This window comes from Phlebotomus papatasi, chromosome 3 (assembly GCF_024763615.1).
Source record: "Phlebotomus papatasi isolate M1 chromosome 3, Ppap_2.1, whole genome shotgun sequence".
Classification (NCBI taxonomy): Eukaryota; Metazoa; Arthropoda; class Insecta; order Diptera; family Psychodidae; genus Phlebotomus; species Phlebotomus papatasi.
The window spans coordinates 36,062,236-36,638,951 of NC_077224.1; the positions used below are offsets into that span (position 1 = coordinate 36,062,236).

At 33.9% G+C, this 576,716-nt stretch overlaps 36 protein-coding genes across 63 annotated transcripts in view; 22 read left to right on the forward strand and 14 right to left on the reverse strand.

Annotated features, from left to right (window-relative positions):
* Positions 1–31,141: 31,141 nt before the first annotated feature.
* Positions 31,142–89,786, reverse strand: LOC129805485 (partitioning defective 3 homolog B). Of its 12 annotated transcripts, none has more exons than XM_055853425.1 (8): positions 89,577–89,786; positions 83,542–84,101; positions 50,611–53,027; positions 46,762–47,024; positions 46,440–46,694; positions 39,451–39,880; positions 38,917–39,006; positions 31,142–32,650 (listed from the first exon to the last, which is right to left on the reverse strand). In XM_055853425.1, the coding sequence occupies exons 2-8, from the start codon at positions 83,659–83,661 to the stop codon at positions 32,347–32,349; spliced, it is 3,879 nt and encodes a 1,292-aa protein (XP_055709400.1). In that variant the 5' UTR covers positions 83,662–84,101; positions 89,577–89,786; the 3' UTR covers positions 31,142–32,346. The 12 variants fall into 12 exon arrangements, with proteins under 12 accessions (XP_055709400.1, XP_055709399.1, XP_055709404.1 ...); XM_055853424.1 differs by having other exon boundaries at positions 46,762–47,027; XM_055853429.1 differs by lacking the exon at positions 38,917–39,006.
* Positions 89,787–89,933: 147 nt separating this feature from the next.
* Positions 89,934–90,844, forward strand: LOC129805517 (uncharacterized). The gene is made up of 2 exons (XM_055853481.1): positions 89,934–90,367; positions 90,421–90,844. The coding sequence occupies exons 1-2, from the start codon at positions 90,136–90,138 to the stop codon at positions 90,759–90,761; spliced, it is 573 nt and encodes a 190-aa protein (XP_055709456.1). The 5' UTR covers positions 89,934–90,135; the 3' UTR covers positions 90,762–90,844.
* Positions 90,845–95,254: 4,410 nt separating this feature from the next.
* On the reverse strand, positions 95,255–105,700 carry LOC129805490 (host cell factor 1-like). Its single transcript, XM_055853442.1, has 4 exons — positions 105,411–105,700; positions 104,109–105,347; positions 99,096–99,840; positions 95,255–96,641 (listed from the first exon to the last, which is right to left on the reverse strand). Exons 2-4 carry the CDS (start codon positions 105,239–105,241, stop codon positions 95,667–95,669), a joined length of 2,853 nt encoding a protein of 950 aa, XP_055709417.1. The 5' UTR covers positions 105,242–105,347; positions 105,411–105,700; the 3' UTR covers positions 95,255–95,666.
* A 5,217-nt stretch (positions 105,701–110,917) lies between these two features.
* On the reverse strand, positions 110,918–125,157 carry LOC129805494 (translocation protein SEC63 homolog). Its single transcript, XM_055853446.1, has 7 exons — positions 124,880–125,157; positions 124,299–124,801; positions 119,036–119,471; positions 116,223–116,516; positions 116,031–116,157; positions 115,762–115,954; positions 110,918–111,536 (listed from the first exon to the last, which is right to left on the reverse strand). Exons 1-7 carry the CDS (start codon positions 125,001–125,003, stop codon positions 110,994–110,996), a joined length of 2,220 nt encoding a protein of 739 aa, XP_055709421.1. The 5' UTR covers positions 125,004–125,157; the 3' UTR covers positions 110,918–110,993.
* A 4,253-nt stretch (positions 125,158–129,410) lies between these two features.
* On the forward strand, positions 129,411–131,482 carry LOC129805498 (DNA-directed RNA polymerase II subunit RPB1-like). The gene is made up of 2 exons (XM_055853454.1): positions 129,411–130,868; positions 130,933–131,482. The coding sequence occupies exons 1-2, from the start codon at positions 129,669–129,671 to the stop codon at positions 131,437–131,439; spliced, it is 1,707 nt and encodes a 568-aa protein (XP_055709429.1). The 5' UTR covers positions 129,411–129,668; the 3' UTR covers positions 131,440–131,482.
* Positions 131,483–135,122: 3,640 nt separating this feature from the next.
* LOC129805514 (uncharacterized) lies at positions 135,123–138,408 on the forward strand. The gene has a single exon (XM_055853478.1). It carries the CDS (start codon positions 137,557–137,559, stop codon positions 138,328–138,330), a length of 774 nt encoding a protein of 257 aa, XP_055709453.1. The 5' UTR covers positions 135,123–137,556; the 3' UTR covers positions 138,331–138,408.
* A 114-nt stretch (positions 138,409–138,522) lies between these two features.
* LOC129805495 (uncharacterized) lies at positions 138,523–194,010 on the forward strand. Of its 4 annotated transcripts, none has more exons than XM_055853449.1 (8): positions 138,523–138,653; positions 147,459–147,943; positions 167,042–169,749; positions 184,522–184,620; positions 184,712–184,910; positions 188,293–188,465; positions 188,539–188,704; positions 192,541–194,010. In XM_055853449.1, exons 3-8 carry the CDS (start codon positions 168,898–168,900, stop codon positions 193,053–193,055), a joined length of 2,004 nt encoding a protein of 667 aa, XP_055709424.1. In that variant the 5' UTR covers positions 138,523–138,653; positions 147,459–147,943; positions 167,042–168,897; the 3' UTR covers positions 193,056–194,010. The 4 variants fall into 4 exon arrangements, with proteins under 4 accessions (XP_055709424.1, XP_055709423.1, XP_055709426.1 ...); XM_055853448.1 differs by lacking the exon at positions 138,523–138,653 and adding an exon at positions 146,320–146,542; XM_055853451.1 differs by lacking the exon at positions 138,523–138,653 and adding an exon at positions 146,320–146,542 and having other exon boundaries at positions 192,562–194,010.
* Positions 145,052–145,663, reverse strand: LOC129805519 (uncharacterized). Its single transcript, XM_055853482.1, has one exon. It carries the CDS (start codon positions 145,588–145,590, stop codon positions 145,168–145,170), a length of 423 nt encoding a protein of 140 aa, XP_055709457.1. The 5' UTR covers positions 145,591–145,663; the 3' UTR covers positions 145,052–145,167.
* Positions 194,011–198,120: 4,110 nt separating the features above from the next.
* On the reverse strand, positions 198,121–199,026 carry LOC129805515 (coiled-coil domain-containing protein 137). Its single transcript, XM_055853479.1, has 2 exons — positions 198,858–199,026; positions 198,121–198,793 (listed from the first exon to the last, which is right to left on the reverse strand). The coding sequence occupies exons 1-2, from the start codon at positions 198,932–198,934 to the stop codon at positions 198,181–198,183; spliced, it is 690 nt and encodes a 229-aa protein (XP_055709454.1). The 5' UTR covers positions 198,935–199,026; the 3' UTR covers positions 198,121–198,180.
* Positions 199,027–199,055: 29 nt separating this feature from the next.
* Positions 199,056–200,776, forward strand: LOC129805499 (dnaJ homolog subfamily C member 1). The gene is made up of 2 exons (XM_055853455.1): positions 199,056–199,273; positions 199,361–200,776. Exons 1-2 carry the CDS (start codon positions 199,139–199,141, stop codon positions 200,720–200,722), a joined length of 1,497 nt encoding a protein of 498 aa, XP_055709430.1. The 5' UTR covers positions 199,056–199,138; the 3' UTR covers positions 200,723–200,776.
* A 69-nt stretch (positions 200,777–200,845) lies between these two features.
* Positions 200,846–218,231, forward strand: LOC129805497 (uncharacterized). Its single transcript, XM_055853453.1, has 4 exons — positions 200,846–201,244; positions 201,330–201,609; positions 206,982–207,650; positions 213,102–218,231. The coding sequence occupies exons 1-4, from the start codon at positions 201,179–201,181 to the stop codon at positions 213,818–213,820; spliced, it is 1,734 nt and encodes a 577-aa protein (XP_055709428.1). The 5' UTR covers positions 200,846–201,178; the 3' UTR covers positions 213,821–218,231.
* Positions 218,079–220,187, reverse strand: LOC129805503 (zinc finger protein 391-like). Of its 2 annotated transcripts, XM_055853463.1 has the most exons (3): positions 219,952–220,164; positions 219,225–219,893; positions 218,079–218,696 (listed from the first exon to the last, which is right to left on the reverse strand). In XM_055853463.1, the coding sequence occupies exons 1-3, from the start codon at positions 220,081–220,083 to the stop codon at positions 218,694–218,696; spliced, it is 804 nt and encodes a 267-aa protein (XP_055709438.1). In that variant the 5' UTR covers positions 220,084–220,164; the 3' UTR covers positions 218,079–218,693. The 2 variants fall into 2 exon arrangements, with proteins under 2 accessions (XP_055709438.1, XP_055709436.1); XM_055853461.1 differs by having other exon boundaries at positions 218,079–219,893; positions 219,952–220,187.
* Positions 220,188–225,349: 5,162 nt separating this feature from the next.
* On the reverse strand, positions 225,350–226,558 carry LOC129806684 (uncharacterized). The gene is made up of 2 exons (XM_055855452.1): positions 226,055–226,558; positions 225,350–225,962 (listed from the first exon to the last, which is right to left on the reverse strand). Exons 1-2 carry the CDS (start codon positions 226,117–226,119, stop codon positions 225,350–225,352), a joined length of 678 nt encoding a protein of 225 aa, XP_055711427.1. The 5' UTR covers positions 226,120–226,558.
* Positions 226,559–227,486: 928 nt separating this feature from the next.
* Positions 227,487–229,471, reverse strand: LOC129806685 (uncharacterized). The gene is made up of 3 exons (XM_055855454.1): positions 228,661–229,471; positions 227,544–228,357; positions 227,487–227,490 (listed from the first exon to the last, which is right to left on the reverse strand). The coding sequence occupies exons 1-3, from the start codon at positions 229,469–229,471 to the stop codon at positions 227,487–227,489; spliced, it is 1,629 nt and encodes a 542-aa protein (XP_055711429.1).
* Positions 229,472–230,007: 536 nt separating this feature from the next.
* Positions 230,008–246,236, forward strand: LOC129805509 (cyclin-Y-like protein 1). 2 transcript variants are annotated; one of them, XM_055853471.1, is made up of 4 exons: positions 230,008–230,142; positions 230,524–230,985; positions 239,246–240,026; positions 245,402–246,236. In XM_055853471.1, exons 2-3 carry the CDS (start codon positions 230,701–230,703, stop codon positions 240,002–240,004), a joined length of 1,044 nt encoding a protein of 347 aa, XP_055709446.1. In that variant the 5' UTR covers positions 230,008–230,142; positions 230,524–230,700; the 3' UTR covers positions 240,005–240,026; positions 245,402–246,236. The 2 variants fall into 2 exon arrangements, with proteins under 2 accessions (XP_055709446.1, XP_055709447.1); XM_055853472.1 differs by having other exon boundaries at positions 245,504–246,236.
* A 3,045-nt stretch (positions 246,237–249,281) lies between these two features.
* On the forward strand, positions 249,282–255,313 carry LOC129805513 (clavesin-2-like). The gene is made up of 5 exons (XM_055853477.1): positions 249,282–249,609; positions 249,709–249,824; positions 249,923–250,049; positions 254,637–254,760; positions 254,829–255,313. Exons 1-5 carry the CDS (start codon positions 249,537–249,539, stop codon positions 255,205–255,207), a joined length of 819 nt encoding a protein of 272 aa, XP_055709452.1. The 5' UTR covers positions 249,282–249,536; the 3' UTR covers positions 255,208–255,313.
* Positions 255,314–259,923: 4,610 nt separating this feature from the next.
* Positions 259,924–268,376, forward strand: LOC129805512 (alpha-tocopherol transfer protein-like). Its single transcript, XM_055853476.1, has 4 exons — positions 259,924–261,748; positions 261,805–262,047; positions 262,158–262,281; positions 267,564–268,376. The coding sequence occupies exons 1-4, from the start codon at positions 261,628–261,630 to the stop codon at positions 267,949–267,951; spliced, it is 876 nt and encodes a 291-aa protein (XP_055709451.1). The 5' UTR covers positions 259,924–261,627; the 3' UTR covers positions 267,952–268,376.
* Positions 267,953–277,351, forward strand: LOC129805507 (clavesin-2-like). 4 transcript variants are annotated; one of them, XM_055853468.1, is made up of 6 exons: positions 267,953–268,653; positions 268,957–269,214; positions 273,242–273,432; positions 273,485–273,659; positions 276,181–276,485; positions 276,602–277,351. In XM_055853468.1, the coding sequence occupies exons 2-6, from the start codon at positions 269,097–269,099 to the stop codon at positions 276,908–276,910; spliced, it is 1,098 nt and encodes a 365-aa protein (XP_055709443.1). In that variant the 5' UTR covers positions 267,953–268,653; positions 268,957–269,096; the 3' UTR covers positions 276,911–277,351. The 4 variants fall into 4 exon arrangements, with proteins under 4 accessions (XP_055709443.1, XP_055709442.1, XP_055709445.1 ...); XM_055853470.1 differs by having other exon boundaries at positions 267,954–268,653; positions 273,509–273,659; XM_055853467.1 differs by having other exon boundaries at positions 267,953–269,214.
* A 2,561-nt stretch (positions 277,352–279,912) lies between these two features.
* Positions 279,913–313,445, forward strand: LOC129805487 (adenylate cyclase type 3). 4 transcript variants are annotated; one of them, XM_055853437.1, is made up of 19 exons: positions 279,913–280,410; positions 286,985–287,426; positions 287,499–287,664; positions 287,967–288,126; positions 297,025–297,174; positions 297,268–297,317; positions 301,443–301,511; positions 301,603–301,714; positions 301,792–301,919; positions 302,039–302,197; positions 306,490–306,628; positions 306,712–306,828; positions 306,900–307,012; positions 307,081–307,239; positions 307,310–307,397; positions 307,465–307,581; positions 307,650–307,842; positions 307,912–307,984; positions 309,834–313,445. In XM_055853437.1, exons 2-19 carry the CDS (start codon positions 287,213–287,215, stop codon positions 310,969–310,971), a joined length of 3,345 nt encoding a protein of 1,114 aa, XP_055709412.1. In that variant the 5' UTR covers positions 279,913–280,410; positions 286,985–287,212; the 3' UTR covers positions 310,972–313,445. The 4 variants fall into 4 exon arrangements, with proteins under 4 accessions (XP_055709412.1, XP_055709409.1, XP_055709411.1 ...); XM_055853434.1 differs by having other exon boundaries at positions 280,002–280,480; XM_055853436.1 differs by having other exon boundaries at positions 280,002–280,410; positions 287,047–287,426.
* Positions 313,446–316,014: 2,569 nt separating this feature from the next.
* On the forward strand, positions 316,015–318,049 carry LOC129805506 (venom protease-like). Its single transcript, XM_055853466.1, has 3 exons — positions 316,015–316,646; positions 316,709–316,817; positions 317,121–318,049. Exons 1-3 carry the CDS (start codon positions 316,232–316,234, stop codon positions 317,719–317,721), a joined length of 1,125 nt encoding a protein of 374 aa, XP_055709441.1. The 5' UTR covers positions 316,015–316,231; the 3' UTR covers positions 317,722–318,049.
* Positions 317,876–333,780, reverse strand: LOC129805488 (insulin receptor-like). Of its 2 annotated transcripts, XM_055853440.1 has the most exons (7): positions 332,830–333,776; positions 321,468–321,856; positions 321,067–321,184; positions 320,894–321,002; positions 320,289–320,828; positions 319,661–319,803; positions 317,876–319,597 (listed from the first exon to the last, which is right to left on the reverse strand). In XM_055853440.1, the coding sequence occupies exons 1-7, from the start codon at positions 333,054–333,056 to the stop codon at positions 318,058–318,060; spliced, it is 3,066 nt and encodes a 1,021-aa protein (XP_055709415.1). In that variant the 5' UTR covers positions 333,057–333,776; the 3' UTR covers positions 317,876–318,057. The 2 variants fall into 2 exon arrangements, with proteins under 2 accessions (XP_055709415.1, XP_055709414.1); XM_055853439.1 differs by having other exon boundaries at positions 317,876–319,803; positions 332,830–333,780.
* A 5,518-nt stretch (positions 333,781–339,298) lies between these two features.
* On the forward strand, positions 339,299–340,770 carry LOC129805511 (WD repeat domain-containing protein 83). Its single transcript, XM_055853475.1, is given in 6 exon segments — positions 339,299–339,429; positions 339,501–339,772; positions 339,774–339,806; positions 339,808–340,126; positions 340,129–340,202; positions 340,204–340,770. Coding segments are annotated over 6 exon segments (915 nt in total). The 5' UTR covers positions 339,299–339,362; the 3' UTR covers positions 340,354–340,770.
* Positions 340,771–345,684: 4,914 nt separating this feature from the next.
* Positions 345,685–351,254, reverse strand: LOC129805510 (uncharacterized). The gene is made up of 3 exons (XM_055853473.1): positions 351,058–351,254; positions 350,141–350,837; positions 345,685–346,817 (listed from the first exon to the last, which is right to left on the reverse strand). Exons 2-3 carry the CDS (start codon positions 350,820–350,822, stop codon positions 346,567–346,569), a joined length of 933 nt encoding a protein of 310 aa, XP_055709448.1. The 5' UTR covers positions 350,823–350,837; positions 351,058–351,254; the 3' UTR covers positions 345,685–346,566.
* Positions 351,255–351,401: 147 nt separating this feature from the next.
* Positions 351,402–361,126, forward strand: LOC129805496 (transmembrane protein 62-like). Its single transcript, XM_055853452.1, has 2 exons — positions 351,402–351,624; positions 359,157–361,126. Exons 1-2 carry the CDS (start codon positions 351,424–351,426, stop codon positions 360,957–360,959), a joined length of 2,004 nt encoding a protein of 667 aa, XP_055709427.1. The 5' UTR covers positions 351,402–351,423; the 3' UTR covers positions 360,960–361,126.
* A 4,018-nt stretch (positions 361,127–365,144) lies between these two features.
* On the forward strand, positions 365,145–382,902 carry LOC129805501 (T-complex protein 11-like protein 1). Of its 2 annotated transcripts, none has more exons than XM_055853459.1 (4): positions 365,145–365,579; positions 378,352–378,459; positions 378,536–379,179; positions 382,093–382,902. In XM_055853459.1, the coding sequence occupies exons 2-4, from the start codon at positions 378,353–378,355 to the stop codon at positions 382,764–382,766; spliced, it is 1,425 nt and encodes a 474-aa protein (XP_055709434.1). In that variant the 5' UTR covers positions 365,145–365,579; position 378,352; the 3' UTR covers positions 382,767–382,902. The 2 variants fall into 2 exon arrangements, with proteins under 2 accessions (XP_055709434.1, XP_055709433.1); XM_055853458.1 differs by lacking the exon at positions 365,145–365,579 and adding an exon at positions 374,863–375,475.
* LOC129805489 (regulator of telomere elongation helicase 1 homolog) lies at positions 382,831–396,008 on the reverse strand. Its single transcript, XM_055853441.1, has 4 exons — positions 395,811–396,008; positions 394,191–395,726; positions 389,731–390,645; positions 382,831–383,102 (listed from the first exon to the last, which is right to left on the reverse strand). The coding sequence occupies exons 1-4, from the start codon at positions 396,006–396,008 to the stop codon at positions 382,896–382,898; spliced, it is 2,856 nt and encodes a 951-aa protein (XP_055709416.1). The 3' UTR covers positions 382,831–382,895.
* Positions 396,009–396,035: 27 nt separating this feature from the next.
* LOC129805516 (DNA replication complex GINS protein PSF1-like) lies at positions 396,036–396,823 on the forward strand. Its single transcript, XM_055853480.1, has 2 exons — positions 396,036–396,297; positions 396,363–396,823. The coding sequence occupies exons 1-2, from the start codon at positions 396,161–396,163 to the stop codon at positions 396,808–396,810; spliced, it is 585 nt and encodes a 194-aa protein (XP_055709455.1). The 5' UTR covers positions 396,036–396,160; the 3' UTR covers positions 396,811–396,823.
* A 5,229-nt stretch (positions 396,824–402,052) lies between these two features.
* LOC129805491 (integrator complex subunit 6) lies at positions 402,053–406,050 on the forward strand. The gene is made up of 2 exons (XM_055853443.1): positions 402,053–402,248; positions 402,645–406,050. Exon 2 carries the CDS (start codon positions 402,870–402,872, stop codon positions 405,705–405,707), a length of 2,838 nt encoding a protein of 945 aa, XP_055709418.1. The 5' UTR covers positions 402,053–402,248; positions 402,645–402,869; the 3' UTR covers positions 405,708–406,050.
* Positions 406,051–413,254: 7,204 nt separating this feature from the next.
* Positions 413,255–438,616, reverse strand: LOC129805521 (uncharacterized). Of its 2 annotated transcripts, none has more exons than XM_055853485.1 (5): positions 438,413–438,616; positions 431,051–431,386; positions 430,778–430,975; positions 430,528–430,689; positions 413,255–414,872 (listed from the first exon to the last, which is right to left on the reverse strand). In XM_055853485.1, exons 2-5 carry the CDS (start codon positions 431,324–431,326, stop codon positions 413,556–413,558), a joined length of 1,953 nt encoding a protein of 650 aa, XP_055709460.1. In that variant the 5' UTR covers positions 431,327–431,386; positions 438,413–438,616; the 3' UTR covers positions 413,255–413,555. The 2 variants fall into 2 exon arrangements, with proteins under 2 accessions (XP_055709460.1, XP_055709459.1); XM_055853484.1 differs by having other exon boundaries at positions 413,255–414,899.
* Positions 438,617–438,639: 23 nt separating this feature from the next.
* On the forward strand, positions 438,640–456,959 carry LOC129805520 (calcineurin-binding protein cabin-1-like). Its single transcript, XM_055853483.1, has 5 exons — positions 438,640–438,846; positions 438,913–439,442; positions 445,766–447,994; positions 448,055–448,402; positions 453,214–456,959. Exons 1-5 carry the CDS (start codon positions 438,763–438,765, stop codon positions 456,515–456,517), a joined length of 6,495 nt encoding a protein of 2,164 aa, XP_055709458.1. The 5' UTR covers positions 438,640–438,762; the 3' UTR covers positions 456,518–456,959.
* LOC129805522 (ras-related protein Rab-30) lies at positions 456,554–475,101 on the reverse strand. The gene is made up of 5 exons (XM_055853487.1): positions 474,533–475,101; positions 473,752–473,906; positions 464,044–464,328; positions 463,878–463,956; positions 456,554–457,300 (listed from the first exon to the last, which is right to left on the reverse strand). Exons 3-5 carry the CDS (start codon positions 464,320–464,322, stop codon positions 457,008–457,010), a joined length of 651 nt encoding a protein of 216 aa, XP_055709462.1. The 5' UTR covers positions 464,323–464,328; positions 473,752–473,906; positions 474,533–475,101; the 3' UTR covers positions 456,554–457,007.
* On the forward strand, positions 464,416–465,141 carry LOC129805523 (baculoviral IAP repeat-containing protein 5.2-B-like). The gene is made up of 3 exons (XM_055853488.1): positions 464,416–464,654; positions 464,719–464,886; positions 464,956–465,141. Exons 1-3 carry the CDS (start codon positions 464,538–464,540, stop codon positions 465,088–465,090), a joined length of 420 nt encoding a protein of 139 aa, XP_055709463.1. The 5' UTR covers positions 464,416–464,537; the 3' UTR covers positions 465,091–465,141.
* Positions 475,102–483,471: 8,370 nt separating the features above from the next.
* Positions 483,472–490,270, reverse strand: LOC129805525 (toll-interacting protein-like). The gene is made up of 2 exons (XM_055853490.1): positions 490,211–490,270; positions 483,472–484,758 (listed from the first exon to the last, which is right to left on the reverse strand). The coding sequence occupies exons 1-2, from the start codon at positions 490,253–490,255 to the stop codon at positions 483,919–483,921; spliced, it is 885 nt and encodes a 294-aa protein (XP_055709465.1). The 5' UTR covers positions 490,256–490,270; the 3' UTR covers positions 483,472–483,918.
* Positions 490,271–490,327: 57 nt separating this feature from the next.
* Positions 490,328–491,743, forward strand: LOC129805526 (proteasome subunit alpha type-1). Its single transcript, XM_055853491.1, has 3 exons — positions 490,328–490,467; positions 490,668–490,918; positions 490,987–491,743. The coding sequence occupies exons 1-3, from the start codon at positions 490,465–490,467 to the stop codon at positions 491,552–491,554; spliced, it is 822 nt and encodes a 273-aa protein (XP_055709466.1). The 5' UTR covers positions 490,328–490,464; the 3' UTR covers positions 491,555–491,743.
* A 110-nt stretch (positions 491,744–491,853) lies between these two features.
* LOC129805524 (protein phosphatase Slingshot) lies at positions 491,854–555,218 on the forward strand. 2 transcript variants are annotated; one of them, XR_008752094.1, is made up of 9 exons: positions 491,854–492,263; positions 508,629–508,678; positions 514,892–515,174; positions 523,203–523,711; positions 523,852–523,917; positions 542,195–542,389; positions 548,134–548,403; positions 548,495–551,007; positions 554,276–555,218. XR_008752094.1 is itself a non-coding variant. In XM_055853489.1 (8 exons), exons 1-8 carry the CDS (start codon positions 492,225–492,227, stop codon positions 550,938–550,940), a joined length of 3,858 nt encoding a protein of 1,285 aa, XP_055709464.1. In that variant the 5' UTR covers positions 491,854–492,224; the 3' UTR covers positions 550,941–555,218. The 2 variants fall into 2 exon arrangements, 1 of the variants encoding a protein (XP_055709464.1); XM_055853489.1 differs by having other exon boundaries at positions 548,495–555,218.
* Positions 555,219–555,344: 126 nt separating this feature from the next.
* Positions 555,345–576,716, forward strand: part of LOC129805527 (telomerase-binding protein EST1A) — a 67,435-nt gene continuing 46,063 nt past the window's right edge. Inside the window, exons 1-8 of one of the 2 annotated variants that reach the window (XM_055853492.1) lie at positions 555,345–555,491; positions 555,923–556,000; positions 561,628–562,796; positions 567,588–567,685; positions 567,798–567,833; positions 567,915–569,340; positions 569,566–569,676; positions 576,517–576,716. The exon at positions 576,517–576,716 is cut by the window's right edge and continues 10 nt beyond it. In XM_055853492.1, coding sequence (XP_055709467.1) covers positions 555,943–556,000; positions 561,628–562,796; positions 567,588–567,685; positions 567,798–567,833; positions 567,915–569,340; positions 569,566–569,676; positions 576,517–576,716 — 3,098 coding nt within the window. In that variant the 5' untranslated portion in view covers positions 555,345–555,491; positions 555,923–555,942. The remainder of the gene's footprint in view (positions 555,492–555,922; positions 556,001–561,627; positions 562,797–567,587; positions 567,686–567,797; positions 567,834–567,914; positions 569,341–569,565; positions 569,677–576,516) is intronic. The other variant, XM_055853494.1, reaches the window with a different exon arrangement.

Sequence of the window (576,716 nt, forward strand, 5' to 3'; positions counted from 1 at the left end):
ACCAATTCAATCAACAAGCAGCCTCTTAAACTTTCATCTTTTGCGTTCAATTTTCTTGAAAGCTCTGGATACACTTTGTAAACCCAACTGAGGGAATCCATTCGACTTTTGTGTCTCTAGCTGAAGCTATATGTGATTTTGCCGCCGGAGATGAGCTTACATATATGTATTTATGAAATATGAGAAAGATTTTCACCCTGTTTTACCCCCATACCAATGCCGAATATTACTATAGTGAATAAAACGTATTTCTCATTATAGATATTGGCATCAATCGATTGTGCTGAGGAAGAATCAGCTTTACTGTAACCCTCCCATTCGATTTATCCACCGATATGGCCCTGAGGGAGTAGAATCTTGTTTATCTTCTGTATCGTATTCTAATTTCCTAGCGAAGAGTTGGGGCTATATTTTCTCATGGTTATATATCTTTGAAAATTATAGAATTTTTCTTTCAACCCCTCACATCAGCGTCACGCACAGGGATCTCATTTGGCATCCCCCAGTCCAATATCCCTCGAAGGGCAAATTAAAATTTCACCACCATGTCTTTACTCCCCCACAAAATTGCGCCACTTTTGCCACCCATTCCGCTAAGAGCGGAATTTCTTGTCTTCCCCATAGGAAACATAATCGAAGACAGAACTTTGCCCAAGGGTGAATTATCGAGGGTGATGATTGTACTTTGAGTGGATCATTTTTCAGTGAGCATGAGATTTAGTAACTTTGAAAGCTTCCGAAACGTCTGATGGAAGAGAAATTCAGTATCTTCAGGGTTTAATACATCAGACAAGCCAGTGTTATTTCAATTACGAAGAAAATTATATTGTAAAACATATGTTTTTCTTGCGAGTTCACTGAAGCCAATAAGTACTTAAACATTCTGTTCTTAAATATTTTAAGTGAAGTACTCAATTTCAACTGTTTATCGTCGAAAATTTTAAAATATTCATTATTATTGCTTTAATCTAGTCAGTGTGGTACGTTTCACAGAAGCACATCATATGATTTTTATTAAAATATATACAAACATTTTGAAACAACATAATTTTCGCAACATATTTTACACATAAATTAATCCCCAATTCAACATTTATAGAAAATATCTTTAAATTCTAAAGCGCACAAAATAAGGAAGTGAAATTAATAAAAAAAACTGATAAAAAACCAACATGATATTATTTTATACAAGTAATTCACTATATTTTGCACCAAACACTTTTCAATGGAAACTCTCAAAAACTTTTCGAGATGATCCAGTGATTTTCACTAAATCATCATCATGGCATTCAATGGCAAAAAACCAGCACAATAGGTATTGTTGCAAAAAACACTTAAATTACTTGCTTTTCTATCCACCCTGACTACAACTACCTCAGAACTTCTACCAACAAAATACTCCTCCACGAATTATACTCTTGTAAGCATAAAGTTGAAGTGTTCTAAATCCATGGAGAAACCTATAACTTTTTTGGAATGATTTTTCAACAACTCCACTCTAAATTGGGTTAAATTGGGAAATATAGGAGATGCGTACATTGTCTTTTTCATCCCTATGGATTTTATATTTATAGTTTGAAAGTGGGAAAATTAACAAGTTGAATTGTGCTTTTGAAATTATTGATTAAATTTTGTGATCGAAACTCTCAAAACTTTTGTGTTAGATGAGCATAACAGTTTTACCATATTACAATGTGGTTGAAAAGCACATAATAATGTATCGATCATAATATTTATTTCTGTTTTTTATTAGAATATAGTTATTGTCGCTTGGATCAGCAACTGGCGTAGCTCACTTTATATCTAAATTAGCAATTCTTGCATAGTCTGTGGATGGGTAAAACAATTTTGGTAAGTAAATTAGTAAATCAATTGGTAAATTTGGTAAGTAAAATTGGTAAGCAAAAAAATCAAATTTTGTGAGTAAAAAAAATCCATTTTAGTAAGTAATATTTGAAAATGGTTTATAATGGCTCCGGCACACCTTTTAGATAAGGAAAATTTCATTTAATCGAAATTCACACATCTTTCGGCCTCTTTTTCTTTATTTAAGCATAAGACAAATTTAAATTTAGTTCAATATAATTTTAAGTGAAAAAGAATGAGATAGACATATGCAAAACGTATCAGAGAGAAAGAGATGTGAAATTTGATTTTACGAAACTTTCCTGATTTAAAAGGTGTGCCGGAAACATAACTTAATAATTTTCCCTTTGCTAATAATAATACTATTTATCAATTTTAATTTTTTACAGTAGACTCTCTCAAAATCGGGCATTTGGGACCGAAATGTCACCCGAATTAGAGAGAAATTCGGGCGACAAACTTTTTGAAATGCAACGATTTTTTGTTCATCTGCATACTCATATTAAGTTTACATACTCATACTTATTGTAACTTGCATTAAAACTTCTTATAATAATGCAAAATCACATCATAACTTAGACAGACCATGACAAATTTAGACATATTTGCTTCATTCGATAATCGTAGTCAAACTTGAAAAATGTCAACAATCTTTTTTTTCGAATTTAACTGCCGCCCGAATTAAAAACTAGTCCGATCTTAAAAGAGCCGAATTAGCGAGAGTCTACTGTACTCTGAGAAAAATAGTTTGCAAAAGGATGTGAAAAGTTGGTCGTCACTCCATGTAATTAACCAAAAAATTTAGTAACCCATTTTCCAACAAACTTTTTTTTGCAAAAGAAGATCATTTTTTTGCAAAAGGAAGTCAATTTTGTGGAAAAATGAGCATTTTCCAGCGGCTTCCAGTGTCAGTGTCGTTGTGTCACTCAGAATTGTCAAATGGCAGACAAAATATTAATTCACTATCGAATTATTTTGCAAAGTGGTGATAGTTTTCGCGTGTTTCTTAATAATTATAATAGTGGAAATTGGTAGGAAAAGCTCTTCCGGTAGAAATTTGTGTTTTGATTCAGAAAAAGACAGTGCCGACAGAAATTAAATGAAATTTGAGCATCGTTTTGCAGGAAAATTGCTCAAATTATTATTTGTAAAATTAAATTTTGTGGTTCAGAGGGCTTGCTCAAGTCTCTGGAGTGTTGTGTTATAAATATTTTGTATCCAAACGACTTCAATACTGAAATGTTTAAAGATTTGTTCGCGAGGTTGCATCCCCAGTGCAAAAGTTTCTGACATGTCGGATGGTTCATTTATCAATAATCCGACGGCTAAAATTCTCACAAATATTAGTCTTGGATTGGGTTAAAACTGGCAAAATTTTGCTAGAAATTGAATAATAATAGCAAGTGTGAAACATTTATTGAGAAAAAATGTGTATAGTCGTAGTGAAATTAAAACTGTTAAATGTAATTGACTTCTTCATTAATATTTCGGGTACGTTGATTTTGTGTCTAAATGGCAGTCAAGAACACTAATAAATTTTCTTTATGATGTCTCAGTGGAGATGGCGCAGCTATAGTGTTCAGTTGTAGGCAAAAATTTGCAAAAATTTGCATAAGAAGGGCAATAATTTGCAAAATGTAGTCGTTTTTTCCCGCCAACACAGTAAAGTAGGGTAGTCCTCTACAACCTCACTGTGGCAATGTCCGTTATATTCGAACCATGACGGTTCCTTCCGGCCAGCCGCTGAGTGTGTGAAGGTGACAAGTAGCGACACGAGTGGTGTAGTTACTTCGTCGCGAGAGCTTCGACAGTGCACGTCGGGTGTGCGAGGAGCTCGCACAGAGGACCACCACCAGTGTTCGTGGTAAGCGCCAATTTCAGGGGAATTTCGCGTTCCGGGAGTCCGGGAAGGAATTGGGGCGCTTCATCTATCAGAAGTGGGATGAGCCTGAGCCCCTCGTGTGTGTAGATGTGGTGAAAAATCGTGCAGAGTTGCGGTCGCGGGATAATTGCGCATTTGAAAATGGCGTCGCGAGTGGATGTGCAGTTGGAAAATCCTGTCAGGCTGATCTTTGGCTTCTACAGAGATTCCCAGGGGATGATGGTCAACGAGGGACATTCTATCAGATAAGAGAATGATCTGTAGGGTGGAAATTTGGTGAAAAAGGCTGTGTGCAAGGGGCCCCAAGAGTAAGAATGTGACATTCTGTGTGAGTGTATGTGTGTGTAGGGTGAGAATTTTCCACCAAATTTTTGCAAGGAAAACTGAGCTTTCAAAATTCATTGTCCCTACGGGTTTCTCTCTTAACCAGGAGTATTTTACTGTCCTCTAAGCGTGTGGCAATTGTTGAGTATCATTTCAGGGAAAAAATGCCTTCAATTCCAAGAAACGTCTGTAAGAGATGTGAGGCTAAGCGGCTGAAACCACATTTGGCGGCGGAATTGTGAGAATAGGCGGCGGAAGTGTGAAAATAGGCGGCGGAGATGGGAAAAGAGACGACGTTAACGAAGTTAAAGGATGCCAAATTAGCAGCAAGCGAGGTAAAAGTAACTTAGGCATTATTTTAGCCACTTTAAAAATAATAAATATCATGAAATGATACATTAATTTAGAAGATTTATTTTGATAATATTCTGGGTAAGAAATGAATTAAAGTTGCATCGCAGGTTAAGTGAATTTTCTTGATCTTACCATTCACAAGCAGAGGTTAAAGAATTCGAAGATCTTTTTTTTTTAAAAAAGCCAAAACACGTACTTTTCAATAATTCCACAAAGTGACGGAAGTACATCCTAGTCGAATTTCGAAGTGCTCAAGTGTCAAAAATTTGTAGGTCTTTACTTTGTTGTGAGGAAAGCACAAAGCAACGACGTTCATTGTTTCTGTCAAATACTGAATAATTTGCGAGTTTTTTCTATTAGGATGCTTCATAAATTTTCCCCACGATGTGGAAAAAATCGGAACTGAGTTGAAATCTTCAAGCATCAACGACTTTGTGCAAATGGAAATAGAATACCATTTATCTTTTATCCAAGACACTATTGAAGAATCCAACTGTATCTGTGTTTACACTCACTTCATAGCAAGAGTATAGAAAGTCACACTCCTTTTAGAATGAACATTAGCAGTAAAGTCCAGAAGTTATGAAGAAGAATGATTGCAAGTGGAAAAATGAGAATGAGAGAAAGTTTTTTTAAATATGTCAACCGCCGTTTACTCGTCTGGGAACCAAAGGGAAGTAGGACGGAAAAATGAATGCAGTACTCGGAGTCTTGACAACGGATGAAGAGAACTGGTGAAATAGATAAAAACTTAAGGGTGTTCGTTGAACAGGAAGGATAATGAAGTATGATACAATTGGTATGATAATGCGAATGATTGGTAAGGTTATGCTGCTCCACGAAGTTCTGATAAACTCAGCAGGACAGAGAGAAGATCATGAACATGGCTTCGGGTGAATGTCTAAGCCTGTAGAGGGAGACCTTTTCTGTAATGCCAGAAGAGAGTATTGTCGTTGAATACAGGGTACAGAAGAAATTAAAAAAAAATGATAATAAGTCTGAGCAATTTGATACCGGAGAAATTTAAAGATGTTCCACGAAAAAATGTATGTTAAGGAGTCTTATCTACATCGGCAATCAGACAGAAGATTTAAGCTACCGAGTGTTAGTGATAGAGTTCCAGTGAGTGGGGGAATGTGTGAGAATGAGGGGTGGATCCGGATGTCACATGAGTTGAGTGCTAAAAGAGCTACACTATATGAGAAATCTAGAAAGCCCAAAAGAATGAACATTACAGAAATAGAGCAAATTGATAATCCAGATTTTCAGAGGGCCTGAAGATTGGGCCATAAATCTTTTAGAAATGTTCATAACGAGTGAAGTTGCAGGCAAATTGGCGTGAATTCCTAAATATAACGTTCATGGATGACCTTAGTTTCAAAGATGCAAGTTTGAGATACCAAGCCGTGGAGAAAAGAACCAGTATGGCTGAATCTCCGAGATTTCGGATTTTCAAGATCCGCTGTCAGTACCAAATAATAAAGGACAGGCATTGGAGTATCAAGCAACTCAGTGAAGAGAGTATGGGCCAGAACTGGAGTGGCGTCTTGTGAAGAAGAAGGAAGCCGTCGAAATTGGACTTACTTTGCGGTGACAACTGGTACGTGATCTTAATACTTGGTTATCATTTAAGAAGTCTGGGAATACAACAATTCACGAACGAAGATTGAAAGATTGAAGTGACATAGCTGAGGAACAGAGTTGGGTTTGTCAGTGCGGTAGTGGCAAGGGTTAGTTGACTGAATACGACATATTAAAGAATCTAAACGAGCAAAAAAAAAGGGATCTGATAGGAATTACCCTATGATGAAGAGGAGGAAACTGGATGGTGGATTTAAAGTGATCATATATGGGTTTGTTAAGGAATGCTGAGTGAATCCCAGTGAAAAAAGAGAATAGTTGCTGCAATCATGTTGACTAAGGATTTTTTTTTAGGATTCGGATAGTCGGTGTAGAGAGCGCAGATGAGTTTCTGCGAGCCTAGTGAGTTTTTTTTTCGATTTTTCCTGCATTCAGGTCTGTCAGATTAGACGCTACCAATGAGGGGTACAAGCGTTCTCCAAATCCAAACATGAGTGATGAAGTTCGAGACTGTCCGAGTCCGTGATAAAAAGAGAATTGCACTCAAGCCGAATTTAACCTCGGATAAATGATGTGTTTAATGGACTTGTGGCGGATGGACATATCGTAAAATGTAGCGTTGTCGGTGTGGAAGAAGTGATGCTAATGAGTGCTAGTATACAGTTGATGAAATTTAATTGGAGCATGCGAAGAGAAATCATTGTGGGAGTTTCCATACGAGTTTAAAGGGAGATATATTCTTGAAGGAAGAGATTCAACCCATCGATCTGGAAGATTCAAGTTATGATTCGATTGAGAATTCAAGTCATAGCAAGAATTTGAACAGTCGAAGGGGTTCGAGTCTAGTTCGAGGCTGCGAGAAGAGTTACCCTGAGGTGAATAAATATTGCAAATGACAGCAAGGTTTTTTGTTTATAGCTGGACTCAATATGGCAGAATAGTTTCAGCCTGTATCACCAGGAATCAGCATTGTCAATGCAGATGAGACACTCAGAGAAGAGATTAGGAGATTAATCTACTAGAGTCGAGCTGAAGATGATCGGATGTTGAAGTCTGAATCCAAAAAGAAAAATCTAGCGCAGAGATTTTGAAGTTTGGGCGTCAGAAAAACATCCACACCGAAGATGTTCAGAACCCCAGGAATGTCAGTGAATAACCACAATATCTAACTGCAAGCATGATGAAAAGACCGGATTTTCTTATGAGATTGAACTTCAGGTAAATAAGACAGACGAAGGACTCGGGAAAGGAATAATAGAGATTTTATTCCAATGAGTCAACTGGGTACCATTCAGTTCTATGAGAACAACGGGAGCATCCTGGGTGACTCAGTGTAAGCCCAGGCATCAGCATCGTAAGATCGTCCTGGGTGACTAAGTGTAAGCCCAGAGATGATTATCTCCGGCAAGATTGTCTTGGGTGACTAAGTGTAAGCCCAGAGATGATCAACTCCAATAAAAATTGTTATGGGTACTGAGTGTAACCCCAGCGATGAGCACCTTCGTTAAGATCATCCTGGGCGACTCAGTGTAAGCCCAGGGATGATTATCTTCAATTAGACCGTCCTGGGTAACTGAGTACTACCCCAGAATACCTCATTTCAACGAAGTTTATTGGGTGACTGTGTGTTTCCCCATCTATCTTTACAACCATGAAGATTTTTTGGGTGGCTAAGTGTAACCCTTGGAGCAGAATCTCTGACAGAATTATACTGGATAACTATGTGTAATCCCACCACTAATCAGCTACAATAAGTTTGTTCTGGGTGACTGTGTGTAATCCCAACACAATCTTATACGATGGAAATTCTACTAGGGGAGCCAATCCAATCGCAGAAGAAATCATCTAATAAATAGTGATGGGTGCATAAGTGTGTCCTATGAAAAATCGTATTCGAGAAGACTGTACAGAATATGTCGGACGACTAAGGGTAAAATGAAACAGAAGTGATCAGATAAGTAACCAGCTGACTCTGTATTTTGACCTTTAAGATATGTGAGCAACTCAATCATTTCTTCCGAAATCAGGATGATAGAGTAGACTCATTGACCACATTAGGCCATTCAATCCTGATCTAACAACTCGCCATTACTTCGGCGAGGACGCCTCAAAAACAGGACGGCCGAATGTAGTCGTTTTTTCCCGCCAACACAGTAAAGTAGGGTAGTCCTCTACAACCTCACTGTGGCAATGTCCGTTATATTCGAACCATGACGGTTCCTTCCGGCCAGCCGCTGAGTGTGTGAAGGTGACAAGTAGCGACACGAGTGGTGTAGTTACTTCGTCGCGAGAGCTTCGACAGTGCACGTCGGGTGTGCGAGGAGCTCGCACAGAGGACCACCACCAGTGTTCGTGGTAAGCGCCAATTTCAGGGGAATTTCGCGTTCCAGGAGTCCGGGAAGGAATTGGGGCGCTTCAAAAAATACTCCCAAATCAAAATATTTACACACAATTGCAAATTTTTCGAATAATTTACAGCTGATCTCCAAAATCAATCAATTTTTGCATCCAAATGCAAATTTTTGCAAACTATTTTTTTCAGAGTACTTACCATTTTTCATTTATACTAATCACTTTTACCAACCTTCTGCAGTGCAGCTTCTGTAGTGATCCATATTGGGACAAGAACTGCAAGAAGTTACGATAATTGCTAATCCAAGCGAAGGTATTTTGAAAGAGATCTGCAGTAAAAATATGAAGGAAGACATAAAAATCTGCGTAAGACATATCATGGAGCACAAATATGTGTTCAAAGTTATAAATAAAATAGGAAATTACGATATTAAACAATCTTTTTAAATAGGGGAAACTGGGGTATGTTAGCAACATTTTTAAAGTTTAAAATTTGACTGTTCCAAGCAATTTTTATCCAAGGAAAAAAAAAGCAAATGAACAGCAAAGATTCATTTAGATCAGGAAAATTTCATGAAATCAAAATTTAGACATCTATCTGTCTCAAACGTTTCGCATTACGTGTATATATGTATGATTATTTCGCAATAAAGTAAAGCAGCAGTAAATTATTAAATTTAATAATTCATTGCTCATTTGTACAGTGCCATTTTCCAAGATCACGGTTAGTTATAAGAATATAATTGTATATCTCGTTCTTTACCTTTGGGAATTTGTTATACATCGGCACTTATAAAAATGCTGGAAAATCCAAGAAAATAACAATTGTTTCACCTCAAGGTCCCCCGTAAAGAATCTCAGCTACCATAAGCTTATCTGGGCTTTTAATATAATAAGGGTGGGTAAATGATTTTAAAGTTCTGCATTTCCAAACAAACATTTCTATTTTAGTATAGAAAAGAATAATTCATTTCCTCTACCAACCAACCTCACCCTAATAAAAGAATCTATGTAAAAAAAGGCTCCAGTACCAAAATGTTTCCACCTCATTTGAATTATTTAAAAAGTTCTTTTTGTGGCGTAACGACCTCCAACAGTAGATAAGGGTTAAAACATAATATTTGACTTATTATGAGATGATTTAAAATATTCTGAGGGTCAAGACAAGTTCATTAAGCTCAGACTAATTTCCTGTCTCTGCCAGATAGAACCCATCATAGAGAATTTTTCTCTTCTTTTCCATCCGACTATTCTCGTCGTTTTGCATATTTTGTATGATTCCAGGAAAAATGATCCTGAATTATAATGCTGAGTTAAAGTTTTAATGAAATTCTGATGATTTGATGGAAAATTTAATTCTAGAAACAAAATGAGCAAAATTATCATTCAAGTGTCCTCACGTTAAAACTGCAATTTGTCCCGGGGACACATCGCCAAATGAGCGAGGATTTGCAAAAGTCACCACTTTTTCACACTTTCGCCCTCCAGGGCTCCATGGGGTGCATTAACTGAACTGTTAGTGCTTGCCAGAGTTCACCCCCAAAAATATGGAGAGAGACATTTTTGCGAGTTGTGGGTGAGACACGGAGTAATTAATTAAGAAGCTAGTGACACTCTCGCACGGTCACTCATGAAATATTTATGGGGCCACCAGAAGCCACGGTGGCGAAGTGGCTCCCGGATGTAATGGAGCGTAAGTGTGATGCGCCCACAGACGGAGTTACCCATGGTAAAAAGTTGAGTTGTAATGGACCAAAAACCACCGTGATAAATGGAATGAATTTTTCTTCCCATCCAACATTCAGCAATCATACGATATAAAATATTCCCAGGCCATTCATCCTCGAAAGAGAGATGTTTTTTAAATAAAATCCAGAGAGAGATTTCTAGCTTTTTTAACATGGATTTTAGTTGAACGGATTTATGGATTGTTAAGCGAGAGATATGTAGGAAATTGTTCAGAGTTTGGGTTCCAAAAATTACATTTGAACACTCACATATCACGAAAACGATTTTCTGAATCACATATACTTAATGTAGTGAAATATTCCATTAAGGACTTCCTGGAGGGTGATGAATAATGTACCACAAAATATAGAAATACAGAATAAATTGCTCGAATGATTGAGTTCAGAATCACACATAAGATTTTAAAAGCGAAAATTGATAAAAAAAAATTATTAAAAATTCTACAGTTTTCATACGAATTAAGTGTCTGATAGTGATAGCAATAGAGAATAGAATAGAACAATAGAAACATGTGGAAAAATTTGGCAAAAAGATATTTATTTTTTTCACGAGAAATATCCTGTTCACATATTTATGTAGACAATATATTGTCTCTAGAATCAGCAACTATCGAAACATCCAACCCCCTGGCAAGTTGCCTGAAATTTGAAGCCACTTTCTCATATTCCGATTTAAATTTATATGGGAATGTTTTTGCACTCGTGACCGTTACGCTAAATATCTAAAAGGTGAGAAGTTTTTCCGTATTATAAGATACCTTTCCGTATGAAGGGATAAAAAATATACTAAATTTTTGTTTAAATATTTTTTCCTCGGAACAGTGTGATCTGAGTCCGAGATCAATTTAGGAATTGGCTTCAAATAGCTCCATATAAAAAGGCCAACTTTCCTAGAGCTTGGTAACATCCTTATCTTCTATATCAGCAAGTCTTGTATAGTCTGAGGATTTTCATATTGTTACAAAAATATTATTGTTGAACAACGTATATTATAAATCAATCAAAGTAATTTTCATCTATAGATGAATTATTCACTTTGACAATCTCTAAAACCTTTTCTGAATTTTGAGTAGGTAGGGTAAGATGGGGTAATTTGGAATCATGTCTAATTTGAAACTTTAAGATTTCCTAACAGTTTTAGATGTCAAAACGAGAAAACAACGAATGTAAAGTCGCGTACTACTTCCTGGGTTTCTTTTTCTCTTTGATCATCTGAAACACTAAGAAAATCTCAAAATTCCAAAATAGACATGATTCCAAATTATCCCATCTTACCTTGCCTCTATGTATCATCATTTAGACAAATATCAGCCTAATTATAAGAAATTTCAATAAAACTATTTTAAATTAAAATACCGATCTGAATTTGTATAGTATATACATTTAAGAAGCGAAACCACTAAGGTATCGATTAAACATTGACAATATGGGAAAAGATAAATAATATTCCATGACTATCATTGTCATACTGATACAACAAGAGTGGCATTCGGTATGTCCAATTATTGACATGTGGACGAGGTAACGAGGTACAATTTTATATAAGTACTGTATTTGTTCATCGTTGGAAGAGTAATAGATATCAGCAGATTTTGCCGCCAGCCAGAAAATTCCAGGGTAAAATGCACACCACGTCAATCACATAACATCACTCTTGTGAGTGGATGTCCTAAATGGTTTATAGAGTCGTCATATTTTACCACAAAAACTGTCACAGAGGAAATTAATTTGATGGTCCAATATAGATATTGAGCACTGACTGGTGTAGTTTCCTTTCTCAGGAAGAAATGATTTGACCTTCTTAGTTTGTAGAGGATGTAATGTTTGCACAAAACCGGATACAGAAATAGTTATATCATCCGGAAAAGAGCACATAGATATATTAATCAATATTTCCTCATTCAATATTGTACAAAAATCATAAAATCATAGAACAATTCCGAATGACGTGACACCAATTCCTGAGTTGAGGTTATATGAAATACTCAAGTGAAACCAATCTCTTTTTGAATTCATAAATTTTTGTGACACGTGAATTTCCTGAATCATCTTTACCATCGTCTGCTCAGCTATACGTGACAATCTCAATTTTGCTACCCAATTTCCATTGCTTTTTATTCGACTGATAGAAAATCATTTGAATGAATTGAATTTAAGAAGTATACTGTCAGGCCATGTAACTGCGACGATTGCAAAAATCGGATGCAGCGACCGACTTAACTCCGATAAATCCACATGAAATATAATTTATATTTTCATTTCCTTAATTAATCGCTGCAGTAACATAATATAACTATTCTACTTGAAAAAAAAACCAACAATTATATTTTTATCGGTTTAATAAGTGGGTGAAACAAATATTTTTCAAACTCGTGTCAGCTGGGTTGTGTACTAAAAATTTCATTTCCGAGAAAATTTTGTTGTTGATAGCTCGTCGCTGGAAAACGTATAGTAGTTTTTCTTTATTATGAAATATAATTTTCAATCAAAATTATTAATAAAAGTGAAGCTTTGTTATTGATCTACAAGGTAAGAGTATATTAATGATATATTAATAATTCATACAGAAATAAGTGAATTTGTGAATGTTTACATTTCGACCCAATTCGGATGCTGTGAATATCAATGTTTTGCTTCAGAAATTGCATTGTTCAGGACTCTTTTTCTGTTTCAGATGCCGAAGGGAACAAAATAAAAGACCCATAAGGACAAGCCCTACTCTAAGGAAGGTCTTAGGAATGGTTTGAAGTGTGTACGAGATGGCTCTACCATAGCATATGCATCCAAAATATTTAATGTCCCATTTAATGACAATAAGGCGTACATAAGTGGACAAATTTTATACGTAACTGAGCAAATCGGGGCAGCTTTGTATCAATTGTCACTAATTTTTCAGTTTCCTATAGAGGTATTTCCAGATCTTTTGTGAGGTGGGATTATGAACCTAATATGTAAGAGGTTTTTTTTGACATAGTGGTATAATTGATCCCATTTGTGCGGCATCTTCAAATCTTCAAATTTGGACATTTTCTGTACGAAGCTGCAAAGGTTCTTCTACCGTTTTAAGTTATTTCTTTCCTAATTCATCAATATTATATTCTAAGCTCCTTCTGTATATGTACAATGCTACTTGGAATTCATAACCTTGATTGGAGTCCTCTAAATGAGAAGGATCAAAATATGTCCTTCAATCTTGAATTTTGGGAAAACACCCCTGACAAATCGGATTTTGTTTAAGGAGAGAATTTGTCTGCGTGTTGAAATAGCACAAAATACCTTAGTAAGGATTTTACAGGATGAAAAAGGTCAGAAAGGTCAATTCCATTAAATAGTCTCTCCTATCTTTCTTATAACAAAGAAAGCTCCAAAGCCAAAATAACCTTCCCCATCTTTTCCATATTAGTATCGATTTCATTTCCATTAATAAATTATTTTAAGAAACTTAAATTATAAAATATCTTCTTAATTCACTATTTAAAATCTCTTTTGGAATAAAATTTTGGGCAAGGCAAAAGTTAGTATTTGCAGAAAAAGTCTTTCTGTTCATCTTCATTTTAAATCTTTTTTTTTTTTTCAATTTAGAAATGTTTATCTTTATTTTTAGACAAAGATCAACGTGTGCATCATTCGTATGATTTTGACTCGTAAGAATCACAATTTTGCTAGAAATAAAAATATTACAAATCGTACACAAAAATTGAAAAAAAACCATTAAACAATGTGTTGAGCTTCAGGATTTTCATATCAATTTCTCATGTAGAATTAAGTTAAATTCTTTCCTCAATGTACAATCGATACAACCTCAGTGGTTCGTGTGTCGCCTTTAAATCAGAATTCATCCCACTGTTCTATGCTTCAGAAATTTCCATAGTCGAAAACTTTACCATCATTTATGCATTTTGCCACCCATTTGAACTCTCTCCCAAGTTGAAATTGGTGCCAGGGCGAGGTGGATGGAGCCAGATGCCATGAATACATGGGGCACGACATCAAGTGAACTCGATGATGGGCATGTAAATTGGTTTGTGGTGGGCTTTTCGTTAGTTTTAAGGTGCCAACATCCTGAAACTTGCAGCCCCCACAACTTTCTCGCCCCTTAAAAGAACTTACACTATGTGGCTTACCCAAATCTGCAGAAGAGATGGACTCTCCCATGTGCCAATATTCGTATAGGATGCATTGAAAATTATTGAATGGGTTGAAGTAAGAACAGTCTGCAGCAGCTTTACCACGGTTGATGCACCTTTCAACAGTGGAGCAGATTAATTTTCCAGTCATAACAATCTCTCAGAAATTTCCCAGAAAATGGTTTCAAAACACAAATTTTCCAGGAACTTGCCAAAGTCCTTAGTGTGAATTTTATGTTTGAGAGTTGTATTTTTAGGGCTTAGATGAGTTATTTTTTTAAGTCCTTATCAGACTCTTCTAAAGGATTAATTTTTTTCCCACAAAAACAAATATCTGTCCTGAATCCTGTAGGATGTACTTTACCTATGAAAAACCCATTGTCAGTATTTAAAAAAAAAACATAGGGGAAACTGGGGCACCACCAAAAACGGGGTAGCACCAAACACTGCGATTTTTTAATCAGATATTTGACTTCTGAGGACAAGGCCTATAGGAATTTATAAGCACTATAGGGATGCTTGTCCATTGAAGAAATGGTCGAGATAGTCCAAGTAGTTTAGAAATAAAAATTAGTGTTTGGTGGTGCCCCAGTTTCCTCTATATTCTTATGAGACGGAAAACATCAATCCAAGCTTCAACGCATAATTTTTTTTTCTATAAAAATTTAATGAAAATTCTTCAAAATAGTTTTCTTTCTGTAATCATAAAGGAAAGTCGGAGAAATTAACCGGTCGTCGTTAAATCTGTTAAAACCAGTAAAGACAAAATATTTCTTGAATTAAAGTTAAAACTTAAACTAAAACTAAGTTGCATTTGTGCACTTTATATTTCAATGTGTTGTTCGTTATTTCTTTCCAAACGGCATCATGTGATTAAAATTGCCAGTTTAATTCTACTTCAGAAGTACCGAGGAAAATTGCCGTAGTGGTGTTTTCGGAGGGGGAACTCAAGTCCGGAAGGTGGGTAACCACATTCATTTTTCCATACATTTTTACAGAAATAAAATGAGTCTAATGACAAGTTTTTCCCCAAAGAATATTGACTTATCACTTTGACATATTTCGAAACTATGCATTCTAAGTTGTTTAAAAATACATGATTTATAATCCTCAACAAGAATTATGAGCAAATTGTTTGAATCGAGGTGCAAAATTTGCAAAATATTAACAGGGTAAAGTAAAAAATAGCTTCACTTTATATTAAACTGGCTACCCTCCTGCAGTCCGGATGTGGCAACACTATTTGTGGAGTTTTCAATCCAAGATCAAAAACTACCTCTTCTCCAGAGCTTTCGACACGCTCCATGTCTTCCTCAATGGTCGAGTGTTGTCAGAGATCTGTGGGTTTCGCTGGGTAAGGGCTATTTTGCATTGGCGGGAAATTTCCAGGATTTTCACAAAAGATCTCAATGGATGTACCAAACACTCTTCAATCATTCGGGGACAAATTCGGGCATAAAACTTCTATTTTATGAAGTATTTCCAGTGAGGTAATGTTATGCCAAAATTCTTAATTTATTAACTTCTTTTTTTTCAATTTCTACGTTATAAAATGCCAAAAGAAAGTAAAAAAAAAAGTATTATCCCCATGAAAAAGATGATGTAGAAAATGAATAGGAAGTGTTCAGGAAGGGCTAGTCGCTACCGAAATCAACACTTTAATTTGGAATACCAAGGCCAAATCTTCAGGTCTTTAGAATAAATTACACGGGAGATCAGGGCTTGTGGAGCATATAAATGTAGTTAACTAAATATTAGATGAGATCATATATTCTGTCAGTAGAAGAGGTAAAAAGTTTGGAGTGGTATATCTCAGCTCCTGATGAACATAATTGGATGAGTGAACTATTGTTGGAAAGCTTGGTTCATTAGCTTTCAGAATCTGGTATATGTAATTGGCTATGGGTAAATCATGGTCATCCAGAACCATTTATGTCGAAGAAGACACTTTTTGCAGCGTCATTTTTGACCATCTACTGCTGGGACCAGGAGTGACCCACAACTCTCGCACTTGGACTGTTCGTTAGAGGAACTCAAAGGGTATAATTTGTAGAAGAAACTTTTTTTTTGGACATCTTACTTTTTTTTATTCATCGACTTTTGCAAGAATTTTAAAATGTTGAACGCACAGAAAAAATGACGGAAATCCTTCTATCCCATTTTCTGGACAAACTAATGAAGATATCGACTTGGAATGTTCTGAATACCCCCCCATAAGTTGATCCAAGGAATCCAAATATCACTTCAATTTCATCCCCACGTCTATCCTTCCCCTCCAGAAATCACTCCTTTAGGAATATCTCAAGAACCAGACCATCGATGCATTTCATTTTGGGATATGTTTTACAGAGTATCCTGGCGGACATTTCATTCATACATCTCAAAGACGTCCGACCTCTTCTTCTTGCACTTGCTAATAATCTGGTCAGACGAGCGGAATTTCTTCTGATCAATTTTCTGACCAAAGAGACAAAGTTAGCGACTTTTATTGTTCTGAGTACCCCCCCATAAGTCAATCTAAGGAATCGAAACAACACATGCATTTGCCTCTCATCCCACTCCTTGTCCTCCTGAAACCACTCTTTTGGGAATATCTCAAGAAATAAACCATCGATCCTTTTCATCTTTGGATATGTTTTTGACATGGCCAAGGCGGACATTTCGTCCTATTAGATTATTAGCAAGTGCAAGAAGAAGAGGTCGGACGTCTTTGAGATGTATGAATGAAATGTCCGCCAGGATACTCTGTAAAACATATCCCAAAATGAAATGCATCGATGGTCTGGTTCTTGAGATATTCCTAAAAGAGTGATTTCTGGAGGGGAAGGATAGACGTGGGGATGAAATTGAAGTGATATTTGGATTCCTTGGATCAACTTATGGGGGGGGGTACTCAGAACATTCCAAGTCGATATCTTCATTAGTTTGTCCAGAAAATGGGATAGAAGGATTTCTGCAATTTTTTCTGTGCGTTCAACATTTTAAAATTCTTGCAAAAGTCGATGAATAAAAAAAAGTAAGATGTCCAAAAAAAAAGTTTCTTCTACAAATTATACCCTTTGAGTTCCTCTAACGAACAGTCCAAGTGCGAGAGTTGTGGGTCACTCCTGGTCCCAGCAGTAGATGGTCAAAAATGACGCTGCAAAAAGTGTCTTCTTCGACATAAATGGTTCTGGATGACCATGATTTACCCATAGCCAATTACATATACCAGATTCTGAAAGCTAATGAACCAAGCTTTCCAACAATAGTTCACTCATCCAATTATGTTCATCAGGAGCTGAGATATACCACTCCAAACTTTTTACCTCTTCTACTGACAGAATATATGATCTCATCTAATATTAAACTCGTTCCGTTTAACGTTTTCAAATTTTCTACCCGTTGTCTCACACAAGGTTGCCACTAAACAAGGTGGCCGAAATTCTACTCCAAGTGGCCGGAATACTACTCAAAGCAAAGTCTATATTTTTTTTTAATTAATTTTTCAATATGTTAGGAACTTATTTAAGGTAAACAAAGTTGTTAAACTGCTTTTCAAAGTTCCAAACAACATTCCAGAATAAGAAGTAACAAGAAATTTCAAGATCAATATTAAAAAATATAAATTTCAAACTTAGGACTATGATTTCTTATGTGCAATTACGCCGAAATTTGGCACACTTACCCTATACTGACATAAATTTTACCTCAAAAAAATACGTAAGTTTTGTAAGTAGGGGGAGGCAGGGCTACTTTGAGCTATGGGGCTACATTGATATACGAATTTTTCGCATACTTCTAAAATAAACTGGGCTGTAACGTAATTTAATTTAGATCTACAAAATAATTGTTAATCTAAATAAAATAATTACAAGGCCCTGCTTTCTTTAGAAATATGAGAAAAGAATTAGCCCCACAGCTCAAAATAGCTTCACCTCCCCTTAAAGTTTTTAAAGATTTTGGGACAAAAGCATCAGAACATAACAAGACTAAACAGCAAGCATAATTTTATAATCAAATTTCGGTGGAAGAGTCCCCTTTTCCACTGAAAAGCAACACTGTTAGAGGCAAAAAACTCTTTTGGCCTCTAACAACAGAAGACTTTTGACCTTTGCGGCACATTAAGAGGCATGTATGGCGGATATATAGACAAATTTGACAATTATCTGATAGAACCTAGTCATTTTCTTAGTTCCTATCCATCGCCACCAAGAATTTAATTTTTCCTTTATTTTTGTTCGTTAAACATTTTTCCTACGATATTTCGGCAAAAATTAATTCAAAACTTTAGAAAATGTAACTTAATTTATAAATTTAGTTAAAAATGAAATTATTAAAAGATATTAACCTAAACATGGTCAAAAATAAATACCCTAGCGCTCAATTTATTGAGTTGAATTATACTTATTTCTAGCCTAAAAAACAAAATTCTATTATATTTCTAAAAAAGCTTAGAATAAAAAGTCAATGTTGATTTCTTATTTTGGCATGAAAGGACGTCATAGTCTACGTATGATTTTTTTTCGACACTTCTCTTTTTCTTGAGTTTCCTTATAGATTATGGGGTGGAATTATACTTATTTCCACCACTGTATTCTAATAGGTTTCACGTCTCTTAATTATTTAAAATTCATTTTAAAACAAGTGGCGAAAAGTACTGAAACAAGTATAATTGGGGAAAATGCATATGTTTCAATGAGATACACCAAAATTCTAGAGACAAATCCTAGATATATAGATAGATATTGCTTCAAAGTATCTTTATACCACAATTCATTTTAATCTGACAAAAATTTCACACCTTACGAGGCCATTCAAGTCTAATAGTAGCCAAAAGTACTGACACAACCCTATAATAAAATTTTGCTTCTTGAGATTTCTAAGAAAATATTCTAATAGGGTAAGTGTGGCAAATTTCGGCATAGTTGCATGCAAGCGCCAAAGTCTCAAGTTTGAAATGTAATGTTTTTAAAACAAATTGATTCTTTTATTCCTTCTTCTTAAGGAGTATTATTCTTATTGTGTTGCTTATTCTTATTATAGTATTGCTTGGAACCTTGTATACAGTTTATCATCTTTATTTACTCTAAAACCATTCTTAATTAATTTTAAAATGAATAAAAATGTAGACATAGCTTTGGTGTCCTATTTCGGCAACCTTCATTCTCATAGTTCCTTGCCCTTCGGGAATTCTTCCAATGCCTTTTTCACGTCATCTCGTTTGTCGAAGCCACATTTTTTGTTATTAATTTGCATTGTATACTCTATAGAGTATGTGATAACTGATAACTAAAAATTCATGGAAATTTGAGGAACAAAAAAGGTGGCCGGAATTGCAAGCTGGCCGAAATTTGGCACACTTACCCTGAAATTCCTGAATTTCAACTTTTTTCCTCAAACTTCAGATAAGTCAAATAAAATTACAATTTATTTATTTTTTATAATTCACATCACCCTTTTTCATGTCTTTCAGAAAAACGTATTAATACTCTGAAGATGAATTTAGCTAGACACTTTTCCCAAAATAATGAAAAGAGACAAGTTTGATGTGAAATAAGAAATAAAATGTGATTGTTTTATCAATTTTTCTTTTCCATAAAACTCCCAACGACTTGCCATTTTTGCTGTCTATATTGTGTGAAAAATGAGGAGTGAAAAGCTGCTAGAGATTTTCTGTGTCACTCGGTATTTACTTTATCTCAAAGCTGCAGAAAAAAAACATAATGCTGAAACCGTGTGACACTTTTGGATTTTATGTTGTACGATTCTTCCCACCACATTCACTGTACTTTTCCTCCCTGGGATGATCCTGCCAGGAATTTATTTTCGCGTAACAATCTTGTGGTGTTGGGAGCTTATTAGAGAAAAGAGAAAATCTCGATATGTTTATAGTTTGCCTGCCCATATCCTTCCCCACCAACTCCCCAACACATCGACCAACTAACACGGAAAATCTTCTTATTTACGGCGCCAGAGATCTCAATGACAAAAGAAAGGTGTTTCCGGACGAGAGAATTTCTCTTGTTCAATTCCCTTCTCATTCATTTTCCCGGTGATTCCTTCGACGGCTGATATTCCCTGGCGCCCTCAGAATATCCCATTATTCCACAGAAACAGGGACGACGCTCTTCTCCTCCTTAATCTCATCGCGCGTCCTATTTATTCGTTTTATCTCGCACGAGTGCAGTTTATAAGCTTTAATATGAACGATTTATTATTTATTGTACTCAAGGATATGAGGGCGTGTTTGGTGTTCTTATCCCAATCTTTGTACTTTGCCACATATGTACATAATGTTTAAAGTAGCATTAAAGCACATACGTAGAGCTTTCATGCGATAAGAAAGGAACCTTAACCTTCTAGAGGCTTTTGTGAATTAACAATTCATGTAACATTTCTTTCGGTAGGTGAGATTCTCAAATATGAGTAAATTTGCAAAGCATGAAAATTTAATTTTGCAGCTTAACTTATTATTGTACAAGAATTTTTTTACGGTAAAATTCAAATATATAAAGAATTTTGACTTATTTTTTTAATATAAAATCCAGTACAGAAAAAACTTACAAGAGAAAAAATAGGAACCAAAATTTATCCAATAAAATATTCTTGAAGCCATTTAGTAGAAGCATAATCTCTTTATAACCGATTGCAAGGCAATAATAAATAGGGGAAAGGCTCATAATTTTGTCCAGTTTCTTATTTTGGACACTTTGAGGATAAAATTGGACACTAAAAATAAATTGATTAAAATGATGGATTTTTATTTCAATATTTGATGAATAATGAATTCTATCTAAATATTTGTTCTTTTTGAAAGATTTTGACACTAAATACGTTAAATTTTGAATATGATTTGAGTTGAAATTGCTTTGTTGAAAATTCAGTGTGAGCAATTGCTTACGAGAAATATGACAGAACTCCGTGTTTACTTCAGTCTTATTTAGCTGTGGTAAAGTACTAACAATGTTTCTTCGTTTTTTTTGAGTGATAGTATTGAATATTCATTGAAAATTGTGTTGATTCACGTTAGTGGTGATTTGTACATTTGATCTGAAGTGAGATTTGCCTTGTGAATTAGATTTTTCGTGTGAAAAATGGGAAATTTTCTGAGACATTCACCAGTGAGGTAATGGTTCTTATTTTGGACAGGTGTTTTTCTCACGAATTTTCGTGAATTTTCATCTTTTGTGATGACTAGGTTGGACAAATGCCTGGAGAAACAAAGGAGCTTGATCTCTACGAATGAGATGTGGCGAGAAAAACCTTGAAAGTCTCCCAGAAAAGCCAGGGAATGAGCGAATCCGCACGTACTTGGAGTACCGAAGTCAACTCACTTTAATGAATGTTTTGGAAAGTTTCAGGGCTTCTTGTGACATTCTACGTTTCCCTTACATGAACAGGAAGAGGACTTGGTAAGATTGGTTCATGAAATGAAGAACAATGGGCATCCTGTTGAGGCGGATTAGCTGTCCAAATTTACAGCCAAGTTGGCCAAATTAATAAACAAGTTGTCCAAAATAAGAGTCAAATTCACCTCTACATATAAATTCATTTTTAAACGTATTAAAACTAATTTTAGTAAAAATAAGACAATAAATAGCTTGCTAAGTTTCTAAACAACCCTTCTGAAAAGAGAGTAATAAAAAAAGTAAATTAATATTGAAAATATCGCACTTCAAACTTGGAACGTCGATGCTTATAAGCAGACTGTCCAAAATTATGAGCCCTTACCCTAATCTAAGAATTATTTTGCTCATTAAATATCTTAAAATCAATTAGGGTATTAACTTAAGAAGTTATGTTTGATCATTAATATTTATTGAATTTATATAATTAGCTGTTATAAATTGAATGAAATACAATTTGAAATTTTGTAGTATTAAAAAAGTATATCTAATACAATCAGAAATAATTGATATGAAGTATACCTATACCTAAATATTCTTAATAAAGAGATGGCAAAACGATCGAGCTTTTCGGAATTCTTGAATTCGCATGATAGAGCAAATTTTTTTTATTAAATTTTTCAGAAAACCATTCTAAATTTGAAAATTGACTGAGAAATGACAACTTTTGAGAGCTTTGGACTTGTATTTTGAAGCCACATTAAGGCTTATTAGCTGTGACATAATTTAAGAATATTCTGTGTAAATTGTATCTGAAAAAAATCTTATATTCATTTTCAAAATAAATTAAAAAAAAAACATGGTTTTAGAGAGGAAGAATGAATGTAAGAGGAAAAAAACGCTCCTATATAATGTTCATTTACCTATGATAGAGCTTACTAAAAACCACAATTCGATATCTCATACCGTTTGGACTCTATATTAAAAAATATACGATAAAAGACATAAAAATATTCAAACAAAATAACTCAATTACGAGTACTTTATCGATTCAATAGCAATTTCAGTCGAATTGTAAATTTTAACACCGTTCAAATAAATCAAAATTTGGCCAAATCGTTTGAGAAATATGCCTAGCAGAGCTGTTTCGCTTTGGCCTGGAAAAATTCAAGGTCAACAAGTTTTTAAGTCATAAGTATCTTTAACAAAATATTCAACTTGACTGCCTTGAAAACATTCGAAAATAAAAGCAATTCTAAGGGCCGTTTTCTAGAAAACTATGGGCCTTTTCATGAGGCAACTGCAGGGGAATTCCGAAGAAGGATGAGCTAGACCGTCCGGCCGTTACCACGCCTAGAGACCAAACGGTTAGAGATAGCAGCTTCGGACTTTCGGGGGACATCTCGCAAGTCGATCCTGGAACCATTAACATACCCTTCATCCCCCTGCACTTTTCTGCAAAACCATATCTTTTCGAAATTGCTTTAAAACTCGTAGTGCGATTTTTTTCGTATTTAGATATGTTTTGAAGGTTGCCCAGGTGGTTATTTCGCCAGTTTCGTCGATATACGAAAATACCATTTATTCATTCTTAATAACGCTTTTTCAAGCGTATTTTTCAAACGAATGATGTCATATTTACACTCGATGGAAAGGTGTTGGAATTTCTGACAAGCCTGAACCAATCGATTATGAACCTGTAATGGACCGGCTTATAACTGGCGAATTTTATGAGATTTGTAAAAATCCTAAAATTATATGATTTGAATTAAAAATGGGATAATGTTGGTTTTTTTTTAAGAAACGCTGCAAGAAATCTAATTAAACCTTAAAATGGATTTTTAGCAGGACTTTGGGGAAAAACATTTAGAAAAAAAATCTTGAACAACATTTAGGATTTTAAAAAAATCACACATCTGTTCGAAATAATCAAAATTGGTTTAGCATTGAATTTTTGGAGAATTTTTGGATTTTTTAAAATGAACTTTCCATAAAAGGTTTTCTGATGCGTTCCATTCAATTTTCGAAGAGACTTTTTGGTTTTAGTAAGCTTTTAGCTCACAAAATCTTGAATTAGACTTTAAACACAAAATAACATTTCCATGGATCAAAATAAGAGTCTTATTAACTCGTATAAATGGTCAATTTACACAGAAAAATGGAAAATTCTTAAACAGAAATACCCAGGAATTTAATTTCAAATCCCATGAAAAGAAATGTCAATGCTCTAATCCTAAATCCTTGATCATTTCATTTTAATTGCAATTTGCAAATCTCAAGACATTTTTTTCATTTTTAAACTAATGCTGAACTAAGCTCCCGATTTCTTAACGTGAAAGAGGTAGGGATTCTAGCCTATTTTATTCGCTCAGAGCTTCTAAACTTAAACGCCTCGGGGATTCAAGTCCAATTTAAGTTCCCGGAGTCTTATATATTCTTAAATTTAGAGTAAAAAAATTTCTGTGTAAGGAGAGCGACTTCAATGTCATATTTTACATGATAAAAGTAAAATTCTTAAGAATTTAAAAGCCTATAACTTTCAAAATAAGAAATCTTTAGCTATAATATTAGCAGTGAAAGTAGAAGACCTGTAGTACCAAAAATCGAAAAAAAACGATTTATGTAAATACTCGAGTTATTCGACTTTTATCCTGAGTCGTCTATTGTGAATATCGGAATATTCTCAATTTCTTAATTCGTATTTTCAAGCAGTTTAGAATACTTTTGTGGAAATGTTCTCGACTTTACAAATATTTTTTTTATCTTAAAAATCAAAGTGAAATTGGATTTATGGTAAATTTTAAACAGAAAGCTTGTCCTAAAACTACCACGGCGTGTTTCAAAGATTAAAGCTGCTTGTGATTACTCTTCCTCAAGAGAAGTTAATTTTCACTTTTTAACAAACTAATGAAAAAGTTTATCAGCTGTCTTAACCATTAAAAACCATCAATACCGGATTAAACTATTGTTTATGCCGATTTTTCAATAAAAGCGGCCTTTTGGTATGAGTGAATCAATACGAAAAGGAGGTCGGTCTGTGATTGAACATATGAAATTATGAAACAAATTGTGTTCAATATTTAAGAAATTTTTCTGAAATCATTGAAAAATCTGTTGTTCATTAAGCTTCTAGGGTCAGAGGAACGTCTGTTCGACAGGGAACCCCTATTGACACTTTTGTCAAAATGTTAAAAATTATTTAATGTATCTAGTAAAATATAAGTAATATAACGTTTTTTCTGTGATATACCTTTTACTATAAACAGAGATGTTCAAATTTCATATCCCAAATGGTACAGAGTAGGGTGTCAATAGATGCTGACACGAGTTCTTAAAGTGTCAATAGACGTTCCTTTCACCCTATGTCTTTTAGCTTTTAATACTCAAGACCTTATTTTAATTGCTCGAACTCCATGAGAGAGCAGTTCTTACAATCGTGTTTTTTTTTCAACTTTTCCCCATCCTGGCTGCCGAACGGTAAGAGATATTGACTTCCAGTCTTGGTGACCCCCCCACAAGTTAACATTTTCTATCAAATTAACTTACCCAAATTACTCCCCACCCCTAACTAGTCTAACCTAGTCTAACCGAACATTTTATCCTTCTACACCTATCACCGGAAAAATCGCCATCTTGAATTATTCAAGATCAAAGTTCAACCGCCCTGGAGCGCCTAATTTTCAACGGATTTGGTTAAATTTGGACTTTTTGAAAGCTCTTGTAATTCTGAACCCGACTGCATTGGTCATAATCGGTGATGGATCAGGAAAGTAACGGCAACAGCTCTATTTTAAAAATACTGTTTCTCGCACTTTTTCACTCTCTTGACCCATATAAAATTCTAACGGTAAGAGATATCAAATTCCGGTCATCGATGACCCCTCCTCAAATGACATTATCTTTAAACTAATCTCTTTCTTTTCCCCTTCCCCCTTTTATGCGTTCCCTGTCCCCCAAAAATAGATCAAAAATTAGGTTTTCCCGACTTTGCAAAAAATTGGCCCTGGCGATTTCCTTCAATTTTGGAAATATGTTGGAGGTAGTCCAGTTGAACATTTCTTCCTTTAACACCTTTCACAGGAAAAATCGTCATCTTAAATTGCTCAAGATCAAAGGCCTAATTGTCACCCGATTTGGTTAATTAATTAATTAAAAGGTTAATGATTTTTTGAAACCCTCTTCTTGAACAATTTTCAACTTCAAAATGGTTTTGTGGTGATTTATATGCACTAGAACAATAATTTTTTATGCACTAGAAAAATTTGCGAAAAAGAATATAAGACAGAGATCCTTTTCGGGAGTTCGAGCAGCTCGTAAAGACTCGGACGCTTTGCCACCCCATTTCCTAGAGAGCAAACTTAAAATGTGGTGTAAATTGGTGTAAATTTTTAGGAAGGCAATATGCAATGTCTCCCTTGAATCTCAATTTCTCACTACACACAGAAAAATTCTGACTTTAAATTTAAGAATATTTAAGATCCTGGGAACTTAAATTGTACGTGAATCCCCGAGGCGTTTAAGTTTAGAAGCTCTGATCGAAAGAAATGGGCTAGAATCCCTAACTCTTTCAAGTTAAGAGATCGGGAACTTAAGTTCTGCATTAGCTGGAAAATGAAAAATGTCTACAGATTTGCAAATTGCAACTAAAACTAAATGATCAAGGATTTAGAATTAGGGCATTGGCATTCATTGGATGGGATTTGAAATTAAATTCCTGGGTGTTTCTGTTTAAGAATTTTCCATTTTTCTGTGTGTAACTGTAGTCATTTTTGTTCTATCTATACAGTACAAGAATTTAATGGAAAAGTAGCAAAAATGAGCGATTAAATCTTTCAAATATTTCAGAGTTAACATAATTTTCCAAGAAGGAAAGATTCCTAAACAGATTTAGGTAGCAAAACCTGGCCAAAAGACACAGCTAAGCTTTCCAAACTCCTTCTGAGGAAGCCGATGAGCAAAGAGAGACGAAATTTGCGAAGAGCCTTAAGTAAAATCATGCGGCTCGTGTACTTAATGGATGAAATTGTGTGTTCGCACATCGCTGGAGAGTGCTACCGAGGAGTCTGGGAGAGATAATTGGGAAACTTTGCCCATTTGCAGCTGTTGAATGAGTTTCTGGCTTCCGTGGGTGACTGGAGAGCACAGATGGAAATTAGAATTTGTTGTGTCAATTATTTGTCACCTGAATTTAGGTCATATTCTGCCTCCTTTCCCATTTTCTGGTCTGACGATTTATCAAAATTACTAAATTCAATCTTCAAAGCACTTCCCTTCTTCTTCTTTTTTTTTCAACACGAATGATGAGAATTTATAAAAGTGAGGATGTATAAAAAGTGGTTTAAAGTTCAATATTGACCAATATGCTCTACATACCGAACTATTTTTGGAACTATTCATATGACCCAATAAAAAATTCCAACAAGGGGGTACATCAATCAAAAGTCAATTTGCACGTTAGTAAAAAAATATTCCCTCTTTCTGTATTTTTGCCATACATTTGGATAAACTCGCAAAATATTTACGATATTGGATGCAGAGGAATTCCACAAAAAAGTACTATATATGCACCTGAATAATCAAATTTGGGGTGGGAAAAAATTTACATGCTATCCACACAAAATAGTGCATCCGATTTTGAGGGGTGAATTTCAAAAAAAATAAATAAATAAATAAATATTTTCACAAAACGACTTCACTTTTATCTTTGTTCACTATATTATAGTATAAATTAAATATTGAGTTAGTTTATTTGGACTAGATTCATTTGATGCAATAATAAAAAAAACTTCCACTCTTTTTGTGTGCTAACATTGTCAGTTGTTGCATCAAAATTGAAATGAATCAGTGCCTTTTTTTATATGAATTGATTGCATTTGTCCGATTTGTCCTAATTTGCGGCTTTTTATTTTAAGCCAGCAATTCACATCGATAGGAATAAAGACCACATGCAGCAAAGCTTTTGTTTTAATTGAATCATTTTTTGTGCATGGGATACCAGTATGCTTTTCCCTCTAAATTCAGGATTTGCAATAATTTTATTAAATTCTAATGAAACTATTTACCTCAAAAATGCTTTTTTCAAATTTTATTTAAACTTCAACTTCAAATAATAGTTGTTGGAAATGTTGAACATTTGAACTTAATAAAAAAAAAATCGTTATATCTTTTAATTGTTTGAAAATAAGATAATAAAACATTTGCCGTGCTTATTATATAGTTTGAATCTTTGCTTAAAGACTACTTAAATGTATTTCGGAAAGGTAATTTCCCCTTTTCGGAAAGTGAAGTCTGAAACATTTTAACTATTTGCACCTTGCACTGAAACCATTTAAGTGTAAAATAGTAAAATAATATGAAGATGAAGTTATTTAACGTTTGTTTACGAGTTAAATATCTAAGAAAGCATGAGAATTATTACTCATTTACTTGCTTTTCATAAATCCTTTGTGAATTATTTTTATAAGTATTGTCTAAAAAAAATCCCAGAACCCTCAAAAGGCATGTGGCATGTGTCAGTGTATGAAGACTCAATATTTAATAAAATAATCTGTGAAAAAAGAATACGTGTATGATTATGAAAATGTAATGATTAAGAAAGTTATACAAAGTATGGTAAAATAATAACTACATAATATAGTAAACATTTGATATGTTTCATATTCAATTTCACTCATAAAAGGATTTTATGAAGAACCAGTAGCCCTTGAAGGGCACATTTCCACCGTTAAAATGTTTAAAAATTCAATGAACATTTTTTATGTTTCCCAAGATAAACTTATTAATTGTGGAAATATATTCTTGCTACATTTAACATTATTTTAAAGAAAACTTAACAACAATTAATTTTCATTTTAAAATTTAAAAGAGGGTAGAATATTAAAACTCGCACTCGCACCCCGTTAACTCTTTCTAGTGCCCGAGATGATATCGACTCACACTTTTCTTTAAAATCATGTTAAATGTAGCAAGAATATATAATATCTCCACAGTTAATAAGTTTCTCGTGGGAAACATGAAAATATTCATAGAATTGTAAAACGTTTCAACGGTAGAATGTTCCCTTCAATGGCTGCTGTTTTTTATAAAATCCTTTTTATGAGTGAAATTGAATATGAAACATATCAAATGTTTACTATTTTTTTAAGTTAATATTTTACATTTTGTATAATTCTCTAAATAATAACCTTTTACTTACAAAATCTTAGCGAAATTGTTTTCATTTAAAAATTTCATAAGTGAAATTTATCATCCTTTTCAAAGGTTCAATCAGAGGGTCAAGTTATTAAAACTCGCACTCGCACCCCGGTCAACCCTTTCGATAGTACCTGAGAGATATTGACTCGCACTTCCTGCGGATTCAAATTCTTCTGCAACGATTCCTTTTTAAAGTAATCGTAGCACGCGTACACGAAAGCATATCAACTGTCAACATTTTAAATTTCTATTATTAAGTACTGCAAACCAATTAAATCAAATTGGCAATTAATTTGTGGTATACATATACATGTCTTAAGTATTTAACTAAGAGTATATTTTCAGTTGAAATTTTTCATATTTCGGAATACGTGGTGAAACATTTGCTATTTGTCATATTTGTCGGAAACCATTTAAGTGCACGGTTGATATTTTGGAATAGGAAGTGCTCCATCCTCCATGTGTAACCTTTAAAACAGGGAATATATCTCGTTAATCTAAAATTATATGGTAATGAAGAAAACGACTGTGGATGCGAAATCTTAAAGCACACACTGGTAAAAATAAAAGTATCAAATTGATCCAAATTTGATTCTTTTGCAAAGTATGAATCAAATTTCGTACTCTGAATGCACATTTATCATAATAGAACAGGTTAATTTGATCCATCTTTTGCAAAATGATCAAATTTGGATCAATTTGATCCTTTTATTTTTACCAGTGCAGAAGAGATACTAGGAAATGTTAAATTAATAAATACAAAATGTTGCATGAGAAAATTTTTGTTAAAATGTTTCATAATTTAAATGAACATTTGTCTTGTTACCCATTGAAAACCTTTCAATTTATTGCAAGGATTTCCTTTCAACATTTGCTAAGATTTAACGAAAGCAAAAAACAGCTTATAGTTTTATAAAGTACTCAGAGAAATTATTTAATTTACCATTTTCTATTGGAAAACAATTTTTCCCAATTATTATTTGTCGTATTTCTTAAACTAAAACGCAGTATTTTATCATTTAAAAATTATTTGTTAAAAACATTTGCTAAGTAGTGTAGTTTCTGTTAAAATGTTTCAGAATGAAAGGGAAATTTGCTGTTAAAATGTTTCAGAATGAAAGGGAAATTTGCTGTTAAAATGTTTCAAAATAAAAGGGGAAATTCTCTGTTAAAATGTTTCAGAATGAAACGGAAAATTCGCTGTTAAAATGTTTTAAAATGAGAGGAAATTCGTTGTTAAAATGTTTCAAAATAAAACGGAAAATTCGCTGTTAAAATGTTTCAAAATTAAACGGAAAATTCGCTGTTAAAATGTTTCAAAATTAAACGGAAAATTCGCTGTTAAAATGTTTTAAAATGAAAGAGGAAATTCGCTGTTAAAATGTTTCAAAATAAAACGGAAAATTCGCTGTTGAAATGTTTCAGAATGAAAGGGGAAATTCGCTGTTAAAATGTTTCAAAATGAAAGGGGAAATTCACTGTTAAAACGTTTCACGACCCCAGCTTTTCTTTTCTTCAAGAAACGCCTTAAGTTTACACAATCTCTTAAATTAAGATAAAATGAAACTATTTAAATGCAATTTAAATTGATATTTAAGTTAAGAGTTTTTCTCTCTCTAAAATTAACGCATTATTGTCCTTAAGACTTTAATAATAAAAGGAAAATACTCCATAGCTGAGCTTACTTATTTAGTTAGGTGGTTGCAACGTCCCATTAAGGGACCGGGCGTCTCGCACTAACCTTCTTCAGCAGTCCTGGCAACTCTCCGTTAACTCGCTCCAGAAACGTAGCATAGGTCGCTGTCGAAAAGTTCGTCCTATCGGAGGCTCCTTGCGAGTTTTCATAGCAGTCTTGCTTTTACGGGGAGGGGTTGTTAGCCACACGCCTAACCCTCTCTTGGAGGACCGGATCCCTTGTTCGTTAACCTCAGGTTTGTGATTTCCCACTGGGGCTGGATACCCAAACTTCTATTACTCATTTGAGTGTACCGGGGCCTACCAAGCATCTATCCACAAATCAATTATCACAAATCAATTATCAAAAATCAATATCTTTGATTACAAATCAAAGTATTTGATATGCACCTTATAATGCTTTTTTAAAATATCGAAATAATTGAAAAAAAAACACCAATTTATTAGAAATGACATTAAGTAAAGCTTTTCTAGCATCTGTATACCTACTTTTTAAAAATGAGACAAACCGGAGGACGATGAGGGGAAAATCAAAAATACGTCTAAAGATAAACATTTTTTGGGGGGTCGTTGAAGACCACAAGTCGATATCTCTTACTTTTTAAGGGATATCGACTCTGCGTTCAAGCAATAAAAATCTATTGAAGTTAGAATAGGAATGGAGTAAATTGTAAGAAAACAATCAAAGAATTCTCTTTAAAAATATAATTCTTTCAGAAAAATACATTCTATTATATTCTTCTACAATAAATGTCTTTTTTATTTATTTATACTTTTTTCCTATCTCTCTCTCTCTATAGTGTCCTCAATATTCTCAATGGAAGTCAATTTAAAACTGGTAAATGGGATCCGATATAAAACATCGGTTCTTGTCTTTTCAATCACAGTATAAGAAATTCCTCCTAAGGCAAAAAGGTTTTCTATCGATGGACAAAGAAATTAATGATAAATTACAGTGTGAGATTTTACAATTACAATATTCTACTGAATTCGTAGGCACTTCAATGCAAATCTACATATTTATAAATAATTGTCAAGTAAGTAATAAATGAACGATAATTAAGTACAAAATATTAATTACAATTCTTGTTAATCTCATTGGAAAATACTTTTAAGTACAAAAAAAGGGCCGGTTAAATCAGCATTGAGCTTGAAGGTTATAATTGAGAGAAAATAATTTCCTGTTTACAATAATAATTAGATATGTATAATATACTCTTTATGTTTTTTTTTAGTAAGACACTGCATTGATATTTTTTTTCTCTTAAAGAATATAGCACAATTATTTTACAAGTATCATAATTATTTGCTAATAAAATCTTTCTGGCGACTTTTTTTCTTGCAAATAAATCAAGCACTTCTACTTCGATTCTGTTTTTCTTTTAAAAACTCTCCATGGAATAATAATTAGGATTGTAAGCACACCTTTTTCAACAAGTCTAATTTATTAAAGCTTCTGAGCTGGGTTGAATTATTCTAATACAACAAACCAGTGCTGATAAAATATTTCAATTATAACTTGATTTTGCAATTGGGAATTCAAAGAATTTCTCTCAGAGATATCAACACTTTTACTTCGACATAAATCGCTAATATTCGATAAATGGAAAAATGTATGCTTGAAAAAATTTAGATAATACTAATGGACATTATATCAAGATATTCCAAAAAATACTGTTTGACTCTAAAAATCAAAGAAGTTACTTTAGAAATGGAATTCAAAATGGAATTTGACAAAAGAGAGAACACTCTCACTTCTACACATTCAAAATAATAAACTAATGCACTTTTTGTGTTAAAGAAAAATATCTTCTGAAACTTACGAGATCGTCTCCTGAAGTGGCTGCTAAATCACATTGTTTACAGCATTTGCTGATCGAACCGGCGATTTCCTCCTAAACCTTCGATGATGGCTGGGAATTCTGTGACTTTGACTGATTTGGTTGGCGAATGGTGACTTGAGTCACAAAAGGACCTCGGCTTCGGGTACTTCCACCCACACCATTCCACTGTCTTCCCCTTCCTCCAACCGGAACCCCCGAATTCCCTCCTTTCCAGCCACATTCAGAACGACTATCCGTTGGAAATTGAAGGGTCTCATATTCATAGTAGCTGGAGATTGGACGTGAATTCTGTCTCGTCGGATATGCATTTACCGTGCGAACCGATCGCTGTGATTGATACTGCTGATGGCTTCGGCTGCAATTGGCAATGTCACTCTTAGGGATTCCTCCAATAACTTTATTTTTTATTATGATTTCAAGATACTTTTCGTTTGATTTGATTAAACCAGACAGGACTTCTTTTTACAATGCCATAACTTTTCTCTAAAATCCCATATTATAGACTTTCTAAATAAGCTCCACCCACAATTTTAAGCCACACCTTCTTCAGAAATTTTAGTCAACTATTATTATTAAATATTTGTTTTCTTTGTTTAATAAGGTGATACTATGGCTCATTGCACTTTAAAACGAAGTTACTGCTAGAGTAAGCGGAGTATACATACTATTGGGCCTTATAAAATAAGCCACGCCCCTAGAAAGCTTGTTTATAAAGCAAGATATTGCAAATTTCACCAATTTTTTTAGCGGCAAAAGGGCATTTGGTTTTCTAGCCATTCTGGAACTACTGACGCTTACTAACAACATGCGATGGACTTCTTTTTTGGTATCACCGGCTCGACTACCGCACTCCGAGCTGTTCCTTGACACACTAACTCTACTACACATGACTCACTAAAGTAGGTCAGGAAGGCAACCTTGAAATTGGAATAGGAAGGGCTTCCAAGAGCAAGGAGTGTAACGTCACGATCACTCCTGGCGGAATAATATCGTATTATTGGGGGCGTGGCCTATTTTATTTAAAAGATTGCTGAGACTTTATATCTGTAGTATCCTTACTCTGAGAAAAATAGTTTGCAAAAGGATGTCAAAAGTTGGTCGTCAATCCATGTAATTAACCAAAAAATTTAGTAACCCATTTTTCAATAAACTTTTTTGCAAAAGGTGGTCAATTTTGTTGAAAAATGAGCACTTTCCAGTGGCTTCCAATGCCAGTATCGCTGTGTCACTCAGAATTGTCAAATGGCAGACAATATATTAATTCACTATAGAATTATTTTGCAAAGTGGTGATAGTTTTCGCGTGTTTCTCAATAATTATATTAGTGAAAATTGGGAGGAAAAGCTCTTCCGGTAGATATTTGTGTTGTGATTCAGAAAAAGACAGTGCCGACAGAAATTAAATGAAATTTGAGCAGCGTTTTGCAGGAAAATTGCTCAAATTATTTATTTGTAAAATTAAATTTTGTGGTTCAGAGGGCTTGCTCAAGTCTCTGGAATGTTGTGTGATAAATATTTTGTATCCAAAAGACTTCAATACTGAAATTTTTAAAGATTTAAAGATTTTAAAGATTTAAAAGTTTTTGACATTTCGGATGGTTCATTTATCAATAATCCGACGACTAAAATTCTTACAAATATTAGTCTTGGATTAGGTTAAAACTAGCATAATTTTGCAAGAAATTAAATATTAAAAGTAAGTGTGAAAAATTTATTGAGAAAAAATGTGTATAGTCATAGTGAAATTAAAACTGTTAAGTGCAATTGGCTTCTTCATTAATATTTCGGGTAAAGTAAAGTACCCTCTAGTCGGCCGGTTTCTCAAATCGGCCAGTTGAATTATTTAACCAATTTTTGAACGTTTTATAGTCAAACTATTTTTTTCAGAGTAGGTAATATTGTAGTAGGATAGAATAGTTTAATTAATTCAGTCTAATTTATCTGGAGCACAAAAATTAAATAATAACATTGCGACATAGGAAATATGTATATTGATAAAAAACAATTTATGTTTTTTTTCTTATAAAAGAAAAATTATGTATTCTCATTTAGAGCAGATTCTGAATTAGGAAATTCAATCGTACCCTCTGTTCAATCATTAAAATAATTCAGTTTTATTCAGACAAAGCCTTAATGCGGAGCAACTTAAAATTGCTTTTAGGCGGAGCTTATACCGAAGACCCATTAGGGGAAGGCTTACAGGCTTCGCACAGAATCTAGCTTCGAGCACTTCATATTTTTCACTTATTCTTTTAATGGTTTTAATGAATCTGACATAATAGTAATATATTTCAATAGCTAATCTTAAGTCACACATTTCTTGAAAAAAATACGTCAGATCTGTCAGATTCATTAAAGAAATATGGAAAAAATATTAATTGTTCGAAGGCAGAGTGTGTGCGAAGCTAGAAAAATTTTCGGTATCCGCTTTACAAAATAGTATAAAAATATTTAGAAAGCTACAACATTGTAAAATCCTCAAAAGTTTTTAATAAAAAAGCCTCTAATCTTCAAGTAAATATAGAAAAGTGAATTGTTGCAAAATATTTAAGCAATCAATTGCAGTTTATAAAAAATTGAATAAAATAAAGAATTTTTGAAGCAATTAGAGAGCTTAAACATTGAAAAATGGTAAATATTTTAAAATATTTCGAGAATAAACACGATCAATGTTTTACTCAAATATATAATAGCGTATCAAATCAGAAATTGAATAATTTTGCTGCATCAATGCCTCATACATTATTTAAATTTTGTATTTATCAATTCTCTTTTAAAAATTTCCATTTACTTACACTTAAAAATAGCAAATTTCTGATCAAAGACATAGATGATTTAGTGAATTATTTGTACTAAATTTTTTAATCTATGGTAAAAATTTTGAACAATACAAACATTAATATGTATGATTTTTCAACAACATTAATATGACTTTTCAATGTTAGAGCTCTTTTTAATTTTTCTCAAAACATTCTATGCAAAATTATTTAAATTTGAGGCCTAACCCTTTAAGGACGATAAAGAATCTAGTGAAACAACTGCCGAAATTTCCTGTCATATTTTCAAGATACTAAAAATTTAGTCGACCCTTTGCAAATTTATAGTTTATGCCACGCTTAAAATTCATAGTTTGTATATATATACGCAATAAATACGAGTTCAAATTTCCTTAGTTTAATTTACGAAACGGAAAACGTAGTAATCTTCCAATGTCTGACAAATTACTACGATTATTTTATGTGATGAGAGTTACACAATTATCGCTGTAATATTTTTTTAGTTGAGCATTACAAAGATTATCGTTTTATTTTGAAAGTTCAGAAAAACTGTAAAAATTACTACGATTATCATATAGTGGAAGTAACAAGAATATTATAGTAATAACAACGATTATCTTTAAAAAAAGTACATTTTTCAGCCATAAGATAAATTTTACAACGATTATTGTTGAAAAACCGGTAATTTTTTGCTTAGTTGAATTCCAAAAAATCAATCGAATAATTGTAGTACTTTTTCAATTTGAATTAAATTACTACGCTGTCTTGTGTGATAGGAATAGCACGATTATCGTAGTAATATCTTTAACTATTATCATAAGGTATTTATACTTTCGTGGTGGTATAGCACAAAGATTATCGTTTTACTTTCAACATTCAACTGCATTGTAAAAAAAAATCTACGATAACAGTATGCAGTGGGAGTATCTCGATTATCGTAGAAATATTTCTAACGATTATCGTGAAAAAACAATTGACGCTAAACACGAAATTTAATTTCCTTAAGTGAATTACGAAAAATCATTAGATAATCGTGGTAATTATTCACTGTGGAAGAAATTACTACGATTATCGTGTATAATGAAATTAATACAATTATCGTTGTAATATTTGTAACATTATTGTAGCAAAGAGCAAAGAGTACATTTATCAGCCGAAAGTTAAATTTTACAACGATTATCATTATACTTGTGGGAATTGAATTTTCCGTTCAATTTATTTTCATATCATTTCGTCTTAGTGCCGTCTTAGCGTTGATTCCAGCCTCCAGGACTAAACGATGGAAACGTCCCTTCGTAGGCTGTGTGTTGTTTGTTATAATATCATTGTTACATTTACTTTGGGAATAGACCAGACTGTGGGAAAAAAAACACTTCCGAGTCAAGGACTGTTTGAATTTTAAAACATTTCAGTTAATTTTTATTGCGGTGGCTAATTTAAACGATAAACCTTGCAAATATTACTACGATAATCGTATAACTTTCATCACGCGGGATAATCGTAGTATTTTTTAACGGTGTAGCTTTAGCGTTTTTATTTTATTTTTTATATTAAAGGATCTTGGAAAAACCAATTCAATAAATGTGATTCACACCCATAATTTAAAAACTAGGGACAGTGTTCTGTTTTTAAAATATATTGTAGGATCACATTTATTCAGGAACATAGGCAAAATTTAATCATTATGAAGCTTGGGCCCGTGTAAAGCGTGGACACTTTCCCCTAGCTCTTTTAAATAAATTCTTTCTTGATAATTGGGGAAGCAGCGTTTAGTAGATAAGTTACGTAATTTGTCAAAAATTCTTCATTAACTTTTTTCACGTTTTTTCGATTTTTACATGGTTTGTAACTTCCAGAACTGGTCACAAATAGGCAAAATATTTTTTTTTCAATTATTTTGTATTTATGTAAAGAAAAAAAATAACTTTATATGACTTAAGTCCCACTCGTCCTTAAAGGGTTAACATTTCAAAAGCCTTTGCGAAAACTGCTGATTTCTATAGTCTAGCGGAGACCGGGGTAGAATTAGCCACGTATAGTATTAGATAGTGGTATCTTATAGTTTGTCTTTGAATGAATATTGAGGAAACCACTCTTTATTCTAAATACAGTGGGACCTCGATAGAGTCAACTAATTATTTCCAGGCCTGTTGACTCCATTGGATGCTTTGACTCAATTGGAGTCCGAAAAAATCAATTAAAATGTGAAATTTTCATATAAAAGGGTATTATTTTATGTTTGTACTAGATCATTGATAAATTCAACACGATAGTAGTGTATTTTATTAAATTATTCCATTTATTAAATTAATCTCTGGCCCAAAAAAGTCGTGTCTTTAGGCAAAAATGGGAGATTAATGAATTATTCTTAAGAATATTTTTATTATTAGAAAATACACTCAGTTCAGGAATTATGCACATTTTCGGGATCGAAAAAACGCGCGAAATGGCATTATGCATAAAGAAAATTTGCATACCCCCAGGCGATTTCTTTTTAATGAATTTAATGAAAATACTGCTTAAAAATTTTTGATTTTCCGTTGCTTATTTCTGTTTTTGATCCAAATTTTCTTTAAAGATAACTGATATTTTAAATTAAAAATGTAAGTTAAAATAAATTTACACGTTTTCTTTAGAAGCGTAATTTTTATGATTGTTTATCATGTATATTTTTTGAAGAAGAGTAAGGTCTTTAAAAAGTTCGAATAAATTTAGAAAAATTTCTTCACAATGTTATACTCAAAAAATCTAGCATCCTTTACGTTTTTTTGTAATTCGAGTTCTAATTTTTTTATTTTTGCCAAAATATTATTCACTTACAAATTAAGAATGGCTCAAAATTCCTATAATACCTAATCAAAAAATCTTAAGGGAACTTTCAATCGGTCAAAAAGCTTAAAATCACGTAAAAAAATATTTTGCGGGAAAATGATTACACGTTTAATAAATAAATCTACGAATTTTATCACAAAATTACCATATCCTTACATGAATATTTTTTCTTGTGTTGAAAGTGTTACGTTGATACACAATAAGACTGTTTTTTATTTCGAAAAGATCATATTAAACCATATAATATTATTAGTTCAATAATAGAAGAAAACTTGATTCTATCGGAGTCAATTTGGGTCCAAGTTGACACTATCGGAGTCCGTAGAGTAAAAAAATAGCTGTTGACTCTAATGGAGATTGACTCTATCGGGAGTTGATTCTATCGAGGTCCCACTGTATATACTTCCCTTACTATTCATTGAAATATTTATCAGCCTCATACCAACATTTTTTTGAACAAATTATACGCAATGAAAAACTTCATTTTGTGGCTAATTCTACCTCAGTCTCCCCTACTAATTTTATTGAAATTACTGGGAAATTTTAAAAGCAGCGTCTGTCTTATAGAAAGAATGCCTAATTCGCAAAACAATCGACAGCTAATTTTCTTTTACAAATGAAAAATAAAGAAAAAAAAAACTTTCACGTGAAATTTTCTTCAAATCACGACAGTTATCAATTAAAAATGCATTCTTCTATTAATTTATGATGAGGAACATGTTATAAATTTTCATTATATCAATTTAATATTAATGTTGAATGGAATTGAAAAGCGAAAACTTCTCATTTTCTATCGTCATGAATAATAAAATCAAATATTAATTGATTTCTCTCCTCCGATACAGTTTCAATATCATTACAATTGAGTGAAATTGTGCGAAAGAAAAATATTGTTAGTAAAGTTACAACACACATAATACACACCTTCTCTACGGAATTAGTAGCTTGACCCATGCAAGAATTATTAACAAAATGTCATTGGGGGATAAATGGTGAGTAAAGTCATTTGTTACCTTTCCTCTTCAACTTTAACTCTTTGGTGCATTACTTGCTGTCTCATCTGTGTGAGTGTAGATTCAGACAGTTGGTCAGAAGAGGGAGAACTGAGGGCGGGAAATGGTGACGATGCTTTTAGTAGATGATTAAAAATGTGTGAAAAAAACATATTATACTCCAACTAAAATGCTCTCAATCCATTTGTTTTTAGAAACATTGTCATTCAACATAAATATTTATAATACATATAAGAAATAGAAGAAAAAATAAGAGACATTATTTAATGGTGCCCTATTCTAACCTTAGAAGAGTCCCACGTGATTTGAACACAATATCTTCATGAGACAATCCGTGCATCTTTCCCTGTGTCTTATTTTTTTTTAATCACATTAAAACATCAGACAACATTGTTAGCGTGAAAATGGAAAAAAGAGAAGATTCTTTTCATGCCACAAGATAAAAAAAAATTATTCAACAACATCAGTGCATTTTGATTATTTTCTGGAACACTTTCCATTGCGAAGCAATGGGAAAGAATGTCTCCGGCTTACCTTATTTGCTCCTGATGATCGTCGTACTTGAAGCCGGGTCGGTAGCGCTGGAAGAAGTGATCATTGTTGACGGTGGGTGCTTCAGAATTGGGTGCTGGAGGTGGTTGATATCCCGGTGGACCTCCCATTGGTCTTCCCGTTCCATTGTATGGCTTTGGTGGTAGTTCCCGCTTCGGTCCGGCATTCTTCTGATGCCCATCCAAGGAACTCATTGTCTCAGCCGGTGCAATACCATCCTTCCTGTGCTTCCCGAAACGGAACATATGACCAATCCCCTTCAGCAAACTCGATTTCTTGCCACTGCCACTTCTCTTCTGCTTCCCACTGTTCATGGAGGACTGCAGGGGACTATTTCTATTTCCCATCCCCTGGATATCCGGGCCATCATAGTCCAGGAGCCACTTTTTGCGAGAATCCGACGATGTTGCTTCTGCAAATCAGACATTTTGACGCATTTGCAATATACAGCAAAATCAGCAAAATAATATCTAAAGACCATGGCGTTATGTATCAATACAAATTTAAAAATAAAATATTTTCGACTGTCACTATTACCAAGGGGTACAATTAGACAGAGGAATGATATAATCTCAGAGTAATAATACGGAGAGGACGTACTAGAACATTTTTTAAAGAGAAAGTGAAACGACTTCAAACATTGAAATAATGTAGGGGAGACTGGGGCAAAACTTGTCAAAACGCATATTTAACCCTCTAACGGGTAAGATCGCCACCAGGCGGTCTTCATAAAAATCACATTTACAGCGACAATAAAGGTTTTATTTATTTAAAAGTGCTATAGTGTCCTCGGTAATAGTCTTATAAACATTTCTTAAAAGTTTGAACTCATTTTCACTCTTCGTTTTGTTGCTATTCCCAGTTTTGTGTGACAGGTCAGAGAAAAAGCAATAAAACAGAGGTGTGCAAGAAACCGTTGAAACCGAATTAACGTCAAATGAAACATGTACGTCAATGGTCAAAACGCTACTATAACAAACTTATTTTGACATTAATTCGGTTTCAACGGTTTCTTGCACACCTCTGCAATAAAAAATATTTGTGCAAAAAAAACTCATTTCCAATTTCCATAAAAATACCGATTTAAAGTTATCTGACTAAAATAAATTTATTTTTTACTGAAAGATATGTCATTTTCCTTTGTATATTTTATTTTAAAAAAAAAATTGAAAAAACTAAAAATGTGAATTTTAGAAGCAAAAAGAGTTTCAAAAATTTTTTATATTTTCTCACCTAGCGCCTAAACAAAAAAGATAATGAAGAATGGATGGCTTTTTCGACTTTATTGGATCATAATTATCCTAGAAAACATTGTTTTAGAACTTTTTTGCGCATATTAAAGAAAACACCGTTAGAGGGTTAATTCTTTCAATAGTTCTGTGAAAACTTCAAAGTTTTATAATGAGCATATTCTTATAGGAAATTTACTGCTCTACAACATTGCAGAAGACTATTTTCCTCTATCTCGAAAGAAATGTGATTTTCGAATCATTTTCTAAAAGTCGATTTTGTGGAGATTTTCAAAATTGCTAGGGCAAATTTTGTCAGTCTTCGGATAATTTGTGACGTTTTACTCTCGCAAACGTTAAAAATATCAAATAGACATATTTTTTATAGGAAATTTATTCCTCTACAACTTTGTCGAAGATAATTTTTCTCTATCTTACAGTGTTATCAGACTTGCACATTAAAATTTTTATATGATTCACATTAATTGCCGCTGGTGAGAGTCCAAATGCGCAATTTGTGTGTTTGAATCATTTTATATTCAAAATTTGATCTATTTGTTGATAAAAAGGTAGACTTGGCCCGCAAAATTTGATATAAATTGATTTATAGCATTAATGCGAAAAATTAATACGATTTTCTCATTAATTTTTTAATGTAAAAAATATTTATGCTTTAGGTAAATTTAAACTTATTTTTGCAGGCCAAGTCCACTTCTTTATCAATAAATAGAAAAACCCCAAATATTAAGTGACTCAAAGACACAAATAACATATTTGGACGCTCACAAGCGACAATTAATGTGAATCACATTAAAATTTTAATGTGCAAGTGTGATAACGCCGTTAACGAGAAATGTGCTTAAATTGAGGTAATCTATATTGATATTTTCTGTAAGCCAAATATTCCAAAAATAGGGCTCAAAATTTCATTATTTTTTATTTTACATAATCCTTCCTCGAATGCTCGAATCCTTTAAAACTTTGTAAGTTTAAGAAGGTTCATGAAGGCTATCTATAATAAAAATTTCAAGCCTCAGTCTCTTTTATTTTAGAAAATAGTGAATATTGAAATTTTCATTTTGACAAATTTTGCCCCAGTCTCCCCTAATCGAAATTCCTCAATGCATGTGTTTTTTATTTGTTCTCCAGAATATAAATACAGTGTCGGCTCTCTAATCCGGATCGGCGAAATCCGGATGAGTAATCGACTGTTACATTTAAAATAATTTTGAAGTCATGCATGCGTGTGTGTTCAGTACGTTCAGTAATGAAAATGAATTATTCTGTGATGTTTTTGTTTAATAAATGAAGTATAATAGCATAGAATTCTCTAATTATGCCTTCTTAATGTTCTTTAAAACTTTTAAACTAATTCTGCAAAAAAATTGTATTATATTTTCGGGACGTTGAACAAATTCAAAAAATCCATCCGGATTACGAAGCGGACATCTGTCATATTGTCTCCCAATCATCCGGATTACGAAGCGGACACTGTAAAATTTGGTGAATGGTTCTTAAGGCCAGGATGAGACCTTTTTGGCTAAGAACCTGGAGTGAATAGTGTTTAGTGATGAAGTACAGGGCTAGGGAGTAAAAAATAAATTTCCATGATCAATAAAAAGCTCGAATCTGAGGGTTGCATTGAGTGAGTACATCCTGAACTTCCTTTTTAGACGTCTAAATGAAAATGTTCTTCCACAAAAGGAAGAGAATAACTTTTCCGATCTTTTGGTGGACACCACGCGAAGTATTCGAAGTTAGAGTATGTATGAAGCCCGAAAGCCTTCCCCTATTTATTTAGAATATACACATAATTTCCTATTCATTTAAAAATTTTCAGTCCGAACCATTGTATTTCAATCTAAATAGGCCCATAAAGAATCAGTTTTCTTTATTGCATCCTTTATGGCGCTGCAATCACTTTTTTCTGCAGGCACCGGCAAGACGCCAGCGCCCTCTGACACTTTATTACCCGAAATAACTCACTTCAATTTGCATTCAGAAATATCGTGTAGGATAAAGGGTCAAAAAAATGGGCCCTCATTAAAATAAAACGATCGCAGCGCTTTAAAGGATACAAGATACAATAAAGAAAATGCAGTCGTTACGGGACTATATAGATGCAAAGACAATAGTCTGGATCAAATGTGAGCAAGAACAGTTTGAAACCGAACAAACGTCAAATGAGAATTGCAAATCAATTGTCAAAGCCGTCAATACTCTACCTGAATATATAAGCTTATTTTAACATTTATTTGGTTTCAAACGGTTCTTGATCACTCTTGGTCTGGACCAAACATTTTTTCACAAATTATATTCAAAGAGAAATTTAACTCTCTGTCTCATGCTTATGTTCCGATCACTCCTATCGTTCCGGTAAAAAAAATCACAGATTTTGACGTGAAAATTCTTATTTAAATAATCTACTGACCCACTATCAAACACAATGATTCATATTCGTCAAAGACAAAAAATATTGCAATTGGTATTCCAGTGATGTAAGACACAAAATATTGCAAAGAGTTAAATATATTTATTTAATTTAGGGCCCTAAAATATTTATTGCCACCATTATAGTACGCTTTTTAAAAATTTGAACCATTTCACCAACTTTCCCAAACAAATTTCCAAATATTAGCTTTTCTTGTCATCAATATTGAGATAATAAAAACAAATGAAATTACAAAACTGAAAGAAAAGGTGTGTCAGCTGTTGAGACATACACAATGACAGAAAATTAAATGTGATAGACTTTATTCACTAATTTCTTTATCAGAGCAAAGAATGTAAAAATTGCGTAGATAAAGGTCAAAAGAATTATTTTGAATTAGGAAGTTGAAGAAAAGAAATGGTCTATGGGATCGTTTACAATTTTCAATTTAACATTAAATCTATTTTAGACCTTCAGCATTCATTGTTATTGTTAAGATTAGAAAACATTACACTGAAAAGCCAGTGATAAAATCAAATCAAAATTGAAGCACAGCTAATGAGCTTTCTAACGAACCCACACTTTTTAAGTTCAGTTCGCTAGAACCTGAAATATAACGGATAATGTAAGGCAAAACCGAAAAAAATATAAAAATATTAACAAAAAAACATTGTCACGTGATGGAGCAAAACCAAGGTCAGATTCTTGATCAGGGGATTTGACTCTATCAAACGTACCATGTGAGACCTCCGTTAGCAAAAAAAGTTATGAATTTGTTGCGTAGTGTAATCCTAACAAAATCTCATGTCCTCCGATCGGCCCCAAACTTTGCCAGAATGTGTTTGGCCACTTCCTGATCACGAATATATGGATGGCTAAAAACCGTTCCCGTCTGTCCGGTCCGTCCGGCCGGCCGCTCTTTGGAGCTTAATAGCTCCTAAAGTAAGAAAGATATCGACTTGCGGTTTTCGGCAAAGGTTATATATCGTGTGAAAATTGCAACTTGGTGCATTGACCCCCCACCCCCCACCCCTCCTTCCGCCATTTTAAACACCCACAAAATTTGTTTTCTTAATAGCCCCTATGGCATCGATCGGGCTCAAATTTTAGTATGTTATAGCTGGGCCTTAGAGCTTTCTATCAATATCAAACTTAAGGTCCCCCGACCTCCCTGACCCGAGCTATAAGGCTCCAAAAAAAATTCTTAAAATGGCCATAACTCCGGTTCTAATTGTCAACATTTAAAAAGTGAAGGCGTTTTGAAAAGCTCTCGTGAAATGCCACTTCCCCTTCTAACATCACAAGTTCATAAAACTACCAATAGGGGCGCTATTTTTAAAAAGAAGATTTTTCAGTTTTCACAGTTAAATAACTCAAAAATTCCTCTGTGCATCGGGCTGAAATTTTGGTATGTTGTAGCCGCTGATTATACCTATCAAACAAAAAAATAATTAAGTCAATTCATAACCCCTGACCCGAGCTATAAGGGGTCAAAGTTCAAATATTGACCGGCCTCTATCTCCGGTTCTAATTAGCATTTTGAGCTAAATTTTGAGTTTTTGGTTTCATCTCGATGAGCACTTTCAGATCGAAGTTCAAAAAGTCACCACAGGTGGCGCTGCGATAGCGTCAAAATTCAAATTCATTTTTCTCAAAAAATCCTTTGTGCGATTTAATCAAATTTTAGAGTGTTGTAGTCCAGTCTAGGACGCTTGGAAAAGTGACGTAAGTGCACTGTGGTTATAATAGAACCGGAGATATGAGGGTCAAAGTTCACGAAATTCAAAAAATCATATCTCCGGTTCTATTTGACCGACTTTGATGAGTGAGGGCTCAAATAAAAGATCTCACAAAATGCTACAACTTTCTAGAACATTTGAACTTTGTAGGACCAATACCAGGGGCACTACAGTCGAAAAACCAATTTCAATATCACATAACCACAATTACCTCGACTGTCGCTGAACCGATTTTGATGATTACTTCGACATAATTGTAGAGGACATTTGTGTCTACATTTCGTCCATACATCATTTTCCGATCAGTCTACGCTATCTCACCGATTTTTCCGTTTAAGTGTGAAAAAATTGACTTTTCCCATAATAACGCTTTGAAACCACTCAGATGCCAATTTGACTGCTTCTACAAGTCTCACAAAATACAATAATTCTTTGATATAGTTGAAGTTCATCAAATGAACACTTGAGGCGCTCTGGTCGAAAAAACGAGTTCAGTAACAAACAAACTCGATTATCTCGGCTTCTGAGTAATGAATGAGATCAAGTTCTTCGGCAAAATTATAGAGAACATTGTGGTCTACATTTCAGCCATATATCACTTTTCTGTCATTCCATCAAAATCTTTGATATTTTGGTTTAAATAAAAAAAATTTGTATAATTTCACGAATTTGATTCAAGATAATTGAATGGCGTCATCCAACTTCAGCTCTAAATCGAATTTGCATGCATTCCGAGTTAGCTCACGTTAAGAATCTCACCTACATAAGCCGGTTAGGATTATCTGTCTCTTTTTATGGTACTCATTCAAATACCAACGAAGATTATTAACTCTTGCAAAGAATCTATCGCTAAAAATTCTCTACAAAGTTATTAGCGAAAATTTCTATATTAAGTTTAGAAACCATATCTCACGATACAGTCTTTATTCTCTTTTATAACAATTTACATTCGCCTTTCCAAACTTAAAAGTTCATCAAATATTTTTGCATATTAATGCTTGATTGATTAACTCCGTTATAATTTGACTGTGAAATTGATATGTCTCCTTTTCTTTAAAGAAACATTTTTTTCCTATTTCTACCAACTCCGACAAACGTGCACCAAGAATTTCTCTCGACATAAAAGTCACAATAGACATCAACAAAATTGACTATTATACGCTACAAAACAGTTATGTGATCAGAGATTTTAATCTCATTTCTAAAAGCAATTAAAAAGGTGTAATTAAATGAATTGAAAACATTACACAGTTCAACCCTCCTAAAGTGATCTACTTTTTGCATAGCATGAAATAGGAGGGTATCACTGTCATTGAGATTATAATTTATGCTGAGACGCCTGAGACACTAAAACTATTACTTCTGAGATTAACATCAAATCAATGTTGCGAACTATATCAAAAGGTCTTTTTTCTGAAACCATTCTCTTTGAAGAAAATTAAAAAAAAAGAGAACTTGGTGATGCATAAAAAGAATTTAAATAAGAACAATGCTGAGAGTTTTCTGTGATTTTTGATATTTACTGTGGCCATGGAGGGAAAAAAACTGGGGAATTGTTATTGATTGTCTTACCTGGAGGACTCTCGACAGCTGCTCTGAGAATTTCATCTCTGCCACGTCCACGTGGCGTCCGAAGAGCCACTGGACCTCGCGGTTCATCTGCCATCTGGATTTCATGGACCATCGTCTGAAGCGATTCAAGACTCGATGATTTCTTCAATCCCAGAGACGGTCCAAGATCCGTCACGCGATCCATTGCTTCAGCTGCATGCATATTGGAATTACTTCCCTTCTTCTTCATCTTACTCAGGGACTCAACCGATCCACCTACATCAGAAAAATAATCTGTGATTTTCTCCAAAAAAAAACAACAAACAATTTCCTTCAGTCTTACTTGCAGCCATTGCAGCTTTTCTCTCCCTCTCACGATCTTCCCTAAGTTTCTTATTTCTCTGATATGTTCCCGTTTCTCTGGCATCCAGAGCTGCATGATGCTTCTCAGAGATCGATCTCCGTCCAATGGCATCTCGACTAAAAGCCTCACCAGTTGGTGGTTCAAGAGATAATTGACTGGAATATGTGACATCACCCGACGTAAGAGTTGCATTTGAATCTGCCGATGCCATCGACTGATATTGCGGACGATTTGGGACAGTCCTACTTTTCCCCCGCACGAAAAAGAGAAAACAACAATTTTTCAGAACAATTTCCACTTGGTAATCACCTGTTGATTTCCCAACAGAACCACCAAACATTTTTTTTTATAAAGCATTGACTTTTATCGTGTTGAAATGCAACCTTCTTCGTTCCACTATGTTGTTGTTAACATTGCACAATGTTCTTATTGTAAAAATGAACGAATTATGAGCAAATTTAAAATTACTCAGAGTCTCGTGTGCTGCAAAATAATACCTCGCCTCAGGTCTCAAATCATTGTTAATTCTCTTTGGAAATTTATAATAGAATATTATTTTGCGTAAACACTATCAACGAGACTTGTGAACTGAGACTAAGAGAGTAGGTATGCCGAACAAATGTGTTATGAGGAAGAAAGACATGGCCAATTTCTAACAGGTCAGTCAATAATTTCTGGCGCCTTTATGAATAACGATGGAGACATACTGCAACAATTTTACATTTCTACACTGAGAGAAATCCGAAAAAGTTAAAATAACATCCCGGAAATGTTAATTTTACCCTGCAGTATTGATGAGAAAACGGTGTAAATATAACCCTTTTTAGGTGTATTAGGGGTTAAAGTTACCCTTTTTCATGTTAATTTTACCCTTAAAAAGGTGTAAAATTAACATTAAAAAATGTTGATATATTTTTACACCTGAAAAGTGGTAAACTTATGAGGAAACAAAGTTAATCGCATCCTGTTTTTTTCCTCAGTGTAATTAAAATTTGCTTTTGTACCCTTAAGCCCCGAATAGACTCAGGCTAATCTTCGAGCATATTTTAGACTGTAAAATTTGGCAGTAAAGATTTATCCCAAACTTTCACACAATGACAGCTTAGGAATTAAATATTGTGACGAATTTGCCTCTTAAATGGCTAGGGATAGTGAATTATTCACGACAGACCCCCATTTTGGAGTAACAATTGCAGAATATTGGCTTAAGTATCAGTTTTACACTTAAGCCCTATACTTCGGGAGAGCCACACGTATGTGTTTAAGTGACAAGGAAGTCAATCTGTGTGGGGAAGTTAGAGGAGAGCCCTTTTATAACCCAGGCAATCTTTGCCTGTCGTACAAATCACGTACGTAATTCAGGTGTGTCACTTTGCGACTTTGTGGGATGCCGAGAAGCAAAAATTCTTCACTCCTTAAGATTCTAAGAACTTCGGAGATGTCCCAATGCATCTCCAAAGAGAGAATGTTCTACATGGCAGTGGTACTGTCGGAGTTTATGAGATCTATTACTGAAGTCATCTTTGGGACTTTCCATCGATCACCTTAACAAAGTCGGGTGTAACATTAACATTTTGACATCCCCATGTGTTGTGAGAGCTTAAAATATATATATCAATATTTCCTCTGTTTATTTATAGACTACATTTAAGTTTACAAGAATGCATATCGATCGCTCAGAATAAGAAACGAATAACTCACAGTAGGCAAATTTTACAGGAATGAGATTTGAAGCTGATATTTTACATGCAGAGTATATGATTTTTTAGATTTAATATATTGTTACGATTCTGTGAATGTTGGGCGTCAGCAAAATGGCTATTTTGGACCATTCTTTAGATATAATTTGAAAACTTCTTAAATACAAGAAAAATACACGAGTGTAAAATGCTTCTATTGGAAACAAATTAGATTAGATTAGATTAGATTAGATTTCAGTTTATTTCCTGCCTTTTGGATCCAACGATCCTTTCTTAAGACTATATGTATGATTTTTACATTGAGTTGCGACCGCCCATAATACAGAATTCTAGCTTACAAAGTATTCCCTGATTAATTTTTTAAATTCCTTAACATGGATTTCATTTCCCATAGTTTTTAGTTTTTGTGGTAATTTATTATAGTTTGTGATGGAAATATATTTTATAGAGTTTAAACCATATTTAGTGGTTTTAACTTTTGGGTTAAATTAATCCAAATGGAGACAAGGGAAAGTTTCTAATTGGAGACAAACAGTGTAATTGAAACCGCGACGAAAGGCTTCCAAAACCTTGTTGAGTTGCTCTTGAGTGCAGGATTTGTTCTTATTCCTGGTCTTTTCTCCTTTCCCATCTAAAACAATAAGAAAATCTCTCCAAAAAAATCATATTTCCGGGGTTTCCTATTGAAGCATTTGCAGACACTACAGAAAAACCCTTTTTGTTCACGAAATTGGTAATTATTTCATTTGCAAACTTCACGTACCATTAACAATAAAGATTAGCACTTAATTTAACTAAAATTAGCCAGAAATATGACATAAATGAGGAGCTCAGAGCAAAAAAAACGCTATTGTAATAGGAAAATGCATACCACTTAGAGTTTTTTTGCTCTGAGCGCTTCAAATGTTGAACGAAACGAATAAACAACAGTCACCTCAATGTATTTTTCATTGGAAAACATGGTCGATCGATGAAAAATTCTATGGTGAAAAGGTACACTTTTAATTTTTCTGAGAAATTAACAAATTAAAATTTGTGAATATGAATGGATTTTCGCTTTATTTGGAGCAAAATTAACTAAATAATGAAACTGAGGTATAGAAAATATATAAATATAATAATTTAGTTCTGTATTTATCGTGAAAACAATGACGTTTCCATTTGGAGCAGGTTTTGAATTAGCTTAATTTACCCTATCTGTAGTTTTTCGATTTCAGGATTTATTATTTTTTTTGAATCTCTTTAATATAATTTAAGTCGGCTTTTTAAAATCAATATGAGTCCACCGCCAACTTAGCATTGGTGACTAGCCTTCAAAGCCAAACAGCGGAAATGCTAAATGAGTGTACTTTACCATTTCGTGAAAACACAATTAAAAGTGTCACGGATTGATCAAGTTGCAGCCGGTGCAACTGCTCTTCATAAAGTATTTTATTTATTTTTACTTTTATTTTAACCAAGGGCCTATCGACATTTCATTTTTTCATACGTTTTTGCATAGAGGCACTGAAGACTTTTGGCAAGTTTTTTCCTAAAGAGAATTGACTTATAAGTCTGATATATTTCAAAATCGTGCATAAAAAGCTATCTAAAAATACATATTTCATAATATTCGCCGAAATATTACAAGAACTACGAGGAAATTTGTTTAAGTCGCGGTGCAATATCTGCAAAATTTTTACAAGGAAAACTGAAAAATAGCTTCACTTTTTATTCTTTCTGTTTTAACATTCAGAGCCTCATTCAATTTTTTTCTGGTGTATGAATAAAAAAATCGTCTTCTTGGGCACTGTATACCCAAATATTTCTAACCAAGCTGAGTCCGAGATCAATTTATGAGTTTGCATTAAATAATGATAATAATGATGACACAATTTAATCCTTCCCGCAAAAATCAGAAATATACGAGAACGAAAAAAATGCGCAAGAAATTGTCGACCAACCCAATAAAAATGGGAAAAGTTTCTGTAAAACGATCAAAGTGAGCTTGTTGTTGAAATTTCTCGCGGTTAAAATTACTGACACACCACGTTAAATAAATCAAAATTACCCAGAAATTATGCCTTTCCTTTCAAAGTGAACAAATAAAAAAATAAAAGAAAAGAAAAATAAAGCGATATAGACTCACGGTGATGTTGGTTCAGAATCCTCCTCAATGAGAATGGAGTTATTCCTGTAATTGATGTTATTGTTATTGACAGCCAGTGGACTCCAATCTTTGGTAGCCATGTAGTAACTCTCATTGCGAAGGCCTGCTGCAGCGTAGGGCGAAGAAGTCATTGGTTGCTTCATCTCAACACCTCCTGTTAGCCTCTCAATCACAGGATTATTCCACATTTCCATGCCACTATCGTCCTTTTGGTTGTTCTGTGGCTCACAGTTCAAGTAGATGACAGTTGCATTGGCTTTATCAGCAGCAGCTGTAGCTTCCAGAAGATCTCCCATACTGCTCGGTCGAGAGATTTTTCTGGCGACTGACAGGGTGATGACTCCTGGGAATTTTCCCCCAGTATGCAGCATTGCTCGCCTGAGAGTTTCCATTGCATCTGCATTACTCTGTCCCAGGAGAGATACCCCATTGACACTGAGAAGTTGATCATTCATCTTGAGGCGTCCATCTCGCGATGCTGCTCCCCCATGCAAAACACTCTTGACAAATATTCCCAGATCACCGTCAGTCTGTCGATTTAGTGCACTATTCCCACTAGATCCTGTCTTGCCCTTCACACTAACACCCAATCCTGCCCTTTCTGTATCATGTACAGGAATATGGAGTGTGATAATCTCTCTGTTTTTCCACGAAAATGTCCCACCAGAACTCTCTGCTGAGGATGAATTTGTACTACTATTTGCCCCTAGGGAATTCTTTCCCTCAGACTGTCCCAGACTCTTAACTGATGGCGATTTTTGGGGCTTCTGGGGCAGAATTGGTGGTGGTGGCTTTGGTGGTGTCCCTTCATTATTGTTCTCCTTATCAATCTCATATTTCACCTCACGCTCATCAATCTCCTCAAGATCATTTTGCCTTGACACAACAATCTTTACTGTTGCTCCCAGTTGAGTAGCTCGCAAGATACCCACAACTTCCGATTGAGTCTTTCCCGTCATGGCAATCCCATCAACTTCCAGCAATCGATCTCCCGGCTTTAACTTTCCACTTTCAATGGCTGCTCCACGTGGAAGGATATTTTTGATGTAGATGGGACAATGACCTCCAGTGGGATTGTCTCTTGTTGTCACACTAAATCCCAATCCATGACCACCCTTTTTCAATGCAATCTCTATCCTCCTTCCGAGTTTTCTAGTATTAGCCGCCTGAAGGCTATTTGTCACTGGAGCTCCGGCAATCTTCCTATTTGGCGACACTGTGGCCACTTTGGCCGGAATTCTACCATCTCCATCGCAAACATCCTTCATCTCCCCCTTCCTGGCCACACCTCTATTAACCGTAGATACCCGGAATCGCAATTCCGAAGATGATAGACTCTTTTTCAAGTAACTCTGAAGACTCGCTTCAGACATTCCCGCCAACTTCATCCCATTTATCTCAAGTATTCGATCTCCCTTCTGCAATCTTCCACGCTCTGCCCGACTTCCCGGCTCCACTGACTGCACCAACAGGCCCCCATTTAGCAAATCTGGAATTGCTGTCAATCCCAATGGTCCTCCACCTTGCTCATTGATAACCAATAGCATTTCTGTATCTCTCTTATCGCGCATGGATTCGTACGCTTGTCCCAGTGGCTCTTTCCGTTTCAGATCTCTCGGCAGGGATTTGGAATTGAATGATGCTCCATTTGGTGATTGGCCCACATTTGCCGCTACCTTCTCAGCCGCCTCCATCCATCGATATCCCGGTGCACCTTCACCCAAAAACTGCATTGAAAGTCGACCGGAGCGCGAAAATGACGTTCCCGGACTCGTATTGACTTCCACTGTATCATTCTGAGCACCAGGCCATTGAGCTGCTGCCGGTGGAGCTAAATAATTGACTGAATTATTCACGACATTTGCTAGAATCCGTTCAGCTGGAGAATCTGTGTCTCTTCGACAAACCGGTGCTGCTGACCATCTTTTCATCGACTCTTGCTGCTGCTTCTCGTGCGTTGGACACTTACACAGTGGACTCCGTTGATTGCACTCTTGAACAATTGTCTGGGGAATTGAAGGGTCACTACTTCGACGCACTTGCAATCCCAGTCCCAGTGGACTCACATTATCTGTTACTTCAATGTGAGATCGACTTCCGTTGGACTGTAAATCATCGCCATATTTCACTAAGTCATTTGCAGGCACCGCCTCCTCAGGGTACACCCTCTTGAGATTCCCATTGTTGACACCACGAAAGATGTCAGGACTACCTGTACCCACTGAACTTCCACTAGCTCCATCGCCACCACCTTGAGGCACATTTGGTTCGGGGCAATCGTCAAAGCTAGCGAGAATTTGTTCCCTATCATCTGCCACATCGCTGACGCAGTCATCCGGATCAAGGATTCCGGACTGTGATTGAAGATGATGCACCACAACCCATGAATGTGGATCCTGCGGAATAGAATTTACATATTCAACTTATGAAGAACCTAAACAATACGGAATAATACTTAATAAACAATACGGAAATTACTCTGAAGAATAATTAGTAAATCATTTACATTGCTTTTTGTTCAGTTTTTGCAAATAAAAAAGTAGTTTGTAGTTTCTGTAAAGAATTCAGACTAAATGTCTTCTATTGAATCAAAGTGATGGACATTATAAGTTTGTTCTTAAATTTAATTTAAATTACCAAACAAATCGATGTGAGATACAACAATTGCATTGTGCATCGTCTGATATAATTACTGGATGAACCTGGGGCAAAAAGTAACAAACCAAAAATTTCAAAATTGGAATTGAATATCTCTGAAGATAAAAGAGAGCGAAGCTTCCAATTTTTGCCGTAGAAAGCCTTCATGAACCTACTAATTTATGTCCCATGTAAATAATAATCAAATTTGTAGTCTGCTTTGTAAAATATTTTACTCAGAAGAGTCATATCAATTTTAACCAAATTCCTTTCTAAAATTTTGTGCATTGGTGAGTAAATTCTAAATATTTCGGATCTACTGAACCGAAATCCGTTTCAGAACTTTATGAAGTTTTCGTTGCAGAAATTCTTTTATAAAATATCCAAAGATGGTAGAGTAGCAAAAATCAGTACTAAGAATACTAAGTCACATTTACTTAGCCCACTTGTCTTCACTTCGCTTTCTCTGCCTTTCTATTAAATATTTAATTTTTAAATCGAACTTCAAGAAATCTCATTTAATGATTGATCCACCGGTACAATTTTTATAAATTGTCTTGAGTTTCTCAATTTTTTTCTTTTGAATTTTCAGTTAAATAGAGTTTTTGACTTCTAATGATCTTTTAAAAAACTTTAAAAAAAATTATATATACTATAGGGGAAGTGTGGTACATTTGAATTGGGGCACTTTTAAAAGAGGGTAATGCCTTTTTAAATAGAACCAAACTTCACCATGATAATAATTTGACTTTACAAACCAATTGTGAAGATAAATTACATTATAATAAGGCTCAGTTACACTTAAAAATAGGACGAAAACCCCTATTTCAAAGATTCCCCACTTCCCTCTAACTAAATGTATTTGACCCGAAGGCTTCAAACGATTTTTTTCCTATTGGGCTTTACAGAGGTGAACATACCAGTATAATTTCATGGCCAATTTTGTTAAATATCAGATTGCTCAGTAAAAAGAATTGATATTCAAACTGATCAGAAAAAAAGAATCATGGCAAATAATAAAAATAAACTAAGTGATCATAGTGGTTCTGACAGCCCTTTTAATTAAACAATATAAAATAAAATGTATACAATAAATAATTCAAAATGATCAGTAATACGCCTAATGCCTAACGCACAATAATTTTTGTTTAGTAAACAGGTTTTTGACATTTCACTGAGAGTGTGTGAGATCTAGATCTAGTCATCTCGCTCATTCTCATGGAAAATTCTGAAAACATGTTTACAAACAAAAGTTATTGTGCGCTAGTCACAACGCACAATATTTCTTGTTTTGTAAACATGTTTTTGACATTTCAGTGAGAGTGAATTAAATCTAGATCTAGTTATCTCGCTCACTCTCATAGGTAATTTTGAAAACATGTTTATAAACAAAAATTATTGTGCGTTGCGTAATATCCAGCACACAATGAGTTTTGTTTTGTAAACATATTTTTGACTTTTCAGTAAGAGGGAAAGAGATACAAATCTAGTCATCTCACTCACTCTCATAAGCAGTTTCGAAAACATGTTTACAAATCTAAAGTTATTTTGTGTTGAGCATAATGTCCAGCACACAAAAACATTTGTTTTGTAAACATGTTTTTAAGATTTCAATGAGAGTAAATGAAGCCTAGATCTAGTTATCTCGCTCACTCTCATAGGAATTTTTGTAAACATCTTAACAAACAAAAGTTATTGTGCGTTGGGCATAATGCACAATAGCTTTTGTTTGGCAAACATATTTTTGCTATTTGAGTGAGAGTGAATGAAATCGACATCTAGTCGTCTCGTTCACTCTTATGGACAGATTTGAAAACATGTTTACATGCGTAAGAAATTAAAAAAAAAATAGTTCCGTATAGTAAAAAAAAAAACAAATAAGCCATCACGCCCAGCACGCTTCCTTTTTTAATATCCTTGGAAAAAGAAAAATGAAGAAGTCATGAGTCATCTTGGCACTTTCGATTTGATTTAAAGGAATTGATTCGTCTAGCACATCTTTTAGTTCTCTAAAATTTCATGAAATCAAAATCCAAATAGTTTTATATTTTAAACGTTTTGAATATAGTCTATCCGATTCATTCGCATTCAATTTCCAATTTAACTAAATTGAATTTGTTGTGATGTTTAAATGAAGAAGAAGACGGCGGTTGAGTGAGAAAGACATAATGCAAAACGTTTGTGAAGAGGATGCTAAAAAATTTGATTAATCTAAAAAATGTGTCGGAAGCATACATTTCTTTAAATCAAATCGAAAATTACAAGACAGTTCATATATTTTGCATTTTCCCTTTGCCAAGGATATTCCATTACTTTTGAGCATTTACAATTTAATGATTTCCATTCTATTTATATGCTGATCCATTTCATTATTGTCGTCATCATTATAATTTTCAACCGTTTTTCCCTATTAACGTCGCGGGCCTATGACATTCAAACTAGCAGCCCACGCATTTCGAACCTCCACCACTTCAGGAAGATGTTCAAGTTCGATCCTAAGGCGTTCCAAGGCAAGATTCTGAATTTAATTCAGCCACCTTGTTCTATAGGTCTGCCTCGAGGTCGACGCCTTTCCCACAATGGCTTGCATAGCTTTTCTGGGCAATCTTTCTCAAATTTCATCTTCACTGATAAATTTTATCAAAATACTACTGCATATGCTGCTACTGACTTTTAGTAAAATTATAAACTATAAATTTATTCTTAATCAGAATGTGGCTATTATAACTGTTTCCCATATTATGTTTAAAAGAAATTTATTAGGCAATACTCCAACACACATAAGAATATTATGCACAATAGATTCAACTAATTCAACGCATTTCAATCATTAAAATTTCATGAGAAAGCCTTAGGCCCTGCAAAACCTACGGATAGATCCAATTTCGGAGTGTTTGGGCTGTCTGACTAATTTTTCACTTCTTGGAGACCACACCTCATACACCAATGTTATCTCTCTCAGTGTTGTATTATTCACAAAATTCATGGCATTCTTTCCGTACCCTACCCTCATTCTCTCCTGTACCCTCCCACACTTTAAATACATATAATACCTCCTGTGATAAGAACAAAAGGAAAAAGACTATTGACATACTATAAATGTTGCTCTCTTCTATATTTTTCTGCACAAACACCACACATCTCATAATAAAATTGTGATTGTGCCACAATAAAAAAATTTCCTATATTGAATGTCCCATTGAGATTTTATTGCGTACAATTCACCTTTTTGAAGAGCACAAATGACTGAGTGAGTTTAATTAAAGATTTTCATACTTATACTTATATATTATATTTAAAATAGAAATTGCTTTAATTCATTTTGCTCATTTGATAAGATACTTTGCTATCTCTATATTAACGGGTTTCCTCACCTCAACAATGATTTTTCTTGGTATGGTCAAAGAATAGGACTTTTTCAGGTGATTCAAATCCTTATGCTTCTGCTGGACGCGATATGTATGGCGCCAGCCAAAGATTCCTGACAATTTGTTAGCCAATGCTGGGCACTTGGGTGGTAAGTCAAACATTTTATGAGTCTTTGTCGCAATAAGCAACACACACTTTCGTGTAAAATTTCACAAGAATTTGCGATATTCTACTAATTATCCCATGATTGAATTTCTTCTTTTGCACTTTTTTTTTGTTCAAATAAATATTTTTACTTCACTTAATTTTTTTTTGCTGTTACGCACTTCTTTTTTCCCACTACCATTCACAGAAATTTTGCAGGAAATGGCATCATAATGCTCTAGATTTTACAATTGTTCGATTCATGTTATTTTTTATTCACTCATTCAACTGTATGGGTTACAATAAAATTTAAATATTTCACAGTAATAAAAGAGACCACAGAAGTTGTTTAAATTAAATTTTTCAGAAAGTTCTTTTTCCAAATACACACACTCACACACGAAGAGAGTTAAGTGCCAACGTGTGACTTTTTGAATTTATAAAAAATACTATAACAAATAGTAGAGAAAAATAAAATATAAACACGAAAGAAACTACGTGTGAGATTTTTTTCTTCTTCTCTCTCTCTCTCTCTCTATTCTCCATGACTATTAAATTTAATTAGAATGAGTTGAGTTAGAGAGAGATTGAGGGAGAATATCATGTTGCAACAACACATAATACCATTAAAAACACTGAGAAAATTCATTTTATTTATGTTTTTTCTTCTCTTTTCGCCTTCCTTTGTAATTGTAATGAGGGAATTTTCAATTGAAGAGGAAATTTCTTCACATATATCTACCAACTTCTTCAAGTTATTCTCTCTTGTCTTGTCTATTTTTTTCGTGACATACAAAATTTATTAATTTTCATGAAAAAAAATTATTTCATCTCAAAAAGTGCATATAATAATTAAATAATCACTATACAATTGAAATTGTTCTTTTTATTATGAAAAATTCCAATTTGAATTACTTTCTTGCAGCATTCTTTGAAGTTGCTTGCTCCCTAATCGAAAAATTATGCTCCCATTTCGTTATCGTGATGTTTCAAAACAAAGGCCCAATTAATCACTGGGATCTCGAACACCACACTGTCAAAATGAATAGCAAAATTATACGGAAAGATGTCGATTAAATAATAAATTGAAGAATACTGTACGTGTAAGAAAAAGCATAGGATCTTTTTTCTATTTTAAAGCAAACACTGTAATTTTATCCTCAACTTGCTTTTTGATTTAAGTTAGAATACTATAATATAAAAATCTAAATATAATAAAATTATTAGTATTCATCTAATAATGTTGCTTTTAATATTAAATTTTCTAAAAAGAGCAACAAAAAGGTGGAGCTAGTAATTTTTCACCATTTTAAACATTTATGACATTATAAATTTCAACATTTCAGATTAAAATAAAATTTTGATCAGGGATGCTTTGAAGCAGTGCGTCTCAAATCTCCCTAAAAAAAAGGGGTGTCAAAGCATCTCATGCTTCGCGAATTGCTCGTACAGGTTTTTTACCCACTAAAAACCGATTTAATCCGTTTCATAAATTAGTCGAAAAATCGCCCAAAATAATTTAAGTGGTTTTAATATTTTATTTTAGGTTTTGATTTTAGGATAAAAATTAGTTATCGATTCAGACTTGTCATAAATTTCCAGGCCACTCCAAGGAGCCCGAATATAATATTGATAACATTCGATTTTTAACCCTTTAAGGACGAAAAGGTCAAAAATTGGGGGTCAGAAAAAATCACTTTTTCAGACTTCTTAGAGCGAATCGTAACTTTAGAAGACTGTAGGAAAAATTTTAGTTTTGGGTCACCGGTGACCCAATAGTTCTTAAAGGGTCCTCAGACCTTGAAACCCTGTTATTAGGAATAAGTCAACGATATTTTCGAATATGAACGAAATGCCCACCTAGATAATCTCTAAAACATATCCAAAAATAAAAAAAAATCACACGACGCGTTTTCGACCGATCTTAAAAAAAAACATGGTTTTGGTGCTGTAGAGCACCAAAATAGGGGAGCTGTGGAGGGAAAAGAGGAACATGTTAGCGATCCTTTAAAATCCGCCAAACAATCTAATAATTATATATTATATTTCAGTATACTTTCCACCAACCGTTTTATAACAAATTCAATAAGACATGAGATGTGGTAAGTCTTTAGAACGGAGTATAATATACTCATTTCATAGTTATATCTATTATACCGATTTATAGTGGTCTTAAAATGATGATACATGATGGGGAAAGGGGTTATTATGCTGCTATTCCAATGAAAAAGACAAATATTTCTGCTGAATATTATTTTTAGTACTTTACTGTTCGCAAGTTCTCCTGCATTATCGACTTTTCTCTGTGTTGGTTCCTGTCTCGACTGTTTTCCCTCAGCCCTCTCCATGGTTTAAAACCACCAAACAGTCGTGACATAAACCAACAGAAAGAAAAATCGATTATGTAGAGGCACTTAATAACAGTAAAGTATTAAAAAAAAACATGTTCATTTTTCAGGAGAATAGCACCGTAATACTAGTTTCGAAAGTGAGGAATTCCTAAGCAAAAAGTATCGGCTCTCGGCTTAACCTGTAGGTCTGTCAGCAAACTCATTAGGTCAAAAAAAGACTCAGGCTGATCCTCGAGAATATTTAACCTGTAAAATTTGGCGGTAAAGGATTAGATGAAAGAACTTTATGCAATGGATCTGTAATAGATCTTCTTCTTCTTCTTATATTTTATGTTTAGGTTGTCGAACTCATTTTGAGCCATATAGCCAACCTCTAATCGATGATCCGAAGGTCTCAGTGTATGACAATTTAACACAAATCTTTACTTCCCAATTTTACAGGTTTAATATTCTCGACGATCAGCCTGAATCTATTGGGGCCCTTAGACTGAGCCTTTTAGGCACTTAACCAATAAATCACATTTTAATCTTTCATTTATATGAAAGAAATCAATAATCCATTTAAATCCATTTAAAAATGTGTTTGCACTGACTTCTCCCCAACGCAACGGGTTAAGCACCCTGTTGATATCTAAATTGACATCATAGCGTTCGGCTCCGGTTACTCCTAAGAGCGTTCTTAGTTAGCCTGTGAGTTATACCTTCGGGAGGGGTATCGTAGAGAATTAGTATTGAGAGATATTTGATGTTGGATCGTTGTAAGGAATAAAATGTTAGGAGGACCGCTGAGGGTTCTGGAGAAACCTTTGGCAGCTTTCGAGGATACACCCTTACAGATCCCCTGAATGGAATTAATAAAAGCACAAAGTGTGAATAAAATCTGGCTTTAGTTGATAAATTTACGAAATTTTAATTATTATTCGAAAATAAAACTTCAAATTGGAATTTTTTTAAACTATTTCTTTTCTAATTCAAAAAAGGCAACATATTGCAGTTTTTATTAAACTTTAGACAAAACTAATGTTTAAAATTGTTAAATTAAAATGAGATTTATAATTCAAATTTCGTATAAACTAACAATACTAAGCTTTACTGTCACCTTATAAAAATTTCGTAATATTTTTTGATCCTTTTTATTCGAAAAGCGTATCACATTTAACAAAAACATCATTGAATGATTGAATTATTTGTAGAATAACCACAACAAATAGCAAACTATTAATGCATTGTAAGTTTTGAAAAAATGAATGAGAAACAGTTTTTTTTTAATAATCTCGTCTAATAAGACATTCTTTTGTATTTCCTAATCCAATATACAAGTTTATTTCTTGATCATTTATATAAATGTTCCACACCCAGTGTGTGCCATTTAAAATTCATTCAAATTAATGAGGTGCAAACCAAATGAAGGAGCTTCTTCGCCATAAAAACCTATCCGTAATTGGCAAGGTGATTATTTACACTAAATGGAAAGAAATTTTTAATTTTTTTTTCAGCCTTTCACATTACTGAAATATCTACACGTTATTCAAACGGAGAATTCTAACGAGAATGATTCCATAGAGAGATAATAAACTATGAGTGGAAGTGGTCAGATATCTAACAATTTGTGTGTTTAGGTATTTACTGTTGAGTATTATTTGCAAAAATTTAAGGAATGGCAATTGCAACACTTCAACCTCATAAATTTTTCTTTGGTTTTTCTTTAATTTTTTTTTTTTTTTGGGAACACAATTCAGTCAAAGAAACACAATTGACCTCAATCATATTTTTAACATGGAATTGCCCTCGTTAAATAGGGAAATATTTCTCTTGGAATTTGAGACTAAGAACTAGTGTGAAAATTGGTAAAATGTCCATCACTTTAAATTCACACTATATAGTTAATTGCCTTAGTTTCCGAAATACAAAAATTGAGCAGTTTCACTTGTAAATGAAGCACTTGATAAATTTCATATATATTTCATCGCACTTTTTTCTCTTATTTCTTTTTCCTATAAACTCTCTAGAGGAAAAAGACAAATTGGTAAGTGAAAACAAAACGCACTCTCAAAAATAATCACATTTTACTATAATTTTTGAACAATTTCTTTTTTTTTCCACAACAAAAAACCAATGCTATTTTTTCACATAGCGAATTGTCAGAGTCCAGAAAATACGGCAAACAACACAACCGACAATCAGGTGATTCACTATACAACTGAAGTGAAACGTTACCTGGGCCGCCTTGCCATAATACAATTCAATTCCACCACCATGAAATAGCCAGACCCACCAGCTTAAATCCACATACTAACTGAACAATCTTATGTGTATACATAAATATACAAAAAAAAAAACCTATGATGACGTTTGTTACGTGGCCACCGGCAGTCAGTATAAGACTGCAATTTCCAACAGAATTCAAACCTCTACAAACAACTTGAAATAATAAATTAATTCACAATGGTTTCATTAGTAATGCAACAAATGAACATTTTTATTATAATTAATCTTTTGGGTCCATTTCTCTGGTGGGTCTTAAGAGAAAATTTAATTTTTTACTCCAATGCATATGAAAAGACACGAAAACCAATAAAAATCTTCTCAACAAAATGAACATGCCATTCAACACTGGTGCAAGAATCCACCTTTTCTTTTTTTTTTTGGAGGAAAGGTAGGGTAAGTTGCATAAATTGGAACAATTTCCAGAGGCTCGAACTTTGATACAAGATTAAAGACATTATAAATACATTTTTCCCTGATGACATACATAAATTTGCTCCTTGATTCTTCTAGAATATTACCGTTTCATGGAAATTCTTGAAAAACAGTTTGAAAAGTTCTTAAATACAAAAAAATACGTGAGTGCAAAACAATATAATTTGGACAGGGTGGGACAAGTTGGACGTGGGAATTTGGACAATGCGTAGGGGAAGGTTGTGCAAGTTTCAAGATTTTTTACTGAATGCCATACAAACTGAATCAATTATACCAATAGGGTAAAGTGTATAATTAAAAAGTAAAAAACATTAAGGCTTAGATATATATTATTTATTAAATCTTTTTCTTGGATATTTTAATTTTCTTGCTTTGCTCCTTTTCTTCTTTTATTTTGAGCCTTTCTTCCTGTTTCTGAAGTCTAATTCTTTTTTTTTCTTGCATAGCCTCTTCTTTTAGTTTTCTTTAATCATACGAATTGTCACAAAGAACTTCAAACATGAATTTAAAAACTCCATAGAATAATAATAGATACCTGCCCACCTTTGGGCGAAAGCATTACACCCGTTTCGTCAAGATTAAAGACGCGATCAGGAGGAAGTTCCAGAAGATCTTTGGATTTTAAATATTCATGAGTTTTCTCAAACCACTCAGTGATGTCCTCAGTGGTAATACCAGCTCTTTGGGTTGTGTATGCTTCTGGTGTACGAAGTCTCAATTCTGGGTATCTGTTCAAAAAGCTCTTGAACCAAGAGTATCCTGGCCTTCCATCGGTGAACTCGTTGACAATCTTGAACTTCTTACAAATAATTTGCACAGTGTTGAGGACTTGATCTTTTGTTATAGGATGCCACTTGTCACTGCATCCTAAAATCCATTCAACGAGCTCATCTTCTATATCTTGGCAGCGTAGGAGGCCTTCCCCCAGAGCATTCTTCCGGACATTTCCCGGTCAGCTTATTAAAAAGTGTTGTTCTTGGCACCCCAAATAATACTGACACCTGACTTAGTGACTTTCCTTGACGAAAAGCTTCCAGTGCTTTGTTCACTTGGTCTTGAGTATAGGATTTGTACTTTTTCAATTTATTTGCCTTTTTACCCATCTGAAATAAAAAGAAAACCCCTGCAATACAATCGTATCTCCGGATGTCCAACTTGTCACTTTTGCTCACGCTTCAAATAAGCACTTTTTCTTCATACAGTTAGTAATTATATCAAATAAAACCATTACGTACCGTTAACTATCGAGATTAAACACTTTATTCCACTAAAATTTGCCAGAAATATTGAGAAATGTCAACAGAACCGAAAAACCAAAGTCACTCTTCTTGTGTTTTTATTAGGAAAAAATGGCCGATCGATGTATTTTTTCGACGGTGAAAAGTTACACTGTCAATTGAGGTGAGAATTTTATACGTTAAATCTTATTCATATGAATGGATTTTCACTTTATTTGCAGCACAAGGAACCAAATAATTAAACTATAACATAGAAAAATATACTAATTAAAATTTGGTATACTGTATTTATCAAGAAAAAATTGTCTGTCCAACTTGTCCCAGCGAAATTTTCCAACTTTTGCCATTGTCCAACTTGTACCAATTTACCCTAATGCAAAAATTTTATGATCTTTTCGTGCTTTTTCCATTAAATGTCCCTCTTCCTATATTTTTTTTGTTTACTTTACCATAGTAATTTTGATATACAGAAAATTTTTACGCTTCTTTTGCGTGAGAAAATATTCGATTTGCAGGAGGAAGCTTAAGATGGGCAATAATTTGCGGTTATACAATTTCCTGTGTTAGTCCTAAAAGAACTATTAAACCTCTCGTATTAAATTAAATCCTGATTCTGGCTATATGTGTGTGGTTTAGTGTTCCTCTGTATACGATGCTAGCGTACTGAGTAAGAACCCTTTTTATCAATATTTTTCTGGGTTTATGCCTTTCAAGATCAATGATAGTTGGGCGTTTAGTTTTCCTGTCGTATCGAGATATTTGTTACAATGTAACAAATTTAGCCAATTTTATCCATTTTGCTCGACGCGATTCTTTACCCCCAAAAATTCAATTCACAACTTGAATTTTCACGCATTCCAACACTGACTGAGAGAAATCCGAAAAAGTTAAAATAACATCCCGGAAATGTTAATTGTACCCTGCAGTATTGATGAGAAAACGGTGTAAATATTACCCTTTTAGGTGTATTATGGGTTAAAGTTACCCTTCTTTCATGTTGATTTTACCCTTAAAAGGTGTAAAATTAACATTAAAAAATGTTGATATATTTTTACACCCAAAAAGTGTTAAAGTACAGTAGAGTTCCTCAAATTTGAATATTTGGGGGGTTTAGATGACATTTCTCACTCCTCAAATTTGAACAATATTTTCAAAAACGTAACGGAATTCATGTGAAATGCACTTTCCATAAATTAAGAAAGATGACTTTAGGGAATATATCAATGTAATTTATTGTTAAAGAAATGAGATTTGTTGAGGAAGTTAGTATTATATAATACGATAATATTGAGGAAACAACAGAGAAAAATCGTTCTAATTCAGACTCCACGCAAAACTTTCTTCACATAACCTCAAATTTTACATTTTGAACTCAACCGTCGTTCAAATTTGAGGAGTTCAAATTTGAGGAACTCGACTGTAATGACGAAAAAATGTTAATCGCAGCCTCTTTTTTTCTCAGTGAAGTTGCAAGCACTTCGAGTTGCACGCATTTCGACGTCGCCTGTAAAGAATCTCAGCTACCATAAGCTTATCTGGGCTTATCACTGGTCATTATATTTTTGTAGTACAGTAAGGTGGGGTAACTGAATCGTTTTCCGAAGAGTGCTACTTAAACGCTTGTTTTTGGACCGTTGAAATTCTTTTTTACTTCTTCTAAATCCACAGAATTATTCACTGTTTCATTCAGAAACATAATATAAAAAAAAATCAAACATATTAAAGAACATTTATAAAATAATGATAATACAGAAATAAGTCAGCATGCACTAACTGGGTCGCCTTTTCGCTAATTCACTGTTAGTTAAACCTTTGGATTTAAAATACTTTTTTTTTTCACAAGGAAAAAACAAGAAATGTTTTCAATCAGCCAGCTGTCATTAGCGAAAATATCTCTGCTAGAAAATTTTTAGTGAAGAACCCAGCTGGCACAAGATTGAAATGAGTCGATTACACTCAATTACTTGAATAGTTATATTACACTATGCAACAAATTCACAACTTTTTTTGTTAACGGAGATCTCACATGGTACGTTTGATAGAGTCAAGTCCCCTGATTAAGAATCTGGTCTTGGTTTTGCTCCTATACGTAACAATTTTTTTTATTAATACTTTTATATTTTTTCTGCTTTTCCTTACATTATCCGTTATATCTCAGGTTCTAGTGAACGGAACTTGAAAAGTGTGGGTGCGTTGGAAAGCTCATTAGTCGAGTTTCAATTTTGATTATTACAAAAAACCTTGTAAAACCACTCCTTCGGGGTGTAAAATTGAAGTTTCTCTAAAAATTACCAAAAAAATGGTCCTAAAGTGAGGTTTTAAAAATTTGTATAAAATAAACTAAACAAAATATTAAAAATCCAATGATACCAGGTGATAGGCCACACTTAGAACTACAATTTTGTTCATCTGAGACATCGGGCTCCGATCACTCTAAATGCCTCATTTGTTGGTTTTTGTCATTTTCCAAAAATATGAAGTACCTATTTTAGAGCAAATTCCCTAAACATTTCTGAGAAAATATCTTTTAAAACTTATGTGAAACATATATAAATATTGAGGTTCTTCTTTGAATTGATCGGGGGACCATCAACATGATTTTCATTAATATCACTAATCAACATTCAACCGCGAGAAGAAACCCCTAAATTCATTTTAGAATGCTTTTTATGATAGATAGAAAACGCATCAGCGATCATTTCGCAAATATATTTCAATGACTTTAGATCGTACTTTCATTTAAAATTAGTCTCTACTAGAAATAGTATTAGATGGATGGATGGAAATAAATAGAAACAAAAATTGAATTACTTAAAGGAAAATTGGAAGCTTTTTAACGAGGGTTGATTGGGAATGTAAATGAAAATCATGTTGATGGTCCCCCGATCGATTCAAAGAAGAATCTCCACATTTATGTATGTTTCACATAAGTTTTAAAAGATATTTTCTCAGAAATGTTTAGGGAATTTGCTCTAAAATAGGTACTTCATATTTTTGGAAAATGACAAAAACCAACAAATGAGGCATTTAGAGTGATCGGAGCCCGATGTCTCAGATGAACAAAATTGTAGTTCTAAGTGTGGCCTATCACCTGGTATCATTGGATTTTTAATATTTTGTTTAGTTTATTTTATACAAATTTTTAAAACCTCACTTTAGGACCATTTTTTTGGTAATTTTTAGAGAAACTTCAATTTTACACCCCGAAGGAGTGGTTTTACAAGGTTTTTTGTAATAATCAAAATTGAAGCTCGACTAATGAGCTTTCCAACGCACCCACACTTTTCAAGTTCCGTTCACTAGAACCTGAGATATAACGGATAATGTAAGGCAAAGCAGAAAAAATATAAAAGTATTAATAAAAAAAAATTGTTACGTATAGGAGCAAAACCAAGACCAGATTCTTAATCAGGGGACTTGACTCTATCAAACGTACCATGTGAGATCTCCGTTAAAAAACCGTGTTGCATAGTGTTATATTACTGTAGCGACTATATTACGGAAATAAAAATAAAAATATTATTTAAGTGGATTAGTCATAAACGATCCAGATAGCGAAGCGACCGGATTAGCACACTTGACTGTACAAATCTAGAAAAATCCTAATAAAATTATCTTTCCAAAAATATATTTGTTTTTTAAATATATACTGTGATTAAGGTGATTAATGTTTGAGAGCCATTTTTTAAATGAGAAATCTTTTCGTGCACGGGCTTTCTAAGGTTCAAAGCAACCTTCCTTAAAAAGAAGTAACAAAAAAATCAATTTATATTAAAAATATTACATTTCGATCTTAAGACTTTGGCGCTTGCATGAAACTATGCCGAAATTTGGTACAGTTGCCCTATACTGGCAAAAAACATTATTGTTTGGTCTCTAAAAGGAATTAGTGTTCCTAATACATTTAAATTTAGTTATTTCAGTATAACATAATTATTATAGTTATTATATTCTATTTTCTAAATATATTTCTGTATATTTAATATTTGCAAAAAAATCTATTTCTACAAGGAAAAAGAATAATGGTGGTGAACATTTTTTTAGCACATGACTGTTCTCAAGTGCTTCCATATCATCAACTTTTCTTTTCTTGGTTCCTGTCATGACAGTTTGGTGGATTTGAAACATGGCATGGACTGGGGAAAACAGTTGAGACCGGACCAACCAAAAAAGTCGATTATGGTAGCAGTAAAGTGCTAAAAAAAAAACAAAGTTCAAGAGAAGGTTTCCGCATTTTATTTTTCACTGCAATAACGATATAAAAATTTTTCTTTTTAAAAAGGCACATCGTATTAATCGGTAAATAATTAAATTTGCTCAGCAAAACAATCATCAGTACCTATCAAATTTAGGCCTAAGAAAACTTGTAGCACACTTTTCAGAACAGGAGCATTTTTTGAAATTGAAATTCACTTATTTCTTTCTCAAACATTTTATACATGTTTATCTTTTCGCACACAAAATTAGATTGAACTAAATTGAATTCAGTTAAATCAAAATTGAGTCGATGCAACCAACGTTATGTTTTTAAAATGATCAGTTATGATACACAAGCTTTTTTTATTTTTCAAATATTTAAACAAAATGAAAAAAATAATATGACTAAAAACGAATTGTAACTTTTCAACATAGATCACATTCAAAGTAATTTTATAAGAAAATGAGAGAATGAAGCTCAAAATCAAGCGATCTCACTCAAAATTTTGTCGTAAAAAAGCCTATAAGAGCTATAATTTTTAAAAGCGACTATTAATCCATTTATTGGAACAAATGTAAAATGCACAATTAATTTTAATGCACGTAATTCATTTTACCTTTATATTTCACGAAATTTCTTCGTGAGGTATAAAATGTGGGATTTCTCAATATAATTGAGTCAAATGTTATTGTATTCACCAAAATACACGATTGCGACCTGATACCATTTTATCTTATCTGGCTTAATTAAAAATTCAATGGTAGATTTCTCATTGAGATATTTTTCCTCTGAAGTCATCTAGAAAACTTCACGCCTTCCTTCCCACCCATCCCTTTGTTAGAAGTAAGTAGCTGTTGTTAGAGATAAGTAAATAATGTGATAAAGATGTACTACAATTTTATTGAGTCCTTGTGTCATTATCGTGTACAATGAACTGAAACTCTTCAGCAACCTCAAAAGCAGCATGATACATCAGTATTTGTAAGAAATTCATTGTAAGCACAAAAAAAATGTTTTCAGCATTGTGTTTGCAGATTTTTTTGTCAAGTGTTTGCTCATGTAATATAATTTTGTAATGCAGCGAAGCGAAATTTCCACCAACATTTTACTCTCTTGGCTTTTTTTTTGCTTCAAATTCTCACAACTAATCATCAGCCTCTTTTTACTACAAGCGCAAGTCCGAGAAATAATATTTTTCTACGGATAGTGTTTCAATTAGAGCAAAGTGCATGCTAATTGAAGTTGAAGGAAAGCATAAAAAACATCAAGTATCTCAGTACGTAATTTCTTTTTCAATATCATCACATTTGTATTTTCGCTTGGGAGGAAATTTGAGATAACTTTTTTCGTATTTTCCCAAGATGCCAATCATTGGAAATTATTTACATTAACTAATAAAAGTTGAAAAAAGATCCCACCTTTCACTTCCCACAAGTGTAAATTGCACTTTCATGTTATCTGCTCAGATGAAGAAAAGTACATTTACACCAAAAGATTGACTTTAGAGGTATTTTTCCCATAATGTAGATTTTTTTGTGATTATTTCAAATATTCACAAAGGAATGACTTGTTGTAAAATATGTTGTGGAAAATGTGAAAATACATACTTTTCATTGCTCGAACTCAATGAGAAAGCAACATGAATATTTCCTTGTTTTCTTTTAATATCTATACATATCACCTCTTAATTTTATTTGGAGAACAAACTGTGAGAGATATGGCTTTCGGGTTTTCATTAACGATTTTCTTTATTGTATAAATTGACATTTCATATTAGATGGTTTTTCCGTAGACCTCCTACTACTTCTATAAAAACGTTTTTTGTGATTATATCAAACAAGATTGTCTAACGATTTTCTAACTTCACAACACATAGAAACAAACATTTTAAAAATAAATTATTGATTATGCGATACACGATACAAGTAAATAAAAATTCTAAACATAATAACTGTTAATAGATTACTATTAATGCCTAGCGCACAATAACTTTTGTTTATAAACATGTTTTCAAAATTGTCTGTGAGAGTGAGCGAGATGACTAGATTTAGATCTCGCTCACTCTCATTCAAATGTCAAAAATATGTTTACTAAACAAAAGTTATTGTGCGTTGGGCATAACACATCATTTTTATTCTATTTAATATAGTTTTCTAGGACCACGGCCAAACTTCTTTGATTCGGAATCAATTAAATTAATCGGTAATTAAAATTCAATTCGAAATTTTATTGCAATATAGAAAAATTCTGCTAAATTTCGGATCGCTTGGAATATCGGACACTCGTAATGTTTGTCAATTTCCATAAATTTTGTGTTTTTCTTTCATCTCCTAGAGTTTAGCCAATGTCAAGGAAGTAAAAAGGCGTAGCCTCTAAGAACGTGGTGATGTGGGAAAAGCCTTTGAAGAGTTCCCGCAGCATAAGAAACTACCTAATATTTGGTGTCCGACATTACACACTACGCAATATCTGTATTTTTTAAATCATTTCTAAATCTATTATGCCCAACGCATAATAACTTTTTTGTATGTTTTCAAAATTCCCTATGAGAGTGAATGAGATGATTAGATCTGGGTGTCATTTACTCTCATTAAAATGTCAAAAACATGTTTACAAAATAGAAGTTATTGTACGCTTAGCATTAAGATTATTTTGGATTATTTCATGGTAAACAGAGACAGCAAACAACACTGAGAGGTTTCAAGTAACACACCTTAAAGTAACAAACATTTTAATTTGTATTAAAAATATGACGCTTCAAAATCAAAACATTGGTATTTCTATGCAGGCTGTCCGAAGTTTAGCACATATCCTCTAAAACATTATTTCGAGCAGAATTTGTGTTATTTTAATTTAATTGAAATGAAAAAGAGTCCTCTAAAAGTGGTTTAACTTTGATTAAGAAAAAACAAACAAAAAAATCAAAATTACAGATTTTCTGATCATAAGTTTATATGAATTAAAAGCTAATCTGGAGTTCAGACTCAGACTATGAACTAACATTAAAACATGTTTAAAAGTCAAAAAACAATGGCGAAAGAAAATCCCAAGGAATGACCCAACACTTGAAAGTTTGAGCACTCTGCGAATTTTCCTTTGCCGTTTACCTTGTATTCATTAAAATGCAAAACTTTTCAAGAAGAATAGCTTGAGTAAAAAAAAAGAAAAAAATACTCATGGTCTTGTTATATTTTTCAAGTTCAACGATTTTCATGAGAAAAAAAGAGTAAAGAGAGAGACGAAGAAGTAAATTTCACAAAAAAACTAGAATATTGTCTTCTGCTTTTCTTTTTTCCACTGCGCATGTTTTATTGTAACTTTCAAGGTTGTCACTTAATCATCATTTAATTGCAATTCTCCAACGTTATTTCACATCTCTTTTCTTGCCGTCTCTCCACTGGAATTTTCATTCATTGAGCACCTTCATTTTATCTCATCCGACATTGCCGACAGTAATTTTTCGTGTTTTGAAGCCCTTTCAGCTCTATCCCCCTTCTGACACGGCATTCTATCTCAGGCATTGAATCTTTCCACAGAGAACACACCACAGAGAGACCGGAAATAGTGGTCAGCGCACGTAAGATAGAGCGAAAGAGATCTCCAGATACACTCAAGAATTGCTACCTTTATACTATGTGGCCACCGACCCAATGAACATATTGAAGGTGGAACAAATACTGTGCTCTCTCTAAGCTCCAATTCCCTATAATGAGACCTTTGTGGTATCACAAACCATATTTATGCTGCACTGTGCATTTAGATAGTTTTCATTTTATGGAGAAATTTTTAACTCAAAAGAATATTCATTGTGTATTGAAGCATGCCTAACTGAAAATTTACCTTTTGGGCAATTGTTGTGTGGAATTTTCACCCCTCATACACCGTTTTTTTACTCGATTCTTCCAGAAGACACACAAAGACCTGAGGAAGACTGTTGCACTAGAACTAGTAGCAAAAGTTGCAACAAGTGAGATACTGATATATAAGCAACAATGTTACAAATTACGTGCATATCCCATTATATTCAAGATTGAAGGTCAAGATTGAGAAGTTCAACAAACAAAAAACGACGCTGTAAATGGGCAATTTTAGGGCAATCAATCTAATTTTTGACTTCCTTGGGAAAAATACGGAAGAAAGACTAGATTAGAGTTTTAGCCTGAAAATTGAATTTATATGCTTTAATTGACTTTCAAAGAACAAACAAAATTGTACAATAGAAAGAATCATTCTATCAGGATTCCAACTGTGCCTCTTTTGACATTGTGTGATATTTTTTAGAGTGAGAGCTTCTCGAATATCGATTTCTAAGAAAATTTATGAGACCAATTGATTTATTTCAGCACTGACTTATAGCTTATAGTAAAATTACAATTTAGTCAGTAAAAATAATAGCGGAGAAAATTTTAATAGAAACGATAGGGTTGACGATAAAAAAGTTAACATCTTATCTCTGAAAAATCAATTTATGATGAGATCACTACAGATGGTATGTCGATATCGTTAACCGTGTGTCCACATGTATGATTGTAAAGGTTGTAAACAAACGAAAAAACGACCAATCATAATATGTACATCATTTTTCTCAAATCTATAAATTCACAAAACTTTCGGGATTTCACCCTTTGATATGCTTCAGTTAAAGCAACAAAAAAAATTTTAAGGAAAAATTTAAAAGAAATTCCGCTAAAAGAAAATTGTTATTCAAAGATAAATCTTAAAATTAACCAAAATTATATAAGTTTGCATTCCCAAAAACGAACAATAGAGGGTAAGATGAGGTAATTCGTAATCATGTCTATTTTAAAATTTTGAGATTTTCTCACTGTTTCGGATGGTCAAAGTAAAAAAGAAAAGCACGAAAAAGTACAAGACTTTACATTCCAGAGTACTTAGTATTTAGTATCGTTGTTTTTTTTTCCTTTTACCATCTAAAACTGTTAGGAAATCTGAATGTTCCAAATTAGACATGATTCCAAATTATTCCATCTTACCCTAAAACTTGCTATTCAGGGAATCATATTTTGCAAAAAATTAAAATTATGAGGTCTCAAGAAAAATAACGATTGGTCGAAAAATGTTTCGGTATTCCAAAATCCGAGATATTCCAAATGTTCTTAGCCAAAGTTTTTTTAAAAGAAAAGCAGACTTGCGATGATCGGTTTTGAAAGCTAAATAATATACATTTTTCCTTATCGTTTCGACCTCAACCATGTGGTTGCTGAAGTCTTTAGTTTTAGTTTGTTGTGAGAAAAATCCGCATAATACTTCTGCCCTGTCTCATTATAAATAACTACTAAATAACTTCTTTAACAACTTTTCATTACATGCATTTTACCAACCTTGTGAGAAAATTTAGTTTGAAAATTCAAAATTCTACTTCACTATTTCGAACATCAATGACATTTCTTACATATAGAAAGCTAGCACGAAAATAGATGGAAAAGATGAACTTCTATTGATTTTGAAACTTGTATTCTCTACGATGTTTCGACAATGAATGTTCTGTTTATGTCTGAAGTCTAAAGTCTAATAGCGGTAGTGCCTTAATTTCCCCTATATTATTATTACTATTAATATTATTAATTTTAAGGCTTTGTTAACATCGCCTTTGCTTTTAGTATTCTTGAACTTGAATTTTAACTTTAGTATTCTTGAATTTATAGCCGAGACACTATTAGATAATTAAAATCCTCCTATGAGCACGCCGATTGACTTATAACTTTGAAGAAAAATTTATTGGAAATATGACATACCAAATAAGCAATAGTAGGGTAGAGTCAGTACTTTTTCGCCAGTAAGCACTTTTTCGCCACCTACAAATAAAATTACTTTTTCAGGGAATTATGAGCTCATGGAACTACGAAATGACTATTACTTCGTAACCTCTAGTCCAACGGATCAGAAAACCATAACTGGTGCTCCACCGACTAGATTATTTGCAAGTTAATTGAAGAAATTGTCGACAAGATGAACAGTCACCAAAAAAATATGGAGTTCTTAATAAACTTGTCAACGCTCAGACAAATTTTCTTGCAATATTTTATATTTTTGCAGTACAGTATTTGATATTTTTTCACTGAAAGTCATTTTGTTATTAACTAAGCTTCGCTCTAATATCATTATTTAATAATGTTTTCCAAAAAAATAAAGAAAAACGGATGTGGTGAAATAGGGCTTACTTTTTTCGGTTGTGTAAGTACTTTTCGCCACTCATTTTTCCAAGCATTTTACAAGTGGCGCACCTCGCGGAATTTAGTTGAAACAGACGTAATTGTCAATTGATTTTTGTCGCAAACAAAAAATGTGCAAAAAATCATTCGAAATACTCTAATAATTGTCTAATATAGGTGTTAAATAAGAAAAGTACTGTGCAATGTACTTTTGCGGGTTTTCGAAAGCTGCTGTTTCTTAAAAATCAATTAAAAACAAGTGGCGAAAAAGTGCTTACACAGTGGCGAAAAAGTGTTTACAAAGTGGCGAAAAGTACTGAAACATGTATTGTTGCAGGAAATGTATTTTTTCAACTAGATGCCCAAAAATTCCCGGAAAGTCTCCTGGTTCATTAGAGAGACAATGCTTCAAAGCACTTGTACAGACAATTTCTTTTTATTTCGACAAAAATTGTAAGAATTACAAGGGTACAAAACCTTAAGGTGGCGAAAAGGGCTTACTCTACCCTATTCATAATTTATTATGAATACTATAGAGACTTGGGGGTCAATTCCCAATAAAATGTGTTATGTGTTATCTTAACATGTGTTATTATAACACTTAACACATGTTAAGCTCATAACACATCCGAGCAATTCCCAATAAATGATTTTGGAGAATTTTATGGTGTGTTATGATAACACTTGGAGACTTGATTAGTGCGCCATCTAATGTAGAGCATTTTCCACAACCAGCGCCATCCATTGTACGTTTTGGCCTCTGACAGCCCGATTTAGAAATTATTTTTTATGTTTATCTTTTCCAAAATATGGTAAATTCTAATTAAAAGAGCTCTGTTTGGGAGCTAAATACATTATTATTTGTCTAAAAATGCTTTATATAGTACTGGGGATGAATTGGTGTTCCATTCATTTGCTCAATTATTAGAAAATCCGCAAGCAAAAAAAATTATATAGACAACAGAAAAGCAGTATTGGTGTGTAAGAGAAAAATGGACAGATAAGCCTAGATCAGCTTATTGTAGATGAGATTTTTAACATGAGCAAATTCGATTGCATGCTAATTTGATTTGCAGCTGATGTTAGAAGATATCATACAGTGATATTGGTATGAAATTTCTGAAACATTTTCAAATTTTGTATTTAATTAAGAAAAAATCTAGGATTTGAATGAATATTGGCAAACATTTTCAAACAATAAGATATAGAAAAAAATCTTTAATCAATAAATTTGCATATTTCACAGAAATATGAAATATTTTTGAAAATAAAAAAAAATAAAAAATATTAACAATAATTTTTAAATCTAAAAATAGTCATAATTTTAAAAATATGAAACGGAAAGATATATTGAAAAAATAGTTCCCTGATGGGGCTGGAAACTGGAAATTTTGGGGGTAAAAAATGTGACTTGTTATTAAGTAATAGAAAAAAAATATATTGATCAATAATCGCGAGGTGAGTCATAATAGTCCTTTTACAGTTATTTCTACGGATTTTTCCTTAAACCACTTCCTAACACATCATAAATTCTCCTCGAGAGGTTGTGTTAAAGATAACACATGCCGTAGAACAAATTGATGTGTTATGTGTGTTATTGAGATTACCAATATTCCATAACACATGTTTGGAGACTTTTTTAACACATCCGCCATTTTGATTATAACATGTGTTATCGGGAATACCAATTTATGTGTTATCTCGAGATAACACACGATAACACATAACACATGTTATTGGGAATTGACCCCTTGGTCTACTTTTAAAATAATGCCTAAAAATTTTGTTGTCACACATATTTTGCAAGCAAACAATAAAAAACGGAATATGTTTGATCGTTATCCTGAATATAGTGAAAGTGACACAAATTTCCTCATTTTAGAAAATTTTATACCACATCTTTGAATTGATTAAACAATCTGCAATTTAAAAAAATCGGGTTTTCATTCAAATAAACCTAATCAAATAATTTCACACAAATAAATAAACTTATAAAACCTCCCAAAAGTATACTATACAATGTCTTCAGAATAAATTATCTACCAGTCTTCTCTTATTTTAAGAGTAACTTGATCTGAAATTCGAAACACGTTTTAGTTGCATCACACTCTTTCGTAAAAAAAAATGCTTTTAACACAATTATAGATACATACTTGTGTTAAAGCGATACTATATTATTAAAGATGAATGCAAATAATTGATTCCATCCGTACCCATGAAGAACTTGTGTACATTGCAATGATCAAAGATTTCACAATGCTTGTACTGATAAAACCTGATGATAATAAACTATTAATAAAAAAAGCTACGGATATATTTTTTTCCTGTACAATATCTCTCACAAGAAGTGTTTTATAATGAAGTAAATACCTCAATGACTTCTCAAGAATTCCAACCCATGATGACGAATATCTCACTTGAATGGCTTTAGCTCTCGTCTTTATCATTCTTTTTTTTTTTTCAACATATTCCTTCTTCTGTCTCTTCTCTGCCCCGGGATATGTGTAATTTTTGTAACCGTCACATATACACCACAGTCGTGTAAAGACTTCCACTCTCGATTTAATATTATATCGTCGAGCACGACATCAACGACGATGAAGAACTAGTTTCAGTACATTGTGGAATAATAATCAACGGACTTGGGGCAGGTGATTGTTAAATAAAATAAACTCTATATATATATATATGTATTCATGTACATTACTTTTTCAACTAAACCGCGCACTATTCTTACTTCACTCTTTGTTCTTTTCCCTCTTCCATTTTCAAATACAAATAATATCTGACAAATCGAAAATAGAATCACATTGTAGGTCAATATTGTGGAAGTTCCTGAGAAGGTATAAAACAAACCCCATTGCCAATAACCTTATTTGATCAACACACGAGTAAACATATCAGGAAAAATCAATGAATTAAATAAAAAAAAGATCATGTTGAAACGCACAATTGAGATGTTTCACTCTGATCTTTTCGCTTGGAAATCTGCTTGTGCAAAATATACATACACTGTAGGTAATTTCTTGCAAATTGTGAGAAGTTTTCTGATAAAAAAAAAATCCATATAAGTTCCACAAATACACTCGCAAATTATTCTTGTGCATATACAGTATAATGATTTCATTTGAATCAAATTTCACATTCCATCACGATGCAATTTGCCTCAAGTTTCGAGCCTCAAAGAAGTTGGAGAGGAAAATATTATCCCATGCAAATATTACATTTAAATATGTAATCCAAGGAAAAACTGTGGGAGGAATATACCACAGAGTATTTGTCGAGTCTTTCTCATGTCAAGTGACTGGAATATTAATTTTAAAACTCCTTCACAAACTCACTCATTGATTTTATTGGATTTCATTTTATATGGCGCTCATTCCTTTTTTTCGCATAATGTCAAGTGAAGAAAAAAATATCTTCTGCCTGTCATTTTTTTTAACACGGAAAAGGGGAGGATTAGAGTTGACTTAAGTGGGTGGAAACCATAGAAATAGCCATTCACTAAATGCGAATTTTATATAGTACACTCAACGATAGAACAATGAAACCATTTATTCTATTTTTTCATGCTATTCTCAGTATATAATGCTTATGGAAATTTTCAGTCCAATTTAGAGATATTTGGCTTTTTTTGGTAATTCTTGTGTAAGTTCTTTTATTACGTTTGAAAACAATTTACAATATATGTAAAGAAAATCTTAAAAATTTTATCTGGTTTATATTTTTAAAATAAACAAGAAGTTAAAGTTAACCTATAATTTATAATTTTGAATGATCGAAAACTAAAAGTTTTTAATTCAGAAGTAGGGGGAGGCTTTGATCGTTCGCATATACGCTACCTTCGGACACTTCATATTTCTCCCATATTCCTTTATGAATCTGACATATGGCTTTATATTGTAATAGCTAACCTTAAATCCCATCTTTCCTGAAAAAATTGAGAGTCTAATCCTTTTTTCCTAGTTTCAGGAAGCAAAAAATAAAAACAGGTCAAAAACTGTAATTTTGCTGTGCAATATTTCATACGATTGTGCAGAATTAATATCACTTTTCTGAAAAACTACTATCACAGAGGGTAGAAGGGTTATTAGGAATCAGATTTAAGTAAAAATCTTTTAGGCTGAACAGACACTTTTTGTGGGTGGAACAAAATTCACAAACTTGACTCAGATTCATCGATCGCAAATAGAAGACTGCTTCTTTCAGATATTTTCCAGGAAACTTCATTTTAGATACGATCCCTCATATTCACATCTATTGTAATCTACCGATTTGATCCATCACTAAAAAGGAAAACTTAAAAATCGTAAAATTGATAAACAAGAAGTAATTTGACTCAAATAGGTTGCAGTTGAGTAATTATTAAGCAATTTTGCATTTCTTTGATATAAAAATATTTTTCAAGCTTGCACAAACTGAATGTGCAATGAAAGAATCACATCTGTAATAAGCTCATACAGTTTACAACTGGTTTTTGACAATCTTTGACATAACCTCACTATTGTGTTGTTTTGCATGACAAAGAAAAGAAACTGTCCGTAAGAAGATGTTTTGTGAAAATTTTAGCTTGTTCACCTGCTGAAGCTCAATATCTGTGCTAAATCCCGATTCCTGCAGCTGCAGGAACAGAGAAATCTTCAATGATGCACATTCAAACGTTTTTGTGCATATCCGGCTCCGTGGAGGAATGGTGGAATCTTGTGTAGTCTTCTCGCTTGCAGAGTTTTAGTCAATTTTTAGCTTTAAAAACTTATTGATTCGTGTAAATTTGGTGATATTTGGACTTTTCAAGAAAGTATTCATCAGATTTAACCGTTTCCGGAGTGAAATTCTCGTAGAATCAAGCAAAAAATTGGTTTTTAATGTCAATAAAACATCTCTCAGAAAAGTTCCAAAAAAGTGATATTAAAATGTTTTATTCCTTATAAAAATGGGTTAATCAAGTAGATTAGAGTTCCCTTTAAACAATGATGTGCAACTTTTAGTGTCCGGTGCAAAATTTACGGTGAAAATGGGGTGTTCAATGATGGCGTGAATCGTGTGCGATAATAGAAACTTGATTCATCTATCGGATAAATCGCCATTAAATTTTCATTTTCCTCTGGAGGAAAATCTAAGGATTTCCTGGGATTATGTTTGGTGGGATTATGAACCTTATAAGTAAGACATTTTTTTGGCATAGTTGGAGAATCCATACGGTTTGCATGGTAGTCAGAAAAAATCACTGAACTTGAACATCATTTTAGTATGCGAAAGTTCAAAGCCTCCCCCTACAGTTTGTTGCATATGTTTGTCATTAGCAAGCTAAATTGAAAAAGTGAATTGGGCTTTCGAAAATATTTAGAATATAAATTTAAATATAATAGCATAAACTATGTAATTTCATAATGATTTTTTGAAGTCTTACAAAATGAAAAATTTGAGATGAGCCTATGACGTATCATATACTTTCCATTCAACATAAAAAATCTTACTTGTGAAACAAGATATTTAAATTAAATTGCTAAAGTTTGCTTTATCAGAATTAAGGAAAAAACTTTTAAATTTTTTGTTTACGAATGAATAATTTTGAGACCATTTAGAACGTTTTTCTCTAAATTTACACTTTTTTTTTAATTTTCACAAACATTGTTCGTAACATGTTCACTTGACGAGAAGTTTTTGTTCTTTTACAAACATTACTTCGCACATTTTTGTTTATCTCACAAAACTTTACGGACAAATTACAAAATTTTACTAACACTTTTCTGTATACGAAATTTACAAATTAAAAAAAAAAAAAAACAAAAAAATGCTCATCATGTGATCGTATTATACACAATGCTTGTGTAAAAGGTCTAAACTTTTGAAAGTTCCTTTAAGGTACTTTCTTGCTTCCTTTATCAATAATGAATCAGCAGATCCGTCTGCAATGAACTTATCAGGACAAGATAGAATTATTCTATTCTTTGGTCCCAGGATACACAAATATTCTGGGAAATAACATTGCGGACAGGATATTGAAACTCGGTTGAGAAAGGTCTTTCATAGGACCCGAACCTGTGATAGGAGTACGCAAGGAAACAAAAAAAAAGATCAATTAAGGAACATTGTTCTCAAGGAACACAAAAAAATGGCAAACCACAAATATCTGCAGATCCACAAAAGCTCTGGTAGAAAATTCAATGGACATTTTTGCCCAATTATGGAAATTTTCCAGAAAATCAACAAGAACTATCGTTGGATTACTTACAGGACACTGGCTGAATGCCCATCTCTTTGAGATGAACCTGCAGATGGTGCAATGCTACGCACGCATGAGACAGTGGAGCACTTTCTAGGAAACTGTCCAATGCTATCTTCACTTAGACGCGTAACTTTTGGACAAAACACCATAGACTTCAAGGATTTTCAGATTATCCGATTGAGTGATCTAATCAATTTCTGGATCGGAGCAGTAAACGAGATTGGGATTAGGGATTAAAGTTTTAGACATGCAGAGCTTATTATCTGCTCAACATGGCAGCATCCCATCCTAGGATACATTCAACAATCTACAAGTGCAAACGTTTATACGAGTTTTTTAGTGGGTTATACGATTGGATCCCGGTCAAAATCTCAAAAGCCAAAATCCCGAATTCTTAAAAGTGTCATAGCTATTACCACAATTGCACCCACGCTTGCTGGAGGCAAAGGTAGGATTCTGTGTCTTGGGAAATTATTCTAAACATTTTCCTCCATATAATTTCATCCCTTTCAGGATTTGGAATATTCGGGATTTTGGCTTTCGGGATTTTGGCCTTTTCGGGATTTTGGCTGCCATCGATACGATTTACGAGCATTCTGTAGGGAGCAGTGGGGCAACTTTAAAAGTGGGCCACTTTTGAAATTGGGATTTTTTACCTATGTTTAAGTGGAACTAAGCTATATCATAATGTAATTTAACTTCTCAATCTGTTCTTGCACCTAAATTGTATCACGATAAAGCTCAATTTTATTTAAAAATACGTGAAAAATACCCATTTCAAAGGTGCCCACTTCCCTCTGAGTCCTTAGTTGGAATTCACATTCACAAACATTTACGAAGGATAGTTTCTGTGTTGAGACTTAAATTTTTAAATTAGAAATGTAACGTAGTGATATAATTGTGAGCTTAGAATATTCGACAGATATTACGATTCAAAAAATAAGAAAATAAACCAATTCAAAATTTTTAGAAATCTAAAGTATTTCGGTATTTTTCCTGTTAAATGTTATTTACCACAAACTATCCTGCTTTATTAAATTCTTTGGTAACTATTTTATTAATTTAAAAAAAAGACAATATAAAAGAGCCTTATGACCTCTACACGCAAAAGAATTTTATGCCCTTATTTGACATTTTTTTCTACGCGCAAGGGTTAGCAATTTGCTTCAATAGGGACATAGAGGACAATGGGCAGAAATGTATGTGAGTGTGAGTTAGTCCATAAACAGACTACTAGGTCCATTTTGTAAGAATTGGTGTATGATTTAAAGATTTCCGGGACCCAAGTCAAAAAGGACTGTCACTCCTTGGAAAATTAACGATATCCAATTGATGTATGACTTGAACTTTATTTGTAAATTTTTGGATTTTCCTTCTGACTGCCCCATCTGACAGCTAATCGTATTTTAAAGCCATCGCACATTATAGGGCAACAAAATGAAAGCTTTTTCCGTGTGATAGGAAATCACTGGTGTTTTCGGAGTCCTTGTTGTGGCTTGAACATATCTTCTGAAGAAACGTTATAGTCCAAAACGTCAAGTTTCTGATACAGTGAGTGTCAATAGTTTGTTGCCTAATGGATGTTTGAGAAATCAAGTGAAAAAAGTCATAGAAAAAAATACTTTTCCAAATTTTTCTTTTTGCAGATGAGTTCCTTGTAATCCGTAGATATTATTTATAGCTTTCAAAAAAAAATAATTAATTTTATTTCATATCAAAAATAATTGTTTTCCAAAAGTTGGTCATTTTTGAAAAATCAAAAGTTTGTTGCCTCATTAAAAAAACTAATTCAAAATGGTGAAAACGTGCAACCAACTTTATGTAAACCGGTTACATTTTGAGCTTATGTCATTTGATAGGCAAATGGTGGATTTGTACATTTTTAAGGCTGTCAATGGTAAATATATAGGTGTAAGAGTGATGATAAATAACAAGAAATAATCAGTTTTTTGATAATTCATAATTTAGGTTATGATGGCAAATTACAAAAAGTTGAAAGGTGGGATATTGTCCAGAGATACTGCTAGGAGGAATCGGCGTCGCTTAATTGCCAAATTTTATGGAAATTCATGAAAAGTTATACATAAAATGGTCAAATATTATAGTTATGAGACACGAGTACATCTGAAAAACGCTACTGGTAGACCCAGGGTTTCGACTCAGAAAGTCGATAACCGCATTCTAGGTATCTCTGATAGTAACCCCATGATGTTTGCTTCAAAAATTCAGAGTCGGCTGGTTACAGAAGGCATACAGCCGACTTTGAATTTTTGAAGCAAACATCATGGGGTTACTATCAGAGATACCTAGAATGCGGTTATCGACTTTCTGAGTCGAAACCCTGGGTCTACCAGTAGCGTTTTTCAGATGTACTCGTGTCTCATAACTATAATATTTGACCATTTTATGTATAACTTTTCATGAATTTCCATAAAATTTGGCAATTAAGCGACGCCGATTTCTCCCAGCAGTATCTCTGGACAATATCCCACCTTTCAACTTTTTGTAATTTGCCATTATAACCTAAATTATGAATTATCAAAAAACTGATTATTTCTTGTTATTTATCATCACTTTTACACCTATATATTTACCATTGACAGCCTTAAAAATGTACAAATCCACCATTTGCCTATCAAATGACATAAGCTCAAAATGTAACCGGTTTACATAAAGTTGGTTGCACGTTTTCACCATTTTGAATTAGTTTTTTTAATGAGGCAACAAACTTTAGATTTTTCAAAAATGACCAACTTTTGGAAAACAATTATTTTTGATATGAAATAAAATTAATTATTTTTTTTTGAAAATTATAAATACTATCTACGGATTACAAGGAACTCATCTGCAAAAAGAAAAATTTGGAAAAGTATTTTTTTCTATGATTTTTTTCACTTGATTTCTCAAACATCCATTAGGCAACAAACTATTGACACTCACTGTATATCTTAAATATGAATGGATCACGCTCTACAGTAATCCATTCATATTGATAAGTTTTAATAAAAAGAATCATTTGGAACAGGTTCTGAATTACGCAATTCTACCCTACTATTCCATAGACTCATTTTTACTAAAAATTGTCCAAATTAACTTAAGATTATAGATCATTGCAATACCCATTATCAAATTCTAATTTTATTTTGTTTTTTCTTTCTTTATTAATATCTTTTTATTTACTGAAATGAAAATTAAAAATTAATAATATAAAAATTTTGACTTTGAAAAAATTACTTGTTGTGTTATTGACTGAAAATTTCCATTGAACCAATAATCATGTGAATCATCCATCATGCCTGATCATTATTTCCAATGAACATTAAAATAATCATTAGGCCAAAGTGTCTTAACCAATACTCAACTGAGTGTATAATAGCTCTATTCTCAACAAAACCACTCTTATTCTACTCAAGTCATCAAGTTGATTTTTTTTGTCATGGCTCCTGCGAGAAAATAAGAAGCCAATTAAGTACTTTTAGTGAGACAATACGCCAATGAAATATACTATACATAATTCTCGTAAGAGACGATTTATGCAAATATCTATTGCATAATTTTCCTTCCCACGTATAAGCTTTTAAGAAGAACATTATAAAAAAAACACTATTTTAAATTCACTGAATTTCCATGTTCACTGGGGCAGACAACAATATTCTCTTCTCAAGAATATTCCCCAGAAACTTTCTCTTTCAATTGGATCTTCCGTTAGAAAAATTATTCAGACTTCTTAATCTTAGCCATTCATCTGACTGGGTTTGTGAGAATTTTTTTCTCTACTCATGTGTATTTTTTTCTTTCTATTTCAAGCGAATATGTTTTTTTTTTGTTATTGAAGAGAGAATTAAAAAGAAACTGAATGAGAAGAACTCACCTTTCCAGAAGCTTTCTTGTATCGTCGAATGGCCTCTTCAATTAAGTCCTTAACGAGGAGATCACCATTTCCACAAGGTACAACCACACGGCAAGTCCCAAAAGACACTGTCACTTTCATTTTTGCACCGTTTTCTTATCAAGAATTATGCTTAAACCACCTTCGGAATGTTCTTGAATAAAAATTGGCCTCACTCTTGTACACTGCACTTGTTCATGCTCTGTTTGAGCACCAAGATCCTTTTTTTTCTTAATTCTTTGATTCTTTTTAGAATAAATTAAGACCAACACTATTCACTTGGAATGTTACACGTAGGTGTTTTTTCTTTCAATAATCCCATTTAATACACTTCTCTTTTCACCCGGCTTCTTCACTGATTTTATTTTTTCATTCAACTTCATTATCTTGCCTCCCACTTCGGCCACTTGAGAAATATTTCTCTTTCACACATTCCCATTTATATATTCTTCTTCGATTGTCGTTGTCTCCTGAAGAATTTTTCGTTGTTGACTGATGTTCAAAGACCACAGAGTAAGTATAATTTATTTTTTGTTGATATTCTGTGGAGAAAAAAAACGAGAATGAGATAGAATAAAAGAGATACAGTGTTTTGTGTGGTTTCAACAAGAGAATATTTTTGATTATTTTAGTCATCTCTTCAAGCGTCTTTGAGAGATTTCATCTCTTCTCCAGGAGTGGAAGAAAATCTTAACCACAGAAAAAAAACACACACACACGTTACTCTTGAAGGACGGGTCAGAACCAAAACCTCTATTTCGAAAAACACCTACGAGAACAGTGACCGAACAATCTCTCATCTTCAGGACAAAACCACATTTTTTTTGTATTTGGAAAATTATACCAACCAATTTGTGCTGACTTCCCTACAATTGTGCCCTTGATTTTTATGCTAATGTACACTTAAAAGTACTGAATAGCATTGTTTTCACGCCATACGAAAAGAGAGGGAGAACATGAAACAAGAATTTGCCATTTTCTTGAGTCACGATTCCATTTCAATTTTTTTTTTAAATGTTTTTGAACATTGTTGTGAACATTTTCCTGCTACGCAAAACGAGAAAATATTTGCTGTTTATGAATTTTTGGTCAACCACAACATTCACCTCATTTTGGGGAGAAAGGGGCCTACAGGTTGTATTGCATAATTTGGACACATGTTTACCTGAAGTTAAAATGATATTGAATACACAAAAACCGCATATTTTTCTGTTGATATTCTACATACAGTATTATCAGGCATTATCTGAGTTATCTAGAAGATTTTTGTAATCTTAGCACAGATATAATTTCAACACTCTTGTTGATATTTCTGAGCAATCTTAGCGCATAAATAAGCCTTATCGTAATTGTTGATACACAGAGAGAAATAAAACTAAATTTAAAAAAAGCTGTGACGAAGCTTTTCAGCTTTGCGGAAAGCTCGAACTCGTAGTGATATTAATATAAAAGGTATTTTTAGCTGTCCAATTCATGCATGAATAAAATATCTCATGCTCATGCATTTAAGCCTTATATAATTTTACATATTTATGTTTACCGAAACCACTTAATTTAAAGATTGTCCAAAATAGAGTATGATTAATGCATCAAATTTTCGTAATAGGGTAAAACCTGTTCATTCTTAACAAGGATTCCAAGACCTTTCCAATGAGTTTAAACTTGTCTAATTAAATCAAGAACGATTGAAAGTAATTTTAGTGCGTATGTAAACAAAATGTCCGATTTTAGATTAAGGGCAGAATCACATTGACAGTAAAATGCTCACCGTATTTCATTAATTTTCACATTTTCATTGCAATTCTTACGCAAATTCTCGATTACCGTATTACCTTATCTCATACTCGGTGGCACTAGGTGAATATAATTTTGAATAGGAGGAAATGAAACGAAAATGTGATAAACAGTGAGCAAAAAAACTGTACGATTAATTTCTCTTAGTTTTTTTTGCTCATCGTTTATCGAATTTTCGTTTTATTTCTTCAATTTTCTTATATTATTTTCACTTAGTGCCACCGAGTATGAGATAAGGTAATACGGTAATGGAAAATTTGCGTAAGAATTGCAATGAAAATGCGTAAATTAACGAAATACGGTAAGGCTGCGGCAAGCATTTTATTGTCAATGTGATTCTGCCCTAAAAGAGAGGATTATTGCCTACAGAAGGTCCCGGATTAACGACATCGTTATTAAAAAAAAAACACACAAACCGGGATTGTGATACACAGCCACAGATTTTTGTCTCCTGTATGGGAATTCTGTAACAGTATGGCATTGTCATTTGACATATTTTTTGTAATAAAATCAGGTGCAGGACAATATTAAAGCCCAATGAGCATCAAATGGCCATTCCAAGCAGCTCTATGAGGCCTTTCGTAACTGATATCAATCGCATTTATGATCAGTTCTTCAGAATTTACCACACAAAAAATTTAAATTTGTCATATGACATTGTCATACTGTTACAGAATTCCGCTACTGAGGGCCAATTTTTGAAACTCACTCGCACCCACGAGCTCTTTAGTGGCCGAGAGAAATTGACTTCGCAAAGCACGCAAATTATTCAAATATTTCTGTAACGTAACGACTTCTTTATAACCTAAAGTACTCGTTGCATGTACTCAAGAGTCTGCCTGGTGTGCGAGTCAATTTCTCTCGGCCACTAAAGAGTTCGCAGATGCGAGTGAGATTTTCAAAAATTGGTCCTCTGGTTTGCATTATTCTAAATCGATAGTCACGATCACGAATTATAGCAGTTGTCGTCGATTCAACAATATCAGTAGTCCGGGGAATCCCTGTGCAATTCGTATATGGAAGCATTTCGAACTAAGTAACATTAAGGAATTTTGCTCTAAACCCTAAAAAAAAAAACATATCATACAATCGCTCTCAAAAACATTCACCGCATCGTTTGTATCACTTGTCTCTGCCAAAAAAAATCCAATGAATAAGGTTACTCGAATAAAAATTGTTAAGGAAAATTATCTAAATAATAAAGTCACCTGTGCCATATTCGCAGATTTTTTGATTGATTAGAATTTGAGATATTAATTTTATTAATAGGCCGTCACGGCTTAACCCGTCTCTGGGCTTAAGCCGTAAGTGTGTGCAGAACATTCAAGGGCTTAATTGGTTATTTTCCTGACAATTTTGGATGGATACAAAAAAGATACCATGAAGAAAGTATTTTTAACCCATTCCTTACCATGGAATTATACATCATACGCAAATTGAGTGATTTTATATGATTTATTTCTGGGCAATAATTATTCGAATTGCTGTCGGGAATTGTTTTTTAGTTACCTTAGTCCTTCAATGACTTGGAAAAAATAGCCCGACAGAGATAGAAATACAATTTGTTGTTCTTTTTTCGCTTCGCGGAAAGTCATGCAAAATTTTTGCTCAAAATAGCGGACTGAAAATTCGACATCCCGTCGAATTTGTTAAAATTGACCTCCATCCTCCTTCCTGATTTAAATTCTGGTTGCAAATTTGTTTTCTTGGATAGTTACTCTATCTGAATCACTATAGTTTGTAATGAATTAATGCACAGAATTTAAATTCAGTGACCGTTAAGACGTGTGTTTGACCACGGCCCCCCGCGCCCCCATAATAGATAAAAAAAAATTTCTTTTCAAAAAAATCATGTATTAATCAGTAAAAATATAATTGCAAAATATGAACATTCTATCTCAAGTATTTCTTGTACATTGACTGAATGGGTTAACTGTTGGACTTGTACTTCTTCGTGGTTCGTGAGATTCGTTTTTACTTTCCCCATCTAAAACAATTAGAACATATCAAAATTTCAATTAAATCCGATACAAATTATCCAATTGTACACTATTATGGCCTCTACACATTAGAGAAATTTATGTCCATATTGAAGAGTTTCTCCAGGCGTAGGGAACTTTTTTTTCAATATGGACATAAATTCCTCTAGTGTGTAGAGAACATTAGGGTAAGAGAAGATTTTACTAGGGACAGTTCTGCACTTGAGATTACCGATGCATCTAGGCCACAATGTGGTTTCTTATGATTGCTCACTCCTATTCTATTCCTACAGTTCGGTATGCACATCTCGGTGTGTTTTGGATCAGTGACAGTGAATATTTGTATCGACTGAAGAAGCATCATGCCGAAAGTTGTACTAGGCTCTATTGTCTACGCGGTTCACTTTTTTGCTAATGTGCACCATTGGCATTAATAATAATAATAATGTTGGCACAACATTCCATGAAGGAACTAGGCCTTCCCGTAAGGGGATTTCTAGACATGCATTATTATTTTTTCTTGTACGGGATGAGGTTGTCAAATCCATGCCCGTGGAATCAAGTGCAGTGAAGCTCACTGGATGCAATTCGAACACCTTTAACGCCAGAAAAATTCCTGGTGACCTAAAGGGGATTCGAACCCGGGACACTTGCATCATAGACCGAGTGCTCTACCATTTGACCCATTGAGTGCCCTCACCATTGGCATTACTATTTATTAATTCACTGGACGAATTCAAAGCCGATATGGCATGAGAAATATATTTCTGTTGCTGTTCAGCTTTGACTCAGAGATCTCACAATCATACAGACATTACTCTATCCACTGCTCCACTTGAGGCTCCTATTAGGGTACAATAATTGTACCCTATTAGGATAAAATGGGGTAATTTGGAACCATTTCCAATATGGAATTATTGTGAGATTTATTTTCTATTTAAGATGTGTAACAGAAGAAAAACTAGAAAAAACGCTGCTCCCGCTGCTCCTTTTCTTCTTACTCGTAATGATCTCCTCTTTCTCTTTGCCCATCTGAAATCATGATAAAATCTCAAATATTCCAAATTGGAAATGGTTCCAAATTACCCCATTTTACCCTACGAAAGTCCTATCACTTATTTAGTACTAGAAATCGGACAACGAATACATAATATGCTATCAATAATAAAAGGAAGCAAACCCTTATTCCAATGCAGTCCTTACATAATTTATTTAAGCAATAAAAAAGTTCGTTAAGTCACCACAAGCAGCACTTGCACTTTAAAAGATAATTAAAGCCATTAAAACTAATCACTCGCTGCTCAGCTGTTAATATCATTCACAACATACCATGACAAACATCCATAACTTTTCGAGGCTACCGAAGCAAACAGAAGACCCAAATTAAATATACAATGAAAGCCAAAAAACTACTCTTAATTCCACCAATTTCTTCTTGAAATGTTTATCTAATGAATTAGTGAACCGAATCTTTTGATGCGAGGTGTAAATTGTGATTTTTCGGGCAGACTGTTTTGGCTACTGGTAATAAATTTAAGAAAATTTTGCATTTTTCTTCGTTTTCTTGAACAGGAAGGAAAAAATCTTAAAAATGATTGTGCTGTCCTGCGTTTGATATGGTCCCTGCACCCTACGGGACGTGATATTCCTGTTCATGAAGAGGAAAGTTTTTTGTCACCATCTCACGTCTCCTGGGCCAATATTTATGAATATTCTTCAACGGCTTGAGTGATTCAGAGACAAATAGTCACTCCCTCTCCAACTTCCACATTATTCACCGCGAAATACTTAGAATTTTTCACTGTGTTGAACTCTTCTTTCTCACGGCAATTTGTTTACCTTTGTCTCTATGGAGACCATCAATGGATACCCCAGCTTAAATGTCAAATTTTTGGACGCAATTCCCGGAGACCTTCCCCAATGCATTTTCCAACACTTCCACACACAATTGCCATCAGGAATGGCTTTCTCAGGGAAATTCTCTAAATTCTTGCCAATTTCTAGAGTGGAAATCAGGGGAAATCGCTGAGGAAACGTAAAGTTTAGCGAGTTGGAATTTTTCTATGAATTACGTCATTTCTCTACGGACAAAACACATTCCGCACTCTAATCTTTTGCATCAATCCAAATCCACTTTTGCCCGTTGAATTAATGAGCTTCCACGGCGCAATTTAATCCCATTGCCGACAATTACAGAGAGCACTAATTAATTTGCAGAAGCAGGTATACTGATAAACTACTTGCCTCGACTTTTGTTTTTCTCCACAGCAAATTTTCCACTTTCACTTGCACATTTCCTGGCACAGATCCTCACAGAAAGCAACTTGAGCACTTTGAGCACCTCGTGGGGGTTGTTTTTGGGGGAGTTTCTAGCACTAATTGGAATGTTTTGGGGGACAGAGGAAAAACCTCCTCAGCACTGTTTCGTCGACAAAGCGAGACTGGCGTGGGGCACAGTAGGCAAAAGTTTTTACTCAATTTCCCAACACAATTTCAAATTCTCACAGTTTTTTTTAGTAAAACTTCAAGTGGGTATCATATTTTATGTGATTTCAACTCCTCTAGCGGATAAAAATGTAAAAGTTTTGTGTTCGCGCGTTCTTCTTAGTGAACTGCAGCGCCTCGTTGGTGCATTTAGGAAACCAAGTTTATAAATAAATTTGTAAACAGAGCTGTTTTGGGGCGCTTTCAGAGACAATTCTTGATTATTCTATACAGAAAAACCCTTCAGAAACAACATAAAATTGCAGCTAAAGTGTTTTGATATATATCACTTTTAATTTAACAAAGTATCACAGTGAAAATGTCTAGTGACGAAGGTGAAAACAACAATTCAGGCAGATTTGTGAGGTTAGAAAATAGGGAAAATGTGGGAACATCAGAAAATTCCATGGAAAAAACAGAAAAGAAACGAAAGAAGGGCATTGTGTACGTATCCAACATACCAAAATACATGACAGTGGCCATCCTAAAAGAATTTCTCGGAGAATATGCAGAAGTAGGGCGAGTGTACCTACAAAACAGTCAAACAGATGGTAAGGGAATTTATTGCTTTCCGGAAACATTTTTTTACTGAATTTTCTTGCAGATGATGAGGGCACAAAAAAGAAAAAGAGGAGAAGATACACTGAAGGATGGGTGGAATTTGAGAGTAAAAAGAAAGCCAAACTCCTTGCAATGCGATTGAACGGAATGCCAATTACTACCCGGAAAGGTTCGAAATTCTGCGACATCCTCTGGAACCTCAAGTACCTGTCTCGCTTCAAGTGGGTTCACTTGAGTGAGAGGCTAACCTATGAGAAGGCAGTGTATAAGCAACGTCTGCAAGCTGAGATTTCAATGGCCAGGAAGGAAGCCAATTTCTACGGCGAGAATCTCGATCGAAGTGACAAGATGCGTAAGAAAAAAGCCAAGAAAGCAAAAGCATAAAAGGAAAATATTCTATTTCAGTTGAAAATGTTAATTAGAACATGAGAAATATTTAAGAAAAAATAAATATGATTTTATCACAAGTTCTGTGAGTGCCATGGTAAGGTCAGCAGATGTCTGAACTTTCTCGTTGACCCTCATTACCCTCATCCTGTAATACAGGCTTCAGGCCTAAGACTTAGATATCTGGATTCTTTCGCGTCCCACTTTTATTCAGCAGATGAATTCATGTAACATTGAGTTTTTCCTAATGCTTTATGATCAAATAAAATAGTTCAGAGAGGAAAAAAAAATTCCATTGCGTGAAAACTCGGAAAAACTCCGGGTCATATATGACCCTATTGTCCTCAAGGGAAGTGTACATACCATTTTCAAAATCTATATCACGGGCTTTTTAACAGTTTTTTTTTTTTGCTTGAAGTTACTAATTTGGCCAAAACCATGGCAAACTGGATTGTCTTGATGAACACTGTACTCCTGGTGTTCAAGGAATCTTCCTGGTAATCCCTTGAACAGTTACTGTCACAATATTTTGAGTGGTATTTGGCAAAATTAAACTTATCCACATATTTATTCACACACAATACAATTGCACAATATGAGACGCTTGCAGACTACTATAAAATATTGCAAAATATGTTATATAATTCATCAGATATAAGATAAAATGTCCAGGAGCAAGATGCCTCACCTGCATTTCACAAAGAAAAACAATGTCCCAACTACATTTCGCTATAAGTTTGGGACGAAAACACTGTTACCCTTGCCGACAATAGGGTCATATATGACCAGGAAAATTCTACACGCTTTTCTGGAAAATCGAGAGTAGTTTATTATATCAAAATATGCAATATACAATCTTTGGATATTCTATTTTGTGTTTCTAAAGAACTTTTTGCTGAAAAAAATAAATGAATATAAAAAATTTTGAAAAAGAAAAGTCATTTCACAAAGTTCGAAATTAGTGATTTTTGATCTCAAATATTTTCTTTTCCTGAATATCTGGAGTCTTGAGAAAATTAGCCAAGAATCTTACATGCTTCTATTATGATGTCGTGCACAAACCGATAGATTTCAATTAATTTAAATAGTCAAAAAAAAATTGTTTTTTTCCCGGGTCATATATGACCCTAATGACACGAAAGAGTTAACTCTTCTAATCCTTTATCAGGCACGATTTTTTAGGAAATTGTTGTTTAGGATTGGATATTAAAGGCCAATGATCAGTTAGATTTTGAAAAATCAATAAAATTGCTTGTTATTTAGGTTTTTGAGACCTTCTGGAACTGGACTAAACCTCCAGTTTGAAGCCGGCATAAGTCGTGTAAGTCTTATGCCCTAAACACACTTACGACTTAGTGGAAAATTATGGAAATGTAGTTTGAACATTATTTCTAATATTATTACGGTAAGCCGACTCTCAGCTAATCCTCAGGTCTGACTTGAGGATTAGCCGAGAGACGGCTTAGAGTAATTTTATTCGAGGTTAATGGTTAAAATACATTTTTCTATCAATTTCCACTAAGTCGTCTCTCGCCTTAAGTTCTAAGTGTGTCAATATGTCAAGGACCTTAAGGTGCAAACAGACTCTGACTAATCCTTGAAAATATTCAGGTGAACAAATAAATGATTTTTTTTGCAAAAACTGAATGTGCAAGAAACTCTGATTCCCATCCAAAACTTAAGCGGACTTCAGACTAAAGGTTAAGCCCAGTTCCCAAAGGTCTGAAAATCCTAAAAGTAGCGAGCAATTTTATTGTTTTTTGAGAGTCTAATTCTAATAGGTTATTTATCTTTTATTGATCCAATCAAAAATTAAAATTTCAAAAAAAATAGTGATTGATTAGAAATTAGAGCAGTTAAGCCATATGGCTAAAAATTAGGTCTGAATCCCGTATTAGTTTAGGGTGGGAATTTAATTTTGCGGGCTAATTGCTGAATATTCTCAAGGATTAAACAGATTCTTATGCCCTGCCTGAACAGACTTACGACTTAAGTCGAGAGACGTTTTAGTGAGAAACTGATGAGAATGTTGTCTATTGAATTAATTACGTCGTAGGTATGTCATGCCCTAGACACACTTACGACTTAAGCCGAGAGACGGCTTAGTGGAAAATGACAGAAATGTTTTTTGACGATTATTTCTAATAAAATTATGCTCAGTCGTCTCTCGGCTAATCGTCAGATCTGTCGAGGCCCTCAGGCTCATTATATTTATACTTTACTCACCTCTACCCTATGTTCTTGTTTAATCACTTTTAATAAAGTTACAATAACAGCAGAGAAAGATAATATTAGGACTAATTTTGTCCTAGCCGTTAACCGACAGATGGCATTGTCTCAGCCTGTGCATCAGATCAGACAATACACTCAGTCCCGGGATTTATGCACATTTTCGGGACCGAAAAAAAAGCCCGAAATTACATTATGTATCGAGAAAATTTGCATACCTGCAGGAGCTTTCTTTTGAATAAATCGGCCGTAGAACGAATTCCGCGCGGAGTAAAAGTAGTTCAAACAAAAAAATCAACTGTTTTAGGAATGCATTAACACAGTACTTTTTGGCCACAGTTCTTCAATAAATGGTTAGAATATTGAAAAAATTACCTTAATAAAAGAAATTAAAGTTTTATTCTGAAAAAGTAGCAAAATGTTTTCAAATTTCCCGCGTCGCACACAGTACACACGGCTCTTCGTTATCCGGCACTTCGTTAATCATTATCCGGGTGACAGCTGCCAAACACTGACGGTTGATGTATTCAAAATTATTTTTACTAAACATGAAGGTTCTCCAGTGTAAATTATAATATTATTATCATTGTATCCAAGTTTTTAATACATAATTGCGTCTTACCTGCCACATTCATAAGATGCTGCTCTTTCTGATTAACACTTGCTCTGATCTAATGTACGACGTGAGCAGAAAGACGGCTTTACGTTATTTATAATCAAAATAATGATTAGACTACATTCCCATCAGTTTCCCATAAAGCTGTCTTTAAGCTTAAGCCGTAGGTCTGTCTAGCGAGGGCATAAGACTCATAGGGTGGAATCACCATTTCTAGCCAGTGCCCCACTTTTCGCCACTTATATTGTAATCGCTATTTTTCGCGATTTGTGAAATACATGAACCGCAAAGTTCTTTGTATTTTTTACTGCTGCTACGTATAGAGTCGAAAAATAATAATTATTCGTTTTGGATTTACGATTTTAAGCATTTTTTAGAGTAATATTCTTAGCAAGTGCATCGAATCCAATATTTCTTACCAAATATACTAAGAAGTGTCATCAAATTTTCATGAAGCAAAAAATACCTTTTTGGATCAATAATTTGTCCATTGAACGTTTAATTACACTTGTGGAATACATAAAATTTGTATTTAGTTAATTAATATTTCATTTTATATTATTTTTATATAAAAATGAGGCATGGCGAGAAGTGGTTATATTCTGAAATTGATTTTACCACCTGTCGCCATCTCTTTTCAATAGGCGACGCTAACATCACTTCATAGATTCTCAGTTGTCAAATTGGCATTGTTTATTTTCTTCAATAGACCTATAATTTGATTTCTCAAATAAAAGTGAAGAAAAATCGTTTAAAATGCGTAATAATAAGGTAATCATGAGGAAAAAGAAATGTATTCTTTTTATAACATTGCCTAAAATAATCGAATTTGGACCTTTTCAAGTGGGTGGCGAGAAGTGATTATAAAATGGGCGAAAAGTGGCGACGAAGTGGTTATTTTTGCATTGTTAATAAAAATTAGTTTTTTAAGTAGTCCAGAATTAAATTCTAGGACAATTATTCTCACGAATCAAAAGCCAATACATCCAAGGTAAAGTGCCCTCGAATCGACCGGAGGTCAATATTTGAATGTTTTAATGGTGAATTTCTATAAAATTGTCACTGATTCGTATTTATTTATGGAATAATTGACCTATTAATGTTAGATCATTACGCCAAATATTAGTGCAAATATAAATAAATTGAATAAATTACTCTACCGGTCAACTTGAGGAACCGGTCGACTTGAGGGCACTTTGCCTTAACCCTTTAAGGACGAGAAGGTCAAAATTCGAGGGTCAGAAAAAATCATTTTTTCTAACTTTTTAGAGCAAAATACAGCTTTCGACTGCCGTAGGAAAAATTTCATTTTTGGGTCACGGGTGACCCAATCGTCCTTAAAGGGTTAAGTAGTTTTGTGTCAAATTTGAGTTATCTTGTAATTAGAGTTCAAAAGTTATAATAAAATTAATTCCTGTTTTTCCTAAACATGGCGATAAGTGGTCACTCCACCCTACCCTGAAAGATCAGCACTGACATTCGAATAATGAAACTGAAAACAGGGTGGATTATTGAATAGAGTTTAAGGACCAGTTGTTTTTTTGAACATGAAATTCTACTGCCAGAAAGATGGGAAACAGGAAACCTTGCAACAATTAAGAAATTGACAAGAGAGGAAAAACTATGAAGCAGAAAGCCCTTTTCATTTTTATTTTACACATTTCTTTATTAATTATTCTCTACATAAAATTGAATTTATTGAAGAATATTGTAGTTCATTCTCATGTTCTTCAAGGAGAAAAAAATTAAAAATGTAATGCTTTGCTAGTGTAGAAAAAAATGTTATACACCGTCTCTCAAGTTATCTAAAATATACTTCAGGGTTTCTAATGTTCAAATAATTCCAGAGGGCTGGATGGGCATGGGGGTAGGGGGGGGGGGGGGAGAGAAGATGTAAGGAAGAAAGGCTATCATGACTGACGAAAAAAAAATTAAAAAGGCACAAAAATATCCGGAGAGCTAGAATTTATGTGTGGAATAAATTTGAGAAAAAAAAGTTTAAAAAAAAGTCGCACCTGCATTTCTTTTCCATCTGCAACGGAGAAAGTGTTACATCTCTAAACCGTTCGACGCTGTTTGCTTGCCGGTCCGGCATCTTGAGGACTTCCACCTGAAGCAACTCCTCCTCCAGTGCCCGTGAGCTTAGCCAGATCCTCCTGAATCCACCGAATCTGCGTGGGTCGACTTGAGCCATTGTTGTTGCGAGCATTTATCCGGAAAAGAATCGAAGGTTTGCTGGTGCGATCAATGAAAGCGGTGGCGAGACTGCGATTTGACACGAGGCACGTCTTTTCGCTGCCACAGTAGACTTTGACAAAGGGAATATTGGCCACTGTAGCTGGCTTTGGGGGCCCCTTTGGCTGCACCCCAAGATACACGGAATAGTCCAGGATGTCGGATTCTGTAGCCGGTGGAACTTCCCATGCCAAACATGCTCCCGATGCCGTCTTCATAACACGAATATTTGTCGGTGGTCCCGGAAGTCCCAGGGTCAGTGTCACGGGTTTACTCCACTCCCCACGTCCACATCCATTGATTGCCGCCACGCGGAAACGATACGACACTCCCGATTCCAACGGAACTCTCGCCTTTGTGCTGAGATCCGGCACATTGTCATCAGTCACCTTATCCACCATACCCCCATTCCATTCCCCAAACTCGACGTAATTGGTTAGGATGGCCTGGAGTTCGGTGTAGAAGCCCACGGTGCACCATTTGGTATCTGACTTCGTGCTAGACGCCTCAACAGCCACCGACGCCAGAGCATCTAGGGAATTTTTCATTTGTCCAGCATCTGAGTTTATTGTGTCCGTGTCTTCGGCATTCTGACCACCTGGAGATGTTCCACCGCCAAACAAACCCATTCTCACGTACTTGGGACACCGTTTCTTCCTGTTCCTATTGCCACCAACATCACCAACTTCTCGTCGTTGACTCCTTTCAATCAACTCCATCCAGTCCGATGCTCCATCCAATTGATCCAACGGTTCGGATTTTACCTCCTGATTACTCACCGTTGCCTCAGTGACCACCTATATGACCAAAGAGAATTCACAACTTCAACTGTGTTGCTTTAAAACCTTTAACTCCTTCGTCGTCTCCTTTGGGACTCTGGATACCCATGGAAACAACAATTTTTTTTAGACTATATCTAGAATCCATAAAAATCCGATTCTTCTGGATAAGTACAAACTATAAGGATGTCCAAATCTAGGATATTCTTTGTAGGATCCTAATTAACTCCTGAGCTTAGATATTTTTGGTCAAAAATCGTGAATTTTTTATTTTCTGCTTCCTTGCAGATATTGTGACTTTTTTGATATTTCTAGACCCGAATAAGGAAAAACCTCTCGGGGCCAATAACTATGATAACTAACAATTTTCAGATTACATAAATTCGAAAAACAATTTTTTCTTAAATTTTCAAAAAACTTGTTCAAACTTTATGGGTACTCTCGTCCCCAAAAATCTAGAGGTCAAATGTAAGGTTATCCCGCCAATGCCCAGCATTTGCTTTTTGACACCAACCTTGTAAGAAAATTCCAAGCGAGAGCGACATTTTTGCCAATATGTCCGATAATTTTGACATTTGGAAGCGTAGGCCCTGTAGCCGATCAGGCGCAAAGTTTCACAGTAACAGAAAATTCCCTGGAATTTGTTTTCTATTTTTCCGCGAAAGTTTCCGTGGAAATAAACGCTACTATTCCGTTTGGAATTCTGCGGAGTTATCAGTTTTTTTTCGCGTGGATTTCCTAGAAAAATAAAAGTCCGAGGAATTTTCTTGCAACATATCTGAGAGCATTCCCTGGAAATTGATTCAAAATTTCCTTTGAATATTCCGAATATTCCGAGTATATTTTCTGATATCTTTCCGACCAAGACTCCATAAATGTAAACGCGAAAATTCTGCAATTATTTTTCGCCCTAACGCTATAATTCTTGCGAGCTAGACATACTCAAATGAACGATATGGTAGCAATATTTTCAACTCAATAGTAGAACAATTGAGTGTTCGTCTGATAAATGAACACTCTCCAAGTTCTAAGCTGCCAATTGGCACTGATCGTCCATTTATTTGTGGATGTTTTTATTGTGTTCCACGAAATTTTTAATCAATTTTTGGAATTATTTTGAAGAAAAATATATTTAAAAAATCCACTGGAAAAGTCGTGGAATTCCGTAATATTAAACCACGGAAACCTCTAAGGCCGTTGCATGGAAATTTCCACGGATAATTTCGTGGAAGTATAGAGGATTTTTCCGAATTTTTAAAGGGCTGACTGTCAATTATACGCTAATAATCCATAGGAAAAGCCGTGGAAATATTCGTTAGAGAAAAGTCCATGGATACTCGCGGATATTTCTTATTAGACGGTCCTATACGGAGTTCCGCAAACGTCCATGGAACACTAGGAAGAAATTTAGCGTCAAATTCCATCTCGGAAGCTTACGCGGATTTTGAGCGGTAAAATCCAGGGAATTCCACGCGGATTTTTAGCGGTAAAATCAGCGGACATGGCAGAAAAGGCTGCTGGAAATCCAATGGAATCGCCGCGGCCGTTGGCTATAGGGGGAGATTGCTTTCGTGGAAGTTTTTAGGGGTCTCGGTAGCTCAATGGGCAAAGTGTTGGCTTTGTGACGCAGAGGCCCTCGGTTCGATCCTTGATCGAAGTGCGTCCGGTGAATAATAGGAAAACAGTTTTTCACCGTCCTTAAAAGCTACAAACTGAACGCAAAAATATTAAGAAGGAAGTATGATAAAAGATAAGGGAGCAAAAAAAAAGGATTTGTGATGGAGCAAAAAGAAAAATGAATAGGGAGAGATGAGAGGAACAAAAATATGGGAAAAAAAACAGATGGAACTCGTATGTAAATGAGAGTGAGCGAAATGGCTATATGGACTTGATTGAGTCTGACAGCCAAAACGTAAAACAGTGAGAGAGAGAGAGAGAGGGGAAGTTTTTCCTGATTTTGGTGAATTCTGATTGTCCAGGAAGAGTCTTTTATGCTTTTGAGAAAGCTTAATGTGTCTACAATAACATCGTGTTGAGAGAAATGTGTTTTTGGAGTGTTATTGTGTGAAATATTTTGAGAAATCTGTTGGCAAGCAGGAATTTGGTATCTTCTTGACCACTTCCTGGACATCCTACAAAATACTGGTAAATAATTCTTGTGGTTTTAGTGATCAACATTGTAAAGGAGTCATTTGACACGCAAAAATAATTCACAAAATTGATATTATTGGTTTTTGGAAAATTGAAGTTTGTCTCCTTTTCATTCTTTTGGGGACGAGAGTACCCATGAGTTTTCCAATTTCTCAGAGGCGGAAAAAATTCTTTCTCTACAAAAGTATCGTATTTGACCACTAAGACTTACAATAAAATGAGTTTTACTGAAATTCGTTCGCTGGATATGTTGTGGTCCGGAAAGAGTTAAAAGAATCTAGTGAAATCCAGAATTGCTGTAAGTTTATCAATTACCCTTACCTTGTTGACAATCTGTCCTCCAATCGTCGTGACAATGCCTGGAGCTGTGGTAGCCTTCGCTTGAGCCGGAATCATAATGATTTTCTGTTGTCCTGTGCCAATTGTAGTTCCTCCACTGGTCACACTCTGTGGCAGCTGAATGGTGTAAGTCTTCGTCCCGGTGGCACTAGAAGCTGGGATAATTTGTGGCTGCCTAATGGCCGTGGCAGCTGTATTGTTGCCCATTTTGATAATAATCGGACGCTGTCCCGAAAGAATAACATTCCTCCCAGCTGTGGCACTTCCAGCCACTCCAACAGGCTGAGCCCCAGTGGCTATTTTGAACACCTTGGGAAACACCGTAGTTCCACCCTGGGTAGAAACAGTTGATATAATCCCCTTCCCTCCCGCCATAACACTCGCTCCTGGACCCCCAGTCCTGATGATTTTGATGCCCTGACTCGTCTGCACCAGAGTACCCATTTGTGGTTGCACGACACTCGTGGCTCCACTACTGGTGGCGCTATTTTGTACAATCTGAATCTTAGCGCTAGGTGAAACAATTTTCGGGGCGGACACTACTTCAGCCTGACTCACAACAGTAGCCACTGTGGCCACTGGAGCCACCTTCACTGGTGGACGCTGGACAACGGGCACAATAGGCGGTGGCACAACATCGGGCACCTTTGTCGGAGGAGCCACCTTCGGGGGCTCCACTTTGGGAGGTGGTGGTGGATCCGGAATTCGCTCAATTTCCAGCACATACCTGCACAGACAATGTGCAACATTCAGAGACAAATGGTATATTAAGCTTTTATGGTTGAGATTTTCAATAAGCAATATGACATAATTTCTAGATTCACTTGCACAGTGAGTTATTATTAAAAAGCAGTGGCAAAACGTTCCAGACTTTGCGAAGTGCGTAAACTCATGAATTCGATACTATACCTTAAAAATGCTCTCGCATTATACGGGCTTTAGACCTGAGGGACCTAAAGGCCTTGACAGACTTGAGGATTAGCCGAGAGACGGCTTAGCGTAATTATATTCGAAATAATGGTTAAATCACATTTCGATCATTTTCCACTAAGTCGCCTCTCGGTTTAAGTCCTAAGTGTGTCAAGTACCTAATTCCTTATCAGTCTAGATTTGTTGGGAAAATATGACTTAGGATTGGACATTATGGGCAAATGATCCGCTTAATTCTGAAAAATCAATAAAATTCGTTGCTATTTTGAAATTTGAGACTTTCGGGAACTGGGATAATCCTCAGGTCTGAAGCCGGCACCGTTTACCGTTTAGCGGTTCTCAACTCATTTGAACCGATTTAGAAATCACTCAAAAGATTGTCCAAAATAGTTTTAAGAGTATTAGAATAGATTTTCGGATGAAAATTAGTTATCGGTTATGAATCGGTTCATTGCCGATTCATAACCGATTGAAATTGGCTCAAGCTTGTCAGGAATTCCAATACCTTTCCAACGAGTCCAATGTGATACCATTGGGTTGAGAAATACGCTCAAATTGAGAAATACAGCATTCAAATCTATGGTACTAAGGTTAGTCGTTGAAGTCACGGTACGCATTGGTCAATTTTTTTACAATGATTTCTTATGTAGTTTGGCAGGAGTATAGAATAGAAAATTGTGCTTATTCAGCTAATTTTTTCGTTTTCAAATCTGTGATTATTATCCTAACCTTATCTACTATCATGACATTGACTACTAGCAAAGTAGCAGAACTTTACTCTAGAACCTTGAGATGGCCGAAAACTTCAAATACATCGATTTGGTATTGACTGATGGCAATAAAGTAATAGAGATGAATGAGAAATTAAGGGTGAGAAGCTTATTTAATTACGCATACTCCTCAATAAATAAAGAAACCGAAAAATAAAGGACCATTGTGAAGAACTTTTGTGAAATACCGTAAATGTGAGTGACTTTGTCCTCCGGGAGTAACTTTTCCATCCTGGCTGTTTCTAAGCTCTTCTTTAATTCTACCACTTAAGGATGGTCTTCACGGATCTAATCTACCATATCCGATTGATGAAAACCATCTTTAAGTGCTAAAATGGAAGAAAACATTAGGAACAGCAGGGGGCCAAAGTCACCCCCCGGGGGCAGTCATTCTTATCTAGGAAAAAGCTGAAGACCTGGTACCTGAACTGAAGGATGCTAAACATTACCGGTTTTCCAAAGACAAACCCTACGTAAGGTTTTTGGGCATGTGAAAGATGCTAAAAAGGGCACAATTCAGAATCTCAATGAACTACCACAAATTAAGCAGCTGTGTGGCTTCTATCAAATAATCTCGGTGATGCTGTACCGAATGCCCCGCTATTGATGCTATTGAATGTGGATTAGAGAAAAAAGATCAATAGGCCGTCCCAGGATATGGAAAGACGTAATGGACGATGCCCCTTAATAACTAGATGTGCTTCAAAACTGTTGAGCCTTGTGCCTCTAACGGCGTTATCACACTTGCACATTAAAATTTTAATGTGATTCACATTAATTGTCGCTTGTGAGCGTCCAAATATGTTATTTGTGTCTTTGAGTCACTTAATATTTCGGGTTTTTCTATTTATTGATAAAGTGGATTTGGCCTGCAAAAATAAGTTTAAATTTACCTGAAGCATAAATATTTTTCACATTAAAAAATTAAAGCGAAAATCGCATTAATTTTTAGCATTAATGCTATAAATCAATTTATATCAAATTTTGAATATATCAAATAGAACAAATTTTGAATATAAAATGATTCAAATACACAGATTACACATTTGGACACTCACCAGCGACAATTAATGTGAATCATATTAAAATTTTAATGTGCAAGTGTGATAACACAGTAAAGGACGTAGCGCTACCTAAGTAATTTAGTGAGTATAAGCTACCTAGATACGGCTACTTCAAACCGTCAAGGATATCACTTGTAAAGATCGAATAAAAATCTTCTTTTAAAATTTTTCATAGCACATGTAACAAAGCTCGAAAAAAAATCGAGATTTTCAAATTTCAGATCGAAGAACACTCAAATTGTTGCAATTTGCTATCTAATTTTCAATCGGGTTTCCGAAAATTTCATAGCACTACCAGTGCTTTGCTCCGCGTAAACCATGATCTTTGCATCGGCCCCGACAATAAATATTGTGCGATCTTGATTTTCTTAGATTTCTCTAAAGCATTTGATAGCGTTAATCATTCCCTTTATCTTTCTAAATTTAATACTATGAATTCTTTTTCACTTATTAGTTTAAAATAATTGCTTGAATCATATTTGGCTGGTAACCCAGTCAGTTAAATTTAATGGAGAAGTGTCCACGCCTTTGGCACTGTCAAAGGGAATTGGTCAAGGATCCGTCCTTGGCCCTCTTTTTTCCTCAATTTATATCAATGACCTTGCTGATTCTTTAATTAATAATGTCAATTTTCATGTTTATGCAGATGATCAGCAAATTTACTTTTTCACAAGTTTTATAATGACTAATTTTTCCCTATGTTTTTCAATAAATATGCCTCTTCGCACCTATATTTTAAAAAGTAGGGGAAAGTGTCCTTTTTTTGATCCCCCTTACCCTTGATATAAGTCAGAAGCCTATCGGCTTACTGTGACCAAGATCCCATTACAAACAAACTACTTAACAGTTAAGGTGTCTACACATTGGGAGCAATTTTCGTCAAAAATTGCGTTTTTGACAGAAATTTGACGTTTCCCCCTACAACGCTGCAGGGAATTTCCTTCAAAAAAGCAATTTTTGACAAAAATTGCTCCCAATGTGTAGAGGCCATTAAACAAATATCCTTAATAAAAATCTATCAGTATCAGTTATATTCTAACGTCATTACTATTTAGGAACCCCACAATCTTTTTCAAGGTACCTAGCAAACGGGAAAGTGTCCTGTTTTTAAGATATATTGCGGAGTCAAATTTATTCAGAAATCCGTTTGCATTAAGTTGTTTGCATGTTCTGACCATTTTGAATTACTGTTTCAAACGAGGCAACAAACTTTTGATTCCTCGAAAATGATCAACTTTTAGAAAACAATTATTTTTTATATGAAATAAAATTATTTAATTTTTTTTAATATATTGATAAGATCTACGGGTTACAGGACCCTCATTTGCAAAAAGAAAAATTTGGAAAGTTAATTTTTACTATCATATTTTCCCATTAGTTTTTCAAATATACATTCGGCAACAAACTATTGACACTCACTGTATTTATTTACAATAGAAAATGACCAGTGATAAGCCTAAATATGCTTATGGTAGCTGAGATTCTTTACAGGCAAGCTCGAAGTGCCTGCAACTCGGAATGCTTGAAAAATCGATGGTGATTTGAATTTTGGAAGTGAAAAATCACGTCGAGCCTATCTTATTCATTTTGACCGTCAAGAACAATTTGCTCGACACGAATCTGCCACAAAATTCAACTTACAGTCTAAATTTTCACGCATTCCGAGTTGCAAGTACTTCGAGCCCTAATCCCCTGTAAAGGATCTCAACTACCATAAGCTTATTTGAGCTTTTCTCCAATTTTTAGCATAAACGAAGAACAAATAGGTAAAATAAGACTTTCCCAAGTGCTCTTACCGCTCTTGTCCTTGAATAAAATGCTACGTGAAACTTGAACTATTTTTGTAATTTTTGAAAAAGAAGATACTAATCCCGATTAGCTACACTATCCCTCGGCACTATTGTACTATTGTTTTCCAATTGAAACTTTTAATTGCTTTTATTTATGTATTATCCATTTTCAATGCCTCAGCACTTTATAATAATTTTGCAGATGGCTTTAATCATTATTTGCTGACATCCGTACATTTCAGCGAGCAGCCTTGTATTTTTTGTTCCCCAAGAATTTCATTCATAAAAAAAAACCAGTAAAAAAAAGCTTCAAAGCTGCTGATTATATAACATAATCTATGCAATATTTAGGGGAGATTCATGCAACAGATACATTTCCTGAATTGATAAAGTGTTTGCAGGAAGGCCAACAAAAAAAATTGAGTAAAGAATAAAACTTACCGTTTTGCTGTGGGCACTGGGGACCATGTTGCTTCCATTTTTTCTTGATTAATGCTGCGCACTTGGAGTTTGGGTACCTGAGGTGGAACCTCCACCTCCAGATACCACAGATCCTTGCAGCACACCTGATTGTTCCAGGCCTTGCGATAGCCATCGCGTCCGGACCAAATGTACAGGCGCGAATGAATTGAAACTGCACAGTGTCCGGCCCTGGCACGCGGAACATTTTCCATAACGTTATTCATGATACTGGAAAAATCCTGCCATACCATGGTTTCGAGATTGAGGCAGGCCAGTGTATTGGTGCACTTCCATTCAATCTCTCCCGTGGACATGGGAATGCTGAGGGGAACCCAGCCTCCGAAGATGAACATCCGGCAGCCAATAACGGTGGCTGTATGGAGAGATCGCGGCTCTGGCACAGGTCCATACATTTGTGGGCATCTCCAAGACATTGTGTCTGTGTCGAGGATCCACAAATCACCCAAACGACGTCCATCCATGCCTCCGTAGATAATTAAGCTGGTTTTCTGAGTCTTGGGATCTGTATATGTCACAGCACTGTGACTTTCCCTGGCCGAGGGGCCACCACCAAAAGTTACAGGCATCTCCCACTGGAGTTGCTCATTGCGCAGATCCAGTGTATAGAAGTCATTGAGGTACTTGGCTATATTATTCTTGGGATCGTTGCTCTCATTCTCCAAGCCTCCAAACATAAAAATTTTCTCGCCCACCAGAGTAAAGCTATGCCCAAGCCGTGGACACGGAGCTGCTCCGTTATTCGGTGGCTTAACACTGAGCTTCTTCCATTCCCACTTTGTAGCCTGAAGCTCATACATTTCATCTGAGTACTGTCCATACTCAATCATTCCACCGTGAATGAGTATTCTCGTGCCCAATGCAACAATACCAAATGCCGCACATCCAGGCGGTACTGTACCCTGCATGCTCGGCACATACCAGCCATTCGTTGAGGTATTGTAGACATGAAGCTCCTCCACAATACCCTCATTTCCGCCCCCAAAAACAATTATGAGATCCTTTATGGTGACCGCCCGGTGGCCATGTCGAGGCCTCGGTTGCGGACCCTTGGTCTCCACCACCTGATTCCACTTGATTGTGTCAATTGACATCCTTAGCCCCTCTGCAAGAAAATTTCCGGGGCGCGTCGAGTCACTCTCCAGAGGTCGCCCAAATTTGACGGAGAGAATTTGAGGTTATGTCTATCATACAGTGTCTCTGCAATGGCAAAAAGTACTCCTCACCATCACAGTACCTGGTCAAATCCCATCGCATTCTCACCTCTAATGCCCCGAGAGACGCCTTTTCCCCCTTCGCAGTCCAGATCCGCTGGATTTTGCACTTCTCCACCCTCTTTGTGTTAGCGTCACCTCGTCCAGAGAATGACTGCAGTCTCACCCACTCCAAACCACAACTATGCACTGCACCCTGTTCCAGGATACTCACTAACACTTTTTCCACACAATCCACCAACTTTCTGATGTTTTTTCACAAGGAAAACACCCAAATAAATTGGAAGTGAAAAGCAAGCGCCAATATGTCAACTTTTTTTTGGCAACTTTCACCGTCCCCAGGGGAATTCCGCAAGAGGCGCTGATGTCGATGTGGGGAAAAATTTAAATTTTGATCGTTTTTAGCATTATAAAAGCATCAAAATAATTAAAGTAAATTAATTAAAATAAATTTGTTTGTAAAAACAAAGCAGCGTGATACTATATTTACAAAATGGTATTTTGAATAAAATGAACTAAGTGATAAAGCAGTTAAGTAAAATATAATGCCCAGCGCACAACTTTTGATTGTTTTCTAAATTTCCTATGAGAGTGAGCGAGATGACTAGATTTCATATTGAAATGTCTAAAACATGTTTACAAAACAAAAGCCATTGTGCATTGGCCATGGGGTTTATTGGAGAGATATCACTAACAATTTGTTTAAAAAATTAATAAAAGATAAAAATTGACAAAAATCGATTGGAAAATTGAAAAAATATTTATTGATTTTTTTTATTGGTAAATATTGAAATATTTTTTTTTTAAGAATTGTAGAAATGAATAAAACTTAAATAGAATATTATTTGTTAAAAATCAGAGATTTTTTTAAAATTTTTATAACTTGATAAATGTGTTAAAAAAAATGTAAGGGTGTCGGAGGGTCCGTGGTGCAATTGGTAAGAGCGTTCGGCTCTTGGACGGTGTGACCCCCGGCTCGACTGTCACAGTTGTGAGTTCGAGTCCCACCTGGTGCAAATGACTGAAGCGTCTGAATGGACATATTTCTCAAACACAATGTAATCTGAATAAAAATTTTTAAACCGAAAAATTTACAAAATGGCAAAAGAGCCCGATACATCAAAATAAATAAATAATTAATAATAAATGCAAGGGTGGGTACGGTAAGTGAACATTGAATCAACCATTAAGTAGCAAAATCACGCTTTTTTTTAACAAAGATAGCAAACTCACGCGAGTTTTCAACAAAAATCGCGAGATCATGCATTTTTTCATAGAAATCGCAAGATCGCGCGAGTTAAAAATTGCAAGATATTTGGAAAAAAATGAAAATAATTAAATTTCTTGGAATTATAGAAATTCATGTTTAACTCTTTCGTCTCCTTTGGGACTCTGGGTACCCATGGAAAAAAGAATTTTTTTAGACTATTTAGAATCGATAAAATTCCGATTCTTCTGGATAATTACAAACTATAAGGATGTCCAAATCTAGGATATTTTTTGCAGGATCCCAATTAACTCCTGAGCTAAGATATTCTTGGTCAAAAATCGTGAATTTTCGATTTTCTGCTTCCTTGCAGATATTGTGACTTTTTTGATATTTCTAGACCCGAATAAGGAAAAACCTCTCGGGGCCAATAAGTATGATAACTAACAATTACAGATTACATAAATTCGAAAAACAATTTTTTCATAAATTTTCAAAAAACTTGTTCAAAGTTGATGGGTACTCTCGTCCCCAAAAATCTAGAGGTCAAATGTAAGGTTATCCCGCCAATGTCCGCCATTTGCTTTTTGACACCAACCTTGTAAGAAAATTCAAGCGGGAGCGAAATTTTTGCCAATATGGCCGATAATTTTGACATTTGGCAGCGAAAAAGATTGCTTTCGGGGAAGTTTTTCCTATTCTTCCAGATTTTGGTGAATTCTGATTGTCCAGGAAGTGTTTTTTTGGCTCTTGAGAAAGCTTAATGTGTCTGCAATAACATCCTGTTGAGAGAAATGTGTGTTAAAGTGTTATTCTATGAAATATTTTGAGGAATCTGTTGGCAAGCAGGAGCTGGGTGTCCTTTTCAGCACTTCCTGGACATCCCACAAGATACTGGTCAATAATTCTTCTTGTTTTAGTGATCAATATTGTAAAGGAGTCATTTGACACGCAAAAATAATTCACAACATTGATATTATTGGCTTTTGGAAAATTGAAGTTTGTCCAAGTTTGTATCCTTTGCGTTCTTTAGGGGACGAGAGTTCCCATGAGTTTTCCAATTTCCCAGAGGCGGAGAAAATTCTTTCTCTATAAAAGTATCATATTTGACCACTAAGACTTACAATAAAGTGAGTTTTACTGAAATTCGTTCGCTGGATATGTTGTGGTCCGGAAAGAGTTAAGGTTTAGTTAAAATTGTAAAAAATGACTCAATAAATATTGAGTGAAGGACAAAATCGCGGGATTAATCGCGATTTATCGCGAAATCGAAAAATCGCAAGTAATAATAGGAAAATATTTGCAAAAATGTAAAAATTAAATTATAACTTAGTAGATTTGATAGAATTAGAAATTTTTATGGCATAATTTAGTAAAAATTATGATGGGCGACTTAGTGAATATTGAGTGAAGGGTGAATGTGAAATTAATGATGATATTTGTAAAACTGCAGAGAAATGGCAGAAGAATTTTACAGAGAAATCGCAAGAATTAGATGATCGCATATTTTACAGATCGAACTCAAAGAGGGAGCAGTTATATAATCGACTTTTTTAACTTGTCACCGTCCTAGAGCTTTTAAAAGCGATAAGAGATATCAAGTTCCGGTTTTCGGTGACTCCAATAAAAAAACGATATCTAGACGATTTTTTTCTTTTCTCCCCACCTACTTCATCCCCTCTAAAACCACGTTTTTTGGTTTTTATCGAAAACGGCTGATGTTTTGTAGGTGGTCAAGGCGAATATTTCGTCCAAACATACCTATGACCTAAAAAAATCGCCATCTTGGATTTTACAGGTTGAAGGTCAAACCACTTTGGAGGGCCTATTTTTCAACCGATTTGGTTAAATTTGGATTTTTTGGAAAGGTCTTGAAATTTCCAACTCGATTACATCAGTCGTAATTGGTAATAAATTGGTTAAGTACCCGTAAATGACCAAAATTTTTTTAAATATTCCTTTTTTCTGTCCATATAATTGTTACCCATCTAGAGGCGAAACGGTAAGAGATACGAACTTAGGATCTTCGGAGGACCCCCCTCCCTATAAGTCAACCCAAGGAGCATTATTATGATTTTTAATTTCCCCCCACCCCACTACATCCCCTCCAAAACCATGTCTTTTAGGTTTTCTCGAAAACGGCTCCTACGATTTCTTTTATTTTTGGAGATGTTTTGGAGGTGGTCCAGGCGAACGCTTCGTTCAAACATACATATGACCTAAAAAAATCGTCATCTTCAATTTTCGAAAGCATAAGTTCAACTGGTCTTGAAATCGCAGTACATACAGTAGACTCTCGCAAATTCGGCTCTTTTAAGATCGGGCTACTTTTTAATTCGGGCAGCGGTTACATTTGAAAAAAGTTTGTTGACATTTTTCAAGATTGATTATGATTATCAAATGAATCAAATATGCTCAAATTTGACATGGTTTGCATTAGTTTTGATGTGATTTTGCATTATTGAAGGATTTTCATGCAATTTACGTGATATATGAGTGTGTAAACTCAATATCGTCAGTTAAATCAGCATTTGTCGTAAATTCCTTTTGACAACTTTTCAGGAGACGAAATTTTCAGTTCAATATTATTTTTCTTAAAAATGAGCCCCGAATGCGATACTTTTGAGTTAAAATAATAAAAGTGGGACTAATAAACTGTAAGTTATCTCGAGAGAATCTTTATAAAATTATTTAAAAGCTGCAATATTCAGAAATTATGTTAGAAGAAACACAATAATATTTTATCCTAACTTCCATCGTTTATAAATCCGTAACTTCTAATATATGGAGATTCTGGAAGTTACGACAATTTACTAAAATGCATTATATCAATTTGAATTATTCTAGTGATAATAAGCGCCTTTATTTGACTATATTAATCAATAATACTGTTATCCCAGTCCCTAAAAGCTTTTATTTCATAAGTTTTATTGAATAAATTTTTCCTCACTTTTTTCTCACAAATACCGAATTAAAATGATTTAATGTTGCATTATTCACACTGTCTTTGGATATATGGAAGAGTTTGTGAACGTTTTAATGAGAAATATTAAATTTTTGCTGCAAATTACAAGCCACGCAAGCGAGCTAAACAAGTTACGGCAAATGCTGATTACTGAAAATTTTGTATGGAAATTTGTCGTAACTTCCCCAAAAATGGAAGTTACGACATAATTCTGATAAATTTTTCTTAATTAAGGGCACTTACGATAATTTTTGTGTAAAATAATTTTTATTGGGCTTATAAAAGTTTCTTTTTCACAAGTGCGTTTAATAAATAAAATTACGCTGATTCCAAATATGTATATATCTCAAAATCGCAAAAATGAAGTTACGATAAATGCTGATTTAACTGACGAATATCTGCATGCACATGAATAAAGAATCGTTACATTTCAAAAAGTTTGTCGCCCGAATTTCTGTCTAATTCGGCTGACATTTCGGTTCCATATGCCCGAATTTGAGAGAGTCTACTCTACGAATCGGTTGAATATCCGTGAGTGATTTATTTTTCTCGTGATTACATTTTTTGCTTGTCCATACGCTTGTAACCCTTGAAACTGATGCCAGAACATTCTGTCAACAAACCACGTTTCAGACGATTCCTGAGAAATGTCGTCACGCTTTTTGTCCGTGTGTCCGTCTGGCTGTCATCAGCTGTAGAGGCTAAATGGTTAGAGATAGAGACTTGAGACCTTCGAGGGACTTCTCATAGATTCGACCCAAGGATCGCTACATGTCCCTCATTTTTCCCCCACCCCTCGCCTTCCCCTCCAAAACCATGTTTTTTTTTGGGATTACTCGAAAACGCGTCGTGCAATTTTTTTCATTTTTGGATATGTTTTAGAGATTACCCAGGCGGACATTTCTTCCTTAGACGAAAATACCGTTGAATCATTCCTAATAACGGTTTTTCAAGGTCAAAGGTTAAAAAGACACTAGAGAGCGCATTTATCAAGCAAATGGGGTCATGTTTGGGGTCGTTAGAAAGGTCTTGGAATTTCCGACAAAACTAAACCGGTTCCAATCGGTTTTGAATCGGTAATGAACTGGTTCATAACCGATAAAAAAATTATCTGAAAATCAATATGCTTTTAAAACTATTTTGGGGGATCTTTTGAGAGATTTATGAATCGGTTCGAATCGGTTGAGAACCGGTAAACGGTAAATGATGCGAAAGTACTTTTGCGGTATAGCATCTAAGTCACGAGTTCGAGCATTTCGCAAAGCCTGAGGCGCTTTGCCAACCTTTTTTTCCAGAAAATCAAGCAAAGCCAAATGCATTTCAACTAATCGATTATATTTGCTTTCCTGAAATTCTCCACAACCTTGTAAAAAAATACTCGAAGTAGTGTTAAATTTTATTTGAAAACTATTCTCACTGCACAGAATGCCAAATAAAGACAGTACGGTTCACAATATCTCTCAATCCTCCTCTTCATCCTCGGATGTGTCGGTGGTATACTCACTCCCTTGCAAATTGGGATCGGACTCCGACTCACTGAATTCCCATTGAGGCTCAACCGTTGGAATGGCCGTAGCCTCCTTCACATCCAGCTTCATATCCAGCTGCTGGTCCATGCCCATATACGAATCCGAGCGCAAACACACGGTAAATGTATACAGAGCTGGCCAACGCGGAGCCGTGAACTTCAGCTGCACCTCTTCCCTGTCCACGAGATTGGTCACGTGATAGGGAGCTGTGAGGAGTGTTCGGGACTTCCTGTCGCAGATGTACGTCCACCAGTACTCCTGCTTGTCCTCCGGGAAGTATGGGCAGTGCACAGCATGCGAGAGCTTCGATTTACCCTCCAGCTTCTCCCGCTTATTCAGCTTCTGCTGAAATTTCTCCCACTCAAAATCATCATCCTCTGCCGTCTTCTTCTCGTCATCTGAGGAAAATTTCTCCTCATCACTGTCCAGAGTACTCTCTGCATCGGAATCCCCTTCGTTGGACTTTTGCTTTTTCTATTCGACAAAGAGACAAAGTATTTATCATACTTGCAACACAATTAAAACACTTTGCATCTTAAAATAATTTTGCAAAGTTCATTGAAATATTGTCTCTCTTGGTCATTGAATTGGTTTTGCAAATTATATATCACTTCGGAATACTATTTCTTTGTAATTGTAGGGCTTGAGGAAGAGTTTTGTGACCTAAATTAAGGATAGGGTGGTTTCACGTATGCATTTCTTTTGAAAATAAAAATTTTTAAGAAAAAAAATTATTTAGCAATTGTCCTGTGAGAAACTAACGGAACAGTCTTTTAGTGAATGAGTCCTGAAAAAAAAAATCAGTTGCGTGAAACTACCTCATTCTGTCCTAACTCTCCTAAAAAAAAGCTTTAAATATCGTTTGCGAAAGTTTAAGAATTCTGCTCAAAAATCATTTCAAATTCAAAATACGAATTGTTAGAATTTTAAGGAATGCTGACGAAACTCTTTCTGGTTTATCAATATTTATCATTTGGATCCTTTTCTGAAATTTTGTCATTCATTAAGGCAAAGTAAAAAAAAAATGTCGCAAAGTGTAATATTAAAAATATTAAAATTGTGTTGAAAAAATTGGAAGTATTAGGAATATTTCTGCAAAAATTATTATAACTCGTTTAATTGAGCTAAATCCAGCCACATTACTTCTTTTTTAAGTGTGATGCTTCTTTCATATTCACACCTATTGCAATTCTCCGCTTTGGTAAACCATCTCCGATCGGTCTAATATTTGCAGTGTAGGGAAAACTGGGGCAAAAGGTCACAAATGGAAAATTTAAAAATTAATTTCTTCCAAGATAAAAAAAACCGAGCCTTTAACTCTTTCGCGTCATTAGGGTCATATATGACCCGGGGAAAAAACAATTTCTTTTGACTATTTACATTAATTGAAATCTATCGGTTTGTGCACTACATCATAATAGAAGGATGTAAGATTCTTGGCTAATTTTCTCAAGACTCCAGATATTCAGGAAAAGAAAATATTTGAGATCAAAAATCACGAATTTCGAACTTTGTGAAATGACTTTTCTTTTTCAAAATTTTTTATATTCATTTATTTTTTTCAGCAAAAAGTTCTTTAGAAATACAAAATAGAATATCCAAAGATTGTATATTGCATATTTTGATATAATAAATTACTCTCAATTTTCCAGAAAAGCGTGTAGAATTTTCCGGGTCATATATGACCCTATAGTCCCCAAGGGTAACAGTGTTTTCGTCCCAAACCTGCAGCGAAATGTAGTTGGGACATTGTTTTTCTTTGTGAAATGCAGGTGGGACATCTTGCTCCTGGACATTTCATCTTATATCTGATGAATTATAACATATTTTGCAATATTTTAGAGTATTCTGCATGCGTCTCATATTGTGCAATTGTATTGTGTGTGAATAAATATGTGGATAAGTTTATTTTTGCCAAATACCACTCGAAATATTGTGACAGTGACTGTTCAAGGGATTACCAGGAAGATTCCTTGAACACCAGGAGTACAGTGTTCATCACAACAATCCAGTTTGCCATGGTTTTGGCCAAATTAATAACTTCAAGCAAAAAAAACTCTTAAAAAGCCCGTGATATAGATTTTGAAAATGGTAAATACACTTCCCTTGAGGACAACAGGGTCATATATGACCCGGGGTTTTTCCGAGTTTTCACGCAATGGAAAATTTTTTTCCTCTCTGAACTATTATATTTGATCATAAAGCATTAGGAAAAACTCAATTTTACATGAATTCATCTGCTGAATAAAAGTGGGACGCGAAAGAGTTAAATTTTTACTATATTATAGCATAGGTATAGCATTTATGAACATCCTAAAAATTTAGTCCTTACAAAGTTTTAATTGAGTCAAGCAAGAGATCATTAAAAAATAAATTTAAAAGCTTGTTTTTGAAATCTTTCTTTAGAAGAAAAATCAATTTTGACCAAGTTAGTTAAAGCACATTTCTCGTTATGGCGGAGAAAAATAATTTGCAACAATTTTGTAGGGGATTGAATTTTATTCAAGAATTTATGTCAACTGTGCGGTTAGGGTACCCATCGGGCGCGTTTCAGGTGGCGGACAGGAAATGGCTGTAGTTGATTCTTGAACTGGCTATAGTTTTTTTTTGGAAGTCTACGACAAGTCCTTACTGAATACTAAATTGCGGATCACCCCCAAATCCCGTGTTTTTTTTTTGGATGCACACTGTTGTCACAATATTTTGGACGCAAAAAAACACAACAAAAAGTCTAGGATGACGGACAAATTGCACCGGGAACGACCTACGCAAGACAATGGATAAGCTGTTGCTTCAACTGGGTTCCGAGAGCACGAGAATAACGAGTGTACCAGACGACAACGGTACTTCAGAATGTCTACATGTTTACATGCCAGGCAAGATCCCGAATGCCAACATCCCAAAAGCCAAAACGGTGAAGTCAATGTCCCGAATGGGTCAAAATTTCGAGTAAGTTAAAATCCTCAATGCCAAAATTCTGAAAGTCAAAATCCCAAAATCCGAAATCCCAAAAGCCGAAATCTTGAAACCCTCGAATGGGACAGCCCCGAATGTGCTAAAATTCTGAAAGCTAAAATCCCGAAAACCGAAATCCTGAAAGCCAAAATCTCGAATGGATCAAAATCCAGTAAGACTAAAATCCCGAAAAACCAAAGTCCCGAAAGCCAAAATCCCGTAAGCCAGAATCCCGAAATCCAAGATCTTGAAAGACAAAATCCTGAGAGCCAAAATCTCGAAGATCTAATATCTTGAAAAGCCAAAATCCCAAAAGTCGAAAACCTGAAAAACAAAATTTCGAATGGGGCAAAGTTCCGCATGTGCTAAAATTCCGAAAGCTAAAATCCCGAAAGCCGAAATCCTGAAAGCCAAAATCTCGAAAGGATCAAAATCCAGTAAGACCAAAATCCCGAAAAACCAAAATCCCGAAAGCTAGAATTCCGAAATCCCAAATCTGGAAAGCCAAAATCCCGAAAGCCAAAATCCCGAAGATCTAATATCCTGAATAGTCAAAATCCCAAAAGCCGAAATCCTGAAAGCCCTCGAATGGGACAGCCCCGAATGTGCTAAAATCCCGAAAGCCGGAATCCTGAAAGCCAAAACCACGAATGGATCAAAATTCAGAAAGAGCAAAATCCCGAAAGCCAGAATCCTGGAATCCCAAATCTTGAAAGCCAAAATCCTAAAAACTGAAATTCCGAAGATCTAATATCCTGAAAAGTCAAAATCCGAAAAGCCCGGAGAAATTACTATCATAGAAATCTTTCTTTTTCTTCCTGGATTTCACCTGTTTGGACTTTACGTTTGGTTCTCTTTCTACCTTTTCGGTTTCCGGATTTTGACGTTCACGATATTGGCGTTCGGGATTTTGGCTTTCAGGATTTTGACTGGGACCCGATCAGAATATTCTCCCAACACGAGCGCATTGTAATAAATATAAAGTATCTCGATACGATTATTAAATTTATATTATTTTTTTATGGCTCTATTCAATTTTGAAAAACCGATTTTTAGGTTGTCTTGAAAACTGTATATGATACAGTTCTATAATATTTATGAGCTGGTTCAATAAGTCTGAATAATAGTGTCCTAATTAAATATTCGTTGACACGTCCTCGAAATACAGCACTTTGAAAATTTAATTTTGAAGAAATATTTCAATACTGATTGTAAGAAAATTCTAGGAAGTACTCGCGGAAACTATTGCATTTTTGAAAATTCTCGCTGATTGAGCGCTTTGTCTCCAAAATTCAACTCGCAATCGAAGAATTTTGATCTAAATTTCGATTCAAATAAATATTAGTCATTCAACTAAATAGAAAAAATGGGAGAGATTTGTGATATTCGACAAAGGGTTTTTTTTTGCTTTTACTGATCCTTTTTAATAGGCTGTCTTATCGAATTTGTAGTCATTCCGAGTTTGGTCACATTAAGAATCTTATGTTCTAATAAGTTGATTTAAGCTCATCACTGATTTACTTAGAAAATTTCTACTTAGCAAAAACATATTTTGTTTTGCTTTATTAAAAATCTGCTTTGTATATTACGATATTTTTTTTTCAAAAATCAGCGAAATTATTCTCGTAAAAATTTTATACTTTCACAGCTAAAATTTTCCACTTAAAAAAAACCAGAACAAAGCAAAAACGGTAATTTCATGGGGTTTAAAAGTTCTAATTAACGTGTTTTTTGTTCGACTTACCACAACAACAGGTTTTTCTTCATTCTTCACCGCATTGGATGGATTTGATGTAACTTTGTGTTTTACATTTCCACTTTTGTATTTGTTCTTGCCACCCTTGTGACCCTTTTTGCCCTGTTTCGCCCAAATTGGCTTCTTCACCTGATTCTGACTTTCAACATTGCCCTCATTCTCCTGATCCTCATCTTCTTCCCTGGAGATTCAAAAGACAAGAAAAGAAAGATTTTGAATGGGGGAAATGTTTGAAAAAGAACAATAAAGACTTTTACTTTATGCTTGGTTTTTCTGCAGCATTTGTGTCTCCAAACAATTCACTCATATTCTTCCTCTCAAGAGTCACTGTCACCGTCACAATTGCTCCCGCAGTCACAACATTGGTATGCTCATCGTCAATCACTGTGAAGATAATTTCAGAATTAGAGAGAACAACCGTTATTCGCGAGATCCGTTGAGAAATTTACCTTCACAGCGAAAACTAAAGTCAATAACTGGCATCTTCCCTAAAACCTTCATTAGTGTGTAGTACTCAAAGTCATTGAGATTTTTTAGAATAGCCCGACTCTCCTCTGCTGGCAACTGAGCAAATTGCTGGAGGTTCTTGATGTGGCGCTTCTTTGTTGCGAAGTACCTCAAGTGATCCTCTGTGAGGTAGGGTAGCTGCAGCAGTGGACTCTTAAATTCCCAGAGTCCCTGAACAATCATCGGAGACAGTTTCATGCAATTCTCAATAGTTTCAATTGTCGGAAGTCGAGAAACTGCAAAGACCGAGCTCAATTTTTACAAGGATTCTTATTTCTAAGATAGTCCGCCAGTACTTTACTGTAACCTTTTCATTTTAAATATTTTTTAGTATATATAGAAGAGCCTAATTCAGAACTTGCTCCAAATGAGACTACAGAGAAAAAGTACTTCGAAAAATTGTTCATTAACGTTTGTAAATTCCTACTGGGGACTTATGCCCAGCGTACAATAATTTTTGTTTTTAAACATGTTTTCTGAGCTTCCTGTGAGAAGGAGTGAGATATAGATCTGGTCATCTCGCTCACTCTCATACGCAGTTTCCAAAACTTGTTTACAAAACAAAAGTTATTGTGCGTTGGGCATAATGCCCAACACACAATAACTTTTGTTTGTAAACAAGTTTTCAAAATTTCCTATGAGAGTGAGTGAGATCACTAGATCTAGATCTCACTTACTCTCATTGAAATGTCAAAAACCTGTTTACTAAACAAAAATTACTGTGCGTTGGGCATTATGCTCAATGCACAATAACATTTGTTTTGTAAACATGTTTTCGGAACTGCCTATAAGATTGAGCGAGATGACTAGATTTAGTTTCCATTCACTCTCACTGAAATGTCAAAAACATGTTTACAAACAAAAGTTATTGTGCGTTGGGCATTATGCCCAACGCACAATAACTTTTGTTTTGTAAACATGTTATTGACATTTCAATGAGAGTGAGTGAGATCTAGATCTAGTCATCTCGCTCACTCTCATAGAAAATTTTGAAAACATATTTACAAACAAACGTTATTGTGCGCTAGGCATTATGATTAATGCCCAACGCACAATAACTTTTGTTTGTAAACATGTTTTCAACAATTCCCATGAGAATGAGCGAGATGACTAGATCTAGATCTCACTCATTCTCATTGAAATGTCAAAAACATGTTTACTAAACAAAAGTTATTGAGCGTTGGGCATAACGCACAATAACTTTTGTTTGTAAACATGTTTTCAAAATTTCCTATGAGAGAGAGCGAGATGACTAGATCTATATTTCATTCACACTCGTAGGAAATTTTGAAAACATGTTTAGAAATAAAAATAATTGTGTGCTGGGCATTACGAAATGCTCGTAAATCGTATAACCCACAAAAAAAGTTCGTAAAAGTTTGTACTTTTTACACATTATTATATAGTATGATCACTTGACGAACAGTTTTTGCATTTTTACAAACATTTCTTGGTAAATATAGAAAATGTTTGTAAAATTTTGTCATTTGTTCGTAAATGTTTGCCAGACAAACAAAAAAGTGCGAACAATGTTTGTAAACGAACAAAAAATGCTCCTCAAGTGATAATCTTAAAAAGAAAGTTTGTGAAAAAGTGGATTAGGGGAAACTGGGTCACCACCAAACATTGTGATTTTTTAATAAAATATTCGACTTCAGAGGACAAGACTTATATAAATTTATAGGCATTATTAGGAATGCTTGTCCACTGAACAAATGGTCACAATAGCCCAAATAGATTATAAATAAAAAAAATGAGTGTTTGGTGCTACCCCGTGTTTGGTAGTGCCCCAGTTTTTCCCTATACATTTTACGAACATTTCGTAAGTCCCAGTAGGAATTCACACACATTTACAAACAATTTTACGAGATATTTTTTTCTGTGAATACAAAATTTTTCAACTTAAATTCAAAACTAAGTGAATCTGTTTTGTCTTAAAATTTTTTATGAAAATTACAGTTACTTTACCGGTCTTTCAACACAAATCAAAAAGTCAAGAAAATATAGTTATATTTTGATTTTTTTCCTTTTTGCAAAATCTTTGTTTTTTTAATATCTTTAATTTGCTTTGTTTTTTTTTTATTTTTTTATCTTCGACTTCTTAATTGCAAGACACGAATGACGCACACGCATTTGAATATTCTATGTATATGAATTTCGCCAAGTAAAAATCATCTCGACTGAAGTTTATTCTTAAGTCGAAAACATTAGGTTTTTCTATTAGTAACTTCAATTTCTTTCAAACTTGTAGTTCTTGTAGTGATTCATTCGCGGAAAGCATCTTTTTTTATCGAATCAGATAGGAATAGATGCCATCGACGCTTTTGCGGGACTTTCAGAACGAAGTTCTGTAAATGACTAAAATTCTAGGAGAAACGATCAAGTGTTATTGAAGTCAAGAATGATTACTTTAAAAAATAAAATGAATCTTAAAATTTGTGTTGTTTTTTTTCATATCCGCTTTAACAATTTATCAGTAGACCTTCTATAATAGAGGGCGTGGCTTATTTTCTTCCGATTTCATTGTATTCTTTCCCGAGATTGTAATCAAAGGATAGGCTACTTTGCTCGGTATACATTATCTTTTTAATACTTATTAAATATTCAAAAATCTCAACTAAATATTTGGCGCAGTAGCTCATAAATAGGCGTGTTTTAGAAAAGTATAGGCGGAGCTTATTCTGTAGATCAAGAACTACCCTTTTAGAAAAAGTTACAGTTAAGCAATACCGAAATGCTTTTTAATGATACTTACTGCGCTTTGCATAAGCCAGCATAATGAGCTGATTGACGCATGAGACCATCTCTTGGATGAGATACGGGCATTTTTTCACGATGAACTGCCGATCGCGATCGAGAGTATTGGGAGTGAGGGGAATTCGACTGAGATGAGCATGAAGGATGGCTCGTGCTTTGATGGAATACATCCGACAGAGTGGCATCTCTTTGCATTTTTCATTGAGATTCGGCAGCATACGGATGAGCATTGGCACTTCCTCATTGTCTGACTGACGTTCAACAACTTGGGAATTGTGACGTTTGTCATACTCAAGACTTGCTGCCAGGATCATGATGACTCGTTTGAGAGCCATGTGAGGAGTTTTATGGAAGAAGTAGAAGTACATCTGTGTGGTGTCCAGGAGGACCTTGTCGCTGCTGAAGCGAATTGAATGATACCACCACATTCCAACCTGATGAGAAAGTCACACATGCAATCTTCTAATACGCAGTTTACACTTTACAATTTTTAAATTGGTAGAATTATAAATTTAAAAATATCTCTGCAACCACAAGTCTTGAAATTACCTTGGTGTATTTTCAATTATTAAAAAATGAGCACTTCACTGTTCCCAAGAGCTTCTGCATTATCGACTTTCTTTGTGTTGGTTCCTGCCTCGACTGTTTCCTGGTGTCGTGCACCAATCCACCAAAAAATCATGGCAGAAATTAATACAAAGAAAAATCGGTTACGTTGTAGAAGCACTTAAAAACAGTAAAGTGCTAAAAAATAAACATGTGCATTTTTTATTGGATTAGCACCATAAAACAAGCTAATAATGATCTACCTGAAAAATGCCGATATAAATTAAAATGCAAAAGCACGGAGATCCGAATTATCGAAAAATCGATTTTCGAAATTTCGATTTCGAATATTTCGAAAACTAGACAATGCTTTTCCCGTCAAATCATTATTCTACCTGCCGATTTTACTCTGAGGTTTTTTGAATTTTAACGGTATATTCCAGTGTATTCAGAGAAAATCTGTAGATTTTCTGCTGAATTTCTGCTAGAAAATCTGTAGATTTTCGGCAGAATTTCTGCAGAAAATCTACAGATTTTCGGTAGAATTTCTGCCGAGAAAATCGGCATAGTGTCCATTACTTCACAAAAATATTGTTGATTTATGTAGAAACTGTAGGAGTTATAAAGAAAATGGTATGCTCTGCATAACAAGCATTACCGATTAAACATTTTAAATAAGTAAAAAGATGCGAGCAAAAATACTAATTTTTTAAAAATCGCCCATGGAATGATACAAAAACACGAAATTTAGGTCGATACTCTGCTTAAAGTTTTCACTTCACTTTTCTCTACTTGTAACACGGCGTCGCAGAATTCTTTATTTTATATAAACACCGTGATATCACAAAAAATAACTCTATTGAATTTTGCAAACTTCAGTGAAAAATTTTTCCATCTCTTCTGACACATCTTGTCTGGAAAGTCTGGAATGTAGAAAAAATCTACAGAAAATCGGCAGAATATCTACAGAAATTCGTCAGAGATTCGTCAGAAAATCTGCCGAAATATTCTGACGAATTTTGTCCCAAGCCCAAATAAAATTCGTAAGAATATCTACAGAATTATCTGCAGATATTCTGTAGAGGTGTAGATTTTCTCTACAGAAATCTTAAAGATATCTGCAGATATTATTTGACGGGTTTCTATAGTATGTTCTAGCTGAGGTCCAGACCTTTCTAATGGTGGGTCGCACAACTCCCTAGACTCCCTAGACTTTACCAACCTCTACCCTATGTCCAATTTTTGAAACTCTACTCACACCCGCGAGCCCTTTAGTGGACTCGCACACCCCGCAGATTCTTGAATAAGTGCAGCGAATTCACTTAAGGTCAGCAGAAATTTCTTTGGTGTTGAACTTCATCCACTGGACAATTAAATTTAAATTCAATGCGTCAGTGTAAGTGGCCTGTATGTTTCAAGAAGACGAGGCTGACCCATAGCCATAGCGTGAACCACGATGGCAGCTCATTCTGGATGCAAAATTGGAGAACAAGAGTGGAATGATAACTTTTCGACACTATCGAATCGATAGTATCGATAAATCTATATCTGTTAGATTAAGTGAATGTCGACTTTTTGCGCATTGTCGAGCCATTCATTGTGGCATTCTTAAAAGAATGTGGCTGTTGATAAATATCTATATTAGTCACAGGAAGTACAGGTATCGTTTAAATATTTCAGAATCGACAGTCGATAGTATCGAAAATAAGTCATCATGTCACCCCTGAGCTTTAATCGAAAATTTCTTTACCGGACCATAATTTCGGTGTTTCTGAAGCGATTTCAATGGAATTTTAATATATCCTGCCTCTAGAATCGAGATTTTTCTAACGATGAGTCCCACCCGTCTCTACACCAATCCACTATACCCCGACCCTTACTATATTAAGATGAAGTAACCGGACTCTATTTCTAATGTGATAAGTCCAGTGATAAGCCCAGTAGAGGAATTCTGTAATTTTCGTGGCATTGTCACGCGTGAGTTCGAAACTTGACAATGCCATTCGAGCTTTTTTTGTCATATCATATTCGAAAATGCAATTCATTGAATTTTTAATGAAATCCCTTTACTTGATGATTTTATGAAAATACCGAAAATACAGTACGTCTTTTGTTTGATTTGCTTAACAAAATTCATTGTCATTTGAATTGCCAGACATCTCAAATATATGACTTCTGACAATGCCACGTGAGCTGAAATAACAATGTCACGGTTATAGAATCGCGTTTTCGAAAAAGTACTCCTAAGATTCGAACCCAATTTGTCATATGGCATTGCCAGAGTGTTAGAGAATTCCTCTCCAGGAGGAATCGTATTTTTGAATATTTCCAATTTATCATATGGCATTGCATTTTTACAAATTGGGTTTGAATTAGGGTTTCCAAAATCCCGGGATTTTTTAAATTTCGGGATTCCGGGATTTAAATATTTCACTAATCCCGAATTTCGGGATCCCGTATTGGAAACCCTCGTTTGAATCTCAGGAGAGCTTTTTCGATAATGCCATTCTGTAGCCCTGACATTCTCATTTCAGCTCACGTGACGTCAGAAGTCACATATTTAAAATTCCTGGCAATTCAAATGACAATGAATTTTGTTAAACAAATCAACGAAGACAGGGTGTATTTGCATAACATCACTAAGTAAAGGGATTTCATTAAAATAATCAGTGAATTGCATTTTCGAACTCATATGATATGACAAAAAAGCCCGATTGACATTGTCATTTTTCGAACTCACGCGTGACAATGCCACGAAAATTACAGAATGCCCCTACAGATAAGCTTATGGTGGCTGAGATTCTTTACAGGTGACCTCGAAATGCGTACAACTCGGAATGCATGAAAATTCGATTGAGTTGAACTTTGGGGGTAAAGAACCGCGTCGAGCAAACTGTTCTTATCGGTCGAAATGGATTAAATTGGCTCGACGCGATTTTTTAAACTCCAAAATTATCTGGGCTTATCACTGGTTATTTTTTTTTATAATTTTAGGTAAGATCCTCAACACAATATCAGCTTTTATTTGTTCAATCAGACCCAAACTTTTTAAGGTTACATTTTAGTACTCATAGAACACGAATATGATACCCACAAAAATCAATTTCCGTACATTTGTGCTACCACTTTTCTTGAATACGAATTCTTCTGGGGAGAGAACTGAAAGAGTTGGTAACTTTAGGCTTTCGGCTAAAGTCAAATGTCGATAAGCGGCCTCAGGTTGGGTCTTGTGGCTATATTGTATTGTAATGGCCACAAATCCTATTCAAATTTTCTGGTTTTCATCATCGATTGTGTCACAAATCTAGGATTTGGTAAAAACCTAAAAAATTTCTATTACTACCGCTAGAGGGCTTAAATCGAAAATCATCGATTTTCTGAATTTGTCCATCTAATCTCAAAATTCGCGTTTCCAAATTTTGTGGCTGAGGTTGAGACTTTAAAAAGAAGTCGTATTTGTTCCAGGGTCTTCGCTGAGTCAAGTTAATGATCTTTACTTAACTGAACTGTGTTTTCCACGATTTCGAAGGACTAATTTTTCTTCGTCGAACTTTTATATATTTAAAAATATTTTAAAAAGGCAGACCAATGATAAATCTAGTTAAACTTAAGGCAACTGAGATCATTTACGGACCACGAAGCTTTGTTTCTTGTAATTCAGAATCGGAAATTCAACATCGATAAAAATATAAAAAATCGAAGATGATATAACAGCTCTTCCAAATTTATTAGCCGAAACGGCAATACGATACAGTCAAGTGTGCTAATTCGGGCGCTTCGCTATTTGGATCGTTTATGACTGATCCAATTAAAATAATATTTTTTATTTTTATTTCCGTAATATAGTCACTAGAGTAACATAATATAACTATTCAAGTTTGAGAAAAAGCAAAAATAATATTTTTATCCATTAAATAAGTGAGTATAATCGACTGATTTAAATCTTGTGCCAGCTGGGTTCTTCACTAAAAATTTTCTAGTAGTGATATTTCGCTAATGGCAGCTGGTTGATTGAAAACATTTATTGTTTTTTCCTTGTGAAAAATGTATTTTAAATCCAAAGGTTTAACTAAAAGGGAATTAGCGAAAAGGCAACCCAGTTAGCGCATGTTGACTTATTTCAGTATTATCAATATTTTATAAATTTTCTTTAATATTTTTGATAATTTTTTTTATTTTATGTTTCTCAATGAAACAGTGAATAATTCTATGGATTTAGAAGAAGTAAAAAAGAATTTCATCAGTCCAAAAAGAAGCGTTTATGTAGCGCTCTTCGGAAAACGATCCAGTTACCCCACTTTACTATAATTATTTCACTACAAAAAATTGTCATATCCACGAAATTTAATTGTGAAAAATTCAGCTAAATTAATTATGAGCAATTAATACTAAAATTTCTAAGTGATAAAACAACATAATTTTCAGAGGTTATTGACTTACTTTATCACACGACAATGCTAATTGAAAATTAATTTTCTGATAAATTTAAATAATTAAAAACGTAAACCCAACTTCTGTAAAACTTTCATCATTTTCGAATATTCTAGAGCGGTTTATCGCCGCAACAATTAATCTCTAATCATAATCTCGATAATTTGAATAGCAAAGCACTAAAAAATTTTCACGATTGAAGAAAAGTGAAAATGTGGCTGAGAGAATTGCGATAAAGAAGAATAGTAAATTAATTTAGTAAGGGGTATTGTAAGTTTACTTACAGCAGTCGGAAGTGCAATCATAAAGATAAGGGCGTAGAGTCCCAGAACCCAGATGCTGTTCTCTTTCTCAACAATCCACGCTGGCAGAGCAATTCCAAAGGACATGGCTCCTGGTCCATCAGGATTTCCATATCTCTCCCAGTTTTTCCTAGCCTCATCATCCGTGAGCGCCTGATAGGCTTTCGTGAGCTTCATGAAGGCTTTTTCATCTCCCGTAGGTTTATCCGGATGCAGGATTCGTGACAGCTGGTGATAAGCTCTCTTAACTTCGGATTGGGAGGAACCCAGGGGTAGTCCTAGGATTTCATAGGGATCAAAATTGGACATCTCATAGTCAAATTGGGAGACTTTGTAGGCAAGGAAGAAGAGCAGAGCCCAGCCTCCGACCAAAACCAATTTAATCAACAGGGATTTGAAACGTCGATATGGCTCTGAATTCTGAAGCAAATCCCGCTTATCCATGCATGGTGGACATTGACATTGCTCCTTGACGATGTTTGGATCTGAAACATATGGCCAGTGGTGAGGTAATTGTGGAGAAATCAGCGGTAACCTTAATATGTTTTTTCAGTGTCACATACCTTCGCGTTTCTTCCGCGGCCAATAGTAGAAAGTGCATGGAATAAGAATTAGACCGAGGAAAGATAGTACAAAATAGAAAAATGTACTTCCACTTTCATCGTATTCAAACTTTTGACCACCCATCTTTTCACTAAAACACCATTTAGTCTTCTATTTCACTGGGAAATCCGCGAAAACTCCAATTAAATACTCCTCGTTAACAAAACTGGAGTTGTTTCGGTGTGGTGCCGTGTCATCAACCCATCAAAAAGAACTACACTACATTCCTCCCAGGTGGCGCACCTTGATGGAAAGAGAAAATATTTTATAGGAATTTGAATTTAAATGTGAAAAAATTAACACTATAACTGCTATAACGGCCACAATAGTTCGATCATTTCAATTAAAAAAATCTTTTTTTTTCTAAAATAAATTTAAAAAAGCTGATTTTTACAAAAAAAATTTAGTCGTTTGTTAAAAAAAATACATCACCAATGCTGTGATTTAAAAATTAAAAAATGAACAAAAAACAGAGAAAAATGCACAGGAATATATTCGCACATCAGAGATTTTAATTCCATTCTTGTATGGCTTTTAGGGGGAAGTAGGGCACCTTTGAATTGGTGCAGCATTGAAATTGAGCTTTTTTCTCCTATTTTTAAATGAAACTGGACCTTATTATGATATAATTTAGCTCAAAAAACCAATTGCGAAACTAAATTACATCATGATAAGCCTGAATTCTATTTAAAAATAGGAGAAAAAAGCCCAATTTCAAAGCTGCCCCAATTCAAAGGTGCCCCACTTCCCCCTATGATTTTTCTGAATTGTATATTACCTTTAACTAGAGGTTTGTTAAGAAGATTTTTCACAGTTTTAAATTTTCTAAATTCTTGTTTATCGTATGAATATGACATCATTGATGTTTTTAAGATTTTCTTAAAAATAAGACTTAGATTTGTGCCATTTGAATACAGTATAATAGTATTCTGCCTACAATTCAAAGTTAAAGATAAATTGTTTTCATTCTATTTCACAAAATTGGAGAGAGCATTGTATGGAAGCAACATGATAAATGTAAGAAAATAGTTTCAGAAAATTATACTTGACTATGAATATTAGTGACACTTTAAAAATGAAAACGAACACTTAAAATGTGTTAAAAATAAAAATTGTATTAAATATGAGAGTTTCAAGCTTTCTCCAATATTTATAAGTTACTAGTAAAAATTTGCATTTGAAATACAAATGTAATTGTACACAATTATTGACCAGATGTAAAGCGTAATTTACACTAAACTAAACAAAATTAAATTTATGAGTTTTGTATAAGCTTAAACAGGAATATTATTGTATTTTTGGACATGAAATAAATTTCAAATTTAATTGAAGTTATTAATATTAAAATAAAGAAACTGCAATTCAATGTTTGAGAGCTTCTATTTTTTTTTTAATATATGTAAATCCTTGAAACGCCATCAAAACCGCTGTTGTGCGAAAGCTCGGTATAGGGCACATTTTGTAAATTGTTCTTTTGCATATTTTTGTAAATAGAAAAAAAAATTGTTAAAGAGTTATAAAAACTGAAAAACAATTTCTGAAGGAAAATCTTATACTAGATTCTACTTTTTAAAATCAACATGCATGTTTTTTTCACTGAATATATCACATAAATTTAAGAGAAACTTTTTACTTTAATTTTAGGGGAGACCAGGGAGATTTGGGACACTTTTTCATATTTTGACTTTGGAACAGTATTCCAAAAAATCACAATAATGTATTACAATTTCATGCGGTCTATAGGATACTTAGGATACTTACTTATGGGTATAGACTTTATAAAAAGTACACGACAGAACTTGGAAAACAGCTGAATTGTCTTGGAGAAGATAAAATATTTAACTTGACGCTTTGTCCCAAACCTTCCCGATTTAGGGCAGTATGGGATGCAAAATGGGATGTTTGGGACTTGTTTTTTTCTCGCATAATTTGCATTATTGGAGCATGTTAATTAATTTTAAAAACTAGATTAAAAATATTTCTAATACAAATAAAAATGTTTAATATTTTTTCATACTTAGAAATTAATATGAATTTTATTTGTACAATAGTCATTTTTTGTCAATCGCTTAATGTATTTTCTTCTTATTTACTATCCTAGATTTCTTTGCTTTTTTATTCTAAATATTGGAATCATTATCATCAAATTCCTCAGGCAAGTAGATTCTTTTGATAATTTTAGTTTTTTGAACTCATTGGCGGATTGCTCTTTGATTTAACGACAACTGCATAGTAACTGTTTTTCCTTGTTTATCTAGATGAGCTCTCGCCTTGCCTATTCTTAGGAACTTATGAGAATTGTAGAGGATATTGCTCGAGAAATTTTTCGAGAATATACTTTTTAACGGGATTGGGCAAAGGTCGAATATCCTCAGGAGAAGAAATTATTGATTCCCAAGACATTGATGGTTTAATTTGTCTCTGTAGGCAACTGCTGAACTACTAAAGTTTGCACAAGAGGGAGATTTCCAGTAGAAATTGGGAATTACTCTCCATTTTGACAGTACCGATTTGCGCGCTACTTACAATCTTGTCAAAAATCAACGTCCCATTCATCCCCGTTCAGGTGTCCCACACATCCCCGCGTGTAGTTTTAGTATTTAAAACCTTTAATTTAAGTAAAAAACAAGAGTGTATAATCACGGAAACTTTTATAAAAATATGTTCCCAGATTACACTGCTAGCGAGATAAAAGTTTTGATTAGCTCATATAAAACACCAAGAAGAAAACTGAGACGTCAAAATATACAATTTTTATCAATTAAAAAAAATGTTCATAGAATTTAAGCAATAGAACAGAGAATATTCATTCTTTTAGTCAATATACATATTATTGTTGCCCACGTTTAAGTAGTGGTTAAGTCCCATTTATTTCAATAATTAATGAAAAAATCGCCTCGTCCCATACTACCGCTGTCCCAAACCTCCCCGGTCTCCCCTACATAAAAACTTTTTAGATTTGTATTTAAAATGAAATTATATATATTTTGATTAGACGGATTTGACAATTAATAAAATTTGTAAATTTTCTTACATGAAAGCGTTTATGTGAAACATTTGAAACCGTGTGTGAAAAGTTTTGTGATAAAGTTTAAAGATTTTGTGTAAAGTTTAACGGAACGAGTTTAATTAACGAGTAAGAATCTTGTTTAATAGGATAATAGGGGAAAGTGACCATGCTTGATACTGTAAAATGATGTCCAAGGTTTGTGATTTTTTTCTGATTAACACACAAACCTAAGCGATTCTTCCACTATGACAAAAAAATGTCTCACTTATTAGGTTCATAATCTCACCTCAAATAGTTCCCGAAAAACCTTAGATTTTCCTCAAGAAGAAAATGAAAATTCAGTGGCGACTTTTATACAAGTTGGGTCCGGGGCCTTCCTGTATAATAATTGATTCGACAAATCGGAGGCCTATTTTCACTGCAAGAATTTCACCGGATACAAAAAATTGCACATCAATATTTAGACGGAACTCTAATCTATCTGCTTAAATCGTTTGTAAGACTGGTTATTAGTTTTAAAATCACTCTTATGTCATTTTTCTAAGCCATGTTTTTATGACATTAGGGCGCTAGCGAAAACTATTTTTTCACTTTGAGTCCATGAAAATGTCACTCTGCAACCTTAAAATACAGGCAACAGAGTTGAAGGCTATGTCAATTGTCGATAAAATTGGAGGATTATAATAGGTGTAATTATCAAAGAATCACATCTAATGATAGAGTTTCCACATTTAAATTATCATTCATGGACCCTTCTTAAAATATAGGATGGACACAAGTAGAAGTTATGAATTTGTCACCATCCTCAAAAACAGTGTCCCCAAGTAAAAATATTTTTACATAAATATTAGTACTGATGACCCCTCTATGTGCCTATGACAGTAGTTTTCCTGAATAGCGACATTAATTAAGAAATACTTATGAAATATCATGTATCGAAATTACAGTTGTGGACCCATTTTTAATTTTTGCTTCCTGAAACTAGGGAAAAAGAGCTGGGATCCTAATTTTTTTTAGGAAATATGAGGCTTAGGACCAGCTATTAAAATATATTGCTTTGGGTCATAATTATTGATTAACGTAGGAAAAAAATAGTTATTATCAAGCTTGGATCGTATCAAGCAGGGTCACTTTCCCCTAGTCAATTTTTTACTCTTTTTACTCTCTCTAAAAACAAATAAATAATTTTATAATATATTGTAAATTAATATTAAATACATCAACTTGTTTGAGCATACAAAATTCTATCTTGTGGCCCTCCCTTCCTGTTTCAGTTTTCCAAATTTTCTCAAAGTTTAATTGTATAATATAAAGCCTGAAAGGAAATATTTCCACTGGTCTTTGTCTTATTTAGTTGTTGAAAAATAAATCCAACAAAAGTCGTTGCCCTCGGCTGCAATTCGCTATGAGTATTGCAATATGGAACAAAATGGTAATTTGAGATTAATTTTCTTAGAATCGCACTTGGGAAATGGGCCCCATTTCACAATGTCTATATACCCAATTTCCACCTCATACCCTCAAGATCGGCAAAAGATGAGCCAATTGTGAAAGAACCGTCGACTGAAAGAGTCAATGCATTGGACGCAAAGACATCGATAGAGCACGAAAAAAAAATCATATTTCAGTGGATGAATAAAGCTGATTTAACAATTTTTGCATATAAAACCCTGGGTTATTAGACACGTCCACATCAATCGACGGAAAAGTGTGATTTTGGTGGAAATTTGTGCAGAGCAATGACTTCTGGAAATTATCTTCTGTGGATCAGTGGATTGTGCGTTTTGTGCTGTGCGTGGGGATATCCTCTCAGCGATGCTGATTATGATCTCTCCAGCCAAATTGAGACAGAGTACGGTGATCTAGCCAGAGATGATGTGGAAGTAACTCGTGAGAAAAAATCCTATTCAACCCCAACGACTGTCTGTGTGGAGATTAATCCCCAAACACCCTATGAGAGATCGTATATGATGTGCAAAGACAAGAGGAATTATCACGCAGAACCACATCGTGGACACTACCATTCCTATTTGGGAGCTCCGCAGCATTTCCGGGCCGGAAGTGGACCTCAGAGGCCAAAAGGATACCTATCGCCTCACAACATGAAGGGTGATCGCGATGATCATCGCCAAAATGCTCCACATGCATTGCCAGTTCAGCCTCTTCATCTTCAGGACAATTCTCAAGGAAACTTTAATAAGCATCCCAACAGGTTCAGGACATTTGATGACTCTTCTGAAGCACAGAATAATTTCCAGGTGGGATCATACCATCGCTTTGGAGATGACTATGAGAATGGACACCAGGATCATTATGAGGGCGGAAGCTATAGTGATGGAATCTATCTTCATCACTATCATGTGCCCAATAAGCATCCTTATGGAGCAGGATATGGAGGTGGAGATCACTATGAGGAGGAAAATTATCACCATTCTGGACCAACTTACTATGATAATGGAAATGATTTTGGGCATGGTCATTCCGGTCATGGTCACTCATATGATGGGTATTCTCATGATAACTACGTGGGTCCTAAATACACTTATGTGCATGTTAGGCCAGGGAACGGTGCTGAAGGTCATAGCCATTATAATGCACCAGCCCCAGTTGACCATTACTCGGGACCTGCTCATTATTCATCAGCCCCTGTTCACCAATCTTCTGGCCCTGTACATCACTCCCCAGTTCCTGTTCATCAACCTTCAGGCCCTGTTCATCATTCTACAGTCCCTGTTCATCATTCTCCAGTTCCGGCTTATCATTCTTCAGGCCCTGTTTATCACACTCCGGCTCCAGTTCATTATGCTTCACCTCCAGTTTACTATCCTCCAGCTCCAGTTTATTATCCACCGGCTCCAGTCTACCATACTCCAGCTCCGGTATATCATGTGCCCGAAACTCATCAATCTCCTGCGCCTGTCTACTATGAGCCTTATCCTGTAAGAAACTACTAAAACACTATTTTTTATCCATTTTCAAAAATAATTTTTTTTGTCTTTCAAGGCTCCAGCTGCTCCCTATTACGGCTCTTGTGGACACGGATGCGGTGGAGGATCTGGCTATTCCTATGGATCTTCAGCACATTCCTGTGGGCACAACTATCTCCTTAGCTGCACTCCCAATGTATCCCCAGTTGGATGCAACCAGCATAAATCTTCTGACACTATCACCGCCCCGAATCCCAATTCAAGCGACAAAGATGATGACAGGAATAATAAATCTCCAGGATCATCTGTTGTAGTTCAGCCGGCACACTTGAGTGGAGATCATCCATCGACAACTACTCCTTCAGCTCCAGTGGTTGGAGCACCGCAGAACGACAACAATACTCCATCTGACAAGGATCAGCAAAAGCCACCAACTGCCAACAAGAAACAGGAGACAATGGCCAAGCTCATTGACATGATGAACAACTCTTCGCCGCAAGGAAACAAAAATCAAAATTCTAGATCAGCAGAATCAGCCCAGAATTTCCGTGCTACATATGTTGCAAAAAGCCCCAATAATTAAGCTTGTTCTAGTAGACTTGAATAAAATAGAAAAAAATATTGAATCAGTGGCTTTCCTTTATCAAAATAGATTTTCTTATTCTTCATTGGGTCGTTTGTTCAATTTATTATTCGGATTATCTTTTATACTTTATCCTGGATGATGGTATCTTCTGAGAGATTTTAGATGTTTAATATGAGAAGATTAATTGAAGGTAAGTTTAGTTTAATTAAGTTCAGTTTAACAGTTCTTAGAGTCGAAAAGAATTAGTCTTTTATTTGATTCAAATCACTTATTTTCACTTTAATATTCAGAGAGAATTAAATTAAAATAATAAAGCTGGTAGAATTATATTTTGTCTCATTGTTTTTAAAGTGTACCAGAATATCTAAAGCTAAAGGATAAATGATACTTAAACTATTTCCACTTTTTAATTCTAATGAATCTCATTTCAAACATGTGGCAGAAAATGAAGTTTTTGCGGTCTCAGTCAATAAAGTAAAAGCAATTTTTATAGAAAAATAAATTAGATAATCAAATATGTAGTTCTAATTATAAATTTCATATAATGTTTCAAGAGTAAGATGAACTGACGAAATTGGTAAATTTTAAAACGAGGAAACTTTTTCTGAAGAAGAAATTATTTTTCCATATGTAACAGCAGTTTTATCATTAATTTTTTAATCAATTATTTCATTGTATATATTATATTATATTCTGAATAAAAAAATTAGTTCTTCCAATCATCCTCTAATCATTCCAATCATCAGGAGTAAATGCCAAATATGGAATTACTCCTGTTTCAGAATTACCATAATCTACAAAGATTCTTATTCTTTCATTTAGAAATATTGTTTTTGATATTTGTTTTTTTTATTGCATTATTTCATAAAAACAATTAAAAATCATAAAACTTTCGAAAAGAAAACAATTTTAAATTGTATGGAAAATTCTAAAAAAAACAGATTTTTTTTTATAAAATATTGTTCAAAAATAAGCACTGATAAATATTTTTTGTAAATGTATATCTTATATGTTTCCACAAATCATGTGAACAAATGTTCAAACAATTTTCGAGTTCTTTAACTGATTGAAAGATTTAAATTGTACTGTAGAATGTACTTTCTATTGACTAAAATATAAGATTAACTCAAAACTGTATTTTTAAAAACATAAGGATATTTAAAATATAATAAAAAAAATGTAACAAAATTTGTTAAAAAGACAAAGTGAATTAAGAAAAAGCATTAGCCGACCTTTTTTGAAAGGGCTGTTGCAATGAAGTTTTATTTCTTATAACATTATTTTCTGTAATTTATTTTCTAGTATAGGTTAAATAACTTAAATTTAAATAGGGGAATGTACTCTCCCTTCGAACGTTTATGCCTTCGAATGATAAGAATTTTCTCTTGGTTTTTTAAGAGACTTACACATATCTATTAAATATTTGTTGGTTTATCATCAATTGTTGATAATTCCGTTATAATTTAGTGTAAATCTCTTACGAAAAAACATAAAAAAATCACATTATTCGAAGGCATGAACGTTCTAAAGGAGAGCACTTTCCTCTATATATCTATATATATTTTTTAAATAACTTTGTATATCAAGTGCTAGATTTTACATTAACAAAGATATTGAAATCATTTGTCCTGTCACCTTTTGATATTTAATGAGCATTAAGATACAACATTATTCTATTATATTATTTATAAGAATATTAATTATTGTATTGAATAATTAAAATTCTTTTATTCTTTATGTTTTGTTTAATATGATAACATAAAAATTGATAAAAAATCCTGCAATTTTTATTAACTTAGATATTGCAAGATATAGGAATCTCGGAATCAAGTTTTTTTAAAAAAAAATATTTTTGACAATAAATTTACGAATAAGTTAAACAAAATATTAGAGGTACTTATTCGTATTTAATTTTATTGATTTATTATTTGTTAAGATTTTTTGATGAAGACACAATTATAGAAATGAAGAAATTTCATTACAAACATTAAGAAAACATACAACTTCATCTAGTGAAAAAATATGTTTTGATATGAATTATTTAAATAATTAAATACAGTATACTTTTTTGTAGAAAGTAAAAAAAAAATATTTTAATAAATAGTCCTTTTTATATCTTTTATATTTTTGATGGAAAGCGATTATATGCATAATATTCTATCTAAACAAATAATTTCATACGAATGTCGAATTCAACATTTTCCATTTTAAACAAATATTCTTTTTATTAAGGAAATAAGTATATAAAAAACACGTAGATTTATTTTCTAATAAATAAACTATTTGTGTGGTTAAGCATAGTTTAAAATTCACAGTCATTTTCTTAAAATGCATTAAAAAAGTTTATCATTTTTTTCTATATTTCTTTGAAAACAATTCTTGGAACACACACTTTAGTTTAGTAAATTTTCACATATGAAAAAAATCGAAAACCGTACAATATTTTACACTTTATTTAAATACAAAGTATTTTCCAAGCCTGTAGGAACAATATTATGTGCATATTTTGTTCATAATTTTATTTAAAAAAATCTTTTTTGAAAGAAAATGTTGCTATAACTTTTTATCGTAAAAATTGTGTAATTTTAAAAGCAACGTTTCTATTATAATTTAGACAAAAAAATATTTTTTGAAATTCCTTTTCAATATTACAAGGGTATAGAAAAATCAAATAGAAGACAAACAAATCAAAAATTTGTTAAAAATGCTTTTAAAATTTGCTTAAATATTCTCAAATTCAATGAAATTATAAAAGGTACTAATAATTTTAATCAATTTTGAAATAAAAACTTTAATAGAACTACGACGAATAACAAAATAATATTTTTAAGAAAAATATTTTAAACACTTAAAAATAGTATAAGATACAAAATTATGCTTAAATTTCAATAAAATATTGGAATTTTTTACAATAAAACTTTGTGTTATTTACAAAATCATACAGAGTGAAGCGCTTAACAAATATCACAAGTGTTCAATTTTTAACATAAAATTTTAGGAAAATTATTATGATTAGAGAGTTGTTGATTAAGTATACAAAATTTATAACTATTAGAAAATAATCTTATACAACAAAAAATATTAGAAATATGTTACCAAAATTGTTTTTAGGGGATATCATGTGATAGATTTTCTTTATATTAAAATCGCATTTATGTGGGTTTTGTCGACTTTTAAAATAAAAAATTTGCAGTGTAATTACAAAAATAGAAGAATAAGTTTTAGCAAAACATTTTTTCATACATTTAAAAACAATTAATCCAGTCATTTTTTTTTAAATTTTGAAGTGAAACTGATGGAAAAATGTTGTTCTAATTTCACCTTATTGTTGAAAATTATCATTTTAAATGCAATGGTTTTCATAGAATTATAAAAAAAAATCATATTTTTCAAATTATCCGACCAGTAATAAAAAGATGTAAAAAAGTAAAAGAAGAATAAATTTTAAATAACATTTAAAAATGCTTTAAAACTTTATTTGAAAAATCTCAAGTTCAATAAATTTATAAACGATTCTTACGGTTTTAAATTTATTGATTTTTAAATGGGAATTGTAAGAAAATTGTAACTAATAAGAAAATAATATTTCTCAGAACAATAATTTAAACCTTTAAAAATAATATTAGGTAAAAATTATATAGCAACATTTCAGCAAAGAAGTTAATTTTTTACAGTAATAATTGTGCGTAATTTCCTAAACCGGTTCTGAATGAAGCGCTTCACAGATATTACAAAAGATCACTTTTAAAGTATGAAATTTTAAAACAATTATTTTGTTTAGAGAATTGTTTCATTAGCATACAAAATATTTATAAATTTCGATACAATATTTTAGTAAAAAATATTATAAATCTTTATTACGAAGGTTATTTCTGGGATAATTAATTATGACAATTTTTTAATACATTAAAATCGCTTTTGTAACTTTTTTTTTGTACATTTTAAAATGAAAAATTTCACTATATATCAAAGATAAAAGTGTAAAATTTACAAAAACACATATTCAATTTTTTTTAAAAATTATCATCTGGTAATACTTTTAATTTTAAAAGCGCAAATAATGAAGAAAATGTAAAAATTTTACATTATTGTGAAAATTGTATCATTTTAAATGCATAGTTTTTAAAAGAATTATATAAAAATCATATTTTCTATAATATCATACTAGTAATAGAAGGCTATAAAAATTACGTAAAAGTAATAAATGTTTCAAAAAGCTTTAAAAAATGGTTTAAATCACTATTTGAAAATTAACAAATTTGAGAAATTGATGAACGATTCTAAAAATTTTATTCAATTTTTAAATGGAAATATTAAGAAAACTATAACTAATAGGAAAATAATATTTCTCAGTACAATAATTTAAATCCTTAAAAACAGGATTAGATAAAAATTATATCTAAATTTCAATAAAGAGCTGAAATATTTGCAGTATTATTTCGTGTTATTTGTTATATTTGTGCAGAGCGAGGCGCTTCATAGAGATTACAAATGATCATTTTTTAACTTCAAATTTTATGACAAATATTGTGTTTAGATAATTGTTGAATAACATACAAAATATTTATATTTTAGAAAATAATATTAAAACAAAAAATATTATTAAACTTTATTACAAAGATCATTTTCCATGGTAGTTTTATGATAATTTTCTGATACAATACAATCTGATTTCTGACTTTTCGTACATTTTTAAAATGGAAAGTTTTTACTATATAATAAAAATATAAAAGTAATTTTTATTAAAACAGTTTTTCAATTCTTTAAAATTAATCCTATAGTAATATTTTTTCTTTTTTGAATTCTAAATGGTCTTCTTTTAGAAGAAAACTTGTGGTGTTTTTCGTGTATCTTTAAGAAAGATACTCTAGGTATTTTTAATTGTGAATTTTAATAACACTATGAAAAGGCAATATTTTTCCCAATAACGTTTTGAAAATTTGACTTTTTAAAAAGCAATTAAATAAATAAAAAAAATTATTTGTAAAAAAAGTCACAAAAATTTACAATAAATTTCCGCCCAAATCGATCGTATGGACGAATTATGACTACATTAAGTAAATTTTTATCGTTTTCCATAAGCAAATTTTAAGAAAAGCAAAGCGAAATTCATTTTTTCTTTCACCTTAAACATTAATTTGAACCTTTTAAAATTTTATTAGACAAAAATTGTGTTTAAATTTTAATTATTATTAATTATTTTTGTCGAATGAAATTGTGATGTTTTCAGATACGCTTAATAAAATGCTACCCTAAATTAAAAAATTGTTCTACTTTTACCACAGGTTTTAAATAAAACTATTGAGATTTGGAAAATATTTTTTGATGCACAAAATATTTAAATAACTAAACTTATATTGAAAACATAAAAATATTTTCGAGGAGAATTATTTGATTCTCTATCAGGCTTTAATAGTTTTTATGAACCAATTAATATTCCACAAGAAAGAATTCTTATTCATTTTCTAACAATGTTAATTAAAAGTATGAGCAAATTCTAGACCAAGTCAATAGGTTAATTTACTAAATTTTCTGTAAAGGAAATTTCTTTTCAGATAGCTTTATAATAATTAAAAAATCATCTTAAAACTTTTTCCCCTATTTGAAGTTATCATCTTTAGTATGTTAAGTGTCTTACTTCAGAATGGAATGATTTTGTGAATTGTTAATAATACTAGCACAAACTAATTATAAAAATATAAATAATAGCAAAATATTGTTTGTAACTATAAAGGTTTTAGAATTTGGCTAAAAAAATAATAATACTATTGAAATTATTAGGAAGATGATTGAACACCCTTGAAGTTGAAATTTCTTCAACTTAAACAAGCATTTTCTATATAATTGATCCAAATTTGTGCCAAGAATATTCAATAAAAATGTCTTTGATTTTTCCAAGAAGTCATAAAATTGGTGAATTTGATGAGAGAGACATTCTTGTAAAAACGCGTCACAAATTTTCCCAGACGATATTTCTGTCGATATTGGAAATTTGTGAGTCCAATCACCTGCAAATGCGGCAAAAATCCAATTGACGCACAAGAAATTGCCTAAAAGAAGGAGGAAAAAGCTGACTTTAGAACAAATTTGGGTATAAAAGCTGGTGGAAAATCAATGGGAAATCAGTTCAGTCAGTCTTCCGGTTCTATCACCAGTACTGCAATCATCAAACCAGCCAACATGAAGGTGTTCATCGTAGTTGCTCTTCTGGCCATCTGCTCAGTGGCTTATTGTTCCGAGGAAGTCGTCGAAGAAGCTGCTGCCGTAGCTGAGAATCCCAGCGAGGAAGTTGCTGCAGAAGACTTGGTACGAGAAGTCCGCTCCAACTATGGACATGGTGGCTCAAGCGGTGGCCATGGAGGCTATGGAGGTCATGGAGGCTATGGAGGACATGGTGGTCACGGAGGACATGGAGGCTATGGCAAGCAGTCTCATGGCTATGGAGCACACAGCGGTGGCTCATCCCACGGACATGGTGGACACGGATACCGTGCTGCTGCTAACGCCAATGCTGCCGCTGCTGAAGATGGCCCTGCCATGGCCGATGCTCCAGCAAATGCTCAAAGTCAGAGCCAGAGCTACGCCCCACTTGTAGCTTCCTCATACGGCTATGGACATGGAGGACAAGGAGGACATGGTGGACACTCTGGTCACGGTTACGGACACGGAGGACATGGTGGACACGGATACAGTCACGGAGGACATGGTGGACACGGATACGGTCACGGATATGCCCATGCTGGACACTCCAAGAGCTACTCATACGGCTCCCCTGCCCCCCATGTGCCATGCGGACACAACCTGCTCTTCGGCTGCCACCCCAGCGTTGCCCCAGTTCCCTGCCACGGACACAGCTACGGACACGGCTATGGACACCACGGTTACTAAACACTCCACAGAAAACTCCCCGGAAATGTATTTTGTACTCCTCTAGGAATTTTTTAATAAACTCAAATCTAAATGAAATTTCATACCGTCTTATCTCTTCAACTAAAGTCTTCTTCGTTGTCCACTCAACATAGTCGTTCAACTTATTTTCTGCTGAATCAGGAAAAATGCTTGGAAGTAATTGAAGCACTTGGTGGTATTTTGCTTGACGAAGAGAAGTCTTATTGCATTTGAGAGAAACTGTGGTGAAAGTAATAATCATTGAAGTGTCCATCAAATCTTCTTTATATCATCTTTAGGACGAGAAAAGAGTGTAACCGAGGGTAAGTTGTAATGAGAAATAGATCTTATAGCAGTAAATCAAGAGATTACAAAGATGATTGATTGATTTTTCTTATCTTCTTTCATCCCTGTTCAATTCTATACTGAGAGAAAAATGTCTAGTAAAATAATAATTCAACTTATCTGGTATAATTGAATTTTCACTCCCAAGAGCACGAAATTCTAAAATAATGATTATTTTAATTTTTCTCTAAACTTATTAAAGATTTATGAAAATGAACATTGACATTAGTTTTGGGATCTAAAATAATTGTAAATCTTTAAAAATAGCATGAATAAATTATGTAGGTACTTACTGTTTAGTAAAATAATTCTCATTAGAGTTTGGAAGACATTTAATTTACTAACATTTAGAACAACATTTAGAATAAGTTTTGAGCATTAAGGATTTGCTTTTTATCAATTTTATTCAAAGAAAATGTAGAGAAAGTTGAAAGGTGGGACGCAAGACGTACGATAATATCTTGTTGTTTATTTTAAGAGATTTTATAAAACTACCTACAATGATAGGAGAAATTTTCTTTAAAAAAGTATTTAAAAAAAATGCTCATAGAGCGTAGACATTTAGAGGACTAAATTGGTAATGTTTAAGATACAATAATTAAATTTTTGATCTTAAATAGCCTATAAATAGAGAATAATTCTGATAAACTATCAAAAAAAATTCCATTTTTTATTCATCCAGAAAAGTTTTATACAGGAAACATTGGGAATTTTCTACTTAATTAAACGACGGTAGAACTACATCAGGATGTAGGAAGAGATGGAAAATATTGACAAATCAATTAAATAAATGGCTAAAGGAATAATACGAATGATAATATTGTGAGGGACTTTTAGTTTGTAAAAAACTTTGAAGAGAGACATAAAGGAATATAAGCTAAAAGCTTCAAATGTAAAAAAATGAATTAAATATATATTGAAGATAAGATATTAATATTTACTATGAAAGAGATTATAAAGAATTTCAGCCGTAAATATTATTTAAATGAAAAATTAGCTAAAAATTTAAAACAAATAAAATAATATTAAAAGAATTTAGCACAAATTTGTATTAGGATATGCTATACCTTCACGAACCTTGTGTAACGAGAAAATGCCAAATTCGTTATTAGAATTTCAAGTCATTTTAAAATTGAGTTTTTTTAAATTGATATAAAAAAGAATAAAGAAAATTATTTGAATTTTATTGACCAAACAAGAAGATTACCTTAGTGGTTACCTAATTTATTAGGGTTATTAAGAAAATATTATTTTTTAAAACTGTATTTTATTTATCACAGTGACAGTCTCAGCGATGAAAAAAACAGCGAATACATTTTTTAAATTTTTGAATGTAGAATTTTTAAAATTCATTTCGTAGTAATTCATATAAAGAGACATTCAATAAATTTTCTCATCAATTCTTTCAGTTAAATATTTCTTATCATGTGAACTTAAGATTTAGTAATTTTTCACAAATGTATTTTTTTAAGATTTCACTTGAGATCATCATATTTTATTAATCTTTTTAGAACGATTATACATTTTAGCTATTTTATCGCATTTTCATTAAATATGACTTTTCATTTTGACAAAAAAATATTATAATTTCATACTATGAAAGTTATTTCACTTTTAATACGATATTGGTAATAAGAAATAAGGAATTATAAAAAAATCACAACATTTTATACCAATAAGAAGGCTATAAGAATTAAAAATTTTAATTAAAAATTAAAAATTTCATTTGAAAATTATCAAGTTTGATCAAAGAAAGAATGATTTAAATATTTCTCAAAAGGAAAATTTAAAGTTTTATAAAAGTATTAATTGATATTAATATCTAAATTTAAATAAATGATTGGAATTTTTACAGTATAATTTTCCGATGTTCTTATAGAATCCATGCAACAGATAGAAAGTTCTTGACGTATATTACAAGTGTTTTACTTCTCTGATAAAATTTTAGGGTAACTATTATGAGTACAGTATTGATGATTTGTAGGGGAAAATACTCTACCTTCGAATGTTCATACCTTCGAATAATGTGAATTTTCTTTAAGTTTTCCTAAAAGACTTAAACATTTCTATTAAATATTCGTTAGCTTATTATCAATTATTGAAAATTATGTTACAAATCATGTGGAAATCTCTTAGAAAACGTAAAAAAAAATTCACATTATTCGAAGGCATGAACGTTTGAAGGGAGGGTACTTTCCCCTATTACTATACGTTAGAAAATGATTTTTAAATAAAAATATTATAAATCTTAATTATGAAAAATATGCATATTTATTTTTAAAATGTGTTTTGATCACATTTATGACATTTTTGTAGTTTTTTTTTAAATCGAAAATTAAATAATATTATGTAAACTTTACAAAAAAAATCAATACTTTTAAAATAATCCAAAAGAAATATTTTTTCGTGAATGAACCTCAAGTGTGAAGAAAATAAATATTTTTTAAGAGATTTAGATGATGATGATAGATATACTAAATTTTAACAAAATAATATATTTTATAATATTACATTAGTAATACAAAGCTATAAAAATTATTTAAAAGAAAAAAAAATGATAAAACGTTTAGGAATGCTTCAAAATACTACAGTGGGACCTCGATAGAGTCAACTAATTATTTCCAGGGCTGTTAACTCTATTGGATTCATTGGCACTATTAGAGTGCGAAAAGATTAATTAAAATATGAAATTTTGATAGAAAGGTTTATCATTTTATGTTTATACTAGATAATTGATAGATTCAAAACGATAGTCGAATATTATTTAATTAACCCGTAAGTTCTACACTCTCGCCCAAAAAAGCTGAAAACCCGTCATACAGTTTTTTTGCGGAAGATGAAAGGGAGGGGGAGTTGGAAATAATGCTCGTATTAATAATCTTCAAGTTGACTTAAGGGGGATCGTCCGAAGACTCCAAGTTAATATCTTAATCCATTCAGCACTTAAATCTTAAAAGTACAAAAGAAGGAAGTTTTAATAGTTGACCACTCTTAATTTTTTGTTGCTTATTTTGTTTTTAATACAAATTTTCTTTTGAAATAATAATCTTGTAAATTAAAAATGTAACTTAAAAAAATTTTATGCGTCTTATTTGGAAGGGTAATTTTTAAGATCATTTATCATGTACATTTTTTTTTTAAAAAAGTAAATTTTTTAAAAAAGTTTGAATAAAATTAGAAAAAGTTTCTACCCTATGTTATACTCAAAAAATTTAGCATCCTGTACGTTTTTCTTTTTGTAATTCGAGTTCATATTTTTTTTATTTGTGCCATAATATTATTCACTTCCAAATTAATGATGGCTCAAAATTTCTTACATTGCGATCATAGGCTAAATTAAAAAATCTTAAGAGAAGAGACATGCGAACTTTCAATGAATCAAAACCTTTAAAATCACTTTATATATTAGAATAAGCTTTAGGGGAATGTAGGCATGGTTTGCACACAATAAACCTTCAAAAGATGCGAATTTTCTCTATGTTAGCAAGTTTATCATTTGCCATCTTGTCTCATGAGGTTAATAATTATCTTATGGCTAAGAAATGATGAACTAGCTCTTTGCAAACAAAGAAAAAATTTGCATCTTTTGAAGATATACTGTGTACGAACCATGCTTATATTCCCTTATCAAAACAAGTTTTCAGTAATTTAAAAAATTTGCCTTGTAATGTTTTTTTTTTTCTTTTTGAATTTCATATGGTCATTTATCAAAGAAAATTTTTGATGTTTTCTATCTATAAGAAACACTCTATTTTTAAACGATTTCTTTTAATAACACTATGGAAAAGTCATATTTCTCAGAACAATATTTTTAAAAATTTACCTTTCAAAAAAAGAATTTGAGGAAAGTAGAATTATTAATAATTGTAACATAATTACAAAATTTTCTATTGGTTTCTAAACCAATTTTAAGTAAACCTTTCAAATCTAAATTTATTATATTTGATTATGATTTCAAATAAAATTTACAAATTTTTTAATAAATTTACAAACCCCTAATTAAAGTATAAATGTGTAATTAAAGTATAAAAATATAAGTACAAATAAAAGTATTTAAGTATTAAATATAAAAGATTTTGAGTTAATTATTGAATTGATGGCATTGGAGAATCGTATTTGCTAGCCTTGTCGCTTGCACGGCTGAATAAATGTATTTTGAAGTGTCTAAAATAATATCTTCTTCAGGGGGTGGTGTCCTCCATACTAAATTACAGAAAATATTTCATAAAAAATTACATTATTGAAGAATATAACTCATCCAATATTGAAATGATTCAGTAAAAAGTTCATCAAGTAATAAGATGTTCAATCAAGAATGAGATTTAAAATTATTTTACTTAATTCATGAAGAAAATTAAATGATACTCCCTCCGTTCCGAAATAAGTCGTACGTTTGCGAAAAATTCTTGTTCCGAAATAAGGGAAGTGTACCACGGATCGGAATGTTAAGAGACGTGCTCTATATTTAGTTGAATATATGAGTTCCAAAACACTATTTTGTATCTTTTTACATGCCAATTGATATATTAGTGATCCATTTAACTATTTTCGTGTATTAACACTTTTGCTAATTATGGAAATTAATAATATATAGGTGTAATTGTAAGAATGCAATGCGTTCCACGGATCGGAAGGTACTTAATCAGGTGTTCCACGGATCGGAAGGGGGTGAGCCACGGATCGGCAGATGTTTTGATGAGGATTCTCCTTTTTTCTTGGCATTTAAATCACTCTAGAAGGCCTCATCGAAGCTTTTTTGTCATCCTAACACTGTGTACTGTGTATTCACATGATATTACTTCTAAAACTGTTAAATTTAATGAAACTTTCACTGGTAAATTGTTCTATCACAACAAAAACATGTAATAATGGCTGTGAAGATGACAGCTGAGCGCGCTGAGCGCAATTTTCCACGAAAAAACTGTGCCGATTCGAGGAACAGATGAAAGAAAACGTACTTGTTCGCAAAAAATAATTTATTTTTAATATTCTTTGCCAAAACAATTAAAAAAGTGTATTGATAGTGAAATTAGAATCACTGAATATTCATTTTTTAATTAACACAAATTTGTAAATCATTTTAATCAAACATAATTCCTCATATTTTTGCAGACAAATTCTCGCGTGAAATATTAAGAAAGTGATGAATGGCGGATTTTTTGCTAAGACTCTGATACAGTGATTCAATAAATTAGGTAAATAATAGCAATTTTGTTTGAAACTCGACGAGAAAATTGGTTCTGTAGATTAAATATGAACTAACGTGATGTATCTTGCTAAAGAAAATTGCTAAAATACAGTGAATAATTTTCAAAAGTATATTTAATTTTGGGGTTCCGATACGCAGGACAACCTTCCGATCCGAGGAACACTGACGATCGCTGGTACATTTACCTTAAGTCATACGTTTGGGAAAAAATTGGGATTAAGGAAAAGTTTGTTAGTAAATGTTTGTGTATAAACAATTATCTCTTATAAAGAATTATTGTTAATGTTCAGAACTAAAATTGGGGTCCAGTCTTCATGGTAAGTTGAGGAACGAATGTCTTAAAAATGTCTTATTCTTTGCGTTTTATTTTCAATCTAAATTAGGTACAAAATAGTGAGAGATAGAGACTTGGGACCTTCGGGGAACCCCCCCCTCCCATAAGTTGACTCAACTTAGGGTCAACTTATGGGGGGAGGCTGCCAAAGGTCTCAAGTCCCTATCTCTAACCATTTAGCGCCCAGATATTCGAACACATAAAAAAATGATGTTCTTTTTATTGCTCATTCAGCAAAATTTGAGCAAAAAAAAATGTCATATCGGTAATAACTGTTGAGTTCTACTTGTGCATACTAAAAATTTGGAACTAATTCTAGCCTGTAATGTTAATCACAGTCCATTTTTTAGTAATTAACTATCTACCGGAGCTGTTTGAAAAAAACGCGAAAAATGGACAACTTCAACATATGGATACCTCAACTTACCATCATGGTAGGATCCCCATATTATCCCTGAACATGGAAAATAGTTCATACATAAGATATTTGCAAATAACAAAAACATTGTCTGAAACCATTCCTTAATCCCTAGTTTTTCTCCAAATGTACGACTTATTTCGGAACGGAGGGAGTATTATATAAAAAAAAACAGATTCTAATGAATTAGAATGCCAAATTTGGAGAAGATTATCAAGTTCTAAAGATAACTTACCATGTTTTTTTAATTTCATTTTCTCAAATGCATCATGAGGAAAGTCCCAAAAGAAAAAATCTCAGAAGCAAAAAAGTAAGACCCAAATTTTCCAATTGAATTTTAAAGCAGAATCAACAAGTCAAACCAAGAGAATTCAGAGAAGTACCAAGAGAAGATAATTAGAGTGAAAGATTGAGATTTAAAAAGTATATTAACAATTTATTGCAAGATCAAAAATTTTCTATTACACTATCGAGTCATTTCATCAGCTTTCCTCAGCATCGGCAACGGGAGAGAGTCAACTATTGAATGATTTAGTAACCGTGGTGTCCATAGCCGTGTCCACCATGACCATAACTGTGGGGGTGGCAGGGAACTGGAGCGACATTGGGGTGGCATCCCAGAAGCAGGTTGTGTCCGCATGGCACATGGGGGGCAGGGGAGCCGTATGAGTAGCTCTTAGCTGGTCCAGCATGGGCGTATCCGTGACCGTATCCGTGTCCACCATGTCCACCGTGTCCTCCGTGGCCGTATCCGTGAGATTCGTGTCCGTAACCGTGTCCACCGTGTCCGTGTCCTCCATATGTGGATTTCTTGGCCCTCACGACATCATCGGCATAGGCTTCGGCAGAAGACAGGGCTGTTTCTTCAGCTGAGACTTCCTCCACTGAAGATGGGGCAGCAGCGGTGATGGCAGCAAAGGCAACAGCTACGGTGAATACAATGAAGAATTTCATCTTTAGGCTGGATTGATTTAGCTGGAACTGTCTGGAACTCAGGAACTTCTCGACTGATTTCTCCACTGAAAACCACTAGCTTTTATACTGGCCAAATCAATCATGTTCAGCAATTTTTGCCAGATTACTCACGTCACTGGCGATTTCGCAGGTCTGGCTAAAATTTGCAAGCCCGCGCGAATTTTTTCGCACCTCCACGAAAAAAAAAATTATGCCCATTTCCTGTGCTGATGCTTGGGAAAATTGAACTACTTTGGAGAATGTGCACTTGTTTGGTTAAAATATGCAGCTGATGCTCGCCTTGGGGGATGGATTTTTTTGCCTCATATCTTCGTATGTTTGTGACAGGAAGCCAGTGCGCATTGAGAAGGCGCATAACACCCCCGCTTGGATTCACCCCCATTATGATGGGGAGCATCATATTAATGCCGACAATCTGACAGGATTTGGGGGTGGAATAATTCAAAAATCGTTTTAGAGATTAATTTTTGGGATTTGCTCAATAAGGGATGGTGGATTTTTATAAGGATTTGGGAAGTTAATCCTGAGATTTTTTCCACCAAAATGCTCGAAGAAGAATCTAAATTGAATTTCTGGATATTTCTTGAAAGAAACTACCCCCATTTTTTGGGGATTCTTGGGAAATCCCTCTGTTGGCAGTGAGCTAAAATGTACCCCCTATCTCTGAATGTATTGGTGCCAGGAGTGATTATACACCCTCACCACCAAAGAATATGTACAATCCCAGTAAGAAAGTCTTCAAATGGGTCTTCTCTTCGTACTGTCAATTTTTCCACCCAACATTTGTGAACACTCTCGAATCCACCAAAAAATATACCATCATTTTAGCTTCAATTCGTGTGCACAGTGAATGATAAACTCTTCCTAAATCTCTTCACAAAAATTTGCTATAGTCTCCCAATGTGCATCTTTATCCTTTTGACTATTTTAAGTGAGTATGAAAGGGAACTTTTGTACCCCCTCGACAAAAAAAAGTTATTTAGTGAAAATTCCATTGAACTTTATGGTTTTACCCCTAGTGACAAGGGGCCCCGCGGGTAGTGGAATTTTATGTGAATTGAGTTGGAAAAAAAAATATGAGAAATCTATCGCAATGAATTACTCTTACTCCCATCACTCAATCAATAATTTCTCTTTTTCCTTTTTTTTACACGCCTTTTGGTCTCAAAAATATCTTCTATGCTTTGAAATTTTCATGAGTCTATCACTCCCGCCCAAAACCAAAAAAATAGGGCAAGAAGTCATGAAGTGAAAAAAATAAATAAATAAAAAAAAAGTCTGATAAGGGAAAATCCACGGGGAATTTTCCTATATGGCAATTTTCATCACCCTTCTTCTGCGCTCTGTTTGTATTATCTCTTTCTTACATATTTGGCTTGTGACAATTGACTTGGATGGGTCCTTATATTAGGAGAAATAAGCGTAGGGGGTGAATATCTTCATAAAGACATTACACATTGCCTGCCAAGGAGCACTTGAGCACGATTTTGATGGGCTTGTGAACACAAATGATAGACAAATGAATGCAAATTTCGTGTACTCAGCCACCAAGCTAAATTGACAATAAAGTTTCGTCAATGATGATATCAATTGATGCCCATAAGTCCCATCAGGCTTAACATATCATTAACCAAAATTAAAATTAATTCAAACTATCACCCCAACCCCCATTCTGCCCCATACTATTAGTCACCCATGGAAAACTTCATCAATCGACCTCAATTCAATGGACGCAGGAAATTAATTACCCAAATTGTACTATATATGAAATACACTTGTATATCCCACCCACATCCCCCCCTTCTCAATTGATCTACTAGTAAACTTTCCCTTCAAATTTCTTGCAGGAAACCATCACACCTGAACAGCCGGAACCAAGAGCCAGGATTGAAAGCACAAGAAAAAAAAGAATGTAATAGAGAAAAGTGGAACACAGGGCAAAAAAGGAATATAACAGTGTGCACAGAATAGAGAGTGTTTCTTGATCAAGGGAAAAAAGGCCATCGAGACATGAAAAGCTAACAAAAACATTTTCTGCAAGTGGTGAAATGAAGCAATTAAACCCACCCACAGGGGATTACATTGAAAGTTACGATAAAAAAAGTCCGCGGCATTGTTTGTTATTTAAGAGCAAAAATTATAAAATTGTGTTAATGTTAGTGAGATTTTATCAAAAGTGTTAAAAGTTCACACTCGACTTTTTTTTTTAAACAAGAAAGAGAGAGAGAGTGATTCATTTTTAATGAAAAGTGCCCCCATTGCTTGTGAGTGGCTATTTTAAATTTGGATTCTTCCACATGGCATATTAGCAAAAGAGGATACCAACAGCTGAGTGAGTATAGAGCCAACATTTTTGGAGCCAGATATTTTCCATAATATAATAAACCTACATTTACATATAGTTGCAAAATTTAACTGAAAATTTATGACAAAACCCTTATGTTTTAATTTATTGCTCTCATAAACTTCGCACACACACACGTTTTTCAGCAAAGGCAAAAGATTTTTCATTCGACATACGTTCTGCCTGACCACCAGAAAATTGGATTTGGAATGTAAATTCTCGGGATGGTGGACTTTAATGAATTATTTTCCATTTGAATAAGTAATTGCTTTAATTAATCCAGTTAGAATTCTAAAGTAGATTAATTTCTTCATTCAGTAAAGATTTTATTAAATTTATAGTTAAGCTCTATATAAATTTTAGAATAATGATTCTTTACCCAGGAAGAGAATTTAAGCTTTATTAGAACAGAGAATCCCTATTTGGCACCTAAACAACACATTATTTCAGTATTGTGCTTTCCGTGTTTTCTAAACTAATTAAGTTATAATTAAAAATGCATATTGAATGTTGAGAAAGAAGATACACATTATACCAGATGATCTTTTTCCAAAAAAATATAAAATTAATATTGTTCAAAACGAAAAGATTATTTGGGAAGAATTAAAAACGTACTTTTTCAGTAGTTTTTAAAGGTTAGGGCACTTAGGGTCTAAAGAACACCTATTGCCATCCTATTTTATACCATTTGAGGTATGAAATTTAAAGATCTGTCCTTATAAGAAAAGGTAGATTTATGAAACAACATCATATTACTAAATCATATTAACTAAATATCAATATTTCGACGAAACTGCCAATAAATGTTCCCTGTCGAAGAAGTATTCATTCGACTCTATACTGAAAATTCTGAAATAGAATTCAATACATTTCAGAACATGGCTGTACTAATAAATGTTATTATAACAATATGTAAAATTAATGCGATAAAGTTTTTAATGCAATTTATCAAAATTAATCTAAAATTGTTCCAAAGTAAATTATATTTATTTCCAAAAATAAATCCCAAAACAATCAATCCCACAATTTTCAAAATGTGACCTTCAACTATTCTAAAATTAAATATGGTAAATTTTGTCAAATTTCATGAATTTCCGCTTAGTAGATGGGGACTGTTATGAAATTTCAAGAAATTTACCATCTCTTCTAAAATCTAAAATAGAGACCACATTCACGAGAGTAACCTGATACGTTTTTAACTGGTTACTGGTTAATATACTTCATATAAATAATTTTGCCTCACTACTGCTTATAAGAAAGGGACGTGTCTCGGATTAATACAAAATGGAATGTTGCACGAGATAATTAGTTTTGGCCATGGCTAAATTTCCGATTAACCAGGTAATCAACAAACGAAATAGGCAGTAATCAGTAACCCGTTGTGATTGAGTGAGTTCGAGAATTTGATCCCTGGCACAAGTATATTCAAATGCGCAAAAAATACAATTAAGATTATGAAATCAACTCTATTCCTTGGTTATTATAAATCTGTATTAAAATGTTTTATGACCAATCCCTTAGGTTTTTAGAAAATGTCTCTTAAAAGTCTCTTAAATGTCTCTTAAAAGATAAGATAAAAAAATAAGCAATATCTCCTACAATTAATAAATACTGAAATGATATACTGAAATACAAATAATAAGATTTAAATATAATAAAGCAGATCACCTTACTGAAATTCACTTAATTAAGCACACAAATGTCCAAAAATTATCGAAAAAGATTCACAATACAGTTTTGGACATGTGCATTCACAGTACAACTCAATTAGATAAATAAAATAATTTGACCGAGTCTGAATCATAAGATTTCACTTTGAGTTGAAATACTGCAAAATTGAGAGGTGTATTATAAAAGTGGAGCCCTATCCCACTTCTGAGATGTTTTTTTATCGTAGCATCATAATATTTATACTAAAAAAATATAGGAGACCAGAGTACAATTAGCTAGAAGTAGAATTAGGCAGTGGGTTTTTCTAATTTACCTTAAAATGTACATTCAGCGAACTAATATTTAATAAATGTAGGAATGCACTCCTATAGGGTAAGTGTGCCAAATTCCGGCCAGCTTGCAATTCCGGCCACATTTTTGGTTCCTCGAATTTCTATGAATTTTTAGTTTTTACATACTCTAGAGATTATACAATGCAAAATAATAACAAAAAATGTAGCTTCGACAAACGAGATGACGTGAAAAAGATATTGGAAGAATTCCGGAAGGGCAAGAAACTATGAGAATGAAGGTGGCCGAAATAGGACAAAAAAGCTATGTCTACATTTTTATTCATTTTAAAATGTATTAAGATTTTTTTTTAAAGTAAATAAAGACGATAAACTATCTACAAGGTTCTAAGCAACACTCCTAAAGTAGAAGGAATGAAAAAAATCAATTTCTATTAAAGATATTGCATTTCCAACTTGAGACTTTGGCGCTTGCATGCAACTATGCCGAAATTGGCACACTTACCCACTTATCTGATCCTATTAAGAGCATTTTTTTATGAAATGGGTATAAAATTGTAATTTTGATGTTAAAGTTTTTGACCCAGTATTTGGACTTCTAAGTTGCTAATCCAGATATTATAGTTTGACCTTGTTTCTGGTTTAATAAAGTTAATTAAGAGATATTTTTCATTTGGACAAGAAGTATCTACTCTTTTACGTAAGATGATACACACTGAAACAACTTTCGTAAAAAAATTAAAAAATTAAATTTGGTATGCCAGGTTTAAAATTTCGACTAGAAAACTGATGGCATTTATCCAATTTGTTTTATTTTTTCATCATCCTCTCTAGAAAAAGTTAAGGATTTTAGAGCTTTGAACTAAACGGTTTTATACATACAATACCTTAGTTAATACTATTTATAAAACATAAAAATATTAGACAAACTTTGTCATCTTTTCACAATTTAGACGAGAAGAAAAAGCTTCATTTCCTGGCTAAATATACCCCGGTTTCCCCTAATAGTCATTTTAGCACAAATTAAGTGAATCGAAGAATTACAAAAAGAAATGCTAATAAATTAGTGGAAATATTTTTAGAAAACTATCCTTACAATCACTTGGACATATAATAAGAACAATATTTGCAAAAGACATTGCATGTAACTTGTACTAAATCTCAAACAGTTTGAAAAAGGGAGGAACGGAAATACATTTTTGTTCAGTAAAGTATCATATTCATCAGTAAAAAGTGAAATTGATCAGCAAAATCAAAACATTCAGTATAGTCCATATTTGGTTCCGGATTTGACACTTGGGTCGCACTATAGTCCATGTCATTTTTTAAAATTATTATCAACGACTTTTAGTATTGAAATTGCTCGACGGCTTCTACTTTCTTTGCGATTATGGTACTTGTCCTCGTTCTCTTCAAGGTCCTCACAACTACTCAATTAAGTTTGCCAAAAATATTAAAATAATTATGACAACATTCCATGTCACGTACAAAAAAACTTAACCTAACTTAAAATCAGTGTTTTGAAATCAACGGTCGATAAATTGTGGACTATAGAGCGATGGCCTATAGCGGGGTTCTACTGTAATTTTTAGTTAGTAAATTGTCCATTTCGATCAGTAAAAAGCTGGTAAAGTCATCAGTAATTCTTTTAAATTAAACTAAAAATGCCAAGATGGTTCATAAAACTTCTTCATTTCCCCTTTACCAAGAATATGTAACTCTTTTTGGGATTTTTTGATTGTCTCTAATTTGTCGCGACCAAAAAAAGTGCTAATAAGTTTGCTTTTTTTATTCAACCCAAAGGGAGATGAATAAATAAGGAAAAATACATTTCCCATTGTGATAGCACTATACGTCATGAACTATTTTTAAGATCATGAAATATTCCAATTAGAATAATTAAGCAAAACTCTAAAATACTTTTAGCGAAAATATATCACAATGTTCATTTATAAAATCAATTAATTTCAACAGTTTCTTCCACAAGTCTGAAGAAATTTAAAGATTTTAGTGGTTAAATTAAAGATTTGATGTTTTGAGTTAAAGCTCAGTGAAAGAGCTTTAACATTCATGATTCATTTTAATTATTCTGAATTTCATTGCATTCTTGGTGAGAGATTAAAAGAAGTTTGGCACTTAAAATATTAATATATTAATGAGTTGAAAGTTGAAATAACCCTTCTTTAGGTATATACTTCTTGCACGTATAAATCCTGTGTAAAGTGCTTTTCAAAATTGAATTTTGCCTCAGTAAAAACTTATTTAATGCTGTGATCTGCGGTGGTTGTGATTTAATTTATCAAAAATAAGAAACTTTTCTGTAAAAGCATAAACTTCTCGTTGAACCACTTTGAAGGGAATTTCTGAGAATCATAAGGACAAAAACCTCAATTGTGCTATAAATTATGAAAGTTTTCAGGTGAATTGAGAGAAAGTTCCCTCATAATTCTGTGGAAAAACATTTTCCTATCCTTATGTAATGCGTGATTATGATATAGATATAGATAGACAATCAGGTGATGTTGAATTATTTGTTGGAATAAGTGACTTCTAGTGAAACCATCCTATTCTCGCTATGGAAGATACTAAATAATTAAATTTTATGGCTATTGTTTTCTCAAATTATCTGAGGAATTGCAAATTCACCTTACGTGACCAAATAGCGAAAAAGCACGAGTATACTTGTTGATTTTCAACAGAATTGTTCTGGGATTTGCACTTTTATTGATTTGCAAATATACAAGACAGAAGGAGCATTATACATTTTAAGCTAGTTTTTTTTTTGTTGGCCACCTTGAACCGGAAAAGCAGTGGCAGTTGTGAATTGTGAATGAGAATTGACCGGATATTCACAATATCATGAATAATTCACCTGTGTCTCCGGATGGGCTTTTTTCTACATAGCTCTTTTTTTAGTTCACTAAATGGTTGAGGATGGATATATAAAAAAAATAAAGCTTATCCTGCGAGCTCTTTAGCAAAATTGCTGCTATATTATTATTTTTTCTTTACAAGGAATAGGCCATTTTAGTGAAATGTCCTTTTGTTTCCATCCCAAACATTGTGTGGGTTACGTTAGTGCTGAATGGGCAAATTGTGGTTTAATTGCAGTGAAATTTTCTCTTGGGGCATATCATGGGGCAAAAGTGAAACAGGTGAGAAATCAGGTGGAATAGCGAAACAAGGATACCTTCCTTTCTCCAGCAAGTGTGGGTGGACTTGCTTGGAATCCTCTCGTGAGTGGCAGATGGCACTAGGAGTCACTCAGTGGCTTTTCATTGGTTGGATTTTATTAGAGTCTCCCCAATTCATATATGGATAGTTGAAGAGAAAACTTTCACATTATAGTTTTCAGTGTAACTTACTCCTTCAAACCGCTCACAAAGTTTCCCAAATCGCTCGGTTCAAAATATATTTGTTTTATTTTTTCTAAAACCCATTTTTGCTCCATATTTGAGTTATTTTTTTTCTAAAATTTTTCCAAACTTCTTCCTCAACCAAAAAAAAAAAATAAATCCAAATAAAATGACAAGACAGATATTTTGCATAATATAGCAAAACATTCTACCGCAAAAGTTCAGTTTCTGTTCACCACAATAAAAAAGAAACATTGTATAAATTCTTTCTAAAAAAAAAAATTGTGTGAATGTGTCTTTTTACTACACAAAAATACCCCTCTGCCAAGTGAAATAGCACACAATAGGATAATAAAAATATTAATAAAAAGTTATCATATGTACTAAAAGTTTTCCAAATGCATTATGCGAAAAAAAGTGAATAGGAAAGTGGTCGATGACGTGCAAAAGTGCAATGATAATTTCAAAAAAAAAAAAATGTCTGTGATGATTTTAAAACGACGTGTTAAATATTGTGCAATGATGCAGAAAAAATCGGAATATCTATTAAAACAAGTGTGAATAATTGTAAAAAGTCCAAGGATTTCATTATGATCTAAAAGCAAAAAGCCCAGAGAGAGCTTCTGAAGCTCTTTTTCACCACCTTCTATTATAATTCTCAAATTCAGCTCCAAAAGTAGTTTTAATTGACTTTTTTTGGGACCAGAAAAAAACACCACTTAACAAATATTTAGAGTGTTTCATTTAGAAATTGATTAGAAGTAAAATTGAGCAAAATTATCATCATTTTGAAAATATAACGCAGCATTTTCCTGAGTCACTAATCTATAGACATCATTTAGCTAATGAGAATGATTAATGCGGTGAGAAAATGTGGAGGAAAAATGACATGAAATTCACACAGAGATTTTTAGGGAGGGTTTATACTTCTTTTTTATTGTAGAAAAAAAAGGTCAAAAGAAAATAGTTAAACTAATATATTCTCCTACCTTTGACTCTTTTGGTTAAATTTATTTATGCATTGTGCTGTGAAGAAAAAATCAATATCTTGTGATTTTCTACCATTTTTGGCCACTCAAATGAAAATAGCAGTCAAAATCTCTATAAATATAAAAGTTTGCTTCGAAAGCTAACGATTTCTCACCTGTCTTCCCCAAAGGATTGTCCATACATTTAAAATTAGTTCTTCCTGGGAAAATTGCAGTTTGTGGAAATCCCCATATGCCTCCGCACATATCAAAGTCAGACTTTTGAAAAGAGCCACTAGATAATTGTTTTCTATTTATGAGGAAATCCCGAGGAAATACTAAAATTAAATTTCGTGTTTTCAGTGAGTTTTAATCCGGGCAAACAGACAACTTTTATTACTTGTGGGAATTTTCATCGCAATATAATCCATGCCCTCAATATAGTGTACTTTATGGTTAATTATGTACCTTCCAATTTCAGCCCCATATTCTGCTCCTTACCATTCCCTCTAACATGACATTTTGTCACTGATGAATGATGAGATTACCATGTGAAGGAGGTAACTCAAACACACAGGGTGGAACACCCCAAATGCACTCCATCGAGATGAATTGCATATGCCGGGAAATATGAATGCAAATGAGTGCAAATTGCCAGTATTCAATTGCATAAATAGTACTTGTATTGTGATTTCAAAGTAACCCCCCCCCCCTCAACAAAAACATAATTGACGTCATACATGTCCAAATGAATCCCCTGGAAAACCCCCTAATCATTGTCAACCACTAAAGTGCCCTCCCACACTTCCACATCACTTTAGTCGCAGTCAATTTTGAAATTTGCACAATGAGGTCATACTAGCAATTTTTAATATTTCTCGTCATTATTCAATGGGCATTCTAGCCCATTATAACTCTAGGGGTGGTTCGGTTTGACGTGATTTCCCAATTTGAGTGATTGGAAAAAAAAGGTGAATTTTCAATGCTGTAATCAAAATCCCAAGAGGCAAATCACTATTCAATCTCAGAGATTACATCCTTCATGAATTAACTATATGGACTTGTATTGAGAGTGAATGGCATGATGCCGCATTGAAAATCAATGCAGATTTTCCAAGGGAAATACAGAAGATTTTTTCTTCCAAATAAAAATTCTTTCACGCTCGAAAGAAGATATTTGTGTTTACATCTGTTTAGGCATGCTTGATATTCTATTGGAACTTCCAGTTACATGTTGAACTTCCATCTTTGAGAAAGAAATGTAAAAAATTTAAAATGGTTTTATCCTTAACTTCGATACACATTGACATAGAACTCATATGATATTTTGGATTAGCATAGCAATCTGTCAAACATTCTATAGAATATATTCTTCGTGACATGATATACCCCTCAATTCTGAAATAAATCTTTAAGTATTAAATCTTTAAACTGATTTTTAAAAGGAGATCTGCATTCTCAAATAAGGTCTTCAATTTTAAAATGTCAAATATCTTTCAGGCTGAATTATAAAACCGAAACTTAACAATTTTCCGCGATTTTTTTGTGTTTTTGAATGAAGAGAAAAAGACCAAGCTTAATGACATTTACGGCATATGCTTATACATATTTCAAGTGTTGAAATTAATTTTTTCGAAAGAAAAAGTCAGACTAATGAGTAGTTTACTGAAGTGCCACGTCGCAGCACTCCCTAATTGGCTTGTAATTCGTGTCTAAGAAAAATAATCCAAAAAGGTTTTCAATTTTATAGTGAAACACGTACGAATCGCTTTTGAATTTTTTATGGATTTTTGGATTGTTTATCTATCGATATAAACAATAAAAAATATAGACCGTGATTCAGGCTTCCTGGGCTTCACCCTTAAGGGGGTTCCCGTAATTAAGAGATTAAAAGAGATCTATATTAGGTGTAATTCCTTCTAATCACACCTATTGTAATCCTCGGATTTTCTAAAAGTGCTCAGATCGAGCTGAAATTCACAGGGTATATGTTTTGAACACCCCTGATGCCGAAAATCATAAGCCGCCAATTTCGGGTCCGGCCGGCCGTCCGGCCGTCCGTAATACGCAATATCTCTGGTTTTTTTGTGCAGATATCCCATCAATTTGGGAGTGCTGCGATGCAGCGCTCCAGTGAACTATTCATTTGCCCACCATTTTGTATTTTATTTTTATTTTTGAAAAAGAATATTTTAGCACTATAAATATGTATTACCATATACTAAAGATTTGAAGATTGGTTACGTCTTTGTTTTTAAAAAAAATTTGCGAAAATCAGCTCGTTTTTAGCTTCCTAATTAGGGAAACCCCTTTAAGCAGAAAGTGATAAACTTTACAATATTGAAGTTGAAATGAAAATGTCAAACTAAAGACTTTTTAACTTTTAAGATGATCGGGACGATTTAAAAACTTTTGAACGTTAGAAAATTTCGATGCAAGATTGAATGAGGGGAACACATCATTAACCCTTAAAAGAAATTTTTACATTGTTTTTTTTTCTCTTTAGTGTTGTCTAGAACTGAACATGAAAATATAAAAAAAATCCAGAAAACTATTTTTTCCAAAATCTAACGACCTGAAATTCTACACAGAACATGGTCAACATATTAAAAAAATGATATATACAGTAGAGTCTCGCTATAGGCCATATCTCTATAGTCCACAATTTATCGACCGTTGATTTCAAAACACTGATTTTATGTTAGAGGTTATGTTTTTTGTACGCAACAAGCATAATTATTTTAATATTTTTGGCAAACTTTATTAAGTAGTTGTGATAATTGTGATCCATAATGAAGAGAGCAAGGACAAGTACCACAATCGCAAAGAAAGTGGAAGCCGTCGAGCAATTTCAATACTAAAAGTCGTTGATAATTTAAAAAAACGACATGGACTATAGTGCGACCCAAGTGTCAAATCCGAAACCAAATATGGACTATAACGAGACTCTACTGTAATATTTTTTTCAATCCGAAAAAATAACGCTGCTATAAAAATGAAACCTTCAGTGTCTTTTTTAAAAACTTTTCCAAAGTGTTTCTACAATTTTAATTTATTCTTGGTAATTCTGAGATGTCCTACAATGTAATAAAATAATTTTGGTTTCGCAGGAGTTTTATAATCTCATTTTTTGTTATATTTCAACTATTACAAGTTTTATTACAAATTTATGAAAGTTATGAGAAGTCTCACAACTTCACCCCAAAGTTTTATGGGAATGACAAATGAGTTTAACCAGTTTAACCGCTATTCTAATACGTGTTCTGAAGAAAGTTAGTCCTTTTGCAGGAGTGGCGAAAAGTTCAAATTATACACAAGACTTAGGGAAATTCTGTATAATACAAATTTCTTGACATCGCGATGTATTATTCACTGACAAACAATTATAGACAAACTGAGAATTAAAATATTAGATTAAACGTACGGTATGATGCTTCTTTATTTTAAACTGACAACTTGTAGATCACGTGAACGCGCTGATCTTATTAGATCAAATTGGCTTAAATATTTTATTGCTCAAATTCCAGAGGAAGAGTTGTATATAACAATAATCTCTCGATTTTGAGTTATACACCCAGCGAAATTTAATTAAGAAACTTGCATAAAGTGGGTGGTATGGGTCGTGTATAGATCCGATCAGCCTAATTTTTTGTACAATATAGGGTAAGTGTGCCAAATTTCAGCATAGTTGCAAATAAGCAAAGAAGCCCTAAGTTTAAAATGCAATATTTTTAATACGTATTGAAATTTCTTGTTACTTCCTTTTCGGGAGGATTGTATGGAACCTTGAAAACTAGTTTATCATATTTGTTCTTTTTTTTTTTAAATCAGTTCCTAAAATATTGAAAAATTAAAAAAAATATAGACATTGCTTTCGGTAGTATTCCGGCCACTTTGAGTGTAATACCCGTAATACCGGTCATCTTGTTTGTGACCACCTTTTGTGATGCAACGGATAGAAAATTTCAAATTTCATACGGAACGAGTTTAAAAATATTTACTTTAATACGATTAAAAGATTCGAAGATTAAATCCATAATTGTAATTGCTTGAAAAAACCTAGGATGAAAATTTAAAAACATATTTTTTTTTATTCTATGCGGTCGTCTTTATTCAGAATAACACACTAGAAGTGATTTGCTATGCTCACATATTATATTGTAAAGTGACTCTCCAGTAATTTCCTTCCACACCCGTTTTATGGCAGTTTAAGCGCTAAGCTTGGATTGTGTTGACAGCAGCCTCAAAAATTTAACTGTATAGTATAGTATCACCCACAGGTTTTTCTAATGGATTTAAACCCTAACAAGGCGCTGTCTGGTTAAGAACCTTCAATTTCTTCTCATAGAACCATTATAAAACGCGTTGTTTTGTTAAAAGATCACATCTTCAATGAGCTAGGTCTGAATGAAAGGGGGCAGTAAGGTCTTTAGAAGATTCTGATACTTCTCTATTAACTTTCTAGTGGAAATCCAGATTTTGGGTATCTTGCTGTAGTAATAAAAGTCCGCCTATATCATGATACTTTCATCGTCAAAATTCCTGCTCGTCAATAACTGACTTTTCTGCCACTAGTGATGCCAATATTTTACTAGTTCACCAAAACTAATTAATAAAAAAAAACCGTTTAAATCCATTAGAATCATTATCATAGAAAAAGTTGTTATACAGACCTATATTGTACAAAAAAAAATTATGCTGATTGGATCTACACACGACCCACACCATCCACTTTATGCAAGTTTCTTAATTAAATTTCTTTCGGTGTATATATTTCGACTCCTTATCCCCCAGAGGTCGTAATTTGATAGAATTTTCGAAATCTGAAGTTTCGAGTTGTTTGATGTCACGCTCTTTGACCGTCTGTCCGTCTGGACATCCGGCCATTACCACCCCTAGAGTCAAAATGATAGAGATAGAGACTTGGGACCTTCGAGGAACCCCCCATAAGGCGACCCTGGGATTATTAATATGCTCCTCATTTTTCCCCAAAACCATGTTCTTTGAGATTGCTCGAAAATGCATTGTAAGATTTTTTTTATTTTTGGATATGTTTCTGAGAATATCCAGGCGGACATTTTGTCCTTATACGAAAACCTCGTTAAATCATTCCTAATAACGGTTTTTTAAAGTCAAAGTAATTTTTCGCAGAAAACAATTTTTTTATACTCTTGAAACTATTTTGGGGGATCTTTTTAATGATTTATGAATTGGTTCAAATCGGTTGAGCACCGGTAAACGGTAAATGATGCGAAAGTACTTTCGAAGTATAGCACCTAAGTCACGAGTTTAAGCATTTCGCTAAGCCTGGGACGTTTTGCTACCCCATTTTTTAGAAGAATGTTTATTGTTCTTTTAAAAAATGTACAACATGCATTAATGCAGATACAATAGTAAGTGATAGAATCGATATGTTACAGACAGTAAATCATTATGTTAATGTGTTTCTATAAAACAAATTCTTTAAATTCATTAGAGAGATTTTTTGAATAGAAAATGAAGATAGGGAGAAGTGGAGTATCTTTGAATTGTATCACCTTTGAAGCCCTTTCAACGAATTATGAAGCTAAATTGCATTATAGAGCTCAGTTTTATTAAAAATGGAAGAAAAAAGATTTATTTCGAAGGTGTTACAATTCAAAAGTACCACAATTTTATCTTTTAGGGCAGAATCACATTGACCAGCAAAATGCTCACCGTCACCGTCAAAGCCTCACTGTATTTCGTTAATTTACGTATTTTCATTGCAACTCTTACGCAAATTCTCAATTACCGTACCTCATCATATACTCTGGAGACACTAGATGAAAATAATATAAGAAAATTGAATAAAACGGAAAAACGATGAACAGTGAGCGAAAAAACTGAACGATTAATTTCTCGTACAGTTTTTTTGCTCACCGTTTATCGTATTTTCGATTTATTTCTTTAATTTTCTTATATTATTTTCACCTGGTGCCACCGGAGTATGAGATAAGGTAATACGTTAATTGAGAATTTGCGTAAGAATCGCAATGAAAATACGTAAATTAACGAAATAGGGTGAGGCTTAGACGGTGAGCATTTTATTGCCAATGTAATTTTGCCCTTAATCAGAATTAAATATTATACATTTGTAATTAAATATTTAATCACAAAATATTTAAGTCGTATCGCATTTTCTGATTGGCTAGAGACTGAAAGGATTTAAGTTACTCAAAAGTATTACCCAATAAGAGACAACAATGGGACTGCTAAAGTATTAAATGGCATTAAATGTTTAATTACTTGTGGATTATATTTTACAAAGCTTTAAAGCTTGATTGTCTAAAACATTTTCTCAAAACTGCCCGTTTAGCGAATGGTGTTGCACCCCCTTCAGTGCTAGTGAGATTTTCTCCATTGTCAATGTTTAACACATTTGTCTGGATATATTTCCATATAATCTCCCAAGAGATTTCACTTTCTATTCATTCACGGAAGGAAACCCGAATGGTTATCCATGGGGAAATGTTCACTCTTATACATATAGCAATATCACTTTTCACTTTACATTTTACATCAATTCTTTTTCTGCTGATTTTCTTCTGGGTCGTTCTCACGAAACAAATTTTTGGAGTGATGTCGTTGAGGGTTTGAGCCCCAAAAAAAAAAGAAGAGAAAAACTTTACCAGTGACCTTTAGTATCGATTATATACATATATAAATGTGAATCTATGTGGCTGAATAGTGTTCATATAATACGTTTTACTATGACGCTCCCACCTTCGTCAACCTGAGAGCCACCCCTCAAATGGTCACCCATGCTAAATGGTTCTGAGAGTGCCAAGAAGCACCCTGGTTGTTCTCACCGTATTTCTGCCAAGTATTTGGCATGGCACTTTGACAGGGAGAGAGTCAGTGACGGAAGTCTCATTTATTAGCAGTATATAACCTAGATTTAATTTCAATACATAAAATCATCGGGAGAGTTATCTTGCAAGTGAAAGGTGATTCTTTTGACTCTCTTAATCGGAATCTTTTTAGATCTTTCTTTCCCATTTTGTTAGTTGCTTAAACCATCTCCTTGGTAAATAAAATACAATTCTTTAACATTTTCTCAACATTCTTATGCATAAACCATTTTATTGCAACACCTCATTGAGGGTGTTTTCTGGTGAAAGAATTATGTGCTCTGTAAAAAGAGATTACAAGCAAAAAAAAAAAACTGTGGGAATATATTATGTAAGAAGTTTATGAGAGCAATTCGTCTATTGTATCGATTAATATTTTGCTGTAACGTTTTTACGTGAAAATGTGAAATTTTCTACTAAAGGAAATTTCATAAATTCAATTACTTTATTTCGCTACTTAATAGTATGCTATAGAAGGTCATGCTTCAAATCCACAACCTCAACGTCTTTGGACAGTTTCTGCTCTATAAGTAAGAAATTATAACATTGAATATTTTAAACTTTCTTCTCACTGTAATTATTTAAAAATTAAAAATTTGTACGAATTTCAGTGATTCTTTTTGTGAAATTTTAGAATTAATTTTAGATTATTATCTTCCAGAAACACCATAGAAATTTCTCTTAACAATCGTTTATTTAGTTTAGAGAGCAAGGATTAGAGCATAATATAGTGTTCTCTAGAGAACCATCACGTGAATTTTCATCATAGAATTTAGTTGTTGATCTTTCTGGAGAGTAATACAATAATGTAGCAATTTAATATTTACTTTAATATTCATTTCTTCACCATTGTTAGCTAAACCGTATTATAATCTTCAACTCACAGTCATCATTACATTGAAGCCATACTGCTTATTTAGCAAAAAATAATGTTGGAAATTGTCTCGAGAGGATTGGATGACGATAGTGCTGAAATTGTACAAAAAAAAACTACTCCAGTAACATATTTTTTCCTCTGCTCTATTATAACGAAAACACGAACCCTTGACATTCAGGATGACTGTAGAAAACTAACAAATCATTCAAGTGAAAATGCCCCACAAAAAAAGAGCTTCAAGTTGAAAGTGTATGCTGAAATATATTTTGCGATGACAAAACTTTTGAGGTTTTTGTGGCAAATACACTAAAGATTAAATCAATTCTTTCACATCGATTGTTGGCACGTTGAAAAATTATAGTTCTTGTAAAATATTGAACATATTGGAAAAAATGTATTAACTACCCAAGTTAGTCAGTGAATTTGTTAAAGGGGCAGTTTGGTACAGACAGCGTATCTCATTTAATTTAAACTGAGATTAAAACACTAACTGCAATTCGTGAATATTTTAATTTTTGAATAACTGATCAATTTGTTCTTAATAGTAGGAGAAACTGTGGTACTTCCGCATACTTTTGAAAGCTGCGGTTTTGACTGAATTACCCAAGAAAAATGTGTATTTTAGAAAAGTATTGCTTATTCCATGTTATAGCCTTGGGTATAGGTTGCATATTAACGCATATAAGGATGATGTTAACATGGCTCGCGAAGGAAAATTATGCATTTTTCGCTCTTTTCCAACTACCTAGGGTACCACCGAACGGTTTCTGGGGCACCAGTAAAAATCTCTTTTTTTTCACCCATTAAAGTTATTTTGGACATTCTCCACAACTCTTTATTATAATGAATATATTAAAGATGTGAATAATTCGCAAAAACCACTGCTATATTTAAAATCAATAACTAAGAATGCATAAAACTAAAGCTGTGGCAGCCAAAATCCCGAACGCCAAAATCCCGAAAAGGCCAAAATCCCGAAAGCCAAAATCCTGAAATCCAAAATCCCGAATTTTCAAAATCCTGAAAGGGATGAAATTATATTTAGGAAAATGTTTAAAATAATTTCCCAAGACACAGAAGATTTCCCTTTGCCTCCAAAAAGCGCGGGTACAATCGTGGGAGTAGCTGTGATACTTTTAAGAATTCGGGATTTTGGCCCATTCGGGATTTTGGCTTTCGGGATTATCGGGATTCGTGGGCAAAATTTTACCTGAATTTCAAATTTTGCGCGCTCTTCAGATTTTTTTGCGATAATATCGAAAAATAAACCGCCAATCAATCCGCCTTGATTAACTCATTTAACATTTTGCGGACGATTAGGTTACCTGTGAACCAAAAATAATTTTTTCATATTTTTGTTCTAAAAAGCCAAAAAAAAATTTTTTCTGACCCCTAATTTTGACTCTCTTGCCATTAAAGTGTTCTTAATCGAAAAGAAGGAGAACAGTAAGAAATGGGAGAGGAAAAATTTTGCTATTCAAGCTACACTGGCGACATTTATAATTGTTGGAAAATGGCTTGTTCGGTGGTGCCCCAAACTCTGCTTTGTGATTGATTTTGTATTCTTTTAAAAAAATGTGAACATTAATTTATTTATGAGCTTCAAAATAAGATATCTCATTTTAAAAGATAAAATGTGCGATCATATCTTGGGTTAAAAAAATATATATTTAGGCTATTGTCATCCTTTTCTTTGGAGAATGGAGCGGGTTCATGCTAATCGTATATGAATTGTATTAAGACTAAGTCCAGTATAAGAAAACTAGAGAGGTTCTCATATAGAACTATATATTAAAGAGCAATTTAGAATATAACACATTTTTTAAAATAAACTTTATTGTCTGGTAAATTTAACTATTTGTAACTTCAACCTATATTTTTTAAATCTTTAGCGATTTATTAATAAATAAAAAAATGATTCAATAATAAAGGAAAATGTAATTTAAAAATAAAAAAAAATACCAAAATTATATATAGGTAATGGGGCACTTCGACATAATTACTAAGTTCAGTTTAGAACAAGCAAATTTAATATAAAAAAAATCATTTTTTTCGACAACGGAATAATGGACAATAGAATTTATTATGAACTAATTAAATTTAATTTTTAATATAACTTATTTTTATTATTATTTAACAGTTATATTTTTTATTATATAACAGTTTATTAGATGAGATTCTTAATAATTTCACCTATTTTCCTTAATAAAATAGATGAGTTTTCAGTAATTTCAATGCTATTTTTAAAAGACTGATATGAATAGTTTATTACTTAATTCTAAAACTTTTTAAGGGTAGGGGGTAGATGAACTATTTAATGCCATACTCCATTTGATGCCACCCCTAATAAATTTATATATATATTTAATATAGCTTATATTCTTTACATTTTACAATATTTTTGATTTATTGGCATTGAACTATCAAGAGATTTATCATTGAAATATCAAGAGATTTAAAAAAGAACATATATTTATTAGGGATGGAATAAAGGGAAAACTTTAAGACTTCGCACACATTGTGGCTTCAAACATTTCATATTTTTCCCATATTCTTAATGAATCTGTCATAATTTCTCAAGAAACGTGTGACATAAGACTAACTAATAAAATATATTGGCAAAGATAGGTTAGATTCATTAAAGGAATATAGGAATAATATTAAGTATTCGGAGCCAAAGTGAGTGCATGTGAAACCTGAAAGCCTTCCGCTAAATACAGGGTGGCCGGAATAAAATGCAACTAAATTCAGATCGGTAGGGAAAAGTGCCCATGCTCTATACGGTCCTAAGCTGCATAATGACTAAATTTGCCCCATGTCTCTGAATAAATGTGACTCTGCAATATATTTTAAAAACAGGACACTAGTTTTTAAAATATAGGTGCGATGAGTCACATTTATTGAAAAACGTAGGAAAAATTTAGTCATTATAAAGCTTGGGACCGTGCAAAGCATGGGCACTTTCCCCTATAATTATCAAACCACTCGTGACCGCTTGCTTATAGTTTGTATAATAGTAGTTCATTTTATTGGCTGAAAGCCTATATAAAAAAATTGCGAAATTTTTTTTAATCAGTAATAGATTTTAAACGTGATACGCGTGATTGGGAAGAAAAGACACAAGCGGCTTTCATTAACCTTTTAAGGACAATTGGAACACCGGTGTCCCATAAAGAAAATAATTTTTCCTGAATACTTAAAGTTATTTTTTTCTTATGTCTATTCATAATTGAAAAGTAGAAGGTTGAAGGAATCTAGGATATATTTTGCAAGTCTCTAGCTATTTACTATGTAGTAAATATTTAAGCTCAAAAATGGCGAGTTTTAAATTCTCAAATTCATAATTGATTTTATTTATTTTTTATACTTCCATTTTTTTTAAGCAAAACCCTTTTGGCAATATAAACTACAATACTCATACGTAATATTTTTCATTAAAGCGAAAAATATTATTCATTCGTATTGTCAGAAAAATTACTTCAATTTTTGGGCTATTTTTGTCCCTATCCGTTCATAGAAGCATAAAATATACCGAATACAAAATCAGGCTCTGTTGGACTTTCCAAGACTTTTATCATTGATTATATTTTTCAGTTTAATTTTTATTCTTGATTTTCAGTCCGTAAAAAGTGTCTCGTCGTTAAACGGTTTAAACCTTCAAAACCTAAATGTGATTGATAAAATCTTTTATGTTTTATGTTTATTCCGACCACCCTATAATTTCACTATCTTATATAGTTGTAGAAGTAAAGAAGTAAGTTAATAACGACAATAATTTTGCTTAATATTGCTTCAAAGAGTTGCTTCGAAATGCATCAAATAGCATTTAACAAATTTAAACGATGGATATGTTAGAAAAAGGGTCTGAACCTTTTTCCCACGATTTTTTTTTCAATTATCTCAACCAATTAAAAAAAATACTTTTTTTTAAATTGTTATGTTCTGTGGTTTTTTTCTTTGTATTTTTATGAAGTAGGGAAAATAGGGTAGTAGTGTAATTTAACAGCTGGTTGTTTCGTATTGATAAAAAATAGGTCTTAAAATACCCCTTTCCAACGTAGTTTGCATTATAATACAAAATATTTAAAAACTAAGTACAGCAATATTGTTCCATAGCTAATTTAAGTTTGGCGTAAAATGTTAGGGGTGTAGTTTCTCTATTAGAACTTATATATTTTCTTGGTCTGAAATACTACTCTTCACTAAGTCATTGGCGAAACAAAAATTACAGCTTAGATGAAACTTAAACACAATTTACTGGACTTTCAAGCTATATAGAAATATCCACAACTGCCCCGTTCTCCACGAGAAATAGCAAAGAAAAGTTTTGATTCAAGATAGCCTTTTCAGATGGATTAAGTTTAAACTTTATGGTTAAATAAGTAAAATCAATGGTGAAAAGTTTCATTAATGTCCTTAATGTTCTAAAAAGTTAAATTAGCTAAGCTCATAAATTTCTCTAGTGAACTTTGTGAAAACTTACAAACGAAATAGCATTTGAGAGAAAAAAATATGCATTACAGCTGTCTTATCATATTCTAAAATCAAAAATAATTAAATAAAAAAAAACTTTTCCTCTACTGCATTTCCATTACACTGGAGTATGCTTTCGCTAAAATATTGTGATAATAAACGCGCAAGAACCACTAGAGAATTTTTTTTCTGCGTGTCAACAGTCAACAACATTTGTACCCGAAGAGTGGTGAATTGAGGTTTATTTATCGAAGCATGTGCAGATGGACAGGGCGACCACAAATAAGAAATCGATTGTTATGATATTAATGCTATTCACGCATTGCAATCGACCATATAGTGATGGAATTCAATCCCTATGAATTATCATATCACGATTCTTATATACGTAATTCTTGGGCACTCATCCAAGAGATTTCGGGCTGTTGCTTTCTTCTCACAAGTAACTTTTGAACACATATATCAGCACAGAAGTACAAGAAAACACATATAGGGTTTTGTCACAAATCACTCATCGGAAATCCCATATCATGTGGCACTTTTTTTTAACAAAAATCTCGTAAATCATTTCTATTTCAGAGGAACTTGTTGTGGGAAGACAAAAAAAGAAATAGGAAATATTTATGTTAAGAGTTGATAAAGTTGGATAAGACAAAAAAAAATTGTTGATGATTTCTGTTGCGTGTCACAATTTATTAGTTTTGTATTGAAAATCTAAAAGATGATGAAACCATTGAAACAATAAGAAACAGATGATACAATAAGATTTGGTGTGGGATAGAGAGGATATTTTTATTATTTTGGGGGTGAGTCAAGAGAAAGTCGCATCTCCAATTCCTGAGAAGAATCATTGCATTAGAGATTAAGTGTGTTATTAACAATTAAAGCGCTTATATTGTAAGTAGAAGAACAACAATATAATTGTAAGAGCCTTAAGTGTCTTATTGTTCATTTGGTTACCAGTTTTATTGATACCACAATTTTTTTAAGGAAAGAGAATGAATTTACAAAACATTTAGTGACACAAAAAATACACCCATACAAATTGTAGAATTTTTTTCCAAAAAAAAAAAAAAAAACCCAAGAAAAAATACTGTATTTTGAATGTGAGAAAAAAAACAGGCAATTGATAGAAAAGTTGCTATTTATGTTGATGAAAAATATCCTTGTTGTAAATTGTCATTTTGGATAATGACAATAAATAATGATGGGAGACAATATCGTATAGAAATTCAAATTATTTCTCAATGGCAAAAAGAAGTTATAGTTTGAAGTGTTAAACGAAGTATTTAGAACAAAAAGAAAAAAACAATTTGATGTTGTATGGTAACTTAGCATGAAGACAAGTTAATTGGTGTAAGTGTTCACAAAAGAAAAGCAATCATTTGTTGAAGAGAAAAATTATTTAAAAAAAAGAAGAGTAATTGTACGTAAATTGATTACAAAGAATTTTTGATAAAACATTTTTGTATGATATTTTTTCATAAGCTATTTCTCCTTAATTTTTACAAGACCAGAGGTCAATAACAATTTGAAGAAAAGATATTGCAGAGAATAATCACAAGCGCGCTAATAGATAGAGATTGTACTTTGTCCATGTAATTTGTATATTTTAAAATAAGGAGAAATTGCAGATGGTATAAAAGAATTTAAAGAAAAATAGTAACCTGAAAATATACAGCTACAATCCGACCCATCGAATACCAAGTATAGAAGAAAAAAAAGAAAGAAAGAAAAAGCTAGAATGATGTCTTATTTGAAACCACAAAAGCACAATATAAATTAATATCAAGGCAACAGCCACAAAAATCCATTATACTGAGAGTGAGAGCACATCAATGTCACGAATAGTTCTTTTATTCTATAAGAGAAGCACAAAAGAAAAAAAATTAACTACACCTTTTACCACCCTCCATGGTATTTAAATGCAAATGCGCTAAAAAGTATTGGAATTGACTAAAAAAAAAAACAACCAGGAAAAATTTGTAAAAAAAAAAATGTTTACCAACTATTTTTGGATACTTTCTTACGAATAGAGCAATCAACTAAGAAAGACATCAAAGAAGAAAAACCCTTTTTAAAAAATTCACAATGCACGGGCATTTCCATTGGTCAGACAGGTGGACAATTGACGGGAAAAGTACAGCTAAAATCTAATGAAATTGTGTCTGAAGGTGAGGGTGAAGAGTCATTGAGTTGGCTTGTTTTTTTTTTACATCAGAGAGTCCTCCCCTCTAAGCTCGGCAACAAACAAATGAAAAATAGTGTAAAACTCACGCGAATAATTATCTCCATGAAATGCCATTAGTGTCCATTTGAGAGGACACTGAACGAGCTAAAATATTTTTCCAGGAGAGTAAGCGACTCTATTTTTTTTTTGTACAGTAGGTGAACATTTAATTAATTAGAGACGTACACCACGCAATTGGTGAAAAATGTATGCGGCGGCGGCGGGAGCATCACTGGGCTCGCGTCAGGCACGAAAACAGCAGCGTCAGCAGAACAACAAGAATCGTGAGTTACTCAAGCAGGGTCTCAAGGATAAGTTAGCCGCTAAGGCGGCCGGACCTGCAACACCCACCAAAAGTAGGCCCTTCCACCAGTTGCCGCCGAATTATTTGCGAACCCCATATGCCCAGAGTCGGAAACTTAGCGCCAGCTATGCCCAACATGGCAGTAAGATGACAGTAGCCGAAGGGGGTCCGGGCAGCCCCCATACTCCCCACCATGCCCACCCACACCACCAGCACTTCCATTCTTATGACACACAGTGCCAAAAACCGACGTCGCCCACGCCGCCGCAACATGACATCCATCGGCAGCAGCTCATTAAGTCCGCCACAGCCACCTTCCCCCTAGTTTCGCGTGCCGATGCAACGCCACCACCATCACCAGGCCTTACACCGGCCGGCGATCCGTCCTCCAACCTTCTCCTGATCATAGATCAGCCGCACAAGGAGGGTCTCCATCCCGTCGCCGACAGCATCTTCGTAACTCCCGCCACACCGATCGCCTCCCCTGGGCACGTCACGCGTCAGGGTAGCCCTACACTAGCCCTCCAGCTGCCCGTACCACTGGAGCGCAAGTGCAGCGTCTATCGAGCCCGCAAGATGGACGCTATGGAGCCCACCGATCCCAATGCACCAACGGTCACCATCAAAGTGGACGACGCCTATGCCGTACCCTATGCCTACGATCCACTTCTGCCCAACGGCAAGTGGTGCCCTGCTGAGTACTGCGACTCCGAGCATAGGCATCTGGGTGTGTGCACCTGCGATCACATCGAGGTAAAGCATTTGTCGTCACGGCATCAGTCAAAGTTGAGGGTTCGTTCGGATAAGGGATGAATTTTGAATACTAAAAGCAGATAATGGGCAACCGGTGGGACTTGTTCTTGGATTAAGCATCCCGTGGTCTATTCCTCTGCACGCTCCTTAAATATTTTTTTGCCGACAAAGTGTTTGACTCATATACTACGTGATTTAATTGCAGAGAAATTACTAGAATTGTCTAGAATTACTAAAACAAGCACGATAACTTAAAAGCTAAAACTACGATCTTTAAAAAAAATTCTTTCAAAGTACATCAACTGCGAGTAGCACTTTGAAAATGACTTCGGACTACTTCGTTTATGTTGAGTACAGTAAGCACTCAAATAGTTTCAACTTGATCCTTGAAAATACTTATCTTGTAAAATTTTGCAGTAAAGGATTAGATTAAGAAAATATATACAAAGGTCCTTTAATCTATGAAGCAAAGACTTTAGTGTATGACAGTTTCTTATAAATCTACTGTAAAATTTTATAGGTTAAATATTCTCAAGGATCACCCTCAATCTATTTGGGCCCTAATGCGGGGCAAAATGTAACAGAACGCAAATTTACTTCATTACAATTTTGACAAAGCCTATCTTCCTCTGTCTTGAAGGGAAATGTGTTTTTCAAGCTAGGTTTTCAAGGTTGATTTTGTAATACTTTTAAAGAATGCCCTTTCGCTACTTACAAATAAGTAGTATAGAATTAAATTTGATCAACTTTCAACTGTACTGAAGTTAGAATATTATGGCGCCCCCACATCCTTTAGATCAGGAAAATCTCTTGAAATCAAAATTCACATTCTTTTCTCTCTCAAAAGTTTTGCATATCAACATCTCACTCTTTCACATTGAAAATTAGATTGAAATAAAATAAATTTGGTATAATGTTCAAATGAAGAAGAAAAGTACGAAGGAGTGGGATAGACGTTATGTAAAACATTTGAGGACAGGAATGTGAATTTCGACGCAATGAAATTTTCCTGATCTAAAAGATCAACCAGTGCCATTATTACACAAATTTTGACATAGAGAAAACAAAGAGTTTTTTTTATTTAATTAGACTTAATTGTTTAATTATTTAATTAGAATTTAATTATTGTATTATACCTATTTTTGTAGATTTTGTTTTTTTTTTTTATTAATCAAAATTTAATGTGCTCAAAATTATTTTTCACTGATCATTTGTTTTTGCCTTTTTTATTTTAAATAATTTTACAGAAAATCCACTCTGGACTCCGGATATGTGTAATCGGAAATGCTCAATCAATGGAACTTAAAAATTTCATTTGAATTCATTTGCTTTTCGGCCTCCAGATATTTTGGAGTTCAATTGGATGTAAAATATCGGTTTTTTCCGCGCAATGAAATTTTCTATGCAAACTCTAAATTTTTAATATCTTTTTTTATCGACGATAGTCCTAGTTTTCTCACCTGTTGAAATATTTTTAGTAGTCTTTTATATATAGTAGTCTTTTATAGCTCTTTTAGAAGAGCTTAACTATACCTTCAATTAGTATCGAGAAACTAATTCTAACTGAAGTATTTGAAAGTTAAATATTTAAGCTAAAAGATAATTCTAAGTTTTTCTAGAGTTATGTACAAATTTAATCTCCAATGCATGCAGCACACCTTTTAGATCGGTAAAATTTTATGAAATCAAAATTCGTGTCCCTTTCTTTCTCGAAAGACTTGCATAAGTCTATTCCACTCTATCGGTCTCGAAATTGGACTGAACTAAATTTAATTTGTCGTGATGTTTAAATGAAGCAGAAGAGTATGAAAGATTAAAACAGACACATGCAAAACTTTCAAGAAAGAAGGGGATGTGAATTTTGATTTTATGAAATTTTTCTGATCTAAAAGGTGTGCCGGGGCCATAAAGCACGAATTTAGCACCTCGTACAGTACCCTCGAATAGGGGAAGGCGCGCTACCTTCGAACGGCTCAAGCTTCGGACAATAAATTTTTTCTCTATGTTCCTTATGGGTTTCACCCATAGCTCTTTTATAAAAATTTGAGGCATTGGACTTGCTATTAAAATATAATATTATAAATGGACGAAATTCATTTTTAACACATTCAAAAAAAAAAATGATTTGTGCGAAGCATAAATTGTCCGAAGGTAGCGCACTTTCCCCTATTCCGATTCAGTCTTGATAATTAATATCCCAAAATTTTGCAAAATGGCAAATTTTATCAAATAGAAATAATTATTTTAAACATTATATACAAGGAATATTTTCATAGTGGTTTTAACGAAGCTGATAGCTGATAATTACAATATTAACCCAAACTGACAGAAATTTAATTAGAAGGAAATTAAATTTTAATGTTATTCAACAGTTTGTATTTGGTTGGTAAACTTTCCGGACAACTTTATGTCGAAGTTCTTTGTAGGGATACTTCTGTTACTTTACTGTCGTCAAGAAAAACACCTCAAACATACTTAAAAATACATTAAAAGTCTACAACTCTTTTTGATTATCCTATGTTCAGAAAGACATTAACTTGAACATGATTTTAATGAAAAGATTTTGCACGAATTGTTTACATGCACTCTTACGTGCAATTTCGAACACTAAAGACTTCCTTCCGCCCTGGTAATTTGCCGGCAAATAAATGTTTAAATTGGAAAGGAGGAGTACTGAAAAATTTCTCAAAATTCATCCCTCATCCGAGATTTAGGTCACTTCCCACTAAACCCATCCACCAGTGTGGATGGAAATTCAATGTTGGGGAGGAGGGGGTGAAGTGGGAAAACGAGTTGGTTCATCTGTTTGAATTATTCTTTGATATCCTCAACCATTAATGATAATATCCTTTCTGTGTTGCATGAAGCATATATTGAAAATATTTCATATAATTGTATTTGAAAATTTTACATAGTTATATGGTGTTTATATTTGTGTTGTGTATTTGTGGCATGTGAATGAAAAATTCACGGATTTCTACTTGCTATATATATTTTATATTATACGCTATCCCAGTTGGTGGTGCTGCTGATGGAGTCTCATGGGGGTTAAAATCACATTGAATGCGACACATGGAAGCATTTTGTGTTGTAATTGAGATCCAGAGAAATTGCAATTTTCCCAACCAGAACACGGATCAAATGGTCTGTGAGATTATTATGGAAATTTCCTCTCTCTCTCTCCCATAGAGATTTTCATGAGTGTGAAAACTCTTACAATATAGAAATTTGCACGGGGAATAATATTTCTAGAGGCGAAAATGAAATTGTTGAGCATATTTTTTTTCGTCAGTGGAGAAGTTGAAGCTTGCATAAATTATTTTGATTTCATTGCAACATTTTTAAAACATTTAATCGAAAATGAATTGACGCATTTCCTGTCTGTCGTGACTTTTCAGCACATATATACAAAAAAAAATCCCATGCAGAAGCAATTTCTATAGAGAAAATATTGATTTACCTTAAATCTCGTGTACTTTTTTATGCATATACTTTATTATAATTTGATGCCGTGTAAAATGGATAAAAAATGTCCATGAGCTACAAGGCAAAAACAGAGTACTATTGTGGACTATCTTCCACTGGCTGTCTTTTTTTTTAGGGGGTTCAATTGATATGAAAAATCATCAAAATTGAGAGCGACAATTGAGAAAATTGACGCGAGAAAAGAGGTCGAATTTTTCTTTTTTGCACCTCTGGACTAGACGAAAGTTATCGACTAAAAAATGCCAATTTGATATTCAATCAATTTCCCCATTAATTTCTGTGTGAATTTCGTCCTAGTTAGGCATAAAATTGAGGAGCGAGAAATGGTTAAAAATTTATCAATTAGTATGGTATATTGGTAGGGTGATTTATTGATTTCCAACACGTCTTTTTCCTCCACCTGGCTAAAGGTTCTATTGCTATATCTGTTTAACCGCAACAGCGACTAGAAATATCAAGGATGATACATTTTACAATAGTCACGAATTTATATATCTCATACCATCCCTCCCCCATTCTTCTCTATATTTATTCATTTAATTTCACCTTTCTTCCTGAATTATTAACATATATCCAAACAAAAATACCCCATATCGACAATTGATTCTCAAAATTGATGAACATTAAAATATTTGTAAACAAAAGTTATAAACTTTCATGCCATAATAATCAATAGACAACATATTCATTTTCATATGTATATGTATTTTTTTTTCTCGAAATATACTTCAAGTTCTTCAATATTGTGGTGCAAACATTCACATGCTAAAATGTCTCTATGCAGTGTACTTGAGAAAAATTTCGTGAACCATGTTTTCAGTTACTTGAGGACAATAAAATGCTACGATAAATGTAGTTGAATGTAGTGAGAAAGCAAATTTGCAATAAAAAAAAGACGTTAAGGACAATCTTCATGCCATCTCAATGCTACCATCTGTCGATGAGTTGGAGGGACATTGCTTTAAAAGCATATTTTAGTGAATATGGTGCAAATATCATTGGAATTGACATGGATATGGGCCCATTGGTAGTGCATATAGGGCCATAGTGACGAGATATTGGGAACAAGTGACCCCCATCCCGCTAAAATGACGCTTAAAATGCTTATAAAAAAAGAGAAGTTTAAAAGAAAATCAAACAACATGCTGGTGAAAAAGCATTCTAGTCTGGTGATTCACTGTAAATACGCAAAAAAAGAGTTCTACTATCTCACAATTTAATCGTCATGGCGAGAATGATAAAATTCTTGAGCGACATATCATCACACATTTGATTTTATTTCATATTTATTTCTTTTCTAAAAGTATCAAACATCTACGTAAATATTCAAGAAATTATTCTGTCATTTAATATTCTTCCATTATTATATTACATTTTATGTTAATAACGTGAAAACCTCATATCTATTGATCTCATTGCAAAAAAAACAACAAAATCTACCAAAGTAAATAATTATGACATCAAAAATGATGCTACCAAGTATAAATTTGACCGCAAATGTAAAATAACGTTGGTTGAAAGCAGCAAAACTTAGTTATACACATATGAAAAAAATCATAGAGGAATATATAATCAAAAAGTAAAAAAAAAGCAAAGAGCAAATCAGCGAAAATGCAAGCGGCTTTGATGTTAAGGTCTAAGCAGCGGGTGGCGCGGCGGAAGAAAATGCGGAAAGGCCGTGCGGAGTTGCCCAGTAACGTTGCAACGAAAGAAATCGCACCCTTCCCACGGTATCCACCAGAATCATGGGTAGTATTATCTCGAAAGTTTTTATTTCTTTTTCCTTTATTTTTTTGTTTTGAAACCACTCTATCACTATCACGTTTTTTTGTTACCAAAACTGTACAACACCCTATTTACTTTCTTAAGTTTCTTCCAAGAAAGAAAATAAAAATATAAAGAACCCTTCCCATCATAAAAGAGCACCAGTCTTTGGCTTCGATTTTTCTTTTGTTTTTCTTTCTTCATAGAATGATTAATTTGCCATTTTTTATTATCATTCATGCCAATGAGGAACACCATTTTGAAGTGCAGCTTCACACTCTTGCAATAGACATATGAAGTCTTCAAAGACACTTTCTCCTAGTTTATTTTTCCTTTAAAGTTCATCAATAGAGTCATTAATACTTATCACAAAAGTCGATAAATTCATATAAAGCCATTTTCGATCAAGAACAGCCTTCAAATTTAAGAATATAATTTGATTTCTCAACTCCTAACGTATCATTTCCAATTAGATTAATTCACTGGTTTTCAATCCTATTAGCTTCACCCTGAAATTGAAATTCTGATTTGAGGTTTATTGAGCAAATGGTATTTGAAATTGTGCAAACAAAAGGCAATCAATCCTTAAGCACAATGTAATTCACAAATGTAACTGCATTCAAAGACTGAATTATGTAATTAAATATTGAATCCCATAAAATATTTTAGTCCCATTGTATTCTTTGATTGGGCAGAGCTTTAAAGCACACAGTAAAAAAAATGTTATGTTGGTAAATCAAAAAATGGATATTTTAGGGAGAGCAAGAGATGAATAAATATAAAATAAAAAATAAAAGATGAAAAGACAAGTCCGTTAGGTCGATATACTTAAAATTGGACTACGGTAAAGTGATATAATTTGGAATTAGTATTACAAGTTGGACAATTCGCCGGTACAAGTTGGACATGGCTTTTTCCTTGATAAATAGAGTACAAAATTTGTTTTTAAGCACAAGGAAACAAATTATGAAACTAAAGCATTAAAAATATACAAATAAAAATGAAGTACTAAATTTATCAAGACAAAAAGCCCTGTCCAAATTGTATCATTATCCAACTTGTACCACTTTACCCTATTATATTCAAATTTTTTTTTAAATTTTAGAAACCATTAAAAAAAAACCCTTGAAATACATATAGAAAAATATAGACATGATCGCTACGAAGAGATTTGGAATCCTTAAATAGCTTTCTAAAAATTTTATTACCCTTATTAAAAACGCTTTCACTATGTTGCATAGTTTAATCGAAATATGAAAGTAAACCAACAAATCTTTCTAATTTTTTACTTCAAATATTTAATTAGAAGAACTGTGGCAAATTTCGGACATCTTCCAACATCGGACCCTTTTATATATTTTTTGAATTCAACAAAATTTACTACTTTTTTTCAATTTGTAGAATTTGTACAATGTCCAAAAAATAGGAGACAGTCGCCTCTAAGAACGATACTGCAGAAAAATCCTTGAAGGAACTCGGGAAGGGTGAGGAACTTCGAGAAACTTGGTGTCCGATATAGCACACAAAGCAATATGAAAATTTTTATTAAGTCTTCAAAGTATTAAAGTATTAGAGAAAACAAATAATGACAAACAAAGTTTTCAGGTTTTAAACAACTCTCTTAAAAAAGTACCAACACTTCAATTTTCGTACATGTCTACTACAAACGAAGAACTCTTGGGCTTATATACTACATGTCCGAAATTTGACACAGTTTACCTACATCAGGACAACACTTTGCTTCAAAATTCCACATAAAATTGAACTTCTTTTTAAAAGGTTTTCAATACTTGTCTATATTTTGAACTTAAGTTATTGCTGTTTGTAATTACCTAAAAGAATCGATCCTAATAGATACCATAGAATAGAGTTAAAGCCATAAAATATATTTGAACTTTAAAACTATTTGTTTTATACATGATTCAATTCAATTCAATTCAATTCAATTTATTCAATCTCCCATTTTGCGTCTGCCGACCGACTTCACTACCGATCCCATAAGGCAAAACGTCAGAAAACTCCTGAATCACTGATCGTATAAGCCACTTACAATGTTTAAATATACATATGAGCTTTTAAATACCGTTTCAAAGATTTTAAACTTAAGTGTATCTCAGAATTGTGGCAACCGAGTGGAAAAAAACCAAAATAATTAAGTGAGACTGAACTGAACTACTGATTTATTCAAGCTATATAGTTTATTTTATATACATTTTGTAATCCTTGGGCAGGACCGTTACCCTATAGTCCCAATGGACTTTGCCATCTAATTGTGGGTCATCTCTAATGCGTGATACATACGACCCTCTTTGATCTTTGTATCATAAGAAATTATCAATAAGTAAATCAGAATTTTGTAAAAATAAAAGGAACCTAATACGTTTATTACTGAAACGATCTGTTATCAATTAACCTCTTTTAAAGGCCCTTATCCTCATTTTAAAGTTTTCAAAGCCTAGACATTTATTATAAAGGAAATTGAAAAGGAAAAATTAAAAAGGAAATTTTAACTAAGGTTAATTAGAAACATCAATTCAATAAACCCCCTTTATGAATTTCAATTTCCGTGTGAAAAAATTATCAATCCAAATATTTAAATCACAACTTTTTATTTTTGTATGTAGTTTTAAGTTAAATTCTATATAAAAATCATAAGATTAATAATTTTATTTGATTTTATTTTCTTTATAACCACATCACAGAGCATTTTATCTTGGGCCTCCAAAAAGCTTTTCCCAGAAAAGAAAATGATTTTACATGAAAATATTAAAAAAAAAATGAATTCATGTCAGATATCAAACACAATGTGATTCAGACATAATCAAAATTTTTCTTATTCTGCGCCAGTGCCTATATCTCGCGCAATGACTATAACCTCCTCTCGCATTTTTAATGCCAAAAAATTATTATGAAGACATTTAAAAGAGAAGAAAAAATATGACTTGTACAATAATAGTTAAAAAGAACAATATACTTCACATTTCTTTCTACCAACCGCAGAGAAAGAAAATGTATTCGTAAATATCATGCCACTCATCACTTTTTTATCCTCATTGTAATTTCATTTTCCTCTTTTGTTAATTCAATTAGTTTTCTTAGTAAAAGAAAAAAAATCAATAGGCTATATTATTTTTTTGTACAATCATCCAATGATTTGTATATACAAACAACTTATAATTTTTCTATGCTTCAACTATAATAACTTGAGAGATTATTCTTCAGCGCTTCTAGCAAAAATTCTTCACTAAACACCTTTTCAAAGTAATATTAGTGACAATAAATTTATCTCACCCTTTTTTTACTTAATATCACCAAAGTTTATGTACAGAACGTTAATAGTGAACATCAAGTAAAATAGATGCTTTTTAAAAGAAGGAATAAATAAGTAGATTGCAAAATATATTAAGTGGGTAAAAAGATAATCTTTCACATATACTCACATAGAGAAATATAAGGAGAAATTTAATCCAAAAAAGAGTGAAGTAAGTATTTTATAAAAAATTATTTTAATATTGATTTTTTTTAGCAATTTCTCCGTTATGTCTGCATGCAATAATGTATATGGGTGTTTGTTGTTTATTACACTTGAACAATAAATATTGCTCCACAAAAAATATATTTTTGTCACAATAATATTCATCTAATTCATTATACAATTTCCACCATTTCCACACAATTTATCTCAAAACTATATATCCACTAGAAATTAAAATTACCTCACGAAATTTTGAGGGAGAAAATGTTCGAAACACCAAATGATACCAATTTTCTTCTTAGTCAGGAAATTATTTATCTTGAAAATTTACCCATTTCTGGCTTATTTCTTCAAATAAATTATTCTTCGTGTATTTCCTATGAAATATAAATTACAGTGAGATTAAAAGAAAACCTCGTTTCTATTCAAATAGTGAATGTACTGAGAAATGCTTTCATATAGAAACGAAAACCGATAAAATAGAACTTAAAGAAACTCTGGCAGCCTGACATGTTATTCTAAATTCTAAAGAAACCACGGATTCTGTAGATCTGCTCCATATATTTGGTAATGTCTTGGCGAATAGCATAGTAGATTGATGAATGACAAACTCAATTTCATGGTAAAGCACTCTAAACGTGGTAAATTTTATATATTCAGCTTTGATATTAAGAAATTACAATACTCAACGGTGAACAATTAAGTTCGATATTGTGGTACAAGAATATTTTTTAAAATTTTTGTTAAACCACTTATCTACAGTTTCGGCCAAAAATTTCTTAACAAAATTATATTCGAGAAATCAGGTGGAAAAATTGTTGAAAAAATACTTGTTCTTGCAAATGATTTGCATTTGTACATTTCAAAAAAATAACTTATTTAATTTCATATGAAAAATAATTGTTTTCCAAAAATTGAAAATTTTTTATCGGCCAAAAGTTTCTTGACACATTTGAAAAAATTAACTTTTTTTTCAAATGTGTCAAGAGACTTTTGGCCGATCATAAATGATCAACTATTGCAAAACATTTTTTTTTATATGGGGGGAGGTTCGTGGTGCAATTGGTTAACGCGTTCGGCTCTTGGTTGATGTGATTCCTGCATGACTCGACTGTCACAGTTGTGAGTTTGAGTCCTGCCTCAATGGGTGCAAATGAATAAAACATTGGAAGGGATATATTTCTCACACTGAGAGAAATCCAAAAAAGTTAAAATAACATTCTGAAAATGTTAATTTTACCCTGCAGTATTGATCCGAAATCGGTGTAAATATTACGCTTTTTGGGTGTGTTATGGGTTAAAGTCACCCTTTCTCATGTTATTTCTACCCTTAAAAAGGTGTAAAATTAACATTAAAAAATGTTGATATGTTTTTACACCTAAAAAGTGTTAAAGTTATGAAGAAAAAAAGTTTACCGCACCCCAGTTTTTTTCTCAGTGCATACACATTGTAAATCGAATAAAAAATTGTAAACTAAACAATGTACAAAAATGGCAATAAAAACCCGGTACATCCAAATAAATAAATAAACAAAATATTTTTGATATGAAATAAAATTAAATAATTTATTTGGAACAGATAAATTATATCTGTGGATTACAGGAAATTCATTTGTAAAAAGAAAAAAGTATTTCTTTATCATTTTTACCACGTTATTTCTCGAATATAACTTCATCAAGAAACTTTTGGTGTCGTGAAATATGCAGTATCATATTTCACGATACTTTTGCAAAATTTAGCATTTTTTTATTTGGTAAAATCAGCACCACCTCATGAATTTGGCCTAGCATAGGAAAACGATGTGTTAAATTTGATAAACATTAAGCATTCATTTCAAGTGTTTTATACTTTATTTAGAAGATTAAATTAGAGTTCCATTAGATATCAGAATAGACTTTTTTAACGCCAAAAAAAATACTCTGCTTCGTGATAAATTTTACTACGCACAATAAATAAGGAAAAACCTATATTGTAGTACAACTACATGTTAAAAAATGTGATAAGACTTAAGAAAATGCGTTTTCAATACAATCGTGGTAAATATTACAACGAACAGCAAAGAATCCTTGAAAAATAAAGCCAAATCCATGTTTTATTAAATTGATTTCAACACAATCAAATTAACTTCAAGCTGTGATAAATTTAACTACGCGCAGTAAAATGTTCTTGAAAAATAAAGACAAATACATGTTTTAGTATGACAACATGTAAAAAAAACGTGATTATACTCCGGAAAAAGCGTACAAACAAATTAATACCTCCTCGTGATAAATCTTACCACGCACAGTAAAATGTCCTTAAATAACAAAAATCCGTATTCTAGAACTACCACACGTAAAAAACGTAATACATTAAAAAATAGGTGAGATTCTTAACGTGAGCTAACTCGGAGTTCATGCAAATTCGATTTGATGCTGAAGTAGGGAGACGCCATTCAGTTATCTTGAACCAAATTCGTGAAATTATACAAGTTTTGTATTTGAACCAAAATGTCAAGGATTTGGATGAACTGACAGAAAAGTGTTATATGGGTGAAATGTAGACCAGAATGTTCTCTATAATTTTCCCATAGAACATGATCTCATCGATTACTCAGAAGTCAAGATAATCGAGGTTTTTTGTTTCTTAACTCGTTTTTTCATCCAGAGTGCCCCAAGTTTTCATTTGTTGAACTTCAACTATATCAAAGAATTGTTGTCTTTTGTGGGACTTTCCATTTAAAACCCTATTTTAAGTGTCTTGGTGGAGTAGAGGCAGTCAAATTGGCATCTGAGTGATTTCAAAGCGTTATTATGGGAAAAATCAATTTTTTCACACTTAAATGGCAAAATCGGAGTGATAGCGTAGTCTGATCGGAAAATGATGTATGGACGAAATGTAGAGACAAATGTGCTCTACAATTATGTTGAAGTAATCATCAAAATCGGTTCAGCGACAGTCGAGATAATTGAGGTTATGTGATATTGAAATTGGTTTTTCGACTGTGACGCCCCTGGTGTTGGTCCCACGAAGTTCAAATATTCTAGAAAGTTGTAGCATTTGGTGAGATCTTTCGTTTAAGCCCTCATTCATCAAAATCGGTCAAATAGAACCGGAGATATGATTTTTTAATTTCGTGAACTTTGACCCCTCATATCTCCGGTTCTATTGAAACCACAGCGCGCATACGCACCATTTTGGAAACGTCCTAGACTGGACTACAACATACTAAAATTTCATTAACTTGCACAATGCCGTTTTTGAGAAAAGTGACTTTGAATTTCGATGAATTTTGACGCTATCACAGCGCCACCTGTGGTGACTTTTTGAACTTCCATCTGAAAGTGCTCATCGAGACGAAACCAAAAAGGTAAAATTTAGGTCGCTATGTTAATTAGAACCGGAGATAGAGGCCGGTCAATGTTCGAACTTTGACCCCTTATAGCTCGGGTCAGGGGTTATGGATCGACTTAAGGTTTTTTTTGTTTGATAGGTATAATCAACGGCTACAACATACTAAATTTTCAGCCCGATGCACAATGGAATTTTTGAGTTATTTAACTTTTAAGATTTAAAAATTTTCTTTTTAAAAAGAGCGCCCCTAGCGGTGGTTTTATGAACTTGCGATGTTAGAAGGGGAAGTGGCATTTCACGAGAGCTTTCCAAAAAGCCCTCACTTTTTAAATTCTGACAATTAGAACCGGAGTTATGGCCATTTTAAGAATTTTTTTTTGGACCCTTATAGCTCGGGTCAGGGGGGTCGCGGGACCTTAAGTTTGGTATTGATGGAAAGCTCTAAGGCCCAGCTATAACATACTAAAATTTGAGTCCGCTGAATGCCATAGGGGCGGAGCTATTGAGAAAACAAAAAAAGGGGGGTCTTCAAAATGGCGGAAGGAGGGGTGGGGGGTGGGGGGTCTATGCACCAAGTTGCAATTTTCACCCGATATATAACCTTTGCCGAAAACCGCAAGTCGATATCTTTCTTGCTTTAGGAGCTATTAAGCTCCAAAGAGCGGCCGGCCGGCCGGCCGGCCGGGAACGTAAATTAGCCACATATATATTCGTGATCAGGAAGTGCTGAAACACATTTTGGCCAAATTTGAGGTCGATCGGACGACATGAAATTTTGTTAGGATTATAGTAGGTAAGATTGTTAAGAATCTCACCTAAAAATATTTGCAACACAATTAAATTAATTTCCAACTGTGATAAATTTTACCACGCACAGTAAAGTGTCCTTAAATAACAAAAATTCGTATTGTAGTACAGCTACATGTAAAAAAGACCGTCAATCGGCTTAAAAAAACAAATTTCAACATAATCATATTAACTTCAAGCCGCGTGATAAATTTAACCACGCGCAGTGAGAGTGTCCTTGAAAAAAAGGCAAATACATATTTTAGTATGGCCAAATGTAAAAAAGTGATAGCAAAGCGTCGTAGCAGTAAACAAATTTACTTCTTATCGTGGTGAACTTTACTATGCCCAGTAAAGGTATCCTTAAAAAATAACGACAAATTCGAATTATACTACGACCACACGCAAAAACATGAATAGACTGAAGAAAAAGAATTTTCAACATAAACAAATTAACTCCGTTTTTTGGTGAATTTCATCATGTGTAGTAAAACATGATTAGATTTCACTAAACTCTTTAGCATAATTACTTCGAATTTAGTGAAATAACTTGTTTTACGGTTTATTCAAGAAAATTCATTGGCATACCGAGGATTTCTCATGTAGTATTTTAAAAACAATTAGAACTGAGCCTAAATTTGGTAGTATTTACAACGGACTGCATTATAAATAAATCAAACTTAAGTAAAATATAAAATATATTGAACGGAACTTTTCTTATTTAAAGTGCAATACGACTTTCAAAAGTAAACCAGAGATTTACCACGATTGATAGAAAGCTGTATTCCTAATAGTGGTAATATACGTCAACGAGTTAAATTTTAATCACGCAGGGTGGTTAGTCTCTTCCACAGAGTTGTGGCAGTTTATACCACGGTTGAGATCCTATTTAACTACTGATTCTTCTCAGTGTGATATAAATAGGGAAGATTTTACATCTATCAACTCTTTAAGTCCGAATATAATGGAACTAACGTTAGTAACAATCAATATTTGCCTTTAATGATTACCTTTTAAACATTTTTTATTCAGTATATTGCGATACCGTCCGCTGAAATATTCAATTAATGTCGTTTTCCGGTGCTTGTTTTCTTACGCTGAATATTTCAGTACATCAATTGAAAAGGAAAAAAAAATGAAAGAGTTTGCAATAGCACTTTCTAATCTCAAATTGCCCGATAAATAAAACATACGATAGGGCAAATTTCTGTCTCATTGACTTAAATTAAAACATCAAGCCTACATGTCACATAAATGTGCTGAAATTGCGACTTGATTCGGATTTGAAATTGGAGGAGTATTAAATGCAAGAGAGGCACAATTTGGCCTGTAACAGAAGTGATGAAGGTTGAAAAATAAACAGGCAAATAAAATGCTAATGCTGTAGGTAAATTTTGGCTTACATAACTAGCACGACAACTGATGAAGAATGGGGTAGACATGGTTGTAAAGTGGTGGAATTTTCGTGTATTGCAATTCGCGAGATCCAATTACATGTTGGAATTTTGAGGCAAAACCCTACTGCACCCTCCCTCAACAAATGGAGACACGGATAGACCCTCAGACCAATAATCCATGACCTCGATTTACTGTCGATTAGAATTCCCAACAAAATTATTGATTTCATTTTACTTTCTTTTAACATTGTTTCACACAGAGAAATATTATACTATCAACCAAGAAAACTATAATAATAAACCCCATTAATGTCACCTGCTGTAACATTTTAATTGAAGGGACCTCAATGCGGTTCATTTGTGGAAATGGAAAAGAAAAGTATATTATATACAATTTGCATGATTTTACCAATCTTGTGATTATTGATTTTGAACGTAAAATGTATGTTCTATATAGTTTATATTTTGAGATCAATCGTCTGTAAAGATTCTGTTGGAATTCACATGAACTCATTCACATGTACTTTCAGTGTGCCCAAGGAAGAGCCGCATGGCTAGAGCGTGGACGTCGCTGTAGTGTCCAGGAAAATACAGCGTCATGCCACAGAAGATGGGTCAAAAGGAATCGAGTAATTGTTCATTATTTTCAGCCCAAATATCCCATTCCTTGAATTTTCCTCATTAAACGCAAACTAAACTCGCATCTTTCTACCTTCTTAGGTTCATGACTCGTCAATAGGCGGATCATCGGACGACGATGACCTGCTGGGTGTACTTCAGGGTCCGAGTTCCTTTGCGAATGCATTCCTGTACGTAGGATTAGGAACGGTGGCCATTGGCCTCGTGATATCATTCGTTGGAACTGGCGAAAAGGGATTCAAAACTGTCGAATTAAGACTCATCGGACCATCTCTTATAGGTTAATATTGAACATTTACAGTCAATTTTTCTCACATAACACATTTATGCCCTAGACACACTTACGACTTAAACCTAAAGACGGTTTAATGTAATTATAATCAAATTAATTATCAGATTACATTTCCATCAGTTTCTAACTAATCCGTTTCTCGGTTTAGTTAGTGGGAAATTGATAGGAATTTAGTCAAATCATTCTTTTGATTGTATTTACGTTAAACCGTCTCTCGGTTTAAGTCGTAAATGTGTCTAACGGTACTATCACACTAGGATTTTTAAAATTTAATTGAGCCAATTGAGCATTATAAGATTTCTAGAATTTACTTGAAAGTTTCTCACAGCCTCCAATTGCTGCAAGAAATTTGCTCAATTTTAGCTCAATTTGCAGCGAGATTTTTAATTGTGAATTACTCCGGAAAATGTGTGATAGTACTTAAAAGTCCTATAAGTCACTTATCTGTTATGCAAAAGAATCCCCAAAGCCATAAGAAAGGGTTGTAGGCAAGGGGGCTAATGAAGAGACACTCATACAGTCTTCTTGAAAATCTATATGAAGTCATCCCAACTGCGATTTCTTGACACAACACTTTCCTTCGAATGGCTTTTGAGGAACTTAGAAAATTCCTTCCGATACTGAAGCTTCACTCCCGTACAAGTTTACTACTCACTGTACTTATTTTATTTTTTTGGTCACAAATAATAATTAATTATGAGTGAATAAATTTAATAAGAATAATTTGGTTCAAAAGGCTACTTTTTTAACTTCAATAAAATTGAAATTAATGAGCAATTTTAATTTGCTGAACTCAAATTTAATTGAGCAACCACATTTATGCTATTTTAGCATATTTAAACATATTTTGGTGGGCCAAGTATTAGTTTATATAAAAAAATAAGCGAAAATCTATCAATTCAAATGATTTTAATGCAAAATAACTCATAGGAACAATTCATCTGAAAATCAAATTGAATTTACAAATTGAAAAAATCCTAGTGTGATAGTGATAGCACGGTAAAGTATTTACACTTCATCGTTTTTGAGAAAAAATAATCTTAGTAAATATCTAAGTATTTGAAGAAAAAATATTCATGGTCAATATTTTGGTAAAAAATACTACAATACTAGAAATTACCTTGGTCAGTAAAAGAAATTTAACGAGTAAAAAATCACGCTTCGTTAGTAAAAATTCAAATTTCATCAGTAAAGGCCTCTACACACTGCGGGCAATTTTTGTAAAAGATGTTTTTCAAAGAAAATTTCCCTTATCATTGTTGTTGTTGAGGAAATTTTTAAAACCAATTTTTTTAAAACCATTTTTGACGAAAACTGTTTCCAATGTCTAAAGGGTCATAAAATTTGTAATTTCGGTCAGTAAAAAAGTCAAATTGCTTCTCAAATTTGGTCAGTAAAAAATAGATTTGGGCCAATAGAAAAAAATATTTTGGTCGCTAAGTCAGTAATCAAATAAAATGTGCTATATATTAGTTTATAAATTATACATACAATCATTATTTGAAATGATAGTAGAGAAAACAAAATACACTTTATTTTTCTTTTTTTTTAAGTTATGGCGTTGGCATACCTTTTCAATTTAGTGAAATTCAATCGAACGAAATTTTTACCTCTTACTTTTTTAAATTGAAATCAGCTATATATGATTGTTTCTTTCCGTTAAATGAAAATTTAAATTGTAATTAAAATTAAATTGAAATTTCAATTTATATTTGAAAAAAGAAACAATTTTATATCTGATTTTAATTTGAAAGAGCCAAAGGCAAAATTTTAATCGATTGAATTTCACTAATTTAAAAAAAAGTGTATCAACGTCACTAGATAATAATTTCATTGCTTCGAAGATTCTAAATTGGCCAAAGGTGGAATTGATTTTTCAACAATTAACCAAAATTGATTTTTTACTGATCAATTTTTTTACACATCAAACTTAAAGAGTTAGACTCTTTTTACTGGCAAAATGTGATTGAATTACTGTCCAAATTGGATTTCTACTGCTCGTTTCGAATTCATAACTTATTTCTTTTAATATTTTACTAACCATTTTTACTAAAAAAAAAATTGCAAGGGTAACAACATTAAGTTCAAAAACTTAAATGATGACAACTTGATAGATAATTTTTTTGCTAGCCTTATCTACTATTCAGTTCAATTCAAATCGCTTGTGAAATTGCAAACATAAAAAATACGAAGTGTATTATGAAGTAAAAGAAAACTTTACGAAATAACAAAACTCGTGAGCATAATGTTTTCCTTTTCTATTTGATTTTTCAATTAGAATGCTAAACTTTAAGAATCTAGGCAAAGAAAAATAATTTCTCAATAATTTTTTGTTCCTTAAATTCTTTTTTTCGAAAAAAATATATTGCAAATTCATACTAAAATGTTTTAAAAAACTGTATAAATTTATCGTACACATAAAAATGCTAAATTTTCAACAGAAATCTACTTGAGTCAGATTTATTGATAAACAGAGGACAAATTTAGTCATTACGAAGCTTGGGTTCGTACAAAGTATGGGCACTTTCCCCAAAAAAAAAACCTGTAAATTTCACAACCTACCCAATTTAGATTTTCAGACTCAAGATCTGGATAAGTAGTTTAATTAAACTATAGTGCCTCTAACATATCTTTTAGATCAGGAAGGATTTGTGAAAGCAAAATCTTTATGTTTAATTTTCAAACTTATTACATGGAATTTATTGTAATTTTTGCGAAAGGAGAAGTATGCAAAAGCAATACGTTCAAAAAATATAGGCTTAAAATTTTGAAGGTGTATTAGGTACATAATAACGATTAAACTTTATTAAATTGCCTTTATAAGTACATTAAAATCGCAAAAAATCGAACAGTGTGAATTTAAATGAGTGATACATTACATATTGCTTTTTGCAGATTTTGAGCAATAAAACTGAGTAATAATAATTACATGATATAGTGCAAAATCGCTAATTAATTAATATGCTCTGATTAAAATTTAATGACAGGGAAATTCACATTAGTAAATAGAGTTTTAATTAATGATTGAAATGGTTGAAATAATTACAATTTTCATTAGAACGTTTAATAGGAAATTATGAGAGATTAAACTAATAGATATTGACAATTCCGCAAAATAAATTTAAATGTGCTTCATTGAGATTTAAGATAATCTGTATTTTCTATAGGACGCTCAATGGGTCAAGTGATAGAGCACTCGCTCTATCATGCAAGTGTCCCGGGTTCGAATCTCCTTTAGGTCACCAGGAATTTTTCTGGTGTTAAAGGTGTTCGAATTGCATCTAATGAGCTTCATTGCACTTGATTCCATAGGGCATGGGGCTAACAACCCCATCATAATATTATTATTATGTATTTTCTATAATTACAGGTATTGGATTAATTTGCTGTATTCTGCGAATATTATTTTGTGTTTGTCCATCAAATTGTTTATCGAGTCGACGAAATGTGGAGAAGAAAAATGCCAAAATTGATGCTGATCACACAACATCACTTTTACGTAGTGATAAAAGAGTGCAAATTGCCCGTGGAGGTAATTCACAGGTCAGTAGTTCAAGACAACGTGTTCTGATACAATCCTTATAGCAAAATATTACATTTGGAATATCTGTTGCAGACCAAATTGCAGACGCATAAAACAATGTCAAAATCCCACAGTAAAACGATAGAAGGGATGGAAGCTCTTCGTCATCTGGCAACAACGTCTTTGTTACTTCAATCGGAGCCAAAGGTATCATCGAACCGAATCGTTCCTGTTATTCAGGAGCCAGAAAAGACAGAAGGTGAGCTAAAAGTTTCAATTAGTAGCCTTCATTAGTCATTTTTTTTATCCACACGTCTGATAACCATAAACTCAAAAACGCAATATATTTTAAATTGGTTCAACTTTATTAAATCGTTGAATTTTTAAAGAAAAAAAATCAGACAAAATGTATCAACAATATAAGCAGACCCTAATTAGAAATTTATCATTAATGCAGGGTAATTTTCTCCCATTAACCCGAATAAGAGAACTCTACAAGCCATCCTGTGCTTTTTGCGACAATACTACTATGGAAGATGCATTAAAATAATTGCACACATGGTGGTCAATATGGTGCACCCATCTATTATTTAATTAACACAGCCATTTCACCCAGTGTGGTGCTCTTTGCAAAAACACTAAACTTTCACTCTCATTCTTGTTGAATTTATTGCTGAACGGCGTGAACACCGTGAACATCCCTCTCGTTTAAATTTTCATAAAAAAGTGTGTTATGACTTTATTCATGAGAATTGCAGAATTATTCCAATTTAGCACTTTTATCCCAAAATAAGACCATAAATAGTCTAATCTTTTAATCTAAAGGTGCCATAAAATTTGTTTTATGAGACAAATTATATTAATATTTCAAGAGATTTGTGTTGAAACCATAATTGACCATTGAAGTTTAAAATTAAGATGTTTGAGCTTCTGTAATACGATAAATTTCGAGTTTACATAGGTTTTTTGAATTTTGTTAAATGAAAGTTGGATTATATTCCTATATTTTATTAGTTACAAAATATATAAAACTAAAGGAGTTTTTTAAAAATATTTTCATCAAACTTATTTTATCTTTCGTTTTAAAGGGTTATGTGGATCAAAGACTAAATAAACCGAATATTTTCTCTGATTTTTTTTCAACGTAATAGCAAATTTATTTAATTTAAGCCCTTAAACATAATAAATAGAAGTATAACATGAACTCAGTAGGGGAAAATACTCTCTCTTCGAACGTTCATGCCTTCGAATAATGTGAATTTTCATTAAGTTTTCCTAAGAAAATTAAACATTTCTATTAAATATTATTTAGCTTATTATTAACTATTGATAATTATGTGAAAATCATGTGGAAATCTCTTTATCAAAATAAAAGAAAATTCACATTATTCGAAGACATGAACGTTCGAAGGGAGAGTACTTTCCCCTAAGTCTTTATTCTGCATTACTTTTATGCAGATAAAAGTTTTGAAAAAGGGATGACAAAACGTTTGAAACTTTGCAATCTGCTCGAACTCCCGAGCACGAGCTCTACGTAAATATTCTTCTCTATTATTTTTTTGGGTGCACTAAACATCAGTTTAATATCGATTTAGATTTGTCTATAAATCATCATTAAATCATCCCCAAAGCAGAAAATTGATCAAGGAGAGAATGTTAAAAAATATATTATTCTTCAATTAATTTTAGAAAATTTTACCGATATTTGACTGGTTCATTGCCAATTGAGACCGATGCAGTTTGAGGATCAATTTTTGTTACTTTCATTCGCAACTATCAGGTCTTTAGTGGCCGAGAGAAATCCACTCACACGTCTCACGGATTCAAATTCTTTTTTAACAACTCCTTTATAATGAAAAGCATTTGTTGCATGTACTCAAGAATCTGTGGGGTATGCGACCCGACTTCTTTCGGCGACTAAAAAGCTGACGGGCGCGAATGAGAGTTTCAAAAATTTGCCCTCAACTACTTCCAAAAAGTATCCTAAAATTAACGAAATCATCAGGGCCATAATTTTGAGAAAAGTAAAAAAAATCATCATGTTTGGAAGAAATGGAGAGGGTAGGGAAGGAATAGTTTTGGTAATTTATTTCGGTAGAAAGTATTAACCGGAAGTTGATATCTCTTACGTGTAGAAACCGTAGAGTTCGAGTAACAGTTAACATGAATTATAAAAAAAATCATAGTTTTCGTCTCTTTTGAAAACTTAAGACGAAAACATTTTGTTTAAAGCTGCATTGAAGAAGTGTAAGATAAAGATAAGATAAGAACGGATTTGAAAAAAACGTTGAATATTTTATTAACCATTTCTGAGATTTGATTTATTAATTATCGTTCTGAAACGTTTTTAAATCGGTTTTAATTTTGGAAGTATAAACCCGTTTCTTAAAGGTCTCAAAATCCTAAGAATCTATTGGAGCATTTAGCTTTAATATTTAATCCTATATCAAAATTTTCCACGAAATTCTCACTGGTAAGAATTTAACGAAGTTAGCCCTTTAACCCTTTAAGCACGATTGGAACACCAGTGTCCCATAGAGAAAATATTTTTTCCTGACTACCTAAAGTTATTTCTTTCTTATGTTTGTACGTAATTGTAAAGTAGAAGGTTGAAAGGATGTAAGATATTTTTTGCAAGTCTACAGCTATTTGCTATATAAAAAATTTTTAAACTCAAAAATGACGAATTTTTAATTTCTCATTACTGAAAATTGATTTTAATTATTTTTTATACTTCCAATTTTTTTTTAAACAAAACCGCTTTGTCAAAAGAAACTACAATACTCAAATATAATATTTTTCATTAGCGTGAAAATTGTCAGTCATTGGTATCGTGAGAAAAATTACTTAATTTTTGGGCTATTTTTGTCCCTATTGTCCAGAGACAAAAAATACACCAAATCAGACTCTGTTGGCTTTTCGAAGGTTAGATGTAAGACGTTTCACAAGTTTTGTTTATCGTTTTCATTTTTATTGCCGATTTTCAATCAGCGAAAACTGTCTCGTCGTTAAAAGGTTAAGAACAATTGGGTCACCGCTGACCCAAACAATATTTTTTATACGGTCATCTAAAGTTACGTTTTGCTCTATAAAGACAGAAAAAGCAATTTTTCTGGCACCCAATTTTTGACTCGTCCCTAAATAAAGCCATATGGTTAGCCTTGGGGCCCAAATAGACTTAGACTGATGCTCCGGAATATTTAGCCTGTAAAATTTGGCCATAGTAATTTGCCTTAAAACACACTCACGGATTAAGATCATCGATTAGAAGTACTTTGCATAAATCCCCTTTATTATATTATTTTCGGTCAATAAATTGGATATATAAAGAAATTAATACGAATTTGACCTTTGGCTCCTTCTCCTTTATTTTCTCATAAAACCGATGTTTCGGAGGGGGTTTCCTCCTTCCTCAGGTATGAAAATTTTTGGGAAAGAACTAGTCACAAAAATTGTTATACTTTTCGGACTTTGCATATTAAACAATTTCATCAAGTGCCGAACACGGTCGCTGTTGAGCAATTGATGAAATTTAATGTGCAAAGTCCGAAAAGTAATGTAACAATTTTTGTGACTAGTTTTTCCAAAAATTTTCATACCTGAGGAAGGAGGAAACCCCCTCCGAAACATCGGTTTTATGAGAAAATAAAGGAGAAAGAGCCAAAAGTCAAATCCGTGATCATTTCTTTACAAATGTCGCGTTAATCCTTTACTGCCATACTTAAAAGTCTAAATATTCTTGAGGATCAGCCTGAATCTATTTGGAATTTGGACCCTTCTTAGGTATAAACCCCGTACGATAAGGTTATAGCATCTCTCAGAAGCTATTGCTCCACTTTATGGCCATTTCAATCAAAACATGAATTTTCACTGTAACTGAAATGAAACTGTTGCATTAATAGGTTTTGGGATGGCATAAGGGGTGCCCTAGACACACTTACTTACGACTGAGGCCGAGAGACGACTTAGTGGAAAATTATGGAAATATAGTTTAACCATTATTTCTAATATAATTACGCTAAGCCGACTCTCGGCTAATCCTCAGGTCTGTTAAGGGGCGATTTTTTAGAACAAAGCCCGCTAATAATATTCAAGTATGCTTAATAAATTTTGCAGATGCTCCACTGGAAATGCACAATATCGACTCCCACAATGTGGACTTGTGCAGTATTTCGGATGATGCTGCGAGTAGCAGTAGTGATGAAGTGGAAGGTGCCTGTGGTGGCACAGATCTAATAGGCGATACGGTTTCAAGTACACCCCGGGATGCTGCGGAGGCTGTCCCGGAGCGTCTACCGAGCCTGCGACTGAGTAAGCTGCATCGGCAGCGAACGCGTAGCAATCAGCCGATGGTATCGCTTCCGGGTGACGTGGCTGAGACACATCTCGAGGCGGAAACATCACTGATGCTGCCGCCAGAGACGCCAGCCACGGCGACATCGCGACTCGTGTCGCCGCCGCTCAATCCACACCTCAAGAGTCGGTACCCCAGCCCACTCCAGCCACCGCCATTCAATGAACAATCAGTGACGAATTTAACTTCCATCACCCTTCCGACATTGCCAGGTGAAGCTGAATTAGTACTTAGTCCCTCTAAACTCGGTCAGTGATGTGCAATCATACTATTAATCCACTTTTCAAACGTATAAACAATTTTAAAAGACAAAGCGACAGAGCACACGAAAGGGATGCCCAAAATGGCATTAGCCAGCAATTGATTCCCGAAAGAGATGTTTGTTGTTAGACAAGTTTATTGTGGAAAAAGTTTATGTGACGATTATTGGAATTGCGAATGAATTTAGATGAGGATGCTAATAATATAAAAAAAACTTATATTTAATTTTGCAATGTGGATATATTGAGAAAAAATTGCTGCTCCTTATAGATAATAATTAAAAAAATGTAAAGATTTTTAAGACAAAAAAAAAACTGAAGAAGAAATAAGAATGTTAAAATTATGTGAGGAATACGAATTGAATTTCGATGTGACGTAAAGTTTTCAATTTCTTCCCACTCCTCAAATAATTAAAAGAAAAAGAAAGAAATACCAATTTTCACCCCAAGAATTTGTGATAATTTTACCATTAATAAACTTTTCTTCCTCATTTTTTTTTATTCACATACTATCCTTGTACCTCTCTATTTTTTTGCAACATACTTTTCCAAACCCCAAAGAAAAACAGAACGAAAGAAAAAAACTCAACTAGAACCCACTGAAAATGCATTAAATGAGCAACAAAAAACTAGGTAACAAAATAAAAAACTTTCTTTCTCTACACAACCAATAATAAAATTCAAATAGAAATATCTAAAAAGCTCTATTTAAAAAAAAAGCCCCAATTGTACCTTGAACATGGAAAAACTCTCTAATCTATGTGTTTTTCAAACATATCTTTGTATTCATGATTTTCATTTTTAAACAAAATATTTATCATACGAGTCATATATATTTATTTTATAACATAGAGAAGAGAAGAAATATATTTAATTTAATAGACAATTCAGATGGAAAAAAATGTAGAAACCCTGAAAATTGAAAGTAAAGGACGACGTAATTCTGAAAAATGCCTCTTTTATTTTGAAAATATCTCAAATTTTGAGATATTTAACTATTTTCTTGATCAATTTGACAGGTTTGAAAATTTCTACAAGGGATAATATATTGCTAGGAACTCTAACGAGTTTGGCTGAACACTGATAAAAATAAAAGAGTCAATTTAATCCTTTCGCAATCTTTTCAGGCAATAGAGATGGTCAAATATGATAAATCCTTTCAAATGGTTCGTTTTCATGTTTTTTAAGGATCATATTGGCCTTCCACAATAGTGCCAAATTTTGATTTTGCAAAAGATCCACTTTGAGGACCTAAAGTACATGCAATTTTTTGTGGATTTTTTTAAATTTATTTATTATTTTATTTTTATTCGTGAAAAACTCTTCACAACTGTGCGATAGTTTTGTGAATATTTAGCATATTGAAAAAACTCAAAATTAAAAACTTTGCTTTAATATGCTAATATTGATAAGAATATGATCCAATACACCAAATGTTGACCAAAATTTAATGAAACTTTCGTCAAAATGAGGAATTTTGAAGCAAAGCTCATCAAAATACTTTATTTTGACGCTGGGAGCATAATGCGTTGGATAGACCTAAGACTTAAGCCCAGAGATGGCTTAACGTGATTATAATCAAAATAATTATTAGACTGCATTTCTATCAGGGGTCAAAATCCCGAAACCCAAAATCCCGAACGCCAAAATCCCAAAAAGGCCAAAATCCCAAACTCCAAAATTCCGAAAGCCAAATCCCGAAAGCCAAAATACCGAATTCTTAAAAGTGTCATAGCTACTCCCACGTTTGCACCCGCGCTTGCTGGAGGCAAGGGAAATCTTCTATGTCTTGGGAAATTATTTTAAACATTTTCCTCCATATAATTTCATCCCTTTCAGAATTTTGCACATTCGGGATTTTGACGTTCGGGATTTTGGCTTTCGGGATTTTGGCTTTCGGGATTTTTACCGGGGTCCCATTTTGGCACATCTAATATGAAAAAAAAGCTTTGTTAAGCGGGCAAACGGATCTTATTAAAATTTTGTAAAAAGGACGTTGTTTACCATTTTGACTAAACTTTTTCTCATATTTTATATGGAAAAACATCCTTTTAAAAAACTTTTAACACAATCCAGTTGGCCGTTGGTTCGGCAAAACCTTTCCATATTCTGTATTGAAGTACATCCTTTTGACAAACTTTTCTTATTTTGACTTATTTTTTTCAGAGTAGAAAAGTTTTCGTACTCCTTGGATATGATTCTGTGCCAATAGGTGATTCATATATGGAGAAATCTTTGTCAATTGCATAAGACAACTACTTGACAAAACTTGAAAAACCCAAAATGTGCTATGTGAAACCCAAGACACGCAAAAATTGCCTCGCAAAACTCCAAAAAACCCAAAATTGCTTCGTGAAATCCAAGAAACCAGAAACCATTGTCAGTAAAAGTGAGTATGAGCCACCCCTTATTATATTACCTTTAAAAAAGTTCACCGCTAATTGGTTTTTATTTATCGTATCGAGAGGTAAGAGAAATGATATCTGCGTTCGATAATATTTCCTTGTTTGTAAAAGCGTTCCCATTTCAATTGCTTTAAAAGTTGTGATGCTTTTGGTGCCCAAATATCCCAAAGCGGAAGTGCCACTCGTGCCCTCAGAACAAGGGCGTTTTAGATAAAATATCAATGTAATATTTTCCTTTCTCCAACAAAATTAATTTCTTTTTCAAGCTCAGTCGAGGCCTTCAAATAAAGTTAATACCAGTTATATAGTCCAACACCTTATAATAATATTGTCTCTCGCAACATCAATTGTTGTATCTGCAATTTTTCGATCTTAGATTTTTAATTTTTGTTTTTTTCGGGTCACAAATAGAAATTACGATAACGGTCAGTACAAACGAAGTATTTGAATATAATTTAATTTTACTAAATTAAATAAAAATTTGAAAAATAGGGCAAAGTAATTTTTGGAATGAACTTCTTAGACTGGAAATTACGGTTTATCCAAACCTTTTTGACGCCTTAACCCATTTAGTCAATGTACTAGAAATACTTGTGATAAAATGTCCATATTTTTTAATTATTTCCTTAAAATTAAGATTAGATTAAGATTATATAATTACGGGACTTTGATACCTAAGCTTTAATAGCCCTCTGTATCTCCCGCGCTCCTTCTTTGATCAAAACCACTCAGATTGCTGAATGTATTTTAAAATCTTTCCTGGCATGCAATCTTGCTCCTCAACAGACACAGCCACCTCCTCCCTACATGTATCCAGGATAGGGCACTCCCAGAGAAAGTGCTCAACAGTTTCCAGGGCCACCCCACAGCCCCTGCAGGATGCTGCCGTTACCAGCCCCATTCTAAACAAATGATAGTTCAGAAAATGACCAGTGAAGACACCCACCACAGCTCTCAAATCCGTTCTGCTTAGATTAAGCAGAAAGTTACTCCACATCAGTGAAGGTCTGCTAATTAAGGCCTCTGCTTGTCTGCAGCCCTGGCAGTTATTTCCTTACTGATTAAGAGATGATTTTTTTGAAGAGAAATTTTTTTTATCTCTTATGGGGGCCCGGGGAACCACCATAAAACACGCGTCTTAACGGTCACTGAATTTAAATTCTGTACATTAATTCACTACAAACTTTATTGATTTAGATAGAGTAACTATCCAAGAAAACAAATTGGCAAACAGAATTCAATTCAGGAAAGAGGATGAAGTCCAATTTTAACAAATTCGGCGGGATGTCGAATTTTCCGTCCGCCATTTTGAGCAAAAATTTTGAATGACTTTCCACGAAGCGAGAAATGAACAAAAAATATGTTTCCGTCTCTGTAGGACTATTTTTCCCAAGTAATTGAAGGATTAAAGTAACTAGAAAGTTATTCCCGGCAGCAATTCGGATAACAATTGCCCAGGAATAAATCATCTAAAATCACTCAATTTGCGTATGATGTATAATAACATGGTAATGCCCAACGCACAATAATTTTTGTTTTGGAAACATGTTTTTGACATTTCAATGAGAGTGAATGAAATCTAGATATAGTCATCTCGCTCACTCTCACAGAAAATTTGGAAAACATGTTTATAAACAAAAGTTATTGTGCGCTGGTCATAAGGAATGGGTTAATCTGATTTTATCTTTGTTTCTTTTTTATCATAATGTTAATCTTATATTTGTTTTATGATGCAAATGGTTCATAAAACCTATGAATAAGTTTTCCGGCGTTAATCTGGAAGCTGGTTACCAACGCTAAGATGGCGGTGGCCACTATCACACAAACATTGAATTCTTTGAAAACCTGTATCTGTCAAATCTTTGCTTGCAAGAGCTTTATCTCAAAAGCAGTATATGAAATAAATAAATAAAAATTTTCTATAAAACCAAAAGAAAAGGCCTTGTAGACAAAAACATTCAAAACAATAAAATTACCAAAATTAGACTAATTTTTATTTAATACTCGTAATTTGACGACTCAAAATTCTTAAATTTCTCGATTTCCGGAAAAACCTAATTTGCATTTTGTCTTGTAGATTTTGGGGGAATTGAGAATGATCAGAAATTTTTTAAGTGCAAAAATGAAAAAATAAAATTCCAAAGTAAATTGAAAAAGGGATAGGGTAAGTGTGTCAAATGCCGGCCTGCTTGCAATTCCGGCCACTTTTTTTGTTCCTCGAATTTCGATGAATTTTAGTTTTTGTGTACTCCAGAGATCATACAATGCAAAAACATAACAAAAATATCGTTTCGACACACGAGATAATGTGAAAAAGGCACTGGAAAAATCCTGGGAAGGCAAGGAACTTTAAGAATGAAGGTGGCCGAAATAGCTGTGTCTACATTTTTATTTATTTTAAAATGGAATAAGAATGATTTGAGTGAAAATGAAGATGATAAACTGCGTATAAAGTCCCAAGCAACACTCGTTAATAAGAAGGAATAAAAAAATCAATTTGTATTAAAAATATTACATATTTCAAACTTGAGACATTGGCGCTTGCACGCAACCATGTCGAAATTTGACACAGTTACCCTATTGTGAGATTCTTTTTGAGAGAAAATTCAGATTCCTTGCATTTAAACATCTGAGAAAAAAAATTAAAAAAAAAAAACTCATTTAATCTTTAATCTATAATCCAAAATATTTACAACTCTGGTACAAAAAGATATTCTTAAGACTTTAAGAGAGAATTCAGAAGCAAATTCTTTCTCCCTGGTCGTGCAATTTCTTCCAAACTCTTATTAACTTTACGGATTACCTTAAGCTCCGGCGGACGATGACAAACTTCTCCAAACTTGACGACATCCTTCTTGTAAATCCGATTGTCTGTTTCCTTCTCTTCCTCCCTCATTTTTTGCTTCTTTTCTTTTTTTAGCTTCTTCTTTGCATTCAACTTGACAATTCTGCTCTGGACTGGTGCCCCCTTTGAGTCTGTTCTCTTTAATATTTTTACCTCTCCTGACTCCTCCTTCAGAATGTCCACATTGTACTTGGCCTCATAGTGAGCCTCTTTTAGTGAATTTTGCGTCGTGCGACTGACACGGCGCAAAAAATCACGAGGTGTCTCCCATTTGTAGGGTTTGTGATCCGGAACATTCTTATACGGACGTGGTTGTTCAGTTTTATTTTTCTTCTTGATTGGCCTGGGAACATCCTCAACGCCAAACTTTTGCTTAAAAGTTCCAGCTTTTGCTTCTTCTTTTAGTTTGATAAATTGTGCAGTTGCACGTGAAATTGGTTGTTCTTTGATATTTACAGGAGGATTGTCGATTTTATCCTTAATCCTGGAAGAAATACACGTGTAAATAATCAAAGAAAATGTATGGTGATTCTTATTAATGGTCCTACTTTAAAAATCTCTCACGATTCTGCTTGATTGGATCACGAACACCACGATGACGTTTTGCAGGAATTTTTCTACCCATTTTTCACAAAATTGGAGCAATTATTTCCGGTTTTCTGAAGGAAAATCCTAAATTTTTCTTGCAAAATCCACGAGTTTGTTTTGCAAAACGTTGAGGTTATGAGATTTGTTTACATGACAGCAGCGCCCTCAGTGAAAAAAATTGTAAAAGTCGCAAGTTGTCCCCACGTCATGCAAAGTTTTTCCGTATTTTTTAGTTAAAGTTATGAAAACTGCAATTTTCCTCGTTCTTGTGCTGTTATTTAGTAGCTCAGGAGCCTGGGATAGTGTAGAGTTGGAAATATTTGATCTCGTTGAAGATATTAATGAAAATTTTTACACATTGCTCGGAATTACCCAGGTAATGAGAGAGTTTTAGAACACGTTGACAGGAAGTTTGGGATTAATTTCACGGATTCCTTGGATTTGTTTTTGTTTTTTTTTTCAGAATGCTACGACATCTGAGGTAAAACGAGCCTTTCGAACGCTTTCTGTGATTCTGCATCCGGATAAAACATCAGCCGAAGATGCCAATGAGAAATTTCGCAATCTCGTTGCAGTCTACGAGGTGCTTAAGGATCCGGAAAAGCGCGAGAAATATGACCAAGTGCTCAAAAATGGGCTGCCCAATTGGAAGTCCGGTCTTTACTACTACCGGCGCTTCCGAAAAATGGGAATGGCCGAGATGGTATCGATACTCTCGCTGATAATCACAATTGGGCAGTATTTAATTTCCTGGGCGGTGTACTTTGAGAAGAAGTACACAGCTGAGCAGATTTTGGGGAGTAAAATCAAGAAAATTCAGAAGAAGCAGAAGAGTACCATTGATATGGATAAGATACTCATGGAGATTCCCAAACCTAGCATTTTCCAGACACTTCCCTTCCAAATTCCACTGTTCTTCTGGAATTTCCCACGGAAGATGAGGCAGTCTTATCGGGAATACCGGGAAGTGAGGCAGCAGCAGTTGGAGGAGGAGGAGCGTGAGCAGGAAGAGGAAAAGCGTCAGCAGGAAATGGTTGAGAAGATACTGAAACAGAAGGAAGAGGCCAAGGGATTGAGGAAAAGAAAAGCATTCGTGGTGCCAGAGAAGACAGACGAAGAGCTTTCAGGGTATACCAATGTGATGTCCAAAGTCGCACCAGATGGCCATGTACGTCCTGTTCATGCCCAAGCGCCCGTGTCTGGTGGCCTATGGACAGATGATGATCTAAATGAATTGGTGAGATTGGTCAAGAAATATCCAGGAGGAACGCCAGATCGCTGGGAAATAATAGCCAATGCCATGAATCGATCGATTCCGGAAGTGACCTTTATGGCGGCTAAACTCAAGGATAATCCCTTGAAAGCACAAAATGCCACGGAAAGTGAAGATTTTGCGCACACAAAGACCAAACAAAAGACTCAGGATGCAAATCAGCTGATAATCCCCGTGACCAATTGGAGTCAGCAGCAGCAGCAAGCCTTGGAGGCTGCTATTGTCAAATATCCCAAAGGAGGAGCCGGAGACCGTTGGCAGAAGATAGCCAATTGTGTCCAGGGCAAAAGTCGGGAGGAGTGCATGGCTAGGTATAAGTATCTGGTGGAGTTGGTGAAGAAGCAGCGAGAAGAACCAGTTCCAGCTGAGCAGAAAGAGGAAGCCACCGAGGAAGAACCCGAAGTAGCAGAAGTGACGGAAGAAGAAGAAGCACCTGAGGAGATTGAGGAGCCACCAGAAGAGGAAGTTCCTAAGCCAAAGGGCCGAAATAGACGACGGGAACGGAAGAAATTAGCAGAATTGACCCTTGAGGAATATGAAGATTTCAATTAAAATCAATCCAACAAATTGTAAGAATTGAAATAAATTGCCACGTGAGACATTGAACCCGTGTTTAATAAATATCCCCCACGACGTCTCAATTGAACCTTTTTCTTTATCGACCGTCGAGGAGTCTGCGCAAACTCCTGACCAAAAAATTTTTATGCCTTTTTGTGTCTGTGTCGTCCAACCCCGAAGAGACGAAAAGTCAGTGTCGAAGGGTGAGGAATAGGAAAAAAAAAACAAGGAGCACGCAAAAGTGAGACAAGTGGACAAAGTGATTAGGAAATTGGCTAAAAATCATCAGAAAAATCCCTCAATGGTGATTTCGATTGAATAATTTGTGCAGGAACTGACGAGGATAAGCTTTTTCCTAAAGTTTCGAGGAGACAGACACACAAACTGTCCAGTGAGACTGTGTGGACGGAGAATGTTGAGCTGGAGGAGTGACATCCTGACACTCGTGAAATGTTTCCTTCTCGACACTTGATTGCCACAAGTACAGCACTCGGAGCTGTAGCAATTGCTGATATTGTGAGTACCAACACACAAAACCCAACCCCAAACCCCCAAGAAACCCCTAAAAAAACTACTGGGTAACTCCTCTCACTTACCCAAGGTGTCTGGGCGCTACTGCGAAGGTGGACATCGATGCTCCGCCCCGAAGGAATGCTGTGCTCAGGGATGTTGCTACTTGTACGCTCCGCCGAGTCCACCACGAACGGTACCTCCGGCGGCAGATCATGTGCTAAATCTCTTCTTCATCAACCACTGGTACTTCTGGTGCCTCGTACTGGCCATCATTCTAGCACTCCTGTGCGCCTGTTCACTCTGGAAAAAACGCAGACAGCTGTGTGGATGGGGCGTCGCCGGAGCAGGCCACAGTACCCACTCCGAAGGTAAAATTATTCAAATCCCTTATCTACCTATTTTTATGCCTCAAAAAAATCCTACACAAAATAAGCGCCTGATAAGCTAATTTGTATTCCGATAAGGGCAGATATTTATAACATGAACGCATTTTAAAAATTTATAACAGCACGCTGAATTCATATTAATTAATTATGTACATTGATTAAAGTATTTTGAACCCCATCCTGGCTCCTGCATTGGCATATTTCTGCTTATATGGCAGTATATTTCAATTAATTCTGCATAGGACAGTTGATAAAGTAAATATTTCAGTGAATAGAATTGTCAAGGAGCCAAGTGCAGAACAAATATTTACCTCAATTGAGCTTTTTTGTGATATTGCACAAAATTTAATTTTATATTTAATTCTTCGATAGATTGGTATAATTTCCTGAAATCAAAATTCACATCGCTTTCTTTCTCAACAGATTTGCATAAGTCTATCTCACTCTTGCAGACTCAAATTGGATTGAATTAAATTGAATTTGGCGTAATGTGTAAAAGAAGAAGAAGAAGAGTGCGAAAGAGTAGAATCCAGATATGCAGCAAAGCTTTTAAGAAAGGAATGTGAATTCTGAGGCTCCGGCACACCTTTTGGATCAGGAAAATTTCATGATGTCGAAATTCGAAACCCTTTCTTTCTCACATGTTTTGCATATGACTATCTCATTTTTTCGCATACCAAATTCAATTGAGCTAAATTGAATTTGGAGTGATGTTTAAGAGAAGAAGAAGAGTGCGAGAGAATGAGATAGACATTATGCAAAACATGTGAGAAAGAAAGGGATCCGAAATTCGACTTCATGAAATTTTCTTGATCTAAAAGGTATGCCAGAGTGACAATGGCTCCGGCACACCTTTTAGATCAGGAAAATTCCATAAAGTCTAAATTCGCATCCATTTCTTTCTGACATGTTTTACATATGTCTATCTCATTCTTTAGTACTCTTCTTCTTTTTTTAAACATCATTCCAAATTCAATTTAGCTAAATCAAATTTGGAATGCAAAAGAATGAGATAGACATATGCAAAGCTTTTAAGAAAGAAAGGAATGTGAATTCTGATTTTATCAAATTTCCTTAATCTAAAAGGTATACCGGAGCCATAAGTACATAATATTAATTTTTATTGAGAATCTTAAGAAATAGGAGATGTAAGACGCTGATGATAGTTCAGCACGATAAGGATGCCGCTATGATTTATTACCTTTTTACATAATAGGATGAATTCATCCCTTTTTGCCAGTGAATTCCTTTTAGGGGATAGTGGGGCAGTAAAGTATAAATTTCTCAAATTTCATTTGTCGATGATGAGGAAGAATATTTTAACTGAATGAAAAAAGGCAGAATTGCTAAAATATTCTGAGAAGGAAAAATCAGTCTTCTAATGAAACCTGAGGGAAAATTATTGAAATCGTACTCGCACCCGTCAGCTCTTTAGTGGCCAAGAGAAATCCACACGCACACCCCGCAGATTCTTGAGTACGTGCAGCAAGTACTTTATATTCACTGAGAGAAATCCGAAAAAGTTAAAATAACATTCCGAAAATGTTTATTTTACCCTGCAGTATTTATCCAAAATCGGTGTAAATATTATGCTTTTTAGGTGTATTAGGGGTTAAAGTTACCCTTTTCCATGTTCATTTTACCCTTAGAAAGGTGTAAAATTAACATTAAAAAATGTTGATATATTTTTACACCTAAAAAGTGTTAAATTTATGAGAAAAAAAAGTTAATCGCACCCCCGTTTTTTTTCTCAGTGTTATAATGGCTCAGGCACACCTTTTAGATCAGGGTAATTTAATGAAATCAAAATTCACGTCCCTTTCTTTCTCACGCGTATTGCATATGTATGGCATTCTTTCACGATCTACATTCAATTGAGCTAAATTGAATTTTTTTGCGATGTTTAAAATAAGAAGAAGAGTCTGTAAGAGTGAGATTGTTATATGCAAAACGTTTGAGAGTGAAAGGGATGTTAATTTCGGTCACATGAAATTTTCCCGATCTAAAAGGTCTGCCAGAGCCATAAAGAAGTAATTACAAAAAGATTTGAATCTGCCGGGTGTACGAGTGGATTTCTCTCGGCCTCTAAAGAGCTAACGGATGCGAGTACGATTTCAATAATTTGCCCTCTGGTGGAATACCAGAATGGAATTAGTTTTAACTGAGTTTGAATTAATCTTAAGTACTTCTAAAATTTTAAAAAATAAAATCATAAAATGCAATGAAGCAAGAATTTATTTACCGAATTTGACTATTATTTGGTTATAGGGGAGGGTGGGATAGTTTACGAAAGATCAATTTCAATTTTTGCGTATTTTCCTTATCAATATAAATGGGAATAAGTTACCGCTTGCTTCGAAAGGACTGGAACAAACATTTATGTTTCACTAAAGAAGTACCTAAACCCATGTTCACTAAAAGGTTTAATTTGGTAATGATCCTTGTCTTGAGCTCTGCAAATAGTTATTACAAAATTTTATAAATATGAAACTTTTTGACATGTCTTTTATAATCAATTTCTGATCCATTTATCTATCATAGTTATCTGTTAAAGTAACATAATTGTAATAATTTATTAGTGATTTCATGATTATAAAAAGGTACATAAGTGTACCGTGGCGGAAGTGAAGAAGGCGATCGCCCCGGACTCCGTAAAAATAAGGGGCATGGAAAGACGACGGAAAAGTGAGGGGCCCCGTAATGGACTCTAGACGCACTTTTATAAGTACTTATTTTTAAAGATCCTTTATTTTATAACGCCCTAATTTTTTAGACACACTTGCGGCATAAGCCTTGAGATAGATTAGTCAGAAACAGATGGAAATGCAATCCGAACTTAATATTATTTATTATTTTATTATTTTGATTATAATTACGTTAAGCCGTCTCTCGGTTTAAGTTGTAAGTGTGTCTAAGGCATAAGGGATCCATAAAATTAGAGGCAATAAAACTTTAGGGCGTTATCAAATGAAGACGATTTAAAAATAAACACTTATAAAATTAGAGCTCCTGGGCGCTAAAAAATGAGAAAAAATAGGGAGATTAGGGATATCTAAAAATTAGGATATTGAAATTTAAAGCGTCCAAAAAATTAGGGGCGCTGCAAAATTAGACGGTAAAAATTTAAGTCGTCAAAAAACTAGGAAGATCTAAGAATAAAGACATAGGGGGAAGTGGGGCACCTTTGAAATTATAATTTTTCATCTATTTTTAAATAAAATTGAGCCTTATCGTGATACAATTTAGCTGCACAAACAGATTGAGAAGCTAAATTACATTATGATATGGCTCAGTTCCACTTAAACATAGGTGAAAAAACCCAATTTTAAAGGTGCCCCACTTCGCGTATTAAAATTATTGCGTTCACAAAATAGAGGCACTGAAAAATTATAGGATAAGTGTGTCAAATTTCTGCCAACTTCTAATTTCGGCCACTTTGAGTGTAATTTTGACCAAGCAAATAAATTAATTAAAATTATGTATGTAATCTTCGAATAGGCAATGAATTTATTTTGCTTTTAAATATTTATTCACGTTATAATTTAAATTTAAATTGTGTTGTAAAACTCAGTGTAGAAAGAGTCTTACAAAAAATGTGACAGATCACTTGTGTTTCTAGCAGTCTTGTAATTTGTGGTGAAATGCATAAGGTTTTCCTTCGGTGTTTTTTCATGAAAATTGATTAGTTTTCATTAAAGATTGTTTCTGTTTATGTTAATAGTGAATCAATCTTTAAATTTCCCAGGTGGATCCTGTATTTCGCGAAAAAAGTATATAGTTTGTGAGCGTCTCTCCGGTAAATTTCTTATTCATTTTATGTTTTTTTTTTTTAATTTCTGAGTTCTCCAATGTCCATAGAAAAAACCATAGCTTCTATGAAAAAGATGATGTGGAAAAGACCTTGGAAGAGTTCAGGAAGGGCAAATTGCTACGGGAATCTGCGCATAAATTTGAGATGCTACTCATCAGGTCTTCAGGACAAATTACACGGAAGATTTCAGGGTTTGTGGGTCATATAAACATATTAAACTAAATATTGAATTCGTTCCGTATGACGTTTCAAAATTTTCAATCCGTTGCTTCACAAAAGGTGGTCACAAACAAGGTGGCCGGAATTTCACTCAAAGTGGCCGGAATACTACCCAAAGCAATGTCCACATTTTTATTAATTTTTCAATATTTTAGGAAGTGATTTAAAGAAAACAAAGATGATAAACTAGTTTTCAAGGTTCCACACAACCCTCCTGAAAAGGAAGGAACAAGAAATATCAATATAAATTGAAAATATTGCATTTCAAACTTAGGACTTCGGTGCTTATTTGCAACTATGCCGAAATTTGGCACACTTACCCTAGAATGGAAAACCCGTGATAAGCATAGATCACCTTATAAAGGTGTGATTCTATAATTGAAAATTCGGTTTGTAAATCAGTAAAAAAAAACAAGTTAAAATGATAATTGAAAATTCTCTTCACATTTTTTTGATTTTTACATTCATATACTCTTTCCTTTTTCCTTTAAGTTTTTTAATGTCTTTTTCTTCTTTTCTTTTTTTTCAAACTGAAATTGAATTGAAAAAAATTGAAAAGGTTATGCTACTTTATTTTGTTGATAAGATTCATAATTTCGTTAAATAATTTTCCCCAAAGCTAGTAAAAAATAAATAAAAAAGACAAAAATAATCCCAGTGATTTTACAAGTGATTTTAAATGATAAATTAAGCTGTTATAATATTTTTCCGAATACGAATTCAAGATATAGAAAAAAACACTGATATTATACTCGGTTTTTTTTTCAAACAGACCATAATAATCACTTCAAACTACTTCAGTTCAGACGAACTTGTGTAGAATTTAAAAAAAGAAATTAACCAGTACGAAATTGCCCTGCTTTTCCCTAAATTCCTTTATAGTAACTACGTACTTAACTTGACAATTTGATTACACGTTATGTACGAAACGTTTGTTTTTCATTTACTATTAAAAAATTAAAATTTCATTTAAAATTCTTTTAATACATTTAAAGTTGGAATGCAAAGGGAGAAAAAAAATATTTTAAAATCCATTCATGCTACAAAAGCTACAAAACATTGTATTGTTAAAATCTGAATATTTTTTCCACAACTTAAATTAAATAAATAAATTTGCCTCTAATTTTTTTCATATATATATTTTTTTAATTTATATCGCTATTTATGCATGCACGCAGTTTATTCTGAATCTGCCACAATAATTTATAAGCTATTTTCTACTTATAAATTATTAAAAAATCGAAAGAAGTCTCACCTTCATTTGCAAGGACACTTCCTCATCATACCTTTAACCTCCTCCTCAATTGCAATTTTTCTTCCTAAGGTGATTCCGCGGGCTCGTGCTACGCCCCACCACAGTACAGTCGCTGTAGCTCCTTCCATCATGCACCGCCACCCTACACAGAAGTCACTTCAAAGCCGGATCTCTATCCCCTCGTGTTCTCCTGCAATGGCGATAGCGGCAAAAATGGCGCCAACTACCTCATGGTGCAGTACTTCCGCAATTACATCGTGCGACCGCTGGGTAGTATTTCAGCCACCAGCACCGTGGATTCGCTCAGTTCCAGCTTTATCTGCACAGTCAATGAAGCCAATAGTCTCGTGCCACCGCCGTACTCACGAGCCGCCAGCCCAGATGCCACCACGACAATTTCCATCAATAGATCCTTCCCACGCTCAGCCTCCCAACACGCCACATTTGCTGCAGATCCACATCATCTGCGCCCAGCTAACTCTGTGCCTGGAGTATTGAGTTACAGTCAACCGGGAGCCTGTGGCACCAGTGAGGATGGATCCACTCCGTGCCTGCGTTTCTCCGACAGCACCAACTTCCCCTACCTCTCGGGTGGATCACAGCACCAGCAATCGCCCGGCACAGTAACGCTCAACATCTCCCACAGCGAACACCACATTCAAGCACTGGCTGCCGGACAGGATCTGGCCAGCAGTGCTGCCAACGCAGTCAGCAACAACGTACTCTGCAGTCCCACTGGTGAGTTTTACCACTTTCTTCCTGAGTGTTTTTGTGGGATATTCTCTTGCTAAACTGATTTAGGGTACAATGGGGTAATTTGCAATCGATTCCAATTTTAAACAAGAAGACCACGAAGAAGTACAAGCCTAATTAAATATCCCGATTCAAGACTTCGTTGTGATTTTTTATTTCTTTTGCCCATCTAAAACAGAGAGAAAAAATCTGAAGATTTCAACTTGAAAATTGCTCCAAATTACTCCATTTTTTTCATAGAAATATTTGAAAAAGTTCTTTTTCATTTCTTAATTATTACTGCTCAAACTTCACAGAGAGAGCAGTATAGGGGAGACTAGGGCAAAAAGTCACAAAACGGATATTTTATTTTTTTACAAGCTACTCGATCGCTTCAAAAAATTTTATTAGCGCAGTTTTATAGGAAATTTATCGCTCTACAACTTTGTGAAAGTAATATTCCTCTATTTTGTAAGGAAATACGTTTATCGAGCCGATTTCTAAAAGGTAATTTTGTGACCATTCTCAAAAATGCTGGGGCAAATAGTACCAGGGGTACCAGGCATGGGATATTATCACATTTTGATTCGTTTTGTTACGGGATTTTCTTAAATTTAAAAAAAAAATACCTAGAACATATTTTCATAGAAAGTTTATTCATCTACACCTTTGTAAAACATCGTTTTCTCTGCGAGAAAAGTGAGAAAACGAGAAAAGCGCTTTTCAAGCTATTTTAGAAAAAAAACACACACACAAAAGACTGCAAATCGTTTGACCAATGCAAACAACAAGCGGCGAGTCATGATAATGACGTTTCTTTTCGCCGTGAGATATCAGAAATTGCTTCGATTTTTTGTTACTTTTTGCTCTATACCTTTTGTTACTTTTTACCCCAAGTGGCCATTTTTAATAAAAGGATTTCTGGAGAAAAGAACTTTTATGAAATTATAAAATAGATATAGCGGATTCGTATCCAAAAAATCTAATTTATTTAGAAAATATTCACCAGTGCATCAATTTTGGAAAATAAGTAGGTAATTGTTATCTTCTGCAAGGAAAATATTTCAAAAATAGGGCTAAAAATTTCGATATTTTTTATTTTCTAAATTCCTTGTTCGAATTCTAAGAAACTTACGTCATTGAAGAAGGTCTATGGAGGCTATCTATAGAAAAAAATTTGAGCCGCTATCTTTTTTACCTTGGAAGATACTGAATTTTGAATTTTTCGATTTGTGACTTTGCCCCAGTCTCCCCTATGTATATAATCCCTCGATTACCCTTTAACGAGTCTTATTTTGGTAGAATTTTGGAAACCTGAAGTTCGGCCATTACCAAGTCTAGAGACCAAACGGTTAGACATAGGAATTTGAGACCTTCAGGAGACCCCCCCATAAGTCAACCCTGGGACCATTAACATGCCCCTCATTTTCCCTTAGCCCTCTTCTTCCCACCCGGGATTTTTAGGATCACTCGAACACGCGTCTTGTGGTTTTTTTTCATCTTTGGACATTTTTTAGAAAATACCTAGGCGGACATTCGACTATTTACGAAAATACCATTGAATCATTCACAATAACGGTTTTTCAAGGTCAGTGGTTTAAAATACCTTGGAGAGCGTATTTCTCAATCGAATGGTATTAGGATCCTTAAAAGATCTTGAAATTTCTGAGAAGTCTGAACAGGTTCCAATCGGTTATGAACCGGTCGTGAATAGATAACTATTTCTTTCGAAAATCAATTCTATTACTCTTGGATTACTTTGGGTGATCTTTTGAGCGATTTATGAACCGGTTCCAATTAGATATGAACCAGGAAACTGTAAATGATGCGAAAGTTCTTTTGAGATATAGCATCGAAGTCGTGAATTACCGCTTCATTACCGGTTCAGAACCGATTGGAATCAGTTTGGTGTCATACGAAATTCCAAGACCTTTCCAACGACCCAAAATATGAACCCATTTGCTTGATAAATGCGCTCTCTTATGTCTTTTTTACCTTTGACCTTGAAAAACTGGTATTAGGAATGATTCTACGGTATTTTCGTAAATAGTCGAATGTCCACCTGTGTACTCCCCAAAACATATCCAAAATGAAAAAATCGCAAAGCATGGGATGCTTTGCCACCTCTTTTTTTATGTGTATCGGTTCACGACCGTTTTACAACGATTCACAGATCACTTAGAAATTCGCCCAAAATCGTAATATTTGAATTGAGTAGAATAAAAATTAATTATCACTAAATTAACAGTTAGGGGGAGGTGGGGCCAGATTGATGTATGGATGGATACATGGATACTTGTCAGTTAAAAAATATATTCTGTATAGTGATTTGAACGTTTGACCTGTGAAATCCATTATCAAGAATTTTTCAAGGGTATTGTGGAATCAATGGCAGCCAAAATCCCAAAAGCTAAAATCTCGAAAACAAAAACCCCTAATGATAAAATCTTGAAAAGGCCAAAACCCGAATGCCAAGATCTCGAATGATCAAAATCGTGAAAGGGTCGAAATTATACAGATGATAATGCGTGGCAATAATTTCCAAAAACACACAGCAAACTCGTTCGCAATCGTGTGAGTAGCTATGACACTTGTTTTCAAAATTTTGGTTCTCAGGATTTCGGCTCTAGTTTTCGAAATCCTGGCTTTCAACATTTTAGTTTTCGGGATTTTTGTTGAATATGAAGGACAAATTATATGAAAAAAGGAGTGGAAAAGCATCCCAGGCTTTGCGAAATGCGCGAATTCGTGACTTATGCCCTAGACACACTTACGACTTAAGCCGAGAGACGACTTAGTGGAAAATGATGGAAATGTAGTTTGACCTTTATTTATAATATAATTACGCTAAGCCGTCTCTCGGCTAATCCTCAGGTCTGTCAAGGCCCTTAGGTGCTATACCTCAAAAGTACTTTTGCATCATTTACCGTTTATCGTTAGTCAACAGATTTGAACCGATTCATAAATCTCTCAAAAGATCCCTAAAATAGTATTAAAAGTAATAGAATTGATTTTCAGATAAAAATTAGTTATCGACTATGAACCGGTTCATTATCGGTTCAGAACTGATTGGGATCAGTTTGGCTTCATACGAAATTCCAAGACCTTTCCAACGACCCCAAACATGACCCCATTCGCTTGATAAATGCGTTCTGTAGGGTCTTTTTTAACCTTTGACTTTGAAAAACTGGTATTAGGTAGGATTGATTCAACGGTATTTTCGTAAATTTTGGAAAAAATCGCACGACGCTTTTTCCAGTAATCCCAAAAAACATGGTTTTGGAGGTTAATGGGAGGGGTGAGGTGAAAATGAGGGGCATGTTAACGATCTTTGGGTCAACTTATGGTGGGTCCCCCGAAGGTCCCAAGTCGCTATTTCTTACCGTTTGGCCTCTAGAGCTGGCGATAGCCGGACGAACAGACGGACAAACAGCGTGACGACATTTCTCATAAATCGTCTAAAACGTGAAGACTTTTTGACAAAATTGGTCTCCGGGGGGTTGAAGATGGAAATTTGGGGGGGAAGGTGAAAAAATCGAGGGATTTATATATACTGCTCGCTCTGTGGAGTTGGAGCAGTAATAAAGAAAAGGATGAGAAAAAACTAAGATATTACAATAAAATTCGACTTAGGGGGGTTTCCTGAAGACTCCATGCTACTATCTCTAATTGTTTAGCCTCTAGGTCACAGGTAACATCAAGACGAACAAGCATCATGATGTAATTTTTCGAAAATCTCATGATTTTCGCATGATTTGCGAAAAAATGTCAAAAAATTGCAAAAATTGTGTCCTTGAGAGTGGAAGATGAACAATTTTCTGCAGATTGCGGGCAATAAAAAAACTCACAAATAAATCACTATCTTGGCTATTTCGTTATGCAACGAATTTATCTAATTTATTTTTTTAATATTCTTCTTTACACAATTACGAAAATTTAAGACCTAAATGAGTATTTTATTTATTTCGCACTATAAATAAATTGCACCAATTTTTGGAGCATGAAATTATTATAGTTTGAACAACTCTCTTCTTTAAAATAAGAAACTATTTTATGATTACCTGCTGCTTAAAAGAATTTCTTTGAAAGTCATAACACTATCAAAAACTTTTTCAGAAAAGTTTCTCTCGTGGAACATTGCCAACATTTCCAAATATTTAAATTTCAATATTATTAACTTTTTTTTCACTCCATTTCATTCGCAATTCAGATACATTTTACTCCCTCCGTTCCGAAATAAGTCGTACGTTTGGGAAAAATTCTTGTTCCGAAATAAGTCATACGTTTGGGAAAAATTGGGATTAAGGAAAGTTTGTTGGTAAATGTTTTGTGTATCAACAATTATCTCTTGTAAAGAACTATTGCTAATGTCCAGCACTAATATTGGGGTCCAGTCTTGATGATTTGTTGAGGAACGAATGTCTTAAAAATGTATTATTTTTGGAGTTTTATTTTTAATCTAAATTAGGTGCAGAATGGTGAGAGATACAGACTTGGGGCCTTTGGGGGACCCCCCCATAAGTTGACCCTGGGACCATTAATATGTCCTTTATTTTCCCCCCACCCTTCCCCTTCCCCTCCAAAATCATGTTTTTTTGGGATTGCTCGAAAACACGTCGTGCGATTTTTTTCTTCAATTCTGTATATGTTTTAGAGAAACATATAAATTGTCCCAGGGTCAACTTATGGGGTCCACTGAAGGTCCCAAGTCCCTATCTCTCACCATTTTGCATTCAGATATTCGAACACATAAAAAAGGATGTTCTTTTTATTGCTCATTCTGCAAAATTTGAGCAATATAAAAATCCCATATCGGTAATAGCTGTTGAGCTCTACTTGTGCATACTAAAAATTTAGAACAAATTCTAGCCTGTAATGTTAATCACAGTCCATTTTTTAGTAATTAACTATCTACCGGAGCTCTTTGAAAAAAAACGCGAAAAATTGACAACTTCAACATATCGATTCCTCAACTTACCATCGTGAAAGGATCCCCATATTATCCTTGAACATGGAGGACAGTTCATACATAAGATATTTGCAAATAACAAAAACATTCTCTGAAACCATTCCTTAATCCCTAATTTTTCGTCAAACGTACGACTTATTTCGGAATGGAGGGAGTATAATATAATATGTTATACAGACTGAATCTTTTGTGGAATTCTTCTCTTTCTCATGCTTATTGAAAAGTTCCTGATATCATGAAATTTGAGAGGTACCATAGATAAAATTCCCGGCCAAACATTTGCATTTAATTTAGTGAGTGGCTCTTTGATGAAATTCTCCGTTTTTGAAGTGGTCACGTAGGAGCGTAAAAAAACCCTATTAAAGTTGGAATGGGGCAAATTGTAAACCCCTCACGTTCTAATAGAAAAATTGCTCTTGGAAACTCGTAAGGAGGAATTTGGGGGAAATTTTCTTATTTTGTTGGTTCTTTTTGTTTCTCTCTATCAGGACAATGTGTTCCTGTGTCAGAATCTGTGGAGAATTTCCATCAGAACTACGATGATTTGAGTGCTCTGAGGAGAAATCTAGAAAAATGCTGTCACATCCTTCAGAAGCAACATCCATCTGGCCCAGGAAAGTTTCCACTGACGCCAGGTGAGAAATCCCCGAGTGCCATTGAGGCAGGATCTGAGCACTATGAGGGTCTAAGGACATTTGTCAACTCAAACATGGACTCTGCTGTGTCCAGTTTGACGAATATCGAGAGTCCCATGTCTCCACCTCAGGCCATCAGTCCCACGGATGAAGTGCGTGAATTGCTGGAGCAGATCAAGCAATTGCAGAGCACAACATCGGGACTTGAGGCAGCAGAGGGTTGTTTATCCAGAGACGACAGAAGAACTGATTCACGGAATTCTGGGACAAATCTCGAGAGTGTGGTAATACCAGAGACATACACAATGGGCACAAGAAGGAGTCTTTTCGGTAAGTCCACAAAATCTGCCTACATTCCCTTCTCGTCCGTGAGGGAGACCCAGCGCAGTCCCACAAATCAGCGTCCTACAAGCTTCCTGATCCTCGCAAAGGGCTACCCATATACAGGCAAAAGAGGCTGGATATCGCGATCGGCACCCACGACACCTGGCACTGCCCTACCAACGACAAATCACCTCACCGAGGACAGCCCGCTCCTCGATGAGCACGATGAAGAGGAACAGAATGTGTAAGGACAACATCCCTTCCCCTTAGACACCTCAAATTTCCCTCTCCCTGCCCTCAATTAAAAAAAAATCCCTTCCCTTCCAGCGCGCGCCCCCAATTTAGCCCTTCTCTCGACATGGCATTTTTTAATTATACTGTATCAATGTGACAAATGTAGCCACTTTTTGCCTCCCTTATCTCTCATTCTATCTTAATCTCTAATCTCTGAAATATTCCGAGAAAGTCTCTTTTTTTTCCTTTCAAATCCCACTCCAAGCCTTTCTTTGCGGATCTCAGCGCCATGCTCAGTTTCTTCCACCAAGAATTTTTCTTTCACTGACGAATTTTCCTATATATACCGAAAAATTACAGTGGGCAGCAGAAAATTGTGGACACTCACTTTAGTCGTGTGTTAAAAATATTATCACACGAACTATATAGTATAGGGCACATGGCAACATTTAATGTGCCAGTGCTCCAAAAAACCCTCTGTTTCAAAGAATACTTTAAAAAAAAGTAATGGCGCTGGCACAAATTTTCAATTGGGTGAACTTCAATCAATTGAAATTTTACTTCTTACTCTTTCAAAGCGAAATAAGATATATGTGTCTCTTTCTTTCAAATGAAAATTGAAATTTCAATTTCAATTTCAATTTTAATGACGCTGGCACACCTTTTCAATTTAATAAAATTCAATCGATTGAAATTTTACCTGTCTTTCAAACTGAAATCAGATATAGCTATCTCTTTCTGTCAAATGGAAATTGAATTTTCAATGTCATTTTCAATTTCAATTTTAAATTTCATTTGGCAGAAAGAGACAACTATATCTGATTTCAGTTTGAAAGAGTAAGAGGTAAAATTTCTAACGATTGAATTTCAGTCACTTGAAAAGGTGTGCCAGCGCCATAAATTTCATTTGACAGAAAGAGACACCCATATCTGATTTCAGTTTGAGAGAGTAAGGGATAAAATTTCAATCGGTTGTAATTCACTCAATTGAAAAGGTGTGCCAGCGCCATAAGAATATAAAGTATATAAATCAGATCACATCGAATAAATTTTGCTCCTATAAAAATCTATTCAACAAAAGCTTTTAAGAATATTAAATAGTATTTTTTCCTAGATTATTTTAAAAGTTGCATATGTAAACCCTTGGAAGCTTAAATGCTTAAAAACGTAAATTAAACACTAAATTATTGTCATCTAAATGAAAATTTCTCTTTCTGAAACCATCGAAACTATACACTGACGTAGTAAACTTTAAAGCTCTTTCAACAAGCTTTAAAGCTTCACAAATGGACAAAGACCTGAAAATTGAAAATCGAAAAGGAACGAATCTACTGACCGAGCATAAAACATTATGTGACTAAACCTCAGGTTTCGCTTTGAATTGATAAACTAAATCGTCGCTTTTATCATTTGGTGTAAGTGTCCTTTCACAAGTCTCTACGGCACGAATTTTAAGTTCATACACTGAGAGAAATCCGAAAAAGTTAAAATAACATTCCGGAAATGTTAATTTTACTCTACAGTATTGATCCAAAATCGGTGTAAATATTACCCTTTTTAGGTGTATTGGGGGTTAAAGTTACCCTTTTCATGTTGATTTTACCCTAAAATAGGTGTAAAATTAACATTAAAAAATGTTGATATATTTTTACACCTAAAAAGTGTTAAAGTTATGAGGAAAAAAAGTTAATCGCACCCTCTTTTTTTTCTCAGTGTACCTTACGTTTTTTTTTAAATGCGTTGTAATGTAACCAAGCCCTGTCAGGTTGTTTTTTTTTTATATGAAGCTATTTGAAACCAACTCGTCAATTGATCTCGGACTCAACTCATAGTGCACTGAGGGAAAATGTACTTAAACAAAAATCTATTAATCTATCTATCAATTTTTCTTCTTTTCTCTTTTAATTGCTAGCCGCACTAGTTATCGTACCGGCGATTATCCAAAGTTATCAAAATTTGTCTCGAGTAAGCGGAGTCTCACACCCCTAATGGCTATTTCACGGACCAGAGGAACCACCACTAAAGGAAAAAGTCGTTATTGCATTCGAATCTGGAAACACTAAAAAAAAGTAGCTGATGTTGCTTTTAATTTTTAATGTTTTTAGGAATTTTTATTATTCTTGTGGAATTCTTCTTGCCTAAACAGATGACAGATATGGTCTGGATCCTATCTTATACATGGCAATTTTCATATTACAAAAACAAGAGAAAAAACAGTGAAAATCACAGAATTTTCCCATAAATCTCTTCACTGGCCAATTCTTTAATAATTTTTAATAAATTTACTACGGAAATTTGCTTACTTCCTTGCAAAATAACGTGAAAAACATCAACACAAATGTCGCAAAAGGCACCGTCCGCCATCTTCTATTTCACAACTGAAGTACTTTTTCAAGATATTTTCTAGAGGATTTGCCACGGACAATTCAAAAAATAAATAGTCACAGATGCTTCCAAAACTCATCAATTTTCTATTCCAATTCATAAATCACCGATTTCCACATAATTTTCCACGAATTATGAAATGTTGCAACAGTCGCTGGGCGATCCATATTTATCCTATTTTTGCTATCAAATCACACCTTTTAACCAATTCTGTGTCACTAAACTAATTCTAAAAACTATTTTCTTTATGTTAACATCAATTTTTAATGAAATTTCATAAATTGAACTTCACAAATTGACTTTAAAAAGGAATCTCGGCTACGTTTTTTTTCAAATGCTGGCGACTATCATTACAAAAGCAGAAATCGACTTTTTCCTTAAATGTTGGTTCCTATGCACGGACGGTTATTTCAAATCTCTACATTTTATTGCAAAAATTGAGGAAAATAATACTTCTTGGATAGAATACTTATTTCATAAATAATAAAAAAAAATATAACCCTCAACTGAAAATCACATCGTAATTTTTTTTTGTTCAAGAAAATTCTGGTGCAATTTATCAAAATATGCAGAATTTTCGGTCACGAGTACGTTTAATACTGCTATTTAATCCTTCTCTATAGACAGCATGCCCTCGCTGACTTTATATATATGAGATATATCATGAAAATCGTGATTATAAATTCTACCAAGTTGATAAACAATTTCAGAGAAAATATTCCAAGTACATTTTGACAAAATGACATTTTGAGGAAAGTGCCGAAAATTCATAAAATTTTCTATAGAAATTCAGCAGAATTTTCATACATCGATTGGATCCACTTTAGAGCAAAATTCTGCAGAAACTTTGCAGAATTTTCGGCAGTTATATTTTCAAATCTGACGAATTTCTGCAGACTTTTACAGAATTTGCCGGGTGGCTAATTATTAAACGAAACGATTATCTTTGGTATTTTTTTTTTCAAAAAATATGAACTACACGAGAAGAAAATTTTCAAAATGAACTTACGGTTACGAAATCAATTGAGAGAAATGGCTTTATGTATTTCAGTTTGCAATACATTCATTTAAAAACTGTTTTTAAATTTATTATTGTTATTATTTTTTATGACCAGCGCACAATAACTTTTGTTTGTAAACATGTTTTCAAAATTTCTCATGAGAATGAGCGAGGTGACTAGATCTAGATCTCACTCACTCTCATTGGAATGTCAAAAATATGTTTCCTAAACAAAAATTATTGTGCGTTGGCATTAGTTTTAAATATAAGTTCCACAGTTTTGAGAAAAAAAAAAAACTGTAAATAATCTGAGCTACCATAAGCTTATCTGGGCTTTTATTTTTGCTTTTTGAACTTAGGAGAAAATGGCCTTGGCTCCCAAGTTTGTCAGTAAGTGTGAGGTGTTAGACTAGCCGTTAGAATATATGGCTATGGATTCGAATCATTCAACTTTTTTTTAAGCTACAATATTGCGAAGCTACAAGCTCTCCCCATAATATATATTTCATATTTTTCGAAATATTTTCAATATATTTAATACTTTTTAAAGTGTTCGCAATCTTCTGCTACCCACTGTTACTCTCTTTTCAAATAATTCTGTCGTTAAGATTGTGTAATATTTAAAGGGTAATTAATTCATTAGTTAACAAAAATATGTATAAATAAAATGAGTAAAAAAAAACCTGTTTATGATATTAAGGATTGCATATTTAAAGTCACAACTGTATTGAACAAGATGAAAAAAAAATATTTACGTGCAACTTAGTAATAAGACTTTTTTTGCTTCAATCTCCCCTCATTTTCCTCGAGATATAACACTTACCTCCCTCCCCCAGAAAAAAAAATTGAGTAAAACCAGATGAAATGAGAAAATGTAATAAAAAGTTAAAAAAAAAAAATTGTAATAACAATTGCATTCCGGAAGCACTTCCTTAGATAGAGGCTTTACGTATAAATAAAAATTGTCTCGGAATTGAATAATAAAAGAAAAAATTGTACGAATTGCAATAATATTATCAATACTTTGTCAAGTATTCTAATTAGAGTTTTTTTTCTGAATTGTGCTGCGACTTGTTATCAATTTCTAGTATTTCAGGGCTTTTTTAGGTGAAAGAAGAACTTATAAAAGTGACTGAGGATTGAGAACAGAGAACAGTGGACTGGAAGGTATGAGGCTACTTTTAGTATTTGTCTGTTTGGGACTCTTGGCCAGGAGTGCACGTTTGTATCCCATTGGGGAACGAGTGAGGATCAGGAGACAAGATCAGGGTCCGGATATGTCACAGATGCAGCCTTGGATGGAATTAGGGATGAAATACGGAAAACTGAGTAATTTCCAGAGAATTCTCATTGAAATAAAATTGTCTTTTACAAAAGGTTCTCTGAACATCTTTTCAGCTGCAACGGAAATCCTCATGCCCATGGCCCAGGAAGCAATGGTTATCGCTGGTGAACAATTTGGCCCTGAATCCGGATCCAGTTCCAGTTGTTGAGAAACTTTTTCACTGTGTCAGAGAATTAAATGAAAATGTCGGGTAACTCTTGATGTATTCAAGTGTGGGTGCTTTGGGGAATTCATAGGTAGTTTCCGGAGGTGGATCACAGAGAATAATTCCCGTAGGTGTCTCCTGGGATTCATGGAGCTTCAAATAGTACGAAGAATATGTGACAGCGGGGACAGGAATGGGATTTTGGGGGATTTCTTCAGTTTCGGGGTAGCTTCCGGGTTTCCGAGAGCCATCAGCACTACCCATCTTATCTACCCCTTCCCTCGGAACAACTTTCTTGCCATCTGTATGCTGCCTGGTATGTCGAATAAGAGCTGACGACTGATTGAATTTATCCCCACAAATTTTGCAAATGAATGGCTTTTCCCCGGTATGGATGCGAAAGTGACAAGTAAGATTGGAACTACTGGAGAATTCTTTCCCACATTCCGTACACCGATGCCTCTTAATGCCCACATGAACCGTATTTATGTGGAGATTCAAATACGAAGTCTTGGCAAATGCCTTATTGCAAATTTTACATACCCGAGTCTTGACGGAGCTGTGAGTAATTGCATGACTGGCCAGTTCTCCGGAAGATTTGAAGGCTTTCGGACAGGCCAAGCACGCAAAGTCCCTGTCGACGGAATGAGTCCTCTGATGGGCGTAGAGATTGCTGGACGTTGTAAAAAAGCGACTGCAGATTTCACACTGAAATCTCTTCTCCTGGGTATGTGTCCTCATGTGGAGTTGCAGATTTCCGGTTTGAGCGAATTTTTTCTTGCAAATGCCACACTCAAAAGGTTTAACTCCCGTGTGAGTTCGCAGATGGGCAGTCAAGTACCCGTGATACTGAAAAGTCTTCCCACACTTGTAGCAAGTCTGCGGCAATTTAATCCCCTGGCCTTTTCTCTTCCTCCTTCCGGGTTTCTGTCCACTTTTCTCCTCTTCAAATTCTGGCATAAGACTAGCTATCGAATAACCATCTCTCTTCATTGGTGTTACTTTGGTTTCTTTCTCAACAATCCCAGATTCTCTCTTTGCATCTTTCCCACTAGAATCCCTTCCCTCCAGGGACTCCCTATCCTTCTGCGAAAGGCATTCCCTCAAATAATAATCAGAGGATTCACACACAATTTTGAACTTGTAAGAATTTTCCAGCCGATACAGGCAGCTGTAACAGATGACACCAGGAAGGCCATCATCCTTGGACACCTGAAACACCGACAATTAGGCACAAATCGAATAAAATTGCAAAAATAAACAAACTCACCTGGATGTTTGCGATTGACTGAAACATTTCCAGCGGAGTTACTCCGAGCCTTCTGCTCGTGGCAAAAATTGATCTCAATTTTCCCTTGTCCTCCAAGCATGAACGACATATTTTCTTAGAACTGGGATGCATTTGCAAACACCACGGGGATTTTATCAAGAAGAAAATAAATTTTAACAACACATGGAGACGATTTTGTTTTGGTTTTGGAGCAAGGGGTTAGCAACCTAAAAGGCATGCTAGCTTGCAAGCATGAATAGACCTTTCACATTTGAATTGAATTTTAAACGGTTGCTCATTAAATGTTAAATGCGGTTAAATGTTTCTTTTTAAAAACACTAAGTTTTAAATTCGAGGCAAAAAATCATGTAGGGGAAAGTCGTCTGCCTTCAAACGAAAAATGGAGTTCCAAATTTAAGATTTTTTTCTGAAGAATCCACAAAATGGATTTTATTTTCTACTACACCAAAAAATTCTCTTGTTCATTCGGCGTATATGATTACCTCATTTAGCACTTGCAAGTCCTCAGTTTTTCCTTCTGAGGAATTTAAAAAAGTGATGTCGATTTGTATGAAGGCAGCTGGCATAGTCTGCCTTCAAACGCGAGGCAGCTGCCTTTAAATGTTTTTTTTTTTTTTCACTGAGAATATTGAATCAATAAAACTAAATGGGCTATAAATAAATAGGTTGAAGCCTAACGGACTCACTAAAATCATCACTGCAGTCAAAAGACATTAAACAATAACTTTTCTTCACATTTTTCTGAAGCACTGTTTTGCACATGAAAATTTGGAAGAAAAAGCCATTGAAGTTGAAAATTGTCAACTTGAAACATCCCGGCCGGAGCAAGATAGCAGGTTATAAGTATTTGTATGACGTTCATCAGAGAAAAGTAGGAGTTCGATTTCACATGTTTTGATGTATGGAAAGATAGGATTTAAAGGCACACGACATTAGCATTTAAAGGCTGCTGCAGGGTGATATTTGCAAATTTTTGCCACCCACAAAAATTGTGTCATCTGAATCAAAATGTATTAACAGAAATATTAACCTTCTATGTGTCACCACAATGGAAGATTTATTTGTAAAATGATTTTTACTATGAAAAATCACATGATTTGTGGAACATCAAAATTACAGTTTAGAGCTCATTTTCATTTTTTTTGATCTAGCATCTAGGAAATAGGAGCTAGGCTCTCCATTTTTTGATGATTTGTGAGGATGATGGATAGCTACATAATAGTTAATAGAATATAATTTATGCTTTTGAGAACAACGAAAAAATCGCAACATTTGAAGGCTGCTGCATTTAAAGGCAGACGACTTTCCCCTAGATATGGGAGACTGGGGCAATATTTGCCAAAACGAATATTTTATTTTTTTCACAAGTTATCAGTGAATCTGAATGATTTCTATTTAGCATATTCTTATTGGAAATTTACCGCTCTACAACTTTGCCAAAGTTATTTTCCTCTAATTCAAAAGGAAATGCACTTTCCGAGCCATTTTCCAAAAGATGATTTTGTGGAAATTCTCAAAACAGTTGGGGCAAATTTTGTCGGACGTGGGGTATTTTTTGTCAATTTCTTTCGTTTTGTTACGGGTTCTCGTGAATCAAAGAAATATTAAATTGAGATATTTTGATAAAAAATTTATTCCTTTATAACTTTATGCAGACGACTTTTTAATATCTATACCAGAAATGTGTTTTTAAAATTATTTTTCAAAAGCTGTTTTTTATCAAGAAAATTCTCTTCGCCGGCTTAGAAATGGCAGAAGAGCGAATTGGGCGAGTTGAACTAAACTTGCACATAGCCAAAAACAGAGGAAGAAAGGTGGAGGATAGTGTTTTGTGTTTATGGATCTTCAGAAAAATTCAAGCCTTAAAAGCCTTAAAAACACATTTGTGATGTTGGGAATTTTTCCAAAAATCATTTAATCTCTTCCTGTTGCAATTGTGCTGCCTCAGAAATCATCTGCAGTTTAATCAGAACTGTGACTGGATGTGTCTTCGCTATGTGAAATCTCGGAATTATTCGTTTTTTCCCAATTATTGTCCCATGCCTTCTGACAAATTTTACCCCGAGTGTTCATTTTTAATAAAACTAATACTGGAGAAAAATCAGTTTATAAAATTTATAAACGAAAAACAGATTCGTGTTCAGGATATCCAAACTATATACAGTAGAGTCTCCTAAATTCGAACGCTCGGGGGGTATTTTTGACATTTCTCACCTCCCAAATTCGAACGATTTCTTTAAAACTAACGAAATTTTTGTGAGATTAAATTGTACTTTGAATCAAATTCCCGTACTTTCTCGCAAGTCTTAATGGTAACATACTTCTTTTTCATTTTACACGACTATAATGTGTGTAAACATTCAGGAAGAAGCACATAAATATGATTTTCATTCACCAGGAATACGAACTTTCTAACATAACCTCACAATTGACGTTTTGAATCCAAACGGCGTTCGAATTTGAGAGATTCAGATTTGAGAGACTCTACTGTACATCAATTTCGGAAAGTAAGTTAATGAAAATTGATATCTCCTGAAAGGCATATATTTTAAAAACAGGGATCTAAATTTCAATATTTTTTATTTTCTACATTCCTTGCTCGAATTCCATAAAACCTTTGACGTCTATTGTGGTTCATGAAGGCAATCTATGATAAAAATTTGAAGTCTCGGTTTCTTTTTTCATGGAAGATATCGAATTTTAAAATTTTAGAATTAACAAATTTTGCCCAAGTCTCCCCTACACATGATGGACAGTATCAAATTGGCATAAAATGCCTGGAGATCCTTGAGATATTCTCAACAAAACAAAAAAAAACAAGTTTTCAATTATTTTTATTTCGTAAGACTTCTACAGCAGTTCTAGGATAAATTCATTTTTGATTTTCTCATACTCACACTTTTTTGTGAATATTTGGAACCAATCCTCAAAATGACAAAAGCCAAGCCCCTGAAGTTGACTTTTTTGTATGGAGCTATTAGAAGCCAACTCATAAATTGAGCTCGGTCTAGTCTTAGCTCACAGTGCTCTGATGAGGGAAAATGCATTTATAAACACAAATCTTGAATATCCCTCCACACAGTATCCGATCTTATAATACGAAACAAACTTCGAATTTTTAAGATATTTCGTGTAAAGGTTGCGTGTACAAAAAAACTTCAGTGCGTTTTAAGTGCGGAGTTAAGGTCAAATGCCTCAACTCCACAGGCCACTTAGCAGTTGGCAGAACCTTAACAAAACTTAATAAAATTAAAATGCTAACACTTTTTTAGTTAGGGTATCATGAGGTAATTCGAAATCATGTCTATTTTGGAATTTTGAGATTTTCTCACTCTTTCAAGTGGTCAAGAGAAAAGGAAAACCACGAAAAAGTACAAAAATTTACATTCGAAAGTACTTCTACGTTGTTTTTTGCTTCTGCTACATAAAACTGTTAGCAAATCGCAAAGTTCCAAATTAGACATGATTACCTATTTTCGTTTTTTGTCAATTTCTTGTTTAATTTAAATTAAATCATGGAAAAGTTATTAACAATTTCTTTCAACAAAAAGAAAGTTAATTAAATTTTCAAAAAACACGTGCTATCACTTCATATAAGCATAATATTGAATAGAGTTCTTACTAGAAGATCTAAATTTCAAATAAGGCTAAATTGCTTTGGGTTAAGTGTTAAAATCTGATGCAAAAAATATAATAATGCACAGAAAACGCCGTTATTAGGTGATTCTCAATAGAATTCCGTAGGATTATTCTCAATAGAAATAAGAGTTTCGAGGTTTCTTGTTTTACAAAATTTTTAAGAACGCTGTAGCACTCAGAAATCCATTCCAATGTAAGATTTTTACATTTACTTTTGATTTTTGTAGTTATTTGGTGAAGATTCACATAAAACGCCATTGTGAATTATTAATAATAATAGATTTTCTTAACGAATTTTTGTATTGATTATAGCAATTCGTACTATTCTATTTTACAGATATTATGTGTTTTCTTATCTACACAGTAAAAAATTGTGTGAGAAATAAAGTTGTGTATTTGAAAAGTTGTGTAAATTCACAAGCAATATGGTTGTAAATTGTAAAATTACTATCATAGTGGTGGTACGATACTAACATAATGCTAGTAAAATTATGTATTGTGTAAAGAAATTTGTGTGTTGGAAAATTTGTGTGAGAACTGTCAAAATTCCATTGTTTACTATTGCAATTTTTCTAAGATTTCAGATAGATTTTGCATTTTTAACTGCCTAATTGTCTTCTGGAATCATTCATTGGATCCTTAAAATGTGCATCAGTCGTGAAAAATTAGGAATAATTATGTAATAACAGAAAACAGAGGAAGCATCATGTAAATTAGAAAAATTGACGATGCAACTCTTGGCCATTTGCTGAAGAGAAGTAAGCAAGTCGGTAGCGCAGGCAGAAAACACGAGACCATCAACGCAAAGATTATGGGTTCAAGTCTCAGACTCTCTCTTATTTTTTTTCCTTTTTTTTATTCTTTTTTACTTTTTTTTTCTTAGTTTAATACCGAGACATATCACAGATAATACAAATAAACCGAACAAAATTGCTCTACAATCAAAATTATAGACAGGAAGCCATTTTATAAAATTGAAAATACACAACTTTGCCAATACACAACATTTCCAATACACAAAATTTACAACCATAGCGCACGTGCAAAAATTACCAATCGTAGTGATTGTAATTTTTTTTACTGTGTATTTTAATGCATAATTCTCATATATTCTCATATTTCTGTGCATATTCCGAAACAATGTCCAAGTTAGGAAACCTAATAAATATATGCATTAGATTTTGCCAGGAGGAATTCTGTTTTTTTTTTTTTTGCATATTTTCACACTATTCACAGCGTTAGTAGACTTCTTTTTCAAATGAAATTAGTTTTTTTTAGTGTTAATGGACAAAAAAAAGTTTAAAAAAATGTCCACGGGACAATCACCTCCAATAAATAAATTAAAAAAAATAATAAATAATTTAATAAATTAATTTAAAAAATATATTTTCAATAAGTAATACACTCCTCGGCAATGAACACTTTCGTACGTACTTGCATGCAAGTAGTAGATAAAGGCCTATTCGCCATCTGACACTTTTTTCCGGAAATATCCGTGTAATAGCTTTATTCTCCGAGTCAATCCATACATGGAATTATCATTAACGTCATTAAGTTAATGGACATAGAAAACATAGACTAAATCAATACTGCCATCTAGTGGTGAACATAATTACTTCCTAACATCCTTCCCTCCTTAAGATTTTCAAATAACCAAAATGATAAATTTAAAATTGGATTCATTGATAACAAAATAATGAAATAAAGAACTTAGATTAATTTTAAGGAAAAGCATAATTTACAAATTGAGGCGATTCGGTGGCTTAATAATTCTTTTTGGTCTACCTTCAAACTCCAAGGGTCCAGGCAACTGTGCTGTCTCTAGAGACTCAGAATCTGTATGAGATTGACTTCTATCAAGTGCATCTTGAAAATCCTCCACATCTGTCTCCTCCTCTTCCAAGAAAACATCTTCTCTCTCATTTTGACTTTCAGTTTCAAGTACTTCTACTTCATTTTCTTGAACAACCGGACTTCTGAAAGATATGTCGATATCTTCGTCATCCCAGGAAGATTCATTGCCTTGATTTTTAGTTTCCGAAACATTCTCTCCCACGTTCCTAAGCTGATCAATATGCCTCTTCCAATTCAACCCACTATCCATCGACACATTATAATGTAATTGTCCTAATTTTTCTTGAATTCTCCCAAATTTCCATTTAGCCTCCCCAATTTTATAATTTCTAGCTGCTACACGATCCCCAATTTCGAATTTTCGTACTTTTTCCGTGATAACAGTCCTATCCTTCTCTTCCTCTTCTTTTGGAATTATAAAATCCAAACGCGATCTTATTTGTCTTTGATAAAGCTTCTGACTAGGAGATACCCCTGTTGTACTATGAGGAGTTCTTCTGTAATTCAACAAAACAGTGCACATCTTCTGATTTAAATCTGCTTTACTGACGTTCTTCAGGGCCATAAGTTTTTCTTTAATTGTTCTTACGTATCTCTCCGCTTGTCCATTGGTTGCCGGGTGATAAGGTGCCCCCATTCTATGCAAAATCCCATTAACCTTGCAAAAGTCTGCAAAATCCCCACTCGTGAACTGCCTTCCTTGATCAGATACTATTTCTTCTGGCAGACCGTGAGTTGCGAAAATCTTTCTTAATTCCTGAATAGTTGTTTCTGTTGTCATATCTGACACAATAGCAACTTCAGGCCACTTGGAAAAAGAATCAACTACGACAAGCAACCATTTCCCACTAATAGGCCCTGCGTAATCAATATGAATACGTTGAAATGGTCTCTTAGCATCTTCCCACAAATGAGTTGGCACTTTTTTTGGATTAGCGCGATTCTCCTGGCAATCAGAACAGTTTTTAACCAAATCCTCAATCTCCCTATCAATCCCTGACCACCAACAATAGCTTCTAGCAAGTACTTTCATTTTAGTCGCCCCATTGTGACCCTGATGTAACTCTTGCAAAATGATGTCCCTCAGCTTCTTTGGAATATATGTTCGTATGCCTCGAATTAGACAACCGTGCTTGAATGAAAATTCCTCCATGGGGATACCAAACCTAAGTTCCTTTCTAACAATTTTGCCCGACTTCAGTCCCTCAATCAAATCTCGAACTTCACTGTCTTTATAAGTTTCTGCTCTAATCTCTGTTACCGTGACAGGAAGTGTATTTATAAGCCCAATCTGAACAATTTCTGGGTCGTCTGTTTCATACTGAGAAGTCTCTTTCAAAGGTAGCCTTGATAGACCGTCCGCATTTCCATGAAATTTAGTACCCCTGTGCTCAACAGAAAAATCAAAACCCTTCAAGAACATAGCATAGTGCTGCATTCTTAACGCAGAATAATGGGGTACCCCTTTATCAGGCCTCATGATTTGCGATAATGGCTTATTATCGGTGATCAATACAAAATTCCTACCGTATAAGTAAGAATAGAACTTCTTTATGCCGAAAATAATGGCATAGGCCTCTTTATCGATTTGAGTATATTTTTTCTGAGTTTCCGTCAAAGTTTGTGAAGCAAAAAATAATGGCCTTTCTGTGCCATCCCTATACCTGTGTCCCAAACATGCACCCACCCCGACAGGACTTGCATCCACTGACAATATCAATGTTTCTTTGGGGTCAAAATGTGCCAGTACTCTATTACTACTCATTTCTTTTTTAATTTCTTGAAACGCATTCTCACAATTATTATCCCAATCAATATCGCCCTTGCTTTTCAAAAGATTGTTGATCGGATTGAGTTTGGTGCTTAAATTCGGAAAGAAACGTCCATAGTAATTAACAAAACCCGCATAGGCTCTTACTTCATCTACATCCCTAGGGCGAGGCATTTTCTCCAAAGCTTCTATTTTCTTTGGATCCTTATGGATTCCATTTTTGTCAATCACGTATCCGCAATAGTCAATTTTATCTGCAAAAAACTCACATTTCCCAAAATTGACCCTCATGTTCCTTTCTTCTAACCTTTTAAGTACTTCCCTCAATCTGAAATGGTGCTCCTCATCGTTAACTCCCGTGATTCTGATGTCATCTAGGAAAACTTTTACCCCAGGAATGTCTTGCAAAAGTGACTCCATTGTACGTTGCCAAATTGCAACCGCAGAAGCAACCCCGTACATCAACCGCGTAGGCATGTACAATCCCTTATGAGTACTCAATGTTAGAAGTTCTCTATCTTCTTCCTTTATTTCCATCTGCAAATACGCTTGCGAAAGATCGATCTTCGTAAATTTCTGCCCCCCTGCCATGTCCGCCAGAAGCTCCTCGATTGTGGGTAAAGGATATCTATCCACAATCAAATTGGGATTTACAGTACAACTGTAATCTCCACAAACCCGTACTTTCCCGGACGCTTTTGGAATTGCAACAATTGGAGTTGCCCATCTACTTTGATTCACTTTAATCAGCACACCCTCATTTACCAACGACTCAATTTCTCTTTCTACTGCCTCTTTTTTAGCAATAGGTACGGTTCTGGCTTTCAAGAAAACGGGTTTAGCATCATGCTTTAACTTCAATTCCCCTTGAATTCCATTAATTTTGCCGAGTGAATCATCAAAAACTTTCTTAAATTCTTCTTTCAAATCATCGACATATCTCTCAGTGGCCGATCCCTCTTCAACTTTCTTAACGTGCATAACCTCGTTCCAATTAAGCCAATTCAACTTTTTAATCGATTCTCTGCCCAGAAGTGGAGTCTTTTCTGAACCCAATGCGACATACAAATTCTGGCCTCGAAGCACCCGTCCCCTAACCTCAATGGTAGTTCTCAGGAAACCTAATATCTCAATTCTATTACCATCATACCCCACAAATTTACGCTTTGTAGGGTATATTTCTTCTTGAGGAAAAAACTTATCTTTGTCTTGGATTCCAATTATTGAAATTGGTGAACCACTGTCAATTTCGAAAATCATAGCTTTTCCCCCCACTCTGATTGGCAGACAAATTTTATCTTCAAAATTACTCTCCAAGTACATCAAATCTTCTACTTTATTTAATTTTTCTTTCCCCTGAACTTGAACTTTCTTGTTTGAATTTATCTCTGGACAAAACTTTGCAAAATGACCTTTCTTATTACAAGCAAAACAAGTTACTTCCCTGGGTTGACATCTATTTGCTAGATGAGTAGCTGATCCACACTTGAAGCACTTCTTCACAATCCTCTTGACAGATTCTGCATCATCATTTGTGGGTGGAAATTTTTCATCTTCTGCCAGTTTATTGATGCTCTGCTTGCGGCTCTCCTGAAGTTTTTCCTCTCCTTTTTCTGAAGTTTCCATAGCTCTGGCGATATCAAAAGCTAGTTCTAGCGTCAAGTTACGTTTCTCCAGCAGCCTCTTCTTAATTGCCTTGTTCCAAAGCCCTGCCACAAATTGATTCCGGAGAGTTTTTGTCAAGTTGTCGCATTCCTTGCAACCAAAATTACAATTTGTGGACAACTTCCGAAGAGCTGCCAAAAAATCCGCACATGTTTCATTTTCTCCTTGTTTTCGCTCATGAAACGTGTTCACTTCTACTATCTCCAAAGGCGTTGGATCGAAAATTTCCGTCACTTCAGCTACAATTTCCATGTACGACATTTCTCGTGGTAATTTTGGAGCAATACGATCACACAATTTATCATACGCCTTCAATCCCATGTAATGCAACAGCAATTTCTTCATTTGCGCTTCATCAGTAACTCCAAAACAATCAAACGTGTCTTCCAAGCGCATTAACCAGCGACTCCATCTTCCTTCTTCAGGGCGGAAAAACTCCACTTTCGTCGGCAAAGTCAAATGCCCAAAACTCTGAGCTCCTTGCTCACCATGTTCATCCTGATCATCCTTCATGTTCTTCGATGACTCAGGATCCTTCTTAGCACTTTTGCTGGACTTCTCATCCGGCATTTTGGGTTCTAATTCACTTTTCACGTCGCCACTGTAATAGCTTTATTCTCCGAGTCAATCTCTCTCTCTCTCTTCTTTTTATGTTTTGGCTGTCAGACTCAATCAGGTCCATATAGCCATTTCGCTCACTCTTATTTACATACGAGTTCCATCTGTCTTTCTTTTTTTCCCATATGTTTGTTCCTCTCATCTCTCCTTATCATTTTTCTTTTTGCTCCATCACAAATCCTTTTTTTTTTGCTCCCTTATCTTTTATCATACTTCCTTCTTGATATTTTTGCGTTCACTTTGTAGCTTTCAAGGACGGTGAAAAACTGTTTTCCAATTATTCACCGGACGCGCTTCGATCAAGGATCGAACCGAGGGCCTCTGCGTCACAAAGCCAACACTTTGCCTATTGAGCTACCGAGACCCCTCCGAGTCAATCCATACATGGAATTATCATTAACGTCATTAAGTTAATGGACATAGAAAACATAGACTAAATCAATACTGCCATCTAGTGGTGAACATAATTACTTCCTAACAATCCGGAATCCAAGATTTTTAATATGGCAGATGACAGTGAAATTAAAAATAAAATAGGTGAAGAAAATTTTCAATATTTCTGTGTGATAATATCCTCCAATTGTGCAAAATTCCACTCCAAGCGGATATTTACCATCTAAATGGTAAGTTGACTCTAAAATCCTTGTGAAATATTGGGTAGAAGTTGGTGAAAAATGTGTGAGAAAAACCTTATGACAGTGACCGGCAAAGGCGTAGTCGGATGAAAATGAAACAAAAAAAAAATTGGGAACAAAATAAATTTTCCTGGGGAGAAAAGTTTGAGTTTTGGGGAGCGTAAAATGAATTTAATTACTGAGGGTTGAGGTCACTCTACCTAAGACTTTGGTTGTGGCTGAGGAAATGTTGAAGAGGTATAGAGGGGTTTTAATTCTGGGTGTGGATGATCTCATTTGGGATATAATCTTTTGGGAGGAGGATTCACACCGAGATTGCAGATAAGACGCCTTATCAGATATTCATGGTGATCCTCTCTACCATTTCAGGTGGTGGATGACTTGATGTGGCTGCACAGTGATAGTGTGTGAAGTGAATGCGAATCATCTCGCGCCATGAATTGAGTGCCAAAAAGAAGAGAAAGTGACGGAAACCAAGTGCTACAAGTTCAAAATTGGGCCCGAAAGTGGATCTGTAAGAGAGAGCACAAGTGATAGGGGAATAGGATGGGAAATAAAAATTCATGCTGTAGCTATGCGAGTCCAACGCCTGTCCGGAAGACACAGGCGGCTCCGGAGACGCCAGAATTTAGCAACAATATACCAACAGGGCGTCTCCGGAGGAAGCCAAGTGAGCCCAATTTGCCGCATATTTCGGAACGAGAAGCTGGAGATGGGGATATTGACCCTTCGGTTCATCCATCTGCTGCCACAATGTTCCTGGAGCGTTCGAAGCAGTGCCTGGAAAATGGCATCACACGCAAGAAGTCTCAGCATCAGATTGCTCCACAGGTTTGTCTTTTTTTAATTTATTATTTTTTATTATTATTTTTTTTATTGTAAACATATTACAAAAAATATATTTAAAACTTTAAAAAAGGAAGCAGATAAAGAATTTAAAGGTTTTTATTCAATAAATTAAGTGCATTTAATATTGCAAAAATAAAAAAAAGGACAGATAATCCTAACCGGCTTATGTAGGTGAGATTCTTAACGTGAGCTAACTCGGAGTGCATGCAAATTCGATTTAGAGCTGAAGTTGGGAGACACCATTCAGTTATCTTGAATAAAATTCGTGAAATTATACAAATTTTGTATTTAAACCAAAATATCAAAGATTTGGATGGAGTGACAGAAAAGTGATATATGGGTGAAATGTAGACCAGAATGTACTCTATAATTTTCCTATAGAACATGATCTCATCGATTACTCAGAAGCCAAGATAAGCGAGGTTTTTTGTTTCTTAACTCGTTTTTTCATCCAGAGCGCCCCAAGTAGTCATTTGTTGAACTTCAACTATATCAAGGAATTGTTGTATTTTGTGGGACTTTCTATTTAAAACCCTATTTTAAGTGTCTTGGTGGAGTAGAGGCAGTCAAATTGGCATCTGAGTGATTTCAAAGCGTTATTATGGGAAAAATCAATTTTTTCACACTTAAACGGCAAAATCGAAGTGATAGCGTAGTCTGAGCGGAAAATGGTATGGACGAAATGTAGAGACAAATGTGCTCTACAATTATGTTGAAGTAATAATCAAAATCGGTTCAGCGACAGTCGAGATAATTGAGGTTATGTGATATTGAAATTGGTTTTTCGACTGTGGCGCCCCTGGTGTTGGTCCCACAAAGTTCAAATGTTCTAGAAAGTTGTAGCATTTGGTGAGATCTTTCGTTTAAGCCCTCATTCATCAAAATCGGTCACATAGAACCGGAGATATGATTTTTTGAATTTTGTGAACTTTGACCCCTCATATCTCCGGTTCTATTGAAACCACAGCGCGCATACGCACCATTTTGGAAACGTCCTAGACTGGACTACAACATACTAAAATTTCATTAACTTGCACAATGCCGTTTTTGAGAAAAGTGACTTTGAATTTCGATGAATTTTGACGCTATCACAGCGCCACCTGTGGTGACTTTTTGAACTTCCATCTGAAAGTGCTCATCGAGACGAAACCAAAAAGGTAAAATTTAGGTCGATATGTTAATTAGAACCGGAGATAGAGGCCGGTCAATGTTCGAACTTTGACCCCTTATAGCTCGGGTCAGGGGTTATGGATCGACTTAAGGTTTTTTTTGTTTGATAGGTATAATCAACGGCTACAACATACTAAAATTTCAGCCCGATGCACAATGGAATTTTTGAGTTATTTAACTTATAAGATTTAAAAATTTTCTTTTTAATAATAGCGCCCCTAGCGGTGGTTTTATGAACTTGCGATGTTAGAAGGGGAAGTGGCATTTCATGAGAGCTTTCCAAAAAGCCCTCACTTTTTAAATTCTGACAATTAGAACCGGAGTTATGGCCATTTTAAGAAATTTTTTTTTGACCCTTATAGCTCGGGTCAGGGGGGTCAGGGGACCTTAAGTTTGGTATTGATGGAAAGCTCTAAGGCCCAGCTATAACATACTAAAATTTGAGCCCGCTCGATGCCATAGGGGCGGAGCTATTGAGAAAACAAAAAAAGGGGGGTCTTCAAAATGGCGGAAGGAGGGGTGGGGGGTGGGGGGTCAATGCACCAAGTTGCAATTTTCACCCGATATATAACCTTTGCCGAAAACCGCAAGTCGATATCTTTTTTAGTTTAGGAGCTATTAAGCTCCAAAGAGCGGCCGGCCGGCCGGCCGGCCGGCCGGGAACGTAAATTAGCCACATATATATTCGTGATCAGGAAGTGCTGAAACACGTTTTGGCCAAATTTGAGGTCGATCGGACGACATGAAATTTTGTTAGGATTATAGTAGGTGAGATTGTTAAGAATCTCACCTAATAAAACGGAATTAGAAGGTAATACATTATTAAAAAAAGGTGCAAGTAAAAAAAATGATTAAAGAACGATTTTTTCCTAAATTTATCTTCTCTTCTCCATACACATCTTAATAAAAATTTAATTTACAAAATATTAAAAGAATAATTTTTTTCAAAGTCAGAAAAACCTCATTTTTCCTTTTTTTTTGGGAGAGGGAACGTATAAGGGGGGGGGGGGGGGCAAGAGATTACACTCAGTCCCGGCATTATGCACATTTTCGGGACCGAAAAAACTCACGAAATGGCATTATGCATCAAGAAAATTTGCATAACCGCAGGGGTTTTCTTTTAGAACGAATTTCGCGCAGAGTAAAAGTAGTTCAAACAAAAAGTTTCAATTGTTTAATAGAAATGCATTAACAAACAGTACTTTTTGGCCAGAGTTCTTCAATAAATGGTTAGAATATTTAAAAAAAAAATTACCTTAATAAAAGAAATTAAAGTTTTATTCTGAAAAAGTAGCAAAATGTTTTCAAATGTCCCACGTCGGAACATAGTATACATTCAGGCGTATTTCAAAAATGAGTTCATAAATTGACTCCCAAGGGTAGGCAAAATTGCATAATTGTATGTGCATAATTCCGTCAGGTGCATAATCCCGAAGGACTTTATGCCGGGACTGTGAGTGTAGCTTCGAGAATGTGTCATTTTAAAAATGTAGTCAAAATTCATAAGTCGATATCTCTTACAGTTTGAATTTTATATGGATCAAAAGACCGAAAAAGTGCGAAAAATAAGATTTTTAAAATAAGGCTATTACCGTTACTTTCCCGATCCTTCACCTATTGTGACCGGTGCAGCCGAGCTAAGAATATCCAGATCTTTCAAAAAAGTCCAAGTTTAGCCCAATCCGTTTAAAATTAGGCCCTCCAGGTTGGTTGAACTTTGATCTTGAATAATACAAGATGACGATTTTTCTGGCGATAAGTGTCGACGTCGACATATTCGACTGAACTACCTCCGAAACATCCAAAAATGAACGAATTCGCCAGGGCGGCCAGGGCCAATTTTTTACAAAGACAAAATAACATGTTTTGGGAGGGAGTGGAAGCCGTGAAGGGTAATTTGAGTAAGTTAGTTCGCTAGAGAATGTTGACTTGTGGGGGGGGGTCACCGAAGAGCGGAAGTCAATATCTCTCACCGTTTGGCAACCAGGATGCTGAAAAGTTAAAAAAAATTGGATTGTGGAAACTGCTCTGCCTTGGAGTTAGAGCAGTTAAAAATATGAGTAATATTTATGAAATTAAAGCAAATACAAATCATAAAATACCGGAGTGACAGATTTTTTTTTGAAATTTTAATAATGAAATGAAAGCACAAGTGTTTTAATACAATAAAACTTTAGTCAAGGGGTAAGTCATTTCAGGAAATTCGAGCCAATCTGGCCAGGGAAACCCGAGAAACTTAGGGAACTCACGGGGAACTCGGAGAGCCCATACATTTTTCAGGGAACTCTTGGGCAACCCAGGGAACCTATACATTTTTCAGGGAATCCGGGTAACTGATACATTTTTCAGGGAACTCACAAGAAACTCATACATTTTTCTAGGAACCCGGGGATCCCTTACATTTTTCAAGGAACCCATATCCATACAATTTTCAGGGAACTCTCGGGGAACTTATATCTATATTTTTTTCAGGGAACCCTCGGGCACCCTTTCAACCCATACAATTTTCAGGGAATTCGTGGGGAAACCATATATTTTTCAGGGAACCCGGGGAACTCAGGAAACCCATATATTTTTTCGGGGAACCGAGATCTCGAGCCACTCTATTTGCTTATGAATAATCCCTTGGTGATAGTGAAATGTTGATCATTTTACTGCTCCAAACTCAAAGGCAGAACAGTTATATACACCATATACACTGACTGAGAGAAATCCGAAAAAGTTAAAATAACATTCCGGAAATGTTAGTTTTACCCTGCATTATTGATCCGAAATCGGTGTAAATATTATGCTTTTTAGGTGTATTAGGGGTTAAATTAACCCTTTTTTAATGCTAATTTTACACTTAAAAAGTTGTAAAATTAACAATAAAAAATGTTGATATATTTTTACACCTAAAGTGTTAAAGTTACGAGGAAAAAAAGTTAATCGCACCCGCTTTTTTCTCAGTGCACTGAGAAAAAAAGAAAATTTTACACCTTTTTAAGGGTAAAATTAACACGAAAAAGGTTAACTTTAACCCCCAATACACCTAAAAAGAGTAATATTTACACCGATTTCGGATCAATACTGCAGGGTAAAATAAACATTTCCGGAATGTTATTTTAACTTTTTCGGATTTCTCTCAGTGTGTAATTAACTTTGTTTCAACTTATTTAATATAGAATTTATAAAAGACTTAATAAAACTTTTAAAAATTAAAACTCTAAGGTTCCTATTTTAATAGAACTTCAATGAAAGAGTGTGTTTTGAACAGTAGTTAGTCAAAAATAAGTTGAAGTGTATATGGCAATCGGTCGAGATCAGTGGCAAAAACTGTCAGAGCCGGTGCTCCCTTAGATCAGTTGGTAGAGCATTCGTCTAGACAGCTAAAGGCCTCCTTCAATAGAAAACTTTCGCAAATGTTGTGTGACTTTTTAAAGATTTTATGGCTTATCTCTTCAATTTTGAGATAGATCTTTGAAAAAATAAATTTTGAAATCAATAAAACACATTTTGGTAGGTCTACTAAAATCTAGGATGATAAATTTGAAATTTCTTTTTCAAGTATTTAGAAAGTCTTTAAAGTTTTTCACGACGTGATTCGAAATTAAAGTAAACAAAGAACTTTGAAATACATTTCAGTTTTTGAAGTGAAAACTTTTGCGTTTTAGTTTAAAAGTTTTAATGTTATTTGATACTTCAAAATTAAAGATTTATCTAATTAAGAGTTCAAATCACTTTTATAAAGAAGATTTTATAAAGATTTAAAAGTTCAATTAAACGTTGAACTTTAGTTTAACCATTTAACCATTGTTTAGCCAGGCCAGAATGTATGTCAGAGTACGTGGAAAATTATTTTAGCTTAAGTTCTTTTTCCTTTATGACAACTCTGCTTTATAACCTTTTCATACCCAACAAAATAATGCCAATTCATCAGATTAAACAAGATTCTAAGACTTTTTCTAAAATTTGTAGCTCATAAATAATAAAAAATATGAAATTTCGAACATGCGACAAATATTTTATGTGTTCGGAGTTTCGAAAATATAATAAAAGTCACTTTATACTGTTCATGTGTCGACCTAATTCTTAGATTTTTTGGATGTTTTATGAAGTCGTAAACTTAGTTTTAACGTCAGTAGATTGAATAAAGAACAAGATACATAAATTTGCTCTAGCTTCTCTTTATTTCGGGCAAAATTTACGGGTAGTCGTTAACCTTATTTTATATTATGCCGAATATAATATTTTGTTTCCTAATATCATCGGCCTTAAATTAAGATCCCATTAAAGTAACTAGTTCTTAACTTTTTTATTCATTGAAATTATTGTAATAGATTAAAGTCTACCTATTTCATGTTGATATCTTAGAAAATGGCACCCCATCTTATTATACCTAATTTCAAAATTCACCTGTTTAACTGTAACTCTTCGATAACATTCTTTTTTTTTAAGATTCCTGATTTGAAAAATTACCAGCCGAAATTCGGTTAATTAACATAATTATAAATTTTATGAGAAACTTTTTGTCAAATTTCTTTAAAACCACATTTTTCTAAAAGCCATCTTGAGACTTTCTTTAGCCCCTAAATTTATCTTGTAATAGATTTTTCAGAGTTACTTTATGTAGGGTGGAGTCTATACACTTATGGATGTTGTACACGTTGTACACTAATGGATAGCGTGCAAGAATCTTAAATTCTTACGTAAAACAGATTTCGAAAAGTTATAAATTTATTAGTTTATGATATAATAAACAATTTTCTTTAATTTTTCTAAATCTGTTTTATGTATTAACTTAAAATTTTTGAGTTGTCAGTAGTGTGTATAACATCCATAAGTGTAGACTAAACCCTAGTCTCGAAGAATACTGCCACACTTCAAAAACCGTTTAGCCGTTCAATATGTGACTTTGAATATTGTATTTTGAAAAATTTTGTAATTTTTCTGGATTCCATATCTTTGGTTTGAAATTTGAGGTCCCAGTCAAAATTACGAAAGTCAAAAACCTTAATGCTAAAATCCTGAACTTCAAAATACTTAACCCTCTAACGGCGTTATCACACTTGCACATTAAAATTTTAATGTAATTCACATTAATTGTCGCTTGTGAGCGTCCAAATATGTTATTTGTGTCTTTGATTCACTTAATATTTGGGGTTTTTCTATTTATTGATAAAGAAGTTGACTTGCCCTGCAAAAATAAGTTTAAATTTACCTAAAGCATAAATATTTTTCACATTAAAAAATTAAATAGAAAATCGCATTATTTTTTCGCATTAATGCTATAAATCTATTTATATCATATTTTGCGGGTCAAGTCTACCTTTTTATCAACAAATAGATCAAATTTTGAATATAAAATGATTCAAACACACAAATTACACATTTGAACTCTCACCAGCGACAATTAATGTGAATCATATAAAAATTTTAATGTGCAAGTGTGATAACACAGTAACGGTGTTACCCTTTAATATGCGAAAAAACAAGTTCTAAAACAATGTTTTCTAGGATAATTATGATCCAATAAAGTCGAAAAAACCATCCGCTCTCCATTATCTTTTTTAGTTTAGACGCTAGGTAAGAAAATATAAAAATTTTTTGAAACTCTTTGCTTCTAAAATTCACATTTTTAGTTTTTTCAATTTTTTTAAATAAAATATACAAAGTAGAATGACATATCTTTCAGTAAAAAATAAATTTATTTTAGTCAGATAACTTTAAATCGGTATTTTTTATGGAATTTGGAAATGAGTTTTTTTGCACAAATATTTTTTGTTGCATTTCTCTGACCTGTCACACAAAACTGGGAATAGCAACAAAACGAAGAGTCAAAATGAGTTCAAACTTTCAAGAGATGTTTGTAAGACTATTACCGAGGACACTATAGCACTTTTAAATAAATAAAAACTTTATTATCGCTGTAAATGTGATTTTTGTGAAGACCGCATGGAGGCGGTCTTACCCGTTAGAGGGTTAAAATGCCAAAATGCCGAGTATTTAGGTTTAACCCTTTAACGACGAGACAGTTTTCGCTGACCGAAAATCACCAATAAAAATGAATCCGATAAGCAAAACTTGTCAAACGTCTTACATCTAACCTTCGAAAATCCAACAGAGTCTAATTCGGTGTATTTTTTACCTCTATGAACGATAGGGACAAAAATAGCCCAAAAATTTAAGTAATTTTTCTTACGATACCAATGATTGATAATGTTCACTCTAACGAAAAAATATTATGTTTGAGTATTGTAGTTTTAATTCCCAAAAGGGTTTTTGCTTAAAAAAACTGAAAGTATAAAAAATAATTAAAATCAATTTTCAATATGATTTGATACCCTTGTAACTCTTATAGTTTTTTTGAAATAAAATGATATTTTATATACAGATGCCATGAAGCATGATATGTCTATTGAACCAGGAGACTTCCCGGGATTTTTTGGATATCTAGCTGAAAAACTACATTTCCTGCAACAATGCATGTTTCAGTTCTTTTCGCCACTTTATAAACATTTTTGCCCATTACTTAACAGACGAAAATAGTAAGCCCATTTTCACAACATCCGAATTTACCTCATTTTTTTAGAAAAGACATTTAAAGTATAAAAAATATATAATTAAATAAATGATTGACTTTCAGTGAAAAATATTAAATACCGTAAAAAATTAAACTTAAAATAATGCATTGATGTTGTTTCGATTTAAAGGAGGATTCCTTTAAATCAGATTGGGTATTTAACATTTTCGGTATCTTGTTTTTTTTTGGGGATTTCGATCCTGTCTGGATTTTCTGGATCTTGGCTTTTTTCGAATTTTCATTTTGAAGATTTTGACTTTAGGATTTTGACTTTCGGGTTTTAGGCTTTCAAGATTTTGGCTGTTATCGAAAAAAATACTAGATAACTTATATAAACATATTGATTCACTATTGTCATATTTTGAAATATTTCTTTTTTTTGCAATTCTTTTATAACAATGTCGTTTAAGTTTTTACAAGAATGAAATGTAAAAAGAATCAAATTTCCATATACTATTACGATTTTATCATTGAAAATCGAAGTTTGTCAAAAAGTTTTGCAATTTTTAGGCTGGTGGACTGAAAAAGAGCAGCTCATGCTCTACCATCTACCTCGATGATAGCACAGTATCTCAGCCTAATCTCAAGAATACGGTCAAATGCGTATCCCTGGCCATCTACTACCACATCAAGAACCGACAGTCAGAGAGGCGGCTGGACATCTTCGATGAGCGACTGCATCCACTGACACGGGATGCCGTGCCCGAAAACTACGACATGCACATGCCGGAACATCGGCAAATCTACAAATTTGTCCGGACACTCTTCAATGCAGCCCAGCTGACGGCTGAGTGTGCCATCATTACGTTGGTGTACCTCGAGCGATTGCTAACGTATGCCGAGCTGGACATTGCCCCTTGCAATTGGAAACGCATTGTCCTGGGTGCAATAATGCTGGCCAGCAAAGTCTGGGATGATCAAGCTGTGTGGAATGTTGACTATTGTCAAATTCTCAAGGATATTACGGTAGAGGATATGAATGAACTGGAGAGGCAATTCTTAGAATTATTGCAGTTCAATACAAATGTCCCATCATCCGTTTATGCCAAGTACTACTTTGATTTGAGGACTCTGGCTGAGGCAAATGATTTGTCATTTCCCTCGGAGCCACTGTCCAAGGAACGTGCCCAGAAACTCGAGGCCATGTCACGGGTAATGCAGGACAAAGTGACTGCTGCAGCGCTCAAGAATGGCGTGAAAAAATGGTCCTCCATGGACAATATCAACAATCAACAAGCTGCACGACGAAGTGTCGCCATTCTCTCGTGATTTCACCATGCACTAACTCGAGGTAAAACATTTTTTGTCACGCATTCTACGGCAATTGCCTCCATTTAGTAAGCTAATAAAAAAAAAATGAAAAGTGCTGAAGGGACTCTAGAAAAGAATCAACCTTTTCCTCATAATCCCTGCCCCGCCTCCCCCCAAAAAAAGTGAACACTGAGAAAAAAGAATTAACGTGATTATGAGTAAAATACCGTAAAGAAAGAAAAAAAAACTTATGTATTAAGACTTATCACACATTGAATTTTTGCATTCCTCGAAGTTTGATATTATAAAAAAAACAGAAAGTGAAAGAGAAGCTACCCAGAGAAGAGAGTAGTTTTGGTCACAATGGATACGTGTGCTAGAAATTGCAGAATATTGAAAACATTTGGAATTTTATTGCAGACACCCATTCATGCGGAAAGAAAATTTTATCGCGGTGTCCTTTTGTGTGAGAGACAAAGAAAGAAAATGAGAAGGAATGAGAGAGACAGAGAAAGAAGAAAACGTAAAAACTTTACACTGCAATTTGTTGAGCGAGATATTTTATTTGGTATAATATTTTCTCAGTGGATGATTGTATTTTGCAGAAAACGTGCTTCAAAAAGCAAATATTTGATAACATCTTTCCCAATTCCAAGATTAAAATGGAATTAAATATTTGTCTTGATTATATCGAGTGGTAAAGAGAAAAGTTCCTTATCACACTTTAGGGCCATTTTGTTGGATTTTTGAGTATTACAAGAGATAAAAATTTCTTTAATTTTTTTCCCAGTTAAAATACTCATTTTGCTGTGCCAATCATTGCGAAAAGTTCGAATAGATAAAATTACTCATTTTCAGTGACGAAGAATTGTAGTAATTTTGCTTTCGCTGTAAACGATGAATAAGAAAATGTTGAAATAATTTTCAAATCGATGATTAATAAAGCTATTTTAACTTTTCTTAATGCTCTCGAAGGCCTCAATTATGCCAAGAGACAATTTAGTGCAAAAAAATCTGGGAAATGTTCATTATAACTTTGCAATTGTTCTAAAGCATGTCTGTCTGAGTTCTTATGTCTATAAGGGTGGAGTACGAGTTTTTGGCTAGTAATAATTTTCACCCTTTAGAATAAAGATTCAACACAAATTATGAATCAGTTTACAGTAAGAAAGGCGTGGCAAAGTGTCGTAGCCTTTGTGAAATGCTCGAAATCGTGACTTAGATGATACAGTAGACTCTCTCGCAATTGAGCATTTGGGGCAAAATGTCATTGTAAATTTCGCAAAAAGCGCTCAATTAGAAAGAATCACGATAAAATAAGAGGAATTATAATGAATTTGAGCAAATTTGCTTCAAAATTAAACGTGAAAATTGTCAACAAAATTTTTCTCCCCATCGAAAAGGAGCCGATTGAGCGAGAGTTTACTGTATACCTCAAAAATACTTTTGCATAATTCATTGTTTACCGGTTCTCTACCGATTTAAACCGATTCATAAATCACTCAAAAGATGCCACAAAATAGTTTTTAGATCAATAAAATTAATTTTCAGACAAAAATTGCTTTTCGATTTGTAACCGGTTCATTACCGGTTCACAACCGATTTGAACCGATTTATAAATATAGTAGACTTTCTCTCAATCGGGCATACGGGGCAAAATGTCATCTAAATTATCGATAGATTTAGGCGTCAAAGCCATAGTAAATTCCAGAAAAAGCGCTCAATTATAAAGAATCACGATTGAACAAGGGGAACTTACAGCAAATTTGAGCAAATTTGCTTCATAATTAAACGTGAAAATTGTCAGCAAAATTTTTCGCCAGATTGAAAAAGAGCCGATTGGGCAAGAGTCTGTATTCAAAACATTGCCCAAAATACCTCAGGAGTAATATGACTGAATTTCGGATAAAAATTGGTTATCGATTAACCGATTGGAACCGGTTCAGTTTAATCGGAAATTCCAAAACCTTTCCAATACGCTTTTTTTAGTTTTTTAAATTTTTGACCTTGAAAAACCGTTATTAGGAATGACTCAACCGGATTTTCGTATAAGGACGAAATGTCCGCTTGGGTATTTACTGAAACATAAATGAAAAAATTGCACAACATGTTTTCGAGCAATCCCAAAAAGCATGGTTTTGGAGGGGAAGGGGAGGTGTGGGGGGAAGATTAGGGCATGTTAATTAGATTAGGGCCAGCGTAGACTAATGGGGGCTCCCCCAAGAGTCTCATGGTCTCTCCCCAGTATTTCTGTTTTTTCGTATTAATCAAATCGTTGGTTGCACCGACTGTTAATTGCATCTGAATTTTGGGTAAACGACAATGGAGACATCGTTTTTTTTGCATCAAACGCTGATACAAAAAAATGCAGATACTATAACAGTCGATGCAAGCGATGAAATATTAATTTCGACTAATCGCCACAGTGATCGCAATTTTTGCTTAAAATTTAGCTTAAATATGCAAACATTTTAGCTTATTTTAGACGAATTTATTTGCATATTCGTAATATAAGTTTGGAGATGAAATTGAACAATGTAGAGTTTTCAATTCAGAAAAACAATATTTGCAAAATTTTCAATATAAAAAAAAACACACATACAGAAGAACATAATTTCGTAAAATTATTTGTAAATAGTTGTGAATTCCCACTACAGGGCAATTATGAAATATTCGTAAAGCGTTTAACTCACGAACAAATTCGTAAAAGTTTGTTCTTTTTTCACAAACGTTGTTCGTAACTTGATAGCGTATAATGAACATTTTTTGTTATTTTACAAACATTTGTTGGTAAATGTTCGTAAACGTACAAAAGAAGTGTTCGTTAAGCATTGTCATTTGTTCGTAAAGTTTTTCCAGACAAATAAAAAATGTAACGAACAAATGTTTTCAAAAAACAAAAAAAAAGTTCGTCAAGTGATCATGCTACGAACAATGTTTGTACAAACTTTTACGAACTTTTTATTGCGTTATACGATTTACGAGCATTTCCTAAGTTCCCAGTAAAAATTCACAAACATTTACGAACAATTTTATAATATTGTTTTTCTGTACAATTAATCGTAAAATTAGACTTGTCTAGGCGAAAAGGTGTGAAAGAGACAAGATTAAAAAAAAAGGAATTATCCGAATAAGTTAATTAAAAAATCGAAAATTCTGAGTTTATGTTATCTTCAAATAGATTTTTGGTTGTAAATTACTTCTATTAATTCGGATATGTTTGAATGCACTAAAATTAGTCAAGACTAGATCATTCAGAGCCAAAGTTCGGGACAATAAAATTGGAGCTACTAGAGAAAAATGAGCTAAATTTCGACCAGCTTGCAATTTCGGCCACTTCTTTTGTTCCTCAAGTTTCCATGAATTTTTAGTTTTTGTATACAATGCAAAAAAAAACAAAAAATGTGGCTTCTACGAACGAGATGATGTGAAAAAAATTTTGGAAGAATTCCAGAAGGGCAAGGAACTATGAGGACGAAATTGGCCGAAATATTACCTAAAGCTATGTCTATATTTTTATTCATTTTAAAATGTAATGAGAATGATTTTAGAGAAAACAAAGACGATAAACTATCTTCAAGGTTCTAAGCAACCCTCCCTAAAAAATTCTAAATTTCTAAAGCTGTTCTCGGCTTGAAAATTCAGGTTCACTGGCTTGAAAAGGCAGAGATGGCGAACTGAATAGGGCAAGTAAATGTCACTTTTGCTTGCAGATTTTTATCACTTTTTACCTCAGTTGTTGTGTTCATTGGCAGCTAAATGCGATACAGTAGAAGACTCTCACTCAATAGGCTTTTTTTCAATCCGGCGAAAAATGTTCAGTTTAATTATGAAGGTAATTTGCTCAAATTCGCTGTAGTTCTTCCTAATTTATCGTGATTCTTTATAATAGAGCGCTTTTTGTGGAATTTACAAAGGCTTTGACGCCCAAATCTATCGATAAACCGGATGACATTTCGCCCCAAATGCCCAATTGAGAGAGAGTCTACTGTATAATATTATTATAAATATAGTATTTTTGCGATACTCAACTTGTAAAAAAATATAAAAGATACAGTTCTCGCTTTCTTATTCGGATTAGGGTTATTCGGATAGAATCTTGACGGTTTCATTTAATATAAATGAAGATTAATTAATCTGTGAAGTTTTTGTTAAGATAATGCTTTTAAATCGACTTGTCAGAATATAAGTTTTATAAGGGGATTTTTTGCAAAATTCGTTTTTTTCGCATTTCGGGTACTCCTTGACACCCTCTACCTTTCGTATGAATATTATACCGGAAAGTTAATTACTCCTTATGTTATAGAGGTTTCAAATCTGAAAAAATTCTATATAAACATGTAAAATCTCAGCTTGAATTCGCTCTCCTTTAAAGTTGGCCATTTCTGACTTATTCGTTTTATATTCTGAACCATCGAAATATTATTTCTTTAAAGTTTTTATTCTAATCAAATCGAATTCAAAAGATCCATCCGAATAACGAAACGTACATCTGTCATTTTGTCTCCTAATTTTCCGAATAGGAAAACCGGGCACTGTATTCTTTACGACTTTACTGCCATTAACGCCGGTTGCATGAATTTGCAATGTCCTGAAAAATTGTAGATCTTTCATTTAAGATCTTAAATACGTATAAGATCTTTTTTTTCTTTTTAACTTTCGCAAATAGAAAAGCTTTATTTAAATCATAAAAGAAAATGAATTTTACAAAGCTTTAAAAATTAAAGTAAAAGCTTTTACTTTTATGGATTTTATATCATCCTTAAAATCCTTAAAAAATTAGTATTTTATCTTAACTGAAAATAAAAAGTTTACAAATCAATTTAAATTGATTAGGGGAAAGCACGCTACCTTTGGACTACTCAAGCTTCGGACAATTCAATTTTTTCTCTATGTCCCTTATGGATTTCACTCATAGCTCTTTTCTGAAAATATAACGCATTGGTCTAGCTATTGAAATATAATATTGTAATGGGGCATATTCATTTATAACACATTAAAAAAAATGATTTGTGCGAAGCATAAATCGTCCGAAGGTAGCGCGCTTTCTCCTATACGTAACGAAAATATAAAATAAATTTCTCTGTTTAGAAAAGATTGTAAAATTAAAATCACGTTTACAGGAAAAATGCTTTATTTTTAAGTTTTATAATTGGAATAACGTTAAAAAAAAGAAAAGTTCAAATTTTTGATAGAATTTTAAAATCGTAGCTAGAAAACAAATTTAGAAGCAATCCTAAAGTGCTTTCTACGTTGAGCGATTAATTGCGCTATTCTGCTCACAAGAAAAATCCAAGAGTTTCATTAATGCAACGATTTTATAACTTACAACTTTTTTCATCTTATTCGCTCATATTATTATTCCAATAAATGTTTTAACACTGCAATTTTTAGCACATTATTTGTATCTCATAGCTTAGTAGTGAGGAAATCTCCTAAAAGTAATCCTCAATTTTGGGAATTCAGTTTGAATTTGAGATTCAAATGGGAATTCTTATCGTGAAACTTCGAGAAAAGTCCACAGATCAATATACATAGTATAGCAAAGAGTGAGATCATAGGAAAGAGAAGAAGGAATTGAAAATGAAGAAGTAAAAAAGAATCGATATAATTTAAAGTACCAAAGTAACACTAGTGAATTATGTGTATTGATGAAAAAAAAAGAAAATGAAACTTTAAGAAAAAAAAAGAATTTGCATGTAACATTTTTTCAATTTTTATATAAGAGAAGAAAAGGCATGTGGAAAGATTGTAAATGTAGAAGGAAGGAGGTGAAGAAGAAGAAAAGTTGAAGCGAAAGCGAGGAGAGAATCAAAAATGATGATTGGGCTCGTGGTCCAAGAAAAAAAAAGACATGAGACTGCAAGGAAAGTGTCAATTTGAAAATAAATAAATTTTCACAAAGAAAAAAAATACCCCGAAAGTCATTAGTTCCGTCTCATATTATTCTTTATAGAATTAAAATTTCGTTTTTTTTTATCTGATTAGAATCGAAGTGCAAATTGAAGAATCAGTGCAGAAACACTTAAGATATTTTGTATAATTTTCATTTTGTCTTTTCATCTTAAGGAATTTGTAAACATTTTGTAGTTAATTTCATGAGAGGTGAGGAAGGAAGAAGAGCATGAAATAGAAATAGAAAGTCAAATAGGACGATAGGATATACAAAAGAAAATTTCACATCTTCCGCAAAGAGCAGGATAAAGATTAAGAAAAGAGAAAAAAAATAAAGAAGTAATGAGAAAAAGTACCTAAAAGTTTTACTGTTTATCTATCCACTGAAGGGAAGGGGTTTTCGATCTTCAAGGATACTTCGTGCTTTGCTTTTCTTTCGCAAGAATTTATAGCTAAAGATAAAGATGCAAAAATCGCGTTGTTTGCAGCCTGACCCAGTAATAAAATATTATCAGCAGAGTATTAATTGCACTTTTATTTACTTCCCATAAACGGTTTGAATATTCTCACAATTTTTATAAATAATAAATTTATCTACGGGGATTTTATTGCTGTTTACAAAAAAACTCAAAATGCTGCATTGTGTAGGAGAGGTTCGCGCAGGTTGAAGCTGTTTTTAATAAAATATTACAAATATGAATGAGAAAGTGGGAAACCGAAGGTGCTATTAGTCTTTCAACTTCCTCGGAGTGAACTCTCCGCGGAAACTGATATTATCAATCAAGGAACTAAAGATAGGGATGAGGAGATAAGGAATAGAGGATTAAGATTGTTGAATTCATCCGTTGACTGGGTTAGCAATTGTTGAATAAAACGTCCGCTCTATGATATTTTCATATTATTACAGTAAGTAAATGATTACAGCAATAGTAAAAAAATGATAATGGTTTTTTAAAATTGGCCAGCTTTTATAAAGCATTTATGTAAAGCGTGTACATCAAACAATTTCCCAACGCTTGACTTAAAGTCAGTCCAGTAGGGTTTTTATTTTGTTTTTTTTTTGTGTCATTTCAAGAGAATTTAATTAGCATTCTTTTGGTGAAACTCGTGTTAAAAAATGTTGATTTTTGACAAGTTAAGCGTAAAAAGATGGAGAGCATTCAAAGATCAAAAGGTAACACTCATTGTGAATCGAGAAATTGTCCGAAAAAATCCATACTATCGTCTGGAAGATTATAATTCGATTCAAGATACTCAAGATTGTTGCTCAGAAGCCATAAAATGGCCGAAAGCCTGGGATACACGATAAAAAGGTGGCAAAGAAAGCGCTTAAACTTATCCTAAAACAATCCAATCTTTCCGTGTGAGATGTTAGCAAACTGAAATACCTTGAAATACCTTCATCTGTACCTGGGTACCTGGGAATACCTTGAAAGCCTTGAAAGCTTGGTTCTGAAAATCAAGAAGAGGAGTGGTTTGATGAGACAAGACTGTATTTCAATGGATGACGAAACTGGCGTTAAAGGTGAATCTAATCAGCTTACTGGGTGGCAGTTTTACTTAGAGGGTCTAGCTAGCAAATTCCGGTACAAGAATTCCCAAATTCCCGAAGAAGTACATCTAGTCAGTAAAAATTGAAATGAGTCGCCCCTTATCAAATTTTTAAATTTTACAAAAAGCCAAGAGGTGGATAAATGTGCCGCTCACGGTTCACTCGAGTGACGATCTGTCGATTTTGTGCCAGTCTGCCGCAAATAAGTTTACAATAATAGTGTTTCCAGGATACTACATTAAAATTTACCATTGTAATCACTGGAATTGTCTGAACGAATATCTGAATCTTAACGTCTGTCATAAGAGAGAACTGACATATAAATCCGCCGATTCTTCGCTAAAATCGTGCAGATCTGCCGATTTTTGTTAAGGAACAATGCATGTTCAACATGCTAAACTTTCGATTTCTGGCTAAATTGTACCGAACTGTCGATTTCTTGGCAAAATAGTGCCAATCTGTCAATTTTTACCTTCAGATCGGCACAGTTTGCCAATCGCCGCTCACGGTGCACTCTGAGAGCCACTTATTCACCCCTTGCAAAAAGCTCTTTAAGTTTTAAGGATCAGTGGGAAACCCACACTGTACAGCAGTAACGTTATTTTGTCCTTATTAGAACATTATTTCGTCCTTTTAGTCAAAAATAAACGGATTGGGTCATCGGCGGAGGAGTCACTTTGGTCCTTAGAGATTTTACCTGATCTTCACAGTTTCGTATTTTTTTGCATTATAAAGAATAGTAAAACTCCCGCAATGTCTCTTATGCTGTCTACGTCTACACACTAGAAGCAATTTTTATACAAAATTGCCTTTATTAAAAAAATCTGACGTTTCTGTCTACGAGGATAGGGGAAATTTTCTTTAAAAAGCATTTTTTTTTAAAGAAATATTAGTGTGTAGAGGCCATTAGATGAACTAGAATATCTCTTCGTTCGACAAACATCCTTCGAAAATTTTATAATAATCTCTTTATTTGAAGTTTTTTATCTTTTGAAAAAGTTGCTGTATTCAGAACGGCCCTTGTGTGGATTTGCCCCAGTTTTCCCTATTAAATAATTTTTAATAAACTTTTAAGAATAATGAATCACGAAATCGAGTATTTTACGAATTGTGACTTACTTCTTACTCTTTTTTTCTTTCTCTTTTCATTGTTTTGCTATCATTAACTTATCTGACTTTTTCCTAAAGACTTTGCTGAGATTTTGGTAAAAATCAGCACAAAGCTTAAAAACGTCCCTGTATTTAATATAAATATATTTTAGACACAGTCATTAGAAACATGAGAATTTCTTCTTTCTAATTAAATGTGAAATACTTTATTGGAGAAAATAAAAAATTGCAATCAGTGCAGTGAGATATTGACCTTGAATTATTATGCTTACGCAGGAGATTAGGGACTAAGCTCAGGGTTCATAACTAATTATACTGTTTATTGACCTTTGACTTCCAAGAAATTTTAATACGCGTGAAACTACTAAACAAATCTAAGATTCTAAGTTATTTCAAATAATCAAGATCAGACTTTTCAATTATGCTTTTTTATAGTAAAAAACTAAGATATTTTTATTTATTTGTGTCTGCTAAAAAATAAATCAATTCATAAATTTTCTTTTAATTGAAATACGGAAGAAGATTTTTTTGCTTCACTCATCAATAAATAAGTTCTATAATATTTCAAGAATGCTAATATTGTTCAGTATGAAGAAAGCAATAGAATTGCTAGAAAAGATATGTAAGTGTCAATATTACAAAGTCTAATTAAAAATTCCATTGATTAAAATAATAGCAATGAGGGAGAGAGAGATTAATCGGCGAGAAAAAAGGCGGGAAAGTTTCCCTGGTCACACAGAATCAATTCTCAGCTCAATCCGCTTCTCGGATTAGTCACAAAATCACAGTCCTCGTGAAGTGTGTGCTTTGTGGTCCAGTTTTGTGTTCAAGCAGCTCTCTGGGCAAATAGGGAAGTGATTTGTTATTGAGTGGAAGAGTGGGAAGAAGTTGGGTGGTGTGTATCCTTTGTAAGTGCAGTGTACTTCATCTTCCTGTTTGTCGTCAGGGAAAAATCGCATTAATGCGATTTTCCTCATTTGACTCGTTGGCAAGATGCTGGAAAAAACGATCACGCTGAGTGTCGATCAATTAAAATGTTTTGATGAGCTGAGATTATTGCTCCAAGGTTTGTCAGCGACACAAAGAAAAATAGCAATGTTTTCCCCAGCTGTGTTGACAAATCTCCTAAACTAAACTATACACTTCTTATCATAATTATTTTCAGATTGCCCTCTGCTCGTAATTCGTCATGACAATGAATTCCTATACAAATTCCTATGCCTCATGGACTGGGATGTCGTCAAGACTTTTCATCGGATCATTGCTTTTTATAAATTCCGAGTAATTGACCTACCGAATATTCTTTAGAGTTGCTTTTTTTAATTTTTCATTACATTGTTTATTATTTATTATTGTTCATTATTCTCTTTTTTTTACAGAAAGACAATCCGAAATACTTTCTCTTTGGTCCAATTAGTCTTCTAGAAAAGATGATTAGGACAAATGCAAAATATCTTCTTGATACTCCTGATCGATACGGAAGATGGGTGTATGTGATTAAAGTTGGTGAGTACACAAATCTTCCAGCAGAAGTAACTTTCTCAATTTTCTCCAGAACTACCCATTTGAAGTTAGAAAGCTATTCGAAAGTCTATTTAGAAAATCTATCGAAACGGATCTCGGTTAATCAATCAAAAATTCGACAATGTCGGAGAGAGCGTAAATTTTGCAACGTTTTTTTTTGCAGTTTGACTTTAAAATAATATCCAAAAATTCAGTAAACTATTGATGAAACTGGGGCAGAATTAGTCAGAGGAAGAATTAGACAGTGGGGTGTTATTTAGCTTAGAAAGATTGTTGATCACTGTAGGGTAAGGCTTACAGGCTTCGCACACACTCTGGTTTCGATCAGTTCATATTTTTATCCCATGACTCTGACCTATCTATTGCATATAACGATGCGAATTTTCTAATTGTTTGCAAAGAGCTGACCTACCATTTCTCATCTCGTTTCATGAGCTTAATAATGATCTATCTTATGGCTAAGAAATGACGAACTAGCTTTTTGCAAACAAAGAGAAAATTTGCGTTGTTTGAAGGTTTACTCTGTGCGAACCATGCCAACATTCCCCTAGTCTTAAGACATATTTGAGTGCATGCGAAGCCTGAAATCCTTCCCCTTCCATGTTTTTTTTTTAAATTGAAATATTTCCCACGCAGATTCTTATTTATCTCAAATTACCCCAAACGTATTTTTCATGTTGAATAATTTTATCAAATAATATACTTTTCAGAATCTGTTCTGTAAACAATAAGTAATTCATCATCTTAAAATTACGAGAAAATTAGTTGAATAAGCAAATTTAGATTATTTATAGCTACAATTGAATAAATAAGAAATAAAAACTATAAGAATAATATAAATCGTAAGATATCTAGCAGGGCAATTTCAATCAATATTACTATTTCAAAGTTTTAGAGGTTTTTAATAAGAAATTTATCTATCTGGTTCTCTGGAAAAAATAAACATTTTTCAAAAGTGTTACAAGGTTTAATTCGATGCTTCCTAAAATGATTTTAGATTTGGATATCCTTCTTATTTACAATTATGCACAAAAATCAAATTTCTAATACATAAGCTTAAAGAATTCTTGTTGGGTACTCAGAGTCCCAAAAGAGACAAAAAATATAAGACAGTTTTTGAAAAATGATTTTTTATATATTTGAACCACACAAGTCCAAAATTCCCACACTCACCATTTCAATAGTTCAGAAGCACCTCAATATCACATTAAATTACTTTATAGTATGATCCCACTTTAACTAAATAAAATCAAGGAACAAATCGTTGCGTCTCAAACTACCTCTGTCTCAAAAATACCCGCTCTCCCTTAACAATCTATTAGGAAATTATCATCGATTCAGTAAAGAACTTTTTAATTAGGAAAAATCTATCTATGAATGAAGTGAATTAGTAGTATAATTTTATTATGCGATCATTCAGGTTGTATAGAATAGTTACTTAAGTGACTAATTCATGTATTCCATTTAATATCACAATGAACAAATTGATATTTATATATTTTAATATTGTAATTATTTCAGAGTTCCATAAAATCGAAGTATTTGATCAATTGCAATTCACAAATACCGCAAGAATAAAAGTATTAATTTACTTAAAGTGGTTTATAGTGGGGTACCGATGGTGTTACTCATGCCACTACTCTACTAATAAGAACTTTGGTATTTTCCAAAATTTGAATAAATAATGATCTTTATGGCCTCTACACACTAGAGAAATTTATGTCCATACTGAAGCAAGTTCCCTACGTTTGTATATAGGAAAAACTCTTTAATATGGACAAAAATTTCTCTAGTGGGTAGAGGCCATAGATCGATCTTTCAATATGAAAAATTCGAAAATGACCCCCTTGACAAAGAATCGATCCAATTTTTAGATTAAAGGGCCTTTCCTCTTTCATGTTGAAACACAGTTTAATTTGGTTTAATTAATATTTCGATTTTAATACCGTATTGTAAGTTTTTCGAATTTTCTTTAAACGCTTTGCTCCTTCTGTATGTATTCTGCCGCTGTTAGTAAAACCACTCTTGTTGCTTGCTGGCTTGAGTCTGATTTATTTAGAAAAAAATTAAAGCTTTTATATAAATTTTGATACTTTTCTGAAAAAAGACTCTCTGGTCTTCTTGAAAAAAGAACTTTTTGTTAGTCATGATTACTCAGAGTAGATTAATCTAACGTCAAAAAAAAAAACAAATTATTTCCTATTAGAAGATGAGTTAAACTAACTTGAACCATGGATTTTTTGTTGCTTTGATAAAAATTTATTTTGAAAGGCAAAACGTGTTGCAAAATACGCCAAAAACGTAATTTTGTATTAAATTTTCCAAAACCCCAATTTAGTTTTTTTTTTAAATCTTCAAGAACGGGTTTAACTCATCTGTTAACAGGGAATAATTGGTTTTTTTAAATCAGATGAATCTAGTCTGAGTAATCGTTAAGTATTAACGAAAAGTAAGTATTTTCAATAAACGTTTTCGACAGTCAGGTCCTAACGGCCGAATTTTTAAATTTTTTAAATAAAAAATAAAATAAATTAAATGAAAAATAAATAGTAAAATATTGGTGCTAAAAAACGATTTTTAGGGGACTCAAGGACGAGTTTATTAAAACAAATTCTAACCCTATGTTTTTACTTTCTCCGTGTTTTTTTTTAGATTTTCGTTATAAATCCTTAAATATCCTTTAATAGCATTAATAACATTAATAGGTCAATTATTCCATAAAAAAATACGAATCAGTGACAATTTTATAGAAATTCACCATTAAAACATTCAAATATTGACCACCGGTTGAGTCGAGGAACCGATCGACTCGAGGGCACTTTACCTTATTTGCCGATTTTTACACTTTTTTAATTTTTGAATAGGGGAAATGCTTCTAATTTTGTCCAGTTTCTTATTTTGGACACTTTGAGGATAACATTGGACACTAAAAATAAATTGATTAAAATGATGGATTTTTATTGCAATATTTGATGAATAATGAATTATATCTAAATATTTGTTCCTTTTGGAATATTTTAACACTAAATACGTTAAAATTTGAATATGATTTGAGTTGAAATTGCTTTGTTGAAAATTCAGTGTGAGGAATTGCTTACGAGAAATATGACAGAACTTCGTGGCTTACTTCAGTCTTATTTAGTTTTGGTGAAGTACTAACAAAGTTTGTTCGCTGTTTTTGAGTGATATTATTGAATATTCATTGAATATTGTGTTGATTCGCGTTACTGATGATTTGTACATTTGACCTGAAGTGAGATTTGCCTTGTGAATTATATTTTTCGTGTGAAAAATGGGAAATTTTTTAAGACATTCACCAGTGAGGTGATGATTCTTATTTTGGACAGGTGTTTTTCTCACGAAATTTCGTGAAGTTTTAGCTTTTGTGATGACTAGGTTGGACAAATGCCTGGAGAAATGAAGGAGCATCATCTCTACGAAAGAGATGCAGTGAGAAATGCCTTGAAAGGCTCCCGGAAAGGGCAGGGAATGAGCGAATCCGCACGTACTTGGAGTACCGAAGTCAACTCACTTTAATGAATGATATGGAAAGTTTCTGGGCTTCTTGTGACATTCCACGTTTCCCTTACATGACCAGGAAGAGGACTTGGTAAGATTGGTTCATGAAATGAAGAACAATGGGCATCCTGTTGAGGCGGATTATCTGTCCAAATTTACAGACAAGTTGTAAAAATTAATAACCAAGTTTTCCAAAATAAGAGTCAAATTCACCTCTACATATCAATTCATTTTTAAACGTATTAAAACTAATTTTAGTAAAAATGAGATGATAAATAGCTTGCCAAGTTTCTAAACAATCCTTCTGAAAAGAGAGTAACAAGAAAAGTCAATTAGTATTGAAAATATGGCACTTCAAACTTAGGATATCGATGCTTATATGCAGACTGTCCAAAATTATAAGCACTTCCCCTATAGTGCAGTGGGGGCAACAACAGCCTTGCCCTGCCCCCCCCCCCACATTGGGATTTTAATTATTTCTGAGTTTTTATAAACTCATTTTTGTATTGACATTGTACAAACGACCAGTAAAACATCAAATTTGAGTAGTAATTTACAATTTTTAAAGCAGTAGAATTTTCATGAAAGTTTCGATCTTGACGGATAGAAAAATTAGCCAATTTTTGGAAGGATTTGTATTTTTTCACTGAACAAACTAATTTTTTTTTGCTGACCAAATATATTTTTTTTACTTTTTAATTTAATGTAATTCAAATTTGAAAATCGTAATCGAACTTTAGTATACAATCTTTACTTATTTACTTACTTAAAGTCTTTAACGTCTTTTTAATTTACTTTGATTTTTTGATGATTCTTCTAATAGATTTTGCAAATATCTTTGAAATTTTGAATCTATATGAAAAATATATATTTGCGTATAAGAAAAAATTGGAAAAATTCATAAAAACTTATCCCAACAAATAGACGAAAGTTTTTAAGTAAGTACGACTTTTTTCTAATGACATTGATATTTCGAATATAGTTACTTCAGAACGCAAAAATGCTGGTTTTTGTTAAGCATAGTTAAATATTTATACTTTTAATTTTCAGCACGTTATGTTGAGGCCAGTAACGTCTATGAAATAGCCCAATTAGACGATTTGTGGTTTTCCGCAATAATTGATCATCCGGACACAATTAAGAATGGCGTTTCTGTGTTAATTGATGCCAAAGAGTATGCAATTAGAATGGCTCTGCAATTAAAAAAACACAAAAGAATAAAATTGTCTGTTTAAATTCCAGTGTCCCATTGAGACTGGTTTCCTGGGTAACACCAAAGCATTCCCGAGTAATGTCCCAGAAGTCAGAGATTGCTCCACTGCAGATTACCTACCACATTGTAAATTCCTCCAAAGCTATGAACCTTGGTGTTAAACTCGTCTTTCCACTTCTATCAGCCGAAGCAAAGAAAACCATTCATTTCCACTATACAGACTGGGACTCTCTGCATCAGTGGATTGGGAAGGAGGTGTTGCCTGTTGAATATGGAGGAAATGTAACACAGATTGACTACGAAAAGCTCAGGGAGAAAATCTACAAGAATGAGGACAAAATCCTCGAGAATATGACTTATGGCTTTGTGGATCCTCAACCTGAAAATTGGGATAACAGATGCTCATAAAGTATTTATTCTGAGGCATTTTATGTAGAATTGTTTAGATACTTTTTTTTCTTATACATTTTTCCACATAATAAAGTCCACTCTTTGCCAGAATCTCTTCTCCAAAGCACCTTTTCTTTTATTCCTGGTATTTGAGGATTTTCTTGGATGGCTTTTATTTACTTTTCCTATTTACCGTTATTTGCCAAAAGCTCAAGGGGAGAAAAAAAGCTCAAACATATTTGACAAATTCAGTGTAATATGTATAGGTATATCGTAAACAGAAAAAATGCACATCATTTTATTCCAAAAACTAAACTTTGAAAGACTTGGAAAATTTTATGACACTCACTTAGCCAAAGTGTGACATGAAAAGCATCTTAACACCTCGAAAGAGAATCCCTCTTGAGATTTCCATAGAAAAACATTGCGTGATTGAAAACATGAAGCTGCTTTTTTTATACAGCTTCTGTACACATTTACCTGAGATTCTTTACAATTAATTTCAAAAATTCCAATGAAATTATTTTTTCTCACATAAATTATTTGAAAACCGGAAAAATAATGATGTTTTTACAAGAATAGAAAAGTGCTTGGTAAAACCATAAAATGTAACTTTAATGTTTTTCTGTCTTCGATATACTTTTTTCAAAGAGAACTGCTCTCTCGCGGAGTTCTAGCAGTTAAAATAGCTGTCGTTTATATCAGTTAACTTTTTAACGACGAGACACTTTTTACGGACTGAAAATCAACAATAAAAATTAAACTGGGAAACATAATCAATGATAAGTCTTACATCTAACCTTGGAAAGTCCAACAGAGTCTGATTCGGTATGTTTTTTGCTTCTATGAACAATAGGGACAAAAATAGCCCAAAAATTTAAGTAAGTTTTCTGACAATACCAATGAATAATATTTTTCGCTTTAATGAAAAATATTACGTATGAGTATTGTACTTTTTATTGCCAAAAGGGTTTTGCTTAAAAAAACTTAGAAGTATAAAAAATAAATAAAATAAAGTATGAATTTGAGAATTTAAAAATTCGCCATTTTTGAGCTTAAATATTTACTAAATAGCAAATAGCTAGAGACTTGCAAAAAAATTCTAGATTCCTTCAACTTTCTACTTTACAATAAAAGAAAAAAATAACTTTAGGTAGTCAGGAAAAATTATTTTCTTTATGGGACACCGGCGTTCCATTCGTCCTTAAAGGGTTAATTGAGGTGGTTTAAAATGGGATAGCCAAGTAGTAAGTTTGAAAAAAAAAATTAATGCTACTACTGCTAGTTTGTAGATAAATAACTCAATTTATAGATAAATAGTTAGATGCTTACACCGTCGACACTTACTTCAAAAACGCAAAATTTTGAAACGTACATAGAAAAAGATATTTCGTAAAATTGTTTGTAAATGATTATGAATTCCCACTGGGGACTTACAAGATGCTCGGAAAACGTAAAACCCATTAAAAATTTGTAAAATTTGTACATTTTTCACAAACGACCTCATGTTGAATATTTTTTTGTTGTCTTTCAAACATTCTTTCGTACATTTTTGTTTATCTGGAAAAACCTTACAAACAAATGACAAAATTTTACGAACGTTTTTTATTTATTCAGGAATATTTACAATCAAATGTTTGTAAAATAACGAGAAATGCGCATCAAGTAATCATGTGGTGGACAAAGTTTGCGAAATATATAAAAAAAGATTTATGAACTTTTTAGTGGGTTATACGATTCACGAGCATTTCGTAAATTTCCAGCAGGAATTCACAAATATTTGCGAATAATTTTACAATTTTTTTTCCGTGAAGAGTAGGAATTGTTGGCTTATTGCGTCCACTGCCGTCTTAGCGTATAGATGAGAAACCTTCTGACCTGAACAAAATTATTCAATAGCAGGTTTCTAGCTTCAATATGCCGTCTAAGCAAATTTTGAAATGTTATTAAACGATCAAAGAAAGGTTGAGACGATTAAAAAGATCGAATGAACTTACTTTTGTCACATCTGCATTATAACAGCATTTCAGAAGATTATGATACAGCTAGGTTTCTCGTCGCTTCTTCATTTTTCATAGCGGGCGCTTTTTATACTAACACTGAGAAAAATTTGGATGGTATTTTCTACAAATCGTGTCTTTAAATTCTACTGCCTCAAAAGATAGTAGAAAATACCATCCTCCATATACATTTTCCGTTAGAATCTACCAACTTGAAATTTAAAAACTTACTATCCTATGGATATTAAATTCTAATAGCCGGATGGTAAAATCTACAATCCTCCTATAGATTTTACCTTGACCTATCTTAAATTCTAATATCCGGATAGTAAATTTTACTAGCCGGATATTAGATGTTAGAATTTAACTAGAAGACAGTAAAATTTAACGGTAGGATAGTAATTTGGATGGAAATTACCATCCAAAACAGTAAAATTTACCATCCTGCTGTTAGAATGTCATCTTGGAATATCTTAGGTGACGATGCAATGGTTCCCGATATGCTTCGTATACATTATAGGAATTCGTGGCGCAGCTGGAAGATGCTCGACCATCATCACAAAGGTTCGGTGTTCAAATCTCGGCGCAATCGCCCATGTTGGAAAAGATTTTCAAGAAAGTCTCTCAAACAATGGCCAAAGATTAATTAAAAAAGGAAAAAGTAAATTTTTCAAAGATTTTTCATTCTTCAGCTTGAAATCCATCTGGCTAGTAAAATTTACTATCCTGCCAATAAAATTTACTATCCGGCTAGTAAAATATACCATCCGGCTATTAAAATCTTCTATCCGGGGATATTAGAATTTATCATCCGGCTATTAGAATTTACTATCCATAGGATCACCATAGAGACATCCATAGAATAGTAAATTCTAAAGGTGAGCACGTAGATTCTACAATTTTTGACAGTCCGATCTAATATCGCGTTTGCTGAGTGACTTTTTTACTATCCGCCCATTAAAATTTTGTATGGAGGATGGTAAATTTAACCATCCACATTTTTCTCGGTGAGGGAAAAGCACCCCGGATCGGAATGTTAAGAGACATGCTCGATATTTAGTTGAAAATACAAATCTCAAAATACTATTTGGTATTTTTTGTGTAGGGCAAAGTTGTACAATTTGGACAGGGCTTTTTGTCTTGATAAATTTAGTACTTCATTTTTATTTGTATATTTTTAATGCTTTAGTTTTATAATTTGGTTCTTTGTGCTTTAAAACAAATTTTGTACTGTATTTATCAAGAAAAAGTCCATGTCCAACTTGTACCGCCGAATTGTCCAACTTGTAACACTAACTTCAAATTATATCACTTTACCCTATGCTAATTAATAAAAAAATATATATGTAATTCCAACGATGTACTCTGTACCTCGGACTGTCACGAATGTAATCACGTGTCTCCCAGAAAATTAATTTTGTAAATTAAATCCGAAGTAATGAATTGCATTCTTGTGACAGTCGAATGGTAGGTAAAAATCATGTAATAATTATTAAAAATTTATTTGAATTTGGTGCAATAATATGGTAATAACCAGACGATTCGAGGAACACTGCCGATCGCTGGTGCTCTTCCCTTATAGTCATTTAAAAATTTTCTAAATTTATACATAATTATTTTGTTATTGAAAAATCAGACATAGATTCCAAAACGTATAAAATCCGAAAATCGAATAACGTAAATAAAAGCGTAGGTAGACGAAAATGGAGAAGCCTGGCAGTATTACTAGGAGTGCTTAAATGTGTGTAGGTTACAAATTTATGTTATTTATTTAATTATTTTTATATAAGTGACTCTGGGTTAGTAACAGTTTATACGTGTAGGTTTTCGGTCATGATAGGCCTAGGGCATGAGACCTGGTTATAGAAAGGGATGGGTGGGGATTGGGATATAAAAAAAATAGACGAAAATGGAAGAAGATTAATTACCAATTTTGCTGAAAAGGATTTCTGGCTACACGAATCACTTTTTGGATTTCTCGAGTTCCATAGAATGTTCCTCGGGTAATTGACAAGGATTTTCATTTGAATACCTCTTGTGAAAACAACAATTTAGGAGTGGACCGGCATGTTTGTGACATTTTTTATGTTTTGACTTTAAGGCATTATTTCCTAAACTCAGAGAATTATCTTAAAGCTTTGTACAGTAGAGCCTCGCTATAGGCCATATTTGGTTCCAGATTTGACACTTGGGTCGGACGGTCCATATCATTTTTTAAAATTATCAACGACTTTTAGTATTGAAATTGCTCGACGACTTCCACTTTTTTTTGCGATTGTGGTACTTGTCATCGCTCTCTTCATTATGGATTACATTTATCACAACTACTCAATTAAGTTTGCCAAAAATATTAAAATAATTATGACAACATTGCATGTCGCGTACTAAAAAACATAACCTAACTTAAAATCAGTGTTTTGAAATCAACGGTCGATAAATTGTGGACTATACACTGAGAAAAAAAGAGGGTGCGACTTTAATACTTTTTAGATGTGAAAATATATTAACATTTTTTAATGTTAATTTTACACCTTTTTAAGTGTAAAATTAATATGAAAAAGGGTAACTTTAAACCATAATACAACTAAAAAGGGTGATGATATTTACACCGATTTTGGATCAATAATGCAGGGTAAAATTAACATTTCCGGAATGTTATTTTAACTTTTTCGGATTTCTCTCAGTGTAGATATAGAGCGATGGCCTATAGCGGGGTTCTACTGTATAGCGCCTAGTATACTCACCAGGATAGACTTTAATAAAATAAATTGATTAATGTTTTTGTCACATTTTTTTCAATGATCAAAGACCGTTTGAAACCGCTTTTCAAACATGCAGGCTCTCCCCTATATTAATGATGCAGCTACGACCTCATATACAACCTATGAAAGAGCTTCTTTACTGGGTTACTCTGGAGGTCAGTCATCATTACTAAGACGGCAATGGACGCAACTTTTGTTAAATTTCGGACAGCTTGAAATGTTGGAATCTTATTATATTATATTTCCTAAAATTCCATTTTTTTTTAAATTAATTATTTTAGAAAATACAAAAACGATAATAAAATAATAAAAAAAAATAAAAACAATTTGTATTATATTAAAATTATGACGCTTCAACTCAGAACATTGGTGCTTATTTGCAACCTGTTCGAAATTTGGCACAGTTCCCCTATATAATTTCTTGCCTTATGTTTTCAAGAAGCGTAAACTCAGAAGCAATATTTATACATAACAATAATAAATAGTATACCGGACATAGAAGATTGGGCAGTATTTTGAAAAAAAATAGTCAGTTAAAACAGTGTTTGATTTCTTAGCAAAGGGAAATTAAAAATTTATAATTCGTCTTTCTTTGTCGGTTTGATTTAATAAAACTACTAATTTACTGACCAAAAGAGTTTATTCGTCAAAAACTAAGTTTTACGATATTCATTTTTTTTATTTTAAACATCCTAATAATAATTTTTAAATAAACCAAATTTATTGTCTTCACTGAAAGGCTAAAAAAAAACGTCTGCGAATCAATAAATCGATTTACAATAAAATAAAAAAAATTCTCAGTCATCCAAGAAATAAAATATTTATTACAGTATTTTGTGCAAAACATATTCATATTCCATATTCCCAATCGATTGACAGAAAAAAGTCGCGTAAAAATTCTACCGCACAGCAGTAAAATTTGCATATGATAGCAAATTGAGAAATTGGAGTGATATTTGCTGGTTTGTGAATTGTTTTAATTTCTCGTATCACGGAAAATTAGCATAAATTGACATATCGCACTTGAGGAGTGGGAGGAGCATCTCATGGATCATTAAATAATGAAACGGCATAAAAATCTCGCAAAAGTCGAAGTAAATTTATTCAAATGAGCCTTAATCAAACAAGCACGTTTAACGTACGCCTTGTACAATATCTAAGCATCTTTACCGCCACTGTAAACACAGCACGAATTAACAATTTCTCGTACCAGGTAAAATGTCAGAAAAAATAATTAAAAAAGAGAAAAAATAGAGAGAATGTGTGGGGATTTAGTGAATAAAAAAAATGAATGTAATTTTTCTCCAGATATCTATTACCTCGGATTCTTTCTAGTTGAAACTGATAATTGAAACAAGTCCTTCGGATTTAATGCTAGAGAACAGGTAGAGAAATTGACTGCATCCAATTGAGTATTAATTCCATCAATGAGAATCTTACCTGAATGATTTCACTCTCATTCTCACTGACTCATTGCTATCTCACTCTGGTCTTCAGTTCGCGGTTGAGAGTAAAACTTGGATTTTTTTCTGCTATTCACTCACCTGTTCCGTGTTGCGATCGCAGGTGATCGTTTGGCATACACCAGTGAGTATGACAGTGTGCAAGAATATCTCATAGTGATCGCAGAGTTTCTATAGAGTCAGTGCCAGTGACAGGGAAATATCTTCAAGGAAATGCAGGAAAATCGGCTACGACCGATGAAGGGTAGGGCTGATGTCTACGGTATGTACTTCGATGTACATTTTTCCCGGTTCGAGCTGGAATGTATCGATCATCTCAGAAGATTGGTGAAAAGTGAGTGAATTGAAACACCTTCCCATTCAAATTTATTACCCAGAAGTTTCTTTCAGCTTACCCATTGCTCCTGATTCGCCTGGATAACAATTTCCTGGCACGATTTCTCAACTGGAGTGGATGGAATGTGGACAAGGCCTTCGATAAAATGCTGACATTCTACAAATTCCGTAAGGAAAATTCAAAATATACTCCCTTCGGGCCCCTCTCAGACTACGAGGCCTTCATCAAGAGCAACTGCTTGGTAATGCTGGACCAGAGAGATCGCAATGGACGTAGAATTTACATATGTCGTATAGGTGAGTCTTACTAATTTCCAGTGCAAATAGCGATGATCAGCTGAAGGTAGCTCTTTTTTCTAATAAATAATTTTTTCTTATTTTGTTTTTCACGATTTCTCTCCACTCAGCACGATACTTGATGGCGAGGAGCATCTACGAGGTCTCCCACTTGGATGACTTGTGGTTTGAATGTGTTCTGGATGAACCTGAAACACAGAAAAACGGCGTGTCAGTTATTATGGATGTGAAAGGGTAAATTAATTCATATAAAACGTGTTAGTTACCTACATAATTGTCTATTTTCATGTGCCTCACCTTTTGATTGCAAACGCAAAAATTATTCACTTCTATATCAATTTCACAACACCATCGCATTGTCTGTAATTACCATGCCATGCAGCACTAGTTTTTGTTGATTTATCGGAATTAAAGCGGACGAACAAAATTTAATATTAAACTATAAGAAGACCATATTTTATGAATTTCACATTGAACGAAATTATTTCTATTGTGAATTTAAATTCGTGGGACAAGATATAATTGACATAGGGAATCCATAATATGTATATAACACATATAAAATTTTGAGCTCATGAAATATTTTATTATATTAAAAGGCACTCAAACTACAACTGTCGAAAATAATAACTTTTTCAATCCTATATTAAATACTCCCCTTAAGGGAGGAGCCTGTTTTACTAGGCCAAAAAATTAGATGCTTTTTTGAGGCGAAGGAAATGACCAAGCTTCATTTTGAGGGCCTAAGCAATATAGAAAATTTGTGAACTAATTAGTAGTTTACTGGAGTACCCCGTTATTGCAGTCTCACAGCAGTTCCTGATTAGTCAGGAAATGTGCAACTCGGAATTATTATCTGCAGGTGTATTTCATAGTTAAATTAAAAAAATATATATGGAATTAGAACTTTCTTTAGGGTTTATTATCAGGATATAAAAATGTATTTTTGTCACAAAATATAATAAATATATACATTTTTAGGTTTACATGTTGAAAAAAACTAGGTTTACAACAATTCTTTTAGTTAAATTAAGGGGTGTCAAAGCGGCCCAGGCTTTGCGAAATGCTCGAACTCGTGACTTAGATGCTATACCTCAAAAGTACTTTGGCATCATTTACCGTTTACCGGTACTCAACCGATTTAAATCGATTCCTAAATCACTCAATAGATTCCACAAAATAGTTTAAAGAGTAATAAAAATTATATTCGAACAGAAATTACTTATCGGTAAATAACCAGTTCATTACCGGTTCACAACCGATTTGAACCGACTTATAAATCACTCAAAATATTTCCCAGATACACCTCAGGAGTAATTTAATTGAATTTCGTATAAAAATTATTTATCGGTTATGAACTGGTTCATTACTGATTCAAAACCGATTGGAATCGGTTCAATTTTATAGGAAATTTCAAGACCTTTCCAGCGAGACCAAACATGACCCCATTCGCTTAATAAATGCGCTCTCTAGTGTCTGTTTTATCTTTGACCTTGAAAAACCGTTATCAGGAATGATTCAACGGTATTTTCGTCTAAGGACGAAATGTCCGCCTGGGTAATCTCTAAAACATATCAAAAAATGAAAAAAATCGCACGACGCGTTTTTGAGGAATCCCAAAAAATATGGTTTTGGAGGGGAAGGGAGATCGAGCAGTAATAATAGAATTTAGTTCTGAAAAAAGCCTTTAGTCATATTTTAATTAAGTTGTTAGATTTTTTGTTGTCTTTCCCGCCAATTCCACAAAATCGTAATAATGTGAACTGCACAAAATGCGTTTTAAAGTTTTCGATGTTTGTCCGATCGTATTCAAATCAAACTGCTCGGCGCTTCTTTGTTTTCGTGCCTATAAAGGGAAAAGTAATCTCCCTTCGAACGTTCATGCCATCGAATAATGTGAATTTTCTTTTATTTTTGACAAGAGATTTATATACAGAGATTTAAGAGTATCTGACATCCTAAATAATTCTCTACCTGCAAGTCATTTTAGATCGTGCCCTTATTAGAAGATGAACAAGAAGATACTACCGATTAAGAAAATCATCAATATATTCAACTGTGTTTAAAACTTGAAAAATTACCAAATTCCGATTTAAAATTAAAAATCATTCTCAATGTTTAATATAACTAAATAAGGGAAGAGCACCAGCGATCGGCAGTGTTCTCGGATCGTCAGGTTATTACGGTATTGTTGCTTCAAATTAAATGAATTTTTAAAAATGATAACTATTTTTTACCATTTAATTTTAGAAGAATGCATTGCACTAACTCAGATTTTATTTACAAAAAAACAATTTTCCGTGATACACTTGATTAAATTTCTTACAGTCCGAGGTACAGAATGCAAATGTGCAATTACAGTTATATGTTATTAATTTATGGTAAAAATTAAAATTAAAATGCACAGATATAGTTAAATCGTTAAATTGATCGCTTTAGACTCCTTTATTTTGAAAACAAAATTTATATAATATAATAATATTGTTGCAGATTTGGAATCTTACATCAACTCTTTAAACTTTAAACACAGAATATTTTTGTGAAATAAATTTATTTAGCGTTTTGAGCAATAAAGCCTAGCTCAGCAAATAGGAAAAAAAATATTGATGTTTTTTTTTACTTCTAATAAAATTAAAAATAATAAAATAATAAAATAAAATTAAATTAAAAATAGTTCTCACATCAAATCCAAAGACGATATTAACAAAGCCCTAAAAGATTAGTAATAAATAGTTTTGTTTTCTTAAATCTATTTAGACAATTTTTAAATTATTAGACTAGTAAAATTTAAATTTTAATGCTTTATTTAATAATAGCTTATCGAATATCATGTGAGTTTGTAAATTTATGTTCCTTTGACTGCATTGGTCTTTGAATGGCCTCTACACACTAGATAAATTTATATCAATTTTGCAGTAAATTCCCTACGCCTGTGTAGGGAAAACTCTTCAATATGGACATAAATTTCTCTAGTGTGTAGAGGCCATATGAAACAATCATTATTTCATACATCTTATTTAGTATATTAATGTTTATTAATGTCTTAACTTTATTATTTATAGTAGAGCGCTCGCTCTATGATACAAGTGTCCCGGGTTCGAATCCTCTTTAGGTCACCAGGAATTCTTCTGGTGTTAAAGGTGTTTGAATTGCATCCATCTTCACTGCACTTTATTCTACGGGTCAATAAGGGACTGACAACCCCATCCCTGTATACGAAAAATAATAATGGATGTCCCGAACTATCCTTGCGGAAAGGTCCTCTCTTACTTTTTTGTACCACCATTATTATTTTATTTATTTTTAATTTAGTGAAATTGATGTCTTTCATTAAAACTGAAAAGTTTCAAAAGCCGTACTCACTATGGCGTTGTTATCTCGTAATCTCCGTAATCTGTTATCTTGTTATAATTTTTAATTTATAAAATACATTACGAGAACATAACGAGATAACGAGATAACGATATTACAAGATAACAGCGCCATAGTGAGTACGGCTAAATTTTTGTCTACTGATAAAAAGAAAGACATACATTGAGACAAGTGGCAAAGTACTTGCTCTATCTGTTCTATGATGCAAATGTTCCGAGTTCAAACCTCCCTTTAGATCACCAGAAATTTACTAACGTAAAAGGTATTTAAAAACCAATGAGAATCACTGTATTTCACAGGGCACGGGACTGAATTCTATTCCCGTATAAGAAAAATGATAATGGATGTCGCAATCACGTTGCGGAATACTTAGTTTCTCTATGGAACGGTGTGCCACACGATTATTATTATTATTAAAGAAAATTGATTAGTTGAAAGATATTTTAGTTTTCAATAATATAAAAAAGTATCAAAATATTTTTTTTATAAAAGTTTATATAATATATAACTACACAAGGGACACAATAACTTCTCTTAACCTTTTAAAGACGATTGGAACACCGGTGTCCCATGAAGAAAATAATTTTTCCTGACTACCCCAAGTTATTTTTTTCTTACGTTTGTACGTAATTGCAAAGTAGAAGGTTGAAGGAATCTAGGATATTTTTTGCAAGTCTCCTGTTATTTGCTATATAACAAATATTTAAGCTTAAAAATGACGAATTTTTAAAATCTAATATTGAAAAATGTTTTTAATTATTTTTCATACTTCCAATATTTTTTGAGCAAAACCGTTTTGGAAAAGAAACTACAATACTCATACATAATATTTTTCATTAGACTAAAAATTATTATTCATTGGTATTGTCAGAAAATTGATTTAAATTTTTGGGTTATTTTTGTCCCTATCGCTCGTAGAGGTAAAAAATGCATCGAATCCGATTTAGTTGGATGTTCCAAAGGTAGATGTAACACGTTTCATTGATTTTGTTTGTCGATTAAATTTTTATAGTTGATTTTCGGTCCGTAAAAAGTGTCTCGTCGTTAAAGGGTTAACCCTTTAACATCTATCACATTATCATACAGTGATCGAATTATAATTAATCGAGGATAATTTATATCTGTGAAATTAATTTCCGAATTGCTGCTGAGTAAAGAATTTTAGTTCTTAAATTCAGGCAAAAATAGTCTGTTATGGCTCGGGCACACCTTTTAGATCGGAAAAATTTTTTGTGATTGAAATTCACATCCTTTTCTTTCTCAAATAATTTGTATTTAGATGTTTCATTCTCTCGCACTCAAAGTTCGATTGAACTAAATTTAATTTTATGTGAAGTTCATAAGAAGAAGAAGACGAAGAAGAAGAGTCCGAAAGACTGGGATAGATATATACAAAATGTTTGAGAAAGAAAGGAATGTGAATTTCGATTACATCAAATTTTCTCGATCTAAAAGGTGTGCCAGAGCCATTAAAGCAGAAATACATTTTGTTGCACTTTTCTCTCTTGCCAGAAAGTTAAGCATGAAAAGTATAACAGAAATCGATTTTGATAATATTTTCCTTTATTCTCTCTCCTGATTTGCATTCTGGGTGACAAATTCTTTTTTGAAATCGTTACACTTTATAATTAAATGGTATTTGTAATTGTTAAATGAAAAGAACTTAAATTCATTGACCGTCAGATCTTATGGTTGATAGCGTCCTCCCCGGCACTTTTAACATATAATATTTGTTTTCTTTTTACAATATTCGTCTATTAATTTATAAGGAGCTAATTCCAAAGCATGAACATTTTAATTTTCAGTATTTCTAGTAGGGAAGGGCTATCAAGCTTCGCACACACTCTGACTTCGAACATTTTATATATTTCCCATATTTTTTAATGAATATGATCTACCTGGCAATATATATTATACATAGTTTTAAGTCACATATTCAGATTCACAGATTCATTAAAGCAATATGGGGGAAATAGGAGAAATATGAAGTGTTCGAAGCCAAAATGTGTGCGAAGCCTAACAGCTTTCCCTGCGATAAATTGAGTATTACATTTTTGGCCAAATCCCGATCGGTATTAACGGTATTAACAATAAATTGAAATGTTTATAAATAAATAAAATTATGATTCCTATATCTTTTGCAGATTGCCGCTTAGTCTCCTCAAGTGGCTTACACCGAAGCACTCGGGTGTCATGACAAGAAAAGCCGATGTTGCTCCTCTGGCCATTTACTATCACGTGGTAAACTCATCTGGGCTCATGAAGGTGATCATGCCCGTGATCTTTCAGTTCATGTCATCAGAGACACGTGAGCGTGTGTTCTTTCACTACGACAATTGGCCATCGTTGCACAAATTTATCGAACCTGAGAAACTACCCTCAGAATATGGAGGTACGACTGAGTTGGATTATGAGAATCTCAGGCGACTTCTCTATGACCGTGAGGATTTTTTGTTGGAATACATGACGCATGGCTTCGTGGATCCCGAGCCGGAAAATTGGGATCATCAGCTCTTGGACGTGACTCGATAGCAATTTATCGTTAAATCTTCTCATCCTCTATGGGGGTCGTATGGATGTCTGGTGTTTTGCCATACGCTTGCGCTATGACGATATTTTCACATGTTCAAAGAGCCGAGAGAGTGAGAGAAGAAATTTTCCCACTTTTCACGAGGATTCCCTCCTCAATCGATAGCCGGCAACATGAAAAGTTACCTTCTACCATCTCTCTCCCAATCTTAGTGCTACTTCAGACACCAACGCCACTGCAGCTCTCTCGGGTGTTAGCCCGCGGTTTTCCTCAATTTTCCCATCCCATTTGTGTGTTTTCTTCAGTTGTTCGTTCTTGACACCCACAAAAAAATCAGTACAAGAACCTCTTAGTGAATTTGGCATGAGTATTATTCAGTGAAGTCAGTATTTTAATTTAGTCGAGAAAAATAAAATGTGAAAAAGAATCAGTGATTTTTTTTTCGCGGAAAAATATCACCCTATTCGTGTTCTGTGAAAATTGGTGAAACAAACGTTATAAGAACATTTGCCTTGAAAATATTCGATATTTTTTGCTTGATTTTTTCCGTTGGGGGAAAAATCGTCTTTGGTACCCGTTTTTATTTTCTTCAGCTGCTGCACGCGACCAAGGGCTTTTCTGTTTTGCAAAAAGCATCTATGATCACAACTTGTATATCAACATTTATATTTAAAACATGTCACTAAATAGGAAAAATCTCACAAGTATGATTGCAGAGTCAGACAATTTGGCAAGTGGCCAGTCTTTCTCAAAATTCCACCTATAAATTTTCCTGATTTTAACATCCCATTCTCATTCTTAGTCTCTCCCAAAAAAAACCATCCATGAAAATGTGTGTAAAATATTTTCCTGATGGCAATTGATTGAGAAATCAGCGCCAATTTTTTTTCCATCTGCCCAACCTACAATTTCCCTCATGAACCATTCGATTGAAGTGAAATTCGAGGCGCAGAGTCAATAGAATTGAAGGTGAAGCAAATTCACAATTTTTTTTTTGATATAAATAGACACTATAAAAGTGAGAAGGAGTTTTTAGACAGTCAAATAAATAATCACATTCTGTGTGCTGTTTTCTGTGAGAGAAAGTACAATAAATCGTGATAGTTTACACTTATAATGGAGTAAAGAAGGATTTATTGTGTTGAAAATGGTGTCAATTCCATCCTCCACGTCCAAGAAATTCAACAGTGCCTCTGATCAGATGTTTTCTGATACACTCCTTCAAACAAGTATCTTGAGCGATTGCCCAGAAAATAATAATTTAGGTAAGAGCATCGTAATTTCTCTTTCATCTTTCCTCAAGGGCGAAATATACGCAGAAGGTGGTGTACATAGAAAATCAAAATTCCCAGCGGAAATTGAAAACCCGTGGGAAAAATCATTAATATAAAATTTTTATATTCTGACACATAAAACTATTTTTAATATTTCTTTATGCTGTAAAAACTTACTCACAGAACCAGATTACAGTTCATGAAATAGGTACTGAGAAGGGAAATTATGAAGTACGAAATTATGCTGCAGGGGAGACCGGTGCAGAATTATGCAGGGATAGTATTAGACAGTGAGGTAGGGAGAAGTGGGGCACCTTTGAAATTGGGATTTTTCACATATTTTTAAATAAAATTGTGCCTTATCGTGATATAATTTAGCTGCACAAACATATTGAGAAGCTATATTACATTATGATATGGCTCAGTTCCACTTAAACATAGGAGAAAAAAAAACAATTTCAAAGGTGCCCCACTTTCAAAGGAGCCCCCTTCTCCCTATTGCAATTTTCTTTAGAAAGAATATTTACTATTTGTTCAGAGTGATTAACTCAATCCCTATTCATTGAGATATTTATAAATCGGATTCAAACATGTTTTCCATAATTTATTTACAGGGCGAAATTTCATTTCCTGGCTAATTCTGCCCTGGTCTCCCCTATTCCCTGTATTCTGAATGCTAACCTTAATATAGATGTGATAATATTGCTATAGAATATTCCCGAGGTATATTTTCATGAAATAATTAATTACACTGTGCGAAACGTTGTGGGTATCTTTGACGAGAGTGCCAAGACTTGTTACAGAACCATTTAAGAAGGATATCAAATTTGAAATCCGTTTGTCCGGGTCACGTCTAGATTTTTTTAAATATGCATTTTAAGTTTTTTGCTGTTTTCCAAAGTTCAAAAATGTATATATCCGGTCCTAATTATCCGGTGGTAGTCACATAAAGATAAAATGATGCGTAATTTCATCCTCTACAACCCTTGTAAACATGTCACGAACCTACGATGATAATAAAGTATGTTTTTTAAAGATTTTTTGAAAAAGTGCACCCTAAAATGTGCATATTTCAGTATTTTTCAATATTCTAAACAGGAAAAGAAAGTCATAGGATTGGATAAATACAGAAGAGTTTTTAAATAATATTAAAATTCTAATTGTAATCATAAAGAAAAAAACAATAGCAATATTCTTCACTTTACTGTAACTTTTGTTTTATTTTCCGGAGAATTAGTATTCGATCTATTGAGTAACTTTCGTTTAGTTTTCTTTTAGCCATATCTTTTTTCAGGAGCTCTGGCCAACTGAATTTTAATTATTTAATTTTTTAATATTTAATTAAGGAGAATAAAAAGAATTTCAGACGAGACCAGTTGCTCCTTTGCGATCTGAAAGTCTAATTATATGCACATTGCACAGTTTATGGAATAATAGGCCACGCCCCTAAAAAGCTTTTATGACTTTAAAGAAATTTTCCACCAAAATCTCATTCACGCAGTATTTCCAACATATTAGACTTTCCGGATTTTGACTGTAGTTTTGATAGGGAACATCACGTACTATAAAGAAGGTATGAAGAGACCACACAAGGTTTCTCTTTTCACCATGTTTTTTAAAAGTTTTTGTGAACCATTATACAAACAATAAGGGCTTTAAATAAAAACGTTTTTTTTTAGAAAAAATGAACGTTCACATGTTAGTTAGCCCTTTCAACAACCTTTCACGATGACCGATGGTTATAACTTAGGGCAATTAGAAAAGCTAACATTTAAGTAGGTGGTGTCTCTAAGTAATAATGGTCTTTAAGTGGGTGTGGTAGCGCTACATTTTCCTTTTTCCCTGCATATTCAAACAGTCTTTCGCGACGTACGCGTCGCGGCTGATGAAATTTTCTAGACTAGGGGAAACTGGGGCAGTAGTACACATTGATTTTTATACGGCTGACCGCTTCAAACCCCAAGAGGACAAAGATAAGGGGGTTGCCCAGCATGTCTGGGTTTTTAAATTCTGGCGAAGGTAGATTGACAAATACCTCATTGGAAGTAAAAGAGTGAAGGTTATATCAGTTCCCGCTAACCTTCAATTCTACTTAAAGGATACCACAAGTAAACGGAAAGTTTAGCGGCCGCAACATATATACACTAGGGGAAGATAGGGCTATTTTGATGCGGCTACATTGATATAGGGTGAAAGGAACGTCTATTGAAACTTTAAGAACTCGTGTCAATACCTATTGACACCCTAACTCTGTACCATTTAGGATATGAAATTTGAACATCTTTGTTTATAGTAAAACGTATATTACAGAAAAAACGTTATATTTCTTATATTTTACTGGATACATGAAATAATTTTCAACATTTTCACAAAAGTGTCAATAGGTGTTTCCTGTCGAACAGACGTTCCTCCGACCCTATACAACTTTTTCGCATAATTTCTAAAGGATTCTAAGCCTTATAATTATCTTATTTAGATACACAATTGTTTTTTAGAGCTAAAAAAATCGTATATGAATGTAGCCTCACCTCACCTCCCTCTACTATGACTGATGTCGACCATCTCTTCAGTGAACAAAGGCCATTATAATATCTGTGAATTCAAATAGGTATCATCCTCTGAAGCCCAATATCTAATTTGAAAAAAAGTCGTAGTGTTTGCAATTACCCCATGTTTAGTATTACTCTAGTTCCCCCTACTATTTAACTGATATATTCTGCAAGAAAAATATTTCAAAAATAGAGCTAAAAATTTCGATATTTTTTTAGTTTCTAAATTCCTTGTTTGAATTCTAAGAAACATACAACATCGAAGAAGGTCTATGGAAGCTATCTAGGGGAAACTGAGGCACCACCAAACACGGGGTACCACCAAACACTGTGATTTTTTAATCGAATATTCGACTTCAGAGGATAAGACCTATAGGAATTTATAGTCACTATAGGGATGCTTGTCCACTGAAGAAATGGTCGAGATAGTCCAAGTAGTTTAGAAATAAAAATTAGTGTTTGGTGGTACCCCGTGTTTGATGGTGCCCCGGTTTCCCCTATAGAAAAAGTTTTAATCCGCTTACTTATTTATCTTGGAAGATATTGAATTTTGAAATTTTCGACTTGTTACTTTTTGCCCCAGACTCCCCTACCGTATAAAGAGGAGTGGAAATGTATCACAGGCTTTGCAAAATGCTCGAACTCGTGACTCAGATGCTATACCTCAAAAGTACTTTCGCACCATTTATCGTTTACGGATTCTTAATCGATTTAAACCAATTCATAAATCACTCGAAAGATCCCACAAAATAGTTTTAAGATCAATAAAATTGATATTAGGACAAAAATTTCATATCGGTTCATAACAGATGTATTACCAGTTCATAAACCGATTCGAACCTATTTATAAATCACTTAAAAGATTACGCAAATCTAATATCTTAGGAGTAATATAATTGAATTTCGGCGGATAAAAACTGGTTGTCGGTTACGAACCGGTTCAGTATTCATCAAATTAATGATCCAACAATTGTACGGGTTCTAAGTGATCTAACAGTTGAAAGTGAACTCAAAACTTATTTTCATATTCACTCGAATTCCTGCAACCCTTTGAGGACGAGTTAGTTATACATACATCAGTATGGTAATTTTTAATCCAATAACAAATGAACAAAGAATAACTTAGTATTGTGTTTTCTTTTTTACCATTATAAGTATAGGTAAAAATACTTTTTATACTGATTATTACTGATTACTCAAAGGATTTTTTGTTGAATATTTAAGGAGATGCATGGAGACTGTTTATAGTCCAAAACTTGAAATCTTGATCTATTTTCAAAAAAAAGTTGCGGCTTTTTCCTCCATCCACCAATCCTTAAATTCCAGAATTGTTTATTTTTAAATATTTTTAAAAATAAACAATAACTATCATAAGCTGAGCATAATATTATTTATCGTACACCTTCTCTGGCGTTTCTGTCTCCCTTTGAGTAAATCTTAAAATTTAAGATGCAATGATCTCTCAACAGACGTGGAATGGCGTGAAAAGGCGGAAAAAGAGCTAGGAGAGTCTAGTGAGATCTCACGGACTGCACTAAAGCAATTCAGACACTTGTTGAGAATAAATCGGGAGAATGTGCCATTTGGATGGCGAGATGATGCGTTCTTACTGCGTTTTTTGCGCGCCAAGAAGTTTGATGTCGACAAGGCGTATCGAATGGTGAGATGAAAGCAACTTCCCAGCTTTATCCCATATCAAATTGTCTACTCAGGTTAATCCCCTTTTCTATTGGCAGACTCTAAAGTATTTCCGGATGAAGCAGCAATCACCCGAATTGTTCAGAGTGTCTCCTCCATCGGAAGTTCGTCACATTCTTGAAATGCAAATGCAGTATATGATACCCTTGAGAGATCCCTGTGGTAGACAAGTTTTTATCTTCCGTGTGGGTAAGATAATATTTGAGGATGGATTTTAACAAAATACCTAATAACTACTGAGAAAAGTTAATTTATATACTTCATGTAATTGAATTTAATTACGATAGTCTTATCTGGAAATGAAATATCTTAAGCAAAATAGCACCTATTAGGCTTCCTACAGAAAAGCAAAAAATCGTAACAAAAGATACAAATCTATTTATAAAATTATTTTATTATACATCAATATAAATATACTCAAACCTCGATAACTATTACCTATAAGATTTGTGTTTCAATAAAAATTAAAGCGTTTCATTTGTTTCATGTGTTCACACCATAAATCTTTTGAAGATTATTTAAAAGACGTAATAATGTTCTATTAATCTTAAAATATTTCAAGCATTTCTTTCATTTATGTTACCAAAAATAAAATGTTAATAGGTTGGCTATATAGTTAGAACCAGGAATGTAAAAAGAAAATTTATAAGATGTGATTTGGTTTGGTTAACTATTTTGAATCGAAATCTTACTTACAAGGTACCGTCGTTGCGGGTGACTTTGCACTCGGGGGGTGACTTTGCACTCTGCTGTCCGTAAGACTTTCACAAATTCTAGCACTTATTGATAGTCTTCGCCGATCCGGTCTACCTTGTCAAAGTATATGGGGATATGTTATGCACCAAGTAAGGTACAATGATCCCCAAAATGATTCTTGTAGTTTCAGTAATAGTCAATGAAATGCCAATATAGGTATTTTGTCAAAAAACGGCTCCGTGAAAAAGTTATCTGAAGGTGCAATTCCAAAATCGATTTCAGAGTAGTAAATTGTCCAAATCTATTCTAAATTTATCTGGCTAGAATAATCCACTTCGATTTTGTTCATTATTTTTACTAAAAACCTTTTTTTCACTATTATCTTCCTACGAACGCATGATTTATGTTATAAAATTGCATATAATGGTCTTTCTAAAGATTTATTATAGAAGTATTTGGCTAAAAATTATCCAATTTTGTGGAAACTTAAGATAAAATGACCGAGATCTACAAGATGGTATGGTCGCCATCTTGATTTGACGTTTCTGTCCGCCATTTTGAATAACTGTCAAAACAAAAATCTCATCCGATTGAGCTGAAATTTTAGTATGTTCTAGCTGATGCCAAGGCCTTTTCAGAACATATATAAAATCCGACCTAGGTCAAGTTTTTGTCTGGATATAGGGGCTCCAAGTTCAAAATTTTGACATTTTCATGAATACAGAACTATAGGGAGCTTCTTTTATCAAAACTATCACGAAAAAGACAGCGCTATCGTAAAGCGATGAGATCTAACAAACAAACAAAAAGAAAAGTAATGTTTTTGTTTATAACAGTGCATTATTTGAGAATCTTATAAACTGTTTTCGCAAAGATGAAAAATAAAAAAATAATTAAATTTACTTTTCGTTTATTTATTTTTTAATTATGTTAGAGTAAATAAATATATAAAATAAAAGTCTCAACCATTTTTAATGGTTACTGAGGCATTTCGTTAAGGTTTCAAATATTGAAAATTAAGAAATAAAGACCGCCAAAATATGAGTATTACAAAATTTTAAACTTTGAGCCTCTGTATCTAGGTAAATACTTGACGTAGACTGGAACATAGATACGTTTTGAAAAGGCCTTGGCATCAACTACAACATACTAAAATTTCAACCCAATCGGACTAGTTTTAGGGTTTGACAGTTATTCAAAATGGCGGAAAGAAACGTCAAATCAAGATGGCGACCACGTCATCTTGTAGATCTCGTGCACCTTACCCTTAGAACTGAACATCTTCATTGTCGTTTATTATCAGAAACTGTTGATTTCTTAGTATTTATTAAAAAGTGCAGAGTCACCCGCACCTTATCCCAAGTGCAAGCCTTTTTTCTTGATTTTTTTAAACATGGTAAAATTTTATAAAATTAATGTTAGTGGCACAAAATCTATTCATTAATAACTGAATACAAATAATTTTACCCATTCACCCCCCTCCTTTCACTTTAACTATTCACTTTTAGAGGGTAAAGTTGAAAAACAGCGAAAAAACGTGCAAAGTCACCCGCAACGACGGTAATCACATTGAATATCCTTTTAATTTCACAAAGTATTGAAGGCTTTCAGGCTTTGCATATACTCTGGCTTCGAATATTTCTGAAAGATTGGAGATACTCTGAAATACTCTGAAAGAGACCCATTTTTACTTAAGTTGAGAATTTTAATCAGTTTTATCCATTAGGGGAAATCGGTGCAGAATTAGCCACGTATAGTATTAGATAGTGGTATCTTATAGTTTGCCTTCGAAGGAATATTGAGGAAATCACATATTATTCTAAATATATATACTTCCCTTACTATCATTGAAATATTTAACAGCCTCATACAATTATACGCAATGGAAAATTTCATTCGGTGACTAATTCTACCCCGGCCTCCCCTATGTAATATTTCTCTTTAATTCATCTTAGAACTGTTGCAAAATTAACATTAATTAATTTGCAGAATTTATTTGAAATTTGTTTTGCAGAAAAATGTGATCCATACCGGTGTTCTGTTGAGAACGTCTTCCGTACCAATGTTCTGAGCCTCGAGAGCGTTGTCAGAAATCCAGAGACGCAAATCGCGGGTCTGGTAGTGCTTCTGGACATGACTGGAGTGAGTCTCGGGCATAGTCGCTTCCTCTCACCGCAGTTGGCCCGGAACACCGTTGAAGTTGTCCAGGATGCCTTCCCGTTGCGCTTCAAGGCATTCCACATCCTCCACGAACCATTTTACTTCGATGCCATCCTTGCTGTACTAAAGCCCTTCTTGCGAGAGAAAATCCGAAAACGGGTGAGTCCTTATTTAGATCCATCACGTGCCACAAGATAATCCGGATATTCAAATAAAATCCGAAATAAACTGAAAAAGCAATAGCTGATGTTTATGTATTTTCTATCGGTTGATAGATTTTCCTCCATGGCAGCGACTTGGCGTCACTCTATCGATTTATTCCACAAGAAATCCTTCCTGCTGAATATGGAGGTCTCCAGCCATCCTTCGACAACTCCATTTGGCGCCAGAATATTCTCGATAGCGAAGAATACTTTGCAAATTTAGAGAATTACCAAATCCCTGAAGAGAATTCCGTAACGAAGATTGAAGTGTGTTCCCAGGAGGATCAGGAATCCGGTGAATATGTTGATGACGAGACAGAAGACAGTGAGTTTGAGGATGCCACATATTTCTTAGATGATCCAGCTATTGAAAAGTTGTGAATTTATATATTAACCGCACCATTGTGCTCGAATTGAACTTGTTCTATTCCAAGTCAATTGCAAAATTGCCCTGCCAATTTTCATAACTTGAGCTTTTACCTGGGAAATCACACGCAATTGTGCTATTTTTTCTCTCAGATCGTGACGCCAAACAATTGCAAATACAATAAAATAGTACTCAGTGCTTGAGGAGAGAACCAGGTGGCGGGAGTTAATTGATCAATGCAAAATGCAAGAACAGTTGGTAAAGCTGAGAATTTCATCTAGAACACTTTAAACCAATACTGGAGTGAAAATCGCGCGTGGATATTCAAATTAATTGTGCAATATAGCGACCTTAACACCTCAAACTCAAAGTGCAAAACGATACTCTTTTTTTATCTATATTATCTAAAACTTCTAATGTCAAGATGAAAAAGATAATATATTTTCTATAAGCAATATTATGGCATTTTTCATTACATCAATTAATCATCTGATACGAAGTTCTAAACCTAGTGCAAGTGATTCTCATCAATTTTCTATGCGGCTATTGGAGAAGCTCAATTGATCAATTAATGTGCATTTTGCTCGAAAACCATTTCAGTGAAAAGTACTCGTGAGCTTTTCGTCAATCTCAATTTTTTCCCGCTCGTTTCATTTTTCCATTTAGCGCAGTTACGTATGTTTTTTTTACTGCTTGTTCCTCCCTCAAATTGCATACATATTTATAGCTGCAGGCTCATGTCGGAAACTATAGTGCACCAGTGTGAGTTTTTGCAGAGTATCCAGCGAGACACAAGATAAAATATGTCATAGCATAGATTTTCTATGATTATGTATTTTTGTGATTCTTCAAAGACAAAGGGATATATGCTCAAAAGTGAAGTTTTGTTAATTATTAACCGTTAGCTTAAATTAATTGAAAGTGCTCTAATTGGTATACGGAAAATCGTATAATTGAACAGTTATTATTAATTTTCTACTTAGGGAAGTGAGCATTAATAATTTTAAAGATATACTCATATTTTCTTGGTTTTACAAATTGGATTTCTTAAAGAATCATGCGCATTATATCCTGGCACTTATAAAATTGATTTTAGGACGGCGACGGCCGTAATTTGTGGATTACCGTAAACATAGTTAAAAATTAAAATAAATTGATTCCATTACTTTTTAAGCAATTTTTATAAATAGTAAATTTTATTTATTTTTTTTATTTATTTGTTCCCCAAAAGTGTTCTTACGTTGCGTTTGTCGCCGACTTACCATTACCGGCCTCCCCAGGTAAACGGTAGAAACCCTGGTGCAGCGACCGTTTTAGCTAACTTATATAATCGAGTTTGGCCAGAATCACATTGACAATGAAATACTCGCCGTAGCCTCACCGTATTTCGTTAATTTACGCATTGCAATTCTTACGCAAATTTTCCATTACCGTATTACCTTACCTCATACTCAGTGGCACAAGGTGAAAATAAGATAAGTAAATTGAAGAAATAAAGGGGAAATTTGATAAACGGTGAGTAGGGGAATGTTGGCATGGCTCGCACAGAGTGAACCTTCAAACAATGGAAATTTTCTTTTTATTTGCAAAGAGCTAGTTCGACATACCTTAGCCATAAGATACATAATTATTAAGCTCATGAAACGAGATGAGAAATGGTAAGTCAGCTCTTTGCAAACAAAGAGAAAATTCACTCTGTGCATGGTTCACTCTGTGCGAACCATGCCCACATTCCTCTAAAAAAATGTAAGAGAAATTAATCTTACAGTTTTTCTCGCTCATCGTTTATCGCATTTTCGTTTTATTTCTTAAATTTTCTTATATTATTTTCACCTAGTGCCACCGAGTATGAGATAGAGTAATACGGTAATCGAGAATTTGCGTAAGAATTGCAATGAAAATGCGTAAATTAACGAAATACGGTGAGCATTTTACTGTCAATGTGATTCTGCCCTTAAGCTGAAACACTTTTATTAAGTTTAGCAAATGAGTCAGTAAAAAGTAAATTAATTCATAAATGATTCGAAATGGTCACTAAAAGTTCGGGTTTAATCAGAAAAAAATCAATTTTGATCAGTAAAAACCAAAGAGCCATTATTAATTAAAAATGTCAATATGGTTCATAACTTCTTTATTTTCCCTTTACCAAAAATATTTCACTACTTTGGGGCATGTACATTTCAAAATTTCCATTTTATTTATATACTGAATAAAATTCATTATTTACTGAACCATTTTACCAAGATACTGACTAAATTTAATATGGAATTGGCAGACTAAAATGAAGATATGAAATTGTGTTTCAATATAACAAACGTAAGACCTAATGATTCTTATTTCTAAATGAACAAAATGGGTAATTTTTCTATTGCCTTAGGGTAAGTGTGCCAAATTTCGGCATAGTTGCATGCAAGTGGCAAAGTCTCAAATTTGAAATGTAATATTTTTAATACAAATTGATTTTTTTTATTCCTTTTTCTAAAAAAAGCGTGTTGCTTGGAACCTTGTAGACAATTTATCGTCTTTATTTACTCTAAAATCATTCTTAATACATTTTAAAATGAATAAAAATGTAGACATAGCTTTGGTGCCCTATTTCGGCCACGTTCATTCTCATAGTTCCTTGTCCTTCGGGAATTCTTCCAATGTTTTTTCGAGTCATCTCTCTTGTAAAAGCTCCATTTTTTGTTTTCTTTTGCATTGTATAATCTTTAGAGTGAGTAAAAACTTGAAATTCATGGAAATTAGAGGAACAAAAAACGTGGCCGGAATTGCAAGCTGGCCGGAATTTGGCACACTTACTCTATAATAATTTACAACAGTATTTATTCTATATTTTTTGCTATGCAAAAATGCTATGCTATACAAAAGATACAATTTTCTTTAAGCATATGAATGTAGTATTATTTCTGCCACTGAACTGTATGGCAATTTTCTCAAGCAAATGGAAAATCAATTTCCCCTCTTTTCTCTCTCACGCGGGAAAGTTAAAATGCTCTCTCATGTTCCCTCTGCCAGTTCTGTAAAATTGACGATGGGAGAAGAAAACTCGTGGCCGAGAGAGAGAAAATTGTCGACGAGACCCATTTTGTCGTGGGAAAAGCCCCTCGAAATCAGTCAGTGAGAGTATGTCCTGTGAAAAGCTTCTGTGAGCTCCTTTCGGTGTGCAACAACCAAAAGATTTCCCATGCAAAATCACCCATAAATTCCTGCAAATTTTCCCTATTTCCTCACAATCTTATCTCATCGGCTTCACACACAATACTTCCCGTGATCAGTGTGACCCCAATATTGTTCCCACAACTTTTGGATACTGCAGTGAAGTGGACTAAAGTGAAAAATCGGCAGTGAAGCTAAAGAAAAAGCTCACGAAGCTCGTGTTCATTTCTCCTTTCGTTAGATGGATGTAAAAAAAAAGTGAAGTGGCTGCCATTGGGTGAAAAGTGAAGAAAAACCCTCTAAATTCGATTTTCACCGGGTGATTCTTTTTGGCCCCAAAAGTGCACTCACAATGGTGATAAATTGATAGAGATTGCTCCGTATTTTTCAGCAATTGCATATAGGGTTTTCTATTTTGGAGGAGTGTATGTGCGAAAATACAAAAGAAACTTTCCGCACAAATTTCCATCTTTCCCTACCCCAGGACGCTCTGTCGCTTTTTCCTTTCTTTTGGGTGGATTGGGCGAACTTTTCCCGCCACCCCGCTGGGTGGCAAAAAGTTCGTCGCTCTGTTATTCACCTGCATGGAATGCGAAGATATTGGAGGGTGGAAAAAGTTAAGTTAAAGAATTCGGGCGAGGAAGCAGACAAGAAAGGGGATGAAAATTTGTGCCACCCCATCTCTCAATCATGCATGGCAAACGTCTCCGTAATTGATCAAATTTAGGGAGAATTTTCCAAATTACAAAATATACATAAATTCATCAGGCTATAAACCAATACGTGAGATATTCAATAAAAAAAAGACCAAAGTTATAAATCAATCACAAAACATGAGAAATTCATTTGAATTTTTAACTCCGCGTCCTCTTTTTTGCGAATTGTACTTCCTTGGGATCGATTTTGGTCAAGGTTGTGTCATCTCGTTGTTCTCCCGTGGCCCAGTTCTGTCACACTCCACAGCCCCAACTCTCAATTCCCGGAAACTGTCTAGATTAGAGTGCTACTGCATCTTCCCATGCCACAGAATATTACAAAATAATTAGCAGAATAGGTTTTCTACTTCCTAGAACTTTTTTTCACTAAACCGGCTGTATAGATTATAATGATATAGCTTTCAACACTACAAAACATTCTATATAAATATAAAACTATTGATTTCATTAACAATTCATCTATAAATCCCAAAAAAAACATTGAAATTGCATTTAGCATGATCCCATGTTTTATGATATGTTTGAATTTCCAATAAGTTAGTTTGAATTTTAAAATAATTGTATACAAATAAGATTAACAAATCAATCCCACAATGATTGGAAATGCATTTAGAGCGTGTGTTAATGAGTATTAGGATTTTAATCACATTGTCAGCGTATTCGACATTCGCTCTTGCAATATTTGTTTATGCCAAAACGATGCATTCCTAAAACAAGATGCACTAAAATTTTCTTGAAATGTTTACTTATAAACCGGGTGAATATTCTATTAAGCAAATTTCCTGTTTTCAAATTTATTTTTGTTTGGAAAGGTTAAAGATGTATTTTTTATTGTTAAATAAATCAAAGAAGAGTATAAATTACAAAAAAAATTTAAACCTAATATTTGTACTTTACGAAAAGTATTATTAGAATTGTGATTAGGAATAACAGATTAAAAACGTTACCGCCCTTCAGATCTTAAATGTCACAGTCAAAACAAAGGTTCTCGCAAATTTAGGTATCCTTTTTAACCCTTTAACACCGGCGGTATATACAATGACTAATAAGAAAATTAATTTTCTCACATTGCTTTATTTAATTATTTCTCGGAGAGCTCTCTTTGAAATTTGAAAACGTGACCATAACAATTAACGAATGAGAAAAGGAAAAGACTTATATATAGTATTAATTAGGAAAATAGGGTAAAACCTGGCAGAACAACCTCCCAGAAGTTCCGATAAATTTTAATCGACACAACAAGTTGTACCTATCTACAACTTTGTTAAAGACCTTTATTCAATTTCTAAGGGAAATGTATCTATTTCACTATTTCACTAAGAGCTCCTGACCTCAATTTGAGAGTAACATTGTAATGTTCAAGTCATTCTTTTTATTTATTTTTGTTAATTTTATTGAGGATTGCTACTGAGTAATACCTCTGCATGTCCCTTTACTTTGCTGTCCAAAGATTTCACCGAATGTTAATTTTGTGTAAAAAAAATAGATTGTGAAACAAACAGAGGAGATATTAAAAAAAAAAACTATTTTCTAAAGGTTGATTTTATGACTCTTTTCAAAATTTTGAGCTAGGGTATAAACGTCCTAATTCAAAACCATTTCCAGACGTCTTAACTTAGACAGAAGATTCAACACATTAAGTTCATATTTTTTCTGAAGAGAATTACATAAATTTGCTCCGTGACTCTTCTAGAATGTTACTGTTTAGTGAAAATTCTTTAGATATAATTTGAAAACTTCTTAAATACAAGAAAAATACACGAGCATAAAATGCTGCTATTGGAAACATATTAATCCAAATGGAGACAAGGAAAAGTTTCTAATTGGAGACAAACGGTGTAACTGAAACTGCGACGAAAGGCTTCCAAAACCTTGTTGAGTTTGCTCCTGAGTGCAGGATTTGTTCTTATTCCTGGTCTTTTCTTCTTTCCCATCTAAAACAATAAGAAAATCTCTCCAAAAAAATCATATTTCCGGGGTTTCCTTTTGAAGCATTTGCAGACACTTCAGACAAACCCTTTTTGTTCACGAAATAGGTAATTATTTCATTTGAAAACTTCACGTACCATTAACAATAAAGATTAGCACTTAATTTAACTAAAATTAGCCAGAAATATTATATAAATGTTAAACAAAACGAATAAACAACAATCACCTTATTGTATTTTTCATTGGAAAACATGGTCAATCGATGAAAAATTCAATGGTGAATAGATACACTTTTCATTTTTCTCCGAAATTAACAAATTAAAATTTGTGAATATGAATGGATTTTCGCTTTATTTGGAGCAAAATTAACTAAATAATGAAACTGTGGTATAGAAAATATATAAATATAATAATTTAGTACTGTATTTATCGTGAAAACAATGACGTTTCCATTTGGAGTAGCGAAAAATTTCCATTTGGAGCAGGTTTTGAATTAGCTTAATTTACCCTAGATACTGAACAAGCATGAGATAATTTGTGGCATTTGGATTCGTTTAATTGATAAACAAATGAGCAATGAAATTTGGTCAGCAAAAAATCAAATTAGAGCAGTACTCACTAAATATAGAATTTAAAAAAAATAAAAGTGAAATTTTTATGCACGTTTTGGCAACGTGAAAAAAAGAGTTCTTAATTTTACCTTAACCATCTAAGATGATAATTAGTAGGGCTAAATCGAGCTAGGGCTACATTGAAAAAGATATTTTTTTCTCATATTTCTAAAGGAAGTTGAAGTTTATTTTAATGTTATTTAGATAGACAAATGATTTATGAATATAAATTAAATTATGATTAGGATCAGGTTTCTTTCAAAATATGCGAAAAAATATCGTTTTCAATGCAGCCCCACCTCCCCCTATATTGATTACTCATTTTTGTAATAATTTAGGTTTTGGAGTAACCAAAGTTTAAGAATCTGGATAAATTCAATTTTTTACTTTTTCATCTGTCTTTCTGTTAACGAAATGATAATCAATTTTAAAATAAAGAACATGGTTATGAATTTGAATTGAAAAAGACAAACATGTATTGGGAATTTTTAAATTTACTTCATTTATATTTTTCGATTTTTAGACATACATATGTATAGTCATTCGAGGAGAGTTGGAACAGTAGTGGGAGAGATGAACCACTTCGCCTCCTGCCTACACCCTATGTACGATCTCCACCTCATTTGGTTTATTTGTACCCTTCAATATTCTAATGAAACCCCCCAAGTTACAGATTTCTACCTTTAAAATTGTACGAGAAAATTGAAATTGATTTTTTTGGAAATGGGCAAAAATTTTTATTTCGCCATAAGAATACGTGTATTTGAGGGTTGAGGAGAGATGGAACTTAATAGTTTTGGCAATATTTCCGGTGTGAATTTTGGTAAATGTTCTTCAAAATCTTTTCTAGTAAATCTTAGAAATTATTTTCCCTGAATTTCTGGTAAGACTGACTTGATACACTCAGCGAAATTGCCATCGAAGTATATGAGCCACATAATCCACAAAATAAATAATTTATACTGAAAAAATAAAATAAACTCCAATAAATTCAATGAAATAGTATTCATGTCTAAAATCACTTCCCTCATATTCTAAATTAATAAAATAAACTAAAAAATATTTTGCTAAAATTAGGGGTGTTCCATCTCACCCTCACTTTTTTTGAGTACCTCAAAATGCAATTTTTTTAAAATCCTATTTTTTTGAAGTGACTATTTTCATCTAGGCATTTCTAATATTGATATCGTAAATTTAGACTCTTCAATGGTAAACCAGTGAGATTCGTCTTTGTCTCGCATTCAAAATATATCCGCAATATTGAACATAAAAAAGGTGTTCCATCACTCCTCGAATAACTGAGAACAAAAGAAAGCACCAACAATTAAGAGAAATATAGAAAATTATCAATTTGTGCAATGTTATTTAAATATTTAGAAGGGTTAAGATGTTAAAATTATCGAGTCTGTCAATATCCCGAAAGGACCAACATCTCAAATTCTTAAAAGTATCACAGATTTCCCTCACGATTGCAGACGGACTTATTGGACACAAAAGGAAATTTTCTGTGTTTTGGGAACTTATTCCACATATTATCATCCGTATAATTTCATTCCTTTCAAGATTTTGATCATTCGGTACTGTTTTCGGAATTTTGGTCCTTTCGGGATTTTGGCTTTCGAAATTTTTACTGCCATCAAAGATATCCTATAGGTTATATAACTTATTCGCACTTAAATCCGGATTTACACTTAAATTAATTTTGAATTTAGTCTTAATAGATAGGGGAACTGTGGCTAATTTCGGATACCTGGAGATATCGGACAACACTTTTTTCTTCTCAAAGTTAATAAATATTTAATTTTCTGGTTTTAGAAGCTATACAATGACAAGGAAACAAAAGTCCCGTAAACTGGAATATTGAACTGTTACAGAAAAACCCTTGACAGATTTCCGGAAAAGCAAAAAAAAACTTCACGAAACCTTATGTCCGTCATTGAATACAAAGCAATGTCTATTTTTTTTTTACTCAATTTTGAATATTTTAAAAATAATTTTAGAGAAAACAAAATAATAAAGTACTTTTTAGGGCTCCAAACAATACTCTTGAAAAAGATAAAATTAAAAAAAAAATGAATTTTTATGAAAAATATTATATTAGCCTTTACACACTCGGCGCAATTTTTGTAAAAAGGGTTTTTTAAGAAAATCTATTTTATCATTTGTAGGCGGACACATCAAAATTTAAAAAAAGAACAATTTTTGATGGAAATTCCTTCCATTCTGTAGGAAAGAGTAAAGACTTTGGGATTTTTATGCGATATGTCTTAAATTTTAGAACAGTTTCCTTACGTACAGTTGTACTTAATTTGCGAATAATATTAGCTCCTGTCCAAAATGCGTAGGGGAAACTGGAACAGCAGTAAACATGGGGTAGCATGAAACACTGATTTTTCATGAACAAGGATCTCTATAGCACTTATAAATTCAAATATGTCTCTTCTCTGAAGTCTCATATAAATGCCTAATATCTGGTGTTTACATACAACCATCTCATGTTTATTACTGCCCCAGTTCCCTAAGTATTACACTGGCATATGTCTATTACAAACATTTTTCGGAGACGTTTGCAAAAATTGAATTTTAATACATTTATTATCTTTAGACAATTTCTCAAAATTTGTTATTATTGGATTCTAGTATATTGAGTATATTTGTGAGCGTCGCTATAATAATTTTCTCTCGTACAAAACTATTGTTATTTAGATAACTGAGAATTATTCAAACATCTGAAAAATTTACACCATTTCTGCGCCTAAATCAGTAGGATAAAATTTGGAATTCCGAATAACTTGAAATAACGTACAAATTTATTTAGACGTTTAACTTGATAATCTAACAATAATTTAACAACTTTCTAATTCTAGAGTATTTTGGAAAGGCATTGAATAAATGAGCAGTAAAAAGTTAAAATTGATCAGTAACAAAAAATTTTGAAACAGTGATATTATCGTCCAAATTTTGGCAAAGGGAAAATAAAGGGTTTTTCACTCTATATGGAACTATTTTAAATGTTAAATATATAAAATAGACCCATTTTTGTAAAGATTTAAGTTTTTTACTGACCATAATCAGATATTTTACTGCTCATTTTTAATTTTTTACTGCCCATTTTGAATTTTTTACTGCTCGTTTGTTTTTTGCCTTTTGGAAGTTGCCTAATGGATTTTTTATGAAATGTTTACAGAGTTATCCGAACTTAAAATTGGTTTGTACGGAATTCAAAATTGTACCTTTTAGTTTTTATGCCTTTCAAAAAGTAATTTTTTGAAAAATGCTATTGACAGTATTTTTTAGAATGAATATTTAATAAATTTCGTATACGAAATTTTTATCAGATTATATCAGAAAAGTACAATATCTAAAAATTGACGAAAATCGACATACGCCTAAAAAAAATTGCGATATTGTTAAACCTAAATGCATTTCAGTAAATTCAATAAGATTTGAAACATGATGATCATAATCGGAGTTAGCTTTCAGATTTAAAATCTAAACCCACCAGGATTAATAAAAGAGGATTACAAAACCTAAAATTAACCATCCGTTCCCAAAATAAATGCGGTCACTAGCGAATAATAAAATCACAGCGCATTATTTTCCATCTTAAATCAGAATGATCCACATTTGCTATCCCTAAATCAAATGAAAAAAAAAAAATCTATTTTTAAAGAAATGACACTCTCCACGCTGTGATAAAATTATCTTCACATTCTTAATCTTGCGACGGAGAAGGACATCGAGATTTTTTTTTTGTAAAGTATTGGACACATCTCTGCGGCAGTGAGTGAAAATGGATAAGTAGTAAGTGTCACGAAGATACTAAAAAATAGATGATGAAAAGAGCATTGAGTAAAATGCTTAAGTGAGTGCAAGAAGTGGCTTTTGGATAAGTCAAACGATGGAGGAAGATCATGCAAAGTCGCCAGCAAGGGCGAAAAGTCAGCAAAATATTACATCGGATATTTTACTGCCGGACAGTGTCCTCGAGAAATTGTACCAGAATTATTCGATAAAACAGAAACGAAGTGGACTTATTTGCTTTCTTCTCACATCAATACTCTTTGATCTCTGGGCCATTGCAATACCACAGGGACAGACTTATGGAAGCTTAGGTGAAGTTTGATATTTGGTCACAAAGGGAGCATTGTATGGAATTTAACTCTACTTGCTCTTTTAACATTCAGGTTGTGTCGGTCTATTTCTCCTTTCAAATCTGATTCTCCTCGTTGTGCTGATATTTGGTGGGAAGTTTAAGGATATCGTATGGAAGGTTGCACCATACCTAGGATGGACTTTTGCCTTTCTCCAGCTTGCCCTGCATCTCATACTCAAAGACAACCTCATACCCAAGTGAGTTTCTCTAAGAAATTTGCAATTTATTCAAATTCATTCAGACATGGGTTTATATAGGAATATAGGAATTTTCTTGGAAATCTATTCAATATCTCCTAACTAATCTACCTTGATAATTCAAAGGAGTCACCAGTACCACTAAGGCAATTTCTTTGTACTTTCTCTAATGGCAAAATCAATAATCAATGAGTCTCTATCATGTTTACTCTCCTAACTCCCACACAATATCACATAGACCGTACAAGAATTTTTAATGATACTTTAAATGCAAAAGCTCATATTTCATACGATGCTTCCAGAGACTCTCTGGGATGGGTTATGCTCTTCAACTTTCTTGTCTACATCATCCTCCCGGTACCTATGAAATATCATTTGATCTTCTTCGGTATCGCCACATTCTTCATGTACATGGGCATCATCACGGGATTGGCACAAGTGGATTCTGAGTTCTGGAGACAGGTGAGTAACCAAAAGTCATTTATTCCAATTGCTAGAATATGAATAGCATTAGCTAATAAATTTAAGATGTTAGGGGAATGTTGGCATGCTTCGCACAGAGTGAACCTTCAAATAACACAAAATATCTCTGTGTTTGCAAAGAGCTAGTTCGTCAATTCTTAGCCATAAGATAGATCTTTATTAGGCTTATGAAACGAGATGAGAAATGGTAGGGCAGCTCTTTGCAAACAAAGAGAAAATTCGCATCGTTTGAAGGTTCAATCTGTGCGAACCATGCCTATTCCCCTATAACCTCAAAGGCACTTCGCAGGGAAAACGCTCATTTAAACAATAATTTTAAATAGTTTCAATCTAAAATTTATAGGATCAAGTTATTCATATAAGTACTTGAAGCACTTTCTAAGATTGATCCTGTTATGTTCCTGTATGTAGAGAAAGCTTTAAAACTCGTTCAACTGCATTCTGCTTGAATGAAAATTATGCAATTATGCCATAGAGACACAAAGAACAATAACGTGTGCAAAAATACACGAAATATTTTAAGTATTCAAAAAATCAAATTACGTTTTATTAGTTTTATTACTTTCCCAAAATTATATTTTTTATGTTTGTAAAATCAAAATAGGTGTCGGAAAATAATTTTAGAATTTTTATACAATACTTTATTTATTATTTATTTACAATTTTATTTAAATTTTGTATTAAATCATCAGTTTAATCAGCATTTATCCCTAAAAGCTTTCATTTCATAAGTTTTATTGAATGAATTTTGTATGTCACGTTGCTTGTTTTGCAACATTTCACTATAATATATTCAATTAAAATGATTCACTTCCACAATATTCACACTGTCTTTAGATTAGATATCTTAAAAAGCATATGAATGTCTTATTGAGAAATATTACGTTTTTGCTTTAAATTACAAGTAAAGCAAGTGAGCTAAAGAAGTTACGGAAAACGCTGATTAGAAAGAATTTTATATGGAAGAATATGGAATAGTATATAGAAGAATATGGAATATTAGAAGTTACGACAAATACTGATAACTTTTTATTAATTAAGCACATAATTAAACACACTCACGATAATTTTTATTTAAAACAATTTTTATTAGAATTATGAAAGTTTAATTTTATCAAATGAGTTTCATAAACATACTATTACGCAGATTCCAAATACTCCTACTCCAAATATGTATCACAAAATCGAAAAAGGGATGGCAAAGTGTCCCAAGCTTTGCGAAATACTTGAGCTCGTGACTTAGATGCTATACCTAAAAGTACTTACGCATCATTTACTATTTACCGGTTCTCAACCGATTTAAACCGATTTGTAAATCACTGGAAAGGTCCTACAAAATAATTTTAAGAGTAATAAAATTAATTTTCGGACAAAAATTACTTATCGGTTCATAACCGGTTCATTACCGGTTCAAAGCCGATTTGAACCGATTTATAAATCACTCAAAGCATTGCCCAAAATAACTTAGGTGGGGGAAAATGAGGGGCATGTCAACGATCCTTGGGTCGACTTATAGAGGGTGTCCCCCTTAGATCGCAAGTCGCTATCTCTAACCGTTTAGCCTCTAGAGCTGGCGACAGCCTGATGGACGGACGGACATACAGGATTTGTTGTATAATTTTTCAATGATAATAATAATGATATATTTTTGATTTATTTATTTATTCACTTATTTATTTATGTAAAATTATAAAATAAGTATAGGGCCTTTTCGTCGGGCGACGTATCAGACAGCTAAATAAAACGTTAAAAAGAAAATTGATCAGAAAATTGCCTTTTAAGCTTACTAGAGGCTTTGAAAATTTATAAACCACTGTACTGAGATGTGTTTTATGTATTGAATATAAATCTAGAGATATTCAGATATACAATTATGGATGGGCGGTGTGGGTTGTGGTATTATTTTGGAACAAGGGGTCTTGTGGTGTAACTGGTAAGAGCGTTCGGCCGTTGGGCAAGACCCCTGGCTCGACTGTCACTGTTGTGAGTTTGAGTTCTGCCCGATATAAAAGGCTTAAACGTCTGAAGGGACATTTTTAACACTTTAAAGACGAGAAGGTCAAAAATAGGGGGTTTGAAAAAATCACTTTTTCTGACTTATTAGAGCAAAACATAGCTTTAGAAGCCTATAGGAAAAATTTCATTTTTGGGTCACCGGTGACCCAATCGTCCTTAAAGGGTTAACTGACTTATTGTAAACTGAATAATGTACAAAATGACCAGCATATGCCAGTACATCAAATGTTCAATGCAAGAAACTCTATGAAGCTTTTAGTAACTGATATAAGTCGGATTTTTGATTAATTCTTCCGGATTTACCATATAAAAAACTTTTTAGATTTGTCATATGACATTCTCATATCGTTACAGAATCCCCCTACAGGTCTTCTTACCACTCATTTCATGAGATGAGATTATTTGAATTTTTTCGGATATACTGACTCAATTATCCTTTAGATTTTAGGTTTAGAGTAAGGACCAATTGCAAAAAACAATCTACATTCTTATTAACACTCACAGCCAGTTTTTTCTCACTTTCGATTTTTTTTGTAATTAGCGGTATTTTCTCAATTTTTAGATTTGTAACTCTTTTCTTGTAAAATTTCTATTACTTTTTTCTAAAAAGCTAATTATCTCTGATATTACAATACATAGGTAAATAATAATAATAAACTAAATCCATAAATTTAATTTTCATTAAATTAAAAATATAAAAATCTTGATTTAATTAAATGTTGTATTTTGTAATGAATGTGAAAATTTTAATACATTGAGGTTTATTTTATTTTTATAAATGAAATCCAATTAAACTATTTTATATTGTACTTTCCTTGAAAGAAACAAAAAAAGTGCTTTAAAATGTCTCATTTTCAATATATATTGCACTTAAAAATTGAAAATATTTTGCTACAATTTTAGTAGATAAGAGGAATATAGTTTTAAAGTAAAACTTGTCTTCCTGCAAAGTTTCTAAAAAGGTTCATGAACACGACATTTATACTTTACATCATACAAGAACTCAAGCACTTATCAATCAATTATCTATTTATTTGATTACGTCCAGCACTCTAATTAATGAAATAATTTTTATTATATTTTGGTCTTAAAACGTTTTTTGAATGGCTAAAGAATTTGTATCTGGACAGCTCTAAATGCTTTTATTGCTTTTAAACTTTAGCCAATGAAATGGTCATAAAATATTTTAAAGCATTAATATATTTTACATAATCAAAATAACCTTAAAACAATGATCAAAAGAATAAAATAAATATAATTGCAATAAATTTATAATTTGGAAAGTAGAAGAAGGGATTAAAAAGAGGGTTTAAAAAGTTGTTAGTATAACAACACTTTATCATTTTATGCATAATTTCAGCTTTCCTATTCTTTAAAAGAAAATAACAGAATTAAATAAAATAAATTGTTTATTTTTAGCTATTTTACCGACTAATTTATTTCAATTAGAGTGAAAGGAACTATCACACTAGGGTAAAAGTGCTATCAAACTAGGATATTTTACAATTTAAATTTAAATTGAACTCAGCAAATTGAGCATTAAAATTGCGAAAATCACTTGAAAATTTTCATAGCCAGGACACATTCTTGCGAGAAATTTGCTAAATTCAAAAAAGCCGCGTAGATTGCCAGTTGTTTTATTTTGTCATTTGTGATTTTGTTACATTATTAGAAAAATGAGTGAGTCCAGTGATAAGGACGAAATTTTCCTACTTTATATAGGATACATGTTCAATAAAAATGTGTCTCAAGGTACAAGGAAGAGATTCTGGGCCAGAAAATGGATCCAAGAGAGATCTGCCCACGGATTCATTGAAAAAATGTATGATGATATCGCAACTGGTGATTTTTTTTGGACACAACAATTTTCTTCGTATGGCTACTGAAGAATTTGGAACTACCTCACATAGTTGGACCTCATTTGCAGAGAGGAACAACGAAAATGTGGGTGCCTATATCGCCTAAGTCCAATAAGATTGGAATAATTGAGCAATTTTACCATCTTAATTTGCTGACTTGAAATTAATTTGAGCAACCACATTTATGCTATTTTAGCATATTTAAACATGTTTTGGTGGGCCAAGTATTAGTTTATATCAATAAATAAGCGAAAATCTATTAATTCAAATGATTTTTAATGCAAAATAACGCATAGGAACAATTCATCTGAAAATTAAATTGAATTTACAAATTGAAAAAATCCTAGTGTTATAGCACGGTAAGAATTTGTCATGTCGTACCTATTGACACTTTTAGTACCATTTGAGAAAAAAATTTGAACATCTCTCTTTATAATAAAAGGTAGATTAAAGAAAAAATTTCATATTATACTTATATTAGGTGAGATTTTATTAGATAATTAAATAAATTTCAACATTTTCGCAAAAGTGTCAATAGGGGTTCCCTTCACCATAATTTTTAAAATTTAGGATTGACCAATTTCATGTACACTTGTAACTAAAAAACACTCTACTAAAATAATATTCAGAATCTAAAATATTTGAATTAACTTCAATATATAGGTATTATCGGTATCATCTCTCAATGAAATGAACAAAGCAGAGATTTCATATGATTTTAGAATTTCATTCTTCACCTTTACCAATATTATCCTATATTTCACCAAGCCTCCAGGTCTGATGAAGCGGAAAATTAAATTAGTCATTAAATAAATTGAAAGCTCAGAGCGTTTTTGCCCTAATATATCTACACCAAAATTTATTTAAGCAATATATGCCTTATCCACGTATAATTACATGTTTGAATTTCAATTCCTAATTTTCATTATTAGCAACATTCAAAATCACTGACATAATTAAATTAGCGTCAGAAATTGAGAAAACAAACATAAATAAATAAAGAAGAAATTTTGGATGATATAAATTTAAAATGATAAATTGAATTTAGTATCCGTAAATACTGTGTGTATAGTATATGTGATACAAATCGATATGAATGTGTTCTCGGGTGAACTCTATCAAAAACTTTATTGGCTTTAGTGAGAAGGAAGATTTTTATTTATTTTGATAATGCTTTTCAATAGAAAGATCTAAAGTTCTCACGCCAAATTGCGCTCCTCTCACATAAAACTTTGTGGCTTCAACTGATAATTGCCGGAATGTTTATAGTATACATTTTGCATATGGGGTTTTCTCAACTGCAAAAAAGGAAAGAAGTCGAGGTTCTCTACAGTTCCTGTGGGCAATTAAATTGGTAACAATCGACCATTGTAGCTTGAAGTAAAATTTTACACAACATGCAATTTAAAGTATCCCCAGTATCCTGATACTTGCAAACACTACAAAAAAGTTTCACTTTATTTTTCTGCTTAAAAACCTTCACCTTTAATTTACGGTACAAATTTCGTCTAATATCCTCTCAGAGAATATACTGTTTTTTTATTGAGGATAAAGGTATATATTTTTATTACTCTTCTATTGAATATAAAATATTGCAACTCATTCTTTATGGCGGTGAATCGTTTAAAACGTATTCATTCACTGTTTTTTTTTCGGAGGTAGAAATTTCATAAAAAATTCAGTGACTATCGTTATATGTATTCTTTCAAAGTATTTAATTAACGGATGGTGTTTTTGTATTGTCTTCCCAAAAAAAAACAACAAAGTTTAAATTGAAAAGGCACACGACGACGTGGTAAAATTAAATCTCCCTCTAAGGATATTTACATCAAAATAGAGATTCACAAAGTTTATCGATTTTCTCCATGTGAAGTTGTTGGTAATATTTTTAGGATATATTCCCAGCACGTCTACCGGTCACATAATTCTCCTGAAATTCACATTTTGAGGCTTCAAATAGCAAAATTTAAATCACACCACGAATCAGGAACAGAAAAGGTGAAACATGAGCTCAAGGGGAGGTTCAAATTATGACTTTGGTTAGAGCATTTTATGTGATGCACAAAAGAAGGGGTTCATGCAAAAAAAATCTATGCTCAGTCAATTGTGATGAGTTCCTATATAGCCGAGTTATATTTTTTTATTATCCTCATGGGCAGTTTGTTTTAATTACAATTTGCATCATTTCACAAAGCAAAGAGTGAATTATGTGCTTCGTTTAGTGTGACGTGACTACCAATCGATTAAGGTTCTAATTAATTCACCAGTGTTCTCCCTGTCCGATACTGATGACCTACCCCGTACACCGATCACGATTGACGGGATGTTGTACCTTTTCACATTATACATACCTTTTCTTCTCTTTCAGAAATTGAAATATGAAGATGAAAAACACAAATGCTTGTTCTTGAACTATCTCTATACATTCATTCATTAAATATTTTCTTATAGGAGAATATTAATTACAAGAGTACTTTTACTATATGTGCATACTTAGATAAAAGAAAATGTAACATAAAAACTTATTCATACCGCGTGGTATACTGCAATAAATTTAATTAGAGCTCAGGAAAAAATTAAATCAATTTAAAATAAATATTAAATTTAAAAGAATTTAAATTGAAATAAAATATTTCGTATAAATACATGTGGAACCAAGGAAGGGTTTAGTTAAAGTTTAGTTCCATATATTTACGAAAATATAGTTGAAGAATTCTTAATAATATTTTTAAAGTTTAATATAAACTTCTTAAAAAATTTCTCGAAATTTTTAAGAAATCTGCACCTGTTCTAATCAATTATTGGCCGAAAATCACTTTGTAAAACATATAGGGGAAGTCTCTTAGGCTTCGCACACTTCAAATATTTTTCCCATATCTAACGAATCTTTAACGATATTTAATCTTTAACGAATCTTTAACCATATTTAACGAATCTGAGCTTATGGCAATATTTTTCAATAGCTATAATATAATAATAATAATAATAATAATGCTGGCACAACATTCCATGAAGGAACAAGGCCTTCCCGCAAGGGGATTCCTAGACATGCATTATTATTTTTTTCTTGTACGGGATGAGGTTGCCAGTCCCATACCCGTGGAATCCAGTGCAGTGAAGCTCACTGGATCAATCCGAACACCTTTAACGCCAGAAAAATTCCTGGTGACCTAAAAGGGATTCGAACCCGAGACACTTGCATCATAGAGCGAGTGCTCTACCACTTGACCCATTGAGTGCCCAGACACAAAAGAGGTTTTCAGACATAAAAGAATATTGGACAATATTTGAAGTGTTCGAAACCAAAGTGTTTGCGAAGTCCGAAAACCTTCCTCTACTGCATTTTAGGTAATCTAAGCTATTTATAATTCTGTTAACATTGGTTGTTAACCGGTTCGATTTCACAAACAAAATGCCCTGTGAACACAAGGGATCTCCTTGCGAACTAGACTGGGTAAGCAACATAACATTTTAAATTTTAGAGTTCTCAAAATATTGAAATATATTTCGAACTTGACTAAAAACTAGGGATGGCGAGCATCCCAGCTTTGCGGAAAGATCGAACTCGTGACTTAAACGTTCCTCAAAAGTACATTCGCATAATTTACCGTTTACCGGTTCACAACCGATTTACTGAACAGATTGAATCACTCAAAAGATCGCCGAAATTAGCTTAGGGGTAATACAATTGAGTTTCGGATAGAAATTAGTTACCGGTTGTCAACCGGTCTATTACCGATTCAGAACGAATTGGAACCGGTTTAAACTTATCAGAAATTCCAAGACTTTTTCAACGAGCCTAAATATAATACTATTCGGTTGAGAAATGCACTCTCTAAAGCCTTTCAACCTTTGACCTTGAAAAAACCGTAATTATTCAGTAGTATTTGTAATTTTCGTACAAGACAAAATGTGTTTTCTAGTAATCTCCTAAAAAATATGATTTTGGTGAAGAAGGGCAGCGGTGAGGGGAAAACGAAGGCCATGTCAACTATTCTTCAGTCGGTTTATGATGGAGGGAGGGTTCCCCGAAAGTCCCAAGTCGCAATCTCTTACCGTTTGGCCTCTCAAACTGGTGGCAGCCGGACGGATCAAACGGATCACCATTTCTCAGAAATCGTCTAAAACATTATGATATAATGTTGAGAAAAGTGTTCCACAAAGGGTGGAGGAAAGTGGAAATTTTGGTCGTGAAAAAGTCGAGGGATTATAATACTGGCTCTCTCTGTGGAGTTCGAGAAGTAAAAAAAAATAAAAAGTGAAAAGAATTATTTTATTATCTTTTTTTCTTTTATTATTTTATTTTAAAAATTTATTTTTAGAAGTATTTTGAACTTTTTCTAGGAAATTTACTTGTTAAACTTTCTCAAAGAATATTCTGGCAATGCCCAAGACTAACTTGGACACTGCTGGGAGGGAAACTGCAGCACTATAGCACGTACTTTGAGAGTACGTGTGTTTTGAAATTAGTGAATATCATAAATCCTGAATGTTTAACGTTCATTTAGTTTTACAAAATCAATTACGAAACTTAAAGCGAATTAAGCTGCGCTGTGAAACTTGTACAGCTTTATTTACGTGATGGTTTGAGTTTATTCTTGTCAAAGGGGTAGAAATAAATCGTACTAAATTAAATTTCCCCTTATTGAATTGCTCTATCTTCCCTTACTGCTATAAATAAAGTACATTACGTGAAACTTCATTTCAAAGCTTTTGAAATATCGTATAGTTCAATGAAAAATAATATACGGGGAAGGGTGGGCCGTTTCGGCTACTAAAGCTTTTGTTAAATATTTATAAATTATATTAAAAAATACAGCTTCTATATCTTAGTTCTTGGTTATTTGAAATTCCAAAATTTTATATAATATTTTCGAAAGTCATTCATACCTGAAACTGCCCCACTCTCCCTAAGAAACACAGCAAACACCGTTATTATGTTTGCACCTTTAATTCTAAATAATCATTCTCTAACCTTTTGTATTTCCTGACATATTTTCAGCAATTGGTGAACATGATGTTGATCGTTGGGGCCACACTCGTAGGACTCTTATGCTACCATTTAGGGGAAATCAAGCAACGACGCGCCTTCCTGGAGGCCAAGAAGAGCCTCGAAGTCAAAATGCTGATTGAGGAGGAGTCCGCCGAGCAGGTAAAATCAATAAACAGTAAATAATGTCTCTCAATTAATTCAATCATTTGTCATTGGATTAATTCTTCTGATTCGGTGGGCACGCAAAAATAGGAACGACTCCTTCTCTCCGTTCTTCCTGCTCACGTGGCAGTGAAAATGAGGTAAAAATTCAATTACTTTTTGCACACTCCTGTCGCCTCTTGAGATGAAATTCTTTGCTGAGGGATTACTATTGGGCAAATGGAAAAAAAATCCTTCCGTCACCTTTTACCACGGGGAAAATCTAGAGACTTTTGTGATGCTTTCGCCAAAATGAAATTTTCTTCCGATTAGAGAGCAAAAATTTGCATTTCACTCAACACCAGAGAAGAAAAAATAACAACGTGTGAAAGTTTTTCTTTCTGTGTGAAAAAATATCAAGCATTAGCATAAGTGAAATATTGTCGGAAAAATAGAAAAAACGCTGACTTATTAATGTTTTCCGGGTCGAGGGTTTTAGAATTAATTATATCACTCACCTGGGGAAAATTATGTTGTCCTCAGATACAACTTAACTTTGTGATTTTTCCCCAAACTCACTGACAGGCCTCTCCTTGATTATCCTTGATAACAAGAGAGCACAATTTATACACCATACTTCGACACTCTAAGCATCGAATGATATGTATTTGAAAAGCTCTCGTCAAATATTTGCTCTAATCACCTCTGAAAAAGCTTTCTGATTATTTTTATCTCCATATTGTCATTAATGAGCTTTCCAATTCCAGACTGATTTTTTTGTCACAAGTGAGCACTATTTTAACATTTAATTTGTGGGAAAAAATAATTCTCTGTTTGAAAATGGGTCAGTATCTCTCCTTTTCATTTTCACAAAATGTTATGTAAAGTGCCCAACCACTATGCGCGAATAAACTCCACTTTTAACTCTAATTCATTATTAATGGAGTTGATGTTCACATAGTTGTGAATAATAGAAGAGACTGAAATAATGTAACCGAAATCCATATTCTTTTTTTTGTCAAACAAATAAAATAATATTCAGTGTTATATGAAAAAGTTTGTTACCCAAACATACAATGATTAATTGAAATCCAATGCAAATTATTATTTTACACCAAATTGCTGTATTATCACTACTAATTGGATTTTCCGTACACACGAGAATTATTAAAAGTCAAATTATCCCCATGTTGTTCTTTGGGGATTCAGAGAGAGAAATTTATTATAACACAGATTTCTCACAGAGTCAGATTAAATTTTGAGTTAAGACATAAAATTTCTTATCTCTCACATTGAATTTAAGGAGAAATTTTAGAAGTAACTGCTTTTGTGTAAAACACACTGCGAAAAATTCAATAAGGTATTTCTCTGATAAGACCCAGGGGGTAATCTGTAGAATTTTAAATAGAAAGCAAGTTTTGTCATTAAATATTTGTTCTATTTCATTGAGCGCTTGTTTACGTACGCTATCATTCACTCATCGCCTACAAGCTTTCTGATAGCTTTACATGGGAACTTTTTTTATAAAATGGAATAGAAAAAATTTACTTCATCTCAGATAAAGATATTGTTATTTTAAAAAGTGTAATCTTTATCAAATAATCTTATAGACAGAAATATAACAAATTGTATGAAAGAAATTTAAAAATTATAATTAATTTATGAAAGAAAACATGATCTTTTGAGGAAAAATATTCTCAATTCTTTATTAATTGGTGTTTGTTCTTTATTATCGGTTAGTACAAAGCATATCAGCATCGAAAGTAAATACTCCTTTACTCTAATGCAGATAATTTATTATTAAAAACTTAAAAGTTTAATTTTAGAAAAGCAAAATGATAATTTGAGAAAAATTAATATGCGAAAAATTCGTATTTCATTTTGCACTGAATTTAAATTCTTTGCATTAAATCCGGTGGCAGCCAAAATCCCGAAAACCAAAATCTCGAAAGCCAAAATCCCGAACGCCAAAATCCGGAAAAGGCCAAAATCCCGAAAGCCAAAATCCCAAATGTTAAAAATCGTGAAAGGGATGAAATTATATCGAGGAAAATGTATAGAATAATTTCCCAAGACACAAGATTTCCCTTTGCCTCCAGAAAGCACGGATGCAATCGTGCTATGATACATTTAAGAATTCGGGATTTTGGCTTTCGGGATTTTGGCTTTCGGGATTTTGACCGGGACCCCATTAAATCATAAGAAATAGTACTATTTATTTGTAACTATCTAAGAAAACAATTTGTCACTCTGCATTCGAATCCAGAAAAAATGTAGGTAAATATTATCAAAATCGACGCTATATCAATCTTTCCGTACGTAACAATGTCTGCGAAAGTTGAACAACTTTCCAATACAAAAGGCAAATAAAAAAGAATATTTAATAAAGATAAATCGGTTACGAGTGCTTTACCGATTTATTTCTGATTGTAGCCGACACAGATGCGATAGAAATTTCAAGACCTTTCAGAAAATCCAAATTTGACCAAATCGATTGAAAAATAATGCTTCAAGACTGGTTGGACCCTGACCTCCAAAAATTCAAGATCCAAATAAAGACGTCTCTCGGCTTGAGCCATGTGTGTCCAGAACGTAACTGTATTATAGGGAAGGATGGGAAATTTCAGGAAGATGAAGATTTGTCGAGACTCATTTGCTAAATGTTCATGAAGTATCTTACTATGTCCAGCTTGTCACTTGGATATTGACAATTTGAATAGGATAAGTGTTCCAAATTTCGGCATAGTTGCATGAAAGCGCAAAAGTCTCAAGTTTGAAATGTAATATTTTTAATACAATTGTTTTTTTTTTGTTACTTTTTTATAAGGAGTGTTGCCGGGAACCTTGTACACAGTTTATCGTCTTTACTTTCTCTATAATCATTCTTAATACATTTTAAAATGAATATAAATGTAGACATATCATTGGTGGCCTATTCCGGCCACCTTCATTCTCATCGTTCCTTGCATTCCTTCAGATCATCGAAGCGATTTTTTTGTTATTTTTTGCATTGTATAATCTCTAGAGTAGGGTAGGTGTGCCTAATTCCGGCCAGCTTGTAAGTTCGGCCCCTTTTATGTTCCTAGAATTTCCATGAACTTTTAGATTTTACGTACTCCAAAGATTATACAATGCAAAAGAATAACAAAAAATGTAGCTACGACAAACGAGATGACGTGAAAAAGATATTGGATGAATTCTCGAAGGGCAAGAAACTATGAGAATGAAGGTGGCCGAAATAGGGTACCAAAGCTATGTCTATATTTTTATTCATTTTAAAATGTATTAAGAATGATTTTACAGTAAATAAAGACGGTAAACTCTTTACAAGGTTCCATGCAACACTCTTACAAAAGAAAGAATAAAAAAAATCAATTTGTATTTAAAATATTACATTTCAAACTTGAGACTTTGACACTTGCATGCAACTATGGCGAAATTTGGCACACTTACCCTATACAAAAACTAAAAATTCAATTGAGGAACAAAAAATGTAACCGGAATTGCAAGCTGGCCGGAAATCGGCACACTTACCCTATATGCAGCACATTATCTTAATTTATTTTCTGACAATATATGTTTGCAAAAATCATGCATGTCTGAATTGCCCGACCTTTACCTATACGATTTTACTAAATTCAAAATAAGTTTATAGTTTTAATCCCAATGAAATTTGCATCTACATTAGAAAATTAGCAAACTCGTTAGATTTTATTCGAGCACTTAAATGTTTTATAATTTTTTGGTGACCTTAAGGAGGATCGGACAGGGGGCACTTTCAATATTAAAGTATGTACTATACGAGTTAACGTGATTATGCAGCCTCCCTGTACTAAATTCGAAGAATATTTACTCATAAAACTGTCTACTAACTTTTAGCATGATTCAAGTAAAATATTATATAAAATACAAAATAAATTATGTAAAATAGAGATTTAAAATACGTTGCGCTTTATATTAATTTATTTATCTTTATTTTTAGCACTTTTATGTGTCAGTCCCATTACATTCCTTAATAAATTTTCCCATAATAGTGAAATATTATTCTCATTTTTCTTCGACGAATTTTTATATTATCTCTGGCGAAACAGATGTATTGCTGATTAAAATATAAGATTCGTAAGAAATCATTTTCACACCTTCCTGGTGTTGAGGAATTTCGTTCCGTATTTCCACCTAGAGGCCCAAGTGTTATTCCTTGGCAAAGAATTTAGCTCATTGTCCCTTTCATTCCTAAAAAAAAGATACAATTTCCCTCTTGGTTATGTACAATAAATTGAATTTAGACAGGATTTGGGATGCACGGATTCGGAGCAATTCAAGAAAATTTATATGAGTCGCCATGAAAATGTGAGGTAAATTGAATTAATTAAGAAAGAATGTTCAGCTGATGGAACGGTTTTTTCTTACACAATTTTCTCGTCAATCTTTTTTTCGTCATTATAGCATTCTCTATGCCGATATCGTGGGTTTTACGGCGATTTCTTCAACATACTCCGCTCAGGATCTAGTAAAGATGCTCAATGAACTTTTTGCGCGCTTCGATCGGCTGGCAGAGGTGACAAAGACCATTATTACAGTATTAGCCTAGGTTGGGGTGCTGAAGATTTTCTGGTTTTCTTTTTTTTTCCTCAGAAATATCAGCAGCTAAGAATAAAAATTCTAGGCGACTGTTACTACTGCATCAGTGGAGCTCCCGTGGAAATAGCCAACCATGCCTCATTATGTGTCTACATGGGACTATCTATGGTGAAAGCCATAAAGTGAGTGGGCACAATTATTGATATTAATGCCTAGTATTCGAATTGCTTTGTCATTTTATTGGACATAACGTCCATATCCAAATATCCACAATGGCCCACTTAGGGACTCTCCATTGCAGATATGTCCAGCAGAAAACTCAATCACCCGTGGACATGAGAGTGGGCATTCATACTGGAGCTGTTCTTGCTGGCATCCTGGGTCAACGTCAGTGGCAATTTGATGTGTATTCGAAGGATGTTGAATTGGCCAATAAAATGGAATCCAGCGGAATGGCTGGGTGAGTGTCTCTCATTTTTCAACCACTCCCATATTCCTTTGTCCTCTTTGACTATTTTCCCAAGAGTCATCTCTTATCAGACGGATGTGGATAATGTAGAGTGGGACTGAGTAGTTCCCTTTAATAAATGATACCATTTTTTGCACATATTTCATACACAGAGATGGAATTCAAGAAGAAAACTTAAAGAAATCCTTCATAGGAAAACTTTAGTTTATTAAAAATGTCATAAAAAAAATTAAAATAATAATATTTTATGGTTAGAATGAATTGTAAATTGTAACATAAACTTGTATTAGCCATATAATTCTGAAAGCATTTTTTACTCATTAAAAAACAGTTAATTATGTACGGAGTTTTAATTGAGAAGAAAGTTAAGTTTAATGTCTTAGATCTGATAATTAGCGAAATATAGAACATTTTTTACATAAAGTCTTGGTCATATACTTATAATCTTGCTTAAAGTAGTTTTGTAGGGCACGTTCTCAGAAAAAAGTAACTTCCGATTTCAGAAATGTAAAAGTTTAATCACATCATTATAAGGATGGATTGAGGAGGATTTGAACGACGACGATTTGAAGGACTTTAAGGACGATTTGAACGATTATTTTTTATATCTAAAGTTATCTTTTCCAAAGTTTATATGTAATCAGAAAATAAAAGGATATATGAATCTAGGGTATTTTTTCAAACATCCAGCAATTTGCTATTGTTAAATAACGAAATTCAAAGGAAAGGAATTTTGAAAATCTCAAATTGACGAATGAATGTTAATAGTATTATTAAAATTCAACACAAAAAAGTTTAAAAAAAAAAGAAAAAAAAATATTTCGTAAAATTCTTCGTAAATGTTTGTGAATTCCTTCCGCACAGAAAAAAAATCGTAAAGTTGTTCGTAAAAGTTTGTGAATTCCTAGTGCGGACTTACGAAATGGTCGTAAATCGTATAACCAACAAAAAAAGTTAGTAAAAGTTTGTACTATTTTCACAAACATTATTCGTAAATGTACGTAAACACAGAAAAAAAGTTCGTGAAATTTTGTCATTTGTTCATAAATTTTTGTTTCCCTGCCAAACATTTTACGAAACTTTACGAAGAAAAAGAAAGGACGGAGCAGATAGTATCCAATCAAGAAATTTACTGAACATTTTTCATATTATACATTTTAATAATTTATTTTTAAAAATTATTATTATCTTAAAAGCTTTCTTTTCAGTTCAAAAGATTTTTAATTAGTAATGGATGGATACATTTGCTTGCTTGCTAAAATTTTCTTAATTTCCTTGTTTCTTATACATGTCAAAATTGAGTTATGCATTATTTATAAGCAGTTAATCTTGTATCTTCATTATATATGATAAGCATTGTTATCCAACCACAGAAAAACATTCTACGAAAAAGAAGAGAAAATGCCCCTAAATAGAACCATTGATGAAAATTTAAAGAGTACACTTTAGCGTGTTTAGAAGCCCATATAATTGGTTTGAAGTGGATAAAATATGAAAATTAGACTTTTTCTTGAAACTTTTACACCATTTCTTCTTACAAAAATTAAATAAATAATTAAAATAAAATAAAATTTAAAAAAAAGAAGAAAAATGTATAAAAGAGAGGAAAGTTCAACGAAAGTGATGGAAAATGGAAATGTGCATAAAATCTGTTCAAAATAACCCGGTGAAAGGGCTGATTCAGATAAAGCGACCAACTTTTTAATTTTTCTCTTAATTTCTTTAATTTTATGGCTTACTAAATTCAAGAGCTAACTCAAAAAAAACCATTGTCAATTGTCCAAAAAAATGTTTCAAGAAACTCGATAAACCTATACACATAAAAAAATTTTGACTCTAAATTTAAGAATACATAAGTCTCCGGGAACTTAAATTGGACGTGAATCCCCTAGGCGTTTAAATTCAGAAGCCCTTTGCCAATGAAATGGGCTAGAATCCCTATCTCTTTGACGCAAAGAGATCGGGAGTTTAAGTTCAGCATTAGCTGAAAAATGGAAAATGACTTGAGATTTAAAAATTACAATTAAAACTAAGTGATCAAGGATTTAGGATTAGTGCATTGATATTCATTGGATGGAATTTGGAATTAAATTGTTGGGTGTTTCTGTTTAAGAATTTTCCATTTTTCTGTGTGTAACTTTTATGTTAGTAAAAATAAGCAGATAAACCTAGAACAGTTTATTATAGGTGAGATTCTTAAAGTGAGTAAACTCGAAATGCATGCAAATTCGATTTGGAGTAGGAGTTGGGAGATGATTTTCAGTAATTTTGAATCAAATTTCTGAAACAAATGCAAATATTTAGGGTTTTGATGAACTAGGAAAAAGATATGGGTGAAATACTTTCCCCTTGGTGTCCATATAACGACGAGTTACAACAATATCAAATAATCGTTGAATTTTGTGAGAACTTTCTTTTAACACCAAACCTACCGACCGTTTTTGGTCGTTTTTCGGTCAAATGACAAATCGCGGTAGGGTAGGATACTGAACAAATTTGTTTTAGAAAAGAGCAAAAAATTAAAATTTAAATATTGAAAAATATATTACATATGCATATTTTGAGAAATTCATAAAGTTTGTTAGTAACATTATACCGTTTAAATATGTATTAATTTTAAACCGGTCAGTTTGACCGGGTCTTGGTAGGTTTAGTGTTAAACCTTATTTTCAAAAATGTGGTCCTACACTGAGACAAAAGAGGGTGCGATTAACTTTTTTTCCTCATAACTTTTACACTTTTTAGGTGTAAAAATATATCAACATTTTTTAATGTTAATTTTACACCTTTTTAAGTGTAAAATTAACATGAAAAAGTGTGACTTTAACCCACAATACAACTAAACAAGTACTATTTACACCGATTTCGGATTAATACTGCAGGGTAAAATAAACATTTCCGGAACGTTATTTTAACTTTTTCGAATTTCTCTCACTCAGTGTAGTAAAACGATTATATCAGTACTTGTGTAGTTTCGCAGCGTTTATGGGAAAAACTCAATTTTTTAACACAAAAACTGCAAAATCGGACAGATGACACAATCTGAGAAAAAAATCATGTATGGACGAAATATCCTCTACAATTATACTGAAGAAATTATCGCCATTTATGTAGAAGGAAATGTGGCATTTCATGAAAGCTTTTCATTTACCAAATTCGGACAATTAGAACCGGAGCTGGAGTTAATTTTTATAAAAAAAAACTTGACCTCGTCTAGCTCGGGTTAGGAGGGTCCAATCGGGAGGCCTTAAGTTTGTTTTTAATAAAAAGTTCTAAGGGCCAGCTATAATACACTACAATTTGAGCCCGATTCATGCCATAGGGGCTGAACAATTGAGAAAACAAAACAATATGGGTTTTCAAAATGGTTGATGGAAAGGTAAAGGGTGGGGGTCAATGCACCAAGTTACAATTTTCACCCAATATATAACCTTTTCCGAACACCAGAAGTCGATATCTCTCTTAGTTTAGGAGATATTAAACTCTAAATAGCGACCGGCCAGGCAGGAAAGTTTTTAGCCACCCATATATTCGTAATCAGGAAGTAACCAAACCAAACACATTTTGGCAAGGTTTGGGGCGGATCAGAAGACATGAGATTTTGGGATGATTATGGTGAAATTGTTAAGAATCTCACCTATAATTGAGATGAATCACCCGTTGTCAAATTAAAAATTCTAAATTATTAATGTCCAATAAATAGTATCATATAAATTTCGATCAATTAATTGATTAATTTGCGAAAGAATATCCTGAATATTTTTTAAATTTCCCTATTTTTACATCATAAAATTGGTATGTGAGAATGACTAATATTATTACTTTTATTTCTAACTCACCTGAGTACGTAACATGAATTGTTTGGAAAACTCCACAAAAATAAATTTTGTGAACTCAAGATAAACTCTGAAAGGATTTGAAACATACGACAGAACTTTAACAGGCTAAACGTTAAAAGTGTTTCATTTATCAGGTTTTTTTTAAACTATTCACAAAGATATGTCATACCAAGAAAGTTTTATTTTTATTTTAATAAAATGATACGTTTGATATGGTTATATTTTATATTCTCCAAGACGTAATTTTTCCATACTTGTATTGTTATATATATTTTTAAGATGTCCAACAGCTCCAAAATTTTCCATGACTTTTTCTATTCTATATTTCAATGTTATTTTTTGCTTTTTGAAAAGTCAGTATTACAGAGTGTAAATCATTTAAAAGTTATTCCACAGTTAATTTTCCACGTCATTCATGTCCTTTTTTCCCTTCTAATGATACAGACGAGTTCACATCAGTGAGAAAACTTTGAAATTCCTCAACGGAGAGTTCGAGGTGGAACCAGCTTATGGGGAGAAACGTGAGGAGAGTTTGAGAATTGCAGGACTAAAAACATATTTTATAACGAAAGTTCTGAAACCTGTAAGTTTATTAACTTTGTATCCAACTAAAAGTTCTTCATTATTTGATTCTTTTTTTTTGTGTGACACATCAACTATTTGCAGTTTGTTCCTACGTCGAATGAGGAGAAGAATGGAACAACGAAATTAGGCGATATGGCACAAAACTCCCTGGAATCCGATGCACTGTCTGACACACTCCAGGAAGATGATCAGCCAAAGGTATGAGAGCCATAATTGGTAGAATGAAATTTCCAAGTGGGTTAATTCAATTAATTATCGTTGTGGAACAGACTCATATCACACAGGAGAGTCACGATGTCTCGCCAATGTCGGAGGACAAGCAGAAGGAGGAGGACTATAGGTTGAGACTTCAGAAGGAATTAGTTAGTCGCGATGGTCATGGGTAAGTTTTAATTGAAATTTTCTATTTGATAATGCTTAATATCTTTTATCTTATAATTTTTTTTCCAGGGACCTGTCCAAACACACAAATTTTCTGTTAACATTTCGCAATAAGAATCATGAGGCGGCATATTCAGCCTATCGAGAGCCATATTCAGCAGTACCATTGCTTGCATGCCTTGTCGTGTATTTCTTAGGCATCGTTTATTATCCTGTGGTGCTTCCTAAGTAACATGTCCATCCCCATACTCCACCTTTTCACCAAAAATTTAATTGAAATTCCTCTCAAATATTTCAGAACTGCTCTCCATTTTGCACTAACATTGGCGCCATTTCTCCTCATCTTCCCATTAGTCTTCATTTCCGTGGGAGAAAGTTTTTTCCTCGTAAGTTAATTTATTCGTTGGTATAGCACAAAACAAACTAACAAAACTTTCATGTCAAAACTTTCAGATCTTTCCTGAGTGGTTAGTGAACATCAGTAAGAAATTCAATGATCTCATCTGGCTCCGAAGAACATCGGCTGCTCTCGTTATCCTCCTCATCATTTTGATGAATTTCTTTGATATGGTAAACCACTGCCTTATTTCAATACTGCAATTACTTCCAAAGCTTCAATAAACTCTCTTTCCCTCTAGGTGGCTTTTACACTGCAATTGGGCAACACAGATACTTCTGTTAATACAACCCTTCATCACTTTAAGCTCGAACCATCAGAAGCATACTTCCCATCGTATTTCACCAACTATGCTGTATTGATACTTATTGGTACCTCTATCTTAGCACAATTATCACATGTTGTCAAGATATTCCTCATTATTGCAAGCACAGGTGGGTGATTTTAAATAAAAAATACTAAGAAATGCATTGAAAACATTGACATGATTTTTATTTTTGCAGCTTTATACTGTTTCACAAATATCTTTCTGATGGAAAAAGACTTTCAGAGAGAACAAACTACGTTATGGACTGTGTGAGTATTCCCTGAGACACTATTTCTCAGAAATTCCTATTCATGAATGTTCTCTGAGGAGTATTCTGTGACCTAAAAATTATGATTCTTGGGAGAGTAGTCTTTTTGTTGAAATCTCTATAAAAGTTATTCCAGGAGTAATACCTTCTGCTGTGGCTGTTCAATTCAATCTTAAATTGCATGGGAAGGAAAGTAGGACAAACTATATTGAATTTTCCAAGAAATCTCCAATTGAAATAGAATCATGGGGATGATAAAACATCACTTTTCCTAATTGGGTCTGAATAAGAACACTACCAACCATTGATTGGGATTTTATAGGGCTTTAAGGGAGGGTACTGTAAACTTATATTATAGCATTTCTAAAAATACAAATACAATCCTTATTGTAATCACATTATTTACACTCAGAAAAAAAAATTCGAAATTTAAAAATATTGTTCTTAAGTAACACAGCTTTCAGATTGAAAGTTTAGCCCAGTTCCCGAAAATCACAAAATTATAAATAAAAAGTAATTTTACTGGTTTTTCGTTACTTATCACTTGCCCTTAAATCCAACCCTAAGCCATAATTTCGCCAAAAATTCAGTTTGATAAGAAATTAGAAGAGGTAATCCATTAGACCAATACGAGCTTCAGACCTAAGGCTTAAGTGGTCTTCAGACTAGAGGTTTAGCCCAGTTCCTGAAGGTATGAAAATCCTAAAGAGCAACCAATTTTATAGCTTTTTGAGAACCTAATATGTCATTTACTTTAATAATTCAATTCTAAGTTAAGTTTTTTCCAAAAAATGGTGATTGATAAGAAATTAGAGCAGCTAAGCCACATGGCTAAGCCTTAGGTCTGAAGCCCGTATTACTCGTTTTCTAATCAGTCAAGATTTATTGGAAAATTTTGACCTATGGCAACTAATTTTATTGGTTGTTGAAAAAGTAATAAATTATTTGCCCTTAATAATCCAATCTTAAGTCAAAATTTTCCAATTAATCTTTAATACTCAGAAATTACAAAAGTTAAGCCATATGGTTAGCTTTAGGTCCAATGTCCGTATAAAAGAAGGATAAAGCGGTCTTCAGACTAGAGGTTTGGCCCAGTTCCCGAAGGTCTTAGAATCATAAATGGAAACCAATTTTATTCCTTCACAGAAACTAATAAGTAATTTTGCCCTTAATAATCCAATCCTAAGTTAAATTTTCCAAAATATCTCGACTTATAAGAGATAGGGTAGTGTGCCAAATTCCGGCCAGCTTGCAATTTCGGCCACCTTTTTTGTTCCTCGAATTACCATGAATTTTCAGTTTTTACATACTCTAGAGATTATTCAATGCAAAAGAATAACAAAAAATGTAGCTTCGACAACCGAGATGATGTGAAAAAGACATTTGAAGAATTCCCGAAGGGCAAGGAACTTTGAGAATAAAGGTGGCCGAAATAGGGCATCAAAGCTATGTCTACATTTTTATTCACTTCAAAATGTATTAGGAAGGATTTTAAAGTAAATAAAGACGATAAACTGTCTACAAGGTTCTAAGCAACACTCCTTAAGTAGAAGGAATGAAAAAAATCAATTTCTATTAAAGATATTACATTTCAAACTTGAGACTTTGGCGCTTGCATGCAACTATACCGAAATTTGGCACGCACTTACCCTAATAACAGTTAAGCCATGGCCAACTGAAGCTCGTATACTGAAGCTCGTATACTGAAGCTCGTATAAGACAATCATCGATGTTCCAAAATTCAATAAATTCATTTAAAATATTTTGTGATATTTCCTTTATATTCCATGTATAAATTTATTCCCTTATAATATTGAAAAATGGCTTAGTATTTTTCATAAATATTTCAGAGATGTACCTCTACGCTTTGTAATCTCTGTACAGTTGATTGCAATTGCCATAAGCCTATCTATCCTATCTCGTCACTTTGATCGTGAAGATCGTGTGATCTTCATGTGGCGGATTGAGGTATCCGAGGCCAAGGAGAAGGCAAGTGACATGAGACAACGAAATGAGCAACTCGTTTACAACATCCTTCCCGTTCACGTGGCAGCTCATTTCATGGGAAACAGGAAACGTTCTCATGATGATCTCTACTCCCAGAGTTATGCCGAAGTAGGTGTTCTGTTTGCCAGTATGCCGAATTTTTCGGATTTCTACTCAGAGGATGCTGTAAACAATCAGGGCCTAGAATGTCTTCGTTTTCTCAATGAAGTCATATCGGATTTTGATGCATTGCTGGAACTACCACAGTTTCAGGACATCATCAAAATCAAGACCATTGGATCGACCTACATGGCAGCCAGTGGACTCAATCCCACACGTCAGGTTCAACCTGAGGATCCGATTGTTGTGCGATGGAATCACTTGGCATTGCTGGTGGAGTTCGCCATTGAACTGAAGAAGGCCCTACAGGGCATCAATGAGCAATCCTTCAATCACTTCGTGCTGAAGATGGGTGTCAATCACGGACCCATAACAGCCGGTGTGATTGGAGCTAGGAAGCCACATTATGATATCTGGGGCAATACGGTCAATGTAGCGTCTAGGATGGAAAGTACCGGTAAGGCAGGTGCTATCCAGGTGACGGAAGAAACATGCCATATTCTCCAAACTTTCGGTTACACTTTCGAACAACGTGGGCTTGTTGCTGTTAAGGGCAAAGGTCAGCTGATGACATACTATCTTCAAGGCAAAACTGCCAAGCCCCAGCCAAGTGCGACACCTGTTGAACTCACAAATGGCTTTGTCGCAACCCCACCCACGTTATCTGAAGAAAGGGCAGAACCGTCCCAGAGTGTGGAGAAAACTGAGACGGAGAGTACCAAAGTCGCTAATGCTATCAATGAGGATGACAGTCAACCAAAGGAGATTCTTAGCAATATAATAAATTCGACAGCATCAGAGGAAGAAAATCTCGAACCAGACGCGAGGACGCCTCTCCTCACAGACACCAACAAGACCATCATCAAATCGGGCGAAATGTAGGAGGGTGGTAGCAAGTAGAGAACTCAACCAATTTATGGAACAATCAGTAGGAGAAACTTCTTTCCAAAATTATCCAAATGGAAGTTCAATATTTACTTTGGGAAAGTGTTAGAACTTTTTTTTTATTTATAAAATACAGTGACTGACCAGACAAATAGACTGTCAAGGTAATTATATCATCTTATTAATGGGTGTGAAAAGTTTTATAAATCAATTAGGAAAATTCAATTGAATTACATTTTCAAGCAACACGAACAAATAATTTAATTACAACTGATTAAAAGCCACCGCAAAATTGTAAACGTTTGTCGATTTTTTTTTTTAATATTTAAAATACATGTGAAATTATCGTCTGCGCCGCAAAAGAAATATGCTAATATTTATGCAAAATCCACTACATATTTTTTTATTATTGGTTTTGGGAAATTTCTATTTTTCTACTTAAAAATTTATGATTAATTTCTCATCTTGTTTGTGTTCAAAATTTAAAAAGGAACTATTTTTACTTTTACACAAAAGAAACAGTTTTTTATAAATTATAAAAAAAAAAAATAAAATACGATAATTGAGTATCGAAAATTTTTAGTTTTTTCTTTTTAGTTTATCCTTTTAGACATATTCCTTATACTTATTTATAATGAATTTTAAAAATGTCTAGAAGATCCTAGAGTTGGTATTAATTGGTTTAAATAAAAGCAAGACTTAAACAATATTGGAAATTTCGCTTTTCCTAAAGCCTTGCCATCCTTAATAAATTTAAGTAGGGAATTAAGATCCTCGTTTCTTCCATAAATCACTTTCTGTTCTGTTAGCTTATTTTGCTTAATTTTAATGTTTAATGTGAAAAATGTATTCATTCATTTCATTAGTTTAATTTCATATCTTTTTACTTCCTTCTCGCGTCCATCGCCGTCTTTTAGTGTTCAGTCAAACCTCCAAAACAAATCGTTGGAAGAGATCCGAAATATTTTTTATGCATTTGAAACAAAAGTGCATTACTCATATTAAATTTTAAATCACACTATTATCCATTTTGCTATCATCAACTATCCTAGACAAACCCTATGAATATCTCATTTTCAAGAGAAATTGAACCGTTTCTTTCAAGTTTTTTTTTTCAATTATTAACGACTAGGGAAAACTGGGGCACCACTAAACTCGGGGTATCACCGAACACTGATTTTTTAATTGGATATTAAACTTCAGAGGATGGGACCTCTATGAATTCATCATAGATACTATAGGGATGCTTGTCCACTGAAGAAATGATCGTCATGGTCTAAGTAGTTTTGAAATTAAAATCAGTGTTCGGTGCTACCCCATGTTCGGCGGTGCCCCAATTTCCCCTATATATTTTGTTTTATCACAAAGTTGAATTATTCTTTAAGAATTATCATCTTCCTCTAAACTATTTTTACTGAGAGACTATTTTTTGGCAGTCACTGTACCAATAAAATGAAATAATTTAGCGAGAGACGAGGATGACTCAATTTTTAGCCTTCGAATAAAACTTAGGGTGATGTTAACTAGAGAAAGATATTTTAGGCTTACATTTAGAATAATAAAATCAAGTAGTAAATTTCTAAAATAATCTCTTGATTTCTCACATAACTTACACTATCCACTTTCTTCACACAGACACATCCAATTAAAAAAAAAACAAATATCATAAAAGATCAAAAGGCTTTAATTGCATATTGATAGAAATTTTCACATACTTATCGATTTAATTCACATTAAAAGAAATTCATTTCCATACACCAAACAACATCTTCTTAATTCTGGAGTGATACAAGCTATTTTTGTACATTTTTTCCTCGCCATCAGATTTTGAGCGCGATAAAAGAAAACATTGTGGAGCAAATTTGAAAAATTCTTCAAATTAGTGATAATTTTGCGAACACCTTTCATAGAATAAAAAACTTATTGTAATGAACAAGTAATCGATAGTGTCTACGAAAGAAAAAATCATTAGCTGAAAAACTAACCACCGAATAAAATCACAAGAAATTTGAAAACATAAAAAAAACAAATAAATCCACTGACCGGAGGTTAAATACAATAACAAACTGGGAAAATTAAATTGAAAAGAAATTGGTTTTCTTTTAAAAAATGAAATCCGAGAGGTTTTTTACCGGTGTATTTTCTAAAGTCACTTTTGCCAAATTTCAATACATTTCGCACAATATTTCACAAGAATAAACCATATTCAATGACAAATCGAATTTACATAAATTATGGAATACTTTTGGATGGAAACCTTTGATGGAAGACAGCAAATTTCAATATTTCAGATGATTTTTCCAAAGATTCGGTCAATTGTGGAATACCTCTGAAATACCAGACAACCGAAGAAGAAGCAAAAGATTAAGAATTTTACTTAGGAAATTGTACCCTAAAAACTTACAATGCTAAAATGATTATAAAATAGTGAAGAAAAGACAAAATATAGAAAAAATAACAAAAAAAACAAACACAGTGTTTATCTCTTTTGGTAAATTATCCTGTTCTGCAAATCATTCTGTTAAATTGTCCCAAAAATAGCTTCAGAATTTATCCATCGATAAATATCTTCACTTTCACTGATCCACCAGCAAAGATTTCGTATTTGGCAAGAGAAATCATCGTAAAACACTTTCACTTGTGCAGATTGCCTAATTCTGAATGACTCGTGCTGATGAGTCGCTAATCGTGGCATTTATAGCTGTAGATCGAGAGTGGCATCTAATTTTCCGGATAATGACTTGGTCATCTCGTTGTGAAAAAAAAAGTCCACTGGACAGGCACTCAGCCGTGGCGAACCGCAAATTGATGATGCTCGTGTCATGCACAAAATCTCGTGTGTGATTCCATATAATAGTGACAATTTTGATATTCAAAGGGGGTGGAGGTGGCAGAAATGATTTGGAAAAAATTGTGAAGCAATGCATAAAGCTAATATTATGAGTAGACAATATTTATGAAATATTTCAAGAATTCAGTGAAATTTTTGAAATTTTCTTAACTTTACGTTTTAGCACAAGTACTAAAAAGAGCATTTTCACCAGTACTTAAAGTAGATACGTAATCCACATGGGTTAACCAAAATAGTTGCCTAAAAATATTTTCACATAAGCTTTTTCTGTGGCTTTCAAGAGCAGTTGTGGTGAATGTGTACTAAAAATTTAGAACTTATTAATTTTGATTAAATTTGCTTAAACCAAAGGCTTAACGCCAATGCTTATTAAAAACGGAACTATAAATACCAACATTTTTAATTTGTGCATGAGTTAAAACTAATGTTCTAAAAATATTATTCGAACATTGAACCATTTTCTTTTCTAAAACCCAACTATTTTCAATATTTAATAATGAAAGTATAATATAGTAAAAACAAAATCAGTGTAGGTGAGAGATTCTCATATTATTTTATTCACGACAATATACTAAAATCCCCTACTTTTTGTTTATTATCTAAAAATAAAATAAATACTAATTTAAACGTTCTAATAACATTTCAAAAGTACTATTAAATTTTTATATATTTTAGTCATAAATGTTTTAGATTTTAGTAAAAAAATTTGGAGATCCGTCACTTGAATCATCAATTTTCGTAACCTTAAATGAATAATAAATCAGAAGCTCAATTTACTAGGTTCTCCACTAAGTCTTTAGCCTTCGCACATGATGTTAACGACATAATGTAGTCGGCATACGTCTCAAGTTATATTTATTTTAGAAGTTAATTATCCCTTAATAGTATTCAATCACAATTCTGAAAGGTATTGCAACTCAAAGAAAAATTCTAACAAAAATTTTGAGTTCTGTGTAAAAAAAACTCCATTTGCGGGGAGTGCTATTCTACCACTTTAATTTAAAAAAAAAACTATAGCAGTTAGTAGCACACCCGCTATATTCTCCAGACCTAGACCCTTCCGATTATCACTTATTCCGATCGATGGTGAATGGCATAACTGAGCTGCAGTTAGCCAATTTATAAGAAGTGAAAAATTGGGTAAATTTATGGTTTTGGCCCCAAAGCGAACCCCTGTTATCGTTGAGCCATCCATGTAATAAGAAAGAGATGGTAAAAACGTGTATAGCTAGAGAGAGCCAATATGTACTTTGAATAAACTAGTTTTTGTATTTCACCTTAAATTTTTCAGACTCATTCATTTTACTTTATTAGAGGAATATAACGATAAATCTTAACAATCAAATTAATAGAAAGATATGACTAAAAATTTTCCTTATGCCTTTAGCACACCTTTTAAATCGGGAAAATTTCATAAAGTCAAAATTCACATTCTTTTCTTTCTTAAAAGCTTTGCGTCTATCATACTCTTTCGCATTTTTCTTCTTCTTTTGAACATCATACCAAATTAAATTTAGTTCAGTCCAATTTTGAGACCGAATAGACTTATTCAAGTCTTTGGAGGAAGAAAGAGAAGTGAATTTTTACTTTATGAAATTTTCCTGATCTAAAAGATGAGGCGGAACCATTAGGAATCAAATATATTGAAAAATGGAAATCTTTTTTTCATTATTCACATTTTTCTTTTCGGATTTGTTGCTCCACATACGCTGCGAAATTCATATATGCTTATTTTAGAAGTTACCTTTAAATAAAATGAGCACATGTGAATTTCGCAAGGATGTAAGTACACAAAAATCACATGTTTATTCAAATTTAAAAACAAATACATAATTATTTCCAAATAAATAATGGTAAAACAGCTAAAAAAAGTTTACTCTGCAGAAAAACGTAACTTTAAGCTATGTAAATTTCAAATTAACAGCATTACATAGACTAAAGAACTAGCTTTATAAAGTTAAATTTAATTTAAAATTTTGTTTTTATTATTCTGAATTTTTTATGCAAACTCCAAAGAGTGCTATAATATCCAATATCTTTTCACAATGGACTATGTATAGAAATCAATAGATAAAATATGCGTAAATGGTGCAGATAATAAAAATGATTAAATATTTTACATTTCAAAAATTTAATAAACCTCAAATAAAATTTCCATTGAAGTTTTCCCAGCATAATTTATCATATTGGCACACATATAATGAACCCGATTAATATCTACCACAAATTCTAACGAAGTTTTATACAATACACGGACATTTTTCCCATGATATACTTGAATATGGACCGGAAATGGAGGGATGAAAAACACCAGAGACATCCAGAACAAGCTTCAGTTGCAATCCGAACGTGATTCTGTACGCATCATAGGAATATTGAAACAAAGTTTGAGGCTGAGTGAAAAAAATGGAAAAGCTTTTAGTGATCTTTTTAGTTTATGCAACTCTTGCGGGTTGTACTCCGCAGGATAGTGATGCTGAGCTTTTTATCGGATCCCTTGAAAATGTCGATGAACCTACACATCAACAGCAGCGATCTTACTACCAGACCTCGTGCTTTGGCTTCCAGAATTGCGTGCCACTATCCAATTGTCCGGAAATGCACTTTGAAGCTGCGAAAGCGTGCTACCTCGGTGATAGATCACTCTTTTGCGGAACTTCCGGTTCAGAGCCCATGGTGTGCTGCACAAATAACGGAGAACACACAGACACCCAACAGTCTGGTTCTCCGATAAATACTGACTGTGGAAAAAGCCTCGTGAGAGGCCAATTTTACAAAGGACTAGGAGCTTTTCCGTTTGCTGCCAGAGTTGGATTTAAAAGTATTTTTTTGAAGATAAATTGAGCAAGAGATTGAAAGGACTAAAATATCTTTTCCCGTTAGATTTAAATTCAGGAAGTATGGCCTACCCATGCACTGGATCAATTATTTCACGAAGGGTGATCCTTACAGCAGCTCACTGTGCTCTGGCCAAAGCCGATGGACATCGATTGTAAGTGCATTAGGGGAATGCTTTGAGGCTTCGCACATACTCTGGTTTTGAGCACTTCATATATTTTTCCATATTCTTTTAACGAATCTGACCTATGGCAAATATTAAGTCATACATTTACTGAAAAAATTAAGTCAGATTCATTAAAGGAATAATGAGATAAATATGAAGTGTTCGAAGCCAAAATATGTGCGAAGCCTGAAAGCGTCCCCCTATAGTTTTTCTCAAAACCACAAAAGAGATTGACACAAAACCGCAAAAAATAATTTTGCCGAGTAATTTAATTAAAATTTTAATAATTAGGTCTTCAGTTCGTATTGGTGAATTTGATACATCTCACGATCCAGATTGCGCTGGATCGGGATTCTGTGCTCCGTCAGCTCTCAATCACGCCATTAGCCACGTGGTTGTGCATCCGGATTACGAAACCGGGAAATACCATCATGATATTGCTTTGCTGATCTTACGAACTCCCATCAATTTTACGGTAGCTGCCCAACCTCTGTGTTTGTATCCTGATAGGACTAATCTTATCGTAGGAAAGCGTGCAACGATTGTGGGATGGGGAAAAATCTCATCAGTGGGTGTCAAGAGTACAGAAATGCAGTTCTTAGAGGTCCCCTTGGCCCCTTGGGAGCTCTGCCTCAAAGTCTACGGAACAACAGGAGCTCTGGATTCGCCAAAATCCATCGAAGGCCAGTGGATGTGTGCTGGAGGTGAGAATAGGGATGCTTGTCAAGGATTTGGTGGAGCTCCACTGGTCATTCGAGAAGACAACATTTACAATCAGATAGGTATCATGTCCTTTGGTTCAGACAACTGTGGTAGTCCCAAAATACCCAGCGTCTACACATCCATTTCTTTCTTCTACCAATGGATCCAGGACAACATACCCGTAGAGTAGACATAAGCATATAGCAAAAAAAATGTCTCATGAACACTCAATGATCGCGTGATCATGTTCAAGGCAAATTATTTCTTAGCATGACCCACATCCATGAAGATCACTGAAATGTATCCAAATTCATATGATTTTCCATTGAATCTTGTTAGACAAATTTTTCATTTTCTAAAAGCAACTTTTTTAATTCTTTACAATCTCATATATACAATATTGTTTGGTATTTCTCTTTAGAAAACGATTCTGGGAATACAGTTAATTTAAAATGAGGTATCGAGTTGCGAAAGTGAAACACGAGCAATAAAATGATCAAATGTAAAATAACACAAAACGCAATTTTTACTCGAAGATCACAAGAGCTTTGTCACCATCATCTGACGAATCTTCCTCATCCAGGCGAAATTTGCAGATAATGGCCTTTTCCGTTGCTGCTGGTTCCGATAGTCGAGATGGACCAGCTTCATAGACATCTCCACCTGCCTCTGTGGTACGGCTTTTCTCTGCCTCCCGTTGCCTTTCCCTGATGATCTTATGCATCTCCAAAAGAGAGTCTTCTTCGGCCTGTGGAGGCTCCAGGTCTGACATGAGAACTACGGTGTCATCCATATTCTCAACCTTTCGGACATATTTGTACCACACGAAAAAGCCACAGGATACAATGAAAAGAACGACGACCACGATGACAATAATCATGGAGCTATTGGTGACTGGAATTCTTTCCAATACAGGATAGAGTAACTGATCGGACCACGGTCCGTCCATGGCTAAAGAAATCGCCTGCACCCGAAAGCTATACGTACCGGGTGTCATTTCAAAAGTCTGATACCTAAAAATGTTGTCATTTAATTCATGCTCCCTACGGGTAATGCAAACGATTTCACATCCTGGGTCACCCTCATTATTGATTATCTTCCGAATTTCCACCTTATACGCCACCGTTAGCCCATTTGGTTCAATAGGTTCGTGGAACCGGATAGCAACTATCTTATCAGCATTATCCGGATTATGACTGATGGATGTATTCTTTGATATGTCCGGATCAACAATGATCGATGTGTTCCTGGTGAGGTCCGCTTGACTGTCGATTGCTGTACGTTCGTTGTGCGAATAGTAGGTACTGCAGTCGAATTCCGCAGTACAGGCAAATACATGGAAGGTGTAGAGAGTATATGGGGAAAGATTGGGGATTTTGAATGTGAAAGTGTTAGCTGCAACGCGGTATCTAGTGTTTGAACTATCACCAGTTGTACCATCCCATTTTCCTGCCCATCTTGCGTTCGGATTGCGACATATAGGGCTATCGCGGCCATGATAGAGATGACAATGAGTCACAAGGAGTTGTAGTTCACGCTTAAACCGATCATATTCGAACAATTGACATCCTGGCTGGAAAGGATTTAACTCGCAATCGAGATCTTTTTCATAGCTCGTGTGCAATCTTATGATTTCAAATGTTTCTTCATCGTGATCTGAACAGCAATGTAAAGATGCAGGCTCATTTTCTTCTGTTTCATCAGTACGTGGATTTTGGCAGTAATTTCTTTTATCAATGATGTCCTTGGAGTACGATCTACGGTATACATCTATGTAAAAATGAGCAATTTTCGACTTTTGAACAGACTCAACTGCCCATTCTAAAATCACAAAATCACTTGATTTCTCTTTGGTCTTGACAACTGGCGGGAAGAGTTTGTCAATGGGCATCCTTATGTACGTGATGGTACTTTGAGCGTTGATGCCTTCGGAAGATAAGTAGGTACGCACGTAGAAAGCATATTGTGTGCTTGATTTCAGGTCAGTCAAATTGTAAGCGTACATCCTCTTTTGATCATCGTAAATCAAACTGTCCACATCGATCAATTCAGATCTCCAACTATGCCTATAAGAATAGGAGAAGAATCTTAGAACGGTGTTCTCTGCACGATAAATTGAAAATCTGTACCTTGAACAAGAATCTCTTCCGAAGTATGTTGTTATATCTCTCCTAGGAGCTTCGATGTAGTAGATAAGATATCCTTCCAAAATATTTTTATCATCCACATGGTACTTTTCCCAATATATTGTTACATTTGTAGGTGATAGGACCTGCAAAAAATCCGTAATAAAAAATCAAGCTAGAACTTTTATACTCATATTTAATATTAAGAAGAGTACAATAATCCGTAAATTAACTAGGCTTTCTTGCTTGGTGGATTTCTCTTTTTTTGTGGATGGGAAAATTAAAGGTACTTCTAGTATAAGGAACCGACGTAAAAATTTTATTAACAACAATAATCCGGAGATCGTCGGATGAGAAAATTCAGCCCAGAATAAAAAAAAACTTTTCTTCCCAGAGCTTTCGGTGCCCTACTTTTTATTCTGAGTTGAACTTTCCCATCCGACGATCACCGGATCACGACGATCACCGGACACTTGGGCTAGGGATTTCAGATAGGACCGCTTGATTCTAAAGGAGGATGTTCTATTATTTGAGACGCTCAGAGCAAAAGCCTATCTATCCTAAATAAACTTTCCTATTAAAATACCCCACTCTTACTCCGAACGACACATTTAGCCCTACGTTCACTTACCGTATAATCAATCCTAATAGTTTCCATGTCACAGGAATGTTTATATCCGTTCGATTCCTTACTAATATAATCCAAGGTCCTGTTGTAATCGGTATTCAATTGAAGTTTTCGTATTTCAGTAGAGCACAATTTCTGGTTGTAGTGAAACATCATTCCACCTCTTTCAATTCTTAATTCACTGCGCTCACCATCAAATTCGAAAAGTTGTTGCAAATTGCTATTTTCATACACAACCAGGGCGAACTGTTCGTTTTCCAGCACATAGCCATGAATTACATGGAGACTCTTCAAGAATTTCAATGATGTTATAGAAGATGATCGGTAAATTTTCAAATAACCATCTATTTCTCTAATTGCTCCAAGATTTTCTTCAAGTTCGTCAGACAACTTTGCCATATCCGTATTTAGTTTAATCTGTAACGAACCATTTATAGTGGTGCATCCTCTGAGCTTTTCAGCATTCTCTATGAAATCTATTTGCGTTCCGTAGCAAGTTTTCGGGCAGTTTCCCTTGCATAATTCGCACTTATCAGTAGAATTCTATTGCAAAAAAAATAAATCTTTTAATAAATTTGTTGTATTTTAAAAATCTAGTTTAAACTTACTGTAAATCCTATTGGACATTCACTTAGACATTTATCATCATGGATTATTCGACCATCATTGCGACATGAAGTTTTGTTAACACACCTAACAGAAAGAGTATTTAATAATCTGTAAAAAATACAAAATCAATTAAAAGAAAATACAAGCGTCATATAAACAATTTTTAAATTACTTTGGTTGCTCACAGGAATCTACACAATATCCCTCATCTGTTATTCCTCTGCACGTATAACATGTGCCATTCCTACATCCTCCGAGGCATTTACTATCACAATTTGCATAATAATGAGCTATCCAGTAAAAAAAATTATTTCATCTCAAAATACATGAGAAGGTTCTAATTTTAATTAGGGTGCAATATGTATTTAAACAGAATCTAATTTTGAATTTTGAGGTTTCCTCACCATTTGAAATGGTCAATGAACAAGAACAAGAAAAAGAAAACTTCTTCGTAGTATTTTTCTTCCACTCATTTAAGTAAGGGAAATGATGAAATCTCAAAATTGAGAATTACATTCTGTTCAAAATTACCATATTGTACCCTACTCAATGAAATTAAAAAAAAAAACTTACGAAAAAAAGAATCTGGTCCTTCAAATCTCTGGCAGTTCTCTGTATTCCAACATAATGCATCTTTACATCCAACACAAATTTTTTCAGTTGGGCATTTACTAGAGGTTTGCTTCTGGATATAATTGCCTCCATCTAGAGTACCTGTTATTTTATTCCAGTCTATTGTGTCGGTGTAGCAGAGATTTCTGCATTTCTCAATGCGAACATAACCACGTTGAATGGACAGGAGAGATCGTAAGCCTACATTCTCTAGGTGTGGCATCTCATAGATGACTAAAGCATAATTAGCCAGAAGGAACTGTCCCCGGATAACAGTCAAGTTGGGAAAAAGTGTTTTAAAGGTCTTCAGTCCAAACACTCGAAAGACGACCAACATACCAGTGATTTCCCTGAAAAAAAATAAAGAAAAGTGATCATCTTAAAAGAATTAAATGAAAAGCAATGGAAATGTGAAAAAGCGTCGATGTTGGTGCAGACCTAAGGTAAGGTGGTTGAAGGGGTTGAAACATATTCAGGATCTTGCCCGAGATCGTCCTAAATGCGACCCAGCATTTTTCCTAAATTGGCGATGGATCATTAGTCATGGATCATGAATTGCTAACTTGAGTGATCTGATCCCCCCAAAAAAATTAAAATAAATTAAATCATCTTAAAATATTTTAAAAAGTTTACCATAATACCAATGATCTTGGAAAAAATAAGGAAAAGGCAAAAACACATTTGTTGAAGAGTTTATTAAAGCTTTTTGTAAAAATGAATTAAATTATAATTTCTTTGAATCATCTGAGATTCTTTATTACTGCTCGAACTCCACACTTCACAGAGAGAGCAGTATACAATCTGATCAGTTTTGGTATGTTATAGCTGGGCCTTAGAGCTTTCAATCAGTACCAAACTTAAGATCCCCTGACCCCCTGTCCTGAGCTATAAGGGTCCAAAAATAAATTCTTAAAATGGCCATAACTCCGGTTCTAATTGTCATAATTTAAAATTAGAGGGCATTTTGGAAAGTTCTCATGAAATTCTACTTCCCTATTGACTTCAGAAGGTCGTAGAACCATCGCTAGGGGCGTTATTATTGAAAAGAAAATTTTTCAATTTCCCAAGTGAAATAACTCATAAACTCCGTTGTTCATCGGGCTCAATTTTGAATATGTTGTAGGGGAGACCGGGGCAGAATTAGCCACGTATAGTATTAGATAATGGTATATTATAGTTTGCCTTCGAAGAAATATTGAGGAAACCACTCTTTATTCTAAATATATACTTCCCTTAATATTCATTGAAATATTTATCAGCCTAATACAAACATTTTTTATACAAATTATACACAATGAAAAATTTCATTTGGTGTCTAATCTTTTTTTTTATACCTGCTAAACAAAAAAAAACTTAAGTCGCTCGATAATCCCTGGCGTGAGCTATAAAGGAGTCAAAGTTCGAAAATTTACCGGCCTATATCACAGGTTCTTATTAATCCCATTAATCCTGACCTAAGTAGGGGAGACCGGGGCAGAATTAGCCACGCATGGTATTAGTCAATGGGATGTTATAGCCTGCCGTAGAAAGAATATTGAAGAAACCACTACTTATTTGAAGAAAACACATCCCTTCCTATTGAAATATTTATAAGCATGTTACAAACATTTCTCTTACAAATTATACGCAATGAAAAATTTTATTTGCTGGCTAATTCTGACGCGGTCTTCCCTATTTGTGTTCTTCTCGATGAGCACTTTCAGATAGAAGTTCAAAAATTCACCACAGGTGGAGCTGCGATAGTGTCAAAATTCAAACTCATTTTTCTCATAAATACCATTGGAAATTTTGATCAAATTTTAGGGTGTTGTAGCCTAGGCTATGAAGTTTACAAAAAGTGGCGTGGGTTCGCTGTGGTTACAATAGAACTGGAGATATGAGTTGTCAAAGTTCACGAAATTCAAAACACCATATTCGCGGTTCTATTTAACAAATTTTAACGAGTGGGAGCGCAAATTAAAGGTCTCGTACAGCGCTACAATTTCATAGAACATTTGAACATCGTAGGACCAATCCTAGAGGCGCCACAGTCGAAAAACCAATTTTCATAAACTCAATTATATCGATATTTGCTCAACCGATTTTAATGATTATTTCAGCATAATTGTAGAGGACATACTATATATCTAGGGGAAAGTGCTCTCCCTTTGAACGGTCATGCCTTCGAATAATATGAATTTCTTTTTTTTCCGTAAGAGATTTACACACTAAATTATCACGGAATTATCAACAATTGGTGATAAACCAACTAATATTTAATAGAAATATGTAAGTCTCTCAGGAAAACTAAAAGAAAATTCACATTATTCGAAGGCATGAACGTTCGAAGGGAGAGTACTTTCCCCTATATGTCGCCCAAAAAACATTTATTGCTCAGATTATACCATCTGTCCGTTTTTGTGATTTTAGTGTAAAAACAATTATTTTTCCCGTAATAACGCTGCGAAAGTACGCAAGTGCTGATGTGACCGTTTTTACTAGAGTATGTTTTTTAAAATAAGGTTTAAAATTAAATCCTTACAAAATAAATCAAGCTTCGGATAATTCAATTATTTTATATGTTCCTTATCGAGTTCACCCGTAGCTCTTTTTAGAAATTTGAGGCATCTGACTAGCTATAAAAATATAATATTATAATGGCCCAAATTCATATAAAATACATTGAAAAAAAATTAATTGTTCGAAGCTTGAATCATCCGAATGTAGCGCACTTTTCCCTACTCTCTATCCAACGAAAAAGAGAAAATTAATACACAATTTTGGTTTACGAAATTTCCTTTTTTTAATTTCTAAAATAAAATGTATTTTTCTAAGGTTTCTGACATAATTTATAATACTTGAAATTGAGACTACAGTGCCTCTAGTGTCGATTTGATGAACTTTTTCTGTTTTAGAAAATTGTGGATCATTTGAAGGCCTTCAGCTTTCTCCCAATAAAGAAGTGGACTTGAAGCTATAGTTGAAGCTATAGTTTATCAAAAAAAGAAGAAAACGATTTGATTTATATTGCGGACGAAATTTTATTGATAAAAATTTTCATCAATTACTGGACTCATGAAAGAGAAAAAAAAAACAGAATAAGAACTCAAACACGAAAAATGTTACATTGTTGTTAAGTATTTCATTAAGAAAACTGATCCAATAAAAACTAAAATTGTTTTGATCATTTTGTTATTAAAGAGTTTTTTTTTTACTTTTATTTTACAGTTTCTACGCTTTCAACAATCTCTTTTGGACCAGGTGTCATAAATTAACAAATGCAATTATGAGGCGCAAATCAAGGTCCATTTAATCCCAGATGGTTCAAGAAGTATATACACCATGTAATGATGTGCCTTAGGTTTCAGATTGAGGAAATAGTGCGCTATAAAATTTAATGAATTGCAATTTAAAAGCGAGAACAATCTTACAACTGATGAAGAGTCCGCGGAATTGTTTATGTCCCTTTATTGATTGCACATCTCTTAAAGTCTTGTTATACATTTGTTTCTGCATTTGCAGGAGAAGAAGAATCAAATAATGATCGCTCATTACATTTCAAATTGTATCTCAATACAACTATTGTAGCTATAGAACAAATGATTCATAATTATACATGCAAGAGTTTCAATTAGCAATAAGCACACATGACATCCTCTTGTAATTACAATTACAATACAACTTAATCCATGTAGAATAATTTGGAAGATAGGGACAAACAGAACAGTTTAAGATGACTTTTCATAGCATAATTTTAAGAACATTTCCAAAGAAATTTACCTTATTTTAAAAATTTACACCACAAGATATTCGTTTGGTTTTTGGCAAAATTATAAGATGTGGTAGCTTAATTAGATACATGGATTTTACTAGGAAAAAATAGAAATTGATTATTTGTAATGTGGCATTGTACAAAATGTCAGTATAAATAAAATGAATTTGGTCAGCGAAAAATCAAATTTGAGTAGTATTCAATTTAGAAGTTTTAAAGCTGTAAAATTGCCATACAAGTTTCGAAAAAAATAAAAATAAAGAGTTTTTCGTATTACGTGTAAATCATATTAAATATGCTACATCCTCCTTATCAAACACTGGTAAAAATGAAAGGATCATCGAGGATCCTTTGAAAGTGTCCCTGTTTTGCCACTTATTTAATTCCGGAATAAATTAATAAAAACAATAAAAAAGTCATATTTCGTGTTCGCTCATATGAGAGAAACATGTAATCCTTCGAGATAAATCTGCATATAAAATTTCTAGTGACACTAGTGATCCTTTTAAAGCATCAAATATGGTCCATTCTTTTAAAGAGAATAAAATATGACCCAATTTGATCCTTTTATTTTTACTAGTGAAAAAAATCGCGCTTTTGAATAAAATTTTGTTCCAAAAAACACCTTTGGGAAAAAATTGAGATTTAGGGACAGTCTTAAGCTGAAAGGAATAAATCTTATCAATGGTAAAAATAAAAGGATCAAATTGATCCAAAGGAGAATGGTCAAAACTATATGGGCGCTGGTCCCGGAATCGCCACAAACGAGAGTAGGCGCATTTTGTAGGTACTGATATAAGATTGAAAAATTGCCGGGACCCAGGACGATAAACGCTGGGAGTCCTTGTAAAAATGCCTTTATCCTTTCGATAAATCGCTGTTTTGATAACGAATTACACAAAAACGGCTAAAGTGATCTTGATGAAATTCGGTATAGGGTCACTGTATGACTTAAAGTTTTTGTCCATGCATATCACCCCCTCCCCCCACCCTCCATTCTGATAGCCCCCATACAAAATGGGGGCGCTTTACCTTATAACTCCTTTCTAAGAGGAGATAGAAAGCTGAAATTCGACAAGGGAACAAAGCTTAGGGAAGACTTTTAAACCATGTATAATATCTCCCTCCTCTGTCCCCCTTTCTGGTAGCCCTCATATAAAATGAGAGCATTTCACTTTATAACTCCTTTCTGACAAAAGATAGGAAGTTGAAATACAGCATGGGAACAAGACTTAAAGAAGACTTTTTAACCATACTGACCAAACTCTTCCTCCATCACCCCTTCTGGTAGCCCCCATACAAAATAAGACTATTTTACCTTATAACTCCTTTCTAAGAGGAGGCAGAAAGCTGTAATTCGACTAGATGTCTATAAATGCATATAAAATCTAGAAAATTATTGTTAACTATATTAGTTATTCATTTTTTTTCATTCTTTTACAAACCAACTACTTCTTCTCAGAAAGGAGGTCAAAATGTTCTCATTTTGTATAGGATTACTAGAAGGGGTGGTGGAGGAGCGGGTTAACATGCATGGTTGAAAAGTCTTCCATAAGTTTTGTTCCCTTGTTGAATATCAGCTTTCTACATCGTCTTAGAAAGGAGTTATAAGGTAAAGTGCCCCCATTTTGTATAAGGGCTACAAGAACGGAGGGTGGAGGGAGGGGGTGGTATGCATAAATAAAAAGTTTAAAACATACAGTGACCCTATACCGAATTTCATCAAGATCACTTTAGCAGTTCTTGTGTAATTCGTAGTAATAACAACGATTTTTCGGAAGGATAAAGGTATTTTTTACAAGGACTCCCAGCGTTTATCGTCCTGGGTCCCGGCATTTTTCTCAACCTTATATCAATATCTTCAAAATGCGCCTACTCTAATGTTTGTATGAAGATGGACCAGCGCCCATATACTTTTGATCATTCTTCATCATTGTAAAAAATAGTTTTTATGCTCTAGAACTGTTCCTCCCTGGTTTAAAACATTGATCCCAGAACAAAAGTTGTTACCTATACTAATGTCTATCCAATGACATAGGTCCCGTTCGTGGCGATTCCGGGACCGGATTTGACCATTCTCCTTTGATCCTTTTGCAAAGGATGGATCAAATTAACATGTTCTATTTATGATAAATGTGCATTCAAAGTTTGAAATTTGATCCATCCTTTGCAAAAGGATCAAAGTTGGATCAATTTTATCGTTTTATTTTTATTAGTGAAGAAATTTCTTATTTTCCATCTGATTTAGTTGGTAAATGATGAAAGATAGAAACTTACGATAAAATCTTTTTGTATTTCTTCGGACATATATCTCAATATCTCAGCTTTTAAATAATTTTATAAAGATTTTCTCGAGTTAACTTACAGCTTATTAGTGCCACTTTTATTATTTTGACTCAAAGCTATCGCTTTCAGTGCTCATTTTTAAGAAAATTATAGCTGAACTGAAAATTTCGTCTCCTGAAAAGCTGTCAAAAGGGAGTTACGACAAATGCTGATTTAACTGACGACATTTAAAGTTTAGATCAGATCCTAGTCCATAACGTTAATCGCAGTTCAATTTTCAGTAATTAATTATCTACCAGAGCTTATTGAAAAAATGCGGGAAAAAGACAACTTTAAGACGTACGTTCCTCAACTTACCATCGCGGCAGCACCTCAATATTAGCACTGAACGTGGAAGGTTAGTTCACATATAAGATATTTACCGGGGTACTAAAGTGTTAAGGCAAGTGTCAACATCGGATTTTTGGCGGTGGTGTTTATTTTGACTAAATTTTTGTATTTCTCTGGACCGAGACCCATTTTCAGTGATCCAAGAGACAAACAGAGACCACGGGCATCTCAACCTAGTGTTGGTTTCTATTTCCGTGGTACCTGAAGGTCTTAAAAGCAGGAAAAATCTGGCAGCCCATCTAATATTGAGCTACGTGGCATTGGAATTTTTCAACCAGTGACTTTCGTGTTAAAAAAAAAGGTACATTGCTGATAAGTCGCTTATGGCTTGTTGACGAGTGGACCAGGAGGATCAAGAGGACATCATTGGAGGTTCAAGATATGTGAGTGATCGATTTGGGGCGCTGTATTTTGGAGGAGACTCGGCCTTTGACATTAGATCATCACAGAAACTCTTAGTTTGCATCTAGAGCCATCTTGGAGTGAATCTTTGAGTGAACATCTTTAAGAGACCACATAAGAGGTTGGGGCCTGCGACAAGTAAACCTCTTAAGTTAAGAGTACTAATTAAGAAGTTCAATTTTTCGAAAGGGGTTAATATATATGTCGATGAGGAAAGTAGCGAGTCTAGAAGAACTCAGAGAATATTCGGTAAAGAGAGTTGTAGAAAAAAGGAAAGCGAGGGATTCTATAAGAGGGGGGATTACGCCGACTGAGTACAAACTAAACGAAACAGAAGAGAGTTCAAAGATGCCTAAGAAAGCTTTCTCGCCTGCTAAATCAAAGGAGTTCCCTATGGATACGGTACTAGAGGCTTTAGAAAAACTTACAAATGAACTGAAACAAATTAGAATGGATTACTTATCAATGATAGAAGAATTTAAAGATGTGAAAGAAGAAATTAAAAAAGCTCACGACGAGAGGGAAAGGGATGTAAATTGGTGGAAAGAAGAATCAAGGTTATTAAAAGCTAGAGTGGAAGAACTTGAAAGACGCGAAAGAAAGAAAAATTTCATATTGACTAACGTAAAATTGGTAGGTGATGGGTCAGTAAGGGTAAAGATTAGAAAATTTCTGGAGGAATATCTTGGTGTGAAAACTGAAATAGAAGATGCGTTCAGTGTAGGTAGAGAGAAAACAAGGTGGATAGTTAAACTAAGGAGTTTGGAAGATAAGAGAGAAGTGATGAGGAAGAAAAGTGAATTACGAGGAAAGAGGTTAAATGGCTATAGCATATATATAGACGACGATCTCACGGACGCGGAAATGAAAGTGCAAAAACTGTTAAGAGACAGAGGAAGAAAAGAACGGGAAGATGGAAAAGTTGCAAAAATTGGGTACCAAAAAATTTTTATCAATGGCGAAAGATGGGATTGGAGCGAAAAAGAGAATGGAATAGTGAAGAGTTCTTTTTTAAGAAGATTTACTTCGCAGGAGGAAATGGACGCACAATAATGGTTAGCCAAAAATTTCGGAAAAAAAGGAAAATTAAAGTATCACGTAAAGATCGTTTCAGGGCTAGGAGTTAAAGACGGAATTTTTTTTGAAATTAAGTGCAACTGGTAGAGTCAATATTTTTCTGCAATTAAAGTCAGTAATAAGGTAGCAAGAGCTTATAAGAGAAGTTTTTTGAGTGAAGTAAGGAAGGATTTAATAGAAAGCGCAAAATGTTACAATGAATATGATGTACAAAGAGATACTGATATTTACAGAAACTTGGCGACTGGCAGGGTTGTACAATAAGTCAAAAACTTGGAAAATTATTTTTAAGGTGTATGGCCAATTTTAAAATCTTTGAAGGTGACATGAATGTAAGAATCTAGTATTTAAAAAGCACTACTATACATGAATGAGAACCAACTGGTCAGGCATTGCTATAAGGAAATAAGAAAGGGAAGGTTAATGGTAACTTCAAGTTAATGAGGTACAGAATTCATACAAAAATACCGATGTTGACAATGTAAGAACTAATGTATTTTCTAAAAGGTCCATAAAGGACGCTAATAAAGAATTATATATATAAGATATTTACCAATAACAAAAACATATCCTGGAACCATTGCTTAAACTCCTTAATCCTCAATTCTTTCTGAAAAGTGCTACGTTTTTTTAATACAAAGAAAGTATATAATTTTTCATTTTTTCTAATTTCATTATTTTTTTCTCTTTTTTTCCTATCAATTAAATTTTTCCACTTAGGGTAAAATGGTACAAGTTGGACAGTCAGTGGTAAAAGTTGGACAATGGTACAATTTGGACAGGGCTTTTTATCTTGATAAATTTATTACTTCATTTTTATTTACATATTTATAATGCTTTAGTTTTATAATTTGGTTCCTTGTGCTTAAAAACAAATTTTGTACATTTTGTACAATTGTACAAGAAAAAAGCCATGTCCAACTTGCACCGGCGAATTGTCCAACTTGTAACACTAATTCCAAATTATATCACTTTACCCTATTTGTTTTTCGCTGCAACCAGGCCACCTTTTGGGACCATTATGATATTCAATTAGAGCTCCTAAGTAATAAAGGTACAACCGTACAACATTGAAACTATATTTCCTAAAATTTTGATTTCAAAATTTTAAAAATTCAGCCGTTGGGACCTGTTTTTTGGTGTAGGTTTTTGAAAAAATATACTTTTCGGTGGAAAATATTTCTCAGAGTATATTCATCTGACGTCGAAAAGCAAATTTTTCCTGTTAGCTGATGAGGTAAACTCATATACTTGAACGGTACATTTGTTTTTTATTGAAATTTGGATTTTTGGCAAAATTTTCTACAAAAAAGACAATTTTCGGAGAATTTTACACCACATTTTCTCATGTAAAGTAAGTTGTGTAAAAATAAAAATTTCTACGTTCCAGTACGAATTTAATTCATCATCTAATACAAAATATTTTGTTTTTTGACGTCAAATGAATATACTCTGAGAAATCTTGTCCACCGCAAAGTATGTTTTTATTAGAAAAAGAATCTCGAAAATAAAATCCCAACGGCTGATTTTTTTGAGATTTTTAAATCTAAATTTCAGAAAATATAGTTTAAATGTGGCAACTTTTATATGCGCTCAAGAACTTAAATAAAAATAAAATTTAATATGTTAAGTAAAAATTAGAGGAAATATGGTGTTTTCTAGTCTTTTGACTCACGTAACCCCTTAAGATAAGCTAAATCTTTTAACCCTTTAAGGACGATTGGGTCACCGGTGACCCAAAAAATGGAATTTTTCCTACGGTCTTCTCAAGCTATGTTTTAGTCTAAAAAGTCAGAATAAGTGATTTTTCAGACCCTCGTTTTTTTACCTTCTCGCCCTTAAAGGGTTAACTTTATTGCATTAAATACACTCATTGGGTCACAAGTCACAACATAATTCTTCAGTCAATGATAGAAAAAGTCTCAACTGAGAGCTCTTAAATTTAGGAAATTTACTTCAGATCAGTCTTAGATTATTCAATGTTCCCAAACTTAACTTTATAAATTTATTTTATAAAATTCGAGTGATAAGCTCGTATAGGACTAACTTCGATAAAACGGTACAATTTATTGTGATCTACTACGGTCAATTCACCAAAATTTTATTTATATTCCAAATCACAATCAGACTGAGTTGGCAAACGAGAAAACAAATGAGATTACTAAAAAAAAAGGTGAACTTAAAATCTGCTCTATGTCATCCCCGCTGTCCCCTAAGTAATATTACGGTGGTAAATGGGTTGACTCGGATACAGGTTAGTATGTCTTGAGCCTTTTTCTTATAGAAAAAAATTATAATAAAACATAATTATCACAAATAGAGGCTCGAAGTAAGTTCTTGAGATTCTCTGGACGTTGGTAAAGTTGTGCTTTAGCTGAGATTCTTTACAATCTCAGCTTTTGTGGTCACAGGTGAAATTCGACCTCGCCAGATCGGGCCCAAATTTTAGATTTACACGTTTTGACAACTCATAGATCACAAATATCATGTGTGCTAAATGCTCAGCTTATATAGTAGCTGAGATTCTTTATAGGTGACCTTACCCAAAATTTCTTTACCCCCAAAATTCAATTCACAATCGAATTTTCACACATTCCGAGTTGCAAACACCCCGAGTTGCAAACACCCCGAGTTGCACACATTCCGAGGTCACCTACAAAGAATCTCAGCTACCATAAGCTTATCTGGGCTTATCACTGGTTTTAAATCGCAATATAAGTAATGTATTCATATTTATACATTTCATTAAGCCGTCTTAGACGAGATATTTCATAAATTAATCTTAAAGGTATAAACGTATTATCTGAAAATATTCATCAAGATAGATATCTTTCATTTTAATTTATGTTGATAAACTGAAATGTTTAAATCTGCCCAATTAAAATTTCGAATTTTAGTGCTACAAAGATAATTGTCAGATTCCCATGTGAATGCCTGAAACTTTCTATCAATAAGTATTATAGAACAGTTGTAGAATTTGTCTTCTAAATATAATTTATTCCAAAATGAATCAGTCTCATCGTTTTTGAGAGTGATGAAAGGAAAGAAATCAAATGTCTCTCATTGTATGATCTGCATCTATATCATATGCTCGTAAAGTTTTTTTTCCCTCTTTTTTTTATCACTTTTTATCACACTTTTTTTTCTATTTGTACCGTTTACCTCATCTGTTTTACAGTGACTATGACTATACATACATACATGACGAAAAGCTCCCCTAAAATTTCATTTTATCTTGCATCAATGCTTTCTTCTTTTCCTTTTTCTCATCATAAATAATGACTCACAATAATAAATATAAAATGTGCAAATGTACGCGGAAATGAAGGTTAAAATATGAGGTGATCAAATTGCTGATGTCTTGAGGACAATTTCCCACGAATTTGAGACGAATTCCTCGGTTAAAATGATACCCACCTGAGTTCAGGAAAGGTGAGATTTTGAAAGTGTGTCTCAGTGGTTTTCTCCAGTAGGACAATATTGAGATATCCAATCACTACGGAGCAATTTCGCAACTTTTCAAATTGGGATACATGATTGCGAATATCGATGTTGAAACATTCTTTGGCAGCAACTGCTCCTAAGGCACTTCCACAGAATATCACAAAAATTAGAAAAAATTTGTGATCACCAGTCGAATGCATACTGGATGGTAAATCACAAATTTATCACAATTAATAAAAAAATGTCTACAATTAAAAGACGATTAAAGCACGAATAACACGTAGAACTTTTTTAGATTGAGGGTTCGGTCTTCACAAATGGACTTTGCATCTGCCACTGACGAGGAATAACTCTGGACAACGATTCTCTGGCGACACTTTTCTCTACACCATTCCAATACAGTGACAGAAAAAAAATTGAACAAGTCCCATGTATGTCGATCAAATAATTTTAAAAGTATCTCACAATCCTCCACAATTAAAGAAGTCAATCACAGAGAAAAATGAGGCGAATCCAGGAAAAATTGTAATTAGATAACATCACACGACTGGCACAAAACACTCAAATTTATTTCTTGGTGCTTTTTCTTAAAACCGAAGAGCTCAACTATCAAACGATGTGATCCATGTGAGGAAAAATCTTCAACTGAACGACAAATTAGAGGTCAATTAATTATTAAAACACTGCACTCAAGAGTTTGCCCCTTGTTCTAATCACATTATAACAGTTTATTCAACACACCGCTTCAGTCTTTGTTGTATTATTACATATATTTAAATTGATTTTGATGGAGAATTGATAGTTGAAGGATCAACCTTTTATACTTCGTCACACATTTGATTTGTCTGTGATCAAGTCTGTCGTATCAGTGGATCAATCAACTACTCGCGAAAGATCACTTATTGATGGTTAAAGGTGACTCACAGAATGATCTTTCCGGCATAATTTACGATGGATGAAAACCACGTGTTGCGGGCTCTACAATTGGTGCTTGATTGCTCGAAAACTGTTTTATTGACATCTGGAGTATGGGCGGACTCAGATCAATTCAAAGTATTTTTTTTTTAATTTCATCCCTCATGATCTTCTCTTTGCATTTTAAATAACCTACTTATCTAAAAAAAAAAATCTCAATAATCTCCGTAGAATAATGTAGAGCAAAATATGTCAAAATTAGGGGGTGAATAAGTATGGCCAGCGAGTGATCCATGCGTGACAGATCGGCAGATCGCGCCGATCTGTCTCCAAAATCGCAATGATCTGCACCCAGAGTGAACCGTGAGTGGCAGACCTGTTCACACTCTGGGCAAAATTATAATTTGTTTTCATTAGTTCTCAGGAAACCTAATTAGATTTCTATTCAGCACACTCTTACAGGAAATTTATCGTTTTACAACTTTGCCGAATACTATAGGGGAAAGCGAGCTACCTTCGGACGATTTATGCTTCGCACAAATCATTTTTTTCTCAATATGTTACAAATTAATTTGGCCCATTATAATATTATATTTTAATAGCTAGTCCAATGCCTCAAATTTTCAGAAAAGTGAAATCCATAAAGAACATAGAGAAAAAATTGAATTGTTCGAAGCTTGAGTCGTCTGAAGGTAGAGCGCTTGCTCCTAGCATTTTTTTCTATCTAGAAGCAATAGGGTAAAAGAAACACTTTTCTGTTTCTCGGAAAGATAGATTGACGAAAACACCGATATTACTTAATTTATTAGATATTTCAATATTTATAGAAAATTTTCTACAAGTATTCCCTGCACAATAGGTGGTCCTTCGACCCTATGTTTTTCGATTTTTTTTTAAAGTTTATAGCGAAAGTTTTCAAACATACTGGAACAAATAGGGGAAAGCGCTCTACCTTCAGACGACTCAAGCTTCGGACAATTCAATTTTTTCTCTATGTTCCTTATTGGTTTCACCCATAGCTCTTTTCTGAAAATTTGAGGCATTGGACTAGCTATTAAAATATAATATTATAATGGGCCAAATTCATTTATAACACATTGAAAAAAAATTATATGTGCGAAGCATAAATCGTCCGAAGGTAGCGCGCTTTCCGCTATTGGTAGACATGGTTTATTTGTGTCATTTGTCATTTAATTCGCCTTATTACAGGCTTTCGTAAAGGAATTATTGTATTGTATCTAGTATTTCATCATCATCAACAAATGCTCAAGAATAACTCATCGTGCCTTGGAGCGATAGCCATCTTAGCGTTACTTTCTCTGGGGTAAACGATAGAAAATCCCTTTGCAGATTGTGTGTTTCGAATGTTTTCGGTTTTACACTTTTGTAATTTTTATTTATTGTTGTGATTTTATGACAAGATTAAATGCCTAACTTTAATAGCTCTTTGGTTCTAATTCATCAATAAGAGAACTTAAAAATAAATATTAATTCGCGAACTTCTCGTAAAGCTATGAAATTGGCAAAACACATCGTGTTCAAGAAAGACACATTATTCTGATTATATTGACTAATAAATAAAATTATTAAAAAATAAGTTGGTCATAAGTGATAAATGTGTCATTTCTTTAAAGGTGGATCAAAATTTCAATATTTTTAATACTACTATTTTTGTCCCTTACTTGATTTCTTTCAAAGACTCTTTCACTTTAGGGAAATAGTTATATGTACATAGTTTTTCCTAAGCGTAGGCAATTTGCTTCTATATGAACATAAATATCTCTAGGATTAGAGACCATAAGAAAGTTCATAAAGATTGATGATACAAATTGAAGCTTCACTCTCTTCAATCTTGAAATATATCGAATTATTATATTTTCGATTTGTTACATTTTGCCCCATATCCCTGTAGGGGAAAGTGGGACATCTTTGAAAGTGGGACACCTTTGAAATCGGGACTTTTCATCTATTTTTAAATAAAATTGAGCCTTATCGTAATATAATTTAGCTGTGGAAACAGATTGAGAATCTAAAATATATCCCGATTAGTCTCAATTTTGTTTAAAAATATATGAAAAATCCCAATTTCAAAGGTGTTTTTTTTTTTGGTTTAGAGTGGAAGGAACGTCTGTCGCCACTTCAAGAACTTATCTGACCTTACCTTACTAATATCTTCAGTTATTAAAAAGTCTTTTTAAAATATTGACTTATTATAATCAAGTTGTATTTGGCTACCGATCCGTATAATCTATTTTACTCAAAATGTTTGGAAAGTTAGTGATGGCCTTCTACAGCATTATATTGTAGGTAAATTCAAGAACTGACCAAGAATAAACCTTACAATTATTATCTCCTGTGGCTATTCTTATGGAAGATATTTACATGTAAAGGCATAATACCTAAAAGTTTAAAGGCATGATGAAAAAGTATTTCCCAAGTTATTTAATATTTTAATTAATTTAGTTAATTCATTAATTAGTTTCAGACTGGAGGCACAGTTGCCGAATGATTCGAATTCCAAAATAAGAATTATGACTATTACAACTAGAGATGCCCATTTTGAAATTAGGTTTTTGACCCCTTATATCTCGGATCATGGGGATCATGGGAGTTTTAGTTTTTTTTTTATTGAAAGCTCTGAGGCACAACTATAACATACTCCAAGGCTAAAATCGCATAAATAGCATAAATAATTAGAATAAAGGAGCGCAGTTTTTATTGGCTTATGCGTAGAAATTCTCCGATCTTCCTGAGATCCAAAGTTATGATCTACAAGGCTATCATTGTTCCTATTTGGAGCTAAACGAAATCCAAATTCAAAGCGAAGCAAAATTGAAAATATTGCAAGCTTACCAATTCAAAGTTTTGAGGAAGTTGGCAAACGCGGATTGGTACATCAAAAACGACACAATTCACCGTGACCTTCATGTTCTTTTTGTTAAGGAACAGGTTGTTCTTCGGCTCAGTCCTTGTTATATCAAAAAGCTTGAATGCCATCAAAATGTACTTGTACAGCGCTTACCATTCAAGCGTTATAGACGATTAAAACGCCTTCACCCCCTTCAACCACTAGTAGACATCCCCTAAATGTGGTCTTCGGTGGTGTGATTTAGTATCAAATTGTTGGACCTGGATATGATATAGGGGAGACTGGGGCAAAAAGTCACAAAACGGATATTTTATTTTTTTTACAAGCTACCCTAGCACCCCAGAAATTTCTAGTGCTCTACAACTTTTTGAAAGTCATTTTCCTTTACTGTGTAAGAAAATACATTTATCGAGCTGTTTTCTAAGAGGTAATTTTGGGACCATTCTCAAAAATGCTGGGGCAAATAATACCAAGTATGGGATATTATCATATTTTGATTTGCTTTATTACGGGCTTTCGTAAATTAAAAAAAATAGCTAGGTGACATATTTTTATAGAAAATTTATTCCTCTACCTTTATAAAACACAGTTTTCTCTATCTGAACGAGAAAGTTATTTTCAAGCTATTTTAGAAACAACACAAAAGAGACTGCTAATCGTTTAACTAATGCAAACAACAAGCGGCGAAACATGGAAATGACATTTCTTCTCGCCGTGAGACATCAGAAATTGCTTCGGTCTTTGTTACTTTTTACCTTAAGTAGTCATTTTTAATAAAAGGATTTCTGGAGAAAAGAACTTTTGTGAAATTCTAAAATAGATAGTGGATTCGTATTCAAAAAATCCAAATTATTTAGAAAATATTCACCAGTGCATCAATTTTGGAAAAGAAGTAGGTAATAATTGTTATCTTCTGCAAGGAAAATATTTCAAAAATAGGGCTAAAAATTTCGATATTTTTTATTTTCTAAATTCCTTGTTCGAATTCTAAGAAACTTACAATATTGAAGAAGGTCTATGGAGGCTATCTATAGAAAAAAATTGAGAAGCTATCTTTTTTACCTTGGAAGATATTGAATTTTCAAATTTTTAATTTGTGACTTTTTGCCCCAGTCTCCCCTAATGAACGAAGTACTTTGCAATTATGATAAAATGACAAATGGTCATTATTGCATCTGAATCCTACTTTATTCTAACTATAAAATAATTTACTGAATGTATCTTAAGTATCATAATGATGATAGATTGTAAATAAATTTGTTGTGAAATAGTGAAAAAATCTATGAGTGGTTAAAACGTATAAATGCAAAATTTGGGCCCTATCTGACGAAATCGGTTTTCACATCGGACCACAGAAACTGAGATTGTGAAAAATCTTAGCTAATTGATGAATTCTTTTGTATGATATACCAAAAAATATATATATTCTCAAATATAGAACTTCTTTGACTATACGTTAGAATTTTATGTGATCTATAGTATTAAGGTTAGGTATCCTCGAGTCGACCGCTTCTCGACTAGACCATCCTGGGTCCCTCAAGTCGACCGGTGGAAATATTTATTCAATTTATTTACATTTACAATAATATTTATCGAATGGTTTAACATCATAGGGTCAATTATTTCATAATTAATTCAAATCAGTGAAAATATCATATAAATTGACCATAAAACACTGAAAAATCATCAGTGACGGAGCGTTAAGGTATTTCTTAAATGAATATTCGCAATTTTTCATCAAATTATGGCATTACTTTTTGATATTCTTGACTTTTTTCTTAAGGAATTATTTCAATTATTACCCTTACAGATTACTTCAGAAATCAAATTTTGAGTCTAATCGCCATGACTAAGTTAAAGATTAATTTTATGTATTAAAATTGAAAGTGCATTTCAAATAAATTGTTCCTCAATTCGACCGGACGACGAATCATAGCAAGTGAAGCTTTTTTCACTTGAATGTTGTTTTACTTCTGAGTGAATTCATAAAAGTGAGTTTCCCTATTTATTTTAATGATTAAATAAATTTTAAGTGCTATTCATGATGTGTTAAACAAGCCAAAGTTAAATCTGTGACTTTATACTTTTGTGATTTGTTTAATTTTAAGAAAAAATGGGTGGTCGAGTAGAGGAACCCCAGGCGGTCGAGTAGAGGAACATTATGATATTGAAGTGGTCGAGAAGAGGAACACTTTGCATTTTTGAAACATTTTAATTTTTTTATAATTTAAAATTATATTATGACTAAATGAAGTTCACAATTAGATAGAAAAGGATCTATTCTATAGTTTTAGGTAAAAACCCTATCAAAAAACACAAATTATAACTGTTTTTTCATAAATTTTTCACAAAACCATGCAACCTCAAAACAAATATAATCAAATGTACGCTATTAATTAAAAATTCTCGATCTTCTCACTGATACTGCTCAATGTATGTACCACTGATGATTTTTGTCTATAAAATAATCTACTAGTATCTTTCCTCAATTATTTTGCAATACAATCATTAAATTAATTGCAAAGAAAGTGATTCTTCCATTCCTAACGACCAAAATTTAAAAGCTTTCCAGTTCGTCCACGCGCAATTCCAATGGACTGAACATCGAATTTGTGGAAATATTCCAACTCCAAGCCACCCCTGGAAGTCTATGACTTTTGTTTTGCATTGCTTTGAGGTTAATCGTGTTATGTTTTGATTAGCACAAAATTGATCTTTTTTCATGGAATTAGTGAGGAAAAAGTCCATCAATTGCAACCAGGGTGCAATTAGAGCCGTCCGCTACAATGGTGAGTTGGTGCATTGGGCAGAAAATGGGTATATACCTGTGAAAATCCAATTGGAAAATTTGCAATTGCAGCTGATGGCGCTTATGCTCTAACTTGCGGCTCCGACAAGAAGATAAAACTTCTGAATCCACTCACGGAGACACTCCTAAAGACATATGGGGGCCATGGGGATGAAGTATTGGATGTGGTGGGCAGTTGCGATAGTGCAAAAATCTTGTCAGGGAGTCTCGATAAGAGTCTGATCTATTGGGATGTGACAACTGGGCAGGTAATTAGAAGACTGAGACATCATGCGGGTGCAGTGAACTCTGTGAAGCTCAATGAAGAGTCCACGGTAGCGGTTATCGGGCTCTAGGGATAACACAGTGATGTGCTGGGGACATGAGAGTGCCCAAAATGGAACCGGTTCAGGTGATGAATGAGGCCAAAGATTCGGTTATTGAGGTGATTGTTGCCAATCACCGCATCATCGCTGCCAGTCTCGATGGGTCTGTGCGCCAGTATGACATCCGGGCGGGAGAAGTGATCACAGACAGCCTGGATTGTGCTATTGTGAGCATAGCCAGAACCAGGGATGGCCAATGTCTCCTGCTCTCCTGTCACGATGGCATCATGCGCCTCATGGACAATGACTCCGGGGACATCCTGGCCAACTACCGCGGCCACACCATGATGAACTACAAAGTGGAATGCGGAATATCTGTTCGGATTCCCACGTAGTCTCAGGATCGGCTGAGGGTGTTGCAGTGATCTGGGAATTGGTCCAGGGCAAGGGAAATCCGTCGTATTCCCATCGGCAACAAAGTCGTGCACTCCATTGCTGTCCATCCCACCGGAACTGACGTCATCTTCGCCTGTGGTCAGAGATTCACGTCTGGGGCTACCCCTATTGAAAGGCAAGTACTCCCAAACTTTTTTCTCTAATATCAAAATGTTCCTGAATTTAGAGCAAAACCACACAAAAAAAAGACACTCGAGAGACTTTAGGAAGAGATCTATGCAATATTTTGTGCAAATCATGACGGGGGTTTTTCTTTTCAACAAAAAAAAAATCAAAAACCAAAATTAGAAAAAAGAAGAAATAATTTTCGGTGAATAAAACCCCAAGCATGTCATTTAGATTAGAAAAGATGGATTGAATTGTGTGAAAAAAGCACAATTTGGATAAAGAGAAAAACTTTTCCTAAGAATAATCGAATACATAAAGTTCCTAATAAAGTAGTGATAATTTTGCGAGGTATTGTTAAACACTTAGATTTCGAATATACAATTTTACTCTCTTTTTAATTAGAATTTTTTTATGGTAAAAAAGAAAGAAAGAAAAAACTTTGTAAGCTCTAACTATTAGCATACTCGTACTTTTTGCTTGAAATTTTCCTTTTTTGTTGAGGAAAAAAATGTAAGGGACAATTAGCCACTTGCAGAATTTGTGTTCTTGAGAGATAAAGTAATATAGAATAAAAATATCGGCTACAGTGAAGAGCAAAAGTGTTGAATCAAGTTTTTTTATTCAAATATATCTAATAACATTTGTGGGAGGAGTCAAAAGTTCCACCCACAATAAATTGACCATAACCTTTTTAATTATAAATTCAGGATTTTTCCTGATCATGCGAGTTCATAAGTAAAGCATCTTTTGATTGGAAGGAACATAAAGAGACAGCTTGGGGCGTGCTCAACATTTTTCGCATTATCTAATTTTATTTTCACTTACCGTTTTCCACAGTTTCAATAATAAATAATTCAATTTAAAATATAATTAACTTTTCTTTTGGGATTCGTACGCTAGACAAAAAAAGGGGCGTGGTCAATTTTAGTGAGTAACGCCTTGAGGTTCTTCGAACCAACAAATTTGTGTGAATTACTAATTTATACGATTATGGGATTTACCCACTTTTTTACATTCTCAACTGAAAGATAACGAATTTAGTTCACCGTTATCTGCTAAAAATTTCAATTTTCATGAGAATATTAATTTGGGATGTTGAATAATTGAAAAATAAAAAATGCAAAGCAAGAGTCTTAAAAACGCTCGAAGTTTGTCACAAATTCTCATCATTATGAACTAATAAGAAGATAAATTTTTTTTAAAAATATATTCTAGATTATTTAAAAATGTTCTTTCAGAAATTTTTGAATATTATTAATTTATTTTATTATAAAATCCTTCAATAAAATTTTGAATTGAATCATATTTTTATAAACTTCTATTCCTAAATTCAATAGACATTTTTTTAATATTGTTTTATCAATGCTTTCTTAAAAAATTGAAATTGCAAATATTTTATATGACCACCGCCATCTTAGCGTTGGTTATCAACGTACTCTAGAATGAAAGTAATGAAAAACTCTTTCCTAGCCATACGTTCATAACCCTGCTTTAATTTCAACTAAACCTGGATTTTATTGATTATTTTTCACATACATTGTTATTTACTTTATTTTCGAATTTATTCAATAATTGGGTTCACCTATGCAAAAAAAAAGAAAATTTAGTGCAAATTTTGAGGACATTTAAAATTTTTTGCCAACAAGATTTCAAAAAAAAAAATTAAATGTTTATGTTAAATACATTTAACATAAAAACATGAATTTAAATGTTGACTTCATTTAAACACCAAAAAAATTTGAAGTATTCAAGAAGTTCATTTTTACAGCCAATTGGGCATGCACATACCGACTAACCGACTATATGGAAGATATATATTGCAATTTAGCCTCAATTTTATAATTTAAGGAATATCTCTGCCTAAGATACTCAAAATCGGGAAATCGTTTTTTTTTTCAATATTTCGATGTCGAATATTTCGAAATATAACTATTTTCGATTTTAATAAATTTGAAAATTGAAAGCTGAGAAATTAACCCACAAAAAAGTTCGTAAAAGTTTGTATTTTTTCACAAACATTGTTCGTTATGTGATCATTTGGCGAATTTTTTGTTTTTTTACGAATATTAGTTCGTAAATGTTCGTAAGCACACAAATAATTTTCGTAAAATGTTACCATTTGTTCGTAAAGTTTTGTCAGAGAAACAAAAATATGTAAACAATCCATTCTAAAGCGTGTAAACGAAAATATTTCCCATTTAAAAAGTGGCTCTCAAATATTAACCACAGATATCTAATTAAAAAAATAAATATATATTTAGAAAGATATTTTTATTGGGATATTTCTAGATTTTTAGTTTTTTTAATCCAATGGTTTCTCACCGAAATCTCGAACCTTTTTCTTAACTCCCATCATTAGGAACTTGACAAACACGTATCCACGGTCTCGGACGACTTTCTTCCACTTTCCCTCAAAATCCGGCAAATTTTCAGCTGGCTGATCCTTTTTCCTGAGATTTGTCTTAAAAATTTCCCAGTATTTCTCAATCTTCCTAAATGTAGGACGGATTGAATATCTTTCTCACAGCTTTGGAATCCTTTGAAAAGGTGATCGTTGAGTTTACGTGACTTTGTTTTAGGACTTTGACGCCATTTGTCGGTCCGTTAGGAAGTAGCTTGAGCTTTGTAAGCAATCAAACTATTCCTCTCTTTGATTTTATGGACCATGCGCCAATGTATTCCCATCTTTTTGCCAAAATCTTGCACAAAAAGATTGAGTTGTTTCTAGAAAACATTTCAGGCTTGAATCACAGGCTTTTGGTCATTTCTTCCTGGCTTCTAAGCAACAGTCTTGAGTTCCTTGAACCGAATTATAATCTTTGGGACAGTGGAGCGGAACATTTCTTGGTCAATTTCGCGATTTTAGCATCTCCATCTTTTTGCAAATACTCAGTCAAAAATCAATATTTTTTAACAAGAATTTCACCAAAAGAAAGCTAAATTAAATTCTCTTGAAACGACAACGAAGTAGAAAACAAAATCTAAAGTCTACTACTTTACGTCAAGCGAATGGGAAATATTTTCTTTAACATGCTTTAATATCTCTAATAATTGGGAGGATGACCTGCTTATGCAATCCACTGGTGTGGGCTTCAGACTGTTGCGAGCACCTGTACTATGTCCTACCACTCAATACAAACTCACGCCCGTACTCACTGAGATCGTACGGTCGACTATACTATTATAGTCGTCTTCACCATCACCACAGACGCTGACGCTGGCCTAGAATGGAGACATTGCGTTTCGAATATTTAGGGTTGCCTTTTCAGAGCATTTATTGCTATTAAACGAGAAATTTGAGTGTTACAAATGTACGAACAAAGTATGTAAAGGAACGAAAAATGCTCGTCAAATATGCTCAGTTACGAACGATTTTTGTGAAAAACGTAGTCAAGTTCCTCAAATTTGAACTCCTCAAATTTGAACGACAGTTGAGTTCAAAATGTAAAATTTGAGGTTATGTGAAGAAAGTTTTGCGTGAAGTGCCATTTTTCTCTGGTATTTCTTCAATATTATCGTTTTATATTAACTTTCGCAAAAAATTCCATTCATTTCACAATAAATTACATTGATATATTCTCTAAAGTTGTTTATCTTAATTTACGGAAAGTGCAATTCACATGAATGCCGTTACGTTTTTGAAAATATCGTTCAAATTTGAGGAGTGAGAATGTCATCTATACCCCCCAAATGTTCAAATTTGAGGAACTCTACTGTACAAACTTTGACGAACTTTTTTGTGGGTTATATGATTTACGAGGATTTCGTAAGTTCCCAATAAAAATTCACAAACATTTAAACAATTTTACCAAATATTTTTTCTCTATAGACAATATTTTTTTTCGGAATTTGAAAGGTACTTGGTGGCAATAGCCCCGCTTCTACAAATAAAATTTGGTTGCTTTTGGCACACCTTTTAGATCATATATAGGAAATATTCATGAAATCAAAATCCACGTGTCTTTCTATTAAACGTTTTGCAAATCTTGCAAATATCTATCCCTTACTCTTTTGCACTCTTCTTCTTCTTTTAAACATCAAATTAAATTCAATTCTAATTTTGACTGCCAAAGAGTGAGATAGTCATATGCGAAAAGTTTGAGTTACTGTGTTATCACACTTGCACATTAAAATTTTAATATGATTCACATTAATTGTCGCTGGTGAGAGTCCAAATGTGTAACTTGTGTATTTGAATCATTTTATATTCAAAATTTGATCTATTTGTTGATAAAAAGGTAGACTTGGCCCGCAAAATTTGATATAAATTGATTTATATCATTAATGCGAAAAATTAATGCGATTTTCTCTTTAATTTTTTAATGTGAAAAATATTTATGCTTTAGGTAAATTTAAACTTACTTTTGCAGGCCAAGTCCACTGCTTTATCAATAAATAGAAAAACCCCAAATATTAAGTGACTCAAAGACACAAATAACATATTTGGACGCTCACAAGCGACAATTAATGTGAATCACATTAAAATTTTAATGTGCAAGTGTGATAACGCCGTTAGAAACGGATATGAATTTTGATTTCATGAATTTTTCTTGATCTAAAAGGTGAGCCGAAAGTATTAAAGAGAAAAGTTAACAACCTTTAAAAGGCCGATAATTCCCTAAATTAGACTGTTTTTATTTTTACGATTATAACAATATTGGTTGTTTTTCTTCGTCAAATTACGAATGCTTCACAATGAAACTGGACAATTTTGCTCTTCACTGTATTTTATGTTCAACAAGAATTAATATTTTTCTATGAAAGATATATTCATTTTGACTTGAAAAAGATAAGAAAAATATTTATATTAAACTAATTTTTTGAGAGAACAAGAAACTCGCTAAAACATTCCGGATAAAATAATTTAGTTTAAGGAGTATTTATTGTGAAGAAAATACTAAATATATAAAAATAGTTCCTAATTGTGTACAGCTGCGTAAAGTATTGTAAAAGATAAATGAAAAAAAGGGAATAACATTTTTTAAGGGCTTTATTGTGCAATTGTGCATGAAGAGAACCTCGCATAAAACAATAATTCAACATAAATAATATAGAGACTTTTTTAGTATAATGTTTTTTTTTAGGGAACCCTAATTTATTCTCAGTAGTTTCAAAAACACAAAATTCAACAAGATTTAGCTAGTCTTGGTGAAAGGAAAAAGAAAAAAAATAAGGAGAAATCTCTAGCCAAAGAAATGCATTTCTGTGTTTTTTCTATTGAGAAGAGCCCGAAGCATGAAAAAAAAATCTTTTACTTAGAGATTACGAATAAATATTATCCGGAATGGCAAGCATAATCAAGAAAAAATATATTATTCCTCTGAAATAAGTATTAAAGACAGAAAGAAAAAGAAAATACAAACCAATAAGATATTATAAATTTATTGCTAGTAATTTTCATTAATGGTAGTACATTTTTATTGAGAATAGTAATACATTTAACAAATTATTGGTGAATAAAAAAAAACAAAGAATTAAAATCAATTCAAATATCGTAAAAAAAGGATTTAAATATAACACTCATATGGGAGACTATTTTTCTAAAATGCTTAAAATGAGAGAAGAATCTTCATTCCAAGATGAGAAGAAAAAAAGTTGTATTGTGAGTTATATATACTAAAAAAAAAAAAATTTGGCGATTTTCTGTGTGTGTCTCAGGAAGAAAAACAAATATGAGAAAAATTAATCTCAAGAGATAACTATATTTAAAAAAATGTGTGTTTTATGTTTTCTGTCAATTTTTCCAAAAGAAAAAAATCTGAGACATCAACATCAAAAAATCTCAATTCTATTGCATCCAAAAAGAGAAAATTCTTTATTAAATAAAAGAATAAAAATCAAACGATTCACCAGAAAAAAATTATCAACAGAAAATGTCATAATTATTGCTGATTATTTCGGTAATTCAATAAATTAGAAGGAAAAAAATTCTTGTAGGAAACTATTTCGCGCAGAAGAATTTTGAAATAATGAAGTCACTAAATAAAATAAATTCTGTAGTCATGTTTGAATAACATGAACAAATTAAAAAAAAAAACAAAAATAGAAAATGAATGAACAGAGAAAACTAAAAAAAATTAAATAAATATGATGTGCTCAGAATATATGGTGAATAAAAATAATTATATACAGTAAAATATATACGGAGGATTATAAATTGGAGGAGAATGAAAAAAGGCGAAGCCGTAATTAAGAAACAAAGAAAAAATTGACGAAAATGTTCCGATCAGAGACCAAGAAACACATTCTCAATTTTCAGCAGTGATGGTTTCCGCGGCCATTTGGCGGTTCCGCTCTAAGCGACTCTGCACACCGCTCGACTTGATCGTTTGATGATGATCGAGATGATGGTGATGTGGTTGCGAGTGAAAATGCTGGTGACTAGAAGAGTTTTTGTGGAGTGGCGATGAATTGGTGAAGTGCGATGATGCTCCCTTTGTCATATTCACCGAACGTATCCCGATGCGACCAGAACCAGGAACTGCAGGCGGGGACGCCACTGAAATCAGTTAAAATTTTTGTTTTTGATTCCTTAGCACTATGGGGACAGTTCTTGCAGGATGTTCTCGTTCAGTCTATTATTTAGTTGTGTTTTTTTTTTCAATTTGATTTTTATTGGCTTATTTAAATGATTTGTGTTTTCTTTTTGATTTTTTAATAAAATACTTTTTGAAATTCTTTGCTTTTTAAATTGTTTAATTCAAAAAGTTTCATCAAATTCTCTTCATTATTATGAAAGGGAGTGTTTTATGAAAATAATACAAGGTAAGGTATTGTCTAAGAAATGAGTTTCTTAATTAAGGAAAATTTTTGTTTTGAAAATTTTCCTCATATTTTGAGTTAAATGTTTTAGCTTTAAATCTGTCATATAAAACTGATTCGTATTCTCTGATACAGTTTGAAAATTAAACAAATTCTATAAAACTGTTCTCTTTCTGGAGTTCGAGCAGTAAAAAAAATTGATAGGAACGCATCCCAGCTTTGCGGAGTGCTCTAACTAATGAGATAAAGGTCTTCATGAATTATACCTTTTCATATTCTTATGTTCATCGCGGTTTACTATCGATTCAAACTGGTTCATAATTTATTCGAAAATCTTCTCAAAATTTACGATTGTCAATAAGTTGCATATATCTCTAAGAATTTAACTTTGAACAAACAACTCTAATCCTTACTAAGATCCAAAATATAATTATGGAGTACCTACTTAAACGTTTAACCTTCAAAAAATCGATGCCGAATTTTTTTTCGGTCGAAAAATGTTCTCCTAGGCAACTTGCGAAACTTAAAAAAAAAGAAATCCTAGGAGCCGTTTTCGAAACCGAGCCAATTTCATCCATTTCGGCTGCCGAGAACAGTTTACTCGACACGATTCTTTACCCCCAAAATTCAACTCACAATCGAATTTTCACGCATTCCGAGTTGCAAGCACCCCGAGTTGCACGCATTTCGAGATCATCTGTAAAGAATCTCAGCTACCATAAGCTTATCTGGGCTTATCACTGGTCATTTTCTATTTTAAATAGTCTGAGTTTGGAAGACCACAAAAAGAAAAAAAAAGTTCATTGAAATCGGTTAATAAACATAAGTTATAGAGTCCGGTTCATATAGATATAGTAAGGGTCGGGGTACAGAGGGTTCGGGTAGAGACGGATGGGACCCATCGTTTTAAAGATCTTGATCTCAGATAATAATACATACTAAAATTTTGTCAAAATCGCTTCGGAAACACTAAAAATGCAGTCCATTCAAGACATTTTTGTTTATAGCTCGGGTCAGGGAACATAGAGAGAGGAGTGCGACCCACCGTTGGAAAGGCCTCGACCCCAGCTACAATATACTAAAATTTAAAGAAAAAGCATCGTCTAGTTTTCGAAATATTCACGATCGATTAATCGAAAATCGATTTTTCGATTAATCGGACTTTCGATTAAATTGAATGAAATTGGGATGTCACAAAGTTTGTAGTACTCAACGAGATCTTTCCAAAACACCAAAATTTTTCAAGTTCTTACAATTAGAACCTGATGGCCATGTCACATATAAGATTAATATTAAGATTAATACTTTCTGAACTGCGAGAATGGCAAAAAAAGATAGCAATTGTTTTATCTTGCCTCTCTCTCGCATTTCCCCTCTGCGTACAAAGTTGACAGCACTACATATCTCGAAAACTGACCGAATCACAGTTGGCACGCATGGAAAATTGCTCGTGTGCCTGTAATACGATTCAGAAATCAATTAATACGAACAGTAATATCTTACTCAGAGTGTACTCTTTCTAACACACCTGATATTCCATTTGAAATTGTGCATATATATACCTCTCTCTCCGGCTTTTCTTAATATTAAATTAATCTTATATGTGACACCACGGTGAGATATCGCCATTTGAAAATTCAATTGTTGACCCCTTCTAGCTCGGGTCAGGGAGGTCGGAAAGTGGCGGAAGGGGGGGTGGGGGGTGGGTCTGACATCATCAACTTCTAGCCGCCCATCGACATTTAACCTTTGCCGAAAAACGCTTGTCGATATCTCTTTCCGTTCTCTCTCCAGAAGTGGTTATACGACGGACGGACGGACGGACGGACGAACGGACGGGACGGGACGTCCACGAAAGTCGATTTTTGGCGCATATGATATTCGTGATCTATGAGTGTCAAAACGTGTAAATGTAAATCAAAAATTTGGGCCCGATCTGACGAGGTCGGATTTCAACTAGGACCACAAAAGCTGAGATTGTAAAGAATCTCAGCTAACTGTTCTTAGGTTTTATGAAATTATTTTAGACAATAGAACTGGATATAACGGTGTTTTCCCGGTCCAAACCAGGTGTTTTTAAACTTACGAAATTAGTTTTAAACTTACGAACTTACTTAACATCTCTCAGTCGCCCTCCCCCCCCCCCCCAACTTCTATTCCAAATCGAAATTGCGTGCAATCCGAGTTTGCTCACGTTAAAAATCTCACCTAGACCAGTTCTAGATTTGTTTGTCCATTATTTTAGACACTTAAAAAAAAATCGTATAACAATATAGCGCCACAGCTCAAAGTAGCCCCACATCCCCCTAGTACGCTTTTAGTATAATAAATTTTCTCTTATTCGCCCAATTTTACTTGTTAATAAATTTTTGGCTTTTATCAATAGAATAAAATTAATTTTTAATTCAAAATATTTTCAAATTCTGTTAAATAAAGTTTTTACCGAAAAAATACTTTTAAAAATCTAGAAGGATGAATTTTGAACATTTGTGGAGAACTGCAGGTTTATGTGTGCTAAATTTATCTGCAAAGCATGTTTGCGGATTGAATTGAATGCGTGGTCCTATGCGAATCATTAACTAGTAGAAATATAATTAGAACCAATAAAAAAGTTTTAGACTGTTTTATAATAATTTTTTGGTACGTTTTGTCTTGGATTCTTTCGGTTCTGCCTAATTTTACGACATTTTTTTCATATTTAAAGCCATTTTATTTACCAAATGATGTAATAAAAACATTGGGAGTGACTGAACAAATTGCAAAGTCCAATATACCTTCTTAATTTCCTGCCTTCGCTTTTCATCGCTCATGAAGATTTCATAAAGCACTCTTTCATATTAAATAGGAATTTTTAATGAACTCACACTGCAAATCTTGATCTCTTCACCAGACTGATCATTTCTAAACTGATTTGTATTCAATTGGATCATGGCATTTGCATTTTATAATATTTGCAGCAAGAGAATGGAAAAAATGCTAGGAAGATGACCTCCTCCTGTCCATATTTGGGTTATCCAAGTGCAGAAAAAGAGAACAATGAAGAAAAAAATTGTTACTTACATTTGACACTCTTTATCTCTCCATCCTGGGATACAGAGATGGTGATATTGCCCCTTTTCTCCGTCACGAGTTCCCCTGCCGCGTTGGGGGATGCCTTCGGAGGAGCATTTGTGGGGCGCTGTTGCGGTGATCCCTTCCATTTGGCATCTCCGCTGGATTTCTGCCTCTCAAATGGATATCGCTGTTCCCGGGGTTTTCCTCTGTTCTGTCGAAAACTCCCGCCAGCTGTACCATTTCGATTCCTGTAGCCACTGGATTGCTTCCAGGCGGCCCCTTTTCCTGCACCATCCTGATTCCCAGACCTCGGCGGTGTTGTCTGCTGTGGTGTTCCATCGCGTTCGGCATCTGCTAGGAAATTGTAAACGGGATCAGGTGGAGGACCCTGACCATCGGCAAACTTCTTATGCTCCTTCCCTGGCCTCAAGGCCTGTGTCACTTGTCCGGGACGCATTTTGTCCACATTCTGGGGCTCAGTGGCATCATATGTGAAATCTAGTGTGTCGTACTTGTGCTTCCTGGGCCAGTCATCATCACTAGGTGGTTTTATTGCCACCATTGCATTATTCTTCACTGCCGCCAGTCTGTCTTCCATTGCTTCTCTGTGCTTCTTCTCAATCTCCTCATTCTTCAGTCGAATTCGCTCCATGCGCTCCGTCAAATTTTCCGTCTTGAGGTTCGCCATCCTCAACCACTTGCACTGCAACAAATCACAAAATTTAATCCCAGGAAACCGCAAGAATTTTGCACAGCACAGAAGAAAAAGAAGGTGTGTTAAATGTCGGAGGAGGAAATTTGGTGTGCTGGCCCACTTTCTCAAAACCACATGTATTTCCTGGCTTTGTCTGCAGTTTTTCTCTTCAGCACACAAATAACCAATCTTCTCCAATCACTTTCTCACCGAAAATACTCAAATTTACCTCTTTTCCACTCGATTCTTGGCGAGAATTGAGGAAAATACTGCAAAAACCCTAAATTTTGCAAATTTTATTTTGACGTTTTCGCGTGGAAAACGTCAAATATTCCAATGGAAGCATTCCAATTTCCAAGCATTCCAGTCCCTTCCATTCTCCTTCCAACATTTCCAGTCTACCATCCATTGCGTGTTTTTTCAAGATCATGGCACTTCTTGTTTTTCTTGTGCAATAGTCATTCACGTTTGCTAGGGCAGAGTTTTCTTCATGAAATTACCAATTGGCAATTCTGCGGAAAAGCCACTGTGGGTGTTGATAATGTGAGATGTGGTGAAAAGTGGGTTAGAAAGTGGATAAATTGTGTGTGTAAAAATGGGTTACACAAAGTCAGCTGTTTTGTTTTTAATCCTTATCATTATCTGCTCGGTGTTTGTGGCCAATGTCTCTAATTTGATCAGTGTTGGTGGTAATGCAGCCTGGAGAACCACTAGCAAGGAAGAACAACTTAAAGCTGCCCCTCAGGATGGCGCAAGGTTGGGAAATAGCACGGATCACTTGATGTGGTTTTTGCAGGTAAAGCTGACACATCATTTTCTATTATCACTCCCACCCTCAGAGATGTATCCTAACATGTTGATTGTCTACCTTCATTGTCTACATTGCAAGAGATATTGTAGTTGGGTAGCTACTTACCACTTCTATTGCCATCCGCAGGCTTATCAGTATTAATGATAAAATAGCTTCAATTTATTGTTGTTTTTCTTTTTTGTTATTCATCAGCCATTAACATCTAAATTGGGGCAAAACAACTGCGTTTAATTCAGTGATAAAAGCTTAATGATAAGTTTATAGTTGCTGTGATTTTCTATAAAAAATATTTAATAAATTGATCAAGTTTAAAAGAAATTCAAGGTTTCTGAATCTGAAACAACGTTACTTTTGCGAATAATAGAGCTAAGAGTGCAATGTACGAGATAAAAATACAGTCAATGAAATAAATTAAAGAATTAAAAATAAATAAATTTTAATTCTTTAATAATTCTAACTTTCTAACCTATGGAAAATATTCCGATTTATCATTCTTACCTTTAATTTTTTTCTAAATTCATTTACTCATTGTTGATTGACTTCCTGTTATCAGATCAATTGAAGTATTGTGCTTATCATTGAGATATTATCATTGAGTTAAATTGTTGAGAACTCGTATTATGACATTATAGATTCCCGAATTGCAAGAATAATCCCACAAGATTCAGTATTGAGAGTCCCATCCTTGCATAGAAGCCATTCATGAATTGCAACATCGCTTACGTAAGAGCCTAGTTCACCACAAGAATTCCGAAAAAGTTAAAATACCATTCCGGAAATGTTTATATTACCCTGCAGTATTGATCCGAAATCGGTGTAAATATTACCCTTTATAGGTGTATAGAAGAATCTCCACATTTATATATGTATATTTCACATAAGTTTTAAAAGATATTTTCTCAGAAATCTTTAGGAAATTTGCTCTAAAATAAGTATACTTCATATTTTTGGAAAATGACAAAAACCAACAAATGAGGCATTTAGAGTGATCGGTGCGGGATGTCTTAGATGAGCAAAATTGTAGTCTTAAGTGTTACCTATCGCCTGGTATTAATGAATTTTTAATATTTTGTTTAGTTTATTTTATACAAATTTTTAAAATATCATTTTAAGACCATTTTTTTTGTAATTCTTAGAGAAACTCCAATTTTACACCCTGAAGGAGTGGTTTTACAAAGTCTTTTGTTATTATCAAAATTGAAGTTCAACTAATGAGCTTTCCAACGCACCCACACTTTTCAAGTTCCGTTCACTAGAACCTGAGATATAACGGATAACGTAAGGCAAAGCAGAAAAGATATAAAAGTATTAATAAAAAAAATGTTACGTGTTGGAGCAAAACCAAGACTAGATTCTTAATCAGGGGACTTGACTATCAAAAGTACCATGTGAGATCTCCGTTAGCAAAACCGTGTTTCATAGTGGTAGTTAAGAAATAAAAATTAGTGTTTGGTGCTACCCCGTGTTTGGAGGTGCCCCAGTTTCCCCTAGTCACTTTTGTCAATTAGATATTTAAAGTATTTTCTTCAAATTTGTCATCCTTACTCTGAAAAAAAAAACGTCTTGTTAAACGAACAAATGGATTTTGTTCAAATTTTGTCATAAGGATGTTATTTACCAATTTGATTTTTCTCGCATTCGTATGGAAAAACACCCTTTTGACAAACTTGTAACAAAAGGAGAATGGTCAAATCCGGTCCCGGAATCGCCACGAACGGGACCTATGTCATTGGATAGACATTAGTATAGGTAACAACTTTTGTTCTGAGATCAATGTTCTAAACCATGGAGGAACAGTTCTAGAGCATAAAAACTATTTTATACAATGATGAAGAATGATCAAAAGTATATGGGCGCTGGTTCATCTTCATACAAAGATTAGAGTAGATGCATTTTGAAGATATTGATATAAGGTTGAGAAAAATGCCGGGACCTAGGACGATAAACGCTGGAAGTTCTTGTAAAAAAGGCCTTTATCCTTTCGAAAAATCGTTGTTTTGACTACGAATTATACAAGAACTGCTAAAGCGATCTTGATAAAATTCGGTATAGGGTCAGTGTATGTTTTAAACTTTTTATTTATGCACACCACCCCCTCCCTCCACCCTCCGTTCTGGTAGCCCTCATAAAAAATGGGGGCACTTTACCTTATAACTCCTTTCTAAGACGATGTAGAAAGCTGATATTCAACAAGGGAACAAAACTTATGGAAGACTTTTCAATTATGCATGTTAACCCGCTCCTCCACCAACCCTTATAGTAATTCCATACAAAATGAGAACATTTTGACCTCCTTTCTGAGAAGAAGTAGTTGGTTTATAAAAGATGAAAAAAAAATGAATAACTAATAACGTTAACAATAATTTTCTAGAGTTTATATGCATTTATAGACATCTAGTCGAATTACAGCTTTCTGCCTCCTCTTAGAAAGGAGTTATAAGGTAAAATAGTCTTATTTTGTATGGGGGCTACCAGAAGGGGTGATGGACGAAGAGTTTGGTCAGTATGGTTAAAAAGTCTTCATTAAGCCTTGTTCCCATGCTGTATTTCAACTTTCTATCTTTTCTCAGAAAGGAGTTATAAGGTGAAATGCTCTCATTTTGTATGAGGGCTACCAGAAAGGGGGACAGAGGAGGGAGATATTATACATGGTTTAAAAGTCTTCTCTAAGCTTTGTTCCCTTGTCGAATTTCAGCTTTCTACCTCCTCTTAGAAAGGAGTTATAAGGTAAAGTGCCCCCATTTTGTATGGGGGCTATCAGAATGGAGGGTGGGGGGAGGGGGTGATATGCATGGATAAAAACTTTAAGTCATACAGTGACTCTATACCGAATTTCATCAAGATCACTTTAGCCGTTCTTGCGTAATTCGTTGTCAAAACAGCGATTTTTCGAAAGGATAAAGGCATTTTTACAAGGACTCCCAGCGTTTTGTCGTCTTGGGTCCCGGCAATTTTTCAATCTTATATCAGTACCTACAAAATGCGCCTACTCTCGTTTGTGGCGATTCCGGGACCAGCGCCCATATAGTTTTGACCATTCTCCTTTAGTTGGCCACCGATTTGACAAAACTTTTCCATATTCTGTATGGAAGAACATCATTTTTACAAACATGTTTTGTTAATTTGACAATACCTTTTTTCCGAGTACAGTAGACTCTCGCTCAATCGGGCGAAAAATTTTGTTGAAAATTTTCACATTTAATTATGAAGCTAATTCGCTCAAATTCGCTGTAGTTCTTCCTATTTTATCGTGATTCTTTATAATTGAGCGCTTTTTGTGGAATTTACAATGACTTTCACGTCCAAATCTATCGATAAACCGGATGATATTTTGCCCCAAATGCCCAATTGAGAGAGAGTCTACTGTAGCTTTCTTTGCTACTTTATTCTAAATATTGGAATAATCATTATCAAATTCCTCAGGTGCGTAGATTCTTTTGACACTTTTAGTTTTGAACTCATTTGCGGATTCAAAATTGGGACAAATGCGGAGGAAAAATTAGACATCAAAAATATACTGTTTTTATCAATTAAAAAAAAACTGTTTATTGAATTTTAACAATAAAACTGAGGATATTCATTCTTTTAGTTAAGATACATCTTCATGTAGCCTACGATGGAGTAAAGTGATTAAATCCCATTTATTTCAATAATTAATGAAAAAATCGCTTCGTCCCACACTATCCCTGCCCACACCGCCCCGGTCTCCCCTACATTGAAATAGCGCATCTTCTTAAAAACAATTATATAAATCTTATCCACAAAAAAAAATGCATGTTCTATTCCTGGCCGACTCTGGAAATATATTAACAACAATACTTTCTTAATGTCTGGAAAACCCTGAAAATCGTGTGAAAATATTTGGCGGGAAAGTCTTAAACACCTTAAGCACAATTTTCAATTAAACGCTACTTCCTACATATAAAGTGAAGTATTTATTGAAGACTTTTGTCAAGGGCATATAATGGCATAAATTTAATTTCCTAAACACAACCTAAATGTTCTGGATTTGCTGATAAAACGACGTAATATTGAATTGTTAAGAAAAACAGTTCACGCACCTCAACCACCTCAACATTTTTTCATGTTACTTTTGTAAATGAAATGTACACAGCATTCATGGTGTCCAATTAATAATTTACCTGAATATTGACTGATTAACTAGTAAAGAAAATTCCTAAACTTTATGATATAAACTAAAATATTTTCTAGCCAAGAATGCATTAATCTAGTTCTAGGTCACCGTCCCCAAAATTTTAGTTTTGCTTTTCTTAGATAAAGTACGTAATTGTCTTCTCATAGAACTACATAAATTTATCTAGATTGTATAGGAAAAAAAAGAACGTTTGAATCATTTAGAATCTATAAATTTCGTAGGGGAGACCAGGGCAGATTTAGCCACGTATAGTATTAGATAGTGGTATCTTATAGTTTGCCTTCGAAGGAATATTGAGGAAACCACTCTTTATCCTAAATATATACTTCCCTTATAATTCATTGAAATATTTATCAGCCTCATATAAATTTTTTTTATACAAATTATACGCAATCAAAAATTTCATTTGGTGGCTAATTCTACCCCGGTCTCCGCTAATTTTTTGCAAAGTTTTGAGTTCAAGATATTTGCGCCCTTTATGGGGTTTACACATTAGAGAAATTTACAGTAAACTTTCTCTTAATCCGGCATGTGGGGCAAAATGTCATCCAAATTATCGAGAAATTTGGATGTCAAAGTCATTGTAAATTCCAGAAAAAGAGCTCAATTATAAAGAATCACGATAAAACATGAGGCAATAAAGTGAATTTGAGCAAATTTGCTTCAAAATCGAACGTGAAAATTGTCAATAAAATTTTCCGCACGATTGAAAAAAAACCGATTTAGCGAGAGTCTACTGTATATCCACATTGAAGTACATTCCTTACGGTTATGGTCTTTACACACTAGAGAAATATATGTCCATATTGAAATGAGCAAATTCTCTATGCTTGTTTAGGAAAAACTCTTCAATATGGACATAAATTGTTATAGAGGCCACAAGGAATGTAATGTCACATAATATTGCAAAAATCCTTTTAAGGAACATTTTTTTTCTAATTAAATTGCTATTTGGAATATTTATTCTTGTATTTAACCTTTGGAATTAGAAAGCTTTGAAATTAGGAGTACTAGGAAGATCTATCTTTAAAGCGTGTATACGATAAATTTTGGTCATTGAAAAATGGCTCTCACATGTTAATCACAATAATGAAAATAGCAAACGTATTTTCTGAAATAAGATTGTTTTTATAGGATTTTTTTTTTAATCCAATTGCTTCTCGTCGAATTCTCGCACCTTCTTCTTAATACCGTTCCAGGGTCTCGGGCGACTTTCTTTCACTTCCACTCGAAAATCGGCAAGTTTTCGGCTGTCTGTGCTTGAATTCTGATCCTTTGTCCTGAGATTTATTTTCAAAATTCCCCAATATTTCTCAATCTTCTGGAGTGAAAGACGGGTTGAATATCTTTCGCATAGCTATAGAATTCTTTGAAAAGATGATCATTGGTTTCCTCGACTTTGTTTTTAGCTCTTTGACGTTGTTTGTCCAATTAAGCTCCAAGGTATTCACATCTTTTTACCAAAATTACACACCTGAATCCCAGGCTTTCCTCTACTTCCTCCTGACTTCCGAGCAACCGTCTTGAGTTCTTTGAACCGAATTATAATCTTCCGGTCGGTGGGGCGGCTCACTTCCAGGTCAATTTCGCGATCTCCGCATAATTCGCATTTGCATTCTTAAGATATTTGTCAACTTTAAATCTTTGCATGCTCTCAATGTTTTTGCAATTAATCAGTCAAAAATAAATATTTTTTAACAAGAATTTCACCAAAAGAAAGCTTATTAAATTATCTTCAAACGACACTGAAGAAAAAAAGGAAATTCCAAAGCCCACTGCGATTGACTTCGTATCAAGCGTACGCGAAAATTTTTCGTATACACGCTTTCTGTACTAAATCCATATAGATTTAATTTCAGAAAAATAATATAGAATTGTCGTAAAATTTTATATATCCTTTTGTAATAAGAAAAACTATAGGGGAAAGTACGCTACCTTCGGATGTTTCAAGCTTCGGACTACTCAATTTTTTTCTATGTTTTTAATTGATTTGATCCATGACCCTTTTTAGAAAATTTGAGGCCATAGCCATTAGACTAGCTATTAAAATATAATATTATATTGGGTCAAATAGGTCAAATTCATTAAAAGCACATTGAAAAAAAAATTGTTCAAAGTTTGAGTTGTCCGAAGGTAGCACGCTTTCCCTTACATTTGTTTTGGTTCCTTTTATTTCAAATTGATTGTGCAATAAACCATATACAGGGAGTTCCGCTTAGAAAGAATTTCTCGGGATCAGCCCGCGAATTAACTTCAGTGACACAGTAAAATTGCATATCTGCAGGAGATATCTTTGGGATAAGTTATAGAAACACCATGATATGTAGGGGAAAGCGCGCTACCTTCGGAAGATTTATGCTTCGCACGAATCATTTTTTTTTCAATGTGTTATAAATGGATTTGGCCCATTATAATATTATATTTTAATAGCTAGTCCAATGCCTTGAATTTTCAGAAAAGAGCTATGGATGAATTCCACAAGGAACATAGAGAAAAAAATGAATTGTCCGAAGGTAGCGCGCTTTGTCCTAAACAAGACATTTTCGGCAACCAATTTTTCAGGCTATTTTCAGTGCCTTTCATTAACGGTTCATTAACAATGTATTTTAAATATACCGCGTGAAAAAAATTTGCATACATTTAAGGGCATTTCAAAAATTATTTTATAAATGAGATATCAATAGTAGACTATTCATATCAAATTCTTTCAGTCCGTTTTCTCTCAAACCAGAACTCCCTACCTAAAGATATAAACGTAATAAAGTTAAATTAAAAACGTCGAAAAAAGGGATTGAGTTCGAAGGACCAAAAATACGTACACTGAGAAAAAAGAGGGTGCGATTAACTTTTTTTCCTCATAACTTTAACACTTTTTAGGTGTAAAAATATATAAACATTTTTTAATGTTAATTTTACACCTTATTAAGGGTAAAATTAACATGAAAAAGAGTAACTTTAACCCCCAATACTCCTAAAAAGGGTAATATTTACACCGATTTTGGATCAATACTGCAGGGTAAAATTAACATTTCCGGAATGTTATTTTAACTTTTTCGGATTTCTCTCAGTGTAGCAGATCATTAATTGGAAAAAGAGTAATTGCCTTTCAATAGGTGGACTCTCGTCAATAGTAGATTTTCTCAAGTATTAAGGCAGGTATTGAGGGCACAAAACCTAATTTACTTGACAAAGATATTCAATAACAAAGTGACGTTCTATTTTGTGATATCCATTGATACATCATGGATTGTAAGAAAGATTGCAATATCTGTACAATATGAAGAATCACACCTCTAGAGGCACAATTTGCGATTTTCTCATGTTGATTCATATTTCGCATATTTCTGGGTTGTATTTATAGATATCTGACCTTCACGTCAGCATGTTCAGAGATGAGAATCGCGTGAAGAATTTGGGAGACTTTATGCACAGGACAATCTCAGTCATCAGGCCAACGGTGGTTGTGGTCAGTGGGGATCTTACTGATGCCCGGAGTCTCAATCATATTGGCTCGGAGCAGTTTGAGGGTGAATGGGAGATCTATAGAAATCTCCTGGTACAGTACAATGTCACGAAGAAGACAGTGTGGTTGGATTTGAGGGGGAATCATGATAACTTCAATGTAGCTGGTTGGAATTCGTCCAGTAACTACTTTCATAAGTATTCCGTGCAGGGGGCAAAGCATTCCAGGTCGTACATGCATCAGGTGACACGTGGTGGGGATAAGTATACTTTTATTGCGGTGGACGCATGTTTGGAACCGGGACCGAAGCGTCCGTACAATTTTATTGGGATGATTACGGCAGATGAGATGGTGAATATTGAGAAGATGATGGCGGAAGCAAAGGAGTCTGGAAGTAGGTATACCATTTGGTTCGGACACTATCCCACTTCATGCATTTTGGCGCCTGGAGGGGGGATTAGGGAGGTGATTGGGAGGCATGAGGAGGGTTTGGTGTATTTGTGTGGGCATCTGCATACGATGGGAGGCATGGTAAAAAAAATGTACACTCTGCAGAACGCGGGATTTCTCGAGCTGGAATTGGGAGATTGGAAGGACAATCGGATGTTTAGGCTGGCAGCTGTTGATCATGGAATGTTCTCCTTTGTGGATGTCCATCACAATGAATGGCCAATTGTCCTAGTGACAAATCCCAAGGATGCTCTCTTCAATAATCCCCACAGGGAGAATATCAGGCTCCAGGCAGAATCTACTCACATTCGACTCTTGGCATTTAGCTTGGCGCCAATTGTAGAATGCCGGGTTAGGGTTGATTTAGAGCCATTTGGGGTATGTGAGAGAATTTCTGAAGGAGTATTTGTGGCCAAGTGGGATCCAATGAGGTACAAACAGGGTTTGCATCACATTGAAGTGCTAGTGCAGGATGAAGATGGACGAGAGAAGAGTGTGAGGCAAGCCTTTTCCCTCGATGGAACTCCAATGGTTTTCAATGTGAAAGGTCGGTTTGTCCTCATGACAGATGCCTGTCAGATATTTCAAGCATTCTTTGGGACGACTCTGATCATCTGTATTCTGCCCTTGATCATCTTCCGCATTTGGCATATGGCAGTTGTTCGTGGAAGGGCCAAAAGACCAAAGATTCAATGGAGTTTTCTGAGATGCTGGATCAGACGACTCTGGCTCCTTGCATCAGTCAATCGACTATTCTTTCCACTTCTCGTGTTTTACATGTACCTCCTGGTGGGGCCATGGTCAGTGGCAGATGTCATCGATGGACACTTTGGAGTAGTGTTTATGTGGGGCATTCTAGTGGATGGAATTTTCCTTCCCGGTTCCCTTACTTACCTCTATGGATTCTTTCAACTGGCTCTGTGTCAGCTGCCGCTCATCTATGTCTATGCTAGCATCCTGGACAGACGCTACAGACATACCATAAGCCCACCGACACGACCCAAAGGTCGTCTTAGGAAGTTCCTGCAGCACCTGCCCTTCCTCACCATCATCACAGTGGAATTCATCCTGGTGTACATTCACTGGGCTTCATATGGCTTCTTAGCTGTCATCCTGGGTCCGCTGAGGACGTGGTCTCTAGTCATGAACTTTGTTCTTTGGTACCAAGCTCAATATATGCCCGATAAGTGTCTCCATTCCGGCCAAGCTGTCTGGTCCACTCAACCAAAGCTGGTCAAGGATGACAATTAAAATTATGGGTTTTCCTTAGCACAACACAAAATGTAGTTCTTTTCCTTTCAATGTGATATACCACATTTGAGGAACTTCCGGAATGCTGTACATTACTTTTAAGTCCATATTTTGCAAGTAGGTAGCAATAAACTTTATAAATAAAACCTTTTTTTTTCAGTCAAAAATTAAATTTTAATTAAAATAAAGGAATTTCCATTTCACCTATAATTATAATTTTATTTTTTTTACTCAATAGGGGGACGTGGGGCTACTTTGAGCTGTGGGGCTAGATTGTTATACGACTTTTTCGTCAATTTCTAAATGAAACTGATCCTTCACTGAGAGAAATCCCAAAAGTTAAAATAACATTCCGGAAATGTTAATTTTACCCTGCAGTATTGATCCAAAATCGGTGTAAATATTACCCTTTATAGGTGTATTAGGGGTTAAAGTTACCCTTATTCATCTTAAATTTACCCTTACAAAGGTGTAAAATTAACATTAAAAAATGTTGATATATTTTTACACGTTTTACACCTAAAAAGTGTTAAATTTCTGAGGAAAAAATGTTAATCGCACCCACGTTTTTATTCTCAGTGTTACAATTATTTGTGTATAAAAAATTCAATCAACTTAAAACAGAGTTTCCATGTGAAACCAGTGATAAGCCTAGATCAGCTTATAGAGGTGCGATTCCTTCATTGCAAATTTGGATTGTGGCAAAGCCCCGAACGATATTTATACAAATAATGCAAATTTCGTTTAATAATTCTTAAAGTGTATGAAGCATATTACCGTTATTAATGAGGAAAATTGGATGAGAAATGCATAAAAGTAACTGAAAATATTTAAAGTCGATTATCTCGGAAGGTATGAGAGATAGAGGCCTCAAACTTTACTTCCATTGAGAGCCTCTTTCAGGCTTCACATATGCAAAGTTTCCCTTGAATGTAAGGAAAATTGGAAGAAAAATGCATAAAATTGCCGCGGAAAAATTTCGCGTCCCCTGAAAATCGCGAAAAATTTCGCGACCCGCGAAAATCTGCGAAAAATTTCGCGACCCGCAAAAATCTGCGAAATTTTTCTCGACCTGCGAAAATCCGCGAAAAATTTCGCTTCCCGCATACATTCGCGAAAAATTACCCTGTGTTTTAGAAAATCGGAGTATCACAATAGGTGTGATTATGATGGAATCACACCTAAAAATCGTATAACAATGTAGCCCCACAGCTCAAAATAGCCCCACCTGCCCCTAAGTATACATACAGATCCTTTTTTACTTATCAAAAATACATTTTCTCAAGTAGTCATATCATAAATTATTTTAGGCCACGCCCCCTTTAGGAGTTATAAGTTACATGGTATAGGAATATTCATATTTCCATGTATGAATATGAATAATCATATTCATTTTATATCTGGGCCACGATCCAAACCTCATAGTCAATAGGTGCTACACTTACTTTTTAATTAAAAACATCATTAAATTTCGTTATTTTTTTCGGTTAATCTTAAGGCGTCTACACATTGGGAGCAATTTTCGTCAAAAATTGCGTTTTTGACAGAAATTTGACGTTTCCCCCTACAACGCTGCAGGGAATTTCCTTCAAAAAAGAAATTTTTGACAAAAATTGCTCCCAATGTGTAGAGGCCATAAAAGTGAAAATTTGGGCTTACAGATAAACGAAATGTGGAAAGGAAAAATAGACTCTACACAATTTTATTTTGTCTTCAAACTTTGATTCAAACAATTAGAAAAACAGGAAGAATTTAATTTAACAATAATAATATATTTATTCATATATTATTCATATATTTATTTTGCATTGCTTCATTTTAGAAACGACGCCCACCAAGGACGTAGCCAATATTTTAGTAACAGGAGAGCCAAATATGAAATTATAATTAGTTGGTAATTTGAGGAGAATATTTTCAGTCTTTTGACCTATTTATAATTTAAACCCATATAAAATTTAAACGGTAAGAGATATCAACTTCCTGTCTTTGATGACCCTTCCTCAAATGACCTTATCTCGAACCCAACCTCTTTATTTTTCCCCTCCTCCCTTTTTGAAATATTATTCCTCAAAAATCGATTTTCGAACGGAAAGAACAAGTTTTCTCGAAAAATCGCTTAGAACAACAATTTTAATCCAATCCTTTACTGGGATTTTAAATCTTTGTATAAGGTAAAGTGCCCTCAAGTCGACCGGATCCTCAATTCGGCCGGTTGAGTTATTTATTCAATTTATTTATATTTGCAATTATATTTGGCGTATGATCTAACATTAATAGGTCAATTATTCCATAAATAAATACGAATCAGTGACAATTTTATAGAAATTCGCCATCTTTATTCAAATATTGAACCGGTCGACTCGAGGGTACTTTACCTTATTTTGAAAAAAAAACATCTTAGCAACTGTTTTACGCGGATTTTCTGTTCTTTGATCTTTTTTGCGCTGACTTTACAGATTTTAAGGTGGAAAAACGCTCCCAGAACTTTTGCAGAAGGAGCTGCTTAATTAACTTCCGTCAATTTCTGAAGGAAAATCACAGGAAATGTTCCTTCAAAGGCTGGGTTGGATTCCACCAGGAACGACATCTCCAGAAAAACACCATTCCCTTGCATATTTAGAAGATTTTCTTCAGATAATTCACTAAATACTATCCTAAGGAACTTCACCAAACGTTTTTCTCACTTTTTCCAGCAGAAAATAACAAATTTTCGTGAAAAACAATCTTGAATCGTGATGGTTTCCTTCAAGAATTCTGTCAAGAATGACTTTGATGAATTTTATTCCAATATGTGTAGCGGGTAATTTCTTTCAAAAATTTTTGATGGAAATTACCTTCAATTGGATATGATTTTTGAAGAAATTTGTCTACACATTAGTGTAGAGATGTATTTTGAGATGAATAAATTGAGATGAAATAGTAGACAAATTTTCTTTAAAAATCCATCTTTTTGTCAAAAATTCATACCTATGTGTATAGGCAAATTTTTTAATATACACTTCTTGAAGCTCATTTTTCACAGAAATTTCTAATAAAATGTGTAGACACCTTTATGGCCTCTACACATTGGGAGCAATTTTTGTCAAAAATTGCTTTTTTTCCCTGGAAATTCCCTGCAGCGTTGTAGGGGGAAACGTCAAATTTCTGTCAAAAACGCAATTTTTGACGAAAATTGCTCCCAATGTGTAGACGCCTTTACATAAAAAAAAGTTAATCAAAACCTTCCTCAAATTCCATCCAAAAATCCATTTGCAGTTTTTAATATTAGATTTTGGGCTTTTTGAAAAGCTCTGGATTCAACCAAAGACCTCTCCAAGCCAGTAAAACCCCTTTTATTGAGTGAAAATGCCGAAAATGCTCTAAAAATTAAGCATGGATGTGCATTGTCTCAGCCCTAATCCTAATTTTCATTCCACATCGCCCACATCCAATATAATCTTAAAAAATCTAGGAAAAGGAATTATTTTTCTTATATTTTATTATACAAGTCTTATTATGGAGGCATGGCCTACTAACTCGTAAAGGGGCGTGATGAAAAAATATTTTAAGATAACTTGCAAAATATGTGATCTAAGAGAAGTTACAGTTTTCCCCAAGCTCAATATTTTATCCCAGATAATTTTCGAGTGACCTATAAAATTTCTTAGAAGTAATTAAAAAAAAAATGAACACGATTTTTGGGAAGTCGATAAGCAACAAGAAGAGTCTGAGATGGCCTTATAAATATTTTTTTTTCTAAAACTAAAAAAGAAACTGTCTTGTCTTATTCTACTGAAAGGGAATGTAATTAAATAGAGAAAATTATAGAATTCCAAGTTAACAGTCTTTTAACAAAAAATTATTTTATATTAGCTTAACAGGAAAGATTTTTATTGAACTATTTCCTTTAGGTTTTAGGATGTTATACTTTTTGAATTGTTGTACAATGAAATTTTCTGCTAATTTCTCAATGTTTGTACAGATGAATGGGTCTTTATTGTGACTTTGGGGAAAGAGCAATTATTGTGAAGACTGTAGTTGCATCTTGTAGTGCATTAAAAGTATATTTATTGGATTTTAATAAAATTAATAAAACCACTGTCCTTCACAAAAAATGCGTTATTTTTTTACCTATTTGAATCCAATTTGAAGAAATCTATTGGAAATACTGGAAGAGAATGGTTTGTGTCTTCGATACTTTCCAGAAATATTTTCGTTCAAATTGTCGAATATAAAAAATGCGAATAATTTTAATTAGCTCAATAAAATCAATAAAAAAGGAAGCGTATTCGGTAGCGTGATACTTTCTCTATGCATTAGTGCTGTCCCAGTGATTGATCCTTCTAATTCCACTGATTTCTCAGTAATTCTCGCAAACACTGTGGGAATCACTTCAAGGAAATCTCCCAAAACAAAGGCAGCTGATTTTGACATTTCACTCAGTGGTCGCTTTGTTTATGTTTTAGCTGTTTTCCAAATATTTTGTGTGATTTTGCAAAATCTTTTTGCCAAAATTCCATGTAAATTATCTCGCAAAAGTCTCGTAAAACCACTTTTTAAAGAGTGTATAGTGCAAATAAAACAACGAGTTTAAAAGATAGTGAAATTCTGAAGGTGTTTCGAGGTCTCGCAGAAAATTGCGTAAGTAGAAAAAAGTTTATTCTTTTTGTTCGAGAAAAATCTAGAAAATAAGCAAAAACAAGAATAAATTGAGGAAATGGACATACAGACTTGCACTGGAGATAAAGAGCGAATCTCGGGATTCTCTTGAACTTGCTCCAGCCTAAAATGGTCATCTCAATGACTTTTCTTTGTTCAGGTGAATTTGATTTACGTGAGCAACTCATTGCGTCCCTCTTTTATGGAAACTTTCCATACAACATTGATCGACTCGGAGGCAGATTGTCTCTTTGGAGTTGTTTAAAACGCAATTTGGGTGACAAAACCAAATAGAATTTACATAGGTAGGAATTGAAGGGGAGGAAGTCATGTCAAATTTGTCGTCTTTACATTTTTTTTGTTTACAAAACCTATCAATTAAAATAAACAAATCAAAAATCCAATTGTAAAAAACTAGAAAAAAAACTAAATTGTGATAATCCTAAAGATTTAGATGTTAGGTGTTTATATGCAGATTTGAAAAAGTGGCAAAAGCACTACCGCCTCGCTGATTGCTCGAACTGACAGACAGTAGAACCCAAATATAATTTAGCATTACGTATTTCTATTAACAAACTTCTTTATCGATCCAAAAATCTTATAGGAAAATCATTGTACAGTAGACTCTCTCAAATTAGGGCATATGGGACCGAAATGTCAGCCGAATTAGACAGAAATTCGGGCGACAAAGTTTTTGAAATGCAACGATTTTTTTTTCATGTATGCATATAGATCAGAGGTGTGCAAGAAACCGTTGAAACCGAATTAACGTCAAATGAAACATGTACGTCAATGGTCAAAACGCTACTATAACAAACTTATTTTGACGTTAATTCGGTTTCAACGGTTTCTTGAACACCTCTGATATAGATATTGAGTTTACACACTCTTATATAACGTAAATTGCATGAAAATCCCTCAATAATGCAAAATCACATCAAAACTAAGACAAACCATACCAAATTTGAGCATATTTGATTCATTTGATAATCATAATCAAACTTGAAAAATGACAACACACTTTTTTCAAATGCAACCGCTGCCCGAATTAAAAAGTAGCCCGATCTTAAAAGAGCCGAATTTGCGAGAGTCTACTGTACTTGCATTTCATAGTTTTCTTGTCACTAGAAATATTTTTCATTTTTACCGATTCATAACCGATTTATGAATCACTCAGAAAATCGCGAAGTCTTTGGAGTCAAGGGGTAGATAATTGTGCCGCTCACGGTTCAATAAACTGCCGATCTGTCATTTTTCCAAAAATGATGCCGATCTGATGATCTCATATCAATTTTTGCCGATTTTTGGCCAAATTGTGCCGGTTACCGCTCACGGTTCACTCTGAGAGCCACTTATTCACCCCTTGTTTAGAGTAACAACTGAATTTCCGGTAAAATTCTAATTATCGACCAATTACTTGTTTGTGGCCCCTTGGAATAGACCGAGCAGACACAGATTTATCCGGATTTCAAGCCTTCCCAAAACCTTCCCAATAATTAATTTGAATGTAAGCTTGCGCCAATGGGTAGAAAATCTCTCTTTCTAGAATTGTTTATCCTTTGATCTAGAGATACCGATTACGAATCGGTGAAAATATACGTTAAAATATATCCTAAATTCAAAAAAATCGAATTACAGTAGACTCTCGCCCAATCGGCTCTTTTTCAATCGGGCGAAAAATTTTGTTGACAATTTTCACATTTAATTATGAAGCTAATTCAATCAAATTCGCTGTAGTTCTTCCTATTTTATCGTGATTCTTTATAATTGAGCGCTTTTTGTAGAATTTACAATGACTTTGATGCCCACATCTATCGATAAACCGGATGACATTTTGCCCCAAATGCCCAATTGAGAGAGATAGTCTACTGTAGTTTTTTTCAAGATTATATTAGACTAGAGCCCAAACGGTTAAAGATAATGATTTGGATCCTTTCGGGGACCCCACCTCACAAAAAGTCGACTCAAGGATCATTAACGTGTCCCTCATTTGTCTCCCACCTCTCCCCTTCCCCCAAAAACCGTGTTTTTTGGCATTGCTCGAAAAGGCGCCGTGCAATTTTTTTTCAGTTTTGGATGTTTTAGAGATTACTTAGGCGGACATTTCGTCCTTATACAAAAATACCATTGAATCATTCCTAATAACTATTTCTCAAGGTCAAAGGTTAAAAAGGCTCTCGAAAGCGCATTCATTAGTCGAATGGGGCCATGTATAGACTAATTGGAAAGGTCTGGGAATTTCCGATAAGACTGAATCAGTTCCATTTATATAAGAACCGGTAATAAATAGATTCATAACATTTAATTATTTTTTTGCAGAAAAATGTACTATACTCCTATGATGTTATCTTAGTCGATCTTTTAGGTGAATCAATCTGTTCAATAAATCACTTGTGTTGTGAACCGGTAAATGATAAATTATCTGGAAGTATACTTTTGACCCTTTTGACCTACACGAGATCCCGGGATTATGCATATTTTTGGGACCAAAGAAAACAGCGCAAAATGGCATTTTGCGCCCAGATAATTTGCATACACGCAGGAGATTTCTATCGAATATACAACAGGAACGCCGCGATACAAAACTTTTTTGGCGCCAATTTTTCGCCCTCTATTTTCAGCGCTACCAGTTCATAAGAAGTCAATTTCAATTTTACTGCATAAAAATATTTATTTTAGGAGTATTTCAAACATTTTTTCACAAATTAGCTAACCTACGGCAAGTAAACATTCCCGTCATATACATAATCCTGGGACCCCATGTATAGCGTTTAAGTCACGATTTCGCGCATTTCGCAAAATATAAATTAGGGGAGACCGGGGCAGAATTAGCCAGAAAATGATATTTTTGTTTGGCTTAAATTTGTGAAAAACATGTTTTCACTTAGACTGATAAACATGTAAATGAATAAGAAGGACGTTAATTACTCTGAATGAATAGTAGTTTGCTTAATATTCTTTCTAGGGCTCATTCACATGATGAAAAAGTGCATAAGAAAAAATACATAAACCAAAATGGAGCAATCTGATTGGCTGAGACTTATGCACTTTTGCATAGAACTTTTTCATAAGCATGATTTTATTTCTCAATTTAATTTCCAACTGTTCCCAATTTCAAATCAAATGCGCGCGCGACAAAAATCAGCTGTCAAATGAAGTGTGCAGTGAGTGAAACAATTTCTGCCTGAAAATCCACAAAAGTGCGAAAATTATAGAATATGGGCCAGAGGAAGTATTCTCAGTGCGCCCCCGGTGCCCCCGTGTGTGATATTTTGGTGAAAATTGCGTGCATAGTGCAGAAAGACTCGTGTTTTGAGAGTGTCAAGGTTTGACCATCAGTGGTTCTGGATGATGTTAAAGCATTCCGGAGGCATCAGGAACAGTAACAAAATACATAGGAGAACCACTCCAGCAACAGAAATATGCTACATGTCCTCAACAAGTCGACAATGAAGCATCCACAGTAGATCTTCAAGGGAACTTATTACCTCAAGCCGCATCCGGAAGAGAGTACCTGCGCCGCTGGCTGAACCTTAGGAGGACCACTTCCCAATTGTGGCAACAGGTAAGAAATGACGATCAATGTTTAGATAATCACGAATGTTGGAAATAACAGTTCAAGAGTAGTGTGGTAAAATCAACATTTTGAGCTTTCAAAAGTTAAGGGGCTACTCAATCAGAAAAAATAGTGCCCTTTTTCTGTAAAAAAATCAATTACATTAGAAAAATCGGAAAAAATCAGTTCTGAATTTAGAAGAATTACCTGAATGAATTTTGTGGTGGTGGGGCGGGGGGGGGGTGGGTTATAACTAATAAAAATATCATATACATAAAAGATGAACGTGTTAAGTAGAAATATTATAAATCAATGAGTTCTCTCAAACGATTTCTATTTATTAGACAATAATGAATTATTTGGTATTATCAGCATATTTTCGATGTATAATATTTCCTAATTCGACATTTAATCAGATTCCTCTATGCTAAACAGTCTCTAAAAACAAACCTATTATAAGATTACTTTTTTCTTTCTTTTTTATTGCAGAATAGCGGACTCACCAGGAATACGTGGAATACACAAAACAGATTTTTGGAGACCTTCTGACAAACAAACTTATTTTTCGGTGGACTACTCAAAGGAAATTCATCTGACATCAATACACTTCTTATTACCAGAAGAGTTCAATTTGTACTTGAACGATGGATTTTTAAACAAAAAAATAAAATAAATTTGTATTTTTTTATTTATATTTTTTTATGTATTATTTTTTTGTGAATTGTCTTAATAAAAATATATGTCATTGTGCAAAAAATACGATTTTTCTATTCTCTTCTCTATTTTACTACCCAGCGAACACAATATACTGAATACGCTGTCTTTTTACCTACCTGTGTTCACTAGTTAGTTAAGATAAAGTAGTTGAACTTTGAATTAATAATCGCTCCAGAATTCAACTTTCAGTTGAAAAGAAACCAATTAAATAGCGTAATTTGTAATATGCAACCCTTGGTTATGGCTCAAGTGCAATAAATAATCTAAATAATAGTAAGAAATTATTTTAAATTGTCATAAAGTCAACCAAAATTATGGTTTAGTACTAATAAAAGACAAATTCCTTCAACTTAGGGTAAGATGGGGAATTTCAAATCATGTTTGATTCAGTACTTCGAGATTTCCTAACAGTTATAGACTAAAGTACTACCGAATAGAAAGTACTACCGAATGTTAAATCATGTACTTCCTCGTGGTTTTATTTTTCTTTGATCATGTGAAATAGTGAGAAAATCTTAAAATTCCAAAATAGACACGATTCAGGATTACGCCATCTTACCCCACTGCTTGAATATTGCAACGAGTGTCGTGCAGAGCGTATATAATAGAATTCATACGATTACTCTTATTCTTCATTTGCTGCGATAAACACAATTCACAAACATTTACGAACCATTTTACGAAATATTTTTTCTGTGTTACCAGAAACATTCCCTTGTTCTAATAAACAAAACTGATAATTTCCCAGAATACTAAAAAAAATCCTGTATTTCAATAAGTAAAATTAATAATTTATCAAATTTTGGCTTTTCAGGATTTTGGTCCATTCAGGGTTTCTAATTTTGGCTTCCAGAAATTTAGTGCTTTTCGGGTTTTAGCATTCAGGATTTTGGCTTTCTGGATTTTAGCACACATGACTTTGGCGCTTTCTGGATTTTACATTCGGAATTTTGGCTTCACAGAATTTCGAATTATTCGGGTTTACGAAACATTTCAAATTTTGGCTTCCAGGATTTTGACGCTTTCTGTATTTTAGCATACAGGGCTTAGGCTTTCGAGATTTTGGTCAATTCAGGAATTTAAATCAGAATCACCCCTGACATACCAACTTTTTCACATTTGTGATTTTTTCCCAAAATCATAGAAGTGAAAAATCACATGTTTTAAAACCAATGTTTTAAAATATTTATATTCGGTGTAAAAAATGTTCACAAAGGTTACATATTGGGTGAAAATTGGAACTTGAAATATTCTTCTTTCACTCTTCACTTTCCTTCCACATTTTTGAAGACGCCATTTTCATTATCTCAATGGTTCAACCCCTATAGTATGGAATGGATCGGGATCAAATTTTAGTATGTTATAGATGGGACTTAGAGCTTGAGGGATTACGTGGGTCACGCAGAGCAAAAATAAACAGCATACATTAACTTTGTTTTTTTTTTCATCATAATAACAAATTTATTTATTCCAGGCCTTTAAGAATATAAAAGTACATTTAAGCTACAATACATTACTGATTTTTTATTTAAAAAATTATGAAATTCATCCATAGATACTTGTTTTTGGAGACCGTTGTGAAAAAATTACTTTGCAGTGGACAAGATTGCTCAGAATATATTAAACTGATATTTAAAAAAAAATATTTTTTTTTGTTAGCTGATGAGTTAGAGTAGAAGTTGAACAGTAAATTCTTCGTAGCATTAATACCGAAAATGGTATTTTTTATATAAATTATCCCAAAATTAAAAATTTGACTTTTTTTAATCTACCGGAGAAATACAAATTTAATTACGGATAACCCTACTAAGAAGTAGGTAGAAATTTCCATGTCTCATAGTAGTGCAAACAAAGATAATACATGTGCATCGAAGATGCTCAGAAAGTAATTGCAATATTTCGGGATTCAATAGTATCAAGAAGGAGCAATGAGGTGTCTTTGGGATGTTTAGGAAAATTGTCTGCGAGGGTAGCCTCTAAAACAAAGGGTGAAAGGAATAAACGATTTTAGTTTTTTCCCAGGCCCTTCCTTTTCCTGAAAAACTTGCTCTTAACAAATTTCTCAAATACAGAACTACGTAAATCTTTAAATCTTACATATGTTTTAAGGTCTATCATAGCAAGTAATTCTCCTATACACCCCAAAGACGCCCCATTGCTCCTCCTCGATAATATTGAGTACGAAAGCTTCACAAAAAGCGCATTTAATTTTTGAACATGAAATCTCATTATTCCTGAGCGTACTTTTATTTTATTTGTTTGAACTACTATAAGATATCAAAATTTCTAAAATGTGTAGTAACATAGTAGAGTTGTCTGTGGTTCAACTCATCATTTAATAAGACATATTTGGTTGCATGATGTCAGATGAATTTCCTTTGAGTAGTCTACCGAAAAATAAGTTTGTTTGTCAGAAGATCTCCAAAAATCTGTTTTGTGTATTCCACGTATTCCTGGTGAGTCCGCTATTCTGCAATAAAAAAGAAAGAAAAAAGTAATCTTATAATAGGTTTGTTTTTAGAGACTGTTTAGCGTAGAAGAATCTGATTAAATCTCGAATTAGGAAATATTATACATCGAAAATATGCTGATAATACCAAATAATTCATTATTGTCTAATAAATAGAAATCGTTTGAGAGAACTCATTGATTTATAATATTTCTACTTAACACGTTCATCTTTTATGTATATGATATTTTTATTAGTTATAACCCACCCCCCCGCCCCACCACCACAAAATTCATTCAGGTAATTCTTCTAAATTCAGAACTGATTTTTTTCGATTTTTCTAATGTAATTGATTTTTTTACAGAAAAAGGGCACTATTTTTTCTGATTGAGTAGCCCCTTAACTTTTGAAAGCTCAAAATGTTGATTTTACCACACTACTCTTGAACTGTTATTTCCAACATTCGTGATTATCTAAACATTGATCGTCATTTCTTACCTGTTGCCACAATTGGGAAGTGGTCCTCCTAAGGTTCAGCCAGCGGCGCAGGTACTCTCTTCCGGATGCGGCTTGAGGTAATAAGTTCCCTTGAAGATCTACTGTGGATGCTTCATTGTCGACTTGTTGAGGACATGTAGCATATTTCTGTTGCTGGAGTGGTTCTCCTATGTATTTTGTTACTGTTCCTGATGCCTCCGGAATGCTTTAACATCATCCAGAACCACTGATGGTCAAACCTTGACACTCTCAAAACACGAGTCTTTCTGCACTATGCACGCAATTTTCACCAAAATATCACACACGGGGGCACCGGGGGCGCACTGAGAATACTTCCTCTGGCCCATATTCTATAATTTTCGCACTTTTGTGGATTTTCAGGCAGAAATTGTTTCACTCACTGCACACTTCATTTGACAGCTGATTTTTGTCGCGCGCGCATTTGATTTGAAATTGGGAACAGTTGGGAATTAAATTGAGAACTACCAAGTAAAATTTTTTATGCAACTTTTCATCATGTGAATCCAGCTTAAGGAAAATTGTAACACCCACTATCGATATACTATACATGGCTAAACTGCCCCGGTGTCCCCTATACTTTGGAAAGAGTTTAAATAGGTTAGAGTTAGACCTTATATAACCATAATTTCCAATATCCTCTTTGCCGGAAATAAAAGAATCTTTCCTATATTTCGTAATTTTGACATGACTGTTCTCAACGTCTCTCAAATGAAACAAAGTTGTTAAAAATTCATCTAGTAAGTAGATTTTTATTGGAAATCTAAAAATTCTCTAGATCAAATCAAGCTTAAAAATTAGGTTAGGGGAGACTGGGGCAAAACTTGTCAAAATGTTTTATAATGAGCAAATGAGGATATTTACTGCTCTACAACATTGCAGAAGACTATTTATCTCTTTTTCGAAAGAAATGTGATTTTCGAATCATTTTCTAAAAGTTGATTTTGTGGAGATTCTCAAAATTGCTGGGGCAAATTTTGTTAGTCTTCGGATAATTTGTGACGTTTTACACTCGTAAACGTTAAAAATATCAAATAGACATATTTTTATAGGAAATTTATTCCTCTACAACTTTGTCGAAGATAATTTTTCTCTATCTTAACGAGAAATGTGCTTAAATTGAGCTAATCAGTATTGATATTTTCTGTAAGCCAAATATTCCAAAAATAGGGCTCAAAATTTCATTATTTTTTATTTTACAAAATCCTTCCTCGAATCCGTTGAAACTTTGTAAGTTTAAGAAGGTTCATGAAGGCTATCTATAATAAAAATTTCAAGTCTGAGTCTTTTTTATTTTAGAAAATAGTGAATATTGAAATTTTCGTTTTGACAAATTTTGCCCTAGTCTCCCCTACTTGATGAATTGTTTTTAGAGTAAAAATTTAATTTCTGTCGATGAACAAAAATGGAATCGACAAAAGAAGCATTCAAACTATATTTTTTATATTTAAATCTTTAAATGAATAGTTATATAATTACATCCTGTTATTTTTTTTAATCGAATAAATTCTTAAAAATATGCTATGCAATATTATAAAGATTATCAAGACTATACCAAAGTTCCAATACAAAAATTTTAATATTAAAATTGGAATGAGTCATGAAAACTTCGAGAACTTTCAGTGTCAGTGATCTTTAGTGTTTTATTCTTTCATCTAAAGTTGATTATTTCAATTAGTAATTTGATTTTCCGTCTTTAAACTAGAAGATAGTTCAACTCTGAGATGAGAGATAATTTTCTTGGCAGACACAATAGAAGCGAATAATTTTCCTAATTAAATGAGCTCTTATTGAGAGAAGATGATCGTTTAGAAAAGTCGGGAGAGAAAGAAAGAAATCTTCAATGGATTTCTTCCAATGACGAGTTTTTGTGCGTTTCAAGAACTCTTCTTTGTTCTAGGAGGCAGTTATACTTAGTCACGACCGCGTCTGGAGGCACTGTATTGTGAAATATTGCAAAATATTGAAAAAAAAATTAGTAATTTCTCGAGACTATTGATGGCTCTCGTTATAAAGCTTTTCGTGAAATAAAGTCCCGCGAGACTGCCCCTCCACATCGAATGACCCTGTGAGTTATATCATTATGGTGAATAGTTTATACCACAGAGAGCTCTTTTTCCGCTCTCAAGTCTGCAAAAAATGTTAGTTGCTTCGGAAACGCAGGAGAAGGCGGATTGATATTCTCCATCTACCAGAGATTTAATCTTGCAAATTAGTGTTTTTTATACTTTGGTTTACTCTGTGATCTAAGTTACTTTTTTTCATTTTATTTATACACAAGACATTTATATATTTCTTCTCAAAAGTTGTTATTAATGAGTCTCTTTAAGGAGAGGAAGATAATGTGAAAGAGAAAGTAAACATAAAATTTCCAGTGAAACAAACAATTGGAAAAATATTACAAAATAGACAATAAAGTGATCGTGGGGAAAATCATCATACTTTCACAACTAAATGTGGCATGGTGCCAAATTAAATAACTCACGAGACTCGTAATACTCTAATTTTTTTTTCTTGTTTGCTTGTGAGAATAACCCAAATTCAGAAATAGACAACTGTCCTACCGCATTTCACTGAGGATAGAATTGCAGCGGAAAAGTGGATAAAATTAGAAGAAATGCCAGCTGATTCTATCTCCAGGTGATTGTTGTTTTCTTTTGAAAATCAATTAAATCCTCACTAAAAAATCTAATTTCCTGTTTAGTTTGGAATAAGAACAATAATAACAATAGACAGGCGTTGTAAATAAAATTTACAGACAAAGAGAATAACTCGTAATAAATCAATTGAAAATGTTAGTAACGTAAACTAACAATAATGTTTATTTAAACATTTTTTTCTTTATGCTAAATTCTATTTTTCTTTTTGTAATAATTAAATTAGTAAATTACGTCTCGAAGACACTAAAGTTATAGAATATATTGAGGCAGTTCACATATTACACAGCAATTGTTAAATTAATGTACGAATAATTTAGAAATTTTACTAATTTTAGAATGTTTACACTTCACAGTGAAATAAACAGGACATACCTCTCTATTCTAAGGCTGAGAGAGTTTAATAGGGTGAAAGGAACACCTATTGACACTTTAAGAACTCTTGTCAGGACCTACTGACACACTACTCTGTACCGCCATTTGGAATACGAAATTTGAACACTTATCCTTATTGAAAAACGTAAATTAATTTAAAAAACGCTATATTAGATACATTTAATAAATTTCAACATTTTGACAAAAGTGTCAATAAGGGTTCCCTGTCAAAGAGGTGCTCATTCGACCCAGTAATATCTCAGTAAAATTTCATGAAATCAAAATTCGAGTCCCTTTCTTTCTCAAGAGATTCGCACGTCTATTCCACTCTTTCGGACATAAAATTAGATTGAACTAAATTTAATTTGTTTTGATGTTTAAAAGAAGAAGAAGAGTGCAAAAAATATGAAACTTTTTAAATTTTTTTATGGTTAAAGGCTTGACGTTATCTGTTTCAATCTTACCTGAAAATTTTTAGAAATTAAAGTTTTACACATATCCTGAACAACTTTAAAATTAAAAAAAAAGTTTAAATGTGTTTGACATTTCCAATTGAGGTTCCTTATTGTGAAGTTTGATGCATTTTATTTCAAAAGCTTAAAGAAATTTGACACTTTAAAAAGGATTCGGAAGTATGTGAATCAACCTTTAAAAGCCGATCGAAATACAGTAGAGCCTCGCTATAGGCCATATTTGGTTCCAGATTTGACACTTGGGTCGCACTAGTCCACGTAATTTTTTAAAATTGCTTAGCTTATTTAAAGTTGCTTAGCTTAAAAAATCTTTGGAGCTTAATAGCTCCTAAACTAAAAGAGATATCGACTTGCGGTTTTCGGCAAAGGTTATATATCGTATGAAAATTGCAACTTGGTGCACTGACCCCCTAACCCCCACCCCTCCTTCCGCCATTTTGAATACCCCCCTTTTTTGTTTTCTCAATAGCTCAGACCCTATGGCATCGATCGGGCTCAAATTTTAGTATGTTATAGCTGGGCCTTAGGGCTTTAGATTAATACCAAACTTAAGGTCCTCTGACACCCCTGACCCGTGCTATAAGGGTCCAAAAAAACTCTTAAAATGGCCATAATTCCGGTTGTAATTGTCAGAATTTAATAAGCGAGAGCATTTTGGAAAGCCCTCTCGAAATGCCACTTTCCCTTCTAACATCGCAAGTTCATAAAACTACCGCTAGGGGCGCTATTATTAAAATTAAAATTTTTAAATTTTTTAAGTTAAATAACTCAAAAATTCCTTTGTGCATCAGGCTGAAATTTTAGTATGTTGTAGCCGCTGATTATACCTATCAAACAAAAAATACCTAAGTCGATCCATAACCCCTGATCCGAGCTATAAGAGGTCAAAGTTCGAATATTGACCGGCCTCTATCTCCGGTTCTAATTAACATTTTGAGCCAAATTTTGGGTTTTTGGTTTCGTTTGGATGAGCACTTTCAAAGAGTTACCACAAGTGGCGCTGCGATAGCGTCAAATTTAATCAAAATTTAAACTCATTTTTCTCAAAAATTCCTTTTTACAAGTTAGTCAAATTTAAGACTGTTTTAGACTAGGCTATAAAGTTTACAAAAAGTGGCGTCGGTTCGCTGTGGTTATAATAGAACCGGAGATATAAGGGGTCAAAGTTCACGAAATTCAAAAAATCATATCTCCGATTCTATTTGACCGATCTTGATGAGTGAAAGCCTAAACGAAAGATCTCACCAAGTGCTACAACTTTCTAGAACATTTGAACTTCGTAGGAGCAACACCAGGGGCGCCACAGTCGCAAAACCAATTTCAATATCACATAACATCAATTATCTCGACACGTGCTTAACCGATTTTGATGATTGCTTCGACATAATTGTAGAGGACATTTGTGTCTACATTTCGTCCATACGTAATTTTCTGCTCAGTCTACGCTATCTCTCCCATTTTTCCGTTGAAGCGTGAAAAAAATTGACTTTTCCCATAATAACGCTTTGAAACCACTCAGATGCCAATTTGACTACTTCTTCCCGACCAAGACACTTAAAATAGGGTTTTAAATGGAAAGTCTCACGAATTACAACAATTCCTTGATATAGTTGAAGTTCATCAAATGAACACTTGTGGCGCACTGAGTGAAAAAACGAGTTCAGAAACAACCTCAATTATCTCGGCTTCTGAGTAATAGATGAGATCAAGTTCTATGGCGAAATTATAGAGAACATTCTGGTCTACATTTCACCCATATAACACTTTTCTGTCAGTCCATCCAAATTCTTGATATTTTGGTTTAAATACAAAATTTGTATAATTTCACGAATTTGATTCAAGATAACTGAATGGCGTCCCCCAACTTCAGCTCTAAATCGAATTTACATACATTCCGAGTTAGCTCACGTTAAGAATCTCACTTACATAAGCCGGTTAGGATCATATGTCATTTTTTATTGTGTCCCTTAATTTTTTTTTACTCTAAATTTACTAACGCTTTTATCTAAAGGATGGATTCCTCAGGATCCGATGGGAACTGTAGTGACAACTTCAGCACATCGCCCGGAGCATCATCGACTATGTCAAGGGAGAGGACAGATAGTGAAAGTTCCGACAAGTAATGAAATCACGCAAACTCTTAAGCTTTGGGAAAAAAACTATCAATGTGATTGTCTTTATCTTCCTCTTTGCAGACAAGCACGCTTTGTGTTTGCAGGAATACCAGGAAGTGCTCCAAAGGTACTGACAATGAACGAAGTGATGGATTGCATGAAGAACATTCAGAATATGACGTTAGCACATGAAATTGCCATCAATCCAGAGTTCAAATTGGAGCCATTTGAGCCTCCGCAGAACAGCCTGGAACGTCGTGTTAAGGATATGGTGCATAAGGCTTTCTGGAATCTTCTGCGAGAGCAATTGTCAAGTGATCCTCCCTGCTATGATCATGCTATTCAGCTCTTGACAGACATCAAGGACTATTTTGATCACATTTTCATTCACAACAACAAGCGCATCCTACAGCGAATTGCCGAGGTGCTGGACGCCAATTTGATTAGGCAGCAGGCTGAGCAGGGTGTTCTGGATTTTAGGGCTTATGCCAATTTTGTGATTGACATCATGGCAAAGTCTTGTGCACCTGTTCGAGATGAACAGATTGCCAAGTTGAGGGAAATTGAGGATGTGGTGGAAGTATTCCGGGGCATAATGGAAGCTCTGACAGTGATGCGTTTGGATGTGGCTAATTGCTTCCTGGAGTCAGCTCGTGCCGAGGTCATTGCCAACAGTGTGGAATATGAGAAGCACAAATTCAAGGAATATCTCAAACACTACACTGGTAAGTGTGACACTTTCACAAAGGATTTTTTTCTCACATTTCACTTTTATGCACTTTTCCGCTTTGTTTTTTTTTTCTCTTCTTCTTCTTTTTCAAAGAAAAATTGCTCTGTCGATTTTCTCTTTTAATTATACTCCCAATTGAGATGTTTGTGTTACGCATTGATTATTTTCTAATTGTGAGAAGTGTTCGAGGGGAAAATGCACATTTTCTTTTTAAATTGATGATTTGTCTATGCTTCGGCTTACTCAATTCATAAATCAATGTTTAAAAATGTTCGTGGATGCAAAAAGATTTTAGAACACTTAAAAAAAATAATCCCGATAAGTGAAAAGTAATTTGTAAAACAATGTTTTTTTTCTTCTTCAAAATGGAGCATTTTGACGTGACTTACGTCCATATTGAAACAAATTCCCTAGGAAACTCTTCAATATGGACATAAATTTCTCTAGTGTGTAGAGGCTATAAGATCTCTACGTATTTATAAAAATTTTACGTCAAATTGGATCCATTTGAAGTGAATTCTAATTGCACAATAATCCACTTTGACGACAATTTCTAACAAATTGTAGAGCATATTATGGCTTCTGCACACTAGTCTGGAAAAAGTTTTGTCAAAATAACAAGAAAAGTTTGTCAAAAGAATGTTTTTTTGGGAGAATTTTACGAACTTTATTTCAATGTTAATTGTACAGTAGAGTCTCGCTATAGTCCATATTTGGTTTCAAATTTGACACTTGGGTCGCACTATAGTCCATGGAGTCCATGTAATTTTTTAAAATTATCAACGATTTTTAGTATTGAAATTGCTCGACGGCTTCCACTTTCTTTGCGATTTTGGTACTTGTCTTTGCTCTCTTCATTGTGGATCACAATTATCACAACTACTTAATAAAGTTTGCCAAAAATATTAAAATAAATATGCATGTCGCATACTAAAAAACATAACCTAACTTAAAATCAGTGTTTTGAAATCAACGGTCGATAAATTGTGGACTATAGAGCGATGGCCTATAGCGAGACTCTACTGTATTTATGTACAGAGAAATCGTCAATCAAAGCAAGTGACGACTGTCAAATCATCCAGTTTTTCTATGTGGAGATAGGAAAAATTCCTGCCTCCACCCAGAATCGAACTGGAGACCTCTCGTTAACTAGACGAGTGCTCTACCAACTGAGCTATTAGAGGCCACATGCTTTGTTCATAAATGTTTTTTTTTTCATAAAAATTGGAAGAAAAAGTTTTGTCAAATTGGTAAACAACATCCTTTTGACAAAATTTCAACAAATTTCAATTGTCTATACTTAACAGATTTTTTTTTCATATTATGTTTATTAGAAATATCTTTTTAAAATATACCTCGTTAAAATTTTGTCAAAAGGATGTTGGTTACTAATTTGACGAAACATTTTCTTACGTTTTATATGGAAAAATATCCTTTTGACAAACTTTCAACAAAATACAGTCGTTCGCTGAGTTGACAAGAACAATACTAAAGAAATTTATGTCCATATTGAAGGAAATTGCCTACATTTGTATTGGAAAAACTATTAAATATGGACATAGATTTCTCTGGTGTGTAGAGGCCATTAAGAATTCTATATATTGAGACAACTTCTCGTTAAAATCGACAAAATGAAATAATTTGGTGATTTATTTTAAGCTCTCTACACATTGTAAGGAATTTACGTCAAAATGATTCTTTTTGACATAAATCACATATATCATCACATTAAAATACTCAATTTCAACAAAATTTGCTATATTTGCTTCAAAGTGCTCTTTTTTGACGAAAATTTACCACCATAGGCAGAAGGCATTATTTAGAATTGAAAGAAATCATGAAAATTTACGGAAAATTTTATGTCAAAACCACAATCGTTAAATTGACGTTACGCATGATATTTGTCAAGTTTACGTTTTGTAAATTGAAGTGTTTTGATTTTTAACAACGAAGAAACTCATTCAAAATAAGATGAAAACCAAAAAATGAGCCTTTGGAATTTAGGCATTTCGAATGGGTTTTACTACATATCGTAAAACAAGGTAACATTTTTTGGGTTTTGTCACTAAAAAATTCATGCTAAAAGTAACTCTTTTGCCAGCTTTTTATTGTGATTTGATACATTTTCCCCACCTTGTTCGAAAATTTAGTATGAAAATTCGAAATTGAATTTGAATTCTTCGAATTTCAACGACTTTTTTGCAAATAGTTCCATTTACCTTTTATCCAAGACACTATTGGAGAATCAAAATCTACTTCTGTTTGGGCTCATTGTGGTTGAAGCACTTCCTGTTCGAATTTCCAAGTGTCTCGACTGTTAGTTACTCATTTTATTGGGAAGCAAATTTTCCCAGAACCCCATGCGAAAATTTAGTTGGAAAACTCGAAATTGAGTTTGATTCTATCGAGGATTTCCGAAATATTGTACCAATAGAAATCCATTATTGCTTCATTCACAGCTGGAGTTTATAGTATTCGTTGATCGGTTTCGAAAGCCATGAGGAAGATACATTTTTATTTCTCGTTTCGTCCACACGCGATAGTCGAAGACCGTCCTGTTCAAATATCGAAATGTCTGAGCAATCAGTATCATAATCACTGAGAACAACTTCTTATTAGAATAATATTTCATAAATTTCCCTGTCTTGTGAAAAATTAATTTGAAATTTCGAACTGAGTTTGAATTCCTTGAACACCAACGTCTTTTTGTGCCAATAGAATTCCATTTAACTTTTATCCAAGACACTTTTGGTGAATTAAATTCCGGCTGTGAATGGGACGAATGTCTTCTTTGGCTTTTAAAATTGATCTTCGAAGTTTATAAACTTCGGCTGTGCACTTTTACTTTACAATTTTCTTTAAGAAGTTAATGTTTTCCAAGAAGATGATGCATTTTATGCTATTTCAGCTGGATTCCCGGCTACTGAGAGTTGGCTGAAGAGGCACTTTGCTGCCGCTGCACCATCTGATGGTGAGACAGTAACATCTCCAGTGAAAAGTACAGTTATGAACGCGTATTTAGAGCTAACTGACTGGAACATTGAGAATGAATTTCCAGAAATGCTAGCAATGGACAAGGATCGCATAGAGACATTGCAGAAACGCATAAATCGACTAAATGCTTGCACAACGGTTTTAGCTCTGGCCTCAGGAGTTCCATTATTTGCCCAGAATCCCAATATGAAGAGTGCATTTGCGCGGGAAGTGGAGATTCTGCTGCAGGAGGTGCAGAATGAAGCTCATCTGAATGATTTAATGGAGAATGTTTGGGTGCACATGAAGGGGGTGATTGAGAAGCAGCAAAAGGTTCAATTTGACAAAGACAATGAAGATGCTCTCAAAAATCAAATTCTCCAGGCAGCCAAGAAGGATTCTCTTGTGCGTAAATTGATCTGGAAGCGACTGACAACGTACTTGAGGATGTGTCTGTACAGTAAAAGCCTCCCACCAACCCCACCGGGCTTCGAAGAGTTCGCAACAGAACTGGAAGCCATCAGTAATTCCTTTAAATCTCTCATAGCATACAACTACGCCGTTTACGGGGAGTTCTACCAGGAGATGATAGCAAAATTCACTGTATAACTTCTTTAGATGACTTCTATCAATGGCGCCTTTTGCGCCAAGTGAAATAAAATGTGTATTTGTGTTTTATTTTCTCGTGTGAATTTATGTATTAAAAATATACCAATAAATTTAATGGAAATTATTCTTCTACAAACGACTCAGTAAATTCTCAAAGGTATCCCTGTGAGGCTGTTTTGTGAAGCGCTTCATGCCACGCAAAATGTAGTGATTTCTGGGTGTTCCAAAGAGGGAATGGAGGGTCGCATAGAATTTTTCTACATTACCTTGCAGATTGTAGTCATTCACACAAAGCACGAACTTTTTGTAGTCTGGAGTGCTGAGTTTGGTCTTAATCTGAAATTTAAAAATTCAACATCTTAGAACAAGGGCGTAGCAAAGGGGGGAGGGTGGTAAAAAAATGATATCAGCTAATAGTTAAAAAAGTAGGGGAGACTGGGGCAAAAAGTCACAAATCGAAAAATTCAATATCTTCCAAGGTAAAAAAGATAGCAGCTCAAATTTTTTTTTCTATAGATAGCCTCCATAGACCTTCTTCAATGTCGTTAGTTTCTTAGAATTCGAACAAGAAATTTAGAAAATAAAAAATATCGAAATTTTTAGCCCTATTTTTGAAATATTTTCCTTGCAGAAGATAACAATTATTACCTATACTTATTTTCCAAAATTGATGCACCGGTGAATATTTTCTAAATAATTTGGATTCTTTGAATACGAATCCGCTATCTATTTTAGAATTTCACAAAAGTTCTTTTCTCCACAAATCCTTTTATTAAAAATGGCCACTTGGGGTAAAAAGTAACAAAAGGTATAGAGCAAAAAGTAACAAAAAAGCGAAGCAATTTCTGATGTCTCACGGAGAAAAGAAACGTCATTATCATGTCTCGCCGCTTGTTGTTTGCATTGGTCAAACGATTTGCAGTCTTTTGTGTGTTTTTTTTTCTAAAATAGCTTGAAAAGCGCTTTTCTCATTTTCTCACTTTTCTCGCAGAGAAAACGGTGTTTTACAAAGCTGTAGGGTAAATTAAGCTAATTCAAAACCTGCTCCAATTGGAAATTTGTCGCTATTCCAAATGGAAACATCACTGTTTTCATGATAAATACAGTACTAAATTATTATATTTATATATTTTCTATACCACAGTTTCATTATTTAGTTAATTTCGCTTCAAATAAAGCGAAAATCCATTCATATTCACAAATTTTAATTTGTTAATTTCGGAGAAAAATTAAAAGTGTATCTATTCACCATTGAATTTTTCATCGATCGACCATGTTTTCCAAAGAAAAACACAATAAATTGACTGTTGTTTATTCGTTTTGTTTAACATTTATGTCATATTTCTGGATAATTTTAGTTAAATTAAGTGGTAATCTTTATTGTTAACGGTACGTGAAGTTTTCAAATGCAATAATTACCTATTTAGTGAACAAAAAAGATATTTCTGAAGTGTCTGCAAATGCTTCAATAGGAAACACCGGAAATATGATTTTTTGGAGAGATTTTCTTATTGTTTTAGACGAGAAAGGAAAAAAGACCAGGAATAAGAACAAATCCTGCACTCAGTAGCAACTCAACAGGGTTTTGGAAGCCTATAGTCGCGGTTTCACTTACACTCTTTGTCTCCAATTAGAAAAATTCCCTTGTCTCCATTTGGATTAATATGTTTTCAATAGCAGCATTTTACGCTCGCGTATTTTTCTTGTATTTAAGAAGTTTTCAAATTGTATCTAAAGAATTTTCACGAAACAGTTGCATTCTAGAAGAGTCAAGGAGCAAATTTATGTAATTTTCTTCAGAAATAATATGAATTTAATGAGTTGAATCTTCTGTCAAAGTTAAGGCGTCTGGAAATGGTTTTGAATTAGGACATTTACCCTAGATGAATAAATTTTCTATGAAAATATGTTCTCTTGGTATTTTTTCAAATTTACGGAAGCCCGTAGTGAAGCGAATCAAAATATGATAATAACCAATGCCTGGTACTATTTGCCCCAGCATTTTTAAGAATAGTCACAAAATTACCTTTTACAAATTGGCTCGATAAATGTATTTCCTTACAAAATAGAGGAAAATTACTTTCACAAAGTTGCAGAGCGGTAAATTTTCTATAAAACTGCGCTAATTAGAAATTTTTGAAGCGATCGAGTAGCTTGTAATAAAATAAAATATCCGTTTTGTGACTTTTTGCCCCAGTCTCCCTTATATTTTTGAAGGATTGTATTATACCATAAAGAAAAGTTTTTCAAACACAAAAAAACAAGAGTTTTCTCGTAGAATCACAAAAAAAATTTAGATCTAAAGGGAACTGGGGCATCACCGAATATGGGGTAGCACCGAACACTGCGATCTTTCAATTAGATATTATACTTTAGAGAACGATACCTGCTTGTTCGCTGAAGAAATAATCGTCTAAATTCAAGTACTTTAGACACAAAAATCAGTGTTCGGTGCTACCCCATGAACAGTGGTACCCCAAGTTTCCTTAATCCCTATGAATTTAAGCTTATTGAAAATGGAATTAAATAAATCCTTTACTAGAAAAAAATCCCTTAGGAACTGTTCTTTGAGGGAATTCTGTTTTTTTGGTCTAGAGTGGAATCACCACTTTTCGCCTGTGCCCCACTTTTCGTCACTTATATTGAAATCGCTATTTTTCGCGATTTGTGAAATAAATGAGCCGCAAAGTTCTTTGTATTTTTACTGCTGCTACGTATAGAGTCGAAACATATTAATTATTCGTTTTGAATTTACGATTTTAAGCATTTTTAAGAGCAATATTTTAAGCAAGTGCATCAAATCCAATATTTCTTACCAAATATACTAAATGTCATCAAATTTTCGTCAAGCAAAATATACCTTTTTGAATAAAACATTTGTCTATTGAATATTTAATTACACTTGTGGAATACATAAAATTTGTATTTAGTTAATTAATATTTCATTTTACATTATTTTTATATAACAATGAGGCATGGCGAAAAGTGGTAATATTGTGCAGTTGATGTTACCACCTGTCGCCATGTCTTTTTAATAGGCGACGCTAACTTCACTTCGTTGATTCTCAGTTGTCAAATCTGCATTGTTTACTTTTTACAATAGACCTATAATTTGATTTCTCAAATAAAAGTGAAGAAAAATCATTTAAAGTGGGTAATAATAAGCTGTTCATGAGGAAAAAGAAATGCTGAATGCATTCTTTTTATAACATTGCCTAAAATTTTCGAGTTTGGATGTTTCCAAGAGGGTGGCGAGAAGTGGTTACAAAACTGGCGAAAAGTGGTAAAAAGTGGCGACGAAGTAGTTATTTTTGCATTGTTAATAAAAATCAGTCTTTTAAGTAGTTCAGCGCTAAATTGTAAATAGAACTATTATTTTTACGTATCTAGAGCTAATACATCTAAGTAACTTTATGTTTAATTTGAGTTATCTTGTAATAAGGGTTCAAAAGTTGTAATAAAATAAATCCCTCTTTTTCCTAAACATGGCGATAAGTGGTTACTCCACCCTATATCTGTAACGAGTTTGACGGATTTCGGCAAAGATACAAAAACGTTCTCTGGTCTAACATATTTGAACCCCATTCATAAATTGCTCACAAAGTCAGCGAGCTATTTAAAGATATCCCTTTGCAATAATTTGATTAAAATATGAGAGATCCTGAAGGCCACAACGAAAGCTTAAGCAAAGAAATTTGTGATTGATCTCTGAAAGAATGAACACCCCAGATGCATCTGGAAGGAAGTTATCTCTCTGTTACATCCTAAATATTTTAACATCAATTCTTCTATCGTATTCTAAGAAACGTGTTTCTAGAAGAACAGGAGGTAAAATAAGATCAAATCTTTGTTCTCAGGGTCAACTTATGAAGGGTCCGAAAGGATTCGGTTGGACTACCTTTGAAACATTTCCAAAAATAAACGAAATTGCCAGGGCCAATTTTGAGAAAAGTTAAAAAAAAACTTATTTTTGACGTATTTTAGGACGATAGGGAAAAACAAAGAGATTAGATTCGAGATAATGTAATTTGAGGAGGGGTCATCGAAGACCGGAAGTTGATATCTCTTACCGTTTGAATTTTATATGGGTCAAAAGACTGAAAAAACGCGAAAAACAGTGTTTTCAATATAGAGCTATTGCCGTAACTTTCCTGATCCATCACCGATTGTGACCGATGCAGTCGGGTTCAGAATTAAAAGATATTTAGAAAATGTCTAAATTTGTCCAAATCCGTTGATAATTAGGCCCTCCAGAATGATTGATCGCGATTTTTCCGGTGATAAGTGTCTAAGGACGAAATGTTCAGCTGAACTACCTCCCAAACATTTCCAAAAATGCACAAAATCGCCAAGGCCAATTTTAAAATAAGTCGAAAATCATGTTTTTGGAGGGGATGGAAGGGGTGGAGGGTGATTTGGATAAGTTGGTTCGCATGTTGACTTGTGGGGGTCATCGAAGACCAGAAGTTGATATCTCTTATCGTTTGGTAGCCAGGATGATGAGAAATTAAAAAAAAAGTGGATTGTGAAAATTGCTCTCTCGTGGAGTTCGAGCAGTTAAAATATTTCGTAAAATTGTTCGTTAATGTTTGTGAATTCCCACTGAGAACTTACGAATTACGAATGCTCGTAAATCGTATAAATCACTTAAAAATTAATAAAAGTTTTGTACTTTTTTCACAAAGAATGTTCATGGCATGATCACTTGACACGCATTTTTTCTTCTTTTACAAACATTTGTACGAACAGTTTTATTTGCCCTGCAAACTTTACACACAAATGACAAAATTTTACAAACACTATTGTGTGTGTTTACGAACAAATGCTTGTAAAAGAACAAAAAATGCTCGCTAAGTGATCATGTTACGAAAAATGTTTGTGAAAAAAAAAAACAAATTTTAACGAAGTTTTAAGTGCACATTTCGTAAATCCTTAATGGGAATTCACAAAGATTTACGAATAATTTTATGAAATATTTTTACTGCTCCAATTTATACAAAGTTTCATAAGAAAATTCTATTTCCAGCTGAAGGACTTTTCTCATGAGTAACTTTTCTTATAAAGGAAATTGCGTTTAAGCTTGTGAATATTCTCCCAAATTTATTTTTTTTTAGACCAAAAGGACTTTACACTTTGTTTGTGACAACGGCATAAATCCTATTTTAATTCGATTATAATGATTATTGATACTTTGGATATCTAATAAATTTTTTTCTTGAGTTTCCCAGAGTTTTTTTTTTAAGGAAAAGACATTAGGGAAATTTTCACTTGCCCTTTAAAACTTTCTTTGGAGAGTTTTCTTTAAATTTTCAATTAAAAATTCTCCATAAACCCATTTCCATCTCAAATTGTTTGTAAATGAGTTTTTCTATGTGAATTTTGGCAGAAAATAAAAGTTATAAAATCTTGATTAACCTGATGGATTTTAAAAGATGAAAAGCTTTCTAAAGACATCAAGAAGACTTTTTCTTGGATAAAATTCCGGGAACTTAATAAAAGAAATGTATGGAAAATATCGTGAAAAGGCTCAAATGTTCTGAAATAAAAAATGTTCTTAAAAAGCTATAAAATATTCTACAAAAATTTAATGCTAAACCAATTTTGATTATTTTAGGCAGATGTGGAAAGCTTGGGAAGCTCCTTAAAAGTCGACAATCTAAGACGACAAACTAAGACGACATTCTAGCTTTTTTGAGAAAAGTTGATTAAAGGCTTCCCCAAGCACTCCAAAGAAATTCATTTGAAGTTTTTAAGTTTTGTGTAGTGTTCTTTAAAAAAATGTGCTATAAATCCATTTTTTAAATTGAATAATTTTGGGTTTTTTTTCTCATAAGATTCAGCAAAAGAATTTTCAATCAAGCCAGTAGGGTAAATGCCCTTATTCAAAACCATTTCCAGACGCTTTAACTTTAACAGAAGATTCAACACATTAAGTTCATATTTTTTCTGAAGAGAATTACATAAATTTGTTCCTTGACTCTTCTAGAATGTTACTGTTTAGTGAAAATTCTTTAGATATATATACAAGAAAAATACGCGAGTGTAAAATGCTTCCATTGGAAACATATTAATTCAAATAGAGACAAGGGAAAGTTTCTAATTGGAGACAAACAGTGTAAGTGAAACGGTGACGAAAGGCTTCCAAAACCTTGTTGAGTTGCTCTTGAGTGCAGGATTTGTTCTTATTCCTGGTCTTTTCTCCTTTCCCATCTGAAACAATAAGAAAATCTCTCCGAAAAATCATATTTCCGGGGTTTCCTATTGAAGCATTTGCAGACACTTCAGAAAAACCCTTTTGTTCACGAAATAAGTAATTATTTCATTTGAAAACTTCACGTACCGTTAACAAAAAAAAATAGCACTTAATTTAACTAAAATTAGCCAGAAATATGACATAAATGTTAAACAAAACGAATAAACAACAGTCAATTTATTGTGGTTTTCATTGGAAAACATGGTCGATCTATGAAAAATTCAATGGTGAAAAGGTACACTTTTAATTTTTCTGAGAAATTAAGAAATTAAAATTTGTGAATATGAATGGATTTTCGCTTTATTTGGAGCAAAATTAACTAAATAATGAAACTGTGGTATAGAAAATATATAAATATAATAATTTAGTACTGTATTTATCGTGAAAACAATGACGTTTCCATTTAGAGTAGCGAAAAATTTCCAATTGGAGCAAGTTTTGAATTACCTTAATTTACCCTAAAAGATCTTTTCTTGGATAAAAATGTCTTTAAGTGATCCAAATCAGTGTCCTTCAATTATTTTCAATTTTATGATTTCTTAATTACTGAGTATTAAATATTGTCTTGGGATTGGGCCAAGGGTCTTGCAGTGCCTCTCCCTTCCTACACCCTTGTTTGATTGAATTATTTCATAGTAATTTAGGTTGAATATGAGTTGAAAATCTTTATAAAGTTTTTGGGAATATGATCAAAAATAAATTTGAACTTACGTATTTAAGGCAGTCCACACGTTTCTCAGGTAATTCCTGTTCGATCTCCCTTTCCGGCCCAAGTTCCGGTAGTAGATCCTCCCTCTTGTCATTCTCCACCAGTCTATACTTTCTCTTGCGAGCTCCTGTTGAGTTTGACTCCAACTGACCACTTGAACTCGCCGCTTCGTAGGAAGTGACATCATTGAAGTCTATCGATTGTACTCCTCCATCCAGATTGGAGAGAAAGTCCTGATTCTGCAATTTACTCGTTTCAGGAACATCTTTGTACGTATCAATCACAGACTGAGAACTTGAAGAGTTTTTCTTTTCTTCCATAGCCTTTATGAATTTCCCCCATCCACCATCCTGAAGAAAATTATCTGCCTTCCTTGAAGACGTTGATGACGTCGATGGCAATGTTCCATAGTCAAATCTTTTAATCTGATGTTCTGGATTGCCAAATTTCTTCTCTGCATTCCTGAAGAAGCGTGAAACTTCTCCAATGAGTGGTCCAAAAGTTATTCCATTGCTTCCCGGACTATTTAGGTGTCCCTGCACCCACTTGGACAGCTGATTCTTCTGCTGCGGTTGCCGGAAGCGGGAATCGCACAAAAGAATGGCACCGTAGTCATTTTTGTGCCGAATCACACGACCTATGGCCTGATTCACAGCCCTCGAAGCCTCCAGGCAGTACCAATCATTGCCTGAGATCATTTCGCTGTTGTTGCGACGATTCTCGTCCAAATATTGCTTCTTAAGCACAACACGAGAATCGAAAAGGGGAGGAAACGGCAGGCCAGGAATAAATACTGCTCGTCCATTCAAATCAGCAAAATCCAACCCCTCAGACACTTTTCCTCGACACACAGCCATAAAAATTGCCCCGCGACTTGTAGGATCGCGGATTCGCGCATAATATTCAGTCATTGTGTCCTAGAAAGGTAAATTAATTCTTTGCATTTGGGCCTTCTCGACGAATAGGACATACAATTAAAAATGTTTGAAATTAAATTACTTGTTTAGTTGCGGCAGGGATTTTTTACATGATTGTCCATAATAAAATGGGCAAGTCCGTTCGTGCACGATTTTAAATAAATTAATTAATATATTAATTTATTTAGAAATCGTATTATAAAAGCCCCCGATTTCAATAATTCAATAATTAAGATGCGGATAATTTTGAAAAGAAAAATTTTAATCACGAATAGGGGAGAGTTAGGCAGTTCAAATAGCTTCAGCTAGTTTCTCTTGGATATTGGCTATTTCAAAATGCGAAGAATGTTTTCGAATATTTTTTTTTTATCAGAAAGAGATGACAAAGCGTCCCAGCTTTGCGGAATGCTCGAACTCACGAGATAGAGCTTTCCGTGAAATAGTTTTCCGCATGATCTTATGGCGCTTACGGTGCTTATTGATCTACTAGAGGTAAAATTGATTCAAACATAACAAAAGCATTTCAAAATCACGAATTGGTAAATAACTGACCATTTTAGAATGTTCTGGCATGAGTTACAAGTCTACGGTCAAACAAAAAATTTAAACAAGATAAAGATAAGTCATTCTCGGGTATTAAACCGATTTAACTTATTTCAAAACCAGTTAAAATTTGACTTACGATAATTTAAGATGGAGATTTTTTTAAGTCATGTCATAGGTATGTTTGAACGAAATGTTCACCTGGACCACTTCCAAAACATATCTAAAAATAAAAGAAATCGTAGGAGACGTTTTCAAGAAAAAAAAACATGGTTTTGGAGGGGATAGAGCGAGATGGGGGGAATGCTCCTTGGATCGACTTATGGGGTCGGAAAATGGAAAATAACAATGGTCCTCCGCAGATCCGAAGATCGTATCTCTTACCGTTTCGTCTCTAGATGGGTAACAAGTTTACGGACAGAAAAAAAATTTAAAAGATTGGTCATTTATGGGTACTTAATCGATTGATTACCGATTGTGACCCATGCCGTGCGGTTCGAAATTTCAAGACCTTTCAGCTGTTTGCCCGTCTGCCGTCCAGCTGTCGCCAGCTCTAGAGACCAAACGATAAAAGATAGCGACTTGGGACCTTCGGGGGACCCCCCATAAATTGACCCAAGGATCGTTAACATGCCCCTTATTTTCACCTCACCCCTCCCCTTAACCTCCAAAACCATGTTTGTTGGGATTGCTCGAAAACGCCTCATGCGATTTTTTTCATTTTGGATATGTTTTTTTTTAGAAATTACCCAGGCGGACATTTCGTCCTTAGACGAAAATACCGTTGAATCATTCCTAATAACGATTTTCAAGGTCAAAGTTTTAAAAGACATTAGAGAGCGCATTTATCAAGAGAATGGGGTCCTGTTTGGGCTCGTTGGAAAGGTCTTGAAATTTCCTATAAAACTGAACCAGTTCCAATCGGTTTTTAATCGGTTATGAACCGGTTCATAACCGATAAATAATTTTTAACGAATTTCAATTAAATTACTCCTGAGGTGTATTTTGAGAAATATTTGGATTAATTTATAAATCAGTTCAAATCGGTTGTGAACAGATAATGAACCGGTCATTTACCGATAGGGGAAATGCTTCTAATTTTGTCCAGTTTCTTATTTTGGACACTTTGAGGATAACATTGGACACTAAAAATAAATTGATTAAAATGATGGATTTTTATTCCAATATTTGATGAATAATGAATTCTATCTAAATATTTGTTCTTTTTGGAAGATTTTAACACTAAATACGTTAAAATTTGAATATGATTTGAGTTGAAATTGCTTTGTTGAAAATTCAGTGTGAGCAATTGCTTACGAGAAATATGACAGAACTTCGTGGCTTACTTCAGTCTTATTTAGTTTTGGTGAAGTACTAACAAAGTTTGTTCGCTGTTTTTGAGTGATATTATTGAATATTCATTGAATATTGTGTTGATTCACGTTACCGATGATTTGTACATTTGACCTGAAGTGAGATTTGCCTTGTGAATTATATTTTTCGTGTGAAAAATGGGAAATTTTTTAAGACATTCACCAGTGAGGTGATGATTCTTATTTTGGACAGCTGTTTTTCTCACGAAATTTCGTGAAGTTTTAGCTTTTGTGATGACTAGGTTGGACAAATGCCTGGAGAAATGAAGGAGCATCATCTCTACGAAAGAGATGCAGTGAGAAATGCCTTGAAAGGCTCCCGGAAAGGCCAGGGAATGAGCGAATCCGCACGTACTTGGAGTACCGAAGTCAACTCACTTTAATGAATGATATGGAAAGTTTCTGGGCTTCTTGTGACATTCCACGTTTCCCTTACATGACCAGGAAGAGGACTTGGTAAGATTGGTTCATCAAATGAAGAACAATGGGCATCCTATTGAGGCGGATTATCTGTCCAAATTTACAGACAAGTTGTAAAAATTAATAACCAAGTTGTCCAAAATAAGAGTCAAATTCACCTCTACATATCAATTCATTTTTAAACGTATTAAAACTAATTTTAGTAAAAATGAGATGATAAATAGCTTGCCAAGTTTCTAAACAATCCTTCTGAAAAGAGAGTAACAAGAAAAGTCAATTAGTATTGAAAATATGGCACTTCAAACTTAGGATATCGATGCTTATATGCAGACTGTCCAAAATTATAAGCACTTCCCCTAAGTAATTTTTGTTCGAATATAATTTTTATTACTTTTTAAACTATTTTGTGGAATCTATGATTTATCTGTGATTTATGAATCGGTTCAGATCGGTTAAGTACCGGTAAAGGGTAAATGATGCGAAAGTACTTTTGAGGTATAGCATCTACGTCACAAGTTCGAGCATTTCGCAGAGCCTGGGACACTTTGCCACCCCTTTTTTATTGGGAGGTCACCGAAGACTGGAAGCTGATATCTCTTATCGGTTAAGCTCTAGGACGCTGACAAATTGAAAAAAGAAGTCGATTATATAACTGCTCTCTGGATTCGATCAGTAAAAAAAGGGAAAAAATAAATGGCCAGTAAAAAGTCAAGTGATCAGCAAAAAAATTAAATTTGATCAGCAAATAATTCGAAATAATCAGTAAAAATTTTCATTTTTGTCAGTAAAAAGTAAAATTTTGTCAGTAACAAGTTAAATTTGGTCAGTAAAAAGTTAAATTTGGTCAGTAAAATCTTCGAATTGATCAGTAGATGTATTCAAGTTGATCAGTAAAAAATTAAAAATGAGACTGATCGTGTTTAATTTTTTGCTGACCACTTTTCGTTTTTAATTGACCGCTTTTAGTAAAGAACTGCTCCTTTTTAATTTTTTACTGCCCTTTTTTAACTTTTTACTGCCCTTTTTATTTTTTACTGGCCATTTTTTTATTTTTTACTGATCTTTTCGAATTTTTTGCTGACCAAATTTGACTTTTTACTGCTCGTTTATTCAATGCCACTGCCCTTCACTCCCCTACGCAACAGCTTTGTATGATTAATTTTTCCATGTTGCTTTTGAATTCTAAAAGACAACTCTGGAATAACTTACCTGGAAGTCAATCTTGTTCCTGGCTTCCACGAAGATTGTCTTGATATTGGAAATCTGTGTCCACAGCCCAGATTCCTGCCAAGCGCTCTGGCACTTGCTCATGAGCCCGTACGAGGGGAAGAAAATGAGCACTCCTCCCGGAATCACTGGAGCAAAAGACAGAATCGTCCTTCCCAGTGAAGTTATGTACTTGGGATTATCTCTGTTGTTGTAATTGGAAATTAGGGGCTCTTTGTCTGATCCCTGACTCACCACCTTCACACAAACTTGCTCCGTGGACACGATATGTGGATTCTCGAGCTGGATGGGCATGTCGATGCCCATCTCACTGATCAGAGGCTTCATGGGAGCCAAAGTGCCACTGGTGATTATAACATTGCGCACGCCCCTGAGGAAATCCATCCCGAAGGCCGGACTGAAGCACCAGAAATTGAACTGTTTGGCTAGTGTTGAGGATGGTTTTGTGGACTTCCAGCCATCTCTGCTTCCGTAAGTGTTTTGTTCTTCTGTATCTACGTGAACTCTGTAGCACTTGGTGACCTTTTCTCTGTACTCATCGGTATTGTGGGCAAAGACAATGACCAGAAGATCAGCTAGTTTTTGCAAGCCACCCCCTTTGGTGCCACTGGTCTTACTGACGGCGATCACAGCAAAATACTGAAGGATATTATCGATGAGACTGAGGATAGCCTTGAAATTTTGAAAGTTGATGCTGGCCTGCGACAGAAAGTCATAGATATATTCCCCACCGAAGGTAGCTCCTTTCTTGAAGTCCAACTGAATGACATCGATGGTCTTTTCCAAGGCCAGGAGGAGCTCTTTGAGCGTTGCTAAGTCATCGAGAGAAATGTCTTTGCGCTCCTCATACCCTTCCGGATCGGAAGTTTCCTGCTGTTGAGCCAATTTCTCCATTGCAAAACCCACATCCGTGATGGCTGAAGCCACATCCGTGGACGTCAGCTGAAGGGACATGGAATCCTCGCACATCTTCTCTACATTGTGACCTTCATCGAGGATCACAATGGTATTTGTGAGATCGATCTGATTGGCCCGTCGAGCCTTTGGGTCGAGGATGTAGTTATAGGGCATAAAAACCATATCAGCTTCCTTATACAGCTCCTTGGCTACATAATACGGGCATGTGTGGAGTTTCTTGCCCTTTGTCACCAAATCCTCAATGTCAATAACTCCAGCCTCCCTGAACTCCTCGTGATCCTTCCTGTGTTCCACTGAAACATGATAAGAGCACTGCTTCTTCTTCACAGCGTACTTACAGAGATTTATCTGATTGGAATTGTTGGTTTCTTTTGAGATTTCCGGATGGATACACATTTGATTGCGAGATCCAATGACAACAGCTTTAACATTGGCATAGCCGGATCTCTTCATCTCTTGCATTGCCTGGGAGAGCTGTGTGTGCGTCCTAGAGGCATAAATTATCTTTGGAGTGCTTGGTTTCAAGTTCAAAAAATCCTGGAGAGACTCCAGGTTATCGATATCCTTCAAGTCTGGCACCATGGGTTTTGTAGCTTGATACTGCAAGGCAAAACCAACAAATTACAGCCCATGTTTCGATAAATACACTGGAAATATGATCTGCAGCTAATGAAAAATACCTACCTCAGCTTTTTTGACCAGCAACCACGCTAGCGATGAACAAAGCAGACTCAAAGTTTTGCCAGTTCCTGTCGGACTCTCCAGCATTGCATTTTGATTGCTTTCCAGGCTCTCTATCACTTTTTCCATATATGCCTTCTGAACATCGTATGGTTCAAAGGGGAAATCCACAGAATACCCCGAAATGGGAAACTTTGGCATGATTGTTTCAGGAAATTCTAAAACTTTTTGCACTATTTCACCACAATAAGAAATTGAGGTTAGAAAAAAAGGCGCAATTTTTGACAACGAAGACTGTCACAAATTGTCCCAAAATCCAATTTCGTGCTGTTTGTGTGCAGAAAAAGTGCAAAATGCTAGGCGTAAAATCTCTGGAATTGGTCAAAGATCTCAGCAGAAACCCAGACAGTATTCCCACTTTTAGAGATGATACCATCAGGGAGGTCTTGGTGGAAACACAGGAGATTTTCAATGCCAATTCCCGAGATGCGTAAGACTTCTTTTTGTTTACAATAAAAAAAAATACAGAATAACTAATTTTTCCTGACCTTCCAGTCGGATCTGTTCCTCTACCAATAACCAGCAGCTTCTGCCCATCTTGAGTTTCCGGCACGCTGCTCTTGAACGCAACAAACGATGTATGCTGGCTTATCTCTACAACAGACTGGAGAGGATAAGGAACATTCGCTGGGACACCGGTCCAACAATTCCAGAGCATATTAAGACAAATCTCTGTGAACCGGAGATACAGTGGTTCAATGGTTACAACAAACTCCTGGCCAAGTACATGAAATCCGTAGGAGATGGACAAGGAATTGATTTGACTTGTGACATGGAGCCTCCTAAATCTCTCTACATTGAAGTTCGCTGCCTCGAGGATTACGGAAAGTTTGAGCTGGAGGATGGAGAAGTAATATTTCTGAAACGAAACAGTCAGCACTATCTTCCCAGGGTACAGATCGAGCCATTGTTAAAACAAGGAATACTCCAGCAAATAAATTAAATTTGTTTTTCAATGACGGTATTTTCAGTTGGGTTTTTTTGTTTTGTTCATAGATTTCACAGATATTGCAATTGAGTGGGTAATTTTTTACAATTTTCTTTTTGGATAATTAATAAATACTAATTAGTAAATATACTTTTCAAAGGTTTTGTATTATTTTCTAAAAAAAAATACTGAAAAAATAAGCTTTATTAATTATTAATAATATTTTAAGTGGTGATACAATTGTCCATAATCATTATCAACAATATTATCTCTATCAGTCCTATTACTAATTTCGCTTAATTTTGTACAAAAATTTATTTGTTAGCAAAACCAAATATACATAACGAGCAATATCTTCATTGATCAATATTAGGTGAGATTCTTAGAGCTTTCCATCAATACCAAACTTAAGGTCCCCCGACCCCCCTGACCCGAGCTATAAGGGTCCAAAAAAAATTTCTTAAAATGGCCATAACTCCGGTTCTAATTGTCAGAATTTAAAAAGTGAGGGCTTTTTGGAAAGCTCTCGTGAAATGCCACTTCCCCTTCTAACATCGCAAGTTCATAAAACCACCGCTAGGGGCGCTTTTTTTAAAAAGAAAATTTTTAAATCTTAAAAGTTAAATAACTCAAAAATTCCATTGTGCATCGAGCTGAAAATTTAGTATGTTGTAGCCGTTGATTATACCTATCAAACAAAAAAAACCTTAAGTCGATCTAAAACCCCTGACCCGAGCTATAAGGGGTCAAAGTTCGAACATTGACCGGCCTCTATCTCCGGTTCTAATTAACATAGCGACATAAATTTTACCTTTTTGGTTTCGTCTCGATGAGCACTTTCAGATGGAAGTTCAAAAAGTCACCACAGGTGGCGCTGTGATAGCGTCAAAATTCATCGAAATTCAAAGTCACTTTTCTCAAAAACGGCATTGTGCAAGTTAATGAAATTTTAGAATGTTGTAGTCCAGTCTAGGACGTTTCCAAAATGGTGCGTATGCGCGCTGTGGTTTCAATAGAACCGGAGATATGAGGGGTCAAAGTTCACGAAATTCAAAAAATCATATCTCCGGTTCTATGTGACCGATTTTGATGAATGAGGGCTTAAACGAAAGATCTCACCAAATGCTACAACTTTCTAGAATATTTGAACTTCGTGGGACCAACACCAGGGGCGCCACAGTCGAAAAACCAATTTCAATATCACATAACCTCAATTATCTCAACTGTCGCTGAACCGATTTTGATGATTACTTCAACATAATTGTAGAGCACATTTGTCTCTACATTTCGTCCATACATCATTTTCCGCTCAGACTACGCTATCACTCCGATTTTGCCGTTTAAGTGTGAAAAAATTGATTTTTCCCATAATAACGCTTTGAAATCACTCAGATGCCAATTTGACTGCCTCTACTCCACAAAGACACTTAAAATATGGTTTTAAATGGAAAGTCCCGCAAAATACAACAATTCTTTGATATAGTTGAAGTTCAACAAATGACTACTTGGGGAACTCTGGATGAAAAAACGAGTTAAGAAACAAAAAACCTCGCTTATCTTGGCTTCTGAGTAATCGATGAGTTCAAGTTCTACGGCAAAATTATAGAGAACATTCTGGTCTACATTTCACCCATATAACACTTTTCTATCAGTTCATCCAAATCCTTGATATTTTGGTTTAAATACAAAATTTGTATAATTTCACGAATTTGATTCAAGATAACTGAATGGCGTCTCCCAACTTCAGCTCCAAATCGAATTTGCATGCACTCCGAGTTAGATCACGTTAAGAATCTCACCTACATAAGCCGGTTAGGATTATCTGTCCCTTTTATCTGTTTTTGTTTTTACCGTAATAGTCGCATTTTTTTATATTTTTCTTATAGACTCGAAAAATATATGTAGAGCTCAGAGGCAAAATGACACATATCCTATGCTTTAGCCATAGGATATGTGTCATTTTGCCTCTGAGCTCCACATATAAAATGTTGGTAAAAATATATTTTCTAGATATTTACTTCCACTATGCTAATTAATCGACTAAGATTAAGTAAATCTTGAAATTCCTTCCTTCTTCATATTAACAAATATTGTATTTTAACTATTTTTACTAAAGAAATTTAATAAAAGAAAATGTTTTTCACACAAAATGTCACTTTTTATAAGACAATGTCTTATGTGAAGATTTTGTAGTAAAACAGTAAAACCCAACTTTTAGTCAATAGTGTATAGAAGTTTCACAATTTACGATTAGATTAATAGTGACTCAAAAACAAAATTTTTCTACTTTCATTTAAGTTATGTTTCACTCTAATGGTGTAAGATTTTGTAGTAAAACAGTAAAACCCAACTTTTAGTCAATAGTGTATAGAAGTTTCACAATTTACGATTAGATTAATAGTGACTCAAAAACAAAATTTTTCTACTTTCATTTAAGTTATGTTTCACTCTAATGGTGTAAGATTTTGTAGTAAAACAATAAACCCAACTTTTAGTCAATAGTGTATAGAAGTTTCACAATTTACGATTAGATTGATAGTGACTCAAAAACAAAATTTTTCAATATTTTATTGTGTAGACACAATAAAATAGAAGCAATGCCTAGATCTTGAAAAAAATTGCCTACGCTTGTGTGTAGTAAAAACTGACAATATATGAACATAAAAAATTATCTACTGGAACTAGTGTGTAGAAGCCATAATTCTATTGTAGGCTAAAAGATTTTAAATTCCAATAGGAGTAGTTATTTTTCTTTCTTGTTGAATGATTTTGAAATGTAATAGGATTAATGGGATCATATTGGTTCTTGTTTTGATTAAATAGTCAGTAAGTAAATAAATTATTTGACAAGAAAATTAACAATTAAAAGCTCGATTGATTCATGAAGCTTTGTTTTGATTTTTACTGAGTATTAATTAACGTTAATCCACATTCTTGTACCTAGAAATCTTACCCTCACACGAAGAAATACCATTCCAGTACCAATTCCAATAATTAAAAGAATTTTTAATGGATGGATTCTAACTCTAATAGGCTAAGTGATTTCGATCCCAATAGGGATCCCAATTTAACAAAAAAAATCCTGAAGTACTTGCTACCGCCAATTTCGTTAATGAATTAAAGTGTGAAAATGGAAAGGAAATTATTCAACACGTAGAAAGAGTCCGTTGTTCCTGATAAAGGGAAAATAAAATGTGTATGAATCAAAATTTGCAACTCACGTGAAATTTGATGACGGTGATCTGAAATTATTTTCATTTTACAATTTTAAAAGAAAAACTTGTCCAACATGAATATCATTTAAAAATATCGCGAAAGATCAGTAAGATTTAAAACTAGAGAAGGTTGATTTTTAGATTAGACTTCATGAAAATTAATTTTTTTTTAACTTATTTTTAGAATAATAAATTAATTTTCACTGTGCCAAGTTATTATAAATTATTAAAAAAAAATTTGTTTTCAAATGTTTTTAATCTGTCAATTAAATGTAGGAGATCTCAGTGGCACAATAGGCAAGACCGTTGGCTCTTATGGTGTCTATAGAGCAATGATTTGACGGGACACACTGGAAGCAATTTTTGTCAAAAATTGCCTTAAAAAAAATCTGACGTTTCTGCCTACAAGGATAGGGGAGGGAAATTTTCTTTAAAAAGACATTTTTTAAAGAATGCTGGGTACCAGTGTGTAGAGGCCTTTAGGCGGTGAGATGTCTCTGACTCGACTCTTACAGCTGTGAGTTCGAGTCTTGCCCGGTGCAAGGTGCAAGCAACTCAATGGCAAGAAAAAGGCATTTTTCACTGTGATAAAACTTAATAAAATGCAACACCTCTGCCCAAAAACCTTCAGGAACACGGAAGAAGCATTCACTACTGGGAAGGCTTTGGGCGATCTACGATCAGCAGATTCTTCCATCACGAGGCACATTGTAATGATTAGATTGTAATACCAAATAAAGTGTCTCGATACGATCAATTCAATGTAATGCCCTAGACTTAGTGGAAAATGATGGAAATGTAGTTTGACCATTATTTCTAATATAATTACGCTAAGCCGCCTCTCGGCTAATCCTCAGGTCTGTGAGGAAGTGTTAATTCCTTATTGCTGGTTTTTATTTATGTATTTTATTTAGGTGGAAAAATCCACTTAAATTCCACGAACATTCCATGGATAGGGTAAAGGCTCATAATTTAATCCAGTCTGCTTATAAGCATCGATGTTCCAAGTTTGAAGTGCGATATTTTCAATACTAATTTGCTTCTTTGTTACTTTCTTTTCAGAAGGATTGTTTAGAAACTTGGCAAGCTATTTATTATCTTATTTTTTACTAAAATTAGTCTTAATACGTTTAAAAATGAATTGATATGTAGAGGTGAATTTGACTCTTATTTTGAACAACTTGGTTATTAATTTGTCCAACTTGGCTGTAAATTTGGACAGCTAATCCGCCTCAACATGATGCCCATTGTTCTTCATTTTATGAGCCAATCTTACCGAGTCCTCTTCCTGTTCATATAAGGGAAACGTAGAATGTCACAAGCCCGGAACCTTTCCATATCATTCATTAAAGTGAGTTGACTTCGTGCGGATTCGATCATTCCTAGCCTTTCCGGGAGCCTTTCAAGGCATTTCTCGCTACATCTCTTTCGTAGAGATGATGCTTCTTTGTTTCTCCAGGTATTTGTCCAACCTAGTCATCACAGAAGCTAAAACTTCACGAAATTTTGAGAAAAAAAACACCTGTCCAAAATAAGAACCATCACCTCACTGGTATATCTTCCAATAAGAACAAATATTTAGATAGAATTCATTATTCATCAAATATTGGAATAAAAATCCATCATTTTAATCTATTTATTTTTAATGTCCAATTTTATCCTCAAAGTGTCCAAAATAAGAAACTGGACAAAATTATGAGCCTTTCCCCTCTATCCCACAGAAAAAATCCAGCATAAATCCATCAAATTTTCCTTGGAACCCATTCTAGAAAATTTCTATGGATTTTTTGAAGGAAAAATACTGTAAAATTGCGAGGAATTTTTCGCTTGTTATTCCTATTCCGCTTTCTTTTGCTACGGGGTAAGTTTTTACAAGTATTGCTGATGCAAATTGCATTCTTCTTCTCCAATGGTTATTCTTAAAATCATTGCATTGCAAAGTCCTTCGGATTAACTACCAAATTCAAATTTTCTAACAGTCTAATCAGGTAACCCCTATGGACTTATCGCCATCTACCACTGAAATCACTTCGGATTGCCTCGCTTGGTGTAGCCGAAGTGCCCGAAGACCAAACCGATGTCTCGCTCGCCACAACATTGTCAAATCAAACGCGATCCAGATTTTGACTTGAAAGGACGTGTATTGTTGTTTGCTCCGTGTGAGGAATTTCTGGGCTTGAATAGCCATTTTCTGTATTGAATCGCAGTCAGGCTGGTGCACTAAATATCCCCAGAACGGTAATTTGCCTTTATCACTTTGTCTTATTTACCTTTTTTCCCAACTACCAATTGACGTTTCACACATTTTTCGCCCATTCCCCATCTCTTTTTTTCTTTTTCTCCCCGCAATTGTGTGTGTGTTAAATTTTAGTGGTGTGTGTCTCGGGTGAGGGAACATTCAGTGGAGACACAAAAATGAGAAATTGACAAGGGGCGTTTTGGGTATTTTGTATTTTGTTTGTGCAAAAAAAAAAAAGGGTCCTCTTTGGGGCGCTATCTTCGGTGTCTTGGAGTGTTTAGGGTTGCAGGTGGTATTTTTTGAGAAAATGTTGATAATGTGTGTGGTTTTGGGGGATAGAAGAAGATTTGGAGGATATTTTGCTAATGTTTGGGGATTTCTGGGTATCTTTCCAGGTTCAGAGGAAGAGAGAGAGTGGAGTGTGGTGGCGGAGATTGTAGAGAGGATTTTCAGGGAGCTGTTTTTGGTGATAAGGAGAGAGGAAAGGGAGGTTTTTTTTGGTGGTTTGTTGGTGTCTCTCTGCTTCTTTCCTTTTTCCCTTTGCGGTTTCCTCTTCCCCCTCTCTTCTTCAGCTCGAAAATGTCCAGCTTAGAGATTGATGGTCAAACTGTGGGTGAGCTATGACAATAATCCTCTTCCTCATTGACACATCCGCCTCCATGTGCCAGCGTGCGCATGTGAATGGTGTGCAAAAATCCTACTTGGACATCGCCAAGGGGGCCGTGGAGACATTCCTCAAGTACCGTCAGCGTAGTCAGGATTGTATGGGTGATCGGTATATGTTGCTGAGTTTTGAGGATCCCCCGTCCAATGTCAAAGCTGGCTGGAAGGAGAATCATGCCACGTTTATGAATGAACTGAAGAATCTTCAGAGTACGGGGCTAACGTCAATGGGTGAGGCACTGAAGAATGCCTTTGATCTGCTCAATCTCAATAGGATGCAATCGGGCATTGATACCTATGGTCAGGGAAGGTGTCCATTCTACCTGGAGACATCAGTTATCATTGTGATAACTGATGGGGGAAAGTATTCATCGCGGAATGGGGTTCATAATGAGATTGTTCTGCCACTTCATGCCCAAATTCCGGGCACAAAGTTGACCAAGGAGCCATTTCGATGGGATCAGAGATTATTTTCGCTGGTACTGAGGATGGCTGGGAATAAAGTGGATGAGAGGGTTGATGGGAAAGTGCCTCATGATGATAGTCCCATTGAGAAAATGTGTGAAGTGACTGGAGGGAGATCGTACAGGGTTAAATCCCACTATGTCCTCAATCAGTGCATAGAGAGTCTGGTGCAGAAGGTGCAACCGGGTGTTGTGGTGCATTTTGATCAGTTGGCCCCGAAGGATCTCAAGGATGGCGAAGTGCAGGATATTGCATTTCAGACCACCAAAAAGATGATCTATGTGCAGAAGCATCCATCACAGAAGACCTATCCGGTTGGCTATTGGCCAATACCTGAACCCTACTGGCCAGATCCAAAAGCCCTCTCCCTGCCACCCAGGGATGCTCATCCGAAAATCCGTATTGTAACACCGTGCATTGATGAGCCGCAGATGGTGAGAAATTTCCCAATAGATAAATATGAGCTGGAAGCAAGTCCACTGACCCTGCAGATTCTGTCAAAGAGGGAAACGACAAAATGTTGGTCGGTAATTGTTTCCGGAATGCACAGTTCTGATGCTCCATTTGGGTATCTGAAAGCCAATGCGACATTTACCCAAGTCTACCTTATGGTACTGCCATATAACTATCCGGTTCTCCTGCCCCTACTCGGGGATCTGTTCCACAAGTACAATTCCAATCCGCCCAATGATTGGATCTACAAATTTTCCAACTATGTCCGGAACATCCCACAGTACTATTGTCCATTTTTGCGTAGAGCTCTGGGCAGTGCTAGTGTTCCCTATCAATTGCTGCAGTACATCATTCCGGAGAATTTGGACAGCTACCTGAGTCCGGCTGTGGCTAATTATTTGAAAAATCTCAAGAATACGGCCAAGCAGGATCAGGAGAATCTCTGTGTTAGGGTATTTAAGCAGCTGAAGCAGCCAAAGCCGGCGTATCATCAGATGGAGACGGTTAAATTGAATTGTGGACAGCAACTTAGGCGGGACTTGGTGTCCCATCCAATGCTCAGGGATACCTTCAGCAAGATCCACAGTGACATCAGTATCTATGAAAATTACACAATAGTCATCCCAACGGCCTATGCTCCCAATTCACCCAAGAACTACCGGAATCCCTTTGATATTCCGCGAAAGGAGTTAATTGATGAGATAGCTAGGATGCGAGAGAATTTCTTCAAGCTACCCACCACAGGAATCAGTGTCTACACCAAAGATGCTGGACATTGTTTGCCCATCTCCGAGATGGGTAACTATCAGGAGTATCTGAAGAACAAGGAGACGCCGCTGAGGGAAATTGAGCCGACAAATGTGCGACAGCATATGTTTGGGAATCCCTACAAGAAGGATAAGCACATGGTGATGGTGGATGAGGCGGATTTGGGTGATGTGGCACCCATGAAGCCAAATACTCCAATGACAAAAAAAGTGGATGGGAAGATGACGAGGAAGCGAAAGGCAGGACCTATATCAAAAGATTACAAATTCCGCCGAATGTCAACGGGATCAAGGCATTCGGCACCAGCTGCTCTCGGTGGGATGATGTCAGATTCCGAAGATGAGACTCTGAGTGAAGTTAGCTCAGTGGTTGATGATCCAGATGAGCAGAGACTTATTGTGGACTTTGAATTCAATGAGCCACCCACCGATGATTTTCCCATCAATGGCCATGTGCAGAGTTTCATTAATGGTGAAATTGAAGATCCAGAAGACATTGGAATGCCCCTAATGGCTCTTCCACCGGCAAATGGTCCACCAGCAACTGCCCCAGTTCCACCTCAATCACCTGCAACACCAGCCGTCGCTCCTCCATCAATAATTGTCCATCACAATGACATCAATGATGCCCAGGAGATTTCCAAGATTCTCCAGCAGTGTCACAATGGCAATGACTCCAGATCCATCTTCCATGATCGCATCAGCAATGTGGAAGTTGAACAAACACCCAGGCCCCTTGATATCTTCACCAATCACAAAATCGCAGAAGTTGCAGAAATCCCAGAAGCCACCATTACCACCATCCCGGAAATCACAATAAAACCCGAACCGCCAGAGCTGGACGAAGAACAAAAAGAGAACATCCGACAGGCAAATCTAGAAACCCGCACAATGATCTTCAGGGATATACGACGTCCAGGCAGAGACTATAGTCTCCTCCTTGAGCATCTCAATCTGGTCAAAGGGAATTTTGAGACAAAATTCAACTTTGTCCAAATGTGCATCAATGAATCAATGCGTTTTCGGCGGAAACGCATGGCAGACAGCATTCAAGAATGGTGGGAAAGACAAATTGACAAATTAGAATCCAATCCACACTTGAATTGCTAAAAAAAATAAAAAAGTGCGCGAGATAGTGACGATAAAAGGAGAAGAAAAAAAAACTTATCACTCTCTACAGTGAATGTGCGGGATTTTTTTTGTGAGCAGCAAATGGCCAGAAGATGAGAAAAAAAGACCCACAAAAGGCATGATTTTTATTTTAGCCAAACACCTTCAATTCTTTTACCACAGATTTTTAACTCCCCCAAGAAATGCTACCCCCCTTTTATTTTTTTCTTCATTCCATGCCAACCACAGACTTGAATTGCAGATATATTCTCAAGAAAGAAAACAAATCATTTGTAAATCTAATTGTCGATTGAAAAGTAATAAAAGGTCTACAGTGTCTTCATTCATGGGCTTCTTGGAAGGATTTTTCTCAGTCTTCTGTTGATTTTTCTCCAAATTGCAAAAAAAAATATAGGTTGACCTCAGTTTACGTGATTTTAAAAACACGAGGATTAGGATAAAAAGGGGTGGCAAAGCGTCCCAGGCTTTGCGAAATGCTCGAACTCGTGACTTAGATACTAGAGGAGACCGGGGAGGTTTGGGACACTTTTATTTTTGACTTTGAGACACTATTCCAAAAAATCACGATAGCGTATCATAATTTTATGCGGTCTTAGGATACTTATGGGTATTGACTTTATAAAAAGTACTCGATAGAACTTGGAAAACAAATGAGTTTTCTTGGAGAAGATAAAACATTTAACTTGACGCTTTGTCCCAAACCTCCCCAATTTGGGGTAGTATGTGACGCATTTTTTCTAGCATAATTTGCATTATTGGAGCACGTTAATTAATTTTAAATACTAGATTAAAAATATTTCTGATAGAAATAAAAATGTTTCATCTTTTATTTCATACTTAGAAATTTATATCAATTTTATTAGTACAATAGAGTCATTTATTGTCAATCAAATTTAAAGTATTTTCTTCGTATTTTCTATCTACCTTTCAATCTTGTCGAAAATCAACGTCAAATTCATCCCCATTCAGTCAAATTCAGTCCCAAACATCCCCGTGTGTAGTTTTGGTATTTAAAAACTTTAAGTAAAAAAACAAGAGCGTATAATCTCTAAAACTTTTTTTTAAAATATGTTCCCAGTTTACACTGCTAGCTAATGAGATAAAAAAGTTTTGATTATATATCGCTGATATAAAATACAAAGAGGAAAACTGAGAAATCAAAAAATACAATTTTTATCAATTTTTAAGAAAGTGTTCATAGAATTAAAACAATAAAACTGAGGATATCCATTCTTTTAGTCAGGATATATCTTAATATTGCCTACGATTGAGTAGTGGATAAATCCCATTTATTTAAAAAAAATAATGAAAAAATCGCCTTGTCCCACACTACCCCTGTCCCAAACCTCTCCGGTCTCCCCTATACCGCAAAAGTACTTTCACATCATTTACCGTTTACCGGTTCTCAACCGATTCATAAATCTCTCAAAAGATCCCCCAAAATAGTTTTAAAAGCAATACGATTAATTTTCAGATAAAATTTTTTATCAGTTATGAACCGATTCATTACCGATTCAAAACCGATTGGAACCGGTTCAAACTTATCAGAAATTCCAAGACTATAACTATAACTATTCCAAGACTAAATTCCAAGGGCATTGTTGCAATGATTTTTTAAGGATTTGATAGATTAATTGTTATTAATATTAAAAGGGGTGGCAAAGCGTCCCAGACTTTGCGAAATGCTCGAACTCGTGACTTAAATGCTATACCGCAAAAGTACTTTCGCATCATTTACCGATTTGAACCGGTTCATACATTCATTCATTCTCGACCGATTTGAACCGATTCATAAATCTCTCAAAAGATCCCCAAAACAGTTTTAAAAGCAATAGGATTGATTTTCAGATAAATTTTTTTTATCGGTTATGAACCGGTTCATTACCGATTCAAAACCGATTGGAACCGGTTTAGTTTTGTCGGAGATTCCAAGACCTTTCCAACGACCCCAAACATGACCCCATTTGGGTGATAAAAGCGCACTCTAGTGTCTTTATTAACCTTTGACCTTGAAAAACCGTTATTAGGAATGATTCAACGGTATTTTCGTATATGGACGAAATGTTCGCCTGGATAATCTCTAAAACATATCGAAAAATGAAAAAAATTGCACGACGCGTTTTCGAGCAATCCCTAAAAAACATAGTTTTGGAAGGGAAGGGGAGGAGTAGGGGGAAAATGAGGGGAATGTTAACGATCCTTGGGTCGTCTTATGGGGGGTCCCCCGAAGGTCCCAAATCTCTAACCATTTGGCCTATAGAGCTGATGACAGCCGGACGGACAGACGGACAAACAGCGTAACATTTCTCAGAAGTCGTCTGAAAGGTGAAGATTTGTTGACAAAAGTGGTCTCCGGTGGGTGGAAGGTGGAAATTTTGGGGGGGGGGGTGAAAAAATCGAGGGATTATATACTGCTCTCTCCGTAGAGTTCGAGCAGTAAAATTGGAATTGGACAAAGAGTGCTGACCACTCTTCTGAAACTTGATAATAAAACTCTAAAATTGATGAATTAATAAAATTATTAGAGGTAGGTGGGGCTAAGTTCAAAATACTATTTTAACTAAGCTAGGGAATGCGTGAAACTGGGCTTCAACGCAATGTTAATTTAGGCCGACAAAACAATTGCGATTCTAAATTAAATTATGGCTAGGTCTAGTTTCCTGTAGAAATATGCGAAAATAGCGTTTTCAATGTGGCCCACCTTTCTCTACTTTCTGTTTGCACGGTTAGGTTATCAAAGGGTTCAAAGCTTCTAAATTGGTTTTACTGGAATTCTAATTCTAAATTTTACAAATAAATTAAAAAGAAATAATCGACGTGTTACGAAGAACACGTACAACTTGTTTTTAACAACGGTTCCTGACGTGATGAAAAATATGAATTGCATTAGGGGAGTCCTGGGCAGTTAGCCAGCAAAATATTTTTGCCTAAAATTTAAGTAAAACATATTTGAATCAGACTAATATTTCAATGAATAGAAAATGACTTAATTACTCTGAGTAAATAAAATATTCCCCAGAAAATCTATGCAAGCCATTGTGAGGAGGCGTCGACCTCGATGCAGACCTAAGACAAGGTGGCTGAATCAAATTCAGAATCTTGCCTTGAAGCGCCTTGGGATCGAACCTGAACATCTTCCTGGAGTGGCGGAGGATCGATAAGCGTGGGCTGCTAAATTAGATGTCATGGGCCCGCAACCCCATTAGTTCAAGCGCTTGAAAATTATGATTATGATGACTCTGAATAAATAGTATTTTGCTCAAAATTCTTTCTAAGGAAAAGCATAACACCCCTTTGTCTACAGTCTTGATTCAAGACTTGAATTGAATTGAATTGAATTTATTGATAATACAGTAGTTAAAAAAGGAGCGAATTAAGTTAATAATTCTTCATGAATTGGTCTTAAATATGTCAAAAACTTATTCCTGCCATTAAGATTAAGGAATCAAGTTCTAATTATTATAATCATTCTCATTGATAAGATTTTCTTCACTTTTAATTAAAAAATCGGCATCGTCCCTATTTGAATTTCCCTCAAAAATCACCCAAAAATTTGATATTTGGCTGGCATGTACGCACGAACACAAATACACGTGGGTCACCACCACAAAAAGTGTTGTTGGATAGGCCTATATTGTAGAAAAAAATATTAGGTCAATCAGACTTACACACCACCCACTTGTAGGTCCGTCCCTATTTGGATTTCGCCCCTATTTTCGTCCCTATTTGAATTTTTTTATTTATTTTAAATTCTTTTAAAAATAATTTTACAGAAAGCAAATACGATAAACTATCTACAAGGTTCCGAGTAACACTTCTTAAAAAGAAGTAACAAAAAAATCACGTTTTATTAAAAATTTTAGCTACATTTCAAACTTAAGACTTTGGCGCTTGCATGCAACCAACAACCAACTATGCCAAAATTTGGTACACTTACCCTATCTAGCCTTAAATTTTTCATCTTTTTTGGGACTCTGATTACCCAAAGGACAATATGGCCGTTCTGGGAAAATAATTTTTTTTTTTAATTTATTTGAAAACCGATAGAAATCTAATTATTGTCGATGATTACAAAGTATAAGGACGTTCTAAACTAGGATATTTTTTTCATTAATCCGATTAATTTCTGGATTAAGATATTTTTTTATCAAAAAATGATGAAATTGGCTTGCAGCATTATGCTGTGGTTCCGGAAGATTTATGTATGTCAAATTTTCCCCATTAATCTTGCCTGATAAAGAATTAGAAGCAGCTATATAGCTAATCCTTAGTTTCGAGACCCATGTAATAGTTTACTTTTAAGTCAAACCCAGCATTTAACCATATCGTTTAACTTTTCTAATTTTGTATCAGTTGAAATTTTTGGGAAAATTTTTACAGGGAGTTCCGCTTTCAAAGAAATTCTCGGGACACAGTGACATAGAAAAATTGCATACCCACAGGAGAAGTCTTTCACATTTACCACGTGAAAATATTTGCCTATATTTAGGGGCGTTTCAAAAATTATTTTATAAATGAGCTCCCAGTAGTAGGCAATCCATATCAAATTCTTTCAATCTATTTTCAATTAAGCCGGAATTCTCTATATACTAAAGGCATTAAAGGTAATTGATTAATCACTCTTCGAAAAATCAATGCGATTGCTTATAGTTTATATAAGTTCTAGGCCTTTAACTCTTTCCGGACCACAACATATCCAGCGAACGAATTACAGTCAAACTCACTTTATTGTAAGTCTTAGAGGTCAAATATGATACTTTTGTAGAGAAAGAATTTTCTCCGCCTCTGGAAAATTGGAAAATTCATGGGAACTCTCGTCCCCAAAAGAACGAAAAGGAGACAAACTTGGACAAATTTCAATTTTCCAAAAGCCAATAATATCAATTTTGTGGATTATTTTTGCGTGTCAAATGACTCCTTTACAATGTTGATCACTAAAACAAGAAGAATTATTGACCAGTATCTTGTGGGATGTCCAGGAAGTGGTCAAGAACACACCAAATTCCTGCTTGCCAACAGATTCCTCAAAATATTTCACACAAAAACTCTTTAGAACACATTTCTCTCAACACGATGTTATTGCAGACACATTAAGCTTTCTCAAGAGCCAAAAAAACACTTCCTGGACAATCACAATTCACCAAAATCAGGAAGAATAGGAAAAACTTCCCTGAAAACAATCTCCCGCGCTGACAAATGTCAAAAAATTCGGCCATATTGGCAAAAATGTCGCTCCCGCTTGGAATTTTCTTACAAGTTTGGTGTCAAAAAGCAAATGGCGGGCATTGGCGGGATAACCTTACATTTGACCTCTAGATTTTTGGGGACAAGAGTACCCATAAAGTTTGAACAAGTTTTTTGAAAATTTAAGACAAAATTGTTTTTCGAATTCATGTAATCTGTAATTGTTAGTTATCATATCATACTTATTGGCCCCGAGAGGTTTTTCCTTATTCTGGTCTAGAAATATCAGAAAAATCACAATATCTGCAAGGAAGCAGAGAATCGAAAACTAACGATTTTTGACCAAAAATATCTAATCTCAGGAGTTAATTAAGATCGTGCAAAAAATATCCTAGATTTGGACATCCTTATAGTTTGTAATTATCTAGAAGAATCGGATTTTTATTGATTCTAGATAGTCTAAAAAAAATTGTTTTTTCCATGGGTACCCAGGCAGGAGTCCCAAAGGAGACGAAAGAGATAAGGTTCAGTTCCATTTAACCCTTTAAGGACGATTGGAACACTGGTGTCCCATAAAGAAAATAATTTTTTTCTGACTACCTAGTTATTTTTTTCTTTATGTTTGTACGTAATTGCAAAGTAGAAGGTTGAAGGAATCTGGGATATTTTTTGTAAGTCTCTAGCTATTGGCTGTATAGTAAATTTTTAAACTCAAAAAATGACGAATTTTTAAATTCCTACATTGAAAATTGATTTTAATTATTTTTTATACAGTAGACTCTCTCTCAATTGGGCATTTGGGGCAAAATGTCATCCGGTTTATCGATAGATTTGGACGTCAAAGCTTTTGTAAATTCCACAAAAAGCACTCAATTATAAAGAATCACTATAAAATAGGAAGAACTGCAGCGAATTTGAGTGAATTAGCTTCATAATTAAACGTGAAAATTGTCAACAAAGTTTTTCGCCCGATTGAAAAAGAGCCGATTGAGTGAGAGTCTACTGTACTTCCAATTTTTTTTTGAACAAAACCATTTTGGAACAAGAAACTACAATACTCAAACTAGACTGAAAATTATCGGTCATTGGTATCGTCAGAAAAATTACTTAAAATTTTTAGCTATTTTTGTCCCTATCGTTCATAGTCAAAAAAATACACCAAATTAGATTCTGTTGGCTTTTCGAAGGTTAGATATCGTCGGTTGCCTCAGCAACTGTGCTAACTGCATTTGCTTTGTGTCAGCATTCGTTGTAAGCAACGCATCGTTGTGCGGCGTTTGCACTGAATGCAGACGCAAAGCAGATGCAGTTAGCACAGTTGCTGAGGCAACCGACGATATAGGTAAGACGTTTGATAAGTTTTGTTTATCAGTATCATTTTTATTGGTGATTTTCGGTCAGCGAAAACTGTCTCGTCGTTAAGGGGTTAAAAATAGGAGAAAAAATTTTATTTTAAAGGTGCCCCAAGTCAAAGGTGCCTTACTCCTCTCTATTTAGAAAATTTTAATTAACCACCTAAAATTTTAACTCATGGTAAATTTCATTGAAGTCACGTAAACTGAGGTTTTACTGTATTTTTTTCCTTTTTTAAATAACAAAATGGACCATTTTTATCGTTACGGTTTATAATACGTTATTCGAAAACCTTATTTCATTGAAAAAAGAGAAGTTTATAAATGAATTTAAAGCCCATTGAGAGCCAAGTATAGATGACTTTACAAAAAAACCCCGTTTGAACGGCTTCCGAAACGTGCTAATTCTGCAATTTGGTGCCATCACCGTGATTTTAAGTTAAATGAACAGAAATAGCATCGCATTCACTGTGGAGTTGCCCAACTTCCCCCTTCTCTCAACTTCTTTTTTTTTGCCCTCGTTCTTAAGCTCCGCTCAGAATCCCAAGTTGTGTAAAAAAAAATTGTGATGAAAAATCTAAATATATAACTATTATTAATTTTAAAAGACATCTCCCTCAATTCTATGATTTTTCTTTTATTTTTCTTCTCCGTTTTCTACATTGGACACTTTCGCAAAAAGGATTTTCGGTTTCGAAATTTCTCGATACAGTAAGGTTGTTCTTTTTTTTCTTTCTCTTAATTTTCATTTATTCAAATTGTAATTCTAAATGCTAAATATTTACACAAAAAAATGAAATTTAGTATGTCTTTTCTGTGGGCATAAACATACTTCTTAAATAATTTTTCTTTCATTTTTTTTTTGTTCAAATAAAATAATTCCAATATGAGATTGTATATTAGAATTAGAATCCCCATTTCTTTTTTTTTCTCTCGAAAATAGAAATAATAATGAATAACTTGCATTGTATGAAATAATTTATGTACAACTAGGATTAAAAAAATGATGTATTTCCATGAAAATTGATACTTTTATGCTTTTTTTTTTTGATGGTTTTACATTTAGTAATATTTTTGTTTTTTATAGTAATTAATAGAGAACATCTAATGCTTAAATAGAGGTACGCGCGTTTTTTTTCTTTTACCGTGGAAATTGTAACTGAGAAAGGAATTTTCTTTTTGTGTTTAATGGTCAGAGAAAACTCACATGATTATCCTCTTTTCCTTTCTCAGGCGTGTGCCCCTTTTTGTGTGTTCGAGGAGATGCCAATCTGCCTCTTCTCCCTTTTTTTTAGATGGTGACATTGGCTGTAATTGATTTGGCACCTGATGTTGCCGCCAGTCTGATAAGTGGTGGCATTATTCTACCCGTGACCACAGTTCTCTGACCATCTCTTCTATCCCCCACAGCCGATGACGTCCTACTGCTGGGATATGGCGCAAAATGGCACGAAGCCTTCGATGAGGTATGCCAGAAATTCCGTGATATTATATTTTCCTGATTCTGATGAATCTTCGTGGGCAGTCGATAAATCTGAGCACTGTGCAATTGCTCAATTGAGGTGGTGGTATTGTTAGAAAAGAGAAAAACCGACGGTTTGAGCGGTTCAGCTGACAATCCCATTGGCATTGAGATAAAATTCCCATCATACTTTGGACTAACTTCCACTTCCTCCTGCTCCTCCTCCTCAACCATCAACTTTTCCATCTCTATCAATCCCTTTGCCTCTTGATCCATCTCCTCTTCCACTTCCTTCACAATTCCATCCTCCCCCTCAATCCCATTAATCTCCTCCTCCTCATCCCCACCACTCTCATCCGACGAACAGAGATCAATGATCTCCACCACTTTAGGATGTCCACCTCTTTTTCTACTCCTATGCTTCATCAATTTCTTATTCATCACCTTGAGATTGGCATCCAAAAGAAATGCCTCAATCTTCTCCCTCGTCAACTTTTCCACCTTGACAACACACGGCTTACACTGTTTCAGTATCACCGCATTGTACCTCTCTAAATTCTGCCGACGATGCTCCATGGAAAATTGACGTCTGGGAAATTTGTACGAATGCCATTCACTAGAAACCTGATGATCAGATAACTTTCGATACGTCACCGGAAAACTCAATTGCAAACTCCTCCGACTATCCAACCAACGTCTCCGCGAATACATCTCCCCACCCAATGGTTGAGCCCCACAAAATCTCTCCTGACGATCCAATCGCTCCTCCAAATATTCCGAACTCATGGCAGTCTTTGACGTATTGAGCAACAATTGCCCAGCTGGTGAAGAAATTGGTATTGATTGACATTTATTGTATGCCAATCTCCCACGTGTCCTTCGATGTACACTCCTATGCTTATCCGGTGATGAAAATACAGAAGAAGAGGAATATGACAAAACTGCATCCCTACCATTTCCACCACCACCAAATCCACGTGCCACTCCCGTCTGACCAACATTCTCTGCACTCTGCAATCCCAGTGACAGGAGAAATGCCGACATCTGCTGTTGATCCTCATCCACTGGCTCCTCAGCCTCGGATTCACAGAATATCACATCATCATCCCCCTCTTCGTCATTTGGTTGACAAATTTTCTCGTGGTCCTGCAGAGACAACACACCAAAACATGCCTTTTTTCAATTTTTAGGCCCACACATAAATAATATGCATTAATATTTTTTGTACACTATTCCCCCTCCCCCTCTCTCTTTCTCTCTCTCTCTCAAAAAGAAATGCAACGTGGCACTTAAATTGCATTATATTTGACTTTTAGTACCATCCATATCTTCATATTAACATTTTTTTTATCGCTCATCCCATTCAAAACTCACACACTCATTCTCTTCCTCTTCTCTCTACATCAATCTACAAAAAAGGGGTGGCAAAGTGTCCCAGGCTTTGCGAAATGCTCAAACTCGTGACTTAGATACTATACCGCAAAAGAACTTTCGCATCATTTACCTCAAAAGATCCCCCAAAATAGTTTTAAAAGTAAATAGGATTGATTTTCAGATAAAAAATTTTTATCGGTTATGAACCGGTTCATTACCGATTCAAAACCGATTGAAACCGGTTTAGTTTTGTCGGAAATTCCAAGACCTTTTCAACGACCCCAAATATGACCCCATTCGCTTGATAAATGCGCTTTCTAGTGTCTTTTTAACCTTTGACCTTGAAAAACCGCTATTAGAAATGATTCAATGGTATTTTCGTCTAAGGACGAAATGTCCGCCTGGGTAATCTCTAAAACATTTATAGGGGAAAGTGACCATGCTTGATACGATCCAAGCTTGATAATAACTATTTTTTTCCTATGTTAATCAATAGTTATGACTCATCGCAATATATTTCAATAGCTGGTGCTAAGCCTCACATTTCCTAAAAAAAAATTAGGATCCTAGCTCTTTTTTCCTAGTTTCAGGAAGCAAAAATCAAAAATAGGCCCAAAACTGTAATTTCGATACATGATATTTCATAAGTATTTCTTAATTAATGTCGCTGTTCACGAAAACTACTATCATAGGCACATAGAGGGGTCATCAGTACTAATATTTATGTAAAAATATTTTTACTTGGTGGACACTGTTTTTGTGGGTGGTAACAAATTCATAAATTCTACTTGTGTCCATCCTATATTTTAAGAAGGGTCCATGAATGATAATTTTAATGTGGCAACTATATCATTAGATGTGATTATTTCATAATTACACATATTGCAATCCGCCAATTTTATCGACAATTGACATAATCTTCAACCCTGTTGCCTGAATTTTAAGGTTGCAGAATGACATTTTCATGGACTCAAAGTGAAAAAATGGTTTTCGCTAGCGCCCTAATGTCATAAAAACATGGCTTAGAAAAATTACATAAAAGTGATTTTAAAACTAATAACTAGTCGTACAAACGATTTAAGCAGATAGATTAGAGTTTCGTCTAAATATTGATGTGCAATTTTTTGTATCCGGTGAATTTTTTGCAGTGAAAATGGGCCTCCGAATTGTCGAATCAACTATTATACAGGAAGACCCCGGACCCAACTTGTATAAAAATCGCTACTGAATTTCCATTTTCTTCTTGAGGAAAATCTAAGGATTTCCAGGAACTATTTGAGGTTGGATTATGAACCTAATAAGTGAGACATTTTTTTGTCATAGTGCAAGAATCGCTTCGGTTTGTGTGTTAATCAGAAAATAATCACAAACCTTGGACATCATTTTACAGTATCAAGCATGGTCACTTTCCCCTAATAATAATAATAATAATATACTCTACTCACAAAAATAGGATCATCCCTTTTACAATTGTGAAAGAAAAAAAAAAGAAAAAAAGGAAATATTGAAAATAAAAATGTACAGAAGAATGAATTAAAAATGAAAAGAAAAAAATTAAGTGAAAAAAAAGAAAAAGAGGATAAGTGTCTCCATCCTAAGCTTCTCAGGCCTCTATTTGAAAAAAAAATGAGGAATGGCGGCAGCCGAACTGCGCCTGTCATTCGGTATGCTATTGTAAGCAGTAACGCCCTTAACAAACAGGATTCTGTAAAGGCAGTCACTGCCCACTTTAGGCACCAAGAGTCCCCGAACCCTGGCCGAACCCCCCTAACCAGAAGACTCGACAGGTACTCGGGACTTCCAGAAATCAACAGGTCAAACAGAAAAAGAACAGCCCTCATCTCCAAAAGGGATCTTAGATCACAACCAATGAAAATGTTTCTGTATGGAGTGATGTGATCCCGGCGGTTTATGCCGCAAATATACCTGACACAATCATTAAATGAAACCGTCAGGCGACGAATTGTGTCACTATCTGTCGCAAAAAATAGTTCTGCTCCATAATTAAAAGAAATGGAAGAAGAAGCGCTCGCGCGAGGATCAAACGAGTGTCATAGGGCGTGATGTTCCGGAAGCGTCTAAGAGTATAGAGAGAATAGCTGACCTTTCGGCAAATAGAAGTAGTATGATCAGACCAAGAGAGAGTTGTATTGAAGATTATACCTAGGTTTTTGACCTGATCAGAAAAAGGTATAGTTTCACCGTAAAGGTGCAATGGATAGAAGTCAATGGCAATTCCTCTTTTAGAAATCACGATAGCTTGTGACTTTTTAGGATTCAGAATTAATCCGTTTGATAACACCCAGTGTTCAATTTTAGAAAGATTAGCGTTCATGACTTGAAAAGCTTGAAGAGGATCAGATTTATTTCTTTATTTTGATGTACCGGGCTTTTTTGCTATTTTGTACATTTTTCAGTTTACAAATTTTTATTCAGATTACATTGTGTATGAGAAATATGTCCATTCAGACGCTTCAGTCGTTTCCACCGGGCGGGACTCGAACTCACAACTGTGAGAGTCGAGCCGGGGATCACACCGCCCGAACGCTCTTACCAATTGCACCACGGACCCCCTAATCTCTAAAACATATCCAAAAAATGAAGAAAAAAAATCGCACGACGCGTTATCGGGCAATTCCAAAAAACATAGTTTTGGAGGGGAAGGGGAGGAGTAGGGGGAAATGAGGGGCATTTTAACGATCCTTGGATCGACTTATGGGGGGTTCCCCCAAAGGTCCCAAGTCTCTATCTCTAACCGTTTGGCCTCTAGAGCTGGCGACAGTCGGATGGACAGACGGACAAACAACGTGACGACATTTTTGCAAAAATCGTCTGAAACGTGAAGATTTGTTAAGAAAAGTGGTCTCCAGGGGGTGGAAGGTGTAAATTTGGGGGGGGGGGGGTAAAAATCGAGAGATTATATACTACTCTCTCCGAAGAGTTCGAGCAGTAAGAAAAAGTTTATTTTAGCAGTTTATGTTTGTAAATGTAGCTTTGAAATTAGGAGGGTTGATGAAAATCAGGTTAATTTTATTTACTTATTCATTCAAAGTTTTGAGAGAGTAGGGCAGAGTGCGTAGGTGTTAGAAAAGCACCTGCAACTATTTTCCACATCCTCTATTTTTTTTTTCAAAGAGACATACTCTAACTCTAAACCCTCTAAACCGAACTAGACTATATTTAACTTGATAAGCTTGTTTATTGATTATTTATATCACAAAAGTTAAAACTTCACCCGGCAGGAGTTGAACACACAACTATGAGTGACGAGGCCAGGGATCACATTAGCAGAGAGTTAATGGTGCCTATTTCAATGAAAAATGCATTTGTTTTATTTTAGCGGCTTACTGTTCTCAAATGGTTCTGCTTTATCGGCTTTTCACTGTGTTCTAAAACCACCAAATAGTCGTGGCCAGAACCAATATGAAATGTCGATTGTATAGCAGCATTTGAAAACAATAAAGTGCTAAAAAAAACATGTTCATTTTAGGCGTGATTCTTTCATAATCACACCTATTATAATCACCAAGTTTGGTGACCATCTCCGATCGGTTTCATATTTGCATTGTATAATCTCTAGAGCAGAGGTGTGCAAGAACCGTTGAAACCGAATAAACGTCAAAATAAGTTTGTTCAGGTAGTGTTTTGACTATCGACGTACAAGTTTCATTTGACGTGTGTTCGGTTTCAAACTGTTCTTGCACACATCTGATTTAGAGCATCCCTGATGCCCAAAAAGAGCAGCTACATTTTCAGAAATCAGCGGTTCCTGAGATATTTTATCAATGGGGGTCCGAAAATAGTCGGAAGTGGTAAATCATTCAAGGAAAATGCATCAACTTTTTCCAGAGCTTTCGGCTTAATCTCCAAGCCTAGTGGTCAAGTCTTTAAGGTTTTCTCTTGACCACTGATGAAGGCTTGGAGGCTGAGTCGAAAGCTCTGGAAAAAGTTGATGCATTTTCCCTGAGTGATTTTTCACTTCCGACGATATCCGGACCACCTCCTGAGATATTTAAAAAAAAAAGTGTAAAAACATGGTTTTTCTGAACTAATCTCGAAATCCTATCCAATTATACTTTTTCGGTCCTTTTTTTGGTTCATTTTGTAGAGCTTTTTGTGTAGATGAATTTAAAAAAAACGTATAAATGACAATGTATTAGTTTTTGAGATATGTTGTTCCTGAGACCGAGATCTACAACTGGTAAAAATTTGGTGATCATCTGATCTCCGGGTAACGAGATATTTGAGACTTTAGAAAAAAATTTACACGCGCAGCATAAGAAATCGTCAACTTCAAATGGCTCACCTGAAAAGTTGTCATTCTGAGATAGCATAGTATGGAATGGAACCGTCGATATGGAGGAATTCTTTGCGGAAATTTTCTCGGATCGCGGAATCATTCACGGATTTTCGCGGACCAATGAATTTTTCGCGAATTTTCGCAGACAGCGAAATTTTTCGAGGATTTTTGCAGACCGCAGATTTTTTGCGGATTTTCGCGAACCGCGGATTTTTTCGCGGATTTTTGCAGACCGCGGAACTTTTCACAGATTTTTGCAGACTGCGGAATTTTTCAGGGATTTTTGCGAATTCGAGATATTAGGCTTTGCAGTTTTTCAGATATAGTTATTTGTTCCTTTCTCTTATAATTTTCTTCATTTTCAAATGAAACTTGGCATATTTCAAGCCTTATACGGGTTTCAGACCTAAGGCTTAGCCATATGGCCAGTCAAGATTTTTTGGAAAATTTTGATTTGGGATTAGATTAAGGGCAAATGACCTATTACATTTTGAAAAATCAATAAAAGCGATTGCTGTTTAAGGTTTTAGACCATCGAGAATTGGCCTAAACCTCTAGTCTGAAGAAGGCGGTCTAAAGAAGGTAAAGAAGGCTCTAAATGGATTGCAAGTTTTGAAGTCTCTATCTATTATAGTTTCCGAGATAGTCGGCTTTAAAGGTTTTCAGATATTTTTGTTCATTTCACTCACAATTTTCTTCGTTTTCGAATGAAACTTGGCATATTTCAAGCCTAAAGAAGGCTCTAAAGTCTAAATGGATGTCAAGTTTAAGGTCTCTATCTCACATAGTTTCCGAGTCATTCGGCTTTAAAGATTTACAAGTATTTTTGTGCATTTCTGACAATCGAATTTGCACACTTTCAAATTTGCAATAACCTCCGGAGTTGCACGCATTTCGAGGTTGCCTGTAATGTATCTCAGTTACCATAAGCTTATCTGAACTTCGAATTTGCCCTCAAAACGAATTTGCAATGAAAGAATATCACCTACCATAAGCCCATTTGAGTCCAATTTCATTTCAATAGCAAAGCATCATTATTCCAGGTTAGGAATTCTCTAAATATTATTAATGGATCACCATGTTGATACAAATACGATGATATAAGATGTAATTAATTAACTTAAAAAAATGTTAGAATAGCTCCGAAAATGCGTTAAAAATCAATATTTTTTTATTTATTTTTAACAGTCTCGCAATAAGTAAGGTTCAGTAAGCGAACCAATTACTTCACTTACAGAATCTCTACTTAGGTCTCTTTCCTTGTTATTTCCAGACATGTGCTAATAATAATTTCTTTTTAAAAATACTCCATTTTGACGAAAACTTTCACTGAATTTGTAGAGCCCATAATAATCTAAATACCGTTTCTCTATTCAACATTAACTAACATTTTTCATGTTGTACCGTACTCTCTACAATCGGTACTCAAACTATTTTAAACAGATGATATAATACTGATAAACGCAGATAAGCTTATGGTAGCTGAGATTCTTTTCCAGCAGCTTATTGAGTGTTGGCAACTCACAATCACTTTTGCAAATATTGCAAATGTGTTGCAAGTACTAACGTAATTCGTGAAATCATAGCTACTTTAATCTTAATGTAATCAATTTCCACACAGAATTAACACAAGAGTAACATGTACCGTTTTCATCCTGATTACAATTCTGCTACGTGCATTTTTAGTTACGGTATTTTACGATGTTGTATTTAGTAGAGCTCAGTGATATTCTTTTTGTCACGAAAAAAAAACAAACTGTTTTGCGTTGCTTACTTTTAATATCGATCAAAAAATCCTAGTTTAGAAGTTCAAGGATCTGAGCTCTGCAGAATGATCGAACTCGTGATTTATATGATATAGGTGAAAATGTCGTTTCGTATCTACTTCATCGCGTACTAACTTCGCCCAAAACTGACCAACGTCTAAAGTCAAAGAGGCTATTTACACCGCCGCATTGGATTGAATTGTTCCAAAATCGGTTTTTGGGACAATTCAGTCAGAATCTTATACGACAGTCTAAATGACCTCAATGAAATCGTTTGGATTGCAGCCTTAGATTAAGACTTAATTATCGTAAATCCGGTTTTGGAACAGCTCAATCCCAATCCAATGCGGCGGTGTAAATAGCCTCACAGAATTGTCGGGTCGTTTCCAATTAAATAGTAATTGTATTGTATACAATTCGGAGTACAGTAGACTCTCACTCAATTGGCTCTTTCTCAATCGGGCGCAAAATTTTGTTGACAATTTTCACGTTTAATTATGAAGCTAATTCGCTCAAATTCGCTGTAGTTCTTCCTATTTTATCGTGATTCTTTATAATTGAGCGGTTTTTGTGGAATTTACAAAGATTTTGACGCTCAATTCTATCGCTAAACCGGATGACATTTTGCCCCATATTCCCGATTGAGAGAGAGTCTACTGTACATAAGGAACAGTGAACTTCAGCCGACTTTTGAGAGGGGTTCTCAAAAACCCCAATCCTCTATCTTAAACCGTATGGTCTATTCTCTATCTCTATTCTCAATCAGACAGATGCACAAAATGGTTCCTTCATTTTTCAAAAATCATCTAGTTTACAAAGTTATATCAAAGATATATTCATAGACTGTGAAAGGTGAACTTTTAAAGGTTTTATAAATTCTTCGAAGTAACAATTTTACTCCTATTGCATTCGCATTAATTCTAATTTGATAAGAGGGATAAGAGTAACTCCTATATAGGATAATATTTCTTTTTGTTACTTGTAATCCATTACCTATACAGAGAATATAAAAATCCTCTATCTGTAGCCAATCCCACTTCTGATTTTGTAAGACTAATGCCTTACAAGGGTGTGAGAGGGACAAGATGGCAGCTGGATGTATATGTGACGAAGAGGTGCACACAGTTCGACAATTTCACTAAATATTGGCCTTATAAAATCCTTTGCAAGACATTAGTCTTACATACTGTACAATTTTCCACATTAACTTGATATTAGATTAAAATACATTAAGTAAATAAAATCAGAAGATGCAGGAAGTTGACTTATCATACATTTGAATGGAAGAGACGTTTTTTTTTTCTATACCGCTTTAAACCAGCCAGACAACACTTCTGAAAAACGTGCTTTGGTATCAAAAAAAAATTATATATTATTTATTTATTTTCACTTGATATCGCGCTATTTTTAACAAAATATTTCCATACCCTGAACATTTAATGACAATGAAATATATTAGATACAATTCAGTTCCTCTTTGATAATATGCTGATTTAAAATGAAGTATGATTCCTTTAGCAAATTTTATTGAGAAACTAAATCTCTAAACTGGATGAAAGGATGGTATGTATTGATTTTTGTCTAGCACATTGAAACTTTTCTGAAGAATTTGAAAGAAAATTGAAAAAAAAATGTTTGACAGATTTAAATTTTAACATGAGACAGAAATCTTTTTCAAGCTGTGGATACGGTGAATTATTATTCAATACATTTGCAATCAGTCGTTTTCATTTGATATTCTTGAATATCTACTTGGTGTTGATAGGAATAAAAACCTCAGGTTCAAATTTTCTTGTGTCAGCAAGAGAAATATTTATCGAATATTTCACCTCTTGATTATCTATGGAATATTTCAAGAAATAGATTGAAAAGTTCAATTAATATATTCATTTTCAATATTCATTTTCTTTAATTGCCTTTAAAAAAGTCACTAGGTATATATTATTTTAATGAGTGTTTGTTTTTAATTCCTTGAAACCCGAAACTTTTAAGATTCAAATACCTAAGGAAAAACAAAGGAATGAATATCAGAAAATACTGTGAATTGTTAAATAAGTCCTAGGTATCAAGAAGAAAGGGATTGAAGCAAAAATGTTTGATTTTCAAGCATACTCAGAAAAGGTCATTCTCCCTCGTGAACTACCCATTACACTTTAAGGTATACATCATGAATCGGTATGCAGTAGAAAATGCTGTATAAGTTTTACCTCGCATGATCTCTAATACTCTGTGGAAATTTTTACACTCTCTAATGAAAATTGAAATAAAGCGCGCATATTTACCCTGAGCTCTACTAAAGTTTGCAGCATGAATTCCTTGAATGTTTTTTTTTTTTACTCAAGGCAAAGTGCAATTCGTTTTTAGTGCTAAGCTAATAAGATATCTTTTCTATTTTTTTTTCAACAAAAAAAAAGCCATGAAAAATAATTTTGCTGAAACCATCAGCTTTTTATAGAAGACATGCCTAAAAGAACAAAATTATCCAACAAAAATCTTTTAAGTAAATGTCACCTTGACAGTTGTCACTTTTATCCAAAAAATAACGCATACAAAATCTTTTATGCTGAAATGTCAGTGAAAAATAACAGATGCTCTCTTGCAGACAGCCAACAAACAATTTTTTCTATACTCAGCGTGGCGTCTCCCTGTTTTACTCCACTACACATGAAAGTTGAATGTTGGTGTATATATGACATTGCGTGGCAGTGGATGGCGCATGCTGGTCAAAAGCACCACATTATATACACACAAAGGAGCTCACTTTATTATACTGCCTGGCCTTTTTCACCGTTTGCTGTAACTTTTCATTTTTGTTCCCCACGAGCTTTTCGATTTTACAAAAACACAATACCAAGTCGCGTAAAATTTTTATGTGAAAAATAACCATCTCTTATTTTAAGAGATTTCATGTAATACTGTTAACAGTATGGATAATTAGCTGAAATTCGGCAGCTAATTCGTCAGATCGCTCACAAACTTTTTATAAACACGTTTTGATACTTCTGATGTGTGCTAAAAACCCATTTTTCGATTTCGAGAATCGAGAATCGCGTAGAGCAAACTGTTCGCCGTAGCATAAACGGATAGCATTGGCACGAGGCTATTCTTTACCCACAAAATTCAAAGTCGAATTTTTAAGTATTTCGAGTTGTAAGGACCCTAATTTGCACGCATTTTGAGGTCGCCTGTAAAGATTCTCAGCTACCATAATTTTATCTGGGCTTATCACTGGTTTTTCTTATAAAATTCAAGGTCGGTTTATTTAAAATTCTTTTGATAAATTTTGATTTGCTTTACAATCGTATAACTCAAATTTGCATGTAAGATTTGCCGTTTGTTCTGACTTATTTTTTTTTTTTTTGTTATTTGTGTCATTTGTATACTACAAGAGATTCTAAATAATATTACGTATAATATAAACCACATGTGAAGTTTAATGGCATAAGATTGATCTCTAACTTTGCTAAAATGTTTATTACAATCCGTAATCGCCGTAATCAGTAAAATAATCGTAGTTAAAATTCATTTTGGATCTTTCGGAAACGTTTTCGACAAAGTTTAATAAATATCAAGTGAGAAAAATCAAAACGATTTTTGAATCATGATATCTTCTTATAACTACCTCTTTTATCTTAAGAGTGTTAGTGGATCAGTTGGTAGTGTCTCTATAACTGTGAGGCCTTGGTTTTGAGACTCAGCAAATGCAGATTTCTTCAGCTAGCGTATCAGTCTCGAAATAGTCCAGTGAATGAATAAAAAGTAATGACAAGCGGACTTATAGACAAACTTATATTACTATTAAATTAAGAGGTCTGAGAAAGTTCACGATACATTTTGGGTTTTACTATTTATAATTTGATGTTAAATTCAGATTATGGATCTACGGTAGAGTTCCTCAAACTTCACCATTTGGGGTTCACATGATAGTTCTCTACCATCAAATTTGACTACACAAAAATTTACACAACATTTTACACAAAAAGCAATAAAGAAAATTATATTTAATTTAATTTAATAGTTTATTTAATAGATTTCGGAGACACAGCACCAGACACTCTTCAATCAGGAGACAACTGATGAGGATGACAACTGTCTCCTGATTGAACAGTGTCTGGTGCTTTGTCTCCGAGATCTTTGTGTGAAAACCCTGGAACACTCCCGTCAAGTTTGTAAGACCGCCCACCTAACGAAACCCAGTGGTCTTTGACATTATTCGACCACTGAGGAAGACACGAAGCGTGTCGAAAGCTCTGTAGAAGAGTGAGTTTTTCTATCTTTTGGGTTGAAAGCTCCACAGATTGTGTTGCCGCGTCTGGACGAATCTTCCTTCCGAAAATTTTCTCTCATCAATCATCACTAGAAGACTATGATTTTCTGTCCAGAAATACTTATATAGAAAAAGCAAGCATTCTACTTTTATTTGACCGAATTTCATGATTTTAAGCACAAATAAAATGTCTCAACAAAATACTGTAAGTTTATGGAACATTGGGCTCAATTCTGAGACCAACATCAAAATGTCAAACATTTTAAAATCTTTAATTCCAAGACTCAAACCGTGTAGATTTTAAAATTTGCAATTCCGGAACCAATGGCCTCAATTCTTAGACCAATATCAAGATCAAAATATCAAGCTACCAAAAATTTTCAAAATAAGGTTTCATATTCTGACATCATGCGTTTGTAGATCTTTAAAATGTCTTAGCTAAGAACCAAGATTTTAAGATTTTTCACACTTACCGTGTGAACAGTCGGAATTCCCACGAAATATTTTATTCCGGACGAGAATTCCGGATGGAAATTCCTATATTGAACTGTCAAATTTTTACCATCTGCTCTATGCGCCTCTGGTGGACTTCAAGCGCAACACAAAAATGCTCCGAAGGAATTTCAAATTGTGTTTTTTCCGAATATAAATAATGGAATGTGTATTTAGAAGATATTTCCCGTACTTTATTTTATTAAAATGGCTCTATTATGTAATGTTACGTGTTGTCTTTTATACTCAATTATTAATATGACAAAGTCTTAGAAGACGAATCATTTCGATTAAATCGGCGGGTCAATCAAATATCGTATTTTTTATACTACTATCCTTTTTCAACCCTCTATTACAACAATATTTCTTATTTAGAAAAAAATCTATGTGAAAAACTTCTAATTCGTAGTACCTTGATAATGCTAAGCACCTCCGAGAGCTCCTTGGAATTATTTCAAGAAATCAAGAAATTTAACGTCTTGAAGTCTTGAAATGTTTTCTTCTAGAATTGGAAATCTTGAAATCTACATATTTTGCATCTTGGATATCGAAATACCAAAACATTTCACAAATTTGACATCATGATCTTGATTTTTTGATTTCACAATACCAAAATCCTGAAATTTTTTGATCCTGATCTCAGAATTGAGGCCAATATTTTAAGATTTCAATTATATTAAATTTCTTGTTTTCTTGAAATGATTCCAAAAATTCTCCAAAAATTGAAACTCCTCCAGAGTTGGTTCACACTAAGAATCTCATTTACCATAAGCTGATATAGACTTGCCAACCTTATCGCTAGTTTGTAATTCAATTTTAAAAGCATTTTTAATTAGTTTGTTTTTACGCTAAATATAACTAAGAATAACTCTTGTGACCAGACATATTTTATTGCGCAGTATTTTTATTTTGAATACTGGAGGTCGTGTTGCAAAATGGCAATTCATTAGTCATATAATAGCCTAGATTGCAGTACTATACAAAAAGCACAAAATATTGTATAGATATATCCAAACTCTAGTTAAAAAGTTAAATAGTTTTTGGAACAAGAAAAAGAATAGACATTACAAAGTTATTATAAAATTGAAGTTTTGGGTAAGGAGGAGTGGTAATGGGGAAATCTCAAATGGCAGATGCTCTTCAAATTTTCCTTGCTTTCAATTTTTGCTTATTGCAAAAAATCTTAAAAGTTATTGATATTAAATCAAAAATGCAATCCTCAAACTTTTAAAACACTCGCAAAAGGAATTAATAAAAAAAAACTTTTAACATCATTCTCGGAAATTTCATCTATTAAAAAAATGGTCTACCCCTGAGGCAAAATATTGAATAATCCATGAAGTTATAATAACTTACGATAATTGGTTATTTACGTGACGAAATATTAAAAATACCCCTAAAACTTTTGAATGCGACCCTGAACTTTGTGGAAATTTTAGTTAATCGAAGCAACACGCACTTTTATCATCGAAAAACTTATAATTTTGCTTGTTTTTCTTACTGTAGAACCGCTTAACTAAAAGTAAAGAAGATTTCCTAATGAATAGCAAAATGGAGACAAATAAAAGCAAATTGCGTTGCACTCAGAAACTAAAAGTACCTATAACAACTGAAATTTCTCACTTATTTGTGAAATGTGCACTTTTTCGGCACATGGATATTGCTTATTGTGCAATAAAGCTCAATTCTTTCCCTGCTCTTCATTAGTTCTGTTTTCCTCCAACAAACCATTTTTTTTTGACGAGAAAGTTAAATCAAATAATAGCCAATTAAAAATTTCTCTACGGGAAAAATATTAATCTGCGCTAGTTCAGAGCTGTCATTATCAGTACGTACATTTTCGTATTAGATGAGATTCTTATAAAAATCTCCCCTATACTATAATCCTAACAAAATGTCATGTTCTCATCGGTTCCAAATTTGTATTTGGCCACTTCCTGATCACGAATATAATGATGGATAAAAAATGTTCCCGTCCGTCCGTACGGCCAGTCGCTCTTTGGAGCTTAATACAGTAGACTCTCGCTCAATCGGCTCTTTTTCAATCGGGCACAAAATTTTGTTAACGATTTTCACGTTTGATTTTAAAGCAAATTTGTTCAAATTCGCTGTATTTCTTTAAATTTGAGCGCTTTTTGTGGAATTTATAATGATTTTAATGCCCAAATCTCTCGATAATTTGGATGACATTTTTCCCCATATGCCCGATTGAGATAGAGCCTACTGTATCTCCTAAACTAAGAGAGATATCGAATTGCGGTTTTCGGCAAAGATTAAAGAGACAAATAATCCTAACCGGCTTATGTAGGTTAGATTCTTAATATGAGCTAACTCGGAATGCATGCAAATTCGATGTAGAGCTGAAGTTGGGGGACGCTATTCAGTTATCTTGAATCAAATTCGTGAAATTATACAAATTTTGTATTTAAACTAAAATATCAAGGATTTGGATGGACTGACAGAAAAGTGATATATGAGTGAAATGTAGACTGGAATGTACTCTATAATTTTCCTATAGAACCTGATCTCATCGATTACTCAGAAGACAAGATAAGCGAGGTTGTTTGTTTCTGAATTCGTTTTTTCATCCAGAGCGGTCGAGTAGAACCAGTCAAATTGGCATCTGAGTGGTTTCAAAGCGTTATTATGGGAAAAATCAATTTTTTCACACTTAAACGGCAAAATCGGAGAGATAGTGTAGTCCGAGCGGAAAATGATGTATGGGACGAAATGTGGATACAAATGTCCTCTACAATTACGTCGAAGTAAAGATCAAAATCGGTTCAGCGACAGTCGAGATAATTAAGGTTATGTGATATTGAAATTGGTTTTTCGACTGCGGCGCCCCTGGTCTTGGTTTGACGAAGTTCAAATGTTATAGAAAGTTGTCGTATTTTGTGAGATCTTTCGTTTGAGCCCCTACTCATCAAAATCGGTCAAATAGAACCGGAGATATGATTTTTTGAATTTTGTGAACTTTGACCCCTCATATCTCCGGTTCTATTATAACCACCGCAAACCTACGCCGCTTTTTGGAAACCTCATAACCTAGACTATAACACCCTAAAATTTGATTAACTGGCACAAAGGAGTTTTTGAGAAAAATGAGTTTGAATTTTCATGAATTTTGACGCTATCGCAGCGCCACCTGTGGTTACTTTTTGAACTTCCATCTGACAGTGCTCATCGAGACGAAACCAAAAACCCAAAATTTAGCTCAAAATGTTAATTAGAACCGGAGATAGAGTGTAGAGGCCATAACTGCTGTAACTTGTAAATCCGGCCCAATTGCTGTCATTTTTGATTCGTATAGTTTGAAAGGTGACTGATTCGACGTTCAAATTTTTCTGATAGTAAATAACAATATTAATAATAATGGTGGCACAACGCTCCATAAAGGAACTTAGGTCTTCCCACAAGGAGAGTTCAGAACATTCATTATTGTTTTTTCTTATACAGAAATAGAGTTGTCAGTCCAATGCCCTGTGGAATCAAATGCAGTGAAGCTCACTGGATGCAATTCGAACACCTTTTACCCCACAATTCCTGGTGATTTAAAGAGGATTCGAATCAAGACACTTGCATTATAGAGAGTACTTTATATCATTTGCCACATTGAGTGCCCACGCTCAGTGTTTTGATAGTGATGCCATCTATTGGCCTCAACACACTAAAAAACTTTATGGCCATATTGAAGCTTATATAGGAAAAACTGTCAAACATGGACATAAATTTCTTTGGTGTGTGGAAACCATTATGGACATCACGCAGAAATCTTGTTTCTACCTAAAATAAATTCTGAAGTAGTATATTACCAAATTTTTAATCGCATCATAAAATGCTAGTTTTATGATTTTTTGAAAACTGTTTTAGGTAAAAAATTAAGACTTTTATAAGTTGTTCATAAATGATGACTCCATCTTATTTTGTCGTTTCAAGAACAATGCTTTCAATGTAGAATATCTTTCATCATTTGTTTGGTTCTTTATTTTTTCCTTTAAATTTTCCAACTCAAAATTGTTTATTTGCAACAAAATTGAAGAATTCCCCTTTCTTAAAAGCTATACTGCCCGTATAGTTTCTTACAAACCATTCTGATGACTCATTTCCTTATCATTTTATACAATAAAATATTCAGTGTATTCAGTAAATAACAAAGAAAATTGATTTTTATTCATGCATAATACGAATATCTTTTTTATAAACTCTAATTTTGCGCTTTGTATTTAACTGTCGTCGTTCAAGTTTCAGGAATTCTACTGTAATCCATATTTTGTTTATTAAAAAAAACACTTAATAACTTGCATTTTTTTTATAAATATTAAATTTGACTTCAGTTCATGCTCTCTATACCGCTTTTTACGTAGCGCTATAAGAAACTTTAACATATTACTATCAAAATTGCTTTTCTTGCAGTAAATTTTCAGTTGAGTGAAATTTAACCCAAAACCGTATTCCGAGTTTTTGATTGCCACCTCTACAGAGTGTATTCCTCAGAAGGTAATCTGGTATGCTCGTATGGTAACCATTCACAAATACTCTCTTCTTTCACATTCATACCATCACACTTGAGCAGAAAAAGAATAAAAAAAAAACACTCACCATGAATGCTTCCATGGAGTACAATTCGGCGTCACAGTTATCACAGAGATAAATATCGAAGAGGGCTGGTTCCACCATTTGCTGACAACTATCAAGTGATTGGGAACTGTTGTTACGTGGTAGGAGTGTTTTTTTGTTAGAGATTTGTTGCTGATCATAGAGCTGTCATAGAAATGTCAAAAACTTTTATGTAAATCCTTGATAAAAAAAAGTCTAAAATCTTTTAATTAAAAGAAAAAAATCAACTCACCATATTTTCATTTCTAAAGGTGACTAATAATTTATTGTTTGTTCTATCGAACAGAGATGTTGTGGAATTATAATTGTTGATAAAACGAAGACATTCTGGTTCATAAGTTGCCAATTCTTTGCAAAACCGCAAAAGAAAGACATTTTTGTGGAAAGAATAGCATGTTACCACAATTTCTCTTAATTTTGCTCGCCAATCCTATATAGAAACAGATAAACATCAACAATATAAGTATACTAACTTATACTGAAGATTGACTGCACATAAACTTACTCCACTAAAATCTTTAGGCCTCATGAGGGGTATGACAAAGGGCACATCATCTGGCCACCATTCCGGTTCTCTATATTCACCACGATTTGATTGCAGTTGAATATATCCCAGAGAACATTGAACCATAAAGGGAATGAATTTTTCTATTTGACATTCAGTCATTTTATCCAAAGTTGTAGGATAACCACCAGCAAAGAGGAGTGGTAGATTAGATACCATATTTTGGCATCCACTTTTATCCTGTTCACCCTCGTTTGCAATATGTACAGGCGGCATTCCGGCCGTGTACAAATTTCAGCAATGATAACAATGATAAGTATTTATCACTGTTGGTATCTGAAATGAGATAAGAATATTTTTCCCATCATAAAAATTCTCATAACTTATCACGTCGCATTTTCCGCCTTAGTAAAAAAAATGTAAATTTATTATCCAACTTTCTGGATAAAGTATAAATGTCATTTAAAAGAATGACAAAGCGTCGCAGCCATATATTTTTTAAGGAAACATAGTTAAATCGGTTGATAAATAAGACGTACCAAAATCATATGCTCTGGCGGGAATTTTAAGTACTAATTTTTTAGCACTCTTGTACAACAATTTTGCTTGTCAAGAAACGAGCCTCGTGCCTCAATCAAATGAAATTAAAATCCAAAATTATCTTTTGAATTTGAGTATCTTTTAATTGAATTTATTGTTCAAAGGAAAGTAGTTAATATTGTTTTCGAAACAAACCATCGATACTAAGCGAATTTAGTTTTTTTCGCCGAATATTTATTTTATAATCTTTCTTGTTCAGGTATCTAGGAATTAGAGCTCTGAGAGTTTATCCATCGGAGAGTGGAATTTTTCCATTGGAATATATCGAATATATTCTTTAGTTCTTAAAATAATAATCCGTATCAAAAGCTAGGTGCAATTGGTATTTATTTAAAGACTAAGACAGCCATGAGAGCATCAAGATCCTAACATTAAATTTTACCTGAGCTTTCAAACCCTGTCCTCTTAATATTTTCTTTGATTCCCATTTACTGTTCTTGATTGTCCTATAAATAAAGTCCTTTTACTTCTTCTAATACAGCCTTTCTTTCGTTTCCGACTTCGTGGTCAATGGACAGAACGGACGATACTTAAATTAATTGCAGCACGGAGGCACTCCGGACAGACGAAGTCAGTCGAAGAAACGAGCGATAGACAAAATTTGAATGAATATCAAAGAGTGCAGACATTATTATTATTAATGTTGAGGTGGTTCTAGAAACAGTCCCGGGCACTGCGACTGATCAGTTCATTGTACCCAACCTCCTTGTTTGTTAGAGCTCTATTTTGGCGCCCTTAATAAAGGACAGTAAAACTCCAGGTTCGGACGTTTTGATGACAGAGGCAGAGCTCTCAGAGCTGCTTGGCTGTCTGAGAACATTTTAATAGTGGTGGAATCTGCATAGTTCCTCCCATATTCTGCAGTACAGGGCTATTATCTCTGCCTCAAAGACTGAGATGTTAGCACCTAAGAGGAGTGAAATATATATGTCAGGGCCAACTATGCCCATGTCACATCCGCATTCCATTTTAAAAGCATCCGTGTACGAATGATTTTTCGATTCATCGGCATGTTGGAGTGCATCTTGTCTGTCAAGTATTGCTACATTGAATTTGTTCCCGATTACCCGTCTTTTGATTCTGAGATCATGCAGTTTCACTTCAACTGGGGTGTTCTGTAGGTGTTTGAGTATTTCTAGGTGACCTATAAGGTTACCTGGGTTTAAAGTTCTTGATCATAGTGATTGCTAGCCCTTGTTGGGTTGCAGTTTTCTGCAAAAAGATTTGTAGAGATACCATATCCAGGATGGTTTCCATTGTCGCAGTTGGACAAGATCTCATGGCTACTGGTATAGTAAAGCAAGCGAGCCTTTGTACCTTCTGAAGTTGGTTTGTAGCCTTAGTTTGTTGGGTTTACTTCCACCAAACTAGGCAGCCGTATGCTATGAGTGGTCTAACAATGGATTCGTAAATCCAAATGGTAATATGGGGTTTTAGGCCCCATTTTTTTTATTAAATCGGATGAAGTTGCGGGGTCAGTGGGGTTGTACTCCACGAGAGCTTTCCAAAACACCATTTTTTTCGAATTCTAACAATTAGAATAGGAGATATGGCCATTTGAAAATTCAATTTTTGACCCCTTCTAGCTCGGGTCAGGGGGCTCGAGGAACCTTACATTCAGTATTGATCGAAAGCTCTTAGGTCCAACTATAACATACTAAAATTTGAGATCGATCGATGCCATAGGGGCTGAATTATCGAGAAAACAAATTTTGGGAGTGTTCTAAAATGGTGGAAGGGGTGGGGGGCTGGATCTGACATCACCTACTTCTAGCGGCCCATCGATATTTAACCTTTGCCGAAAACCGCTTGTCGATATCTCTCCAGAAGTGGTTGTACGACGGACGAGACGGAATGTCCACGAAAATCGATTTTTAGCACACGATATTTGTGTGTCAAGACGTCTACATCCAAAATTTGAGCTCGATCTGACGAGGTCGGATTTCACCTGTGACCACTAAAGCTGAGATTGTAAAGAATCTCAGCTAAAAGAATTAAAGCTTTGAATCGTACGAATCATCTGCACTTTTCCCTACAGGTTTTTTCTAACTTTTTCAGTTCAGTTTTCTTCGTAGAAGAAAAGGAAAAGATCTATTTTCTTTTTTTCAGGAAAATTGCGATCCCTAAGGGTAAGAATAGACTCAGGCTGATCCTCGAAAATATTTAGCCTGTAAATTTAGACACTAGATGATTTTAGGGTAAAGGGGATTTATGTAGAAAGCATCTCTAATCTATGATCCTTAAGCCCTCAGAGTATGGCTATTTAAGATAAATTTTTACTGCCCAATTTTTCAGATATTCTCGAGGATCTGCCTGAGTCTATTTGGGCTCTAAGGTGGAAGTAAGTAGTCAAAGCTTAGCTATAAAGTTCGAGCAATAACTGCTGTGAAATTGCAATTCATCACTTTCAAAAATAAATAGCATTCTTATCAATATTTCATGGCATACATCAATCAAGTAAATTTCATGAAATTTTGTAACCCTGATGCGTCATAACTGAAGCATAAAAACAAGTTTTACGTCTTTACTTTGCTTTTCATACAAAGAATAATCCTTATAACATTTTCGAGGGCGATTTTAGGGGATTATAGCGCGCAATATCCTAAAATTGCTGCATACGTCTCGTGGAAAAATTGTAACAAGTTGAAGATAAATTCTTGTACAGAAATTGAACTGTGCATACTTTATATGTCATTGGAAATGTCAAAAAGTCGGATAAAGTTGGATAAAAATCTTAAAAGAAACTTATAAATATTTAATGTTATCAGTGAATAATTTATTATGAATAAAATCGTTTTTCATTAAATTGCTTTGAAAATTGTTTATATAATTTTGGATAAATCTGGATAATATAAAAACGCAATAGTAAAAGTTGAGGGGATATATTGAAAAAAAAGAGAAAACGCAGTTCAAAACGGAGAGATACAGTAGGGTCGAGTAAAAATTTGTGCACTCAGTCGAAGCGGAGATGAGCACAAAACCTCACTCGAGGTATATACGAATAAGCGTAATCTCCACAATATAAAATCCTATGGAAACGTATAGTAGCACTACAGGGCAAAAGAGCAGAGAGGAATTTTCTGTGTGTCGCTCACCACAATGTCTGAGCAAGAAAGTTCACTACAGAACCGAGATATGGGAATGCCACGTCACATTTCATACTAAATGGTTATGTACTTCTCTCTCTCTTTCACCTTATGTATTCGTGTCAATTTGGATCGTTATACTGCTACTCTAAAATCCCCTCGAAAGTGATTTTATTCTCAAAATCTACCCCTGGCATTTTGGAACTTACCACAGATCATTAAAAATAACACGGAGTGTTTTCTGTTAAGTTCTTAAGTTAGTTTTTGGTGACGTTTCGTTTTGGATAAAATACTGTCATCTTTATCCAAATTTAGAGATAAATTGTGAACTTAAAATATGACGTACTGTCTTTTATAACTAGTTTCGACTATTTATTTAGAGAAAAGTTGTTCTGCTGATCTTACTAATGAAATTATATTTTGAACCAAAAATAAATTTAAAGTAGGTGAAATATCAGACTAAACCAACATTATATAACAACTTGGAAAACTGTAATTTTTCAGTTAACAAAATACAAAATTAGGAAATATTTTGATGCATCTCAAAAAATACATAGATGTCTAAATAGTCATGGTTCGAAATAGGCGAGTTGCTTTGATTTATTCGACTTTTTCTATTTCTTTCTCCTCTATAAACGCATTTATCTGTAGCTTGACGAAGTCTAAACTAATTACTTTATGCAAACTATAAAGGTTTTTGTTTTCTTGATTGATGAATATATTAAATCTATCACGAAAATGTTAAAACTAATATCGAAGAACTTTTTATTTCAAAAACTTGAAAATCAAAGGCATAATTTATTCGAGTTTTTTCTAATTTACTTAGTTAAGCAACTTTAAATATACATTGCTTAACTAAATTTTCTTTTTATTATATTAATAATGCTCAATTTTTACGCCTTACAAGCCGCTTATCCCCATTACTTTATTTGTAGTAACGTAACCGACTATAAAAGTTAGACCACGCCTATTTCTTAAATCATAATATCAAAATATTATCCCTATTGAAATTTTTCTACTTATTTCCACACACTCAACTCAATCTTACCGCAAGAGAAATTCAAATTTTGGATGAAGTCAATACACAATCGGGCGTGACCCGGGACTTGTGCATCTCAATAATTGTCTACGTATATTCAATAATTTTCACTATATCACGAGAAAATTGATTAAAGTTGGATTTTGGTTGAGAGCAACGCATACAGCAAATAGGCGTCGCATCAACACAATTTTCTCTTTATTCAGCATTTCCAATGCATTGGGACAGCATTCTGAATAGGAAGGGCAACACATTATACAAATAGGTGTGACTTTCAAGGGGGCGTGGCATCTCCGTGTTATTCTTTATCCCTAAAATTTCAGCAACGCTACTGTTTCTTTGCTCAGTACTCGAACCAAATCATTTTCATTTTTAAAATTAAAATATAATGGCGCTGGCACACCTTTTCAATTTAGTGAAATTCAATCGATTGAAATTTTACCTCTTACTCTTTCAAACTGAAATGAGATATGTTTGTCTCTTTCTGTCAAATGAAAATTTCAATTTCAATTTGAAATTTCATTTGGCGGAAAGAGACAGCTATATCCGATTCCAGTTTGAAAGAGTAAGAGGTAGAATTTCAATCTTTTGAATTTCGCTCAATTGAAAAGATGTGCCAGCGCCATAACGAATGAAATTTGTTTTGATGATATCTAGGAGTTTTTACTGTTTTATGTACGTTCGTTTTATCCCCAGATTACTTTAAAAAAATCATTAGACCTACAGTCAGCTCTTTGATATCCAGGTTTCCGATATCTATATGACAGCTGTCAAACTCTGGAAATTCAAAAATTTCTCTTTATCATGACTTTTATCTGTCATTTTGAGTTCCAATCATCCGGATAACGGAAAATTAAATGTACTTGGATTTAGTTTGTTCGAAATCTATAAATCTTCACCTTTTTTTATATAAATTATATCCTACTTCTTTAACAATTTTTTCACCTCATTTCCTGTCACGAAATTGTTAGTAAAAACTATTGTACGTTTTATGATCAATTACATAAATTAGCATTAAAATATAATAAAAGACAAGAATTTTCAGAAATGCCTTCTCCATTTGAAAATTAAAATTTTAAAAGAAAGTAGCCGTTGTTCAGGAAATATTGATCTAGATAATAATAAAGAGTTCTTGTTATTGAATAAATAAGACTATCCGCTAAATTTTTCTCATTTCAAATGTAATATTTTCATAAAAAAACGGCGTACAGACTCAATGATTCGAAGTTTGTACAGTTATTTTGATGAGAACAGTAATAAGTAAGTCGGCGGCAAACGCATTTAGACCTGAGTTAAATAATGAGTACAAAAGTGTTTTTATGAAGTAAAAGAAGTCTAAGTAATATTTTAATTATTTATAGTAAAGTAATTTAAGGTTTTATTAGAGTTTTATAATTTTTTAAAGAGAACTTTGCCTTTGACATTTCCATTCCATAAAAGTTTTAAGCGTTTATCTTTATCTAGAAATTAAAATGTTAAAATCAAGAATCTTCCCTGGATAATACCACGGATTACTATATTCTTGGATAGTAGGTAGATATTTTTGTGTCCCATAGTAGTGCAAACAAAGTGAATAAAAGTACGAATAAAGACGTCGTACCCTTGCTTCTTGTATTCTCGAGACTGGAAACCACTTAAATCCTACATTTTCATTCCTCAGCATCAATCGCATCATTCCTGGATGCACTTTTATTTGGTTTGTTTGCACTACTATGAGACACGAAAATCTCTACTTACTATCCAGGAATATAGTAATTCGTGATAATACGCATCAGTCCTCATAGAACAATTTAAAGATTTTTTTATGCATACATATTTATTTGAGACTTGAAAGGTATATCTTATCCAAGCTATTAAAATATTCTTTTTAAATCAGTGATAAAAAACATAGGTAATTTGTAAGGTTATGAAGCAAAGAAAAATAAATATTGGTCTGGATAAAAGGGATAATCCGGATAATCAATAAAATTGAAAATATACACATTATCCAAATGACCAAGTGCAAAAAGACTACAAAAAATTCCTTGGATAATCGGATAATTGGTTTGGATAGAATATTTGTGCAATATAAATTTTAACTAACAATAACATATTAAAGTTATTGTAGAATAAAATATTTCATTTGAAAAAATATTTGTTATAAACTTTAAACGAAATTCTTTTGTGGCGATCTTTAAAGGTTGGATAAACAAGTTTATCCACAGAGCGATCTTTTACGATAGTCATCTATTTTTCCAGAATTTCCGTGTTATCCGTGAAATTTACCAACAATTTGAAAGGTTTCTGAGTACCCTAATGTTCTCCAAAATCGCTTTTTGACCCGTCGTCGCCTCAAATTTCATTCCCAAAAAACTTTGAAACTTGGCAAAATCGATCGAGCTTGGAGATCATTTTCCCTCTCTTTCTTGAAAATCAATCAAATCGTCTGTTTACAGGAATAGCCCCCAGGTAGATGAGCTATGCTGTTTTTGGAACGATACTTTGCATTCAGGAGGCCCTGAATTTTCATTTTTTGGCACAATTTGTTCATTCTTAAGGACGGAATTTTGATGAAATTTTGGAAAAGACGTGAAAAAATTTCTTTCAACACTACGACGTCCGAGGAGGTTTAACATGAAGTAACTGTGTTCTACTTACTCGGGAATCACTCTTATTTTGAGCTTTTGAGGAGTTCTCCTGCGGAATTTCACTTGTTCACATGCTACACAACACTTTGTCTTGCTTTGGCCATCAATAAGGAGAAGGTGGAGGATACTTTTAGTTCACAATTTCACAAAATTCTCTTGCAAAAGATACCCTCCATTTTAACTTTTTTTCCACTGAGTACAATCTGACAGCATAGTGACAGCATACTAGTGGCGCCCTCAAGTGTTATTTTAGCCGAAGGGATTGTTTTGAGGGGAAACACGGCTGGGATTGTTTTGCTCGTGGAAAAAGTGCATTTTTTTGTGAATTTAGGTGGATTTCCGGTGTGTAAACTAATCAAAATGATGCGCATTGTGGCGCTGAATGAGGAGTCCAACAGTGAGAGTAGCGATGATCAGGAACCACAGGTTACAAGAGAAGCTGAAGTGAGTGAATAAAAGTGAGGTTAGTTTGTGGGGTGCTTCAGTTTGCTTTCCGGATGATTTTTGCAGGAAACCATCGCGGTATCTGAGTACACAAGAGCCTTATATCTCAAAAGCAAAGGCTCTGTAGATGTTGCACTGAAATTGCTACTGGAACTCCTGGAGACTCAAGTTATCTGCGAAGTGTCTGATGAGAATAAGAATGACAAGCTCTTCTCGGTCAAGTACAATTGCTACCGGAACATTGGGTTTATCTATGAAGAGCAGGGGGACAAAAAGAAAGCCCTGAGATACTTGGTGGATGCCTTTGAACTTGATGCAACAGATGTATACACTGTGGTGCGGCTTGGGAAACTAGCATTGAGTTTGGGGAACATCGATCTTGCCAGTATTGCTTTCCAGAAGGCCCTGGAGGTTAATCCCAATCACTGGACGGCAGCTGATGGTCTCCTGCAGGTTTACTGCCACAATGCTAGCTTCCTCAATGCCTACGGATGGGCTCTGCAGTGGCATAAAAGAGACAGAAACTATCAGAGAGCCATTGATGTTCTGGTGGAAATTCATGAAAGATTTAAAGGATGCCTTCCGTTTTTCGAAGAGTAAGTTAAAAATTACATAAAATATTAATCAGGCATTTAGTTAATAATTAACCGAAATGTTTCTTGCAATGTTTTTAGTATTTTTGTCGGGCCTTTTCCCAGAATTCAATATCAAATTATTCGATTGGAATAATAAATTAAGTCCCAAATTTTAATATTTTAAATTTAAGCAGAAGAACTTTCGATAAATGTGATCTTTTTGTCCTTGATTCACGTTATTGGGGCTCAAATTAATGAGAAAGTCTGTCGGTAAAAAAAAAATTGTACTAACCTGGGTTTCATAGGCGATCTTGAACAACTTGCAACTCGTAATCCATGTAAGATGTAAATACAACTGAGTTGAATTTTGAGTCTATCAAAATTAAATAATTAGTCCGGTCATGATATTATCGTTTGTTGCTAAACTCACAGAAGACCACATTAAATGGGGAAATGGAGTTTAAAAAGGTCTTGCTCACAGTTAGGGTAAATGTACCAAATTCCGGCCAGCTTGCAATTCTGGCCACATTTTTTCTTCCTCAAATTTCCATGAGTTTTTAGTTTTTGCATACTCTACTAGAGATTATATAATGCAAAAAATAACAAAAAATATCGCTTCGACGAGGAAGATGATCTGAAAAAGGCATTCGGAGAATTCCAGAAGAGCAAGGAACTATGAGAATTAAGGTGGCCGGAATAGGCCACCAATGCTACGTTTACATTTTTATTCATTTTAGAGAAAAACAGACAATAAACTGTCTACAAGGTTCCAAGCAACACTCATTATTAAAAGTAACAAAAAAAATCAATTTGTATTAAAAATGTAACATTTCAAACTTGAGCCTTTGCATGCAACTACGCCGAAATTTGGCACATTTACCCTACATTAAAATATCGTCAGAAACGAAAGATTTTTAACATTTTTGGGATATTGAAAATCGAATTTTTGAAAATTGATTTTTCGATTTTAGCGCCCTTATCGGTCATCGTACAAAGTTGAGATGTTTCGAGGAATTGTAGTATTCTACGACACCTCTTTATTTATCATTCAAGAATTTCGACTATTTTGTCCTTTCCTAATTCCAAGTAATTCTTTGCTCAAAAGAATCAATTAAGCCGCAGAAGCAATTTCTTTGATGCAGAAACAATATGCTTTCAAGAGCACTAGCTCAAAAGATGCTTATATAATAATAATAATAATTTTGTAATTATCAAAAAAACGAAATAAAATGAGCAGTAAAAAAGAAAAAATTAGTCAATGAAAAATGATATTTGATTAATGGCTCCGGCACACCTTTTAGATCAGGAAAATTTCATGAAGTCGAAATTCGAAACCCTTTCTTTCTCACATGTTTTACATATGACTATCTCATTCTTTCGCATACCAAATTCGATTGAGCTAAATTGAATTTGGAGTGATATTTAAGAGAAGAAGAAGAGTTCGAGAGAATGAGATAGGCATTATGCAAAACATGTGAGAAAGAAATTTGATTTGGAGCCATAGGCGCCAAATTAAATTTAGTTCAATCTAATTTGATGTCAGAAAAAGTGAGACAGATATATGAAAAACGTTTAAGAGAAAGAATTATGTGAATTTGACTTTCACGAAATTTTCCTGGTCTAAAAGGCGTGTTGGAACCATAAAATATTAAATTTGGTCAAGAAAACAAAAATGGTAAAAACAAAATTAAATTTGATTAGTAATGGCTCTGGAACACCTTTTAGATCATCTCCCCCTTTCTCTTCCTTTCTTAAAAGCTTTGCATTTGTCTATCTCAGTCTTTCGGATTTTTCTTTTTTTTTTTTGAACGTCATAACAAATTCTAATTTAGTTCAGTCGAATTTTGAATTATGCAAATCTTTTGAGAACGAAAAGGACGTGAATTTTGATTTTATAAAATTTTGCCAATTTAAAAGGTGTGCCACAGGCATAATGGTGCTAGCATATTTTTCAATTGAGTAAAATTCCATCGATTGCAATTTACCTCTCTTGCTCTTTCAAGCTGAAATCAGATATAATTGTCTCTTTCTGTCAAATAACAATTGAAATTCAAATTTTAATTTTAATTTGGCAGAAAGAGACAATAATAAGTATATGGATTTTTCTGTGAAAGAATAAGAACTAAAATTTCAATCGACTGAATTTCACTCAATTGAAGATGTGTGCAGCGCAATAATAACTTAAAATTGGTCACTAAAAAATTAATTTCTTCAGTGAAATATTAAGATTGATTAGAAATAAAAAAATTAAAACTAGTCACCGAAACATTTGTTCTCATAGAAAAAATTACTTTGGCTCTGGCACATTTATTAGGTCAGGAAAATTTCATAAAGTCTAAATTCACATCTCTTTCTTTTTTAAAAGTTCTGTGTGTGTCCATCCGTTTCTTGCACTCTCCTTCTTTTTTTGATCATCACACAATTTCAATTTAGTTCAATCCAATTTTGAGCGTATGCTAATCTCTTGAGAATGAGAGGGACGCAAATTTTTATTTCTTGAAATTTTGCCGATTGAAAAGGTGTGTTAGAGGCATAAATAATTAAATTTGGTTAGAGAAAATCCAATTTGTTCGGCAAATCAGTAAAAAAATCAGTAAAATCTTAAATTTCAATCAGTAGTAGGGTAAATGTCCTAATTCAAAACCATTTCCAGACACTTTAATTTTGACAGAAGGTTCAACACATTAAGTTCATTTTTTTTCTGAAGAGAATTACATAAATTTGCTCCTTGACTCTTCTAGAATGTTACTGTTTAGTGAAAATTCTTTAGATATAATTTGAAAACTTCTTAAATACAAGAAAAATACGCGAGTGGAAACAAATTAATCCAAATGGAGACAAGGGAAATTTTCTAATTAGAGACAAACAGTGTAACTGAAACCGCGACGAAAGGTTTCCAAAACAACAAAAGGTACACTTTTAATTTATCTGAGAAATTACATTAAAATTTGTGAATATGAATGGATTTTCGCTTTATTTAGAGCAAAATTAACTAAATAATGAAACTGTGATATAGAAAATATATAAATATAATAATTTAGTACTGTATTTATCATGAAAACAATGACGTTTCCATTTGGAGTAGCGAAAAATTTCCATTTAGAGCAGGTTTTGAATTAGCTTAAATTAGCCTAAAATATTAAATTTGTTCAGTAAAATATAATAATTTCATCAGCAAAAAATTGCTTAGCAAAATTCTAGATTTTGGTCAGTAAATAATTCCATTTAGTTAGAAAAAAAATTGATCAGTAAAAATTAATATTTTGACCAGTGAAAAATTGAATTTGATCAGAAAAAAATGTCTATTAAGAAATTACATTTGAAATGTTGAAATGCACTGAATTTAAAGTTGCAAAAGTCCGATTTTCCCGAGCTGCCAAGGTAGTAGTGTTTGTGAATTTTTCACAAAAACAGATCCCTTCGGACAAAAGATTTTAACGGAAATATTAATCTTGATAAGCCTTCTATAACTTGTAATAGTTGATTTTTTGCGAAGCGATACTTGCAATATGAAAAAATTAGACGCATTTTTTTTTATTTTCACATCTGGAATTTAAGAAAAAGGTTTAGGCTGTCAATTTTTTTCAGGAAATGTGAGGTGTTAGGTAAGCTATTAGAATATATGACCATGGGTTAGATTTATTTAGTAAAATAGGAAAAACGACTTTTATGAAGCTGCAAAATTACGAAGCTGCAAAGGTTTCCCCCATACAAGTATTTCTTTGCTTTAAAAACGCTTACGTTTTTTATAAAATCAAAATGTTAAAAGTTTCATCAATTTTTCTCCTAAAAACCCTGTCGTGATTTTTTCTAGGTTACGCTTGACGTAACCTCAAATTTAAAGATATCCTTTTCCGAAATGTCTCTAGTCTCAGACTAGAGTCATAGTTGCAAATTGCAACTTGCAATTATTTTTTTTTTTAAATTTGATAGATTAATTTTTATTAATATTAAAAATCAATATGGCCAAAATAAAGACACTTTTACTATTGATAATTTCACAAGGTGGTTGACCTATGTTCCTGTTAGAATTTCGAAGTTCTCAATTGTCAAATGTTCCGGTCTTCATGTTGTAAGAAAGAAAAAAACAAAGCAATGATGCTTACCATGCTTACTATTTTCTGTCCCTTTTCCTTCATTTTTCTCACCTTGTGCGAAAATATTAATTTGAAAATTCGAAATTGCGTTTGAATTTTCGAACATCAACGACATTTTTTGCCTTATTATCCCTTTAACAACGAGACAGTTTTCGGTGACCGAAAATCAGCAATAAAAATAAAACCGATAAGCAAAACTTGTTAAACGTATTACATCTAACCTTTGAAAAGTCAAGAGAGTCTCATTTGGTGTATTTGTTGCAGTTTAGTGATTAAAATAGTAACTTCAGAAAAATAAAAAAATTATTATATATAAAAAGTAGTAAGTAAGGAGCAGTGAAAAAGACAAGTTCAAATTGAGAATAAATTGTAACTTAATTGTAAAAAAGTGTCTTTCGAGGAAATTCATCTAAGACAATATTCTATCGGGTTCTCCAAGCCGGATATAGGGGAAGATTTTGTATCTTCGTAATGTTGCAGCTTCGTAAAAGTTGATTTTTTTCCAAGTTACCAAATGAATTTCATCCATGGACTCTAAATAGCTAGTCCTACTTCTCACATTTCCTGACAAACTTGGAAGCCTAGGCCTTTTTTACCTGGGTCCAAAAGGCAAAAATAAAAAATGGGTCTAAAATCGTAATTCTGATGTGTAATATTTTATGCATTTTTTCACACTTCAAGTGTCTTTTCGAAAAAGCAACTATTCTAAGTTATAGAGGGTTTATTAGGGTTAATATTTACCATGAAAATTTTTTGCTTGAAGGGGGTCGTTTTTTTGGGGGTGGAGGAAAATTCATAAAAATTACCACCCTCGCAGCTCAGGAAAATTGAATTTGGACGCTTCGTAAAAACATCTGTCAAAATTACTGACCACCGAATTTGAGAATTCCTCACAGTTTTGGGTCACACTGTGCATGCCGCTCGGGATATTTGACTCATCAGAGATTCTACTAAATAAATTCACAAGAAAGTTTTGGGATATTAAACAATTTTCACTAAAATCTCGAAGGAAAACACGCACTTTCCCATCAAAATGAGACTTCATCAGATGTTTTTATTTTACTTCTGTCAAATCAAACATTAAGCCTGAATCTGCTTATGGTAGGTGTGATCCTTTCATTGCCATGCGGTGCGTTTTGAGAATTTTTCATCCAATTTGCTTTGTGAAACTTCCCACATTTCACTTTAAATTGGTGGCTGATTTTTCAAATCAGTTACGTGCGAAATATGTTCTGTAAGGCCCATTGGAGGTGTTACAGAAAATCTGAGGATTACATTAGTTGTGATTATGAGAGAATCAAACCTAACCAAGCTCTTAACCGACTGTCAGAATGCAGGGAAAAAATGGTTTTCCGAGTGTCAAAAAACATGTGTTAGAAGAATAGCTTAAAATTGATTTTTAATGCGTGATACCTCCTACAAATGGTGAAAATAGGTAGATGAAAGTTCCATCTAAGTAGTGATGCCCAAATTTGTGTATCCGGTGTAATGTTTTCGGGGAAAATGAGGCCTACAGATGTGGGAAAAAGTGGTACGAAGCTGAGTTAACCAGGGCACCTTCGTAAAAAATGCCACTGCATGTTCATTTTCCTATAGAGGAAAATCCAAGGACTTCCAGTAATTTTGTGAGGCAGAATTATGAACCCAATAAGTAAGAGATTTTTTTTGATATAGTGATATAATTGATGCGTAGTGTGTGGCATTCAGTAAAAAATGTTAAATCTTGGACTCCTTTTTTAATACGAACCTTTAAACTCTTCCCCTATTGGCTATTTATTGATACAATTATTTCTGTCTGCAGGTAATCATCTTTAAACAGTATTTTTTGCCTCTATGAGCAATAGGGACAAAAATGGTTAAAAAAAAATTAAGGTACGTTTCTGACGATACCAATGACAGATAATTTCACTTTAAAGAAAAATATTATAAAAAATTGGAAGTATAAAAAATAATTAAAATCAATTTTCAATATGAGAATTTAAAAATTCGTCATTTTTTAACTTAAAAATTTAGTATATAGCAAATAGCTATAGACTTGCAAAAAATACCATAGATTCCTCCAACCTTCTACTTTGAAATTACGTACAAACATAAGAAAAAAAATAACTTTAGGTAGTCAGGAAAAATTATTTTTTTATGGGACACCGGTGTTCCAATTGTCCTTAAAGGGTTATAGGTTCGATAGGTTCCACTCGTTCCACTTAATCTTTAGACATTTGCAGCATTTACAGAGGCTGTTTTTTGCAGTGTCTGGTGTGGATCATTTGAGTATGAGAAGTATGTTGGCAAGAGGAGCAACAATGGGAGTGTATTTCCCAGACCAAAAGAACCAGCTGAGAAAGAAGTTGAGCGAGAGAAGCCAGATTTGACGCAGTACAAAGTGAGTGAATTTACATGGCTTTCAGTGGGGGATCTTATTATCAATCTCTATGAGCTGCTGAATCAGGATGTTGATAATTTTCTCAATGGGTACACATGGAGTGATCTTAAGATTGTAGAAGAGTGCCATATGAATGGGATCAATGGGGAAGTGGATTCCAGGGGGGTTCAGGCTGAGGAGTCTGTGAAGATGGAGACAGATATTGCGACTATGTCGGATGGAGAAGAAGTTGAGGAGGTGCGCAATGAAGCCATGGAACCACCACCTGTTCCAGTGTCCAGTGATACAAGTTCCAATCCTGTGAAGAGTGATGATTCTACGGATAAGCCCAAGAAACGAAGAGGGAGTGATTTGAAGCATCTGGAGCAATGGGGATGGCACAAGAGTCGAGCCAGGAAGAAGCCAACGACAGTTGCTCCGGTAGAGCAGGTGGATAAAACTTGTGCGGGATATCTCAAGAGGATTTTGGGCAGGTACTATGGGGAGTGTTTTGATACCAGTGAATCTCCCTTTGTGGAGACAAGAGTACCGGAAAAGGAGGCTCAAGAGGGGAATAAGAAGAGAGATTGTGACTTTAAGACACCCTCAACGGCCACAGAGGATGACTTTCAGAAGCGTACAGCTGAGGAATTTGAGAAATTTGTGGGGGAATTGGATAAATTCGATTTGATTCTGTTGCTGAGCAAATGGTTGGAATATATTGCAAAATTCTGGACAATGTCAATTCCTCGGCCAATTTGTGAGCAGTACCTGAAGATTTACAAATACTACCTCAATCACTATGATCTCATGGCGTGGAATCAGTTGGAATATAGGGATTTTCACAGTGTTTTCGAGATGACGCTGTTCTATCTGGAGCAGGAACATGAGAGGATTACTGTGAAGAAGCTCAACAAGGAGGAATTTAGTGGGGAATATCGAAGGCTTTTGCTGCATTTGATGTTCCATAGTGGCGCGTACATGCTGGAGGATGAAGATCTGCACTTCCTGACCCTTATGAGGCTGTTCTGGATCAACTATATCGTGTGCAAGTATGAGAATAATCTGGAAGATGCAATTGATTTCATCTACAAGATTCATCAGCTTTTGGAGGAAAAAAGACTCAATCTTACGGTTGATTTGCCTAATAAATCAGCAGAGAATCATATTGATCTTGGAATTATCGAGGATCTCATTTGTTCGCTCCAGCGAACGATTAAGCTGAACAATGTGGCAAATCTCTACAAAGATGAGAAATTCAAGGAACTCTCTGTCATTCTCAAGGATAGCCTGATAAATTGCACAGAAATCAAGAATTTAGACAATACTCTCATGAAGATCAATACACAATTTGAAGTTCTCCTGGAATCCCTGTGGAATCTCGATGACTTCGAAGAGTGTCTGAGATGGTCAGAAAAATGCCTCAAATATGCTGTGGATTTCTTCCTGACAATTCCTGAAAATTCCCACAGACTCAAAGAATGGGGAGATTCAGTTAATTTCATCCTGATCTACCTGGAAGCACTCATAAAGCACGAGGGCATTGATATTCTCAGTTGTCTGGAACAGTTTGAAGCTCGACTTGTTCAAAGTTTGGTGAAAATAATTTCCAATCAACTCGATACGCCCTTCGAGAAGAACAGCACTCAAGTCCACTCAATCAATTTTAAAATTCCCTGGATCATTCTGCATGCTTTTGTGCAGCAGGAAGAAGATCGTCAGCATGCTGTTGGGAAGAAACTCAAGTCATCAAGTGAAACTTCCGATGTGGAAGACGATGAAGAATCCATGCCAAATTCCATTTTGATCTTTTTCACAGCCCATGAATTTCTGGGCAGGAAATTCTGGTGCACAAAGGATGGGGGTCAATTGATGACACATACCTTGGATATTGTTGTACCAATCCTCAGATCACCCATGTTGGAACCCTTCCGGGACATTGTGATGGAGTACATGGAACAGCTCACGTACTGTCTCTATTCCTACCCGCCAAAGCGAACTAGATCACGACACATTGAAGAGCATGAAGCCACGCAGATAGAATTAACTTGGGAGAGGGCAATGCAACTCTTTGAAATCTACCGACCAGATCATCTTCCAGAATTTGATTCCTACAAGTAAGCCCTCCAGAAGTGAGATTCCTGTCGAAAAATCCAGCCTAATTAATTTATTTCCAGGGTTGATTCAATTACGGCCGATTTGGAACAACTCTTGCAGAGAATTTTGAACCTAACCCCGAAGGAACTAAATGTTCCAGCAGCTGCTTATACCATCAAGGATTTTATCAGCGGAGAAAGTACTTCCCTCCCTGAATACTCCCTCGTTCCGGCTTTCCCAGCGAGAATCTCTTCGATTTTCTACCTCTTGGCGGACTATTACTTCAAGAATAGGGACTTTTCCAAGACTGTGAAGTACTACGTTCAGGATCTGTCGCTAAATCCTTGTCGTTTCGATGCCTGGGCCGGATTGGCACTGTCTAAGGCCACCAAGCTAGAGGGGAAACTCAATTCTTGCATCCCATTCAAGTAAGTCTTTTTTGAATAGAATTATTGAAAATTTAATTGAAAAATTTATTGAAAACGATAAGCTAAAGACACATAGGGTAACTGTACTAAATTTCGGCCAGTTTGCAATTTCGGCCACGTCTTTGTTCCTCAAATTTTCATGAATTTTTAGTTTTTGTATACTCTTGAGTCTAGAGATTATACAATGCAATAAAATAATAAATAAATATTGCTTCGACAAACGAGATGATGTGAAAAGGGCATTGGAAGAATTCCGGAAGGGCAAGGAAACTATGAGAATGAAGGTGGCCGAAATAGGCCGCCAAGACCGTACACTGTTCCGGGATTATGCACATTTTCGGGACCGAAAAAACGCGCGAAATGCCTTTATGAATCGCGAATCGAGAAAATTTGTATACCCGCAGGCGATTTCTTTTAATTAAACCTTCCGTAGAACGAATTTCGCGCGGGATAACCGTAGTCAGAGTAAAAAGATTCAACTGTTAAAAAGAAATTCATCAACAAACAGTACCTTTTGTCCAGAGTTCTTCAATAAACTGTTAGAATTTTTAAAATTTTTACCTTAATAAAAGAAATTTAAGTATTATACTAAAAAATAAGCACAATATCTTCAAACTTCCCTCGTTACCAAATAGTAGGAGAGACTGGGGCAAAAAGTCACAAATCTAAAAATTCAAAATTCAATATCTTCCAAGGTAAAAAAAGCGGCTCAATTTTTTTCTATAGATAGCCTCCATAGACCTTCTTCAATGTCGTGGGTTTCTTATGCCGAAAATAGACACAGGCTGATCCTAGAGAATACTCAGCTTGAAAAATTTGGCGTTAAAGGATCAGCCCAAACTATCATACACTGGGGATTTAAGATCAAGGATTAGCGTTTTCAGCGTAAATTTTCATTAAATCTCCACACTTTGATTGCTGAAGGACTTCTTATGTGCATTATCAATGGATTTTTCGTACAGGAAAGAGCACTATGACCTTCCCATTACTCCAATTTTAATGCATTTTAAGATTTTGCAACATTGTGTACCATTACTCTCCATGTTTTTCACCCAATTGACATTTCGAAAAACACCCAAAGTGAAGGATAGGGGAAATTTTTTTAAAAAGGCATTTTTTAAAGAAATTTATAGTAGTGTGTAGAAGCCTTAAAAAAGAACTGAACTTAGTAGAGGAATTCTGTAACAGTCTGAGAATGTCATATGACAAACTCTTTTTTATGATGAATTCTTATGAACTAATGAGAAAATTCGTCTCATATCAGTTACTAAATGCTTAATAGAGCTGCTTGCAATAGCAATTTGACACTCCCCGTGTTGTGACCCAGAAAACACATTAAACCACAGGTCCTTCTCCTTGTCCTAGTGAACACATTTAACCTCAGGGCGCAAGTCTTGATGGAAACACACTCAGGACGCAAGCCTTCATGGAAACACACTACACTTTGGAGATTGAACACTTTATTCAGCTGAACTCCATCACTCCCCTTACAAAACTGAACAATCTTTCTAATCCAATTCCCCTTTTTATAATCTTTGCCTTATTTCTAGAATGATCTTATTACTCATGCGACATTTCTTCCTATTTCACCATTTCTTCGAATTCCTCAAGAGATCGCATGAATTCTCCCTCCACATTTGGAATACGCTTGACCCATTAGGCGTCCAGCTAAAAGCTTTTAGGCAATTCAACCAAACAACAATAAACATGTCATTTTTTTATTAGCCTCCAAATGCGCAAAGAGCATTATCCGGCATGATCAGGAAATGAGATCATAGCCTCCGAGGAAATAAGAAAAAAATCATATTTAGAGCATTATTGTGAAAAGAAAGAAGAATATAGATTGAATGAAATGTAACCCTGAAGGGGTTACAACATTATGAAATGTAACCCTGAAGGGGTTACAACATTATGAAATGTAACCCTGAAGGGGTTACAACACCCGGACTTTATTGTTATCGTACTCTCGCATTAACCACGAAAATTTGTCATATGACATTGTCATACTAGTTACAGATTTCAACCCCAGATCGAGTGCTTTTCCACCTAGCTCATTTTTTTTGTCTGTTGTATTAGGTGAGATTCTTAACAATCTCACCTACTATAATCCTAACAAAATTTCATGTCCTCCGATCGAGCTCAAACTTGGCCAAAATATGTTTCAGCACTTCCTGATCACGAATATATATGTGGCTAATTTACGTTCCCGGCCGGCCGCTCTTTGGAGCTTAATAGCTCCTAAACTAAAAAAGATATCGACTTGCGGTTTTCGGCAAAGGTTAAATATCGGGTGAAAATTGCAACTTGGTGCATTGACCCTCCACCCCCCCCCCCCACCCCTCCTTCCGCCATTTTGAAGACCCCCCTTTTTTGTTTTCTCAATGGCTCAGCCCCTATGGCATCGATCGGGCTCAAATTTTAGTATGTTATAGCTGGGCCTTAGGGCTTTCCATCAATACCAAACTTAAGGTCCCCGACCCCCCTGACCCTAGCTATAAGGGTCAAAAAAATTTCTTAAAATTGCCATAACTCCAGTTCTAATTGTCAGATTTTAAAAAGTGAGGGCTTTTTGGAAAGCTCTCGTGAAATGCCACTTCCTCTTCTAACATCGAAAGTTCATAAAACCACCGCTAGGGGCGCTTTTTTTAAAAAGAAAATTTTTAAATCTTAAAAGTTAAATAACTCAAAAATTCCATTGTGCATCGGGCTGAAATTTTAGTATGTTGTAGCCGTTGATTATACCTATCAAACAAAAAAAACCTTAAGTCGATCTAAAACCCCTGACCCGAGTTATAAGGGGTCAAAGTTCGAACATTGACCGGCCTCTATCTCCGGTTCTAATTAACATAGCGACCTAAATTTTACCTTTTTGGTTTCGTCTCGATGAGCACTTTCAGATGGAAGTTCAAAAATTCACCAAAATTCATCGAAATTCAAACTAATTTTTCTCAAAAACGGCATTGTGCAAGTTAATGAAATTTTAGTATGTTGTAGTCCAGTCTAGAACGTTTCCAAAATGGTGCATAAGTGCGCTGTGGTTTCAATAGAACCGGAGATATGAGGGGTCAAAGTTCATGAAATTCAAAAAATCATATCTCCGGTTATATGTGACCGATTTTGATGAGTGAGGGCTTAAACGAAAGATCTCACCAAATGCTACAACTTTCTAGAACACTTGAACTTCGTGGGACCAACACCAGGGGCGCCACAGTCGACAGACCAATTTCAATATCACATAACCTCAATTATTTCGACTGTCGCTGAACCGATTTTGATGATTACTTCGACATAATTGTAGAGAACATTTGTCTCTATATTTCGTCCATACATCATTTTTCGATCAGATAATGCGATCTGTCCGATTTTGTCGTTTAAGTGTGAAAAAATTGATTTTTCCCATAATAACGCTTTGAAACCAAGACACTTAAAATAGGGTTTTAAATGGAAAGTCTCACAAAATACAACAATTCTTTGATATAGTTGAAGTTCATCAAATGAACACTTGGGGCGCTCTGGTCGAAAAAACGAGTTCCGAAACAAACAATCTCGATTATCTCGGCTTTTGATTAATCGATGAGATCATGTTCTACGGCAAAATTATAGAGAACATTCTGGTCTACTTTTCACCCATATATCACTTTTCTGTCACTCCATCCAAATCTTTGATATTTTGGTTTAAATACAAAATTTGTATAATTTCACGAATTTGATTCAAGATAACTGAATGGCATCCCCCAACTTCAGCTCTACATCGAATTTACATGCATTCCGAGTTAGCTCACATTAAGAATCTCACCTACATAAGCCGGTTAGGATTATCTGTCCTTTTTACTTTATATTCAAGCCCTATGATAAATTTATAACTAATATTTTATTGAAATCCTTGTAAGATGTTGTTCGGTTTTCCACAATGGCGGAAGATAAAAACCACAAGTTCACGTCCATCACTGTTTTTTCCTAAGAATAATTTTAGACAATTGATCTCAATAGGAAAACCGAATAAACATCAAAATAAGTTTGTTGTGGTAGCGTTTTGACCATTGACGTAGATGTTTTATTTGACGTTTATTCGGTTTCAACGGTTCTTGCACGCCTCGGACATAGGGGAAAGTAATTTGCCTTCGAACGTTTATGCCTTCAAATAATGTGAATTTCTTTTATTTTTTCCTAAGAGACTTATGCCTAGCACCACGGATTACTATATTCCTGGATAGTAGGTAGACATTTGTGTGTCCCATAGTAGTGCAAACAAAGTGAATAAAAGTACGAATAAAGACGTCGTACCCTTGCTTCTTGTATTCTCGAGACTAAAAGTCACTTTTATCCTGTATTTTCACTCCTCAGCATCAAATCGCATTATTCTTGGGTGCACTTTTATTTGGTTTGTTTGCACTACTATGAGACACGAAAATCTCTACCTACTATCCAGGAATATAGTAATCCGTGCTAGCACACGATAACTTCTGTTTGTAAACATGTTTTCTAAATTTATTATGAGAGAGAGCGAGTTGACTAGATCTGCATTTCAGTCACTCTCATTGAAATGTCAAAAACATGTTTACTAAACTAAATTTATTGTGCGTTGGACATTACACATAAGTATTACATAATTATTAATAATTGATAATAAACTAAGTAATATTTAATAAAAATGTATCAGTCTCCTAGGAAAATTAAAGGAAATTCACATTATTCGAAGGCATGAACGTTCGAAGAGAGACTCCTTTCCCCTACATTTTCTGTGTCCCCTAATTGGGATTATGGCAAATCTTACCTGTGCTAGCAATACTCTTTTATATTCTCTTTTTCAGCACAAAGGAGTTCCTTATTCAATCCGAAGATACACTTAGATGCTTCCAACAGTGCATTAGACTCAATGAAACTCATATTGCTGTGTGGATTGAGTATGGATCATTTGCCTATACACTGCACTCCTACTGTTCCCGGAATCTCAAGCAGGCCAGTGAGACTCTGTCCATGGAGGGGTTTGCTTTTGTGGAAGATCGCAAGGAGCAATGTATAAAAATTGCTTATGATTGTTTCCACACGGTAGAGATGCTGAAGCATGTGGATGAATTGAAGGGGAATGCTGAGGAGTCACATGATGAAAAGTGGCTCTATCACTATATGCTGGGAAAAGTGTCGGAAAAGCGAAAAGAACCACCAAATGTCTACCTGGAACACTATTTGAAATCCTCAAAGTATTTGTACGATAGCAATGCAACTTATCCCATTCGGATAAGTCATACAAATCCACAGAATTTGTCTGTTGAGGCTCTGGAGATTTTCTATCGGATTACAGCGGCAATTATGAAGTATTTGGAGCAACATCGGACTGTTACACGTGAATTGGGGAAATTGTTTAACAAGGTACTGAAACAGCTGGCAAACAGTGCTTTTATGTTCAATCAGGCAAAGCTGGATAATAATACGCTGAATGCACTGAAGAGGCAGAAAATTGCTGCAGCCAGTGCTGAGAATGCAAAGAGGCAGAAGACTGAGGAGAATGTGCAGGAAGTTGTGAGGGAGGTGACAGGAGAGCCGAATGTCATGGAAGTTGATCAGGGAGATGTGAAGACCAAGGAGGAAGTTGTTGAGGAAGGGAGGGCTAAGGAAGGGGGAGATGGGGAAGTGAAGCCAAAGGAAGTGGTGAAGGAAGAACCTCCTCCTACTCATATCCGGAGGAGTTCCCAGGAATCTACTGCTACTTCCGTTACAACGACAACTACGACGGGAACAACAGGAACATCGAGTTCTTCATCCAGTTCCTCATCGGAGTCAGGTAGCAGTGATTCTGAGACTGATTCTGAGTCATCCAGTGATGATGAGCAGCAGAAAAATACACCATTGACGGATGATGAAGTGGAAGTGATTTATAAGGCTTGTGTGAAGAATTTTGAAGAGTGTTTGGCACGATTTCCTGAACATTTCAAATCAGTTCATCGATTGGTGCATCACTATTTGACAGCTCCGGAAAAACTCAGGTCCATGGAGAAGGCTAAGCAACTCCTACTGGGAACTTACACAACGACACTGGGCAATAAGATTCAGGGATTATTTGTCGATAGAAAAACTAATAATTTCTTCAATGGGATATGGAGGATTCCATCATCGGAGATTGATCGTCCGGGTAGTTTTGCTGCCCATCTGTCTAAGTGTGTGATTGTCTTGATGGATGTTTTAAAGGCAATTTGTGACCATAAGATCCTTTTTGAGCTGGCCCTTCAGTTGCATCGATCACCGGAAGCTGATAAGAAATACATCAAAGATGCCGAAAGGAAGGAACTCTTCCAGCAGGCTATCTCTTTCTGTGTGCAGTCCTTCAGGAGTCTGCTCAAGAGGCATGGAACTGATGAGAGGAATGATGGGAAATTGCTGGATTTACTCATTGAAATCTACACGACGCATAGGAAGTGCATCAAGCATATGCAGCAGAAGGAAAGTATGTTTCTGGTCGTTCTCATTGATGCCTACAAGAGTTATATTCAGGATAAGATAGCTAAATTGCCGGAAAATGTGAATCTTGGGGATTTGGCTGTGAAGTTGTGTGTACATGAGATTAATGCTAGGAGAGCTCAGGAGAAGCAAGCATCGTTACCGAGTACGCCTACTCAGTTACCAGAGCCTCCTGAGGGACTTGCAAAGGAAATTAGCCTTCCAGCTGGTACAACATCCACAAAAGTCACTCAAACAATTGTGACAGCATCTGTCACGACAACTACGCCAAAGTCCACGTACATTCCGGGACTTTCGCGACCACGGGGACGTCCGGCAGGGAGTAAAAATACCTCGTCAACGTCATCAACGCCAACTTCAGTGGTGAATCCTCTGTTGGATCCACAATTTGCCACTCTCATGGCTATGTACTCCAATCCATCGCTATTTACATCAGCAGGCTTTGGATCTGCCCCTGAACCAGCTGTAAATTCCTTCCTAGCCGAGTACTACAAGATGGCGCTGTCGCCAGGATTTGGGATGATGTCAAATTTATCAGCCATGTCGAATCCTCTGCTGAATCTCAGTGGAATGAAAATGACCTCACCGACTCCGAAACTTCCATCGGGAACGACACTTCAGCCACAGGTGTCCAGTAAGATGGCAAAGTCATCAGCTACTAGCCCACAAATTCCTCAGGTTGACATGAAAAGTATTATAGCTTCGGCAGCTAGTATGGTAGCTTCCAGTGGAAAATCCACTTCCAGTACGATAAATCTAGGTGGTGGGCAGTTGACTATCACGCCAACACAGCAATGTTTCTCCCCGAAGGATTCACCAAAGCTTACTGAGAGCAGCAAAGTAAGTTCCAAGCCAAGCTACGCTCAGGAAGTCATCAATGCAGTGGCTAGTAAGATAAAAATGCCAACAATGGCTTCAAGGCTGTCACTGCCGTCGGAATTGCCTAAATCGCTGACTATAACGCCAGCCAAGGAGCCAGGGAAGAGATCCACGAGTCTCGATGGGTATCAGGGAAAGATGGACGCCCTCCAGGCGGGACTGATGCCGTCGGCACAGGGAAAAGTGAAGCCGGTCAAGAAGCGTTCCAATGCAACGCCCTACTCAAGGCCATCAACTACAGTTGCTCCTATAACTTCAATAAGCCAATGGAGTCAACAGATGACATCGCAGTACAAGGGAATATCCATGCCGAGTCAGGCTGAAATGATTCGACTGCAAACTTATAGGGATTCATATTTGGAATTTCTGAGTAATCCCAAAGCGAGTTTTCCACCTACACAGGGCTCTCAGGGGGGTACCAGTAAGAAGGTGACAACGCCCAGATCCAGGGAAACCACTCAGGTCATCTCGACGCAAAATTTAATTTCAAGCAGCAAAGTTTCTCAGTCAAAAGTAGAAATTCCCAAGACATCTCTACCGAATTTTTCACTTCCGCCCCTGCCTACGTCACCAGCATTGTCGGTGTCTCCTGCCAAGTCACCCTTGCTCTCCCTGACACCACCTATCACCGGCTCGCCTACGAAGACACTGCAGCAAAAGCTGGCAGAAAGACAGAAGGCAAATGCTTCGATGAATGAGAATAAATCCAGTTCATCGAAAGCAACGACAAATCCCCCAAGGCGTCCTCATCCTGATGATGATGTCATTGTGCTGGACTGACGATAGGCCCCACCAAACGAGTTAGTACAAGATACACCTCGTTGGATTAATTTTATTTGTCATCTCTTAAAAAATAATCAAGGATCTTAATGAAAGTGGAGTAAGAAACAATTATTATTACAAAGAGAGATCTCAATGAGATTAATTTTTCTTTTGTAAATTCACCTTCAACGTAAAACACCTCGAGATATGTACACAATAAAATCGAGTTAAATCTTTATATGACTGGTAATAGCCAGTCCAAAAAGCTCTTGTCCAGGTGTTCAAAATATACGGTGACAAAAAAAAAAGAAAAAACGTAAAAGCTTATGTAAAAAAATGAGGCATTTTGACACGCGAATAAGTGATATTGAGGGAGGGAAGGGGGATAAACTCAACGGTGAAACATTGACTATCTTCTTTTTCTTATAAAATAAATTAAAAACAATGTATAATGATCACACATTCAACAGTTTCATCTTCCTGTCCTTGTTTGATTTTTGCTTTGGGCTCAGTTGCTGCCACCCCCGCCGCTGATGCCCACATTGAGGCTGGCACAGCAGTTGCTTTGGCTGAAGTAATTGGATTTATTGCCCAGATTGGCCAGACCGCCAGTTTCACTTCGCGGTGGCATTTCCTTATTACGAGCTTGCTCAATCAGTTCCGCTGCGATCTCATAGAATAGTCTCTCGACATTGTCTGCCTGCTTGGCTGATGTCTCCAGGAAGTACATCCCGTGCTGTTTGGCGAATTCTTCGCCGATCGAGGTGGGTACTTCACGATCATCGCGATCAGTTTTGTTGCCTGAAAAAAAAAAAACAATTAATTTGTTAAAAAAAACAGGCCTTTTGATGCTAGGGGGAAGTGGGGCACCTTTGAAATTGGGATTTTTGTACCATGTTTAAGTGGAATTGAGCCATATCATAATGTAATTTAGCTTCTCAATCTGTGCAGCTAAATTATATTACGATAAGGCTCAATTTTATTTCAAAAGAGGTGAAAAATCCCAATTTCAAAGGTGCCCCACTTTCAAAAGTGTCCTACTTCTCCCTATTTCAATGAAAAATAAAGAGAAAAACATTTTTTCCGTACATTACTGTCCTTATGTGCTTCTGCGTTATCGACTTTTCGTTTTGTTGGTTCCTGTCTCGACTGTTTTCATCAGTCCTCCTCGTGGTCTGAAACCACGAAACAGTCGTAACAGGAATCAACAGAGAGTACAGTCGATTATGCAGAAGCACTTGAGAACAATTGTACTAAAAAAATGTTTTTATTAGGAGGTACAGTAGACTCTCTCAAATTCGGGCATATAGGACCGAAATGTCAGCCGAATTAGACAGAAATTCGGGCGACATGTGCATATAGATATTGAGTTTACACACTGATATATATCGTAAATTGCATGAAAATCCCTCAATAATGCAAAATCACATCAAAACTAAGACAAACCATGCCAAATTTGAGCATATTTGATTCATTTGATTATCATAATTATACTTGAAAAATGACAACAAACTTTTTTTAAATGTAACTGCTGCCCGAATTAAAAAGTAGCCCGATCTTAAAAGAGCCGAATTTGCGAGAGTCTACTGTATTTCAAATTCCAATGAAGAAGGAACATTTTTTTAAACATTTTACTGTTCTCAAGTGCTGCTATATAATCAACTTTTCTTTGTGTTGATTCCTGTCACAACTGTTTAGTAGTTTTAGAACACAACGAAAACTGGGAACACAGGGAAAACACAAAGAAAAGTCGATAATGCAGAAGCACTTGAGAACAGCGTAGTGCTAAAAAAAATGTGTTTAAAAGAAAGATTTCAACACATAAAGTTTCAAATTCGATTTGAAGTGTTAAAATTGGACCTAAAATAAATGCTGAATTCTTAATTTATTTATAATAGAATTATAGGAGAGAAACAATCCGCCTATGTGCGATATATATGTCATGAAATCATAGATGTCCCCCATTTGCTTAATATCTGTCGCAAGTATACTGGTCAGAGAGATTCTATTCTAGGGAGCCAGTCTGTACAAAATTTGCTTTGTGACCCACGGTAATTAGGACACTAAATTAATGTATTTAAACTCCCTATCACTCTATTACATTAAAATTTTATGACAGAATTATCTGGGTCTTACTCTTAAATTTTGATTTGTTCAGTAAAAAAAAGCGGAATTCGAGCCGCAGAAATAGGTTTAATATGAGAAAACATTATATTTTGTCATATTCGCATTAACTGTTCTATTCTAATCATTTTATAATGTTAAATAAATTTTAAATTTATGTTGATTTTAAAGAAAAATCATTCTTTCGTTTTTGTATGATTTGCGTTTTACAATTTGTTTCTGAAGAAGTCAAACGGTAACAGATATCAACCTCCGGTTTTTTCGAGTACCCCCGTCCCGTAAAAGAACATTATATCGCTCCTTGGAAATTACAAGGGACCAACTAATTTTCGGCCATTTTTCAGGAGACAGCATGAAAGATTCAACTTTGTGTAGTATCTCAATTTAATGACTGAACCAAAAAAAATTATTTCTTTTCTATTTGTATGAGCACTAATATAAGCATCGAAACTTTTATATTTTTACCTTTCAAAATATGTTATTAAATGAGTTAGCTCCTTGTCGTTCTAAATGATGCGCAAATTTTCATGAAATTAGAATGACACGGGATCAACTTGCTTGAGTTAGTCCCCTGTTTCACAAAAATTTCAACGATGAATATATTTTGTGCCCCTTTTTCAAACAAAATTATGCAAGTAATCAAAAAGATTAAAATTTTGAAAAACTTTTCTAATAACGAAATTTAATGACTTATATCATCTGAAAATTTATTAAATTGTCTTTCTAAGTGCATTAGAATCTTAAAATCGCAAAAAAGTGAGTTGACCCCTTGTAAATTTTAAGGAGCGATATATACATTTTTCTTCTTTTCCTGTCTTTTTATTTTATATAGGAAAGTAGTTTTTCGGATTTGCATAATTTGAAAGACATTATCACTTATAGCAAAATGAAGGCGCTCAAAATAATGTTTTTTTTTAATTGTATTTTTTATATTTCGAACCTTCTTGTAAAACAAGTTGTTAAGTTTTCACAATTAATAAAATAAATCATTTAAAAATAGAAAAATTAAAAAAAAGACAATTCTGAAGTTGCGAAAGAGGAGACTGGCTGGAGTACCTAGCCTGAACTGAATAGTCCCACCCTCTTCCCAAGGTAGTTGTGTTTAATACTAAAATTATAAAGTTTTAATTTTCAAAAAATAATAAAATATTCACCCCAAAGAAAGAGTTAAGAGACAAAAATAAACGAGCAGTAAAATCTTCTCAAAATCTTGGTCAGTCACAAACCTTGTAACTTTAAATCACTTACTGATAAATTGAAAAACTAATTTTCCTTTGCTAAAAATTCTTCTGTTTTATGTAAGGCTGTCGGACTCACTCGGGTCCATATAGCCATGCTAAAAATTCACATAATATTTTCACCGCTGTCAATTTCTTCTAAAAATAGTGCCGATTTCGTGACGATCTGCAGATCTTATGCTAATCTGCCGATCTCATGCCGATTTTTCATCAAATTGTGCCGATCTGTCAAATTCTTAGTAAAATAGAGCAGAGATCTGCAGATTTTTAGCACCAGGTTGACACAATTTCCGATCGCTCGCCGCTCACTATTCACTCTGATAGCCACTTATTCATCTTTTGATTTTAAATTTTTCTTGATCATTTGTACAGTGCCATTAAGAAGTTTTTAATTATCTTTAGATCTCAGACATGGCTTAGAAGTTTATCATTCTCAAAATTAAATTACTTTATTAATACGATTTTTTAACTAGACAATATGATTTTTTCACAAAAAAAGAGTCAATTTACTGACCAAAACTTGTTTGGTCATTAAAATTAAAATTTGGTCTATAAAAATATGTTTAATAGGAAAACGAAATAAAAAAAATAGTTATTTCTATAAAAAAATAAGTTTGTCTCAATCAGAAACTATTCATGTCAATGATAGCAGTATTGAGTATTTATTAAAAAGTTTATTTAAAAAATCGAAAACTTCAACTTGTTTAAACAATACGAAGGATTGCGAGGTATAAGAATTGATCAAAGACATTAAGGGCGTTATTCATTTTAACCACCAGAAGAAGAAAAAATTATCCTCTATTTTTTAATTTTATGATTATGGACATTATGGATATCGCTTGATTATGTTTCAAGAAAAAATATTTTAAACGAAAAGTACCTTCATATTTTATTCGAATATCTATTCTGTAATTTCGATGGCTATATTCTTGTGTAGGGGTAGGTTTTTACGCTTCTCCTACATTCTGGCTTCAAACACTTCATATCTTTTCTTATACTTTTTTAAGGAGTTTGACGAGTTTAAATATATTTTAATGGCTAGTATTAAATCACACGTATCCTGAAAAACATTAAGTCAGATTCATTAAACCATTAAAGGAATATGAAAAAATATAAAGTGTTGGAAGCCTCAGTAATGTGCGAAGCTTGAAAGCTTACTTCTAATAGTCCCTTTAGCTTATCCTAAGCTTGTTTTATTTATTCTAATATTTTTAAACAATAATAATACTTCATTTACTTTTGATTGTTTTTTTGTAATTCTAAGTAGAAATGAAAACAATATAAAACCAGAATTTCAAGCACTTTCGACGAATGCTGTGTTTTTCCATTTAGATTTATTTGTTTTTAGAAAAATATTAGCCTTGATCTAAACCACCTAAATTCATCAATTTCGGACTTCACAGATGTTCATGGCAGTTAGAATAATTTATTTACATCATTTTTCTAAATTTATTTTTCACAATAATATAAATTATATAAAGAAATTTTTTTGGTTAAAAAATGAATTAAAGTTTTTACCTTGAGTAAATTCAATTTATAAATGTCCAAAAATCATTCTGAGAATTTTATTCGCATTGCAAATATGACAAATTCCAAGACAAATTTAAATTTGTCACAATTTAATATTCATAAATCAAAGTACCGGAGATGCGGGTGACTCCACCCTTGCTTTTCGTAAGCTTTTCTTTAATTCTAGCACTTAGGATAATCTTTAAATTTAAACCATCTTTAAGTCCTCGAATTCTAGAATTAAATATAGAAGCTTGGGAAAAGCAAATGTGCAGTCATCCAGATCTACGGCACTGTTTTCTAAAAGGGATCGGTAATCTTTGTTTTTTTCCATTTTGTTTTTTTTTATGCCCAGCGCACAATAACTGTTATTTATAAACATGTTTTCAAAATTTCCTATAAGAGTGAGCGAAATGACTATATCTCACTCTCACTGAAATGTCAAAAACATGTTTACTAAACAAAAGTTATTGTGCGCTAGGCACTTTTGTGTCGCTTCTTATCTAAAAGCCCAAGTAAACTTATATTGATACTCGAGAATAATTTTAGTCTGTAAAATTTGGCGGTAATGGCGTGGCCACACTTTTTAGATCGGTAAAATTTCATGTAATCGAAATTCACATCCCTTTCTTTCTCAAACATTTTCCATATATCTGTCTCAGTCTTTTGGACTGTTCTTCTTCTTTTAAACATCACACTAAATTAAACTTTTAGTTCACTCGAATGAAACATCTATAAGGTAAGGGAAGTAGGTATCGGCCAGTTAAGAAAAATGCTCCATAATTTGCTTAAAATAAAAGCTCTAAACCAATTTTTGGCACTTTTGAATATGCCAATTGGAACTCTAGCATTCCATTTATCAATATCTCTACATTTGATCTCTTAATAATTTACAGAAATTAGTAAAAAAAATGGTAAAATTGCAACTATGCACTGTGAATATTGCTTCGGCCATATGAAATCAGATGTAGAAGATATCGGCCGAGAGTGGAGCAGGTATCGGTCGAAAAATAAATCCCTTCAGAAATAATACAAATTTAAACATTTTTCTTTTTGATTACGATGTATTCGAAGAAACACTTTCCGTCATCCATCCCTTATAAGAACCGATAATTGCCGAACTATCAGGAGCAGTTTTTATCACTTTACAGGAAGATTGTTAGTGAAGGGATGTCTGGATCTTCTAATTTTTCACCGTAATTATGATCCTATTCTCGACGACAAAGTATTAATGTAGTAGATTTAACGATAAAAAATCCAGTTTCGGTTTGTCCCATGATCCTCCACAAGCTTAGATTATTCTTTTTCTTGACTTAGTACTGGCTTACCAGTGGTTTTCCTTTTGATTGTCTTCCGGAAAGTTTATCATTCAGGGTCAGTCTGGGCATTCCATACTTTGCAGACATTTTCGAGAGGATTCACTTGTCGTCATGGCATCTAGCACACTTGTCAATCCTTCCTCTGAATATTATAGTTTCTAAGACACCCTTCAAAATGTTTAATATTGATAAAATGCAAAATTTACACTATGGGGAAGTTCGTTTGCAAAACAAAAACATAACCTCTACTGCTCGCGAAAATGACATCGAAAATGCGATGAGAAATGGCCGGTGAGCTCTGTACTTGGAACAAAACGTACTTATTCTCAATTAACAAATTAATTATTATGCGTAGCGAGATAATTAAAAAGTGTTCTGATACTAAAAGTGGAATAATTGAGTAATATTTTTTACATTCAGACAGATTCGTAAATCATTTAAACAAGGTATAATTCCTTAATTTGTGTCACTGAAATTCTAGTATAAAATCATAAGAATTTGAGAAATGGCTCCTTTTTGATTAAGACTCCGATACAGTGATTCAAGAAATTAAATGAATAATTATATTTTCTTAAAAAAGTCGACGAAAAACTTAATTCAGAAAATTATATATGAACAAACGCAATATATTTTCCATTAGGCAATTGGTAAAACTTAGTTAGTAATTTTTAAATATTCATTTTATCTTGGTGGCCGATATCTTCTACAAGCTGGCCGATACAAGATGCATGGCCGATATGTGCTTCTCTTACCTTATATACAAAACATGTGAGAAAAAAAGAGATGTGAATTTCGATCACACGAATTTTTACCGATCTAAAAGGTCTGAGCCATAAAGGATGAGATAAAAGAACTTCTAAACCATGATCCTATAAGCTCTCAGTGTATAATATTTTTGGCTATTTCCCTTACCGGCTGATCCTAAATATTCTCGAGGATCAGCCTGAGACTATTTGTAGCTTAATATTTTTAACGAAACATAAAATTATCTAACTCTTTCTTTTTTTTTTACTTTCAACCAATTTAAAAAAAAAAAGTTATTTTTATGAATTGTTTAATGTTTAATTTTAAATTTTACATCTTCTCACATGAAATTTAGACTTAAAATAGAAAACTAGAAAACCTTTTGGTTTCTTCCATTGAAAGATTACTAATTTTTAATTTCCTTATTCTATGTTTATTACTCACCCACGAGAATTTTTAGTACTTTGGTATTGGCATACTCCTGAATCTCCCGCAACCAGTCCGGAAGACAGTCAAATGTGGGCTACGAGGAAGAGCAGAGAAGCGTGATTGAATGTTGTGCACAAACTTTCTTCCGTGTCTTTTCACGCAATATCAATCACCCAATTACCTGGCAACTTATGTCATAGACCAGAATTAAGGCATGCGCTGATCTGTAATAGCTCTGTGTAATTGAACGGAACCGTTCCTGGCCAGCGGTATCCCAGATCTGCAATTTGATCTTTTCATTGTCAACCTCAACGGTCTTGATCATGAAATCCACACCAATTGTGGCGCCCTGTCCAGGCGGGAAGAGACCCTGAGTGAATCTACGTACTAAGCACGTCTTGCCGACTCCTGCATTTCCCACTAAAACAACTTTGAATAAGAATTTGTAGTCCATTTCCATTTCATTCTGCAAAGAGGAAAAGAAAAAAAATAGAAGAATCAGTTGCATTAAGAGATTTGAATTTTTAAATCTGATCGACATGTCGATCAGTTATGGCAGTGGAATTAGTTTTATGGTGGGAGAAGATTGTCATTCTGTTTGAAATTTCTTTTGTTTTGTCTTGGAAATCCTGCATATTTTGGGGAATTTTCTGTCTTTTCCTCTGCTAAATTGTGATGAAAAGTCGCAGTGAATCTATGGAAAGTAATACTTCCTACTTATTTGAGAAAGAGAGGCTGGAAAGTTTCAAAAATTGGGACTTTAGTAGGAGCAAAACATGCAACGAAAAAAAGGTAACCGGTGTGAAACATCCAAGCATTTCCGGACAGGCATTTATTGCAATATTTGTCCTTTCAGATGGCCGAAGCGGGATTCTTCTGCATCGGCTGTGACTCAGCGGCGTGTTTTATGTGCGGGAAGGAGCTGGACGGTTGGGAAGAACAAGACGATCCATGGGTAGAACATAAGAGGCACGCTCCACAGTGCCAATTTGTTAAAAATTGGAAGAAAGAAGATGATTACACGGTATAGAAATCCCTAAATACCCCAAAAAAATTGCGATAGCTAATCCGCTGATCACTGTCTATGTTTCAGGTGAAGGAATTTTACTTGTTATTGGAGAGCTTCCTGAAGAATAAACTGGAAAAAGCACACCTGGACGATATCATGAAGCTCAATGAAGTTATGGATAAGATGAGGGCTCAGATTGTTAAAAACTTTCAACCTTGACTTGCCCAAAACGTAAATAAAATTCATATTTTCTATTCTATTAAATGCAAATAATTTACTTTTGAAATGCCTAAGCAATTATCCGCAATTGGTTGGGGAATTAAAGTACATTCGATTCCCGCCCAGAAAGTCAGATAAATCTTGATCAGTTTATATCAACTATGATTCTTAATGCACACTCAATATACTTGTAAAATCGGTATGGAATTATAGTTTTGGGATGTATAGGTATTTTCAATTTGTGAAAAATGCATTTTTTCTAGCTAGAATAAAAGAGAATTAAATGCTATACCTCAAAAGATATTCTTACGTCATTTACAGCTTACCCGTGTACAACTGATTCATACATCACTCAAAAAAAAACCCCAAAATTATTTTTACTAGTAATGAAATTGATTTTGGGACAAAAATTATTAATCGGTTCATAACCCGGTTTATAAAAGATTTGAACTGATTTATAAATCACTAAAACATTGCCTAAAATACCTTAGAAGAAATATAATTAAAGGTCAATGGGCAAAATGGTCCAACTTTTCGCCACGAATTAGACCTATACCATCGAATAGGTATATTGGCAAGGTATAACTTTTGTTCCGGGACCAACCTCAAAAGTACATATGTAGAAAAAACACTAGAGCATAAAACATATGTGACGTATTTTCTAACAAAAACTCCTTTTATGCAGTAACGGTTTATATATTATATTGATTGTTTCAAATAACAATTTGTAAAGGAAGACTCAAGGAAGATTTTCCTAGAACAAACCATAGGTTTATCATTTCATTTTCCCTGCATTTTTCCAGATCTTCCTTATAAATCTTCTAAAAAAAATTTGAATATTTAAAATGTTTCCAAATGCAGAAATATTTTCTTTGAAAAAATAGTTGAAACCTCTTAATGTCGATGGGTCCTAAGAGATATTGTTATTCAGAAACTTTGAATAATAAGTTCAGAGTAAAAATATGTTAAGAAGGCCACTACTCTCAAATTTTTGTATTTTATTTATTTATTTATTTTTTTGATAACGGTCCCTTTTCAACCCTATGATCTTCAACAAGCCTAGCACTTTTTTTTAAGGAGAATATTTCTGTAAAAGAGACAAAAGGATGCAATACTTTTAATGCAATTAAAGGATATTCAATGATATTTGAGGAAAATCTGGATGATTACAAGGAAAATGGAGAGATAGGGAAATGGTTTCTTCTAGAAAATGTTTCTTGAGTTCTCCTTTCGATAAGTCGTTCTTTTACGTCAACGACTTGCGATACGCTGTTATTGAGAAAAAAAGAAAGTTTCATAAAATAGTTCTACCTTATTTCTTAAGAACCCTTACTTTAAGATATCGTAGAAATTTGACGTGATGCACTATAGGGGAGACTGGGGCACATGTAACCATTTTCGATAGATGCAAATTTGAGGTGATTTTCCAAGGACACCGTGATTTTTTGGAAAATATTTCTTAGCTCATGTTTTACCCTTGGGTATAGGCAATTCGTCGAGGGTAATGCGGATGCTGGGAAACAATTGAGTTTTCCATAAAAATAAAATTTGTGTCCCTGTGCATTTTTCTCTTTTCACAAAATACGTGGGGTAGAAGTAACCACTTTCTGGGGAGGATGTAAACACCTTTTTTCCCACCCTTGAAATTAACTTTGCACCACTCTCGATTATTTTAATTACTTAAGAGATATATAAAAACTGTATATTTTTCAAAAAATCATGACACTTTTTACAAAGAATAATTAAAATAGCAAAAAAACTAAAAGCATGCATATCAAAGACATTTTTCAATGGATTTTCCCCATATTTTGACATCATGTGACTTTTTATTGAACACAGTGCCACCAATTTTTTTCGTAATCTATGAATTATAGATATTTCGCATGAAGGTCAATTTCCCGCTCTTTTACCTACTCATTTTGTGTAATTGAAATTGCCTGATTACATCTACCCCAAATGCTGTTTTCTGACCAATTATTAATTCTTTTGAAATAATGAGAATCTCAATTTGTCTAGTAAATGCATTAATATAATCCTAAAAGATGTAGGAAAGAACTGGTATTGCTACATTTCGATTATTTTACACAGTTTTTAATTTCCAGGTGGAAATCCAAATGACCACAATAATTGAAATATCAACATTTTCGGGAAAAATTATTTTTATTTTTAAAGTATTAGGATTTTATTGACCAATTCTTCTGTGGACATACATCCCCATGGTATCTATGAATGCTTATGGGTTTTATCCTCTGGAGTCTTAAAATTAATGAAAAAAATCACAGTGTTTACAACTACCCCAGTTTACTACTGCCCCAGTTCCCCCTAAGTTTCTTCGGGAGATATGTTGAAGACACACCAAGGACTCCGAAAATACCTGTGGTTTCCGAATACACGAAAAAAGTTTTCGTTTTATTGCCTTGCAATGCTCGATGACTTTAAAAGAGTATAAGTTTGTATAGGAGCTACCAGATGCACCGGTCAGAGGAAAAATCTTAAAATATTTATTTAAAGCTTAAGTTGTATGTCGACTTTGAGCCGAATTTCGTTAAGATCGGGAAAGCCTTTTCGAGTAATAAATTGTCATAGGTGAAAATTTTCATAAGTATATCGTTAATTTGCCAATGACTGACAGTCCTTTTTGACTTGGGTCTCGGTAATTTTTAAGTCATACACTAATACGTTACTAAAAATTAGTTATAGCTATAAATAAGTTCATAATAAATTCATAACCAATTGGAATTGGTTCAGGCTTGTCAAGAATTCCAAGACCTTTCTAACGAGCCCAAACATGATACCGCTCGGTTGAGAAATATGCTCTGTGAAGCATTTTAACAATTGACCTTGAAAAAACCGTTATTAGGAATTATTCAACGGTTTTTTTGTATAACGAAAAAATGTTCGCTTAAAATTACTGCCCGCCTGCAAAATTTATAATTATTTAAGAAATTAAAGCCATAGTAGGACCAATTTTCTTATTAGTATAAGGTTAATTTTTAGTTTGCAATGTAGGGTTATGTTTAACATAACCACCAAGAACCTATTCAAATTTTTAATTGAATTGAATTGAATAAACAGAAAAGTTTTCGAATTATAAAGAATTTTGTCTAATGGTTTTGTTTGGTAAAGAGGGTAAAATTTTCACTTTGAATTTTATGAGATCAGCTCAATAAATTTTGAGGTTATAGCAAAAATAAATTTTTTTTTAACCAAAAGAGAGGTGAAATGCGATTAATCATTTCTGTATTCAGTCAAGTTTCTCAAATATGAACATTTGGGCGGTATGTATAGATGACTTCTCACTCCTCAAATTAGAACAATATTTTCAAACACGTAACCGAATTAATGTCAATTACACTTTCCCTAAATTAAGAAAAATAACTTTTAAGATTATATCAATATAATTTATTGTTAAATAAATGAAATTTATTCAGGAAGTTAATACGATAATATTAGGGAAATACCAGAGAAAAATGGTTCTTTATTCAGACTTCCACGCAAAACTCTTCACATAACCTAACATTTTACATTTTGAATTCAATTGTCATTCATATTTTAAGTAAGAGTTTATATTTAACGAACTCGCTGTATGTGAAATTGTTAAAACTGCTCTCTCTTGGAGTTCCAGCAGTTAAAATAACTATAGCGATCGATTTTCTTCTTTATTGAGATGTCAAAAAATATTAATTTTGACCACGTATAATTTTACATTTTTTCCTAGAAAGTTTTCTGTCAGAAATTAACCTATTACTGAATACTGCATACTGATGCAAAACCTAAGTGAATTTTCAAAAGAATACAATGAATGGGACTGGGACACATTCTCTTAACCAAAGAGATTATTTTGAAAAATTTGAGGTTATGCATGATCTAACCCTTCAATACCTAAAGCACAAGTCTGCAAGAGTTTAATAAAAGTATTATCTAATCCTGCAAAAGGAAATTTCGAAATTCCATACTCCATCAGTCAGTAATATTTATTCTATTCACTAAGCACTTTTAGAAATATTTTGAAAATAGTATATAGATTTACTATATTTGTGAGGTTAAAATTACATTTATTCCAAATTTTAATGAACACGCCCATCTATTCCTTTGACGTGGATAAAATATTGATCAAAAATTGTTCTAGAGAGAGACAGAGTAGATTGAGAGATTCGGCCACATAAAACCTAAACTTAAATTTAACCTATAATTTTTTGAGGTTAGCATAACCTAGAACTTTTAGAAGTAATTTATAGGCCACACAGGACACAATATTTCTTATATTTGCAACAAAACTTTTAAGCCAATTCCATCACGAAATAAGAATATAAGTTGCATTAAACAAAAGATTTCTTAACAAAATGCTGTTTTTTTTGCAAAATTAAGGCCTATAAATTTATAAGTTTATCCTATAAGATGTTTAGGAAGGTTTTTTGTTTTATAATTTGATCAGATATCGCGAGAAACACTTTACCAAAGTTTAAGTCTGATCGTAGGAAAAATTTTCGTAGCGATTACTTATAAGTGAGAATTTTAGGAATCACCAAATATTCTTTATTCAAACAACATTTGAACTCGATGGATAAACAAGCTATTGAGGGAATATTTCCATGTCCATACAATTTGTTCTACAAATTGTATTGAATGAAATTCTAGAGGATTGTCTCGTTGTCCTGATGGATCAGCCCACAGAGGTCGAAGGCTAAATGGAACGTCTATAAAATGACTAAAAAAAAAAATTGATGTATTTCTCAATGGTTTTATGTTTCATTTTTATGCCAAAGAAGACTCTTCATCCATTTCTTCTTGTGCCCCCAAAAAATATGACCAACTTGAGGCGGGATTCAAGAGGAGAAATCAATAAGTTCTCACACTCGAGGGATTTTCTCCAAAATATGCCATAAGACTAGAAAATTGAAAGTGTTGGAGACGGAAAATCTCCTCATTGAAATTCTTGTTTGTCTTTCTTGGCTGAACTATATCTTATTTGATTATTTTATGCTCTCTTTCTATGTACTGGAAAGTTTGAAAGTATTTTATGATGCTTGAAAAGGCTTCGAAACTGAATTCTTGAAGGAAACTTCCTCTTGTGAAAACTCTATTTCTGCTCTCAATTAATTTGTTGGCCAATTCAAAATTAATAAATCGCAAAAAAATTAATTTACTCTTGTGAAAATGGCCGGAAATATTAAATAAATTTTGATTTTGTAATTTTTTCTGTAGTAGAGGTTTAATAAAGTTTTCAATCATATCAAAATGTTACGCAGCTTTTACATTGAAAAATATTTATATTTATATTGCGGGTATTGCTGTATCAGATATTCCTTTCTCTAATCTTTCATAACTAATTGCATTGTCTATTTTCATCTTGTATTTTAGTACTTGACCTGATGCGCTAAGTTATCAAAAAACTATTGGTATAGCATAAAAATCCCATTCTAAAAAAATATAAGTCAATTTTTTAGGTTAATTGTTCTAAGTTTTGGGGTTATATTACGTTAATTACAAATAAAAATGCAATATATAAAATAAAATATAAAATAAAAATTTTAAGATATTTCAATGTATAAGTATAGTTTTTTACGTCTAATTTTTGTTTAATAACATAGAACCTCATACTTTATTTGGTTAAAATGAGGTTAATTCAATTCAAAAAGATTTTAGATTAGGTATATGAAGCTTGAATTAAAAGAAAATCAAGTGGCAGAATCTCTCAATATGCTATATAGAGGAATTTTGGTTTCAGCTCAAACGAAAAAGTATGTAATCGAAAGGTTCTTGAAATTTTAAATGTATGAAATTATAACCTTAAAAAAATAACACAGCAAACATAAATGCACGATTATCTATATGCTATCTGTAATATTTCATAAATTCAGTTAAATTATGAAACAGAAGGTTTGAACATTTCTGAATTAAGAAAGATAATTCAATCGTTGTTTTTGGAAATTTTTTGTTATAGATGTCCTCGTTTTCGAGGTTAGGTCATATATAATCTCAAGATCTTTGAAATAATAAGAGGATAATAGATTACCAAATAAGGCAATTAGACCCATTGCATTGCCTTATTTTTGTTGCTATTGACAAGACAAGTGCAGCAGTTTTTTTTATCTGGTTCTGACTTCTTTTTGTATTGGAAATATAAAATTTAAACACAAATTTTTCAGGTTGGAATAAGTCTGAAGCTGGAATATTTAAGGTTTTGAGTCCACGATTGAATATTTTACAATGCATGATAAATTTGAAAGCACAATCTTAGCTATACAAACTGCTATAAACAGTTCTGTAAATTATGGTGTTGCATTTAGGTTAGTTTTGATATAACCCAACATTCTCAAAAATTATTTAAGTCAAACGGGATATTAAGAAAAGATCTCGTGAAACACATTTTATAGGAAATGCTGATTTGTATATTAGATAAAGTACAATTTGCATCCTTTCGTTGATTAAAAAAAAAATTTGAGGTTATCTTTAAAATAATCTGGAAAATCCACGTTGTTGTCTGAAAAAGTTAATAAATCATAACCACCTCAAATTTTAAAAATATTTTGGAAGGCTAAAATTTCAAAAAATTATTACTTATATCTTTCTTGTATTTAGTTTAAAAGGTTAGCATGCAATGTGGGGTAGGCTTAACATAACCTTTTAACACTTCTAACTCTTTAGGAACTGGAGCTTATGCAGTTTCTAAGGTTTTTTTTTTTAATCAAAAACATTTTAGTTTAGAATTAATCGAGGTCTTACATTTAATATCTTAGACTTGTACTTATGTTACATCTTTATAGTTCGTACCCATCCAGAAGAATTGGATATTTAGCAGTTCTAAGTAATTCAGCACAATAGTTTGTTCTAGCATAATTATATTTTATTTTACACTGAGAAAAAAAAACGGGGATGCGATTAACTTTTTTTTCTCATAACTTTGACACTTTTTAGATGTAAAAATATATCAAAATTTTTTAATGTTAATTTTACACTTTTTTAAGGGTAAATATAACATGAAAAAGGGTAACTTTAACCCCTAATACACCTAAAAACCATAATATTTACACCGATTTCGGATCAATACTGCAGGGTAAAATTAACATTTCCGGAATGTTATTTTAACTTTTTCGGATTTCTCTCAGTGATGCAACGAACTTTAAAGTTCTCCGAGTATAAAGAATTTTATATAATGATTTTAACTGTTCGAACTCAAAGAGAGAGCAGTTTTAATTTTTTGGTAAAGATGTTTTATTTTGAAGTGTAAGGTTATATTTCACTTAACCCTAAATTCAAGGAGATAGTAAAATCTTATTTCTCTTACTAAAAGAAGAACTTGAATTTAAAAAATAAAATCTTACCACAAATATTTACAACGGAAATTTTTCAGTGTGTTTTCTTGCCATCCTATTTTTGAGGTTATGTTTAACAAAATCTAAAATTTCTATCTAACCTCTAAAAGTCAAAGAACAAACAAACTCTGTAAGAACAAATTTTCAAGTTCTCCGATTAAATAATTAGTTATAATGGTCTTGTTTGGTAAAGATATATTACGAAATGTGAGGTTATATTTTACTTAACCCTTTAAGGACGATTTGGGCACCGGTGACCCAAAAATGAAATTTTTCCTATAGGCTTCTAAAGTTGTGTTTTGCTCTAACTAAAAAGTCAGAAAAAAATGATTCTTTTCTGACCCCCAATTTTTGACCTTCTCGTCCTTAAAGGGTTAACCCCAAATTTAAAGAGGATAGTGAAAAGAAATCATTATTTCTCTTACTAAAAGAAAAACTTGAAGTAAAACAATAAAATCTCACAACAAATATTAAACAAATCTTTACAAATAATGTTCATATTTTTGAGGTTATGTTTAACAAAATCTAATATTTCTATCCAACCTCTAAAAGTCAAAGAACAAAAAAAAACTCTGTAAGAACAAATTTTCAAGTTCTCCGATTAAAGAATTAGATAGAATGGTCTTGTTTGGTAAAGATGTTATATTTCAAAATGTGAGGTTATATTTTACTTAACCTCAAATTTAAAGGGGATAGTGAAAAGAAATCCTTATTTCTCTTATCAAAAGAAAAACTTGAAGTAAAAAATTAAATATTACAATAAATATTAAACAAATTTTTTCAAACTTTACAATAAGATTTACTTGCTTTTCCATGTTTTGAGATTATGTTTAATAAAATCTAAAATTTCTACCTAACCTCTAAGATAAATAAAGATAACGAAGAATAAGATCATTATGCAATAGATTTTACGAGATTTAATATAAAACCACTAGTGCTTATCTTGTTTAATTTAACTGATAAGCTTATCATTAACGCTCGAATGAATTTAATAGGACAGTAAAATAAAAATATAACAATAATAAAAGTGAATAGTCTGAAAATTTGTTAAAATTTCTCGCTGAATAGCAAAGTAACTACAAATACTAAACTTTTGATTTCACATTCTCTGAAGCTTGACAAATTTAATTTACTAAATAATTCAATTTTTTCTTAAAGTCAGCTGAATGTGGCATTAGGAGAAATTTGTCTGAATATTTCAATTTCATCACGTCATGTGCAGAAAATCCAATTGATTAATTGATCTGTGTAACCCTTCTCTTAGCGCAATTTATGTGTCCAATCAATTATGCACAGAGTAAATAGAAATGAGTATAAAGTGTAAAATAAAAAAAAAAATACTTACCCAAAACCCTCTGATAAAAAAGAAAATTGATCCCACGGAGGAAGGTGTAGGAATATTTAGTGAAGATATTTCTTTGGCATATTGTCCCTCATTTTTTGCTGCATGTTCTGATTAATCCATTCTTAGTAGCTGGTTTTATTAATCCTGTACATTTCCTGAAAGTGATTTATTTTTGAAAAAATATATATTTATCACTGATGGAGAGCAAAAAAGGCATAAAAAGAATAATAATGGAGATGTGGAATTTTCTTGTGAATCTTTTGCCTATTACATGGGTGGCAATTAGTTGGGTACAAGTTGAAGAGCAATAATATGATTACTAAAGCTGCCTCCTACACGGCGTTTTAATATGAAGTGACATCACACCTTTCGGAGGTGGCATTAGCATTGGTGGTGGAGGAGGTGTATGGGTATAATATCGTGTGAGAAATTCAATTAAGACGATCAATTTGCAGGGAGGTTGGTATAATTTTAATTAGGTGGGGTATTATATAAAAAAAAGTAAAACGAAATTGGACTGAGGTGAAAAATATTTTTTTCAGCATTTAGTGCGTGAATATTTGCCAAAGAGAACTTTCACAAAAGCGAGAGAAAAAAAGTAATGTGAGTTAGTTTTAAGTATTTTTTTTTCGAGAAATCTCATTGGACTTTTACTTTTTTTCTCCCTCAGCAAAACACTTAAAACATGAACGAAAATATTAATTATTTCTTGGTCATTTCGCTGCTCTGAGCAGTTTTATGGATTGCAATATACAGAAAATTTACTATCACTCTGTAATACCTTTCTGGAGCCTCTCTGGGGGCTCACTTTTATGCTTTTTTAGTACACTCCGATAAGGCAGAAACCACACCTGGTTCTCAGAAAATCTAATAGTTAATGTTTTTTTGGTGTGATATGGCTAAAGGGTTTTTTTTTCGGAATTTTCCGTCTTATTTTCTGCACAATTCACTTGGAACCAATTCAACTGAAAAGTTCTGCTGGTCTCTGGTGGTATTTCACTTTGGGATTGTTGATGAAACTGATGGAATTGTGTGGCTGAATGTGGGGGAGTAAATCGACGTTGGATACGCGGCGCAACAACACTTTACTGACTCTCCTATTGACATCCGAAACGCTTGCGCTTTAATTCGTGCCCAAGCGAAACCACTCTCGTTCTCTTTATTTTTTTTTCTCTCTATTTTCCACACCAATATATTTTCCCACTGAGGCCTCGAGAACCGAGAAAAATTACTGACCGAGTCAGGTGACAAAATACAGAAGAGTGGGTGGATGGAGTGTGGGGTATTACCCACCGCACAAAACTCTCTCTTCAAGCGTGCTACCGTTCGTTATGAGCGCGCCAAATGAACTGAAGGTGTGCTCCCATATACTGAAATAATTCCACACTATTATTCACAAAAATTCTCTCAAACATGGAAAAGATGGAAAGGTACAGTCTCTAGGTGGGGAGTGTTCAAAAGGTGATTCATTTCACTTCCCATAAATAAAAAAAAAGAATACCCTACCATCTTACCGAGCACGCAGAAAACACTCTCAGCCTTGCACTAGTTTTTTCCAAAAGACAGAGATTAGTGGATGATGAACACCAAAGTGTAATGACACGATGAACTTGGAGAATACACTAACAGTTAGGGTTCAACTAATATGCAATTTATGAGTAAAGTTTTTTCTCATAAGTTCTCTTGTATCTGCTTCTCGCCACTTCATTTCAAATACGTTTTTTTATAATAAAAGTAAATTTATTGCTAACATGAACCACTACAAGTACCAAAGCAATAGTCTTTTTTATGATTTGGATGTTTTTGGACTGATCAGCATTTTACATCACTTGGAACCGCAACAGGTAAGTAAAGGTGCGATATTAAAATGTTAATAGCTAGGGATCTGGCAAGTTCGATCAGGTTGAAGTGTTTTTATTTAATTTTGTGCCCAATTAGTAGAAAGGAAGACTAAGATTTACTTTGTAATTTGCTTTTCGATTTTTGAATCATCATGGCGACCTAACGGAGTTTTTGATGTTCGAAATGTTCGAAATATTCTAACCTAGCGAGCACATGCAGTTATAGTTGCACTCTTAAAAAATTTAGTCCCAACTATTTCATATACAGTTATGGAAACTATAAAAAATAGTGAACATAGACCCATCCATACATTTAGCTAGGGTAGATAAATGAAATAGGTGACCAATATTAGTAGCAGTATTTTTTTCATTTAGTTATCATAACAAAATTAGTTTACTAACGGGTACTATAACATATTACAGTAGAGTCTCTCAAATCTGAATCTCTCAAATTCGAACGCCGGCCGTTTGGATTTAAAATGTCAATTGTGAGGTTATGTTAGAAAGTTCGTATTCTTGGTGAATGAAAATCATATTTATGTGCTTCTTCCTGAATGTTCACATACATTATGGTCGTGTAAAATGAAAATGAAGTATGTTACCACTAAGACTTGCGAGAAAGTACGAGAATTTGATTCAAAGTACAATTTAATCTCACACAAATTTCGTTAGTTTTGAAAAAATCGTTCGAATTTGAGAGGTGAGAAATGTCAAAAATACCCCCCGAGCGTTCGAATTTAGGAGACTCTACTGTAGTTCCAATAACTAAATAAACGTGGTTGATACCCATCTTATTGACTGTAATAATTATATCATATTAGTTGTGGTTACAATATAGCTCGAAAAAGCTTCAACACATAAGTAAAAAAAAACACTCTTTACCATTGAAAAAGTTGTCAGAACTTTATGAAAATATAGGCCCATTTCAGGGGCATGACATTTCCTATGTTTCCCATATGTTTCTAGCGCGCCGAAAAAACTTTTGAGTTCATAAGCTGTTTTCTGTCATTGTAGAATGATTTAGTAAATAATATTAATACAAAATAAAAGCCAATTTAATAACGAAGAGGCAACCGAAAACCCCAAATTGGCCACCTACGTAGTTTTGAAGATATCTCGTGAAATGTGTACGAAAACAGGAAAAAATTTATACTAAAACTGGTCTCATTTTTCAGAGCTAATGTCACCCCCCTGGCCCATTTATTTGCATTAGTTGTGAGAACTAAAAGGAATTAGTGACCAATATTAGTTGAGATATTGATTTCATTTAATTAACACTACTAATAAATTTATTATGAGTAAAATGTTTTAAGATTATAAGAACTATTTTAAATAGATTTGATAATAATCACCCGATCAACTAATTTTCATTAGTAATGATGTCTAAACTTTTCTAAGAGTGTGTGCGTGCATGTTCAGCATATTTTTGCTGAATCCATCAGCAAAAATGTGCTGACCGGTCAGCAGTCTCCGAACAAAAAGTGCTAACCAAATTATATGGAAATGGCATTACCACTGCCTCGCGAATTTTCATTTAGTCTTAGCCTCTTATTAGCAGAATTCAGCTGAAAATACAAATATTTTCAGATGATTTGAAATCAGTTAGCATTTGGTCTTCGCTGGGAACTTCGAACAGCAAAAAAATGTGAATCAAATTAACTGGTATTTTTTGAGTTCTTGTTGGTATTAACTGTATTAATCCACAGAATTCTATCGGTGTATTACATTCTATGTCAACAAAGGTAGAATAAGATTTTGGGCTTAGGGGGAGGTGAGAATTGTAAGGGCCAGATTATTTTAGAAATGTAGGTCCACCCCACAGATCAAATCAAAATAGCTTCACCTTCTCCTATTCTACAATTCAACAATTTTTCATAAAATATTTAGATTTAGGCTTTACTTGATTTTATTACAAAGTTTTTTTTTATTAACAATCGGAAAGATAAATCTCTGTCTAGGTAGGACTTAACTCTTTCGCGTCTTTAGGGTCATATATGACCCGGGGAAAAAAGTTTCTTTTTGGCTATTTACATTAATTGAAATCTAACTGGAGTCTTGAGAAAATGAGCCAAGAATCTTACATCCTTCTATTATGATGTCGTGCACGAACAGATAGATTTCAATTAATGTAAATACCCAAAAAAAACTTTTTTCCCCGAGTCATGACATTACCCTAAAGACGCGAAAGAGTTAAAATAGTAAATGTAGTAATTCAATTTAATTTGATCACTTCAAATATTATTACCATAAAATTATATTGAATAATTTTTTTTAAAGAGGTTAAAGAAAAGGAACATTTGAATTTTTTTTTTAATTTTTTTTATATTTTTTATTTCGCTGTCTAATCGCGGTTAGAATTCAAATAATCGAAAATCGACTTTGATGAATACGACCCAAAAACACCCAATTGCAACTAACTTCACTCAGTTTGGTCTTCCGATTCGATCGCGCCATTCACTTGCATGATTTTGTGGAGAAGACATCGGGGACATCGCATTTCAGGAGCGAGAAAAACCCAAGAATATCATCTTCTAATAGCGTTATTTGATGGAAATTTGCAGTCAGATCGCAGGTTAGTTAATTCTCTGTGTGTTTTTCTGCAGTAATATTGCCAGAAAACTATAAAATCAAGTAAAAAAATTGAGAAGAGTGGAAAAAGATTATTTTCTGAAAAAGTGCCTTCGGGATCTCAAGAATCTCCTTGACGTCCTTGACCTTTTCTTGCGCTGGAAATCTCTTGAAATAATAACTCAGAAAATGGCATCACAAGACATAAAAATTGATGTTACGTGTCTTATTGGTGAATTTGCTAAAATTTGTCCAGACATTTTAGAAACCGTGAGTCCAGGCATAAAGTATGACTCCGTAAGATTTGCGATAAAGGTCCTTTGGTACATGGGAAAAGAGTTCAGTTTATTGAATAATAATTCAGAATATGAATGGAAGTTCAAGTTTACCAATAAGAAAGAATGTATTGTGAGGACAAATAAGAGATGCTTCATGTCGGAGTACAGCATTCCAACAGTGGACAGTAATGGGCAATTGATCCTGACCATGAAGCAGGCTACAATCATCGCACTGAAGAAATTTTGCGAATTACTTACGATTGACCCTTCTTTCCGGATCCTGACCCCATTTGCGGAAACTTACTTCTATCCTTCCCATATTGATAGCATGGTCAAGGATTTCGAGGACATTGGGTATCCTATTTCTGTGGTGGATTTGCTCAAAGAGATTAACACAAGCTGCTACTGGGGAGGACCCTACCTCTCAGAATCATCAGTTGATTGTGCACTAGCTATAATACATATGAGGATTGATCTTCACAGCGATCAACAGCGGTTTCACTTGATCGATATCGTATTTGAAGCTTACCAGAAATTCGATAAACCCTATAATTTCGAAAGATTCGAAGTATTTATCCGGTACGCCAACCGAATTAGGTTTCTAACATGCGACATGATGGGGATCTTTGATAAAATAAGGCCGGAAAGGATTTTCATGAGTGCTTCAAATACAGTTAAACCTAAGGCTAAACCTAACTATGATCCTGACCAAGTTCCTGAGTTAAAACCGACAAGCAATAAGGTGGCCGAAAAAGATCCGCAAATTAAGGATCCAATTTTAATCCACCAATGGAAGGAAGATGCCCTTGCCGGTGTTGGAAAGCTCACTAAGTGATTTTTGATACTTTATTAATTTTTTGATAATGTTCTCAATGGACTGCATTTTTTCATAATCCTAAATTAAAAAAAAAAAAACATTAAGAACTTTGTCAATAACTAGAGGGAATAATATTTTAGTACTGATCTAGTGAGACAATTTTTTATTATTAGAAACTCAAAGTTTATTGAACTTTATTATTTGAATTAAAAAACATGGAAAACAAAGATTTAAAAAATACTTTTGAACTTTCCAAAATTACAAGTATGAATTAAATTTAAAAAGCATCCTTTTTCAAAGTTATTAAAAAATATTTTAGTTTAATGTCAAACTTTATAAATTCTGTAGAATTGGGAAAAACAGGAAAAACTGAATAAAACTGGTTTATGAAAAACAGACGTCTTGGTGTGAATCCATTACAATTAGTCAATGAACTGGGTAATTAAAGTTTTTTTTTAATTTCTGGTTCATTACGGATATGAGAACATAAGGGTAAGTAATAGAGATGAAAGGTCTTTAAATTCTCAATCGATTTTAGTTTTCTATATAATCCATTTTGAAGTAGTCACTCATTTTTGTTTAAAAAGTTTAAAAATTAAAAATATTTATATTTCCTGCAAACTTTATAGAAATTTATAAGAAAAGCATAAGACCAATAACATACAAAAACTTTTAAACGATTTTAAACAATACAAGAAATTGTTTAAAATTAGCAAAAGTAATCCAATCACAGCTAAAATTAAAATACAAGCCACTCCTTAATTTCAATTATGGGCGTGGTCTCTGAAGAGTCCCTCCCAATCATTAATAAAAAGTGCCGCCCTTATAGGATCATTCTTGAAAATTATTGTATGATATTTTCAGAAGTGATAGGATAACCTAATTCAGAACCTGATGAAATTACAACGTTTTTAATCAAAACTTTTGAATTTTCATTATCTGGAGTGCGAAGAATCAGTTCAGATAAGTGATATAAGTAAGTAATAGGGTCGAAAAAACACCTGTTTGGCAGGGAACTTTCGGTAATTTCATCAAAATATTGAAATTTAATTATTTCTTTAATTATTAATTCCAAGGGTTTATGAAGTTCTTTTAATTTGATATAAAAACTTCAATTGAGTTGCAAACCAGTTCATTTTTATTCACATAAAAAGCTTTTTTTTACTTCTCTTTCTGTTTCCGTCGACTTTAGCATAATATCTTGTGGTACGAATATTTACACGAGGAAAACGGGTTTCGTCTTTTTTTTTCAATTTTCATCACTTAATAAAAAGGGGTAGCAAAGCATCCCAGCCCAGGCTTTGCGAAATGCTCCGACTTTCAACTGATTTAAATCGATTCATCACACAAAAGATCTCCAGAATAGTTTTAAAATTAATAAAATTGATTTTCAGATAAAAATTAGTTATCGGCTATTAATCGGATCATTACCGGTTCAAAACCGATTGGAACCAGTTTTGTTCAATATGAAATTCCAGGACCTGTGAAACGAGCTCTAACACGATACATTCTGTTGAAAAATGCGCTCTCTAGTGTCTTTTTTAACCTTTGACCTTGAAAAAACCGCTATTAGAAATGATTCAGCAGTATTTTCGTCAAAGGACGAAATATCCACCTAGGTAATCTCTAAAACATATCCAAAAATGAAGAAAATCGCACGACGCGTTTCCGAGCAATCCAAAAAAAAAACATTATTTTGGAGGGGTGGAGGGAAAATGAGGGGCATGTTAACGATCCTTGAGTTGACTTATAAGGAGGGGGGTCCCCCTTAGGTACCATGTCGCTATCTCTTACCGTTTGGCATCTAGAGTTGGCGACAGTCGGACGGACAGACGGACAAACAGCGTGACGACATTTCTCAGAATTCATCTGAAACGCGAAGAATTGTTGAGAAAAGTGGTCTCCGGGGGGTGGAAGGTGGAAATTTGAGGGGGGGGGGGGGTTAAAAAATCGAGGGATTATATATACTGCTCTCTCCGTGGAGTTCAAGCAGTAAGATCTTAATACAGAAGCAAAATAGTAAACATTAGTGAGACTTTTTATTTTAGCCGAGACACCCTTGAGGGATTATAACAGGCAATTAGGTGATTTTATTTCAGAAGCAAACCACAAGAGGATATTTTCCAAGACTTGCATAGCACAATGATCCGAATTTCGAGATATACCACTTCTTAAACTTGGCCAGGAGAGAGAAATTAGGAACCCCGAAAAATTAAGGTAAATTTTTGATTAAGTGAATTTCCTCCTCCGACGATAATTTTATTTTCTAGTCCGTAATGTTTCGATAATAATAATGATAGAAATTGTGATTAAAATATATTGTGTTTTTTTTACAATTTATTGGCAGAGTGGCCTATTTTAGTTAGGCAAAAACAAATGAGCGGTAATGACTCCAGCACCTCCAGCACACTTTTTGGAGCAGGAAAATTTTATGAACTCAAAATTCATATTCCCTTGTTTATCTGATTCTTTCGCACCCTTCTTCTTTTAAACATCACAACAAATTCAATTTAGTTCAATCGAAATTGGAGTGCGAAATAATGTTATGGACATATGACAAACATGTGAGAAAGAAATATTGTGACGCTGGCACACCTTTTCAATTGAGTGAAATTCAATCGATTGAACTTTTACCTATTACTCTTCCAAACTGAAATCAGATAAAACCATCTCTTTCTGTCAAATTAAAATTGAAAATGAAATTGAAATTTTCATTTGACAGAAAGATATAAACATATCTTATTTCAGTTTGAAGTCAGATGTAAAATTTCAATCGACTTAATTTCCTTCAATTGAAAATGTGTGCCAGAACTATTAATTTTGATTTCATGAAATTTTCCTGATCTAAATCTAAAAGGTGTGCCGGAACCATAAAAAAATAAATTTGGTTAGTAATGGCTCCGGTACAACTTTCGGGTCAGGAAAAGCTTATGGAATCGAAATTCACTTCCTTTTTCCAAAATTTTTTCATATGTTTATCGTACTCTTCCGCACTCTTCCAATTCTTCTTTTGAACATCACAACAAAATCAATTTAGTTCAATCGAATTTTAAGTGTGAGAGAATGGAATATACTACTGCTATACACGCTATACATAATAGAAAACATTTGAAGAAGGGATGCGAATTTTGATTTCATAAGTTTCTTGATTTAAAAAGTGTGTCGGAATTATTAAATTGATTTTTTATTGTTCAAATTTAATGATTTAGGGTAAGTGTGCCAAATTCCGGCCAGCTTGCAATTTCGGCCACCTTTTTCGTTCCTCGAATTTCCATGAACTTTTAGATTTTACGTACTCTAAAGATTATACAATGCAAACGAATAACAAAAAATGTAGCTACGACAAACGAGATGACGTGAAAAAGATATTGGAAAAATTCCCGAAAGGCAAGGAACTATGAAAATGAAGGTGGCCGAAATAGGGCACCAAAGCTATGTCTATATTTTTATTCATTTTAAAATGTATTAAAAATGATTTTAGAGTAAATAAAGACGGCCAATTCTTTACAAGGCTCCAAGCAACACTCTTTATGAAGAAAAAATAAAAAAATCAATTTGTATTTGAAATATTCCATTTCAAACTTGAGACTTTGACGCTTGCATGCAACTATACCGAAATTTGGCACACTTACCCTACTGATCATTTTTACGGTGTCTTTTTGTTAATAGATGAGACACTTCGGACTTGTTTATCGTCATTGTAATTATTTAGGATAAGTGTACCAAATTTCGGCATAGTTGCATGCAAGTGCCAAAGTCTTATGTTTGAAATGTAATATTTTTAATACAAATTGAATTTATTTGTTACTTTTTTTATAAGGAGTGTTCCTTGGAACCTTGTAGGCAGTCTATCGTCTTTATTTTCTCTAAATTCACTGTTAATACATTCTAAAATGCATAAAAATGTAGACATTACATTTGTGGCCTATTTCGGCCACCTTCATTTTCACAGTTCCTTGCCCTTCTGGAATTCTTCTAATGTATTTTTTAGATCACCTTGTTCGTCGAAGCGACATTTTTTGTTATTTTTTTATTGTATTATTTCTAAAGTATGCAAAAACTAAAAATTCTAAATTCTAAAACTAAGAATATTTAAATATATTTTGAAGTAGGCGTGGCCTAAAATTCTTTTTGAATAGAATCAGCACACAGAAATCTTTCCTAATTATTTCGAATTTAGGAGACACTTTCCTTAGAAGAACTCAAAGAGATTAAATGCCTTGTAGAAAGAACCATTTATTTTTTTGTTAAATAGATTTCTTTACATTCAAATATAGAATTTCTTGGGTGTAATTTAAAGCCTCCAATCTGCTGGCTGTATGAGCAAATTTGACACGAAAAAACATCTCAAAGCTTTAATATATTAATAAATTGTAAAAAGAAATACCTATTCGGCGGCAATGATTCATCCCATGAGATTAATATCTGACTCATTAATCTGAAGGTTTCCATTCTACAGTGGCTTCCCAATTCTGGCTATGACACATTTTTTATTTTTCAAAATTAATTATTACGCGAGGATTCTGATTGATGGTGGTTTAACAGGAGGATTAAAAAGGAATGAAAGGAAGCGTGATAGAAGCCAGTATTTGCCAGTTTTTTTTTTTTGGTCAGGACAAGGACTCTATCTAAAAGCTGGGAAGGGAATATATCTCTTGTCTCTCTACTGTTCAGTCATTTGCAGGAGGGAATTTATGGTGCGATCCTTGTTGCCCCTGTTAGCTTCCCAAACAGATTTAATCACCTCGGGATCGGTATTTGGGAACATCTCCTGGATCTGCTTCAAGTCTTCCTCCGTGATGGGAGGTGCTGCACAAATTGGCTGAGGCGGTGGCTGTTGCTGCTGTTGTGGAGGATACTGTGAATTCACCACTTGTTGGTGATGCTGCTGCTGCTGATGGACAAAAACTGGCATTGGGCGACCTGTGACACTCGGTACCACCACAACTGGTGCCACAGATTGGTACATGTAGCTGGTGGCATTTTGAGCAGAAGCCGGCTGGAAGCTCAGCACCAAATCAATCATCCCCTCAACACCATCACCCTGCTTCCCACTCAACGGATACCAATCCTCATGAGTATCCCCCCTCAAAACAGCTTCCGGAAGCTTAATCTCCGTCCACGCAATCAATTCGTCCATTGTAAAGCTGCACTCATCATAAATTTCCAGAGATATTGAAGTCACCCCAGCTGGAAGTTGACTGTGAACGACACGATTCCACCTGGGATTCTTCCCACCATTTGGATCTGTCTGTGTTTCATACACAAAATGCCCCACACGAATCCTCACATACGGATCCATTCGTGTCATCCCATAATTTTTCACTAGCTTGGCCTGAGCCACCGTAATGCTCAGCCTGCCAACAATGTTGGCCGGCATGTAGGGCGACAGTGCCGTCTGCTGCTGGTAGAGTGCCAGGGCAGCCTGTCGATCGGCTTGCTCTTGAATGTCCCGTGGTGTCGTGATGCGCAGAAAGTCACTCGAAAGTGGCCCCAGAACTGCCTGGAATGGAACATTCCCACAGAAATCAATCAATGCCTCACTTTAAAAGTCCCTGGTAATGCTTTTTGTAATTGATGGGAGACACCGATTGACTACAGTGGCGGCCGAAAATGTTCGTTAAAAGACAAGGAGAAGAATTAACATTAACGCTTTTTGAATATTTTTAGAAAACTTTTTGAACTCATGGAAAAAAAACTTAAGAATGAATTTTAAATAATTAGATGTTTTCTTAAAGTCCATTAACCCTTAAAAGTTGCTAAATAACTCGGTAAACCAACGAAAACAATCTTTTCTAAGTAGTGAAAATATAGAAACTTTCGCCTTGAAAGAAAATGGACTGAAAGAATTTGATATGAATTGCTTATATGAATTGGGAGATCATTAACCCTTTAAGGACGATTGGAACACCGGTGTCCCATAAAGAAAATAATTTTTCCCGACTAGGGGAAAGTACTCTCCCTTCGAACGTTCATGCCTTCGAATAATGTGAATTTTCTTTTATTTTTCCTAGAGACTTATACACAATTATCACATAATTATCAAGAATTGATGATAAGCTAACTAACATTTTATAAAAATGTGTAAACTTTTTGTGAAAAATAAAGGAAAATTCACATTATTCGAAGGCATGAAGTTTCGAAGGGAGAGTACTTTCCCCTACCAATATTTATTTTTTCTCATGTTTGTACGTAATTGCAAGGTAGAAGGTTGAAGGAATCTAGGATATTTTTTTAGTAAATTTTTAAGCTAAAAAATGACGAATTTTTAAATCCTCGAATTGAAAATTGATTTTAATTATTTTTTTATGCTTCCAATTTTTTAAGCAAAACCGTTTTGGAAAAAAGAAACTACAATCCTCAAATTTAATATTTTTCATAAGAGTGAAAATTTATCATTCATTAGTATTGTCAGAAAAATTACTTAAATTTTTCGGCTCTTTTTGTCCCTATTGTTCATAGAGGCAAAAAATACACCGAATCAGACTCTGTTATGGATTTCCTAAAGTTAGATGTGAGACCTTTTACCGATTTTGTCTATCGGTTTCATTTTTATTGCTGATTTTCTGTCAGCGAAAACTGTCTCGTCGTTAAAGGGTTAATAAAATAATTTTTGAAATGCACCTAAATGTATGCAAATATTTTTCACGCGGTAAATTTGAAATACATCTCTTATGAACCGTTGGCGCTGAAAATACGCTGAAAAATTGGCGCCGAAAATGTCTTGCATACATCACGGTGTTTTCATAACTCATTCCAAAGATGTCTCCTGCAGATGTGCAATTTTACTGTGTCACTGAAGTTAATTCGCGGGTTTTTCTGCGGTCCCGAAAAATTCGTTCAAAGCGGAACTCCCTGTATGTTTCGAATATTTTCATTGAACTATGTTACAAATTTTACTACACTCAGTTCCGGCATTATGCGCTTCGGGATTATTCACTTGACGAGATTACGCACATATAATTATGCAAGTTTGCCTACTTTTGGGTGTTAATTTATGAAATAATTTTTGAAATACGCCTGAATGTATACACTATTTTATGACGCGGGAAATTTGACACACTATGCTTATTTTTCTGAATAAAACTTTAATTTCTTTTATTAAGGTAAAAATTTTAAAAATTCTAACAGTTTATTGAAGAACTCTGGACAAAAGGTACTGTTTGTTGATAAATTTCTTTTTAACAGTTCGTCAGTTAAATCAGCATTTGTCGTAACTTCATTTTTGCTATTTTCAGATATATTTGCAATCGGCGTAATTTTGTTTATTAAAAACACTTGAGAAACAGAAACTATTATAAGCCCATTAAAAATTATTTTAAACAAAAATTATCGTAAGTGCTCTTAATTAAGAAAAATTTATCAGAATTTGCCGTAACTTCCATTTTTGGGGAAGTTACGACAAATTTTCATATAAAATTTTCTCTAATCAGCATTTGACGTATCTTCTTTTGCTCGTTTGCGTAGCTTGTAATTTGCAGCAAAAATGTAATATTTCTCATTAAAACGTTCACAAACTCTTCCAAATATCCAAAGACAGTGCAAATAATGCAAGATTAAATCATTTTTATTCAATTTTTGTGAGAAAAAGTAAGAAAAATCCTTGACCATCTGTCATTAATTCAAAACAAAACAAGCGACCCGGCGCATAAAATTTATTCAATAAAATTTATAAAATAAGCTTTTAGGGACAGGGATAAAAGTTTAATTGATTAATTTAGTCAAATAAACGCGCTTATTTTCACTAGAGTAATTGAAATTTATATAATACATTTTTGAAAATTGTCGTAACTTCCAAGATCTCCATACATTGGAAGTTACGGGTTTATAAACGATGGAAGTTACGATAAAATCTAACTGTGTTTTTTCTAACATATATGTCAATATCTCAACTTTAAAATAATTTTATAAAGATTTTCTCGAGTTTATTGACAGTTTATTAGTGCCACTTTTATTATTTTGACTCAAAAGTGTCGCATTCGGGGCTCATTTTTAAGAAAAATAAAGCTGAACTGAAAATATCGTCTCCTGAAAAGTTGTCAAAAGGAAGTTACGACAAATGCTGATTTAACTGACGAGTTGAATCTTTTTGCTCTGACAACTTTTATTCCGCGCAAAATTTGTTCTACGGTTCAAAAGAAATCGCCTGCGGGTATGTAAATTTTCTCGATATATAAAGCTATAACGCGTGTTTTTTTCGGTCCCGAAAACATGCGTAATCCCGGGACTGAGTGTAAAAGGATCTGATTTTCAGCTATTTTTTTGTTAAATCTCTAATTCTAATGAGATTTACGATTGTAGATGACTGGTCTAAAAGTCTTAACCCTTTAAAACAATCTACTACAAATAGAATATACAGGGGGAGGCTTTTAGGCTTCACACACTTTAGCTTCTAACACTTCATATTTTTCCCATATTCTTTTAATGAATGTGACCTATTTATGGCAAGGTATTTTAAAACAGGGGGTAACCTGCATTGCAAAATCCTTGTCAATTTTCCGAAAAACGCTTCGAGAAACCAATGAAGGGATCTTCCATCGTTTTCATCTCGGAGGTTGGAATTGACGCTAAGACGGCGATAGCCGCATGGGGGGGGGTGGTAAAGAAAACAGAGATATAAAAGAAAAAAAAATAGAGAAACCAATTAAAACTAAAAGTCCTTTCCCAGAAGCAAGTTGGATATTAAAAGGACAGGAAAAAATATCCAAAGTGGGTTATTTTGTAATCAGTATAGTATGCGATATATGCGAATTGGTTGATTGAATTCCTTTAGGACTCCAAATTACACGGAATTTCCACTTCCCTTGTTTTTTTTAGATCGGATGTTTTTTTGTTAGATATCAAAAGTAACCTAGGGTGGAATAACCGGCTATCGCCATGTTTAGGAAAAAATTAAATTCATTTAATCATAACTTTTGAATCCTTGTTGCAAGATAAGTCAAATTTGACACAAAGTTACTTAGATGTATTGGCTCTAGATACGTGAAAACAATAATCCTAGAACATAACGCTGGACTACTTAAAAAACTGATTTTTATTAATAATGCAAAAATAACCATTTCGTCGCCACTTTTTACCACTTTTCGTCAGTTTTGTAAAATTTGTAACCACTTCTCGCCACCCACTTGAAAAGAACCACACTCGGTTATTTTAGGCAATGCTATGAAAAGAATACATTCACGATTTCTCTTTCCTTGTGATCACTTTATTATTACTATCTTTAAATGATTTTTCTTCACTTTTATTTGAGAAATCAAATTACGGGGCTTTTGCAGAAAGTAAACAATGCAGATTTGACAACTGAGAATGTACGAAGTGAAGTTAGCGTCGCCTATTGAAAAGATATGGCGACAGGTGGTAAAATCAATTCCAGAATATTACCACTTCTCGCCATGCCTCATTTTTATACAAAAATAATATAAAATGAAATATTAATTGACTAAATACAAATTTTATGTATTCCACAAGTGCAATTAAATATTTAATAGACAAATTATTTACCCAAATATGTATTTTTGGCCTGATGAAAATTTGACGACATTTAGTACATTTGGTAAGAGATGTTGGATTCGATGCACTTGCTTAAAATATTGCTCTAAAATGTGATCAAAATCGTGAATCCAAAACGAATAATTATTATTTTTCGATTCTATGCGTAGATGCAGAAACAATACAAAAAAATTGCGACTCATTTATTTCATAAATTGCGAAAAATAGCGATTTCAATGTAAGTGGCGAGAAGTGGGGCACTGGCGAGAACTGGTGATTCCACCCTAATCGAGTTAATTATTTATTAAATTAGGAGCTAAACTTCAGTCTCATTTAACTGTTGTGAAGTACTAAAAATCTTTCCTCGATATTTTTAAGTGTTTGTGTTGATTCATGTTAATATTGATTTGGTCATTTGGCTTCTTGTAAGCCACTGCAACTGCACATATTGACGTTTCAACAAGGCAATTTTAACTCAAATCATATTGAAAATTTAACGAATTTAGTGTTAAAATTTTTCAAATAAAAAAAAAAAAATTTAGATAGAATACAATTTTCATTAAATATTGGGAGAAAACTCCACAATTTTAATTAATTTACTTGGATTGTCCTTACGCTCAGTGTCTAAAATTAGAAGCTGTCCAAAATTATGAACACTTCCCCTAGGTAGGATTTTTTTCGTTTCTGAGGTTAAAATTAAACTTTTTAAATTGTTTTTTTGTCACATAAATTATGAATTTTTGACGCTAGACTAGAGATCACCTAAAACTTTTTAAGAATTAATTACTTATCGTAAATGGTTCCTAATCTTTTGTTTGTGTGAACACTTTTGTACACCACTGTTTTCTTTTTCTTTGCGTTCTTTTTGCCAAATCAAATGTATTTTTTTTTATTATTCCTCACACAGGAATAGCTAATAAATCTTCAATTGTACCTAATTAAAAGCTAAACATCACAGAATTTATTCACCCCGAAGTGGAAATGTCTAGGAGAGAAAGAAAGCAAAGAAACTTGTGATAAGAGAATAATGAGAATAACAGATCAAGTGTTTTCTCAGAAAATGCCCTTTTCCCCAGAAAGAGTTGACCAACTTGAACTTGATGGTTTCAAAATTTAGACGGGACTGAAAACTACAGCCCCGATAACAAGTCAGTCCCGATAAAGCCATATCAGGTAAAAAGCTGATCCCCTGAGTTGTTGCAGGAAAACCAGTGGAGGAGCTGATAACGTCTGTGTCAATACAAATGTGATTTTTGGCCATTTCTCACCATGGAGACCCTGTGTGACTAATCACGGGGAAGTACTTTTCCTCATTGAGGTGACAATAATGCAATTCTCTTGGTTACACAGAGGAGCCCTTTCTGGATTTTGCACAAAGAATCTTCCAAAGGGAAACCATACAAAATATTGCGCAAATTGCCAACATCAATTATTTCCCATATTGCACGATTTTTTGCCCTTCTTACCCTGTTCCACCGTTCAGATCTGCTATCAGTGTCGATCACGGACATTTTTCCAGTCAATTCACTACGGAAAATCACAATTAAATAAAGAATTCACTGAATATTTTGGTTTTCTCTGTTTTTTTTTTTCGCAAATTGCACTCTTGATTTCCTTTGACAGAACTGAGCGACAGTGTGACGTTAGCTTTGAATTGCGTTGGGTTGTGTTGTGTTGTCATTACAAAGCGAAAAAGAAAAGCCGTGGAAATTGAGGAAAAATGGTAAAATATAATTTTATAATATCGCAAAAAGTGAAATTAGTCTTGTTTCTATAAGAATAGATTGAAGTTCTGTTGAAATTTTGGGTAAAATAGGAGAAAATATGTCAAGATCAGAATCTAACCTCAATCTGATGATGCTTTTCCGGGAGTGACTCCACATTTTGCATTGAATCCTTTATTTCGTTCTTTTTTTTTTGCAGTTTCGCAACCAGTACGATAGTGATGTGACTGTGTGGAGTCCTCAGGGACGGCTGCATCAGGTGGAGTATGCCATGGAGGCCGTAAAATTAGGCACTGCAACAGTCGGACTGAAGAATAAGGATCATGCTATTCTCATCGCTCTCAAGCGAGCCTCGTCGGAATTGGCATCGTACCAGAAGAAAATCATTCCAATTGATGACCATCTGGGTATTTCAATTTCTGGGATTACGGCCGATGCGAGGATTCTGAGGTAAGAAACTGTTTTTCGTGTCGAATTCCTGGTTAGTGAACTGACAATGAATTGGGGGCGTTTTCCAGCCGGTATATGCGTCAGGAGTGTCTCAATTACAAGTACTCTTACGATGCCAACTATCCGGCCAATCGGCTGATCATGAACCTGGGGAATAAGATGCAGGTTTGCACTCAGCGCTACGATAGACGTCCTTATGGTGTGGGGCTCCTTGTGGCAGGTTACGATGATTTGGGTCCCCATATCTTCCAAGTTTGCCCCAGTGCTAATTACTTCAATTGCAAGGCAATGTCCATCGGTTCACGCTCCCAGAGCGCCCGCACGTACTTGGGAAAGCATCTCGATGAGTTTCCATCGTGCGATCTCAAGAAGTTGATTGAACATGGTCTCCTGGCACTCAGGGATACCCTTCCCAATGAACTCAATCTGACCGAGAAGAATGTCTCAATTGCCATCGTTGGCAAAGGAAGTCCCTTCAGAATTCTGTCTGAGGAGGAGAATAAGACCTATTTGGCCACGATTAGCCAAACTGGACCATCATCTAGGGATGCTCCAGGTGATTCCGGAGATGTTGGAGGTGCTCCTCCATCAACTGAAGGACCCAGTGACCCTTTAGCCGGAACAGCGATGGAGTAAGTCTGGAGAAAACATCAGTAAAATCCTCATTAGCGCCTCCGGATGTTTCAAGTGGTAAAGGATAGAGGGTGGGAATGTGGATTCTGTCCCAATGGGGCTGGAATTTGCATTCCCACCTGGAAAAAATGAGCATTTTCTGGTAATATTTTGCATATGAATTTTCAAAATAAATTTTGCGCCGTCGAAAAACAGCTGTTTGTATTCCGGAGAAATGCTGATGAAACACGGATGAAACATGGGAAATTTCCGAAAATGCCAATTGAAATGTCAATCTTCGGGTTTTTTGTTTCAGTTCCGGCAAAGTTCGTGCATTGTTGTCACATTTTCCCGTACGTCAGACTTTGCAGGAAGCTCGCGAATTTTCCGTGAAAAAGACGTGAAAATCAGTGTTTTCTCCGTGGATTTGCATCAGCATTTGTTTTTCATATCTCCAATTTGCCGTCACCAGTGTATTTGTCTGCCGCGGGGCACGGCAAACAGGAGAAAAGGTGTGGTGAAAAGTTGATTGAAGAAGTGTTGTACTGTGTGGTGTAAAAATGGCGTTTTGAATTCTGTGGCTAGAAAATGCGACTGGTGGTCTGAGTGATGGTGAGGTCGAGTGCTTGAGTGGATTGCATAAGAGGTGAGGTGGGAAGGCAGCACCCAAGGCACCTCCGGACACTGAGACACTATGGCGCTGCTGACAATTCAACGGGATCCTCGAGTGTTGGTAAGTGCAAGCATAAGACTCCTTCCTCGAACAGACAATTCAAGAAAAAAAAAAGCCAATTCCGTGTTGCAACTTCCTCTTTGCTCTCTTGCACGATACGCCGATATGCCCATCAATGGTCACCGCGTGTGCAAAAGATGGGTGGGGCGCGGAATAGGGCCCCCAAAAAAGAGCGTCCGGCTAGACCACAAATGGCGTGGAATCTGGTCTGGTGTCAGATCAATCTCTGGCAATTTGCGGAGTTGCTTCGGATCCAATTTTCCACCCACAATCCATCAAAATTCCATGCAAATGAGGGACCCACCATTTAGAGGGGGAAACTCCATCCAGAACAAACTATTCGTCATCTCCTGACGCGCGAGATCACTAACGGTAGTACTTTTTTGCACCTGAATAATTTGACCCATAAGAATGAATCTCACTTGAGGTGTCTTCTTTTTTTTTTTGGGCACCTTTTAATTACTCTGTGGATTTTTGCTGAGTGAGGCATTACTTTATGATCCGCTTAAAATTAGGACAAAGCTCTTTAAATTGCTGCTGATACTTCTTTTTTGGAGGATTTTTTTTTTTCATAGAAATATTTGGATAAAAAATTCCAACCAATAGGAAAAGAAACATATTAGTTTCTATGTTCTTATTGGTCAATATCTCTCAAGGAATAATTTAAGATAAATTTTCTGAATTCCAATTTGAATGTAATTTCAGTATTGTAAAATCTCTCTCTAAAATTTCCACCTTCTGATAATACATTTCTAAGAAGCATTTTTCACAGCTGATAGAGAGGGTTTTTAGAAGTGTAAATGGAGGCAATCAATTATTGGGTGCAATTAAAGTGACTCAACATTGGTGCGCCTTTGAAGTTAAAAATTTAATTGAGCGCGAGAGAACATGCAGTTTTCTCTTATACCATTTCATTACTTAGTAGCTATTGATAAAGGAGAGTTCTCTTAAAGTCACGACAAAGTTATTGATTAAATTTTAATTGAAATATCAGGGATGGAAATAAATTCTTGATTGAAATGCCTAGTGAAATCGGGTCAGCCAGCATTGACTTGCAATTTTTTGTCTGATATTGTTGCATATTGATATCTTTTGTAATGTTACTAAATTTTCTGCAATTAAAAGACTTTAAGAGAAAATAGGGTAGACTGAGATGGAGACAGTTTCACTTTGAATGATATTTATCGTTAACCTATTCGTATCTATTTTGCATATTAAATACTCTGAAAAAAAAATGTCTTGTTAAACGAACAAATGGATTTTGTTGAAATTTTGTCAAAAGGATGTTATTTACCAATTTGACAAAACTTTTTCTGGCATTTTATGGCCTCTACACATTGGGAGAATTTTTTGTCAAAAATTGCTTTTTGAAGGAAATTCCCTGCAGCGTTGTAGGGGGAAACGTCAAATTTTTGTCTAAAACGCAATTTTTGACGAAAATTGCTCCCAATGTGTAGACGCCTTTTATATAGAAAACACCCTTTTAACAAACTTTTAACAAGATCCAGTTGGCTGTCGATTTGACAAAACTTTTCAATATTCAGTATTGATAAAACATTTATTTCAGAGTAGTTGAAACATAAATTTAAGGATTATGATGTTTCATTTATTGAATTAACATGAATTAACATTTTAATTGTTGCTGGAAAAGGATTGTATTTGTCTAATTTTTTAATTACGGGGAAAATTAGATCGACAGAGGCAGAAATACATTTTTCTGCTTTTGCCTTATTTCGCGAAAAATTTGACATTCCGTCGATTTTGATAATATTTTCCTTCATTAACTTTCTTGAGTTAAATTCTATGTTGCAAATTCTACTCTTTGGTAGTTACACTACGCAAAAGAAAGTCATTTGTAATACCATTATCATGTGTACCAGACTACCAGTGACAGTAAAGACGCATCTTTGGTAGCGTCTCATAGAGTCCCGTCAATAGAGTTTTTGCTTAATTTCATTTAAATTATTCCAAAATATATACGTTATCCTCCAGTAATTTCTAGTATATTTTCTGAATTGGTAAATTCAGAACTAGTTTATTTGTATAAAGGTCTGAAAATATTTTGCATGTTGTAAATGAGCCTAGGAGCTCTACAACAAGTGATCGTATTTCGTATTTTAGGCTTTCTTGATCTCTAAGCTATGCACGGTCAAACTTATTTCCGGTGTTTATAAACCGATTGTTTTTCATTACAATTGTCTGAAATTCTCAACTCACAGTAAGTTACAGATTCTGGTAGAAGAGTCCTTTCGTAGTGATCTTTTCAAATTTCTTTTCTCTAATTTTTTTTTTCAAATTTTTACTAAATTCTGGTTTTGAGTTAGGAGTAGTTTCATGGAGCTCAAAATTTTTTCAAGACCCTATAACCAAAGAAATGTAGCTTTACAGGAGTTTACAGGAGCAATAAACATTTTTTCTTTATTTTTTTCATTATAAGTTAGATAGTAGATAAGGGAATTGTGCCAAATTTCGGCCAGCTTGCAAATTCCGCCACCGCTTTCATTGTTTAAATTTCCATGAATTTCTAGTTTTCCATACTCTAGAAATTATAATGCAAAAAAAATATCGATTCGACAAGTGAAATGATGGAAAAAGACTTTGGAAAAATTCCGGAATGGCAAGGAACTACAAGAATCAAGGTGGACGAAATATTACTCACAGCTATGTCAATATTTTTTATTAATTTTGAAATGTATTAAGATTGATCTTAGAAAAAAAACAAAGACGATAAACTTTCTGCAAGGTTCCAAGCAACACTTTTTATAAAGAAATATCGGAAAAATTTAATTTCTATTAAAAATATTACATTTCAAACTTAAGATTTTATCGCTTAACTATGCTGAAAATTGATACAGTAACCCTGTGAAACTGAAAGTATATTTGAAATAAGAAGTCTGCCCTATAAATTCTAAATAGAGATATGGACTGAATTCATACCGTTTTCTTTGTTTCACTTGGGTATTGCCTGTACGTTATTCATTCTTAGATAAAATAATTGATTATCCTAAAATATTTTATATATTTTATAAGGTTGTGCAGTGCATGTATGAAACTGCCTTACCTTACTTAACTTGAACTTCAGACGATTGCAGAATAAGAATTAAACTCAATCTTTTTCATCCGGTTCAAAGGACCAGATTTATGTACTAAATTACTTAAAGCATTTACCCTTCTGGTTAATTCTTTCTAAATGCGCCTTTTCTGATTATTTGCTGGACAATTTTTAGAACAACTTTCTTTTCTCTTCAGCTCCTCGCATTCTTAAATTCACTAAAAATAGTGAGTAAGATCTTTTGATTCAATTCTTTTTCATTGCTTATTTTACTGCTAGAACTCACAGATAGAGTAATACATAACGATCCGCTTTTATACTTGTCGCAGTCCTGAACCTTAACCGGTAAGAGATATCAACTTACGGTCTTCCGTGTCCCCCAATTAAAAAAAAAACATGTCCAGACTAGACGTGTTTTTAGTTTTCCCCTGCTCCTTCCAACTCCCAAAAACCATGTTTTTTTGGGATTGCTCTCGCGTCGAGAGCAATCGCGAGATTTGCGCGATTGCTCAAACGCGTCGTGCGATTGTTTTTATTATTGGATGTTTTAGAGATTACCCAGGTGGATATTTGACCATGTGCGACAATACCTTTGAATCATTCCTAATAACGGGTTTTCAAGGTCAAATGTTAAAAAGACATTAGAGAGCGTATTTATCAAGCGAATGGGGTCATGTTTGGGCTAATTGGAAAGGTCTTGGAATTTCCGACAAAACTGAATCGGTTTCAATCGGGTTTGAATCGGTAATGAACCGGTTCATAACCGATAAATAATTTTTATACAAAATTCGATTAAATTACTCTTGAGGTGTATTTTGAGAAATATTTTGAGTGATTTATATATCGGTTCAAATCGGTTGTGAACCGGTAATGAACCGGTTATTTACTGATAAGTAATTTTTGTTCGAATATAATTTTTATTACTCTTTAAACTATTTTGTGGAATCTATTGTGCGATTTATGAATCGATTTAAATCGGTTGAGTACCGGTAAACTGTAAATGATGCGAAAGTATTTTTCAGGTATAGCATCTAAGTCACGAGTTCGACCATTTCGCAAAAGCTGGGACGTTTTGACACCCGTTTTAACGATAATTTTATAATTTTACTTTTCATAAAATGTCAATAATAATAGCTCCCTCTTCGTGAAAATATCCTTTATCTGGCTAAGTTTTTGCTATCCTTGTTTCATAAATAAAAAAAAACTTTGAATGATTTGTAATCCCTTGATCTCAGTTAGATTACAAAAATTTCATTTGATGCGTCAATATCTTTCCTGAGCGATATTGCTCAAATCTTTCTCTGCTTATCATTTCTGTTTTGAAAGCGATAAAAATGCCCTTGAGTGTGCTTCCCCAGGTATAGAGAAAAGCACAAAAATATGTTGCAACTTTTGTATTATGACGAATATGAGTGAAAGAGCGATTAAAGAGTAGTCAGAGGAAACTTGACGATGTTGTCTGGGTGAAAACTGTTAAAATGACGATGTAAAGCAATTATTCTCTTTGTTTTGATGAAAAAAAAATTAAAACAAAGAAGGGAAGGCATCTTTGTAAGTCGTTGAACTATATTTTTTCCTATACACAAATCATTTAATTATGCTGAATAGATAAATTGTATTTAATTAGTGTTTTAACCCAATTTCGATATAAAATGTTCTTATACACCAACGATGTTGTGTTGTATAGTAAACAGACTGTGTATATATGTGCTGAAGGAGAGATGGATGATGATGTGATGATGAATTGAAATAGAACAGTGGTCTGGAGAAGTATTCAATTAATACTGATAAAGTTGGGAATGGATGAGGAGTGTATTGAGAAGATGCTTTGAAGATTCTCAAGAATGATTTTGTTCATTCTTTCTTTTATTTTCCCATTATATACACAAATGAATGCACTATTGGCTTCTTTTCTAATTGACTTGATGAACTTAAATGATGAAGGCAATTCTGCAAAAAGAGAATGTAAAGGATTGGTTAATCCAGATGTTTTCGCAATAAGTAAAATTATTATGACTTTAGATTTATAATTTAAGAAAGTGTCTCTTTCGTAGTATTCTTATAAGGATCCTAATTATTATTCAAGGAACAGGATACTAATAGATATGGCTCTTTTATTTGAGTTCCATTACAAATTATTATTATATTGAGGTTGTATAGGCGCGCGACGACATCGGCCATATGCGCCCGTTGACTGATTTTTGCGATCCTCATAGGAGTGAGGTCACTGAGAAAAAAGGGGTGCGAGTAACTTTTTTTCCTCATAATTTTAACACTTTATAGGTGTGAAAATATATCAACATTTTTAATGTTAATTTTACACCCTTTTTAGGGTAAAATTAACATGAAAAGGGGTAACTTTAACCCCTAATACACCTAAAAAGTATAATATTTACACCGATTTCGGATCAATACTGCAGGGTAAAATTAACATTTCCGGAATGTTATTTTTACTTTTTAGGATTTCTCTCAGTGGTAGCTCTTTGGTCTTTCAGATTAAAGAGAGAAGCTCATTGCAATCAGTTCTATGAAACTTAATTTTTTTTTCATACTGGAATTTGTAGCTTTGTCTCCTAGATCCCCATTACAAATTAAATATAAAATATTTTGGATGATAAAAGAAGCGTATGATCCTAATATTTAGGGTAACTGTACAAAATTCCGGCATAGTTTAATGCAAGCTCTAAAGTCTTAAGTTTAAAATTTAATATTTTTAATCAAAATTTGAATTTTTTGTTACTCATCTTACCTTGTAGATAGCTTATTGTCTTTGTTTTATCTAAAATCATTCTTAATACATTTTAAAATGAATAAAAGATATAGCTTTTTGGCAATATTGAGGCAACCTTAATTCTTATAGTTTCTTGCCCTTCCGGGATTCTTCCAAAGACTTTTTCGCATCATCACGTTCGTCGAATCGACATTTTTGTTATTTTTTCATTGTGTGATCCTTAGCAGTATGCAGAAACTAAAATTCAAGAAACCAAATAAGTGGCCGAAATTGCAAGCTGGACGAAGTTTAGTACAATTACGCTACTGCTCTTTTTTGAAAAAATTTTTGATTCATTTATTAAAGCAAAAGTTTCAGATAGGTTTAGCAGAAACACAAAAAAAAAATTATAATAAAATTTCTTTTTAAAATGTCACCACTGAAAAACACTGAGCATATCTTCGAAATCAAGTTCCAACATTTTTAATAATCATTATTTTTAACGTATAGAGAGATTTTATCATTTCCCTTCGAAAATGAATTTTATTGATTCAGTGTTGTAGTTATAAATTCATAATTTTGAAGATATGTGAAGAAGTCTCAATAACTTTGTCTGACCATTTGGTGATATACTACGTATGAAAATGACTAATTCCAAATTGCGAAAGAGTAGAGTAGACATATACAGAACATTTAAATTTTGAATTTTGATTTAATGAAATTTGGCTAATCTAAAAGCTGTTCATATGCAAAACTTTTAAGAATGAAAGGGATGTGAATTATGATTTTATGACATTTTCTTGATTTCCCATGTGCCGAAGCTATTAGAATCTAAATTGTAACTGTTAAAGTCGGTTAGTTAACTAGTCATTTTTTTTTATTTGCACGAAATGTAATATTTTAGTTGCGTTCTTCTGTATCAATCAACTTTTATTAGCATGTGTAATGAGCCACCTTGTATGCACAACATCTATAATAAAATTGTTGTGTATATTTTCCTATATTTGTAAACATTTATGCTCTCTTGAGTGATGTACGATTGTGGATGAGTTGAAAGAAACTGCGCGCAATGTCGTCGCAATTTTCCCCAGTATTGGCTCTTGTGACGGAGCTTTCCCCCACGTTTTTGTATGTAATATTTGTGTTGAATTGCTGGTGGCTTACGACGACGACAACGACTTCTCTATACTATACGCTGTTTGAGACGACTTTTGTTGAGCCCCAAAGAAGTACTCAGCAGAGTCTGAGCCGCTCAGTTTCTCTGCGAATCTCGTTGGCGATTGATGAATTTCTGCCACTCTTCTTCTACCCTGAAGCATAAGTTTCTTTATTTTTGGTTTTTCTTTTGGTGTTTGTGGCGATAAAAGTGGCAGATGAAATTTTTCTTGTGTGTCATCTTCTCTCTTATTTTTTGCAAGATACAACATTTAATAATAAATTTATCTGCTTGGGGGAAAAGACAAAGAAGTGACAGAGAAAAATTAACGTTAAATTTCTTTGTGATGATTTGGGTGTTGATGATCTGAAGTTCAAAAGAAGGGATAATATAGAGAAGAGACAGATAAGTTGTTAATATGATTTTTTGGTGGTTGATTTGAAGAGAGTGTTAATATATTCGTGGGTTAAATATGCTGGATGTTCTCACGCCATTAAATCGTCGAATATCTGTGGCATGGAATAGTGAAATAGATCACGAAGACGGAAGCAAAATCACGTCTTCATCTTCATCAACGACAGGGCAGCATCGAGTGAAGAATGTAATCAACTGGTGGCAAAAGATACTTCCCACTATGACAAATGTTGCAGACACTTATCGTCCTCGTGACCTACATCACTCTTGGAGTCATTTAGCAAATGCCAATGTGAGTAATCAATGAGTGGTTTTCAATTGATCGTCATTGGTTGAGTATATAGTGTATCCCAAAACCGAAAAGCTAATTCTGTCGATAGCATGATGCTCTCTCTAGAGTGCTGAAGAGACATACAATAAGGCATGATGAATAAAAAGCACTCGGTAGACTGCCTGGCGTTATGACTATTTTTGGTGTAATGCACAGAGATGGGAAAACATGGGGAGAGAGACAACGACTCTTTGCGAAGAATGGATGAGGCAAGAGTGTCGTGTCTTCCAACATTAATTTTAAAGTATACTGCAAAAGATATATATGTACATTTTGCCGTATAAGCGACAAAGTGCTAGAAATATACTTTGCTTGGAAGACTTGGAAATTATATTACAGAAAAAAAAAACCGGCAACACAAATGAGACGATTTCACTTTTAGAAAGACGTAACTCACCAAGAGACACAAGCTCGATGCTACTGTTTCATGACAATATCATCACGATTCAATGGTGAAAATTACTCCTAAATGTCTCTGTCCCTTTTCACTTTTATCTTATCACGCTTAATTTACTCAAGCAAAATTTGTTTGATTTTCCTTTGCCAGTCTACACATGATTACCCAAGAGATAGTTACTTTGAGAAGTTCAAAAAAAAAAACTCATCAAAATCTTCGATGGATAGAGGAGCAGCTTGTATTCAAACTGATAGGAATGGCTTTGAACAAATTCGAAAAGAAATAGGTCAAATTCTAGTAAGACTTAAGTTATGTGAAAGTGGGATTCCAATTGAAGTGAAGGGCGTTGGTTGGTTTATTCTGAAGACGAATAGACTTTAATGAATGCTGAGCTTCCATAGCAATTTGGTTCATGAAAGGCTAAAAATTCAACGAGCACTTAATCCAGATTGTGGCAGAGGCATTTATATGCTTATTTGTTTTTTCTTCAATGTAGTTTTTTTTAAACAATGTTTTAAGTGTTGAACCAGAATTTTATGCTTAAAGGGTTTATGATTGGAGCCTGATGTTTTGCAGGTCATGCAAATGAAAGATTTGTTCTTTCTAATTGGAATTAATTTTGTCAGAGACAGCTTATTAACCTACTAGGAATTATCGCATACTAACGCAAACTAGACGATTTTGCATGATTTATTTTTCAATATGTTAAAATTTTTAAGGCGGACACCTAAGAAACAGTTAAACTTCATGTGTTTTGTGTGGTCAATCTACGTTTTATAGTCCAACTTTCAGTATGTCCGATATTCGGCGCAGTCCAACTTTTAGAAAATTACCCAAATTGATGTCGAAATTATTGTCGGGAAAGAACTTTTAGGTACTTTAATTCTTCAAATACGTGAAAATACAGCTAGGCAGAGGTACTCAATGGGTCAAGTGTTTAGAGCACTTGCTCTATGATATACAGTAGAGCCTCGCTATAGGCCATGTTTGGTTAGAGATTTGACACTTGGGTCGCACTAGAGTCCATGTCATTTTTTTAAATTATAAACGACTTTTAGTATTGAAATTGTTCGACGGCTTCCACTTTCTTTTGCGATTGTGATACTTGTCCTCGCTCTCTTCATTATGTATCACAATTATTACAACAACTCAATTAAGTTTGCCAAAAATATTAAAATAATTATGACATAATTGCATGTCGCGTACTAAAAAACGTAACATAACTTAAAATCTGTGTTTTGAAATCAACGGTCGGTAAATTGTGGACTATAGAGCGATGGCCTATATCGGGGTTCTACTGTAAGTGTCCCGGGTTCGAATCCCCTTTAGGTCATCAGGAATTTTTCTGGCGTTAAAGGTGTGTAGTGAGCTTCACTGCACTTGACTCCATGGGGCATGGGACTGACAACCCCATCCCTGTGTAAAGAAAAATAATAATGGATGTCCCGAACTTCCCTTGTGGGAAGGCCTAGTTCCTCTATTCCTCTAACGTTGTACCACTATTATTATTATAGAGGTAGAAGAATATTTTAATGTCGTTTTCTCGCTTCGCGGAATGTTAAATAGAATTTTTAGATCAAGTTATGCCCTAGACAGACTTATGGATTAAGCCGAGAGGCGGCTTAGTGGAAAATTGTTGGGAATAATTTTGATTATAATTATGTTGAACCGTCTTATTACATATTTACTTACTAAGTCTTTGGAACATTTTGTTTAAATTAGTTTAAATAATTTTGCCGAAATGTACGCTGACAAAATGAATGCCATAAATTATTTGAAAAGCATTCGCCGAATAATACAGAAAAAAAATATCTTGAATTATGTGACTATTAAAAAAAAGGTTTCCTCAATTTATGTGCATAAATTCGAGGAATAAAAATTTACCTTCAAACCCGATAAAGAAAATTATCATACTGTTTTGAAATAAATATATGTAGGGCCAAAATTTTTCACATAAAATAGTCTGGCGCAGTTGAGAATGTTTGTTTTTTTTTCAATCTTCTCAAATTTAATTGAAGACCTTGATGTTAAATCTCAAATGATCATAAATAGAAGGATTTCCCGACCCCTAAAAGAGTCCAATGGACTAAAGCTATTTTATTATTAACTTCAAGATCAAAGTCAATTTAATGACTTTCGAAACATTTCAAAAGCCGCCTTGAAAATTGATAAAGAACTTTCCCGGAAATCTCTTTTTCTACAAAAAGAAAACATTGAGATGTCGAGTTAAATTGGAGAGACAGCATCTTGAAATACTAGATTTATATATTTTGAAATAAGAGGTTTTGCAAAAGAGGGCAAAAAGGAGTGGTGTTTTCTAAATAATACCGTGATATTTCTAATTTTTCCTCACGTACTATATGATTGAATCTTCGATCTAGAAAGACTAAGGTCGTGATTGAAAATTAGGTATATGTAGTATTAATTCTTTCTGAAAATACCTTTTTTTGCATAATCTCATATATCTTGTTTATTTCGCAATGTCTTATTGTGTTGCTTATTTGAATGATGTGCAACTTGGAGTGGAGTTAAAAAAAAATAAAAAAGAGTAGAATTTAAAATAAAAGGGCATTTTAAGATTGAAATTTTCATAATAATGTGATTTTAAATGCTGCTTTAAAATGTCCTCAAAGGTAAGGTTGATTTTCTTCGAGGGCATTCTTTGTTTACTATAGCACCCTTGAAGGTTTCTCTTTGTGTTCTTTTGCTAGCTGTGGGTTTAGCCCAAGTCTTTCATGTCAGAGATGCCAGTAAAGTCCAAAATAATTTCAATGAACTTCCTATCATCATACTTGACTCACAAGTGATGGGTTATCGTTAATGAGATATTTGCTTATCTCATATCTTTACCTCGAAAATTGTATGTTTTCAGTATTTGCAATTTTGTATAGGAAATTTTTCGGGTGAAGAAGTACATATTCACATTATTATGTTTGTTATATATGGTTCAATTGGCAATCTATTTTGTGATCAAAAGTGATTCATTGCTGAAGTGTGTAGTATATATAGAGAGAGAAAAATTGTATTTATGGGCTGTGTTGGTTGTAACCAACAAGATATGATGGAAAATGAGAATATCAAATACAAATTGCACAACATCTACATTTTTACCTTCCAGTACTAGTTGGATATTTTATGTAACAACGTCGCAATTAAGTGACAATTGCTTGGTTGGAGAAATTGACTTTTGTCCAGAAGCTCTTTTATATCAATTCGTCATTGTGTTAGATTGAAATATTTTTTTTTTGTTTTGTTTTTCCCTTTGACTATTATTATCTCTTTGTTAGTCGCAATCTGTCTATCTCTCTCTCTTTATTTTGCTTTGCTCTAAAATAAAGCGCCACATTTCATATAGCGATTAAATAAATTCTTCAGATATATAAAAAATTTGTTGAAAGAAATATAACACTGTAGATCAGTCATTGCAGAGAGATGTGGGTTGTTTGAAAAGTTCGGGTAACACAGAGATGAGTGAGATTTGTGGGAGACTACTTAATAAGTTATTAATTCAATTACTTAATTTTAGAGAGTCGTGGAACTTCAAAATACTTAAAAATATATGAAATCGAACAAACACCTCAGTATACTTTGTGGTTAATAGAGAAAATAAAGTAGCATGACTATGCCTTAAGATTAAGTACATAATTAAGGACCTTCGATTAAGCTCTTTTTTAAGTAGTCACCTTAAGAGTCGAAATAGGCTCAGGTTGACTCCTGAGACTATTCCTGAGGAGGGGCGCGCCCATCAAGCCTAATGAAAAGTGAAGCTATTTTTTAAAATCTTGTATTGCACCGCCACTTAAGCAAATTTGCTCGCAGTTCTTGTATTATTTCGGCGACCATTATGAAATATGTATTTTTAGATAGTTTTTAATGCACGATTTCGAAATATATCAGACTGATAAGTCAATTCTCTTTAGGAAAGAACTTGCTAATAGTCTTCAGTGCCTCTATGCAAAAACGTATGGAAAAATGAAATGTCGAGAAGCCCCTGATTAAGCTTGTAAAATTTGGCAGTAAAGATTTATTCTAAGCTTACACTGAGAGGGCTTAGGATCATCGATTAGGGGTTCTTTGCATAAATTTTCCTTTACTTGATTCTTTACTGCCAACTTTACAGGCTAAGTATTCTTGAGGATCAGCCTGAGTCTATTTGGGTTGTAAGGCTATACGTTTTTTATTTATTTATTTGTTTTATTTCGCAAAAAAATGGTTTTTCACATTTATCATTTTGGCATAATCAACACTTTGTTTTGAGTTATGTTAATCCGGACGCACACTTTGCAGAAATATCTCTTGTAATATTGAAAAAAAGTTTTGACAGAATATTAGGCACTTTTTCGAAATTCACAATCTCGTATAGCAAATTGAGGGTAAGATTTAACAGAGTTTGGACCGTTTTGGTAAAATTTTACTCCCGAACTTAAAGGTACTGAGGCTAAATGGAGGGCCTCAGTTAAACTTATGAAATCAAAAGAAACTTCGCAAATTTAACTGTTTTACACTTAAAATAGAATTATCATTAAAATACTGAAGAATTTTGCAAGTTAAAATCCAACTTTGATAACATTTTGAGGTTACATTTTTCTGTAATAGGGTAGAGTCAGTACTTTTTCGCCAGTAAGCACTTTTTCGCCACCTACAAATAAAATCACTTTTTCAGGGAATTATGAGCTCATGGAACTACGAAATGACTATTACTTCGTAATCTCTAGTCCAACGGATCAGAACACCATAACTGGTGCTCCACCGACTAGATTATTTGCAAGTTAATTGAAGAAATTGTCGACAAGGTGAACAGTCACCAAAAAAATATGGAGTTCTTAATAAACTTGTCAACGCTCAGACAAATTGTCTTGCAATATTTTATGTTTTTGCAGTACAGTATTTCATATTTTTTCACTGAAAGTCACTTTGTTATTAACTAAGCTTCGCTCTAATATCATTATTTAATAATGTTTTCCAAAAAAATAAAGAAATACGGATCTGGTGAAATAGGGCTTACTTTTTTCGGCTGTGTAAGTACTTTTCGCCACTCATTTTTCCAAGCATTTTACAAGTGGCGCACCTCGCGGAATTTAGTTGAAACAGACGTAATTGTCAATTGATTTTTGTCGCAAACAAAAAATGTGCAAAAAATCATTCGAAATACTCTAATAATTGTCTAATATAGGTGTTAAATAAGAAAAGTACTGTGCAATGTACTTTTGCGGGTTTTCGAAAGCTGCTGTTTCTTAAAAATCAATTAAAAACAAGTGGCGAAAAAGTGCTTACACAGTGGCGAAAAAGTGTTTACAAGGTGGCGAAAAGTACTGAAACATGCATTGTTGCAGGAAATGTATTTTTTCAACTAGATGCCCAAAAATTCCCGGAGAGTCTCCTGGTTCATTAGAGAGACAATGCTTCAAAGCACTTGTACAGAAAATTTCTTTTTATTTCGACAAAAATTGTAAGAATTACAAGGGTACAAAACCTTAAGGTGGCGAAAAGGGCTTACTCTACCCTATGTCAGATGGTTTCAACTCTATCTACATATTAGTAAATATATTCCCAACATATTCTGGCTACTTTTTCTCATTGTTACTATCGCCCAAAACATGCCTAAATTTAGGGCTTAATAAGTACTTAAGAAGGGTTTATTTTATATGCAATTGGACAAAGTACTTCTCATGGAAAATACCCTAAATTGTAGCATTGCGTTAGTAATATTTTACCTTGTGTTAACTGAGAACTGCACGTAGTTTAAGATTTTCTATTATGAAAGATAGGCACTGACTTGAATTGAAACTTAGCAAAGATTCACATTAAGAATGATACTAAACAATCGACTATAATTTGTAATTCTATCGTTTATTTTTAATATTTCTATGCGAACTTTTCAAACAACCTGTTTAATATTTTGTGTGTGACGTAGGTGACGTATAAAGACAATTTGGAAGATCTCTTTTCCCACAACATCAATATAAAACGGCAAGTGTTTGTATCAAAATAAGCATATGCTGTGAAAAAAGAAGTGTTGCAATACTTAATGTATAATCGATTCTATTACAAAATACTACACAATAACAATATTGTTATTAAATGTAGACGAAAGAGACGGAGATAATGATGTATTATAAAAATTTTAACATTTGACACACATGCGTATATAATTATATATATTTTCCCTCCGAATCAGAGCTGTATATCATACCCATTGTGAGTAAAATTAAAAAAAAAAGAGTCAAACAGATCTTTTTTTTATTTATATGGTAAATTATGATGAAGATGTTAGTGAAATGATTTTATCTCACATGTGTAGTGTTATTATGTAGGGAAATAATGGGAATTACTTAATAGATTTTTGCACATTCATATATAAACCTTCTACAATATATTTTAAATATTGCACAGTCGTGTCTGGCGGGTATTGTGTGGGAAATGTTGATTGAATTGTGTATATTTTTACACTATCTTATTCTGTTTGTCTATTTGGTATTTTATTCAATAGAAGAGAATTCATGAAAATGACACGATTACATTTTCATACTCACGGTTATACCCTTTTTTTCTTCTTCGCTCTATTGAAAAGTGAACTCGATGGTGTTATTTAACTTTGCATGTCATTAATAAACTTTATACTGATCTCAGTTTATTCTCAATGGGATTAACATATCAAGTGAAAGAGAATCTCTGTTGGCTTCTTCACTAAAATAAATTCATTTGGTGAAGGGAAAATGTCATGTGAAAGAGTGTTAATTGGCTAAAAGAGGAATAAATCTTATGTTTCATTAAACGATTTATGGCAAAGTAATTAAAAGGTTTTTGTACACGAAATTACATTAAAAAGATATTTTATGTCAATTTTTTTTTGACATGTGTCTAAAAGTTGATTTATTAGGTTAATGTGCATAATTTGATTAAAAAAATTAAACAATATAAAAGTTATTTTGATTGAATTTTAGGGTAAATTAAGCTGATTCAAAATCTGTTCTAAATGGAAACTTTTCACTACTCCAAATGGAAACATCATTTTTTCCCATGATAAATGCAGTATTAAGTTCTTATTTATATATTTTCTATACTTCAGTTTCATTATTTAGTTAATTTTGCTCCAAATAAAGCGAAAATCCATTCATATTCACTAATTTTAATTTCTCAGAAAAATTAAAAGTGTACCTTTTCACTATCGAATTTTTCATCGATCAACCATGTTTTCCAATCAACGTATTCAGATTTCCGCCTTCAATTTTTTTCTCTAATTTTTCTGAAAATTTAATTCTTTTAATTCAGTACTTTTCATCGAGATTTAAAAGAAAATCGCCGAATAATACAGATCAAAATATCTTGAATTATGTGACTATCACATAACTGTGACAGTTGGATTCGGGGTCACACCGTTCAAAAGCCGAACGCTCTTACCAATTGCACCACGAAACCCCTTTTTTCATATTTTTTTTTCTTCAAAATTTTAAGAAGAGCAATTTTTCTGAATGAAAATTAATTAAAAAAAAAACAGGGCCAATTTTGAAGAGTAATGTTCCAAAATTTTGTTCTATTGTTTATATTTGACCTAAAATTCAGTTGGGAATCATAAGTAATCTTTATTTTTTGAGACAAAAATGTAAGTTTCATAAATCCAAATTGCTATTTGTATCTTGAATGACCTAGACATGGAAATTGCACCCAAACAGATTTTTTTTTTGTCACTAAAATATTATTTAAAATATGCCTTGGTTTTTCGAGGTTGGGACAAATATAAAATTGCATTTGTAATTCACTTTTCTTGGTCAAAATATTTAAAATAAGAAAAGAGGAATAATGTGAATGATCATTTTACTTGATTCCATTTTCAAATTAAAATCAACTGAAGATCGTTCTAAATTTAGTGTAAATTTATCTCTAGAATTTAGTTATTATGAAGATGAATTACGTGTGTTTTAATTTTATCTTCATTGAGTACAGCTTATCACTAGAAGTCCAAATTTCCATCAAAAGCATCATTCTGTGGCTCAATTGAAGACATTATCTAATAAAGAAATATGTGTCAATTGTCTCAAACTTGAAATAAGGCCTGTGAGAAAACTATTCCACATACATTATATCTTTTATGCAACGATACCCAACCTATTATGGGTAAATAAGTTAATAAATAAAAAAAGAAGATATTTAATTACATACTCAAACAATAAGTGACAGATGATATAAGTTTCCTGTACAAATACTTTGATAAAATAGAAACGTATCTAACAAGTTATTCAACATGCGTTTGATTTGCAAAGACTTCAGGGCTAAATCTTTTGTGTTTTTTTTTCTGTCATTGCAGGATACGGGCAATGGGCAAGATGAGGAGGAGAACGTGAAGACGATCAAAAGGTATTAGCTTCAAGCTTCTGTTTCTTTTATTTTTAGTGATACACAATACAAATTATGATGTATATATATGAGACGGTAACCTTCAAGTTTGAAAAGTTATCAGAGCACAACGCTTTGTCCAGCGTAGCAATTTTATGATGAATATTTTTGTTGTATATTTGCCTTCGACCATACCCCAAGAGAGTAGCAAATTGTATCAAGGCGACATAGAGTATTTTAAGTAACATTCTTTTTTTTTTTTTGAAAATAATACTTGTATGTCAAAAGACGTCTTTTCTCGCTGATTTAGAAAGTAAACGGATAACGTTTTAATTTTTATTTCGTTTTTTTCTTCTGCAATTTGCAATTTTACACGTCAAACCGTGTGTTGACAATTTTTCTTCTTCATTGATTCTTTGATTAATTTAAACAGTAAATATTTGGTGAGGTATACAAGTTGAATGAGTTTTGTGACTATTAGGCCGTTATAAATGGTATATTTTGCTGCTGGGTGAAGAAAAAAACTTGAACACGAGGTGTATGGTATCTACAAAACCTTTTACTTTTTTTGGTTCATCAGACGAAAATTAATTTATTCAAACATAGTACAGTAGGAAAAAAAATATGATAAAAAAACACAATCAATTCAGTTAGAAAATAATTTACTGAACTTTATACAGTTCCCCTTTGTGAGGTTTCTTACTGAAATCTTGATATTCTGCTTGGGTTTGTTAGTTGATTAGTTGTTTATTTCAATGGGCAAAATTTTATGGAAAATGAAAGTGCGAAATGGGTGAGGAATTTTAAATCAATCCAATTTGTTCAGCAAATGACAATTTTATTCATTGATGCAGAGATTACTTTCAAACGTATAAAGTGAGTGAATTGAAATGAATTTATAAAAGGTGTTAGGACATCCGTAGGAAGTTTTCTTGGTTTAAAATACTTTCCGTAATATCAAGTAGAGTGAATTACCCGCTTTTCGCCATACTATGATAATTTTTCGTTAAAATAAAATAAGTTTTATAGGAAGACACTATTTTCAGTTGATTTTTTTCTAATTGATTGCTGTAGGGGAAGAGCTCATAATTTTGGACAGTTTCTAAATTTGGACACTTTGAGGGTAAAATTGGACACTAAAAATAAATTAATTAAAATTATGTATTTTTATTCCAATATTTGATGAATAATGAATTTTATCTAAATATTTGTTCTTTTTGGAAGATTTTAACACTAAATTCGTTAAATTTTGAATATGATTTGAATTAAAATTGCTTGTTGAAACTTCAGTATGAGCAATTTCTTACGAGAAATATGACAGAACTTCGTGTACTTCAGTCTTATTTAGCTGTGGTGAAGTAGTAACAAATTTCCTTCGATATTTTTAAGTAATATTAAATATTCATTAAATATTGTGTTGATTCACGTTAGTGGTGATTTGTACATTTGACCTGTAGAATTCTGTAACAATATGACAATGTCACATGACAAATTAGCGTGATAAATTCGGGCATAGAATAACATTAAAGCCGAGTGAGCATCGAATGTCCATTAGAAAGGGCTCTATGTAGCTCTCAATAAGTGAAATGAATCGGATATTTGATTAGTTTTTCCTAATTAACCACTTTAAAAATTTTATTTTTTGCCATGACATTGTCATACTGTTATAGAATTCCTCTGCTGATGTAAGATTTTCCTTGTGAATTACGTTTTTCGTGTGAAAAATGGACAATTTTCTCAGAGATTCACCAGTGAGGTGATTCTTCTTAATATGGAGAGGTGTTTTCTTCGCGAAATTTAGCGAAGTTTCAGCTTCTATGAGACTAGGTTGAATAAATGCGTAGAGGAACAAAAGATCATCTCTGCTAACGAGGCGTAGTGAGAAAAGCCTTAAAAGACTCATGGAAAGGTCAGGAAATGCGCGAATTTGCGCGTACGTGGAGTACCGAAGTCAACTCATTTTAATGAATGATATAGAAAATTTCCGGGCTTTTTGTGACATTCTACGGTACTCTTACATAAACAGGAAGATGATTTGGTAGGATTAGTTCTTGAAACCAATTGAAAAACCTATTGGAGAACAATGGGCATCCTATTGCGGCGGATTAGCTGTCCAAAATTACAACCAAAGTGTCTAACTTTGCAACCAAGGTGTCCAAAATTTGAGTCAAATTCACCTCTACATATGAATTCATTTTTAAACGTATTAAGACTAATTTAAATAAAAACAAAGACGATAAACAGCTTGACAGGTCTCTAAACAACTTTTCTGAAAAGAGAGTGACAAAAAAAATCAATTAGTATTGTCAATACTAATTGATTTTTTGAAAATATCGCATTTCAAACTTATAACATTGATGCTTATGAGCCCCTCCCTTACTTTATGCTTATAACAGTAATTTCCATAAATTTTACCTAATTCCGTTTGCTTAATTTTACCTAATTTCCATTGTTTAAATGTCGCAGAATCCAAATTCAAGTCAGGTGCTTAAACTTTTTCACCAAAACAATTACAAATTAATAATAATTAGTTTCAAATTAATAATAATTACAATTAGAAAATGAAAACCAATTTTAGAAGTTCAGTTTCAGTAGTTTGTTTATCAAGAGAGAAAAAATTTACACTAAAAATGGTGATATTGGTAGATTTACGACTGTGGGTTAATGCGATGATTTGGTTAATGCGAAATTAAATCGAAATATTGCGTCGGTCGTCGTTTGAAGCAATAAAACATCACCTGCATTATTCTTTGCTTGACTGCATTTTCGACTCCAAATCATCTATAAATGTTTAAATTTTTCAGAACTAGTGTCAAGTCTCTTTATTAAAGGTATTAAGTTTTCATAAAAATACAACAAAAACATAATCACCTATATTCGACTTCAAAATTTCGAAAATCATATTTTTGACGTGAGCACCACTAGCGGTGATCCCAAGAAGATAACCCATTTAAAAGAGTTAATCCTATTTGAGCGCTATATCTGAGCTGTAAGTTCCAGCTATAAGATAGGAAAATTTGTTTAAGTAAGATCTAAGTCGAAGCCATAGGGGCGGCTAGTGGCTGTGTTTTGAGTAATACCAGTCAAATGTCTCTTGAATTAAATTTATACCGTTCGTGATTCAATTTTTCTTGTTTTATGTGTATTTTGGACAGACTTCCGAGACACCACGTGAAAGAACTTTGAAATTTAAAATAGAAAATTGTATTTTAGAGAGTGAGAGAGTTCTTTGTGCGTAAAGCAAGGGGGGAGGTTGGGGGCGGGAAAAAGAAAGCAAAAATAAAATGGTTTGAGAGTAAAAATAAGCGGAATTGCCATATGAAATTCAATTGTTGTGTCGGTTGCAACGTCACAATTTTCTTCTCTCGTGCGCACACTAAACACCATATACTATAGTGCCAAACAAGAAGACTTTTTGAATAAATTCACTGTCATACAAAAATGATCAAAGAAATAATAAAAAAAAGTAATAGGGAAGCAAAAAGATTTACAGTGATTTTATTTGAAAGTGAATAAATGCTGTATTTTACAATTTCACTTATCTTTTTCAATGAATATACGCCTGATTTATGCTTTGTATACATTTTCACTGCACGATTGTGCTGACACTGAATTTACAACACAATTGCAATATTGGCCATTGGAGTTTATTCTGCGCGTTCCCGAATTTGGGAATATATATTTATGTAGATATATGTTATTTCTCTTTTTCTCTATATTTATTCGGACAGTCAGTGCAAGAGTCGTAAAAATTTTCACTATATACTTACATATAATATTATGAGAAATCATTTTCTCGAGCACTTGCGGTGGCATTGTGCTGGCTAAAACGGTTCCCATTTAAAAAGCCGCACATCGTATATAGTGGTGGCTTTTTATATAAAATTCGTCATGATGGTTGATGACATGTTAAATATTCGTGGTGTGTCTCTCCCTGCGTAAAATTTGTATAAAATACACAGAGACTTGACAGACGAAAATTTTGACCTGATTCCACATATTTGGCATTCTTGAGGGAATAACAGGGTTGGGCAGAACATCTGTTTTGTCATCATAGAGAATTGTTCTATTGTTTTTTGGAATTAGATAGGAACAGAGAATTTTGAGAGGCGTTAAATTAACTTTCCCGCCAATGTCTTTAATAAGAATAAAAGAACTTGCTTGAGGGTTTTTTTTAAGGAGTATAAATCTGGATTTTGTATTTCGTGGTCACGTCTAGTCTAGATTTTTGTCAATATGTATTTAAAAGTTTTTTTTTTATTTTTTTAAATGTAAAATCCGTTATGTCCGTTTGTAATACCTCCAGGATTTGTTTTTAAATTAAAATTTCCATACCGTTTATCCTTAAACGTATTGAACAAGTTTATCTTACTTTTACGCTCTCAAATCCAAATTGAATTTATTTTGATGATCCAGAGAAGAAGAAGAGTACTGAAAAGTGGGATAAACATGCAGGATAGAAATTTAGATTTTATGCCCAACGCACAATAACTTTTGTAAGTGAGAGTGAGTGAGATCTAGATCTAGTCATCTCGCTCACTCTCATAGGAAATTTTGAAAACATATTTACAAACAAAACTATTGTACGCTGAGCATTATAAAATGATTTTATTTTTGAAAACAGCAAAAATTATGTAAGTAAAATTAGAACTGTTCTAATAAGAAGTACAAAATTACAAGTACGTCAATTTAGAACTTTAACCCTCCGGCATACCTTTTGGATCAGGCAAATTTTGTGAAATCAAAATTCACATCCTTTCCTTTCTCAAACTTATTGTATTTTACCTATCAAACTCTTTGCATTGGATTGAACTAGAAGTTATTGTGATTTTCAAAGGAAGAAGCAGGACGTTTATGAGCGAGATAAAGTACATGTGGAACATTTGAGAAGGAAATATATGTGAATTTTGATTTCATGAAATTTTCCTGAACTAAAAGGTGTTCCAGGGTCATAAAAAATAGGGACGTTTTCATGAAAATTTTATAGCAAAAGAATCATGCATCTTAGATGTTAATGATTCAGATGCATCTTTATAGAAGAGGAAAATTTCACGAAATTTAAATTCATATCCATTTCTTTTCAAAGGTTTTACATAGACCTATCCTACTCTTTTGCACTCTTCTTCTTTTAAATATCACAGTAAATTAAATTTAGTTGCCAATTTTAAGTCAGCTAGTACGAAATGCACTTATGAAAACTTTTTAAGAACTAAAGGGGATGCGAATTTCGATTTCATGATATTTCTCTGATCTAAAAGATGTAGTGAAAGCTTAATTATATAAATTGCATCTACTTTTATAAAAATTTTAGGGCTTTACTAACAAAAATTTAATTATTTTCTGTATAATTTAAAGTTCTTTACTCCTCATTTATTTAATTTCCATTTTAATTATTTCTTATCTATATATTTTTACGAATATGGGTAGTCGAGTCCCTCTCACTCCTCACAAATGCACTCTGGGGGACCGACTTACATCGATTACCTCGGTCATAAAAGTGTAAAATAAAGCTCTTCTCCTTCTCTACCTTATTCACAGACTTTGAAACGCATATGCGTTGTCCTCCCGAAGTATAGGGCTTAATTGTAATAAAAATGATATTTAAGCCAATATTCTGAAATTCTGGCTTCAGAACGGGTAGTTGGGTCTATAGGAGGTCCAATGGCGTGTTATGGAAGTAGAAGGGAGTTCTTTTGTATTAATTCAATACCCCTAGCTATTTAAGAGGAAAATTCGTCACAACATTTTCTTAAAAAACGCAGTTTTTCATTTCCTACAACTTTTCAGAACATGCTAATGATCTATCCCATTTTGAAATAAAATTTTGAATTGAAGATTTTTTTGGAAAAGTTAAGCCTGAGATGGCATTTTCTTGTTTGATTAATCACGAAAGTAGAGCAAAGAGGCTGGGGAAAAGCATAGCATTTTCATACTTAAAAGAACTTAGAAGAACTTTTAGTTGGTTTGTGAACTTGTTTAAGAAATGTCCTCCAAATACTTTTGGTAGAATTAATTTAAAATTAATCATCTACCATGCTTTTCTGTAAATGAAATTTTTAAGTATAATATAAAGGTACATTTTTAATGTAAATCTTGGGTTATTGGCCGAAATAAACATAGCCAAGGCAGTGAGACCTTAAACTTGTACATTGTACATCATTCTTTCTTCATAACCCTGTTGTTTTTGCTGACAATTTCTCTTTATCTTGTTTTTATTTTTTGATGAATGTGTAGCCTCAGTGAGTGCTACTTTGCTGGAAAAGGATCAGCTCTTATGCTTGGATCAAATGAGCATTTACGTGCATCGTGCGATTTTGGCCGTTTAAGTGCCATATCCACGTGTTCATCCTCAACATCCATGTCGTCATCGAGTCACACAGGAGGTGGCCAGTCGGCCGGACAGGTGTCTGCGCCGGGAGGTGGTCAGGTGACATCGAGTACGGTGAATTCGTCAGATATTCATCAACATCTTCAGTCGATGTTCTATCTGCTGCGCCCAGAGGAAACGCTCAAAATGGTATGAAAAAAAAAGAATTAATTGTTTTTTCTCTATTCTTCTTCTTCATCTGCATTAATATTCCATCCACACAAATCTTTCTGGGTATTGTCTTCCTGGGACATTTTATATATGCAATGCATATAAGTTTAAATACAGATTGTGATACAGTTGTTGCATATGGAGATAGAGGTTGCAAAATGCGTTTTGTATAAATGGGTAATAGTCGGTGTGCTCTCTTCTCGCGACCATAAAAGTACCGAATCAGTTCCGAGATCGACGAGAGAGACGTTTTGGAGCGATGCCAATAAATCGTGACCTCGACCATCTGTAAAGAGTAAAGGCTGTTTGCACACGGACAGAAATAATATGGTGAATTGGAAATTGTGTGCTCAAGACACGCAATTTAATTGTAGTGATAAAACGATGTTTTTTTTTTCTTCATCACCAAACACAAAATTAGTTAAACGCTATAGCAGGAAGGATTCCACCAAACGCGCTAAATGGAACAATAGCACGTGAAATGATTGATGTGGCTAATTCTTTTAGGCATTTTGGTCTTAAAATCTTTCGTTGGAAAAATTCCTGACAAGTGGGGTGTGTAAAAAAAAAGAGAAGAAAGAGAATTAATTGTTTCATCCTTCCAAATGGGGTTCAACCAGCACAATATGGCAATGGTTTGGTCTATTTTGAGCTCATCATGGGCAGGAAGTGGAATTTAAACTTAATTATAGATTAGCATTTCTCCTATGTAATGACATTTTCTCGAAGAGATAGAGAGTGAGCGCGTGTTAAGCGACCAAAGATATTATTATTATTTTATCTCTATACCATCCTTCAACTCAGCCAAAAGGTCAATCTCACACCCGAGACACACAAAAGATAACATTAATCTAACTTTCAGGAACTTTCAATTGATATTTCTGCAGAGATTGACAGTAAGAGGGGATTTTCGAATAAGAAAGAGATGTTAAAGCGTCTCAAATTTGCAGAATGCTCGAACTAGTTATTTCGATGCCCAAAAGTTCTAGATTACTTATTGATCGGTCTATAACCGATTTAAACCGATTTATAAATCACCCAAAAGATAACCCAAAATAGCGCAGGTGTAATACCATTGCGTTTCGATTACAATTTATTTATCTCTTCATTATGTGCTAGACACACTAACGACTTAAGTCGAGAGACGGCTTAACGTAATTATAATCAAAATAATGATTAGATTACATTTCCATTAATTTTTCACAAAGCCGTCTCTCGGCTTAAACCGAGAAACGGATTAGTCAGAAACTGATGGAAATGTAATCTGATTATTATTTTGATTGTAATGCCCTAGACACACTTCCGACTTAAGTAGAAAGACGACTTAGTGGAAAATGATGGAAATTTAGTTTGACCATTATTTCTAATATAATTACGCTAAGCCGTCTCTCGGCTAATCCTCAGGTCTGTCAAGGCCCTAATAATGTTAAGCCAGCTCTCGGCTTAACTCGTAAGTGTGTCTAGGGCATTACCGATTTATAATCGCTTGGAACTGGTTTTAGTTTATCTGGAATTTAAAGACCTTTTCAATGAATACAAAGTGATACAATACATAAGAAAAACGCTCTCTAAGATCCTTTTAAGTTTTTTTCTTGAAAAACCGTAATTAGAAATGATTCAAGGGCAGTTTCGAATATGGACGAAATGTCTTCTCGTAGAACGGGACGAGTGGGGAAAAATAAATGATATGTTTATGAAGATTGAATGAACTTATGGACATGTGCCCGTGAGACCGCAAGTAGGTATACTTAACCGTTTTTTCTTTAAGTCTTAACTATAGTCTTATCTTATACCTCTCTAAAAATAGTCTTAACTTAAGTCTTAACTTATAAACTAATGCCCTAGACACACTTACGATTTAAGCTGTGAGATGGCTTAAGTTAATTATAATCAAAATAATGATTTGACTAATTCTTTAATTTTCCACTAAGTCGTTTCTCGGCTTAAGCCAAAAAAACCGATTAGTCAGAAACTGATGGAAATGTAATTTGATCATTGTTTTGAATATAATTACATTAAGCCGTATCTAGGCTTAAGTCGTAAGTATGTCTAGGGCATAAGGCTGATCTTCAAGAATATTTAGCCTTACAATTTTACAGTAAAGATTTCATAATAATAATGATATTTGATTAAATTTATCCCAAACTGTGATACACTGAGGGCTTTGGATTATTGATCTTTTCGTAAATGTCCTTTATCGGATTCTTTACTGTTAAATTATACAGACTAAATATTTTCAAGGATCAGCATGATTCTATTTGGGCTCTAACAACGTGATCTCATTTTGCTGCTCGAACCAGAGGCATGTCGTTTCATATGTTTCCCATATGTTTCTAGCGTGCCGAAAAAACTTCTGAGTTTATTAGATGTTTTCTGTCATTGTAGAATGAATTGGCAAAAATTACAAATCTAAATTAAAAACCAATTTAATATTGGACATGCAACCTAAAACCCCAAATTGGCAATCTACGTAGTTTTGGAGATATCTCGTGAAATGTGTACGAAAACAGGAAGAATTTTACACTAAAACTGGTCGCATTTTTTTTTAGAGCTAATGTCTCTCCTGGCTCGCACTAAACAGAGACCAGAGATCACCGCCTAGGGACCTTTTTTCAGACGATTTCTGAGAAATGACGCCAAGCTGCTTGTTTGTGCGTCTGTCTGCTCGGCCGTTACCACGTCTAGAGGTCAAACAATTAGAGATGGAAACTTGGGGCCTTTGAGGGACCCTCCCCCATAAGTCGACCCTGGCCCATTAACAAGCCCCTCATTTTCCCCCACCCTTCACCTTAAAGAAAGAGAGATGTTTTAGTTTAGAGATTACCCATTTTAAGGTCAATAAGCGATAACTATCCAAAATTCATTTATATTACTCCTAAGTTACTTTGGGCAATGTTTTGAGAGATTTATGAATCGCTTCAATTGGTTGAGAACCGGTAAGCGGTAAATGATACGAAAGTACTTTTGAGGTATAGCATCTAAGTTACCAGTTCGAGCACTTCGCAAAGACTGGGACGCTTTGCCACTCCTTTTTCGTAAATTGTCTGATTCGCCAGATATGGGAATTTTAAGTTGTCAAAAAAATTAAGGAATTGTTTATATTGCTCTCCCAGATAAATTTCAAGCAACCAAAAGAGTTTGAGGTGTTTATTTTTCTTTTTGAAGAAGTCACAATATATGCCAGGATTATGCAACTGAGAAAAAAATACCATGATCTTTTTATAATGCTTTTGCAAGAGAGAGCCCTTGGATCACATTCAAAGTTGTCGACGCATAATCTGTCTATGTTGGAGATTATGAAATGCAATTAATTTCTCAAGTTGTGTTGATGAAGAATGAGTATCACATCCTTGAATGCCCTGTCGGACTTTTAAGATACGTTATGATTTAAAATATATTGCAGATGTATCACATTGAAATATAAGTTGCCCAGACTTTGAAATTAATCACTTAAATGGGAAATATTCCAAGAGATTTGGACAGCTATTCAAAAGCATTTTGACACTAATTGATTTGTTCAAATTGAAATCGATTATTTTTTGTTTGAATGGAATTATCAAAATAATTCAATTTGGCCTTTAGAAATAGATGGTAGAGCAAAAAATTTTGCCAAAACTTAGCCTTGAGTCTTTTAATTGGCGAAATAAATTAATTAAACTGTTTATAATTTTCTTTTGTTCGAACTTTGTTAAATTAGAATTGTTATGGAATTTGCATATAAAATAGTTTTTCTGCGCTGTTTTTTTTCTCCTGTTGATTGTTCAGGTTTAACGACATTAGAATTTTCTCTTTTTAATGCTATAATTGCACTCATGACGGTTGCTTTTTGTGTTTGCCATGAAATGATTTTTTTCTAAGTTAGTTACATTTTAATGTAGGGGATGTTCTGGGTATTTGAATCTATTTAAAATGTATTTTTTCAAAGGAACAAAAACTAATTCAGACTAAGTTATAATTTGGCTGATATCTTTGGAGTTTAAATTTTATTTAAAAATATCTAATTTAGAGAATACAATACTTCAACAATTTGCATTGAATTTACTCTCAAATTATTATCGCCGTCTTAGCATTGATTGCAACCTCCGGGCGGGACAAAAACGTACAATTTTATTTTAGTTAATAATTAGAACGATTGCATTTCTGAATCAATTTTTAGTATTTTTTTTATAATATTACGATATTTTAGAATTAGAAAAATAAAATATTTTATGAATATTTTGATGTTCAATCAAATACAAGAATATTGAAAAACAAATTAATGTTCAATGTGGCATTAAGTCAGGAATTAGCACTGAGGAGTGCTACAATCTTACAATAATCAATTAGGGTGAAGGGAACGTCTATTGACACTTTAAGAACTCGTGTCAGCTCAGCACCTATTGACATCCTACTCTGTACTATTTGGGATATGAAATTTGAATTGAACATCTCTATTTATAGTAAAAGGTATATTACATAAAAAACGTTATATTACTTATATTTTACTAGATACATTAAATAATTTTCAACATTTTGACAAAAGTGTCAATAGGGGTTCCCTGTCGAACAGACGTTTCTCCGACCCTACTTTAAAAATTTCCAACTAATGCAAAAGTAATTAATTAAAAAAAGATTCCTTTTTTAAGAGTACTTCAATTTCTATGAATCGAAACATCTGAATATTTTATTGAGATATTTAATTCATAAATGTCTTAATTATAAAAAAATATTGCACTGGTTATTTTATTATATTATTCACATTAATATAATTGTTTATATTTATTGCATACAGTGCCAATAACTTAATTAGAAGCAGTCCCTCTGAATCAGAATTATACAGAATATAAGAAATAAATTAGAAAATTAGAATTAATTCTAAGAATTAGAATATTACGCAAAAAAGTTCGTAAATGTTTGTACTTTTCCACAAACATTGTTCATTGGATGATCATTTGTCAAGTATTTTCTGTTTTTTTTTGCAAACATTTGTTCATACAGTTTTGTTTGTCTGACAAAACTTCTCGAACAAATAACAACATTAAAATAAAATTAATTTTTATAAAAAAGTCTTGAAAAAATCTTTTAAGTTTTAATCATTCTATATTAATGTCTTCATATCATTTTTTAAGGACATACGTAACTGAGAAGGGATTTAGAAACACTGCAAGTAAAAAATAAATACCACTGTAATAGTAGGTAATTTTTGACATCTCTATTATAGTGGTAATTTTGGGAATCGTGTAATTTTTAAAATGTGTAATCTTCAGCGTGTAATTTTCAGAATGTAATTTTCAAATATGTGTAAAAAGGAGTGTGTTAAATTAAAAAAACGTGTAATTTCTAGCGTTTAATATTAGATGAGATCATATATTCTGTCAGTAGAAGAGGTAAAAAGTTTGGAGTGGTATATCTCAGCTCCTGATGAACATAATTGGATGAGTGAACTATTGTTGGAAAGCTTGGTTCATTAGCTTTCAGAATCTGGTATATGTAATTGGCTATGGGTAAATCATGGTCATCCAGAACCATTTATGTCGAAGAAGACACTTTTTGCAGCGTCTTTTTTGACCATCTACTGCTGGGACCAGGAGTGACCCACAATTCTCGCACTTGGACTGTTCGTTAGAGGAACTCAAAAGGTATAATTTGTAGAAGAAACTTTTTTTTTGGACATCTTACTTTTTTTTATTCATCGACTTTTGCAAGAATTTTAACATTTTACACGCAAGAAAAAAATTACAAAAATCCTAAAAGAGTGGTTTCTGGAGGAGAAGGATAGACGTGGGGATGAAATTGATGTGATATTTGGACTCCTTGGATCAACTTATGGGGGAGTACTTAGAACATTCCAAGTCGATATCTTCATTGGTTTGTCCAGAAAATGAGATAGAAGGATTTCTGTCATTTTTTTCTATGCGTATAAAATGTTAAAATTCTTGCAAAAGTCGATGAATAAAAAAAAGTAAGACGTCCAAAAAAAAAGTTTCTTATACAAATTATACCTTTTGAGTTCCTCTAACGAACAGTCCAAGTGCGAGAATTGTGGGTCACTCCTGGTCCCAGCAGTAGATGGTCAAAAATGACGCTGCAAAAAGTGTCTTCTTCGACATAAATGGTTCTGGATGACCATGATTTACCCATAGCCAATTACATATACTAGATTCTGAAAGCTAATGAACCAAGCTTTCCAACAATAGTTCACTCATCCAATTATGTTCATCAGGAGTTGAGATATACCACTCCAAACTTTTTACCTCTTCTACTGACAGAATATATGATCTCATCTAATATTATTTTCCTCCATGTTTATAATTATAATTTTATTTTTATTCCTCCATGTCTAGCATCAACTTGCCTCGTTTATTTGGAAAAATTTCTTTTTTGAAAAAGCGATTTTGGTGACAGATCTGTAAATTAGATAAAAAATATTCACAGATCGAATGCATCTCAAAGTGACGCCACACGTAAATTTCAACACTGGATTTTTTTTCGCAATCACTCGTATAAAACCTTCAAAATACACACTAGCAGGAGTATTTCACTTTTTTCTTGAGGGATTTGGTCTTTTTTCTCAAAATTAGAGGTTATAAAACTAAAAAAAACTAAAAAGAAAATACTCACCGAGGTGGATGCTTCCAGCAGCTGTCAGACTATAATGGCGATTTTACACGTTTCTGATTACACGCACCAAATTTTACACGCTGCAGAATATTTACTACTTTTTAAGTGACACTTTTCCACTTGAATAGTGGTAAAAATTACATGTTTGAATTACACGCTGAAAATTTTTACATAAATTATTTTTTACACAAAATTTACCATTTTAGGGTAAGTGTGCCAAATTTCGGCATAGTTGCATGCAAGCGCCAAAATCTCAAGTTTGAAATGTAATATGTTTAATAGAAATTGATTTTTTTTTCATTCCTTCCTTTTTAGGAGTGTTGCTTAGAAGCTTGTAGACAGTTTATCGTCTTTATTTACTTTAAATTTATTCCTAATACATTTTGAAATGAACAAAAATGTAGACATAGCTTTGGTGCTCTATTTCGGCCAGCTTCATTCTCATAGTTTCTTGCCCTTCGGGAATTCTTCCAATATCTTTTTCACGTCTTTTCGTTTGTCGAAGCTACATTTTTTGTTATTCTTTTGCATTGTATAATCTTTAGATAGAGTATGTAAAAACTAAAAATTCATGGAAATTCGAGGAACAAAAAATGTGGCCAGAATTGCAAGCTGGCCGAAATTTGGTACACTTACCCTAATAGTGGCAAAAATTAACATTTACATTTTTTAGTGGTAATTTGGAAATTACACGTTATTTTGTTTACACGATTTTTTACTGTGTGTACCTAATTGAATTGTTGTCACTGTATGGCGTGTGTTAAGAAAAATCTAGGCTGTTTTATTGCAAAGAATACTTATGAACCTGACAATAAAATCATAAAAATTATTAATATTCTGTTCAAATGATTTGTTTTTTGCTACTTTCCTTAAATATTAAACAGGTGTTAGAGAAGTGTGGGGCAGTTTTATTTATCGATATGTATAACAAACATATTTTTTCATAAAAATATGTTTTTCTGTTTTTAGAACTGAAGTGATACAAACAGGAATTGGTTTGAAAACAGTTTTGTGAAATATCTGTGAAGAAATATTGAAGCTCTGTGAATTACCCCATTTACCCCTATGCAACATTATTAAATTAATGAAAGAATTGATATTAAATGGTTGATGCTAGATTTTTCTTTAAAATATTTAAAATAAATTTGATAGATAAACATTGAGACATTGACGATATCGACGATATTCAATAGGAATTTCTTGAATATTATTCTTTGATTTTTTTTAAAAGATTTTAGGAAGTTAATAAAAATTGATTACACATAGTGAATAAATAGATGTGTTTATTGGCGAATTTTTGTTTCATAAGAATTAACCCAAGATTTTTACACATATGCTGCTTTTTTCCACATTGATTTAACCGTTAAAGCAGGAATCCTCAACCCGATGCCTCTCCATCTCTTACAGGCTGTCAAGTTGGAATCTGCACGCGCTGGTCGCACAAGATACTTGGTGGTTGTGTCACGATTCGTGAAGAATCGTCTGCAGCAGACATTGTCACTGCCCGACTGCCAGCAGCACCATCTCAGCAAGATGCAGAGTCAGATGGTGGTGAGGAGTGCAACAAGTGGTTCGGTCAATCGCAGACTCACTGCAAGTTGTCCGTGCACGAGACAATGCCACAGACAGTCAAACAGTGGTCAGGTAGATGACAAAAGTGATGTGAGAACAAAGTGTTGTGGGGGAGGAGATGGTCATCAGGACAGCATTAGGGATGGGAAATGTGACAAAGTGACTTGCTCAGAGTGTACAAATGATGATTGTGTGTCTGACTGTTGTGGGTCAGCTAAATTGTGTGGCAGGAACTACGATGAAGAGGAATCGTGTCTTTTGGGTATTGATTGCAATGAAAAGTCTACAGTAGGTTTGGTGTTGCGCATCTTGGCGGATACATCAATACGTTTGGATGGAGATGGGTGAGTTTGAGCTATTTCATATTCTATTTTCTTGTGCCAATTTTCCAAACAATGTTTTCCTTTAGCATAGAATTCTAGTGGATGCCAAATGCGCGAAAGGCAATTTTCTAACATATTATTTGTTTATTTAAAATTTCCAGTGGATTTAGTGTCAGTGTTTGCGGGAGGACACATATTTTCAAGCCAGTTTCAGTTCAGGCAATGTGGTAAGTTTTTTTTGCACTTCTTTTGTTTGTTTAAATTTAAATTATTATGTGTACCCCCCTCTGACACTGTTCTACTGTGATAATAGTTGACAAAAGCATATTAAACAGTGTGTTGATATGACTTTTTACAATTTTCTATACCCATCAATCTCCATGTTTCATGTGTCTATCAACATAAATCAATTATTGATCAATCATTTGCAAGTATATAGTTCCCTCTTTTTATTGTCTAAGTTTAAAGCAATGGCAGAGGAAAATTCGCAGAGTGCTCGAATTCGCTGAAAAATAGTGCAAGAGAAGAATCATTTTAAAGAAGGAGAAACTTATTTAGATTTTTTTTGTAGACGTACCTTTTTTAATGTAATAACTTGAATAACAACTCCAATAATAATCAATAATAACTTCAATATTCTACTTAATACAAATTGGCCACGCCTACTTATAAAACTATGTAGGGTACAATGAGGTAATTTGGAATAGGATTTAAATTGGAATTTTGAATTTTCCTTACTAAACTGTTTTAGACTGGTCAAAGACGAAAAGAAACATGAAGAATTCTCTCACTCTTGAGTGTATGGCTTGTAGTTCTTCGTGAATTTCTTTTTCACTCTGACCATTTGAAATGTCTGAAACAGTGAAGAAACCTCAAAATTCCAATTTAGATTTTATTCTAAATTATCTCAACACTGAGAGAAATCCGAAAAAGTTAAAATAACATTCCGGAAATGTCAATTTTACGCTGCATTATTGATCCGAAATCGGTGTAAATATTATACTTTTTAGGTGTATTGTGGGTTAAAGTTACCCTTTTGCATGTTAATTTTATACTTAAAAGGGTGTAAAATTAACATTAAAAAATGTGTTGAAGTTACGAGGAAAAAAAGTTAATCGCACCGCCTTTTTTCTCAGTGAATGTACCAAAATTTAGCATAAAAGCCTCACTATTTTTTAAAGTAATTAAATTAGTCTTGGTAAAAGAGATACTTCATATTGTAACGCCTCTTTTGAAGCCACGCCCATTTGTACATTTTTACCTGCTGTGTGTAAAATTTTCTAAAGAGTTCTGATCAGCGATATTGTGAAAAATGATCATAAATCAAATTTTAATACTAAATGACTGAATAATAAAAAAGAAAAGAAACCAGGGAAACTGGGGCAGTATTAAACACGGGGTAGTTGTAAACACTGCGACGTTTTTATTCATATATATTGGATTTCATTGGGACCTATATGAATTTATAGATAGTATCCTTGTTCCCTGAACAAACAGTCGACAGAACTTCAATTAGTGTAGACATAAAAATCTGTGTTTACATCTACCCTGTGTTTAATTTACTACTCCCTCAGTTTCAATTTAAGTTTTAATTAATTTTGTGTAATATTAGCGCACTGTAAAAAGTATTGACTATTTTACCATGATTTTCATCTACCTATTTTATGCTAAATTTGCTTAATTTTACACAAAGTGTGTAATAAATGTGTAAAAATTTACACAACTGTGTTGTTGTCTAATTTGATTTAAAAATTTCATACCGTGGAGACGTGAAAAATACTTAAGAGGGTTAATCAATGCCTCAACAATTTCCGAGGATTTCTTCTGATGTTTCCTGGGTTCACGAAGATTTTCCAATTTCGGAAGGTATTTCCGAGCTACTAACAGTTCTTAGCATTCCTATAAGTTTTCTTCAAGATTTTCCGGTTTTTCCGTCGACGACGTTTCCGGAGACTGTTCCGAGTAATAGAGACTCCCGAATGCTCTGGAATATTTCTGGAATTTTTGAAAATTCCCCGTGGAATTACCGGAAAGAAATTTCTGGGAAAAGTCTGGAGAATTTTTCGGTTTTCTAAGGAAGTTCTTGCGGCTCCCGAGGGTTTCTTGAATACACCACAGAGACGTGATTCAATGTGGTTCAACTTAAAAATTTGTAATGTCAAATTACTTAAAATTACACAAATTTAAATTTACACTTACTTAAAATTACACAATTTTGGATTACACTTTTTCTGAAGTACATATTTGTGCAGCTCGTGTAGCTTTACGACAATTGTGATAAAAATGAATTATTGGTTATCCCTGTAATCATTTTTTTTCTCTGTCTGAAAAAATAAAACATTTTACTGTTCAAATCAGACTTCCTGAGTGTAGCTTTTGGGAACCGAAAAGGATGTGATCGACACAAATTGCTTTGCTAGGTTTATCTATGAAAGCTATTTACATTTAGAAAAGTTATTTACGCTTTCAGGCTTCGCACACATTGTGACTTCCAACACTTCATTTTTCCCCATATTCTTTTATCGAATCTGTGTGTACGAAGCCCGAAAGCCTTCTCCTAATATTGCTAAGTTATTTATAAATCTAAATTTATTTTATGTTACTAAATGCTATTTTGAATGGTTTATTCGGTATCAGAAATTTTCTTAATACTAATATAATGATGTATTAAAGTCTGTAGAAGGTGAAGCATTCATACTACTTCCAAAACATATTCAAAAATTGCAGCCTTAGGGGGAAGTGGGGCACCTTTGAAAGTGGGGCACCTTTGAAATTGGGATTTTTCTCCCATGTTTAAGTGGAATTGAGCCATATCATAATGCAATTTAGCTTCTCAATCTATTTGTGCACCTAAATTATATCACGATAAAGCTCAATTTAATTTAAAAATAGGTGAAAAATCTCAATTTCAAAGGTGCCCCAATTCCCCCTATAGAGCTTTAGAGGTTATACCGCAGATGCGGGTTCCTACTTCCCTGTCATTTTTAAGCTTATTTTTGTTAATTCTATTATATAAGGATGGTCTTACCTGTCCGATTTACCATTTCAATCATAAATAAATAAGAAAAGTATTCATAGATCGTAAATTTCTGGGGTGCTGAGCAGACCATCTAAAGTCCGAAAGTAATAGTAGGGGAAAGTACTCTCCCTTCGAACGTTCATGCCTTCGAATAATATGAATTTTCTTTTGGTTTTCCTAAGAGACTTACACATTTCTATTAAATATTAGTTGCCTTATCATCAATTGTTGATAATTCCATGATAATTTAGTTTACGAAAAACAATAGAAATTCACATTATTCGAAGGCATGAACGTGCGAATGGAGAGCACTTTCCCCTATCTCTTACCGTTTGTCTATCAGTTCCTGAAGTGAGAGACCTGAGAGTCAGATAATTAAATAAATTCTGTAAAGTTAATTTTCTAAAAAACTTCAGATTTGGAAAGGTTTACGGCCCTTTTGGGTAATGAGGGGGTAAAGATGTGGGTGCAAAAATAATTCTAGGGATTATAAATTGTTTTCTCTATGAGTTTGAGCAATAAAATTGGTTAGAAAGAACAGAGTATGGAATTATTGCATTATTGGATGGTGGTGTATATAGGGAAGTGAAGGCTGTAAAATCACGACATAACAACACCAGTGAACACAAAATAACAATGTGAGGTGCACAAGAGAAATAAAAAGATACTGAATCGAACATTTTCTTTTCTATACACAACAAGTAGAAAAATCCAGGACAGATATAGAATGGATAGAATATTAAAATCTTTTGCCTTTTATTAATTCCATACAAATATTTTTTTTTACACATGCAGAAATTCCAATTGCTGATGTATGGCTGATTTGTTCCTTTTTTTTCGTTATTATTAACGAATCATGTATTTCTCGCGAAAGTACGATTTGGTCAGACACTTTGAGTATGGTACAGCTTTAAAAACATGTGGAGTTGGGCTAGTAGTTGTGCAAAGTGGTTTAACCTTAAAAAATGTTGATTTTCCATTTTCGTATGTTCAGCAACGCATGAAAAGCTTGAAAGAGTTGAAGTAAAGTTGCTGCTCAGTTGGGTTGGGAAAAAAGTTCATGTTGGACTTTTTTGTGGGTGACTCAAACTGGAAGGTATGGACTTTTGTGAGCTTCATTGAACTTCACGTTAGTTTTTTTTTTATTTGCCTCTCTGTTAGGAAACTATACTTGGTCTTGGGGTTTTATATAATGGTCAAAGCGTTTAGGTTTTGCTTTGAACTGTATGAGCACGATTTTGAAGTTAGGTTAGGAAATCTTAAAGGTTGATTTCACTGAAAATTTCAGAGATTGAAAAGATAACTATAAAAGCATCTTTTAAAGAATTAAGACTTTGAAATTTGAAGTCTATAAATTAACTGGAACAATAATTAATTTGAACAATTTCTTATCGCATGGAGAAAATGTCATAAAATTTACTATAATTAATTAATCTGTTAAAGGAAGTCTTTCTAAGATTAACATAACTTAGTAAGAGATATTTTGAGTTATCCAAATGGATAGATATTATAATTTACTTTGATTTGCTTTATATGAAAAATGAAGCATTTTATTCTATTTTTAATTGTTAAAAAACGGAAACTGACCTTAAGGAAATGTTTCAAAAGGTTTTTGGGATATTTTTTCAAGAGCTTGATTCACTACTGACCTAATACAGGTCCGTTGGATAAGTTATTGTCCAGAAACACTTAAAGGTTATGTTTATCATAATTCCATATTTAAAAATATCTTCTTAGTTATACATAAAGGAATTAAACTTAATTATTCAAAATCAAAGACATTTTTAATTAATTATAAAAGTATTTTCGAGATTTCCTCATTGTTTTATATGGACAAAGGAAAATACCATGAAGAAGTACTAAGAAGTATAGGATCTTCGAACAATTCCTACTTCGGGAAACTCATTTTATCTATGTTCTTAATGAATTTTATCCATGGTTTTTTTTCAGAAAATTTCTTTGCCAATTTTAAACAATAAAAAAAATCTTAAAATTTCAATTCGTTTTTTTTTCCAATTGGAAGTCTATAAGATATATTTTTATTGAAATTTTGTTGTGCGTATTCAATGCCGCCTATTGGTGACCAAAAAAAGTTTGCGTATTTTGAAAAGTTGTATGCTATTAAATCAAGTTTTAAATCATAAAATTAATAGATAAGCAGTAATAGTGATTTGAACACAGAAAATAACTCCATTAAAAGTGCCCTAGAAAATGAAGTTTCTAAAGTTGTTTTTTTTTAAATGAATAATTAAGGTTTTATTGCGACTTCTAAAGATGTTTATTGAAAATTCCAAGACCACGAACTATTCAACCAACCATGTATCAACATATTTAGTCATAAACACAATATAATGTGAATACAGAGAAATAAGAAATGATTAATTCAGTTTAATATCCTGACTCTTTATTAACATGATTGAGAGTGTGTGTCTCTGTTGAGTTTGTTGTGCGGATAAATCTCCACTTAATTACCCGATTCATTTGCTTCAACCTCCCCAAAAGTGTCTGTTTCTTTGTAATTTTTTTTTTTGCCTCATCATCATACAATTAGCTTTTGCGGGGAGAGGGTGAATGACATCAAAAGCCCAGGGGGACATTTTTTTCTTCCACGCGAATTGACAAAAGAGTCTATCGAAGTGGTAACTATATAGGAGAGTCTGTAAAACTGTACAATTATATGGTGATTGGAGTGAATATCGACACGATGGTCCGTGTATAGAAGTTACCTTCTCTCCTATATATCCCGCCACAATAAATAAAATAATAAAATGGGAGTCGATGACGAAAGACTCCCAATGTTCTTTACTTCACGTTCAATTTCCACCTATGATTAAGACTTATCAGTGTGTTTTTGTTCTTCATCCGCAAAAGATCTCAACTGCATTAATATGAATCAAGTGATGTGATATATATATATATTAGTTTTTCCATCCAGTTCAGTTTTATTATTTGCAGTAATATATGAGGTAGCAAGCAAAGAAAATAAAAATTGACTGGGTGGATGTGTGATAAGCGCCGCAACAGAAGGCATTTTATTTATCTGTGCAATGATGAGTAATTGTATTAGACAATTGTTAATTACACTTGGAATTTTGTAATTAATTTATTGGAACGACGGACGTGGTTGGAGAGAAGAAAGAAAAACGAGTAACACGAACAAGAAATATGGTTTTACGGAGACTCTGTAAGGGGTAAGCAACCTTCTTTTGCGAGCCATCTCTTTTTTTTGTTGTTTCCTTTCCTTCATAGCCATCTTACGTCCGGGAAAAGTGAAATCGCGTCACGGTATTTAGAAAATATCCACATAGTACCTAAAGTCTGGCGTGTGAATCAATTTCAATATTATGTTGCTGGAAATGCATAAAATTGCCGAGAAATTTCTGTCCATAGAGATTAAACGTCTTCTTGGTGTTTTATTTTTGAAGGTGCGGTTTAAAAATAAAAGTTATCTCGATTGTTGAAAGAACATCATTTTCGAAAATTGCATCTTTGTGCCAAAAGAGTCAGAGAGATAAATAGCGAGAGCGATTATGTTTGAGAAGAAAGGCTTAGGGGAAACTCAGGTAGATCCGTATGGAGTCAGTTTCAAATACTGATAATTTCATTACACGTTTTAGAGGTCTAACCTATGACGACTAGGGCAAAATTTCGAATTTAAGACAATGCAGAATTCCGGACAAAACAATATAAAGTACGAACAAGTATCTGAAAACTTAATGAAAATCAATTAGGGGAGGGTATGTCAGTTGAACTTTCATTCAAGAATTATTATTTGCTAAATAAATACTAACTATATTAAAACTAAATCCTGCTGTTTCTTTTGGGTACAGAGATATCTAAAAAAATCAGAACATTTCTTAGAAATTTATGTATTATCTCCAAAAAGGTGTATTTTCAAAAGCAATGCATGTGTAAAACTACCCCACTTTCCTGTATATGATCATCAAAGTACTCAAGAATTGCGTAAATATTAAATTATTTCTAGAGATTATCCTAGTCCAAATTAACAAATGGATTTACACGGAATTCCGCATTGTCCGGACATCTAAATTTTATCCTATTCGTATATTTCGAGCATTCATCAAAATAACATTGTACTACTCCAAAAAAAGTCTTTTTAAACGGACAAACAAATCTAGTCCACAATTTGTCAATGGATGTTATTTACCAATTTGATAAATATTTTTCTGACATTTTGTATGGAAAAACATCCTTTTGATAAACTTTTAACAAGATTCAGTGTTGGTCGCTGATTTGACAAAACTTTCCCATATTCTGCATTTGCAGAATATGGGAATGCATATAATAGTTCAGAGAGGAAAAAAAATCCATTGCGTGAAAACTCGGAAAACCCCGGGTCATATATGACCCTATTGTCCTCAAGGGAAGTGTACATACCATTTTCAAAATCTATATCACGGACTTTTTAAGAGTTTTTTTTTTGCTTGAAGTTACTAATTTGGTCAAAAACCATGGCAAACTGGATTGTCTTGATAAACACTGTACTCCTGGTGTTCAAGGTATCTTCCTGGTAATCCCTTGAACAGTCACTGTCACAATATTTTGAGTGGTATTTGGCAAAAATAAACTTATCCACATATTTATTCATACACAATACAATTGCACAATATGGGACACTTGCAGAATACTCTAAAATATTGCAAAATATGTTATATTTCATCTATAAGATGAAATGTCCAGGAGCAAGATGTCCCACCCGCATTTCACAAAGAAAAACAATGTCCCAACTACATTTCGCTATAGGTTTGGGACGAAAACACTGTTGCCCTTGGGGACAATAGGGTCGTATATGACCCGGAAAATTCTACACGCTTTTCTGGAAAATTGAGAGTAGTTTATTATATCAAAATATGCAATATACAATCTTTAGATATTCTATTTTGTGTTGCTAAAGAACTTTTTGCTGAAAAAAATAAATTAATATAAAAAATGTTGGAAAAGAAAAGTCATTTCACAAAGTTCGAAATTAGTGACTTTTGATCTCAAATATTTTCTGTTCCTGAATATCTGGAGTCTTGAGAAAATTAGCCAAGAATCTTATATCCTTCTATTATGATGTCGTGCACAAACCGATAGATTTCAATTAATGTAAATAGTCAAAAAAAATTGTTTTTCCCCGGGTCATATATGACCCTAATGACGCGAAAGAGTTAATCAGATAATAGTATATGGGGCAGTATTGCACATTTAATTTTTTCACAGTGATTGTTCGTATTGTTTTGTGAGTCCTTTATAAACAATGGCTACGTATTTATAAAAATTTACTTCATACAAAACATTGAATTAACTGCGACTAACTTTGGTAGTGTTGCATGTAAGTAAGAAGTCAAATGGTGCTATAGTAATTATATAATCAATTCAAAAATGTTTTCGATTAGCATTCTTTTGATTTTTCTCTTTTTCACTTATTCATTGTAAATGGGATTTTTTAGAAATTCATAAACTGCTAATATCTCTTTAACTAATTCAAAACAAGAATAAAAATCCAAAATTGCTGTCAAGAGTAGAAAAAGGCTGTACAAATCAGCCCCAGGATGTATGCGGATATACCCCAGGGAAAGAAAAAAAACATAACAAAGATACAATTTTAATTTTCTTTAAAAATTATGTTATTTTCCATATCGTCGGTTGCGTCTACCTCTGTCGTATCTGCATTTGCTTTGTATCTGCATTCGGTGCAAGCTACAATACAAACGTTTCCTCTTGCGTAAAATGCTGACACAAAAGAAATGCAGATACGACAGAGGTAGACGCAACCGACGATATATCTTATGGCCTCTAACCACATAGAGAAACTTATGTCCATATTGAAGCAATTTCCCTACGCTTGTGTAGGAAAAACTATTCAATATGGACTTAAATTTATCTAGTATGCAGAGGTCATTAACCCATTGCCAAGGATAAAAATTAGTAATGCAATTTTTTTCCTATTTGTTCGGTAATTTGGTTAACCTACCCCAATTTCCCCTATTATCAATTGGTATTGAAGGTATTGAAGACTTATTGAGCTATTTGGCAATAATTGTTGGCCACGAAAGATGCTTCAACTAAATGTGAGGTAACGGAACTGTGTGAAGGTATTAATAGCAATTTGCAAGAGAAACATTGAGCACACACAAATTGATCTTGTGAGGTGCGATAAAAGTGACAAAGAAGTGCAAATTGATGAAAATATATAGGAGAAGAAGATGTCTAATAATATTTTTTTTTCGGCACAATAATTTCAAAGGTCCACAACTCTCTCAGGGAAAGAAAGAGAGTCTTGTATGCGTGAAATTGCAAATATGGAAAATTGAGGGAATTGGGTGATGTTTTTTCAAGCACTTTTCTTATTTATTTATTTTATTTTTTGTTGAAATGAAGAAGAGATATAAAATTGACCACATCGAGACGTGCGAGTTCCTAATATTACTGTCTTTTCCATCTTGAGGTGGTTGGTCGTGTGATTTCAACAGAGTAGCTTTGTATATATGGGTTCAAGCAAATCGTTTTTGCCTAAAAAGAGATTGAATTAATTTTGTTGAATTCGTGATGATAGCAAAATTCTCTAGATAAATAAAGTAACTGCTTTTTCTACAATCGGTTCTTAAAATTGCTACAACGAATTTTCAAGATTAAATTTAACTGTACAGTTGTTAAATGTAAATTCCTTGTTTTTATGTGCTGAATGTTAGATAAAATTCATTTAATAAGGGTCTATACTTTGATTTATATTTTTCTTTAAAAGCTTCAGTCCATATGCTTAGCAACTTTTACGTGGTATAAAAAAAATTTTAGACTGAGAAAATTTCTTGATCAAAATATTCATTCATTGACTTCTTGAAAAATGTTTATATGAGAATTGAAGTCTATGGTCAATCTTAATATTTATGTTGCAAATTGTGCTTGTTGTTAGAATTTTGGAGTTTTTTTTTTCTTTAATAATAATAATGTTTTCCGGATGAACTCTATATAGAGGTACGCACGCTACTTTCCGACGACTCAAGCATCGGACAACTCATTTTTTCTATATTCTTAATGATTTGACCCATGGCTCTTTTCCGAAAATTTGAGACACTGGACTAGTTATTAAATTTATAATATTATAATGGATGAAATTCATTATAAACATGTTGAAAAAATGAGTTGTTCGAATCTTGAGTCGTCCGAAGGTAGCGTGCTTTCTCTTATTTTGATGTTAGCTTCAATCTTGCATTTATTTCCAATTCTGCAAAGAAAAGAAATTATATTGCAGTAGATAAGAAGTTTTCATGCATTTATATTAACTTTTATTATTTTTAAAGATTGATAAATTAATATCTTAGAGTTCAAATAGACTCGGGGTGATCGTAGAATATTTAGTCTGTAAAATTTTGCAGAAATGATCTTTCCCAAATGGTCATACACTGAGGGCTTTGGATAAGTGATTAGAGGTCCTTTGCATAAATTTTCTTTACCTAATCCTTTACTGCCCAATCAGCCTGAGTCTATTAGGGCCCTTAGAAGTGTGCTACATATTATTTAAAGGAAAGAAAGTACCTATAAGGCAGTAAACAACTCTCAGTTTCCAATTACTAAGAGTTTAGCAAAAGAGATGCGATAGATTTTGAACTGTATAAAGCTACCCCACCGTCTACTCGATATTTTAATGAACTTGAAATATATATCAATAAAGATAATGAAAAACAAGAAATAGTGCTATAAATAAGTAAATTATTTAAATAGCTATAAGTGACTGTTTGTATAAGTTCTTATCTTTCTTTTCTGTGATTGAGAACGAGATTTAATGAGAAGATCTACTTTTCAAAATAAGATACTTCAGCACTTTGCAAGCCGTTTTTTTTGCTTCGTTTTGCCTTTATATTGGATTGCTATTTGAGATAGTGAAGAAATACATAAAGAGCTTATATTTAAATGAACAAAAAATGTCATTAAGTAATTACACACTTGTACTTAAATTGTCGCAATTAGTGAGATCTTTTTCTTGTTGAGTCATTCTGGAGATTCTCTTGGAGTTCTTAAGTAGGTAGGATTTCTTGTGGAATTTCCGGGTCTGACTTGGCAAAAAGAAAACTAAATTAGTAACAGTTTGTTTAATATTTGCATTTTGTTGGCTTAAAAGGAGCAACAAAGAAGGGAATGGGAAATTATAGTTTAACATCCAAAAAAGTAAAAAAAAGAAAACTAACAATGGTATGTTTTGATGAGACATTTAAGAGTAATTTATTTTTGCTCCAAAGACAGAAAGAATTTCGACTGGACAATTTTAGTGAAATAAATATATAAAAGCGAATGAGTCACGGAGGAAATTTCTGTTTGTGGGTAATTGGGGAGAAATAAAAGGTGCATGCCTCTGAAGAATTTCTTCAACGATGATATAATTCTGGGATGTTCTTCTCTCGTGGACTGTTTAATTATGTTAGAGGCTGAAAGAAAGAAAAAAAAAGACAGATGGATAATTTTATGAAATTAGTGAATAATTGAGGGCTTATGGATTGTATGTGTGGATGGTTAAAAAAAAAAAGAGAACAGGTAAAAGTATTTAGTGCAATTTTCTTCAGGTGCACAACGAAAATTTCCTGTTTTGTCTCTCTATATATAAAAACACTGACATAATTTTAAATTACACAAATTACTGAGTAAGTATAACTATAACTTTCTGTTCAGATAATATTGCAATATATGAACGAAGAAAGTATTCCAGAGTGATTAGAAGCACCCATTAGCAAGTCAAATAAGACTTGCACCTTGTGCTTTCTCACTCTATCTTGTCACTGATATGAGAAGTGTGTTTATCTCAGGTACAAACAAGTTTTTTGTAGGCTTGAGAATTGACCCAGAATTAATACCCAAGAAGATGGTAGATACACTGACACATCAATATCTCCCGGATATCTTGTTCCACATTTTCCTCTCTGGCGCTGAACTATTTTTTTTTTCATTCGTTGTTGTTATAAACTTGCTTTCGATGTGTCCCCAACACCACAAGTCGGGCAATTAGGTGAATAATTTCAATTAACTTTTTTTTGCCAATGGTGAAACACATAAAAGTATTGCATGTGGAACATTTTGCAATAATTCCATCCAACTCCTATAGGGGAAGTGCTTATAATTTTGGACAGTCTGCATATAAGCATCGATATCCTAAGTTTGAAGTGCCATATTTTCAATACTAATTGACTTTTCTTGTTACTCTCTTTTCAGAAGGATTGTTTAGAAACTTGGCAAGCTATTTATCATCTCATTTTTACTAAAATTAGTTTTAATACGTTTAAAAATGAATTGATATGTAGAGGTGAATTTGACTCTTATTTTGGACAACTTGGTTATTAATTTTTACAACTTGTCTGTAAATTTGGACAGATAATCCGCCTCAACAGGATGCCCATTGTTCTTCATTTTATGAACCAATCTTACCAAGTCCTCTTCCTGGTCATGTAAGGGAAACGTGGAATGTCACAAGACGCCCAGAAACTTTCCATATCATTCATTAAAGTGAGTTGACTTCGGTGCTCCAAGTACGTGCGGATTCGCTCATTCCCTGACCTTTCCGGGAGCCTTTCAAGGCATTTCTCACTGCATCTCTTTCGTAGAGATGATGCTCCTTCATTTCTCCAGGCATTTGTCCAACCTAGTCATCACAAAAGCTAAAACTTCACGAAATTTCGTGAGAAAAACACCTGTCCAAAATAAGAATCTTCACCTCACTGGTGAATGTCTTAAAAAATTTCCCATTTTTCACACGAAAAATATAATTCACAAGGCAAATCTCACTTCAGGTCAAATGTACAAATCATCAGTAACGTGAATCAACACAATACTCAATGAATATTCAATAATATCACTCAAAAACAGCGAACAAACTTTGTTAGTACTTCACCAAAACTAAATAAGACTGAAGTAAGCCACGAAGTTCTGTCATATTTCTCGTAAGCAATTGCTCACACTGAATTTTCAACAAAGCAATTTCAACTCAAATCATATTCAAATTTTAACGTATTTAGTGTTAAAATATTCCAAAAAGAACAAATATTTAGATAGAATTCATTATTCATCAAATATTGGAATAAAAATCCATCATTTTAATCAATTTATTTTTAGTGTCCAATGTTATCCTCAAAGTGTCCAAAATAAGAAACTGGACAAAATTAGAAGCATTTCCCCTATGTGGCTTATGTTTTGAAGCTGAAGAAAGGCGCGTAAGTGATTAATAACAATGGCCTTCCGAAATGCATGAAATGATTGGAAATGTGTGACTGTAGAATTGGGATTTAAGAGCATTCACAATTTTTTTTAGGTTTAAATTTTTGCAGTAATAAAGACAAAGACACTTGTAATACAGTGTCATTGATTTGTTACTGTTTACAGGGATATTCATTAAAAAAAAAACATGTAGGGGAATTGTACGAAATTTTGGTCAGCTTTCAATTTCGGCCACATCTTTTGCTCTTTAAATTGCCATAAATTTTCTGTTTTTGTATATTCTATCCAGAGATTAAACAATGCAAACAAAAAAAAAAACAAAAACGTTTCTTCGACGAATGATATAATGTGAAAAAATCTTTGGAAGAATTCCGGAAGACGTTTTTTGCAGATGTTTTTTTTCTAATTTAAATCATACGGAGGGTGGTGCGGGGAAGGATTTCTCTAGACTTTCTGTGGGTCAAATAGGCAATTTTATTAGACGAACGTAAATTAGAGAAAACTCTGGGATCCTCAGAAATACCGTCGTTCTAAACTATTGCTCTTCAGTATCTCCTTGAGAGCATTCTATTGTCTTACGGTATCTACATTCGTCCTTTCTCGGGGACCAAATGGGTCACCTTAGTTAAAAGCCGGCGGATTTTCCCACAAAATAATCTTTGAACTAACTAGGGCGAATGTTTAGAATCATTAAATGAGAGCAAAATCCCTTTACCTCGGACAACAAAGTCCGAGCTGTGTTTTAATGTCTCGAGGAAAATGTTTCACTACTTTTAGGTGCAATTACACCAATTTATGCATATGTGATACTCACAAGAATTACAGCCTTAAGCCGAAAAGATATCTTTTTGTGGCAAATCACATATTGAATCGCATCAATACAATGCTTGTCTTTTTTGTTTACAAATCAAATTTATTTTAGAGAATTTCGGACATTTAAAATTATTTTTCATGTCCTACAGTATAGGGGAATGTAGGCATGGTTCGCACAGAGTCAACCTTCAAATTATGCTAATTTTCTCTTTCTTTGCAAAGAGCTAACCTATACCATTCCTCATCTTGTTTCATAAGCTTAATAATGATCTATCTTATGGCTAAGAAATGACGAACTAACTCTTTGCAAACAAATAGAAAATTTGCGTTGTTTGAAGGTTCACTCTGTGCGAACCATGCCAACATTCCCCTATTTGTTTGCAAAGAGCTAGTTCGTCATTTCTTAGCCATAAGATAGATCATTATTAAGCATATGAAACGAGATGAGGAATGGTAGGTCAGCTCTTTGCAAAGAAAGAGAAAATTCTCATCGTTTTAAGGTTGACTCTGTGCGAACCATGTCAACATTCTCCTAATTAAATTAGGTATTGCAGTGTCGGATTTGATAATAAAAAAGGAACCTTAAATCACATAGTTTCATAAAGTACTTATTATAAAAGAATGGGTATGTTTTCAAGTTATAGGTAAATTACAAGATTCAGAATTAAGATATAAAATTAAATTAGACCGGGTTTAAAGCAGTTTTTTCGCTTTTCTAAACATTCTATAGGATAAGTGTGGCAAATTTCGGCCACATTTCAATTCCGGTCACCTTTTTTGTTCCTAGAATTTCCATGAATTTTTAGTTTTTGCAATTATACAATGCAAAAGAATAACAAAAAATGTAGCTTCGACAAACGAGATGTCGTGAAAAAGACATCTCAAAGTTCCAATGAAACATATCTTTCCTAAACTCAGGCTTCAGAGTTAAGTTTTATCCACAGTTCTAATTTCTTAAGAGATGAAATTTATAGGAAAATTTCAATTTCAAGTAGGCAATTGATCTATCAGATATTGAAAAGCAAAGTTCTGTTTTTTTTAATGCTATTCTATAGAGAGTGGGGCAGTTTCATGCACCTAAGTTTTTACAAGACTCATTTGTCTGAAGTTTGTGTCAAGATAATTAAATCTACATACTTTCTATTTATTGGCTATTTGAAAATGTACAACCTATCACTTCTATATTAATCTACTTATTAATCTAAAATTTAATATTTTTGAAATTCATGTGTGAATGAAACTGCCCCAGCCTGCCTAATCTGGTATTTCAAAAGAATCACAGCTAATTTTAATATAGGAGATTATATTGGTATCACAGAGAACTTCTGATTGAACTGTTGTCCCATTGTCTTCTGTTTAATTTTCAATCATTTATCAGTATCATTGATCCTTCAATTCTGAGATAAAAGAGGTTAAAACTTTAAGTTAAATGTTTTATTGTTTAATTTAAGATCTTCAATTCTAGTTTCGTATATTATAAATTGACAAGTTGCGGTTATAATAAAATTTGTTGCGTTTTTCATTCTAAAAGACTTAAAACATTTTAAAGTTCAATGTTAAAAATCTTTGTTGAAAAAGGGAGACCGGGACAGAATTACCCAGAAAATTATATTTTGCATTGCGTATAATTTATAGAAGAAAATGTTTGTACCATAAGGGTAAATATTTCAATGAATAGAAGGGAAGCTGTTTATGTTGAATAAATTAATAAAGATTTTCTTAATATTCTTGGTAAGGCATACTATAATATTCCGCTATCTATTAGGGGAAAGTACAGTCCCTTCACTGAGAAAAAAACGGGGGTGCGATAAACTTTTTTTTCCTCATAACTGACACTTTTTAGGCGTAAAAATATATCAACATTTTTTAATGTTAATTTTACACCTTTTTAAGGGTAAAAATAACATGAAAAAGGGTAGGGGAAACTGGGGTACCACCAAACACTTTTGAAAGATGCGATTTTGACTGAATTTCCTAAGAAAACTGTGAATTTTAGAAAAATGTTGCTTACCCCATGTTATAGACTTACGTATAGGCTGCATATTAATGTATACAAGGATGATGTGAAGCATTCCAATTTTTCGTAAAAAGGAAAATTGGGTCACCATGCATTTTTCGCTTTTTTCCAACCACTCGGGGTACCAATAAACACTTTCTGGGGCACCAAAAAACACCTAATTTTCTCACCCATTGAAGTTATTTTGGGCATTCACCACAACTCTTAATTATAAAAAGGTATTGAAAATGTAAATAATTCTCAAAAAAGCACTGCAAAATTTAGAATGAGTGACCAAAATAGCTAAAAACTAAAGCACTGCACATCGAACATATTTTTCAATAGATTTTTCATCATTTTGACAACATTCGACTTCCGACTGGAAAGCAGCGCCACTAAAATCGTGGCAAACACTATACCTAAAGTTCAAATTTTGCGCGCTCTTCTGATTATTTGTAATAAAATCGAGAAATCATTCGTCAATCCTCGATTAAAATCATTTAAGAATCATTAAGAATCATTTAATGCAAAATTGGGTTCTTGAAACTATATTTCTCCTGAGTCTTGAATGAAAATCCCATGAATGAATATAAATTTCAGAAATCGAACAGAGAGGGAGATGAAGAGTAAGAAAGATAAGAGGAAAAATTTTGCCATTCAAGCTACGCTCGCGACATCTGCAATTGTAAGAAATTTGCCTGTTTGTTGGTGCCCCAAACTCTGTTTTGTGATGGATTTTATATTCTTTTAAAAAAATGTGAACATTAGTTTCTTTAGTAGGTGCATAAATATTATCCCAAAACATGTAGGAAAGTACTGATGTAGTGAAATTTGATGTAACTTATTTCAGTTTTATTTTCCAGGTAGATATATAAATGACTAAAATTATCAAAATCTCACAATTTTGCGAAAAAAGTTTCTTATTTCTAAACTACTTGAACTATGTGGATCATTTTTTCTCTGGACAAGCATTCCTATAGTATCTATGATTTCATGTAAGTCTCATTCTCTGACATCTTATACCTACTTAAAAAATCGCAGTGTTTGGTGGTACCCCTGTTTGGTGGTGCCCCAGTTTCCCCTAACTTTAACCCCTAATACACCTAAAAAGCATAATATTTACACCGATTTCGGATCAATAATGCAGGGTTAAATTAACATTTACGGAATGTTATTTTAACTTTTTCGGATTTCTCTCAGTGTTCGAATAATGTGTATTTCTTTTATTTTCCTAGGAGACTTTTACATAATAATCACATAATTATTAAGAATTCGTCAGTTAAATCAGCATTTGTCGTAACTTCCTTTTGACAACTTTTCAGGAGACGAAATTTTCAGTTCAATATTATTTTTCTTAAAAATGAGCCCCGAATGCGATACTTTTGAGTCAAAATAATGAAAGTGGCACTAATAAACTGTAAGTTAACTCGAGAAAATCTTTATAAAATTATTTAAAAGCTGCAATATTGAGAAATATGTTAGAAGAAACACAGTAATATTTTATCGTAACTTCCATCGTTTATAAAGCCGTAACTTCAAATGTATGAAAATCTTGGTAGTTACGACAATTTTCTAAAATGCATTATATCAATTTGAATTATTCTAGTGATAATAAGCGCCATTATTTGACTAAATTAGTCAATAATACTGTTATCCCTGTCCCTAAAAGCTTTTATTTCATAAGTTTTATTGAATAAATTTTGTGCGCCACGTCGCTTGTTTTGTTTTGAATTAATGACAGATGGGTAGGGATTTTTTCTCACTTTTTTCTCGCAAATATTGAATTAAATTGATTTCATGTTACACTATTCGCACTGTCTTTCGATATTTGGAAGAGTTTATAAACGTTTTATTGAGAAATATTGCAATTTTGCTGCAAATTATAAGCCACGGAAGTAAGCAAAAGAAGTTACGGCAAATGCTGATTATTGAAAATTTTGTATGGAAATTTGTCGTAACTTCCCCAAAAATGGAAGTTACGACAAATTCTGATAAATTTTTCTTAATTAAGGGCACTTACGATAATTTTTGTTTAAAATAATTTTTATTGGGCTTTTAAAAGTTTCTTTTTCACAAGTGCGTTTAATAAACAAAATTACGCTGATTCCAAATACGTATATATCTCAAAATCACAAAAATGAAGTTACGATAAATGCTGATTTAACTGACGAATTGGTGATAAAGCTAACTAATATTTAATAAAAATGTATAAGTCGCCTAGGAAAAATCAAAGAAAATTCACATTATTCGAAGGCATGAACCTTCGAAGGGACAGTACTTTCCTCTACTATCTGTGACTAATTCTGCCTCGCTCTCTCCTATACGAATCAGTTTTTTAAAGGTCACTTAAAGATTTTAAGATATAATGTCAGAATTGAGGGGTATATTGCACTTTTTTGAGTAACCATTTAAGATAAAGTGAGCAAATGATTGATAGTGTACAATTTTGCTATTTTTTTCTTATTTCTTCAAGGTCTGCACTTCAGACATTGCACAAAGTGTCTTCGAAGGCTAGAGAAAACAATTATTTTGCTGGTGGCCCATCACACGAATGGGTATCGTACTATGAGGAGCATATTGAGTCAGATCGTTCATGTCTCAATGAGTGGCATGCGATGGATTCACTGGAGAGTAGACGTCCACCATCACCAGATACGATAAGGAATAAGTGAGTATATATCGTTGACCATATAATTTGCCCTCATGCTAGCCCCGAGATGTTTCATCTTTAGATATTTTTTTTTTTGTAAATTGTGTTTCCCTCTCACCATCAACATCATTGCGCATTTTCGTCACGAAGAATTTATGGGAAAATTCTCAGAAAATGACACAAAGAAGTTGAATGATTGCACACAATATAATGATTTTTCTCATAGAACCTCTCATGGTCTTCTGAAAAGACAATATTCCTTATGTGTTCTGTCATATATATATGTACAATTTCCGCAATTGATAATCACTCTTGTGATCATCTGATGTTGAATGATTGAATTAATGCACATATTATTTGATGAACAAATATTTAATAATCTGAAAGACCAATGTTAAACACGGCTTTCTTTCTTCCATGCAACTTCTTCTTATCGTCTCAAGCGATAATAGTCGTGTTCCCTGTAAGCTTTATTAATATAAGCGACAATCAAATGAATAAACACAAGTAATAAACATGTGTAATCTTTACGTTTTTTTCTTTCTCCTTTTTCACAGGGAATTTTATCGTAAAGATTGCAAAGTTTGTTTTAGCGTTTTCAGCTGAATACTCTCAAGGTTTGGTATTTTAAAAAAGATCTGCGAGTAGAAGTCATAGCCCCTTAAATTTCTTATTAATATTTAATTGGTGATTTTTGAGGGATAATTTGGCATAATTACAAATTTATAGGTTTACGCATAAGTTCATCCGAGTGCGAAAACTTGAAATTAAATTCACTTAAATCAAAATACAAAACTTCTCATGAATTTAAACATGAGACCTAAGTCTACAGGAAACATTTTTTTGCTGAAAATTTAACATAATCAGTGAATTTGAACCAAGTGTCTGATGTTTTAAATTTAAAACATTATTTTGAAAGTGATATAACACAGAGTCTGACATGATACTACCAATACCAATAAGGTTACAATCAGAATTGATCAAATTATGTTTGTCTTTTGCTCGTTTTACAATTCTACGAGGCTCTGTTTGACACAATATCTAAACATATTATATGTTATTGTGGTTTTAAAATTGTAAATTTCAACGTATTTGATCTAAACCGCATATTTGTAAATGCAAATTTTCTTAAAACTTTCTTCTTTTTTTTTTTGAATAAAATATACTGTATTTTTTGCAACAAAGAAAGTAATACAGATCGAGACATTTTTTTCTAATCATTTGCTTACACAGAAAAAATATAAAATAAAATGTCATAACTATTTTTTTTCTTAGCCTATTCTATGTAAATATATAGCAAACCTACGAAACATAGATCAATTACATGGTTCATACTCATAGCAAGATTTGTTTTAAACGAATAAGTATTCTGAATTTCTGAAGGGTTTTTTTTCAATTTTGCTGAGTGCTTAATTTACGTTTATTAAAAAGAAATATCGTGATATTAAAGTATTCGTTTAAGTTTAAAAATTTATAAAACAAAAAAAGTGGTGACAAAACGTCTCAGGCTTTGCGAAGTGCTCGAATTCGTGATTTAGATGCTACCCCTTAAAAAGTACTTTCGCATCATTCACCGTTTACGGGTTCTCAACTGATTTAAACCGATTTATAATTCACCCGAAAGATCCTACAAAATAATTTTAAGGCTAATAAAATTGATTTTCCGACAAAAATTACTTATCGGTTCATAACCGATTTATTACCGGTTCATAACTGATTTGAACGAATTTATATCACTCAAAACATTTCCCAAAAATAACTTAGGACTAATATAATTGAATTTCGAATAAAAATTAGTTATCGTTTATGAACTAGTTCATTACCGGTTCAAAACCGATTGGAACCTGTTCAGTTCTGTTGGAAATTCCAAGACCTTTCTAACGATCCCAACCATGACCCAAATCGCCTGATAAATGCGCTCTCTTAGTCTTTTTTTCACTTTTGAAGTTGAAAAACTGTTATTAGGAACGATTCAATGGAATTTTCACACATGGTCAATTGTCCGCCTGGGTAATCTCTAAAACATATCCAATAGTGAAAAAAATCCCACGACGCGTTTTCCGGCAATCTTAAAAAATCATGGTTTTGTTGAGGAAGGGGAGGGGTGAGGGGAAAATGAATCCTTGTGTCGACTTAGGTCCCAAGTCGCTATCTCTCACCGTTTGACCTCTAGAGCTGGCGACAGCCGGACGGATAGACAGATAGACGAATAGACGGGCAGACGGACAAACAGGATGACGATATTTCTCAGAAATGTCGAAAACGCTGTTGAAATGAAAGTGGTCTCCGGGGGTCGAAGATGGAAATTTGGGGGGGGGGGTAAAAAAATGAGGGATTATATATAATAAACTCAGGTTAATCTTGGAAAATATTTAGCTTAAAAATTTTGGTCGAAAAAAAATGAACTCTACTGCCAAATTGTATAAGATAAATATTCTCGAGGATCAATCTGAGTCTTTTTGGGCCCTAAAAAATATTATGCAATCTTAAAGTATCTACTACACGCTGCCACACCTCGGGAACCACATTTCTCAAATATCTTCGCGTTACAGATGATTTCTGAAAAGTGATGTCACATTTGAAAGGGACGGACCAACAATTCATTCTAAAAACTATAATAATTGGGAGAGTGACCTGCTTACGCATCGACTGGTGTGGGCTCCAGACTGTCGCGAGCTTCCGCACTACATCCTAATACTTTCACGACTCACAACGTACTGGTTACTGTACTCACTGAGATCGTACGATCGACTAACTCTAACACCGTCGTCTTCTCATTCTTTACCCGAATTTTTTACTCCCAAAATTCAATTCACAATCGAATTTTTACGTATTCCGAGTTGCAAGCACCCCGAGTTGCACGCATTTCGAGGTCGACCGTAAAGAATCTCAGCTACCATAAGCTTATCTGGGCTTATCACTGGTTTTCATTTTTGGATATATTTTAGATATTACCCAGGCGGACATTTCGTTCTTAGACGAAAATACCATTGAATCATTCCTAGTAACGGTTTTTCAAAATCAAAGTTTACAAAGACACTAGAGAGCGCATTTATCAAGCAAATGGGGTCATGTTTGTGCTCATTGGAAAGGTCTTGGAATTTTCGACAAAACTGAACCGGTTCTAATCGGTTCTGAAACGGTAATGAACCGATTCATAGCTTTTTATGCTTATGCGAAAATTAATTCTATTACTTTTAAAACTATTTTGGGAGATCTTTTGAGTGATGAATCGGTTCAAATTGGTTGAAAACCGGTAAATGTAATCTTTGGAAATCAGCCCTAGTGATTCCAATTCCAAAAATTAATAATCTTATTAATCCGTCCGATTATAGACCCATTAGTCTGATGCCTGTACTTTCGAAGGTTTTCGAGGCTCTACTCCTGGAGCAGATAACCTCTTATTTAAATTCCGAGGGTCTATTGGTGGAGTTTCAATCAGGCTTCCGTAACGGGCACAGCACTACAACTGCACACCTTCGTGTTCAAGACGACATTTCTATGTCTCTTAACAGCCGCAAATTTGTTGTTTTGCTTCTTCTTGATTTTACTAAGGCATTTGATAGCATATCTAATGACCTTCTTTGCCACAAGGTTTTCACACTCTTTAAATTTTCCTCATCGGCCATATCTTTGGTGCAGTCTTACCTCAATGGGCGTACCCAGAGAGTCCGTGTTGGCAACAACTTATCGGACCCTGCCTGCTTATATTCTGGTGTTGCTCAGGGCTCACTCCTAGGCCCACTGCTATTCTCACTTTTTATAAATGACTTACCATCTGTCCTGTTGAATGGCCACTATCACCTTTACGCGGATGATTTGCAAGTCCACATTGATGGCGACCCTTGCGATCCAAATCCTACCTTAGCTCATATGAACACAATTTCTCTCTCGAATTGAAGCATGGACTCTCGCAAACGGACTCTGTTTAAATCCCAAGAAATCTCAGGCATTAATTATTTCAAAAAGATCTCTTGTCACAGACCTGATTCGACTCACTGTTCATGGACAGATCATTCCAATTGTTAAGCGTGCTCGCAATTTGAGGTTGATTTTCAACTCTTCCCTCTCTTGGTGTGACCAGATCTCTCACATCAAACGAAGAGTCTACTGTAACTGTACACTAATGACATTACTGCGCTTTCGTGAGGTAACCCCACAGAATACTCGTCTTATGCTCGTGAGAGCACTACTACTGCCCATAATCATATATGAAGCAGAGCTTTTCTTCGATGCCGACTGTGAAACAATCAGGAGGCTTTCTGTGACGTTCCACAACTGTGTCCGGTATGTGTGTGCTCTACGTGCTCGTGATCACATTTCACGGTATCGAAACATTCTGGTTGGCTGTGATCTGCCTTCCGTCCTCCGTTTGAGAGCTGTTTTATTCCTGTTCCGTTTGATTACTTCTCGGAGGCCGGGATACTTAGCATCGCTCCTGGCTTTGGGGACTTCGGCCAGGCAGCGGGGACTCCTGGTTCCGAGAGCTCAGTTGAGCCAGCTTTCGCGTACTCTTTTTGTCAAGGGGGTTGTAATCTACAACTCCCTTCCACCTCGCGCTAGGATGTCGCAGGCCGGCATTTCTGGTGCCTTTCAGTCGGGGTAGATTTTCTTTGTGTCTTTTTTTCTCTTTATTTAAATTTTTCTCACTTTATCTTGTTCTCATTTTCTTTTTTTTTTCTTGTATTCTATTTTCTTCTTCTATCTAATCAGACATTGTAAGAGGGACGGACCCTAAGTATGTTTGATTTAAAACAAATAAATAAATTCAAATTCAAAACATTCAAAAAAAGAGATGGCAAAGCGTCCTAGCTTTGCGGAATGCTCGAACTCACGAGACAGAGCTCACGGTGAATTAGTTTTTTGCATAATCTTTTGGAATCACTGATCTACTAGAGATCAAATTGATTAGTAAATCACAAGAGCATTTGAAAATCAAAAAATCGGTTCTTAACCGATTCATTACCGATGAAGACCGATGCAGCCGGATTCTAATTTGTAATACTTTTCTAAAAAATCAAATTTTAAGCAAAAAGAAAAATGAGCCTTCCAAAGTGGTTGACCTTTGACCTTCAATAATTCAAAATAGCGAATTTTCCGGTCATAGGTATGCTTGGGCGAAATATTCGCCAGGACCAGATCTAAAACATATCTAAAAATCATTGAAAAAGCTTGGGCCAATTTTGAGAAAAATCAAAAAAAAAAATACTTTTAGGGAACATCAATTATTAGGGATGTAAAATTATTCAAAAATCGGTACCTAACCGGTTCATTACAGATGAAGACCGATGCAGCCGGGTTCGACATTGCAGTACCTTTCCCAAAAATCCAAATTTAACTAAATCGCTTGAAAAATGAGCCTTCCAAAGTGGTTGAACTTTGACCTTCAATAATTAAAAATGGCGAATTTTCCGGCCATAGGTATGCTTGGGCGAAATATTCGCCAGGACCAGCTCTAAAACATATCCAAAAATCATTGAAAAGGCTTGGGCCAATTTTTTGCAAAATTGGAAAACCCTCATTTTTGACCTCGGGGTCATCGAAGACCGGAAGTCGATATCTCTTACCGTTTAAAGCTCCAGAACAGTGAGAAGTAGAACAAAAGTCGATTATATAACTGCTCTCTCTCTTTGAGTTTGAGCAGTAAAAAAATGTTGCGAAAATACTTTCGTGGTATAGTATATAAATCTCGAGTTTGTCATCCTTTTTTTTAGGCTTTTGAATATTTTGTTTTACCCTTATTCCAATTTCCTAATTTCCAGACCAACTGAACGAGAGGAGACTGAACGTGTTATCAGGACGGCTCTCAAGGAGATTATGATGTCAGTGGATCTGGATGAAGTGACATCAAAGTACATCCGAGGACGTCTCGAAGAGCACTTGGATATGGATTTGGGTGAATTCAAGTCATTCATCGATCAAGAGATGCTGATAATTTTGGGTCAGATGGATGCTCCAACTGAGATCTTTGATCATGTATACTTGGGTTCAGAGTGGAATGCCAGCAATCTTGAGGAATTACAGCGCAATGGGTAAGTTGATGTTATTTTTTGTGTTCTTTTTTGCTGGAAGGAGAGACATCAGTTTTGATTTATTTATTTTTTTGCATAATGGCGCTTGCAGTGTTCGTCATATTCTCAATGTGACACGAGAGATTGACAATTTCTTTCCGGGAATGTTTGACTACTGCAATATTCGTGTGTATGACGATGAAAAGACGGATTTGCTGAAGCACTGGGACAATACTTTCAAGTACATCTCAAAAGCCAAGAAACAAGGTAGCAAAGTACTTGTGCATTGTAAAATGGGAGTTAGTAGGTCAGCATCTGTGGTGATTGCCTATGCCATGAAGGCGTACAATTGGGACTTTGACAGGGCATTGAGGCATGTGAAGGAGAAGAGGACGTGTATTAAGCCCAATAAGAGTTTTATGGCACAACTTGAGACGTATCAGGGGATGTTGTATGCCATGAGGAATAAGGATAAGTTGCAGAGGAGTAAGAGTGAGACAAATCTGAAGAGTACGAAGGATGCTAGGCTATTGCCGGGCAGTGAACCAACACCACTCATACAGGCTCTAAATGGGGCAATGGGAGGTGGGAATTTGTTGCAGGTGTCCGGGGTGGATTTGAAGAAATTGGGCAGTAGACCAAAAAGTTGGTCACCCAATAATGCAGCTGATGGTCCAGAAGTGGTTCTGGCTAAGCCACAGTCGCAGAGTTTGGAGAATTTGGGACCGCCAAAGGGGGGAAAGAAGGCGGCAGGAGGAGGAGGAGGAGGAGGAGTAGGTGGTAGTGGTAGTACGAAAACTGTTAGATTGCCCTGCAGCAATGGTCAGAACTACAGTGTGTCGCAGAATCAGGTGGTGCATCTGCAGGAGCACAATCCAAATAGTCAAATCTTCACTGAATCCCTCGTTGTGCCATCTGTGAAGTCCATTGTGAGTGAGTTGGAGTCCACAAATTCGGGGATTGTGAAGGTGGTTAGGGAGAAGAAGGCACTCAGTTTGCATCTGACAGTGACTGAGGGTGAACGGGGTAGTAGGAAGGAGACATGGGATCCGGGTGAAGGAGGAGGGGATCTGGGGAAAGAAGTTGAAGAAGAGGTAGATGACAGCTGTAGTGTTAAAAGTAGTGTAAATACAAATAGCACTCAATGTGCTGAAAAAAAATGTGATAGTCCACAGGATGATGGACCAAATCTTCCAGTTGACACCATCAAGTGTCCGGAAGCCGAAGTGGACATTTCGGTGGCTGGGCATGAAGAAGATGGGGTGAAAAGTGAGCCTGGTACTGCTAAAGTTCCGGGTAGAGCACAAGGAGATCCATTTTCTTCCCAACTTGACAGGGTTTTTGATCGGGAGGAGCGCAAACAGACCCGTCTTGGGACTTTCCCACCAACTCATGCTACTGTCGTGGAATTGTCCACGTCACAGGAGAACGTTGTGTCACGCAATAGTTCCTGGAGTAGTGTAGATTCAGCTGTTGTCTTGGGGTATCCGGGAGATGTGAGAGAAGTACCCTCGAGACATTCTTCTTGGGGTTCTGGTGATACTCGAACACTTCCATCGCGCAATAGTTCATGGGGATCATATGATATTCGTGTGACACCTCAGACAAATGCCCAAGATCCTGGTCAGATAGTTATGGGACAAAGTGGGATATTCCCATATGATCGAGATGAGATTCCCTGGCATCCGGGAACGGTGAAACGAACAAAGCAGAGGCTTGAGGAGAGGAATTTTGTGAAGAGAATCTGTAGTGATGAAAAGGCAGAGGAAGAGGCAGAGAAGCCAATTCCGCAGGCACGGAGTCAAAGTGAGGAATTTCTGGCCAGAAAGTCTTCCTTTCAGCTCATACAGCTGTCAGCTTCAGCACCAGCGGCTACATCTGGCACAATGGAGGAGGAGGAGTCTGGGAAGAGGAATCTCGCCAATCGTACTCTAAAGTATCGTCATTCAATGGATGAGACCACGGACAAAAAGCCCACGAGGTATCATACACTGAAGGAGGGTGAAGAGTGTCCGTCGGGTCCGAGTGGAATGGTGCAGAGCCTAAAGATGAATTTTGAGGCTAAAGCCACTGAAGAGGCGGGAAGTGGAAAGAAAAAAGGTCGATCTCTGCCATCATCTCCAATTGCCATTCACATTGGTGTCCAGGACAAGAATACCCGAACTGTCCAGGTTGCCCAGACACCCGCCGACGAGACAAATGTCCGTGGGCTCGTGGATAAGTACGAAGTGGCCAAGATGCGAGCTAAACCACCGCCAAATCATGCAAGACAGCGTCCAAAGTCCGTACTGGAAGTGAAGACTTTCCAAACTCCCGGACTTCATGCAACAAAACCTCTTCTCATCAATCACAGCAAAATGACAAAGTCTCTGCACTGCCGGACGGATGAATATGCCAGACCACCGGTGCCACCGCCAACAGTTCGCAATGCCCTCCTCCTGCCCAAGACGCTGTCGAAGAAGGTGCAGCAACAGCAGCACGGAAAGACGCATCCTCTGACCAAACTGGCAGTTGGGAAGAGCTACACTAGTGCAGCAGCGCCCTACAACACCATGTAAATAAACATGGGGTGGTGCCCCATGGGATCTCTGCCCTCTGCAAATAAAAACAAAAAAAAATTTATAGGTAGTAAAATTGCCAGTTCAATCAGCAATAGCTGTATCGGGAAATTTTTTAAAGAAACTTTTTTAGAAAAAAAAAACTTTGACAATGCAAATCATTTGGAAATTGCGGTTTCTGCATAAAAGCTTGTACTTTTGTAAATTAATCATACCCTACGATTAAATAGATGGATTTTATGGAGAAAATAGCTGGAAAGCATTTCGAAAATTTTGTACTTTGTGAGTTTTTCGTGATTTCTCAATAAAATTGCGATTCCGGAAGTATTTTATCAAATTTTGCAAAGTTATTATTTTGGAACTACAGTAGACTCTGTCAACTTCGGTCATTTGGGATCGAAATGTCACCCGAATTAGGGAGAAATTCGGGCAACAAACTTTTTGAAATGCAACGATTTTTTGTTCATCTGCATGCACTGCACATATTAAGTTTACATACTCAGATATATTGTAAATTTCATGAAAATCCCTTAATAATGAAAATCACATCAAAACTAAGACAAACCATGGTAAACTTAAGGATATTTGCTTCATTCGATAATCATAATCAAACTTGAAAAATGTCAACAAATTTTTTTCAAATTTAACTGCCGCCCGAATTAAAAAGTAGCCCGATCTTAAAAGAGCCGAATTAGCGAGAGTCTACTGTAATTGGAACTAATTAATTCTGGATAAAATTAAGCCAAGACCTCAGAATGAACCTAATTCTGTTATTTGAGACACACTATCTTAATTTGCAGTGAAGATGAGTTTCGATTCGGGCAGCAAAATCCCGAATGTTCAAAATTCTGAAAGGGATGAAATTATATGGAGGACGTGTACAATAATTTCCTAAGACACAGAAAATTTCCCTTTGCCTTCAGCAAGCGCGGGTGCAATCGTAGGAGTAGCTATGACACTTTTAAGAATTCGGGATTTTGGCTTTCGGGATTTTGGTCTATTCGGGATTTTGACCGAGACCCATTTATTCTAACTACACTCAGTCCCGGGATTAAGCACATTTTCGGGATCGAAAAAAATGCGCGAAATGGCATTATACATCGAGAAAATTTGCATACCCGCAGGAGATTTCTTTTGAATAAATCTGCCGTAGAACGCATTTCGCGCGGAATAAAAGTAGTCAGAACAAAAGATTCAACTGTTTAAAAGGAATGTATTAACAAATAGTAATTTTTGGCCAAAGTTATTTAATAAATTGTTAGAATATTTAAAAATTTCACCTCAATAAAAGAAATTAGAGTTTTATTCTGAAAAAAAAGGCAGCGTTTTCAAATTTCCCGCGTCACACGATAGTATACATTAAGGCGTCTTTCAAAAATGATTTCAGAAATTGACTCCCAATGATAGGCAAATTTGCATAATTATGCATAATTTCGTCAGGTGCATAATTCCGAAGTGCATAATGCGGGGACTGAGTGTTTATAACCCTAAAATATAACGGATCATTGATTGCATTTGTACCAAATTTAATACACTTCTTAAAATGTTATTAAACTTGAAACATTTTGCACATTGAAACCTTTAACTTCTACTTCAGTCCTTCTAATTTAGCTTAAAATATTAGGGGAAAGTTCTCTCTCTTCGAACGTTTATGCCTTCGAATAATATGAATTTCTTTCACTTTTCCTGAAAGATTTCCACATAATTGTCACATGATTATCAATAATTGATAATAAGCTAACTAATATAATAATAATAATAAAAAAAGCTTCATCGTGGAAATGGGACCCAGAAGACTTATGACACTTCTGGAAATGAATAGATAAACTCGTGAAAAAAAAGATGGTTGTCAATTTGACACCAAAAAGATTCTTCATGCTGTCGTATCTCTGATCGCATACCTTGTCGTATTGCTATTGCAAAGCAAAAAAAAAATTAATGGAAATGCTTATGTCTCTTAGAACAACTTAAAGAAAATTCATATTATTCGAAGGCATGAACGTTCGGAGGGAGAGTACTTCCCCTAATAGGGTCGGAGGAACGTCTGTTCGACAGGGAACCCCTATTGACACTTTTGTCAAAATGTTGAAAATTATTTAATGTATCTAGTAAAACATAAGTAATATAACGTTTTTTCTGTAATATACCTTTTACTATAAACAGAGATGTTCAAATTTCATATCCCAAATGGTACAGAGTAGGGTGTCAATAGGTGCTGACACGAGTTCTCAAAGTGTCAATAGACGTTCCTTTCACCCTAGTTCAAATGTATTTGTATGTATTTACAAGTTTGTTTGAAATTGAATTTTACAAAGCATTTTTAGATGATTTGTTTTAAAGTATGCCATTCATCCTGGGATAAATCTTTAAGTGGTGAATCTCTAAATCTGCTTTTTAAACCTGATTCTTATTCTTTTATTAAGGCTTCAAAATACAGATTTTTTTGGTAATATTGAATTAAATAAAACGTCTTCACTCATCATCTTTTTACTCGTAATTTGAAATCTATATATCTGACACTAATTCTTTAACTTAAAATCTTGAGTTTATACTGGCTTCAGACCTAAGACTTAGCTATATGGCTTAACTGCTCTAATTTTTTATCAATCATGATTTTTTGGAAAAATTTAACTTATAATTGAATTATTAAAGATAAATAACCTATTAGTCCATTAAAAAGCAATGAAATTGCTCGCAATTTAAGATTCTGAGACCTTTGGGAACTGGGCTAAACCTCTAGCCTGAAGACCGCTTTACTTTATCTCAGAATTGGAGAGATATGGCTTTATTATTTGAAATTGAAATACTTTCGATTGACTTTTCACAATGTTACGAATTGCTTAACCTAGTCAAGTGGCAAATTGACCAGTAAATAATTATACAGTGTAGAAGTATCCAGAACAACTTTACAAATATTGTTATTTAATAGTTCTCAAGGGGTGATTAAGTGTGCTACAATTCACTTAAACTTCTATTTAAACATTTTTGCTTTTTCTTTCCTTTTAGTTCACTCAAATACCCGCTTAATCTCCTCTTGATAGTACCAGTAAAATAAATAAACAGAGCTTTCGGCAACAAAGGTAATTTTGAAATTTGAAGAGCAGAAGAGATCAAGAAGAATTATATATTAAAAATACATTTTATATTGATTTTGATATAAAACATTGTTTTAAGAATCATATTGAAAACGATTTAAGAGCAAAGAAAACTGCCTAAATGAAGCAATTTGTAAAAATTTGAACAACCATGTAGCTATTGCTGATTGAGAAGGCCTTATATAAAATTATATTGCAATTTTGGCGAAAAATATCATTCTCTCGCGCATTCTTTTTTAGTGAAAACAATCTTTTTGGACTTTACCAGATATAACAAAAAAAGTGCCAAAAGCATGGGAACTTGGCAAATGGCAGTTTTTTGAGTCTATTTTCCAGAAAAATGTAATTTCCTGGAAAATAATGGAAATTTTGAAAGTAAGAGAGAGTGAGGGATAGAATTTAGCATCGAAAATTAACTGCTTGTGAGAAAAATTACTGCATTTTTTGAAGAAGAAAAAAATCTAAAAATAAAATGTGGAGGAATTCGTCGAATTTTTAGAGAAATGAGAAATACTTAATGAAGACTGTCTTAAGCAGAAAAAAATTACATTTAATTTGAGGCAAATTTGTAGGATATTCTTCAATGCTGGAAGAGATTTTTTTTTAGATAAACTCCAAAAGAATAAGAGGAAAAAAACAAGTATTATTGTAAAGATGGAGATTGAGGAAATATTTGGACATTGCATATAACCCTTTTTTCTCTGTTTCCAATCGAACCTTTTTCCGTTTTTCTAATTACATTTTGACTTGCGCAATCAACACACAAGTGAACATATCGTCGAGGCGAAAGATAAATTTTTCACAGTTACACACAAAAGAAAAGATCAAAAAATAGAAAAATAAATCACTGAAGACGAGAAAGAGCTACAAAAAAAAAAGAATATGCTTGAAAGAGTTAAATAGCAGACTTGCATAATTTATAGTCTAAAAAAAAAGTAAAAATAAATTTGAAGAACAATCAATAATACTAAGAGCGATAAAATTTATTTCGAAAATATATGAAAATTTTGGGGCTGATAAGCTTTCTAGTCTTTTTTGTACCATTTTGTGAAATTTTATTGAAAGAAAAAAAAAACAAAAGTGACAATTTAACAATAATTTGAGGGCTTTTATGTGACCGTGTGTAATGTATTTTATGTCTTTTTGTATTGTAAATATGAAAATAAAAAGTGAGGAAAATGAATCTATGAGTTTCAATTACGTCTAGTGTGTTGTGAGACGACTGCCAGTGAAGAAAGCAACCACATGTTGCTGTTCAAAAATTCAAATTTCAGTAGCCGAGTGAAGTAAGCAGCAAACAGAAGAAACACTCACCAGAGGCGCTGCAATCAGTTTATGGTGGCTGTCTATTTTTATTCAACGCGAGTGGCTGGAAAATTGTATTTTTTCAGGTGAAATTGAATAAATAGTAAATCAATTTGTGTGTGAAAAGCTGCCTACATCTGAGGAGCATATGGTGAGTGCGAAAATCAACCAGGATGGGCACAATGAACTGGAGAAAATGCCCTCGGAATCCATCTAACCTCACTCGTTTGGGGAATCTAATGAAAATCTCTCAAATTGATTATTTTATTTATATTTGTGATTAATATGATTGCGTAAACAATGCGTGGGTGTTTTATCTTACGACGGGAGTCAATTTCACCACTCCCGGGCTACTTTTTTGCAAGCTAGAGCAGGAAAAGTGCGAAGACGATTTGACAGCCACTGTGTGGGGCAAACAAAAGACTCCAAGAGCGAACAGGAAGCTGCAAACTGTAGCTACTTGGTATTTGTTATTCCAGAGGGGTCGGAAAAGGGTGGATGGATTCTGAGAAAGTGCTCAGTCGAGTGAAATTTGCAGGGAGTCAGCAAAAATTAATGCCAGTTTTTTATTCCACCTTCCAGACGTAGGAGACAATAGCCCAATGGATCAGCCGAATCACTCAGTGGGCCGCAATCGTGGGCGACATCACCATCGCAAAGGTAAATGCCATACAGTTCAATCAATCAAAATTCACGGGCTGTCCAAGACTTCTTGTCCACGAAAATTTTTCTGTGATTTCCTTAATATATTTATGCCCAAAATCTTCCTGGAAATTCCTTTACTGTTCTCTGAAATCAGTGTACATGCATATTTCTAAGAAAAGATTTAAAAATTTCCTTTACGTGATCTGAGAATATTTGAGAGATTCGTAATTAGAATATTCTAATAAGATATAGGGTAAGTGTGCCAAATTTCGGCATAGTTGCATGCAAGCGCCAAAGCCTCAAGTTCGAATTCGAAATGTAATATTTTTAATACAATTTTTTTTTGTTGCTTTTTTATAAAGAATGTTGCTTGGAACCTACCTTGTAGACAGTTTATCTTCTTTATTTTCTTTAAAATAATTTGTAATACATTTTAAAATAAATAAAAATGTAGACATAGCATTGGTAGCCTATTCCGGCCACCTTCATTCTCATAGTTCCTTGCCCTTTCGGAATTCTTCCAATCCCTTTTTGAGAGCATTTTTGCATTGTATAATCTCATGGAAATTCAAGGAACAAAAAATGTGGCCGAAATTGCAAGCTGGCTGGAATTTGGTACACTTAATCTATAGGAATCCCGGCCTTTAGAGCGGAATTGGTCTCCTCTCTTAAATATCAGATTAATCTATTCCCAAAGTAAAATTGTAATATAATTGTAAACCTTTTCTTAATGAACTGAATACTTTTGCGAAAATCTTGGTTCTTCTGTTACCGTTTATATGACTAGGAGAACCGATACAGTATTTCTGGTTTTGAGTGTCAGAGAAGGAGGATGTGTAGCCTAGCCTGTAGGATGTGGTGTGGGATCTCGGAGACGTCTCGCTGGATGGCTCCTAGTTGCCTAAATGTAGCCCTGTCCTTTGCACTTAGTAGAGATATTTTCTATCGTTTGTTGCGGAAGTTAGAATGAAAGCTAAGACGATGATGACCGCATTGGAAGGGGATAAAAAGATGAAATAAGATGAATTTGAATTGAAATTTTATAGAAAACTCACCCTTCCACAACAAAATTGTTCTTTTTTGAAAAGTATTCAAGCCAAAATGTGGATCAAGAATTTCTTAAAAATTCTAGGATATAAGGAAAGGCTTTGAGGCTTCGCACTCACTCTGACTTCGAACACTTTATATTTTTTCTAATATTTCTTTAATGAAACTGACCCAATGGCAATGCATTTTAGTAGGTGGTAGGGAAAGTGCTCGTAATTTGGGACAGGGTGCATATAAAGTACCAAATGTTCTAAGTTTGAAGTGCAATATTTTCCATAGAAATGCAAGTTTGTTGTTACTTCTTTGTCAGAAGTGTTGTCTCTGATTTTTCTAAAATTAATCGTAAAAGTTTAGAAATGAATAAAGATGTAAACATGAATTTGGTTGCAATTTTGGATACTTTGTTTGTAATTTTGGACAAATAATCTGCATCAATATAATGCACATTGTTGTTCAATTTAAGAACTCAACTTATCAATTCCTCTTCCTGTTTATGAAGAGAAACCGTAGAATATTCTAAAGAGCCCGGAACCTACCATTAATTTATTTAAAAAAGGTAACTTCGGAACTTCCGGGAACTCCCGGAACTTCCGGGGCTCTTTTAACCCTTTTAACGCTTTTTGCACTCGCAGAAATGAAGGCATTTTTTTCAACCTAGTCATCACAAAAACTAAAAATTCACAACATTTAAAGGAAAAAGACACCAGTCCAAAATAACAAGCATCACTTCACTGTTGAATCTCTGACAAAATTGTCCACTTTTCACACGAAAATTGTAATTCACAAGGAAAATCTTACTCTACCTCTAATGAGCAATTCACTATTAACGTGAATTTACGCAATATTCAATGAATATTTAATAATATCACTTAAAATATTGAAGAAAAATTATTAGCACTTCGCTACAGTTAAATGAGACTGAAGAAAACAAAAAAATACTGCCAAAATTCTCGTAAAACACTGCTCACACTGAAGTTTCCACAAAGGAATTTTAAGTCAAATTTTATTTAAAATTGAAGGTATTTATTGTTAATAATCTTCTAAAAAGAATAAATATTTAGATAGAATAAATTACTTATTAAATATTGGAAGAAAATCCACAATTTTATTCAATTTATTTGTGGCGTCCGGAACTGCCCTCAAAGTGTCCAAAATTATAAGCTGGCCCATACTACAAGCACTTCCCCTATTAAGTCACATATTTCCTGAAAAACTTAGGTAAGATTCATTAAAGGAATATACGAGTTGGATTTCTCACTTGGTTGGCAAACAAAGCGATAGTGAGAGATCCAACTACAGTCAAGTGTGCTAATCCGGGCGCTTCGCTATCTGGATCCTTTATGACTAATCCACTTAAAATAATATTTTTATTTTTATTTCCGTAATATAGTCACTACAGTAACGTAATATAACTATTCAAGTTTGAGAAAAAGCAAAAATAATATTTTTACTCATTAAATAAGTGAGTGTAATCGACTCATTTCAATCTTGTACCGGCTGGGTTCTTCACTAAAAATTTTCTAGCAGTGATATTTTCGCTAATGACAGCTGGTTGATTGAAAACATTTATTGTTTTTTTCCTTATGAAAAAAGTATTTTAAATCCAAAGGTTTAATTAAAATTGAATTAGCGAAAAGGCGACCCAGTTAGTGCATGCTGACTTATTTCAGTATTATCATTATTTTATAAATTTTCTTTAATATAATATTTTTCATATTTTTTATATTATGTTTCTGAATGAAACAGTGAATAATTCTACGGATTTAGAAGAAGTAAAAAAGAATTTCATCAGTCCAAAAACAAGCGTTTAAGTAGCACTCTTCGGAAAACGATCCAGTTACCCCACCTTACTATAGTTGAGTAGCAAGAAATATCAAAAGTAGTTAAAAAAAAATTACTAAAACAGTGAATATCCCCGGGAAATTCAGAGCGAATGTGGCGATGCGTAGTTGTTAATCAGATGTTAGATGTTTTTGAAATATTTAAGTTTCTAAATTGACCCATTGAAGAAAACCCACACCACCACTGAGGAAAAAAAGAGGGTGCGATTAACTTTTTTTCCTCATAACCTTAACACTTCTTAGGTGTAAAAATATATCAACATTTTTCAATGTTAATTTTACACCTTATTAAGGGTAAAATCTACATAAAAAAGGGTTACTTTAACCCCCAATACACCTAAAAAGGGTAATATTTACACCGATTTTGGATCATTACTGCATGGTAAAATTAACATTTCCGGAATGTTATTTTAACTTTTTCGGATTTCTCTCAGTGACGGGTCGAAAACTTTGGAGTAAAACCTGATTCTCTTAATTTGAGAGATGAAGATTTTTCTGACGAACACCGGAAGAATTGAGGAGAGCATGAAGCCTGAAAGCCTTAGTTAGATTTTTCCACTTAGTTTTTTTTTGACGAATTGTTGAGAAGTGCGCCGAGTGAATGCCAGCTTTAGTGCACACTTTCGTAACTATTATATTTACCATGAGTACTTACTTTGTTACGAAAATAAAAAGGTGTGATTATAAAAGAATTTGTTATTGCTCGAACTCTACAGACAGGACTTAGTAAAAATCCTTCAATTTGGGATACACGTCCATAGTTTCTCATGGGACCCAAGGGATTATATTTTGGTAGAATTTTGGAAACCTAAAGACTATGGTTTTCTGGTGTTCCTTTTGTAAGACCAATCGGTTCCACGGCTAAAGACTCTGCCGTTATTTTGAATCGCTAAAGACTTATTGGATACACATATGCTTCATATTTTCCGAGAAAGAGTTATGAATTAGTCCATTAATTAATCGTATCGAGACACTTTATTTGGTTTTACAATGTAATCATTACAAGGTGCCTCGTGTTGGAAGAATCTGCTGATCGTAAGATCGCCTAGGAACCCCTTCCCCGTAGTGAATGCTTCTTCCGCGCTTCTGGAGGTTTTTTTGGGCAGAGGCGGTGCATGTTATTACGTTTTATCGCAGTGAAAAAAGTCAAACTCATAGCTGTCAGAGTCGAGTCAGAGATCTCACCGCCCATGAACCAATGATCTTGCCTATTGTGCCACTGAGATCCCCAATTAGTGTATTAAGAACATAGAAAAAAATTGTGTTCTTGAACCTTCGGGGGATTCCCCCATAAGTTGATCCTGATACAATTAACATACCGCTCATTCCCCCACCCCTCCCCTACACCTTTAAAATCATGTTTATTGTTCAAAAATGCGTCATAGGATTTTCTTAATTTTTGGATATATTCTTCAGGTTACCCAGGCTGACGAAGATATTGTTGAATCATTCCTAATAATGGTTTTCCAAGGTCAAATGTTTAAAAGGCTCTAGACAGCGTATTTTTAATTTAAAAGATACCATGTTTACCGTGCTATCACACTAGGATTTTTTCAATTTGTGAATTCAATTTAATTTTCAAATGAGTTCTTCCTATGCGTTATTTTGCATTAAAAAGCATGTGAATTGATAGATTTTCGCTCATTTATTGATATAAACTAATTATTGGCCCACCAAAATATGTTTAAACATGCTAAAATAGCATAAATGTTGTTGCTCAATTAAATTTGGGTTCAGCAAATTAAAATGTTAAAATTGCTCAAAAATTTCAATTTTACTGCAGTTAATCAAGTAGCCTTTTGAGCCAAATTGTTATTTTTAAATTTATTCACTCGTAATTAATTATTTGTGACAAAAAATAAGTACAGCGATTAGTGATAAACTTGTACGCGAGTGAAGCTCCAGTATCGGGAGTAATTTACTGAGTTTCTCCAAAGCAATTCAAAGGAAATTGTTGTGTCAAGAAATCGTAGTTGGGATGATTTCATACAGATTTTTAACAAAACTGTATGAGAGTCTCTTCATTAGCCCCCTTGCCTACAACCCTTTCTTCTGGCTTTGGGGATTCTTTTGCATAACAGATAAGTGATTTTATAAGACATTTTAAGTACTATCATACATTTTCCGGAGTCATTCACAATAAAAATCTCGCGGCACTAATTTAAAATTGAGCAAATTTCTTGCAAAATGTGTCCTGGCTGCAAGAATTTTCAAGTAAATTCTAGAAATCCTATAATGCTCAATTGGCTCAATTGAATTTAAAATTAAATTGTTAAAATCCTAGTGTGATAGCACCGTTAGGCTTATTGGATAGGTTTTGGAATTCCTCACAAATGTGAACCGATTCAATTGGTTGTGAATCAGAAATGAACCAGCTATGAACCTATTATCTGATTAAACGAAATCCAATTCTCAGTTTTATTATCGACTGTAACAACGAGTAAATTCTTTTTTATAGGGGGAATTTGGGCACTTTTCAAATTGGGATTTTTCACCTATTTTTAAATAACATTGAGCCTTTATCATGATATAATTTAGTTTCACAAACAGGTGGATATGGATAAGCTAAATTACGTTATGATATGGTTCAATTCCACTTAAACATAGGAGAAAAATCCCAATTCAAAGGTGCCTCACTTCCCCCCGACAATAAAATCTTCACTGGGGTTTTCAAAAACAATAATTTTTTTTTCAATTTTTAGACATTTTGTAAATCTAGTTGGCTTGTATGGAAATGTTTTTTTTTTCTCCTAGATGACTCCTCTGGCTTTAGGCGCTCCGGAAATGACTATTATGGGGAGAAAGAGGGTGGTGATAGGGGTGGACACGGAGGTGGACGGAGAAATAGAAAACCAGAACAGCAATTTTATATCCCTAAGCAGCAACAAGAGCAATTTCGTGGAGATTTTCGTGAAGAGCCGTCAGATTTGATGGGAGATGGCAGAAAGACGCCCAATTTGTCCAATATCCGAGGAGATTTCCCAGAAGAAGATCTCAGGGGAAAGCATAATCCTCAGAGAGGTGGAAATTTTCAGAGGAATCATCAGCATGGACAACGCCTGGGAGGAGGGTCAAACAGTGGTAACATGAATTCTGCCTACAATCGCGGGGGTAAGCATCAGGATAACTATGGAGGTCAGCGTCAAGTGCGTCAGGCTTCGGAGCCACGAATTGTGCCCCAAACACTGCCAAATTACTACCATGGCGCCAAAGAGAGGGATACTCGGAGTGTGGAGCCAAATCTGGCGGTCAGGGAGCAACCAAACAAGAAACCTCCGTCGGGAAGGAGGAATTCTGGGACGGGAGACAAAATGCCACAAGCGAGTATCACTCGCTTGCCGCCAAATATTGAGTCCCTGCCGCCGCGATTCCAGAAGAAGTATCTTCAGGAGAATGGTCTCTCCCTGGATCTGCTCAATCCACCACCACCCTCGTCACATCCCAATCCTGCCAATGAAGTCGTCAATGACTGGGATGGACGATCAATAGTGTTCTGTGGGGGAAATCACCATGGGCAACAGAATCATGGTCAGAACTGGTCACAGACACTCCCAATGCCACCGAGAGGAGCTAGAGGGCGCCAGAGGAAGGACTCCGATGTGACTCTGGACAACACTCGGTCCCGGAGTCGCAGTTCGGAAGTGAGCAGAGGCGGGAAGATTAATGACAGACTGAATCACAGAGCATTCGAAAGGGATGATGACTACCATCGACGGTGGGGCGGCAATGAGGATAACAGTGGACAGCGAGGGAATCAGCGATTCCAACAGAGGCAAAGTGAGGAGATGCGTTCGCCTGTGAGAAATCGACACGGCCGAATGGGAGCCAAAGGTCATGGACTGCAGCAGAATGAGGAGAGAATTGTGGAAGAGGTTAAGAAACCAGAACCTCCATTGTTTCCCACAACAGCTATTCTTCAAATGGTGAGTGTTTTTTTTTCCTTTAGAATGTTATAGGATGCAGGCATTACTTATGGCCACATTAAGGACACATCTCCTTATATCTGATGATCTTTTTGACCAATTAAAATGAAATTTTAAAAGTAATTTCCTTCATGTAGTTTCTTTCGATATATCCAAATGAATTTATCAGGAAAATCCCCCAATTCCCGGAAAATATGTGATTTTCCCAACCATGTGAAATTCATAACTTGTGGCCTCTTTTACGAACTTATGACCACTCGTGGAATAACTTATGGTCACAATTTCAAATTATATAAAACAAACTTAGTAATAAAATAATTTTAATACCAAAGAAAAGAAAAGCACTTTAGGCACTTTCACAGGTTTTTATTATTTTGTTTAACAAGTTTTCATAGTTTCTAAAAAAAATTTCTCATAAACAGTCGGATACAACTAATTAATATTGATTCTCCACGCATAGGCTAGTAATCCAATCAGACTTTCGTGATGGAAAAGCTACATTTGGCTGCATGAAGAACTCACCGTATAGGGTAGAGTCCGCACTTTTTCGCCAGTAAGCCCTTTTTCGCCACCTAAATTAAAATCACATTTTAAGAAAATTATGAGTTCGTGGAACTACGAAATGAGTGTTATTTCGTGACCTCTAGCCAAATGAATCAGAAAACCGTATAAGATGCTCCACCGACTAGAATATTTGCAAGTTAATAATTAAAGAAATTGTCGACAAGGTGAACAGTCACCAAAAAAATATGGAGTTCTTAATAAACTTGTCAACGCTCAGACAAATTGTCTTGCATTATTTTATGTTTTTTCAGTACAGTATTCGATATTTTTTCACTGAAAGTCAATCCATTATTAACTAAGCTTTGTTCTAATATCATTTTTTAATAATGTTTTCCAAAAAATAAGGAAATACGGATGTGGTGAAATAGGGTTTACTTTTTTCGGTTGTGTTAGTACTTTTCGCCACTCATTTTTCCAAGCATTTTACAAGTGGCGCTCCTCGCGGAATTTAGTTGAAACAGGCGTAATTTTCAATAGATTTTTGTCGCAAATAAAAAATGTGCAAAAAATCATTCGAAATACTTTAATAATATTGTCTAATATCGGTGTTAAATAAGAAAAGTACTGTGCCGTGTACTTTTGGGGGTTTTCGGAAGCTGCTGTTTCTTAAAAATCAATTGAAAACAAGTGGCGGAAAAATGCTTACACAGTGGCGAAAAAGTGTTTACAAGGTGGCGAAAAGTATTGAAACATGCATTGTTGCAGTAAATGTACTTTTTCAACCAGATACTCAAAAGTTCCCGGAAAGTCTCCTGGTTCAATAGATAGACAATGCTTCAAAGCACTTGTACACAAAATTTCATTTTATTTCGACAAAAAGTGTAAGAATTATAAGGGTGTCAAACCTTAAGGTGGCGAAAAGTACTTACTCTACCCTAATATCCTTCTCTGCCTGTTCTCTTAGGGCACTGTGAAAGCCTCCGTGATCTGATGTTTCTTCCTGAGACTTTCCGAAAACTTTAACGCAGAGTTTGTGAGGGAATGTGGTATAGCTGGAATGACTGGAATACTTTGGTCGTGGTCATTCTATTTTCAATGCCTCACAGTGCCCCTTTTTCATCCTTTTAGTTCAATAATGAGGCTTTTATCTTGTTTTTTTTTCGTGTTTTTCATTCTCCTGAGAGGGAAAAAAGAGAAAAAGTTAGGTTATTTACAACAAAATGCAAGTTCATGGAAAAAAAAACAATAAGATCATTCACACCACACATTTGTAAACAATTTTATGTTATAATTTCAACACTTACCTTAAATTTTATTCAATTTTTGCTAGAAATTTCAAATTCACTGAATCAAAATAACACGATTGACAACTCGCTAAAGAAAATATCTGTGAGGGCGCCACACGTCAATTCCTGTGGCCACAAGTTAATAATCTTATCAAATTGGTCATAACTTATGGCCTTTGTCATTATTTTACATTTTTGTTTGAAAAATCATCAAAATCAAATGGAAAAAGAAAATATATTTACTAAGAAAACAAGTTTTGAAAAATAGTACTAAATTTTTTTGATTTAAGATATGAAATTTAGTCATTAAAAATTATGAGATCGTTAGTAAATTTCTTAACGATTTGACGTATATTTGACCGTCTGCCGCATCATTGAAATAATTCGTACAAAATAATTAAAATTCTACCGAAATATAAAAGTAAATAAGTTTAAAAGTTTCATTGAATGATAGCACATCAAATATTTCCAATTTTGTAGTTCTTCGAAAATAATTTGGGGGAAAAATTGAAGATATCTTCGAAGTGGCCACAAGTATAGACTGGCCATAAGTAATGCCGCTACCCTAGGTGGACTTTAGATCATCGGGAAAAAACTCACACTCCTGGGGGCCGTATCCTCCAGATGTGAGAGAGTTTGATTTTGTGTGAAAAGCCAACTCTCCGTGTGTAATTCGCCTATTTGGTATCCCCGAAATTTCGATTGTAAATTTTCTCATGAAAAACCGGAGAGAAATCTCGAGTGGTATTCCCGGTGAGAGTTTGATTAATTTACATAGAAAATCAGCAAATAAATTAAAATATCGCGTTTTTTAATGTTTTAAATGGTTTTTAAATGATTAGTTCAAGTAATAAATACGATTTCCGTATATTTATAATAAATTTCAATTAAGTTTTTTTCTTAATAAACTGGGCAGACATTTCGAACTTCTTTTTATTATCTGTTTTTATTTGTCTAATTTTTTTTGAGTTTGATACCAATCATTTTCCAAATTGTTTATTATTTTAGTTTTATTTTGTTTCAGCTCCCGTGAATAAGAAAACGTTTGTGGCCATTAAATGATTAGATCTTTGAATAACCTATTTATATTCTTAATAAATACGAAATTGAACAGATTTTTAGCAGTTTACTTGGCTGTGAACTCTTTAAAACTCTTAATTTTTGCTTTAACTAAAACCGGAGAAAAAAAGATCGCATAATTTATAGGGAGTTTATCAAGAAAGAGGTCTTTTTTTAGTAAGTTGAAATTGTTAGATCTCAAGAGTCAACAAAACAAATATTTTAAACAAATATTTTTTTAATTTTTTATATGTAGGGGACAGTGGCCTGCCTTTGAATGCGGCAGCCTTTGAATGTTTCAATTTTTCTCTTATTTCCAAATGCTAAAATTCCATTTTGTTAATCGAAGTTAATAGAAAATAATTAATAGTATTAACTATTCTTCACAAAATAGAATTTTTGCTTTGAAAAATAAGAGAAAATTTGACACATTCAAAGGCTGCCGCATTGAAACGCAGACCACTTTCCCCTACGTGTTCCTCCTTAAATTAGTAAAAAATATATTGAGTGAGATTCTTGAAATTTGCATCTATATTATCCTTTTTTATTCGACATACAATCTAAGATAAATTGTTATGTCTCTATTGAAAAACTAATTACAATACACTGCTGGCAATAATCATAGCTCCACTTTTTCATACTGGAAAAACTTTGAAAAAAAATTTTTTTTTGAAAAAAATAAAAAACAAATAATTTAAAGGTATTTTCAAACTGATATGAAAAATTGCCATTTGAATTTCACACCGTTAGAACTGTGAGTACTGTGATAGAATCTTTATCAAAATGGTGATTTTCGGGTGGCAATAATTATAGCTCCACTCAATAAATTTGGCTCCAGGGTATTTATTTTCAATCAGTGAAGGTAAATATCTTTTAGTAATTTAATTAATAACTTTATTAAGCTAATTAGAATCATTTTTATAAAGTTTTTCATAAATTTTGCTGAAATTTTGTAAGATAAATGTTTAATGAACAAAAATAAGGGATTAATTAAGGTCTTGAAAGGGATGGAAATTGACAACCAAAAAAATTTCCATAAAAATGACAAGATACTATCACCTTTCATCCGAATTTGTCCATATAGCCGACATATATGCATTTTAAACCACTCTCAGGGCTAAAAATCTTCTTTTGTTAGAGGCAAAAGTGTGCAATTTTCCGTGTTACAGTCGAAAAAAACAAGTTTTCTACCGAAATTTGATGTAAAACAATGCTGACTGCTTAGTCTCATCATGTCCTGTTGATTCTGCCCCAAAACAGAATTCCAAGTGACTAAGGTGGTCTTCAGAACACTAAAATAAAAGATTATTAAAAAGAAACTTATTGCAGTTTGATGAATATAGAAGATGTTTTACGTCATTTAAGTGGTTTAAAATTATTTTTTCAGACAGAAAACAAGTTGAGACAAGACCTATCAATTTTTTAATTTCGAAAAAAATAATTTTGTACCACTTAAATGACGTAAAAAAACACCTTCTATTCATCAAACTGCAATAAGACTCTTTTTGATATTTATGGTTAAGAAACCTTTCATAAACCTTGATCCCATACCAAGTTTAAGCTTTCTACTTTTTTCTCAAAGAAAAGTTAAAATGAAAATAGTCCATATTTTGTATTGGGGCTACTGGAAGGAGGGGTGTGGGGAGGGGGTAGTACTCATGAATAAATAGCTTAAGTCATACATTGACTCCATACCGAATTTCATGAAGATCCCTTTAGCTGAAGTTGAGTGTAATTCGAAGTCAAAATAGTATTTGTTCGAAAGGATAAAGGTGTTTTTACAAGGACTCCCGGCGAATACCGTCCTTGGGGTGGATTATGTAAGTAAGTGAAGCCGGTGAATGATCCACTTGACAGATCAAAGCGAACATTTCACTATAGTGAACCACTAAAATGCGATTATATGAAAGCTATAATTTTGTTTTGCAATTTTTCTTTGCAGGATTGGGCTGCTGAAATGGAGAATGTTGACAATGAAAAATTGCAGAATTCAACAGTACAGCAGGAGCAGCCAAAGCCGCACAGGCGTCGTGGCAAAAAGTAAGTTTATATTTTAATAATTTTGCTTGTATTTTTTGGGTAATTTTTTTTTAGAATAGATTCTACTAACGCTTTAATAAAACCTTTTAATGCAATCGTGTAACTAATAAAGAGGTGGTGGTCGTAAGAAAAAGACTAAATTACTCAAGTAAGTTTTCAGGGAAGTGATTTTTTTGGCTGTTGAGATCTAAAATGGATCTCTTTGTTTTTTTTTTGACGTTTGTTTTAGTAATTCAACTTCGAGAAATTCGGGAAATTCTATGCACAAAGATCAGGAGAATTTTAGCAATCAGCAGCAGCAGCAGCAGCAGCAGCCGCAGCAGCAGCCGGTGTTTAAGGTTCCGGCGTATCCAAATCGTCGGAATAGCAAAGATTCCATGCCGGGTAGTCGTGAAACGAGTCAGGATCGGGGTTTTAGGCAGAGATCGCATTACAATAGATCGAGAAAGAATAGTTATGAGTATGAGAGTGTGTCGCGTGAAGCGAGTTTGGAGAGATTAGGCGGCGGCGGGGGGAGGGATGGATCGAGGAATCGCAGTAGGAACAGAAGGAGAAATAGGAATTCATGGTCGAGTAGAGATAACAGTGCAGAGACGCATTTTATGAGAAATTCTCAGGAGAGTTTGCACAGTATCCGGGATCCGACAAATTGGCGGCGGGAAATTAATTTGGATGAGGAATTTAAGAATATTTCCAATCAAATAAGTACACTGAATATTGATACTGAGAAGGGGGCGGCATCATCGAAGCCGGGCATGATTGTACTGCCACAGGAGAGGGCAAAGGCTGTTCCGCGGGAAATTCCGAGGAATAGCGGTGTTGGGCCAAATTCACAACAGTCAAAAATTCTGTTTGATCCCAAGAATCCGCATCAGCCAATTGTGGTGACGGCAAGTCAGGGTAGAAATTATACACCACCGGATGCAATTAATAATGCCACGGATAATCATGCTGTTCTGGATGCTTGCCAATATGCTGGTGATAAATACTATGCTAGCAATAATGCCAATCCTCCTATTTGGTATGATAGTACATCGGAGGCATACCAGCAAGTGCACAATTGTGATTTGATTGATAATCTCGTGCAGACGGATCAGCAGATACAGGAATTGCTGGTGAATGGGGTTTTATTCAGGGAATGGGATACATTTACCCTCAATAGGAGATGCTTGAAGCAACTTCTAGAGCAATTTCTCATACGTGAACTGAAATTTTGCCAGCAATACAATGTTGAGCAGCATATTTGGAAATTACTCTATTACAATACCATTGAGATGCTGAGGAAGCTCCATGCTGAAGATACCACCGAAGATGGAAGGGCATTCTACAAGGCCAAATGCCTTGAGTTAATTGATGAGGGTAGTGGATTTTTTGAGAAACTTCTCAAGACACTGGAACAAAAGTACAATTTTCATGTTGATAATTTTGTGGGAGTTAATGCTGGATCAATGGCCAGGGGACTGAAGATGATTGGCTTAGCACTGGTGTCAGCACAGAAACTCTTACTTTTCATGGGAGATTTGGCGAGATATCGTGAACAGATTCTCGAGACGAGTGGCTATGGCAAAGCCAGACAGTGGTACATGAAGGCTCAACAGATTTTACCTAGCAACGGAAGACCATACAATCAATTAGCAGTACTCTCCATCTATTCGGTTAGTCCCACAAATTCATCCTTAATGGCCTCTACACATTGGGAGAAATTTTTGTCAAAAATTGCTTTTTTGAAGGAAATTCCCTGCAGCGTTGTAGGGGGAAACGTCAATTTTCTATCAAAAACGCAATTTTTGACGAAAATTGCTCCCAAATATGTAGACGCCTTTAACATCCCTAAACTCATCCTAAAAGCCCTCTTTGTTTTCTTCTTTGTCAATTTACAGAAACGAAAAGTTGATGCTGTCTACTACTACATGAGGAGCCTAATGTCATCAAATCCATTTAAATCTGCCCGGGAGAGTCTCCTGGCGCTCTTCGATGAGACTCGAAAGAAGGTAAGAAAAGCATTTTTAATATTCTTTTCATTCTGACTTAATCTGGGGCTACTGAAATTATTATGAGTTTTGCATCTTCTCAAGAGACTGATAATTTTATGACGTCTTTAATATTTGGATATTAATGGTTTACAGTCCCTGATCATAAAGTAGTCTCCATTAACAGTATTTACTGTGTGAGGAGTAAATAAATTAAAAAAAAAATGGGACAAAAATGAATTTTTGCAATATTTATGTGCATTACGGCAATGGATCTTTATTACAGTTATAAAAGGAGATGGAAAAGCGTCCGAGGCTTTGCAAACTGCTCGAACTCCCGAGAAAACGAGCTCTGCCCAAATATTCTTTTTCGTAAATTTTTTGGGTTACATAGAAATTTAATACCGATTTAAATCTGTCTATCATCATAAAACCATCTCGAAGTTGAAAATTTATTAAGAAAAAAGGATATTAAAAAGAGAGGCAAAGCGTCCAAGGCTGTGCCAAGTGCTCGAACTCGTGACTAAGATGCTATATAGGGTGGATTGTGGAAAGGGAGACACTTAAGAAAAAGTTCAATTTCAAATGCATTTTTAAGCCGAATAAATATATATATTTTTTTTCATTTTCTTTGCATCATGAGATTGCTTGTGAAATATTCTAACAGAATCTTAACAGTTTTTAATAGATATTTCAACCAATTAATTGGAATATTCAATCAAATTCGAAAACAACACATTTTGAAAAGATGGACAAAATTTTGGTAAGCGGAACAAAAACTTTTGGAAAGTTGGACATAGTGATATTAATGACAAAATATTATACGAAATATGTAGAAAATCAAATGTTGAAGGTTTTCTGTGTATACTTGCACATTGGATGGTTATGCTAATCCCTCCTTTATGTCCGGGTAACAGTTGAGGAACGCTAATTACCAAGAACTTCCTGGACGTCCATCCAAAAAGAGGTTCTGTAAATTTCACAGATGCCTCGCGTTGTCCAGCAGTTATAGCTTTAAAGCGGATGCAATTTTAACGCATTTCAATTCCCCATCCGCCCAAATCCTTTTCCACTTGCTTCGGGATTTCTGAGGAGGCTCCAATTTGTCTTTCTCCAGGAGTTTTTGCGATATTTACTACCCACTCTATCAGAAAAAGTGATCTTCGAAATCTGGAAATCTTTGTAGCCTTTTCCAGGAGATTCTCACCTTATCAGCTACTAACTGCTGTTGCAACTATTTCTCCGGGTACTTAAGGATTTTTGTCGTCCTTGTTAACATGATTTCACTGCACAAAACCACCAAATTCATTCACAAAATCAACTTGTCCAAGATTCAAAAAAACTTGTTTTGAAAGCAACACAAAATTAAATCACTTTTCTCTTCTTTTTAAATGTAATATTTCACAAATATTTTTTATTCACCTTTTAAATGGATGTCCTTCGATTTTCACTGCGGACTTAATAATATTTCACAAATTATGCCGAAAAATCAAACAAAACACTTTGATATTTTCCTAGCAACTTCCATAAGAAACAGAGAAAATGACAACTACCGTGTCAAGGTTATGAATATCACGCATGCAATACATTTTTTAAATTCTTCTTGCAAGTCACCCTTTTGTAGTGTAAGGTCTTGTTTAATAGCGACTTTTGCATTTTTAACTTCTCAAATAATCACAAAATTAGGTTTAATAATCTTTTTATCGAAAATTGAAATATTTAATTGATTTTTTATCAAGTTTTTAGAGAGGTGTTTCATATTCCACACTGTTTTGTCCAACATTCCAAATTGTCTCGCTTTAGACTTTTTACCCTATTGACATTTTCTGTAATCCAAATATTCCAAAAATAGGGTTCAAAATTTCATTATTTTTTATTTTACATAATTTTTCCTCGAATCCCTTGAAACTTTGTAAGTTTAAGAAGGTTCATGAAGGCTATATAATAAGGTAATATTATATATAATATATAATGAAGGCGTTATAATAAAAATTTCAAGCCTCAGTCTCTTTTATTTTAGAAAAGGACAGATAATCCTAACCGGCTTATGTAGGTGAGATTCTTAACGTGAGCTAACTCGGCAAAATCGGAGTGATAGCGTGGTCTGAGTGGAAAATGATGTATGGACGAAATGTAGAGACAAATGTCCTCTACAATTATGTCGAAGTAATCATCAAAATCGGTTCAGCAACAGTCGAGATAATTGAGGTTATGTGATATTGAAATTGGTTTTTCGACTGTGGCGCCCCTGGTGTTGGTCCCACAAAGTTCAAATGTTCTAGGAAGTTGTAGCATTTGGTGAGATCTTTCGTTTAAGCCCTCATTCATCAAAATCGGTCACATAGAACCGGAGATATGATTTTTTGAATTTTGTGAACTTTGACCCCTCATATCTCCGGTTCTGTTTTAACCACAGCGCACATTTGCACCATTTTGGAAACGTCCTAGACTGGACTACAACATACTAAAATTTCATTAACTTGCACAATGCCGTTTTTGAGAAAAGTGACTTTGAATTTCGATGAATTTTGACGCTATCACAGCGCCACCTGTGGTGAATTCTTGAACTTCCATCTGAAAGTGCTCATCGAGACGAAACCAAAAAGGTAAAATTTAGGTCGCTATGTTAATTAGAACCGGAGATAGAGGCCGGTCAATGTTCGAACTTTGACCCCTTATAGCTGGGGTCAGGGGTTTTAGATCGACTTAAGGTTTTTTTTGTTTGATAGGTATAATCAACGACTACAACATACTAAAATTTCAGCCCGATGCACAATGGAATTTTTGAGTTATTTAACTTATAAGATTTAAAAATTTTCTTTTTAATAATAGCGCCCCTAGCGGTGGTTTTATGAACTTGCGATGTTAGAAGGGGAAGTGGCATTTCACGAGAGCTTTCCAAAAAGCCCTCACTTTTTAAATTCTGACAATTAGAACCGGAGTTATGGTCATTTTAAGAATTTTTTTTTGGACCCTTATAGCTCGGGTCAGGGGGGTCGGGGGACCTTAAATTGGGTATTGATGGAAAGCTCTAAGGCCCAGCTATAACATACTAAAATTTGAGCCCGCTCGATGCCATAGGGCTGGAGCTATTGAGAAAACAAAAAAGGGGGGTCTTCAAAATGGCGGAAGGAGGGGTGGGGGGTGGGGGGTCAATGCACCAAGTTGCAATTTTCACCCGATATATAACCTTTGCCGAAAACCGCTAGTCGATATCTTTTTTTAGTTTAGGAGCTATTAAGCTCCAAAGAGCGGCCGGCCGGCCGGCCGGCCAGGAACGTAAAATAGCCACATATATATTCGTGATCAGGAAGTGGCGAAACACATTTTGGCCAAGTTTGAGCTCGATCGGACGACATGAAATTTTGTTAGGATTATAGTAGGTGAGATTGTTAAGAATCTCACCTAATAGTGAATATTGAAATTTTCGTTTTGACAAATTTTGCCCCAGTTTCCCCTACAGACAAAAATTACTTATCGTTTCATAAACGGCTCATTACCTGCTCACAACCGATTTAAACGGATTTATAAATCACTCAAAAAATTGATTAAAATTGCTTAGGAGTATGAATTTCGGATAAAAGTAAGTCATCGGTTATGAGTCGGTTTAATACCGGTTCAGTTTTATCGGAAATTACAAGACCTTTCCAAAAAGCCAAAATATGCTACCATTGGGTTACCTTAGAAGTAATATCATTGAATTTCAGAAAAAATTGTTATTGGTTATAAATCGGTACAATGTCGATTCATAAGCTATTGGAATCGGTTCAGGCTTGTCTGCAATTCCAAGACTTTCCAACGAGCCCAAATATGATACCATTTGGATGAGAAATACGCTCTCTAGTCTAGAGCCTTTTTTTAACCTTTGACCTTGAAAAAGTGTTATTGGGTTGGGAATGGTACAACGGTATTTTCGTATAAGGACGAAATGTCCGCCTGGGTAGTCTCCAACTCAAAACATGTCCAAACCAGTGATAAGCCCAGATAAGCTTTTACGGGCTTCAGACCTAAGGCTTAGCCAAATGGCTTAACTGATGTAATTTCTGTTGTAAAATTTAACTTAAGATTGGATTATTAAGGACACATGACCAATTAGACTGTCAGAAAGCAATAAAATTGCTCGCAATTTAAGATTTTGAGACCTTTGGGAACTTGGCTAAACCTATAATCTGAAGTCGGCCTTATGGTAGCTGAGATTCTTTACAGGCGACCTAGAAATATGTGAAATTTTGGGGTGCTTGCAACTTAGAATGCGTGAAAATTCGATTTTGGGTTCAATTTTGGGGATAACGAATCGCGTCGAGCCAATTTTATCCATTTCGACCGACAAGTACAGTTTATTCGACGCGATTCTTTACCCCCAAAATTGAACTCAATTTTCAATTTTGAATTTTCAAGTACTTCGAGTTGCAAGTTCTCCGTGTTTCACGCATTTCGAGGTCTCCTGTAAGGAATCTCAGCTAACATAAGCTTATCTGGGCTTATCACTGGTTTATCTAGTTTAAATAATCTGACTGGGGAAGGCCAACAAAAGAAAAAAAAGTTCATTGAAATCGGTGAATAAACATTAAAGATAGAGTCCGGTCCATATGGATATAGTAAGGGTCGGAGTATAGTGGGTTGGTGTAGAGACGGATGGAAGCCATCGTTAGAAAGATCTCAACCTCAGATAACTAAAATTTCATCGAAATCGCTTCAGAAACATCGAAAATACAATCCGGTCAAGACATTTTTGATTATAGCTCGGGTCAGGGAAGATCGAGAGATGAGTGCGACCCACCTTTGGAAAGGGCTAGACCTCAGCTACAACATACTAAAATTTAAAGAAAAAGCAACGTGTATTTTTCGAAATATTCGAAATTGAAATTTCGAAAACTGATTTTTCGATTAGTTGGACCTTCGATTAAATCGGATGGAATTGGGGTATCATAAGATTTGTATTCCTCCTCTGTTGGACTTTCCAAGGTTAGATTTACTAGTGTCATTTTTATTGTTGATTTTCGTTTCGTAAAAACTCTCTCGTCCTTAAAGGGTTAGATAGCATAATTATTAGGGCGTTTCAACTAAGAAAAAAAAATTTTGGCACTATTCTCACGGTGCTGTATTTGACGAGACAAGAAAGTTCTTCTACGACCATATGATCAGACGCTGTTTAGGGGTGGCTGAACGACCCTCTCTGTAGAACTAATTTCTGATTTTACCGGATTTTACACTACAGAGAGGGTCGTCCAGCCACCTCTAAACAGCGTCTGATCATATGGTTGTCGAAGAAAAACTTTCTTGTCTTATCAAATACAGCACCGTAAGAATAGTGCTAAAAATTTTTTTTCCTAGTTGAAACGCCCTAATAACTATCCAAGAAAACAAATGGAAACCAGAATTCAAATTAGGAAAGAGGATGAAGGTGAATTAAAAAAATCAATAGGATCTCAAATTTTCCGTTCGCCATTTTGAGCAAAAAACCTACATAACTTTCCAGGAAGAGGAATTATCTGTCGGATTATTTTTCCCAAATAACTCAAGGACTAAGGTAACTAAAAATCCATTCGCGACAGCACTTCGGATATCAATGGCGCGGAAATTAATTATTCAAAATCACTCAATTTTCGTATGATGTGTAATCCTATAGTAAGGAATGGGTTAAGTGATCATATTTAATTTCTATAAATTTTAAAATATTACTGTGCTCGCGAATATTAATTTGGCCTTATACAGTAGAAGTCCATTTTATAAAGAATTAATTTGAGATTTATCTTCATTTCGTTCTATAATGTATGGTCACAGAATCTTTAATAAAGACATTAGGGAAGGATTAATTTGAAAAATAAAATTTTAATGCAAGATCCTACTGTTTTGCTCTTAATTTATTGGTTGTTATCAACCTTTTCACTAAACCTCTATCAATTCATTTCATATCGTTCGTTTTAATTCCTCTGAGCTATGAGTGCAATTTTTTATTATTAAACGAAAGAGCTGTATTAAGATCTTTCAGCGAGAAACCCCTCGAAATAAATTCTATAAATCCGTTTGATAGGATTTTGATTGCTTCTTGGTTTTTGTTGCTGCCCATTTCGATGATTTTTTTTTTTCTACATCTCTTGAGTCAGTCTCTAAATCTCACTATTATCTAATTTTGCTAATTTGTTTACTCAAAATTGATATTGATTTACTGGCGAGAGTGAATAAAATAAAATGCAGAGATGTTGATAGGCCAGGTTCCGGATCAATTGAGTTTATTGGATATGAAAAGAGGAGAGAGAAGATGCGCAGAAAATTGAATGTCTGGTGCAAAATACCCATATTTTCAATCTTTATTATAAGTTATTTGTGGACATGAGTTTATCGATGTAATTTGAATGGATAAATGGTAATTGATGGACTTTTTTTTCTCTCTCTACTAACCACTATTAATGCTATCATTGGGAATGTTTGATGACGAAAAATCAAAAAATGAAAAAAAAAACAGCACAAATTTTTGGTAAGTGTCACGACACTTTTACTTTCTGCCATCTTTATACACAAAAAAAGATTCAGTGGAAAATTAAATATTTATCGTGGTTTTTATTTCTACTGTGCGTGTATTTAATTTGTATAATTTGAAAGATACACAAAACCTTGACGGGGTATTAAAATAAATTGTGTGTGAGTCAATTGGAATCCTCTCAACTTTTGTTGGGTTTGTTCAGGGGAAAAATTCGTGTCAATTTATTGCTAAAAATAACGTCATGTTTGGAATATGTTTTTTTTTTTTTGGTTAAAATCTTCAAAATATGCGATAATGGTTGAACTTAGCCATGCTTGTAATTTACATTTTTCCATTTCTTGGTGTCTTTTTTTTTGGGGAAAAAAATGGGATTGTAGTACGAGAATAGCCAGAAGAAGCGTGAAGAGAAAAATCGACTGAGATTGAAGGAGAAGGAACATCGATTTGGTGGTGCACTGAGACGAGAAACCTGGATACATCCGGAGGGTGGTAGAAGAATTCATCGGACTTCACCACTCGATCCGGCTGCCAATCGAAGTGGTGATACGAGTGAAGAGGAAGAACTCGAGAATTTGGA

Excerpts from the sequence above, each read along its gene's own strand:
- LOC129805523 (XM_055853488.1), top strand. The coding sequence starts at position 464,538 with ATGAAAAGTCGCAGTGAATCTATGGAAAGTAATACTTCCTACTTATTT. Across the intron at positions 464,655-464,718 it reads AAACATGCAACGAAAAAAAG|ATGGCCGAAGCGGGATTCTT; the intron begins GTAACCGGTGTG and ends TTGTCCTTTCAG. Across the intron at positions 464,887-464,955 it reads AGAAAGAAGATGATTACACG|GTGAAGGAATTTTACTTGTT; the intron begins GTATAGAAATCC and ends TCTATGTTTCAG.
- LOC129805503 (XM_055853461.1), bottom strand. The coding sequence starts at position 220,083 with ATGCATCCCAGTTCTAAGAAAATATGTCGTTCATGCTTGGAGGACAAG. Across the intron at positions 219,894-219,951 it reads AGTCAATCGCAAACATCCAG|GTGTCCAAGGATGATGGCCT; the intron begins GTGAGTTTGTTT and ends TCGGTGTTTCAG.
- LOC129805519 (XM_055853482.1), bottom strand. The coding sequence starts at position 145,590 with ATGAAATTCTTCATTGTATTCACCGTAGCTGTTGCCTTTGCTGCCATC.
- LOC129805509 (XM_055853471.1), top strand. The coding sequence starts at position 230,701 with ATGGGAAATAAAAATTCATGCTGTAGCTATGCGAGTCCAACGCCTGTC. Across the intron at positions 230,986-239,245 it reads AGCATCAGATTGCTCCACAG|GCTGGTGGACTGAAAAAGAG; the intron begins GTTTGTCTTTTT and ends TGCAATTTTTAG.
- LOC129805514 (XM_055853478.1), top strand. The coding sequence starts at position 137,557 with ATGGGAAATCAGTTCAGTCAGTCTTCCGGTTCTATCACCAGTACTGCA.
- LOC129805520 (XM_055853483.1), top strand. The coding sequence starts at position 438,763 with ATGATGCGCATTGTGGCGCTGAATGAGGAGTCCAACAGTGAGAGTAGC. Across the intron at positions 439,443-445,765 it reads TGCCTTCCGTTTTTCGAAGA|TGTCTGGTGTGGATCATTTG; the intron begins GTAAGTTAAAAA and ends TGTTTTTTGCAG. Across the intron at positions 447,995-448,054 it reads CCAGAATTTGATTCCTACAA|GGTTGATTCAATTACGGCCG; the intron begins GTAAGCCCTCCA and ends ATTTATTTCCAG.
- LOC129805498 (XM_055853454.1), top strand. The coding sequence starts at position 129,669 with ATGACTTCTGGAAATTATCTTCTGTGGATCAGTGGATTGTGCGTTTTG. Across the intron at positions 130,869-130,932 it reads TCTACTATGAGCCTTATCCT|GCTCCAGCTGCTCCCTATTA; the intron begins GTAAGAAACTAC and ends TTGTCTTTCAAG.
- LOC129805491 (XM_055853443.1), top strand. The coding sequence starts at position 402,870 with ATGACAATAATCCTCTTCCTCATTGACACATCCGCCTCCATGTGCCAG.
- LOC129805525 (XM_055853490.1), bottom strand. The coding sequence starts at position 490,255 with ATGTCCGTGATCGACACTGATAGCAGATCTGAACGGTGGAACAGG. Across the intron at positions 484,759-490,210 it reads GATCTGAACGGTGGAACAGG|GCAGTTCTGGGGCCACTTTC; the intron begins GTAAGAAGGGCA and ends GTTCCATTCCAG.
- LOC129806685 (XM_055855454.1), bottom strand. The coding sequence starts at position 229,471 with ATGCCGGATGAGAAGTCCAGCAAAAGTGCTAAGAAGGATCCTGAGTCA. Across the intron at positions 228,358-228,660 it reads GGAAGTAACTTGTTTTGCTT|GTTTCCTGAGAACTACCATT; the intron begins GTAATAAGAAAG and ends TTGAGATATTAG.
- LOC129805517 (XM_055853481.1), top strand. The coding sequence starts at position 90,136 with ATGTCTAGTGACGAAGGTGAAAACAACAATTCAGGCAGATTTGTGAGG. Across the intron at positions 90,368-90,420 it reads ACAAAACAGTCAAACAGATG|ATGATGAGGGCACAAAAAAG; the intron begins GTAAGGGAATTT and ends ATTTTCTTGCAG.
- LOC129805515 (XM_055853479.1), bottom strand. The coding sequence starts at position 198,934 with ATGGGTAGAAAAATTCCTGCAAAACGTCATCGTGGTGTTCGTGATCCA. Across the intron at positions 198,794-198,857 it reads AATCGTGAGAGATTTTTAAA|GATTAAGGATAAAATCGACA; the intron begins GTAGGACCATTA and ends TATTTCTTCCAG.
- LOC129805510 (XM_055853473.1), bottom strand. The coding sequence starts at position 350,822 with ATGGCGAACCTCAAGACGGAAAATTTGACGGAGCGCATGGAGCGAATT. Across the intron at positions 346,818-350,140 it reads AGAGATAAAGAGTGTCAAAT|TGGCGTCCCCGCCTGCAGTT; the intron begins GTAAGTAACAAT and ends AACTGATTTCAG.
- LOC129805522 (XM_055853487.1), bottom strand. The coding sequence starts at position 464,322 with ATGGAAATGGACTACAAATTCTTATTCAAAGTTGTTTTAGTGGGAAAT. Across the intron at positions 463,957-464,043 it reads TCTATGACATAAGTTGCCAG|CCCACATTTGACTGTCTTCC; the intron begins GTAATTGGGTGA and ends TCTTCCTCGTAG. Across the intron at positions 457,301-463,877 it reads AGTACTAAAAATTCTCGTGG|GCAACAAAACTGATCGCGAT; the intron begins GTGAGTAATAAA and ends TTTTTTTTTCAG.
- LOC129805512 (XM_055853476.1), top strand. The coding sequence starts at position 261,628 with ATGCAGGAAAATCGGCTACGACCGATGAAGGGTAGGGCTGATGTCTAC. Across the intron at positions 261,749-261,804 it reads TCTCAGAAGATTGGTGAAAA|CTTACCCATTGCTCCTGATT; the intron begins GTGAGTGAATTG and ends AGTTTCTTTCAG. Across the intron at positions 262,282-267,563 it reads GTTATTATGGATGTGAAAGG|ATTGCCGCTTAGTCTCCTCA; the intron begins GTAAATTAATTC and ends TATCTTTTGCAG.
- LOC129805488 (XM_055853439.1), bottom strand. The coding sequence starts at position 333,056 with ATGCATTCGACTGGTGATCACAAATTTTTTCTAATTTTTGTGATATTC. Across the intron at positions 321,185-321,467 it reads AGGACCAGATTCTTTTTTTC|CTCATTATTATGCAAATTGT; the intron begins GTAAGTTTTTTT and ends TTTACTGGATAG. Across the intron at positions 319,804-320,288 it reads CTATTAGGATTGATTATACG|GTCCTATCACCTACAAATGT; the intron begins GTAAGTGAACGT and ends GATTTTTTGCAG.
- LOC129805526 (XM_055853491.1), top strand. Across the intron at positions 490,919-490,986 it reads GCCGATGCGAGGATTCTGAG|CCGGTATATGCGTCAGGAGT; the intron begins GTAAGAAACTGT and ends GGCGTTTTCCAG.
- LOC129805489 (XM_055853441.1), bottom strand. The coding sequence starts at position 396,008 with ATGCCAAAGTTTCCCATTTCGGGGTATTCTGTGGATTTCCCCTTTGAA. Across the intron at positions 390,646-394,190 it reads GGAACAAGATTGACTTCCAG|GACACAATGACTGAATATTA; the intron begins GTAAGTTATTCC and ends TTACCTTTCTAG. Across the intron at positions 383,103-389,730 it reads GTGTGGACTGCCTTAAATAC|ATTAAGACCAAACTCAGCAC; the intron begins GTAAGTTCAAAT and ends TTTAAATTTCAG.
- LOC129805494 (XM_055853446.1), bottom strand. The coding sequence starts at position 125,003 with ATGGGTGGTCAAAAGTTTGAATACGATGAAAGTGGAAGTACATTTTTC. Across the intron at positions 119,472-124,298 it reads TGATTGCACTTCCGACTGCT|GTTGGAATGTGGTGGTATCA; the intron begins GTAAGTAAACTT and ends CTTTCTCATCAG. Across the intron at positions 111,537-115,761 it reads AAGAAAAACCTGTTGTTGTG|AAAAAGCAAAAGTCCAACGA; the intron begins GTAAGTCGAACA and ends TTTGTCGAATAG.
- LOC129805495 (XM_055853449.1), top strand. The coding sequence starts at position 168,898 with ATGTATGCGGCGGCGGCGGGAGCATCACTGGGCTCGCGTCAGGCACGA. Across the intron at positions 184,621-184,711 it reads GATGGGTCAAAAGGAATCGA|GTTCATGACTCGTCAATAGG; the intron begins GTAATTGTTCAT and ends CTACCTTCTTAG. Across the intron at positions 188,466-188,538 it reads CCCGTGGAGGTAATTCACAG|ACCAAATTGCAGACGCATAA; the intron begins GTCAGTAGTTCA and ends TATCTGTTGCAG.
- LOC129805490 (XM_055853442.1), bottom strand. The coding sequence starts at position 105,241 with ATGTCAATTGACACAATCAAGTGGAATCAGGTGGTGGAGACCAAGGGT. Across the intron at positions 99,841-104,108 it reads CCAGTGCCCACAGCAAAACG|GTATGTGCTGGAAATTGAGC; the intron begins GTAAGTTTTATT and ends TTGTCTGTGCAG. Across the intron at positions 96,642-99,095 it reads GAGGACAGATTGTCAACAAG|GTGGTCACTGAGGCAACGGT; the intron begins GTAAGGGTAATT and ends TTGGTCATATAG.
- LOC129806684 (XM_055855452.1), bottom strand. The coding sequence starts at position 226,119 with ATGGGATTTTGCATAGAATGGGGGCACCTTATCACCCGGCAACCAATG. Across the intron at positions 225,963-226,054 it reads ATGGACAAGCGGAGAGATAC|AAGAACTCCTCATAGTACAA; the intron begins GTAAGAACAATT and ends GTTGAATTACAG.
- LOC129805497 (XM_055853453.1), top strand. The coding sequence starts at position 201,179 with ATGTTTCCTTCTCGACACTTGATTGCCACAAGTACAGCACTCGGAGCT. Across the intron at positions 201,245-201,329 it reads CTGTAGCAATTGCTGATATT|GTGTCTGGGCGCTACTGCGA; the intron begins GTGAGTACCAAC and ends CACTTACCCAAG. Across the intron at positions 201,610-206,981 it reads CCACAGTACCCACTCCGAAG|GTGATTCCGCGGGCTCGTGC; the intron begins GTAAAATTATTC and ends TTTCTTCCTAAG.
- LOC129805507 (XM_055853467.1), top strand. The coding sequence starts at position 269,097 with ATGGTGTCAATTCCATCCTCCACGTCCAAGAAATTCAACAGTGCCTCT. Across the intron at positions 269,215-273,241 it reads CCCAGAAAATAATAATTTAG|ACGTGGAATGGCGTGAAAAG; the intron begins GTAAGAGCATCG and ends ATCTCTCAACAG. Across the intron at positions 273,433-273,484 it reads TCGACAAGGCGTATCGAATG|GTTAATCCCCTTTTCTATTG; the intron begins GTGAGATGAAAG and ends TTGTCTACTCAG.
- LOC129805496 (XM_055853452.1), top strand. The coding sequence starts at position 351,424 with ATGGGTTACACAAAGTCAGCTGTTTTGTTTTTAATCCTTATCATTATC. Across the intron at positions 351,625-359,156 it reads ACTTGATGTGGTTTTTGCAG|ATATCTGACCTTCACGTCAG; the intron begins GTAAAGCTGACA and ends TTGTATTTATAG.
- LOC129805521 (XM_055853484.1), bottom strand. The coding sequence starts at position 431,326 with ATGCCGCCTGTACATATTGCAAACGAGGGTGAACAGGATAAAAGTGGA. Across the intron at positions 430,976-431,050 it reads GGCCTAAAGATTTTAGTGGA|GATTGGCGAGCAAAATTAAG; the intron begins GTAAGTTTATGT and ends GTTTCTATATAG. Across the intron at positions 414,900-430,527 it reads ACTCCATGGAAGCATTCATG|GCATGTTTTGGTGTGTTGTC; the intron begins GTGAGTGTTTTT and ends AATTGAAAAAAG.
- LOC129805487 (XM_055853437.1), top strand. The coding sequence starts at position 287,213 with ATGGAGGAAGATCATGCAAAGTCGCCAGCAAGGGCGAAAAGTCAGCAA. Across the intron at positions 301,920-302,038 it reads TCTATGGTGAAAGCCATAAA|ATATGTCCAGCAGAAAACTC; the intron begins GTGAGTGGGCAC and ends TCTCCATTGCAG. Across the intron at positions 302,198-306,489 it reads GAATCCAGCGGAATGGCTGG|ACGAGTTCACATCAGTGAGA; the intron begins GTGAGTGTCTCT and ends CTAATGATACAG.
- LOC129805524 (XM_055853489.1), top strand. The coding sequence starts at position 492,225 with ATGGCGCTGCTGACAATTCAACGGGATCCTCGAGTGTTG. Across the intron at positions 508,679-514,891 it reads AACGTGAAGACGATCAAAAG|CCTCAGTGAGTGCTACTTTG; the intron begins GTATTAGCTTCA and ends ATGAATGTGTAG. Across the intron at positions 548,404-548,494 it reads GAGGAATTACAGCGCAATGG|TGTTCGTCATATTCTCAATG; the intron begins GTAAGTTGATGT and ends TGGCGCTTGCAG.
- LOC129805513 (XM_055853477.1), top strand. The coding sequence starts at position 249,537 with ATGCTGGAAAAAACGATCACGCTGAGTGTCGATCAATTAAAATGTTTT. Across the intron at positions 249,610-249,708 it reads GCTGAGATTATTGCTCCAAG|ATTGCCCTCTGCTCGTAATT; the intron begins GTTTGTCAGCGA and ends AATTATTTTCAG. Across the intron at positions 254,761-254,828 it reads GTGTTAATTGATGCCAAAGA|TGTCCCATTGAGACTGGTTT; the intron begins GTATGCAATTAG and ends TTTAAATTCCAG.
- LOC129805516 (XM_055853480.1), top strand. The coding sequence starts at position 396,161 with ATGCTAGGCGTAAAATCTCTGGAATTGGTCAAAGATCTCAGCAGAAAC. Across the intron at positions 396,298-396,362 it reads AATGCCAATTCCCGAGATGC|TCGGATCTGTTCCTCTACCA; the intron begins GTAAGACTTCTT and ends CTGACCTTCCAG.
- LOC129805485 (XM_055853422.1), bottom strand. The coding sequence starts at position 56,798 with ATGTTTGACTTACCACCCAAGTGCCCAGCATTGGCTAACAAATTGTCA. Across the intron at positions 53,028-56,642 it reads CAAGAAAAATCATTGTTGAG|GATCCACATTCATGGGTTGT; the intron begins GTGAGGAAACCC and ends TCTATTCCGCAG. Across the intron at positions 47,028-50,610 it reads GATTCTGAACCAACATCACC|TAGGACTGTCCCAAATCGTC; the intron begins GTGAGTCTATAT and ends GCGGGGGAAAAG.
- LOC129805501 (XM_055853458.1), top strand. The coding sequence starts at position 375,453 with ATGCCAGCTGATTCTATCTCCAG. Across the intron at positions 375,476-378,351 it reads CCAGCTGATTCTATCTCCAG|GATGGATTCCTCAGGATCCG; the intron begins GTGATTGTTGTT and ends TTTTATCTAAAG. Across the intron at positions 379,180-382,092 it reads ATATCTCAAACACTACACTG|CTGGATTCCCGGCTACTGAG; the intron begins GTAAGTGTGACA and ends ATGCTATTTCAG.
- LOC129805506 (XM_055853466.1), top strand. The coding sequence starts at position 316,232 with ATGGAAAAGCTTTTAGTGATCTTTTTAGTTTATGCAACTCTTGCGGGT. Across the intron at positions 316,647-316,708 it reads TGCCAGAGTTGGATTTAAAA|ATTTAAATTCAGGAAGTATG; the intron begins GTATTTTTTTGA and ends TTTTCCCGTTAG. Across the intron at positions 316,818-317,120 it reads AAAGCCGATGGACATCGATT|GTCTTCAGTTCGTATTGGTG; the intron begins GTAAGTGCATTA and ends TTTAATAATTAG.
- LOC129805499 (XM_055853455.1), top strand. The coding sequence starts at position 199,139 with ATGAAAACTGCAATTTTCCTCGTTCTTGTGCTGTTATTTAGTAGCTCA. Across the intron at positions 199,274-199,360 it reads CATTGCTCGGAATTACCCAG|AATGCTACGACATCTGAGGT; the intron begins GTAATGAGAGAG and ends TTTTTTTTTCAG.